This window comes from Ambystoma mexicanum, chromosome 6q (assembly GCF_040938575.1).
Source record: "Ambystoma mexicanum isolate Mex_15411 chromosome 6q, UKY_AmexF1_1, whole genome shotgun sequence".
NCBI classification, from domain to species: domain Eukaryota; kingdom Metazoa; phylum Chordata; class Amphibia; order Caudata; family Ambystomatidae; genus Ambystoma; species Ambystoma mexicanum.
Window position 1 is genome coordinate 939,355,014 of NC_090937.1, and position 576,716 is coordinate 939,931,729.

Consider the following 576,716-nt stretch of genomic DNA (forward strand, 5'->3'; position numbering starts at 1 on the left):
ATTTGTACATGAAAGTTTTGTATTCTTCTTAATTACTGTTGGGGTGTATGTCCCCACCCATGGGTCGAAGACACCCTTCACTTGGTTTTTCTCACAGTTCTCAAATCTCTCTTCACCCCACAGCCTTGGTTTACTCTCCTGCTAAGGTCTGTGAGTATCACTTGTATGTGTAAAGTTTGTATTACTCTTTGTCACTGTTTGGAGCGTGTTTCTCAAGCGTGGGTCCCAGACCCTCTTCACTTGGTTACTCTCCCAGGTCTTGTGGTCTTACGTTCTTCAAGCCACAGCCTTGGTGTACTACCCTACCAAGGTCTGCGAGTATCCTCTGTATATGCAAAGTTTGTATTCTCCTTTATTACTGGTCGGGCAATGCCTTCTTGCCATGGGTCCCAGACCCCCTTCACTAAGTCACTCTGCCTCGTTGAGTATTCCTTCCGTTCATCATTTTGGGACTCCAATACTCTCTGGGTATCCCCAACCCTGGGACCAGCCACCCTTGTACCTGTAGGGCCTTGGCCATCACCTTCCGGTTGTTCGTTGGTCTTCTAGGTGCTTCAGTGGCTTCTCTGGCTCACTGAGACCTTCGCTGGTCTTCCGCGTGTCTCCTCTGCAGTTCGGCAGTGGTTTTCTTCCACTCAAGCAGCCTCGGTCACAGGCAGGTAAGTTTCTTCTTCTCCAGTCTGCCTTCTGTGTCGGCCTTCCATGAGAGCGTCTCTCCCTCAGACACCGCCTGCCTCTCTGCCTTGCTCTCCTGTGCATACCTGGCCACTCTCTTGGCTCCTCCCGAGCCGACTATGAAGACGCCATACTTCTGTTCCCTTGCTCCGTTTGAATGACCGCTGACCAATAGGATCACTCGAAAGGCTAGAGCGCATGCATTCGTTCTTGTCCGTGCTCTTCATTACTCGTGGCCACTCCTTGTCCCAGTTGTTTTTGCCTGAGACATACTGCAGAAACGCATGGGGGCGTTGGGTAGTATGGAATTAGAGGGATTTTGAGGGAAGGTGTGAGGGTCAAAGGGATAGTCACTACTCTGTGGGGTCCTTCCTCCCTATGAGATCCTTCTGTTTAGCACCACCCCCAAGGGATTATCAGGTAGAGGGCTACTCTACCTGGCCTCATGGAAAGGGGCTCCCTCATCTAAAGCAGTGACGATACCTCAGGATTCATCACAGTACATAAATATGTTAAATAACAATTTTCTGTAAAATGTACATGTACGATGTCTGTTCTTTGCGTCAACTTGAACATCAATGCAGCACATTGTTAATCATCAAGCATACAGCACAAATGCCAACATCAGTCTCATACATATTATGTAAAAGGCCCTTACGTTATTTGCTGATTTTCCATTGTGTATATATTTGTAAAGTTGAGGCACTGTCTCGATTGACGGCTCTTATTAGTAGAAACTTAACTTTCTTATGTTAGGTTTCATTATAGTGAATCTTAACAATTATTTGTGGTTATTCAACACATGTCTTTCTAATTGTTAGTACGAGCGATTCAAGAACAAATAAGAGAGACCTTGAACCTCGTTACAAGTGTGGCGGTCCGGAAACAAAAGTTCTGGTAAACTCACCGACACCCTTATTTCCGGACCGGCACACTGCGAGTCTGCCTTTCGGGGATGCTGTGCCCGACAGGTCTGACCCTGCTGGGTGCAGCAGCCCCCGGCAGGCAGAGTTGCCATGGAAGCACCGGTGGCGTCACCAATGGTGCCGGTGCTTCTGAGTCCCCAATCCCTTTCCTCGCTGCTGGCATTTGTAATGTCCCGGTGGCACCAGGAAGTCAGGCACCGGATTTGGTGTTACAGGGTTGGTGGCAAACCGGCGGGTTACCGCCAACCTCGTAATGAGGCCCTTTGTATTGTGTGTTCACATTGCCAAAGGAATGTTTTCTTTTCGGGAACAAATGCCACAAAAATGAACAATATTATCTTCTACTTTTAATCGCAAGCTGTGCACTGAAAATAAGGAAACATTTTAATACTTGCAAAGAAGAAAATATTTACTTTGTTCTTTACTCTAAACATACCCATGCTCAATGTAACCTTTTTTAATAATGTTAATGTCCAAGTATACATATGGAATATTGTCAGCAATTTTGTTTCAATGCAAATACATAAATTATCTTCTAAATCAAATTCAGGTTGGTGCAATTTTTAATGACCAACTTATTTCAAACCAATTCTAAAATTGTCCTACAGGAAGAATGGCAATTACATGCATGGTTTCTTGTGAAAGTCAGCCAGAGCTGACCACAACCAAGTGTCCATGGTATGTGATTTATACTGTGTTCTGCTTCCATTCTAATGGTCTCAAGGTGTCCTGTCACACCCCGCTTTGGGCTACTGCAGCAGCTGGAGCAGTGCGGGACATGGACACCAGACATAGCTGTGTGCTCGGGGCCACTACCAGGCATGTGCACTTTGTGTGTTTATGTAGGGGCCGCGCAGGCACCTACTGCAATTTGCCTTTCTGCCTGCCAACTGTGGCATGAGTTTTTCATCTGGGCATGTGTGATGAGGTTTGTTAAAGCTGCCCAGAAGGGAGGCATCCTGCAGCAGTGGGGAAGGGGTGCAGATCGGTCTGCCCTTATGGTATCGGCCGGGCTAGGTGGGGAATCGTACCATGCTTGCTTTTAAGGCGCAAGCATGGTGTGCGTTGTTGCTTGCCTGCAGTGCTGTTAGTGGATGCCAGTGCAGCACTTTCTTGCAGTGTCCTGATGTCTTCTCTTTTGGACATCCTCTCCGGGACAGCCATGTGTTGTTGCTCGGCCTGGCTGCGTGTACAACGGTGGACTTGAGCAGGACACAGACAGTGTGTGGCCATATGCTCGTGCTCTGCTCCCCATGTGCACAATGTTCAGCACAGCAGGAGCACGAATCGTGTCGCACTTTGGAACGACGACAGCACTGCATACACATTAAAGGGCAGATGCAGTTCATGAGTTTACAGCTCCAAGTCCCACAATTTTGTATTATTTTACAAGGTGCACTAGGTGTCTATGAAGAATATTTTTGTGGCATATGCCACCAATCTTGATGCTGTGGATACTACCCTGTTAGTAACGGTCTGCAATATATCACCAACACCTATATCTAGTTGGCATATGTGTTCATGTGTTTCTGGACTTGCATCCTCCATTACTTTTTGGGATGTACACCACTTACTGTGAATCTATCGATCATATAATGGCCTTACTGTCTCAAGAGTCAATACAACAAGGTGCCAGCCTTTCTTCAATGTAAAGTCAAGCACCTCATGACAATGAAACCTAACTGTATTGTGCTTGTACACAACTAACTGCTACGCTTTTCAATAAACAGAATTCAATTACACACCATGAAAACATGCATTAACACCATGAACCCAATAGAACCTAGACACACTTCTGAAATTCTGTCGATCAGTTAAATCATTTCACCCGTGTGACTATTCCAACTCCTGCAAAATTACTCAATGCACCTGATAAGTATGTGTTGCTGTTAGCTGCCTAGCCAGTCCTGAGTAAATGCGCCCAAGCTCATTTTTATAAATCCTCTCACATGACTGAGTATGGTCCTCAAAAGGCTGTTCAAGTACAAAGCGCTTCTTGGACACACCACTGGGGTTTTAGATCATGCTATACATTCCATATGGTCGAAAAACACAATACTACATACAGACAGAGAAAGTGACCGACATATACATAGTGGTTGTCATATACTTGTTTTGATTGGAGAATGCTCTATCGAGCTACAGACCTGGACAAAAATGTGGGTAGATCACCAGACAAATGTTTACAGATATAGACGGATGCAAAGAGAGTGATGGCTACATAAATATGCAGACGGTGACATACACTTTGAGATCAACGTATACAGACAAATCAATAAGAGGCATATATAAAGAAGCATATATGGAGAAGAATACATGTACATGGCTAGAGATCAATCAATGTATATATACATTAGTATATGTACAAAAACAAAGAAAAATATTTGCGTGGATCAAAGTATATAGACAGATAGGGATGAATAAGTACATTTATATACATAAAAAGAAAAATTCCGTAGAGATATGGATGGACAATGATAAAATGCATAATGTGAATGTATGTATATATATATATATATATATAGAGAGAGAGAGAGAGAGCATTTTACATAGACAACTAAGTATAAATGATTAATCGCTGCCCATCCTTCAGATAGCCATATTAGAATATTTAGAGGAAAAAGATATAAATGTGAAGCGAGACAGTATACACAGAGAAACAAAAACATAGATTAATATAAATGTGAGTATGGCCTTTGGTACAAATGTACTTTGGTAGACTGATAAGAAATCTGATTATGTGTATGATGCAAAGACACAGATGGATGTAGGTACATATATGGATTCATATACTTCTGTAAACATCAATAGAGATGTACATAGATTATACTGATGTAGCACAATGTAACAGTTCATATAGAGACATGCAAAGATGTACAAGGACAGACATGGAGCGAAGGCTGTAGCGTGATATACAGATGCATGGATATTGATGGAGAAAAAGAGGTGGGTGAATATATAGAGACGGACACATATGGATTGAGAACACCAAATTTAAAAAGGAAGATGTTTTTTTTTTGCCATAGACAAATTGAGCATATATTGGTCAGTCAGTCTGTACAGATTTAATGCCTCTATGTCTTTGCAATGCGACAGAGAAGTAATGGTCTTCAAATTTTACGATTAAATGCATCTTTGTTGCATGATAAAATCATCCATACACTATCCCTAACGTGACGTGTAGTGTACCCAAAATCCCTCACGTGTACAGGTCCCTCAGATTGTTTTTTTTTCCGCCCAACTAGTTGGTCGCCTTATGCAGAGCTCGCAAGAGTTGATATTTCAAAATAGTTATTTAGTTGTTCAACGACCGATGGTCGTATAGTCTTTGACTATTTCCCTTCGACTGCTTCGTGGACCCCAACGCCGAAGACATCCACTGCTGTTCGGCGACTGGTGCATCAATCGGTATCTGTTGACCGCATGGCCTTGGCCCACCAGCCAGGCCCTTATAGTGGGGAGTGTGGGGCCCTGGGTTGATTCTTTCTGCAAATGCATTTCCTTTTCCCCTCTCTTACCCGGCTGCCTTTCACCTCTGCTATGGAGAGGACTCCATTTAAATGTTGTCCGTCGTGCCACGGAAAATACCCTTGGAAAGACACCCATTGCAAATGCAATCGGTGCTTACCTCGTGACCACGACATGCATTCCTGTAAGTCTTGCAAACTCTTTCGTCCCAAGACGTTAAAAGATAGGTGGACAAAGCGGTGGGCGGCCTATGCAATGCAGGCCTGAAAGTTGTTCCCCCGTTGGCACTGTCCATGGCTCCAACCTGGAGGCCATAGACCTTTTGGCGGGGTTCCCAGATGCCCAATAGACAGGCCACCGGTTCTGTTATGGGGAGTTCACACCTTAGCGACAGGGGCATACACGCACCACCCAAGGAAAAGCACACAACCCACGGCCTCCTCGACGGACATGTCGAAGAAGCGCCAACAGCCCCGCCGAAGACTTTAGTGGTGCCTGCTGAAACTCACTGACTGGCGTCCTACCCTCAGCCGTCTTCTCAGCATACAACTGGGCATCCCTCTCATAAGGGCGTTCCCATAAAAAAAAGCACACTGTTACTGGTACGTCGTCCAAGGATGCACTCACACCTAAAGCTTCGGCATAGTCGACAACTGTGACGATGCCTTCAGGTGCGTCAAAACACAGTATCCAGCTGCCGAAAAAAATACGCAGAGAGTATTGCGGCTATTATTTCAGCGGCAGAACAGCCCAGAAGTACCCCGTCTCATGGAGAGGAGTGCTCTGAAGGTCCCCAGCCCCTCTCTAGGGCTTTATAAGGAGCATCTCCCCCTTCTGAGCAGCCGTTCCCTCTTCCAGACTCCTCTGCTTCATCCCTATGGACCAGACAGAATTATATGGATAAGATGTCCCAATTCATAGACTTCTCAGAGAAATACATTACCCCAAGAGACCAAGGGAGAATGAAGACTCCTGTCCCATTCCACCAAAGCTGCAGAAGCTTCCTAGTCAATCACAAACCTGTCAGGAGAGGTTTTTGAGTATTCAGAACCAGAGGAAACATATGAGGACAATTCCTTTGGTCAGGACACAACTGGCCAGTGCCCTGACTGGGAACAAGATCAGCCAGCAGATCAAGTACCTTGGCTCTCACCCACTCATACGCAAACATTATTTGTCTGGACTCGCCTTCTTGCCCTCAACAGAGGCAGTCATCGCCAATAGATGACCATATGGTTTTTAATGCCATTCTAAAGAGAGCTGCAGATCACTTTCAAATTGCTACGCAGGAGACTGTCCAGGACTCTGACTTCATTGAGGACATTCTCAAAGAAAAGCCTCCCAGTACTCAGGCTATTCCTCTGTTCAACTCCATAAAGAAATGCCTTGCTTCTTACCTCACAACGGCTGTCAACCCTCTGGTTGAGCAACTGTTTCCCCTCCTCTCCATCTGACCCTCTGTACATTCGAGGTCATGCCACACCGGACTCTGGTTGTTACAACCACCAGAAACATGGCAGGGGTGCCACTGTATGGCAGAGGCTCCCTGGGATAAGAACTGCAAAAAACCCTATGCCCTTGGCAAACGTATTACCACATCTGACGCCTACTCAACCAGGATTGCAAATAATACAACCCTTCTCAATAGTTACAGTGACATGCAATGGGGCCTGCTCCAAGAAAGCCTTCAAGAGGTGCCTGAACCCACGTGATCATGCATGCTGGAGGTCGTCTCTGAGGGTAGACAGATGACCCATCATTTTCTCAAGAGCACCCTAGACAGTGCTGAAACTGCAGGATGCACTCTGGCACAAGGAACTCTCCTCAAGAGACACACCTGGCTAATAAAATCAGGTTTCAAGCCAGAGACTCGGGCCTCCCTGATAAATAAGCCCGTAGAAGAGTCAAACTTGTTTGGTAAGGCTGTAGATGATGCCTTGGAAATGGCTAAAAAAGAACATGAGAGGCTGAAATCGCTCAATCAGATTACAGCCAAGCCTTTCCAACAGCGGTGAGGTTCAAACTCTCGTTCCTTTCAAGGTCAGTCCTCCCTTCTCCCCATGAGCAATATGGCACTGGAGGTACCCCATGGTCCTCCCGACAAGGTTCAGCTGGCAACAGCCAATATCAGCAAAGAGGACAGCGCAGAGACAAGGGTAGAGGCAGAAACTCCACCCCAAGATGCTCCACGTCCTGTGCATCAAAATGACTTGCCAGTCCGGGTCCCCTATCATGCCTTCCCAGTCGGGGGCATCTGACATTATTCATTAATTCATGCATGCGAGAGGATCACATCAGACCAGTGGGTGCTCGGGACCGTCACCCACGGTTATTGTATTGAGTTCCACCGCCCACAACGATAGCATCCACCCAAGAGCAGATGCCTATATCCTAGACCCCTCATCGGCACACCCGCTCCCTCTTTCCCTGTCGCTCTCTGGGCCCTCTTCCTGCTCCCACCTGCAAGGCAAAAAACCTCGGGGTCATCTTCGACTCCACACTATCCTTCTCTCCTCACATCTCAGACGTCTCTAAGAAGTCACACTACCAGCTGCACCTCCTCAGAGGTATTCTTCCTTTCCTCACCTTCCCCCAGAAGATCACTGTCTCCAGAGCTCTGGTCCTCTCTAGGCTTGACTATTGTAACAGCCTCTTTCTAAATCTGCCTGCTTCTACTCTCCGCCCTTTGCAACTCATCCGAAACAGGACTGTGAGACTTGTCCTTGGCCTCAAGCCCAGGGATCGTATCTCTCCAGGACTGAAATCTCTGCACTGGCTCCCAGTGGCTGCGAGGATTAAATTCAAAACCATCTGCATCGTTCACAAGGCCTTCTGGGGCCTCAATACCTTCAACTCTCTCTTCCTAAATATCTTCCTTCTCGAGCTCTTTCGCTCATCCGCCTCCAACTCCCTCAGGGTCAGTTGCTTCACCAAGCAACGAGTTGGTGATAGATCTCTTTCTTCGGCTGGTGCCTCCCTCTGGAACAGCCTCCCTCAAACTTGAGGACAACCATCTCCGGTTCCGGAAGCACCTCAAAACCTTTCTTTGCTTCTGCTTTTTCTCCTCCTCTCCTCTGCTGACCTCCTGCCTGCTAACCTGAACTGCACTCGCTACTTGGACACCCTCTGATCTCGGGCCCAGGTCCTTCTCCCGCCAGCGCCACACACCTGCACTGCCCACTTGGCAACCCCCGCACTTGGGGACTGTTTCTGTATCCCTACAGTCCCCCTACCAGCCCTTGACAAGTGACCTCTGCACTTACCCATGCACTTGCCACTTGTGGCCATTTAATTACTTATTGTTATCATCTTTCCCATGTACAGCACTGTCCCTGACCTCTTCCCACGCACTTGCGCGATCTGAATGACACCTGGCCTAGTAGGATCATTGTCCGTCCTCCCTTTGTTCCCCTGCCTCATCACGCCTCGAAACACTTGTGTATAGGCGCGTTATAAATGACATATCATATCACCAGCACACCTGCAAATCCTGCTGGAAGAGGTGCAGATCCTCCAGGAAAAGGGCACCATAGAAGTTGTCCCCATTCCCCAGGTAAACAAGGATTCAGTGTACTTCTTTGTACCCAAAAAGGATCTCACTATGCGCCCTGTGTTAGACTTGCGCCCAGCGAACAAATATGTCAAAATGCCAAAAGTTCAGAATGACAACATTGCAGGAAGTAATCCCACTGCTGGTGCAGGGGGATTACATGGCATCATTGGATATGAAAGATGCATTCTTTCATAGTAGTTCAATGTTGCCAGTGCACAGAAAGTACCTAAGGTTCATGATAGAGGACACGCACTATCAGTTCAAGGTTCTTCCCTTCAGCATTGCCTCAGCTCCACGGGTGTTCACAAAGGTACTGACGGTAGTAGCTGCTCACCTGCGCAGGCAGTCCATCCCAGTCTACCCTTACCTCGATGACCGGCTAATAATAGGGGATTCTTATGGAACATGCCTAACAAATACCCAAAAGACAGTAGATCTCCTCTTCGGTCTAGGGTTCCCGATCAACGAGAAAAAGTCCAGCCTAGACCCCAGCCAAGTCAAACAGTTTCTGGGGTCCTCTAATTCGGACCAAAGATGGCCTTGTCTTTCCCTCCGATAAGAGGGTTCAAAACCTGCTGTTCAGATCCCTCACTATGTAGCCATTCACGAGGTGACCATACGCAAAGCCATGCGAATGTTAGGGATGATGGCCTCATGCATCTACCTAGTTCGACACGCTCGCCTGCGCCCCATGCAATAGTGGCTTTTGACCCAATGGTGTCAGGCCAGCGGACAATGGGACGATCTAGTGGTTGTCTCTGCAGCCCTCGTTCAGTCTCTGCAGTGTTGGTAAAGGGAAAACCTTCTGCAGGGGAAATCCTTTACCACCCCCACAGTAGAAACCACTCCTACCACAGACAAATCTGTGACGGGGTGGGAGGCCCACCTCTTTCATCAGCGGTAGCACGCAAACCACATAAACCTGTTGGAACTGCTAGCAGTGTTCAAGACCCTGAAGGCATTCCAAACGTACTTTCATGGGAAGACAGTCCTAGCTCTCATGGACAGTACTATGGCCATGTATTACCTAAACAAACAAGAGGGCACTCACTCTCCAGGGCTATACAAGCTGTCACATAACATGGAAATGGGCTCTCAAACACAAGATGTTCCTCCTGTCACAACATGTTCCAGGGGAACTCCATCTTCTGGCGGACGTACTCAGTAGGGACTTCCCACTACCTGTAGAGTATGAGTGGCAATTACACGAAGACATTATTCTCAACGTCTTCGCAAACTGGGGCTTCCCAGAGATCGACTTGTTCGCAACTCTGGAGAACGCACAATGCCCAGATTATGCCTTCAGAACCGCTCCAAAGGGAATGGTCTCTGGGTAACGTGATCAGGGAAATTTGTCTATGCTTTTTCCCCCGATTCACCTGCTCAACAGGGTAGTGCACAAACACAAGATGCACCAGGAACCAGTCAGGATGATTCTGGTGGGCCCACCAACCTTGTTTCTCCAATCTCATGGCAATGTCAATCTCCCCTCCCAGGAAGCTGCCATGCCCTTACAACATGCTGTCGCAAGACAAGGGTGAAACATTACATGCATGCCCGCAAATTCTCAATTTAACAGCCTGGCTCCTGAGGTTACAGAGTTTGGGCATGTCTAACTCCCTCAAAGATGTATGGACATACTTAGGGAAGCACGAAAACCTAACACCAGACATTGCTACTCCAGCAAATGGAAGCGCTATGTCAGTTGGTGTAATGGCAAAGACATCAATCCTATTGAATGCACACCAACACATATTGTTCTGTACCTTACTCGCCTGCTAGATTCAGGCCTGGTTTTGAATTCCCTGAAAGTCCACTTAGCTGCACTTTCAGCATACACCAGGTCACAGAAAAAGGTTTGTGGTGGAAAATTCCAGCAATTAAAGCGTTTATGGAAGGGGTAAAAAGACTTAATCCTCCTATTTCCAACCAAGCTCCCGGGTGGGACCTGAACCGTTGTGCTTACCAGACAAATGGGGCCTCCCTTTGGACCAATGCACAAGGCTAGCCTTAAAGCGCTCAGCCTTCTTGGTGGTGATCACATCAATAAGGAGAGTTAGAGAACTGCAAGCCCTTTCAGTTTAAGAACCATTTGTCACGATTCACAAGGATATGGTGGTCCTGCGCACTCGCACACAATCTGCGCCTACATTTAATTTAAAGTTCCATGTAAACACTACCCACCTTTTTCCAGAATCCCCACTAACATGGCAGAAAGAAGCCTCCACACACTTGATGTGAGGAGAGCTGTGAACCATTATCTGGAAAAGACAAGACCACTAAGAAAGACAAACCAGTTTTTTGTTTCAATGCCAGTCGAGAAGGGGACCCTGTCTCTAAATCAGCTATTTCAAAGTAGATTGTAAACTTCATCACACTATGCTACACTCTTGCCAAGAGAGATCTGCCCTTCACGCCTAGAGCACACTCTACACGGGGCACAGAGGCTACCACAGGATTCATTGCAAATGTTCCTCTTGAGTCCATTTGTAAGGCAGCAACCTGGAGTTCTGTTCACACCTTTACACAACACTACTGCCTAGATACACACTCTAGGTCTGATTCTCAGGTGGGACAAGTGGTGCTAAGGCATCTCTTTGCTACTGTTCCTTCTCACATCCCACCACCATCTCTGGGTACTGCTTGCTAGTCTATGCACAGCATGTGATTCTAAGCAGATACACAAGCATCAGAAGACATGCATTACTCACCATAATAGCATTTCTGATGATTGTATCTGCTTGGATTCACATGCGCCCACCCTTCCTCCCCTCATGGAGTAAAAGGAACATAGACATCTTACACCTTCTCTCTTCTGTACTTGCTCACGCTGACTATAAGGCTCCCTCATGGCAGAAAAAACACAATCGGAGGGACCTCGACGCGTGAGGGATTTTGGGTACATTACATGTCACGTTAGGGATAGTGTTACAGTCCCGCCCATGTCAATGCCCCCTTTCGATCATCGAAATAAAAAATGCAATACTCCTCGATTAGCACTAGATGTCAGACTATATGCACAGCATGTGAATATAAGCAGATACAATCATCAGAAATGCTATCGCTGTGAGTAATGCATCTCATATTGAATTTTAATAATCAAAAAACATGTCCATGCTTTTTCAAAAAAGGCACTCACTTAAAATAATCACATTCTCATTTATTGTTATAACATCAATCAATGATATTGAGGCAGAAAAATGAAAAAACAGTCATGTAAAACACATTTATTAATACATATCGACTAAGATTGCATCACACAAAGTAATCAAATCAAAAGAAATTCTGAAACATTTACATTTCTCATATTTTACGAAATAATTGTGTGATCAATACAGTTTGCAAACATTATAGGAATGATTGAAACTTTCTTTGGATACAATTGTAGAAACCACAACACATCATTTGAATCTTGAAGTCAATCGTTCAACAAGGTCAGATTTTGGAGGACAAACCACATTATCAATGTTCTGTGGCATAGACTGGACCCTGGAAACATCTGGTGCCAATGTATGCATTTGCATGGCTAGCACAGTCAATGTCAGTTCTTTAACACAGTCAAATGCCATCTGCTGTAATATTGGCTTTGCCACCCATTGTTTGTTTCTTTTTGTAAACGCCATGGTGTAACGAAGCATCCTGAAAGTGCCTGCTGTTTTTAGCTTGTTCCCTACCACTGTTCTCATTGTGTGCAAGAACAAACCAGTCTTGCTCTGGCCTCTATACCATCTATGCTGAAATGCAAACTTTTAGGCCTGCACATATTATGGAACACTTCCCAATCTTAAGTGTGGCAAAATTCTGTGAGGTCCTTCACATCTCTGTTAAACATGTTGTTGCATACAATCTTCTTGAGTGCTGTGTGAGGAGGGGGGCTTGGCACCAACCCCTTTCTCTTATGCTCTTTACTCAAACGTCCCATGTACGCATTTGCGAAAAGGCTAGTTTTCTTCCCAAGAGTGCATGTTTGAGCAATGGTGCAACATTGAACGCACTTTCAAGAAGACTATCTACAGATCCCTCACAAGTTTTGAGCTTCACCAAAGTTGGTTGCTGATAGACTGGGACCATTTCAAAACTTCTTCTGTACCCTTTTTAACCAGCAACAGGTATTTTCCTTTTTACTGAGTTTGCAACGTGCCATACATCAAATAGAGGCTTTGTGTCGGAACTGCTTTTGCAAGACCTTTGCTATTCCAATGTGCCCGTCAGTGTCTATCAGCTCTATTTGCATTGCACCTTGATTGCAGAAGTTCAATGGATTTAATGAAACTATATTTCACCATGGGAACAGAAGATGTACATTCAGACACATGCATGATGACAGAACTCAATATCTTTTGGGTTTCTATGTCCTGCAAGTGATAAGTGCAGTATTTTGCAGAAAAACCAGGGATGTCACACTGTCCATCACCAGCAAGCCTTAGCCTTTTGCCTGTTACAGCATTTGTCCGTGGATGTCTTTTCAAGATTTCAGGCCTAACTAATAGCAGGGAACAAGAAATGACATTACTCTGGTATTTGTAGTATTGTTTCTTTTTAGCAATTAACTCAAGTCTTGCAAACTTACAGAAACTTGAAATCTTACTGAACGTTGATCCACTGAACATCAAAGCATATGTCATGACGCATAACACAGCATAGGCACATACTGTGGGCAAGGTCTGGACCTTAAGGGTTGCTGACTGGCGTAGGTTGCAATCTGCAATATTGGCAGCAGCCACCGCCAAGATGGCCCCCAAATCTGGATGCTGTGCAGAACCAAAGATGGCCCCTGGCAAACCAAGTCATAAGCATCCATGGTGATCTAGTGGTGCTGGGTGCAGCAAAACGCTTGCCTTCTCTGAATCTGTGTGCTACTGTTCCAGCAATCCACATGCTACTGTTCCAGCACTGCAATTCCCCTAGTTACCTGATTTGTACCCGGAGTCCTCCGACCCGTAGGAAACTTACTGTGACTGCAGCAGGAGTCTCTGAAGGGCTTAGTTTCACCTCCGGATCATTGCAGTGGTCCGTGGCTCCAGATCCGCACCTAGGGGTAGCTTTTCCAATGCAGCAGCAACCTGGGGGCACCATGCTGCTTACACCCTGGAAGGGAGAAATAAGATACGTTGATAACGCTTGGCTAAGGAGCGTGTTGTACATAAGGCATTACAAACACAAGTCATTCAAAAGGACACTTCAAGAGACACGTTTAGCAACATGCCTTGCACAGCAATAATATAGACTTATCAAAGTAGGCAAGGACATTACTAAGTGCAGAAGAGCACTAAACAACGTACGCTGACGCCATCTGGGAAGAGCATTGCTGTGCACAAAAAAAAGGACACTTACTCACCGGCATTGTGTGCCTTAGCTGGACTGGGCCACTTCTCTTAGTGAAGCAACTGGAGAAAGATGCCAGTTTGATGCCCAGAACACTGCCTTAAATATACAGCTAAGCAGGATTCATTGTACATCCAGCCAGCATACCCCAGGGAAGGGTTGGGGTGGTGGGAGGAAAGCAGGAGATACAGTGACTTACCCTTATGATTTACCCATAGGTCATCCTGTGAGTCCAGTATATCAAATCTACCACCTTGAGGACCACCAAATCACTCCCAACCACACTGAACGCTGGACCATTAGCCTGTCAGCGGACCAATGGGAAGGGAGTGGTTTGGGTTAAGCAGCACACCACCAAGGATCACATTCTCTGGCGATCTGGACCAGGCACTCCTGCATGGCACCAGAGGTAACCGTTACAGAACACTAAGCCCACGTGCAACGCCCTGCCCAAGTGTCATGGTGTCAGAAGTCGATCAGTTAGCAGCATTACTAGGCGAGCAACGGGCGAAGGTACACGCCACCTGCTCAGAAACTAACGCCATGAGGAAGGAGTTAGTAGCAAACCGAGAGAGAACCGAAGAATTATCGAAATGCCTGACTAGAACCCAATCAGGTCAGGTTCCCTTACCAGGTCCGCCCGATGGCGCTGAAGCAGCACCACCACCCCAGATACAAGTAACCACCCCTGTCACTGTTCCCTTAGCCTCTACAGAACGGTTCCTGGGGGACCCACAAAAATATGCTGTCTTTATGAACCAGTGCCGGCTTCACTATCTTTGTGTGTCGACCAGAGGCATTCCCTACTGACCAAACCAAGGTTGCATTTGTTCTTTCATACCTAGGGGGACCTGCTGCCAGTTGGTTAACTGGGATCACCCCATTTTGCTTAACTTTGCAGGTTTCCAACAGGAGCTAGATAAGCTGTTTGTCCAAAGCGCCAAGCATTAGATGGGGAGTTACTTGCCCTCTGACAGGGATCCCAAGACCTATTAGTATACATCACCACTTTCAATCGCCTGGTAGCTGAAACCAATTGGCCTGAGGAAAATAGAACCACTCTATTTTACCAGGGTCTCCATAGCGAATTGAAGCATGTCCTGGCACAGGTAGTGAACACACCCGAGCGCTGTGCAGAGTACATAGATTTAGTGGTGCAGCTTGATCGCCGGCTACAGGAGGAATGGTCTGACCGTTCTCGTATAGAGGGACGTCCCTTGTATGTTCATCCTCTGGAGGTGTCACCCCGGACCACAGAGAGTCTGCCGAAGCCTATGCAATTGGGCAGTTAAGAGGACTTTTAACCAAAGAGGCGAGAGTGACGCAAATGTCAACAGCTCTGTTTGTACTGTGGCAAGGCAGGACATTTTCTAAAGGATCGCCCAAGTAAAACACCCCGGACACCGCTGGGGGCTCTTGATTTAGGCACAATAGAACCAAGGGAGTGATTGTAAAACTCTACGGCTCGACAAGAGCAGAGATCGGCTTGTCGGGAAAGAAGAAAACACTAACAGTCTTGCATCTTACAACGTCAGTAATTCTACTTTGCTCCTAACAGCCTCAAAGGATGCATGCCTTAGAAGGATATATTGACTGTGGAGCAGTAGGGAACTACATGGACATTACTGTGGCCCTGCGGATAGGTGTTCCCATTCGGAAGAGGGCGAAGATTGACAACTTAGTTTCCGTAGACGAAACACAACTCTCCTCCGGGCCTGTGAACCAGTGTACCAGGAAGGTTGTACTGTTATACCATGACGGCCACAGGGAACATTTCGTTTTTGACCTAATAAATGCACCCCAGTTCCAGCTCATATTGGGCATGCCCTGGTTGGAGTGTCATAACCCGGTCATAGACTGGTGGACCACAGGTTGACTTTTCCCGCTGAATGTGTACAGACTTGCTACTCGTCCACACCCATCAACACTTGGGTACTAACAACCACAACACAAAACAAGAATCACAAGATGATGATTGGTATCATGGGACAATTGCCTCTGGAATATGAGGCCTAACAAGACGTTTTTCAGAAAGAGCAATCCAACACCCTGCTGCCCCACAGACCCTATGACTGCCAAATCGACGCAGTTCTAGGAGCCCCACCCCCATGCAGGCGTATATATGCGCTTACGGAAAAGGAGAACGAACACTTGAGCATGTACTTAGATTCGTATCTGGCCAATGGGTTTATTCGACCATCTAAGTAACCCGCTTCCTCAGCGGTCTTCTTCATCCCTAAGAAGGAGGGGGACCTTAGAACTTGTATAGATTATAGAGGACTCAACAAAATCACCATCAAGAACTGTTATCCTCTACCGCTAATTCCGGTGCTACAGGACCAAGTGAAGGGAGCTAAATTCTATATGAAGCTAGACCTCCGGAGAGCATCCCATCTGGTTCGCGTGAAGGCTGGAGATTTGTGGAAGACGGCCTTCTGCACAAAGTTTGGGCTGTTCGAATACACTGTCATGCCCTTCAGGCTGGGCAGTGCACCAGCAGCATTTCAATTCTTTATGAAAGATGTCTTAAGGGAATTACTGGATGTTGTGCTATGGTGTACATAGACGACATTCTGATTTACTCCTCGACACTGGAAGAACACATACACCATGTGTAAGCAGGCCTGGAAAAGTTATGCCAACACCTTCTGTATGCAAAGCTTGAGAAATGCGCCTTCCATGTGACCAAGGTAGAGTTCTTAAGATTTTTCCTAACTCCACAAAGGATCCAGATGGACAACTGCAAGGTGGAAGCAATACTCCAGTGGCCCTTACCTACCTCGGTCAAAGCAGTCCAAAGCTTCCTAGGGTTCGCCAATTTTTACAGGCGATTCATTGCAGACTTTTCGGACATAGTTCATACTATCACTGCATTACTTTGGAAAAACAGGACATTCATTTGGACCACCGAAGCAGAACAGGCCTTCGTGCAACTGAAACATCAGTTTACCACTGCTCCAATACTCGAGGATCCGGATCCTGAACTCCCGTATTTGGTCGAGACCGTTGCAACTAATGTTGCTATGCGGGCGTTCCTGTCTCAGCGAGATCCAGAATCCCACCAGTTACATCCAGTAGCATTCTGGTCCAAGAAAGTCAATGCAACTTAATTAAACTATGCTGTGACTGATAAAAAGTTGCTCACCATCAAGGCTGCCTTCAAGGAATGGTGACATCACCTCCTCTGGGCACGTCACACAGTTACGGTGCTGACCGATCACTGCAACTTACAATTCTTATGGACAGCTAAGGTGCAATCTCCTTGCCATCTACGATGGGCACAGTTTTTCACTGAGTACAATTTCATGGTAACCTATCGTCCAGGTGTTCGGAATGGAAAAACGGATGCACTTTCGAATAGGCTAGAATACCGAAGGGGAAGATGTATATGCAAGACCTGCGCCCGTTCCAATAATACCAGAAGAAAGGTTCTTGGGAGCCATTAGAGTCAAGTCACCCTCTTTGGCTGTATTACAGGACGAAGTCAGAAGGACCATGAAACCAGACCAAGTGCAAATATATGCTTCCCAGGGAACTTCACGAACGGAAGAAAACAGTCTCCCATATTACCAACCAAGTCCCACAATGCATAACCAAGTCCTCCAGACCTACCATGACATTCTCACAGCGGGCCATCCAGATTTTGCAAAGACCATGGTAAGAATCCGGCAGATTTGTTGGTGGCCTACGTGGCGGAAAGATGTTATCCAATACATAAAAACCTGTGATATCTGTGCCAGGAACAAGACACCTAGGAACAAGCTGCAAGGGCTACTTCATCCATTGTCCATTCCACCAGCCCTGAGGCATACAATCTCATTGGATTTCATTACTGCAATGGTTACAATACAATACTGGTTGTCGTTGGTATACAGTCTTTTCATCTACAGTTGTTTCATCAAGGTTTCATCAAGGTGATGTTCATGGAAAAATGTTCATTGAAAGATTTTTTTTTCCCCGAAAATAGATGTATGGATATTTGGGTGGGGACAAGGGTTCAATATTGAAAACGGGTTTGGGGGGAAACCCCCCAATAAAAAATAAACACTACACAAGTTAGAGGGAGCTGTCCATTGCTGAAATCGATCCCATACAGTTAGAATGTATTTCCGCACTGGACAGCTCCCTCTGACTTGTGTAGTATTAGCGAGTAAATTCAGGTCTGGGGACTTTTATTGTATTGGGGGATTCTGGGGGGACCCTCCCCAATAAAAAAATAAAATCAAAGTCAAGTGGACTCGCTGGCACTACACAAGTTAGAGGGAGCTGTTGAGTGCTGGATTAGATTGTTATTTTTTGCAATCGACTTCAGTCCTGGACAGTAACGTTATAACGTTATGCATGTTTCAGCGTTTTTCCATTCAATAAATGAGAAGTGTTTATATACCGAAACTCTATTCGATTAAAGGGTTTCGATGTTTTCCACTTTATGTATGTAAAGTCATTGAAACATCTTTCACTAAAAAAGATTTTATCTAACATCCCCTCAATATATATTTTTCAATGCGAAAAGACATGTAACCGTTGTCGTTGACCTTTTATCTAAAATGGCATATTTCATCGCCTTAAAAGGATTACCAAGCACAGGAATCTTGGCATAGAAATGTTTAACGAGTGTTGTCAAGCTACATGGTTTTCCATCAATAGTTATATCCGATCGGCGAAGTCAGTTTATTTCCAAGTTGTGGAAGAGCTGCTGTGCTAAAGCCCAGATTGAGGTTCGATTGTCTACCAGCCACCACCCACAGACTGACGGGCAGACTGAAAGAACAAATCAAACCCTTGAACAATATCTACTATGCATGCTTACTCAAGTAGACTCAAGTTGGGTAGAACTCCTGTGGGCAGCAGAATATGCTTATAATAACACAATCCATAGCTCTACGGGGTTTTCACCTTTTTTCTTCCTACATGGGAGGGATCCACGCACCACAGCCCTTGACCCACCGCTGCCATTAGAAATGCCCGCTATCAGCACCTTGCATACAAGCATTAAAGAAACTCTAAAAAAAAAGGCCACCCAGACCCTCCGTGAATCAAAAGCAGCTCACAAGTGCTTTGCAGATAAGAAAAGAACTAAGGAGCCCAGGTACCAAGTAAGGGATAAAGTATGGCTTGCCACCAAACATATACAACTGAAAGGGCCCAGGAAGTTTCACCAAGGTATATCGACCCATACCCCATAAAGTCCATCATTAACCCTGTGGCAGTAAAACTGGAATTTCCTTTTACACTTCGCATACATCCAGTCTTTCACGTAGCACTGTTGAAACCCATGCACCTGAGTACTCCGAATTCCCTCAAGCAGCCCCCTCCAGTAGAAACTCAGGGAGAAGAGGCTGAACACGAGATTAAAGACATTCTAGATTCCAAAATAGTGAGACGAAAGCCCTACTATCTGGTTGACTGGAAGGGATACAGCGTGTTAGATCACACTTGGGAACTAGCAGAAAACATACATGCCTCACATCACACCTGTTAGCATGTTACCACCGCATTCACCCGGGGCGACCAGGGCCGGGTATATCTCTCCTTGGGAGGAGTGAGGAGGGGGGTTGGAGGGGAGCGCTGTCATGACCCATAACACAGTACAAGCACGTACTCAGGCACATACTGTGGGCAAGGTCTGGACCTTAAGGGTTGCTGGCTGGCGTAGGTTGCAATCTGCAATATTGGCAGCAGCCACCGCCAAGATGGCCCCCAAATTAGGATGCTGTGCAGAACACCAGATGGCCCCTGCCAAACCAAGTTATAAGCATCTATGGTGGTCTAGTGATGCTGGGTGCAGCCCAGGGCTATTTAAACCCTGCCCTGGGCCAGACCCAGGGCATAGAGTTTTCTCCGGCTGAAAAGCAAGCAGGGCAACGCTTGCCTGAATCCATGTGCTACTGTTCCAGCAATCCATGTGCTACTGTTCCATCATTGCAGTTCCCCTGCTTACCTGATTTGTATCCAGAGTCCTCCGACGCATAGGAAACTTACCGCAACTGCAGCAGGAGTCTCTGAAGGGCTTTGTTTCACCTCCGGATAATCGGAGCAGACCGCGGCTCCTGGGGAAGGACAGACAACACAAGTAAGCAATTAGCAGTGTTATGGTTTTTCAATGCAGCAGCAACTTGGGGACACTGTGCTGCTTACACCCTGGAAGGGAGAAATAAGGTACGTTAATAACACTTGGCTAAGGAGGGTCTTGTACATAAGGCATTACAAACACAAGTTATTCAAAAGGACACTTCAAGAGACACGTTTAGCACTGCGCCTTGCACAGCAATAATACAGGCTTATTAAAGCAGGCGGAGACATTACTAAGTGCAGAAGAGCACTAAACAACATGCGCTGACGCCATCTTGGAAGAGCATCGCTGTGCTCAAAGAAAGGACACTTACTCACTGGCATTGTGCGCCACAGCTGCACTGGGCCACTTCTCTTAGTGAAGCAACTGGAGAAAGATGCCAGTTTGATGTCCAGAACGCTACCTCAAATATACAGGTGAGCAGCATTCATTGTACAGCCAGCCTGCCAGCCAGCCAGCATACCCCAGGGAAGGGTTGGGGTGGAGGAAGGAAAGCAAAAGGCACAGTGACTTACTCTTCTTATGATTTACCCATAGGTCATCCCATGGGTCCAGTACACCAAATCTACCACCTTGAGGACCACCAAATCACTCCCAACCACACTGAAAGCTGGGCAATTAGCCTGTCAGCGGACCAGTGGGAAGGGAGTGGTTTGGGTTAAGCAGCACATCACTAAGGATCACATTTTCTGGTGATCTGGACCAGGCACTCCTGCAGGGCATCAGAGGTAAGCGTTACAGCAGAAGAACAAAGTACATTTTCAGCAGGTACTTTTCTAAGGATAGGTTGAGCTGGCCATGAAACTGTTATATTGGTGGACACAGTTGCCCTTGATCTTCAGGTTGGTGCCTTTGGCTACATGAGTAAACTTCACCAATGCCTCCTTACAAATGTTCTTACGTAGTTTATGATCTGATATAATCCTTTGCATAATCTGTAGCAGGCAGCAGTCAAATACAAGGTATTTTCGTTCCCTTAATAGCCAATCGTCCTTCAGTACAGTTGTTTGTGATTCTAACATAGTTGTTGACCAATTTCCAAAGATGCTTCAATGATTTCGATCAGTGATATTTCTGGATTTTCAGAATGTATTGGGTGGAAAAGGGAACATTGTCTTTCTTTGATCGAAATTGTTTAGAGGGTGTGAATTGTGGGAGCGATTCTGTGGTCTGCAAATAATAAAACATCTTTGGTGTTGTCTGTCATTTCTGACGTTGTGTGCTGTAAGTGGTGTGGTCCGAGTCTTTCTGCTCTTCTTCTTCCTAGGCCTCTAATTGATTTTTTAAAAAGCATCATTTATTGCACACTTACTGAACATATGAATTTCAAAGTCAAAATCTAATATTAATAAACCAATTTCTAAACAACCCCATTAAAATAAAAACAAAAAAGCCTGGATGGTATTTACCCTTGTTTTCATAGTGTGCTTTCATACTGTCAATCTTGATTTGCTGACTTCATCACCCAACTGAAAAAGAGCATTTGGAAATGTTGAAGCGAAGCATTTTACTCATCCATTTCAAGAAACATGTACAATTACAAATGGAACACAATTTCCGTATGACAAACCCTTCTCACATAATCACAATTACATGAAAAGAAAAATAGATACATGATCTTTTTCACTATCGTCTGTATACCAGTGGTCCATGTGCCTCTTCCATCTCGACCATTTCAGTATTACACTCCTTGTAACAATGTAATGTTGAATTCCCTGAACACAAAGATTACATCTTCAGAATTTAGTTGAAATGATTGTCGACTTTCCAACATAAGTTATCCATACAACACAGAGACAGTAAATCACTTGAAGACTTTTTTTTGTAAACATTTTCAATCTATTTATTTTTTAAGAAGAGAAAGTTGAACACTGTAAGTAGATCTAACGTTTTAAAAATAAAATATTTGAAATTGCACCTGTTGAACTTCAAAGATGCCACAGGGAATGTGTGAGAGTGAGCACGCACTGTCATTCTGCAAAACAGTGAATACATTCTTTCCACCAAAACTATGCTGTATTATAATGTTGTTTTTCATCTATTGAGCTTTAGGTAGGCAGCAAGAGTATATCAACACATACATAGATCATTCTGAGAATGAAAGATTCCATGTAATTCTTCTACAATCAAAGTTTTTGGGATGAATTACTGTCATTGTTGCATGTGGGCAGGTGAATGATGCAACATGATTGTTGATGGAATGCTTTCTGAATTAATATTAATTGTCAATAAATTATCATAGTTATTACTTTTGAACAACATATTATTAATCAACAACCATTAATATTCAATAATGTATCAGGTCTCATACCTCATCCAGAATAGTCGTCGAAGTTGAATCTTGTTCCTTTTTTCAATGACTATATTCATAAGTGTTAATAGAAAAAATACATTCATAATAAAAATTTGACAATTTCATACACTGTAAATAAATTTACATGCATGTCAGTTGGGCTCCCCGTTTGGATATTTGAGGTGTCTGTCTTTTCCTCCTTGGTAAGTAACAGTCTAGACTTCATCAGTGTACGTAATGACAGACTTGGTAATCGCCACATTTACCAAAACCAATTTTCAGATCACGCTATTTAAAGTTTCTAGAAAGGCTTACATTGCACTGAACTATTTGTGTATCCCTAAAGTAGGGACTTAGTCAAGAAGAAACTGTAAAATTTAAAAACTGCTCAACATTGTGTCTCGATCGAAAATTGGGCAATAAAATATCAATACCAATATTACACAAAAACGCCAAACCTTTCATCCTGTTACCTTTTGACACAGTATTTCAATAAATGGTGTGATCATTTTGATGAAATATATATACACACACATATTGTGTACATATAAAGATGCATACATCTTTCAACTACTCACCTGACTCAATATATGCTGGAATACAGTTATAACTGCATTGGGAAGTAATTTGCAACAGAGTTGGGGGTGATGCTTTGTAGTGTACTTTGATGGTTTGTACACATATTCCAGGAAGTGCATGCTGCATATGCAGAATCTATTGCCCATCACATCCTCCAAGACATCCTCGCCTCTGATGTTAATCTTGGATATTGGAAATACACAGTTTAATAATCATGTTCTTATCAACAGCATATCCTTTGCGAAAATATGCATAACTGTACATGGAGTTTTGACATGGATGATATTGGGACACACCAAAACAATACATGAAGGAATTGTTTGATTGTCCAGAAGATCTAGAAACAATAATAAATACAGATTGCAATTAATAAGGTATCACAGTGAGTAATTCAAACATCATATAGAAAGACATTTATTTTAGAGATTGAAAAATGCCCTTCAACCTGGTCTAACCATCCAGGTGATCAAATTAGTCCAACATCATTGGTCTATCACAAGAAGAAACTGATTACTGGTTGATTGATCATCATTTGAGCCACCTAAAGAAAACATGGATTACAAAACATTACATTTCCAAACAATACACTGTCATGTGATGTGGTAATTCAAGAGAAGGTTTGGTAATGGTAAGTCATTTAGATAAATGAAAATCAAAATAGGATGTACATTGAGTAAAAAGCACTAGAAAAGTGCTTACCTGAAAAAACAATGACAATCGAAAAAACAACAGTTCACTTACCTGTAGTTGGAAAAATAGTTGAGCCGATTCAGCAAACATGGTAAGAAGTGGCACAATGACAATATATGTTGTAGATTGCAGAGACGCTTAGAAAAGTGGGTGTGTATGCAAATTTGTGACATCTGCGTTCCGCTCCACCCAGCCGCCTTGCAAGCGCACAGTCACAGGTGCGAAATGCCATTGATATCTGGGGGGATGGATGTGGATGATGAGAGCGCAATAGGCCCGGAACCTAGTCAAAGGACATAGAAATATGTTGATTGCAGGGATGGGTTCTTCAAAGAGGAATCTGGAGACACTGTGGGCCTCATCACGACCTCGGCGGTAACCCTTAAATCCGGCGGAAGCGCTATTACCGCCAGATTTAAGGGTCCGCCGAATCAGGGCCTCGCCGGATTTCAACCCAGCTCTGAGCTGGTGTGAAATACGCTGAGAATTTGCGCTCATACCGCCGGCGGGAAATCCGCCGGCGGTATGAGCGTGAAATTTCCCCATTGAGCCCAATGGGGAATGGGGCATTCCCGAATGGGCTCAATGGGGAATGAGGACTTCCAAGTCCGCCCAACTCGTGATCCCGTGCTATTAGCGCCGGGGGCTATGGCAGTCGCGCTAATAGCCCCCGCGCTAATACCGCCGGCGTTACCGCCGAGGTCATGATGAGGCCCTGTGTCTGGGGTGGTCATGTGGCCAATGGTCCCCATGCGAAAGACCCCTTGAAGGGTACGTTGCATTTGGCACCTTGTTCGTTCCCATCCACCCAGCCCCCTTGGAAGCTCATGGTCACAGGTGTGAACTGCCATTGATACTGGAGAGGGGGTTGATGTGGGTCAGGTGAGCGCAATATGCCCAGAACCTAGGCAAAGGACATAGATTTGCTGGTTGCAGGGACAGGGTATACAAAGGGGAATCTGGAGACACTGTGTCTGGGGTGGCCAATGGTCCCCATGCAAAAGAACCATTTTTGCAGTGTACGTGTTATTCGGCACCTTGTGCGTTCATATCCACACACCCCCCTTGTGAGTGCATGGGGTCAGGTTACAACTGCTTTTGGTAAGGGAGGTGTGATGAATAAGGAAGAAACTAGTGCAATATGCCAGGAACCTTGTTAAAGGACACTGAGATATGTTCACTGCAGGGACGTGGACTTGTAAGGTGGGTATGTACAGCGTAGGTCCTAGGTGGACAATTGTCGATAGATGTTAGTACTGTGAGAAACCTGAGGGCATTCCCCATGGATCCTCTGCGTAGGTGGCCAGGGAAAGGACCCTGGGGGTAGACAAGCGAGGGAGGATCACCTGGGTGGATGGTCCTTGGGTACTGGGAGTGGGGTGCCCATGGGTGAGACATGGTATTCCCCTTTCCTTACTGACAACCACCATAACTCTTCTCAAACCTTTACAGGCCATTGTAAGCCAGTTCTCCTCACATATAACATTTGACAGTACTGAGACAAAGAAGATGCAACTAAGGGATGAAGCTTAACCCTTTACACTACGTTGGCACTGGGATGAAGAAGATGCCTGTAAGGAACTGTGAGGATCAGGCATGTCCTTGTAATTATGGTCGGGCAGAACTTATCAGAGTTCCACACCTACAGCCTTTCAAGAGCCTGCAGGTGTATAAAGGGAGACTAACCCAGCCGGGGGAGGGGTGACTGGTGAAGCAACTGGTGGAGCAGCAGGAGACCTGTGAGATAAGGCAGCAGTGGGAGTTCAGGAGAAGGGACCAGGACAACGGCATACGATCCAGAGGACTATGGGACACGATGTAGGTGGGCATCGTATTCCCCACAAGCTTTGGAGCCTCTGAACAGTAATGTCTGCAGCAGGAGCTGCTAAGGAGCCTAGAATGCAAAGGATGTTGTCTGCGTCCGTAATCCAGCAGCATAAGTGCCGGTGTAAAGCAGGGAGCTACGGTGGCTGATTCTGACCTAAGGAGGTGAAAGGAAGTCACGGGAGCCACCGGGTGAAAGCCGAGAAGGCAGGCGAGGGTTGAAGAGGCCTGTCAGCACTGGGGAGCTTTGAAAGGACCACAAGTGAGTGACTGCAAATGACTACCCAACTAAATGAAAAGTTAACATTTAAAAAACAAATGCATAGTCAACACTGAACTGAATAGCACACTTTACATTAAGATAAAACCAGTGAACATTGAAGATGGAAATAAAGCTATTTAACATTAAAGCGAAAAGGCATACATTGAATACTGAACTTAAACCACCTACAAGAGCGTTGACCTATGAGTTAAAAGTGGACTTTACATAACAGAGTGAAGGCTAAAACAAGACAAACAATGAACTTTACAGAGTGAATGCAGTGTTGCAAGGTCACAAGTTGGAAAGGGGTGTGTAAGACATGGTGGCAGAGCCAAGAGGCAACCAAGAAGCCTTCAGAGGAGCACAGGAATACCCCTAGCCACACACCTAATAAAAGTGAACCAATGAGAGTGATTTGGTGCTCAGGAACTAGCACCAAGTAACCTGTAGTTGTATGCCGAGGAGCCCAGGGTTTCTAGTTGCATGACGTGTGATGGGTGGACCATGTGGTCTGACAACAGCACCTAAACCAGAGAACCCAGGATGGTGAAAGCTAAGAACACCGTGATACAAGTCCACCAAAATCACTGTAAAGGAGCTGGCAAGGCTAGCCACGAAAGGGTCAAGTTTACATGGTGGTTTTTGTTAACGACTTTTGAAGAGACTAAGGCAAGTGTCCTCAAAGAGATTCAAAGTCTTGGGGAAGGTAACCCTGAGACCTATAGAACTACACCTGTTGTCTTGGGACCGGAGTCTCAAGACCTGTTTGTTTTGCATTGTGATACTTGAAACTTGAGGAAGGGAACCCCAAGGATTGGTGCTAAACTACATCACTTTGAACTGGAGAAAGATGAACTTTTAACCTTTTTTATGGAACTTTTTTATGCTTGGGCAAGGGGATCTGAACGGAAGCTGTGAGCTGAAAGCAGCTAAGAACTTTGAATTAAACACTATTTCTTTTGACTTTGACACATTGGTTCATTATAGTTGTGCTGGCAAGAATAGGTTTTGGATACAGACAGACTTTTAAGTTGAACTGTTTGACTCAGACTTTCCTCAGTTTCTTTTCTGGTAAGGAAATCCCTCCTTAGTGTAGGGCAAGTTAGGCCTTCAACCATCCTGACATTTAAGTTAATAAATATTCTTTTGTTTGAACTTGAAGTCTGTTGTCTGTGTCGTACTTCATGATGCCTTCACAGTGCATGTTGAGTAGTACATTCACTTAGACTGTGTTGAGACTGCTGGCCCAAAAAACTAAAGAAATAAAAGGCATTGAATACTTGAGTGCCTTCTGTAGGGATAAATGTTTGGTTATGATATCATATGATAGGTTATTTATAATGCCCTTAATACCCAGAGGTTTCTAAGCGTGGACCTGGGGATCGAACCTGTGTTGCTCCGTGTCGTCTTGCTTCCAAGGCGAGCACGTTGCCCCTCAGCTATCCTCCCGAGACTAAAGAGTATGATATACACTGAATGATATTTCTAAGTTGTTCATGGTAGTAACAGTACCTTTTCATGATCTTCATAGTATTGCATAGATGTTTTAAATATTATATGCTTGGAGGTGTTGGTGACTTAAAATTTAGTTTTAATCACTTGTCACATTACCTCATTGATTTTATTTAGTATGTCAGTGAAAGTGTCACGGTTGTTAATTTTTATTGAAAGAGTAGTTTATTCAGAAATAGAATGTAATGTAATATAGAGTACATGAAGCAAAAAAGAAACAGGTCGCAAATGATAAGATTTTGATTCGCAATTGTCCTTTAAATGCATGCACTTTTTTTATTTTCACTGCATCTTGTATGTTGATGGTGACAGTTTCAGATTAGAAAGAACAAAATGAAAATTTAAATGAAACACATACTCAATTGAAATAGTTTAAAAAATACAATGTAAAATGATTATATACATATATATTTTATTAAAACATTTCTTTTTTAAAAAGCCACTTTTGTAAGCTAAGGTTGATGGCATATACAAACTACAAATGATACTGCTGCAGTTGAGGTACTGATTGTAAACATCCCTTGTATTGTCTCGAGTCACTGGGGGATTTTTTGCGAATGGCTCAAACCACACAGGCAGGTATTACTCGTCAACCACAGAATCCCAATCTTTCATGCATCCACCATGTAAATGTTGTTCTAGGTCACAAGTCTGTACCCTCTGTGCAAGCGAGAAATAGTTTAATTGAATGAATCCAATAATAGCATTTATCTCGTTTGGACTGTCTTCTAAAATAGATGGCATTGCTATGCTTAAAAAAAGTACCTTTTTCGAACAAAGTACTGACAGCACTATTGTTTTCAAATAGGGATGACATAGAAATGTGAAAGCCCTTTCGAGTAATACAAGTTTGGAACATAGGGAAATAACTTTAAAGTAAAAGACATTGGATTGTTAGGTCGGTACATTACATATAATGTAGAATACTTTGGCTTGAGATGAAAACTAGACTTTTTTTTAAAATATAAGAATGTTAGCATTCTAGGTTGTCAGAACTGCAATGCATAAACAGGAAACATACTCATCACTTGGATTACGAGGGCAAACTGTTGCTCTAAGTTCATGCGTCGGGACCTTCATTATGCGCAACACAGATCTTGTAAGGCAGACTGCCCCAAAGTCATGCAGCTGGATACCGGATAGTGGTGGTGTGTCTTCTTCGGCTATGTAGGTCAAGCAGCCAGAGCTTTCTCTGCAACAGCAGTTCTCCGCCATAGTTGGCATCACCTCACATCGATGGCAGTTACACCATGTGGAAACGTCTTTCATGCGACTAGGATCAGGATCCGGTGATTGATCGTCAGGACTTTCATCAGTTTCCCCACTTTTCAGCTTCTTTCTCTCTCAACCATTTCTTCTTCAGTATTGTTGCCATAATTCATGAGTATTAAAGAAGTATAAAATCAACAGTGAGAAGTTGAGAAGTTGTTGTTTGGATAAAGTAACAAAATTAGGTTTTACTTTAAAATGCAATGTAAAAGAAAAATAAGAGAAGAAATAGACATGTTACAAAAACCCATAGCGCAAAGACTGGAGGAATAGGCCAAAATTTTGAAATTTCGCATTGACACATGTGAAAAGGAAATCATGTAAATATATAATTTAAATATGGTTTGTTAGACATTTGTAAAGTAGAGAATTCAATATATATACAAAGCGCTTACAGTGTCAAGTTGTTGGAGGCAGTGTAAGTACATATGTTCTTGGTAAATAGCTGAAAAGAGCATAAAGAACTTGTGGAGGCTTAAGCGTCTACTGATGTCAACTTGAGGTGGGGGGGGGTCATCTGATTTACTGCCGTGAGGGCACTTGAATTTAGGGCAATGTATCAACGGATAGGACTAGCACAAAATGGCAGTTTCTGACATGTGAGTTTCGCATGTGTAAATGTGAGGAAACCAAAGGTAAGATGCAATGGAAATTCTTTTTTGATCGATCAATGTATGCTCAAAATACATGCCCGATCAATTGGGCCAATACAATTCCTGAGAGAGTTTCCCCTTTAAGTATCACAGGACTAGAGGGACATAACATCATTGAGACACCAACAACTCCACACATGTACCATCCAACCAAGCATACATGCGTACCTGCATATGATTACAACACATGTCAACTAATACATCCCCCACACAGAGCATACATTCACCTAGAACCAAATACACCATGGACAGACTCCAACTCCTATGCAAACCCATCTCATCCGCATGAGAGTGTTACTGGAGTCAGATTGATCCCCTTTCTGCAAAACCATAAATTCATATGGTGTAGGCAAGCACAGAGAGACCAGCATTACACATGTGAAAATGCAAATGCCATGTATATGCCTGGTTTCCTCCACGCAGGCAACATCTCACAGTAATCCAGTGGCTCTGATGTTACACATGCTAAACAGCAGAGAAGAGCAAGGAAGCGGCACAGTGTGCTGCGAAGGCCCATTGCCAGCATCTCCAGATACCACACATATCACTGACAGTAGTTTATTCTAAGTTATTACTGAGACACTCACAGTAGGCTCTATTAGTAGCAGTATGTTAGGGAGAATTCTCTGTTTAGGCTGAATTTCCTAACCTAGTGAGTCCCCCAGCAGCTTTGCTGGATTTCTGGAGTTTGTTTTTTTCTCCTGCCAAGAGTGAGACTCTTTTTCTCCAACTCTTGGACATGATTTGTGGTGTTCCTTTGACTGTTAAAGTGTTTTATGGGCTATGGGGTCCTTTACTCCATAGGGTCTCATATGTTTTTACTATGTGTTTTACACAGCACCCTCCGTGCAGTGACACAGGGGTGTCATAGTGACACCCCACCATAGACTCCATACCCTGGGACTGACTACTGTCTCCCAGGGCATGTAAAGTCACCATTGGCTTTACTAGTCCCAAATTATTAACAGAAACCGGTACAAACCATCATATTGGGGACGTACTGGTCGGGGCAATTCGATTACCCCGGGGTCTGTTAGTCGAGGGGGCACGTCTCCGTCCCCCCTGATCGAGTTTTGGCTGGTGGCAGTGGATACTACTTTTTATATTCGACCGCGAATATATCCCTATGGGATTTTCCCATTGTTCGAGGCTACCAACTTTAATTATTTAATTCTCATAGCCTCGAACATACCGCCGGTTTATTTATTTAATATTAATTCGCCGGTTGGTATTTTTTGCCAGAACTCGATTCTAAAATGGCGTTTGTGTTCTCTTCTGTGACTCCAACCCAAGTCGAGCCCTTTGTTCCACTTTTTGGCAGGCTTCTCCACAGAAGCCTCCAAAAGTGGTGCCACTCTGTCTGGGTACCACAGGGGGTGTGGGAGGGGGTTTAGGCACCCTGGACTGAGTTACCCTGGTAACTCAAGTCGTACTCTTGTTTGATTGGCCCAAGTGGTGAGCCGGCCGGCTCACCACTTAGCATGTTTGATTGACAGCTAGGCTGAGTGAATGGGGGTGTGCTGCATAAAAGCAGGGCTTTTGGGACTGGAACTTCAGAAGTCGCCACAGGACCTGAGAATCCGACGAGGGAGAAGCTGAGCCGACCTGCTACGACGACACCACCGGTGGAGCCCTGCGGAACCGACTCACCACTTCCCAACGACAGAGAGGATCTCCCGGCTGGAGAGGCTTCTTCCCCTGACTGGTGGGCACAACCAGTTTACCTTCTTTTCCTCGCATCCCAGGATGTCTTGTGGTCGAATTGCCCGTGCCAAGCACCCCGGCAACCGGATAGCCACTTACAACTGGACCGCAAATAAAAGGACCGCTCCTTTGTGACCTGAGAACTCCGCGGCTGGTTTCTTCCCTGGCAGTGCAACGGACTCCTGTCTTCCTCCCCGATGAGAACCTCTCTTCCCCCGGACTAAGCACCGACTTGCATCCGCTGCCAGGAACAACTGCCCCCGCTGGAGTATTCTCACCACTTTAAGGTACCGTGTCCGCCAGGCCTCCCTTTCTAAAGATTGCTACAAGGTAATAATAATCCCTTAACCTTCTGGACTGGGCTGGCCGCCTTGACCATCTAACTGGTCCCTTTCTTTTGGTCCAACTCTTTCTGAACCTTTTCGAGACTTTTGTGCACTTCAACCATGTGACCTTGGACACATTTCGTTCTGATCCTCTTAGAGTGGATCCGGCCTTCTGAACTCTAACTTCACGGTTTTACTTTGCCTTCCTCTTTGGTTGTGTTCTTGTGAAAGTGTTGAGATCTGTTTCAAATTATACTCTGCTCTTCTCTCCCTTTTAAAACGAATTATTAGGGTGCCATCTGCGTTAAGCGCTCACCGCTGTCTGAAAATAAGTGGGGCTTTTAACGTAGACTTGTCTAAATATCCTTTTAAGGGAGTGTATATCTTTTAGTGACCGTGTTTTCAAACTGCTTAAATATTAGTGCCTGTGTGTTTTACTAGATGTGGTTTTAAATAAATAATTATATCTCTTTTACACCAAGCTCTGGTCAGTGTTTGCTTGTTCTACTGTGTTCTTTTGACCTATTGTGAATACTATGTATACTGCCTAACTCTTCTTGAGGGAGGTCTGACTGCTCAGCCACAGCTATCAAGTGAATCTGTGTGGTACAGACTGCTACCAAGTGGGTTTACTGCCAAACACCTGTAGTCTTAAATCTTTTGCAGTGGTCCCAGAGGGAACTGCACAGGTTTCTGCCTAACACTGGTGTACAGCGGTGGGATTTGTATTGAGTATACACTTTAGTGTGCTTTTTGAATACTTTAGGACAACTAACCACAAAGCTTAGCACTAAAAAAGCTGATTTTCTAACTATGTCTACTATGGAGAGTTATACCCTAGAATCATTGTCTGCCAAAACTGCTGATTGCTTAAAAGTATTGTGTAGACATAAGAATCTCTCTGAGAAGGGCAAGAAAATGGAACTTATAGAAAGAAAATGGAACTTATAGAAAGATTGTTAGAAAACCAAAGTCTGGGTGGTACAGAGGAATCTACCCCCCCAAACCCCCCCAGCAAATGTAGAAAACAGTGATGGTATTGATCTGGATCAAAGTCTTGATAATGAGTCAGAAGAGAAAAGTGAACCTAATGAAGTTAGCCACTCTGAGCCTCTGTCTGCCTTACCTACTGTACCTACTGGGCCTATACCAGGTCCTACATGTAACCCTGCTTATTTTGAACTTGAAAAAATGAAGCTTGAATTAGAGTACAAACGTTTTATTGCTCAATCTGAAAGAAACCAAGAGCTAGAGTTCAGAAGAATGAATGCCCAGGCTGAGCAGAGGCAAGCTGAGTTAAGACTCAGAGAAATAGAGCTTAATCATGAACTAGAAATGAAGAAGTTGTTTGTGGAAAATGCTTCTCTCTCCTCTGGTTCCTCTAGGAGTTCCAGTCCCAAAAGACCCCGGATGTCTAAGGAATTAATGGGTATGTATGAACCTAAGTTGGATGTGTTGGATTGGTTAAAAATGTTTGAGTATAATCATGGGCTCCAGGACATCACAGGGAATGAGTTACTTCCCTGGTTGTTCTCTAGGCTTCCCCCTGTTGCAACTGATGTGGTAATGGAGTTGGGGGAGGTGGATAAGAAGGATTATGAATGTGTGAAACTAGCTTTGATAGCTAGATTTGGGAAGACCCCTTCCCAGTACCTTAAGAGGTTTAGAACCCTCAAAAAGCATGATGGTACCCCTTGGGCTACCTGGGTGAGTGAAAGTTTGAAAAACTTAGAGGGATGGATTAAGGGTTACAGAGTTAACACTTATGAAGGGATGAAGAATCTTGTAATGTTGGAGTCAATTTATGATGCCTGCTCTCCTGAGCTCAGACAGCACTTGGCTGATTCAAAGGAATTGGATTCCAGGAAGTTAGCTAAGGCTGCTGACTTATGGGTTGCCAATAGGGCCACTCACAAGGATTCTGGGGCTACTCAGAAAAAGGATGAGGGAAAACAGCCAAAAAAGGACTCCAAAGAGAATTCTAATAATTCCAATTCCAAAGAGGGCCCCAAACAAAACCAAAAGGGCAAGCCACAAGGGAAACCAAACCAGGCTAGTGTACCTTCTGGTGCCAAACCAGAAGGAGGTCAGAACAAGCCACCATTCCAGAACGCATTTGGTAAATGCTTTGTTTGTGGCTCTACTGACCATGTGAAAGGAGATCCCAGATGTAAGGGTAAACCTTCAGGGGTCCAGCTTGTCTCCTTAGCCTTCGCTCCAGAGGAGGAAGTACAAATGGCAAGTGGAAACTTTCTATTACTGGCTGATGAACCCATTGGAGTCTCAGCCAGTGTTTCTTTAGTGTCTCTGGGTTTGTGGGAACAACAGAACTTAGATGTCTATAATTATATCCCAGATAATACTAAAGAGTATTATAAGGACAGTGTCCAGGTGAATGGTCAGGAGACTCCTGCCATTAGGGACACTGGGGCCAGCATAACTGTGGTGGACAAATCATTTTTTCAGGCTGAGGATGTTGCTAAGGCACCCAAACGCCTCACCGAGTTAGCTGGAGGGCCTGTGCAGATGCTTCCCCAATTACCAGTTCTCATCCAGTGTAATGACATGACTGTGAAAATACCTGTCAGCATACAAAGTGAGGTGCCAGGAAGGGTTCTGTTGGGTAATGACTTGAAAACTCTTGGAGTAGTGTCACATACCCCCAGACCTCCTAGTAAAAGGTTACAGGAGCTCACCAGACCTGCAAGGGAGAGAACCATGAGAGGTGCTCCCAAGGAGATGATGAAGAAAGAGATCACTCCTGCTCCACTGGAGATGTCAGCTGCTGTCTCTAAGAAACTAGAAGGAAAAGGGAAACCTAAAACTTCTAAAAAGAACCTCACAGCCAGCACTCCAGTGCAGCCACCAAGGACTTCCCCTAGGTTGTCCAAACTTACACCAGTAACTCCCCCTCCAGCTGAGGCTAAGAGGGAGGTACAACCCTGTGTGGTTGAACTAGACTCTGAAGAAGAGCTAGTGGAAGGCCAGGAACTCATTGGAGATCTGGATCCTGTTGACCATCCTGAGCTGCAGTCTTTACTGGCAGAAGGTGGACCCAACAGGGCAGACTTCAGTAAGGGACAGAGAGAATATCCAACTCTGGAAGGTCTTCGCCACCAGGCAGATGCTCAGGCTGAAGGGCAAGAGCCTGGGAAATATAGGTTACACTGGGAAGATGGCCTCTTCTACAGTGAACCAACCGAGTCTGCACCTGGGGACAACAAACGACTTGTAGTACCCCAAGAGAACAGACCACAGTTCTTGCAGTTAGCCCATGAGATTCCTTTGGCTGGTCACTTGAGTTTCAAGAAGACTAAGGAAAGGCTCTCTCTCTACTTTTATTGGCCAAAGATGGGGGCTGAAGTAGATAAGTACTGCAGGAGCTGCCACACCTGCCAGACTTCTGGTAAGCTTGGCTCCAAGGATGTGGCACCTTTAGTGCCTCTCCCTGTAGTGGGAGTCCCATTTGAGAGAGTAGGGATTGACATTGTTGGTCCCCTTGATCCTCCAACCTCCTCAGGCAACAGGTTTATACTTGTTGTAGTAGACCATGCTACTAGGTACCCTGAGGCAATTCCTATGAGGACTGTTACAGCTCCTGCTGTGGCTAAGGCCCTCCTTGGTATTTTTACCAGGGTTGGGTTTCCTAAGGAAGTAATCTCTGACAGGGGGTCGAATTTTATGTCCCACTACATGAAAGCCATGTGGAAAACCTGCGGAGTACTTACAAGTTCTCAACCGCATACCACCCTCAGACAAATGGGCTGGTTGAAAGATTCAACAGAACCATGAAGGGCATGATAGGTGCTTTAGAGGACCCCCTTAAAAGCAAGTGGGACCTTCTACTGCCATGCTTTCTCTTTGCTTATAGAGAAGTCCCTCAGGAGGGAGTAGGTTATTCTCCCTTTGAACTTCTTTATGGTCATCCGTTCAGAGGTCCATTGGCCCTGATCAAGGAGGGGTTGGAGAGTGCTCCTTCCCCCAAACCAGTCAGAGTGACTGACTATGTGATAGGTCTCCGAAGGAGAATGTCACAAATGATGGCAGAAGCAAGTGATAACTTGGAAGCTGGACAAGCATTGGTCAAGCACCGGCATGACCAAAAGGCTAACATGGTTGAGTTTACTCAGGACCAGATAGTTCTCGTTATGATTCCCACAAGGCAGAGGGCATTGCAAGACAAATGGATGGGACCCTTCAAGGTTGTGGGTAAGCTTGGAGAGGTCAACTATCTGGTGGACTTGGGCAATCCCAAGGAGGCTCCAACAGTCTTCCACACCAACAGACTAAAAGCGTATGTCTCCAGACCTGATGTAGGAGCTTTGCTTCTAGCATCATCAGAGGAAGAAGAAGAGAGTGAAGCTCTTCCTGATCTCCTCAGAGGCTTACCTTTAGACGAAAAGATTGAAGGAGTAGATCTCTATTCAAATCTGACACCTGAGCAACAGGAAGAGTGCAAATCTATGTTAAATCAGTTTGTCTCCCTGTTCTCACTTTCACCAGGCTTGACCCCTTGGGGACAGCATGTCATACTCACTGGTGACTATCTGCCAGTCAAAAGCAGAGGATATTGAATGTCAGAGAATGTAAGAACCCACATCAAAGGTGAGGTCAGTAAGATGCTTGATCTCGGGGTAATAGAGCCCTCTACTAGTCCATGGTCTAGCCCAGTTGTGTTAGTACCAAAGGCAGGATCTAAGGAACTTAGATTCTGTGTGGATTACAGAGCTCTTAATGCAGTCACTAAGACTGATGCCCACCCTTTGCCAAGGACAGATGAGTTGGTGGACAGACTTGGTGCAGCCAAGTTCCTCAGCACATTTGACTTGACGTCAGGCTATTGGCAAATAGCCCTGACAGACCATGCCAAGGAGAAAACTGCATTTTCTACCCCAGTTGGCTAATACCAGTTTAAGGTTATGCCTTTTGGATTGAAAAATGCACCTGCTACATTTCAAAGGATGGTAAACCAGGTTCTGAATGGGATGGAGGACTTCTGCATGGCATACTTGGATGACATAGCAGTGTTCAGCAATTCCTGGGAAGAACATGTGGACCACCTGAGATATGTTTTGGAGGCTCTTGGAAAGGCCAATCTGACCATAAAGGCAAGTAAATGCCAGATTGGACAGAGTAAAGTGGTCTACCTTGGACATGAGGTAGGAGGTGGAGAAATAAGGCCTTTGCCCAGTAAGATTGAAGCTGTGCAAAATTGGACAACACCTACTACTCAGACCCAGGTGAGAGCTTTCTTAGGCCTCACTGGGTATTACAGGAATTTCATTGAGAACTATGGGTCGATAGCTTCTCCACTGAATGTCATCTCCTCTCCTAAATTCCCTAAAAAGGTAAGGTGGAACGAGGAATGCAATCAGGCTTTTGAAACCCTGAAAAAGTCTCTTTGCCAAGCCCCAGTACTCAGAGCTCCTGACTACCACCAAACTTTCATTGTGCAAACAGATGCTTCAAATGTAGGAATAGGTGCAGTCCTCAGTCAACTGGATGGGAAAGGTAGTGAGCACCCCATTTGCTTCATCAGTAGAAAACTGAAGGATCCTGAAACAAGGTGGGCAACCATTGAACGAGAGTGTTTTGCTATTGTGTGGGCTCTGAAGAAGTTTAGGCCATACTTGTATGGTTCTACTTTTGTCATTCAGACTGACCACCAACCCTTGAGATGGTTAATGCAAATGAAAGGGGAAAACCCAAAACTATTGAGATGGCCAATCTGCCTGCAAGGGTTTGATTTCACCATTGAGCACAGGTCAGGGTGTCACCACATCAAATGCTGATGGTCTCTCTAGGATGTATGTCATCGACTAGAGGTATGAGATTCATCCAGGAGTGGATTAAATCCTCCTGTCCCTTAGTCTGGGGGGGCGAGTGTTAGGGAGAATTCTCTGTTTAGGCTGAATTTCCTAACCTAGTGAGTCCCCCAGCAGCTTTTCTGGATTTCTGGAGTTTGTTTTTTTCTCCTGCCAAGAGTGAGACTCTTTTTCTCCTACTCTTGGACATGATTTGTGGTGTTCCTTTGACTGTTAAAGTGTTTTATGGGCTATGGGGTCCTTTACTCCATAGGGTCTCATATGTTTTTACTATGTGTGTTACACAGCACCCTCCGTGCAGTGACACAGGGGTGTCATAGTGACACCCCACCATAGACTCCATACCCTGGGACTGACTACTGTCTCCCAGGGCATGTAAAGTCACCATTGGCTTTACTAGTCCCAAATTATTAACAGAAACCGGTACAAATCATCATATTGTTGACGTACTGGTCAGGGCAATTCGATTGCCCCGGGGTCTGTTAGTCGAGGGGGCACGTCTCCGTCCCCCCTGATCGAGTTTTGGCTGGTGGCAGTGGATACTACTTTTTATATTCGACCACGAATATATCCCTATGGGATTTTCCCATTGTTCGAGGCTACCAACTTTAATTATTTAATTCTCATAGCCTCGAACATACCGCCGGTTTATTTATTTAATATTAATGTGCCGGTTGGTATTTTTTGCCAGAACTCGATTTTAAAATGGCGTTTGTGTTCTCTTCTGTGACTCCAACCCAAGTTGAGCCCTTTGTTCCACTTTTTGGCAGGCTTCTCCACAGAAGCCTCCAAAAGTGGTGCCACTCTGTCTGGGTACCACAGGGGGTGTGGGAGGGGGTTTAGGCACCCTGGACTGAGTTACCCTGGTAACTCAAGTCGCACTCTTGTGTGATTGGCACAAGTGGTGAGCCGGCCGGCTCACCACTTAGCATGTTTGATTGACAGCTAGGCTGAGTGAATGGAGGTGTGCTGCATAAAAACAGGGCTTTTGGGACTGGAACTTCAGAAGTCGCCACAGGACCTCAGAATCTGACGAGGGAGAAGCTGAGCTGACCTGCTACGACACCACCGGTGGAGCCCTGCGGAACCGACTCACCACTTCCCGACGACAGAGAAGATCACCCGGCTGGAGAGGCTTCTTCCCCTGACTGGTGGGCACAACCAGTTTACCTTCTTTTCCTCGCATCCCAGGACGTCTTGTGGTCGAACTGCCTGTGCCAAGCACCCCGGCAACCGGATAGCCACTTACCACTGGACCACGAATAAAAGGACCGCTCCTTTTTGACCTGATAACTCCCAGGCTGGTTTCTTCCCTGGCAGTGCAACAGACTCCTGTCTTCCTCCCCGACGAGATCCTCTCTTCCCCCGGACGAAGCACTGACTTGCATCTGCTGCCAGGAACAACTGCCCCCGCTGGAGTATTCTCACCACTTTAAGGTACCGTGTCCGCCAGGCCTCCCTTTCTAAAGATTGCTACAAGGTAATAATAATCCCTTAACCTTCTGGACTGGGCTGGCCGCCTTGACCATCTAACTGGTCCCTTTCTTTTGGTCCAACTCTTTCTGAACCTTTGAGACTTTTGTGCACTTCAACCGTGTGACCTTGGACACATTTCGTTCTGATCCTCTTAGAGTGGATCCGGCCTTCTGAACTCTAACTTCACGGTTTTACTTTGCCTTCCTCTCTGGTTGTGTTCTTGTGAAAGTGTTGGGATCTGTTTCAAATTATACTCTGCTCTTCTCTCCCTTTTAAAACGAATTATTAGAGTGCCATCTGCGTTAAGCGCTCACCGCTGTCTGAAAATAAGTGGGGCTTTTACTGTAGACTTGTCGAAATATCCTTTTAAGGGAGTGTATATCTTTTAGTGACCGTGTTTTCAAACTGCTTAAATATTAGTGCCTATGTGTTTTACTAGATGTGGTTTTAAATAAATATTTATATCTCTTTTACACCAAGCTCTGGTCAGTGTTTGCTTGTTCTACTGTGTTCTTTTGACCTATTGTGAATACTCTGTATACTGCCTAACTCTTCTTGAGGGAGGTCTGACTGCTCAGCCAAAGCTACCAAGTGAATCTGTGTGGTACAGACAGCTACCAAGTGGGTTTACTGCCAAACACCTGTAGTCTTAAATCTTTTGCAGTGGTCTCAGAGGGAACTGCACAGGTTTCTGCCTAACACAGTAGTACCATAAAGGCAACCTCAACTGCCTGACACAGTTAATAGCACGCAGTGGTGCAAGCAGTGGTGTAGGATGAAGAGGTGGCACAAGAAGGCCTTGTGGGTCGGGAGCCTGTACAGGTGGGAGAGGATGAAGACCAACAGGGAGGAATGCAACACTTATGTTCTGTCCACGCTAACAATTGGGCCACCAACCCTCTGCAGACATCTACCCCTCAGCATACACCACTTCCACATGATGATGTCGAGATACAGCCTTGTTAGTTGTAGACCAGTGTGAGCTTATCCAAGAGGCTACAAAGCAGCCTAGTGCAGCCAAACAACAGCTACACATACAGGACAGCATCCAACAGCTCGAGCAGTACACTACACTGACTTCCAGGCATTCCAGAAGGAATCCCAAGACATACACACAGCAACTCTGATGACCCTTCATGAACAGTCTCAGGGGGACCACTTGCAGTCCAATAAAAGCAGGCAGAGGATGCAGTGAATCAATTCTGGATTTGTATAAACAAACCAAACCGAGGATTCACCTGTGCTGTTTCAGCTGTTGACATCTTTCAGCGTGGCATGTATAAGGACATGGTCTGCTGTATGGAAGCCACCAATAGGGTGTATGAGTGTCTGATATATATGCTTGACTGCCAGGACCAATCACTCCAACAAGCACTTTTGTAGCTGCAGCAAGCACAGGCATACTCCTCTCATGGATTCAGCATAACATGGCAGGAGACAGGCCCACCCCAGCTACATAGCCACTCCACTCCTACAGCATCACTGGAGAGTCTTGCAAGGGCCTGGAACCACCTGCAAGAAGAAGACGCAAGAAGTGAGGTCACCTAAGGATGCAGCATGGGGGTACTATGTTGTGCACACAGACCTTCTACTTACAAACATATGAGGCAATGTGTGTGCTACATAGCCCAAGAGCCACAGCTGAGCAACTATGAAGCCACCTCAGCATGCTGTATATGAGGCAGCATGTGTACTACCAATAGTCCCAGTTCAGGAACTATGATGTCACCCTACCATTCTGCATGTGAGGCAACGTGTATGCTTCCAAGACCAAGTGCCCCCAGTTACAAAACTATGAAGCCACTCCACTGGCATTGTCACAATGTTGGATGTGGACAGATTTCATGCAATTTAAGAGGTATGTAATCCTATTTTGGACTATTTTCCAGCAGCCTACTGAGGCCCACATTTGGCTACCAATGGGCACAATATGGGAACAATTGATGTCCCTTCCTAACTTCCAGCTACTGGACATGAATGTTGGGAAGGGACATCAATTGTTCTGCGAGTCACTGTATATGGTGATTGACTACTCATGAATTGTGAATGGGTGACTCTACTTGTGCGCCAAGCCCCTGTCCAGCGATATATGAATGAAAAGTAGTGTAGTATAGGGAAGTCCAGAGTGCTTCCTACATTCAGTGGCACTGTACACACCTAGAACTAATCATGGATCAGTGCCGGCCTCATGAATATGTTGTCATCTAAGTGTGTTGGAGATTCCACCTCTGCTGTATTATCTGCTTCAATCTCTGTTACGGTCTCCATTCATTGGCAATGGAACACCCCTATGCATGGCAATGATGTGTAGAATGCAGCACACCAGAATAATGCTGCACACTTTGTCTGGTGTATACATGAGTGTGCCTGCTTTACAGTTCAAGTAGCACCATTCGTTCTTCAGCCCTGCAAAGGAACTGTCTATCACTTTGCACGTCCCCATGTGTGCTTGGTTGTAGTGTTGGTCTGCTTCTGTTTGAGGACTGAGCAGAGGGGTCAGTAGCCATGGTCCGCATGAAAGGCAAAATCACCCAGGAGTATACAGGTACACATATCAACGGTCAGGGCAGACTAGTCACATGTTCTTTGACAATACACCAATGCCCTACTCTACGTGTTTGGCAACTGTTCAACCAACCATGTTCTCCTGTTGCTCATATTTCGCATCAATCATGGAACACTACTATTCTGAATTGCCATTGGTTCATATGTTGATCCATGGAACCTGGCACATATTTGTGTAAATACCATGTTTGCATCATACATAGCCTGCAAGTTAATGCATGTGAAATCTTTACGATTCCGATACACGCATTCACATGCCTTGGTGGATATGAAGGCAACATGTGTTCTATCAATTACACCTACAACATTGGGTTGGCCAGCTACACTGTAGAAATCCATCTTTATGGTGTTGAGGGCTGTGCCATCTGTTGGGAATGTGATTTGCTCCGCCCACACATAGATGATGGTATCCAGAACCTGCCTGAGAATGCTACTGAATTCTGGTGAGATGCAAGCAACACGTCCCTAAGAGGTCTGGAAAGATCTACTGGGACACAAATGCAAGACACTTGTCACTTTCAGAATTGGTGGACTGGCTGTTATAATGTTGATCTGCGATTCTATGTCTGCAGCTATAGCACCATTCAGGCCCATTGGTCAAGTCTGTAGTTAAATGATTATGATCATACCCAAGAGACCAATGTACTAAGGAGAAGCACTAGATATAGGAGTATATCTTCTTGAAATCAAAATTTTATTTATTATTGATATAGATCTTGTTTTTATCCCCTCTTTGTCTTCTTTCCTGGTTCCATGGTCTTACTCCAATTGCTGTAACAGTGGTGATGTATTGATGTTCGCAAAAAGTCCTGCAAAATTCTGGAACTTTGTTCTTTGAACAGATACGTTCTGCATTTCTGCTCTGGCGTCAACAGTCAATTGGAGAGCCCTGTCCATGGAGCTGCAGGTTGCTTTGAAGGCAACTTCAAAATGCACTTACAAATTGTACTGCTTACTTTACTACTCAGGGCAACATGATGCACTGCTCACCTGGCTTCGGCCAGGACCATTCAGGAACTGGGACTACTGGACTATTCCACGCAAGCAACCAGGTTACATGTGATTTTACCAAATTAAAAAATAACAAAAACCTTTTTAACTAAACATTTATTTGGGGGGGTCCCGAAACCCTGTTTCCCTTTGTTTATAATCCCACCCATTCCCACCTGTTATAACCCCTTACCCCACCCCGTATATATTTATACAAATTTTCTATTTTTAGAAATTCAGTATTTTGTTCCGTAAAAATGTTGCTAGTTATTTTTAATTTGGTAAAACCACTGCATACCAAGCAACCAGTGTGGTTTCCTGCTGCTGCTGCCACCAGGATGCCTTTGGTCTGCCACACCAGTGCAGTCAAGAAGCAGCAGTCTCTGCAGCAGACTTACTCATTTGCCATGACCAGCTACTCCAAGCAGCCCATCAAGGAAGTTCTACTGCAGGTCATGCCACTAGTTTCCTCCACCTGCACTAACTTGGCAGACAATTGCTTCAATGGAGTCAGAAGCACTGGAATGCTCCATTCCCCCAGTCTTGCCTTCAGGGTCCACGCCAGATCAAACAGGCTTCTGCCTCTGCAGATTCTAGATCAGAAGGGCTCTGCCCCGGTAGTGTTGAGCTTGAGGACCCTTGAGTACCATTCACTTGTAGTATCCTCCCATGGTTTCCTCCCATTCCAGATCTGGTGGTCCGGTCCCAGGACTAGGTGAACCCTTCCCAAGGTGACCACACATAGGAGTATTTATGATATGATATGGCATTTATAACGCACCTATACGCAAGTGTTTCAAGGCACGATGAAGCAAGGGAGGGTGAACAGATGGAAGACAGAGACAACGATCTTACTAGGCCAGGTGACATTGAGATTTCGCGCAAGTGCAGGGGAGGGGGGGAAAGGGGAGAAGTGCAAGGAGAAAGGGGAGAGGGCAGTGCAGTACATAAGATAACTGTAAAAATAAATAAAGATAAATAAATAAACACAAAGACAATAAATAAAAGTGCAGCCAGCTGGTGGCAAGTGCGGCCAGCTGGTGGCAAGTGCAAGGGTAAGGGAAGACATCAGGTGTCAAGTGCTGGTAGGGGGCTGTAGGGATACAGAAACAGTCCCAGAGTGCAAGGGTTGCCAGCGGGGCAGTGCAGGTGTGCAACTGGCGGGGAGGGGACCTGGGCCCGAGATCAGAGGGTAGCCATGTAAGCCAGAGCAGTTTCAGTTTCAACCAGGAAATCAGCAAGGGAGCAGAGGAGAGTAAGCAGAAGCAAAGAGGAAGGTCTTGAGGTGCTTCCGGAACCGGAGATGGTTCTCCTCAAGTTTCAGAGAGGCAGGGAGGTTGTTCCAGAGGTAGGCCCCAGCAGAAGAAAGAGATCTACCACCAACTCGTTGCTTGGAGAAGCGACGGACCCTGAGGGAGTTGGAGGTGAATGAGCGAAGAGCTTGAGAAGGAAGATATTTAGGAAGAGAGAGTTGAAGGTATTGAGGCCCCAAGTCCCAGAAGGCCTTATGGACAATGCAGAGGGTTTTGAACTTAATCCTCGCTGCCACAGGGAGCCAGTGCAGGGATTTCAGTCCTGGAGAGATATGATCCCTGGGCTTGAGGCCAGGGACAAGTCTTGCAGTCCTGTTTTGGATGAGTTGCAGAGGGCGGAGAGTAGAGGCAGGAAGATTTAGAAAGAGGCTGTTGCAGTAGTCTAGCCTATAGAGAACCAGAGCTCTGGAGACAGTGAGCTTCTGGAGGAAGGAGAGGAAAGGAAGAATACCTCTGAGGAGGTGCAGCTGGTAGTATGACTTCTTAGAAACATCAGAGATGTGAGGAGAGAAGGAGAGTGTGGAGTCGAAGATGACCCCAAGGTTTTTAACCTCACAGGTGGGAGCAAGATGAGGGCCAAGAGAGGCCGGCCAGAGAGTAACAGGAAAGGAGGGAGCAGGTGTGCCGATGAGGAGAATTCCGGTCTTACTGGCATTAAGGCAGAGATCATTGGCGGCATTACCTTCCTCAACACAGGCCTTCCAAGTTAGAATCAAAGGCACGTCCAAGAATCCTGTCACCTGTTCTAGGGCTTTGAGGCCTGATAGAACTGGAATTATCACAGACAATGCTAAGAGTTAGCAAAAGTTCCGTTTTGTGCTCCGTACTAACAAGATGTTAGAGAGTCAGGACAGACAGCTCTTCCCAGGAAAGGTGTGTCTTGTAGGCCCCCTTCACCACCCTCTTCAGGCCAGACCTTAACAGCGCCCCCTGGTAAACACAAGAAGCTCCTTGATAATCTTGGCAAGATGGTTGATTTGAATTCAATCTGGCATATGAGACCAGCTAATGTGGACACAGCGCTGCTGCAGCCAGATATTAAGGAGAGAGATTGCTGAATGGCAGAATGATCTACTATTGGACAAGCAGACTTCATCCAGGGCAGACATTATTGCTTCTATCCCAGGATATCATTTCCAATATATTGAAACAGCAGCTAGGTTTATCTTCCTGAGTGACATTATGTGGCATTCTCCCTGGCTCAGAGCTACCAAATCCCCCAGAATGAGTAGGAAAATACTCTGGATCTTCCATTTTATGGAGGTCTGGCGGGATGACTACTGCTTTGCAGGAGTACAGTGACTAGAAGTGAATGAAACTCCTATCCAGCCCCACACTACTACTAAACCATCAATGATGTCAATCATAAAGGTGAAATAGGCACAACATGAATGCTACTTCTCCGTTGCCTCTTTAAAGGAATGGTGCGGTCAGAAATATTATTGTCCCTATGGTTCGGCCATGTGTTTTTAACCATAAGTCGATTGATCGTACAAACATTTCCTATGCACCTTACCAGAGTTTTCGTCTCTTGAACACAAGCGAAATCAGGCAGCAGGGTGCGGCCATCTTGTGAAAATGTTATCACTTGCCGCATAGTCCTGGGTGACCTGCCTTTGCGGCACTAAATCATATCCCCCACCCCTGAGCCTGACATCACCAAATCATTGATATTCTCTGCCTCTCTCCGTGACATTACTGGGCAGCGTAGCCCAGTCGTCACCTACGCGACTTGACTCAGAACCTGGAAAACAACACACATCGTCTCACAGCACAGCGCGTCACAATTCAGAATATGAAACTGTACTTTAAAAGGAAACAGCAAGACTGTAAAATTGGTAAAGTACATTTATTTCACATTAAATGTTTCGAGAACATTTGGCGTCTGACACATTCAATCAAAATGGAACTTTTTTTCTTTGCTCTCGATCCGCAAATCCGCAAATGTTTATCGTGAGTCACGTGCTGTTCCTTTTTGGTACACAGGGTGTTCGTTTTGGGTAAATGAAGCACTTTGGTCGCACAGTGAATTGCAAGGCTGGTGCATCAACTTGGCACTAGACCACACTCACAATCGCTGGTACAGTGTAAGGGCATATTGGCCCTTGTGATTCGTCCCAAAAAATAATCAATTAAATCCAGTGATTGACATGTAGCTGCAGCTGGTGGTTGAAGAATCCATTTATTAGCGCAGAGGTGACACAATGTGAACCGAGAGAATACAATGTGGAATATCAAAGTACTCCGCTATTTGCTTCCGGGGATAGTGCAACGGAGTAATGCGTAAACTGAGGCAACAATTCTTGGTGCACACACAATGTAATGATTTATTAGCGTTGAACCAGGGGGAAACGAGTGGTGGTCTACATGCGTGTCGATGCTGGTCTGCCCATGTGCCCGGTAGAAAGACCAGCACACAAAGGTTGTACTAGCACTTCATTGCAATATGCCACACAGAACGAACAAGGTCAATGTAACCCAGCAATAACGGTCAGCTATTCGTATTTGGACTAGTTCTGGTATAAAATCATCTAAAGAGAAACTTACATTATATTCGGCATTTCCATTCTCTTGGCACAATGCAGACCGTAATGCAGACTCCGTTCGTGTGAACGATTTTTCCTAGTAGGTCCAGTTTCGGAATGGACAACCTTATCATATCTTACGTTATTAAACCCCTGCTTCAATTCAATCCCTTTTGGAATGGTCCCTGTCTCTCAAGGTCAAAAAACAAAAGAACCTTATACTCTGTGTGCGACGCGTGGGCCTCCCCAGCTCCCAAGCAAAAATTCAAAGCTTGTGACCTTCACTCACAATGAACATACATTCTTAGTTTGCAACATCCTGTGTCAACGCATCCATGAGAACTTGAATTTTGAAGCACAGGCCCTGGGGCCCTGGGGGCTGTCACTGCTCGCTGTTCGTGGCGCTGCTGAGGGGTAGGGGAAACTTGCCAATGACAGAATGTGCCATACTCCAAAATTATAGTCGATGAAACACAAAAACTGAGTCAAAGTGTGTCTAGTAATAGGCCCACCTCTGCTTATCTCACGGCCTCCTATCCCATGGCATGTTTTCACAGTCAGTACTCCTTGCGTGCCTCGTATCTTATGTAGCCTACGTCTCATCCCTTGTGTGACAAGCAAATATTCAGCTGTTTGGGGAACTATATGGCAAGGCAACTGCCAAAACCCAAAGATTCTTACACACTGTTATCCATCTGGCACTAACATGATAAATGAAGGTCCCACAGTAGCTCGACTAAACTGTGAAATGTGAAAGCAGTGTTACATTGTATGTCAATCGTAATAATTGTACTATTTTTTTTTTTAAAAGGACTAAGAGGATAGATTTCAAAAGAAAAATGGTATACTTTATTTGGACACTTTACAAAAACATTTTTGGCAAAAATAAAAACAGATGCTAATCATTTGTCCTGGGATTTGAACTGTTGAACGAGCCCTGCTTTGGGTGGACATGGCACCTTGGCAATGTTTTGTGACAATGTATGTGTGCTCTGAACATATTCGCATGCAATTCCATGAGTTTGCATCTCTACGACATTAATAATAAGATATTTCACAAAATCGAATTCCATTTCCTCATATACTGGTTTGACCACCCATTTTTTGCTTCTTTTCGTAAAGGCCATAGTGTAGCGAAGCATCCCTAAATTTCCTACAGTCCTAGATTGTTCACGGCCTACATTCTTGTTATGCGCTAATACCGCTATTAATGTCCTATATTTCATTCCTCTGATGCCAAAATGCAATCTCTTTGGCCTGTACTTTAGGCACATATTGTGGAACACCTCCAAATCTCCTGTGTGACAGAATTCTGTGAGTCCCTTCAGATCTCTTGATAGAGTTTTATCAAACACAATCTTCTCAAGGGCTTTGTGTGGAGGTGAAGATGGAATCAACCACTTCTTCTTCCGTGCCTGCTCAGGGGACAAAAGGCCATGTTCACATTGGTGGAAATGTTGGTTTTCTGTCCAGTAATGAACGTTGGAACAGTGGTGCATTAGTGACCACCATTTTTCCAGTAGAATTTCCAAAGACCCATCACATGTTTTGGAGCTCCACCAAAGATGGTTGCTGAAAGACTGGGACCACTGTGAAATACTTTCCAAACCTTTTTTTTCCCTGCAGCCGAGATTTTTTTATTGATTGATTTGGCTACATGCCATAGATCAAATTGATGTTTAATATTTGGAAAACGCTCTCTCATTGTCTTGGCTATTGAAACGTGTCTGTCTGTGGCTATGAGGTCAATTTGCATTCCCCTCGATTGTAGATATTCCAGTGATTTTATAAAACCAAGTTTCTCCATGGTCAGTGAGGATTTACATTCGGACACCTGCACGACCACCGAACTCACAATTGTCTTACTTTCCATGTCCTGAAAATGGTATGTGCAGTACTTAGCAGAAAATCTGGGGCTGTCACACTGTCCATCGACGGCTAGCCTGAACCGTTTGTTGGAGAATGTACTTTGAATAGACAATTGTTCAATGTTCCAAGCTTCACTAATGGCAGGGAATAGATAATCACATTGGTATTTGTAGTACTGCGTTTTAGAAATTAAATGGAGTCTGACAAACTGAAAGAAACTGGATAACTTCCTGAAACTAGAGCCACCGAAAAGTAAAGCTGCTGCACACAGTAGATTGCCAGCTGGCAGTTTCCCCAGCATCGGTTGAGCGGACCATGAAAATGTTTTATGTAACTTTTGACAGGTGGCATGTATTTTGAGGTTACTGCCTTGTGTTAGACGAGTCGCATTCACCAATGGCTTCCCACATACTTCCCCATTCACTGAATGCACACATTTCAACATCTTTATAATCTCCATCAAGCTGCTGTTGAATAATATGTATTTGGCCTCTTTTATTACACTGTCATCCTGCATCACTGACGTTTCGGACTGAACCGTTGTGGACATACCAGCCAAACTGAACATACTATAGTTGATATCTTTGTCTAGTTAGTCTGTCAATAGTGTTGATGCTTCAGTCTCTGTCATTTCAACATCTGTTACTTGACATGGATAGGAGAAAACATCAATGTCGACTGCTTTTTGGGGGGCATATTTTTTTGGCGGGTGTCGATTGTGTCAAGTGCTCTGCTAGTAATGTAAAACTATCTTCTATACATTCAGTTTCATCTTCATCTGGCGGAGCAGTCGCATTGTAGCAATGGTCCAAAAACACTTTGCTGGATTCGCCGGTCACATTAAATTCATTTTCTGGCCATTGGACAAAGTCATCTCGAGTCTGAACACGCCGCGCCTCAATTAATAGTTCCTCCATGGTGAAAACAGTTTGGCAAGCAGCATCTCTCATTTGTGTTGCTGTCTGTGTCTGCATAGTCTGTACTCCATCGGGCACTACAGGACAGATAGGAAAAGGGATGTTCAGTGTAAATCCACCATACAGTATCGTACAATTTACATTAAAAAAAAGCATATAATGAAGGCCTCAGCACAAAACAATTGCTAAAAATATAAACTGTTTATAACTAACCTTATTTTTCTTTCTTTTCTTTGAAACCTTGAAACCTTCTTTGCTGTAACATCACCATCATCAAGCTGGTGCACCGACTCGGATCTGCATGCCTCCCGTTCAATAGTTTAATATACAATTCTTGTATACATCCCTAGAAAAGAGTATCCATTTAAAATAAGTCATTTGCATTACACATAAAATTAGACCGACTTTCTTTCATTAGAGGGTACTGTCAGTAGCCATACCTCTGGCTCCTTATCAACTACAAAGTCTGGCTCCAGATCGACTATAAGGGATGATGTAATTGTAGAGGACGCTCCAGCAACTCCCTGAAACACAGTACTTGCATTAGTATGGAGTAAAATATTGGAAACTGAACACACACTTTGGGATGACGACAAAGGTACATATCAATAGCAAACCACAAATGAAACATTGTGTAAAACAATTACACGATATGTAAATATGATAAGATTATCTCGTTGGATGGAACTGTCAGTACCCATACATCTGGATCAACTACAAGGGATGTTGTAATTGTAGTGGACGCTTCAAGATCTCCCTGAAACACAGTACTTGCATTAGTATGGATTAAAATATTGGAAACTGAACACACACTTTGGAAAGATGACAAAGGTACATATAAATAGCAAACCATGAATTAAACATTGTGTAAACGAATGACACGATACGTAAATATGATCAGATTACCTCAGTCGATGTAACTGTCAGTACGCATACCTCTAGCTCTGGATCAACTACTAGGGATGATGCAATTGTGGTGGACGCTTCAGCATCTCCCTGAAACACAGTACTTGCATTAATAAGGATGAAAATATTGGAAATTGAACACACACTTTGGAAAGACGACAAAGGTACATATCAACAGCAAACCACGAATGAAACATTTCATAATAAAATGACACTATACATAAATATGATTACATTATGTCAAATTCCATTCATAAAACAAGTCTGGAACAGAATAGCTAAGTAAGATTACCTGATACGTGCTCAAAGTCGTTGATGACTCCAGGCAAGACATGGATGTTGAATCTTGTTGCTTCATATTCGGTGGATAGTCATGGAGTTGTAAAGGGAAAGTATTATTTGATTTAGAAATGCTATTATTAAAACATGGCATGTAAGGAAACTGAATACGAGAAAATGATGCTTATGTAAATGCATAATATAGCATAGTTATCTGTGCCCATAAATCAATTTTCAATGAGGGTTCTAAAAACAAGGACTGATGTTTAGCAAAATGGTCATTCTTTAAAAAGCTATACAATCATATAAATATCGAAAGTATTATAAGTGACATTTACACCTAAAATACCAATCAATCCATTTGGTTACCTGCACACAACCGCAAGGCCTAAAGCTAAATCCGGAAGCGTGACTCACCTGTGGCGGCATTTGAACGAATAAAGTCGGAATAGCATTTGGGAGCAATTTTCGAGTCGTTCTCAGTTGATTCTTCTTTGTGTACAAAGATGTGTCGTACATATTCGGGGTAAAGTGCAGGTGCAGATGCGGTATCGATCACCCTTCTTGTCCTCCAAGACTTTTTTGACTCTATTTTCAAGCTCTGCCCGTGGATATCCGCAATATCTGACCCATTCTCTTATTCGATCTACAGTTTAAGGGAATACATGCATTGTAGTGCCTTCAGATTTGTCATGGGTCTTCGAAGGGAAACCGAAAATCGAACATGCAGGCATTGTTGTAAATTCTGCAAAATAAAGGTCGCATTATTCGAAATTTATTTTGCATAAAAATGTGAGAATGAAGGAATTAGACCATACATTGTTCAATGCACTCTTTCTTTTGGGCACCACAGCAAAACCAGTGCAGCCTGGGCGGCTGTATTATATGATAACTTTCACAAACAATTCATTGATGTGACGAAAATCAGAACATGTTACTCATCCCTTGAATGTGCTATCGTGCATGAAAAGGAAACATGCTTATATTATAGACACGGTCTGCGAAGGATGCAATTAGATGCCAATTGACACTGATGAAAATTGATATATCGATAACATAACAAATGAAACTCAAGTCAATAGCAATGAGACCAATGAACATAGCACTACTGAGAATGTTACTTCAAAATAGATAGAAATTTACAAATGAAGGAGATATGATTAGGATACATGCCCTTACCTTGACCAACAAACAGTTAGATTCAGCAAGCAGAGTAGTTAGTGGCAGGAGAACAGGGAGATGTTCACAGGTAGCACACTGACGAGTTGACTCGAAGCGGTCACAGAAGTTCACAGATAGCACGATGATGAGCAGATTAGCATCGGTCACCGGGGTTCTCAGGTAGCACGTTCACGAGATGACTTGCAGTGTTCAAAGATGTTCTCATGATAAATATCAAGTGGTTTATAAAGAATTACAAAAAGGGGTGTGTTTGTGAATGAATGACGTATATATGTAGTGGTATTATGTGGATTGCAGGGGCGCGGCCTGCTTCAAGGGGAGCCTGCCAGGAGACACAGGGTCTGAGGAGGCCATGTGAACAATGACCCCTGCGCGAAAGATAGCTTTGAAGTGTTCATGGTCTTTGGCACCTTGGCCGTTCGTGCCTCTGACAAAACCCCTTTGCACCGCACATCCACTGGTGAGAACTGCCTTTGATAGTGGAGGGGGGATGGATGGGCCTGGGGCGTGCATACAAGGCACCGGAACACTGCTGAATGGAGACACACTTGATTCACTTAAAAACTGAAACAACCATTGATAAAAAATATGTTGTGTTTTATTTTGTTTCTTATTTTGATGGCACAAAACTACTACACATTATAAAGGTCTGGTTGCAGCACAGCGAGGGAAAATCCCCTGTACTGACCGCTGTCACTGGGGAAAGTTTCTCTAATGGCACCAACGACACAGGCGGGTATTACTCGTCGAACGCAGTGTCCAAGCCTCCCATGAAGCCACCATGTAAAAGAACAATAGGCCACCAGCCGGTACCCCCTGTGAAAGAGAAAGATACAAACTGTTTTTAAATTACCAAGATAGTTGTCAATGACAATTCTTGTATCCAATGGCATTTTTGCAAGAACAAATGCTAACTAGACACTACACAATATTGAACGACTTTTATATGACTATTACTAGAGAATTGCAAGACTAAATTGATATGACAATGATATATTGAAGTTACGAGAATATAGGAGACAACCATGAAATAGTAGTGGCCTAACTGACATCACAACCAGAGTATACTTACTCGTTACGTGGATTATGAGGGCGAGCACCATCAAAATTCTCAACACTGACCGTGTGAGTCAGGCTGCCCTGAAGTCTGGCAGCTCGGTAACGCATTGCGGCCGTGTCCTGCCTCCCGATATGTAGGACAAGCATCTAGAGCTTTCTCGGCAGCAGCAGTTCTTCTCCTCGGTTGGCATTAGCGCGCACCGATTGCAGGTACACCAGGTGGAAACACCGTCCATGCAACTAGGCCCAGGCTCTTCATCTGTTGAATCGTCCTGCCAACTGTCGTCCGAAGCCCCATTGTTTCCGCATCTTTCTCTTTCCAGTAAGTCTTCCTCGGAATACTCAGGCTCGTACTGGTAGGGCATTATTATTGCCATTGTGTGGTAAACAAATGGAAATAATTTATAGTGATGGTACTGGTATCTGTTCACAAGGGCTACAAGCAACGAAGGTAGCTGACCAGAGTACAGAAACGAGTCACAGAATACTCAAAGAAATACAGTGAGAGGAATGGAATAGAAAATCTGCTGTTGTGTGTTGTGAAACGGTCTGTTTATACTTATTGAGGAAAGAGCAGTCCTGCAATTTCCTTGGCGACACGTCATTAGCTGAAACGCAGAGAATGTTGACAAGAGACGTGCTTTGGCGTTGTGTAATGGGCGGTACGCGTCTAGTGTTGTAAGGCTCAGGGGCGGGGGATATGATTTAGTGCCGCAAAGGCAGGTCACCAAGGGCGATGCGGCAAGTGATAAGATTATCACAAAATGGCTGCGCCCTGCTGCCTGATTTCGCTTGTGTTCAAGAGACGAAAACTCTGGTAAGGTGCATAGGAAATGTTTGTACGATCAATCGACTTATGGTTAAAAACACATGGCCGAACCATAGGGACAATAATATTTCTGACTGCACCATTCCTTTGAGATCAAAAGGGCCAAGGGCTGACTATTGTCTTCAAGTGGATTTGTGAGCTGCATAGAAGTAAACAACAATAATACTGTGATGCCAAAATAAAACCATATCCAACCAAGGTTTTATTAAAAGAAAATACTAATAAAAGCAGTAATGACCCATCCCAGTAAGAGAAGACCCAGACATGCAAACTGTGCTAGTGCTATTTTGATAATACATTTTAAATCAGGATAAAATAATTTCAGTGACATTAAAGACAATGCTTTATACAATGCCTTGATATTACAATTGTCTAGCATCTTTCAAAACAACAAGTGAAGAAAGACTTACGCGAACGCGCACACAGACTTTATTATGTTATTGACAAACAACATGTCAGGAGGACTGAATATATTACATTTACAGAGACACAGGGCCTCATTATGAGATCAGCGGTAGCCGTGCCTGTAATAAATTTTTTTCTTCCGGCACCCACAAATGGACAATTACTGGGTCATTACGGCCCTGCCGGACCTGGTAATTGCCCATTTGCGGGTGCGGGTAAAAAGATGCTTGCATTGCCATTCGGCCCCATAGGGCTGAATGGGAATGGGGAGGTCGGATACACCGGCACCATTTATAACGGTGCCCGTGCATCCGACATGCTGTGCTCGCGGGTGCCTTTGTGCCCGCAAGGTCCGACCTGGCGGGCAGAAAGGCATGCGCGAGCACAACTCATAGTTTGCCAGTCCGGGAACTACGGTACCGGCATGCTTAGCGGTACCGTACTCCCCCGGACCAGCAAACTTATAATGAGGCCCACTGTTATAGCTATATTCTAAAGTGGGACATACTAATTTTAGTGAATTATAGATAAAACTCTAATAATTCAATTATAAAGTTTCTTTAAAACCAACAACACATGAAGAAAGACTAATGCAAACACGTTTATATACATTATCATGTTATTGACTAGTATGAATAAAGTTTACAGATGGCGACCGCGGGCTATTGAAACGATGAACGCTGATCCGAATGGCATAAAACACTGCGCGGAGGACAACCAATGACATAGGCAACTCATTGGTTCACAGGATACGTAATATCTAATCCCATCTCTAACATCGACAGACTTTGAACTAGCAATTAGTATTTGATTTTATTCTAACATGTCTAGATGCTGATAACTATCATATAAGATGTATAGCAGAGCTTGAGAACACTTAATAGTCATGCTAATGTTGAATGCACCCTTATAGCCTGTAAGGTGAGCACAATTTCATTATTTTTATACTCTAAATTCATCCAAGGAGAAATGGAGTTAATGCCAAGTTGGCCAATTATAGATGAATTTATTTACTATTTTCAGGCATTTGATATCTAACAGAGATACCCACAAGGGAGAGACCTAACGGTGAGTCTTCAATTAAAGGGACATATTATCACTAAAGATGCACCGAGATGCACGATGCATGGGGATACTTACCATTGGCCAATAACAACGGTATATTATACTGGTGCAATTGACACATTTAAATAGGCACGTGTGTGGGTTAGCAACTTTATTTCGTAAGATACTTTCATTAAGATACGAATGTTGTAGTGTCTAAGTATCCAATAAGGGCACTAACAGAGCTTTGGTCACTAATAGTTAACACATGATAGTTGAACATTGACACTAGCATATGTGTTTCTAAAATTGCAAATATTACATCATTTGTTTTTTTTTCTTTTTCTTTATATCCTTCGTTCTCTTCAACACCCTCAATGGTAATATTTTGAAAATTATCTCTACAATGTTATGAATTAATTGTGATATGGTCAATCATCCATTAATGATGTACAGAGGAGTTCATTTAATGCAATGCCTTGAAAACAACCAAAGTTCGAAACATCTGTCAAAGATCTACTCTAAAGAGGATAAAAGGAAGTTCTTGAGAAAGAGACGGAGGAGCCACACCAATAGCAAGACAATTAATTTTTTTGATTTTTTTTTGATGTTTTAGTCTGATGTCAAACTTTTCCATCATTGTGAGTCGAGTGTGAAATATTGTGAAGAGAAGAACAAAAAAAAAATCTGTTATCTATTGTCCTGGTTCAGGCCTTTCTTCCATTGAGTTCAAGGATGCTAGAGAGGAAGGGGGAAATTGTGTATATATATTTGTTGTTCTTTCCGCTGAGGATGGCCGCCCATCTTTCTGCTGTGTTCATTTGTTGTGATCCGAGATCAAAGTAGGAGCCAAATTGGTTGCGTTGGGATGCAAGAGACTGGCATTCCATCACCAGATGGAATATGGTTTCCGGCGTATTTTCAGCTTTGCAGAAGCGACAATAGTTTTGTGCTTTGGGGATCTGTCTTGGTTTAGCGAGATAAGAGTTTGTTGGTAGAATGTTCAGCCGAATTCTTAGAAACGTTGATCTGATGGTCTGGTCCGGGAATGTTAGCAAGTACGGCTGTGGTTCGTTTAATTTTCTGTTGTCTTTGCTACATTGGAGAGTCTGTTTGTAGATGTTTTTCAGTCGAATGGTTTTGATCCAGTCGTTCTGCAATAATTTGATTTTGGCGTGTTGAGGGCTCATAGTAAGGAGTTCTTCAGAAATTTCTTCCTGTTCCATTACTTTAGTGATAGATTTTTTCCATTTGTCCAACACCGTGTTGTTAAAGGCGTTTTGTTGGGTTTTCAGGATTTGAATCGCCGGAGTTTTGTCGTCTGATAGAAGTTTACGATAGATGTCTAGTCTTTTCCAGCATACTATAGATTTGATAGATTGTGTTGCTAGTTCGTATCTTATTCTCGGCATTGGATACGAGTGAGGGAGATGGAGAATCTTAGGCCAGAAGGTTTATTCGAGTTTCATCCAATTTACTTTTTCTGTATTCAACATTGCTTCCATTCCGTATGTTATTATCGGGATGTATTTTGATCTATAATAGGCAATGATCGGTTTGAATGAAAATTTTCCATATTTTCTGTGGAGTATGCATCCCTGACGTGCCAATGTTTGTGCCTTTTGTTCGACTTTGTCCAACCATTGTTCTTCAGTTATGGATTGGTTGATTAGAATGCTGAGGTATTTAAATGTTGTGACGTTTTCCAATCGAATTCCACTGATGTTAAATTGTGGTTGATGTATTGTTTTTCATTGTGGTTTTGTTAGAATCATAGTCTTTGTTTTTGAGATGTTTATTGTTAGCTCGTTATTGTTCATATAATTGCTCACTAATGTCAAGGCAACTTGCCATCCAGATGGAGTTTTGCTGAGCAAAATGATGTCATCCGCGTATGCCATTACAGGGACAGGTGTTGAATTTATTTTCGGCGGATTCATTTGGCTGCTGATCAGATATTGTTCAATGTCTGATGTGAATAGATTGTAGAGGGTCGCTGCTAGGGGGCATCCTTGCTTTAAGCCATTTGATGTGGTTATTGGTTTGGTGGTCAAACCTTGTTTAGTGAGTCTCACTTTTATTGAAGTATCTGAATAGAGTAAGATGATTGGTTCCAGGATGTCCGCGGGGCAGTTCCATGTTTATAATTTTGCCCATAGCTTTTGCTGTGATATAATATCGAAGGCCATTTTTAGATCAATGAATGCAGCATATATCGTGGTCTTGTTGTTGATGGCTTCATGTTTGATGAGATGAAGTAGCAGTAGGTTGATGTTAGTTCCATATTTAGGAGGAAAGCCTGTTTGTCGTATTGAGGTCCGGCCATTGCATGTTGCCCAAGAAGTTAGTTGCCTCAGAAGTATGGTTGCGAAAAGTTTTCCAAGTGGGTCCAACAGAGCAATTGGGCGGAAATTATGCGGTTGGTCGCGGGGTCCTTCTTTGTGAATGGGGACAATTGTTACCGTTCTCCAAGAGGTTGGAATTTGGTTAAGCCTGTTTATGATGTCTATTATCTGCACATGAAGTTTGCCCATGCCGGAGGTTCTTGTTTTAGTACGGCGTTTGAAAGTCCATCAGGGCCTGGTGCTCTCGATGTATTGAGGTTTTTGATCATACTTAGTAGGTCCTCGTAGGTGGCGCTTACCGTCCATTTTGCTTTGTTATTGGTTGGATATTTTTCAGGTTGGAAAGGTCGGTCCGCGTAGATGTTTAAAAAATGTGCAACGCAAGTTTCTTGCGGTACATTGGCTGTTAGCTTGTGCTGTTTTTGAGCATTGTCGTTCAGCAGGTTCCAAAGTTCTCTTGTGTTGTTCGATTGGTATGCCTTCATTATGGTTTATGCATCTGTTTGCAGCAAGATTTTTTGTTGCGACTTTTTCCAGTTGTTATATGCTTGTTTCAATTTCGAAATTTGCAAGATGCTTTCTGCTGTTTTTGTTTTCTTCAGCTGTCTTACCGATTTCGCCAGGGCCTTTTTCTTTTCCGCTATCTCCTGGTTGTATGTATGGAGATGAGTTTTTTGTGGTCGATTTTTGGATGTTTGTTGGAATGGAAGGAGAATCCACTCGTAAATCAATTTTTCAAGTTCTGTCTTATTTGAGGCGAGAAGTTTTGTCGGTAGAAGAGATACCGCTGCTTGTGGAATGCGGAGCCTTGAAGAAGTTCCATCAAGTTCGACTGGGCATAATTTCGGAGTTGAGTCTTGGTTAGTGGTGGGATTTGAGAACACTGTTAACTTGTTGTGGTCGCTGTTATCAGAGAGTATTGTTTGGGCTGACTTAACCGATTCATGCAGGGTTTGTGAAAGGAATATATGGTCGATAATTGCATATGAGGATCCTCTGGCCCATGTTGGCACATAGGAGGTGGAGTTGTTCCTTGCGTGGTTTAAGAGGATGAGGTCTCGGGTGAGTACTTTATTCATCCACCTTGATGCTTTTGGTGAAAGTTGGTCATAGTTTCGGGGAGTGCTGTTTTGTGTGATTAGATTAATGTTGAGATCCCTGCAGAGTATTATTTCTAGGTGGTGATGCATTCCGAGTAGTTTGTCAATTGTGATAAATACACCATCGATGAATGCCTCAGTTGTAATTGCTGCCGGTTCCAATATAGATTCAGTATAGCGATTTTTGGTTCACCAGTTTTTTCGGGTTGGTTGTTCTCCGTCGTCGTTATTATTGTTAATTTGATCCAGGGATTGATGTTTTCACTAGTCAATACTTTCCATTGAGGATTTATTTTGATTAAAGTAAGTAGGCCTGATGCTGGTCTTCTTTGTTTTTTGATTATGGCGGGATTGAGGAAGGTGAGGAATCCATCACACGCTGGCGTTTCGCTGATCCAAGTCTCTTGGAGACATATGATTTGATCATTTTCATGATCAGTGGAGGGCTGAGTGAACAAATGCATGTTTCCTCTAGTATTCCATGAACAGAGTGACCATATGATGTCTGGCTTCATTGGTTGTTATGATTGGGAGTAGACTGAGATTCTTGAGGATATGGTCTCTGTGAGTGAAGATTCTAGGTCATAAATTCTTTTGAATGGACGGTCACTTCTATTCCAATCTTCTCGTTGTCCGCCGTGAGTCCAAGGTGCGGCATTCCCTGGGCGATCATTGGTGTAGTTGCCCATCTGCTTTCTCAATTGGTCTTTTCTTATTGACGTAGATGCCCAACAGTTGAAACCAAGTTTGAGTAGTTGGGCGCGTTTTGATAAGATCAGTTCTTGGTCATTTGGGTCAGAGAGTTCAGCGACAATCTTATCTAGATGCTTGTCATCTTTGAAGGTTATTAAGTCCATTTTTTTGTTGTTATTTGTTGGAGTTGTGGAATGGCTCCAAAGAGGCGGAGAGTATTTGTTCTGTTGAGTATTAAGGGTTCAGATCTGTTAGTTTTATTTTCGATGTGAATTTCGTAAATTTGGTTTTGCTGGAGTGGATTGACAAATGAAGGAAAAGTACAATCAGTGTTGGTTTCTGAACGTGAGCTGAAGGAGTCATCTGATACTTGTTCATAGGATTCTGATAGTGATGAGGCAGAGGAACCAGGGTTAAGAGATATATCTGAGGTTTCTTGCAATGAGGCCTCTGAGATTTCTTCATAGATGTCTGATTGTTGTGGTTCGTGGTTGGTGGTGTATTCATCGATTATTATGAAACTTGAAGGGGTTGTGGGATGCCTAGGTGGCGGTGTGTCATCTGTTAGCTGGTCTCCGTGGGTTGAGAGGTTGAGGAGATCTTCATCTTGAGTGAAGTGTTCAGAGTGTGGGTTTGTTGATCCGCAGGTCTGCAAAGCCACAGTCTGTTGGTGTCGGTTTAAGATTTTGGTGTCCTTTTTGGAGGGACAAAGAGTCTTCTCTGTGGGTATTGAATGGCTTTGTTCCATCGTCTTATCTATTGTTAATGGATGTCTTTGATCTGTCATCTTTATTGTTCTGAGGAACGCTCTTGAGCCTGTTTGTATTTTTTCTGTTTAGCTTTGCCTGTACTGGGTTCATAGTATTACCTAGTTTGTCCTTCAAAAAGATCAAAGATCTTGTACTGCTCTGCGGTGTTCTTGGTTGGATGGTTGGTATCTTGGGTCTCTGGATGTGGTGTTATTGCAGGCTCAATTTTTCGTTGTGTGTGGCTTGCGTCAATGATTCGGAGTCCACCGTCTGGTTGTTGGAGCGTATCCTTAGGTTGAGGAGCTAGTGTCGGTTGTTCTCTCATTGTATCCGCTTTCTGTGTTGTTTGGTGTTGGGCTTTGAGTAGAGCTAGTACTTCAGTGTTAAGGTTGATTTTTTCTTGGCGATCGCTTCTTGCTATTTCTGAGAGGCGTTGTTGCCATTGGTTGGATTGCTCTGCTTCTGAATTCAAATGGGATTCGATTGTAGTTATGAAATTCTCTATGTAGATCTGTTTGGAGTGTATCAGTGCTAAGAGAGTTGCTTGGTCCTTGATATTGTCGTGCATGGCTTCGTGTAACTTCATGTAGGGGATCATGGATTGCGAGAGCACTGCAATAAGCATGTTTTGCAGATCGAGCATGATGGTCGGGATCCTGGGGTTGTTATGGTCCTCGTAATCAGGATTGTTAGATGTTGCGTTGGTAGATTTGAGTTCTGTTGGGCTCGGTTGGGCTGTTGGATGTTCGCTCTTGGTTATAGGATCTAGTGTGTAGTAGGATTCATCTGTATCATAGGTGAATTGAGTAGTAATGTTTTGATTTCTTGATAGATTTGATTCGGTTTCTCTTTTGATTGGTCTTTGTCCGAGTCCTTTTGTCAGACATGGGGTCGAGGTAAGCTGTGAGTGTTGGTTTCCAGTTATGTTGCCAAATATTTCTTTTCGTTTGTCGAGGCTTAGCATGATTGATTCAATTTCTGTGATGTCCATTGAGAGTCTTCTTGCCTTGGTTATGATTTGGTTATCAACATTTTCTGGAGCTTGAACAAGTTTGATTGCGTTGTGAGTGTGCAGCCACGCAAGCTTAGCTAGTCTTGCTTTTTCCTTCTTCGTTTGTTGAGTTACGCTGTTTAGTGGTTTTTGTAGAGTATTGATAGGTCGCGTTCATCTGAGGGAGGTTTGGTAACTTTACAAATGTTGGAATTTTTCATGATCGCACGTGGTTCTTCTTTGTTGGCAAGCTGAGTCTTGGGTGTATCGGTGGTATATTTGCTTGGTTGTTTCATGGTAGTAGCGTCCGATGTCTCATGTTTGTATGGTTCGAGAGATGGCGCAGGCAGTTCTTGATGTAATTCAGCCAGAGGCTTGTGGGGAAAGTTGATCGTTTTTTCTGTTGTCTCAGAAGCTGTCTTGCTGACATTTGTGTCTCGTTATGGAGATGTGAGTTGTTCTTGTAGGTTCATGTTACAATTTGGTTGTGTGATACCGTGAGCCGGGGTGTAGTCTGTCGTTAGATTTAAGTTTCCATCTTCTGCACTTTCGTTCATCTTTGGTTGGTGGAAAGTCGGTGGTGGTAGTTCTTGAGGGCCATCATGAGTTTGTGAGTGAGCTTCTATTGAATGAGCTTCGTTGAATGGTTGAATTGGGGGGTTTCCTAGTCGTGCAGATGCTAGATCAGGGTTTTTGTCAATGTCAGTGCTTTGAGTGATATGATGTTCAGTCGTGGCAGTGGTGCTGTGAATTTGTGCTTGTATATTAGTCTGATTCTGTAGAGCTGGCTGATGATTCAGTTGTCTATTTAGTTCCAAAGTTGAAAGATCAGTTTTTGTTTTAGGAAAATCGTCTGGGATGGGGGCATGCTCGGTGTCCAGATCCGGGTTCTGTTGCTGGTGTTTCGGGACAGGTTTTGTTATCTGAGCTCTGCAGAGTGATTGTTCCAAGGTTAGTTTGCGAAGAGTCTAGGGCAGACATAGCAGCTGTATTGAGTTTAGTTCTTAGTCTCGTTTTAGGCTGTACAGCAGATTGTTGTTTGGGTCCGGTTGCTGACATCTCTCCTTTATTTGATCTAGGTTCTGTTATTGTCCGTCGTGCAAGCCCTATCGGGATCCAAGGGACTTGCCCTTTCGGCCTCGCAGCAGATGTGATTGATGAGTAAGAGCTTCAAAGTTTGGTGTTGGAGCTGCAGGCTACAGGATCCAAGGGACCAGCCCTTTCGGTCTCCTGTAGAGTGGGCTTTTAGAGAAACTCTGTTGATCTCCTGTAAAGGACACTTGAAGTGCTCTGTTGAGATCCAAGGGACAAGCCCTTTCGGTCTCTCAGCAGATATAGTCAATGAGTGAGAGAGTTTTAGGTCTGGTTTTGAAGCTGCAGACTGTAGGATCCAAGGGACATGCCCTTTCGGTCTCCTGTAGGGTGGTCGTTGTAGAGGCTCTGTTGAGATGCGAGGGACAATCCCTTTCGGTCTCTCAGCAGATATGGTAGATGAGTGGGAAAAGTTTAAAGTCTGATGTTGGAGCTGCACACTACAGGATCTAAGGGACAGGCCCTTTCGGTCTCCTGTAGGGTGTACGTTGAGGAGGCTCTGTTGAGATCCAAGGGACAGTCCCTTTCGGTCTCTCAGCAGGTGTAGTCGTTGGATTTCAGTCACTTTGTGGGGTACTGGTTCCCAGGTGCGAGTGCTTCTAGATTCCTAAAAGTGTGTTGTCTTGGCTCTGTGTAGGTCTGGGTGTCAGACTGGCCGTGGTGACCCGAGTTCCTCTGCGGGACTGGGCCGGTTTAGACGCACGGTTGAATCTTCTTCTGAATGATTTGCGCTCTTGTTGAGACACTGCTGGGTTATTGCTTATAGACTCCGTCTAAGTTAGGTATGTTTAGTGGTTAAGCAGTATTCTGCAGGAGATGGAGTATCAACTAGGCTTGTTGCTGGTTTCCGGCAAAGTGCAGGCTTGGATGGAGATCTAGTTGGTTGATGGAATCGCTGGAGCCTCGTGATGCAGGCGAAAAAATCCAAAATTTTCAAATCAGGTAACCGGATATTTTCAGTGTGATCCTTGAGCAGGAGGGGGTAGAGGGGCACAGTCCGGGGATATGAGTGATATTTTCTAAGGCACTGGCTTGAATGCAGGTTCGAATGTTGCCCACAGGAACGTGGGTGAGGCAGTGTGGACAAGCAAATCGGACTCCTGAGGCAGGAAGACAGGTGCTCAGGGCACTAGCTCAATTGCAGATACAAGAGTTGGCCACGGAAGCAGGAGCCAGGTAGTGCATGCAAAGGAACCGGTCTCCTAAGGTCTCCTCCACGCGATCGTTTATCAGGGGTTCTAGGTAGAGGTCCTATCGCTGGTGTACCAGTGAACAGAGGGTGGTGGGCGGTGTTTCCCTGGTGCAGGGGGAGAGAGGTGTGCGAGTCTTGCTAAGATGCCAGTGAGAGAGAGGGAGGAGAGAGGGGGGGCAGAGTCCTCCTAGTGGGGATTCGGAAGGACGAGGAATGCTGGTCACTCTGTCTAATGGGTAGATAGGGCCGGCAGCGCAGGGGAGCCACAGACAGAGGAAGGAAAGGCGTCGGGATGTAGGGTTGTGTAGCTGCTGCCGCGGCGAGCAGAGAAGGGTGGGCGGAGCCCTCTCGGCACAGTTGCAGGGGAGCGCAGAGAACCCACCGGTCCACCCGACACGGAAGGAGGGGTGGCAGCGCAGGGAGGTGACCGTCGGGCGTAAGGGTGGGTGCCGGAGACCACCGACGGGGCCCCGCTAAGGGGTGCGGCGGGCAGCTGAAGAGGCTCGCCCCCGAGCATAGCACGATCCACACGCAGGAGAAGTTAGGGGACTGAGGGAGCTGCAGAAGTCCGCGGGAGGACACAGGTGAAAGGGAGGGTGTGTGTGCGTGGGAGGGGAAGGGAGGGCTGTTGGAGCAAGTCGGGGGGCGATGGAGGGGGTAAGGGGGGGAGGGGGGAGGAGGGGTAGCAATCACCGCGAGGGGAGGAATGTGGTTGTATATTGTGCAAGGCCAGCCAGGAGGAGTTTTCTTTCGTGAAGATCCTTTAGCAAGTTGTATGAGCGGAATGTAGCAGCGCCGCGGAGCCTGCAGAGCCTAAAGACCGAAAGACTCTGCAGCAGACTCTGCGGCCGCTCTGCGGCTTGCTGGGTATTTTGAGGCAGGCAGCAGGCAGCAAATAGAAGTAAAAAGAGGACAAGAGGGATTTTCAATTCCTCACAGAGTTCTGGAGCAAAACGCTGTAGAGTCTAGCACAACCACAGACCGAAAGACTCTGCAGCAGACTCTGCATCTCATTTTTGCCACTTTTAATCAATGTTCTCTACATGAATCCGACGACATGCAATATGAATTGGGTGACTCTTCATCAGCATCAATGATATGTTGATACACACAAAGGTATGGGTGCTTCGGAAAAACAGCTCAAGACAATGAATGGACATCAGAATGTTCTGACTAAATCGAGGTGGGACCAAATGCTTCAGAGAAGGTTTAGGAGGAGGGGGCAGGACGGAGCCTCCTTACCCTGATGTACCTTGGTCTATAGGTGAGCGACTAAGGTATTCTTAGCGAACATGATGGTTCCAGTAGCCCTGTGAAGCTAACCGGCAAGGAACCGAAACTATGGTTAAATAGTTAAGTCGGGATTGCTATTTATATTATGAAAATGTTGATGGATTTTCTACTGGGGGAGGGGTGTGGGTGGGCTATAGGAGAGGGATGGGCATGGCAACATTTTTGTATACAAGATATGTTGGGACAGTGGCCTAAAGGGGGGGATTTAGGAACAGAGGACATAACACATAATACAGGAGTGGACATGTTACACGAAGGCGCTGAGGGATAGTGGTACAAGTCAACGGAACTATTGTGATGATAGCAGGAAATGACGCTTCCTTGCAGGGAAAAAGGATAGCTACCCTAAACATGGAGGGTCACAATGTCCCAAAGAAGAGATCAATGCTAAGGAGAGAATTTAAGAGGAATGATGTACACATCTTCAGGAGACACACTTTACAAGTGGACAGGAAAGGGGTCCTAGGGGCACTACACTTGGGAAAATATTCTGGAGCTCAATTGCAGTGTGGCGAAAAGTGCACTTTCGTCACATATAAAAAACTGTCAGAATAGTGCCATATTTCCACCGGTCACATGACAGTACTTGAGAATCATGTAATGTACGTCAACGTAACTAATGACAGTCTGCCATTGGTGCTGCGACAATGCCGATGGAACAATGGCCGTCCGCCTTGGAAAGTCACTCCCCTGGGATACATGCATCCGCCAATAAGGAGCTGTGATTATATCACAAAATCGTTGTTAATGCTGCAAACGTACACCACAGCAGATGTTGCGGAAATGGCACAAAAGCAATGGAGCAAGGCCTGCCTATCCACCAGAGCAAGATGGCGATTGCAGGGGCACACCTATCTTTTGTGCCAATCCACCTGCAGACACAGAGACGATAGCAAGCAAGAGCGGGAAGCACATGAAAGAGAGGGTGCATCTGAAGACTGAGCAGAACCACAGCACAACATGTATGGTGAGTGCAGCAAGGGAAATGTATACATGTTGGGGACAAAGTGCTAGGAAGACATGCTGCATGTAACCTAGCAGGGCAGGGTGCAAACAACAGTGCACCCATCCATGTGCTGCACCAAAGACTACATGGCCAGCATTACATTCTACCCAGTGAACTGGCAGAAATGGGGAGTGCATGAAAAGTATGAAATGCCATAAATATGCACACTGGTAAATTGAAATTGTCATCCAACATTGTGTGCCCTACAGGGCACATCGCAGACGGCGCTGAAGACTATGCTTTCATCTTCCAAGGGCATGTCTGCAGGTGATGTCAGCAGAGCACACACTCCGCATATACAGATTCGAGCAAAAGACCATCATGAGCCTGACAGATAGTATAGCTGCTGACTTAGAGAGGCAGTTCAACATGGTCACATCCATTCCTCCAATTCTGAAGGTGATGAGTGTATTACATTTCTGTGCCAGTGGATCTATCCAGACCTTTTTGGGACGTGTAGCTGGCATCTCACAGCCAGCATTCAGTGGCATCCTCACCCAGGTGCTGGACACCATCGTCACACGCGTGGGGGAGCATATCAAATTCCATCAGATACCCCGACCATCAACACCATGAAGACTGAATTTTACAGTATGGATGACCTTCCCAACGCGGTAGGCGTAATTGATGGGAGACATGTTGGCCTCATACCCCCCAGGACACATGAAGAGCATGTATCAGAATAGAAATGTTTTCCTTGCATCAACGTCCAGGTTGTGTGTGATGCAAACATGATATTCACCTATATATATTCAAATTTCCCAGGATTCACACAAATGATGCCACAGCAATGCAGAACAGTAGTGTGCCACCAATGATGCGCAGCATGACCAACAGGAGGATATGGCCGACAGGTAACTGTTGAAACACAAGCAGGGCATAACTACTTTACTCTCAATGAGCAGATCACAAATCCAACATAACCATGCAAATGTGTCTCACAATAAACCCACAGGTGATGCTGTCTACCCATGCAGACCATAGCTACTGACACCTGTACACAATCCACAAACCGCAGCAGACCAACACTACAATCGAGAACACACAAGGATGCGCAATGCCATAGAATGTGCATTTGCAGTGCTGAAGAACCAATGGCTCTGCCTGCACAGTACTGGAGGCACACTCATGTATACCCCTGAAAAGGTGTGCAGCATCATCCTGGTGTGCTTCATCCTACACAACATTGCCTTGCACAGGGGTGTGCCATTGCCAGTGCAGACAGTGAGAATGAGCAGATGACAGTGAAGACCCAGGAGAAGAGGATTCAGCAACACACTTAAGAATACACAGCCATTTGACAGGCACTGATGCATGATTATTTGTAGTGTTGTGCATAGTGGCATAGAAAGCAGCACACACCTGGGAATTTTCCATCCCACAAATGACCACATTCTTCAATAACTGTATAGGGCAATATGGTATAGCACACATGCACCCAGCATTGAACTACAAGCAATCATGTGTACCACTCGACATTGTCATCCCATCCCAAAGCCCCCACCCAGTAGGTAGTGATGTTTGCAGGAAGGCATTTCATGTGCACATTGGTTGCCACATAAAAGAACAAGCTGAATTACAGTGGGCATGTGCACGAGATATCAGAACCTACCTCTTGTACTCCCATGTTCCTCTTCAGGAGTGTCATTTATGTACACCCCACATCCTGACCTTGTGAGAATCAGGTCCAACTGGGGCTATGGTCCAAAGCAGCAGACACGTTGTATCACGTGTCACATCCTGGCCTTGGGGAATCAGGCCCAACTAGGGCTATGGGTCAAAGCAGCAGACGAAAAAGTTACTTTCTTACCTGGTCACGTTCTTTCGATAGGATGTTCCGACGATGTATTCCATGGCCCTCATCACAACAACGGCGCTAAACCATGGGGCTATTAGCACCATGGTTGGTGCCGGTGTTGTCACGAGTCCGCCATGGTGAAATACCGCCCCATTCCAAGGTTGGCAGGGCAGTATTTCCCCATTTCCCCATGGCCCTTCCCCATTCCCATTTTTGCCCGATAGGGCTCAATGGGAATGGGGAAGGCGGCAATTACGGTACCGCAAATTGCGGTACCGTAATTGCCTGTGAGGTCCCTTTGCGGGTCCCTACTTTAATGGCTGGTCCAGACCAGCCGTTAAGGTCGGGTCCCGCAAACGGACCTCGTAGTAAGGCGCTAAGTGGGTAACGGCGCCGCAGCCTTTTACGGCGCCGTTAACCACTTAGCGCCAGGGTCGTAATGACCCCCAAATCTATGACAGTAATCACCATAGCTGAGCTGCTTCGGAAAATCTTTCGGCGTCTGCAACCTGTGTCGATGACGTCGATACGCCGTCCTCGAGGACCTCCTCCGACGGCCGACGTCACCAGATGTTATAAGTAGGACGCACGACGCCCGTAGCCTCAGTTGTAGTTTTTTCCTAGAACGTGTGGCACCAATCTTCTGTCAGTATGACCACAGAAAGTCTTGCGGAAATTTAAGCTGCAATCACATAAGAAATTCTGCAGCGGGGTAGGCAGGGAGGGAGCGATATGGAATACGTCGTCGGACCATCCCATCGAAAGAACGTTACCAGGTAAGAAAGTAACTTGTTCTTCGAGGGGATTGGGTCCTCCGACGTATTCCATATCTATGACAGACTCCCAAAGCAGTACCAACGTAAGGAGGTGGGAAAAGAATTTAGAATATACAAATTTAGAATGCCCAATCAAATTTGCAGAGTAAAGGACCGCCTTGCCAAAGGCCAGATCCTGCCCCCGGATAGAATAGTAGTGACGTACAAAAGTAGGGACCGAAACCCAGGTGGCTGCATCACAGATGTTATGAATAGGAACACCCCTCTGCAGGGCAGTAGAGGCAGCCATACCCCTGGTAGAATGGGCCCGTAAGCCTACCGGAGGGTCCTTACCCGCCAAGCAGTAACATTCGGAAATTGCAAAGATGATCCATCGAGACAAAGTCTGCTTAGTAACAGCTTGTCCCAAAAGCCTTCCAGCATAACCAATAAAGAGTTGATTGTCCACTCTGACCCGGGACATGCGTGAGAGCTTAAAGCTCTCCTAGGATCCATGCATGAGAGCTTAAAGCTCTCCTAGGATCCAGCCTATGGAGCCTCTCCTCTTCCTTACCAGGATGTGGAGGAGGATAAAATGCCGGAAGAATAACCTTCTGGCTTAAATGAAATTCCAACATCACCTTCGGAAGAAAGGAAGGACGAACTCTAAGGACAACCCTGTCCTTATGAAACACAGTGAAGGGTGGCTTAACTGAAAGTTCCTGTAACTCACTCACTCTGCGAGCGAAAGTGGCCGCAACTAAAAACACAGTTTTAAGAGCCAACAGTCTCAAAGGACAAGAAGGCTCAAAGGGAGCACCCATTAGAAACTTGAGAACAAGGTTCAGGTCTCAACCAGGCACCTGCAAAGGTGACGGAGGGAACATATTAGTGAGCCCTTTCAGAAACTGAGAAATTAAAGGGATTTTAAAATAAGAACACTACTCAGACCAGCGCTTCAATATAGACAGCGCCGCCAGGTAACCTTTAATGGTACCCATGAAAAAGGATCCACATACTGAACCCTGCACCAGTCGCAGAACTTTCTCCAACGGCAACGGTACAGGGACTTTGTTGCCGGCCATCTGGCCGAAAGCAACACCTCCATCACGTCTTCAGGGAAGTCCCAATACTTATACCTCAACCTTTCAGAAGCCAAGCGTGAAGGTTGAGGGATCTGACCTCTGGATGGAGAACCTGACCCCCGTCCCGTGAGAGCAGATCGTCTCGGCAGGGAAGACGACGTGGAGGGCAGATGGACAAGTCGAGAAGGTCCGGGTACCACGTCCTCCTGGCCCATGCCGTAGAAATGAGGATCATCCGGGAACCGAACCTCCCTAACCTCTGCAGCACTTGCGGGATGACGAAGACTGGAGGGAACGCGTACAGCAGCGGGAATGACCACTCTACCACAAACGCATCTCCTAAGGCTCTTGGAGGAAATTCCCACGAGCAGAACCTTTCGCACTTCCGGTTGACACTGAAGGCGAATAGATCCACTTGAGGGGTCCCCCAAAGGGTGAAGATCTCCAGGAGAATCTCCTGAGCCAGCTCCCACGCGTGAGAGATCGTGCTCTGCCTGCTCAGAGCGTCCGCCGTCTCGTTTTCGTCTCCGGCCAGATGAACTGCCGAGATCGAAAATTTCCTGCTGGATGGCCCAGAACCAGAGCTGCATCGCCTCCCTGCAAAGAGGAAGTGACCCTGCCCCCCCTTTTTGTTGAGGTAGTGCATGGCCACCGTGTTGTCCATCAGAATCAGGACATTCTTTCCTCGCACAGTCGGCAGAAAAGCATTCAGGGCAAGCCTGACGGCCCTCAGCTCCAACAGATTGATATGGAGTCTGGACTCCGACGGAGACCAATGACCGCTGACTGTCAACTCATTGGCATGCGCTCCCCATCCCGTGAGGAATGCGTCCGTCATGATCGTCACCTCCGGCCACGGTAGCCAAAATGGAGCCCCCCTCATCAGATTGCCTTCGTCGGCCCACCACAGAAGATCCTGGGCGATCGAGGGAGGCACCTGAAAGGGGTCCGACATCCTGCCGGAGGACTGAGACCACTGGAGCTTGAGAGCCCATTGCAGAGATCTCATCCGCAACCTGGCCTCTGGCACCAGAGGAATGCAGGATGCCATGAGGCCGAGCAACCTCAAGAACTCGAACGATGGGAGACTCTGGGCATGTTGAAACTTGTGCACCATCTGCTGAATATGGTGAGCCCTCACCTGGGGAGGAAAACACTGCCCCAAGGACGTGTCGAGCACTGCTCCGATGTACTGGAGCCGCTGAGTTGGCGTCAAGTGGGACTTCTTTAAGTTGATGGAGAAGCCCAGCTTGTGAAGGGAGTGGCAGATGACGGACAGATGATCCAGGACTTGCTCGGGAGAGCGAGCCCTGATCAATCAATCGTCCAGGTAGGGGTAGACATGAATCCCCCCTTTCCTGAGATACGCTGCCACCACCCCCATGAGCTTGGTGAAAACCCTCGGGCGGAGTTCAATCCGAATGGCAGGACCCGAAACTGAAAGTGCGAGTCACCAACCGCGAACCTCAGGTACTTCTTGTGCTTGGGATGGATCGGCACATGAAAATAAGCGTCCTTGAGGTCGAGAGACACCAACCAGGCCTGAAGTTTAAGGGCCTGGAGGACTTGAGAGAGAGTAACCATCTTGAACTTGTCCTTCCTGAGGAGCTTGTTCAAACCGCGCAAGTCCATGATGGGTCTCAATCCCCCGTCTTTCTTAGAATTAAAAAAATAAGAAGAATACCATCCCTTGTTCCTCTCCGCTACAGGCACCAGCTCTATGGCGCCCTTCTCCAGCAGGGATTGAATTTCCTGCGCAAGGAGCGGATTCGGACTCTTCAAAGAGAGATTCCCTGGTGGATTGTTATGAGGCCTCTGCCGGAAAGGAAGACAGTAGCCATGGGCTATGATCTCCAGAACCCACACATCTGAAGTAATGGCATGCCATTCGACAAGATGCTGCGCCAGCCTTCCCCCAACCGGCAAACCAGGGACATGGCCTCATGACTGAGCTGAAGCGGCTGCGGTGTTGCCTGAGGGCAAACAGGCAACAGCCCGAGCGGCCTTGGCACCTCGAGTACCTTGTTTTCTGGAATATGTTATGAACTGGCTCATGTGTATCCCAAATGCTTCCCTTAATTCCTGGAATGTCAGGAGTTGTTCTGATGAATAAAGATCTCCAATCGTCACTACACCCTTGTCCTCCCAGTATATTCTACTCTGTGCTAAATGTCCTCCATTGTCCCCGTATAAGGGTGCGAGAGGGATCTGGGGGGAGTAGGTGTGATGCTGGAAATGCATCGAAGGGACAGGGCCTCCGTATCCTTGTCCTTTACTGCCTTTTTATCGTGTGTTCTGTCATATTTTCAGCGCAGGAGTTCATGTGGGACTCCTGGCGGTGCAGCTCTCTCTCTTTTGGTTTGGTGAACAGACACGTGGGATACCCTTACGGCACCCGTGGGTGGGGGTACAACCCTGTGCCCCTAGTGTATGTTTTTGGGCACCTGTGGTGGCCCACAGAGCAGGGTATAGGCTGGTGGCAGCTCCATGCTGACTTTGACAGGTGCGCTGAGTATCCTCCATTTTGGGGATCCCCAGGCCCTGCCATTGGAATCAGTTGATTCCTGATGGAAAACAAGATGGCCCCTGTGGCCTCTTGCTTTCTATTACCTATTACCTTGTTTTCTCAAAGTCCTGGGAAGCCCTGACTCTGTCCCTTCCCCCTGACTGGCTGTTGGGTGGAAGTTCCATATATGGTCTTGTTGTGAATTCCAGTCCAGACTGACTGGAGCCTTCCCAGTGACTGTATGTTGTGGGTACGCCCTGTGGGTGGGACCTGGGTGAATGGAGTGTGTGACCAATATGCACTTCTTGTTGTGGCTGTCTGGTTTCTGGGATGAGAGACAAAGACTGAGACAGCCGTGCCCGAAACTGGCATGAATGCAGTGTGTAGTATTGAATGGCTGAGTACTTGTCCCAATCCACATTCCTTGTTGTGAGTGTCTGCGAGGGAGGAGGATGGCCTGAATGCACTGTGTGCCTGATTGGCTGGCTGACTGCATGAATGCCCTTCTGTAGGATTGGCTGCTGAGAGTGACCCAGCAGTGTGGATGAGAGACAAGATAGTATATCTGGGGACCTCTCACTACTGGAAGTTGTTCAGAAGCGTTCAGAAGCTGTGTCTTCACTTTAAGAGTAACTGGAACTGCTGATCCTCGACACCCAGCTGGAAGACGAAGACTTGCTGTTGCATTTGCTTCGACCTGATCTGAAAGCTGCCGAACTCGTCAAGGACTGATCCGAGAGTGGACCTGGTAAAGCGCCCTCTTCCCATGCTCCGAGGGACCATCGAGCACCGCTAACCTTCGCTGAAGCTCCCTGGAAGTCAGACCCTTGAAAGGCTGCCGACCCGAGACGGGACTGCTGAGGAGAACAAAGCAAAGCACTCGGACTTCGCCGCTGTCGAAGTCCATTGCCGTCGACCAGGGTTCGCAGGTTTGTGTAACAGCTGGAGGCCCGTCGAAGTTGTGTTGCCCAGCCGTGGGGACCACTTGACGCCGTGCCGCCGACGACCGGAGCCGCCCGCTCCGTTGCCTAAGAACATTTGAATCCAAGGACTCCCTTGTCGGCAACGTTGACCGCTTTGTCCCGCCGGAGAAAGTCGAGGACGACCAACGTGCCGAGGAGAATCCGCTGGTGGGTTTCCCACCACCTGAAGGCCACAAAGACTTCGACGACTCGACGCCCTTGTTGGGCCACAGTTCTTCTGAAACGCTTTGCGGTCCTGAACAATCCATCGCCGAGGTGCCCCGCACACCTCATCCTCGCAGGACGTCGCTGACGAGCACCGCCTCGATCGACATCGGGGTCTCGGCACCCTTGAACTTCTCATCACCACCGTCGATGACGAGTTCACCATCTTCGACGCCTCTCGACGATCCGTGGCTCCTGCTTTAAAGGGAGTCACTCAAGAAGAATCCTTCGACACGTCTTCGAAGAACGCTACTCCACCAGGTACATTGCAGGGGTAAAACCTTAATAGGAGGAAATAAGGCTGTTGAACAATATATGGAAAGGGCTTGTGCTATATATCTTTATTTGACAGGTTGCCCAGGTGGGGGGATCTCCACACAGACCTGTGCCTAGTGGTAGGGGCCAGAAACCTGCCTATTGTTTCAACCATCTTGCGTTCCTTCCTATCTCTATTGCTGGTTTCCTCGTTATTGATCTGTGTGACATTTTAACCATACAGTTGATGCACTTTAATGAGATTTGATAACATTGGTGGTACCACTTTAGAATTGTATATATTTATCATTGTTGATTTCCGAGTACAAAGTGCGTTACTGTGATCGTGTACATACCTTTGAATATTAATTATATAAAGACTGTGTTTTCAGTAATACAGTGTGTGGACATTCCTTTGTGGGGGTCCGGGGACTGCACTGTATTTAAGAACCAGCCTGCATCACCTCCTGAGAAGCTAGGCCTTGATTGCTCGTCCATTGCTACCGTAATAGAGAATCTTGGCTGGGGTCTTCTGTGCCTCTCCTCTACCATATAGAGAGCAGAAGTACAGACACCCCCCTCCAATCTTTACACTGGTGGCAGTGGTGGGATGCTTATGGTTTTAAGAATCAGTGTATAACCGTGCCACTTACAAAATATCTGCACTTTATTAAATTAAGGTTTGGTTGTGTACAAAATAACTGCATTACAAGCAATGGAGTCTATTGCAAATGGTAAATTTACTAGGATGAGCTTAGAGGCTCTCCAGAGTGCTTGTGAAGCCAGAGAGTTAGACTTTGTGGATAAGTCTGGGGCAGAGCTGATAGCTGCCCTGGTGGACTACCAGACCGATGGTGAAACTCTTGATGGGGGGGGGGGTGGATGCAACCAATGAGGACTCTGCCCCTGGGGGTTCTACTGAATCTGTTTCTGGGAATGCCACCATTCCTGCTGCCTCTGTTCCGAACCACAGCAATTCCTTGGAGCTTGAGTTATTAAGGATGAAATTGGCCTTTGAATATCGCAAGTTGGAATTAGATGCTGAGTTTAACAAGGAGGAGATGGCTCAACAAGTGGAGCTCAAGAATAGGGATCTTGAACTCAAAAATAAGGGCCTTGAACTCAAAAACCAGAACACTGAATGTCAGAGAATCCAGCTAGAGAAAGCTAGAGTGGAGACCTCAGCGAAACCCAGTGAGAGTTTCAGGTCCCCAGCAACTAAATGTATGAAAGATTTGGTTGGTGTGTTTGTGGAGGGTTCTGATATCCTCCAATGGATTGAAGCGTTTGAAATGGCTTGTGCAATTCATGATGTTGACAGAAGAGATTGGGCTAAGGGTTTGTTAAGCAGAGTGCCTCAGACTGGGTATGACTGTATTCTGAAGCTGAGTGTGGAAGAAAGGGGTCAGTATGAGTGTATGAAGTCTGCTTTAATTGCCAAGTTTGGCAAGACACCTACCCAATACCTTAAAAGGTTCAGGGAATTTAAGAAAAGAGAGAATGTGTCTTGTGTTGACTGGGTGAGTGCGGCGCACATGAACATGATGGGGTGGATTGATGGTTACAAGGTGAAAACTTTTGTTGAATTGTCCCACCTGTTGTTTTTTGAGCATTTTTCTGAAGCCTGTTCACCGGAGCTGTGTCAGTATGTTGCTGACCAGAACATTTTGGATCCCTTTAAGATGGCTAGGCTGGCTGAGAAGTGGGTCTCCCATTGGGTGTCCCGTAAGGACTCCAGTGGGAAGGACAAAGAAAAGGGGGCCTCTCAGAAAGCTGAGGAGTCCCAAAAGCAGTCACAGTCGGGTAAACCTAAACCCTCCTCTCCGAAGACCCAAAAATCTAGTGGGGATAAGTCATCTGTGGGTGGGAATAAGAGTAGTGGTCCACCTGCTGCAAAGCAGGCTCCCAGTGGTTCCAGTACCGTACCCCGAAATCCCGGCACTTGTTGGGATTGTGGGGCTCTGGATCACAAGAGGGGTGACTCCAAGTGTAAAGGTAAGGCACTTGGAGTACAGGCTGTCAGCCTGACCTACCCTTACCTCATGTCTGAGGTGGAGGCCACTGTCCTCCCCTCCTCTACAGGGATCACATTTGGTGCTCCTGTAGAGATTTCCTTAGTATCCCTTGGGGCCTGGGACCAGTACGCAGAAGTACTGGCGACTATCCCACAGAACACCCGTAGATTTTTGAGAAGTGTCCTCCTGAATGGCCAGCCTTCTACTGGTTTGAGAGACACTGGGGCGAGCATGACAGTGGTGGACAGGACCCTGCTCAAGCCAGAGGACTATGTAGGTGCTCCTCTGAGAACCACCAGGTTAGCTGGTGGGACTCCCAAATGATCGCCTGTAGCCCTAGTCACACTCGTAATTGGAGACAAGACAGCAAAGCTTCCTGTCCTGGTTCAGGACAATATCCCTGCTAACATTCTGTTGGGTAATGATCTAGTCGAGTTGGAATTGATCTCGGATGGTCTTCCCATGACTGCTGCTGCGGTCACTAGGTCACAGGTGACCCCGGATCTGGCTGTGAATCAGGTAACCGAGCCAAAGGTGCGGCCTAAGGCAAGACGAAGGAAGAACAAGAAGGCCACCTCTGTGGAGGGAGCTCCTTCTCTTCCTGCTGTTCCTACAGCAACCCATTGGGATCCATGCTCCGGACGGGCTGGGTCTAGTGGTAAACCCTGTCTCAACTCCTGTGGGAGAAGAGCCAGAAGACTCTCCTGTGGGAGAGGTTCTCAACCCGGAGGATCATCCCGATCTTCAATGCTTGTTAGCTGAAGGGAGACCCTCCCAGGCAGACTTCTGTAAAGGACAGAGAGAGTGCCACTCTCTCGAGGGTCTGAGGAAACAGGCCCTGTCCCAGGCACAAGGAGAAGTGCATAGGACATTCTGGATTTATTGGGAAGGTGAGATCCTTGTTAATGAGCCCACTAAGCCTGAACCGGGTGCCCTCAAGAGGTTGGTTGTACCCCAGGTTTACAGGCCCTTCCTACTGCAGTTGGTGCATGAGGTGCTCTTAGCTGGTCATCTTGGTACAAGGAAGACTAAGCAGAGGCTCTCTGCCCATTTCTACTGGCCTCGGATGGGAGTAGAAGTGGAGTGCCACTGCAGGACCTGCCCAACTTGTCAGTTGTCTGGCAAGACTGGAGGCAGTGTCATTGCCCCATTGCAGCCATTGCCAGTGGTTGGCACACCATTTGAGAGGGGGGGCATCGACATTGTCGGACCCCTGGACCCTCCCACTTCAGGTGGACATCGGTTCATCCTGGTTTTGGTAGATCATGCCACCAGGTACCCTGAGGCTATACCCCTTCGGACTGTAACGGCCAAGGTGGTTGCCCGGGCTCTCCTGGGCATTTTCACCCGTATTGGATTCCCCAAGGAGGTTGTCTCTGACAGAGGATCCAACTTCATGTCTAGTTACATGAAGACCATGTGGAAAGAGTGCGGAGTAACCTATAAGTTCTCCACCTCTTACCATCCCCAGACCAATGGTCTGGTTGAGAGATTTAATAAAACTCTCAAGGGCATGATAGGTGCTTTGGAAGAGCCCCTACGGAGGAAATGGGATCTGCGCCTGCCATGCCTGCTGTTTTCTTACAGAGAGGTACCTCAAGAGGGTGTTGTTTCAGCCCCTTTGAGTTACTCTTTGGACATCCCGTGAGGGGGCCCCTTGCCTTGATCAGAGAAGGTTTGGAAGCCACCCCTCCAGGTCCCACCAAGCAAGTGGGGGACTATGTGTTAGGCCTCAGACAGAGGATGGCACAGATGAATCTCAAGGCCAGCCAGGAATTGAACAAATACTGGCATGACCTTAAAGCGCGCAAGTGGATTGGACTCCGGGACAGGAGGTCCTCGTGATGGAGCCTACCAAGCCTCGGTCATTGGCAGATAAATGGACTGGACCCTTCAGGATAATCTCCAAGATGGGCGAGGTCAATTATCTGGTTGACATGGGAATCCCAGGGGTAGCCCCTCAGGTATTCCATGTTAATAGGCTCAAGTCTCATGTCTCTTGCTGGCTTCTGAGCAAGAAGAGGATAAGAGTGAGCCCCTTCCTGATTTGATATATAGCAACCCTCAGGATGGCTCAGTGGAGGGAGTGCATCTCTCTCCAGATTTGACAACAGAGCAGTAGAGGGCCTGCAGGACTTTGCTCCAGCAGTATGCCTCTCTGTTTTCGCTGACGCCAGGCCTTACACTGTGGTGTAAGCACGAGATTGACACTGGTGACAGCTTGCCTGTCAAGAGCAGGAGCTACCGTATGTCAGATACGGTTAAGAACCACATCCAGGCTGAGGTCGCCAAGATGTTGGATCTGGGTGTTATTGAACCCTCAACCAGTCCCTGGTCCAGTCCCGTGGTCCTTGTCCCCAAGGCAAGTTCCCAGGTAGGTACCAAGGATTGGAGGTTCTGTGTGGACTACCGAGGAGTCAATGCCGTCATCAAAACTGACGCGCACCCATTGCCCAGGGCTGATGAGCTCGTGGACACCATAGGTGCTGCCAAATTTGTGAGCACCTTTGACCTCACCTCAGGCTATTGGCAAATAGCTCTGACGGACCATGGCAAGGAAAAGACGGCGTTCTCAACACCAGAGGGACTCTACCAGTTTAGGGTCATGCCTTTTGGGTTGAAGAATGGCCCTGCCACCTTCCAGAGATTGGTCAATCATGCTCTCAGTGGGCTGGAAGCCTTTTGTGTGGCTTATTTAGACGACATTGCCGTCTACAGTTCCACTTGGGAAGAGCATTTGACACATCTGGGTAAGGTGTTGCAGGCCTTGAAAATGGCTAACCTCACTAACAAGGCCACCAAGTGCCAGATAGCTCAGGGGAAAGTCACATATCTTGGTCATGACGTAGGAGGGGGTCAAATCCAACCTCTCCCCAGTAAGGTACAGGATGTACAGGACTGGGAGACTCCCACTGCTCAAACCCAGGTGAGAGCCTTTTTGGGCCTCACTGGGTATTATCGCAATTTCATGGCGGACTATGGAACCATAGCTGCACCACTGACAGCTCTGACTTCCCCCAAACAACCTAGGAAGGTTAATTGGATGGAAGACTGTCAGAGGGCCTTTGATGGCTTGAAAGAAAGTCTGTGTAGGGCACCTGAGTTGTGTGCGCTTGACTACAGCCGACCCTTTATCGTCCAGACGGATGTCTGCGACACCGGAATTGGAGCCGTCTTGTCCCAGTTAGATGACAAAGGGAGGGAACATCCTATCATCTTCTTCAGTAGACTACTTAAGGGTAGAGAACTTAGGTGGGCTACTGTTGAGAAGGAGTGTTCAGTATAGTTTGGAGCCTTAGGCGTTTTAGGCCCTACCTTACGGGGTCTACCTTCAAGGTCCAAACAGATCATAAGCCCCTGAAGTGGCTTATGCAGATGAAGGGTGAAAATCTGAAACTGCTCAGGTGGTCCATTAGCCTGCAAGGGCTAGACTTCACCATAGAGCACAGACCAGGGAAGAGTCACGATAATGCAGATGGCCTTTCCAGAAGGTATGTTGACCGTCTGGATGAGGGTGTCTATCCCGTGGGAGATTAGGCACCCTCCACTTCAGTCTGGGGGGGGGCGACTGTGATGCTGGAAATGCATCGGAGGGACTGGGCCTCCGTATCCTTATCCTTTACTGCCTTTTTATCGTGTGTTCTGTCATATTTTCCGCGCAGGTGTTCATGTGGGACTCCTGGCGGTGCAGCTCTCTCGTTTGGTTTGGTGGACAGCCCCGTGGGATACCCTTACGGCACCCGTGGGTGGGGGTACAACCCTGTGCCCCTAGTGTATGTTTTTGGGCACCTGTGGGTGGCCCGCAGAGCAGGGTATAGGCTGGTGGCAGCTCCATGCTGACTTTGACAGGTGCGCTCAGTATCCTCCATTTTGGGGATCTCCAGGCCCTGCCATTGGAATCAGTTGATTCCTGATGGAAAACAAGATGGCCCCTGTGGCCTCTTGCTTTCTATTACCTATTATCTTGTTTTCCCAAAGTCCTGGGAAGCCCTGTCCCTTCCCCCTGACTGGCTGTTGGGTGGAAGTTCCATATATGGTGTTGTTGTGAAGTCCAGTCCAGACTGACTGGAGCCTTCCCAGTGACTATGTTGTGGGTACGCCCTGTGGGTGCGACCTGGGTGAATGGAGTGTGTGACCAATATGCACTTCTTGTTGTGGCTGTCTGGTTTCTGGGATGAGAGACAAAGACTGAGACAGCCCTGCCCGAAACTGGCCTGAATGCAGTGTGTAGTGTTGAATGGCTGAGTACTTGTCCCAATCCACATTCCTTGTTGTGAGTGTCTGAGAGGGAGGAGGATGGCCTGAATGCACTGTGTGCCTAATTGGCTGACTGACTGCATGAATGCCCTTCTGTATGATTGGCTGCTTAGAGTGACCCAACAGTGTAGATGAGAGACAAGATAGTATATCTGGGGACCTCTCACCACTGGAAGTTGTTCAGAAGCGTTCAGAAGCTTTGTCTTCACTTTAAGAGTAACTGGAACTGCTGATCCTCGACGCCCAGCTGGAAGACGAAGACTTGCTGTTGCATTTGCTTCGACCTGATCTGAAAGCTGCCGAACTCGTCAAGGACTGATCCGAGAGAGGACCTGGTAAGGTGCCCTCTTCCCGTGCTCCGATGGACCATCGAGCACCGCTAACCTTCGTCGAAGCTCCCTGGAAGTCAGACCCTCGAAAGGCTGCCGACCCGAGACGGGACCGCTGAGGAGAACGAAGCAAAGCACGCGGACTTTGCCGCTGTCGAAGTCCATTGCCGTCGACCAGGGTTTGCAGGTTTGTGTAACTGCTGGAGGCCCGTCGAAGTTGTGTTGCCCAGCCGTGGGGACCACTTGACGCCGTGCCGCCGAAGACCGGAGCTGCCTGCTCCTTTGCCTAAGAACATTTGAATCCAAGGACTCCCTTGTCCGCAACATCGACCGCTTTGTCCCGCCGGAGAAAGTCGAGGATGACCAACGCGCCGAGGAGAATCCACGGATGGGTTTCCCGCCACCTGAAGGCCACAAAGACTTTGACGACTCAACGCCCTTGTTGGGCCACAGTTCTTCAGAAACTCTTTGCGGTCCTGAACCATCCATCGCTGAGGTGACCCGCACACCTCATCCTCGCAGAACGTCGCTGACGAGCACCGCCTGGATCGACATCGGGGTCTCGGCACCCTTGAACTTCTCATCGCCGCCGTCGACGACAAGTTCACCATCTTCGATGTCTCTCGACGATCCGTGGCTCCTGCTTTAAAGGGAGTCACTCAAGAAGGATCCTGCGACGCGTCTTCGAAGAACGCTACTCCACCAGGTACATTGGGGGGGGTAAAACCTTAATAGGAGGAAATAAGGCTATTGAACAATATATGGACTGGGCTTGTGCTATATATCTTTATTTTACAGGTTGCCCAGGTGGGGGGATCTCCACACAGAACTGTGCCTAGTGGTAGGGGCCAGAAACCTGCCTATTGTTTCAACCATCTTGCGTTCCTTCCTATCTCTATTGCTGGTTTCCTCGTTATTGATCTGTGTGACATTTTAACCATACAGTTGATGCACTTTAATGAGATTTGATAACATTGGTGGTACCACTTTAGAATTGTATATATTTATCATTGTTGATTTCCGAGTACAAAGTGCGTTACTGTGATCGTGTACATACCTTTGAATATTAATTATATAAAGACTGTGTTTTCAGTAATACAGTGTGTGGACATTCCTTTGTGGGGGTCCGGGGACTGCACTGTACTTAAGAACCAGCCTGCATCACCTCCTGAGAAGCTAGGCCTTGATTGCTCGTCCATTGCTACCGTAATAGAGAATCTTGGCTGGGGTCTTCTGTGCCTCTCCTCTACCATATAGAGAGCAGAAGTACAGACACCCCCCTCCAGTCTTTAGAGTAGGGTTCTTTGAGGTTTAGTATTGCTTTGGTTCTGGTCCATATCTTTATGCCTAACTCTAAGAGGCCCGGAGGGTCCTCAACCCTCTCCCTACTGAGCCACAACACCTCTTTTAGAAAAAACGGGGCTATACCTTGGCTCATCAAGGTATGTTCTCCTGTTTCTGAGTCCGCAGGCCAACCTGCCACATGTTGAAGTTGTCCTGCCAAGAAGTAGAGATTGAACTGTCGGAGGCGCAACCCTCCATCTGCGTACTCCCTGTATAAGATGTTCAGAGCTATCCTTCTTCTGTCACATCACCATATGAAGCTTCCTATGATTGATGTTAGTTCCCTGAAGAAGGCCCTGGCTATGAGCTATGGAATATTTACAAAGTGACATAGTAGTCGTGGGAGGGCTACCATCTTTAAGAGTGCTATTTTGCCAATCACTGAGAGGGACAGTTTCCCCCAGAATTTGATAGGGGCTTCAAATTCAGATTTCACCTGCAATGTATTGTATCCATGTGTTTTTTTTTGTGTCATGGTATACATCAACCCCCAGATATCTGAAGGTATGGACCTTCCATTGTAGTCCCAGACAAGGGAGGTGTCCCTCATCTATCCCCACCCATCCCGCTATAGGGAATAGGAAGGATTTTGTCTTGCTAATCGAGATCCCTGACAGTGCTGCAAAATTCTCCAGCACCTCCAAATACAACTCCAGCTTATCCTCGGGGTGTTTTATATATGGCAACATGTTATCCGCATACAAGAATAGCACATGATGTACCCCATATACATAAAGTACTGTGTCATTTGAATGTTTTCCTCATAAATATTGCTAGGGGTTCTAGTGCCAGAATGTACAACAAGGGGGAATAAGGGGCAACCCTGCTTTGTGCCCCTGTGGATTGGGAACTGGTCCGATATGTGTCTACCAGTGTGTACACTCGCTGTCGGGATACAGTAAAGCATTTGGACCCACCTCATGAAATTGTCCCCCATGCCTAAGCCTCCCAGGGATGCAAACAGCCACTCCCCACCTGACGGAATCAAACGCCTTGATGGCAACTAGCGCCACCACTGCACAGCCCTCCGGCCTTTTCATTGTTCTGTCTATTACTACGTGTAACCTTCTCAGGTTTTCTGTTGTTGTTCTACCCAGGACATAGCCCGTTTGATTGGGTGTATAAGTGATGTAATCACCCTTTTTAATCTCTCGGCTAACACCGCTGTGAGGATTTTGGTGTCTTCATTCATTAATGATATCGGCCTATAGGATTCCCAAAATGTCCCTTCCTTGCCGGGCTTCAGAATCGGTAGTATGATGGATTCATCCATGCTGTTGGGTAGTTTCCCATTCCCATATGCCTCCTTGAGGGTCAGGAGTAATTCCGGGGCAACTACATCTGCAAAGTCCCTATAAAACTCTGCTGGGAGGCCATCTCCTCCTGGAGTCTTGCCTGTGGGGAGCATGGCTATCATAACCCTCAGCTCTTCCACTGTGAGTGGTGCATCCAGCATCTCCTTCTGCTCCGCATTGAGTGTGGGCAAGCTAATATCTTTCAGGGTCTCTGCTATTTCCCTCTCTTTGGTGACTCCTGAGTCCTCAATTTGGTAAAAGATCTGAAAGGTCTCAATAATTTCTTCTTGGGACCTCCAGCTTTGACCACATTCATCTGTTAGCTCGACAATCCCTTTGCGAGTTCCTGTGCTTCTAGTTAACCAGGCCAGTAGCCTACCTGACTTATCCCCCTGTCCGTGCAATTTTTCAGAGTATGATAAGATATGATAAAATATTTTTATTTTTATTTTTTTTTAAACTTTTATTTTTGGACGGCAGAGGTACACAAGGCACACACATAAGGCAACAAATACATAGCAGTTACATCATAGAGCAGCACACTAAAAAGGATACAGCAATCACAGCATTGGTAACTGAACGGTACCTGAAAAGGAGCAAAAAAAAGTAGGACCTCACGCATTGGGATCAGAGCCCGGCGGGGCAGGGGACAGACCAGATTCGGGAGTGCCCTCGCTTTGGATGCTAAGGTAAGCGTTGAATTCAGCCCAAATGTTCCTGGGGCGAGATTGGGCGGGGAGCATAGACAAGTATTCTTCCTCGCAATTTCGTGACCAGGTGAGTAAGCGCAACCATTTCTGAAAGACCGGGAGAGAGGGGCTTTTCCAGGTCTGGAGTATACACTTTTTGGCAATCATACAGCTTATATTTAGGAATTTAGCTAGGCGTCTGGTTTCATCGGTTTTCCAGACCCCAAACAGAACCGCCAGGGGGTCAGGATCAACCACAGTTTCAGTTATGTCAGAGAGTGTTTTCAAGATGCCATCCCAAAACCCAGATAGCTCCCTACAGGTCAAGAACATATGCAGGTGATCAGCTTCCTCAGCTCCACAGCGAGGACACAGGGCCGCCGCGGTGCGGGTGAATGTCGAGGTCCTGTGTGGAGTATAGTAGAGCCTATTGAGAAGTTTGTACTGCATGGCGCGGTGACGGAAATTGAGGGAGACTCTTTTTGTGTGTAGGCACATTGCGCCCCAGGTGCCATCAGATAACTCCAGGCCCAGTTAATTCACCCAATCGTCGCGCGCCCTAAGCACTGGGACTGTGATGGACTCCTGAAGGATCGCCGGGTTATCCGGGGGCTCATCAGGAAATGAGGGCCATGTAGTACGGAACGCAGCCCGTAATCTATAGTATTGGAGGGTCTCCAAGGCGGATCTGGTGTGCCCTTGTTTCCATGTTTGGGGGTCAATGAACCTACCTTCTGGGTAGAAATCGGACAGTGCTTGATAACCCAGGGTTCCCCAGTGTTGGGCTAAGGCATTATCATGTGTGGGTTCCAGGCCAGGAAGGCGCCACACCGGGAGCCATTTATAGTAAGGGGGGGATTCGGCCGTCGGATACAGCAAGCGTTTCCAGGCATGGATGGTCGCACCGACAGGGTCAATAGGAGAGTCAGGTGTATAATGACGATGTAGTATAAGGGACATCATGTTGGTGCCAGCGGCCGCAAGTCGCTCTAACTTGACATGCGGGCGCGTTGGGGAGCCCGGGTACCAGTGAGTGGCATGTTGAGCCTGGGCCGCAGTCCAGTAGAGTAGCAGTTCCAGAGCAGTGAGCCCCCCTTGTTTATAAGGGAGCGCCATGTCGGTCCACTTCTTACGCACTGCACCGGAGTGCCATAGGAACTGTGCACATAGTGTATGCAGTTTAGCGAAGTAACCCTTCCCAGTCCATACAGGAACGTTGCCGAAAGTGTAAAGAAGCTTGGGGAGCAGGATCATTTTAATGAGAGAGAGCCGACCAGCCATGGATAATGGGAGCGAGCGCCATCTTGACATCTTGGCCTCAACCGTTTGTGCCACGGCAGGGTAATTGTCGGCTAGCAAAGTGGATTTAGTTAAGGATATCTGCACACCCAGGTATCTGATACCGTTCGGAGACCAACGAAGGGGGTACTCAGTAGTGGGTTGTTGGGTAGATTTAGTGAGCGGGAAGATCTCTGACTTTGAATAATTGATCGTGAAGCCAGAGTAGGTGCCGATGCGGGTGATGTCCCTCAGTATGGGGTCAATGTGGGTCGTGGGTTCTCTAATGTATAATAGCACGTCATCCGCATATAAAGATATGATTTCGGGGTCATCCTTCAACCGTATTCCCTTGCGGGCATGGCGAGCACGGACATAATCCGCCATCGGCTCAATTGCCAGAGCAAAGAGGATCGGGGAGAAGGGGCAGCCCTGCCGGGTACCCCTGAAGAGTGTGAAAGGGTCAGAAGTCAATGAATTAGCCCTAACCCGCGCCACAGGGGAGGCGTAAAGTAGTTTAATGAACCCGATCATGTTTGGGCCAACGCCCATTGTCTCCAGCACCTGCCACATGTAGTCCCAAGAGACCATGTCAAAGGCCTTCTGAGCGTCCCAAGTGACCGCCACGGCCTGGGCGTCTGGATCTATACGGGACATAACATTGAACAATCTCCTTATATTATGGGAGGTGGACCTGCCGGGGACGAAGCCTGCTTGATCCTCATGGACCAGATATGGCATAATGGGGAGAAAGCGGTTCGCTATGATCTTAGCAATGATTTTCGTGTCGAGGTTCATGAGGGAAAGTGGCCTATAGGACCCACACTCGTCGTCCGGCTTGCCAGATTTGAGCAATACTGTGATGACAGCTTCACGCATGGACGGGGGGAGGATGGAGAAGCGGAGTGCTTCATCCCAGACCTCGAGTAATTTGGGAGCCAGTATGGCCACGTGCTCTTGATAAAACTCAGCCGTAAGGCCATTGGGCCCCGGCGCCTTGCCTTTGGGCAGGTTCGAGATGGCCGTCACTATCTCATCCAGTGTTACCGGGGAGTCCAGCTGGTCGCGGGCAGCAGGGGATATTTCAGTGGTAGGGATCTGAGCAAGCAACTCGCGCATGTGTCGTTCGGTGTGTTTGGCAGGTTGGGAGTAGAGGGACCTGTAGAACTCAGTAAATACCTCCAAGATCTGTTGGTCAGCCCGTTGTACGTCGCCAGATGCATCTTTGATGGAGGTGATCTGAGCTCGGCCAAATTCCCCTCTCACCACATTTGCCAGTGTCTTCCCCGGTCTGTCACCCTCGCCATATTTCCTGGCGGCCTGTGGGCGGCTGAAGTACTGGACTTCGTTGGTAGCGAGCGCATTATATGCCTGCAGTTCCTCGCTAATTTGGACAAGTATGGCGGGATCGGCGCCTGTGGAGCATTGCTGCTCCAACTGCTTCAATTTGGCTTCAGAGCGACTGAGGCCAGCTCGGATTGCTTTCAGTACCCCAGCCTCTCGTGAGATGGACATCCCCCTGATATATACCTTAAAGGCCTCCCATCTGACCGCAGCTGATGTGTCTTGAGGAGAATTGTGGTCAAAGAAGGATACAATGTCTGCAAGGATATCAGCCCTAAAAACAATATCCCTGAGGGCCTCAGATTTGAATCGCCAGGTGCTGAGTGTCGGGATGGGTATACCCAGCGTCACAGACAGTGTAATTGGAGCGTGGTCGGACAGTGTGCGAGGGAGGATCCAGGACCCCTCTAACCCGCCCATGGTTTCATTTGACACAAAGAACAGGTCTATTCGAGACGAGCTGTCGTGCACGGACGAGTAATAAGTGTACTCCCGGCACAGGGGGTGTAGTGTCCTCCAGACGTCGCAAACATTGAGCGTCTGCATATGGCCTCGTAGTCTGTGTGCGGCGCTGGTTAGGGCTCGAGAGGACGTGCCAGTCCTGTCCAGGACAGTGTCAAGAATGAGGTTCAGGTCCCCCCCATTTAATCTAGATTCCTACATATCCCAACAGTATAGCAATTACCGCATCGAAGAACTCAGGAGAGTCAACGTTAGGGCAGTACGTGTTAACAAGTAGGTATTCTTTATTCACCATCGTGCAGTAAAGTATAACATAACGACCCTCAGGACATATATAGCTTTTGTGCAGAATAAATTTAATCGATTTATGGATCATTGTGAGGACTCCCCTGGATTGGGAGGAGTAGAAAGTAAAGAATCTAGCGGGACCCCACGACGGGGCCATGGTGCCCGGAATGTGGGCATTGGAGTGTGTCTCCTGTAGGAGTAGTACCTTGCAGCCATGCCTATTAGCAAAGGCCATGATCTTACGGGCCTTAGTGTGATTGCTTAATCCGCGGATGTTCCAGGACATTATGACGGTAGACATATCAGAGGCAAATATCTAATCTCGGTATACTCGCATCAATGAACATCCCAGATCCAGAAGTAGTGCGCATTCCCGGGGTTAAAGTCGGGAGTGCGCTCATGTTTTGCCAATGTGCGCGCCGTGAGACCTTGCATGCCCTTTTTTTCAAACACCCCATTCCCACCCGCCACCCTCACCACTAACCCAAAATCAGCAGTGTGAACATCACCCACCCTCAACTGTACAGAGCTGGGCCGGCCCCAACGTGGCCCAGACTGTACAAAAGCCCAACAGGGGCTGACCCGCAACAAGGGCATATCCAAGAACAGTGCAATCGCAGTGGGGTGCGCCGTTGCCGTGCAGAAGCACGCTTGGAACCAGCTGGTTCCGTTACAAGACGAACATTGTTAGCAGTCATATCGTGAATACCCCAGTCCTACACAATGGGGCACAGGGAACAACACACGTACCACAAGGATCCAGCAACCCAAACCAAGCGAAACAGTGAGACCAAATATGTCCCCGTGTTCGTGACTAGGGGGCAAGGGGTTGCAGCCAGAACAAGGGAGCTCTACATGTCAGAGAACAACAAAAGTAAGTGTGGGAGAATAAACTGGACGGGATGACAGTTGCCCCACGGCGAGCGGTTGTACAGAGCGGAAATTAAACCTGCGTAAGAGAGCATTGTATCAAGGTGAGTGCAGAGGTGTGGTCGCCCATGGACGTGAACAAAGAGTGGTAGGACTCAATCTACATATAGGCATAGTATCAAGACAGCGCAGAGCAAGCATAGGATTCACTCATTATTCATAGAGTCATCAGCAGGAGGATGGAGAGGAACATGTGCTTCTATGAATTTAACCGCCTCAGATGGCACTGTGAAGAAGTATAGTTTGTTGTTGAACGTGAACTTCAAGCGTGCAGGCAAGAGTATGGCGTAGGGGATGTTCCTCTCCCTAAGAAGTTTCTTCACTCCAAGGAACTGGTGGCGTTCCTGCTGAACTCCGGTGGAAAAGTCGGGGAAAATCCTGATCACCTGCGAGTCCATTCGTAACTCACCCCTTTCCCGTGCGAGGCGGAGAATTTGGTCGCGATCTTTGAAGCTCAAAACCTTAGCAATGATGGGCCTCGGAAAGTCACCAGGTTTAGGCCGCGGTGACAGTGCCCTGTGGGCCCTCTCAATGGTGAAGAAGGGAGACATGTCTGGATTGCCCAATAGGTCCTTCAAGAGATCCTCGACCGCCAATTCCAGTCGACCCTTCAGCGCATTTTCAGGGACACCAACGATGCGTATGTTGTTTCTACGCGACCTAGATTCGAGGTCATCGCATTTGGCCTTGACCGCCTTCATATCTGAGACCAGAGTGGACACAGTGCCCTGGAGTGTAGATATATTATCTTCATTGGTTCCAATCCTGTTTTCAGCCTCCATGATTCGAACCCCCTGCTGATCCAGTTTGGCTCTGAGCGATGCTACATTGGCATTAATGTCATCGAGCTTTTCGTGGAAGGCTGCAAAGTTTCTAGCCATGGATTCCATTATCGCTGTGAGGTCAGTGGCAGGTGCCTCGGCGCAAGGCGGGTCGTCAGCTGGATCGCTTGATGTGTGGGCCGAGTCGGACCTCGGGGTAGCTTTAGCGAATTTGTCCATGGCCCCGGTTTTATTGGTATTCCTAGATCTGTTAGACATCGTAAATAATGTAGTGGGGGCACTGAGTGGCCAGAGTGGAGACCTGAGTAAGGGCGTTGAGACAGGAGGCCACACGGTGTGGAGGTGCAGGAGAGTCCCGCAGTCAAAGGTCGGTGGACCAGCCCGCCGATCCGAATCGCCCAGCCAAGTCCTGGCAGAGGCGGCAGGAACAACAGCGTCAGGGAAATATAGAGTAGCTGCAGGGATAGTGCGACCCCGCCGCCCTAGTGGGTGAGGACAGTATCCGGAACAGACCCCGAGTAAGCACCAAGGGAGAACGAACAGCAGGAGCGTGGGCACTAGTGCACAGGCGGATATTACATGGGGCAGTGGAGGCAATGAACAGTAAAGACGAAAAGCTGTGCCATAATAGTAGTGCTGAGCTGGCAGGTAGTGTAGTGACAGGGAGAGAGCGTCGCAGCAGGGCCCCCCCGCTCAACGCGGGCACACTGGAGATTGTGCAGGTGTGGGCCATGGCTCCATCAATCTAGGGTCCATTAAGCCTGGAGCAAGGTGGCAGCGGGGCAATCCGGGCCCGCCGGGGTGCGGAGCAGCAACAACGCCGCAGGGTATGGGCCCAAAGACCAGTCAATGCGGCACGGGAGCCAGCCGGGGCTGCACAGCGCGGGGGAGAGTCCCAGGCTGGGGATGGCCTACAGTGGTAGAGACGGGGTCAATGCAGCTCCGGCGCGCAGCAGCCCCAGCAGCTCCTCACCTGAGTCACAGCCCGCGAGGAGCCAGTCAGGAAATGGGCGCAGCTCCTCCGGAGAAGGCGCACCACCAGCCGCCGGCCGGCGTGGATGTGGAGCGGACCCGGGCTCCCCAGTTTCAGGCGCCGCCAGAGGCAGGTCCGGTCTCGGCAGCAGTGCGGGGGAACGAGCTGGAGCGGGAAAATGCAGGCCGCAGCCCAGGCCGCAGATGCCAGGCCAGCGGGAGTCCAGCCCACGGCGCCTCCAAGGCGGGTCCCAGGCCAACGGCCGCCGAGCGCGGCAGCCAAGCCAAGCGAAAGGCGTAGCTCCTCCAGGAGGGACGCACCGCCCGGGTGCCGAGCGGCGCGGGCGAGGGGCGGACCAGGGCCCCCCCGATATCGGGCTCTCCGGCCGGCAGGTCCGGTCACAACAGGGCCAGAGGACCCCGGCAGCAGCACGGAGGAACAGTCCAGGTCGGGCCGGTGCAGGGCGCGGGCCAAGTTGCGGATGCCGGGTCAGCGAAGGGTGCAGCCCAGCCCACGGCGCTCCCAGTGCGGATCACAGAGCACCCGCGATACGCGCCACAGTCAGGCAGCCCAGCGGAGGGATGCAGCAGGGGAGGCAGCAGTGGGGCGGCGCGAGCCGAGGAAGATGACACGTTGGGCCGCCGAGCGCCACGGCAGCCTCGAGGATCTTGCTCGCGGAGATCTCCGGATCCCGGGGTCCGATCCGAGCCAGGATCGCAGCGTCACGTAGCCCCAGTTATGGGGAGGACAGGGGGTCGACCAGATAGGGGCAGAGACACTTCAGACCGCAGATGTCCTCGGATGAAAAGCTGCTGTGCACGGAGCTAAACAGCTAGGCAGCCATCTTGACGGCTGCTCAACAGCGCCCCCATGATAAAATATTTTTAACGTGTTTAATACCCAGAGGTTTCTAAACATAGACCCGGGGATCGAGCCAGTGCTGCTCCATGTCATCTTGCTTCCAAGGTGAACACGTTGCCCCTGAGCTATCCTGAGACAGTACTCTGGGTAGCTATATTTCCCCAGCTTTTCCCTGTGCTCTAGATACTCTTGTCTCAGTTCGATAAGTCTCCATTCTGATTCCACTGTATTGGTCGTAGACCCCTCTATGCTCTTAATTTTAGCCTCAGTGTCAGCCAGTTGCCGTTCCAAGGCATTCTGGACCCCTCCTGTCTTAGCTATGGCTGCGTCCCTGATCACCACTTTGAAAGCGTCCCACAGGGTCTGCATATCTTGAACGCTATCCATATTGAGGCTGAAATACTCCTCTATCTGGTGGCCCAGTTCTCCCCAAAAGTGACCATCTCGTAGGGTTTCTGCTCTCAGTTTACACATGGGTATCGGGCGGGATGATTGCTGAGTATCCATTGCACTCCTAGGGGCGAGTGGTCTGAGAGGGTTCTCCCTTCATAGGAGGCACTAACAAAATGTCCCAGCTTATCTACCCCAGTGTTGAAATCAGGACCCGGACCAGGTGGTTAGTTGCTGAAATTGTGCTTTATTCTTGTAACTTAACCAAATGAAATTATAGTCAATTTTTAGTTGCCGAGAGTTACTTCACTTCTCTGGCCGCTTTCCAGGAATATAACCTTCCTTCCTAAGCCTCCTGGGTGTCCGGATAGGCCAACCAGTCGTTCCTTCGCTCTTCGCCCTCTCCGTATGACTAGAAAAGGAAACAACAACGCGTTGATCAGTTCCCAGTCTTTTATGTTTTGTGAGTGACTTGTTTCCCCTCCAATAGGAGCCTTCCCTGTCTATCTTGCTTTCTATTGTCTGATCTTGCCACATCCCGCCCCCTTTAAAGGCTGCCGTCTGGGTCCGTGTTTCCTGATTCTCCCGCCTGCCAGGGGAGTCCCATCCACCCTCCTGTCCGTGCCCCGAAGCCCCTCCCCTGTGGAAGACCTCGGCATCCCCCCTTCTCCCTCCACTGGGGAACACGCTCGCCCCCTCCTGCCGAGCAAACTGCACCTGCAGAGCAGCCCGCCTTGCCTAGCAAGCCGTCTCTCTCTTCTTGTTCGCTCCGGCGGTGAGAGGAACTCACCGGGGTGCGCGTGTCTCTGCTGCGTGGCTGGCCGCGGTTCCCGCGTTCTCACCGTCTCCAGCCCTGACCCTTGCCCACCACCCGCGACGGCGAACCAAGGTAAGGGCTGGCGGAATGAACGGGTAGCTTCCTCCTCACGGTCCCCTACCACGACACCAGGTTCTCCCAATTCCCCTCGCCTGACGGGACCCACCTCACACCCAGAGAGAATATAATCTATTCTTGTGTATTTGTTATGCACATTTGAATAAAATGAGAACTCTCTGTCCATGCACCCATCTCCAAACTTTGTGCAGTTCTAAGTCCTCCATCAGTGTTCTCAGGATTTTAGCCGGGGGGATGAGGATAACACCTTATTGCCTGACCTGTCTCACCGCGGGTCCAGTGTACAGTTGAAGCCTCCTCCCCAGATCCATGTCATGGCTCTAAAGGGAGCCAGTCTAGCATATAGGGGGCAAAAGAAGGTGGCTGTGCTGTGATTGGGTGCATAGGTATTGATCAGAAATACTTCCTTCTTGTCAAGGAACCCGTGCACCAGCACTAGTTTCCCTTCAGTATCTGTTTGGACTACTATCTGTTGGAAGGGCACCTTGGGTGCCACCCAAATAAGGACTCTGCTTGCATAATTAGAATATACCGATCCGAACCACTTCCCACCCCATTGTTTCAGTACCTGGGATTGTTTCGCTGATGTGAGGTGTGTCTCCTGTAGCAGGGATATCTGAATCCTCTTACGACGCAGGTATGTAATGACTTACACTCTCTATACATAGTTGTTTAGTCCCTGTACATTCCAGGAGGAGATCTTAAGTGTTTCTGCCATATGGTTTCTCCTCTCCCCTGCTGCTCTCCTAGTCACATTAAAGAGCTCCCAGGTTCCTTCCCATCGTGTTACCAACTCCTGGGTTTCTACCATGTTTCCCCCCATGTAATGGATGAGGCCGTTTTGTAACTTGACCAAACTTTCCCCATCATGAACTTTAACACACCGCCCACCGGGAAGTACCAATAAAGGCCCAGCCACCATTTCTTCCCGGTGCACCCGAGGGTTTGTTAACTGAGTACTGTACTCCAACCACTTCCTAGAAGTGGAGCAAAAAAGAAAGGACGTCCCGCACCCATTGAGGGAGAAAACGTAGGATGGAGGGGGAAGTTTACAGTCTCTATACCTCGCCCCAAAAAGGTCAAATCAGGGATTCTGTGGTTCAAGATAAGTTCTTGTAAACTGAGTTCCCAGGCTCCCCACCACTGTGTTCATATCTGGGTCATGCATTTTATGTCAGACGTCTACATAACTGTTTCCATAACCCTGGCGGCACCTCCGGTGTCCTCCTTTCTTTCCGGCATCTGCTCGATGCGATGTTCATCCATCCAGGCGTTTACTTCCTTTGGGGTCTCAAAGAAGAGGGGTTTTCATTTATAGATTATTTTTAGCTTTGCTGGGTACAGGAGCATGTATTTTATGCCCTGGAATCGAAGTCTCTCTTTTGTCGGGAAAAACTGGCCTCGTCTTCTCTGGACCTGAATGGTATAGTCCGGGTCGATCAGCAACAATGCTGATTCACGACAGATTTCTCCTCCTGACCTATAGTAGGCCAGGATCTGTTCCCTGTACCGGTAATTTAAAATGTTTGCAATGATGGGCCGAGGGGGTGCTCCTGAAGGAGGTTTTCTCATTAGTGCCCTGTGGGCTAGCTCCACTGTGAACCCTTGCGATACAGCCCCTGGTCCCATTTACTAGAGGAGCATATTTTCTATGTAAGTGATGGGATCTCTGCCCTCTGCCCCCTCAGGTAACCCCAGGATTCAGACGTTGCTTCTCCTCGCCCTTCCTTCGGCGTCTTCGGCTCTCTCCTGCAGCATCCAGACTTTTGCCTTCAAATCATAGATCATTTCTTGCAGTTCATTTGCAGAGACTGAGATGTCTTCCAGCTTATTTTCCGTCTCTCCCACTCTGCCCGCTAGATTGCACACATCCTGTTCCAAGAGGCTCACATCACTTTTCACCTCGTCTATGTGGGACTCCATGAACGCTCGTATGGGCGCTGTCGCCTCTAGGATTCTGTTGTCAGTGTTGTCCTGCTGGGGTTCTTCATCTTTTGCCTGCAATCATTCCTCCGAGGCCTTGGAGTCTGGTCTCTGGTCATTTTTCGTTGCATACGTGTCCATCGTGGATATGTTCGGTTGCACGGCCATCCTTTTCCTCCCTACTTCCGGCATTGGACTCACTTGGATATTATTGGTGCCTCTGCAGTCAATACATGTGGATATATTCCTATTCTTAGTTCCTGGGCAGTCTGACCACTTGTGCCTGGATTGTGTGTCTGTTCCTTCTCCCAGCTCTTCTGCCTGTCTGTGCAGTGCACACCTATTAATGATGCAGTGGTCAGTTCACTTCCTGAGTCTCTTCTTTGCAGGTAGTCCTTAGCCCACTGGAACACCCTCTATCAGTGGTGTGGGAGTGGAGCGGCTGTGTGTGCAAGGTGGGCTTGCTACCTGGGATGTCATGCTTGATACATGAGATTTGGACCACTGTGCCGGCTCCGCCTGTAAGAGGGTCTGTTGGATTGATTGGACCTGTCAAACACAGTTGGCAGATGTTCCTGCACACTGTTGGTGGCCTCTATACAGCGAACAATATACAGATGCATGCCACGCTGCAGGATAACAGCTCTCACTGCACGTTTGAATCCCCCATTTGATGCTGCTAGTCCAGCATTGCTTCGCTCCAGTCTCCTCCTTTTTGTGGACTGTACTTGCTCCACTCTTGTCTTTTCATGTAGGCCTGTGGTGGCCAATGTGTGCACGTCGAGGGATTCCTTAAGTGAGGACTGTGTCTCATTCTGGCATGCGAGGAGCTGGTTTTGCTGCTCCAGCTGTTGCAGGATCCTCTACCGGATGTGCAGCAGTTTTTCTGCTGCATCCGACTGCCAACTGGCCTCGTGGGACAAGTTACATTGGCCTGCAACCAACAGGACGGTCTGGACATGAATCTCCACATCGTCGTGTGTAGTGGGTGTATTCCATGGAGTAAACGTTTGAGGCGGAATGTTGGGCCAATCTGCATACTGGTCGAAGGAGTTTTCTTACATAACTCTATGCAGATCTACCCCCTCTCCCTCTTTCATGGGTGCCTGGGCCACAAGTTCAGCGGCGGCCCTCTTCCTTCTGCTCAACTGTTCCCACCTGTGACATGGGCAATGCAATATGGGTTGGGTCTGCTGAAGTTGGATGGGTGGTACCAGTATTGCTAGCACAATCTGCTGTGGCAACTGGATCTGCACTGCTGTCACTGGCAAGTGTGGCGTCGCCAGAGGTGCTGGCTATGTGCCTTGATGTTGCAGCATAGTGCTTCTTGCCACTAATTCTCTGCTGTTTGGCATACGCAGCTTCATGGCCATTGAACTGCTGTGATGTGTTGCCTGCATCATGCAAAGCATACATACAATCATCCGCTTGTGGTGAGGCAGTCTGTTTGTATCTCTGTGTGTGTTGCACTGTAGATGCAGGTCTGATGGGTATTGTAGGAAGGCGAGTGGTTGTGTAGTTGGCAGGGGGGGGGGAAATGTTGGTTGACATGTACATGTTGCTCCTGTATGATTGTTCATATATGTGTGTGTGAATGGTTTATTTTTGCATAGCTGGATGTGCTGGTCTCCACTCACCTGTATCATGTCTCTGATCTAGGACCGTAACACACTTAACTCAGTTGGAGCACCTTCTGCTCCCAGGCAATCCATGATATTACCTCAGGTCCCCTTTTAGGAAGGCATGGTATCAAAGTAAGACATACACACGTGATCACAGTTCAATGGTGTTTATTAAACTGTAAAAATGGGTGAGATAAATGCCTAATCTAAACCTAAATCTAAGATGGGAGCAAGCTGCGACCATCAAATAATAATAATACCGTCCAAGTGGAGTCTAATCATATAAAAAGGGCCTATAATAAAAAAACCTATTGCCAATCCTTACCACTATGCTAAAATGATAAGTCAGGAGGTTATGGCCGGGTCCTCCCTTCCCCACGTTTTTAGCATGGGACAAGGCGGGACTCTTGAGCACAGCACACTCCTAGGCTTCTCTGGCACAAGGTTACAGTTCCTTTTCTCAATATCAGGACCTTCTGTGTCCAAGTCTCTTTCATGCAAAGTCTCTTGCTTCAGAGGGCCTGATATGACATTAACAACAAAACCAAAGTTCCTTCTGCTAATGTTCTCGTCGGGTGATTACTCTTCACCCTTGGATCCCCCTCAGCCGGGCTCCGATCCTTCTCTCAACGTTAGCCTGCCTCAGTCGGACTCAGACCAACCACTCACTGTGGGCCTCCCTCAGTCAGGTTCATACTTGTCACAATGTTCACAGGCGTGAAATTGCTCACCCTTATTCTCTGACATCCCACAGTTGGGCTCACATTTACCTCTACAATGTGCCAAAGACTTTCAACTGTACAGGGGTTTGGCTTGACCCTCGTATGACCACTTTGATACCTTACGCCATCCTCCCATAAGGTCTCTTGGTACTTGTAGTTTCTACAACAGGCAAAGACGTTCGAATATGCACAGGATTTAACATAACCTGCTGCAGGACCACAGTTTGATTTCTCAGTTCAGACATTCTCTTTGTCCAGGAGCGAGGCACCAGACAGAGTCCTTTGAATGAACGCACACGTGGCGCCGGAGGGCTCCAACGCTGATACCAATTTGGCTTTCCAAAAGACCTTTGTACATTAGTCTGCTTTCTTCATACAATGTTGCTCTTCACAACCTTGAGCCCAACACATTCTATTATCAGCTCTTTCGGACTCACCGGCTGTGCCGAACTCTGTTGGCGTCTCCTGCCTCTGGAGTCAAGGACGGTACCACAATGGCAACTGCTTCTGCCCGCCCTGGCTAACAGTGCAGGAGGGTCCCATGTACCGCTGACATCCGTCGTCCATTCTCCAGCTGCAATTCCCGGTCTTACGTTTGCCTTCTCGGAGGCTCAGTGGGTCTGGTTTGAAAAGGGCAAGGGCAATTCCCTCCTCGTCATCCTTTCAGATCTTGCCTCCTTTCTCCTTCGTTTGAACTGCTGTCCTGGAATAGCTGCTTTATCATGCGTTTGGCCTTGCTCAGAGTGTGCTTTCATGCTCTGCCTTTTATCCCTATGGGGAAAGGGAAGGGAAGTCAGGTGTGTGTAATTATCGGCAATTGCCTGACTCTTCCTGACCCTTGTGTTGGGACATGTCAGGTATATGGCTAAGGGTAAGGAACAAAACATGTATGGCCTTTTTAGTAGGGAATTTTTTTGTACTATTTACCATTTGGTGATGTATTAGTCCACTCAGAGTTCATGTGGTTATGAGTTCATGTTTACAAGCACAAGAGCACTTTATTAGCACGTTATGGTCCCTGTACTGTAAATGTGGTTTTAAATTATTGTACTTATGTGTAATGTCTGATGTGTGTGTCTAAAAAATGTTATGTAGACTTGTAGGTCTGAATTTGTTATATTGAAAATAAAGCCTATTTTTTGAATATGTAGAAGTTGTTACATCATACTTAATAGTGGTTCCAGCTTCCAATTCAACCAGGATTGGAGGGTCCACCTACTCATCCCTGGCTCCAACTCTTTGGAACTCACTACCTCCTCACATTCGACACACCCAAGACTACATGGCCTTCCGTAAAGCTCTAAAACGTGGCTTTTTTCATAAACCATGACTAATGCCCGCCGAAACTCACCGCAATTATAGAATCATGAGTTCAATGAAAATAGGCTCTCCGACACATAATGCTGACCCTGAGAATAATGTCCCCCTGATCGTACAAATCATAACCTACTACGGTCCCACCTGTGAATTTACCTCAGAGTACCTCTACCACGAAACATGAGACTGATTGCAGCCAGTTCATCCTGATCCAGAAAGTAACAAGGACCATTGAGCGCCAAACAGTAAACCACCCACTCCTGACACTCACCTCTCCTACCACCATGCTCACGTTCCACTTTAGACCAACAAACAATAGAATGCAGCTATACCCCACGATCAATTTGGGTCTAGCTGCACACATACGAACAATTCTCCATGAACAAATCAACAACCTGCTAGATCGCATCTATACCCCACGAAGAAATCGGCTTAGCTGCATACATACATTTCCTACACAGACCTAATGCTGCCAGAATGCAGTCTCGGAGAACAACCACCTGACGGCACACATTCGACTGATCTCTCACTACCACCACGCCTAGTGTTAGGATGCTGCCATCATCATGCAAATCACACTGGTTGCAGACATATTGAGTGCACCCAAGCACTGTATTCGACCCTACTCTCTCGACTGACCTGGACTACAGTCCCCAAGGAAATTCAACCTACAAGTGCTTCGAGATTATACCAATGATATATAGGGCGCTATATAAATGCCAAATAACAATAACAATAAGCCTGAATTGTTATATGCACTGGCAGCTAAGGAGGATTTTATGTGTTTCCTTTCTGCAGGGCACCATATCAAAGCAGAAATGGCTTTGTTTCATTTTAATTAAGCTACCACCAGGCCGAGGGGAGGTACAGTTATATTGAAAACTGCTTGCTCGGATTTCCGATTTTATTTTATTGCAAAACAAATCAATCCAGAAATGAATGTTACATTACTTTGGCAGACTGTAATTCCACACTAACACTTCACCCTATAATACTGGAATAATAAGGTGAGATGTGTCAAGACACAGCTGTATGATATTAAAGGGGTCCCTCCGTTCCAAGGGATTTCAAAAGGAAACCAGCATGTGCCTATTTCCAGCTGTGCATACTTTTAATTACTGTGTGGCCTAATCAGTGGCTGGCATACCAATTACTGATACACAGCATAACGTGTAGATGTAGTGTCTTCTATACAGACATTGTTTGCGTTCATTTATGCACCCAATGACCATCAGACACATCTGAGGACAAACCCACCCACACTAGTTTTTAAAACACACAGCACTGTCTGAAAGTGAACAGTAAACAAATGGTTTCAACACCACACTGCGCATATACAGAGTACAATCTACAATTCCAAATTCTAATGCAGAAGTAGGCTGCTTTTGTATTAAAACTTGGAATACACAAATTGAGATTGTACTGAGGGAGCCAGGAGGCAATGTTAGGACAACTGGACATGCAGGGGCACGGGCCCGAGTTTAGTGGGTGGCCAGGTGACCAGTGCACGGAGCAATTAGGGACATCAACAGGGGAGGGGAAGAGATAAAGCGGAAGCAAAAAGGAAGTACTTGAGTTGCTTCTGAAACCAGAGGTGGTTCTGCTCAAGCTTGAGAGAGGCATGTAGGCTGTTCCAGAGGGAGGCCCCTGCCGAGGAAAGAGACCTGCCGCCATTGTCTGCTTGGAAAAGCGTCTGACCCTCAGAGAGTTGGAGGTGGATGAGCTGAGAGCTCGAGAAGGATGATGTTTAGGAAGAGAAAGTTGGAGGTAATACGGTCCCAGGCCCCAGAAAGCCTTGTGGACGATCGAAGGGTCTTGAACTTGATCCTTGCAGCCACAGGGAGCCAATGCAGAGATTTTAGAGCTGGAGAAATACGATCCCGGGGCTTGAGGCCAAGGACAAGTCTTGCAGTCCTGTTCTGGATAAGCTGTAAAGGTCAAAGAGTAGAGACAAGCAGATTTAGAAAGAGGCTGTTGCAATAGTCCAGCCTAGAGAGGACCAGGGCTCTGGAGACAGTGAGCTTCTGGGGGAAAGTGTGAAAAGGCAGAATAACTCTGAGGAGTTACAGCTGAAAGTGTGACCTCTTAGAGATGTCTGAGATGTGAGGAGAGAAGGAGAGGGTGGAGTCGAAGATGACACCAAGGTTCTTAGCCTCACAGAAAGGAGTAGGAAGAGGGCACATGGTGGGCAGCCGGAGGGAGATAGGAAAGGAGGGCATAGGTGTCCGAATGAGGAGGATCTCGGTCTTACTGGCATTAAGGCAGAGATCATTGGTGGCACACCATTTCTGAATTGCGGCCAGACAGTCTGGTATGAATGAAGAAGCAGAGGTGTGTCATCCACATAACACTGAAAGTTAGAGCACAATGTAGCGATGCAGTGGGCAAGAGGTGCCAGTTAGTGGTTGAAAAGCCAAGGAGAAAGGTTAGGCCTCTGGGGGAACACCACAAGTAGAGAGATAGAAACGAGGAATGACCCCAGTTGGACCTCGGAGGGTCGGTCAGTGTGAAAGGAGTTCAACAAGGCCAGGCCCTGACCAGTGATACCCAGGTTGTCACAGAGGCGATTGAGCAGGATGGCTTGGTTGGCTGTGTCAAAAGCAGAGGATAGATGGAGGAGCTCTGAAGCCAGACTGGTGGTCGTGGAGACAACCAACAGATTCAGTATACAGATTAAGCTGGGAGATGGCCAGCTTTTCCAGGAGTTTGCCCTGGAAAGGTGATCGGGCCATAGTCAGCCAGAGAGGAAGGATCGGCAAAGGGCTTCTTAAGAAGGGGGTCAGAAGGGAGTGCTTAAAACGGGGGGCAAAGGTTCCAGTGGCAAAGGAGTGATTGCAGAAATCGGCTAAGGTTGGAGCAAGGGTGTCGATGTGGTTCTGGATGAGCAGGGGAGAACCTGCTTTGACAATACTTTCATAGATCAGACTTGTGTAGAAATATCGTCATGGGTGAACAGGAGAAAGGAGGAGGAGAAACTTCAGAAGGCGGGCCAGGGATGGCAGAGGAGGTAGAGGAAGAGAGAGTGGACAGGATGTCCTGAGTTTTAGTGGTGAAATGAGAAGCCAGGGCTGTGCAGAGGTCCTGGGAGGGAACAGGAGAGGTAGAGACTGCAAAAGGATTGGCCAGATCTTTGCAGACCTACGCAAACCAAACCTACAAAGAAATAAATCTCCATGTCCTTTTTACAGGTCGTCCACTAAAACAAACAGGCATACCCACCTGTTGCTCAAGCATGCAAAAAATATGGTACTTTCCTAATTACCCACGGGTGCCTGGACTGGACAGGCAGGTTTTACTGGCATATGAGAGCATTTCAATGTCACAATGAATTATAAAAGTGAAGCATGCGGTGCAGATAAAATGCGCACTAGGCGTTTACAGTTTCAAGAGCCCAGTCTCGCCCACTACAGGGTACAGGCCCCCCCCCCGACCTCTCGGGGAGGCTGCAGACACCACCTAAGCCAGCAAAGGAAACCGTACGACTTTCGAGGAGCCCACAGCCCCCCGCAGCTCACATTTTCTACCAGAACACCTGCAGCCCCCAAACCAGATTTGAAAACAAGCCATTTCAAAACGCAGAACCATATCGGATGTTTTTGATCTTTTATTCATTTTAGTGTCATCCACATGAGTATTTTTTGCTGCACCAATATGGCACCAATTGGCCACCCCACACTTTTATACGCACACCAACTATGGAATTACTTTAGCAAGTACCTCCAAGATCCCACCTCTTCAGAAACAGGGGCAGATGTGCCAATATTTTATTCAGAAATCACAGATGGGGATTAACCAGAATGTAAGTCACAAAATATTAGAACCTATTAGAACTTGCGCTTTCCCAAGTCCTGCCTTCCTTTCCTGCGTAGGCTCTTGTGGTGGACCCCTATGCTCAGTAACCAGTCCCCGATCAAAGAGTGTAGGTGACGATTCGAGACTAGAGGATTCTGGGTACCCAGTGCCATCAGGGCATCTGGGTGCGGCTAGTGATTCTTATTACTGGCCTTGACTGCAGATTTGGTGATTTTGCCAGCGAGGCCGCCTTCTTGTCGACCGCCTTGATGGTCCCGACAGCTACTGTCTGACTCCAGTTGTGCAGAGTGAAGCGTCCGAGAGGATGGTAGATGGAGAAGCTCTCCACACACATGGGTTTGCCAGTAATCATCTCCACGATAGCGGCAAGGTTCTTGGGGTTCTCTTCCAGTTTCTTGCCGGATCGTCTGTCGATCTTTTCCTTCAGTTCTGCAAACTTGCAGGCAATGTGAGCGGTGTGACAGTCCAGCACTGGGACATACCCTTGGCTGATCTGGCCACGGTGGTTAAGGATAATGACCTGGGCTGTGAAGCTTCCGGACTCCATCGGTGGATCATTCTTGCTGTCACCAGCCACATTTCCTCTTTGGATATCCTTCAATCGACACATTCTTTACATTGAAGCCTTCACTGTCACCAGGGAGAGCCTCCACCAGAGCTTTGTGGTACATCTCAACAGACCTCACTTCCGTGGTAACGTTACTGCGGGCAAAGGTGACCACCATGCCAACCTTGATACCAGTTTCCACTCAGCCCATGGGCACTGTGCCAATATCTCCTGTCTTATAGACATCCTGTAGGGGCAGATGCCGAGATACTGTCAGTGGAACATGTGGGTGGGATGATGGAGTCCAGAGCTTCCAACAGGATCACTCCACTTGCATATCCCTCCTTCCAGCCCTTGAACCAGGTCATGTCGGTGCTGGGCTCCAGCATTTTGTCCCAGTGCCAGCAAAGTGTCGGGGTTATAGCCAATTTTATTGATGTAGGTGCTGACTTCCTTGGTGACATCCTTGTATGTCTTCTGGCTCTATGGGGGCTTGGTGGAGTCCATCTTCTTGATGCCAATGATCAGCTGTTTCACCCCCAGGGTGTAGGCCAGGAGGGCTTGCTCACAGGTCAGGTCATACTTGGATATGCCGTCTCATACTCTCCCACGCCACCAGCCATGATCAGCAGAGCACAGTCAGCCTGGGAGGTGCCAGTGATCATGTTCCTGATGAAATTCCTGTGCCCGGGGGCACCGATGATGGTGATGTAGTACTTGTGTGAGAAACCTGAAGGTGTCTCACTTATTAGTCCCCGGGATCTGTCATCCAGGTGGCCAGGACACGGCCATCACTATTGGATCCAGTTCCTTGGGGTGGACTAGTGAGGGAGGAACACTGGATGGGGGGGTGCTCAGGGAGGGGAAGTGGGACACTGACAGGTGAGACACTGTATCCCCTTTCTTATAACACCTTTTCCCCATCCAACCCTGTAGGATACCTACCCCCCCTTTTCCGAGACACACACTTTCACCCATCGCAAAAGACGATGGACAAACACCAAATCCATTTACCAGACATGTTCCAACGCCAAGGTCAGTCAAAGTCAGGCAATTAACCAGAACCACACACACCTGATGGCTCTTTCCCTTCCCCACAGGGATAAAAGGTGGAGCACTAGAGCACAATACGAGCAAGGCAGAACGCACAACGTAAGAGCTCACTCAGCACGGCAGTTCAAGAGGAGAAAGACGGCGCAAACCGAGAGGGTGACAAAGGGAGAAGCAACCTTGCCCTTTCCAAGCCAGACCCGTGAAACCTCTACAGAAGGAAACTTAAGAGCTTGAACAATAGCCAACGTGTATTAGTCAACAGTACATGAGGCCCTCCTCCGCTGATAACCAAACCGAGGGGAGACGCTTTCCATCATGATACTAGCCTTGACTCCAGAGAAAAGTAAAGGCAAGCGGTTCATCACAGCAGGTGAGTCGAGGGGAGAACCGATAAGAAACCAAACTGAGTTCGAACAAAAGTAGCAAAACGGCTAATTGAAGAAATCACAAAACTGTTATTTTGATTCGAGAGGGGAAAGCCAGCTACAGGGGAGTCAGGCACCATGCAGGTGCTTGCTTGAGAAACTCTGGGCGAATACCCTATGGTTGAAACTACCGTTACCAGAAGGACCTGGGAACGGAGCAAGAGACTTAGGTCGAAATGGTCAAACGGGGGTCTAGCAAAATCCTCCGTACAGTCAAAAGTCTTTGACCGGCAAGTGAAGGTGAAGCTAAGGGAAGTGAATCCCGCATTTTGTGAATTGTAGAAGTTGGCAAGAGTGATCGAGACGGAAGGATGCCGATGAACAGGGGGTAAAGTCTGAAGTCCCAGTATATAGTGTGTTGACAAGAGTGAACCCGGCAGAGGGAAGTCCACAGGGAACTTTTTAAAAAGACATTTGTGAAGCGCACAGATGAAATTGTGTCAAAAGCCGTAGTGAACCCGACAGAGGGGGGCTGACATTCGAGAGGGGTCTGGGCCCGGAAGAAGGGGACCAAAGGGTGAAGAGCCATCATTCTAAAGACAAGGAGAAGAACTTTTGTTTTGCTGTTTTGAATATATCAGGCACTAGGAAGCAAGAGATTGAAAACCGAAGGTCCCGATGTCGAAAATAACTTTCTGGGGATATGAGTCCAGAAGAGGGGGGATTCAGGGGTGAAATGGCATCACCCTACGTGCAAGTAGAAAGGAACTTTTGTTTATTATTTTTGGAACACATCAGATCCTCAGAGGCAAGAGACTTTTTGAAGAAAAGAGACTTAACCACCGAAGGCCCTGGTAATTGAAAGTGGAACTGTTAGCTCATGCTGGGAAAGCTCAAGCATGTGCTGTGCTCCGGAGTCCTACCTTGTCCCATGCTCAAAACGTGGGGAAGGGAGACCACGACTACTGCATCCTGACCTAATATTTGTGAACACTTCTTTCTTTCCTGTGAACCTTATCCCACACTCATTGTTTGTATTTAGCGTAAGGATTGGCAATAGGTTTTTCTTACTATAGGCCCCTTTTATTTGACAGGATACTACTAGGACTGCCTTATTATTATTATTTGATGGTCGTAGCTTGCTCCCATCTTAGATTTAGGCTTAGATTAGGCATTTTGCCAACCTGCATATACGGTTTAATAAACACTCCTGAACTGTGATCACTTGTGTCTATGTTTACTGTTGCCACCACAAGTTCCTTACACTTAGCAGTCTCGAATTTCCAGAGGGAGATGTCGATGGTGATACCACGTTCCCTTTCTGCCTTCAGTTTGCCCAACACCCAGGTGTATTTAAAGGATCCTTTGCCCATCTCGGCCGTCTCCTTCTCGATGGTTCGCTTATCAATGCTCCCACACTTGTAGATGAGTTGGTTGGTGGTGGTGGACTTGACGGAATCCACATGGCCAAAGACCACGATGTTGATGTGGATCTTCTCCTTTCCCATTGCGGCAGAGGTTGGTGCTGGTGTAGCCCATTTAGGGTTCTGTCTCTCTCAGGTCTCTGAGGCAGCAGGTAAGCTTTAAGTAAGTTCCTTTATTAAGCTTCATCGAGTTATATCAATTGATGATAGGAACAGGACAGGAGCTGGAGCAGAGCCCACTGACTCCCACCACCCAGGCTACATGGCTCCAACTGCCTGGGCTGGAACACACACTCATACATCAGCATTCCAGTCACTCATTGAACATTCTCTCCATGACATCATCCAGTCCATGCATGCAGAAAGGCACAATACAACACATCTCCCTTCCTTCAATACCAATGAAAGAACACAACCATACACCACTCACACTAACCTGGTACAATCAGCACACACACCCATAGGAAAGCACAATGCAACACACACCTCCCTTACAAAACAAATCAGCTCACCCCCGGTTGGCGCACACACACCAGCAGAAGGATCTCACACTTATAGCATAACAGACCAGGAGCAGACTTGAACTACATTCCTACATTCTAAACCAGCTGTATCATAGCAATCACCTTATACCTGGAGCTGCCACCAACGGATCTTAGACCTGCCATGTCTAAGCACTGACCTGCCCCTCCGTGGTCCTACGACCAACATTCTTACCTATCTGGAAAAACACATCACCTTTTATCCAGCACTGCCACAATGGATCTTAGAGCTGCCACGTCTAAGCACCAACACGCCCCTCCTTGGGCTGGCACGCAGGGCTTACTGCACAAAAGAAGTGTAATTAACCAACGACTGAAATCCATCTCAGGCTGGGATACATCACATTCAGAAACTAGAGAGGCAACCCTGACCAGGCACATACCTGATCTCACACCAGCAACCAATACCTTTCACTCGTACTTCATCCCACTAAACATTCATTACACACTCACATGACAGAAAGTGTGGCACTGTACTGCACAACATTGATTACCACCTTTGTGCTTCAAAAGAAGCAAAACACATCCAACTACTGATCCTAGTTTGTTGGCCACACATACTAGGAACCCTAAACAAAGCAAAGCATTACCCTCATAATCCAATTAGCGGAAACACTGTTGTTGCCACTACCAAGATCCAAGATGTTTTCTCAACAGCCACCAACATATTAGTTAAAACACACCATACAGAGCTGCTGAAAGAAGCAATGGTAAATAAAGAACATATGTACATAGACAGGTTGGACAGAGCTCAGACCAACAACCAGTGAGTCCATACAACACTCATCTTCAACTTTCAATGAGCCCCATCCACACCAGAACACCTCAAGATCACACAACTTCCTCCACAAGGCGTACATGTACACAGCAAGAACTCACATCACGATACAACGCACCTCCCTTCCTTCAATATTAATGAAAGGACTCACCATAACAGCACTCACACTAACTGGTACAATCAGAACACACACCCATAGGAAGGTACAATACAACACCATGGAAAAAGGCTGGTCATTCATATCTGTCCTCGCTTCTTCCGGTGTCAAGATAGACTCCATACACATGTGCATATCTTGCTGCCACTGTGGTCTCCAGAACCTCAGATTTCATGACATCGAATCTAGCTATTAAAAGCCATTTTAAAAGCTGATGGAGCTCTTCTTCCCCAGTCAGGCACCACCACCTGGGTTTGAGACCTAAATGTTAGATTGATGGCCCTATCTAACAAGCTCTTCGAGACAATAGTTTTGACTGGCATTAGATTGAACAAGTGGCCTTCTTGTGGCAGTTTCCTTGTCTAGGTGCATTAGTGAAATCCAGATGCTTTCATATCCTGAACCATGCACAGTCTTCCACAGGGACTAGTTAACTCTTAGGACTTATCCCTCCATTCTTTCAAAGGTGGTGCAATCTTTCCACATTAACCAAGAGGTTGGCCTCCTAATCATTTTACCAGCTAATGAATCAAAGAGAAGTGTCCAAACCATGGATGTTTGACAGGCTCGTCTTAGGTTTAACACTGACAATATCCCAGCCTTTACAAAAAACATCTTAACACAGGCATTAGGAAAAGGTTACTCATTGTAGTGACTACTGTACTAAAAACCTAGTGGCCCCTTTCTTCTTACATCTGTCCCATCCCATTACAAAGATGTTAATCCTGAAGCCCAACTGGTGAAGGGGGAAAAAAGAAACTGGCAATCATTGTCAGGCGCCGACGTGAGTATGTGGAGGAGCCCTCTCCCACACAACCACTGGACATGCAATTTGCTGTGCAAGAGACTGTTAGGGAGAATTCTCTGTTTAGGCTGAATTTCCTAACCTAGTGAGTCTCCCAGCAGCTTTGCTGGATTTTTGGGGTTTATTTTTTTCTCCTGCCAAGAGTGAGACTCTTTTACCCTCACTCTTGGGCATGATTTGAGTGTGTTTCTTTGAATCTAGATGTGTTTAATGGGCTATGGGGTCTTTTACTCCATAGGGCTTCATGTGTTTTTGTGATGTGCGTTACACAGCACCCTCAGTACAGGGGTGTCATAGTGACCCCCCAGTATAGACTCCATACCCTGGGACTGACTACTGTCTCCCAGGGCATGTAAAGTCACCATTGACTTTACTACTCTTAAATTCTGAACAGAACCAGTACAAACCATCATATTGTGGACGTACTGGCTGGGGCAATTCAATTGCCCCGGGGTCCGTTAGTCGAGGGGGCACATATCCGTCCCCCCTGATCGAGTTTTGGATGGTGGCAGTGGATACTACTTTTTGGCGGGCTTCTCCACAGAAGCCCTCCAAAGTGGTGCCACTCTGTCTGGGGTACTTAGGAGGGGTGGAGGGGAATTTAAGCACCCTGGACTGAGTTGCCTAGGCAACTCAAGTCGCACTCCGTCCTGATTGGCCCAAGTGGTGAGCCGGCCGGCTCACCACTTAGCATGTTTGAGTGACAGCTAGGCTGAGTGAATGGGGGTTTTCTGCATAAAAGCAGGGCTTTGGGGACTGTAACTTCAGAAGTCGCCACAGGACCTAAGAATCCGACGAGGGAGAAGCTAAGCCGACCTGCCACGACACCACCACCGGTGGAGCCCTGCTGGACCGTCTCACCACTTTTCCCAACGACAGAGATCAGATCTCCCGCCGGAGAGTCTTCTTCCTTTGACTGGTGGGGATAACCAGTTTCACCGGCTTTTCGCCTTCCCGACGTACCTCGTGGCCGCCTTGCCTGTGCCAAGCACCCCGGCAACCAGGATACCACGTTTTACCACGACCGCGAACAAAGGTACCACCTTTAACCGGAAAACTCTGCGGCTGGTTTCTTCCCTGGTAGTGCAACGACCTTCATCTTTCCTCCAAGTCGAGATCTTCTCTTCCCCTGGACGACGACGTGACTTGCACCCACTGCCAGGAACAACTGCCACCGCTGGAGGATCCTTCCCACTTAACGTACCGTGTCCCGCCAGGCTTCCCTTGCTACCGACTGTACGGGGTAGATTTAGCCCCCGGCTTTCGAACCTGGGTTAGCCTGGGACACCCTGGCTAAACTTTCCTAAAGCCTCTCTAAACTCTTTTTGAACCCTCTGCAAGACTTTCAAAGCCTAGTGTAACTGTGTGATCTTGGGCGTATTTGTGCTCTGCTCTCTCTAAGAGTGGGCCCAGCCTTTGGACTTCGCTCACCAGTGACTTTTGCTCTTCTGCCTTGTTAACAGTGTTCCTGAATCTTAGAGTGGTGTACCTTTCCATATTCTGTCTTTTTCCCTCCCTTTCTCACAAACTTATTGGAGTGCCATCTAGTTAAGCGCTCACCTCTGTATGAAAATAAGTGGTGTTTTACTGTGACTTATCTGATAAGGAAAAAGGGGTGTATATATTACAATAGTAACTGTGTTTAGAATATTTTACAATAAGAGTGCTGGAGTGTTTCAAACAGTGTGTTTTTAAATAAATAATTATATACTTTGATACCAAAGCTCTGGTCAGTGTTTGCTTGTATTATTGTGCCAGAGTGCCTATTGTGTATACTTTGCATACTGCCTAACTCTTCTTGAGAGAAGTCGGACTGCTCACCCACAGCTACCAGGTAAATCTGGGTGATACAGACTGCTACCAAGTGGGTTTACTGCCAACACCTGTAGTCTTAAATCTTTTGCAGTGTTCCCTAAGGGAACTGCACAGGTTTCTGCCTAACAGAGACTTCTGTTAAGGTTCTCCAGTAAAGGGGACCAAGGACAAGAAGTAAAGTAGTGACTTCATAGATAATGTTTCCATCTGTGGAACTGCTAAATCTGCTGGTGCGTTGGATATTGCAAATGTGCAGAAGGAATACAATCCACTGAATGGGCCTGATCCCCTGCATCTGGAGCCCCATTCGAAATAGTTGAAACAATTTTTTGTCCCAAAGGGAAGCAATCATCCTTGAGCAGTCCTTAACCAGCCTGATGTTTTTTGATGCTCCATCCATCTGCTTCCCAAAGTGATCTGAGCAGTCAAAGGGCATATTCAGTATCCGAGGCTGGAACGCCCGTCGAAATGTGTTGTTTTCATCCAGACTTTTCTGGCCATTTATATACTGACGGAAACCTGTATTCTTGACCTCCACTGCAATATCTATAGCATTGGTGAAAGCAGTCTATCCCTCCTGGATGAGGGCTTAACCTGCTTTTCGCCAGTCAAGAACTGAACCAGAGTATTACCTTTTTGTATCATATTCTGCAGTTGTACCTTGCTGCGATTGTAATAATATTAGAGGCTGTCGAACCCACCTGAGAGGTTTGTTTTCAAATTGCCTCCAACTGGCTTCTTTATCAGTCAGAGTTGCTTCATTTCCTCTCTGCTACTATTAGCACGGATTCAGTACAGAGATGGCCACACTAGCATAATCAAGCTCCATCCAGAGCTTTGTATGTCTTATTCTAATGAGCCTGGCATGGCAGTATTGACCCTCAGACCTTAAATATAGGGACCCCTTTCCCAAATCTCCTCCAACATGGGTATGTTGTGACAACCATACGTTGTCTGACTTCTGCTTTATAAAATGGATTTCTTCTATTTTTCGGTCACCTGCAACTCAGAGTGCTAACATCTTTCAAATCATCTGGTGGAATGACAGGAAATCAGCCAGGCATTAAGCCCTATCTGGAGGGTTTGGGAGAGAGGGTATTGTTGTTTACGAGGGACAGTCTCCCCATTCATCCTCTTCTACTGGCGGCAGTTACCCCTTCTTCTCATCTTAGGGTAGGGTAGAGACATGTGCAAAGAATCAATTACCACAGAGGCAATACCACGGCTCTCATGACTAGGAAGAATGGGTAGTCCATGGGGAAAACTTTGCAGAGATTGATTTCTCCTATCAGTATAGTGTGATGCAGATACATTCCTGGTCTCGGTGGATCCAAAGACTTTGGGATCATGTATGGCTTGTGCATCCATTGTGGTAAGCAGCATGACCTCTGACTCGGCTTGCGTTGCTCTTGAGTATTTATGAACCAAAATGCCCCATCCTCCATTTACACCAGGTCATGTGCTTTTGGTAGATCAATGTTCTGCTTTTCAGGAGTGCACTTTTGCCACATTTCTGGAACAACGAGACATAAGGACAGCATAAGTGTCTCATGCAACTGCTCTTCCTGTGTGACATTTTCCTCAGCGTCCGATGTCTCTACCTCTGGATACGTAGGATTGCCACCTTTCTGAACTCTTCCACAATGTTCGCATGGAACTCTGATCAATGAACTCTGTGACAACCTTACATGAAGCATCTGCAAAGTCCCTGTTGACAAGGCGGTCGACAGTGCGGTCGATGAGGTGATGACTGCAGAGAATAGCTGTGTTACCATCATACTTGTTGTGATCACCATTGATAATGTACTTTAAAGTACTTGGCAATCAACTTTGAGAGATCCCATTCCATCTGCAGCCGTTTTCATGGTGGCAGATTTGTGGACTGCATCTTGCTTGCATGTGGCTGAAAACTACAGTCATTAAAAAAGAGCTGGTGACTAGGTACACATCATAGGTACAGGCTTTGGGCATAGAATGTGACCAGGTCATGGATCGATGCGCAGATACTGCAGACGGTTACACCATTGAGGCTCCGGTTAACGAGGTGGATGGCGGTATGCATGGTGCTTGCCCCACTGTTGGTCTCTTTTGTTTAGACACCAATGATCGTTAGTGTTAAAGGGGGGTCACATCGTTAGTGAATATTTCTCCACAGATGGGCACCTTGAACCCTCTTTTCCCCTTTAGCCTTTTCTTCAGAGTGGGTCCTTTTCTTGAGCAGGGCAGACTTGAACCAGATATTCCCTTTTAGTATCATTCTGCGGATGCACCTGGCTGTGATTTCCATAGTAGTTGAGGTGGAGACCGTCAAACATCACTGAGGATTGGGTTCTTTGCAAATGGCCTCCATCAGACTTCCTTGTCAGTCAGGCAGTGTAGTCAGTGTTGCAGATTTTTCCTCATTGCAACTATCAGCAGGTATTCAGTACCAAGATTGCTGTGCAAGCATATTTGGACTGCATCTAGAGCTTTGTATTACTTATTTTAATGAGCCTTACATGGTAGCATTCACCCTGCAGCCCTAAATATAGCAGCCCAGTTCCCAGTCATCTTCCAACATGGGTATGTGGTGACCAAGGTGCCACATTCTCCTCTTACCCCGGTTCATGTGCTGTTGTCGAATCAATCGTCTGCTTTTCAGGGGTGCACTTTTGTCACATTTCTGGAACAACTAGGCATGAGTTTCTCAGCCAACTGCTCCTCCTATGTGACTTCTTCCGCAGGATCAGCTGTCACTACCTCTTGACTATTAGGATTATAACACTTCTGAATTACTCTTTGCAACCATGCAATCAGGCATCCATGAACTGTCTCTTTCCAGGTCTCCTTGGGTTGCAATGGTGGATTCATCCCCTCAAAAGGCTATGACTTTCACAGAGGAGGATATGCCTCAAATCTGTTAAGCATTTTCAGGGTTTAGCAGATGGTACCTCAATCTGGGGGTGCCCTCAGTACAGACAATAAATGCACAGTATTAAAGGGTCTAAGAAAAACCTTTATTCTGGGCTACATCTCACAATCTTATAGCAATGTAGGAGAGGGAATACAGTCAATGGTACCCTGTGATATATACTGTAAAAATAGAAAATGTAATATTGGCTTCCAAAATGTAGGAATACAAGATTTGGTCAACCCAGAAGGGGGGCTATGGATGGGAGAAGTAGAATCCTGTTTGTAGTGGTGGTTCACCCTATGAAAGAAGTGGATAATGTGTGCGGACAGGGGGTTTATTTCATATTTAGTAGGCAACAACATTACAACTCACTTTATGGATACAATTAGAGTAAAGCATAACCAGATATTATTGCAATCTATGTTTGGTCAATTATTTTGAAAATACTCCAGTCAACCGACTACAACCCGTCATCTTCATGCATGTTACAGAGATGTGCAAAGAACAAGTTACTTTCTTACCTGGTAACGTTCTTTCGATGGGATGGTCCGACGACGTATTCCATATCTATGACAGTAATCACCACAGCTGTGCTGCTTCGGAAACTTTTTCGGCGTCTGCGTCCTGCGTCGATGACGTCGATGCGCCGCCGTCGAGGACCTCCTCCGACGTCCGACGTCATCCGATGTGATAAGTAGGACGCACGACGCCAGTAGCCTCAGTTGTAGTTTTTTCCCCCCAGAACGTGTGACAATAGTCAACTGCCAGTCCGACACAAAGCCTTGCGGAACGTAAGCTGCAAACGCAACAGAAATTCTGCAGCGGGGAAGGCAGGGCGGGAGCGATATGGAATACGTCGTCGGACCATCCCATCGAAAGAACGTTACCAGGTAAGAAAGTAACTTGTTCTTCGAGGGGATTGGGTCCTCCGACGTATTCCATATCTATGACAGACTCCCAAAGCAGTACCAAATCAAGGAGGAGGGAAAGAATTTAGAAACAAAATTTAGAATAGCCAATCAAATAGCAGAGCAAAGGACCGCCTTGCCAAAGGCCAGATCCTGCCCTCTGATGGAATCGAGGGAATAATGCCGCACAAATGTATGCACTGAAGCCCAGGTGGCAGCATCACAGATGTTGCGAATAGGAACACCCCTCTGCAGGGCAGTAGATGCAGCCAAGCCCCTGGTAGAATGGGCCCGCAAGCCAGCCGGAGGGTCCTTGCCCGCCAAGCGGTAACACTCCGAGATGGCCAAAATAATCCAGCGGGACAAAGTCTGTTTCGTCACAGCTTGCCCCAAGCGCTTACCAGCGTAACCAATAAAGAGTTGATCGTCCACTCTGACCCGGGACATGCGAGAAACATAAAAGCTCAAAGCTCTCCTAGGATCAAGCCTATGGAGCCTCTCCTCTTCCTTACCAGGATGCGGAGGAGGATAGAATGCCGGAAGAACAATCTTCTGGGCCAAATGAAATTCCGTCACTACCTTCGGAAGAAAAGAAGGACGAACTCGAAGGACAACCCTGTCCTTGTGAAATACAGTGAAGGGTGGCTTAACAGAAAGTGCCTGTAACTCACTCACTCTGCGAGCGGAAGTAACCGCAACTAAAAACACAGTTTTCAAAGTCAACAGCCTCAAAGGACAAGAATGTAACGGCTCAAACGGAGCACCCATAAGAAACCTAAGAACAAGGTTCAAATCCCAACCGGGCACCAGGAAAGGCGACGGAGGGAACACATTAGTGAGCCCTTTCAGAAACTGTGAAATTAAAGGGATTTTAAAGTAAGAACATTCTTCAGATGAGCGCTTAAAGATGGACAGCGCCGCCAGGTAACCCTTAACGGTACCCACTTGCAAGCCCCTGTGGGCCAAAGAAAGCAAAAAGGACAGAACCATGGGGATGTCACATGCAAAAGGATCCACATTCTGAACTCTGCACCAGTCGCAGAACTTACGCCAACGGCAACGGTACAGAGACTTAGTTGCGGGCCTTCGGGCCGAAAGCAACACCTCCATCACGTCTTCAGGGAGGTCCCAATCCTTATACCTCAACCTTTCAGAAGCCAAGCGTGAAGGTTGAGGGATCCGACCTGTGGATGGAGAACCTGACCCCCCTCCCGTGAGAGCAGATCGTCTCGGTAGGGAAGACGACGTGGAGGGCAGATGGACAAGTCGAGAAGGTCCGGGTACCACGTCCTCCGAGCCCACGCCGGAGCAATGAGGATCATCCGGGAACCGAACTTCCGTAACCTCCGCAGCACTTGCGGGATGACGGGGACCGGAGGAAACGCGTACAGCAGCGGGAACGACCACTCCACCACGAACGCGTCTCCTAAGGCTCCTTTTGGAGGAAATTCCCGCGAGCAAAACCTTTCGCACTTCCGGTTGACACTGGAGGCAAAGAGATCCACTTGAGGGGTCCCCCAAAGGGCGAAGATCTCCAGGAGAATCTCCTGAGCCAACTCCCACTCGTGAGAGATCGTGCTCTGCCTGCTCAGAGCGTCCGCCGTCACGTTCTCGACTCCGGCCAGATGAACTGCCGAGATCGAAACTTCCTGCTGGATGGCCCAGAACTCGAGCTGCATCGCCTCCCTGCACAGAGGAAGTGACCCTGCCCCCCCCTTTTTGTTGAGGTAGTGCATGGCCACTGTGTTGTCCGTCAGGATCAGGACATTCTTCCCTCGCACAGTCGGCAGAAAAGCCCTCAGGGCTAGCCTGACGGCCCTCAGCTCCAACAGATTGATATGGAGTCTGGACTCCGACGGAGACCAACGACCGCTGACTGTCAGCCCGTTGGCATGAGCTCCCCATCCCGTGAGGGATGCATCCGACACGATCGTCACCTCCGGCCAGGGAAGCCAAAACGGAGCCCCCTTCATCAAGTTGCCTTCGACGGCCCACCACAGAAGGTCCCGGGCGACCGAGGGCGGCACCTGAATCGGGTCCGACATCCTGCCGGAGGACTGCGACCATTGCATCTTGAGTGCCCACTGCAAAGATCTCATTCGCAGGCGAGCCTCTGGCACCAGAAGAATGCAGGATGCCATGAGGCCGAGCAACCTCAAGAACTCGAACGCTGGGAGCGTCTGGGCATGCTGAAACTTGCGCACCATCTGCTGAATGTGAAGAGCCCTCACCTGGGGAGGAAAACACTGCCCCAGGGAAGTGTCGAGCACTGCTCCGATGTACTGGAGCCTCTGCGTTGGCGTCAAATGGGACTTCTTTAAATTGAGGGAGAAGCCCAGCCTGTGAAGGGAGTGGCAGGCGACGGACAGATGATCCAGGACCTGCTCGGGAGAGCTCCCCCTGATCAACCAATCGTCCAGGTAGGGGTAGACGTGAATCCCCCCTTGCCTGAGATGCGCTGCCACCACCACCATGAGCTTGGTGAAAACCCTCGGGGCGGAGGTCAAACCGAACGGCAGGACCCGAAACTGAAAGTGCGAGTCGCCAACCGCGAACCTCAGGTACTTCTTGTGCTTGGGATGGATCGGCACATGGAAGTAAGCATCCTTGAGGTCGAGGGACACCAACCAGTCCTGAAGCTGAAGGGCCTGGAGGACTTGAGAGAGAGTAACCATCTTGAACTTGTCCTTCCTGAGGAGTTTGTTCAAACCGCGCAAATCCATGATGGGTCTCAATCCCCCGTCTTTCTTGGAAATCAAAAAATAAGGGGAATACCATCCCTTGTTCCTCTCCGCTACAGGCACCAGTTCTATGGCGCCTTTCTCCAGCAGGGCTTGAATTTCCTGCGCAAGGAGCGGATCCGGACACTTCAAAGAGAGGTTCCCCGGTGGATTGTCGCGAGGCCTGTGCCGAAAGGGAAGACAGTAGCCGTGGGTTATGATCTCCAGAACCCACACATCCGAAGTAATGGCACCCCACTCTACAAGATGCTGCGCCAGCCTTCCCCCAACCGGCGAACCATGGGACAAGGCCTCATGACTGAGTAGGAGCGGCTGCGGCGTTACCTGAGGGCAAAGAGGCAACTGCCCGAGCGGCCTTGGCACCACGGGTACCCTGTCGTCCACCTCTGGTACCCCTGCGTTGGCCCCTTTGACTGCCAGCTCCTCTCGCTCTACCAAAGGACGAGTAATAGCGAAAGGAGCCACCCCTCCACTGCTGTCCCCTAGGACGAAAAGGCGGAGGTTGGCGAACTGCAGCGCCCAACGACTTCGCTGCAGCTTTTGAGGTCTGCAACCTCTCAAGGCTCTCGTCAGCCTTGCTGCCAAAAAGATGTTCACCATCAAAGGGCATGTTGAGGAGCCGGGACTGCACATCAGGAGCAAACCCCGACTTCCGCAACCACGCAAACCTGCGTATCACGGTGCTCGCCGCCATGGACCTACTGACGCATTCAGCTAAGTCCAAACCCGACTGAACGGACTCACACATGGCATCCTTACCATCCTGGACCAAAGCAAGGAAACCAACCCGTTCGTCCCCTTCGGGAATATGTTCAGCCGCTAACGCAACACAGTTCCACAGAGTGTGCGTGAAACGTGACAAGGCACAAATGGAGTTGGCCGCCTGAAGCGCCATACCACCAGAAGAAAACACCTTCTTCGCCCAGCCATCAAAACGTTTGTCGTCCCTATCAGGAGGGATGGTAGGGTACGACGCCTGCTTTGCCGGGGCCGTGGCCGCCTGCACCACCAAACTTTCCGGAGTGGGGTGCCTGGTCAAGTAGCAGGGGTCGCCACTGGCTGGACGGTATTTCCGCGACAAGGATCTGCCCACTGCCGGGAGACTCTCCGGAGCAGTCCAAGCCGCCGCCACCCTACGCTGTAAAGCCATATGGAATGGCAGAACCGGGTCAGAAGGGGGACCAACATCAAGGATGTCCGTCAGATCATCCTGCACAAACTCCCCTGGGGGAGCAGACCATCCCAGATACTCAGACACCCTAGCCATAAGGCGCCGGTATGAGGAATCGGCATGGGAGCCAGGCTCAGGCCGACCAAATTCCACCTCCGGAGAGGTGTCCAGACCACTAGCATCATGCAGCGACTGCCTCAAATCGTCAAATTGACCATGGCCCGAGACAATGTCATCCGGCACCTGATCAGGAACCAGGCCAACCGAATCCTCATCCGCCTCCGAAATATAATCCAAGTGGTGGAAAGGCACCTGAGAGTGCCTGCTCTTAACCAGAGCCTTCCTAGGGGGTACACCCGAGACACGGGGCACCTCCGACACGAAAGGCGTCGAGCGAATCGGCGCCGCCGTCGAGAAAACCGGCAACGGCGCCGAGAGGATCGGCGTCGACGTCGAGGAAATCGGCGTCGACGTCAGATGCAGCGCCTCCAATATCGGCGGCGTCGACACAGCCCTCGAAGCCGGAGCCCCGAGCGTGTCTCTCGACGACCTGAACGTCGACGGCTTCGACGACTTCCTCGGAGCCGGAGCTTCGAGAAAGCCCGTCGACGCCCTCGACGCCTCAGACGTCGATGTCTTCCTCGAAGACATCACAGGTGCACACGGTCTCGATCGCGTCGAGGACCGGGACCTGGAACGGGTACGGCGAGAACGAGCCTCCTTGTCCGAACGGGACCTCTCCCGTGACTCGTGCCGACCACTCTTGCGAGCGGCGTCTCTCGACCTCACACGGCCGACCCCACTCGGGGGCGCGGACGGTTGAGTACCCTGCGACTCAAGAATCGCCAACATTTTCTTCCCAAAGGAAGCCCATTCCTCCGGCGTCGCACGGCTGGTGGGATAACCGACGTGCCGGGCAGAGTCCTCGGAAGAGGACCTGGAAGGCGACCGGTGACGGCGCTTCCGAGAACGCCTCGAAGAGGCAGAGGAGTGGCGAGACCGACACCTAGAAGAAGACCGACGAGACCTCCGACGATGACGCGGAGAGTCACCCCTCGAATCATCCGTCGAAAGCCCCGCCGACTTCGACTTCCGGGGCTTGGACACCCGACCTACCGACAATTTCTTCTTACGTTCGCGTAAGGCCTTGGAAGTGAGCGACAGGCAGTCGACACAGTCATCCGTGTCGTGGGCCTCCCCGAGGCACCAGAGGCAGGCGTCGTGCGAGTCAGTCACCGACATCTTGGACCCACACACCCCGCACTTCTTGAAGCCCGGACGCGGGGTTGAAGACGAAGTGGAAGACATCGCTGCGAAGGAATATTCACAAACGAACAGGCTCGAAGAACCAGAAAGAACAGAACTCCAAAGAGTCGAGGCTAGAACCGAGAAACACGAAGCAACACGTTCGCGGAAAAAACGGAACTGAGGCTACTGGCGTCGTGTGTCCTACTTATCACATCGGATGACGTCGGACGTCGGAGGAGGTCCTCGACGGCGGCGCATCGACGTCATCGACGCAGGACGCAGGACGCAGACGCCGAAAAAGTTTCCGAAGCAGCACAGCTGTGGTGATTACTGTCATAGATATGGAATACGTCGGAGGACCCAATCCCCTCGAAGCACACGTTTTAAATAACTTCAACTTCATCAAGCAGTCTACAGTTCATTAAGTGCAAATAAAAAGTTACTCAGTGTAGTGACCAATGTACTGCTAGTCCATAGAGCCCTTTGCTCCATAGCATATTGGCACCAGGACTCGAGCCATTAGTTCTGCAGTATGCGTATGTGCCTGCCCCTTTTGTATTTAAAGGCAGGCACAGCTTTGCTCCTGGCCACTTCCATCTGAAGGCTCTACACAGAGCGCTACCATTTCTTCCATCACATCTTCATGCCTTGGTCGTCACCTCTCTTATTTTAAGTTGCATCGACTATTGTAATTCACTCTTCTTGGCTCAACCTGTCTATCTCATGCACCCGTTGAAGCTTCTCCAAAACTTAGCAGCACAGGTTGCTACTGGCACTCCTTATGATGTTCATATATTCCCAGTGCGCCACTGCCTTCATTGCCTTCCCATCGCGAAAAGGGTCGAATTTAAGTGCCTATGTATAGTGTATAGTTCATTCATAGTTTTTGGCCAGGGGCTGAGTTTCTGCAGGACAAGTTTGTGCCCTACGTCCCTGGGTGTTCTCTTCGCTTGTTTGATCTCTGTTGCTCGATGAGGTTAGGCTTTTTATGTTGTGGCAGCTAAACTGTGGAATGCCCTGCCACTTTCTCTGAGGGCTACAGAGAGCCACTAGGAGTTTAGGTGCTTATTGAAAACCTTGTTATTTTAGACGTCAGGGTGTCAGTCTCTTAGCGGGATCTGTTGTGTTTCTAGTGCCAAGATGTCTGTGCGCTCAACAAGTGCATTTAACATCGCACATGCAAAGCCACCACCCCCCCCTTTTTTTTTAATTTATTTATTTTTTTTATTTTTATTTTTTTACCACACAAGTGCTGACAGCACTTCTACCTAAATGCATGGGATCTAGAGAACGGGTCATATGGAGGAATGCAGACTCTGCCCTAGTTTTGGTCATATGGTACCCTTCTCTTATTCCTACATCCAGTCTCCTTTTCCCCATAGCGAATAGGTAATTGCACAGCATAATCCCTCAAACCCCCCTTATTCCCACCAATAAGAGGAGGAACATCAGATACTTTAGGTAAAAAAGATTCTTCCATATCACCCGTCTAAAAACTGCATCCACTTGGCAACTAGTGTCTATGCAGTAGCGATTGCAGAGGGCAGTAGAGATGGACCAGGTCGGCATGTTTCTGTTTTAGAGGCTCCAGCAGCACAACCACGCAAGACCGAGAGGGGATTTCCATTTCCATGTCTTGTAAAATTCCTGTATGGCTGAAACCGCCCATCTCATAACAGGGGCATGAAAATGGGAAACGAACCAGTGAAAGTCACAAAGAAGGCCTGTTGGCATCAGACTCGCCCCACGCTCCTACAATTCAGAAAATAACTCAAGACCCACCTCTTCAAGGAGTCTCTCCTGCTCAACACGTAGGTCATCACGTCGTCCCTCGTGCCACCTGACTCGCTAGACGCCGTCTGTAATAACGTGAGGAACACCGGTAAGTGGAAGTTATATATTTATTATTATTCAAACCCGAACACCGTAAACCACCATCTCCTCCCAGCTCCTTCCTTTCAAAACCAACCGCCACCCCGAGCGTGGAACTCATGAACATTCCACACTTTGGAACCTTTAACAAAGGCTCGCGGAAGCGCGAGCAACTACTACACATCTCCCCCTGTAAACCTCAACAAAATGAAGGTTCATTCAATATGAACATCAAATAAGGAAATTGGGAAATTAGGAAGAAACAAAGTAATATGCCGTAAAAGACATATATATATAATATTGCAAATTATCTACAGTCCAAGAATTAATCATCTGCAAATTCTAAAACAAAATCCTTGTACTTTGCTGGAATCTTCTTTATTCTGGTCGGGCGATTATTCACCTTGTTGGAGGCTTCCGCTACGGAAGAGTCCTCACATAGTCCCCTTCCGTGTGGAACCAAGACCGAATTATCTGACACAAGCACTGAAGACTCCTCTGCAACCCTTGTTTCCACCCCAGTCGGGCCAAGATCACATTTGTCAGAATCACACTCAGAAGATTCATCCGCCCCCTTTGCACAAGGTGCTCCATCTAATGGCGTAATGTCATCACTCCCCGAGACAGGCATCTCCATACTTCCACGCCCCACCAGAGTAGCCTGCCCAGGAACTGCCACAACCCTATCACTCTGTAGAGGAACCACACTCTCAGACGCACACTCGGGACCATTTCCAACTGTAGCACCACCTCCCTCACAACATTGGTCCTTATTATCCGCCCCTTTTCCTTTAACAAGGACCACCCTCCTCAAACTCCATCTGGTACCATCTTGCAGTTTAACATATCCATGACCTACTTTGGTTACAACACATGGCTTCATAAATTTAGACAAACCCTTGGCTACAAATCTTGGATTTTTCACTACCACTAGATCACCAACTTGCACACGCAGGGGTTTCCTTTTGGCAAGCTGAGATTCCCAAAAACGGGATTGTTTAATGCGCACCTTGTCAAGAACTTCCTGCATGTTGATGCAACTTTGCACACCACCCCCAAGAGCGGCTACCCGGAGTTTAGACCCTGGTTTCCTACCTCTCATTAACTCAAACGGAGACACACCAGTAAATGATGAAGGGGTAACCCTATAAGCCTTTAGGGCCTCAGTCACTACGCTGCACCACGGCAAACCATTTGCAAGGGCCAACTGAATAGCCCCTTTCACGAACCTGTTCATCCGCTCAACTAATCCATTGGCCTCTGGGTTGTACAAAGCCACCCTATGGTGACGAATTCCTAGTTTGGAGAAGAACTTTTGCATGGCTACTGACACAAATTGGGGACCATTATCGGTGACTACTCCAGCAGGAACCCCCTCCCTGTCAAACACCGCTGACAAAAAGTCAATCACCTTCTCAGTGGTGATCGAGGATAAGGCCGTGGCCTCCACCCACCTAGAGGTGTAGTCAACCAACACCACAAAATATCTGAAACCTCCACCCAAAGTGTCCAGGGGACCCATAATGTCTACGGCCACCTTTGACCACACATCTTGCGGCACTTCCACAGGCTGGACGGGTTGGGGCGATGTTGTCCTACTCTTATCACTGACTGAACAAGCCACACAATCTTTTACCACTTTCTCAACCTCCTCATCCATCTTGGCCCACCAATACCCCTCTCTAATACTTCCTTGTCATCATCAGACATTCTGGAACCACCTGACGCTCTCAAGTATACCTTGAAAGTGTCCACCCAAAGCTCCCATGCAATGGGGGGCTCCCCCGGATTGGGGAGGAAGGCTGGGGGAGGGCGAGCATTGCTATGCTGCATGGTCAATGGAACTGACATAGCCACCGACAGAGGTCAATGCAATGGAACAGGTGAAAATGTCTGCGCACTTCCTTGAATAATAATATGCTATCACGTGCACCTTGGCCTAACAGCAGACTAGCAATGAATTACTCCACACAAAACCCTTTACTGGCAGAGAATACGTGGAATGGGTTGCACAAATGGTTACCCAAACAGGCTCTATTCACTTCCCTCCTCTGTGAACAAACGTGGCCAACAGACGTGCAGTTCCTTTAACATCCGCACTGAAGGAGTTAACCCTCCTCTCCTTGCAGTTCATGTAGTGCAGACACACCCACCAACGAATAGGAAGCCTTCGGCTCTCTTCCTCATGTAGTGGGTGGAGCCGAACAACGTGACACCCGTGGTCTATAAGCGCGGCTTTCCCGGCTACGAAGAGCGCAGGGCTGTGCCCCCACCCAGGGTCCACCTCTCACCTGCAGGGCTCTTCAGTCCCCCCTTCTTTTTTTTTTTTTTTTTCTTTTCTGCTAGGCGGCAGCCGCACTCTCCCTCAAGCCGCGCTCGACCTCCTCCGGGAGCGCGGCTCTGCAGTATCCTCTGCGCTGCGTAGGAACAGCGGCCGCCCAGCAGCAGGCAAGGCTGCACTCCCCGCCGTGTGCCGCGCTCGACCTCCTCCGGGAGCGCGGCTCGGCAGGATCTTCTGCGCTGCGTAGGAACAACAGCCGCTCAGCCGCAGACACGGCTGCACTGCCCCGCCGTGTGCCGCGCTCGACCTCCTCCGGGAGCGCGGCTCGGCCGGTCACTGAAGCGAAGGTAACGCTGGCCCAGCTGACATCAATCACGCCGGGGCTGCGCTCGACCACGTCCGGGAGCGCAGCCCGTAAAACCAGCGGAGGCTCCGGATGATGATTACGGCATAGGCAAGGCGCGTGGGTCGGGTTTGAAGATCCTCGTCGGCAGTGTAATAACGTGAGGAACACCGGTAAGTGGAAGTTATATATTTATTATTATTCAAACCCGAACACCGTAAACCACCATCTCCTCCCAGCTCCTTCCTTTCAAAACCAACCGCCACCCCGAGCGTGGAACTCATGAACATTCCACACTTTGGAACCTTTAACAAAGGCTCGCGGAAGCGCGAGCAACTACTACACCGTCCACCTCTCCTCCCTGCCACCCGGTACAGCTGTACCCCTCCTCTGTCCCACTCCGTCTCCTCCCCTCCCGCTGTATATCTGATCTGTTACCACTGAAAAGTGCTCTGTAATGTTGTACACCTCTGTAAAGCGCTCCATTATGTATCGGTATTGGTGTACACCTCTGTAAAGCGCTCCATTATGTATCGGTATTGGTGTACACCTCTGTAAAGCGCTCCATTACGTGTGAGCCTAAAGATTCCTGAGCCCTCATAGAGTTCCCACTCATCGTTTCTCTCACATTGAGCCTGCTTAATTTGTCTGCCTTCGTGTTGAGTAGTCTGGGAGATGGACCTATCTGAGAAAGAGGTTATGCTTGATAGCCCATTCCCACGACTATATGAGGAGCATCCTGTCCTGAATCAGTCGGAGAAACAATTTGTGCTCATTGAGAATGGCCTTTAGTACCAGGAAGTTTATATGATACATGAGGTAATTTCCGGACCAGAAACAATGGGCCAGGTTTTCCTCTAGCGTGGATACCCATCCCTCCAAAAAGGAATCAGTAATAATCAAAGCTGTAAAGAGATGAGTCTTCAGGTGTGCCCGTACCAGTCAGTCCAGGTTTGTATCTCCTCCTCCCATAGGCGATCCTGCTTCAGGCTGGATGGATGGAATTGAGATGGTGTCGAACTCGCTCCCCATTTAATGAGACCAGCTGTAACTGATTCTGTCTCTTCTGGAGACTGCCGAAAAGCACCTAAGCAGGTCATTAAAAAAACAGCCATATCTGGTACCACAATGCCAAGGTGCTTGACCTGCCCACAAAGAGACTGATAGCTGCTCTCATGTTCAACACACTCCTGCATGGGAAAGTGAAGATTCTAGAAAGTCTACTTTGGGGAATACCCTCTGAACAACCAACTGTCCGAATAAGGGTAGAAGTGAGTTCAGAGCACCTGTAATAGCATTCAAGATTTAAAGTGGCACAGAGCCCAAGAGGTACATATTAACACAAGTAGATATGCGTTATTCAGATCCATTGAGCATAACCAATCGCCCACACAAAAAGATTCGGCAAGCTGGGCTGGTATTATGATCTTGAATTTTAGAGGGAAGAAAAGGTTGAAGAAGGCAATGCTACTTCACTGCCTGGTTCTTTTTAGGGAGTGAAACGATGCAGGAATAGAATCTAAGCCTCTTCTCTGGGGCCAGAACTAATCCACTGCTCTCCTTGGGCAGCTTTTCAAACCTCAAGAAATAGCGTTGGCCTCCTGCTTTTCAGAAGCGAAGGAGTTTTAGATGGAAGATGAACCTTCAAATCAGGGACAGTAAACATGGGTTGGAAAGGTGTTGACGCCAAGCTTCCATATGCAGAGCAAACCGGTCGCCAACAAGTGACTCGGGAACCCAACGCTGATCTCACTGTTTCTTTGCTCCAGCGGCATGGTGGAGGAGGCAAGTAGCCTGTTCTGTTTCTGACAATATGAGCGTGGAGATCTGTCAGGCAGCAGAGCTCTTCTCCCTTGACAACACCTGAACGCACCGAACGTAATTAACCAGAGTCCTACCTCCTCAGACCATGGGACAATCGCTTGCTAGACTGTTTTCGCAGAAAAAGCAATGATTTTGCAGTTTGATAACCATCAAGTACATAAAGGATTTGTTTCAGATCGTCAGCAGTGAACTTGGTGGAGAGCATCCATGCTGAACACTTCATGTCCCCTCCCCGCATCCCACCCTATACACTTTCCATGAGTGGCGCATCACTGTGATTAAGTAAAAAGTCGGTAGGCCATGTGCAACTTGCCTGGCTTCACCCAAGTACGACTTGAAGGAGGTTTGCCTGTTCAGAGGGAAATCAGGTTGAAAATTTAAAATCACACCACATACGGTTTTTCTAGTTATTAATACTTATCTGCTATAGCTTGACTAAGGTGCAGCACTGGTTCAGAAAAAAACGTAGGGCAATTGTTAGGCAAAATCCCATGCAGTGCCCTTAGGGACCCCTACACACAATTAAGACTAAAGGTGGCAATACAAGTTTTACCTTTGGTACAAGCCTGTACTACTATGCTAAAGTGGTAGCAGTAGCGGAGCAGCCACGCTTATCTCAAGAGTATATGAGCAGTAGCAAAGATTACACAAAGGGACCACAATTAATGTGACTCAAGCAAACACTGACTCAAGGTTTCAGGTAAAAAATATAAGTAAATTTATTTTTAAAGCATTTGTTATCAACACATAAAATATACTACAACTAACCAATTCACTTTGTACGGTATTAATCAAGGTAAGTACCCTGAGTTTGAATGGACCGGTGTTATGAAACAAGACACGTTACCGTGAATACGATTGCGATCACTTTTTGACAGTTCAGTCTACTAAATAAACATATATATCCGCGGCAAGGAATGCTACAGTGGTAAAAACACACTTAACACCTGAGATACCCAGAGAGAGTTGGGGCAAAAATCACAGGCAATATATTAGTGAGGCAGACAGAATCGAAGAGTCAAAGGGCCGGAGCCAAAGTCAAGTGACACCGGGTGCCTGTTGTCGAGGATCTCACAGTCGGACAGTTCACTATTCAACGTAGCCAAGAGTACTTTGATATTGTCAATGTTCGGAAGCAAAAGTTATAAGGAGGGAAAAGTAAGGACAAGCCTTAAAGAAGAGAAATAGGGATTCACCCAAATTCCTCAAGCAGGACACAGTACCTTTCTCAAAGAACGAAGCTGGTGCCACGGCAGTTGTTCCGGGTAGTTTCCTGCAGACCAACAATTCCTGGAGATTCGGCACAAAGAAGGACGATGAGTGTCCGCACCACACAGGGATGAGGCCGGCAGCAGCGACAATGAATAAAAGGTGCGCTCCTTAAAAACAGGAGAGGCTCTTCAGGTGGCTATCCGGACCACTACAGCAGTGTGCAGCGATTTCGACCACAAAGGGATTCCTCTGACTGAAGACGACGAGCTGGTTATCCCCACCAGGCTCAAGGGAAGAAGACTTCGGACTGGATTTTCTCTTAGTCATTGAAGGGTAGATAGCTCAGGACTGCAGCAGGGCTTCACCGATACGGGATAGTTGCAGCAGTCAACCTCTCCTCCGCTTCTCTTCAGTTCCTTGTAGTTCCAGTGGCTAGTGACTTCCAGCCCGAGATATCTGCCTTTTATGCGGAAATCCCCAATTCACACACCCTGGCTGTCAAACACAGAGCAGGGGGGGGGGTTGTCCAGCCCGGACAACCACCTCGGCCAATCATGAAAAAGTGCGACTTGTGTTTCCTAGGATACCCTGTGCAGGGGGTGACTACACCCCTCCCTCACATTCAGCCCACCTAGACACCCAGGTGCCTAGAGGAGGGCTTCTTGGCAGAAGCCTGCCAAAAGACAGTGAACAAAGGCAAACCTGGTTTGCCGTGCAAAGTAAAACACAAGAAGGAGTTTAACAAAAAGAAATGGTGAATAAACCGCACCAGAGCCAAAAGAAAAAGTATTTGGTCAAGAGGGTTTAAGTTTGAGGCTAATGCAATAGCCTACAATACTACCACGTTTATATACGATAACTGCGGTAGAAAAGTTTAGGGCAGATACCACTGCCACCAGCCAATTCTAAATGTTAACAGAGCGAAACAATGCTCTAGGAGGTACAGATAAAAAGGGCTAAGAGTTATCCCTTCCAGTACTCCATGCAAGATGAGGCATACTGGATCTGTGGTTAATTTGACTAATTAAAGTTATTGGCAACTTTACTCTTTTCTGGGGGACAGTAGTCATCCTCAGAAATGGAGTCGGCTGGAGGGGGGGGAGGAGGAGTCTGAACGACATCCCTGTGTCACTGCACTGAAGGTACTGAGTAACACACAAAAGAAGGGGGCCACTGAAGTGGTGTACTCCAGAGCCCACAAACCTAAAAACAGGTAAAAGACACATAGCAAAACATGGGTAAGAGTGGGGGAAAAGCTCACACTCTTACCAAGTGGAAAGAAATAACTCCAGAGATCCAGCAAAGCTGCTGAGGGACTCACTAGGTAAGGGAAATTAGCCATAGAAGGAGAATTCTCCCTAACAGCAATAAGATTGTAGGATCCTATCTTTTCGGCAGAGATGCTGAAAATGCCGATGAAGATTTAATTGCCGGCTTGCTGAATAGCGCTGCTTCCTCGGCCACTGAGAGGCACTGCAGATATTTAAATAGTGATTGTGCATCCAATGAGACCTGGCCGTACCGCACCTCCAACTTATTGGTGGGCTGGAATGAATGTGGCAGACACCATAAGGATAAATTTCCCTATAGCAAGTTTTTGAGATTAAGACGAATAATATCAGAAGAAACAACTCTTGAGACTGAATGTGACAAACCGGCATGGCTGAAAGTGACCACCAGGGTATCCAGTAATATTACCCCCACACAAATAGTCGCCTTACATATAGTGGCAGGGAAACGGCTGTGGCAACTATATGTATGGTGATCATTTGGGCCGTGGGGGAAAAACAAAACATTTTTAAAATAGGGGCTGCAGTGGTGTCCCCCATAGGGGCTGCAGTGGTGTCCCCCCGCAGGTTCAGTGATAATGTCGCCACAAACCTCAGCCTTTTTGCAGCAACCTTTTTGCCACACAGCCTTTTTGTGGGGACATTATTACATAGAACCGCCACCAGTGGAGGTATCCCTCAGAAGTAGTTGGAACTGCACAAAGAGCCCACCAACAAGAAATGTCGGGCCTCGCGACTCCAATGTTAAAAAATACTGACACACCGTTCCAATACTCCATGAAGTACACCAGCCAGACTCACCACATAACCAGGTTAACTAAGAAAAATTGGAGACTCATTCAACTCGATACCCAATTGAAGAAACACTTCCCTAGACCACCCATGATAAGAGGAAGAAACTTGCGCAATCATCTTGTTAAAGAGGAAAAACAGAATAAAAACAAGGACATCCTGTTCTCCATAAACACAAACATGGGACGTTCCTGTGCTTAGGTTACAACAACTACAACAATAGCATAAAAGGGACTTAGACACCCACGATCAGGGCCCAATATTAAACTTCGAGATTTCACCACCTGTGACACGAGCTGTGTCATCTATGGACTGAGCTGCCCGTGTGGAATCTTTTATGTTGGCCAGACCACCAGGCGTGCAAAAGAAAGATGGAATGAGCACAAAAGTAACATTCATACACACAATGCCAAATCACCAGTGGCTAGGCACGGTTTTATACTAGAGGTGGTACGTAGACCCCAAAGAGGTGGCGAGCTGAACAAAATAATTGACAGAGCGCAAACTAATATGGATAAACCCGACTCCTTGCAACCTACAGGGGTGAACAAAGAGTTCTACCTTGGAGCCTTCTTCTGAATTGGTTGCCAAACTTAACATTTGCTTACTGTTACATATGATCTCACTTGATACTGTTATGTATGTACTGCCGTGTTATAGAATTGTAATATATCTATCCGATGTCTGTACAATTGTTTCATAACATGCAAACCACAACTAGGGATGAAGACTTTGTAATATCAATACAAGCTATGGTTGGATGAAAGAATACAGCTCCAATGAAAATGTATCACAAGATATATATTACACAGTCACTATACAAAATTTGGTGCTAGATTGTAAATATGGCATTGTTGCTCTCATTCAACTGGATTGAGATAATGATTGATTTAACAATAACCAGCCTATCCTGAGCTATATTTATGGACTGTCAAATTTAGATCCTACAATATTCATCTAAGCCCACTATGCATAGGAGCAGATTGCTGTATATCTTAAAGAATACTACCTTAATATACTCATTCTATACCGACCCTCCACTTTAAACCACCTCCGCGTATTGGATAACTTCAGGCCCACCTGGGTCCCAACCACTATAGATGCACATTTTTGTAAAAAATGCTTATTGACCTAACGGCTATTCATGACATGTAGTAATATAACTTTCTATAAAGTTAGTTTCAATATATGTACTAGACATATACATATACGCAAAACGGTACACTAGACCATTACTGGAGCAGACTGTGCACCCGCTCGACTTTGTTTACATCTGATGCCATCATACAATTTAAATGGCGCCCATTTTTGTAATGCCGGCACCCACATTGCGAGATGCTGGCGGTCCTTCTCTCACTCCGACATCTATGTGAGCCTCTCTACCTTCCCATTATACAGATATATTAAGCTGACAATCTTGACCCCTGCTGACCAGAATACTACACTAGATACTGCCTGTGGCTCTTCACTCCTACATTAGGAGGTAAGGCCCAATGCTTTCTACTTTTTTGTATCATGGAGATTCATATAGTGAAATCTTTTGATGTAAGATAGATTTTTGCCCCCCACCCGTTGATTTTACCTTTTGATTTCTGTTTTATTCAGTGTGAATTATAGGCCTTGCATCCCCTATTAGTGGATGGTATACTTAGAAATCTGGTCTTTAAACTTAATATAATCCAGGTGAATGAGAAATCCTTACTATGGGAGAATGTTATTTTAACAAAAAAACGTTGGCAGGAGTAGAGACCCAAGCGCTTGTACCTAAATCAATTAAGTGGATGGCTGCAGGTGAGTGTAGAGCATGGGTACATTGCCAAGTACTCCACAATTATAGGAAACTAATACAATTACATTCACACTGCGCACAAATCAGTGAAGTCCATGCATTAGGTGCATATAATTTAATGAACTGGAGGTCAGCCTGACATGTGTTTCGAACCACTGCTCTTCTTCCGAGGCTTAAAGCATCACACATGAATCATTTGCCAAATACATAGATATGTTACATGAAATAAATGCACAAACCAAAAATGCAACCAAAGGGACGGTTATACACAAGCCCAATATATACCAAAAGCATTTGTCAATATCCCGGAAGGAAGGCTCATTGTCAGTGGAAGTGGTGGTATCTTGGAACCAATTTCTATCTACATCAATGAATGCTCATCACACTTAGTTGCTCAGACACCTACTTTTGTGAGAGACACTATGCATATCTTACAGATACTCGAGAACCTATCATTCTGTTACAATCTCCTACTGGTCATGCTTGATGTGAAGGCTTTATATACGTCTATCGATCATCACAAAGCAATCGAAAGTGTCAACTATGTATTCCATCAAGACTCTGCTTCTTTTTATGAACATATTGAAATGCTCAAGGATTTATTATTGTGTACGCTCAAAAACAATGTGTTCTTGTTTAATAATGTTTATTATAAACAGTTAACAGGGATAGCCATCGGAGCAAGCTTTGCGCCAGCCCTGGCAAACTTATTCATGCACCATTTCGAACAAGAACTTGCTTTCTCCAACTTGTATTTCCTACCATTTATTCATGTGTGGAAACTATTTATAGACAATGTTATTATGGTATGGTCTGGTACTGTGGAAGGTTTGCTCGATTTCGTTAAATTCTTAAATACCAATGATTGGGGAATCCAGTTTACACATACTTTCAGTGATACTTGCATTGACCTCCTAGATTTGACAATCTCAATGACAAAGGGGTTCGAGACCAAAACATTCCGCAAGAGCACATCAGTCAATGCATTTTTACATGCTGACAGTTGTCAAAAAAAGTCAGTGATCTCAAATATTCCAAAAGGAGAATTCATCAGGGCTATGAGGAATTGCTCCAACCCTGTTGATTTCAAACTGGAATGCCAACTGATTAAGAAGAGATTCTTAGCAAGAGGATACAAGAGAAGAATCGTTACTACAGCTGAGAAACAAGTATGCAACATGAAGAGAGTTGATTCCCCCCCCCCCAGTACGTGATAAGATTACTTAACCTAGCAAATTGAGACTTATCACTAGGTACAATGCTGACAGCCAAAAGATATATACGGTTGTCAAGAGAAACTGGCATCTGCTCCAGTTGGACAAAGATATCAGCAAGTGGTTAGACCCAAATCCAAGTTTCATATATAGTAAAGCAAGTACACTGAAGAATATACTATGCCCTTCATTTATGTATAACCCCCAGAGTACACAAACATAGCTCCATAGCTCCATATGGCACAGAATAATGGATTTTACAAATCTGGCAGTTGTTCAATGTGTATTTATGCTTTGGAAACCAGGACTGTGGACTTTGGAACATTGGGTACCTACCATGTTAATTCATTAATTTCAACTCTAAATTTGTCGTTAATTGCATCATTTGTCTGTGTGGTTTACACTATATTGGTAGTACCATTAGACCTCTTAAAATCATAATCAGAGAAAATGTGTTAATAATAGCTAATCAAGAGCAAGAGGCCAAATATCCATTAGCCATACATTGGCAAAATGTCCATCAAATAGATTAGGACATCAAATGTGTGGGAATGGCAAAGGTTTCACTACCACAGCGAGAGAGGGAAACCTCCTCCTGAAATTAAGACAGTTGGAAGCCAGGCTCATGACAATATAGGACAGCCTTCTCTGGACTTAACACAGATCATGAACTTTCGGTATTCCTATGAAGCCTCCTATTTCTTCTCCCCCTCTTATGAAATCCGTACAGTCTGGTGTTCCAGTAGTATTAGCTATCATTAATGATGGCTCAAAAAATCTTTCTAGCTCCATGATGGCACAGCTATATATGTATTAAAAAACAAATATGCAATAGATCCATGCAAGTTGTTTTGGACATTGTCAGCTAAATAACATATCTATTCATAATTGACTTACATGTGTGACTGAGCAGGCACCAATGATCTATGTACTCATGCCGTGGAAGACTGCTTCCTATACACTGGAATTAGCATACTTGTTAATTCCCACCACAGTATCTTAACTCATTATCTAATGTGTAGCACTTGGAATCCAATGTTAGTGTCTCTCATACTAAAATGTTTATGGTCATCATTGCACCGACAATGACCCCAATTGCTTTTCAATTTCAACTATGCGCAGATGATAGATGATGAATATAAGATTCTGGAAGCACAATGTTTAACACTTGATGCTGACGAAGTGTGGAACTCCGAAATGTGTAGAGCTCCAAACCTTACTTCTGATAATAGTTTGTTAGATTAAAATTATTTGGTATTTTTGACACTTTTGTCTCTTACAACTTGTTCTTAAAAAAGTATCTACATTACCATGTATGATTGACTGTTGATTCAGTACAGTGCAGGGGACACAAGGGTCCTCAAATATAGGACTCTTTCCTTATTGTATTAGTCTACCTTGTGCCAGGTTTGTTCCTCTCTGTCCTGCACCCAGAGTTGATGTAACACATATTAGCTCTCCTTTTACAAGAACTCTTCCACACATGTGTGCACTGATAGTCTATATTGCATTTTTATGAATGTGGCTTTTGCCACTTCTTAAAGGCTAGTGCCAACACATGCTTCTGTAGGGTGATGCTTTACCATCAAGCGGACTGTAATACTATACCTTCAACCAGACCACTACCTTCCAGTTGGGTCCCTGGGAGCGTAGATATTCCCAAAATGGTACCCATGCTGGGCATGCTGTGGTGGAATCAAGCATACTCTCCCTCCTCTCCCTCTTAGAGGCTGAACCAGCTCATCCTGAAAGGTCTCTGAGTAGGCTCAGGTGCTCCACAGACATTAACTGGGTGACGGGGTCCCACAGGGGAAACAAAAACAATGGTGGACTCACCAGAGTCAGCAAAGGAAGGGGCTGGAGTATGCTGCATAGGCTGGAGATATGTGTAGGTGGCATGACTTTGCATATGACAGACATCGAGGAGCCTTGCCATTTACTGTGACCCTTAAGCCCCATTAAGCTGACAAACATGTCCTCACAAGTTTGTCTAGTGCTCTGAGATTGAGATAAAGAGACCACTGTAGTGGGAGATGAATGGATGCCAGGGACCTAAATCAGGTGTCAAACAGTCACCCACCATGGGTCAAAGTAAGCCATACACCACATGATCTGGGAAGAGGACCACTCTACTCTACTAGAGCCATGTCTAGGCATAGTATGAGACAGCCAGACCAGGGTACTAGCTCTGTTGCAGGGTACTGTGTCCTGCCGTAATCTGAAAAGGAGAGGAGTCACAAGACAACGGGTCTGAATTGAAGGAGTTACTTTCTGTGACCGTGTGGAGTCTGCCCATCATTTTGTTTGTGCCATGTGGCACAGTTTGCAGTTTACAGGGAAAGTGTCAGGCGCAGAGCCGTTGCAAGTGTGGGAATGCTCCTGTCAGTAACCTTTGGGACCTCGAGGAGAGCCTCAGAAGGCTTTACGCCTTTGGGCCATGAAGCTGCAGTCCTCAAATTTATAGGCACCCACTTCAGGCCTAGATTTGGTAACAACATTTTAGCCCCTCACCACAGCCAGTAACAGCCTATAGGCCTCAGGGGAGTGACTCGTATGGTGGTTGCCTTCCCAGCAAAGGACTTGGCCTCCTGGGGTGCAAAGGGGTACTCACCTTGGCCATCTTGGTCTTTTCTCTGGTGCAGTCCTTCGGGTTATCTGGAAGGGAACTGGAGACAATTCCCCTCCAGCGCTGCAGTCAGTTGTTTAAATCCTTTTGATACAAGCGTGTCGCAGGCTGCACAAGCGTCCAACTGTAAATTGGCCACAAGGTGCTCCTGACAAAGAGCCTGCAGGTCCAGCACCAGGAAGAGGCTCTTGCAGGAGGCACACAGAACCTTGTGGACACCGATATGTGCCATGAGTCTGAAGGTACCAGAGAGAGAGAAGGACCCTTTCCGTCCACGCAGAAAGGGATTGACTGATGGACAGAGCAAAGCTCCATGGCCACAACCGCGTTTTCCTTTAAAAGTAAAGGTGAAGGCATTGTGATGCAAATGGCTCTGGTCACATCCCCAATGAGCAGATGCCTATACACTATGAAGGATAGGGGCTAGCATGTAGGGGGGGGGGGGCGGAGAATAAAATGAGACAGCTGGGAAACAAAACTTTAGAGCATGAAAAAATATAAATTTTTTATTTGCAGTTTGCTGAAAGTCGCACTACATGATTTGGTAATGCATCTAAAGTGGTGACAATGTGCTTATACAAATGAGCTTCATATGATTGAGAAAAAGCAGAAGATAAGATACAAAACAAGCCAGTGAGGAACGCATGATGAAATCTGTGATAAAACAGTTCTATAGAGAGAAGCAGAACCGTTTTATAATTAGCAACTAGTATGTCCATCTTAGCCCATCAGAAAGCTTAGAACACCAGCTACATCAGATATCCTACACTCTAAACGTTCAGACATCCACTTCCTTCCACACCTCCCTTTTGTGACCTGCTCCTCCAGTCTTTCTTTCAGGTAAAACTTGTGTTTCTCTCTCTGGCTTTCTTCCTCTGCATTATCCCTCCTTCTGGTCTTCATCTTCTCCGACCTCCCTTTCATTTTTCCATGGCAGCCATTCTTTTAACTTGAAAGGTCCGGTGGCTTTAGCCTTAAAACCCACTGCAGTGCTTTGTTTGAGCCTATTTGAGCATTACGGGCAACCAGCGTGCATGTTCATTTACAAAATAAAATGTTTTTATAAATAGCAAGTAGACCTTAAACCATCTGAGGAGTACACACTTTTAGTCATCAACCTATAGGCTTAGTGTGAGTCTTGAATATATAACAGTAACCCAATGAGAATAACATCCCTGAGCACAGTAGTAGAATAAATACTGTTTTCTCCATGTAGATCACTGGTCTTTTTGTCTTTGTTTGGCATGATCTTTCCAATAACAATCATACGTCCTGTGAGGCCCTACCATGGCATCTTTGTACTACAGGTGTATGGTATCTTTCAGAAATTCACTAAAATAGAAGCATTTTCACAAATGACATAGAACATTTGGAGTCCAGAAGGAAGTTCAATGCAGCCTATATAAAATACAGTGGTTTGCTACTACTGAAAAACAGTAACTGGGTGATGATTTTAATACACAGGACAGTGACACATTTCAGCAGGTAGACTAAAGAAGAAATAAGTAAATTGTGATTACAAGCAATAGGACAGAGAATACAAATCTAGGTTTGCAGATGTTCAAAAATACTTGATTTGGAGTTGGAAAGGGTCTGAAGAGAGGCTTTTATTAAAACGTTAACTGCAGTCCACCACTTTCTCTACTGCTTGATGTACTGAAGATGTGTAAACCATAAAATGAAATTGATTGAATCCTGGAGCTTTACTGCAGGCAGCGCCTAAAATAAAGAAACGATTTGGTCAACAAGTTGTCAGTGTAGATTGATGCTGCTTTTATGTTGAGGACTCAATCTTTAATAGCACCAAAGCAGCAAGACATTTCCTTTTACAATCTATTTACCCCAAAGTCGGGAATGCAGTACTTTTCTTTCAAGTGAAAACTGAAATGTGCCGTGATCCATTCAGCATTTACTTGTGTGTGTGAGGTGTGCACCTAAGACTTTTGAAGTACAACTTAAAAGTTTGCAAGATAAATTAGGGTAAGTATCTCCTGATGAGAAGCAATGAGATCACCTCAATCTAATCCAACACTGAAATGTGTGAAGTAAAAGAACAAAGCAGCAGCTTGTCTAATAAGCAGCACTGACCAGAAAAGTGTATTCTCTAAGGATCTAAGCTTCACTAATGAGACAGTTGGCATAATGTCAGTTTTCAGATCGTCATAAAGATACATGATTCAATGTATGGTTCCTATGTGGACTTAAAACAAGTTTGGACATTATGTCCTTTGAATGATAAGAACCAATCACATTACATTCTGTGCTACAATTATTTTATACCAGATTGCTACTTGCACACGATCCAATTTACACATTCCGCATAATAGGCGACATTAACAACCTCTGCACACAAAACCATTCACAGACTAGCTATGGCAAACCCATTCGTTTTAGCAGATGCACAGGCATTGATCAGGTACAGGCATCATATGATAAGGTACTCGCTCCATTTCCAGGATCTGATACGAAAAGCAATTTCAAATGATGTCTGCAGGTTTGGATAACCATGATGCGTCCAAAACAATAGAGATACCTTGAATAAGGACCCTTTCCTAAGGAAGGCCCCTGTCTTTGCTTGCCTCCTTCCATTCCCCCAATCCAAGAAGCAGCATCGTGGGAGAGATCCTTCATCTTAGATCTTCATCCTGTGCTGCAGGAGCAGTGCAGGCATCTCCGTCAATAATGTAAGCCCAGATGGGCTTTAACATGCAAGTTCTGGCAAAATTTTGAGCATCCAGCGCTCCACACATCCTATATTTTGCTGGCGATCTCGTGAATCCTACATGTTTCTGCAAAAGTCGTTAGCTATACGTTTTCAAGGTGTATAACCTTGCTGGGCCATTTGGGCCGTTTGATTTCAGCAACTCGAATCACCTCCAATATGGCTACCGCTTCTTTGTGTAGAGCAGTGTTCCCACAGCCATCACAGCTGCTTCATCGATTGGCCAGCCCACACCAAAAGAACCAATCCTGGGAGCGGCAGGCCGGCCCCCTCACAATGGACCTTTCCGAAGGTCCCCGTCTGTGCCTGCCCGGTTCTGGCGGGCTGGAAACGCTCCCCATCCCTCATCTTCTCCCCTGCAGCACCTCACGCTCCATCACCTCCCACCCCATGGAACAATCCCCCAGCATGCAGCTGGCTACTCCAAGAACATGCGTCTCTCCTGGAGCCTTGTCCTCCCATTGCAGAGCACCTGTGAGTTATGTTCTGACTACCTGATGTCTATTCACTAACTCAGCCATGTTGAATTGAGCTGTGCCAAAGCCAATTTTCTGCTATTTTGCCTATGCCTTCTATACCTCCTTTATTTTACTGCATTTGTGTGCTGTTTGAGAAGTTTCGAATCTAGGCGTGTTTAACAAATGCACAACCAATTTTGCACCCAAGTGTTTCTACTGCATCGTTTTGCTCTCCTTTTCGGCTACTAGGCCGCCTGGTGAGTTTGTGCTCATGCCATACAGTCTTTATCCTCCATCCTTATCTCTCCGGCATCCCTAAGGCACTCACTATCTTGCTTATTTATTCTAACTGCTTTACAATCACCTATCCTCCTCCTCACATGAAGTCTGGAAGGAAAACATTAGAAAAAAAAGGAGTTCCTGACCACCAACCCTGGTCTACCCATTGCAGACTCCTTAGTCAGCGCAATTTACAGACAGATTGTCACTGATATCCTCTTTTCTGTCCCCTCTCCAGATCTATGGACCCCTAATCTTACCATTTCTCCTTTCTTATCCTCACCCATTAATGGTGGCACTAAATGGGAAGTACTCTTGACAGGCTTCTAATCATCCAGGTGTATCATTAATGTTGATTGCAATGGCACCATCATGGCTCAGGGACCGCAAACCAACCTCCTCCTCTTCTTTGACTGGCACCTGCCATCCCTCATCAACTTCCTTCCTGCACCACCTCCTCTTTCCCTGTCCCTTTTCCCCCCTCCTCCAAATGGTGTACCACACCCCTGTACCCCTCCTCGGAAAACCTTCAAAGGCAGAGACCTGCTTCATCTGGTCACGGTTAATGCTCGCTTTGCTATCAAACACTCTGCTGACATCTGCCTCCTCCTTGAAGGCATAGACCTCTATATCTTCGCTCTTACTGAGACGTGGTTCGATGCCAACTCATAACGCCCTTCTCCCTGATGGCTACAAGATCATCTCTAAGCCCGCCCTAACCGTTCTGGTGGTGGGGATGCCCTGATCTTCCCCGAGTGGGTCCCTTCTTCCCTAGTACCCACCCAACCATACTCTTCCTCGCAGAGCCTGGTCTGCAAGCTGGTCATCTCTCCTACCTCCTCCCTGAGCATTGCCACTGGCCTATCACCCTGTTCCTCTCTGAATGGGCCGAGTTCTCCCTTCTCTCTCCTGACATCTTCCTCTAAACTCCTTCTAATGGGTGACTTAAACATCCGCCTTTACTTCTCAAGCACAGCGTCCACTCTCTTTCAAGACCTATGCACCTCGCTCTCCCTCTCCATGCTCCCCTCTGGTCCTACCCATTTGGCTGGACACACTCTTGATGCCTCTATCCACACATATCTGTCGCTCTCTACCCCCCCCTCGCCACCCCGCTCTCCTGGTCAGACCACTCCCTCCTCTCCTCCGACATGGGTTCTTTCAACCCTCTGACCACACCTCCCCCAGCTCTGCCAACCTCATTCACGGAAATTTGCCCAATGAAATAAGTGCCAGTTGCTGCCTTTGCATCCGCCTTCATCTCACCCCCTCCTACCACTGCAGACTCTACCTTTGATTCTACCCTCAGCAACCTCCATCTCGCCATCTTTAATACTCTCAACATTCTTGCCCCAGTCATGAGGATCCGCCTGAACCATGCCACGAAGTTTAACACTTGGTACGACTCCGATCTAGCAGCGCAAATGCAGAGCTGCAGAACGGAAGTGTCAGACCACAGGCTCATTCTCTGACAAATCGGCCTGTCACCTTCTCCAAAGGCAATATTGTCTCACCATTCATTGTAAGAAGAGGACCCACATCCTGGCCTTTGTCTCTGCAGCATCCAACAACCCGGCTGAACTCTTTAAAATCTGCAAGGAACTAGCCAATTCTTCTGCAGTCTCTACCTCGCCTCTTCCCTCTCAGGCCCTCTGCACTGCACTGGCCACCCACTTCACTGCAAAAACTCAGGATATCCTGAGCACTCTTTCTTCCTCCCCTTCCCACCCTTCTCCTTCCACCCCCCTGGCCTCCTAACCTCGCTCAGCCTTTCCCATCACATCAGACAAGGTCACTAGGGTTGTCCACTCTATGAAGGTCTCCGCCAAACAGGTCTCTCCCTGCTCTTCCAGAACTATTAAGGACAACATCGGCTTCCTTGCCCCTGCACTTGCTAAATCAGAAGGATGTACATTGCACAGTGCAGAATTGATTTACATATCTGCAGTGTTTTTTAAGAGGTAGCACTAGACCTGCACAAAATAGGGAGGGGCAGCTGTATACTCTAATCTCCATTTTCTTCAAGTAAAAAATATAATCTCCACTTTCTTCAAGTAAAAAATATGACAAGTTAGCAACGCAGTGCCAGTTTACACTATGCCGAAATGGAACAGGCGTTTCACGTTCCAATATGACACTTTTGCACAGTAAAGCCAGAAGCTATAATGCCCTTACCCAGGACATTAGTGACATATTCCATTATACCCAGTTTGCATAGCAGTTCCAGATTTCACCAAGAGACGTTAACACAGCAATGCAGGCTTCTTTATACTCAATAAGCACAGTAAGGTTGGACACTAATAGTCATGGTTAGCACATCAGTACGGTATTTTGCACTGTCCACTTGGCAAAGCCAGGAAAGATTATATGGGCAGATTTCATTATGCCCACTTACCACAGCAGGGCAACATGTTTATCCAGTGAGCACAGGTGTGTCAGTTTCAATATACCCAACAAACACAGAATTACTAAGTTTCTCAAAAGTGAATAGGGAACTGAAGAGTTGTAAAAGGAGAGTAATTCATAGAGAAGAAAGTGTACTGGTTTAAGCTGTGTGCGCACAACAAAGAGCATCAATGCTACAAATGTTGGGCCATATTGACAAACAGGAAATAATTCCCAAATGCAGATGGTTTGCAGGAGACTGCAATCAGAAATGTTTTTCCAAGTTTCATGTGATGACAACTGCTGTAGACAGGCAATCCTCCACCGTTCCTACACTCCATCTGCCTCACAAGACCATATCACTGACTCTCCACCCAATCAATTTTAAATTTCCACACTGTAAGAAAGCATCCTGCTGCACAAAAACATGGCATGAATATGACGGATGTACACGGAGAGCACCGATAGGTTGTGATAGGTTCACCCACAAGCTTATCAGCCATGGTCAAAGAGTGAGCATCTGTCTTGTGATAGTTTAAGCATATGTAGTGAAGACAGAGTCTCAATTACTTAGTTCCCTTTATAGGTAGCAGAACAACAGGACGGGACCAAGCACCACTAGTGGCTGAATCACATCGAAGATCCAATATCCTTGCCACTATAGCCTTGATGTGGTGTCTTAATCAGGCATACTCTAAGTTCTAGTTGTTACAGGCACACTATTATGCAGTGTTTAGGTCATGCTTGCACCTTAGGGAAAGACCTTAGGTCAGTGAAAACAGGGAGACAATGTTTCAACAAAGCTTTGCATCACTTCCGTTTATTAAATGTTTGCTGTGGTGACGAATATCCATTCACTGAACTATCTTTGTGCTTGCTCTGAATGAGGTCTAGGATGCATTTATGTTCTCTCCCTACTCCCGATATAAAGCCAAGGGAAAACTAGCCATCTCCACACATTTAGGTAAGGTTTGTGCCTATTGATGTGGAAAACAAAAGGAGCCTTCTTAGGGACACTGATAGAAATATAGTTCCCTTACCCTAGTGAGGAAACCACCATGCATGGACAATTGCAGCTCCCTTACAAAGGTTTGGTTGTGGTAGACTCCATCACCACAACTTCTTGTCCGAGTATAACCCAAGAAACCTTCTGATTATACCAGTTTTTGATTACAGTTTGCTCTAGCCAAAATCTTTGCCATCCTCTTCCGGTGTCCTCGGACAATCAAGGGGGTACTTAAAACCTCAATTGACGAAGGAAAAAACGGCCTCTTACAGGATGACTAAAGAGTATTTCAAAAGGACTGAAGCAAAGTCTAGCCTGAGGAACCTCTCTACAAGCAAATATGAGGTATGGTAGAATGAGGTCCCATGTTCTTTTTCCGAGGGGCTCTTCCAAACCATGTTGGATGCTTTTTTTAAGCCTTTCCACCAGACCATTGGTATGAGGTTGGAAGACAATCGATAACTTCTATGTAATACCACACTACTGCCACATCGATTTTACATAGTGAGACCTGAAATTGGTTCCCTTGTCGGACATCCTCCTTTGCAAAACCTAACCTGGTAAAAAATACCAAGGAGTTCCATAGATATTGCTTTGACACTGGTAGCCCTCATAATTATGGTGAACGGATAACTGGCTGTATGGTTTAGGTGACCTGAAGTGTAATGTGCTAAGGGTTGACTTAAAACCCACCTAAAAATTGAACTGAAAGAAGTTTAAAAAGGCAGCTGCTAAAATGGTTTGTGATTTTGGTATCCCCCTTGCTTAGAACATGTCTTCCACATTTACTCTATTTACTTTGTCAGACATTTACTTCATCATGGATTGACTTCATCTTATCTTTGCATCTTCACATTTTCAAGGTGGCAATGGATATTTTAAGGATAGTTGTAGGGTTGGGGTCCAGGTGGGGGCATGGTGAAGAATATGGGTTAGAAAAGAAGGTGGGTACAGGGTGTCTCCTCCTGTAATGACTAAGATACCGTTAGAAGAAGTGAGACATGAAGAGGTCAAAGTGACTGTATGGGTGAGTAAATGAAGAAGAGGTAAAACTATACATCAGATAATTTTACCAAAAACAGCAGTGGTTGTCTAGGAGTTCGTAACCTGTGCTATGTGATCAGTGGACATACTATCGGAACCCCCCATTGGGCATCGTGTTACTTAGAAAGTCTTCCTCCAGCTAGTACGGGAGCGCACGAAACCCCAGGCCAATTGCTACTCCAAATGTGCCCAAGCTTTGTCCCCCTACTGTATGGCCCATGATGCCTTAGACTATGAGGAGACGGAGTCTGTCCAATGTACTCAGAGTGGTGGGAGAGCAGGGGAGGATATTGATAGAGGTAGGACAGTAGTGGAGTAGATGTCGAAGAGGCGGCATAACTGGAGTATCATTCTCAAATATATTGCAAAACCTACTTGTAAGTAAGGCATTCAAATTATGTACGAAGCAGGGGTTTATAAGGACAACTGGGTGATTAGAGTTGTGAACGGCATACACACCTGGTATGCAAACTCTTACATATAGATTGGCAAAAGTCAGTTTGGAACAGGTGGTTCTATATAGACAGTAATATACTAAACTCATGCATTCACTGCAGGTACATAGATCATGACCACAATACCAAAACAAGGCCTCAAGTAGCTATGCATTCAATGCACACATATATACACCTTTCTAAAGAGACTAGAAAAAGCTCGTTTATTGACAATATAAATACATATACTAAGGTTTGATGTATGGTGAAATGCCCATCAAGTCAAATAAAAAGCCAGCATTTATCTTTCAGTAATTGAAAGGCCCAAAAGGTTATTTTTTATTTGCGCGACACATAGCCAGGAAATACCCAGTTTAATAAAATCCCTTTCTGTAATCTTATGGACCGATTAGGCTAAGCAGATGGAACATAGTACAAGAATCTCTATGTCGATGGATTAGGGTAGGGCAAGGACACGATTAATATAGGGAAATTCTTTATATCGAATAAGAAATTGCAGACACGACAATGGAATACCGTCAAGTGTCTGATTAGGTAATTATGTAAGGACATTTTTGATAAATAAAATAACCAATAAACAAGTTACTGCAACCAGGTCAGTGCCCGGTGAAGAAATGTAAGCCTCAGCAATTGGCACTGAAGATTACATTTAATGAGCACCAAAAACAGTATAAAAAGGGGGCATAAGATTAGTTGAGCGCAGTCTCAGAACAGCCCAAGACGGATGAGGTCCTCCTTCTGACCCTCCACAGGAGACAATACATGACAGCACATTTTTGGGCAGCACCACATGTTAAAGTATTCAAAATGTAGTGCAACTCCCTGCGATCAGACCAAGAAATTACAACACGCTAGGGAAAAAGGCTAGGTGCACCCTTTTTCGAGAAAGACGAGTGTGTTATTTTGTGTACAAAAGAAAAAGGTGACTAGGTATTACAAATCCAATGCCAAAGAGCTCTCTGATGACTTTCATACAGAATTCAGGTTTTAAACACACAAATCGTCACTCATGATGCACTTGATCTACAGTGTTAATCCCCCACCCTCATTGGCTATAGCCTATATACATGCTAACAATTACATATAGCCCATCCTCCGATTGGTTCCACTGTCTTCTCGCTACTCTTCACCATACACGAGTAATGTCCTTGTCCATCATGCAATGCTAAAAAGCAACTGACTAGCATTTAGCACGACCCTACCTTCAATCCTAACCACATGACATACACCTGGTTATCAACGTGAACTCAGTGGGCAACTTCGAGGTCAGCCTGGTCCTTGTGTAAAAAGCAGGCCTTTTCTCATCATAGACATGTTGGTGCCCCCAGCATGCCCTCATATAGCACAAAACCTCACTTTACTGCAAGGGGAGTAGCATATACTACAGTGTAAGGACCATTGTAACAAGGTTCACTCCACCTGCACATTATATTTTTAATATAAACCTTATCATTAGGGAACAGCTGAAACTGTGGTGAGCTCGCAGGTTCCGGTGCAGCGCTGTTGTCGACATCTTCTGGCAGTCTGGGAGTAATCTGTTGAGAAAGGCATTTAATACACTCTATTAACTGTGTTAAATACGAATGGAGTTCATCCCCCAGAATTGATGCAGCCTTGCGAGCATCTGAGTCACTCCGCACAGGAGTCAGTGGCGTGTGCATACGCCCCCCAGTCACAATCTCATGGGGGGAGCGGTGATGGTCCCTACAGGGCTGCGTCCTTAAAATGAAAAAAAGCCTAGGGGAGAAAATGCACCCAGTTCCTTTTCAGTGTTGCACATAATTTTGACAGTATTAAGCAGACCGTTCATCCTCTCCACAATCGTGTTGGCTTAAGGGTGATAAATGTAACATAGCTTGAGTTTTATTCATAAAAGTGCTGCAATTTCTTTAAACTCATTAAAGAAGTGGGTGCCATTGTCGCTCCTACAGGTATCGCAAACTCCCCATCGGGGAAACACTTCTCTCACCAATAACTTGGCAGCAGATTTGGCATCAGGATGTGGACACAGACCAGCCTCAATCCAACAGGAGCAAAGACAAGCAACCACTATCAAGTAACAGAAGAAATTACACCTCTCTCCCATGAGATCTATGTGCAAATCACGAAATGGGCCAATTGGGCATGGCAGAGTACCTCTTAATGTCTTCAAAGTTGGTCCTGTATTGTAGGTCTGGCACACTACACAGTTGGATGTGAACAGGAATAACAATTCCTGGATATTAGGCACATGCCAATCTTCCTGAATGTCTGCTGCAATATGTTGTTTAGATACATGGGCGGGGTAGTGGAGCTGGTCGAACGCCACAAAGCCAACGCTTGAGGCATCACAACCTTCCCAATACTCATCTGTCTCCAAAGTCAGTCGGGAACTGCACACACCCTCTTATGCCACACTAGTTTTTCACTTTGCAGGGCTAGGCCTTGTATCTCAAACATTTCTGTAACAGGGAGGGCTGTGTATGGAACCTGTAACTGTAACTGCATGTTCACAAACGCTGGATGTTCACTTATATCTGCTATTGGCAAATAAGCGGCATGTTTCGCTGCAGTATCTGCCGCTTTGTTCCCGAGGGAGACCGAAGTCTACGCCACTTGTGTGGGTGGCACACTTTACTATTACGGCAAGCATAGGTTGCACAAGCGCAGCAATCAGTTTTTCTCACAAAGCTGTATGCTGTCCAGGGAATCCATCTGCTCTGCAAAACCCTCTTCTCATCCATCTCAACAGCCCTGAATGAACAGTTGCAATGTACGCTGAGTCCAGATATATTGTTACTCACCACTCCTGTGCTGCCTCAAGCGCTTCAATGAGGGCAATTAGTCCTGCTTCTTGTGTTGAATAATGTCCTGGCAGCCTCCGCTGCAAGACAACCTCCTTCTCCATCAACCAAACGCACCACTGCCATCCCGGTATGTCTCTAACCTGCCTCCTGGTAAATAGTTGAAGATCTGTCAACAAAGTACGCTTCTCCCTCATCTAAAGCATAATAGAATATCATCCTATAGACTTTCATTTGTGACAGTCATGCATCTCGTCATCATCAGTAATAGGTTCAGTCAAAAAGGTAGCTGGGTTCACTGTCTTACAACAAACAATGTGACTAGACAGACTTGAGAGTATTACGTTGTATGGAGAAGCCCTTTGTGTAGTCAGGGTTGATTTGGACCGCTCTAGTATTGCAAAAACCACATGCTCCACATACAATGTTAGCGAACATACCATGACCACAGTCACAGACTTCTCAATAGCAAAGGCAGCAGCAAAAGCAGCAAACACTACTTTGCACGGAAACAGCCCGTGCATGACAGAATCTAACATGCCACTGTAATAGGCCAAAGGTTCATGCCCCCATTGTGCTGCATTGTGTCAGCACGGCAGTCATTTGGCCATCAGAATGTGAAAAGAGATAAAACTCTTGCGTATAATCGGGAGTAGCCAATATTGGGGTGGTAGAAATAACATGTAAGCTCCTGAAACTTAGTAACCATTTCATCTATCAATTGATAGTATTTTTTGTCCACTGAGCTTCTTAGAAGGCCTAGATCAATGGTTTATTGTAAGACGTGTAATCAAAAATCCATGCTCTACAAGAATTACATAACCTGGGAAATGTCTGCATATCCTTTATGGTCACTGGTTGGGATGTGGCACGTACTGCTGGTGCACATTCTGGAGTTACTCTTTTACCATTCACTGAAATCAACTTTCCTAATCCAACACCTCTTGTTGACAATATTGTAATTTTGTTCGATCCACCTTGTACCCTTTGTCAACTAAAAATTGTAACAAGGCCATAGAGTCCTCCCTGCATTGATGTTCCGTACTGGTAGAAACAAGTCATCTGCATATTGAATGATGGTACTAGGGTCAGCGATGTTACCCAGATCTTCATGTAGCACGCTATTAAAAATACTTGGGGATTCGCATTACCCTTGAGGAAGCCTAGTATGTTGAAATTGGCTCCCAGCAAACAAACACACAGATAACTTGAATCAGGATGCAAGGGTACTGAGAAAAAGCATTTTTCAGGTCCACTACAGTAAAGTGGGTGGCTTCAACTGGTATATTGCACAATGAAGTAGCAGGACTCGGAACCACTCGGAACTCTGCCTGTACAATGTCATTAAGAGGGCATAGATCTTGAATCGTCCAACTAGCAGCTTTCGATTTCTTCACCAGATAAATAGCTGTGTTACAGGGTGAGTTGATGCACTGGTGTAAAAGGGCCATAATAGTATCGCTAATGCCTTCCTCCGCTGCCTTCTTTTTCTCGTGGCAACACAAGCGTCGGGTTTCAGAGTAATGCGTATCGGAGTGACACTTTAAGAGTCCCACCTCGTGTGGATTACTCCTCCACAATTTGTAAGGAGCTAGAGCCAAATCTGCAGAGTTGGATGAAGGAGCAATCCCTACTAGCAACATGGGACAAACTACATGTCTGTACTGTATCACTATTTCACTGGGGACACATACTTCCAGTATTATTTCTCCCTCATTTTCATAGTTCTCACGTAACTCCTTGTCTGAGACATTTGCCATCGGTATTGTGGAATCAATGCACACAACCGTACACCATTCCCCCTTGTTGGAATCCACTGCTATCAAAAGGTTCAGTCTTTTGCACTAGAACTCCTTCAATATCCAGTTCAATAATGGTACCTGCAACTATCTCCTGAGGCTGAGCAGACCTGAACAGAAACTCAGAGGGTACTTGCCAGTACTTGTTTGCCACCTGTGGCACTGCACAGAGTAATATGGTAATACCATATAGAAACAAATCGACGGACACTGGTATTCCTCTTGCCACAGATTCAGCACCTAATGCATGCAAGGACAACATTACCCTCATGGCACTTATACCGGGCGTGGAACACACCACACCCCTTTCTGTAAACGAGATGGTCATGTTGAGCTTACTCAAAATATCACTTCTCAACAGATTGATTTCGGGTGCGGTAGAGTATAACAAGGGGGCTCACACCTCTCTGCCTCCTAAATTGATGGGTCATTTATTTGTAAAGGGAACTGATTCAACTGCCCCAGAGAAGCCCTGCATTTCCATAACCTCACCCAATAAAGGGAACCCTCCCTCACTGTAACGCTCACCTGATTCCCGTAGAGGCGCCGGTCTTGACTGGGCGTATACCGTATCTGCAAAGGTGATGTGTAACACACGGCTGGCTCTTTGGGCTGGACCTCTGTGCACTGTATGTCTGACTTGAAGGGTAAGATGTCTGCAGATAGAAAATATGGGATTAAGGGACTGGGTTATTGAATGTCTCTCTCTTCTTCCCTTTCTCTTCTCCTGTAGAACCCCAAAGGTTAACGCTCTCACCTTAGGTAAGTGAACGCCATGCTCTCCATCTGCCTCGGGGCAGGGTGCTGTAACCAGTTTCTTCACTGGATAAGGGGAGCAGGCCTCTTGACTTCAGAGGACTGCTGTCCGTCGTTTACTGCACGAACGGTAAGTTTCGAGTAATTCTAATGTCTTTAAAGTCTTTAGTAATGATGTTTCTTGTTTTGCAGGGTTCCGGCGATGGCGGATGACGGGCTGAAGTGAGTTGAAGATGGAGCCCGTGTGATGAATAGAAGCGCCTGGAAGCACGTAAGTAAGCGCTTGTTGCCTGCTTCACGATGCGCTCTAACTGTCTTTATTTTGCAGGTACAAGTTCGGAGCGGCTGCAGGGTGCCGGAATACCCACTGGGTTAGATGTGGAAAGGAGTAATGGCACGTGAGTATTAAAGTTCCCCAATGTCTTTAAACGCACCTTGTTTTGTCTTCAGATGCGGGATGCAGCGCCGAAGGCCTCCGGAGCGTGCGAAGAGTTGGTAAGCTTTTGTCTTTCAGATGCCGGAATGCAGTGTGAAGACCTCCGGAGCGCACGAAGAGTAGGTAAGCCTTTGTCTTTCAGATGCCGGAATGCAGCGCGAGGCGTTGGTGACAGCCGATGGACCAGGTAAGTGAAGAGCTGTCACTGAAGAACGTAATGCTAACCTGTTCTTTCTTGTCTTTATAGGGGTTGCTGAAGACTGGATTCAGGATGGTAAGCCTTTTTCCTTAGGCCCAGCATCAGATGCAGAAGACACGATGAGCGTTCTGCTGCAGAGGATGCAGAATAACACAAAGCAAGATTCATCCATCGGGTGTGGTTTAAATAACCTCCTGTAGTGCTTAGGTGTCTCCTTCCACAGCCACGCCTAGGTAAGAAAGAGTTCCTGCTTTCCAGAAGAGTTCCAGTGTTCTGAATCTAGGGAGTGGCTCCTGCCCCACCCAACAGGAAAAGTAGTTCCAAACAGAAGAGGATCAGAGGCTCAACTGGCAAGCAAGTAAGCAGCATGGTCTGCTGCAGGTAAGTCCACCCAAGCATTATGAGCCCGGCGCTTCCAGCGCTGGGACTGGGGATATTTATTTGCCTGGTGTCACTGGCGCCAGGACTGGGTCCAAAAGGTCCCAATTGGGACTGGTTGGCACTCGGAACCTGGGTTATGGATCTGCTTCCAAGGGAGTTGGGAAAACCCTGACCTTTTGGAAGCAGAGATCATGACACTCACCGATACAAGATTTAGTCGCACCAGTATCTACCATAAAAATTAATGGTTTGTTTGCTACCTCCACGCCTACCAAGGGTTCATCTTCTGGGTCGGTAGTGACCGATAGAACTGGACACGCCAAGGCTCTCTGTGGGCTATCCTAATCCAGGTATGTGTTCATCCCCGTAAAAACTATTGGATTCCCTCCGACCACAGTGGCTCCCAGATATTGGGTCACCATACCATTCAGAACAGTGTTATTGTTCAGGATATAGGGGCCCTGTTGCTGCCCCTGATGTAAGGTATATGATGGCACATTACTAGATCCCGGAGCGGGTAACTGGAAAAGTTGGTGGGGGAGCGTGTGGGGCCATAGGCATTGGCACACCATAAGGCGTTGTCGGGGGCATCTGTCCATATGACTGAGGGTAAGGAACTGGACCTCCCCGAAAATAAGAGTACATCTGTTGGGGATATGCATATGCCTGTCTGTTCCTGCATTTTGTAAAAAAAATGGCCCATGTGTCCACACGTCCAACACTGGCCTACTTCTCCTCCTCCTCCTCCTCCTCCTCCTCCTCCTCCTCATGGTTCTATTCCTCGAAAACACCCTGGTCCTCCCCGGGCTGGCAACAAATCCCCCCTTGTCCCCCTATTAAAATCCCCTGGAAAGTGTCACGACCCTCAGCCCTGATCCCCACTGGCAAGCCCATTGGCCAGGTGGAATCAGGGCTCGGATCACTAATAAGGCCTGGCATCCACTTCTCAGACCCTCTTGGGGCCAGTCCTGGCACCTTTGGCGCCAGGCTCATCAGTAAGGAAAGACATCTGCTTGAGGAACTACTTTATTTAGGCATTCAGCCAACATGGAGGCATCCACATAGCTTGATTCCTAGAACCAAGCTATGCGGTCTAGCGTTTTGGGTGTGGTGGCCTAGGGACTACTTTACCTGGACTACTTTACAGTGGCTATTTAAACCACACCCAAACAAGACAACACGCTTCACGTTACTTTGCTTCTAGCACCGTGACGCTCACCGTGTCCAGCTTTCTCACGAGCCTTGTGAATTCCGGACCTGCAGAAAAATCAAGAACATCGTTAGCAGCAGAATCTTACCTGCATTCATCATCCTTCACTGCTCGCAGCTCCTGGGCAGCTCTGTTGGTGGAGTTCACCACCTGGATCGAAGGACCTGAGAAAAGGAGAAAGACATCATTAAAGGAGGTAGTGGAGTAGAGGGCGCTAGAGAGCCATCCAAGATGGCTGCCTCCTAGAGAGCTCCGTGTGGCTCTCCATTAATCCTGCGACATCCTTCCCTCTGCGGTGTTCATTTCTCCCGCAAACACAGACTGGAGCCTTCAGGAGACACCGAACAACATTTTAAGCCCGATATTGTCTTTGGCGGGGAAGCGGCGGCCGAGTCCCGGCCAGGCAGCAGGCCTGCGGTTCGTGCCGGCAGTGAGCCTGGGACGGAGGAAGGAACGAGAAAGAGGCGCAAAGGCTCCCCTTCGAAGCTCGAGCGGCGGCGCTGATGTGTCACCCGACACCCAGAACCTACAGAGATCCGTGGAGTTGAAGAGCTGGGCCGCGTCAAGCAGCGGGTAGACGTGCGCGCCGGTGGCGCCAAGAGACACACAGTCTCCGTCCCTGCAACGGCCCAGCCGACGCCCAAGAAGCAGGACGACAAGCGGTGGTGCTCTCGCCGAGCACCCAGGTAGGAGCTCCCCCCAGCGTGCGCAAGCTACCTTCCCGATCCCCGTCAAATCCCTCGGTGAATGAAGGAGGCATAGCAGGGTACGCCTCGCCAGCAACCGTCTCCAACGCCCAACCGGCTGCGTCCCTCCAATACGAAGAGCGCGCTTGACCGGCTCCGAACAACCGGGGATATCTCCACCATCACCCGCGGCCACAGCGAAAGCCACAGCGAACAGCCCATTTGGCCAGGGCCAATACAATCAAATCCCAAGGCCGCCGATTTGCAGAGCCCAGTTCAGAGACCCTCTGCGCCCCATAGCATATAGCATAATTCGGCAAGCAGAGGAGACCCAGACTGACAAGATCACCATTAGGAGGTTGGCTACGATACAGGGCCTAACGTGCCACGACTCCTTACACTGCAGCTCGATAAACACTCGACGGCTCACGCCCAGAATATCGGCAGCCAGAGGAACACAGCGATCCCGTCTGAAAACCTCAAAAGTCGCCTCCCCCCACGAGAACAGCACTAACCAAAGTAACTCTGGTGGTCCCAACCCCCGAGCCAACCACAGACCCAAGGATCACTGCCGTAAAGAGAAAGGACGGCTTGTGCAGGCCCTACAGAATCAGGGGGGAAAAACCACCTCACAAGGAATTCACTCCAAACCACCCCCAAACAGCAGCCCAGCGCAGACCCGGCAGCTGCCCCAGCGCAACACCACAACGAAACCAATAGACGCCACTCAAATACCAGTGTTTGGCCCACAGTTACCAGTCGGCCCCATTGTTGAGTGCCCAGAAGCAGAAGAAAGTTTAATATGGGGAAATTAGACAAATCCCAAAAGAAACTGAACTTTGAGTCTGGCTCCACCAGCAAACCGCACTCCGAGGCGAGCGGAGTAGTGTCACCAACACCCACTACGTCCCCGCCAGAAGAACAACTACCATGTTTCGATATCAGAGAAATCCTGATGGACCTCAAAGCGGGAATCGGCGACTTGGGCAGTAAACTCGACAACCTATCATCGAAAGTAGACCTGCTCCAACATCGCCTCGACAAGCACGCCGACAGGCTAGACACGGTGGAGCAACGAGTATCCGACCTGGATGACGGCGCAACAGGCCTTGCCACACGAGTCACCGCCCTCGAGTCCCAGATGAAGTCTGTCAATGCCAAGAATGAAGACTTAGAAGGACGCTCACGAAGGAATAATATCAGAATCATCGGATTCAGAGAACAACAACTCCAAACGAAAATGGAGGACCATGTCGAACAGATTTGCATAGACCTTTTCGGGAAAGAGATCCTCTCCAAATTGTTCGTAGTCGAACGAGCCCACAGAATTCCGAGCGCCAAACCAATCCCAGGCGCAAGTCCACGGCCGATTATTGCAAAACTATTAAATTATAAAGATAGAGATGCGATACTCAAGGCTGCCAGAGAAAAAGGGAAAATTCAATATGACGGAGACCCAATTCAATTTTTCCCAGATTTCTCCCCTACCGTTCAAACACTGAGGCGCTCCTTCACGACAGTTAAGAGAAGGCTGCAAGACAATCAAATACAATACTCAATGCTCTTCCCAGCAAAGCTTCGCATTCAACATGATGGGAAAGCACTCTTCTTCCACACGCCTGAGGAAGCCAGCGACTACCTGGATCACGCCGGCTACAGATCCGCCGCTAATAACTCCAGACCGCAGCGTGAACACCAAAGACGCAGAGAACCGCCATAACGTTCAACCCAGACACCCAAGGAAACAGAATCCATATCCTAGGTAACAAGACATAAACCTAATACCGCAGAGACTAACTCCTAGTGTAAAGGAGAGCCACCCTTCCCTCTCGGGAGGCACAAGTGCCCCAAGCACAGCAACCTGTTCAGTTTAGTTATGAAAAGGGAACCTTGCGGGTCAGTTGGGGGTTACCCGCGTGTGGGAGGGAAGTCACAGTTACCACACCACCTCCAGTTGAGGTGTACATCCTCACCCCAGTTTAGCCGTAGGAAACGGCCAAGTTTTGCGCCACCAGTTCCACGCCATCCTCCGACCCTGAGCCCCCTCCGCTCACCACCACCTCTATCTCACCGTCCATCCATTGAACCTCCAAGCAGGACCAAAAGGAACAAAAAACGAATCAAAATGGTCCCCGATCAGTTCTATTCAAAATCATAACCTGGAATATAAGAGGAGGCAACATCCCATCCAAAACCAGAAAAATCCTCCAGTACCTTAGAAGACATGAAGTCGACGTTGCCATGCTTCAAGAAACTCACTTACTCCCGGAGAAGGATCACCAGTGGGCCAAGAGCTGGGGGTGCCATAGATATTTTTCATCGTACTCATCTTACTCCAGAGGAGTCGCGATCTTAATACACAAAAGGATCAGCTTTCGGCTTGTCCACACCACAAAAGACGCCGAAGGGAGAACTCTTCTGGTGAGTGGCATTATAGCAGGTCAGAGAATCACCTTTGTTAACTCCTACGCACCGAACATAGACGGCCCCGACAACTTCGGCTGGGTACTTTCCCGTCTACCATCTCATGAACCAGCGACTATAATCTGGGGCGGAGATATGAATACAGTGATGGATCCGGTGAGAGACAGATCTAGAACAACCCCGCAATCTCCATCCAAAGCCAGCCTCCAAATAAAAGAAATCTGCAAAGCATTCAATCTGAAAGACGCATGGAGAACGTCTAAAGGGGAGCTGCGCGAATATACTTTCCACTCTGCCGTACACAACTCGAGTTCCAGGATCGACTATCTGTTCATCTCTGTGAACGGCCCATGGACAGGCGACCCATGTGATATCCATCCAAGAACTCTCTCAGACCACTCCCCGGTGACTCTCGTACTAAACCCAGCATGCCCCAACCCCCCTCTACAGCGGTGGCGCTTCAAAACCGGCTCGATGCGAGACGAGGTGTTCGCTGCCGAACTAAGAGAAGAGATTGCGGTGTTCCTCGAAGTCAACACAGGTTCCGTAGCCTCACCCAGCACACTGTGGGAAACTCTAAAGTGTTTCGTCAGAGGGGTCTGCCACGCTAAAGAAAATGGCATATTGAAACTTATACGACGGGAGCTGACAATTTGTGAAGGGAAACTAAAACAACTCGAACTTCAGCGCGTGAGCGCAACCAACCCGAACATACCAGTCGCTCTGAGAGAAGAGCTACAAAAATTCAATAGCGCAGCAGATCGAGAAGTGAAATTTCTAAACCGCAACAGCCTAATCAGACAATACGGCGAGGGTCAAAGACCGGGCGCCCTCCTGGCAAATCTGGTCAAGGCACACAATAAACTAGCGCCAATTGAAAGGATTCAGACCAGGCAGGGACACTTCGTCCACACTGATGAAGACATAGCAGAGGAATTCAGGCTTTTCTATCAAGACCTATACAGCAACAGCCACAACAACGACCCACAAGTCTCGTTGGAATACCTCGAAGACGCAGAGTTATACTGGGTCGAGCACTCCCTGCGGGAACCACTGAACGACCTAATCACACAAGAGGAGATCACAGAAGCCATCAAATCCCTCCCTAGCTCAAAAGCTCCTGGCCCAGATGGCCTAACAGGAGAGTTTTACAAAGCCTTCGCCACCACCCTCGCCCCCCTCCTGGCGACAGTATATGCCGAAGCACTAGAAAAGGAGACTCTCCCCCATTCCTCCCGTGAGGCCAACGTCATCCTCCTGCATAAACCAGGCAAGCCACCAGAGGATTGTGCGTCGTACAGGCCCATCTCCCTCCTCAACCTCGACAACAAAATACTCGCAAAAGTGCTTGCCAACAGGCTACTACCATTGATGCCCACCCTCGTCCTAGCAGACCAGGCAGGCTTCATTCCTGGCCGCAACACGACCTTCGGCATCAGGAGGCTGTTCAGCGTCATTGAAGCACTAGATCCCTCAACTCAAGCAATAGCGGTCCTCCTCGACGCTGAAAAGGCATTCGACTCGGTGGAATGGCCATTTATGTTCGCTGTACTCACCAGAATGGGTCTGGGAGCCCGCTTTGTCAAACTAGTTTCGTTATTATACAACGAGCCACGCTCCAACATCATTATAGGCACGGCAAAATCGGCTCCAGTGATACTCCAGCGAGGCACCAGACAAGGCTGTCCACTTTCAGCATTGATCTTCGCCCTGGTGATGGAACCGCTGGCCTCCATCCTAAGAGAACATCGACAACAAAGAGGTCTTGTTATCGGACCACACAAGCTCATAATATCCCTCTACGCAGACGACGTGGTCCTATTCGTCCGCAATCCCGAAGAGAACCTGAACCCTGTCATGAGGGAAGTAATCAAATTTGGAACAGCCTCTGGCCTGAAAATCAATCAGTCAAAGTCCATCATCTTCCCGCTGACTCCAGCCACCAAACCCTTTGTAGATGACTTCCAATTCACTTGGAAAACGTCCAATGTCCGCTACCTGGGAATCCAAATGTCCTTGAACTATCACGAGGTGTTCCGAGACAATTACGAAGAGGTGACCAAGTCCCTCCAGGAAAAAGTGACAAGATGGAAGACCCTTCCACTAACGCTCTGGGGAAGGGTCTCCCTAGTTAAGATGGTGATCCTACCAAAATTACTCTACCTGTTTTCCAATATTCCAATATTCCTTCCTCAAACTTATCTGAAGAGACTGAAGAGCATGGTCCTTGAACTCCTATGGGCAAATAAACCGGCCAGAGTGGCATATGCAACGCTAACACTTCCGGTGACAAGTGGTGGCCTTGCCCTCCCGGACCTGGAAAAGTACTTCTGGGCAGCGCAAGCACAATTTCTCAGTCACTGGTACGCCTCCCACACAATCAGACCCCACGTTCAGGTGGAACGGGCGCTGGCAACACCGAATCTGTTAACCGCAGTAATCTTCAGTCAAATTCCCATTCCCAACTCCACCATGAACGTAATGCTCTCAACTTACAGAGTGTGGCTGCGACTGGCCCAAAGGCAAGGGGTAAAAACGAGATACTCCCCACTGTTACCAGTTAAATTCATTCCAGGAGTTCCACTCACATCTGAAAAAGTGTTTCATCAGTGGGCCGAAAAGTTGAAAATTGAGACTCTGGGGGATCTCTTCACAGAAGACGGCTTTATAACTCCGCAACAAGCTAAAGCGAAAGGAGGCACCACCGCACTCGATGTATTCCTCTACTTCAGGACCCGTTACACATTTCAAGCGATCCTACCAGATTTCCCAAGACAGCCACGGACCTGGCAATTACTTCACAACGCCATTCAAGCGCAGGGTGAAGGCAAGCTAGTGTCACGAATCTACAAAGCTATTACTACCGATACATCACCTAAACTCGGCCAAGCAAAGACCAGATGGGAAAGAGCCCTGCACAGTACAATATCAGCGGAAGACTGGACTTTCATCTTGAAGCAGACTCAAAAAATCGCCCTCAACACACGCTTTAAACTAATCCACTTCAACTTCCTACACCAGACCTACTATACACCTGCGAAAGCGAACAAACATCACCCTGAAACAGCTGCGAAATGTGAGAGATGTGGGGAACATTCGGCAGACTTCGTCCATTTGGCATGGGACTGCCCCGAAATAACACCATTCTGGAATCAAGTCTTGGAGACAACTGCAGCAATAGTGGGAGAGGCGATACAGCCGAGCCAGACTGCGGCATTGCTGGGTATGACGAGGCTGCTCGCTGCCCCGACAAGGAAACTGACAGGTCTTCTGTTGACACTGGCCCGAAGGAGAGTGGCCATGTCCTGGGGCCGAGGCCCCCCTCCATCGTTCAGCGCCTGGCGCAAAGATATCCTTTACTGCCAGGATGTGGAAACAGACTTTGTCAAGCTACTTCCCCTACATGCCCGACCTCCAGACATCTGGGGACCGTTGATAACATTCTTGCTAAGAGAATCGGAGGAGGTCTTTACCAGCCAACCAGTTGCCTCAGACACAAGAGAAGGGTCTCAGTGAAGGCACAGGACTAGCAGCACTATTTCCATGCTACATCGACCTGGAAACAAGATAGCACGAACAGTAGAATCATGGGCCGAGCGAGGGGGTGGGGAGGGGAGCGGTGGGAGGAGGACAGGTGTGTGGGACATGGCGCAGAGTTAAGTCCACCCTAATGTGGGTGTGTATTTGTTATTATGTCGTTACAGGACTACACAAAAACCAAAAATAAAGGTTTTAAAAAAAAAAGGAGGTAGTGGAGACATTAAAACCACAAAGCGCTTAAAGATTTACCTGGTTGGTTGCTTTTCGGCCGTCATAACTCCAGAACTCCATCTGCGCTGGGAACTCACTGCGACCTACGAAAAGAGAAAAGCACAGGTCAGTGAGGACAAGACATCGCTGCGCTACGCAAAGCGCCGCCTTACTGCATCATAGCGCTATAGCGCGCCATCATCTCCCGGTGAGAACCAGCATATCCAGTTCTCCAAGCGGACACTCCGCGCTCCTAGGGAGATTAAAAAAGACATTTAGAACAGAGAAAAAGCATGCAAGAATTACAACGCCATCAATAGCAATATGACCTACCTGAAAGACACTACAAGGGCAGCAGTGAGTGAAGTAACTGCGTAACCGCGCCCACAAAAGACAACGCGCCCTTGCCCAGAGAGCAGGACGGAGAGCCCACCGATTCCGACAACCAGGTGAGAAGAGAACCTGGAGGGGCTGGAAACCCAAGGGAGGTGGGGGAAAACTTACCTTGGTCGCCCAGTCCTAATATAGTCTTAATTTCCAGGCGGAATCCCATCGACACCAAGACCACACCAGGGAATCATTGGGAAGGGCACCAACGACCAACTGGCTGGGTGGCGTACCTGTGGATACCAGGTGAGCGTAACAGAAAGCTCTGTTGATACTGAGGTTGGTACCCACCTTTACAGCCTTGTTCTCCTCCCCACCCAGGTGCTGCATGCATGTCCGACTTGATCGCCCTGAAATCTGTCGACCCTTCCGTCTGCACTGCTGTCGCAGTGACCTCCAATGCAACTTTTGCTAACTTCTTTTGAACCAGTTTCGCTTCCTCTGCTTGTGCTTGCTGCGCCGTTTCCATTTCCTTTTCTTTCAACCGTTTAGAGTGGTGAATAATACTAGACTGAATTTGCGCCCAGTCTTTTGCCTCAAACCCCACTATTTTATCGAGTACCTTCTGCACCCCTTTCGGGAGACCTCAACTACAAAATAGAAAAATGGAACCGCTCGATCTCCTGAGTGCCCCTGTCTCCACCTGCCACATCTCTTGTATTTGTAATATATATTGGGCAGGATCCAAATCATCGTGCACCGTTTGTTGCATAATCGACTGAAGAGCGGGTGTGTCTGGGTACGCACGATGCAACGCTGCCCATACTTGGGGCCTAATGCCGTTAAAATGCGATCCGTCATGGCTATCATCAGCCACCTTCACACCCGGATACCCTGCCTGATCTCCCAGTATTGACACAAACAAACTTTTCAAATCCCCTACAGCCAAAGTAGCCCCAGCTGTGTGTTTTTCAAATGCATATATCCACTTCCCCACCCCAGCTGTGAGGGACAGGAGTGTCTATGAGATTATTTGTGTCTATGTGAGCCCAAGGGATATACTGTGTTCCCCCCAGGCCCTTGTGCAACAACGAGATCTGTGCTCCTACCGTCTTCCAAACTTTATTCCTTGGCACTACCACCCTCTTCTCTACTGCCATTCATCCAAACCTATTACATAACCTAGGCCCATACAAACCTTCCACTTGTGGGGATATTACAGGTGGCTGGTCTGCTCCTTCCAATTCATCTACCTTATCCCACTCCTCTTCTCCTTCATGTGTATGATCTTATTCCTCCCCGACTTGGCCGCTGTATAATCAACATCCCTCTCTTGCTTCCTATCCTCAGGTTCCTTTTCTATGTGCACATCTCTGAAAGCTGTGCTATCTATACGAAACAAAATGTCCCCCCGCCCTCCATTCATCCATCCACTATAGGTGTCCACTGTCCATCCTGTCGTTCTAATTTTAGCTGCGCCAGCTCCCCCTCCACCTTCCTTAACGCATCCACCAGCTCTATTTGTGGTTTTGCGTCATTTCCCTCCGGCCCTTTACCCCTCCCAGCTACTGATGCAGTGAGATTGGAAATATTCTGGTAGTGTGCCGACGTGGGTACCGTAGTGGACAATGGGGCATATGGGGGATTTGTGTATCCTGACTCAACACATGTGGGGTAGTATCCTAACGGAGGACACCTGCCCATCTCTAAAGGGGCCACAGGGGCGCTTGGGATGATAACCACAATAGTAATAGTACTGCACGGGGAGACCACTTCACATTCTGCCTTGGAAGAATCGGTGGAGTTATCATCCAAACCTTCCACCAATTCTGTTTTTTTGTTTTCTTCCCTTATATTTAGCTGTTAAAACATATACATGTGATTAAAAATCTATTGTTTGTGCCCTGGTCCAGCCACGGGTTAAACATCCCTCCCTTTGTTGCCACGCTACATTTCCTATGGTATTAAATAATCTTATCCTGATACAACGGGAGGGTCTTGCACATGTAACCCAACAGGGCTCTATGATAACTACCCTTCCCTGTCAATATTTTTTACAATGTTACCAATACCCTTATCACAGCCCAACAACCCGTATCCCTCCCCTGTACCCTCTTCTTATACCCGGTACCCTCAGCCGCCGCTGCCTCTGCCACCTCATCCTCCTCCTCCATCAGCTATTCAGTCACGGTGTGCTGCCAACAACCTCTGCCTCAACTCCAGTAAGACCGAGATCATTTGCATTGGGACCCGACTCCAGCTTTCACACTTTCACACTGGCTGGCCTGCCTTGGCCCTGCGCCCGCACCCACCTGCGAGGCAAGAAACCTTGGGGTCATTTTCTACTCCACTCTCTCCTTCTGCTCTCACATTTCAGACATCTCCAAAAAGTCTATCAGCTACACCTCCTCAGAGGTACTTACCTTTTCTCACTTTTCCCCAGCGGCTCACTGTCTCCAGAGCCCTGGTTTTCTCCAGGCTGGACTATTGCAACAGCCTCTTCTGCCCTGCGCCCTGCAACTTTTCCAGAACAGAACCGCAAGACTTATCCTTGGCCTCAAGACCAGGGACCGCATCTCTCAAGCGCTGAAATCCCTTCACTGGCTCCCTGTGGCTACAAGTATCAAGCTCAAGACCCTCTGCATTGTTCACAAGGCTTTCTGGGGCCTGGGACATACCTACCTGCAACACTGCCTACCTAAATACTGTGTCTCACAAGCCCCCCGCTCTTCTACCTCCAACCTTCTGCGAGTGAGCCGGGTCTCCAAGCAGAGATTTGGAGGGAGATCCTTATCCTCAGCAGGTGCCTCCTTCTGGAATAGCCTTCCTGCTGCTCTCCGTCTTGAGCCTGATCTTCTGAAGTTCCGAAAACTCCTCAAGACCTTCCTCTTCTCCTCTTCCTTCCCTCTAATCTAGTTCTCTGCTCTTCCCCTCCTATTCCTTACAGCTTGCTGACTGGCCACCTGGTGTACCTCAGAGTCTCACAGGTTCCTGGCACCTCCGCCAGTCCACTTGCACTTGCCTCAGGACCCTACTCCCCACCCACACTCACTGCACTTGAGAAATAACCCTAGAGAGTGGCTCCCTCTACACGTATCCCAGTCTACACCAATCAAGTGCACTTGGATCTCCCCCTCCCTGTGACCTCTGTGCACTTGCACAATCCATACGCACTGCTCCTGAAGTTCATCTGTATGTTCTCCCTTGTCTTCACCCCTTAATTGCACTGGTAAAACTGTAGAAAATCACCCAGACCTATGTGCTGTATCTCAAACTGTTAAATGTATTTTAAGCACTTACTCTGCCTGTGCAGACTTATCGATTCAGAATTTTAAGGGCTCTGAACGACTCCCCCCCCCCCTCCATGTTCCCACCCTCCTTGAGCACTTTGAAACACTGCCTGTGTATATGCACTTTATAAATCAACAATACCATACTCGCCCCTCTTTGCCCAGACACACACACACACAAACATGCTTATGTCTTACACCCTTCCTACGTCACAACTCAATCAATCCTACGTCAAATGTTATTAACCACATCACAAAAATCACCAACAATAAAAATCACAATAAATTCTACGTTTTCGTTCCAATACCCTCACTATATTGGGTGAGGAGATCCCAAGCCACTAAGGACCTCTACCACAACTACTTCTTCATTCTCACCCCCAACCCCCTATATACCGGAGAGAGATCCCAGACTCGCTAAATAAACGGAGCCTCTATCCATATCCTCTTTTCTCCCAATATACAGCGCTGTCTTCTCCCCTATTACCTAAGGAAAGTATCCCATTACTCCACAAACCAGAATATAAAAACTGATAAAAATATAAACAAAACCACGTGGTTCTCTACTTCATAAAACCAAACTCTCCTCGTCACACACACATACTCACTCTCCTTTACACCTCCCAACACTCATACATTCCCCGTCATACCCTACTTTATTTTCTCTGAAGGTGGGTGTACTTACATCTGCGTATTCACCCGAAGTCCTCCGTCAACAGCCTGTACAATCCAGGGACAGCCCCCTGCTCCAAAGAACAGAGGGATCCTAATAACACAGCTCCTGTAAACCTCTCAAAAAGTTGTGCACAAGGGGGTTTGGTCGCTGCATGTGGGCGTGGCCCCTCGGATGTGCTGCCAGGAATACTCCATCTTCGCGGGGGTCACTGGAATGACGTCAGGGTCATCCAACATGTAGGGCAACATCTGGCAATCAGACAAAGAAAATACAACCCACTAGGGAAAAAAGTTAGGTGCAGCCTTTTTCAAGTAAGACAAGTTTTATTTTGTATACAAAAGAAAAAGATGACCGGGTATTACATATCCACTACCAAACAGCTCTGTGGCGTCTTTTGTACAAAAACACCCAAATCGTCACTCATGACGCACTCGATATACATCGTTAATTCCCCACCCTCATTGGCTACTGCCTACATACATGCTAAAATGACATAGCCTATCCTCTGATAGGTTCCGCTGTCTTCTCGCTCCACTTCACCACACATGAGTAACATCCTTGTCCATCAGGGAATTGAACTGGGGTATCCGACCCAGCCCTTGAAGACGAGTTAGCAATACTTTGAGATGGATGGAGATGAACAAAATACTCAAACATCAATAATCAAACTGACTCAGGAAGTTGGCAAAATAATATCAATGATCTAAAACAGGGAGTTACAACGAACATCAACGCATTCGCTCGATCTTCACACTCAATGCAGGTCATGAAAAAACTTTTATAATGAAATCTCATCATCACTAACGTCAATCTACGTTGCAAACTACAAAGACCTACTTGGGAAGGTGATAGGCTTACAGGGAACATCTAGGTATACGGTCCATACTTGTTATGAAGGTGATTGGGTCTCTATCATCAGGTGGGGCAACTAAGCCCTTCGTTAGTGCAGGTCACTACGAACATCATCAAATACACAACGTCCTATTGGTTATACAAACTATAGGGCTCTCTATTACGTGGCCCTCTACAATTGGTTGGCACCCTTGTACTCCTCTGTAATATTCCACCTACGCAAGCAGCACGCAGGCTAATATTGAGGTGCTGGTGGGCTGGTCAAAACCATAGCTTCCCACCAATTAGCCCGCTTATCTATCATCACTCTTGCAGTCTGCCAGTCAATTAAGCTTTGAACTTAGCCTTTAGCATTTTCTCTGAGCTCGAGAATATGAGGGAGTATAGGCATACTCTGTGTTCTACATTTCGATACAGCTCGTCCCAGTGTCTATTTTCATCCAACCACATGACTGCAGACTATGTTTTGAGTCTTTCTGCATTAAAAATACTATTAAATGATGAACCTCTGACGTCTTCAATGTTCTCACTCTTCACCCAAGACAGGAGTTCTGTTCTTTCACACGTTCTGTAACCACTGCTTTGAGCATTCAGGCACAAGGTGGCCTTGACTTCTTGGTGTTGAGCCAGCCAAGCTCTTCCTTGGTTCACCGCCATGGTTAAGTTTTCCGATTTCTAACTGCGACACACTGAAAACCTTTCTTTTTACTCGATCTAGCTCTGCTAAAGTACGTAGTGGAATCCTCCATAGTTCGTAAGCTTCCTATGCATACAAGTTGGCGCATTCCCCGCAATCTATTCACTACACAGACAGCCTTTAAGAATACTTTGTCTGCTTGAGTTACTGCTTCTGTACAATTGTTAAACAACTTGATATCTTCTTCATTATTTCTGTTAGCATGAGCATCTTCATCTCAAGCCCGAAATGTTGCTCATCTTTGGCACCTCCTCAGAGTGCCTATAGAAAGTTTATGTTCTCTCGTCTCTGCATCTCTTCTGGGTGCATCAGCACTACTCTTTATGATGTTACCAATCTCAGTTTTCACGCTTCTTCCAGGATTGCATTCAAATGGGCACCATATTGTCGTGTATGCATGTTTGGCTTTCTCAATGGGAATCTTACTTCCAGGATTCTCTTCGGTATTGCTACTCTCACTGGCATTGCACGTGTCTCAAACTCTGGCTCCCAACATTTAGGCAACATGGGGGAGGAGCTTTGGGTGGGGGTTCTTGGCTCCACATCTACAGAATGCTAATTCGTTAACATCCATTAGCACCACCCTACCTTCGATCCTAATCACTTAACATATACCTGGTTATAAGCGTTAACTCGGAGGGCAACGTTCCGATGTCAGCCTGGTCCTTGTGAACAAAGCAGTCCTTTTCTCATCCCAGACATGTTGCTGCCCCCATCATGCCCCCCTCCCCCCGTATGGGCATAATTTCTAGCTCTTCTTGGCACAAACCATAGATCATTTGATTCTACGCTTTCCCCTTTATCGGTTACCCTCCCCAAAGGTGAACCTAGTGTCCCACTAATCAATACAGTTCATGATGAATTTAGAGCCCATTTCCCTGCACATCTGGTATTTTTATTGGACATTTGTATGGCACCTATAGTCCCCGCAGATCGATCTCTTTCTCTACCCCCCCCCTCTCCACCCTCCCCATTTTCCCTCCCCCCTTTCCCTTTCTTCCTCTCCCTTCCCCCCCTGCTCTCCCTCGCGGGGCGCACCCAGGGGATTGTTGCCATACACACACACACACCCCCCCCCCCCCCCCCCCCCCCCCACCCCAGGCGACATAAAGATTAGCTGGGACTTGATCCGACGCTGGGGAGACCCCTGCCATGGCAGAGGAGGAGACACCCCCCACCCCCAGAGAAACACGCGGAGGCAGCATAGTCGGCCCCACAAGGAGAGCAGCGGCGGGAGCCGGAAGACCCGTGTAAGCTAAACACAGGCAGAAGGGGCATGTGGAGCGCAGTATTCAGAAGCCCAGAAACAGGTGAGACCAACACGCAGGGTGGAAGAAGGGAGAAGAACAAGTTACTTTCTTACCTGGTAATGTTCTTTTGATGGGATGGTCCGACGACGTATTCCATATCTATGACAGGTAATGTCCACAGCTGTGCTGCTTCGGAAAATCTTTGGCGTCTGCGTCCTGCATCGATGACGGCGATGCGCCGTCCCCGAGGACCTCCTCCGACGGCCGACGTCACCCGATGTGATAAGTAGGACGCACGACGCCCATAGCCTCAGTTATAGTTTTTTCCCAGAACGTGTGCCACCAGTTTTCTGCCAGTCAGACACACAAGGCCTTGCAGAACGCAAGCTGCAATCGCAAAAGAAATTCTGCAGCGGGGAAGGCAGGGAGGGAGCGATATGGAATACGTCGTCGGACCATCCCATCGAAAGAACGTTACCAGGTAAGAAAGTAACTTGTTCTTCGAGGGGATTGGGTCCTCCGACGTATTCCATATCTATGACAGTCTCCCAAAGCAGTACCAAGCAAGGAGGTGGGAAAGAATTTAGAATACAAATTTAGCATGCCCAATCAAATTGCGGAATAGAGAACTGCCTTGCCAAAGGCCAGATCTTGCCCTCTGATGGAATCGAGGGAATAGTGACGTACAAAAGTATGTACGGAAGCCCAGGTGGCTGCATCACAGATGTGACGAATAGGAACTCCCCTCTGCAGGGCAGTAGACGCAGCCACTCCTCTGGTAGAATGGGCCCGCAAGCCAGCCGGAGGGTCCTTAACCGCCAAGCGGTAACACTCGAAGATAGCTAAAATAATCCAACGAGACAAAGTCTGTTTCGTCACAGCTTGTCCCAAACGCTTTCCAGCGTAACCAATGAAAAGTTGATCGTCCACTCTGACCCGGGACATGCGCGAGATATAAAAGCTCAACGCTCTCCTAGGATCAAGCCTATGGATCCTCTCCTCTTCCTTACCAGGATGTGGAGGAGGATAGAATGCCGGAAGAACAACCTTCTGGCTCAAATGAAATTCCGAAACCACCTTCGGAAGAAAAGAAGGAGGAACTCTAAGGACAACCCTGTCCTTGTGAAACACAGTGAAGGGTGGCTTAACTGAAAGTGCCTGTAACTCACTCACTCTGCGAGCGGAAGTAACCGCAACCAAAAACACCGTTTTCAGAATTAACAGCCTCAAAGGGCAAGAATGCAAAGGCTCAAACGGAGCACCCAATAAGAAACTTAAGAACAAGGTTCAAATCCCAACCTGGCACAAGAAAAGGTGACGGAGGGAACACATTAGTGAGCCCTTTCAAAAACTGCGAAATTAAAGGAATTTTAAAATAGGAACACTCTTCAGACGAGCGCTTAAATATGGACAGCGCCGCCAGGTAACCTTTAATGGTCCCCACTTGCAAGCCCCTGTGGGCCAAAGAAAGCAAAAAAGACAGAACCATGGGAATGTCACATTCAAAAGGATCCACATTCTTAACTCTGCACCAGTCGCAGAACTTTCTCCAACGGCAACGGTACAGAGACTTAGTTGCCGGCCGCCTGGCCGAGAGCAACACCTCCATCACGTCTTCAGGGAGGTCCCAATCCTTATACCTCGACCTTTCAGAAGCCAAGCGTGAAGATTGAGGGATCTGACCTCTGGATGGAGAACCTGACCCCCCTCTCCCGTGAGAGCAGATCGTCTCGGTAGGGAAGACGACGTGGAGGGCAGATGGACAAGTCTAGAAGGTCCGGGTACCATGTCCTCCGGGCCCACGCCGGAGCAATGAGGATCATCCGGGAACCGAACCTCCGTAACCTCTGCAGCACTTGCGGGATGACGGGGACTGGAGGAAACGCGTACAACAGTGGGAAGGACCACTCCACCACAAACGCGTCTCCCAAGGCTCCTTTTGGAGGAAATTCCCACGAGCAGAACCTTTCGCACTTCCGGTTGACACTGGAGGCGAAGAGATCCACTTGAGGGGTCCCCCAAAGGGCGAAGATCTCCAGGAGAATCTCCTGAGCCAGCTCCCACTCGTGAGAGATCGTGCTCTGCCTGCTGAGAGCGCCCGCCGTCTTGTTGTCGTCTCCGGCTAGATGAACCGCCGAGATCGAAACTTCCTGCTGGATGGCCCAGAACTCAAGCTGCATCGCCTCCCTGCACAGCGGAAGTGACCCTGCACCCCCAGCCCCCTTTTTGTTGAGGTAGTGCATGGCCACCGTATTGTCCGTTAGAATCAGGACACTCTTTCCGCGCACAGTCGGCAGAAAAGCCTTTAGGGCTAGCCTGACGGCCCTCAGCTCCAACAGATTGATATGGAGTCTGGACTCCGACGGAGACCAACGACCGCTGACTGTCAACTCGTTGGCATGAGCTCCCCATCCCGTGAGGGATGCGTCCGTCACGATCGTCACCTCCGGCCAGGGCAGCCAAAATGGGGCCCCCTTCATCAGATTGCCCTTGACGGCCCACCACAGAAGGTCCCGGGCTACCGAGGGCGGCACCTGAACAGGGTCCGACAGTCTGCCGGAGGACTGAGACCACTGGAGCTTTCACTGCAAAGATCTCATCCGCAGATGAGCCTCTGGCACCAGAAGAATGCAGAATGCCATGAGGCTGAGCAGTCTCAAGAATTCGGATGCTGGGAGATTCTGGGCAAGCTGAAACTTGCTGAGGAGGAAAACACTGCCCCAGGGACGTGTCGAGCACTGCTCCGATGTACTGGAGCGGCTGCGTTTGTTGTCAAATGGGACTTCTTTAAATTGAGGGAGAAGCCCAGCCTGTGAAGGGAGTGGCAGGTGATGGACAGATGATCCAGGACTTGCTCGGGAGAGCTCCCCCTGATCATCCAATCGTCCAGGTAGGGGTAGACGTGAATCCCCCCTTTCCTGAGATGCGCTGCCACCACCACCATGAGCTTGGTGAAAACCCTCAGGGCGGAGGTCAATCCGAATGGCAGGACCAGAAACTGAAAGTGCGAGTCGCCAACCGCGAACCTCGGGTACTTCTTGTGCTTGGGATGGATCGGCACATGGAAGTAAGCATCCTTGAGGTCGAGAGACACCAACCAGTCAAGAAGTTGAAGGGCCTGGAGGACTTGAGAAAGAGTCACCATCTTGAACTTGTCCTTCCTGAGGAGTTTGTTCAAACCGCGCAAGTCCATGATGGGTCTCAATTATTATTATTATTAATCCCCCGTCTTTCTTCGAAATCAAAAAATAAGGGGAATACCATCCCTTGTTCCTCTCTGCTACAGGCACCAGTTCTATGGCGCCTTTCTCCAGCAGGGCTTGAATTTCCTGCGCAAGGAGCGGATCCGGACACTTCAAAGAGAGGTTCCCTGGTGTATTGTCGTGAGGCCTCTGCCGAAAAGGAAGACAGTAGCCGTGGGTTATGATCTCCAGAACCCACAAATCCGAAGTAATGGCTTGCCACTCTACAAGATGCTGCGCCAGCCTTCCCCCAACCGGCGAAACATGGGACCTGGCCTCATGACTGAGTGGTAGCGGCTGCGGCGTTGCCTGAGGGCAAAGAGCCAACTGCCCAAGCGGCCTTGGCACCTCGAGTACCTTTGTTTCCACCTCTGGCACTCTTACGATGGCCTCTGACTGCTAGCTCCCCTCGCTTTACTGAAGGACGAGTAATAGCAAAAGGAACCACCTTCCATTGCTGTCCCCTAGGACGAAAAGGCGGAGGTTGGCGAACTGCAGCGTCCAACGACTTTGCTGCAGCTTTGGAGGTCTGCAACCTCTCAAGGCTCTCGTCAGCCTTGCTGCCAAAAAGGTGTTCACCGTCAAAAGGCATGTTGAGGAGCCGGGACTGCACATCAGGAGCGAACCCAGACTTCCACAACCACGCAAACCTGCACATTACGGTGCTCGCCGCCATGGACCGGCTGACACAATCCGCCAAGTCCAAACCCGACTGAATGGCCTCACACATAGCATCTTTGCCATCCTGAACCATAGCAAGGAAACCATCCCGTTCGTCCCCTTCGGGAATATGATCACCCGCTAATGCAACACAGTTCCACAGAGTGTGTGTTAAACGAGACAAGGCACATATGGAGTTGGCCACCTGAAGCGCCATACCCCCCGAAGAAAACACTTTCTTCGCCCAGCCGTCAAAACATTTTTCGTCCCTATCCGGAGGGATGGTAGGATACGACGCCTGCTTAGCCGGGGCCGTAGCCGCCTGCACCACCAAACTCCGGGGTCGGGTGCCTAGACAAGTAGCAGGGGTCACTACTGGCTGGACGGTATTTTCGCGACAAAGACTTGCCCACTGCCGGGAGACTCTCCGGAGCAGTCCAAGCCGCTGCCACCCTTCTCTGCAGAGCCATATGAAAAGGCAAAACCGGGTCAGTGGGTGGACTGAGATCAAGGATGTCCGTGAGATCATCCTGAACGAACTCCCCTGGGGGAGCTGACCAACCCAAGTACTCGGTAACCCGAGACATAAGGTGCTGATATGAAGAATCGGCATGAGAGCCAGGCTCCGGCCTACACAATTCCACCTCCGGAGAGGTGTCCAGTCCACTGGCATCATGCAGCGACTGCCGCAGGTCATCAAACTGGCTATGGCCCGAGATAAGGTCATCTGGAACCGGAACCGGAACCAGGCCGCCATCAGAGCCTTCATCACCCTCTGAAATGTACTCCAGGCGGGGAGAGGAAGACCTCTGTGGACCAACGCAGTGCCGGACCTTAGCCATAGCCTTTCTAGGGGCAAACCCCGTGCCACAAGGCCCCTCCGACACCCCCGCCTCGAAAGGCGTCGAGGGCGCCGAACGAGTCGGCGCCGGTGTCGACAGAAAAGGCATCCACGTCGAGCGAATCAGCATCGACGTCAGCTGCAGCGGCATCGACACAGTCCTCGAAGCCGGAGCTCCGAGCGTGTCTCTCGACCACCTAGGCGCCGACGGCGTTGACGACCCCCTCGGAGGCAGAGCCTCGAGAGAAATCGTCGACGACCTCGGCGCCACAGGCATCGACGTCTTCTTCGAAGACGGCACAGGATCACATGGTCTTGAGCGCGTCGAGGACCGGGACCTGGCACGGGCATGGCGAGAATGGCTACCCTTGTCCGAGCGGGACCTCTCCCGTGAGCCGTGCCGACCACTCGAGCCCGACGGCGTACGAGCGGTGTCTCTCGACTGGTCGCGACCGACCCAACTCGGAGGCGCGGACGGACCGGTGCCCTGCGATTCCAGAATCGCTAGCATCTGCTTCCCGAAGGAAGCCCATTCCTCCGGTGTCGCTTGCATGGAGGGATAAGCGACCCGCCGACGGGCGGAGTCCTCGGAAGAGGACGGGGAAGGCGACCTATGCCGGCGCTTCCTGGAATGCCTCGAAGAGGCGGAGGAGTGGCGAGACAGACTCCTGGAAGGAGACCCACCGGAGTTCCGACGACGATGCGGAGAGTCGCCCCTCGAGTCATCCGTCGAAAGCCCCGCAGACCTCAACTTCCGGGGCTTAGACACCCGGCCAACTGACAACTACTTGCGTTCCCGCAAGGCCTTTGCAGTGAGCGACTGGCAGTCAACACAGTCGTCCGTATCGTGGGCCTCCCCGAGGCACCAGAGACAGGCGTCGTGCGAGTCTGTGACCGACATCTTGGACCCACAGTCCCCGCAGTTCTTGAAGCCCGGACGCGGGGTTGAAGACGAGAAAGACATTGCCACGAACACGTCACAACAAACCGAACAGGTTCAACAAACCGAGAATAGAAAACAGCAAACTCAAACGAGTCGAGGCGTACCGAGATTCACGAAGAGAACACGTTGGCGGAAAAAACGGAACTGAGGCTATGGGCATCGTGCGTCCTACGGGTGACGTCGGTCGTCGGAGGAAGAGGTCCTCGGGGACGGCGCATCAACGTCATCGACGCAGGAGCCAAAGATTTTCCGAAGCAGCACAGCTGTGGACATTACCTGTCATAGATATGGAATACGTTGGAGGACCCAATCCCCTCGAAAAGGGCCGCTCACAAGATAACCACATGAGGAGGAGATGGAGCCAATAAAGGTGGACATGGAGCACAATAAGACTGGTCAAAGGAGAACCACAGTCAGCAAAGTGGGGCAGTGAGGGAGAGACGGGGTGCCAGATATATAAGTCTTCCGGCAAGGTGCTATAGAGCTCAAGCCAGTGTCGACGAAGGGGGAGAGCAGGCAAAACAAAAAGTGAGGAGCCGGAGCAACAAACACAGAACCACCCAGGAATACGAACGCGGTGGTGAGAATCTGGGACGACACAAGATAGCCAAGGGACACCGCACCACTGGGACTCCCCGAGGAATTGAGCCCACCAGGACAACAAGTAGCAAGGCAAGAACGATTGTCAGGCAGATTAAATAAACGACCAGTTGCACTTATGTCCAAGTCCAGGGGGAAGCAAGCGCAAGCGGGCCAACAGACACCCCAAGGGAAGCTTGATCAAAACCTGCCACAACTGTGGGGTGCGGGCCAAACTATACAGGGGAAAAAGAAAACCCAAGAGAACCACGCCGCCAATACGGACATGGAGAAACCACCCGCAGAGATGGTGACAAAAGAAGACATGAATGAATGAATGGTTCGGGGAACTGCAAGCACAGTTCATGACCACAGTGCAAACCCAATTTGAGACAATGAAAGGCGAAATTAAGGCGGCAATACAAGAACTAAGAACAGAAGTAACAAATATAGGCGAGAGAACAGACACTCTGGAGAGGGTAGTGCAAAATATGGAAGAAGTGCAACAGCACACAGAGACCCAGGAACACATAATACGCCTGACGCACAATCTTGAAGTACAAAGTGAAGACCTGGAAAACCGCTCAAGGAGGTCGAACATAAGGATTAAAAATATGGTGGAGTCGGTGGAAGAGAAAAACTTAAAAGAAGCAGTCCAGCAAGTCTTCAAAGACATCCTGGACGTAAAGGAAGACGAGGATGTACCAATAGACAGGATACACAGAGTGGGCCCAAGGAGAATGGGAGAACCGGGTGCAAGACCCGCGACGTCCTAGTGGCACTCGCATCATACCCCCAAAAAGAGCAGATACTGAGACGAGCGAGAACAATGGAGCACATCCGTATGAATGGTCAGGACATCCAGCTATACGAGGACCTAGCGCAATCAACACTACTGAAACGTAGAGACATGGGCCCGGTGGTGAAAGAGCTAGCAGTGAAACAAATTAGATACAAATGGACGCTCCTGTTTGGACTTCTGTTCACTTGGTAAGGGAAGCAATGCAGGATAACAACATGCAAATATTGGGCATACAGGAACAGGAGCAAGATCACCAAGACACAGATGGGGACAGAGCGACCCCGAGGATATCAGCATGGGGGTGGAAGATGAATGACAGAAGATTGAAGCGACCACAGACGAAGGAGGGGCCCAGCTGTGAACGGAAGATATCCAACAGAGGAGGAACCCAGCCCTGAGGAGATCCTCCATCCCGACCGATCACGAGCAAGAGAAGAGCGAGCTATTCACACAAACCAGGTGCCCTTCACCCAGGGCGCAAATTGGAACCCAGAAGGGTTTTAGGACACCCTACAAGTTATCCCTGAGGTGATAGAGGGCATGGCACAGAAGGCCGTACGCCTGAGCGATCATATGAACCAGAGCCCTCCTCAGGGCAGTTATGGGGGGGGGGGGGGGAAGAGGGTACGGGGGCCTCGCAAGTTGGGAGAGGCCAAGTTGGGAGGCAGGGAGGGAAACGGAAAGGACCACACACATCCATCGCTAAACAGAGGACTCCAATTAAGAATCCAACAACCCAAGGTGGGATGGGGCTGAGAATATTAACATACTATGTCAGGGGCCTGAATTCCCCAGTTAAAAGGAGGAAGATCGAACAATTCCTGCGGCAGGGAAAACACAAAGTTATAATGCTACAAGAAACCCATATAAAAGCACAGGATAGAGGCAAGATCAGACTGAAAGGGTATAATCAAATATTACAAGCCAATGCCCAAAAGAAGAGAGCGGGGGTGATGATCCCCATCAGGAATACAGTAAATGCACAGATATTACATACAGAAGCAGACAAACAGGGCAGATATCTCTTTGGGAATGCGAAAAAATAGAGGGCCACTCCCTTACGATAGCGGCACTATACGCCCCAAATACGGGACAGGAAGGGTTTCTTTTAGGATACACTAGATAAATTAGAGGAAGAAGAAGTGCAACAGCACGCAGAGACCCAGGAACACATAATACGCCTGACGCACAATCTTGAAGTACAAAGTGAAGGAACACATTGCATTGTGTGCATTGTCCACAAGGCCTTCTGGGGCCTGGGTCCTAAATACCTTCAACTCTCTCTTCCCAAATATCTTCCTTCCCGAGCCCTTCGCTCATCCGCCTCCAATTCCCTCAGGGTTAGCCGCTTCTCGAAGCAACGAGCTGGGGGTAGATCTCTCTCCGCGGCAGGGGCCTCCCTCTGGAACAGCCTTCCTGCCTCCCTGAAACTTGAGGAGAACCATCTCCGGTTCCGGAAGCACCTCGAAACCTTCCTCTTTGCTTCTGCTTTCTCTCTCCCTCTCCCCTGCTGAACAGCTAATTAATTCTTCACTGAAACTGCACTGATCCTGCAACTGGACCACTCTAAACGGCCTCGGTCCTGGGCCCAGCCACTCTCCACTTGCACTGATGCCCTGGAACCCCTTTGCACTGCGGGACTGCCTCTGTATCCCTACAGCCCCCCCCTTCCCCAGCACTTGCTCTGCACTTACCTCGCACTTGCCACCAGCTGGCCCTATTTATTTATTTATTACTTTACGCCACTTACCTTGTACTGCACTTACCCCCCACCCCTTCCCCTTGCACTTTTCCCCCTCCCCCACCCCTGCACTTGCGCGATCTGAATGACACCTGGCCTAGTAGGATCGTTGTCTGTCTCCCCTTGTCCCTCCCCTCCCTGCCTCGTCGCGCCTTGAAACACCTGTGTATAGGCGCGTTACAAATACCATATCATATCAGAGCACTTCGCAGTAGGGGAGATAGTATTGGGAGGGGACCTGAACATAGCCTGGGATCCTAACATAGATAGATCAGGCCCCCGGCAACTCGTCAGGGAACCCCATTCAAGAATCTTCGACAGAAAATGAATAACTTCGCGCTGGAGGAGGTCTGTAGGCTTTTGTATCCTACTCAAAATGGCTTCACATACTTCTCAAACGTCCACAACACCATGTCAAGGATAGATTACCTTTGGGTGTCAACGGGCCTTCTGGGAAGGATACAACAAGCGGAGACCGGCTCTATCACATTATCAGACCATGCCCCTCTGTGGGCAGATCTAGCACTAGCACAAAACCGCTCAGGGCTCAGGAAGTGGAGACTCCCAGAGGAAATAATTTGGGACCCAGTTCTAGGGAACACCCTCAAGGAACACATGTTAGAATACCTCACACATAATAACACCCCAGAAATATCCAAAGAAATCCAGTGGGAAACATTTAAGGCAGTAACGAGGGGTCATCTGATAGCCTTAAAGGCACAAAAAGGAAAAACAAAAAATTGTAAATGGGGAAAAGCTAGAATCAAACAAATGCAATCCAGGCAGAATTGGTCCAGAAACCAACGATCAAACTGCAGAGGGCCCTGAGACACGTCCAGGGGCAGTTGGAATCCCTCCGCAGCAAAAGGGCGGAGAGAGACCTATTATACATGAAACATTGGTACTACATAAAGGCAAACAAAGCAGACAAACTCCTAGCGAGACAACTTAGAGAGAAGAAGCAGAGCCAGACCGTAAAAGCACTAATAGATGAGAACGACGGAACATCCAGATGAGGTGCAACAGAGATCCTACCTGGAAGGGATCCCCCTCCCGAAAATTACAGAAGAGGAGAAGCAGCAATTAGATAAAGAAATCAGGGAGGAGGTGAATTTAGCAATTAGGGACCTCCCGAGGAATAAAGCCCCGGGACCGAAGGGCTATACAGCACAGTTCTATAGGAGGTATAAAGATATAATAGCCCCAATCCTAACAGATCTATTTAACTCATTCAAAGAGGAAATATTACCCAATCGATGAATGAGGCTAAAGTATTGGTCTTCCACAAACAAGGGAAAGATCCGCAACTCCCTAGTTCATACCGTCCGATAGCGTTAATTAACTTGGACGCAAAGTTATACACCAAGATTCTGGCAAAAAGATTGGCGCCACTTCTCCCGAAACTGATCCTCCAAGACCAGTCAGGATTTGTCCCGAATAGACAGACCCATGACAACGTCAGAAGTGTTTCACTTAGTGGAAAAAAATAGGAATAACACAAACCCCAGCCATAGCTCTGGCACTCAATGCGGAGAAGGCATTTGTTCGTGTCAAGTGGTCACTCTTCCTCATACTGAGACATATGGGTATGGGGGAATCCTTTATAAACATGATACAGGCAAATTATAACTCCCCAATAATACGAATAGCAGTGAATGGGGAACTATCCGAAAAAACACAGATTGGGAGGGGAACTAAACAGGGGTGCCCGCTATCCCCACTTCTTTACGTAATATTTTTGGAGCCCTTATTGTCACGGATAAGAAAATCTGACCATTAAAGGTATAGATATGGCGGGGCAATCTCATAAAATTGCCACGTATGCAGATGACATGCTTGTGATCCAGGGGACCCCGAGAAATCCCTCCCAAACCTCCTCCAGAAGATAGACATTTGGCACGTTGTCGGGCCTGAAAATAGGCAAAAAGTCCTGATACTGGCAGGAGATGACGCACATATCCAATCGGTAGCATCCACGCTACAGTTGAAAGTAGCGAAGGGAGGGGTTAAATACCTGGGGATTACGCTGACAGGAAGATTAGACACAGTATATGCCCAAAATGAGCCCGAACTCCAAATGGGACTTATTGAAATGGAACCCGTTATCAATGTCATGGTGGGGCAGAATTACAGCGGTCAAGATGACCATATTACCTAGACTCATGCATCTCTTTCAGGCTCTACCTATCAGAGTCCCTTCATCCTTCTTTAAATCCGTGACAAAAGCGATTTTAGCATACATATGGCAGAATAAGACCCCAAGAGTATCAAGAGCGGTTCTTACCGCACCGAGAAGAGAAGGGGACTGCGCCCTCCCACACTTCCAAAAATACTATGAAGCAACCCAACTATGGGAACTAAAGGAATGGATAACGGATAACTCACAAAAGATTTGGGCGGCACAGGACAGGGCAGTGGGGACAAACCCCACCAGGCACCTCCTTTGGCTAGGGAAACAATATAGGCACCCCAATGTCCAAATTAGCAAAATTATGAGAGCGACGCCAAGTGTCTGGCACAAGGCAACACAGAAGGGTTCATTAACTAAAGATCCAGCCCCATTCATGCCACTATTTAGAAACCAAGCATTTCCACCAGGATTAGAAAAAGGGGCATACCAGAGGTGGGAGGAGGCAGGATGCAAAATGGTTGGAGACATGTACCAGGCGCAACAGATAAAATCCTTTGAGGAATGCATACAGTTATTAAACCTAAATACGACTGACAAATACAGATATGATCAGCTCTATCACTGGTTGAATACCCCAGAATTAAGAGTGCAGCGACAAGGGAGCGGACACCATTCGAATCATACATTATGTCACACACAGGAGCAAAAGGTTTGTCTCATACACATACAAGTTCTTAAACACCTCCTCAGAGGAGGTAAAATGGCAATACATAAGATGGGAAACGACATTAAAAATCACACCAGCAGAAGAGCGATGGGACTACATATTGGGGGCGTTGCATAAATTCCCAAAAGCAATACAGACTAAAGAAATGAGGATGAAAGTACTTAAACAGTGGCATTATACGCCAGAAAGACAACACACGATGTTCCGTAACTCACCGAACCTATGCTGGAGAGAATGCGGAGGGGTGGCTAACTGGAGGCACATTTGGTGGGACTGCCCGGCTTTGCAACACTACTGGGCAGAAATAAAGACACATATGCAGTAATTGTTTCCAGACATGGGGTGCCTGGGAGAAGAAGTGTGGCTATGTGGATTATGGGACCCAAAAGGGAAAAATGTAAAAACGACACAAACGCAACTTCATGGGACTACTGATAGCAGCATGGCTGGAAATAGCCCAAAAATGAAAACAGAAACATCCACCCTTGGCAATAGACTGGACACGCAGAATCTGGTCACATCTAGCCATGGAGCGCATAACGTACATTATCTAGGGGGAAGCCCACAAATTCAGAGAAGACTGGGGCAGGATTTTGGAAACTCTACACGGGGACTACATGGAGCAATGGTGCCCACATAAAGTACAGATACTAGACTTGTTCAACTAAAGGCAGATTGAAATACAAATCGTAGCGGAATTTAAGGACCTTTCTGGGGGAGGGAGGGGAAAAAAGGGAGGGGGCCGAGGGGGTAGGAATGTTTAATGTTTGTAATATGTACAAAATCAATACAAATATATTAAAAAAAATAAAAAGAAACTTTCAAGGCAGAAAGCGCAAGGCCAAGAAACAAGGCTAAAGAATCCTGCATTGTGTGTCGAAGATACAGAGGGCCCTCCCGCGTAACTGACCAAGGCTGGGAAGAGCAGCAGCAACCTCTGTGGTATCGTCCTTGGCTCCAAGAACAAAAACGCAAAAGAGATCAACACAGCTGGAGAGTTTGGGAGGCCGATGCAAGACCGGTCTTTGTTGAAGTCAAGGTTGTAAGCAGCAACATTGTATAATGAGCGCTGGAACAGACATTGTTAAATGAGTGTGATGAATGACAGGAGAAGCTAAATTGCGGATGAATGTTTGAACCTGAAAAGGCAAGATACAATGCCGTTCACAGAGTGGGGAATTTGGGTGCACGAGAGGAGTCAGTTAGGTGAATTATAGCACTCCTTTCCATGCCTATACGATAAGCACTGCATGACAAACTAATATGCTTTGGTCCTTCTTCACAGGACCCTTGTGCGCTGCGCCCCATAGAAGTTCAGTCCAGCTGTTCACATAGCCGCACACCTTTAAGATGCATGCCATTTGTTTATACCTTGCCATAAACATACATCACCCTCAACCCCCAATCGCCACGACCCATAGAATACAGTGGAGTCCAACACAAAATACGGTCCAGCTGTTCACATAACTTGACTCTTTGGCAATTTGACACAGAACCCGTCTTCACGCCAATGTGATATGTGCTGCTCTTAGAGACCTAGTCATTCTCTACCTACCTTCCATCTGGCTATTAATCTACACATGCATTTTACCACTCCTTTCATTCTTTCAACACAGACTACAGTCTTCTGAAGGGCGTTCTCATCACTTGCTCCCTTATATTTATAAAAGAAATACAAGACCTAGAATTAACTACCTCGACGCTAGACCACTCAGCTACTAGCTCCCCTAACTACATGGATCACCAAGATTTTTTCATGCGAGTAATGCATGATCACCCATATTCAAACCACCAATCAGAAAATAACTAACTGGCTCTTTCTCTCTAATTTAGACAACATATTATAATGCATGTGACCCATACATGCCTCAGTACTCCTGAATTCTACAGGACCCCCTATGTAAGTATGCCAGGAGCCTTATATTACAGGCCAACCGCAGCTGCCCCTTTAAGCACAAATGTATGGTATAACCCAGAATGTCACTGCCAACAACCATTTATACCCATTTAGGCTTCACCAAGACAATGCCCCCTACTTTGCCCAGGGTACCCAACAGTATCTCACATAATCTATGTCGAACATCGCCAATCAGACAACCAACACAGGGTTTGATTCACCTGCCCCCACTGGAGGACAACCACCTTAACGTTAACTGCATTCACTCAATGCTACTGCATGCTTGCTTTAGCACACATTGGCTTATGCACCTGAAATTACTCAAGCTAACTTTTCCATTTTTCCATTCTCCTTTTCATCTTTTCTACCTGATGTACTTAATGTTACATTTTGTTTAGTCAGTATGTTTAGAATTCTTGTTAAACTACAGGAATAGACTAAAGTGTATGACTCTGAAATATTGCACAGTTATAATATTTGAATAACCTGCCTTGTCAAAGCACAGACGGGCGAAACTGTTGGCCACACAGTTGGCAATTACTTTTCTGTTTTATTGCAATGAACAGGAGTCAATAACATGTGAAAATGCATTTATTCAGGTTCGCCTTAAGCTCCTCCATTTTTGTTTCATACTTTTCATTCCATTTTGCAATCTCCTATTTAGAGCTGGAAGGAATATGTTCGCCACACAGAAATGTTGTTGCGAAGAATGATGAGCTCATTGTTTATACAGCCTTTGGTCTTGAACAGCCAGGCCCAAGCCCGATAAGATATACGGGTTGCCTTATCGTCTGCAGTTGTCAAATTGCGTGTGTCTCACAAATGCATGTACTAATAATTTATGACAGGAGATGCTCTTTTTGTACCAGGAAAGGGTTATCCTAAACTAAGACACACCAATGCAAAGTAACCCTTAGTCATGAAAAGATAGATAATGGCCGAAGGAATGTTTCCTTGCATGGGAACAGTTTATTGTCTTGTAAGGTCAGAAAGTTAGGATGTACAGGCATGAAATCACTGATGGATGTATGTTTTCACAGAAAACCCTATATGTATGAGGGGGCTGTAAACCATCAATGATGTGGCACTCGCAGCAGAACTCATGTAAACTGGGGTGTATAAAAGAAGTGACTTCCCTTCTGTGAATTGCTCACTTCTTCACAACTATTGTTGTGTTGAACCTGGGTCCGCTTCAAGTGAATAAACTCTGTTGTTTATATTTGCCTCCGTGTCTGAAGGTTTCATCTTATTTGCTGTTACCAGATTTTGGTTTTACAATCATGTTGAAATAGAATCTTGTATAAATCACCTACTAACAAACTCACAGGAAATGATAAATGTGGCTGTGTAAATCACATATAACAAGTTCAGTTTGTGCTATCTAATAAACTGAATATATGTATTTGTCCTCATATATATATATATATATATATATATATATATATCTATATATATATATCTATATATCTATATATCTATATATCTATATATCTATATCTATATATCTATATATCTATATATATATATATATATATATATATATATATCTTACTTGGAGAACTTGCATAGGGATGTACCTCTTTAAAACTCAAATTAACACATGGTTGAGTGTTACCCATCCCTGCAATCTGCAGCATCAAGAACTTCCACAATTAAAAAACAATAACAAATTCACTAACCTAAATAAGCACGGCTAAAAGGTCTGCCAGCCAACCCTCACCTTTTTTTTTTACAAACATGTTCATTAAGGTATAAGAATTAGTGACAAGGCGTGCACTTTGTTGCCAGTCAAGTTTTCCTGTATTAGCTTCTCCTGCAAACGCACGTTTTCATGACCCCATCAATCTTCAGGGAGGCTGCGTTTCTTTACTTTTTCAGGCGTGTCTTCATTTCCTTTTCAGGTGTAGCAGGTTAATTGACTATGGCATCTCTAAGGATTCTGGCACTTGTATTTTTTGCACTTAATTTTTCTTGCAGGTGGCTGGAAACAACTCCCCTTGATGGGTGGAGGTGGAAAGCCACTTATGTTACGCTCACCTGGTATCCACAGGGACGCCACCTAAGCGGGTTATTCGCTGGTATGCTTCTCAGTGGTGCCCAGGCGTGGTCTGCGGGGAAGTTTCTGCCTGAAAATACAGGAGGACTGTTCAAGACTGGCCGAACGGGGTAAGTATCCTCCCTCCACCCCCGTATGATTTCAGCCCCTCTGGGGCCCTCTCCTCAACTTGTGGTAAAGTTAGACGTGCTCTCCGTCCTGCCTTCTTTGCAGGGGTGCGTTGTCTTTCGTGGGCGTGTGCGGTCCAGTTACTTCACTGACACTGGCACGTTATCGTTCAGGTAGGTCTTATAGCTGTTCTTTAGTATTGTTGCTATCCTGCATGCCTTTCTTTGTTTAATAATCTTTTCTTCTCCCTTAGGTATGCGGAGCATCAGCCCGGCGAACTGGCTTGGTTGAGCCTCGCTGGTAAATGATGGCGCATTAAAAGCGCTATGATGCGGTAAGAAGCGCTATGCGTGGAGCTGCAATGTCTTGCCTTTGCTAACCTGTTTTTTCCTTTTTCCTCTTTCAGGTCGTTCAGTCCGGGAGGTGTGCAGATTCTAGGAAGCTGTTCTCAGGAACTGCGAGTAGCTAAAGATGAAGACTGCAGGTAAGATGCTGCTGCTAATGATGTTCCTTTTGTCTCCTTGCAGGTTCTGCTTCTCCGAGGTTCATGGGTATAGCTGGACACGGTGAGCGTCATGTTGCAAACTGCAAAGTAATGCGAAGCGTGTTGTCTTGCTCGGGTGCGGTTTAAATAGCCCCAACAAAACAGTCCAGGAAAAGTAGTCCCTAGGCTACCACACCCAAAACACTGGACCGTATAGCTTGGTTCCTAGGAACCAAGCTATGTGGGTGCCTCCATGTTGGCTGACAACACAATAAAGTAGTTCCCAAGCATATGTTTTTCATGGTGTATGAGCTGGCTCGGGGAGGGCTTTTGAAGAGAATGCCAGGCTATGGAGGCCCGAGTCCTGACTCCACCTGGCCAATGGGTTTGCCAGAGGGGGTTTTGGGCGAGGGTCGTGACAGTTTATGGCTCTACATTGTAAGGCATGATGGCCCTGGTGCTGCACCCTTTTAAGCCCGGGACTCCTGGAACAATGTTTAAGAATTAGTGACAAGGCGCACACTCGGTTGCCAGTCAAGTTTTCCTGCATTAGCTTCTCCTCCACAAAGTGCGAAAAATAACCTGCAACACCTGAAAAGGAAATGAAGACACGCCTGAAAAGGTAAAGAAATATAGCTTCCCTGAAGATTGATGGAGTCATGAAAACCTTTGTTTGGAGGAGACGTCAATGCAGGAAAACTTGACTGGCAACAGAGTGCACGCCTTGTCACTAATTCTTAACGAATGTTTCATTAAGGTAGTCTATGGTGACTGCCGCAGCTGCATTACAGGTATTGTCTCTAATTAGTCAGCAAGACTCTCCCCAGTTTAGGAACTTATTCGGCCTACAAAACACAGCTCTGATACTTAAATACTTAAAAGGCCTCCAAACAGTGCTGCTATTATAGAGGAACTGATCTTGCCTTATGTTCAAAGTATAAGAGAATTGGAGTTTGAACTTTGGAGAGAGGCATACTTTTAAATTACAAGAGAAGTCGCTCTGGGTGGGATCTGACAAGGGGGAGTGATCCGAGCGTGTGCGATAATAGCATTCAATTTGGAGATGGATGGAAACCAAGAATATGATCCTAGACGAAGATGTATTTTCAGGCACCGACAAATGAGTAATAGCGCTCCTCTAGGTGTAGAACCCTCCAGGTATCCACTTTTTCCAGGGATGAAAAGGGCGGATCAATTTTTCAGCAGAGTGACAACATTCTGTGAGCAAGTGAAGCGATTTAAGGACATGTCTACAATGGTATAAACGTCCCTTGCTCAGTTAATATATAAATTCCTTTGACTTTGGAGAGTTAAACACAAAAAGGTATTAGGTACATACAAGCATGTATCATGTCTAATACAATAACAAATCTTCTGTTATCTAGATATTGGGTGTCAGGGGGGAGGAATGCAAGAGTTTTGCATACTAAAACAGTAATCTCTCTAAAACAGGGAGAGTATGATGAATAAAAGGTCCACAGACTTTCCCAATTGTCTAATTCCCAGTGGCCAACAAATGTATTTCTTGCAGAAACGCAATCTGCACTCCCAGGCTGTCGAGAGAAATTATGATTTTCTCGGCCTTACTGCAATTATTAATTTCAAAGACCTTGCAGTGGACTATGACAGTGGAAACTAATAAAGCCTGCCATGCCCAGGTTTAGTGATCAACATAGCATAACATACACATCTTTCCTGTGTTATGCATTCATACAACATCCCAATGTGCACAAACTGAAAGGTTCTCAAGTTATGAATGGCAAAATCCCTCAACACAAGATCCCAAGCTCCACCATCGCTGCTCTAGCATATCTTGCAGTGTAGCACTCCCCCATAAGAGCAATCCATCCACAATTAACCAAACAACTATTAAAACAGGCCACCAACAGGGGTTGCAAGTAGTCACCAGTTCTGAATTGCATGGTCGATCCTGGTCAGCCAGCACAGTCGATCCTTGTCAGCCAGCACATCTTGAAGTAACCACAGTAGAATATAGACTGCTTGACAACATACATCAACTCCGCCCCTTGGGCAGCAACACCCCCTTCTTACGGGATATTTACCTAGAGACCAGCGCACCCGCGCGCGCACCCACAAGTACACAAAGTACTGTTTACTGTTCACGGCGCGGGACGCAGGGGTGTTGGCCTAAATGTCCGTCTTGGTCTATCAGGTATTAAAGAGCATATATTTAGTTCAACCCTTTTGTACCTAAAGAGAACCTTAGCCAAGAAATTGTTTGACTACCAATGTTAGAGGGGGTGCGTGTGAGTACAAGCTTCTGAATGGACAATAATGTGTAAAGGGAGATGTCGGGCTGTTTTGGTCACTGCATGTAGTCTTGTTCAGTGATCTTGAAAACATTGGTCGGTGTTTAAATTTGTTTCTCATCTTCACATGCTGTAACGAATTGCCATTATCTGTGCCTATAAATAGCTTTAACCTGGAGCGGCCATACTTTGTCCATTTCTTCTTCTTCTTCTTAATTATCAGATGCGTGGGCGGACCCACGCAGGCGCTTCCCCATCCTAAAGGATGATGTGCACCAGACCCACCAATCAGTACTTAGCTCCCATAAACTCACAACTGCTCCCACCGCCCAGTCTGCTTCACAAAATCCAACATCACACTGTTCCTTCTCCTGCCTCTCACCCCGTCACCTCCCAGCAAAGCCTTCCCACTCAGCTCAGCCACACCCAGCGCAGACAACCGAACCCTCATCAATTCTCTCTCCTCAACATGTCTCTCACACCCAAGCAGAAAATGTCACACAGTCTCAGGCACCCCACACAATCCCTCGACTCACGCTTCCCTACTCGAAACGTCATCCAGCCCCACAAGTCCTATCCTCAACCGATTCAGCATCACCTCCTCCCCGCTCCTCCATTCCAGGCTCCCCGCATCCACCTTATCCGATAATTTCCCATGAACACCGAACATCCACCTGCCCTTCACCCCACTCACCCACCTCTCCTGCCACTCTTCCATGACCCGTCTCGCCACCACAGCATTTACCTCATCCACACTCAGAGGCAGCCTCACATCAATCGCTTCCCTTCTCATACCCTCAACCGCCGCCCGATCCACCAACTCATTACCCAAAATGCCACTGTGACTGGGAACCCACGCCAACTCCAAATCCATTCCCCCACGCACACACCGATCAATCTTCCTCCTGATGTCCATAATCACATCCTTCCTATCAGCATCCCCTGCCACAAAAATAGAAGTACCTTCCTTACAGTATTGGATGGTGTGCCTGAAGGATATTTAGTGGAATGTGTCTGCTAATATTGTAGCACTCAACCTTACCTCTAAACACTTGGTACTTACATGTTTCCATCTGGGTATCAAGGACTGACCGTCTGTGCAGAGCGTGCGTTCATTGCTCCTGGCTGGGCAAGAACAGTTTTCTGACAGCTTTGCTGGAGCATGGTCGGCACGCTTCGCAACGGTAAGTCTATTCGACCTATTCAGGTGGTAAAAGAAAACATATTCTTTGGCTAAACCTGTCTTTGTGTTTAATATGGGTAACCTTCAGACTGGAGGCTATTCGCCTGAACCTTCACAGAAAGATGCATCAAACGGTGTCAATGAATTTAGTGATCAATTACCACCAGGGAAGTGTAAGACAACCAATACAGGTGTGGTTCTTACACCACAGGTGGAAGTGAATATAGGGGATAGAAGGAGAAACTCAGGCCCAACCTCGGTCCCATCCCTGAAGAGTATATTAAGTGTACAGGAAAATCTGGGTAGCTACTCTTTGGGATAAACAGAGGAGGGAGTCAAACTGAAAACAGGGTCTAACACCTCACTTTTGGCACCAGTAGTACTTGCAGAACTAGATGGAAGGGTCCGTTTGTCAACAGGGCCATCAACTCCTGCTATGCCTATAGCAGGGGGTTTTGATAACGTACACTTGCATGAAGCCACTGATGAAGCATCTCTTTTTTTCCCCCGCCTAACTCCACTTTTGGTTAGCAATTTTTCGGCACCAACTTTGGGGCAAAGGAAAAAGGGCCATCTAATAGGGATATAGAGGGGCTGGGTAGCCAGGCCGACAGCCCTTTAAAAGCCTCCAGCCCCACCTCCACCACTTCCCCTATACAATTTCAGACATTCGGCACAACTGATCCTCTCATTGGCCCGCTTTTTGAAGGCATTAATCCGGAGGACACAGCCTCAACATATGCCACATTCCCAGTGCCAACAGGGATCCTAAATCTCCTGGACAAGGGCCACGAGCGGACCCACATTGATATCCAGGAACTTAGATCCTTGATAATAGTTAATACAGAGAAAACCTGTAAATTGGAGGGTTATCTTCTGGCTATGGAGAGATGTGTTTTGATGGTGGGGCAAGGTAAAGCGCAAAGCCGAATGTAATACCATGATCAGAACTCGCAAACGGAATGTGAGATAGTGGCTTGTCCCAAATCCTATGCAGAGGTTCTTATAAAAGGGAACAATGACTCAAGTACTGCCCACCATACTGAGCAGTGTGGCAGAACTTAAATTACTGGTGTCTACAAATGGTACCCAGATCAAAAATCTGGAGGAGAACATCGGAGTAGTGCAATTAAACTTTACAAGATTAGAAGAAAAGCTGGTAATTGGCTACAGTTTCTCTGACGCCCCACATACAGCCACTAATACAGTTAGCCCCTCGGCACTCCTAAGGGCACTGGAGGAAGGAAGGGATGCTTACGGGGATGAAAGTGATCCAGGGCGGGGGACTCTTCCACAGAATGTGCAAATACCAGTAATCAACCCATCTCCCGCAGGGAGAATAAAATGAGGGCCAGGGCAATCAGGCGTAGAGCTGCCAGGGTGCATAGTTCTATTAAAAATCCCGACAAAAAAGCAAGAATTTACTTACCCTAAAAATTACCAACACCAATATAAAAGATATATGCGGTCTTTCCGTCGAAGGTGGCATTGATCAGTCACAACTGGACGAGGAAAGTAAAAAAGCCCTAGAACTGAAAGAACTGGGGACCCCTAAAAAAATTACTCGGCTTTAGTCAATGACCAGGGCCAGCGGCCATTGGAGCCCCCAGACCAGAAGAAGGGCAAATATGGGGAAGCCTCCGATACCCTGACGGAGGCTATGAACCATAAGGGACGCACTCAAACACTTAAACAAAAAAAGAAATGATTAAAAAAAATGTACCAATAAGAGAAGAGGGTCAAACGGGCAGAAAGCCCCCTCAGGGCCTCAAATATTGTAATGACGCTCAGTCCTTCTTAAAAAAACACCATAAACAAAATAAAAAACAAAACAAATATCGAGTACGAATGATAACACTGACAGTAAGCTTTTTTTTTTACACCTAAAGATAATCAGGGTAGTGGAGAGGAAAATACGGGTATATTACCCGCCACACACTCCATACTCCCTAAACAAGTGTTGAGAAATCTTATCCATGCACCGCAAGAGAAGGCCGAGGTTGCTGGGTTACCAATGGGAGGCAAATACCCCTTAAACGGTGGGTAGGCCATCACTGCAGGGGAACCCCACGCCAAAGTAGCTCCTATGAGAAGGAGCGGGGAGGGGGATCTGACAACGCCTTCGGCAGCCACTCTGGTCCCAAGTGAAGATATTAAAATCCTGGTAAAACAGGCTGTTGAGAATTTATTCGAAGATTCCAGCAGCCAGGGTGTTAGATTTCCGGTCTCTTATAATTGGACCGAAGCAAGGCACCCTCATATTGAGAAAAACGACAACACAGAAGGGCCTTCTAAGGCTACTCAAGTATTTGGGCCTCCGCAAGATGTTGTGATAGAAAAACATCAAATTGAGCCACCGACCATGACTGGGCTGGGTCATGAACAACATAACCCGATTAACAGATCCTATAATTTTACGAGGTAGGGGGGCACAAGCAAAGCACAGTCAGCTATGCTTAATTATGAAACACATCCTAATGAGGGACTTGCAGCATGGCTCAAGTTATCCTGCCTTGATCCCTCGAAATTTAAGCAAATCTATGTGTGAACAACAAGAAATGAGAAATTTTCCTGAAAGAAACAATGTCCACCCTACCAAACAATGTGAGAATCTGGCACGTGCTGTGCACTCGACAGAAGGGGATAATTGTAAATCCGACAGGGCCGACACAAAGGTTTTTGGCAACGACCCACAGAAAGAAGGGGAGAATTGTCAAGGTCCTGTATACCAAATAGGGGGAGAGAATCGCAGTTCCAATAGACCGATTAAACGAGCCTTAAACAACAAGATGCCCAGAGTGGACTGGAGAACACCCCATTCAACTGACTGCCCCAGCATTATGTTATACTTTATGCTTCCACACAGCGGTCCTGTGTCATTCAATCACCTTAGAGTTTTATCCCTCTTCAGTGAAATACCAAGACTCTCCATGATTTCATCGGGTGACAAACTGGTTGACTTCATCCATCCACTGAGGTTTGACTATGTAAGACTCGTATTCTACTCCGAGGCTATCATGGAACTAGTAGTTTCGGAAATTGATTCCCTCCACTGCTTCGGCTTTGATCTTTAATCATTTAATAATAAATTGATTAGCCGAGGGGTTGAGGTAGAGTGTAGCTGTTCGTCAGATGCTACCTCATATTTACACTCAAAGAAGACTGAGGGGGTAACTACACAAATTTCAACTTCTGAAACGGATTTAAAATGGCTGGCACAATCATTGAGTGAATCACTAGCCAAAATTCAAGCTCCAAATGTGAAACCATAGACTACCTCAACATATACAGTTGTATCTTGGAACTCCCATGGAAATAAAGCTCTTAGGTTGGCGTCTGATAGCATTAGTCATCTAATTGAAGCAAGCATTTTTTGTCTCCAAGAGACATGGGCAGTCTCTCCTCTTGTGTTGGACGGCTACTGTATGCATCAAGTGCTAGCAGTAAAAAAATCTAGAGGGAGACCCGCGGGAGGCATGCTTATTGCTATTAGAAATTCGTTGCCCTTCACGTGTCTTAAGCATTTTTCACCTCATAAGGGCTGCATTGCCATGCTGTTGCATTTCCCCCTCCCTGTTCCATTCAGGCAACTGCTGATAGTTAACGTTTATTGGAGTCTGGAGCTGAATATAAAGGAATTTATTGACCTGATCGATGGTATCATACAGGAATGCCAAATGTTGTGTAAAGTTTTGAATATCATGCTCCTGGGTGATTTTAATTCTGAAGCAGGTCTGTGCTCCAAGGGGGTACCAGGAGAGTTGATTCTTTGTCCCAAAAATGATGGCTCCTCTAGAAAACAAGTGCAGGGGTTACAGTGGAATCATTTTATGATGAGTTTGGGCTTAAGCTGTGTAAATGACTGCTTGTGTAAGGATGTTTCCTGCTACACCTGGACAAATGGATTTGAGTTCTCCACTATAGATTATATTTTTGTAAACATGCATCTATTTAACTGCATTTCCGATTTCACAATATTACCTTCTTGGGTTAGTGATCATAGTGTCCTTAAATTGACCTTTCAGGCGCAAACTGTGGCTGCTTCTAAGGATGTATATCCATTGACAATGGAGCCTAACATTGCTGGGAACAGAATCAACTGGCATTGTGAGAATATTGAGAAAGTAAATAAGGTCTTTTTCCAGGATTACGATAAATATGGTTGTGAAAAAACAAACAAAAAAAAAAAACAGCATGTACACCCACGGGGAATTCAACAACTATGTAAGGGATCAGGAGGCCCAAGAAACAGGGTCCTTCTCATACACACGTTTTTGATCCCACTATGGATCTACTCAAAAAAAGAGGAATCGTGAAATGATTCGTCATCTAGTAAAACTGCTGTATACTCCGAAACTAGAGGAAGTGATAAAAAAGGTAAAAAACAAATGGAAAACTAAAGCGCGAACACTAAAAGCAAAAATCTTTCAACAGGATGCAGAAAGAATATTGGAGGCATTATCCAAAACCAATGAGAAATTTTTGGGCCCTGGTTAATGGGAGAGGCGAAAGCCAAGCTAGAGAACATGGAATGTGCATTTTCTCGGTGGTTTGGGAAGGGCACATTGGCTCTTTATATTGTCCACCTACTACCAATTGGCCAGTGCCGGCATATCTCCTCGCATGTCAATGGAATTTCCCTTTTACACTGTTGGATATACAAAGACATATCCAAATGCTCGTCTTCGCGGGCACCAGGGCCAAACATGCTCGCCAACGTAGTGTTTAAGGGTAATCCGAATCTATGGGCTAAGATTCTGTTTCTTCTGTTTAAGGACATTGTTATATCTAGGGTATTTCCGACAAGCTGGCATTTGTTCTATATAAAAAGGGCGACAGGTCTATACCATCCAGTTATAGAGCCATCGCCCTTTTGGACGCATGGATGGATGGAGAGGCAGTATTATCTCCCCAGCAATTTGGCATTTGGAAAACAGTGGGCACGGATGCTGAGGGCCTTCTCTTGTCTATTATGCAGCAACAGAGCAGGTCAAGAGGCAGCCAACCAATATAATTGGCGTCAATCGATTTGAGTTCTGCTTTTGATTTAGTAAATAGAGACACATTGTGGAGCAAACTATATGCCCTAGACATGCCCGCACAGCTCTTATCTATCTATTATCTATTACCTCCACGCTGAAACTAAAATTAGGGTCTGACTTAATACGGAGGGAACCTTCTCGGAGGACATTTATACAAGTAACGGTCTTAGACAGGGATGCATATTTGCGCCAACTATTTTTAATTTGTATTTATCCGATGTTGGACCGGTTTTGGAAGATGCGTCCTTTGCTGCTCCTAAAGTGGAGGGTACTAAGTTTGTCTGGACCACATATGCCGATGTGCTACTCTTTGACCTGACTCCTATAGGTTTACAGCGTGTGCTGTCCTCTAAGAAATATACCGTTGTAAACTCATTAGCTATTAACCGTACTAAAACCATCATGCGACTAAGCTACAAGAAATGTGCAATTAGATTTGCTTGGTTTTTAGATCACGTCAAACTATCAATATGCCATGCCTTTCGCTACCTAGGTTACCCCATTTTTGAGTTTGTAACCAGGGCAAACATATGTACTTTTTTGGATAAGAAAATCACACCATTGATTTCCCAATTGCGTAAAATTGATAATAAATGTGGAACATTTTCAATGCTACCGTGTCTGGAAGTGTACCGTAACAAGACGATTGCCCAGTTTTGTTATGGGATGGAATTGGCTCCTACCTGGTTTAGAAGCAAATTTGCCAAATATGAGGCACGTATGTTGAGGTCTTTGGTCTGGTACCTTCCGAAGTGCATCCCACTTGCAGCAATATGCTATGAACCTGGGCCATTTTCATTATTAAGTATAATTGTGTGGCGTAGAGTATCGCTATACAGGAAATTGCTTGTGGGCAAGAATTCCACTTTGTATGGAATTATGGGACGGTCCCTGGCAGCGGGCGAGGACTCGTCCAAGGTATTACGGGAACTGGAAAGGGAGGCTCAGGAATCCCTTGCAGAAGTTGGGGTCTCCAAAGAATTACTTCTTAATTATCCTATGAAGGTTAAGAGGCTCCTGCAGCATGCCGATTGGAATTTGACGACCAGTGTAAAACACAGCAAAAAACTGTATGCACATTTGGCACACAATAACAAAAAAATGGGCACTACAGAACCTTATTTCATAAAATTCCCAAACAAAATGCTTAGACAGGAATTTATGAGATTTCGTTTTAATGTTCTGGCGACGGGTCAAATTGTGAGTATAAGGCAAGGTCTGCACGCTGCAACTGCGGAATGCAGATTCTGTAATTTAGATTCCAGGGATGTAACACTGGAGCACCTGCTGACGCAATGTGCGGGACTTAGACTAGCACGTATTGAATATTTTCTTAAATATGTGCCCAACCCAGAATGTTAATCTTGAAGCACTTTGGATGGATATGCTACATGGCTCCAGAGTCAAATTGCAACAGGCGGTGTTGCGCTTTCTAAAAACCAAATGTTAACTCTTAGGATGAGGGATGTTCACTAATTAGATCGCTATGGTAGAATCTGGTTTTAGGATTTAAGCCTTATTGAGAAATGTAACATGAAATACCATGGGAGAAGAAAAGTTATGTTTTATGCCTCAACTGTAAACTCTTGTTGAAGAACATCTAAAAGGATAAAGCTGTTAAGTCTTATTGAGATATGTAATGTGAAACATCATGGGCGAAGAAAAGTTATGTACTTGCTTTTTAATTGTAATTTTATGATGAAGAAAGTGTAAGGATATTATGCGTGTCTTTTCTAATTATGTTCAATGTGTATTAGATTTTATATAGTGAAATTTATATGTAATTTTACTTGAGACTTCTATTTTTGTAGAGGTTACTGTGTAGCCAAAACAAATAATATTACAAAAAAATAAGATGTATAGACTGCTTGGTTACAATCTGAATAATTAGAATACATCGCTCTAGAATAGTATCTGTGCTAATTAAATTTCTTGGTCAGGGGTATAAATTTCAACTTGCACGTTCCAACCGAGCCATTAAAGCCACTTGCCACTTAATTCTATGTATACACCCAGTACACCATTTCTCACTAGTCAAGAGTAAATTAACAATAGCCAATGGCTAGGGGAGAGTGCACATTTTGTACCTTGCTCCTGCTACAATGAAGCACAGGCCCTCCAATCCACATCCAAGCTGTTCCGTAGGCGTGAGTGGATCACAAGCTAGTACAAATTAGGTTCCTAGATTTAAGTCATTAGCTGTACTGAAAGTAAATTTATTCAATGGACCAAATCACTGGATGGGGGCTAAACGTAATGCCCCATCTAAGAGTGCCACAGCTATGATTGCCATGAATAGTATCACATGATCAAGCAGTGGCCCAAAAACCAGGCTGTAAAGCAAACCATACAAATGAATGAAGATGTATAGTAACACAGCATAACAATAGCTCCAGCATAGCAAAGTAGGTGGGTATTGTAAAGAAAGTCCCCACTGTCACTCAGCACGCTACCTGGAACTAGGAAGAAAGCATGAGGCAATGTGTAAAAAGGACACCTGTAGATACCAACTGAAAATAAGCCAAAAGCAGAGGAAAGTTTGTTTGAGGCTGGGAAAGGGGAGCCCCCTGGTAGTCTCGCAAGCAACACAGTGGCATCTTCAAAGATCAGAAAAAAGAGAATGGTGTCGTTATAATTTAAAGGAGTCTTGCTCAGGGGTCAAGTCCTAAAATTTAAAGTGGAGGGACTCGTCGCCAGAAATTAGCAGATCAAGGTGAACTATGCACATTTCATTAAATTGGCTTTGCATAACCACCCAAATTGCACAGGACGATTGGCATTTGCCTTTCATAAAATCAACACACACACAAAATCAAGAGAAGATATTTTCTTCTAATAATGTTTTTGAAAACGTTAAAAGGTGTGCATGTTTTAAACTCCAAGAACCAATAGAAATGATTTCCCTGTGTACACTCGACTTCAGCCCTGGTCTTGCTGGAAACAAAGCAAATTTGAGACTCTAGTCCTGCAATCTCAGCTTCACTTGGGCAAATTTGCAAAGCACACCCGTCACAAAGATGCAAAGTCAAGATAGATGGAAATCGGAGTCTCTGTCCTGAAGGTCCCTCAATACCCTGGGGCTCTACTCAAATTTAAGTCACAATCTTGATAGTTGAGCATTTACGTAATGATTGGGAGGCGGGTTGGCCTTGTTTCAGGGGGTGCCAATTAACTGTGATTTTGAACACATTCCTTCAGTAGGCTTCAATAAAAGTGTCCCTATTAGTGATGATGTTGATTCTCGTAGTCCTAAATTTCAAACGCTGGTCTGCGAGCAGGCTTCCAAACAATCATTCATCACTTTGTAACCCATTTTCTCCAGATAATTGTACACCGTACCCCACTAATGCTCCAGTACCCTTATTCTGTTGCTCCGTCAGTCCTGGCTTGGAGCCCTTCTAGTTTGAACTTAAGCAAAGCTCCCTTTCACCTGAGAGTAACTGCCATGTCAAGCACCAGAGGGGAGCCACTACATCACAGATGACGGAAACATGAAAGAGGTGCTTTAAGGCGCAGCTGTAACCATCACCTTAATGAACTCCACTCTGGTCTACTCATCTCCCTATGCCATAAATCAAAGGGCAGAGTATTGAAGAGGAGCAAAACAACTGTCACACGAAACTTGCTACACAGGACACTGTTCAGGGTATCCAAAGTGTGCTGGAGATATAATTCCATTTGGTGGCAAGGCTACCCAATCAACCACTAGACCATTGCAGAATATGCCACTGATTGGCAAGGAGACATCTCCCATTAAAGATCAGACTGCCGAGGATACAGGTAGACAACAGCTCTGGAGACCTCAGAGACTTCAATGGCTATCTTGGGGTCTGTAGATCCTGGGACACCTCCATAAAGGTTGCTGGCGATGGTTAGTTTTCAGATGACAGTTCATTTCTTCCCAATGTATCCCATGAAGGTGGTCAGGCTGCAGTCATTCAAGCAACAACAAACAGCCCCCTACAGCCCCCAGCCAAGGCCGAGGTTGTCTGGTGTGTTGCCTGCTTCCGGTTTGGGTTGTTCAAGGGTCATTACAGGCTTTGAAGTATCCAAAGCTCATCACAGGCTACATCCTGGCTTGTATTTGTAGCAAGTCCTATGGGTTCAGACTTTCTGCAAGCCCTCCTAGTTCTGCTTCTACTATTCAATGAGCCCCCCCTGGCTCGACGTTTCAATGTGTCCTCTGGTTTCAGAGTTTTAGTGAGTCCCCCTGGTTCCAACACACACAGAGTTACCAGACTTTGTCATGATTGCGCACAGAGGGGTGGGAGGGTGTGTGAATTTGTTTCCCACTCTTTTTCCAAATTGCCTGCATTTGGTTGCCATTTCCCAGGTGTAACCTGTCTCTGAATATCTGGCAAGATTGCGACTGCGTCTGCCGTTCAACCTGTGGACCACAATCAGACACATTTCCTCTCTGAAACAGTTTGTCTTATGGACACAATCCACATCTGTAGATCATGTTTGTGGAGTGTAATCTTCAATGTTTGAGACCATATTGCTACTCATTTTTTAGGAAATACAGGTTGCCTAAGTGACAAGGTTGGCGATGGGAGATGAGGCCTTGGTAAATACACAAAATAATGCCTCAGATGTCGGCATCATAAAGCAGGATCCTTCACACCCAGTTGCTAAATGCTAGCTTTGCCATGTTGCTGTGTGCAGAACTGGGAGTACCCTGAGCTCTGTGTGCAGGTCAGTTTCTAGGTATCCTGTGTCAAGACCAAAGAGGCATTCAACTGGAGCCTTTTATGCCTGTGGTGCAAAGATGCATTGGCCAGGAGCATTATGGACGATGGATGATGATTATAAAGGTGCAGCATTGGGTGCTTTGTTGTCCTTTAGGATGGCTATTCACTTGCTGTGTGCAAGTAACTTATTTGGTAAAAGTATAGTATTTTTGAGTGTAGAGGTTGAAAAGGTTAGCACAGTTGGGTTAATGGAGAGCTTGGTGGGCAACTTGGAGTAGCCATGGAAAGTTTGCATAGTGAAGGTGATGGGACAAGAGATGTGGTTCCCTTGAAGTGGTGAGGTGGCGGAAGAGCATTACTTTAAGAAATGATTCAAGGCTCAGGTGGTGGGTAGCTTGTCTTGTTCTCCAGGCTGGAGTGTAGGTTGGCATAAAATGCAAACGGTTTCCGGTTGCTGGAGGGCTTTTACTTGAGTAGGCATTGAAAAGACAAGTTTTAATTGTTTCCCCGACGCTAAGGTGGTCCTAAATTTTGCGGCTTTCCATTAAAAGTGTTAGAGTTTGTCCACAATGTTGAAGAAAGCCGATCGTCCATGCCTCCTCTGTGCAGCATGTGGACTCTAGAAGTATGTGGTCACTGGATCCTAGGTGTCCATGTTTGGTACTGGTGATCTTTGCTCAGAAGAATACTGTTCCATACCCTCAAAGAGCTCTGTTGGCAATTCAGAGTGCTTTGAATGTTTTTCTTTTAACTGTTAAGCAGTAATGAAGGGTTTCTGCAGGATATCAGTTTTGAGGAATGTGGTTGTTGGCGATAGTATACAGCTGTCAGTATTAGGTCAATGGCCAAATCAGAGCCAAGGGGAACTGCAGGACTAATCTTTTATCACTGCCTTCTCTCGCTACCCCTCGCACATCACTCCCCCATCCTCAGAAATGGCCGCTTCAGACAACTCCATTTTTATTTCCTCTCCATTATGGAGTAACACACAGATGAAGGCACGATGTAGGTTTCATCACATTTTATTCTTGGCTCTCTGAAGTAAATGTGTGGTTAGGAAAACCCCCAAGAGCAGCCCTTGTCACAGCTCCAACCACCTTTTCACTCTAGAACAAGCAGCCTTCTAGAAACTCGCTGTGTTGCACACCACTTGAGGTGCCAAAATGTAAGAATAGTCCAATAAAAAACATCTCCCCTTCAGAAATTGGTGTGCACACACACCAGACACTGCCCTGTATGCAATACCTCAAAGCCAGTCTGCCCTTGTTTCAGACTGTACCATCAACAGTGACCAGAGCTTTCTTGAACACTAGCACCACCCTCTGTGGGCTCCATAATCTGCATGTACGCTTAGGGATCATTTATTTATTTATTTATTGGATATTTGTAAGGCGCCTATATAAGAAATGGTGTTTCAATACACCACAAGACAGAAACGGACGGGGGGGAACAAGGAAGAAAGATACAATAACGGTCCTACTAGGTCTTTTGACATTCGGGTCATGCAAGTGCATAACAACAAGTGTGAGGGAGAGAGGGGTGGGGTTGAGTGCGCAAAAGCAAAGTGCTAAGGTGGGCAGGGAAAAGCATGGTAAAGAGGAGCCGGTGCAAGTGCTAGGTAAGGCAAGAGACAAGGAATACTGTGGCGTGGGTCCACATGCTAAGTGCGAAGAAGAGGGTGGATTGTGCAGGGGGTGGTGGGGGTGCAGCCCAGTAAAACGCATAAGGAACCAGGCAGCCAGTCACTGCGGCAGAGGAGTTAGCAGGGGAGGGGGAGATCCGGCTGAAGTCTGAGAGGAGCAAGGAGATCATTCCAGAGGGAGGCTCCTGCAGAGGAGAGAGATCTACCCCCCCCCCCCCACTCTCTGCTTAGAGAAGCATCTGATCTGCAGAGAATTGTAACTAGCAGAACAAAGGGCTCTAGCAGGAGATATTTAGGGGGAGAGAGATAGATGTAGCGGGTCCCCAGACAGCCTTGTTGATGCAGAGGGTCTTGAAATCGATCCTAGCAGCAACCGGTAGCCAGTGGAGAGACATCAGGGATGGAGAGATGTAGTCCCTGGGTTTGAGGCCAGGGATAAGTCTTGCAGTCCTGTTCTGGATTAGTTGAAGGGGGCAAAGGGAGGATAAAGGAAGAGACTGTTGCAGTAGTCAAGCCTAGAGAGAACTAGAGCTCTGGAGACATTGGAGTTTCTGGGGGAAGGTGAGGAAAGAGAGAATGCCTCTGAAGAGGTGCAGTTGATAGTGGGCCTTCTTGGCAAGGTCTGTGATGTGAGGAGAGGGAGGAATCAAAGATGACACCAATATTTTTAGCCTCACAAGATGGGGAGGGGACCCATAGAGGGCTGCCAGGAGAGGTGTGAGCTGGGGTCCCGATGAGAAGGATCTCAGTCTTACTGGCATTAAGGCAGAGGTCATTGGCAGCACACCATGACTGAAAAGCAGACAGAGTCAGGGTTGAGAGTGGAGAAAGATGAGTAAGTAGAGGGAAACTTGAAGGAGAGCTGTGTGTCGTCTGCATAACACTGGAAGTGAGGAGAGAAGGAGGAGATCAGGTGGGCCAAAGGGGCAAGGTAGATGTTGAAAAGCCAGGGCAAGTGCATACAGCCTAGAGGGACACTGCAAGAGGAGAGAGTTATAAGCGAGAGAAAAGGGACCCGTTGAACCTGGGAAGGATGTCAGAGAGGAAGGGGGGTCCACCAATCCAGTGCTAGTCCTCTGATGCCAAGGGTGTCACAGAGCCGATTTGTAAGGGTGGCATGATTGACTGTGTCAAAGGCAGAGGAAAGATCCAGAAGGATAAGAACGGAAGGAGAGTTGGAATCGAGATTTGAGAGCAGGTCTTCACAGGTGTTCAGCAGAGCAGTTTACATGCCTCTGGCAGCTCTGACGCCAGACTGGTGGTCGTGGAGACAACCACCAGATTCAGTGTGTTGGATCAGTTGGAAGATGGCCAGTTTCTCCAGGACTTTGCCCAGGAAGGGGGTGGCAGGAGGGTTCGACAGAAGGCTTTTTGACCATGCCTCCCTTCCTCATATGGACAAGCGCCCCCTTACAAAATTGCTCTATCTTGGCACTCTTGAGCAGATCATACCTCTCCATCACATCAGTTTTGTTTTGAACTATCCTTCTAAGATTCTACAAAGCGTGCTCCCCCAACCATGGGGGACACTGCTGTATGAGGTTTCCTACTTCGCTACACCTTGTATGGAAAATATCCCTTGGTGGCATGCAGTGCTAACCTGTATGCATATACTCTCTTCTCTACTTCCACCTCCCAACTATTGGCAGCTCGAGGGACATCCTGACAGCTTGCATAGATGAACAGTTAACCCATTCTACAACCCCATTCATTCCAGTATGGCATAATGTCCTATGATGCAGAAACCTCACACCTTGCAAAAAGGACTCCACAATCATCAAGGTTAACTGCCTAGCACCCCGCCCCGGTCCCCACAGGCAGAACGCCAAGAAATACTTATTGGAGAGCAACTCCTCCACCCAAATGTTTGACCACAATGGTACCTAACCGCATAACAGTTATGTTTACCGCATAGGTTGCTCAAAGAGAGTCTTTACTCAAGAACTCACACCCACAACAACATTAACATGTATAACACACACGGTAAGGAACGTTATTAATCAGCTAAATTCTTTCCTAGGCCACACATGGCCCAGTACCCAAACCAGCAACAACTAACGCATACTATATCCCTCTCTATTCTCCTCTTCATCCTTGGTGCCGCATACCAATTTGACATGGCCGTTTACATATTTTCAACATTGTAACTTAAAAACTCTCAAAGGTATATTACCTTACTCATAATGCATTGTTCAAATTCTTTTTCACTCACAACTATGACACTCATGTAATATGTTCATTCCTTTTGTCATGCGGTTTCTGTCACTATCACCACATCTCATCTGTGCACCAATATGTCAACACAATCAAATGCAACACTGAACACAGGACAATTCACCTTGGTTTTTCACTAGTTTAATGTTCACAGACCATTATGAATATATTATGTAAACTCGCCACAGCCTTGAAAAAGACCCATGTGAGGTAGAAACATGTGTCGGCTTTAAGTCTGTAATAAATCACTGTGATACCCTAGAAACAAGTGACAAGACTCCTCATTTATTGCTCGACAAGGCACAACCAATACTACCAGTATTCCAGCACCCAGGTGAACAGGCTTTTTACCATAAACCCACTCAGTACACAATGCACACACCCTCCGACATCATCATCATCATCATCTATCCCAGGCCACCAGTATTGCCTTCCAAGTCTCCCTATAGTCTTTGTCATTCTTAGCTGTCCCTTGTTTCCCACCTCAAGTCCTTTTGCAGACACAAACGGGGACACCACCTTTATACAAGTATCCATTGTACACACCCAATTCTTCCCAGACCTTGCAAGTCTTGCTCCAAAACGTCACTCACACAGGCTCCCTTTCAAGTCTGCATCTTCCTGAAAGCTCTCTCCATCTTCCTTACTGACAACCAAACACCTGAAAGACTTGGTCATACCCCACACTAAACCCCTCCTCTTGGCAGTCTGGGACAGGAAACCAACTGCTACATTCTCCTTCTAGTGTATATGCTCAATTGAAGTCATGTCACTGCAATGAGTCGACCCATTGCATTATTTTGCGTTTTATCCCTTCCAGGTCTATAGCCATGAATACCCCCACAGGGGCCTTGTGATCAGCATGCATTTGAAATGTTTGTCCCCAGATAAATGCATGGAACTTACTCACAGAACACATCACAAGCCTCCTTTTCAATAACGGAGTACCTTGTTTCGGCCTCTTCCAGGGTTCGAGTGGCAAACACCACTTTTCTATCCACACCATTCTGGTTCTGTAGAAGTACGGCCCCCAAACAAGATACACTAGCGTTGGCCATGACCCAGGTTTCCGCACTGCATGTCAAAATGGGAAAGTGTGGGAGCACTTGCTATTCCTCTCTTGACGTATTCAAACTTCTTTTTGCACTCATTCGACCAACTTAATTCTAGGCCCTTCTTATGCCAACATCTGTTCGCAAAGTGATTGACAACTTTACCATAGTACACCACCAATACCAGAAATTACATTACAACTTGTCCGTCCTTGTGACTGACGAAATTGAGACTAGTTCCTTTTTCGTCTCCATCCCGGCTGCACTCCACTTGAGAATCTAGAACCTAATACTACTAGGATGGGCATTAACAAATGTAAGACAAGTGTAATACAACACCATCCCACAATCTCTCTCTGTAGCTCCAAGTCGAAAGATTGTCCACACTTTGCACACTTAGAAAACACACAGACAGGAAGACGGATAACTGGAGAATCCCCTCATTTGCCTAACTGCAAGAGATTCAAGGAGGCATTAATCGATGGTTTTGAGAAAGAACCCCCCCCTTCATGAGAAAATACAGATCCTGATGTTTCCTTCATAGTAATCAAGTGGTCAGGTAGAAATCAGCGTTGTGTATGCCTGGCAAAGGTGGTGTGACAAGCTCCTAGGTCTTTGTCAGGGACAGAACTGTGTTTCAGGCATCTGGGTTTGGGTCCTAAATCCCTGGTCAAATCCCTGGTCATTTGTTCTAGAAATAAGCTCTAGTGATTACAACAGGAAGCAAGTGCAAGGTCCAAGACACCACATTCTTTAGATAATAAGCCTTGTGAGAGTGGATGGCCAAAAAGACGGGAGAGAATTTGCAGGAAAAATAAAAACAAACATTTAATGTATTATTCTACATATACAAATAACCCCACTTTGTAGTAAAAACAAATCTATCAAAAACATAAAAACTGCAGAATGTGCTTCAGTTTGCCGGTCTTGATTAAAGTACCTTGTATGGCAAAAACTGACTTTATATAGATATAGGATACCGTTTTTAGTATTTTGCATGAGAAGGAATCGACTTTTGGGCCAATCCCCTACATCAGGCTGGAGGATCAATACATTTCTTCAACATTTCAAAAGTAGTTCTAACATACTTATTTACATTGGAAAATTAAAAAGTGGAAAGACAATCTCACTGTGAAAAGACTGTTCCCCAATATAATATCCAACGTTCATTTTGAAAGCTGTTCCATGTTATACAGTAGTCTTGCCCATGTCTTTTGTGAAGAGGGGAGTGCTAAGAGTCCATTGCCAATCATGGAACAACACAAATGTTTCTAATGTGAATTTAAAGAAAGAACTGTTGCCGATACAAAATCACATTTGTGAGGGTTCATGAGCATTTTTTGATCCAAGAGTCGAGAGCTATGTCAATTAAAATCATGGTCAAATAGTTGCAGAAACCTGTTGGACATCTGTCCCCATCCCCCAGTCTCTAATCACCAGTTTCTCCAAGTAGGTCTTGCAGCTAAACCTCAGTCCACTTATATTTGTCTTCAAGACACTGTTTAATTGTGGAGTGCATCCCAATGTCTTGTGCAGTGTTGCTCAGTTCCACCGATGACTTTCATAACTGCACCCAAACGTCTGTACTGAAATAATTTGTTTCACCTTTGCATGTTTTGTTTGCAACGGTGCCTCAAGTCTGGTAAAGAATATAGCTCTCTTAATTTTGTTGTCCTATTTGCACGTGCATGACAAAGTCATAACCCTCAGTTCATGTGACCCCCAACGTCACTAAGCATCTTGTGAGAGGTCAGAACCGAGAGACGGATACAAAGTTGTATGTTCTCAAACTTAGATATTTTATTAAAATAAAAGGGTTTGGAAAAACAAGTAAACTATCTTTGTGTCCAAAACCTATCTGACCCTCACACTAAAAATGAACAAAGTATGCAAGGTAAATGCCCGTTTTAAACTTCGAAAAAGAAGTGCAAAAACAAAGAATATAAATTCAACAGAACAATACTTGTATACAGGGGACAGTTCTCTTCCACTGAATTGTTTCAGGTATGAAATGTTCAGTACAAACAATAGTTCCTTAGGAGTGGTAGAAATGTCCATTTCATATAACACCTCCTTAAGATGAAAAAAGGCAGATCTAGGATGCCATGAGGCCCAGAAAATACAGAAAGGCTGAGGCTTGTTGGAAGTAGGTTAGCCTCTGCAGGATGCTCGACTCCCTGAAGTTCAGGGAGATGCCTAAACTGTGGACGAACGGACAGGTGCAGTGCCTGTAGTCCGATGTCTGGTCTGGGTGTGAGCCAGTTGTCCAAGTGGGGAAAATGTGAATCTCTCCTCCCCAAACCCCCAAGACATGCAGCCACCACAGCTAACAGCTTGTAACGCCATTGGGACAGAGGAAAGCTGAAGGCCAGGGCCCTGAACTGGTAATGGGTGCCCGAACCCCAAACCTCAGGTACTTCAGTGCTAATGGATCAGCACATGGAAGTTGGCGTCCTGAAAGTACTGTGACTCCAGCTAATCCTGCAGTTCCAGAGCCTGTAACAAAGGGGCCATCCTGACATTTGTCATTGGGCAGGTAAAAATTTGGTACCAAAGTATGGAGGGAGAACCAGCTTTTCCCTCCCTCTGTGACAGTTCTATGGAATCCTTTGCAAGGAGTTTTCTAATCTCCTCCATCAGGTGGGAGTCCAGACGAGAGGATAGTGGGTTGTGCACTGGATGGAGAGAAGGTAGTAGCCCTTCCAGATAATCTGTACGGCCCTAGTATTGGAGGTGTTGTACTTATACTCCTTGATGTACAGGTACAACCTTCCTCCCACTAGAGAGGAGTGGGCAAATACCAACTCAGACAGGTTGCAAGGGGACAGTGGCCAACTCTTTAAGCAGCCCCGCATCTACCCTGAAGGAGCAAACACTGCTGTTCCTGTTTGTGGAGCAAGGGGTGCGGGCACATGAACTCTGCCATGGTGGCCAAAGGAGAGAAAGCTCCTATGGGGATGATCCTTAGGAGTCCCGTTTGAAGATTTGGCTGAGGACTTGAGAGGTGTTAAACTAATCAGCATAGCACCCAAAAGAGTGGTCACCATTGAATGGCAGGTGATATGCTCGTTCCAGTTGCTTTTTGGCAAGGTCCTCATCCACATCAGGAGTCGAAATAAGTTCTCTCAGGCAACCATCACAGGGGATGCAACTGCTGGATTAAAAGGCAAAAGATTCATGTTTGTGGGAACTTGGTAGAGAATTTCAGTGAGGTGAAAATAGCGCACACTCTTCGATGGTGCCACAAATTCTGGGATTTTAAGGACTTTGGTAATAGTTTTTTTGGGAGAGATGCATGAGGCTTGCCAAAACTGAATTGGAGAGACATGTCCAGACCACTAGCATCCTGAAGATCATACACTTAAGTAGTAAGGGCTTCTGCCTGCATAGAAAATTCCTGGGGAAAGTCTTTAAAACTCTCTAAATTCCAAGGACACCACACTATAAAGGACATGATCACTCTAGTCATCCAAGATCTCTCCCATTTTGGAAAAGTATTAGGCTTGAGAAACGAGAAAAGTTGCTCCCACTGGATGGAGCCGGATTTGTGGAAGCGGACTCTGGAATGCATGCGCCAGAAGGCATAGCCACAGGGTGGTGGAGGGGAGCACTCTTCATAACAGAAGCCAGAACCAAGCCAGTAGGCCTGCAGTTGCAATCCAATGAGATAACTTTGCAAACTTGTCTAAGCGCAGCGTGCCCTAGCACTGCTGCAGGGATCAAAGACATGGCATCCGGACCTTGGATAAGATATCATTCATATGCTGCCTGAATTCATCATCATAATCCATGTTCATTTCAGAACAAATATTTCCATAAAATACACAGCATAAAACACAGCAGCGTTAAAACATTACAGCAACATTTAAAATGCATGCTGCACCATTGCAGCTATTCCTAACATAATATATGTCAAAAAGACCCAAGCTACACACTTTGAATTAACCGTAAGCAGGTATCAGGGGCAGGAGGACACTGGTTAAAATACATCAGTCTTAAAATCACTAAAATTATTCTTCTAATATGCAAATATGCAGGGCAAACTAGTACAAGTGCAGCAAGTCTTCCTTTGGTTGGTTGGATAATGGGCTGCTAGTGTTATCTGGCCGGTCATTCCATTTTGCAGCAATGGCTTTCAATGGCAAGCTATTAAAGCGTGCCCTCATAATTAGCCAACTATCAAAATTTGTATTGCTCCATGTTAGATAGACTTGCAAAATGTCTGGATTAGAGATGACAGCAGGTCTACGATTTGAATTGATTAAAGACTCTCTGGACTCACGTGCGTCCTTACGTTGAGAAATTAAAAGTGATTTATATTGCTGCTGCAATTGTTTAGCCATTATAGAAGCTGAAGACAAAAATGCTTGTGCCTTCATTTTCATTAGGCTATTTTTTATATGTTGAAGCCATGTGATTCTGAGGGCCTGACTCTTTCAGCAGTTCTCCAATATTATTTTGTGCGAGTATTGCCCTATGGTTAGCCCAAATCCATAGCCAGTGCATGACTGGTTCTAATTGCAGTTGGGCTTCTAAATGGCGCTAACCTAGCTCTGCGTATGTCACATAATTAGACGCCGATCTCGGGAGGCTCACAAAGCTTCTTAAAGACATTGTTCTCCATGATTTGTAGCTTGGTAGCATTACCAAAACCCCATAACGAAGCACCATATTTGACTGCTGCTTTTGCTTGTGTACAATACACCTTAAGTATCAAATCTAGGGGCTGACATTTACACATAGCCATAAAACGATACACTCACCCTCCAACTGTTTTATTCTTCGTATCCGTTTCGTGATCGGACTATCCCCCGTCCGTTCTGGAGAAAAACAATACCCCAAGTAATCAAATTCCCCAGACCTCGGGATGATATTCCCCTTGCTTATCATCTTGGGCATTTTCATTATTTTCTTGCCCCTACAACAAGCCTACACAGCAGCAGATTTCTGTTTATTAAAATTCAAATCCAAACTATTCATAAAGCACGCAAAGTGCATACATTTTTGCAAGGCCCGAGTGTGCGTGCAACAAGTACCACGTCATATGCATGGGGTAAGGCCATTGACCCAAGCCTAAGGAAACCTGCATCCAATTTCACCAGTGCACTGTATAAACCAATTATATACAGTGAAAATAGTAATGGAGCTAACACACATCCCTCATGAACTCCAGAAGAGATGGGGAACCGCCTGAATTCCTCCCCCACTGCTCCTCTGGTATCTAAGTGATGGTGACTCCTCATGTAACTTTGCTATTCCTGGAGCAGAAGGGACCCCACCTCTTTTTGGAGCAGGAGGAGGAAGAGGAGAAAGGGCACCGCTTTGAATTTTGACTGGACGACACAAACCTTCTTTGGGGCTTTTTTCTTTCTGGTACCCATCCTGAGAGCAATGGTCTCCCATTGACTCTCAGTGAACCTGGTCCTCTTAGAGGAAGCTTCCAGAGCTGAATAATTGGAAGGGGTGCTTTTCTCACCCTTATGATGAAGTGTAACATTTTGCGGCACACACCCCGTGGGCTTTGGAGTTCATGAATTGGCATGATTCCCAGTCATTCCTAAAGGGTTCCTCCCCAAAGCAAAGTCCAACCATATGGGGGGAGGGGCGGCTCAATTAGACATCTCCTGTGCACAATTCCTGCAGGGCTTGAAGCCCATCTTCGGAGGATATGGCAGAACTCAATATACAATTCAAAATGTATGCTGCTCATGAATGGCACCAGCAGAGTGCACAGATGAGATACATTACTCAACGTAATCCTATTTCTGATGCTTGTATCTGCTTAGATCACATGCTGTGCATAGACCGACATCTAGTGGAAGCTGCGGAGTATTACAGTTTGTTTTTCGAAACTCGAAAATGGGCGTCGACCTAGGCCGTGCCAGTAATACTATCCCTAGTGTGACGTCCACTGTACCCATGATCCCTCACGCGTTTAGGACCCTCAGATTGTATTTTTTCTGACATGAGGTAGCATGAGGAGTAGCGCGAGTGCAGAGTATCCAAGCAGATAGATAGCTAAGACTACAAGCATCCATTCGCCTTCTCTCAGAGGGGAGGAAGGGCAGGCACATGTGAATCTAAGCAGATACAAGCATCAGAAATACGATTACGGTGAGTAATGTATCTCTTCTGAGGCTTGTGGAATCTGCTTAGATCACATGCTGTGCATAGACTAAGAGCAGTGTTAAAAGAAGGAGCTGGGATGTGAGAAGGGTCATGAGCTAACAGATGCCTTAGAACCGCTTGTCCCACTTGAGTATCGGTCTTGGAATGAGTGTCAATGCAGTAGTGCTGAGTAAAAGTGTGAATAGAGCTCCATGTAGCTGCTTTGCAAATGGTGTCAAGGGGTACATTTGCAATGAAAGCCAGAGGGGCCCCAGTACCTCTTGTAGAGTGGGCCCTTGGCGTAAAAGGCAGTGGCCCTCATTACGACCCTGGCGGAGAGGGTTTTACGCCGGAGTAGTGCATGGCGTACCTTTCCGCCTGACTACGAGTTCCCATAGCACCATGGTGATTTTTACGCCTGCTTTTTGCAGGCGGTAAAATCCATGGCGCTAAGGGACCTTGTTGTTAATTACGCCACCGTAATTTACGGTGGCGTAATTAACACCTTCCGCACTCCCATTATACCCTATGGGGCAAGAATGGGAATGGGGAAGGGTAAAATGGGGATTGGGGACTTACCGCCCCGCCAAGGTCGGCATGGGGCGGTAAGTCCGCCAACCACCTTGGCGGAGTTGGCAGCTTAGCGCCATGGACCATGGTGCAAATTGCACCATGGTTCTCCGCCAGGGTCGTAATGAGGCCCAGTGTCTTTTCTGAAAGGGAGTAACACAGCTGGATACATCTGACTATCCATTTTGAGATGGCACCTTTAGAGACGCGATCTCCCTCTCTGCCTGTAGCTACGGAGACGAACAGTTGGTCTGTCTTTCTTAGCGGTCTGGTCTTGTCTACGTAGTAGAGGACCGCTCTTTGCACATCTAATGTGTGTAGTTTCACCTCAGCAGAGCTTTTGGGTTCTTGGAAGGCCGGTAGCTCAATGGACTGGTTAACATGGAATTTTGAAATTAACTTAGGTGAGAACCTAGGGTGAGTTCGTAGAACCAGTTTATCCTTATGAACAGTAAAGAAAGGATCCTGCACTGACGTAATGGCTACTAAGAAGGCAGTTTTATAAGTCAGGTGTTTGAGACTAGCTTTATGCATGGGTTCGAAGGGGGGCCCCATGAGTTTAGCAAGCACCACATAAAGGTCCCACCCTGGTGGTGGGTTAGAAATTGGAGGGTGGAGTCTCTTCACCCCTTCCATAAAGGCTTTGACAACTGCCACCTTCCACCATGAAACCTTGTTATGGGAGGTGGTGTAGACTGACAGCGCTGCCAGGTGTACTTTGAGTGAATTGCATCCAGTAAGTGGAGCATATAGGTGACAATATGGGAAGGAGTGCAATCAACTGGGTTGATTTGTTTATTCTGGCACCAGATGACAAATCTTTTCCACTTATCAGTGTCTTGTATTCGGTTTCCTTGATTCTTTTAGGATTTCCATGCATCTCAGTGGTAGATTGAGATAGACAAACTATGACTTCAGGAGCCATGCTGCCAAGTTCATCGAGTTGGGATGAGGATGAACTGTTTGTCCTCCGTGCTGGGAGAGTAGGTTGTGCCAGCACGGGAGCTTGATGGGTTTGCACACCGCCAGCCTGCGCAGGTGTGGGAACCACGGTTGTCTCGCCCACATGGGAGCAACTAGGATGAGCGACATCGATTCCCTGTGCATCTTGTTGACCACCATCCTCATGAGAGGGGTTGATGGAAAAGCGTAGGCAAACATCCCTGACCAGTTCATCCATAGGACGTTCCCCTTGGAGCCTGGCCGGGGGCACCTGGATGCGAATCCTGGGCATTGTCTGTTTTCGATTGTGGCGAATAGGTCTATAGTGGGGAAAACCCACTGTGAGAAGAGGTCTCCTACGACTTCTTCGTGTAGACACCATTCGTGTTCTTCTGGGAGGGGATCTCAGCTCAAAGCGTCTGCTAGTGAATTGAGATCCCCTGGAACATGTTGAGATGACAGGTAAATGTTCCGCCCGAGTGCCCATGTCCAAATTTTCTGGGCAAGCCTGGACAGATTTGGCGAACAAGTGCCCCCCTGTTTTATGTAAAACATTGCTGTCGTGCTGTCTGTTAAGATCTGCACCGACAGGTTCAATAGGTGGGGGTCGAACGCTCATAGCGCTCCAAAGACTGCCAGAAGCTCTAGCAGGTTGATGTGATTCTTGGCCACTGTGTGAGACCAGAGACCCTGAGCTGTGTGGTGAAGGAGGTGTGCTCCCCACCCCGACAGGGACGCGTCTGTAGTGACTACAGCCTGTATCTCTGGATCGTAAAAGGGTTTCCCTTTTGACAGGTTCTCTCTTGTCCACCAGCGAAGACTCTGTACTAGTGTTGGCGAAACGACCACTAGATCGTCCCACTGACCACTGTTTCGCCAACCATTCCTGCATGGGTCGCATGCGCAGGCGTGCGTGGGGAACCAGGTAAATACATGACGCCATCATGCCTAGCAAACATCGCTTTGCGAACCCTTATCTGGTGACCGGACTGATATTGAGGAATTTGCAGTAATAGATTCCGAATTCTTTCCTCTGATGGAAAGGCCAACCCCTCTTGAGTGTTTAGGACAGCTCTTAGGAACTGTTTGTAGGTGCTTGGCACCAGGCTTGATTTTGTCTCGTTGATTGAGAAGCCCAATTCGAAGAGGAGGTCGATCATTCTTTGGATGTTGGATCTGCAAATTACTGGGGTCTCACCCGTGATGAGCCAGTCGTCCAGTTAAGGGTACACTGGGATTGCCTCCCTGCGTAGGTGCGCCGCCAGTACCTTGGTGAATACCCTTGGAGCCGAGGCTATACTGAAGGGCAGCACCTTGAACTGGTAGTGCTGACTGTCCACTTTGAAGTGCATGAATCTTCTGTGCGCTGGGAACATGGAAATATGAAAATAGGCATCTTTCATGTCCAATCTCCAATCTGCCATCTCCTATTTTTAGAAGGGAGATTACCTCTTGGAGTGTAGTTATGCAAAATTTTTGAGGCTTGACATACTTGTTTGCAGGGCATAAGTCTAATACTGGGCGCATTGTCAGATCTTTTTTTGGCACAAGGAAGTAAGTTGAATAAATACCCTTGTTCACCTGATTGCCTGGGACGAGTTCTATCGGGTCCTTTGCAAGAAGATTGACTATTTCCTCGAGGAGGATCTTTTGGTGGTACAAGGAGTGTATTTTCTGTCTTGGAGGGTGGTTGCGGGGGCGTTCCAACAGTTTGATGCAGTATCCCGCGGACACTGTGGACAGCGCCCATCTGTCCGAGGTGATCCCTTCCCATGCGTGGGTGAAGGTGGAAATGCGCCCCCCAACTGGGGATGCATGGGAAAGGACCCTGAGCGGAGCGTAACTGTTTGTTGGGAGGCGTACCGCCTCTATGGGGGCTGCCTCTCCCTCTACCACGGCCCCTCTTGTTACCTCTGGCGTAACTCTGGGTAGTCTTTCGGTTGCCTCCCCACGATGTACCTTGCCCTTGTGAGTAATTAGAGCCTCTCTGGGAATTGTGGCCGCGTGAGCGACGAAAATTATTATTCCCTCTTTGGTTCGTGGGTTTATTAGTTAATTGTCCAAGGGACCTTAGGGTATCATTATCTTCTTTGGCTGTTTTGAGTGCCTCTTCTATTGCTTTCCCAAACAAGACATTTGGTTCCACCGGCATGTCGATAAGAGTGGCCTGGGTCTCGGGTTTGAACCCTGACTGTCTCAGCCAAGCGTGTCTCTTGATGATCGTGCTCTCTGCGATGAGCCGGCCTGCATGGTCTGCTGTGTCAAAAGTCGTCTTGAGATTGCACCCGGACACCGATCTACCCTCAGACGCAATCTGGGGCAACTGGCCCTTTAGCGGTTCTGGTGCGGAGGCAATGACAGCAGCTACTTTCTCCCATTGGTGACAATTATAACTTTCCAGCAGAGTGGTGGTATTAGCAATTCTTGCCTGGTAAGCAGAAGTGGAGGCCACTTTCCTTCCTAGCCCATATATCCTTTTGCTCTCCTTGTCTGGGGGAGCTTCGGATGATGCTAGAGGTGTCCCCGCCCTTTTCCTGGTGGTAGTAACTACCAATGAGTTGGGCTTAAGCTGACCCCTTCTATTCTGGGGTTGACTGCCCGGGTGAGATTAGGGGTGAGGAGGGAGGGGTCAATTCTGCGTTGAATGGACTTCAGAATTGGTATGGCTTGGGCAATGGACTTTTTATCCCCCACGATTTCCTCTGCAAAGTCCCTGTCCTCTTGAGCCCCTTGAGTGTCTATCTGAAAGTGCTCTGCAGTTCTACCTAAGACCTCATTTAGTACTGGCTGATTATCCACAGGTGAATCGTTGACTGGTGGATGTTTGGGAATGGGCGAGTCGAGATTATAGGCCTCTGCCTCGTCTTCCTCCTCCTCATCCTGGTCCTCGCTGTCTCCGTAATAATCGACTCCTGCCTGGTCGTCCAGTATTTGCATGTCTGGATCTTCAGCATACTGATAAGATAAAGTAGTGAGTGGGTCTAAAATCAGGCCCTGGGCTGGAGACTCATTACGGGGTTTTTTACTAGGAGGCAGAGGGTCTTTGGAGCCGGAAGGAGTAGAGATGGCGGGGGTATTCTGATAACTGTGGAAATAATCAGGGTTTTTTCTCGTAAAAGTTAGCCATGAAAGGCATTCTCATCACTCTGTCGATGTCTTCAGAGCTCCATTCCTTGGAACTGGGAATGAACACCTCTTGCTGAGGTTCCTCTTCTATTCCCATATCCTGTGGAGTGGGAGGGACAACTTTAGGCCTAGTGACTGGGTCAGGGGTCTTTGACTTTTCAGAAGACTTATGTTTACTCTTCTGAACTACTTGTTCAGGTACTTTTCTCCGTTTCTCCCCTTTTCCCTGTGTAGAAGCAGGTTTCCCTGACTCCTTGTGTTTTTCTGATTCTTTCGACGTCAGGCGCAGAGAATCGGAGGTGGGTAGACTAGACTCTGTAGTTTTAGAGTGGCTGCGTCGAGACTCGGAGGCAGACTTGGAAACGACTGCTGGCGCCGACTTTAAACGTGCTGCTTTGGGGTAGAGGTCGGATTAGTCTTCTGACGACCATACCTCTGACTTTTGGAAGCAAGGCACCCTTAGCAATCGTAGACTGTTGCTGTGTGTCATGAGGCGATCTCGACCTGTAACGCCCAGAGGACACCGATTCTGCGGACCGCTTTCTTTGTGCCTTTTTCTTCCGATCACTCGCCACGTGTGTCTAGTCTTGGGTGGGGTTTGTGTGCTTAGGTGCAGTTGTGTGGGTAGCGCTTGTGTCGCCGGGTGTGGTCCCCATAACTGCCCCGCCGGACAATCCTCTGAGGTCGGGGACTAGCGCTTGGGCGTCTACCGACGCCCCTGTGCCCTCGCCGTCCGATACGGCAGCGTTGCTGCCATCACTGAAGAAACCCACCGCCTCCATGGCCTAGAGCTGCATGGCGTAATGGGCCCAACGTTTAGTTGAGCGGTCCTTTAGTGTTTTAGCTTTAAAGAGCTTACAGGCTCTGCAATTTGCTTCGGGGTGGCAGACAGAGGTTACAGGTGTTATGCTCATCTACCTAAGGGAACTTACGGTTGCACTTGGGGCAGAATTTAAATGGAGTACTCTCCATATGTTACTATAGGGCAGCGGGCGAGTGTATGTAGGAAAATAAATGAGTATGTCCACCCCCCACTCTCCCTACTTGCAGGGCCGAGGCCCAAAGTCCGTCGTGCAGTCTCGACGGCTGTTCGTTCTTCCGTACCGGCGTCAATCTTTGGAGTCTCGACGTGGGATAAGAGGAACGGGAATTTTTTGGTAAATATTTAACAAATGGCTACAAGCCAGGGCACTCCACAACTATGCTTCTGACAAGTATGGTGGAAAAAAACAATCTGTGGGTCCTACACGCATGAGGGATCATGGGTACAGTGGACGTCACACTAGGGATAGTATTACTGGCACACCCTAGGTCGACGCCCATTTTCGGGTTTCGAAAAACAAACTGTAATACTCCGCAGCTTCCACTAGATGTCGGTCTATGCACAGCATGTGATCTAAGCAGATTCCACAAGCTTCAGAAATAATGATATGATATGATAGGTTATTTATAATGTGCTTAATACTGAGAGGTTTCTAAGCGCAGACCTAGGGATCGAACCTGTGTTGCTCCAAGTCATCTTGCTTCCAAGGCGAGCACGTTGCCCCTGAGCTATCTGCCCCGAGACAAAGTTCACATTCAGCACAGAGCAGAGTCGACTGGTGACTGCAAAAGTTTTAGAAGAAAGTGTATGCTGGAAAAGATATACTGGAAAAGATACTTAGGATGAGGAATCTGTGGGAGGAAGGTATCCATTAGTAAGTATAGAGTTTGCAGTACATTCTGCATGCAAATAGGCCCTGTTATGCACATGTAAACCTACCATAGCTTCCAGTTGCATTAGCACAGATAACCGCCCCAAAAAATCCTGGAACATGCTGATGGATTCTGGCAATAACTTTCTGGCAAGAAGCAGTTGGATCTGTTCCTGATCTCATATATTCCACTGCTTGGTAGCTAATAAAAAAAAAAAGAATGCACATTATTTTACTCCGCTGTTGTGTTGGTTGAACCTAGCTACAATGCAAACCTAGTAACAATAGGGGAGTGATTTGGAAAAAATAATATCAACTTAATATCAATACCATCTACAGAAGGTAGATCTTTCACTGTTGATAAATAATGTTCACAACCTAAATCGTGCTAGACAATCAACACGGACAGTGTGGTCAATAGAGGAACAGTGCTGAACTGGTATTGGAATTTTAAAACTAGGACCCAATAATGTAAGCAGATGTTTATTAATGGCAGAGATAATCAGTTTATCTAAAGCAGCCCGTCTAAACTCTTTGTTTGAATGTTTGGAAAATAAAAATCTTCAGTTTCCTAAATAAAGCAAGATGCCCAGATCACCTTTTGAAGTTGATTTTAATTAGAAATCTAGAGTCACTGGGAGATGGGTCAGAGGATTAAGGTAAAGCTGCTTTTGCCTTAAAAGTAACACATTTACCAATGTACGTGTGCGATTCCTGTGGGAGTCCACTATGAAACAAAATGTATTCCAGATGCATAGTTCAAGAAACGGCAAATATATTTAACCAGGTAACAACTGTTCTGGGCCACTGAACATGCCACCCCAAAAAGGAATCACACAATCTAAACATTATTACTTATAATCAACAATTACAAACAATTTAGATGAAAAGCATACATTCCCATATCCACATCGTTAAAGGGAACAGAGTTTAGGGGTGAAAGCATGCGAGGGGCATGTAGGATTGTTGTGTTTAACAACTTAGAAGGTATTCAAATCAAGGAGGCAGTATTTGCCTTTCAATAACCACCATTTATTTTCCAACCGTTTTATCGTGTGTGAGAGACCAGAGGGTATCCTCACTTTTACTCCCCCTGGATCCTCTTCTCTAGTGGCCAAGGAAAGGCCATCGCTTTTGAATCCGGACCCTGGGGGTGGAGAAGCGAGGGCGGTTTACCTTGGTGTAGGCTCCTTGGGGTTTGCGGGTGGGGTACCCATAGGTGAGACATGGTATCCCCCTTTTCCTATTGAAAACCAACCTGACCTTCCCCCGGCCTTTATAGGCTACTGTAAAACATCTCCCTTCATTTCCCCACATTTTACCTATGACAAAACTGCGACGAGCAAGAGGAGACTAGGAGTAGTGAACACCAGTAACTTCTTTCACCACTCTAGTACTGGGATGAGGAAGATGCCTGCAGAGTACTGTGAAGGTCAGGCATGTCCCTCTAACTACAGTCAGGAAAGTCCGATTGAGAGCTCACACCTGCAACCTGTCAAGTGGTTGCAGATGTATAAGAGAGGTAAAGAGCAAAAAAGGAACGAACAATAGGGGGGCCTGTGTATGAGAGACCAGAAGGGGACCCTGCTTGTGAAGAGGCAGTCGTGGTGGGTCCTGAGAGGAAGCCAGGACACCGGCAGATGACCCAAAGGACCTGTGGAGTTGGGCCGCTTGATTCCCACAGGTGTGGGAGCCTCTGCGGTCGGATGAGAGCAGCTGCGGCTGTGGACGAAGGAGAAAGAAGAAAGGACGCCATTCACGGAAGGGAATTGCAGCTGGCAGCAAGTACAGAAAAACACCCAAACTGCGAGCGGGGCTCGCAGTGACCGGCAAGCCAACCAACGAAGCAGAAGTGGAGCAACGTAGCAAAGGAACGTAGAAAACTGGTGAGTGCAGGGGAATGTCACTCCAAGCCAGGGCGCTTCGAGGGGCTACGTATAAGTAAAGAAGTCCTGTATTAACCAAAAAGAATGCTGAATGAAATGACATGTACAGATTGAAATAAACCCGAAGCCATGGGCTGAAAAAGAATTAAATGGCAAAATCAAATCATGCATATTGAATACCGAACTGAATTAGAACATTGTAGGTAAAGCTACAAGCTGATGAAAGTTAAAAGTGAAAGAGCCCTTTTGAAAGCAACAGATGAAATAAGAGCACGTGTGAAAGAGCATGACAGAAAGGTGGGGAATAAATAAGACCACCACAAAGTAAACTTTATGAATGAACACAGTGCGGCAAGGCCAAAGACTGGCATAGGTTATGCAACACATTGTGGCAAAGCCAAGATGTTAACCAGGAGAAGCCAGGAGAGTGTGAAACTGCACATAAAGCCAAGAGGCCGAGAAGGAGAAGCTAAGTGAACGCAAATCTGCACACAGGGGCAAATACAGAAGAACCTGTGTGGGCTGAAGAGCGTAGGGCTCCTTGATGCACAACCTGTGGGTGGGCCATGTGGTCCGACAATTGCGCCTAGACCAAGGAGCATTCAATTGTGAAAGTCAAAGACATTCTGAAACAAGCCAAGAAGGAGCACTTTAAGTGAACTGTTAATGCAATCCAGAAGGAGTGTCAAGTTGACCTGGAGTTGTGCGTAACATTGAAAGATTGAAACCATGTATACGTTGGAGTCTTGGGGAAGGGAACCCTGAGGATTGATGAATTGCAATGCTGTCTTGAGGACAGAGTCCTCAAGACCCTTTTGTGTGGAACTAGGATGCCTTGACCTTGGAGAAGGGAAACCCCAAGGACCTCTGGAACTGTTTGAACTTGGGAAAGGTAATGGAGACTTGTGAAGAACTTTCTTGAACTTGGGGAAGGGGGAAGATGAAAAGGAAGCTAAGAGCTGGAAGAAGCTCTGAACTTTGTTATGATGACCATTTCTTTTATTGTTCACATCCTTACAAACGGTTTAGCTTTAGTTGTGACGGCAAGGATAGTTTTTCGACACAGAGAGACTTAAGTTGAACTTTCTCACTCAGACTTTCCTTAGTTTCATTCAAGTAGGGAAATCCCACCTTAGCATATGGCAAGTTAGGCCTTCAGCCATTCTGACATTTGATTTAGTGAATCATTTTATTTTGAACTTTGAATTTGTTGTCTGTGTATTGCTTCATGATGCCTTCACACATGTTAACGCTCTTTGTCGAAATATATAATGTGTTGTAAAAGTTAAGAAATTCATGTCTGTATTCCAGCAGAGAAATGAAAACCATGTTCTTGCCAAACGATTACACTTCAGGACCTCCTCACAGGGTAATGGTAATAAATCTACCACTGGTCACAGACTACTATTAAAGAATGCTTATAACCTCAACACAATGTAAATTAACCTTAAGAACAAGAAGCACATTGCATTCTGCATTTTTTGGTGTTCTTGAAAAGAATGTATCATCCCGTTATAAGACATCATGAAAACCAACCAAGGACACGTTTTCAAGATATTAAATATATGGTATATATTCTGTCCAAAAGTGTTTTTTTTTTTTAAACATAACAGAGAAGGTGCTGCCACCCCTCTCAGAAAACACTTGCATATCCTCCATTGTCCACTGCAGAAATGAAAAGCATACAGTTATTTTGTTCGATGCAAGTGATTCCAGCAGTAATTCTGTGCAAGCATGAAAAAGACAAGTACTCAAAATGCTATTTGGAGGTGTGTTCACAGCAGAATAAGGATGGTTAGGGTGAAAGAGGACTAGTTTAGTTGGGCACTTTGGGCAGCGAGAGGGGGTGGAAAGCCTGTTACAAGTGACTGTTTATCTTACCGTGGTAATTGTGGAGGAAAACGGAAGATGATGGGAGATGGTCAGGGTGGATTTAAAAAGTGGGGCTATCGTAGGGGCACATACACAGGAGGAAAGCACATGCAGAGTGGCAGAGGAGTCAGAAGACTTTAATTTTTGAGTGATCGTGCCTTATCGCGGTAATCAGAAAACATTGCTTATCCATGGGAATGATTCTTGCAGTAGTATAGGGCAGTGCCACAGTGATCATGGTAATATATCAGAGGAAAAATCTCACGGGAATTAAGGAAGTGGGGGTGGGAGCCCAATTCTTGCAATGTGGACAGATGCCAAAACTGAATTCCATTGCTTGTAGGAACTGGTTATTTACTAGTGAGGGGGGGATTTGGACCACGGCAAACGGCAATGACCAGCCAGACTAGTTATGTAATAGGAAGGGGAATAAGGGCCATGGGCGCAGAGTCAGTTAAACAGCTCCAGAAAGCCTCATCAGCACATACATGCATACATACATGTGATCACAGCAAGGAGCAACAACGAGATACACAATTACATATCCAGGGTGACATCTACAGGGTGCTGGGTGACGCAGAGTTAAGATTAAGATTGTCAGCACTTTACACATGCAGAATTACACATGCAGAATTTCAAGTTCTTTTTGCGATAAATAAGTCCATCTTAACGCAGTCTTAAGTAACGTTTCTTTACTGAAATATATATCTATTCCACAAACATTCAGGAATCTACAAATGACAGAAATATTCCTTCTTATGGCTAACTAACTTAGATAAAGTGCTAGAAACTGTTAATATGTATTTTGGAAACTCTGGTGCATATCACCCTTCAGAGATGCCAAGGGTTGAATGAGCATAGAGAATGACTTTCTGTTACGGATGCAAGGTCATTACTGAGGCTCCAAGGTTCAATCTGCATGGACACAGACATGTAGTAGGTAACTGTGAAGAGGCCCAATATTGGAAATGCAGGGAGATGTAAATCCCATTTGAGTGTCTATTCGCCGTTTGTCAGTTAGAGGTCAAGTATTCTCTTAGCTTTACCCCGCAGATGCTTAACTAGAGATCTATTAAATCAATTCTAGACACATCATTTATGCTGCAGAAAGGCCACATATACACTAAGCGGGAAACCTGCATGCCCTCACCTACAATATCAAACTCTCCCTTAAGATTCAGAATAGCAATATAAAATGTGTTCCCTTGAAGGAGTGGCAATAGAATTATAATGAACTACAATTTATATGTAGAGTAACAATATTTCTTTACATTTCTTCTTTTTTTAAATGCGGTTTATTGGCATTTCAACAAATGGGACACACTCCCCTATCCTGTAAAAGTATATTTTGCATGAATACCATCCGATAGTAAACATTGGCCTAAGCACATTCGAATCGCACTGTAAATCGCATTTGAATGAACCTGAAATAGGCTGACAATGCTGCCATTTTAAGTTAGCCGCCATTTTGATTAACTCCTGCTTTCTGTCCCATGTTAGAATTTGTTTTCGGCTCCTGGAGAGCAAAATGAACTTTGTACTTTGTCAACGTAGATGAACATGCTGAAGCTAAGGTGGATTGTTTGTCCTGCACCAAGGAAACCTTGGAGTTAAACAAGAGCCGTGCTAATCAGTAATTTAGATGCCATCTGTACCAACAGTGTCTTCCCCGTTCAAATAGCGAAAGAGAATGATGAATAGCTGAACATGTGCTTTTGCAGAAATCTTTGTTTTTGCTCCTTGAAACTAAGCTGACTTTAAACTTAAGAACAAATGGTAGACAAATAAGTAAATGAAATAAGGACTGTTACCTTTGTGTGCAATGTTTGAAAAACATATGAAGTGTTTAACAGAAAACAACCAGCTATTCAAGAATGTTTTAACATGTATTAGTTATGTGGAAAGGCTATGTACCCTAGGTTGAAGTGTTACACAAAGAGGGGCTGGATGATTGCGAGAAAAATGTATAAATACTCAACGTTTTTGAAATGTTCAGCACCCTCTCATCTCACAGTGTCTGCTTGCACACATTGCGGGGTGTTGAAAGTCAGACAGCTGTTCTGCTAAAATAAAGTGTACTTGTACCTTAGTACTCGTGACTGGAGTATTTCTATTATTTCAGATGGCTCCCAAATAGGGAACCTCAGGATTGATGTCACATCGCTAGACGAAGACGAGGCTGCCGGACTGGGATCGGAGAGTGACGGGGACCCCTGCAAAGTGAGACGCGATTCCTCTGCAGTACTGCATGCCCAATCCCTGGACGGTGATCAGCGTTTAGTAGGACATCACGACGAGGGTCCCCGTATCGAGCCCAGTTTTGTGAAAACACCAGCCACGACGATTTGTAATCCGATCAGACCCCATTTGAAACCAGGCGAGTCATGCCACATTTCTTAAAAGTCCTGATACTGGTTGCAGTTTTGTTTTTGAAAATACAAACAACGCCAGGTAGAGACAGTGATTTGATATGCCTGGGAAATTGTCATCCTGTTTCAGGGTATTATTCTGCAGAGAGAGACGACCTTTGAAACAAGGCCAACCGGCGCATGTATTGTAAGTATGGCATAGGAACTATACTATTTAATGAAATTTGGCATAGACAGACCAGGCATGTTCCCGAACTTTAGTGGCCAGTCTATGGTAGTTTTGACATTGCCCGTCTAGATTATTTAGAATCTGTATTGAGGAAAAAGGCTAGGCCTGCAGCATTTGATGCAGTTAGAGATTGGAGGAAGGAAGCTATGCAGCAACTCAGAAGTAGAGAAAAGCATGCACGTTGACACATGACGAATGTTGAGAAAGCATTATTGCATGATCAGCAGGTACAGTCAGAATCCATTAGAAGTATGCATAGGGCTTTTCAACTAGATGTGCAAAAGATATATCCTCTCAGGATTTTCATACATCAGATGAGTTACTTAATACATTATTGAATGAACATAGAACTGTTTCAACTGCACGACCTCCTTATGTGCCTCCTCCTGTTGTTCCTCCTCTTCCCATTGTTCCTCTTCCTCCCGTTGTTGTTCCTCCTCCTGCACCTCCACCCTTGCCGACAGTTGCTGTCCATATAGCTCTGTCTGCACCGCCAGCAGTATTGCCTCCGCTATCTTTTGACTCTTTGCCAGGTGGTTCTGCTCCTCCTGTAGTGGTTGAAGGGGCGGGAGCTAATCCAAGAAGAGTGACTCCTGGCACAGTATCTAAAGGCAGAAAGAGCATTGTATACGTGGGCTAAAAAGTACATAGAAGAGGGTGATGAATCACCTGTTGTAGTTGCTATTTCTGACCAAGGGGGTATTCCTGAACAGAATATCTTGATAGAACGGATGGGAATGTATTTAGTTGATATATGGAGTGATTTAACTAACATGAATGTACAACATGGGTTGAGGGATTTGAATGTCCTTGCCCACTCAAAGGATACTGTGGAGAAAGTATATGAGCATGTAGAGAAGGTAATGGAGTTTAAAAGGGAGCTAGATCGATTACAGGAAGATGAAATGGATGGTAAAGTACGGCAAGCTTCATATGTGCAGAATCGATTTCTTCCTCCACTGAAACCAATGAGTGAAGAAACGCGCATTTGCACAAGAGATGGATTTCGGATGTTTCAATGTCTCCCATTGAAGTGCATGACACGTTTAGTCAGTATGCTCTGGCAATGCAAAGGAAAGTGTTACAGGTGATGGCAGAGTATCTACAAGATGAATTTATGAAGAGAAAGGAATGTTGTCCTGCAGATTTGATGTTTATTTATAAAAGAACATTTTCTCCCGATACTGCTTTGACTACTTTGTCACTTGATATAGCCTTGTTGCTTAATAGACATTCAGATTTGCCTACTTTACAATTGCCGATGAGGGAGGTTCCTCCGACATTTGTTCCAAAACCCAGATAGACAATTATACTCAAGGTTTCTTAGTAAAATACTTCTTAATTTCTTACACAATCCGTTATAAAACATTCACTAAAAGGAGGCAACCAATATCACACAAAAATATACTAGAGTACTTCACACTATCAGGTTCTGAGGCGTTTAAACTACTTTGAAGGAGGAGCAAAATGGCATTTAGAGCATTCGAAGTAGGAGCAAAAAGGCATAAGATAGTAAAACGAATATTACAGTTACTCTAAAACAGTGCAAATAGTTTGAGTTCACCAGAGGAGTTAGTTCAATGCAATAGGTAGGCCAAAGTCAATGGACTAGAGTCTTGTATAGGTAAAAACGATTCTGATAGTTTAAACAGAAAAGTCTTTGCCATGGTTCTCAGAAGTAGTTCATAGAAGAAAGGTTCATATGTCGGGTCACAAGCTGACTAGGTCTGCAAGTTGCCAAAGTTTCACGCACTTCGCAGTGAGAGGTACGTTCTCTCGGTCGGGTTTTCACAATACCTTATTTTGAAGAAAAAGATGCAGCTGAAGACTTCTGTTCCTGCAGATCTCGCTGTTCCTGAGCCTCAGTCGTGGGGGCAATAAGGACGTCGGGGGACTCCTGCACTGCACGCGGTAGCAGTCTTCAAGCACATAAACTTGTGTCCTTCTCCCTGGTTATTCGGTTTCCTGCAGCACTCTAAGGAAAACACAACCACCTCCGAGATTGGTGTCCAGGTGGCTTACCAGTTGATTGGTCCCAACAACTCAAAGAAGAAGTCGTCCTTGAAGGGCTTCTCTGTCAAGATGAATTTGGCAATTCGGACCTGCAGCAGGGCTTCACCGGGCAAACCAACGGTCCAGGAGTTGCAGCAGCCGTGCTCTTCCAGCTCGTCTTTGGTTCTTTCGTTCCAGTGGTCGACTGCCTTCCAAGCCAAGAGACTCGCCTTTTAAACAGTTTTCTTGCCGGACAGTCATCCAGCCAATCACGCCAGAGTGCATTTGGGTCTCCTAGGAGAGTTTCGGGCACCTCCCTCACTTCCTGCCCACCCTAGACACTTCAGCGCCAAAGGCGTAGGAGCAAAGGGACCAATCCTGGTTTGGCACGCAGAGACAAACTCCAGAAGGACTTATCCAAAAAGAAACGGCAAACTAAAGACCGGGACCTGTTTAAACAAAGGGGGCTCAGACGCTATCCTTAAAAACATGGCTCCTGTGATTTTTTGCTACCGGTGTTCGGGGCCGGGAAAAATCATGGTAGTTCATTGTAAAACCACTGCCACCAGCTATTTCAATAGGAGACTGCTACATGAGTTTCTAGACACAGGAGGTACTAGGGAACACCTCCAGCACTCTATAGGAAGATAGTGTGTGCTGGGTCTAGGAATTTAAAAACACTAGTAAAGTCAATTTAACTTTACTTTCTCAGTAGTTTATCCCAGAGAAGGTATTTAAACCTTGGGATAGCCTGAAAGGCTTCCCTGTGTCACTGCACTGAGGGTGCTGTGTGACACATATGACAAGATGATACCTATGGAGTCGTCTAAAACCCCATAATCAAAGAACACAAGAGTAAAACACACATCAAAATAAATGAGAGAGTGGGAAACAAGGGTCACACTCTCTCCAGGTAAAAAAATCAAGTCCTCAAACTCCAGTAGCTGGGATTCTCTAAGGGGAAGGGAATTAGCACATTTATGAGAATTCTCCCTAACAATGCTGCAGCAGGAACACCTGCCACTACTATTGAAGCACATTATGTCTCACAGTTTGTCCATGTTCCATTTTCTAGACAGGAAGTGAATACCATTAGGCAATCAATTCCAGATATTAGGAAGAATCCAACAGGATTTAATAAAGAAATTGAATCCATTTGCATTTGTCAGTTTTCACACTGGGTGATATAGATTTGTTGTTTGTCGTGATCCTTCCTGCTCATTTGTGGAAGCAGATTAGATGTGTAGAATGATCAGGCAGGGATGGGTGATACATGGGATGCCTTAGTACGAGTAGGTGGGGAAAGGAATACCGGTGAGAAACTGCCACAAGTGCTACTGATGTTGCCAGATAGAATAGTGACTAAATAGAAAACTCTGGTTCCAGAAAAAATAATCATATGGGATAAGCTTACGGCTTGCATGCAATTGAAGTCAGAGGGTGCAACTGAGTATTTTAACAGATTTGAGCAAGTATTTTTGGATTTTAGAGGTCAAGACTTAAGTACAGAGCCAGGAAAGAGACTGTTCGTTGATAAGTTTGTGCGTGGATTATTGCCTGAAATCCAATCAGAGATCAGGACTTCTGAGAGTGCATGGCAAGCGAAATCACAATCTGAAGGGTTACACATGGCTCAGTACTATGAAAAAAGGGTTAATAAGGAGAAGGTGGAAAAGAAGAAGGGAGACCTGAAAACTAGAGCGTTATTGCAGCAAATAGCTAGAGGAGTCAGAGGTGGGAATACACAGTTCAAAGGTCCATTTACACCACAGGGTGGCGCACAACTGGGTCCTGTACATATGAACCAGTGTGCATATTGTAGACAGGAGGGTCATTGGCGAGCACAATGTCCGATCCTTCAGCAGAGATCAAACAGCACATATGGTGCCATGGGTAGACGATCCAGAGGCCGTCCTGGGATAGGGGGTCCCGGTAGAAGTCAGTCTGCACAGAATCAACAGACACCATCACAAGATAATCAGCAAAAGAGTGTTAGTAGTGGGAATATTTTTGATAATCCTTCGAATGTCTATTTTTCTGAGGATTTTGGATCTGACGATATACTGTTCTGTTAGGACAGCCCGAAGCAGGGTCTGGAACCGGTGCCTATTCCCGTCGATTAGAAAGGGCCCTACGTTGAAATGAAGGTGGGGAATAAAGAGCATCTCTTTTTGATAGATACAGGGGCACAGAAGTGTTCTAGTGATCATGCACGAGTTCCAGATATTCCACTGTCAGGGCAGAACAACATTTCTGTAGGGTTCCCTGGTACGCCAGTGGTAAGTCCGGTCTCTCTTCCGGTACCAATTTCACTGGGACCATTCACTGATTCTTGTCCATTTCTATTGACGACAAATTGTGGCAAAAATTTGTTGGGATTGAATTTATTAAAAGGAATTGAATGTTGCTATTTACTGTTCTCCAGATGGTGTACTTAACAATTTTGCCCCAACAAACTTCCGTTCCACAATTTTTGTCTATGTCTTTACCAATTGAATTGAATAAGGTTTCGACATGTTTATGGGCAGTTAGAATGACGTTGGAATTTTACAAATTGAACCCGTTAAAATTGTCTTGAAACCCGGAGTTAAATTGCTGCGTATTCAGCAGTATAAGATTTTGGTTGAAGGTGAACAGGCTTTGAAGAGTATGATTTCTGATTTCATACACCGAGGTGTAAATTGCAGGTAGTGTGTGTGTAATAGCCCGATTTTACCAGTTTACAAAAAAAGGGGATAGTGGGATTCCTTTTTGTTTCATTATTGATTTGCGCGCAATTAATAAGGTGTTGCTCCAGTTTCCGATTGTTATGTTATGTTATTTTGCATTTATATAGCGCCTTATAAACCATTGGTATGGTCTAAAGGTGCTGGTAGGTTGAACGCCCTTGGGAACCGAAGTTCGGGTCAGTAGAGGGATTAGAGGGAGTTCAAAGGTGCGTGTGCGCACCGGGTATGTGTGCAGCTGGTGCGGAATTCATGTGGTAGCTGCTTCTTAGCGATAGGTAGGTTGAGAGATCAGGAGTATGTGTTCGCTCTGGCCGGAATTATCCAGACTGAGTGTGGCAGCGTTAGGCCTGAGGAGAAAGCCTGGCTGGGGGTGTGAGACCAGCAATGTTTACTTAGAGTGATGGGGAGTGAGCGGCAGATGTTGATATGAGAACAGTTATACCGAATGGTGTCATAGTATCTCTGTGTTCTAGTTGAGTGGTGGTGTAAGGAGAGAGTAAGCGTGGGGTGTGATATGAAGTATGTTCTTTCAAAGGTTCCATGCACTCCAAGGCATACTATGTACGTCATGCAATTCTGAGCGGTCAGGTCCATTCTATGCATTTTTGGTCATTTCAGGCGTTCAAGATTGCACTACACACTCACGCGCTCTGGTTCAGTCTATGCTTCATTCTCTAGTGTGCTCCACGTGTGTTCTCCAGTATTCCATATGCATGCACTCTGATCTACACACTCATCCGGTCAACATACTCATCCGCTTTATGCACTATTCTTCCGCTCTACGTACTCATCCGTGCGTCATACTCATCTGCTCTACATACCCATTCGCTCCATACACTTGTTCGTTCCATGTGTTCATCTGCTCCACACACTCATCTGCTCCGTTTTCATCCGCTCCACACACACCCGTCCGCTCCACACACACCCGTCCAGTCTACCCACTCATGCGGTCCATAACACTCAATCGGTCCACCCTGACAATACTACTTGTCTGCTCTACGTATCTATCCGTTCCACACTCATCAGTTCTATGTATTTATCCGCTCCATACATTCATCTATTCCACATACACATCCGCGCCAGACACTCGTCCGATTCACATACTCATCCGCACCACTCACTCGTCTGCTTCACACACTCATTCGCTCCGAACCACGCATTCGTCTGCTCTACGTACCCACCCGCTCCTCCACACGCAGCCGCTCTCCACACTCAACCGCTCTCCACACTCATCGGCCCTCCACACTCATCCGCTAACTGCATTCATCCTCGACACTCGTCCACACTCATTCGCTCTCCACACTCATCCATTCTCCCTCTCCACACTCATCCTCCTTCCATATTCATCCGCTCATCCGTGCCTGATGTTACCACAATTCTGACTATGATTCCAGCCACGGCTACATATTTTTGTGTTGTGGATTTGAAAAACGCTTTCAGTATCCCTGTGCATGTTGATAGCAGATATGTGTTCGCGTTCATCCTAGGGGGATGCTCTTTCATATTCAATCGTGTACCACAAGGGTACACTGAGAGTCCAAGTATCTATAGTAGAGCATTGAAAGAACAGCTTGATACGCTCGAGTTACCTTCCACTTGCACGTTGTTGCAATATGTTGATGACCTACTTCTAGCTGCTGATTCTGAAGTTTCTTGCAAAGAAGGAACTGCGTTGCTGCTTATTCAATTAGCAGAGCATGGGCATAAGGCTTTGTTGAAGTTTCAGTATTGTCGACAGGAGGTCGCCCATTTGGGCCATCTCCTGTCGAAGGAGGGAAGAAGACTGACACCTGAACGGATACAATGCATCTCTGATAGGTCTGTTCTAAATACACAGAAAGAGGTCAGAGCTTTAATAGGCATGGCCTCATATTGTAGACTGTGGATCCCAAATTTTTCTTTGTTGATAAAACCTATGTTGGCGCTGACAAAGAAGGACATTTCTTTGCCTTTACCGTGGAACATGGATTGCCAGAACGCTTTTGATCTGCTTAAGCCTGTGCCGTGTTCAGCACCAGTTTTGGGCACACCAAACTATGAAAAAGGCTTTGTTTTGTATGTGAATGAACGTGATGGATGTGCTTTGGCTGTTTTGACACAGGAACATGGGGGCAAGAATAGGCTGTGCAGCAATTTTTCCTCCACATTAGACCCTGTTGCATGTGTTTTGCCAAGATGTTAGAGCTGTAGCTGCTGCATCCGTAAAAGTGAGGTTATGGTTTTAGGTCATTCTTTAACCGTGATGGTACCTCACGCCGTAGACGTTCTATTAAACAGAACGCAGACACAACACCTCCGATCAGCCCGATTAACAAGATACGAGCTGATTCTATTTGCACCGCATTTCCAAATTAAGAGATGTTGTTCATTGAATCTGGCTGAATTATTGCCTTCTCCACAAGAGAAGGATTGCAGTGACAAAATTACACCCTTAAAGAATTCGCAAGGGGAGCTAGTCTGTGATGGCTCCTGTTTTAAACTTCTGGGTGGTACATCCACCGCTGCTTATGCAATCACCACTGTTGGAGACTAAACGAATCCCCCATAATTCTGCACAGGCCGTAGAGATTATTGCGCTAACCAGAGCTTGTGAAATTTCTGAAGGGCTTAGTGTAAATATATACAGATGGTACGCATTTGGGGTGGTTCATAATTTTGGTCGACTATGGGCTGAGAGAGGATTCTTGACCTCACATGGAACAAAAGTTCAACACAGCACTCCGATTGTCCGGTTGCCTTCAGTGCTTGCGCTTCCTACGAAACTAGCAATAATGAAGTGTGTCGCATACCAGAAAGTGACGGACAATGTAGGAAAAGGGAACGCTTTTGCTGACGGAATAGCCAAACAGACTGCTATTGATTTGCACTCAAAGATGTACGTGCTCAATCCAACACGATGGGTTACTGTACTTGTATGATGGACGAAGGGATTAGCTGTATAAAAGAAATTCAGGCTGAAGCTACCCCAGAAGAAATTAAACCATGGGCTGAGGGTCCAGCGGGTCTAGATGAGGGTTGTTGAGTGGATAATGAAAAGCAAAGATGGATGCTACCCAATGCCTATGTCACTGCTATGGTCACCATGGCCCAACACACATGTGCCAAAACGATTTGCCAACAGTTAGAACCTGTCTAGTATAACACTAATATCCAGAAAACTGCTGAACGTTTGGTCCAGAGTTGCATGATATGCTTGCAACATAACATTGGGAAGGGAACACCAACACCGAAGGGCAGTTTTGGTCCCCCTCCATGCCTTTTGAGGTGATCCATTTTGACTTTAATGAGATGGAACGTTGCCAAAACTATAAATATGTCCTAGTTGTGAGCTGTGCCTTTAGCAAATGGATTGAGGCTTTCCCACTGAAAGATGCCACAGCAATGTCAACGGCAAAGACCATGCTTAAGGAATATTTTCTTAGGTTTGGCTTGCCGAGAGTAATTTGGTCCGATAATGGTCCACAGTTTATCGCTGCTGTCATCCTGCAAGTATGTGCGGGATTACAGATTGATAAACTGATCCACTCGGCCAGACATGCTCAGAGTGCTGGCCTTGTGGAACACCATAACGGAATTCTAAAGAACAAAATTGCCAAAGTGTATGTGCACAGCAATCTGAAATGGCCTGACGCTTTGCCAATAGCCTTACTATCAATGCGGACGACCATACAATCAAAGACAGGGCTCTCCCCCTAAGAGATTGTCATGGGGAGACCAGCCAATGTATGGAATGCACCGAGGCCTAAGCAGTTGAAATAAATGGAGTGCCAGCTTTTGATCGACTATTGTGATCAATTTACTCAAAACTTGTGTTTGATTCACCAGCAGCCCTCCCTGTAAAATACGAGGGTCAAGGTCATCGACTCCGACCTGGTCAGTGGATCCTGGTGAAGGATTTCGAGAGGGGCACCTGCCTTGCACCTCGTTGGAAAGGACCACATCAGATCCTTTTGGCTATGCAAACCGCAGTATGAGTGACCGGAAAGAAACACTGGATCCACGCGACACATGTGAAGAGGATTACTTTTCCTCTAGCTTATGACAATGGGGAGGAGAAGGGAACTGATGATCCCGACGCTCACACCGAGCCTGCTTTTATCGACACTGAAGGTGTCACGAAAGTCCTTCCTGAGCCCGTGGGGCCTGGGGAGATGGCTGCTTCTTCATTTTCATCTTCACCGTCATCGATCTCGTTTCTGCTTCTTCATCTTCTTCAGGAAACGACAACGCTTTGTTCACCGATCATTCAGTACCTGGAATTGTAAGGTACAATCTGTGATCACGGAACAGGATTTAGAGTCTGCTGACATTACATTAAAGTAATAGAATAGGAGAGTACAACTAGGATTCTGTGCCCACAAGAAACCACTGTTGAGCCAGTCCCTCGTCATTCCACTGCTGCATACAATAAGAGGCAGGGACCAGCAAAGTTAACTTCAATCAAGAAAGGCCATGTGGTCAAGTGCCACCCACGGATGAACTAAAAGAGCCTAACAGTGAGGCTTCTTAACGGACACTGAGAAACTATGCCTATTTTAGGGGCCACTCGTACTACAAAGGATCTTGATCATTTTACAGATAATGAGTCTGCCCATCGAGGGTCATGGTCCCTGAGGACCAAATGGATACTGATCACAATAACAGCTTGTAATATAATTGCATTGACATTCGGGTTTTGGTATCTGGAAAGTGTACATACGCTTGATGTTTTATTGCCAACTGCAAGTGTCTCCACTGGGTCTCCACCATACGTTCATTCCCACAAGCTTCATCCTCGAGACCTCCATAGAGGGCGTTATCATAACACCCTCTTGATGATCATGAACGCAACCCATGCCATTCTGAATAAGACCAATTGTTGGATATGTTCACATCTGCCACAACATTGGGGAAAGGGATTGGGCTGGTATATACATCCTCTCCCTCTAACTACTGCTTGTTATGCTTCACTTAGGGCATTATTCTTCGGCCGATGGAATGATAGTGTCACTGGGAATTTTGATGGGACTAATCTCACTGAGTTTGAAACACAAGTTTTAGCACCTTTAGGATGTTCTCTGTTTGCGAATAGGAGCAAGCTAAATGTTGCTTCTATTAGGCCTTCTGATAGACTTTCCAATCAATGACTACCTTTAAAATGGCTCCCATAGGCAATAGGGATGCCATGCCACCTTCCTATACTGTTAATCATTGTCCAAACTCTGTTCCATTCTGCATACGAAGAGAGGGTTCCCAACCAATGGGTAAATTTCAAGGATGTACAAACGTTGCTGTGCTAACTAGTGAAGATAGACCTCTATATGTAGGAGATCCCGCTTACTTTGTTTGCGGTAATGAGGCATATCCTTGGTTGCCAAGAGATTGGGAGGGTACCTGTTATTTAGGTATACTATTACCAGGCGTATATGTTGCCACCATTGCTGAAGTTTCTAGAACTTGTCCCAGGCGGGATGAGGATGGTGCCACTTCCTCACAGATTCTGGGTGACGTTGCTAAATCCTTTGTGCCATTTTGGGGACAGATAATAAACTCCCAAGATATTAGAAAATTGGCGAGGGTTTTTATAGAAAACCATCAATGAAACCACTGACATCCTATACAACATGACACTAGAGCAAAAGGCTATTAGATTAGTGGCTCTTCAAAATAGGATGATGCTAGACATCATTCTAGCTTAGTGTGGTGGGGTGTGCAAAATGGTGGCATCTGCGTGTTGTGTTTTTGTACCCGATTCCTCCCCCACCATATTTAAGGCAATTAAGAAATTGCAATTAAGAAATTGCACACCTTAAGTACTGAAGTACACGTTCCAGAGAGAAACTGGGATATTGGCACATGGTTCTGGGACTTGTTACGATCTTGGGGCTGGAAAATATTTGCAGTTCTAATGGTGATCCTTGGCATTGTACTGTTTCGCTGCTGCTGCATACAGATTGCTGCTGATTAATGCTCTTGGCTGAGGCCCAAAGGAGGGTTCGCAAAAGTATATTTTGCATGAATAGCGTCTGATAGTAAACAGTGGCCTAAGCACATTTGCATCGCACTGTAAATCACATTTGAATGAATCTGAAATAGGCTGACTACGCCGCCATTTTAAGTTATCCACCATTTTGATTAACTCCTGCTTTCTGTCCCATGTTAGAATTTGTGTTTTCGGCTCCAGCAGAGCAAAATTAACTTTGTACTGTGTCAACGTAGATAAACACGTTGAAGCTGCTAAGGTGGATTGTTTGTCCTGCACTAAGGAAACCTTGGGAGTTAAACAAGAGCCATGCTAATCAGTAATTTAGATGTCATCTGTACCAACAGTGTCTTCCCCATTCAAATAGTGAAAGAGAATGATGAATAGCTGAACATGTGCTTTTGAAGAAATCTTTGTTTTCGCTCCTTGAAACTAAGCTGACTTTAAACTTAAGAACAAATGGTAGACAGATATAGGTAAATGAAATAAGGACTGTTAACTTTGTGTCCAATGTTTGAAAAACATATGAAGTGTTTAACAGAAAACAACCAGCTATTCAAGAATGTTTTAACATGTACTAGTTATGTGGAAAGGCTATGTACCCTAGGTTAATGTGTTACACAAAGAGAGGCTGGACGATGTGTCCGGGATTGTGAGAAAAATGTATGAATACTCACGTTTTTGAAATGTCCGGCACTCTCTCATCTCACGGTGTCTGCTTGCACACATTGCAGGATGTTGAGAGCCAGACAGCTGTTTTGCTAAAATTAAGTGTACTTGTACCTTAGTACTCGTGACTGGTGTATTTCTATTATGTAGTATTAAGCCTCGATATTTTAATCTTTCAATCCCACCTTCCAACGTTACCGCCCTCCCTCCATCCTCGAGAACCAATGTAATCATGTGGACATCTTAGTGGCTCCTCCCCTGACCAGCGACTACTTCAAACCAGACCAAACACCTGTAGTCTCTGTGATAACAAGTTTGCCTGAAAGTCATTCAAGAGGAACAGCAAGACCAAGTCCCAATCTGCCTTCAATGTGTGCTGGTCTCCCTGAATCGAATAAGTCACCCATTCTAAAGACACAAAGTTCAAAAGCTTGGCAATCCATTCATGCTCTGTAGGGGCATCACTGCATTTCCAGTTGTGTGCCACCAAGAGCAGGGCTGCAATGCTAAGGATCCCTTCTGTTGTGCTTTCGAAGGGAGGATCTCTAAGACACCCCCCCCCTCCCAACCCCAGCATGGCCTCCTCAAAATTCCTATGCATCTGGGGCCCAAAGATTTCCCTCATAGTCATGTTAACTTTTTCCCAGAAGGGCTGTATACCCGCGCATCGCCACCAAATGTGCTCCCAGGATCCAACCTTGCCACACCCCCAGCAACATGCATTGGATATTGCCGGAAAACACCCATGTAATTTTTCTGGGTTAAGATGCCACTGCACCATGGCTTTGAGCCACATTCCTGGATCTGAATTGCCTGTGTAAGTTTGGGTATACTCTGCCATAGCTGCGTCTATTGCTCCCTCTCTATTGGATGATCCAAGGCAGCCTCCCACCGTATCATGTATGACCATTCCGGCTGTATCGGATAGTCTGAAAATATTTTATAGAGTGCTGCAATCATATGGCTGGCCCTGGATTTAGTTGTCAAATATTTTCGAAAAGGAGTGTGCTCCCTAGTTGCAGCCTTCTGTTTATTGGGTCCATTAAACAATGTCGCAGCTGCAAGTACCGAAATCTCTACCCCGGCTCCCAACTCAAATTGATGCTTACATTGTATAAATGTTCTAATGTCCTGGCCCTCCACGATGTTTTCCGCACCCCATCGCCTCCCATATTGCGAAGGCCTCTTACTCCCCTTTGGGTTTAAACTCGGGATTTTTAAATAGCGGTTTCAATAATGATATAATTATAATAATAATGGTGAGGGGGGGTCGTCAAACCCACTTGGTGCACCAGGGAGTCTCATACATCACCAACAGGGCTGTGATCCTACTGCGGTACATATTCCTTGGTCTGTCCTTCCAGGGACACCATAGGACCGCCTCCAAAGGCTTACCCACTACAGCTCTACCCATTCTCCACCATATCTTAATCTGGTATCCCATGGACCATTCACAGACCACTTGCACTTGGGGCTCTAGATAGTACAGTTGGAAATTAGGTAGGCCCTGTGTTCGGGCATCATTAACATGTTCAAAGCTACCCTCTGATTTTTCCTATTCCAAATGAACAACCCCATCAATGTACGCAATACCTTAAAAAATGTCTGCAGGTCCGATACTGGAAGGGCTTGGAAGCAATACAATAACTTATGAAGCATCACCATTTTGAGGACATTGATCGTCCCCAGCCACGATATGGACAAGGGCCCCCACTTTGCCAGCAGTTGCCTGAACTTCTCCAGTAGAGAAGACTAATTGGCGTGATAAAGGGAGTCAAGGGATTTGGTGATGTGTACCCCAAGATATCAGATACTCTGATCCGCCTTCTTGTAAGGGTGTGGCTCTCGTGCCCCCCGGGTCTGATGGCCCTTCAAGGACAGATCTCCCTGAGCTCCTTCAAAATCGCGGAAAGCGTTAAATCCAGGTCTGTATCAGAAGCATATCATTTGCGAAGGCCATCACTTTGTGCTCTTTGCCTTCGAATGGAACTCCTCCGATGTCCTGCGACGATCCTGGGCATGCTAGCAGCGGCTCCAAATTAATCTCATGTAAGAGCAGGGATAACCGGCACCCTTGTTTAGTGCAGCTTTATCCCTGGAGATAGATGGCCACTGCTGGGCAACCGCAGGGTGGGTGCTGATAAATTGGCCCGGACCATCCTTAAGAATTTTGACTCAAAACCCATAGCCTCCATTGTGCGGAATAAAAAGGACCACTTTTCGGCATCCAAGTCAAGAACCATCGCAGGAGTTTTGGTTTTGTTGACTTTCTCTACTAGGTGAGCAACCCGTCGCGTATTATGGAATGTCTGCCAGTGCCTTATAAAATGCTGACTGATCCAGGTTAATCAATTTGGGCAGTATCTTTTCCAGTCTAGTTGCCAATATTTTAGTATATAATTTTGCATCTATATTAAGAAGAGCAATGGGACAGTATGACCTTATTGGGTTTATGGAGCTGCACCACTCATAGTCAGGGTAATGCGCCCAAAGTTCCCAAAAGGAGTTAAATAGAGACAACAGCCCCAGGATCAATGCTTCCTTGAATGTCTTATTAAAAAATCGTGGGGAAACCGTGCAGCCCTGGGGCCTTATTAACTGCTACGGATACGATTGCTGCTCTTGCTTCTTCAAGTGATATATGCTCCCCAACTCCTCCCTTTCCCCTGGTGTAATCTTCTGTAGGGAACATTGTGACGGATACAACGCTTGATTTTCAACCGCAGAGTCCGACGAGTATAAGGCAGAGTAGAATTCCACGAAGGCCTTTAAAATGTCACTCGAGGCAGAACTCTTCCACCCGCTACCCTCATTTTCATTTTAAGGATCGTCCTGACACCTCTTTCTTCCTCACCTGCCGCGCTACTAGGCCTCAATATAAAACCATTGCCATAAATATAGCAGTGATTCTTCTGCCCGCCTAGTTTGGCGCACCTCCAATTGGCCCTTAATCTGTCGGTATTCCGTTCCGAGTGCGGTTCCAGTATCAGTTTCCATTTTGCCCATTATGCTCTTGAGTTGGGATTCTAACTCAGTTTGAAGCTGGTTTAATTGTTTGTCTCTCCGTACTGTACTGTAGCAATTAACTCACCCACTCATTGTCACTTTAAACGAGTCTCAAACCATGTGTTCCTATGATTCCAGTGTCATATTTATTTATTTGAAATAATTCCCCAATTTTGCCACGTAATTCCTCACAAATCACCCAATCCTTAAGTAGATGGTCGGGAAATATCCACTTCCATAGCCCCAACCCAGACCTCTCCTGGAGTATGGTAAGTGTAATGGGTACATGGTCCGCGATATGGTTATTGCCCCAAAGTCCATCGCCTTCACTTGCCCCGGTAAAATACTTGAAAGCCAGGTATAATCGATCCTTGAGAAGGACCTATGGACATTGGAGTAGAATGTGCATCCCTTTGCCCCTTCTCCCCTGTGTCTCCTTCCAACTGGCTACTACAGCCAGCTGTGCCATGCCCTCCCTCAGTTTCGCTGATGGGACACCATGAATGGAATAGATTTTCGCGCTCCAGTCCATGCGCTGGTCCCATGCCAAATTAAAATCCCCCGCCAAAATAAAATTTCCTAATGCAAACCTTCCAATTCTAGCCAACAATGAGCACACAAAACGATCCTTCCCTGTATTAGACACAGAAATCAACGCCACAGGATATAACCCCCCACCCCTCCCATCGGATGTTTGTAAATATGTACTTGCCGTCGTCTCCCTAGGTAGCAATGATGTACAGGCCTGACAGTTCCCAGATAGCTATAATAGACCCATCCGTCTTTCCCTGGGCTTTGGGCTGTCATATGTGTGGGAATCTAATTATCCCCAACTTATATTCATCCCATTTTTTGGATAGGCTTCTCCTGTAGTGCCACAATCTCCAGTCTTTCCCTCCCCAAGAACTGATCCAATTTCTTTTCGATTAACTGGGGAGTTTAGCTCCTGAACATTGAGTGTAAGTAGTCTGAACATATTCCTATTGCCCATGCCCTTCCTGGTTTGAATCCTCCCCATGAGCCAATTGTCCACTTTACCCCTCAATCATCCCCCAAGTCCCCTTCCATCCCACCATCCCTTCTCCCTTCCCCAACCACCTCTGGTCAGACTCAACCATCCTACCGATCTCCCGAGCAACAGGCCATGGGGATGGAGCCTCGGTAATAACCCAGAGGTAAACTGTGCAGATCCTCTAAGACCCATGTGAACGATTCCAAGGGTGAAATCACCACCTCCCTCCCGGCGCCTCCCCTATTTTCCTCCCAAACTTGGGCAGGTGCCCACACACACTACTTCCACCCCTCCTCATAACACTGGTCACTGGGGACCCCAATCGAGGTTCACAGGCATCCCCTCTGGGACGCTACCACTTTCAGCCAGTCTCTCAGGTCCACTAGGGGCCGTCTTTTGGCCCTTTTCCCCCAGACCGTTGTACATTCCCATAATTTCCTCTTGACGGGTTGCCTCGCTGCTCTTCGCTCCTGCTGCGAGGCTCTCTCTTCCTCCATTTTTAAGATCTTTAATCCTTCCTCACATGTGGTGACACAATGTTGTCTCCATTCCGAGGAAAAGAACAGACCAAAAGGAAAGGTCAATATGCATTTCACCTGCGCATGTGCCAAGGCCCTGGTCACAAGCCCCATCATTCTTCTTTTCGCCAATGTGGACTGTGCCAAGTGCTGGTATAGCTGGATCTCTGACCCATTGATCTTTATGGGGCCTGCCCTCCTGGCAGCTGCTGGTATCCACTCCTTCTGGCCTTCCTGCTGCAGTGCCACCACCACATCCCTTGGTCCAGCTCCCGGTTTCCCCCACTCTTGGGATCCACAAGGTGGATCTGGTCTAGATGCATCTCTGGTCAATTCTCCAATTCCAGAAGGTTCGCAAAGACCTGTGCCTTTTCTCGTGGGTCCTTATCGGCCACTCCCTCCGACAGTCCTTTTATTCTTATATTAGATCTTCTCGAGTGGTTCTCCAAATCTTCGCTCTGAATCTCTAGATTCTTCATGACCCTGGCTAGCTTTTCCAATAAGACACCAATTTTCTGAGTATCCTCGGCTATTTCCCTTCCTCCAAATTTGCGATATCACTTTTCACCGCCTGCAGCAACTGGGACAGTTCCAATCGTATGCTGGACTGTGATTGAAGAGTCTACGTAATCTTTACACTAAAAACTCTTGGAAGCACTGTTGGTAGACCTCCTTGATGGCAGCTTGCTCCGCCGCCCGGGACCTCACCTCCCCTCCCCTCGGTGACCCCTGTCTGGTAGCTGCACTCGCCACCCCTTATTACTGCAAACGTTTCTGCAGATTTCCCTCAATTCTTTTTTGCAAGCTTAGGGGTGGGTTGCATGACCGTTTTCTTGTTTCTCGACATCAGGAATTGCCTTGGCACTGGGACCCCTTTCACCTCCTCCTTCCAGATACTTTGTCAGGCAAATGCGGTCCTCTCCTTCACTTCTAGGGGTCCCCCTATCAAGGGGTGGGCCCCCTTTCCAGTGCCTGTGGATTTCCCCCACTGTGCCTTCTCAGTACTGCTTGCCCCCAGGTGCAAGCCTCTGCCGGGTGAGAGCTCCTTCCGCTACTGTGGGTCCCCGCCTAGTAGTCTCTGCCATTCATGAGCCTCAGCGATCTCTCTGCAAGCTCTCCCTCTACCCTCTAAGGATCCATGCAGGTCCCCGACTCACTAGTCCTCCTGTAGCCCCCAGTTGTGCTCGAGTGTCTCCCCCACTGTCTCCCCAGTCCGGTTTGTCCCCAGGCACTGGCCCCTGTGGGTTGAAAGCTCCTTCTGCAACTGTGTCCCTGTCTGATGGCCTCCGCTGTCTTAGGACCCCAGCGGCCCAGTTGCAGGCTCTCCTACCCTCTAAGGGCCAATGCGGGTCCCTGGTTTACCAGATCTCCTGTAGTCCCCAGCTGTGCTGCATTCACAACAGGTGGCGTTTGTGCCCACCTGCAGATCCACGCCGTGAGCCAGAACTCCTGGGACCCCTCAGAGTTGTATGGCCCAATACACTGAGGTGTGAGAAACATGAAGGTGTCTCACCCGCTGGTCCCCGGGGATCTGTCATCCAGGTGGCCTGGACACAGCCATCGCTTTTGGATCCAGTTCCTGGGAGTGGACCAGTGGGGAAGGATCACCTGGATGATGGGGGCCCTCGGGGAGTGGAAGTGGGACACCGGAGGTTGAGACGCGGTATCCCCTTCCCCAATAACACCTATTCCCCAACCTATCAAGTAGGATACCTAGGAATTCAACCCCCCCACCACGTTTCTGAGATAAACTCTTTCTCACAGACAGTTCACCATGAGCGACAACGGACCAACACCAGAGCTGTATACCTGACTTGTCCCAACACCATGGAAAGGCAAGATCAGGCAATTACGGATTATTACACACACCTGACTTCCATCACAATTCCCCACACAAATAAAAGGCGGACCACGAAAGCACACTGAGTGAGGCAAACCACATAAGGAAAGAGCAGTTCCAAGATGGCAGTTTAATACAAGGGGAAGGACGGCGAGACCAGAGAGTCGCAAAGAAAGAAGTACCCGTGACCTCTAAAGAGCGTTACATTCGTGAGCCTTGGAAAGTAAGCAACCGAAGACCAGGAATTAAGGCTGATCAAACCAGCACAGTGTGGCGGAGATACCCGGGGCTCTCCCACGTTGATAACTAAGGCAGGGAGGGGCGATTGCCGCTGTGGCATTGTCCCTGGCTCCTACAACAAAGCAGCATCAGAAAAGAAAACACAGCCGGTGAGTTAGAGAGACCGATACCAAACCAGCTTGTGTTTTAAACCAAGGTTGCAAAGAGCGAGGCAGATATGAGTGAAAACCAAAAAGGAGTAATTGAACACTATTATTGAACTTTGGAGACCAGGAAAAAAATACCATACACAGACTGGTCCAGTGCCACGTGGGTGCTCATCTGAAAGTCTGTTAGGTATCCAACTGATGAGGAGTCTGAGAAAAGGAATACTGAGATTTAAGTGGTCATGCAACGGGTCAAGTTAAACCCTGTACACATTCAAAAGTCTTCGATAGTTTAAAGTACATACCAATTCATCCGAGACTAGCTGAGGGAGACTAATCGAGTGAAAGAAAGGGATCTGGGCCCGACTCAGGGGGATCCAGGGTGAACACCCACATTGAATACTGAAAAAGGAAAGGAACATTTAATTGTTATTTTTTTGTGTACTAGACCTTCGGAGTCAAGAGACTTGCAAGAAGTAAAGAGACTTGAACACAGAAGGTCTTCAACTGTAAAAAACGGAACTGTATCCTGGTGCAGCATAAAACAGAGCGTGCGCTTTCTTAGAGTGTACCGCCTTGTCCTGTGCTGAAAACAGGGGCAACTGAGGCCAATGGTCCGAACATCCCGACTTTTTTGTCAACACTCCTGAACATCACCCCACATTATTTGTAAATTAGTAGTAAGGATTAGCAATTTTGTTTTTTAGTATAGGCCCTTTTTTGTTGCAAGTCTCCACTAGGACTTCATTATTATCATTTGATGGTTGTAGCTAGCTCCCATTTGTAGATTTAGGTTTAGATAGAGGTTTATCTCGTCCTTGTACTGTGGTCACTTGTGTCTGTCTTACTGTTGATACCATGCCTTCCTTACAGAGGTCCCAAACCATATGTATCAATTGGCGGGGGGGGGGGGGGAACCAGCCCGCTCCTGCTACTCTGTTACTCCTTTACAATGTAATGGTGCTTCTTACAGCCCGCTTCCCCGCTGTGCGACCACAGTGGGTCTGGGCTTCGTCTTGCCCTACTGTCTCCATTGCGTGCACCGCTTTCCACTGCTCCGCTCCTTCACATCGCCACCGGCCTCTCCGAGTCTCCACTTGGACGCCGCCCACATACCGCTACAGGAGCAGCTTCTCGCTGTCCCCGAGCCTATACCCGGGTGAATGCCCCTTGCAGCAGCTCCTCCGCAGCCCACAGCGCCCTCAGGGTCTCTGTTTGGTGGCGCAATTCAGCGCTCAGAGTGCCTCTTTCCCTTGCCGCATTACCAGCCCCTGCCAACCGCTTACATCGAGTGCCGCTACAAGATCCATGCAGCAGCCCACTCCAAATCCCCCCTTGGGGATAGCTTAATTGTAGTTTCTTTGGTTTATTTTGTGGGCAGGAAAGTGAGCACACACCAGTTACAGTGCTCTCAACCCCAGCAGCCTTCTTGGAATCTTTGTTCCATAATTTGAGACATTATACAAACAGAAAATTGTGTGTGGATCGGACCTTGCCAACATGTAGTGCTAGAAAAATTCTTTCATATGAAATAATTGAAGCGGTCTGTGTGAGACTGAGGCATTTAACAAAACATATAGTGATAACCCTGGAATATGGTCAGTTGATCAATAAAGTATATCAAAGAATCATGAATACCGTGACACGGCACAATATTTCTCCAATCAGTTAAATGCACACAGAAAAAAATCAAACTAAAGTTAGAACCTCTTCCTCACAAAGCACTTAATGATCCAACAAGGACCCAGTTTAAAGAGTACAACCGATTTAACTGTATTTTTGGTATCCAAAAAATAAGGGTCAAATCAGAGTAGGAGCAAAGCTGTTATGCAAAGATTGTATGCACTACAACAACTTGGACTACAGGTAATAGGAAACCTAACCTTTGGTATAAGCTTGTACTACATAGTTTTGGTAGCGTGTTGAGCAGCCAGGCTTATCTCAAGAGGGGTCAATGTGAGCTGCAGGGGAGTTACACAGAGATTCACAGTGACAAGTATTCAAATAAACACTTACACACAAGGTTTCTTGAACAAACAATTACTAATTTATCAGTCAGTTAGAATAAGCCTTCATCAAGGGAGCAATATAAAAAGCAACACACAAATATACTTCAATACTATACACTCTTAGTTTCTAAATCAGTAAAGACACTTTTGGGATGGTCCACTGACACAACCTACACCCTCAGGTGACTTCAATAGCTAGGGTGCTGGGGCCATTAATATCTTACCGTTTGCATTTAGAATACTGTTAGGAGTTGGTAAAAGGAAAAAAAGGTTGTTAGAACAAACAAGAGACCACAAATATTCTTAAGCAGGCAAATACTTTTGGATCCCCTAAGCAGAGTCATTCAGTGTAACAGGCTAAGCCAAAGTCAATGGGCAAAAGTCTTATATAGGATGAAGCTCCTCTGGTAGTTAAGGAGAAAGGTCTTTACACAATGTTTTAGAAGCCTTTGAAGAAAAGAAGAATCAAATGCAGGGCCACAAGCGGATTAGACTTGTGAGTAGTAGACGGGCAAGCAACTCTACAATGAGAGGTAAGTTCTCTCAGAGTTTACAGTACCTTTGTATTGAAGAAAAAGTGCAGCAGATGACCTCTGTTCCTGAGCAGCTCTGCAGATGTCACTTTTCCTGTGCCTCAGTCATGGGGACAAGAGGGAGGACTTCTGGGGACACCTGCAATGTAGCAGTCACCGCTCGCAACCAGCAATCTTTCAAACAAGTTGCACTTTGGTGTTTCAGCTCCTCTGGTCTACCGCAAATAGCAACACTGCGGTTTCTGGCTGTCGAGATGGACTTTCCTTGCTTCTGGGGTCCCGCACTCTGTTGAGGGGCTCAGGCTCGGTCAGTCCTGCTTCCTGGGAGTCCGGAGGATCTTCCTGGAGATCTTCGCCAACTTAAAAGCAAACCACACAATCTGGTGTTCCTCTCCCTGGCATTTCGGTTTCCAGCAGCAACTCTATGGAAATGCAACCAGCTCTGAGAGAATGTCCAGGTGGCTTACTTTGGAGTGGATTGGTCCTACCAACTCAAGGGGAGAAGTCATCCTTGCAGGGGCTTCTCTGTCGATACAAATTTGCAGTTTCAGCACAGCAGCAGGGCTTCATCGGGCAAACCAACGGTCCAGGAGTTGCAGCAGGCGTCCTCTTCAAGTTCAGTTCCTTCGTCCAGTGGTCGACTCTGCCTTCCATGCCAAAAGCCTCGCCTTTTATTCAGTTCTCTCCCATTCATTCCAGCCTAGCTGTCAGTCACCCAGCAGGGTGGCTGTCCTTGTTGGACAGTCATCCAGCCAATCACTACAGAGTGCATTTGGGTCTCCTAGGAGACTAAGCACAGGGAGTTTCGGGCACCTCCCTCACTTCCTGCCCACCCCAGGCACCCTGGAGCCAGAAGCGGGCTTCACTCGTGAATCCCGCCAAAGGCAAAGCTAACAATGGAACCAAATATGGCATGCAGAGTAAATCTCAAGAAGGACCTTTCCACAAAGAAATGGCAAAAAAAGAAGACTGGGCCATATTGACAAAAATGGCACCCTTGGGTGCTTTACTGCAGCTGCAAACGCAGCCCACGGTAAATGCACACCACGGTAGTTAAAACAAAAACACTGCCACCAGCCATTCAGTGAGGAAAGGGTAACATAAAATGGTTACATGAGAAGCTAGACAAAGGGGAAACTAGGTAACCCCTCCAGTACCCTATTGCAAGATTGTGTGTGCTGGGTCTAGAAAGTTACTGTCGAAGGTGCTAAGTAAAAGATGATGCCTATGGAGTTTGTCAGACTCCACAACCAAAAGAAACACAAAGCTCAGAAATCACATTAAAATACATGAGAGAGTGGGAAAAAGGGTCTCACTATCTCCAGGTAAACAGGTAAAAAAAAATCAAGTCCTCAAAATCCAGCAAAGTCGCTAGGGGTCTCTAAGGTGGAGGGAATTAGCACATTTCTGGGAATTCTCCCCAACAAAAGCCTATTAAATATATTTCCATTAATGCACTGCTTTCTTACTTTCCGATTGTGATCATAAAGTCACAATGATGCCCTCTGGCTCTATTAAAGCATGTTTTCTTCCCTTTAGATAGATCAGAAAGTGTGTAATCCAAACACTAAGCACAGGAGAAACTCACATTCTCTTGTCCTTTTTTCTTTTCAGGCGTTTAGCTATGTGGCCGATTAGGAAGCTTGGAGTGGAGTCTCCAACCACATAGTTGAGGGGCATCTGTTACAATAACCTAGTCCATGGGGCTTTGAATGGTTGCCGACTGGGGATGCATTGATAATCAAGTATCCCTCGAGTATCAAGAGTGCAATGGACAGTGTTCAATCATCCCCAGATGTCATTAATGCAGGAGTCCCACGCATTTCACCATCCCTCTCCAATATCTACATAAAGCCACTGCTTGACCTACTGGACCATCCGAGTGTCCGATAAACCAACTATGCTGATGACACCCCAGTGGTATTCAAACTTGTAGGCAACTGCGATAAGGATTCCGACACTCTCAATAGTGTCTATGCCGCAATACAAACATGGATGATATCCAATTCTTTAGCTATGAATGAGACCAAGACAGAGCTTCTCATTGTGGCCAGAGACGTAAGATACTCTATACATCTTATAAGAGTTTCAATATTGCAAATGTGCCTCAATTCATTTACTTGCCATTTTGTCCTCTTCGTCCGTTCAATAGAGCGGTAGCCTGTTCGTAAAATGGCTGCCCATCCACGGCTAATCTAGCGTCACGTTGCTAGGCAACGCTACCTGAATGTAGCTCTACAAACCTCTGCCGGCGAGGCAGAAGCCTGCCCACCACAGCGAAGGCCTGTTAAGCCAAGGCCCTGTTTTCTGCGCCTGTTGGCGCACTGATGCGTGGTGCCGCCTACCCCCTCGGCCCACGACTTGCCAAGGTAGGCCACCCACGTAAACATACTGCCTCGCTCACCGAGTTAGAGTCCGTAATACGACTCTACTGTTAAAACTGTGCCAGCTCTCTTCTACTGACATACGGCAACCTACACAGTGCTAATGACTCACCGGAAGAAGTTCCAGGTAAGTATTCTTCCACGGTCTCCACCCAAGTAAAATAGTTCCTTTGATAAAATAGTCCCTCCTAATCCTCATTTGGCTTGAGGCTTCATGCAGCATGGTCTGCGTCAGGTAAGTGCACCAAACACCCTCTTTTATGAGCCTGGCGCCTATGATGCCAGGACTGATGTCCAACATGAGCCTGGCACCAAAGGCGCCAGGACAAAGTCCAAAGAGCCCCTATTAGGGGCCGCTGGGCTTTTACCCGAGGGCATGATGCCTGCTCCCGGGGGTGCTGGGCCTGTCCTGGTGCTCCGGGGGTAGGCATCATGACAGCACTCACCGTTCCCCCCCCCCCCCCAAGGTCGTTCCCTCTGGAGGTTTCGGTTTGTTTGGGAAATCCCGATGGAACTTTACCAGCCGAGGTGCATGTACGTGGTTGCTGGGTTCCCAAGACCTTTCCTGAGGCCCGTACCCTTTCCAATCAATTAGATAGAAAAGTTTTGATTTTAAAATTTTAGAATCCAAAATGTTCTTCACCTCGAATTCAGGCTCCCCATCTATCTGAATTGGTTCTGGTGGCTTTATTAATCTGGTTCCTGGTTGCACTCGTTTCAAAAGTGACACATGAAAAACGTGATGAATCCGTATTTTAGCTGGCAGATCGAGCTTGACTGCCACTGGATTAATGATAGCTTTGATCGAATAAGGGCCCAAATACCTTGGATTAAAAGTTCGAGGTCCCTTGAGCAATAAATGTTTGGTAGCCAACCATACTTGGTCTCCTATTTGGTATGAAGGCGCCTCCTTCCGATGCAGATCTGCATTTTTCTTGTATTTTTCTTTCGCTTGTTGCAAATGGGCAGTTGCATTCTTGAATGCTTGAGTTATAGTGGAATGCAAACGGTCTACTGCGGGCATTTCAAGGCTCAGAGGAGAGTCCAGGTCTGAAGTACGAGGCTGATGTCCATATAGGGTGTAAAAGGGGCTTTGTCCAGTTCCAGAGTACACTGAGTTATTGTATGCATATTCGGCCACCCATAACAAATCCTTCCAATTACCCTCCGATTGGTGCAACATACACCGTAGGTATTGTTCAAGGGTCTGGTTCGTTCTCTCCGTCTGACCATCGGTCTGTGGGTGATGGCTGGTTGAGAGTCTTACGTCGATTTGTGCCAGTTGACAACACCTTTTCCAAAAATGTGAAATAAACTGGCTTCCCCGGTCGGAGACTAATATGGACGGGAATCCATGCAAGCGGATGATATTTTCGAGGAATTCATTAGCAAGGACAGAAGCTGAAGGAATAAAATAGATCCACCACAACCAGAATAGTATTGTATCCATTACAAGGGGGCAGGTCTGTGATAAAATCTAGTGACAAGGTGTGCCAAGGCGCTGGTGGAATGTCTAAAGGCTGAAGAAGACCGGCGGGTTTTGTCTTTTGGCCTTTGTTTTGGGCGCAAACTCCACAGGACATCATGAAAGATTTAATATCCTTTCGCCAGGAAGGCCACCAGAATCGTCGTTTATTTTTTTCCTCAGTTTTGGCAATGCCAGGATGTCCTTCCATCAGGGTATCATGATGACGGGAAATAACCAGTTCTTGTAATTCCTTTTCTGGCAGAAATAAGCGTCCTTGGAAGTAAGGTAGGCCATCGTTGACCGAAAAGTAAGACCCCCCTTTGGATCCAATCCTGCAAGGCGGTAGAGTGCAGGAGTTGTTTTACTCGTGCTTGAATGTCTTCAAAGGTTTGTAAGGAGGTTAATCCCAAAATTCTTTGTTCGGGAATGATCGGCACAGGTTCTGAATTAGTGTCTATTTCTCCCATTGCTATTCTAGATAGGGCGTCTGCTTTGCCATTCTTACAGCCGGGATGGTAAGTGATTACGAAATCAAACTCAGCAAAGAACAAAGCCCATCGGAGCTGACGTGATGATTGAGCCTTGGCAGTCTTTAAATATTGTAAATTTCGGTGATCAGTGATCACGGTGATGGTGTGCCTGGCGCCAAGAAGATAATGCCGCCAAGCCTTAAAGGCGGACTTAATGGCTAATAATTCCTTATCGGTAATTCCATAATTTACCTCAGGCGGTGAGAACTTTCTGGACCAAAATGCTACAGGATGCAGTTGGTTGGTTTCAGGGTCTCTCTGAGACAGGACAGCTCCCATGGCTAAACTGGACGCGTCAGTTTCGACTATGTATGGGAGATCGGGACGCGGGTGCTTCAAAATAGGTGCAGACATGAATTTAGCTTTCAATTCCTGAAAGGCCTGTTCGGCTTACTTGGTCCATTCGAAACATTTATTTTTCCGCAAAAGTGCAGTGATGGGTTGTACTACACGTGAAAATTCCGGAATAAATCTGCGATAAAAATTGGCAAAACCAAGCATGCTTTGGACCCCTTTTACCGAGCTAGGAGATAGCCATTTGAGAATGGCCTCCACTTTCCGTGAGTCTATTCGGACCCCATTAGGTGTCAGGATGAATCCAAGAAACTCCACCTCGGTGGTATGGAAAACACACTTTTCCAGCTTAGCAGTTTGTGCTGGCGCAATTTCTCAAGGACGGCCCGGACATGCTTTCTGTGATCAGATTCCGAAGAGGAGTACACAAGAATGTCATCGATATATACAACACAAACATCAATAAGTTCCCGAAGGACATCGTTCATGAAGAATTGGAAGGCAGCAGGTGCGTTGCACAACCCAAAAGGCATCACCTGGTATTCGAATAAACCATATTTTGTACGGAAGGCCATTTTCCATTCGTCGCCTTCTTTTACTCGCACCAGATGATAAGCCCCCCGGAGATCTAACTTGGTGTATACGCAAGCGTCCTTCACCTGGTCAAGGAGTTCAGGGATCAAAGGCAGAGGGTAATGGTTTTTAACCGTTATCTGGTTCAATGCGCGGTAGTCGATACAAGTTCTAAGGTCGCCTTCTTTTTTGGGCACGAAGAACAAAGCCGAGGATGCCGGGGACTTTGACGGGCGAATGAAACCATTGGCTAGGTATTGATCTAAATATTGTCTCAAATGCCGGTTCTCAGGTTCAGTAAGGGCATAGATCCTGCTACCAGGGGGTTGTGCACCGGGCACCAGATCGATTTGGCAATCGTATGATCCCCTCTGCACTACGGGACCGTGTCTGTATCCCTACAGCCCCCCCCCCTTCCCCAGCACTTGTTCTGCACTTACCTTGCACTTGCCACTAGCTGGCCCTTTTTTATTTATTACTTTACGCCACTTACCTTTACTGCACTTCCCCCCCCTCCCCTTCCCCTTGCACTTTTTCCCCCCTCCCGCACCCCTGCACTTGCTCGATCTGAATGACACCTGGCCTAGTAGGATCGTTTGTTTTGTCTCCCCTTGTTCCTCCCCTCGCTGCCTCGTCGCGCCTTGAAACACCTGTGTATAGGCGCGTTACAAATACCATATCATATCATATCTGTGGGGGGGTAACGTGTTGGCCTGTTCCTTTTGGAAGACGTCCTGAAAGTCTTGGTATTCCGGAGGTAGTTGCATGGACACAGAGGTTACAGATGCTAGACTAATCTTCAGATTTTCTGGGTAGCAGGTTTGTCCACAATCCGGGAAGGTTATTCTCTTTGCTCGCCAATCAATTTGAGGATTATGTGTCTCTAACCAAGGAATTCCAAGAATAACCTGAAACTGTGGGGCCTTGATTACGTCAAACACAACTGCCTCCCGATGGCCGTCCGGACCAATAAGAGTCACCTCAGTAGTGGAATGTGTTACCGGTCCTGAGGCAATTTCAGTTCCATCGACTGTGGTGATGACATCTTTGCTGGTTTTTGGACGCAGAGGGAGGTTGATCCTAGAGACAAATTCACGATCCAGAGTTTCCTATAGCCCCACTATCGATGTATGCCTTTATTGCATGCAACCGCTTAGGCTGTTCCGGATCTACGAGAACCATTGGCACAATGAAATGCAAGGTCTGAGAGTTCGTTTTCAAGCTCGGCAAGCGGACCCCTACGCTTGTCGGGCGGAGTCGTTTCCCGAAACAGTCTTCATGGTTTTTATCAGCGGCTCCTACCACCTTCTTGGGCGGTTTTGCCGGGCAATCTCGTAGAAAGTGTCCAGAGTTCCCACAATAAAGACATAATTTTAACTGCCGCCTCCTTTCACGTTCCATTTGGGTTAAAGGTCCTCTAACCCCTCCAATTTGCATAGGCTCGGAGACATCAGCACCCTTGGGAGTGACGTGGGTCTTGACCAACACCCGGGTTTCAAACTTGGACCGATCCGCTTTTCGGTTTTGGAGCCTGTGATCCAATTGGACCACTAAGTCTATATATTCTGTGCATTCTTGGGGCGGATTTACAACTTGGGCCAAGACATCTTTAAGTTCTCCGCTTAGACCCCGATAGAATAATGTGATTCTTTTATCCTCTGGCCACCCAGTTTCCACGATTAGTCTGTTAAAGGTTGCTATGTAGGAGAGGAGGTCTTGGTTGCCCTGTCGCAGGGATAGAAGTTCATCATCCAGAGCTTGTCCCTGAGAATGTTGAGCAAATAATCTCTCCATGCTTGCTTGAAATCCTTGGAAATCCCGGAGGATTGGGTCATCTTGAGTAACCAGTGGTACTGACCAATCGGCAGCACAGCCGCTAAGGTATGACAACACAAAAGCTACCTTGGTCTGGTCATTAGGGAAGGCACGAGGTCTGCATAGGAAGTGCAAACGACATTGATTCATGAATACGGCGAACCGTTTGGGGTCCCCAGCAAAGCGTTCAGGTGGGGCCAGCGGCATATTTCCAGGTAGATTGATTTGCACAGGGTTACTTGAAGCCACAGGAACAGAATTCCCCCCGGAACCAGGTAGAGGGGTTTGCCCAGCTTGACCTTGCAATACCTGCCTAGCCAGGTCATCAGTTAATTCCTTAGATAGGATTAGTTCCCTCCTGAGGGCATTAGTCTCTTGACGAGCGGCATGTAATTCGGCCCGTAATTCCCCCAGTAATTGGGCCAACATATCAGTCTCAGAAGTTTCCATAGCGCCTGGGTGGGAATTTGTAGGAAGGCTTTGCGTTCTGTAACGCTCACCTGGCTCCCACGGAGGCGCTGACCTGGTTTGGATTGCTGTGACCTCTTCAAGCGTGATGCGCAGGATTCGAAACACCGACTGAACTGGACCCCCAAATCTGGCTTGTCTGGCCCATAGAAAACTCTTTCTGTAGGTGGAGAAAGGGGATTAACTGACTGCAGAGTATTGTGATTGCTTTCCACCTCCCCTTTGCTCTTCTCTGACCACCTCCGAAATCCCCAATCAAGGCTCACCTTAATGTTTGAATGGATGAGCTCTCCATCCTGCTTCTGGTGCAGGGGCACGTATTTGACAAGTTACTTCACTGGTTTCGGAAGGCGAAATGCCGTAAGTATGCAGTTTAAAAAGTTCCAGAGTAGAGTCTTCTCTTTGTTTGCTTTTCTTAACCTGCGATCTGTCAGGTGAGTTTGTGATAAAATGATCCCTTTAAATGTCTTTGAATCCCTCTAGTAATGTCTTTCTTTTTTCCCCTTAGGGGCGGGTGTGCGGTACCAGGCCAAGAAGTGGCGCCGACCCAAAATGAGAAGTAGTTCTGTCAAATATGGCCAGGTAAGTCTTGTGACGGAAAATCAGGCTTTCCTCATTTGTTCCTCCTGCTCACCTTTTGTCTGTTCTTCTCCCCTGCAGGTGCAAAGATGTGGCGGAATGCCCAGAAGGTCGCAGTGGATAGTGAAGAGCCCACAAGGCAGGTGAGTGATGCGCGGCGCTGCAACAAGTAGCGCGATGCTTTTAAAGAATGTCTATCTTCAGGATCGCTGGCGTGATGGTTCCGGACACAGGTAGGAAGTTAGATTAAGTTCTTGGTTTTCACCTTTTCTCTTCCCTTCCTTCCTTTCAGGTATCCCAAGATCGAGGCGGGCGTGGCTGGAGGCAAGATGCAGGAGCAGGCACGGTGAGCGTTCAGCTGCTAGATGCAGAGCAACGCGAAGCACGTGTGGCAGTCCGGGCGTGGTTTAAATAGCCTTGGAAGAAGTTCCAGGTAAGTATTCTTCCACGGTCCCCACCCAAGTAAAATAGTTCCTTTGATAAAATAGTCCCTCCTAAGCCTCATTTGGCTTGAGGCTTCATGCAGCATGGTCTGCGTCAGGTAAGTGCACCAAATACCCTCTTTTATGAGCCTGGCGCCTATGGCGCCAGGACTGATCAACATGAGCCTGGCGCCAAATGCGCCAGGACAAAGTCCAAAGAGCCCCTATTAGGGGCCGCTGGGCTTTTACCAGAGGGCATGATGCCTGCTCCCGGGGGTGCTGGGCCTGTCCTGGTGCTCCGGGGGTAGGCATCATGACAGTTGGAATCTAAAATAACCTTACTGCTGTCTGTATAATCAGTGATTTGACGGTTTACAGGATTCTGTAGTCCACAGCTTTTGGGAATGTTGCAAGACATGACTTCAGACAGGGACTGGGGAATCTTCTGCTGTGATCGAAGTGATGATGGTCCTGATATTTCAATTGGGCTTCGGGCATGACTCCTTCTCCTGATATGCCACCATAACTGTACTATGCAAAGTTCCATCATACCGAGTATTCTCGAGGAAGCCAATGTTGTCAGCAGCACAACAAATCTGCCTCTGACCATCACTGAGGGAATTCAGATCCTCCACACTCATCCACAGGTTTTATTATCTCTGTGGCTAACTGTGTCTCAAACGGAAGGACTCTGGCGTAATCTATAGAAGCTCCTATGCTATGCAGAAATTAAATGGTGAATTTGCTGCTGGTAACTGTGTGCATCGTGAGCCCAATTGCCACTTGCAAAGGCATTTCGCAGGTTTGTTATGTGCATGCGTGGGAAGCTTGTCATGGTGATAGCATTTTCTATGCAAATATCTGACAATTTATGAGCCCTGTTCATTACAGTTGTATCGTGCTTTTCTGAATTACTTTTCATATCCAGCTGCTGTTACTTTCAGTGAGACTTGTGGTTAATTTCCCCTTTTGGGATTACTAAAAATAATACTGAATAACTCATTTGTTTTCAGCTGTCCTAAACCATTGCTAGCTGCAATTTTCCTGCAAAGCTTTTCAATTTCCCATATTGTTATGTTGCCTTTAAGGAGAAAATCACGGATTGAAGATACAAATTCAAAATTGTTTAGCTTCATAAAACCGTGAATTTGACTGCATCTTTCTGCTAAGTGTAGACTTGCTTTGCGAGACATTCACTACATGTGTGCTCCAACATAGCTTGTGATATGCAATTTTCCTTGCGCAAGGGTCTCCAAGATCTGTAAAATCGCTAGGACAAATCTTTATTTCATTAGACAGTTCTACAGCGCTCTTCAAACGGATGACTGTTGAATCAGTTGCTATCGAATAGAATGGATTTCTTCTTTGTCCTTCATTACAGAAGAAGCATTTATTTCTGTTGTACATAGGTATTTTTGATCTTGTAGTGTAGCTCCGTTCAAATTGTACTTCTTCATGGCTGTAGATAGACGGTTAAGGCTCACACTACTGCTCTCCATACAATCTTTTGCTTCGATCCATGTTTGCCTTAGGAGTACATTGCTTGTAGCATTCTGAATGCCATGATGCTTTTTCATTTCTTCAGGTGTAAAGTTGCCTAATCGTATGTTCAAGTATTTGTTATTGTTACACTCGGCTCTCTTCTTAACACCTTATGTGCCACCGACGAGCCGGCTCGTTGGTTTTGGCACTCTGTTTTGCTCGATCCCTGCAGGGCAGGGATTGCACAAAACTGTAATCCAACCCCCGGGCTATGTGAGGGGGAGGTCCCCCCTCACTGCCAGGGGTCTGGATTACCTTCAGTTTCATGTCGGCGTGCATAAAGCATGTCGGCGTGAAACTGAAGGTAAATTCATTGCAGCAGCCATTTTCGGCTGCTGCGGTGAAGAGAAGGTAAGACCCCTTCTTGCTCCGCGTTGATCTCCGGCTGTATTTCAAGCCGGAGATCGAGGCGGGTATCGTTGGAAAGGGGAGATACTCCCCTTTACAACGATACCCATTGTGTGGCATTGCTGCCCGTGGATCGGGCGCAGGGCGCGCGATCCGCGGGCAGCAATGTACCGGATCAATACAGATCTGTTTGTGACGCAGGGGGAGGGGGGCTGCTTACTAGGCAAGCGGCCCCCTTCCCCCGTGGCCCCAAAGCATGAGGCCACAGAGCCAGAGACCCCTGGGGGCAGATCACTGGCCCCAGGGGTAAGAAAAGAGAAAAACGTAAAAACAAAAATCGAGGGGAGAGGGGAGGTGGGTAGGGGTTTGGGGCCCACTAGACCACCAGGGATATGGCAAAAAGTGGTGTCCTTGGAAAGGGGAGGTTCTCCCCTTTCCAAGGACACCACATATATGAGGCATTGCTGGTAACGGATCGGCGCAGAGCGCTCGATCCGTGACCAGCAACCCACTAGACCACCATGGATCCGTTTGTGAGTTGGGAGAGGAAGGGGGCTGCTTCAAGTAAGCAGCCCTCTCCCCCCTCCCGGCCCCCAAAGCGTGGGGGCACATGCATGTGAACCCTGGGGCAGATGGCTGACCATCTGTCCCCAAGGAATGTAAAAAAAAAAAATGAGATGGGAAAAGGGGGTAGGGGTGGGGGGGCCACTAGCCACCATGGATGTTTTACTGAATGAAAGGGGGGTGCCCCCCCAACCGAAGTAGAAAGGGGGGCACCCCTTGTAACCCTCCCTGGGGGCAGATATCTGCTCCTAGGAAGGGGCATCTGACCCCTGGGAGGGATGCATGAGGTGGGGCCTCCCCTATCTGACGCCAGGGAGGGATGCATGAGGTGGGGCCCTCCATTTGGGGTGCGTGGGGAGATGGCCACCCCCTGTTAGTGGAACATTCCCTGCCAATTTAGGGTGCCCCTCAGCCCCCCCCCTAAAAAGCAGCCTACGATTTTGTATTATTTTTTTGTTTACCCAACTTCGCTTGGCGCAGATGGCCACATTAGTGTGCCAATCTGCCCCCAGGGTGCCCAAACCCTACTGCCCCATCTATTGGGGGTCCAGAGCCTCCTAGGAAGGGCTGCATGATGTGCCCCCCCCCTCCGTTCGGTGTGGGTGAGGAGAGGGCCACCACAAATGGATGGATGAGTCGCAGTGGGTGCCTCCAGCAACGGCTTAGCCTGTTGTGCCCCCTTTCACTGGAATATCAGTGTGCACAGTAAATACAGATGTGTTTCAGCCTATTGACTTTTTCAACCTTTTTGTTGATGATGGGTTAATTGCAGATATGGTTCAGCAAACGAATTTGTACGCTGCACAGTTCTGGAGGTCCAGGGGTCCCACTCTGAAACCCCATTCCAGAGCACAAGCATGGGTTCCAACAACCGATCTTGAGATGAGACAACTTTGGGGTCTCATTCTGAACATGGGAATATCGCCAAAGCCATCTGTCTCAATGTACTGGTCTACTGTAGCGGTTCATGTAACCCTGTTTTTGCCAGCTACAATGAGTAGTAATCGCTTTCAAGCACTGTTACTTATGTTGCATTTCAATGACAACTCAGCAGCATTACCCAGAACGGACTCAAACTTTGATCGGCTGTTCAAACTTCAGCCATTTCTGAAGCACTTGACTCAGCGATTTGCAGAGGTGTATGTTCCTAGCCAGAACATATCCATTGATGAGTCATTGATGTTGTACAAAGGCCGGCTAGTGTTCAAGCAATTCATTCCTAGCAAGATAGCACGATATGGGATCAAGATTTACATGTTGTGTGAAAGTACCACTGGGTAAGTCTGCAACATGAGAGTCTACACTGGGAAAGACTCTAACCTAAACCATCAGGGCTGCCCAGCCCATTTAGCGACAACTGGGAAGATTGTTTGGGATCTTCTCACACCATGGCTCCACAAGGGTCACCATTTGTATGTGGACAATTTCGACACAGGAATTCCACTGTTCAGGGAATTGTTCAATGTGGACACACTGGCATGTGGTACAATGCGCTGTAACCGCAAAGGCTTCCCCAGAAAACTTGTGTGCAAGAAGTTGGCCAATGGAGAATGTATGGCATTGCGGCGGGATGAACTGTTGCAGTAAAATTCTGCCACAAAAGGGATGTGTACATGCTGAGTACTATTCATGATGAAAGTACTTCAGCAGTCACTGAGCGCGGGCACACTCAGCAAGTGTGGAAGCCCAACTGCATTCTGGACTACAACAAGTACATGGGTGGAGTAAATAAAGCCGACCAAGTGCTTGAGTCATACAAGGCTGAAAAGTTGGCCACACGCATTATGCATATAGCAGCGTACAATGCTTATTTGGTGTACCGTGCAGCTACTTCACAAAACAAACTGTCCTTATTGAACTTTGAAACAAATTGTTCAATCGCTGACTATGGTCCATGCAGAAATTCCCTCCGTTCCAGAGGTAGAAGATGTGGCCAGATTGCAAGATCAACACTTTGCTGATTTTGTTTCTGCCACAGCAATGAAGACACACCCTTACAGAAGATGTAAGGCGTGTAGTAAACAAGGAGTGAGGAAGGATACTCAGGTGTACTGTCCCCAATGCCCTTCCAATCCAGGCCTCTGCCTACAGCCTTGTTTCCTTTTGTATCATACAAAGGAAAAGTATTAGGAGATGGACTAATTTCCGGAAATGGCCATCATCCCTTGAAAGGAACCATTGGACTCTGATTTCGTGCACCTCTTACAAAGGAATGGCACTCCTGCTCCCTGCACTGGAGGTGTACCATCAATGAAAATGCAACAGCATTTCACCTCACGTCACTTCATTTAGCATGCCTTCATGAGCATTGCTAGTGCTGCTCCCTCCACTGGAGGGGTGCGTTGGTGAAGATGGGAACACCATTCCAGTTCCCTCCACTCAAGGGGTGTATTTTAGAAATAGTACACGCCACTTTGGCTCCCTCCCTTGAGGTCGAAGTTTCATGAAAGTGGTACTTGGACACCTACATGGTGGCGGTGTCTTGCGTACCTCGTACCACCCTGCCCTCTTTATTGTTTTACTGTAACTTGTGGTATGTGTGGTGTAGCTGAAATGTCTTCTGTAGGAATTACTTGGATAAGATTGATGTGTGAGTGAGGTATAGCAACATAGAACATGCAGATGTCATTTCTGTGAATGCACTTTCCCAGCACTGCAGAAATGAGTAGCATGTTATAGGGTGTTAGCTTAGTGTGGGTAAGGTTGCACATATTAGTGCTGTAAAAATCTTGCTATGGACATACTTGAAGTTGGTGTGAGAGACAGCGCCTGTAGGCCAGGTAGCCAAGGGAGCCAATGTGCACTTGCTATCAGTGTGCAGATACGATTGTTGGCACATGCCATTTGAATGCAGACAGTTGATGTGCAATTGCTGGAAAATGATGTGAAAGATGTTGCCTGGAGACAGGGTTGCATTGTGAGCACACTGACACATGGGGCAAGTGTGCAGATACGCTTGCTCTGGAGCAAGTGATTTGGTAGAGGTGTGACTGCTGACATGTATGCCCACTGACTGCAGACACAAAAGGTGTATGAATGGCCAGTGATATGGTGGGTGCCTTGCCGTGGCATCACTACTCACAAGGACATTCCTCCTTGTGCTAAGCATGGAAGCTCGTCTGTGTGCCAAATCCCACCTTGCTTGTCCGACTGCATTGTGACGTTAATGTATGAGAAGTGTGAGCAAAGGTGCATGTGAAGGGGCTTACTGACAGCACTTTCCTATGTACTGGGAGCACTAAAGACCACTTGCTGTGCAAATGATGTACCCATTCTCACTCAGGTACGGCACCCACGCATACTAGGTCTGCCTTTCATTGGGACACCTGTGGGAACGCGGGACGGTAGGCCATGTGGTGCTGGCGACGTGTTTCAGTGGGTGACCAAAGGGAAATGTCTGACAATTGTGTTTTTTTGGCCACATTTCGGACTTTGCCGGGGATTGTGGGTAATAAATTCTGGCCCGATTGGCACAAGTCATACCTCTGTGGATTCCCACGGGTGTCTTCTTTTTGGAAATGCATGGGGGTCCCTGTTTTTCTTGGTGGCTGCAACACCCCAGGCCTAAATCTGTAGGTTGGCTCCCCAAACCCTTTAGGGGGATAGCAGTGGTTTAGCGTTATTCCTTCGCGCCCAGGTAGGTGCACCCACACATGTGAGGTACCGTTTTCATCCGGACACCTGTGGGAACGCGGGACGGTAGGCCATGTGTTGTTGGGGACGTGTTTTGATGGGTGAGCCAAGAAAAATGTGCGGAAAATGCGTTTTTTACCCCACATTTCAGACTTTGCGGGGGTGTCTGGGTACTAAATTCTGGGGCGATTTGCCCAAATCGTACCTCTGCAGATTCCCACGGGTGTCCTCTTTTCAGAAATGCATGGGGTTCCCCGTTTTCCTTGGTGGCTTGGACACCCGAGGCCCATATCTGTATGGTGTGCCGGTCGGCAGAGAGTCTGAAATTCCGGTCTGAAAACAGACTTGGGGTTACTGGTGTTTTAGGCTTTCCCCTTGGCGCCCAGGTAGGTGCACCCACACATGTGAGGTACCGTTTTCATCGGGACACCTGTGGGAACGCAGAACGGTAGGCCATGTGTTGTGTTTGTGTGGTTTTCATGACGTTTTGACCCATTTGCTGGTGCCCTTTGTCACACAACCCTTTCATTTCCCAAATGTGACCTACATTTAGTCACTGCTTTAGGCACCATACACTTTTGTAACCTGCACAAGACACCTACCCTTGAAAAAGTCTGCCTGTGCTCTTTCAAAACATGTATGCTTGCTGTTCCTCACCACATTGGTTTTCCCGATTTACACATGCTAAGTGCGTCTGTTCAGGCCGTGAGCGTAAAACTCCTGTGTACCATGGCTCAGTGTTTGGTTTGTGGTATTGCTTGTTTTGTAAAACACTACAAAAAATGTGTGCTCTCCTAACTGCAAGAGTCAGGGGAATGTAGCGGAGCATTGCTTTTCTCAAAATTCATAGAAGCCATTGCCGTACCAAGCAAACCATGTCCAACACATACCCTTTTTTTCCGGTCATTTTCCCGCTTTTCCCCCAATCTATGGCAGTTTCCCCTACCTAGTTGTTGCCCGACCTACGCAAATCACCCCTTCCTAAACTTGGAATTTTGTCTACTTTTTAGAAATATATGCCCTTCTGTCCTCCAAATCGGCTTTCCTACCCTTTTCTTCCATTCCGTCCATGCATGTCCAATTGGCAAAAATGGCCAAAATCGCCTACCTCTCACAAAACGTTTGATATCCAAATCAAAGGAAATTGGGGAACTCAGCACAGCAAACCATTTGTTCCTAGCTCTTACAAGGAAAAAGCCACAGGCTTCTCTGTACATCATTTTATTGGAATTTTTTGAAAAAAAACCAAATGTTTGCCCTTTTTGCTTATTTTCTCACTCCCCTACAGCAACCTAGGATTCCTGGGTGGCGTTACAACCGCCTACTTGTGGGAAAAAAAAGGAGCCAAATTTGGCCGAGATATCTCATGTAACAAAAAAGTTACAAGCCATTGCATGATCACATACCGAAATCACCAAAAAAGGCCCTGGCACTTGGGAGAAATACCCATGTAACTTAGAGGGTTAATAGACTAAAACCTTTTCATAACATTTTGGGCTAACCAAGGGAGATTTCTTTTTTTGTTGACATAAGATACGCTAGGATTTTTTTTAATCATGAAAAATGAACTGTGTACAGAAACAAGGAGATATCAAATTATTTTAAGGGCCTTCCACATTCCGTTTTTATGGTGAAGAAAAAAGGTCATTAGAAAATATTTAGGATCACTTTGAAAGGAGTTAAGATCAAATTCCGATTCATAAATTGTAGCGGCAGCCATCTTGGACTAATGATGTCACACAGGCCCTCTGCCACAAATTCATACAAAACACCTGGTACAAGATTATATGCTTCATTGCAATGCACCCCCCGTATTCATAACTTCCCTTCATTCGAGATGCCACAGAATTCCATATGCGCCTCAACTATCCCACAAAGGATGCATTTGTGATTTGTGCACACTGGGCAAGGACACCTAGACAAACTGAGTAACAGGAAGCCTCAAGTGAGGCTGGCTTTTTTTCTCTCTGCACACGCTCCGATAGCATTGGATCCCTTACTATAGGACTCATTTGAGTGCTAGGTGACCTTCGCCCTCAGAGGCTGTTAAGATGAATTTCTGAACTCTGACTTTGAGGGGCAGGAGGTCAGAAGGCCAGCCTAGTTTCTTGGAACAGGCCTCTGGACAAGCCAGACCAATCAGGACAGCTATGGGGGCGTGGCCAACGGGCTAAGCATGGAGACGTGATCTCTCGGAGCTCCTGGGCCGCCAGCAGTATCCTGATAAAATCCTGCAAAAACGATGAGTACGAATATAAAACGACACCTGCCGCAAGCGCGAATCTCCTGCAACAGATCGCTGAAGTAAGGTGGTGTATCGGCAACCAGAACCGGAGAATTCTAGCGAAGAAAATTCTATGGCTGGCATCGTATCGAACCTAAGATGGCCGCCGCGCACCGAGAAGGAGGGGAAAGAGCCGCGCAGACGAGCAGCTGCTGAAGCGGGAGGTGAAGAAGTGAACCCAAGCAATTCGGAAATCAGCAAATACAGAAACACACCGACCCCTTCGCGGCACTGCAGCATCGCTGAGACAGCCAGCGGGAGCCAAAATGAGGACCTTCCCCCACACCCAGACACCCCCCCCCCGAGAAGGACGGAGCAAGGCAAGGGAGAGGCGTCGGTGCTCCGACGTGGGACGGACAAAACGGGGGTGAAGGCAGACACGTACAAGCCGGCTATCACGCCGTACTCCGCACCCGAGAATCAAACAAAATCGAGGTGACTTCAAGTGGGAGGTGTTGCCCCCGGAGTCGAGCCGTGCTACGGACTCCCGCACCCTGATCCAGGCAAGGCATAATCAATCGCAGGCGCTCCGTACAACATTGAGCGCCCGCTGACTGACAACAAACTTCTGTAACCGAGAAACACCTGACGCTGCAACAATGTACCGATAAGGAGAAGAAGAGGGGTTGGGGGGGGGAACGAGCACCGCACAAGGAGTCAGGCGGATTAAACGGCGTGAGGGGAAGGAAGAATCCCCCCTCCCACCCTGTCTGTACCAAGGACTAGGCTGACATAACCCATGGGCTAACATACCAGGCAGAGGGCTGCCACAGTGAAAGGAGAGGACAAGGGAGATACCACGAGCAGACAGATAGTAGCCACCAGGCAACATCCACAAACGCTCCAGGAAAGCAGGAGCATGGGACTAGATGAGCTAATAAACCCAGGCTGTGGCACGAAGAGTGCAAAGCGGGTCAAACAGGCCCGAAACTGCAAGGCCAGAAACAGGAAGAGGCACAGGGGCAGGAAAAGAAAGAGCTTACCTCCAACCCTAATAATGGAGGGAAACTAATCCCAAATAGCACCCACCACCAGAGAAAGGACTGAAGCAATCCCCATAAGCAACCCACTGCAACAAATCGGTCCACAAGGGGACGGGAAGATTGGACACAGCAGTCCTGTTACCAATCCTACAGACAGGGCCACTCAAGCTGCGCGCGCCATGCCAAACAAGATTATTCAAGTACAACAGAACCCCAAATAGACGTGAAAGCAACGGCACCAACAAACAACACAGTTGGGAAACCACGAACACGAACACAGGGTGAACCACACTTGCGCTCCGAACCCTGACAATAAACCCTGTACTTTAGAGCAGCAACGGGCCAACACACAATTGTTGTAATGGGCAGAGATAGGGCTAAGAAAGCAGCCAATCAAAGCACAATGGAGCAGTATACTACCTCCACCCCGGCTCCGACAGCGGAACCAAACGGGCCTGATGACACTCAAAACCCTGACGAGAATATATCCCCAAGAGACGTGATGAACGCCATCTCCAACTCGCAAGCCTCAATGGAAGTCAAAATGGATGGCATCAGCGCAGAGGTCTCCTTGCTGCGCCATGATCTCCAGAAGCTCTCATCCCGCACCGGAGAAGCTGAGACACGGATATCTGTTGCGGAAGACGCTGAGGGGCATGAACCAACAAATGAACAGAGTACTGGCACGCATCAAAGTGCTGGAGGATAGGGTGGAAGAGGGAGAAGGCAGGTCAAGAAGAAACATTGGCCTGCCAGAAAAGGGCGAGGGGGCAAGCATGGAGCTTTTCCTGGAGCAGTGGCTTGCAGACTTATTTGCTCCCAAAACCTCATCAAAGTTTTTCTCAATAGAAAGAGCGCATCGGATCCCAACTGACAGACCACCTCCCGGAGGACAACCGCGGACAGTGATAGCTAAGATCCTCAATTACAGGGATCGAGACGCGGTGCTACATATGGCCAGGACAAAAGGAGCGATAACATATAATGGCTCCAAGATAGGCTTCTTTCCAGAATTCACCAGAGAAGTGCAGAAGACGAGACAATCCTTCGATCCTCTCAAGAGGCGCCTCCAAGCATTGAACGTGAAATACGGTCTACTCTTCCCGGCACAACTAAAAATATTTCATAATGGCAAGACGATACACTTCACGGACCCTAAAGAAGCATGGGCCTGGGCAGAGCGTAACCTGGAAGGAGACTGGGGCCTGTGGAAACGACCAGAACCCGAAGAAATAGACAACAACCCAATCAACCACCGGAAGAGCCACCATGACGAGAAATGGAGGCAATCCCACAGAGGGGGGACGAATAAACACAAGAAATGGACAAAGAAAGGTACAAAGATCCACTGTGCAGTATCAGATGAAAGCCGCCTGAGAAGCACACCAGACGGCGGAAAACGCATCTCATAAGGAAGCTGGCGGCCCACGACCCGCCACAATACAAACCCCCCACAGCACCAAGTGCACACTGCGGTATACCTAACACCAAAGTGACAAGAAGCATGCATCATTAGTTAGTTTAGTTAAACTTTTTTGTTCAATGGGCGACAGATGCTTCAGTTGGGGTTGGCGTATAGGGAGGGGGAGTTGGGAGTTGAACAAGTTATCAGTTGGCACTCGAAACAACACGGCTCAACGATCACAGAGAACATAATTAGACAACAAGGCATCTCAAATATAACTCGCAAAAATGGTCTCCTATGGAAGCAAGGGCTACCCGCACAAAGAACTGCACCAAAAGAGCAATGAATTCAATAGGGACCAACACTAAGAAACTTACCTTCATGACATGGAATGTGAACGGGCTAGGAAACAGCATCAAGAGATGGCTAGTTATACAGTATATAAATAGGCATAATCCAGACATAGTGCTACTCACCGAAATGCACTTGGCAGGCACAGTGTGCCAATTCTTCAAGAGAACCAAGTATCGGACGGCAATCCATGCAGGTTTCTCCATGGGCTCGAGAGGGGTACTAATACTGACAAACAAAAGAACCCCAATTGATATAACTAATGTAAACCAAGACCCTGGAGGCAGATATGCTTTCATACAAGGCACACTGTGGAACCAATCCATTGCCATAATGGCGGTCTATTCTCCCCCAGCACTCACGACAGCCTTAATAGAAGATATTACACCGATCATAGTTAATAATGCAGCAGAAATCCTGGTAATAGGTGGAGACTTCAACGAGTTAATGAACGTCAGAGAGGATCGCACACATAAGGGGAAGAAGCCCAATAATACCAACTAAGCTTGCAACCTTCACAACAGCACTGGGCCTGAAGGATGCTTGGAGAGACCTCAACCCAGCAAAGAGACGATACCCATTCCACTCAGGCGCACATGCGTCACTGTCAAGACTAGACTACTTCTTTCTCCCTGGCGAAAATATACACAAGGTAATGGATGCAACTCTGCACCCCTGTGGGATATCAGACCACTCCCCACTGACGACGATGCTTGAGACAGAAAGACCCCAAACCCCACCGAACTGGCGGCTGAACGCAGACTACCTAGGATTTCCAGAACTGACAGAGAAGATCCGAGAAGCATCTGCAGCATACTTCGAATTAAATCAGGACTCAATTAGTGATGTAGGGATAGTATGGGACGCATATAAGGCACCCTTGCGAGGCGAAGTGCTGAGCTGGACGGCTGCACACAAAAGGGCATGCAGGCAAGAAGTCGAAGATGCAGAAGCAGAGGTGAAACACGCAGAGGCGAAATACACAAACACTGGAGCAGCGGAGGGCAACATATCCCTACTAGTGGCACAAAAGAAATTGCACAACGTTGCACTGACCTGTGCAGGCGCACAGTACCATGAGAGCCAAGCTATATGAGACAGGAGAGAAGGCTGGCAAGATGTTAGCATGGCTGGAGAGGAGAGATGAGGGTCACCGCCAAGTGCGCCACATTGCTATCACAAACACAGAATGGACAACAACTGACCCAGGCATTGCGGAAGCCTTCGCAACATTTTATGAGGCGCCGCATGCTCCTCTGATGTCCCCGACAGATCCGAGCATACTGGACACACTGAACATCCCTGCACTGACTGCTGCACAGAGTATAAGCCTGGAAGCAGAAATAACAGAGGAAGAACCGACAGCAGCCATCTCCCAGCTCCAAAATGGGAAAACCCCGGGACCCAATGGCTTTCCGGTGGAAACATGGAAGAAAATTGGTACCGGAGAAATAGCGCCCCACATGTTAAAAATGTTCCTACATTCAAAAGAGAAAGGAATTCTCCCTCCAGACTTGAAAGGCCAATATAGTAGTGATACACAAGGAAGGCAAACCGCCAGATGCATGCAGCTCCTACAGGCCGATCTCACTCAAACACAGAAGCCAAGATATTAGCGAAAATACTACCCAACAGACTACAACCAGTAATAAGCTCTCTTGTCCACCCAGACCAATGTCGCTTTTTGCCACAGAGATCCACGCGAATGAACATTCACACCGCCATTGAAAGGTCACCATCCCTACAAGATTCACTAGCTCTCCTCGCTATCGATTTTGAGAAGGCCTTCGACTCGATACACTGGGAGGGACTATGGCACATAATGGGTAAAATGGGATTTGGCGACCATTTCACAAGCTGGATCAGACTCCTATATAATGGCCCGACAGCTGAGATCAGTGTGAATGGTTGGACCTCACGCAGCATTAAATTGGGTAAAGGAACCAGACAGGGTTGCCCCCTCTCAGCGATGCTATTCGCACTAGCAATTGAACCACTGGCGATAATGCTGAGAGAGTCACGGTCCTGGAGGGGGTTTCACTGGGTGCAGGACTGGGAGGATCGAGTGTCCCTGTATGCTGACGATCTATTGATCTATTTAAGTGATCCAGCAGTCTCATGTCCCATAGTCACAAATATATTAAACAGCTACGGAGCATTTAGCGGGCTAAGAGTGAATTACAATAAATCCTTGCTATTTCCGATCAAGAACCCTGATGCAATAGCTATAGACGATTGCCCATATAAAATTGAAAAAGAACAATTCCGATACCTCGGGATACAGATCACGACAGATCTCACACAATACGCAACCAAAAACCTGTATCCGATTAGAGATAGATCTGTGAATGACGTGAAGCACTGGATGACCCTTCCACTCACTCTATTGGGAAGAGCTGCCCTGTTTAAAATGCTGGCCCTGCCCCCGGTTTCTATACATCCTGCAGAACGCACCATTATATATACCAAAAATGGAATTCCGCAAAATAGGAGACACTCAGGAAACTGTTGTGGGGAGAAGGACACCCTCGAATCGCACTAAAAACCCTGCAACGCTCCGTATGGGAGGGTGGTATCAGGCTTCCCCATTTACAAACCTAATACTTGGCATCCCAGATGTCAGTGGTAAATGACACCCTACATAATGACCCAGCACTGCCACACATCAGAGCAGACAGCCAGAGGGAACAGGGGATAACTCCACTAGAGAGACTCTACTAAAGGAAAACACGACCAGCCCCGAGCACAACAAGCGGCCAAAGAACACAGATCTGGATAGATGCACACAGACACTTGGGATGGGAAGGGAAGGTCACACTCAAACAACCTCTGTGGCGCAACAGGCACCTACCAGAACTTAAACTCCCCAAATGGGCAACCTGGGAAGCAGCCGGGATAGGAAAACTAGAAGACATAATACAGCAGGGGGAAATAATAACATTCCAAGAACTGTGCGATAAATACAACCTACCAGCCACAGAACATTTTCACTATAGACAGATGAGACACGCACTCCTCACAAGTGAGATAGAATTCCATAGCATGCCAGAGTGCACTCCGATTGAGAGGAACATAGTCATGGAGCGAATTGACAAAAAAATCATCTCTACAATGTATAATGCGATTACCTCATTCGCCCACAACAGAACTCACAGATCTTAAAGAGAAATGGGAAAAAGATGTGGGACCAATACAACCAGAGGACTGGACCACTGCACTCATGTTCCCCAGAGAAGCAGCAATCTCGGCCAGAAACAGACTGGTCCAACTAAAGATCCTACACAGGGTATATTACCCAGGGGAGGCCCTACACCTGTGGGGGAGAGCGACAGATCCCAACTGTCTACGATGCCACCGAATGAGAGGAACATTATTCCATATGCTATGGGAATGCCCACAAATCCAACACTTTTGGCAGAAATGCTGTGATAGGCTCTCAACAGTAATTGGACGAGTGATTCCAATGGACCCTAAACTCCTAATATTAGGGATAGACGCAGACAGAGATATCCCGATTTGAGAAGTTCATGCTTGCAACAGCCACAGGGCTTGCCAAAAGGAATCTGGCCCAGATATGGGGCTCCGACTTGACCCAACAATACGAGAGATGGGTAACAGATGTTGACATGTGTGTCCCAATGGAGACAAGAGTGTACACCACCAGGGGATGCCCAGGGAAAGCGAGTAAGATATGGCAAAGATGGGAAGACAACTGAAGACGACGAGGAAAGAGTGGGACGCCTGATCAACTGCTGTAATCGTAATGAACCAGGCAACTAATAGGAACCCATAGACTTAATATGCCAAACATGTTATTTTATATGTGAGAGCCAATAATAGAAAACGTGTGAATATCTGTGTGATTGACCGTGTCAACTAAGTTTTAGTTGTTTATGTCTTGTTTGTATTTTTAAAAATAATAAAATGTGTTATTAGAAAAATCAGACAGGTGTTATATCAAAAATATAGACACATTTATTACAAGGCCTTTGTAACATAGACCATAGCAAAAGAATCACAATAACACTAAGTAAACCAACACAACACTATCAAAACAATGTATATTCAAGACCATTTTGGTCTTAAGGGGTTAAATGCACGAAATATGTCGACAACCTAGATGGGAAGGAAACGGGCAGTGCAGATAGTCTTTAAGCCCCTTCGACATCGGCAACACACCTAACTAAGAGGCATTCCAAGCCCTAAGAAGAGAGGAGCCTTGTGCTCATTAGTACATGCAATACAAGCGCATGCGGTTGTTCCAATGGGCGAAAATAGGGTCTCTTTAGGGGTCTCTCGCAGCTCGGGAAGGTGGATGAGGCGATGAAGAACAAGTTCCCACTATTCAGGGAGGGCCTCCACTTGAAGGCGGAGGCAGTTCCAGAGAGCAGGATGTAGTGGCTAGTTCGCACTAGCTGTGAAAAGGAGAGGGACCCCCCCCCAGGGGCCACTCATGCGTAAAAGGGGCCCTTGGTGCCAGGGGCCACCGGTTAGTGTTGGAAGTACTCACCGGTCCCAGGCGCACTCAGACCCAAACTTCACCCGTTCAGTCCACTCGGGTTGCAGGCTTGAACACAATAAAAAGGACGTCTCTGCGGCTTTCAGTACCTGAGATACAGCGATAATTCCCAAACGGGACAGTGGCGATTTCTCCGCTCCGGGTGGATGAATCGCCCAGTTTCACAGCAGCCGGCTTCACGGGCAAGAGGGTCACAAATGCGGTGTATTTGCAAAAGACGTTGCCGCGGCAGGGCAATACGGTAACCGTGTTTACTCCGGTCCTGGCGACTTGTCTCACTTCAGACCTGTGAATGCCAAGTGTACGAAATTCGGTGTGAGGGTTTCGGGGACACAGAGCTAGCAGTATGACATGCATTAGTTACCGTAATAGCATTTCTGATGATTGTATCTGCTTAGATTCACATGCTGTGCATATGTCTGACATCCAGTGGTAACCGCGGAGTATTGCATTTGGTCTTTCGGGGACAGAAAGGGGACATCAACATAGGCGTGTCTGTAACACTATCCCTATCGTGACGTGTAGTGTACCCAAAATCCCTCACACGCTGAGGTCCCTCCGATTGTATTTTTTCTGCCATGAGGGATCCCAAGGCTATAGCGAGTACATGAAGAAGAGAGAAGTAGTAAGACGTCTATGTTCCTTCCACCCGAGCGGGGATGCAGGGCGGGCACATGTGAATCTAAGCAGATACAATCATCAAAAATGCTATTACGGCAAGTAATGCATGTCTTCTGATGCTTGTTAATCTGCTTGGAATCCCATGCTGTGCATAGACTAGCGAGCAGTACCCGGAGTTGGAGGTGGATTGTGAGAAGGAACAGTAGAGAAAAGATGTCTTAACACTGCTTGTCCCACCTGAGAATCAGACCTAGAATGAGTGTCTAGGAAATAGTCGTTTGTAAAGGTGTGTACAGAACTCCAGGTTGCGCTTTGCAAAAGGATTCAAGAGGAACATTTGCAAAGAATGCTATGGAAGCCCCAGTGCCTCGAGTAGAGTGTGCTCTGGGCTTGAAGGGCAGTTCTCTCTTTGCAAGAGTGTAACATAGTGTGACGCATTTGACAATCCATCTTGAGATAGCTGATTTAGAGACAGGATCCCCTTCTCTACCAGCTGCCACTGAAACGAAAAATTGGTTCGTTTTCCTCAGTGGTTTAGTTCTTTCCAGATAGAACATGACTGCCCTGCGCACATCCAATGTGTGTAGGCTTTTTTCAGCCATGCTAGTGGGATTCTGGAAAAAGGTAGGTAGTTCAATCGATTGGTTCACATGGTTCGAGATGAATTTGGGCGCAAATCTGGGGTGCATGCACAGAACTACCTTATCCCTGAGGACTGTAACAAAGGGGTCTAGAACAGAAAGTGTCTGTAGTTTGCTAACCCTTCTGATAGAAGTGATAGCCACTAGGAAGGCCGTTTTATAAGTCAGGTCCTTTAGACTTGCTTTATGCATAGGCTCAAAGGGCGCTCCCATGAGCCTGGTCAAAACCACATTTAGGTCCCACCCAGGAGCTGGGTGAGAAATGGGAGGATAAATCCTCTTAACCCCTTCCATAAAGGCCTTAATCACCGGTATCTTCCACCACAACATCTTTTGTTGTGATGTGGTGTAGGCTGACAGTGCAGCCAGATGAACCTTTAGGGAACTGAAGACCAACCCAGTGTCCAACAGATGGGTTAGGTATAGCACAATGTGTGTGGGTGAGCAATCGATGGGATTGACACCCTTGGAATTACACCAGATGACAAAACGTTTCCATTTGCTGGCATAGCAATAACATGTGTTAGGTTTCCTAGCTTCCCTGAGCATGTCCATGCACCTTTAAGGGAGCTGTATGTGTCCAAACTATGACCTTAGGAGCCAAGCTGCTAAATTCAGAGTTTGTGGGCATGGGTGGTGTCTCCTCCCCTGTCCTGAGACATGTTGTACGGGCAGGGTAGTTTCACTGGTGGGGAGAGACATTTCCATCAGATGAGCGAACCAGGGTTGGCGGGCCCACATGGGGGCCACTAGTATCATGGTAACTGCTTCCTGGTGCATCTTGTGCACTATCTTGTTGAAAAGGTGAGTCGGGGGAGGGAGGGGGAAGCGTAGACAAATTTCGCTGACCATGTTATCCAGAGACCGTTCCCCTTGGTGCAGTTCTGCGGGTACCTGGAGGCGTAATCTGGGCATTGTGTGTTTTCCAGAGTTGCAAACAGGTCGATCTCTGGGAAGCCCCAGTCTGCGAAGACGTTGGAAACAATGTCTTCGTGCAGAAGCCATTCGTATTCTTCGAGCGGAGGAAAATCTCTGCTGAGCAGGTCTGCTAGAAGATTGAGTTCCCCTGGAACATGTTGGGACAACAGAAACATCTTGTGTCTGAGAGCCCATATCCAAATGTTTTGGGATAGCTTGGATAGCCCTGGAGAGTGAGTGTCCCCCTGTTTGTTCAGGTAATACATTGCCGTAGTGCTGTCCGTTAGAATCAGCACTGTCTTCCCTTGCAGTTGCATCTGAAAGGCCTTCAATGCTTTGAACACTGCTAATAGCTCCAGTAAATTTATATGGTTGGACGCTACTTGAGGGGACCACACTCCATGTGCTGTCTGCTGAAACAGGTGAGCCCCTTTACCCCATGAGGGATGCGTCTGTCGTGAGAGTGGCTTCCACTGCAGGGGTGGTGAAGGTCTTCCCCTTCAAGAGGTTTTCTCTTGACCACCACTGCAGAGATAGAACGAGGGCTGGCGAGACAACTACCAGATCTTACCATTGTCCGCTGGCCTGACACCACTGGCGGTTGAGCCACTCTTGCATGGGACGCATGCGCAGCTAAGCGTGGGGAACCAAGTATATGCACGACGCCATCATTCCTAGCAAACGCATGGATTTGTGTACCGTCATTTCCCGACTGGCTACATATTGAGGGATCTGGAAAAGCATGTTCTGAACCCTCTCGGAGGGGAAGACGAGGCCGTCTTCCGTCCGAATTACAGCTCCCAGAAATAGTTTTTTTTGACTCGGGACTAGACTGGATTTCTTCTCGTTGATCGAGAAACCCAGACTGAAGAGAAGATCTACTGGTTTATGGGTGTTAGAAAAACATTTGTTTTACGAATCACCTGTGATAAGCCAGTCGTTGTGGTAAGGGTAAACTGGGAGGGATAGTCTGCGCAGGTGTGCTGCAGCCACCGCCAGGACCTTGGTATACACCCTTGGCGCCGAAGCAATGCCGAAAGGGAGTACCTTGAATTGGTAATGCCTGTCCTCTATCATGAACCTTAGATATTTCCTGTGCGCTGCCAATATTGAAATATGAAAGTATGCAACTTTCATGTCCAATGTTGCCATGTAGTCCCCTTGTTTCAACAGTGGGATTTCCTCCTGTAGTGTTACCATGCAAAACTTTTGAGGTTTTATGAACTTGTTCGCTGGGAGCAGGTCTAGAACAGGGCGCATGGTGAGGTCCAAATACCCTTGTTTACCTTTAGAATAGGGACGGCTTCTATGGCGTCCTTTCCCAGCAACGATTCCAATTCTCGATTCAGGATTTCCAGATGGTCCGGTGAAAGGCGCCGTGAGCATGGTGGTCTGAATTGTGGAGGTCAGGCGAATTCCATGCAGTACCCGTGGGCGACCGTCTTTATAACCCACTGGTCTGAAGTTATCCCCTCCCATGCCACGAGGAAAGATGTTATTGGCCCCCCCCCCGACCGGGGAAACATGGGAGGGGACCTGGATCCGATGGTCATTTCTGACCTGAGGCTGCGGCTCCTCTTGGACTGGGGCCTCTACCTCTGCCTTTGCTGCGTCGCTGCCCTCTTGAAGGGTAGTATGCAGGACATCCTGAAGTTTGTCCTGTATTGAAACTCCCTGTGCCATAGTTACTTTGATTTGCACGGGACTGCCCTCGAAAGGACCGCCGGGAGTTATTCCCTCTCTTGGAGGGGGGGGGGGGGGGAAGGTCTTTGTGTGATCTGTTGCAGAGACTTAAGAGTCTCATGCTCTTTTTTCGCTGTTTCCAATGCCTCATCAACCGCTTTCCCAAAGAGGTTACTTTCTTCAATAGGCTTTTTGAGGAGGGAGGCCTCAGTTTCGGGTTTAAACCCCGAGGTACGCAGCCAAGCGTGTCTTGAGTAGGGTCCCTTGGGCCAGAGACCTGCCTGCTGTCTCAGCCGTGTCCAGAGTGTTCTTTATAACATTCAGGTTCACCTGCCTTCCCTTGGCTACAATAGAGAGAAAAGTTTGGACGGGTCGGAAGGAGACGGCCGAAACAATTTTTCCACTCTTGGGTTCACTGCCTGGGTTTGAGCTGGTGATACCAAGGAGGGAGCCAACTTTCTCTTGATGGAGGGGAATAGCTTGGCTAGATGGAGGCTTCTCCTTAAGAATATCCTCTACAAAGTCCTGTTCAGGCACAGCCTCTTGAGTAGAGATCTGAAAATATTCAGCTGCTTTTTTCAATATAGAGTTGAAGGCCATTTGGTCATCTACAGGCGAGGCCTGACGAGCCGGAGTAGACGGAGGGGAATCCAAACACAATACATCTTGATGGGGGAAGTGTCCATGGGTCCATTCCCTCGTGCTGAGTTTTTTCCCAATTGTATGTGGCATCCGTCTGTTCCTCCTCATTATTTTATAGAAAGGAAGTTTCTTCCTCTTCATTGTAAATGTCCCTATAGTTGTCCATGTGGACAAGGTCTTCCTGCTGGACAGGGACAGAAGGCTGATCTTCCTGATAATGAGTAGGTTGAAGGTGAGGCTCTCCACAAGACTTTTTTGGGGGAGGATGGTTAAAAAAACTGATAATTCCCTCCAGACGGTTCATACACCCCTCAAATTTCTCCCTTGTCCATTTGGAGGACCCAGAAGGACCTACGGGTGGAAAAACGTCGACTTACGTTTTCCTACGGCGCCGAAAAGTGTCTCTTAGAGAGTTGGAAAGAGGCTCCTGACTGTCCTCCGAAGTATTGTGAGAATCGGGGCCCCATGGCGTGTCAAAGGATTTGTCCGCGGCTTGCCCCATGATTTTCGGTGGAACCGGGATTAAGTCCCACCGCCGCAGTAATTCTCTCGATGCTGTCCTTGATCACCGCTGAATCGGCGTGAGATAAAGGTTCCGATGGTCTATAGGTAGGTGTATTGCCTTCCACGGTGACAGGGGGCCTAGCGGTCGGTTTTTCGGCCTAGTCGTTATTTCTGGGCCTACCGAGGCCTTCGGGACCATCGTAGCATTGGATTTCCGCACTTCCATGTGTGAAGCTTTTGGATTAGTGCCCTCACTTGTTTTAGATTGCCCAGTCGCAAGACGCTGCTGCGGATGCGGGGAAGGCTTTGGATCTGCCTGATCTGAGGAAAGCGCCGAAATTTTCAACGCCCCTGCTGGTGCTTTTGCCTTTTTCAACGATGATGTCAAAATAGGCGCAGGGGTTGTGTGCTTAGGGAGATGCATTTGTACGCCCCTGTCGCTGGGTGTTGTCCCTGAAGCGTGACCAGAGTCAGGCCTTAAGGGGTTGGGGACGGGCGTGGCAGACCTAGAAGTGTCCGCTTCAAGGTCTATTACATACACAACAGATGTTTGGTCATCTGAAGTGCCCCAGTCACTCTCAGCGTGTGTGGCGGTGGGGGAAATGGGTTCCACCCGCGACATACCGTACACGGCCCACCGCTTTACAAAGAGCTCCTTAAGGGTCTTAGGCCAAAGGAGTTTGCAGGCCACACACTGCTTTTTGTCGTGATCTAAGGGGAGACAGGCGTTACACGTCCTGTGTTCGTCCTTCCAAGGATATCTGACCCTACACTTACGGCAGAACCTAAAAAGGAGTCCTTTCCATAGAAAAAAGGGGAAGGTGACTAGACCAAAAGGGGTAGAGAGAGGGAAAGAGGAAAGACATACTGAAAATATGGCCACCCTGACCCCACTCACCCTACTGTAAAGGTCGGCCAGAAGGCCCGACCAAGTGGAAAGTCCGGCCGCCGGATTTTAGGCGCCGAAATCCACTGCCGTAGACGAATCCCCCGCAGTCTTCGTGAAAGATGTTCTTGTGACCGAAGTGACTTAACGGGGAATAACCGACAAGTCGGTATAAGATAAACGTCGTCTCTTATGCAAGAGCTCTGCTATAGGGCGACCAGTTATCTGAGTGGAAAAAAACAATCTGAGGGACCTCGGCACGTGAGGGATTTTGGGTACACTACACGTCACGATAGGGATAGTGTTACAGACACGCCTATGCCAACGCCCCCTTTCGGTCCCCGAAAGACAAGATGCAATACTCTGCGGTTACCACTGGATGTCGGACTATATGCACAACATGTGATTCTAAGCAGATTAACAAGAATCAGAAACCAAGTTTTGAGGTGACAGAGCAAAGCAACTGGGTAAGCTGTCAGCCCACTGGTTGGCCCAGGGACACTTCTGAGAAAGCTTACTTGCAGGGTTTGATGAAGGTGCCGAGAATAGTTGGTCCCCCTATTCCAATGGGTCGAAGCTTCTTCGCAGACCTTCTAGGACGGCCAGATGCAGAGGGGTCCCACAGGACGACACTGGGCTCAGGGTGCCAAACTTTCCAGCGGGTCACCAGCGGTTCCTCGACTCGGCTTCGTAGTTGCAGAATACATGGATCCTATCCTTTGTTTGGCGAGAACTCAGGAGATTGACATGGTATGGGTGTTTTTGGCCTCCTCTTATCCAAAGTTCCCTTCGCGCCTAAACGAAGAGGACCCAATGGGAGATCTGCTCACAAACACTCACTCCATATGTGGACCAATCACGGACCACGGTGGTCCCAGTCATTCAGGGCACTCCAGACTATCTGGCACTCAGGATGTGTATTGCACTCAGAGGTTCCAGCTAACATCCTGGAGGCACACACACACAAGGCATGCAGAAGCCCACGAAAGCATTGGGTTTCATGGGAAAAGTGCATGACCAAATAAGGACTTACCCGGGTCTACTCGACCTGGGGAAGATGAAGGGGCAAGATGGCCAAAGGACAGGACAAAAACCCTTGTGGCATGGCCATTTTGGAGCCAGGCCCCCTATTTGTGGCAAATGCAGTTAACATGGCAGGAAAGGGTTAAACATAATGCGAAAAGATAGCTGCCACCAGTCCTGTCCATGACACATCTGCACAGTTCATAAAAAGTCCAGAGAGAGTAACTAGGGCCTTTGGAAAATGACTATTGACCCAAGTGTGCTGTATGCTAAGATACATTGCACATTTGTTACATGTTGCACAAAAGTTGCAACACAGGAAAATGACTAAGGGAAACAAAGTCTCCCAGTACTGTTTTAAGGGCATGTCAGTTTCCCCATAAAAAGTGAGGAAAGCCCAGAGGAGTGCAGCTGAAGGCTGTGCTTCTCTGGCAAAGTCAGTCAATGGTGTCTGAACAGCAGCAAAAAGTTTGGGGGTGTACACAGAGGGAAAATTACATACAATTATGAAATCTATCCTAACAGAGGCCTTCGGCTGAAGACCACTATCATGGGCAGAGATCATGTACTCCACAATAGTCTCCTCTGGTGCTTCATTAGTTAAGACTTCATCACTAAAAGAAAAAAATAATCCTAAACAAAACTTCGGATATACCAAGATTACAGAATTTGTCAAACACATTTTTTATATAAATCACTTCAGCAAACCTGGGCAAAAACCGCATCATGATATCACCATCTCCAGTGGCTGCTGCAGCTCCAACTGTGCTATCTGCATAGGCACCAGCTCCGGCAATCGGAGAGTCACCTACACGACTGAAAAAATAAAAACATTTGTAAGGCAGGCTCTTCAAATAGATGGCAGTGTTAGATTAGTTGCACCACGGTTCTCAGAATTAAATATACTTTCATTAGCTATTACTTTGATCTCTGGATGGGGCATATTGTTACTGGTAAATAAGGATTAAGAAACTGAGGTACTGGCTGCTGCATTTTGTATGGCTTGCGGGGGCGGGGGTGCAAGGATGTTGTGGAGAGTCCAGTGAGGCAAATATTTCCATAGTCCAGCTTAGAGAGAACCAGTGCTTGGACTGCAGTGTAAAAGGATATGTCCGATTTTGCATAGGAGGTGTAGTTGTAGATTGGATGCTGTAGTGACATTGGCTATGTGGTGTGTGAAAGAAAGGTGGTGGGGTCAATGGTGAAGCCAAGGGATTGAACAGGTGTGGTAAGAGACGTGTGGGTTGTCAATGGCGAGTTCTTGGATCCAAGTGGTGCGGTCAGGTGTGTGCTTTGGGGGGAAGATGAGGGGGTATTCTGTTTTGGAAGGGTCGAGTTTGAGGAAGTGGGTGGCCATTCAGTTTGTGATGGTGGAGAGATACGTTTTGAGGGTGCCGAGTTGTGAAAGGGACACAATTTTGAATTATATTTGTAGGTCATCTGCGTATTGGTGGAAATGTATATTGTGCTTGCTAAGGGTCTGTCCAAGGGATTCAACATACAGGTTGAACAGGAATGGGGTTAGGGAGGAGCCTTGCGGGACTCCATATGTGACAGAGGTAGGTTCTAACCGATAAGGGGGCATGGAGACAAAGTGTGTCCTATCAGTGAGAAAGGAGGTGAACGAGTTAAGTACGGTGCCAGAGAGATTCATCCTGTTAGCTAAGATGTATAGTAGAATGATGTGGTTGATGGTGTTGAAGGCTGCAGAGAGGTCGGGGAGTATGAGTAGTGATGTGTGTCTGTGATGCTGTGGAGGTCATCAAGGATGTGGAGAGTAATGGTCTCAGTACTGCGTCCAGGTTGAAAGCCAGATGGGAAGGGTTGAGTATGTTTGCGGTGATGTGTTGTTGCAGTTGGGTAGTTACAGAGCATTCCATGATTGATGAGTTATGGTAGTATAGTAATGGGGCAGTAGTTTTCAGGGAGCGTAGGGTCGAGAGACGGATTTATGAGGAGTGGCGAGATTTGTCCCATTTTGAGTCTAGTGGGGATAGCACCATGTGAGAGACAGGAGTTGATGTTGAGCCAGTGGGGAGCTAGGGTGGTGATGCAATTGGATGCAGCTTGAGATGGGCATGGATCATCCAGGAAGCGTGCAGGTTTTATTTTGGCAGGGAGGGTGATGCGGGTGTCGTGGCGATGGGGTGGAAGGTGTCTCATGTTTTGGAATGCTTGGGAGTAGGGGTGAGAGGGGAGGGCTGTCGCGATGTGTATTTTGGAGTTAAATTAGTTCATGAGGGAGTTGCATACTGCAGTGGATGGGGTGTGGATGCTGGTTTAGAGAGGGACTAGACAATGTTGAATAGTATCTGGGTACGATTGGTGACGGATTGGGGTCCTTGGATGTAATGAGTGGCTTTGGCATTGCGTACGGCTGTTTTATATCTGTTTTGACAGTGTCTGAGGTATTCACGATCATTGGATGCAGTGACTGCCCAACTAAATAGTCAAGAGTAAAGTGAATGCCATTAAGCAGGAATTTGTGTACATAATGGCAAGTAGCCCAACACACACCTCTCCATCAAACACACCAGAGTGCCTGATGCCCATGCAAATGGCAGTGGTTTGAAGTAAAAATTCCATTGTCAAAGTTTCAAGCCCCTTAATATTTTATGATGGCGTCATTTCTACTTGAGATTTTCCCCAGTAAGGTAGAGACAACTTTGTTAAGCCCTAATTCATTGATGATAGGGCAAAAATATGGATGCGTTTACTGTGCATCCATCGTTTTTGCGGGGCACACAGTTGTGTGACCACACCCATGGTTTGTTACAACTGGCATTTTATGGCTTTTTAATTCATTTCACCTGAAATGTGTGCTGGAAAATGCACAATTTTGACCATTTTTTAAAAACCTTTTCTCAGGAGAGACATCCCCCGAGAACCCTCCTGAGAAATGTGAATCTGTCTCACTTTGCTTGCATTAACTGTTTAAGTCACCAGTGTGTGTTAGGCTGTTGTTCATACATCCAATGAGAGGCACTTTTGAATGCAAACTACCCTCTGAGTTTGTCATCACTGTTGTGTACCATGTTTTACTGCAGCAAGTTCAGCAGAAACACACATTAATTGCTTAGCTTAAAAGATCCCATGAAGAAGTCTAAACTGCAAAGGAAACATTTACTGACAAATTATTTTGTAAAACCATTTTTATATAACTATTAACAGTCAAAATAACTGAGGTAATGCAAACTCTGTACTAATTGGTTCCCGGTCATGTCCAGCAACAGAGCATTTCTTGAAAAGCACGGGAAAACTGCTGTGTGCAGAAGTGGATCTGCTGTTAGACAAGAATTGATGTAGTATCCCTGTGGGAGTCTACACAACCCTTGTCCTCTTGGTATTAGGTAAACCACCTTTTGGTATAGGCCTGTACTACACAAGTTGTTGGTGTGACTGAACAGCCAGGCTCATCTCAAGAGAGGACAATGGCCCTCATTACGACCCTGGCGGAATCCGAAAAACGATGGCGGAAATGTAATACCGCCATCGAATACCGCCCGTTGCGATCATGACCCGTCACCGTAAAGTACGATGCCATTAGCGACACCGTAGTGAACGCCAACGCTAACTGCACCAAGTACGCACACGCGCGCCTTGCAAAACCGCAATATCCGCCATGGCGCAACGGTACGCGAATGCTGACCCCAGCGGACATTCACTTAACGCCATCAAGCATGGCGGAAAGTACCATTCCGCCATGGCGAGAACTACGGCATCGCGAACCAACCGTAAATGGCCCTACTGAGTGCCTGTACTCCACTCCCTGGCCACATTGCACAACTCCTCGTAGGCGCAATGTAGTCACACCATGCAACCAGTGAAATGCACAAGTCACCCATGCATGCCAACGAACAAATGCATGCAGGGGCCCCAAGTGCCCTGTGAGTGGCCATCCACATTTGGCAAGACACCATTGCCGTACTGATGCAGCACAGGCATCTGAAGGTGCAAGTACACCAAAATGAACTGAAAATCCCATGAGACAAAACAACAACAGTCCCCCATCGGTTGCCACCAGTGTAAATCAACATTCAAAGCAGTAACCTGAGGGAGACTGCACCAGCCCTGTACACTTGCCAGTAGTCAAACCAACCATCAGCATAAGCACGTACCACACAACTGTACCCAGAAGCCGGAACCCAATGCAGATCACCTCACAATACATCGCGCCACAAATCGGAATATGCCACATTACTAGCAAAGAATAACGCTACACGGTTAATATCTGAATATAAATTTAATGCACATCAAAATCACCAAGCCCATACAGCCATTTGAACATAAACTCCCAAATGATCATCATTACTGTGGGCTGCATCCGCAATAAATGACCAGCTTCCCCTTGTGTGACGCCCTGTACCTTCATGGTACACAGGGGCTACATCAACGTCCAAAAAGGCAACATGGAAGCGCCTAGGACCGCAGGGCCGTCCCATGAAGTAGGCACTAGTCCAGCTGGAAGGTAGGGATGCTGCTCCTAGCCACTAGTACTGCGTAAGGGCATGTGGCCCATTGGCGATCGTCCCATAAGATCGTAATGGTGCTCCACTGATTAACTCGAAGCTGCAGGTGTCGACTGTAGAAGCCATCTGCAGGAGTGGCGTACAGATGGCAGCGGCAGAAGGGGAGGAGATACCTGTCACCCAAATGAAAAAAATAATAGTCCGAACTTCATATGTATTACTCACTTCATTCAACACACCAAACCTACAACCATATGCATGCTAGCCCACTCATAAGGATCAATTGCACCCAAAAATCACTTGCGAATCATAACGACATAAATCGAGGTGAATACACTATTACAAACGAGTGTCTGTGTGCATGCGCCTGTCAGAACAGGATCCATCAGATGGGATTATCAACGTGCATTGACACAAGTGATTGAAGGCGCGTCGAGACAGGGAGGGTTCAACAAGGGCAGACAGACGATGGTCCCACTATGGCAGCCTTGCATCACATAGCGCAGGGGAAGGGGATAGATTCCAAATAGCCATGTACATGGCAGACTCCCAATTAAATCATCTGTCCATGCATCCATTCATCATTCCCTCATCCCGGTATGAAAACGCCTGAATATTTACTCACATAACATTCGAAATTTCCATTGAGTCTGTGCGTAATGCAGTCTTCAAAATCCACTGTGCTCCTGCCCGGATTCCTTGTGTAGTGAAGTTACATGTATTTGGGAACGTCCTGCCTTATCGTCCACTATGCTATAGCGCATCCCATCCAAATCATATCAATCATTGCATTCCCGTCATGAGCCCTGTCCCAAGGACATTCAACAATAGAACGTTATATTTCCAGTCAGACCTGTGGGCGTCTCCACGCCGCTAGTTGAACACCGAAAGCGCTGTCCTTCGAATTCCTAATTTGCAACATCACGTCGAAAAGGCATCTGTGAACGCTTGTATTCACAAATACATCTATGTAGTGCGGCTGTGTGTGAAAATGGTAACTGGCCTCAATCACTAATGGGACTCCCCGCCCGTCGGTGAACGTCGGTACAGTGCTGCATGAGGGTCCACCGTTGATCGAGCACTACATTCCACTGACCCTTCACAAGTCTGCTCGCGAATGCAAATATAGTATGTGCAACAATGGGACCATAGCAGAATTAACATATAAACCAATATTTCACTGCCATCGGGATTAAGAACATGAATGTAAATGCAAGATGCCATGCGTCGAATTGCAGCGTCGTGTGCGGGACGTGCTCGCACGAAAGGCATTGCAGCTGACACAGGTGGAATGAATCACCACATGTGAAGGCCATACAGCCTGAAAACACATAAATTGCACACCCAACCCCCTCCCCCCAACCACACCCACTCCAGAATGCTACCGGCAGGACTAGCGATGTTGGGCCTGGGGGACCTGATTGCACTGCAAGTACTCCAACTTCAAGAAGAAGACGAACGCCAACTACTACAACAACCGGCCGCACAGAGGAGACGCAGGAGGAGGAGGAGGAGGGCAAGGCATGGCCAGCAAGCCCCACCAGCACAGCCACTACCACCACGCAGGCAGCCCGCAATCCCACGCCTCCGAGCTAATCCGTTCAACCTCACAGCTGAGCAGATCCACACCCTCTACCGTTTGGACCGGGATACCATAACCGCCATTGTCGACATGACACACGCTGACCTTGTCAGCATGATAGATAGCCCAACCGCCATCCCACCCCTACTGAAGGTGGTGTCTGTACTCCACTTCCTGGCCACAGGCACCTACCAGCACACAGTCGGACAGTTGCATGGCATTTCACAGCCACTATTCTCACGGACACTATTCCAAGTGCTTGATGCCCTCCTGAAGCACTCAGACGACTAGATCACTTTACCACGCTCGGAGCAGGAGATTACAAACACAAAAGTGGATTCCATGCACTTGGCGGCATACCGGGTTGCATTGGTGCCATCGACTGCACCCATGTGGAATTGGTTGTCCCACATGCCATGGAGGCCCAGTACCGCAACCGGAAACAATATCATTCTATCAATGTACAAATGGTGTGTGACTCCAACAGGATCTTTACACATTGTTGTGCCCGATTTCCAGGATCAACCCATGATTCTATGGTCTTGCGGAACTCTACAATACCACGCTACATGGAGCGACACGCAGGGCACCGATCCTGGCTACTCGGTGAGTCTCATTTAATGCATGAGTATGTGGGGTAGGTGATGCGTGAATGACCTGGCAGGAAGGGGGGGGATGCGTACGTAGCAATGACATTCCACAAACATCCTTTGTTGTCCACATACAGGTGATGCCGGGTATCCACTGAAGAGATGGCTCCTTACACCAATCCGGAACCCACAGGACCAGCATGAGGAGGACTACAACCATGCCCACTCACGTACCCGTGTGGTCATAGAACAGGCATTCGGCCTACTGAAGGCTCGTTTCCGCTGCCTCAGCAGGTCTGGCGGGGCACTCCTGTACCGCCATTTGAAGGTTGCAAAGATGGTCATGGCATGTGTCATGCTACACAACATGTGCGTACGTAGGAATGTGGCCATGCCCCCCGATGCAGAACTGCAAGCACCTGAAGATGGTCATGATGAGGGTGGGGATGTGGCAGCACCTCAAGGGGTCCGCGAGGCACAGGAGGCCCGTGAATTACGTCAGAATATCATAGATGCATGCTTCTAGCACTCACGCCTGGTGGCTGTTACATGGACACGGGACTTGTGGCACTGTGTGTGTCTGGAACATGCACAATGTGGACTGTACGCCAAGATAGGCCTCGTACACAAAGATCAATGTCCACACATCTCATTGGATGAATATGAAGAATTGTATTGCAGATGTGAATTGACATTACACACCCAATCGACCCGCCACCCAATGAAGCACAACACACCCCCTCCACCCTCCTACCTCCCCCCCGAACACCAGTGTCCAAAGTCGCTCATTGTCAGTGGGCAGACGCTATTGCAAGCCCCCTCTCCGGGTATCAGGGGCACCCCTGCCTGTGGAGCGCCTGTTCCTCCCAGATCTACGTTGGGGGCTGCCCTGGACGGAACTTGCAACGGATGATGTCTCTGCCTGCTCACGTCCATGCATGTCCCTAAGGGTTTGTGAGAGCTCAGTGAGCACACGGCGCACAGCGGCAAATTCACCACATACGTCTTTGGACGTCGCATGCAGTTCCCCCCTCAGGCTCTCGGTGCTTCTCTCCATTTGTCCCCTCAGGCTCTCGGTACTTCTCTCCATTTGTCCCCTCAGGCTCTCGGTACTTCGCTCCATTTCTGCCCTAAGTGTCTCAGTAGATGTTTCAATGGCTGCCTTAGAACCCCCACATTCAGCAGCATGCTCCTTGAGGAGCGTGGCCAGTTGCTGCTGTTGCACAATCATCTGCTCGAGGGACTGTTGCCTCTGCTGGGCCATGCCCATTTGCGGTGGTGTCACAGAGGGGCTGGACGCCTCATGTTGCCTTGCCACAGGCCTTGTGGGGGTTTGCCAGTCGTCGTCTTGTGGGTGCCTCTGCGTGGTTTCCTCATGGTGTACGGGATGATACAAACAGGGGGATTGAGACAGGTCATGGATGGGTCCTACTTCGCCAGCACCGTTTTCTGTGTCGGAGCATGCTGGCATGAATGCAGTGTCACCTAGGGTGCTGCTGCCACCAGAAGCAGTGCCTTCTGTGGCATCCATTGGGGGGACCTGTGGTGCTGCTGTTGTGGACATGCTGGCTGCTGGGGTGCCTGTTGGAGTCCCCTCCAGTGTGCTGCCACTCGATTTGTGCTGCTGCCGTGTCTTGATCCGTGCAGCTGAGGTGGAGGGTCTTTGGCCGTTGGTCTTGGCCCTCTTTGCAGGTGTGCTGGTAGGGGTGTCCTGAAGCTCGTCGTTTGAATCGGACCCTGTGGTGGAGTAAAGGAGGGCGAGCGTTATTAATGGGTCTGTGGTAATTGTAATGGCAATGTATCACATGCATTGGGGTGGTACCTGGGGGTGATTTGGGTCAGGGCCTTGGAGGTGGTCTCATTTTTGTGTGGATTGGGGATGCAGTTATTTTGCAGTCTGCAGTTAGGGTGTGCATGCTGCACATGTAGTGTGTTTTTGGGATTTTTAATTATTTATGTATTTAATCTGACTTTTAAAGGGCGCTGTCATGGCAATGTATGTGGTCGTTCTCCTGGACATGTGTTTCTATTGCACTATGGGGACACATGGTACTTCACATGGTTGGTAATTGTGGATTTAGCATAGTTTTATTTGGCCCACCTACCTGATTCTTCGGATGTCTGCACTCCTTTCTCCATCCCTCCGACTCCCTCTATGCTCTCCATTCCAATGGTGGAGGCACAGATTTCTTCCCAGGGGGTCAACTTGATGGGTGATTCCGATCCTCCCCCGGTAGCTGTGGCAATGTTCCGGTTGGCAGAGAGTATGCTCCGGACGCGTATCCGTAGGTCGTCCCATCTCTTTCTGCATTGCTGTGGGTTGCGGTCCCCACCGCACTTACCCACTGTGCCACCAGGGCCCATATGGCCTTCTTGTTCGCAAGTGCCGTCCTCGTCATTTGCGTCGAGAAGACGACGGCAGCATTCTCCTGGAGGGTCTCTGTGAGCACGGTGAGTTCCTCATGGGAGAAGTGGACCTGCCGCTTGCGATCGCACGCTTTTTTAGCAACTTTTCCCATATTTATTTTTTTGAATGGGGTGGCTAACGGGTTGGGATGTGTCTCAGGGTCGGTTTTTCAATGGTTGTGTTGGGATTCGGATTTTATGGGTGTACGGCGTGCTGTTTCCCGTTCCGGCCCCATGTTTTTACTTCCGTTTCCGTATATTTACGGTGACCGTAGTTTGCGCTGACCGGTCATTACGGTGACCGCTGAGATGGGTGGCGGAATTGCACCTAGGGCGGCGTACGACGGCGGTAAGGGGCGTTTTGGGGTCATTTCCGCCGTCGCGGACTTTGCACTTCCGCCATGGCGTAATGCTCGTGCCCGATGGGTCGGAATCAGCCGCACTTTGCTCCATCGTGCAGTGGCGGAAACGCTGTTTGCCTTATGGCGGTCATGTCAGTTACTTTCCGCCAGGGTCGTAATGAGGGCCAATGTAAGCTGTAGAGCTGTAGCAATGAAATCCACAAATACCAAGTCACACCTACATTCAAGGTTTTTGTTATAAATAATGTATTTAATAATAGTTTTTGGATTCCTAGATGGCGGCCGTGAGGGGAAGACGTGTGCGAGCAGACCTCTGTCTCCCCTCCCGCGCCGGGCTAAGAAAGAGAGATAATGAAGCGGATGCACAGCCCTGAAACAACATAACCAAGCAGGTGAGAGGGGCAGATGAGCACGGAGACCGCCTCAGCGAAGGGTCTGTGAAAAACCTGTGATGCCTCGCAGAGACGAACCACCACGGGCAGCGAGGGTGACGGCCCACTGCTGCGGACCAAGACAGACGGGTCCATCCACCAGATCCCAGGACTCAAACTGGGCTGGGCCCAGACCAATAAACCGAGCAGATTCAGACAACGCAGACCCACCCAAATATGAACCACCCCCACATCAATGGCTGCCCTACCAGCTGAACAAACGGACCACACACACGCCGACAGCAAGCCAATTCAAGAGTGGGCCCGTAGAGCTCTCCCAGAAGCTTGCAAACACAGAAGATCGGCACACATGTCAAAACATGGGGGAAACAACCACAAGCTGCATCGCAGACCACACAAACAAGACAGGAACCAAGCCTAGCACAACTCTGGGGAACAGACCCCACAACACAGACAAAGGCGAGAATGCAAGGCGTGCAACCCACTAGGATGGGCCCGGACATGCCCACGCAGAGATGGCCACAAAAGACGACATGAAGGCATGATTCGGGGAATTCCAGGCACAATTTATGGCCTCGATGAACACCCAATTCGACTAAATGAAAAGTGAAATAAAAAACAGCGGTGCAGGAGCTAAAAGTAGAAGTGGCGAATCTGGGGGAAAGAACGGATACCCTGGAGAAAATAGTGCAAAACATTGAGGAAGAAACAGAAAGACCAAGACCCAGGAACACCTGGTCCGCCTGACTCAACCACGAGCTTCAATGTGAGGACTTAGAAAAACGTTCCCGGAGGTTGAATATCAGGATAAACAATATGGTGGAATCCGTAGAAGACAAGGACCTGAAAGACACAGTACAACAAGTCTTCAATGACATCCTGGTGATGGAAGAAGATACGAAGTCCCAATAGACCGAATACATAGGGTAGGACCCCGGAGGACAGGCGAACCAGGTTCCCGACCCCAAGATGTTCTGGTGGCCCTCACGTCTTACACACAAATGGAGCAGATACTACGAAAAGCAAGGACAATGGACCATATCATAATGAATGGAGTGAACATACAACTCTACCAAGACCTGGTAGAACGGCGAGAAATGGGCCCAGTCACGAGAGAATTGGCGGCCAAACACATCAGATACAGGTGGACCTTTCCTTTCGGCCTGCTTTTTTCATGGGAAGGGAAACAGCAAAGAATAACATCCTGTGAGGAGGGCATGCATCTGATGGATATACAGGCACCAGACAGAGACCCCCAGGGAAGCCGTGGGGAGGGGCCCTCCTCATGAAGGACACCATGGAAAAGGAAGACGATCAACAGGCGGTCCAGGCGCCCAAGTAAAAAGAAATAGACCGCACCGGACCCATGACAATCCCACACAATGGTCCGGATCTCACCAATAGCCAGCTCCCACAACCCCGAACAACACAGTCTACCACAGGCGCTGGAATCCACAATCAGGTGACGGGAGGGGGAGAGGGATCCATCCCGGGCGCTGCGATTGGAATCAGAGTGGGGTTTATAATCCCCCACAAAGTTATCCCTGAGTATATAGAGGGCATGGTGGGAAGGGCTCTACGCCTGAGCGGTCAAAGGTCCCAAGGCCCTCCTCAGGGTAGTTATGGGGGGGAAGGAGGGGAAGTTACGCAAGTTGGGGGTTGCGTAGCTCGGGAAGAGGGGTGGGGAGTGTTGGGGCAGGGGAAGGGAAATTGGAAGGCATCAGATGTCTGCAATAAGGAACCGTACGGGGTTGGGGCGCAAGGAGGGGGTATCCGGAAGGAAACGCATCCAGCGTACAAGCGTCCAACGGCAGCCAACAGTGAACACCTACACCATGAAAGAATGGGGCTAAACATTCTAACCTACAATGTCCGAGGAATTAACTCACCGGTAAAAAGGAAAAAGGTGGAGCATTTTCTACAAAAAGGGAAATATGACATAATGCTCCAGGAAACCCACATAAAAAGACAAGACAGCGGGAGGCTCTGACTGAATGGGTACAATCAAATCTACCAGGCCAACGAGCAGGAGAAAAGTGTGGGCATCCTGATCCCATTCCACAAATCCTTACACCCGCTAATTCACGACATCCAAGCAGACAAACAGGGGGGATTCCTATTCCTAAAAACACATTGATGGTGCCCCCTGACACTAGCAACTATCTAGGCCCCGAATACGGGCCAGGACAGCTTTATCAGAGACAGGATAAATTAGAAACATTTGCCATGGCGGAGGTGGTGCGGGGGGGACCTCAACATCGCTTGAGACCCTAAATTCATCAAAGGCCCCAAGACTAAAAATGGGGAATCTAGCATTGGAAGATGTATGGAGAGGGGACCAGGGACAGACCCAGGGGTTTACGCACTTCTTGCACGTCCACAACTCTAAATCCAGAATTGACTACCTCTGGGTCTCCATGGGTCTTCTTGGGAAGATCAAACATGCAGAGATAGGAGTAACATCTCTCTCCGATCACGCCCCACTCTGGGCAGACCTCCGCCTGTCCTGCCGACAGACGGGTTTATGGAGATGGAAAATCCCAGCGAGAATAATGCAGGACCCTGTCACGGGCAGCACAATCAGAGAACACATAATAGAATATATTGCTAGTAACAACTCCCCAGAGACCTCAAGGGCAACCTTATGGGAGGCCTTCAAAGCAGTGACCAGAGGGCATTTCATCGCACTCAAAGCACAAAAATGCAAACAGAATCGCCAGTGGGAAGCAGAGCTGGGAGGCAAACTAGAAGCTATACAAGCAGAGATGGCTCAAAATGATAATGATGTTTTATTTATATAGCGCCTTAATCCAAAATCAGTCATCTAAGTTAAAGAGAGCCTTAAGGCATATTCAGGGGCAGCTGGAGACCATCCGCACCAAACGAGCGGAAAGAAGCCCATTACACTTGAAACACTGGTATTACATAAAAGCAAACAAAGCGGACAGACTGTTGGCAGGCAGTTAAAAGGGAAGCAACAGAAACAGTCAGTCAAAGCACTGAAGGATGAGCAAGGGCAAATGGACTCAGACGACGGAAATTGGGAACATCTTTAAAGATTTCTACCAAGCTTATACACCTCAAGCCGTCCCAATGAGGGGGGAACAGGACACATATCTGGACGGGATCTCCCTCCCAAAGATCACAAACGAAGAGAAACAACAGCTAAACAGCCCAATCAAAGAAGGAGGTCATCAGGGCAATCCGGGATCTCCCCAACACCACCACCCCGGGCCCGGACGGCTATACTGCACAGTGTTATAAGCTATATAAAGATAATCTAGCCCCCATCCTTACAGAACTCTTCAATACTTACCATTACACAGTCCATGAATGAGGCTAGAATAGTGGTATTCCATTAACAAGGGAAAGACCCGCCACTCCCCAGCTCATACCGCCCGATTGCGCTAATAAATTTTGATGCAAAACTGACCGACTCTCGAAGGTGCTCGTTAGGCAGAATCACATGCAGTACCCTTGGGGAACACTACATGCAATTAAGACTACAAGTGTCAGTACAATTTCACCTTTGGTAGAAGCCTGTACTACACAGTAATGTGGTAGCAGTGGCTGAGCAGCCAGACTTAAGTGAGCAGTAGAACAAGTTACACAAAGGACCAGCAAATACAGTGATTCAAACAAATACTTACTCAAGGTTTCGTGGTAAAAGAGTATACATTTATTTACAGTCAGTTTGAAAACATTACACTAGCAAGAGCAGCTCAGAATCCTGTACTAGTATACTACAAATACACAACCAATAAGTTACTGAACAAGTTCAGCTCCCCTGAAGTGGGAGCAAAATGGCACTTCAGTTACTTTAAAAAGGGGTAAAAAGACAAGGTTATAAGAATAAACAGCACAAATACTTTCACAGGCAGGGCAAAGGGTTTCAGGTAACTACAACCAGCAATTCAGTTCATAGGCCTGGGCCAAAGTCAATGGTTTAGAGTCTCTGTATACGATAGCACAGTTCTGGATGTAAACGGTTAAGTCTTTGCCACGGATCTTAGAAGAATTTGGTCAGACGATAGGTTAGATGTTGGTTTAGGGAAGGACAAGCCTTCGAAGTCTGAAAGTTTCACAAACTTTCACTGTGGCCGAAAAGATTTCCAGACCGCGTTTGCACAGTACCTTTGTATTGATGAAGAGCTGTAGCTGAGGCAGTTGTTCCTGGCAGATCTCGCTGTTCCTGAGCTTCAGTCGTGGGGACAAGGAGGACGTCGGGAGGTTCCGCACTGCCCAGGGAAGAGGCCACAAGCTTGGCAAAACGTCGGTTTAAGGTGCGAGTGCCTTAAAGTCCACAAACCGGTTTCCTTCCCACTGGCAATCCGGTTTTCAAGAGTAATCTGAAGAAAATTTGGCCAGGATGGGGATGGTGTCCAGGTGGCTTGCAAGTTGGTTGTTCCCACCAAACTCAAAGGGAAGAAGTTAACCTTGAAGGACTTCTCTGTCGATGGAGTGTCAGGCAATTCGGACCTGCAGCAGGGCTTCACCGGTCGTCCAGGAGTTGCAGCAGTCTTCTTCCTTCAGCTCGTCTTCGGTTCTTTCGTTCCATTGGTCGACTCTGCTTACCAAGTCCCATAGACCTACTTTTAAACAATTTTCCCCAGTTCATTCCAGCCTGGCTGTCACTCACACAGCAGGGTGGCTGTCCTTGCCTGACAGCCAGCCGGCCAATCACGCCAGAGTGCATTCAGGTCTCCTAGGAGACTAAGCACAGGGAGATTCAGGCACCTCCCTCACATCCTGTCCACCCCAGACACTCAGGCGCCAGAGGAGGGCTTCAGCACTGAAGCCCGCCAAAGGCCAACGAACAAAGGGACCAAACCTGGTTTGGCACGCAGAGTTAAACACATGAAGGACCTTCCAAAAACAAATGGCGAAAAAAGTTGACCGGAGTCTGTTTTTACAGATAGGTCTTGGGTGCCATATTGGAAAACATGGCTGACCCGATTTTTAGCGGTCAGGAAAAATCATGGTGGTTTGATCTAAACCACTGCCACCAGCCATTTCAAGTAGGAAAGGGTAACATTTGACTGTTACATGAGTTGTTTTGACTCAGGGGATGCTAGGCAACCCCTCCAGCACTCTATAGGAAGATAGTGTGTGCTGGGTCTGTACATTTAAAGAGACTAGTAAAGCCAATTTACCTTTACATGCTCTGGGAGACAGTAGTCAGTCCCAGAGAAGGTATTTAAACCTTGGGAAGACTGAAAGACATCCCTGTGCTACTGCACTGAAGGTGCTTTGTGACACACAAAAAGATGATGCCCATGGAGTTGGTTTTAAAACTCCCTAACCAAAGAACACAAAAGTAACACACATCAAAATACACGGAAGAGTGGGAAAGAAGGCTCACACTCGTCCCAAGTAGAAAAGTCAAATCCTAGAAATCCAGTAAAGTTGCTGGGGGTCTCAAACGGTAAGGGAAATTAGCACATTAGCTCAGAGGGAGCTACAAACCAAAAAGAAATGGCTATAATATGCCTCCAAGAGACCTGGATATCGACAGAAGTTGTCTGCGATGGGTTTTCTACGTATTTGAACCGGGCAATCGCCATACAACAAGGCAGACCATCATCCGGTATGATAATCTTGACTAAGATAGACCCAATTTGTCAATTGTTAAAAAGAAAAACATCCACCCGTGGGCGCAATACATTGCAATCTGTATTTTGACCCCGTCATCCAAACCAGAGCAAGCTCCAAACAGAACACATTTAACAATCTTCAACATATACTGGAACGCAATAGCAATGACTGATAATAAGTTCATAGACTCCATCTACAACGAGTTCGAAAAAATAGCAAACTCTTTCGCGAAAACTGAGTTTGTAGTCGCCGGTGATTTAAACATCCACCTTTACAACTCTGAAAGAATCCGTCTAGATATCCAGAAAACATCCCCAAGAGCAAGAAAATGGACCAAAGAGATCGAGATCCGAAAACTAATACTAACAGAACAACCGCTAAACATACAAGGTCAAATGCCGCCAACATGGGCCAGCAAAAAATTGAAATCGATCATGGACTATATTTACATCTCTGAAGGAAGAACCACTTCATTGCCACAGAAAACACTGCACAATCTAATAGCGACCATTGCCAAATATCAATAACATGGAAGGCAGAACAAATCGAGAATTTCTCCCTCAACCTCCCAGATCTAGAAATAAACAACGGTCTAACGAAATTATGATTAAAACAGCACCACACGACCGAAATAGTATCTAAATTTGAAAGATCATTGATGCCTGACCATGAAAAACAACTACGAATGGGTACTCGGAGATTACCAGACCCTCCAAAACACCAACTCTATTGTTAAACATAAACACGCATTCAATACGGACATCAAAGAAAGAAAAAAATGCTTAAAAAAAATACGCCAACTGAAAAAACTAAACACAACAGTAGCAAATATCACCATTAAAAAAGAAAAACAGAATTACTCTAACTTCATCAAATCAACCAAGGGATTACTGCTACAAGCGAACGCTGAAGCTATTCTAGCGGCATTCAAAGGGAAAAATACGAGGCAATTATGGTCCCTCCTAAACGGAAACGACAGAACAACAAATATGATCCAAGAAGTCGATGCGGAAGCATGGACTACACTTTTCAACACTTTATATAACATCAGTACATCTGTACAGACCACCCATCAAGAACCCATCTGCCCTCCGTGGAATCTGAAATGGGAAACCAAGGACATCATTCAAGCTATCAGAACTCTAAATCCATCAAGAGCACCAGGCCCAGACGGACTGTCAAACGCAATCCTGAAGGATGCACCAGAAAACTGGGCTAGCCTCCTTTCCCATCCCATCTGCTCCTCATCATAGAAAAAAACAAAAAAAATCCCAAGTAGCTGGACAGTAGCCATCTTGATCCCAATCTTCAAAACTGGCGACAGAAAGAACCCAAAATTGGAACCAACGTCAACTTGATAATACTGAGCCTTCTTAAATACGAAGCTGCACTAAGAAATAAACAGGTACATGCAGTTTTTATCGTCCTAAAAATGGCATTCGACTCAGTAAATAGAATAAAACTATGGACTAAATTAACAACATGGGGCTGTCCACCAGCAATTCTTCATCCGATCAAGCAGCTATACACTAACACTTCAGTCCGAGTCAGGCTAACAAAACATGGTAAAGTTACACAACCGATCAATACTTTCAACGGTCTTAAGCAAGGATGTCCCTTAGCTGCCTGCCTCTATAATTTATACACGTATGACTTTGTCAACTCAAAGATCCACTTGCAAATCCACCGAAACTTAATAATGAATCAGTTCCATCATGAATATACACTGATGACATCACAGTCATGGATAAAACACAATCAGGTCTACAAAAAACTCTGGACAAAGCAGTAACTTACAAGAAAGCTAATGAACTTCAGATCAACATAAACAAAACCAAAGTAATGAACCTAATCACTCAAAGAACAAAGAACCGAAAAAAGCCAAAGTTCTACTTCGAAGGCAAAGAAATTGAAACAACAAATGTCATCAAATATCTGGGGGTAATGATAAATGCATCATACATGGAACAACAGTGGAAAATGCACATTGAAGACAAAGCTAGGTCCCTAGCCAGATTGGGTCGGTTCTATCACTGCAAATTCGGGACATACTCCTTCAAATCACTTTCTATAAACAAAAAGTTGTTCCCATATTGACTTACGCTGACGAAACCCTAGCAAACAACCAAGGACTGAAATGGCACCTCTATGAAGCAATATTCTGGAGAAAAACACTGGCATTACCGAAAAGTTTCCCCATGACAAGGATACGATTTGAACTGGCGTTGCAATCATTACAGTCCATAATACTATGGAAAAAGATGGATCTTTACAGGAAAATAATAAGTCATGAAAAGATTCCAGCGATAGAAATATTGAAAAGCAAAAACAACGCACTGAACGCAACGGTTCAAAAATGGACCAATAACATCAAGTCTAAAATGGACGCCAAAGGCATTACCGAAGAAACGCTAATAAACAGGCCACAACATTCAAACTAACGCTAGAGAGGAATGATTGGATAAAAACCCTCGAAGACCAAACCAACTATAAACGCCACCAAGTATGCGAAACAGACATAAGAGCCCTACATGAACTTCCCCCATACCTGATCTGCTTTCCAGATCGACAGACCAGAGATCTCTTTTTAAGGTTCCGATTGAACATCCTACCAACTCAAGACTGAGTATCACTCAACAGACAGAAATTAAATCCGCAGATTGTCGTTTCTGCCAGAATGAGGGAACCAAATAGACATTGTTCCATATCATTATGATTTGCCCAGGACTACAAGAAAAAAGAAATCTATTCAAAGAATTCTTCAGAATATCAAAAAAACAGATGACCACAAAAGAACGCTGGAACCAACTACTAACAGGCAATGACAAACATCTAATTCTAACGGCCATCAAATTTTGGATAGAAATCGAAAAGAATTCTAAAAACTAAAAAAAGGACATCAACCCATGGCAACTTCCTGAACGATTCTTCAAAAGACCAATATAATGAAAAGTTTGATTTACCAAACATACCATTAAAAAAAAAAATAATAAAAAAAAAATTTGCACATTGTTGAGAATTCTCCCTAAGTGTTCCCGAAACTGATTCACCAGGACCAATCGGGCTTTGTCCCCAACAGACAGACCCACGATAATATTAGGCAAATAACCCATAACTTGATTGAAAAAGTAGGAATTACACACACACCAGCAGTATTATTGGTGTTCGAAACGGAAAAAGCATTCGACCGCATGGAGTGGTCACGGTTATTCCGTATCTTGGGAATGGGGGAGGACTACATAAATAGGATAGGTGCAAACTATAGCACACCCAGCGCAAGGATTGCAGTAAACCGCGAGCCATCAGAAAAGGTCAGGATAGAGAGGGGGACAATTCCTAGAGGCGCTATTCCTAGAACCCCTCCTGGTGCGAGTAAGGGACAAACCAGATATAAAAAGCATAGACATGGGGGGCGGGCATACCACATAAAACCAGCATATGAGGATGATATGTTGGTTGCCCTGGGAGACCCCGGCAGAGTCACTGCTGATCCTCCTTCAGGGGATAGAGACCTATAGAACTATCTTGGGGCTGAAAATAAACAGACAGAAGTCAGAAATACTTATACTGGCGGGAAATAGAGAGGCTATCCAAAGACAGGCAATGGCTCTCCAACTGAGGGTGGCAGCAAATGGGGTCAAGTACTTGGGAGTCAATCTGACCAGTCGTATAGATACACTATAAGAAGAGAATTATCCCCAACAACTAGAGAAAAATCAAGAGGGACATAGAGAAGAGCACCCCCCCACCGCCATCAACATCGTGGTGGGGCCGGACCACTGCAATATAAATGACAATACTGCCCAGAATCATGTACTTATTCCAGGCGCTGCCGATTAGAGTCCCGGCCGCCTACTTCAAAAAACGAACCCAAACAATGACATATCTGGCGAAGAAAATACCCCCAAGGTGTCCAGCGCAGTCCTTCCAACTCAGAATGAACAGAGGTTGCGCCCTCCCCCACTTCCGCAAATATTACGAGGCAGCTCAACTTTGGGTCTTCAAAGAGTGGATCCCGGACTCCTCCCAGAACTGGATAGCCCAAGACCAGACTCTGCCATCTGCTCTGGATAAAAAAAAAAGCACATAGGCACCCGAATGTATAAATAAGTGAGGTAATGAAAGCAAAGTTAGCAATATGGGACAGTGCCATCCAAAAAGAGACACTGACAATAGACCCCGCTCCCTTTATGCCAATGTTTAAGAACCCAGAGTTCCAACCGGGTATGGAGAAAGGCGCATATCGAAAGTGGGAGGAGGCGGGCTGCACAAAGATAGGCGACATGTACCAGACCCAGGAGATTAGAACCTTCGAAGACTGCACCGCACAATTCGGCCTCACCAACGACTACAGATACAAGTACGAGCAACTGCACCTTTGGCTCAATCCCCAAACTGACGCGGGTCGTACAGACACGGGAGATGTGGACGAAGATCCTTCTGCAATGGCATTACACCCCCAGAAAGACTACACACAATGCATAAAACCACCCCAAATGCTGGAGAGAGTGCAGTGCTGTAGGGAACTGGAGATATATCTGGTGTGATTGCCTGGCACTCCAGCAATTCTGGACAGATGTAAATACTCAAATGAAGTCAATGTTTACCGGAGTAGGGGACCTAGGAGACTAGGTGTGGCTGTGTGGCCTCTGGAACCCCAGAGACAAAACCCAGACAAAGACACAGAAACAGAACTTCATGGGCCTGCTAATAGCGGCATGGCTGGCCATTGCCCAAAAGTGGAAACAGAGAACCCCACCAACATTGATTGAATGGCTGCAAAGGATATGGTCACATATAGCGATGGAACGCATCACATACAATATTCAAGGAGATCGCCAGAAATTTAGAACGGATTGGGGGTCAGCCCTGGACTATCTACGGGGCAACTACATGGAACAATGGGACCCACATAAAATCAGGTTATTGGACATGTTCACATAGAAGGCAACCAGACTCGGACACATGGTCTGCCACACACAAAGAGAGACCTTCCGCAGGGTGGGATGGTGGTGGGAGGGAGGAAGGAAGGACTGTCCTGGACATGTTTGGTCCGAATGTTATTGTTAAGAAATGCAATAAAAACACATTTAAAAAAATAAATAAAAATAAATAAAACACAATCGTTTTTAACCCCTTAAGTGCCACCGACGAGCCGGCTCGTCGGTTTAGGCACTCTGTTTTGCTCGATCCCTGCGTTGCAGGGATCGAGCAAAACTGTAATCCAACCCCCGGGCTATGTGAGGGGGAGGTCCCCCCTCACTGCCAGGGGGCTGGATTACCTTCAGTTTCACGTCGGCTTGCGTAACGCACGTCGGCGTGAAACTGAAAGTAAATCCACCGCAGCAGCCATTTTCGGCTGCTGTGGTGGATAAAGAAGGTGAGTGCCCTTCTTTGTCAGCCTCGATCTCCGGCTGTATTTCAAGCCGGAGATCGAGGCAGGTATCGTTGGAAAGGGGAGATTCTCCCCTTTCCAACGATACCAATTGTGTGGCATTGCTGCCCGCGGATCGGGAGCAGGGCGCCTCGATCCACGGGCAGCAACGTCACGGATCAAATGAAGATCCGTTTGTGACGCGGGGGGAGGGGGGGCTGCTTACTCGGTAAGCGGTCCCCCTCCCCCTGTGGCCCCAAGGCATGGGGCCACAGCGCCAGAGACCCCTGGGGGCAGATAATCACTGCCCCAGGGGTGAAAATAAAAATAAATAAAAGCAAAAAAAAAAATAGAGGGGAGGTGGGAGGGGGTTTGGGGCCCTGGGGCCCACTGGACCACCAGGGATTGATCACAAAGTGGTGTCCCTGGAAAGGGGACTTTCTCCCCTTTCCAAGGACACCACATATGAGGCATTGCTGGTTACGGATCGGGCGCAGGGCGCGTGATCCTAGGAAGGGGCATCTGACCCCAGGGAGGGATCCAAGAGGTGGGGCCCCCCCTATCTGCCGCCAGGAAGGGGGGGGAGACCCCAGGGAGGGTTGCATGAGGTGGGGCCCTCCATTTGGGGTGGGGGGGCTAAGGGCCACCCTCCGTTGCAGTACATCATTCGCTGCCAATTTAGGGTGCCCCTCAGCCCCCCCTAAAAAACAGCCTATGAATTTGTATTTTTTTTTTGTTTACCCAACTTCGCTTGGTGCAGATGGCCACATTAGTGTGGCAATCTGCCCCCAGGGTGCCCAAACCCTACTGCCCCATCTATTGGGGGTCCTGCCCCACCTTTTGGGGTGGCCCTCTCCCCCCTCACACCAAATGGAGGGGGGTGTACCTCACGCAGCCGTTAGGAGGCGGCCCAGGGAGGCCTGCATGAGGTGTGTCCCCCAGCCATTGGGGGTGGGGGGGCACCCCAAAAGGTGGGGCAGGACCCCCAATAGATGGGGCAGTAGGGTTTGGGCACCCTGGGGGCAGATAGCCACACTAATGTGCCCATCTGCACCAAGCGAAGTTGGGTAAACAAAATAAAATATACAAAATCACAGGCTGCTTTTTAGGGGGGGCTGAGGGCCACCCTAAATTGGCAGCGAATGATGTACCGCAACGGGGGGTGGCCCTCAACCCCCCCCACCCCAAATGGAGGGCCCCACCTCATGCAACCCTCCCTGGGGGCAGATATCTGCTCCTAGGAAGGGGCATCCGACCCCAGGGAGGGATGCATGAGGTGGGCCCCCCCCTATCTGCCCCCAGGGTGGGTTGCATGAGGTGGGGCCCTCCATTTGGGGTGGGGGGGGGTTGAGGGCCACCCCCCGTTGCGGTACATCATTCGCTGCCAATTTAGGGTGGCCCTCAGCCCCCCCCTAAAAAGAAGCCTATGAATTTGTATTTTGTTTTTTGTTTACCCTACTTTGCTTGGTGCAGATGGCCACATTAGTGTGGCAATCTGCCCCCAGGGTGCCCAAACCCTACTGCCCCATCTATTGGGGGTCCTGCCCCACCTTTTGTGGTGGCCCTCTTCCCCCCCACCCCAAATGGAGGAGGGATGTACCTCACGCAGCTGTTTGTAGGAGGCCCGGGGAGGCCTGCATGAGGTGCCCCCGCCAGCCATTTGGGGTGAGGGGGGAGAGGGCCCCCAAAAATGGTGGGACAGGCCCCCCCAGTGGGTGGGGCAGTAAGGTTTGGGCACCCCAGCGCCAGATTGGCACAGCAATGTGACCCTCTGCACCAAGGGGAGTTGGGTTACCAAAGGAAAAAAATGAAAATGGTGGAACGCTTTTTAGGGGGGGGGGGACAGTGGGGCACCCCAAAGGGTCAGGGAATTTTCTAATGGGATGGGGCGTTGACCCCCCCCCCCACCCGCAATGGAGTGGGTGCCAAGTCATGCAGCCCTCCCTGGGACCAGATATCTGCTCCTAGGAACGGACGCCTGAGCCCAGGGAGGAGTGCAGGACAGCCCCCCTCCTTATCTGCCCATGGGGAGGGCTACATTTTGCTGGTGTGACCGTAGGTAACACATGTTCTTTGTTTTGTTTACAGCTTTTTCTACCCAAGCAGCTGCAACGTATGTGAATACTGTTTTTTATTATTCTATGGTTAGGGCCCACTGTCAGTGGGGTGGGTGAGACTGGGGCTGGATTGTTGGTGGTGTGGGTGGGAATGGCCCGTCTGGGCAGATCACCTCCAACTGTCCTGGAGTTGCGGCTGGCCTGCATTACAGCTTTTCCCTTCGGGGAGGTATTGGCACACTGCCGAGACTCCTTGGTGGGGAGAAGCTGTAACGCAGGGCAGCCAGGGCTCCAGCAAAGTCGGCGGTAATATCCCTGGCCTTGGGCACCCTTCTCCCATGTGGGTCTTTGCTGGTGGTTCTGGGTATTACATTCTGGGCCGATTTGCGTAAGTCAGACCTCTGTGGATTCCCACGGGTGTCCTCTTTTGGGAAATGCATGGGGTTCCCCATTTCCCTTGCTGGCTTCGACACCCTAGGCCCAAATCTGTAGGTTGCCCACTTGAATAAAATGGGCAGTGGCGAATGGCTTGGGGTTCCCAGTGGGTTACCCTTTTCCTTTTGCGCCCCCGGTAGGTGCACCCACACATGTGAGGTACCATTTTCATCAGGACACGTGTGGGGACGCGGGAAGGTAGGCCACGTGTTGTTGGCGGTGTGTTTCGGTGGGTGGCCAGAGCGAAATGTCTGAGAATTGTCTTCATTTCCGGACAATTTCAGAGACATTTCCCTGTGGACACTCACCGAAACACGTCGCCAACAGCAGAGGTCATACCTTCTCGTGTTCCCACAGGTGTCCCGACGAAAAAGGTACCTCGCATGTGTGGGTGCACCTACCTGGCTGGCAAGGGGCAAGCCGAAAATGTAAGCAACTCCCAGCCTGTTTGCAGAGGGGAATCTCAGCCATTCTGCCGACCGCCACAACGTACAGATATGGGCCTCGGGTGTTCAAGCCACCGAGGAAAACAGGGAACCCCATGCATTTCCGAAAAGAGGACACCCGTGGGAATCAACAGAGGTATGATTTGTGCAAATCGCCCCAGATTTTATTACCCAGACAGCCCCGCAAAGTCCGAAATGTGGGGAAAAAAACGCATTTTCCGCACATTTAGCTCGGCGCACCCATCGAAACACGCCCCCAACAACACATGGCCTACAGTCCAGCGTTCCCACAGGTGTCCCGATGAAAACGGTACCTCACATGCGTGGGTGCACCTACCTGGCTGGCAAGGGGCAAGCCGAAAACGCAAGCAACCCCCAGTCTGTTTGCAGAGGGGAATCTCAGCCATTCTGCCGACCGGCACAACATACAGATATGGGCCTCGGGTGTCCAAGCCACCAAGGAAAACAGGGAGCCCCATGCATTTCCGAAAAAGAGGACACCCGTGGGAATCCGCAGAGGTATGATTTGCGCACATCGCCCCAGAATTTATTACCCAGACACCCCCGCAAAGTCCGGGGCACATTTCAGACTTTGCAGGGGTGTCTGGGTAATAAATTCTGGGAAATGCATGGGGTTCCCTGTTTTCTTCGGTGGCTTGGACACCCGAGGCCCATATCTGTACGTTGTGCCGGTCGGCAGAATGGCCGAGATTCCCCTCTGCAAACAGACTGGGGGTTGCTTGCCCCTTGCCAGCCAGGTAGGTGCACCCACACATGTGAGGTACCGTTTTCATCGGGACACCTGTGGGAACGCGGGACGGTAGGCCATGTGTTGTGTTTGTGTGGTTTTCATAACGTTTTGACCCGTTTGCTGGTGCCCTTTGTCTCACAACCCTTTCTTTTCCCAAATGTGACCTACATTTAGTCGCTGCTTTAGCCACACTTTTGTAACCTGCACAAGTCACCTACCCTTGAAAAGGTCTGCCTGTGCTCTTTCAGAAAATGTACGGCTGCCGTTCCTCACCACATTGGTTTTCCCAATTTACACATGCTAAGTGCGTCTGGTCAGGCCGTGAGCATAAAGCTCCTGTGTACCATGGCTCAGTGTTTGGCTTGTGGTATTGCTTGTTTTGTAAAAACACTACAAAAATGGTATGCTCTCCTAACTGCAAGAGTCGGGGGAATGTAGAGGAGCATTGCTTTTCTCAAAATTCATAGAAGCCATTGCCGTACCAAGCCAACCATGTCCAACACACCTTTTTTTCAGTCATTTTCCCGCTTTTCCCCCATTCGATGGCAGTTTCCCCTACCTAGTTGTTGCCTGACCTATGCAAATCACCCCTTCCTAAACTTGGAATTTTGTCTACGTTTCAGAAATATATGCCTTTCTGTCCTCCAATTTGGCTTTCCTGCCCTTTTCTTCCATTCCGTCCATGCATGTCCAATTGGCAAAAATGGACAAAATCGCCTACCTCTCACAAAACGGTTGATAACCACATCAAAATAATTTTTTTCCATTTCCACTCAACCTGTTCCTGAAAGCCAACACATTGGGGAACTCAGCACAGCAAACGATTTGTTCCTAGCTCTTACAAGGAAAAAACCACAGGCTTCTTTGTACATCATTTTATTGGCATTTTTTGAAAAAACCCAAAATGTTCACACTTTTTCCTTATTTTCTCTCACCCCCCTACAGCAACCTGGGATTCCTGGGTGGCGTTACGACCGCCTACATGTGGGAAAAAAAGGAGCCAAATTTGGCTGAGATATCTCATGTAACAAAAAAGTTACAAGCCATTGAATGGCCACATACCAAAATCACCAAAAAAGGCCCTGGCACTGGGGAGAAATACCCATGGCACTTAAAGGGTTAAATAAGCATTCTTTAAAAAGGGCAATATATGCAGTAATCAAATACACTTTAAAATAAGTTTCCATAATCAACACAAAGCTAGAAGATACTCTTTATAGATGCTTCTTACACACTTCCTACACCCTGAGGTGACTTCACTAGGACAGTAATGGCATTTATATATCACTAGTGCACTTTGTAGATTATGAGGTTTGTAGAAAGGAAAGGTTAAAGGAAGGAAACAGGTTAAACAGGTTCTCAGAGCATGTGAGCACTTACACCTTCCAATTAAGTCTAGACAAAAACCTTTCCCAGCAATAATAGCTAAAAACCAAGTTATCACCTATGAGGGACAGTAAGTATCAAAGTCAAAAGGGACTAGAAATGTCTGCAGGGAGCCAGGGCAGCCAAAGTCAATTGGAGCACATGGAGCTGAGGCACTTCTTAGATAGCAAAGTCTTGCACAAAGTTAGACAGTTTGTTGAAGTAAAATCACTGTACCTGGGCCGCAGTCGTGCGGACATGAGGGCGGGGGGGAGGGACGTCCGGAGGACTCCTGCACAGCAAATCGGAGGTCGGCGGCAGCTACCGGCTCTTTTCGGATCAGCAGCACTTTGTGGTTTCAGCGCTAGGTAAATAGCACAAACGTGGATTTTGGATACCGGTTGGGCTTCCTTCATTCCTCGAGTCCTGCCCTCTGGTGAGGGGACTCAAGCTCTGGTCGTCCTGCTTCTGGAGGGTCCTGGGGAGACTCCTGGAGCTTCTGGCCGGATCACAGACTTTGCACTTGACTACAGTTTTCTCGAGCCCTGGCACTCGGTTCCTGCAGCAGCAAAGAAGTACAGCCAGTCGGGGGAAGATGGTGCAGTGGAGTTTGTCTTGGGGTTAGTTGGTTCCACGAACCAAAATGAAGAAGTCGTCCCTCCGGAGCTTCTCTTGTCGATTAGAAAAAGGAGTTTCAGAACAGCAGCAGGGCTTCACCGGGCAGTTCAATGGTCCGGTAGGATGCAGCAAGCTTTGTTCATGGTTTCTTCAACGGGTTGTTTTTCCCTGTGGTCGACTCAGTCTTCAGTCCCCAAACCCTCGACCTTTAAGCAGGTTTCCCCCATTCATGCACAGCCTAGCTGTCACTCAAACAGCAGGGTGGCTGTCCTGAAAGGCCAGCCAGCCAGCCAATCAGGACTAGGTGCATTCAGGCATTCCTAAAGACAAAGGACAGGGGGGTTTTGGGAACCTCCCTCACTTCCTGCCCTTCCAGACACACTAGAGCCAGAGGCGGGTTTCAGTACTGAAGGCTGTCGAAGGCAAAACAAACAAAGGGCTCAAACCTGCCTTGGCGCGCAGAGTAAAACCCAAGAAAGACCTCACAAACAGAAAATGCCAAGACCGGGGCCATTTTGACGAAATGGTCACCCATGGCTGCTATACTGTAGCTGAGGATTCAGCCTGCGGTAGAAAAGCACAATTGTAGGAACATTAAACCATTGTTACCAGCCATTTAAAGTAATGAGGTTAACATAACAAATGTTACATGAGTAGGTAGGATAAGGGGCTACCAAGTAACCCTCCAGCACTCCACATCCGATGGTGTGTGCTGGTCCTACAAAAAGAAAAGGTAAGTAAAGGCTATTTCACATTACTATTCTTGGTAACAGCAGTTCACACAAGAAAAAGGTATTTAAACCTTCTGTGACACTGCACTGAAGGTGCTGTGTGTCACCATACAAAAAGTAGATGCCTATGGAGTTTGTCAGACTCCAAAAACAAAGGAAACAATCCAAATCAGGGCAAAACACATGAGAGAGTGAGAACAAAAAGAGCTAGGGGTCTCTAAGGTTGAAGGGAATTCACAAATCACTGACAATTATCTGCCCATTCACAGACCCTTCTGTATGCATGTATTTGCACTAAGGGACCTCTGGAAAAAGTAACTCTAGCGAAGAAAACAAATCCAAAAATTGAGCATACACCAAGCAAGAAGTAACGCAAATGTATTGGACCCACACAGCTGTGAAGCACAGTTCATACAGCCCTGTGGAACTGAATTGAATGAAATGAGCCATCATCGACAGCCACTGCGGATGAACATTTTATACATAATTTGCAAATTACCATACAACATTTTAGTTAAATTTGTAAGGCAGGTCACAAGAGCGGATTGGTGGGACTACGTCAGTCCCCTATATCCAAATATATGTTGAGTGATCCCAACTGGGTAATACATCTTTTGGACAAAATTACATTAACACCCCTCGTGACATCACAACGCTTCCCACACCGCCCCTCAATTGCGTGATTGTGCCGATCAGTCAAAAACACTTGTATGCCATTGGTTGGCAATGTCCAACATACAAAATAGCTTGAGGTGGCAAGGGGCGAGACATTCACACCAAGTCTGAACAATGGTGTGCTCCGCGGACATCAACGAGGACACTGTACAATGTTGCACCCTAGGAACACCGAAAACTCTGCCTGCTGATTGGCTCCCTATCCCCTGCCCCATAACCCCTATCCGCACCCCAGTTTCCTTATCACACCTTACTGCCAAGTGTAGTCTGAAACAATTATACCACACCGTGGCTTGGAGTTTAATTAACTGCATTTATTTTCAATTTCTCTGCCAATTCTCCTCGTGCACCTAGGTGTCTAGGTCATTGTACGCAAAAGTATCTCTTAAGAGTGACTTTGCTGTGGCTTCGTTCTCCTGGGAAACTTCAGCCGTGCAACATTTCAGCACACTGAATCTGAGGAATGCTCACACAACCTACTGCTCATCATATAGGGATTGCAGCTTCCATTCTAATGAGCTTCCATTCTAATGAGCGGTCTGCGAGAAATGCTTTCTTAACGTGGGCCTAAAAACAAAATAGATTCCCTACTGTTCATGTATTGCTTAAAAGCCTTCCTACGACATTTTACACCCCCACTCAGTGCCCATTCTATACATCGACCCCATAATGTTCCCACCCTTCATTATGCTCCACCATGGGACTTCTCGTACTGCTTCTGCGTTACCTTATGCAAGCAGCACCACATTCAATGACATCACCTCCCTGATGTCACCCACGCCATTGTTGACATCACCACGTTACTTGCACAATTAGAACGTGTACCCCCCAAGGCAGCTTTGAATCTGGACCTTTATGACATTCACCAGTCTCGTCTCTAGGAGTGAACGCAACCTTGTTGTAGGGCTTAGATTGACCTAAAACTGATATCAATTAAAAAGCTGACAATGGCTATTGCGAGGGTGGAGGATTTTTTTCCCTCTGGTCTATGCGATTCTCCGTCATACCTTTTTTGGTCATTTAGATTTCACTATCTTGGATGGCCTGGGGAACTATTTGCGTCCCTGGTGCATAACAAGATGCCATCATTGGCCAGTTTGTGACATTTAGGACTCATTTTTTGTTCTGACGTTACTATTAAGTGGAAGTCTTTCAAACAGATCACCAATGCATTTTGTAGAGGAACATAAGAGGACTAAATCCATTTTCTCTAAACCACAGATCCCACTAGATTAATCTAAAAGGTTCCACGTCTTAACTTGATGCTTTTAAATTGTTGTGAATTTGCAACATTGTATTCCTCTTCTAAAGCAGGAGCAAGTCTCCCCCACCCCCCCATGCACCCCCTCTTTCTATACCCCTTCTCCCCATAGTTTTTTTTTTTTTTACATCAGTTGTGCTTCTCCACAGAAAAAGCAATAAAATGTGCCAGTAATTTTTTTTTCAAAAGTTGCAGGAACCTTCCAATAACCCCCTCCTCGCCAACTTCTTTTTACAACTTTTCCTACGTCTCATATCCCTCCGGGGATCGTCTTTTGGTCCCTCATTTTATGGCTTGAAAGCAACAACAAATAAAAGTCTCCTTCACAGCACAATTCCGCTATTTTAGCAGAGGGACCCCACCACCCTTTGGGTAAGAAGACTAAAGCCCTGAAGCATTGATGGCACTGGAGACAAAACTGATGCGACAACACAAAGGAGTCTTCCTCACAGTCATATGAAGGCATGCAGTCTCGATGCGGCACAGTGGGTAATTCCCACACCATGTTCATGGGCTGCAGTCTCAAAAATATGGCCGCCTTCGCCAATGCAATGGATCTAAACAATCTAGTCCCTTTTTCACCATTCTTAGTGGCGTCAGTACTGGACCACGCGATTCTACGCACCAATGCACTTCTCTGATGCACTTGAAAGAGGGTGTGCGGGGTCTTGTTATGCCTCTGCTGGCCCACTCCACACCAAGCCTTTTCAAGTAAATTACCTAGGTTTGCAAGCGCCCCGTAGTTTACAAAGGGAAAGCACCTCCCACCAACCATTTGATGGGTTTGGTGTAGAAGAACTACTTTGTTGCAGAATTCCCCCAGTGTTCCGACCATCCATGACATGTTCAAGCCAATCCCTATGATACTGACCGTTAATTACCATTTCATGCCAATCGGTCTTTTCCTTGTAAAAGGAGCCGTCCCAAGCCTGGACATCCCCTTTTCGGCAAATCCTTTTGTGTCCGTTGCACAGCTGCAAGTGACTGTGATTGCTCAGCCACACAGTGTCCCATTGGAGGCACGACTGCATGATACTGAGTCGTGCCACTCAATGAAGTTTGCTCAAGTACGCCACTTAAAAGCATAACTACTTTCATTATTGCAAGTTTTCTAGAGTGATGTGTACAGGCACGTTTATAAATGACTTAACATAAGTGTTTCTAGGCGCAACAAGACAAGAGAGGGAAGACAGAGGGAGGACAAGACAGAACGATCTTACTAGGCATTGTGTCATTCAGATGGTGCAAGTGCGAGAATGAGAAGTGCAAGGGGGAGGGGAGGGGAAGACAGGGCATCAATGCTCTGAGTAAGTGCAGCCAGGGCAGCGCAGCTCTGGGTAGTGTAAGGAGAACAAGGGACTGTAGGGTTACAGTTACAGCCCCTAAGAGCATGGTAGGCCCAGAGGCAGTGCAAGGGTGACTGATCAAGAAAGAGCCTGGTACCCAGTGAGACTGAGGATAGCCACGCAACCAGTCGGTACAGCAGACAGGTAGGTCAGAAGGGGAGGGAGAGAGAGAACGAAGAGGAACGTTTTTAGCTGCTTCTGGAACTTCAAGTGGTCCGGCTGAAGTTTGAGAGGGGCAGGGAGGCGATTCTTGATGCAGGCACCTGCAGAGGAGAGTGATCTACACCCCACTCTCTGCATGGAGAAGCATCTACCCCTTAGAGAGTTGGAGGTAGCTGAGCGAAGGGCTTGAGAAGGAAGGTATTTTGGAAGAGAGCATTGGATGTAGTGCAGGCCCCAGCCCCAGAAAGCCTTGTGGACAATGCAAAGGGTCTTGATTTTCGCAGCCACCGGGAGCCAATGGAAAGATTTCAGGGCTGCAGAGATACAGCCCCTGGGCTTGAGGCCAAGGATACGTCTTGCAGTGCTGTTCTGGATTAGTTGCTGAGGGCGGAGAGTAGAGGAAGGCAGATTGAGCAAAAGGCTGTTGCAGTAGTCCAGCCTAGAGAGAACCAGGACTCTGGAGATAGTGAGCTACTGAGGGAAAATGAGAAAGGGAAGAGTTCCTTTGAGGAGGTGCAGCTGGTAGTGGGACTTCTTGGCGACGTCCGAGATGTGAGGAGACAAACAGTGGAGACGAAGAGGACACCAAGGTTTTTTGCCTCGCAGGAAGGAGAAGGAAGAGGGATCAAGGGGGGATGCCAGAGTGAGGGAGGGAAAGCAGGGGTCCCAATGAGAAGTATCTCCGAATTACTGGCATTAAGGCAGAGATTGTTGGAGGCGCACCTGAAAGAACGTAAACTGAAATAAAAAGGAAATTCTGCTGCAAGGTAGGACGGGAGGCGCGATGAGGAATACGTGGGAGGATCATCCAATCGAAGGAACATTACCACGGGTAAGTAACTTGTTCTTCGAATGGGTTGGGTCCTCCCACTTATTCCTCATCTTAAGATAAACTCCCAAAGCAGTGTTTGCATTTTTGGTGGAGGGAGTCAGAATTTAGGAGTTCCTCATTGGCTTGTGTGTACCGAATTTTAATACCGCCCTTTGAAATCCACCTTCCCGGCCTGAGGTAGACTCCAGACTTTAATGGTTTGTGAAAGTGTTGGCGGAGGACCATGTGGCCACCGCACTAACAGCTTGAATTGGGACTCCCTTCCGTAAGGCAGAAGAAGTAGCCATGCCCCTGGTTGAATGAGATCCGAGACCCTCAGGAGGATCTTTTCCAGAAAATCTGTAGCATTCAGAAAATTCCTAAAATGATCCACCTAGATAAGGTTTGTTTTGTGACCGCCATACCAAACTTGTGGCCTGTGTAACAAACAAAAAGTTGATCATCCGGTCTTAACTTAGACATCCTGGATTTGTAGAAGCTAAGTACACGCCTTGGGGCAAGCCGGTGTAATCTTTCCTCTTCCTTTCCAGGATGGTGGAGGATAGAAAGATTATACTGTAATATTTAGAGTTGAATTAAACACAATTTATGGTAAAAATGTAGGTTTAACCTTAAGTAAAAGAAAATCGTTTAAGGAGGCTTGCAAGACAAGGCTTGAATTTCACTTACCCTACGGGCTGATGTAAAAGCAACCAAAAGAATGGTTTTGAGTGTTAGCAACCTTAAATGACAGGAATTGAAAGCCTCCAAAAGGAGCACATTAGAAATTTCAAAACTAAATTGAGATCCCAAACCGGGACTTGAAAGGAATCGAGGGAACATTTGTCAATCCCTTCATAAAATGCATCACTAATGGTATTTTAAAGATAGATAACTCTTCAGAGGAGCGCTTAAAAATAGATAGCGCTGCCAGATACCCTTTAATTGTGCCAACCTGGAGCCCCAGATTAGCCAGGTGTAACAGGAACGATAACACCATAGGTGTCTTACATGTAAAAGAGTCCACACACCAGCTTTAGAACTTTCTTCAACGGCAGCGGCATAAGAATTTTGTTGCTGGCCTTCTGGCCGAAAGCAAAATCTCCATAATGTCGTCCGGGAAGTACCAATCCTTATATCTCAACCTCTCAGAAACCATGCATGAAGGCTGAGTTTCTTGACCTCTGGATGGAGAACCTGACCCTCCTCTTGCGAGAGAAGGTCCTCTCTTTGTGTCCGACATTTTGGAAGGCAGATAGACATGTCCAGAAGGACTGGGTAACATGTCCTCCTGGCCAAATCCAGAGCAAATAGGATCACGGATTTCCCAACCTTCTGAGCACTTGAGGAATGACGGGGACTGGAAGAAACGCGCATAGGAGTGGAAATTCCCAGTTCACCACAAACGCCTGTCCTGAGCTCCACTTGGGGGAAATTCCCTGAAGCTGTACAGTTTGTAATTCCGATTGACACCGGGCATGAACAGATTCACTTGATGGGTTCCCCAAAGGATGAAGACCTCTTGAAGTACTTCCTGAGCTAGTTCCCACTCGCGAGAGACTGTGCTCTGCCTGCTCAGAGCATCCACCACAGTGTTGTCCTCTCCGGCTAGGTGAACTGCTAATAGGGAGACTCTTTCTTGAATAGCCCAGAACCAGAGCTTCATTGCTTCTCTGCACAGTGTTAGTGACCCTACACCAGCTCTCTGGTTGAGGTAGTACATGGCCACTGTGTTGCCCTTCATTATCAGGCCATTCTTTCCTCATACAGAGGGCAGAAAGGCCTTCAGCGCTATTCGGATAGACCACAGATTCAAAAGATTGTTGTGTAGCTTGGACTCCAATGGAGATCAACAACTGTTGATTGTCATATCGTTTGTGTGGGCTGCCCACCTTGTGATTGAGGCGTCCATTACTATGGTTATGTCCGACCATGGTTGCCAAAAGGATTCTCCCTTTAGAATGTTGTCCTTGTAAACCCACCACAGAAGATCATGTGCTACTCTGCTTGGAACCTGAAGAAGGTCTAACATCCTGCCTGAGAATTGTGACTACTGTGTCCCTACAGCCCATTGAAGGGATCTTATTCTCAGGCGAGCCTCTGGCACCAGAAAAATGCAAGATGCCATGAGGGCGAGCAACATAAAAAAAAAAAAAAAAAAAAAAGAGATCAAGAAAATCGAAGGCCGGAAGACACTGGCAACTCTGAAATTTGGTGACCATCTGCAGAATGTGTTCAGCCCTCACCTCAGGTGGCACGGCTCATCCCCTCCCCCTGCCCCTCCCCCCAGGGCCGCATCCACAACTCCTGCAATGAATTGGAGCCTTTCAGAAGGTATCATGTGGGACTTCTTGAAATTGAGGGGACAAGCACAGTCCCCCTCTCCCCCCCCCCATAAACTTGGTGAAAACCCTTGGGGACGATGTCAGCCCAAAAGGCAGAACTCAAAACTGATAATGAGAACTGCCAACGGCACATCTCAGGTACATTCTGTGCTTGTGATGGATTAACACATGAAAGTAAGCATCCTGAAGGTCCAAATATATCATCCAATCCTGAAGTTGGAGGGCCTGAAGGATTCTTGAGGAACTTTTAAGTCCGATTGGTCTCAATCCTCCATCCTTCTTGGGGATTAAGTAGTAAGGGGAGTATCAACCCTTGTTCCTCTCCGCTACAGGTTCTATAGCACCTTTCTCTAGCAGGGTCAAGATTTCCTGCACAAGAAGCGGATCTGGAGTCCTGAAAGAGTTGTGGCCCGGTGGATGATCCCAGGGCCTTTTCAGAATTTCAGAAAAGTGAGCAGTAACCCTGGGCTTCTGTTTCCAATGCCCATGCATCTGAAGTAATACCCAGCCATTCTTGCAGATGCTGTGAGAGCCTGCCTCCCACCAGGGTTTTGTGGACTAAGGTCTCAGAGGTTTTGAGGTGGCTGATATAGCTGCTGGGGGTAAAGCAACCGGTGCTTGGCCGGTCTTAGCACCTCTTCCCCATGCACCACGGGGGAATCTTCTCTGACCTCTTCAATTCGGCAGTCCTCTCCCTCTTCCAACTGCGGAATAATAGCAAAAGTACCTGCCCCTCCAAGCTGTTCCACTGGGGCAAGTTTGCGGTTGTTGGATTGCAGCACCAAGGGATTTGGCTGCCACTTTGGAGGTCTGCAGCTTCTCCAGGCTCTCGTCAGCCTTGCTTCCAAATAAATGTATGCCGGTAAAGGGCATGTTAAGAAGTCTCGATTGCATCCAGAGCAAAACCAGACTTTAACCAGGCAAATCTGCGTATTACAGTGCTAGTCGCCAAAGTTCTGCTGAAACCGTCAGCAGAGTCGAGACCAGTTTGAAGGGATTTGCACATGGCGTCCTTCCCATCCTTAATATTTAAGTAACTGTCTTTCTTACCAATCGGGGATATTTAATCATAATATACAAACAGCTGCATGGCTCTGTATATACAACATAAAAACATATGTTTCATAAACATAAAATCCCAAACTACAATAGATTTAAAAAGGTAATAAATCAAAAATCTCAGTAAATTTCCTATGAAATTTCAACATAAAATGTAAGTCATTTCCCTCCATAAATGTTTGCCAAAGCATCGAAATATCAGTACAGTCTAATCGATTATCGTAACATTTCATACGTTTGGCTCTAACACTATTTAGACTCGCACATTTGGTCAGAATGTGTGCGAGAGATTCGATTTCAGTTTAACCGTATAGTCTACAGGAGCCTATCGTGCAAGGAATACCTCTTAGCGCCTTCAATTTCGAGCACCGCGCTGTGATTAAATTTAAGTAGCAAATACTGTCTAGCAGTCCCACTCTCAGGAAAGGCATCAATACATTTTGGGTTACTGCTGCAGAGGGTTCTGTAATGAATAAATGGGCCACTATCAGATTTTGTAGATCGTTGAATGGTAGGATTGCCATAATTGTAACTAATTAACTTCTGCTTAAGCCAGCATTTAATCTTCAAAACATTACTTGGGACAGCAGGGAAATCACAACCAGTATTCCACTAATTAAAAAATAGTTCATATTTTACTGAATGTTCCAGCCCGATAACAATTCTCCAAGCACAAAAAAGCGTGCACATAGTCGACCTTAACAGTGCCATTGCTCAGAGCTAACACATTTACAGAACACATGAATGTTCTAGATATTAAGATATATGAAATCCCAATCAGAGTGCGGCATGCAAAACAGTTTACGTAGCATTTTTGCTTCAAATTTAATAAGATCTATTGAAAACGCATGGCCCCAAAACTCAATGCCTTAGGTCAGCACAGGTACAATTTTAGAAGAATATAGGAGCACAATAGTTTTGATTGAGACACCACCATTCCTCCCAATAAAAAGGTACTGATGGTGCCTATCATTTTCAGACATTTACATTTTGTTTCTTCCCAGTGAACTTAATATTTATAAGATTTGACACACGCAAATTTAGTTCCATCAATGATCCAGCCAACTTTCTTCATTTGTTTCATTTTGCCAGCAAACACCATTACCTTTCTTTTTGCCATATTCACCTTTAGGACATTTTCTTTCGCAAATACTCCTAGCCCATTGGGGATATGTTCAGCCGTCATTGATGAACATTACCATAGGGTAAATGTGAAGTTAGCCAGTGCACACGTGGCCTTTGCAGATTTAAGGGCCATACTTCCAACAGAGAAGACTTTTTTTTGCCATTGTCTGTTTTGATGTGGATGTAGCAGACTGTACCACCAGACCTTCTGGAGTAGGATGTTTGCTTAGGTAAAAGGGGTCACTGCTTGAAGCTCTGTAGTTGCTGGTCAATTTCTTCATTTACTGCTGGAATTCCGGCGTCTCCCAGTCCCTTATCTAAAATATCTATAAGATCATTCTGCTCAAAATATGGTGCAGGTCTACTCCATCCCAGATATTCATTAACTCTAGACAGTTGTCTGTACGACCCATCAGCATGGTCTGAGGGATATGGTCTTCCAAATTCAATTCCGGTAGAGTATTTATCCCACTTGCAGTTTGTAGAGTCTCAAATAGATCTTTTATCTTTAGACTCCTCCGATATCAGAACCTCTGGAACACCTTGTGTTCCATATTGCAACCCAAAGGGCTGTGAATCATCAAATGAGGGTTCATGTTCCTCATAAATTGAATAAAGTGATTTAAAGTTTTTTTCAACCTCCTTTGCAGGATTTTGACTCCTGCGTCGAAGACGGCTTCGAGGTCTTACATGCCATCGACGTCAATGGAATCAACAACTGTGGTGTCGAAGATTTATTTCGACAGGGATGTCCATCAGCGTCAATGATTTTGCCTTCAAAAGAGTTTCTTCTCGACAGAAGCTCCCAAGGTTCGAGGAGTTTTTCGCCTAGACACCCGGGCCTGAGGGCGCACAGGTTTTGTCCTTTGCCGTGTTTCTGGACATGGGCATGACTTACTCTTCTTCGAGGGGGTGGGGCCGCATTCATTTTCAGCCTGAATCTCTCCCTTTCAGCCGGTGAAGAGGATTTCATCGGGCAAGCAACCTGCCGGGAACTCGATGACGAAGACATGTGACACCAGTGTTGTGAAGATGACGAGTAGCAAGACACACTCCTAGATCAAGATCATCTTTTAGCTTTCTTTCGACGAGGAGAGTCGCCACTTGACTTGTTGGAAGATCGCTTTTCAAACAGTCTTTGTTGAAAAGGGATTTATGTGACCTACCTGCAGCTTACTTCCCTCTACATTCTTTCAGGGCTTTCAATGTCATTGAAAGGCAGTATTCACACTCCAATGTCTTGTGATCGGATCTGAGGCACCATAGACGCACCCGATGGGGGTCCGTAAGGGACATTCTCGCCCAGCAGTCGCAATATTCCTTAAACCACGATTTGGGCGTCGATGATGCTGATGAAGATGCCATATTTTCTCAAATTAACCATAGATTCACAAAGGAACCGAAGCACATCTATCTTCCAAAGCAAATGCTCTCGCAGAAAAATGGAACTGAAGCCAACGGTTGCTGCACGCGCTATATACCAGTGAAAACAGACATCGAGTCGGAGGCCCTCGAGGGACATCAAGTCGACAGGCATCTTCGTGCCCCCTCCTGCTGAAAAAATGTTCCGAACCAGCAAAAGCTGGATATGGATATATCTTAAGATGAGGAATCTGTGAGAGGACACAATCCATTTGACATCGAGTTTAGTGGTAAGGTAACCAGCAGACTCAAAACGTAGCTGTGACATTGTTATTCGAAGAAGGAACCTAGGGTATGGGGTATGGGGTATGAAAGATTATGACAATGGCCATGGTGGGTGGGTGATTGGGGGGAGAATGTTTTCGAAAGTTTGGAAAGGCAATGCCCCCCCCAAGCATAGTGTCAAACTGGAAATCATATCGTGCCTTCTATTGCTATGAATATATGTATATTGGCCTACGCAAAGCTGCTAAAAAGCTACTTGTGAAGAAATGTGTGTTGCAAGGTCCTGACCCTAGAATCAATGTAAACCGCCATTTTAGGTTCTCTCTCCCTGTAAAGTCACCCTATGAGTTAAAATGGTGGACGATGTCATTCAGAATAGAACACGGCCATCATGACCCCTGTGTACAGCTAATATGTAACTTGCCTGAAGGCCACTTGTTAGGGTCATGAACTGAGACCTTGTCCTTTGCTGACCTGTGTGTAATGGATTACCTGTGTCAATGAAACTGATCTATGAACATATATTAACTGCAATGTTTGAATAACTGAATGGGAACACCTCTATGACCTAAGGCTTAATGTTAAACCTAGAGAATACACTGTTGCCATTTTGACTTGTTGATGTGTAAACCAAAGATGAACTAGATACATATAGACGAACAAATTAGAAGCGAACCTGGCACGAACCCTAGATCAGTAATGTATTTATGGAATAGTTAACCCGCAGTAGGGCTGGACAGCAGGCTGAAAATTGTATAAAAGCCTGACTGTTTCAATGAATATTCCCACTCACTGAGCACACCGAACCACGCTGGAGTTCGCTGTGTTGTACTGAGGGCCGATAGCTATCTGATTTGTCTTTTTGTAACTGTTTAGCATAAAATAAAGACCCATGTATGTTCCTTTGTAACCTGTGTTTGGTGTATTTCCTTTTTGGGCTACCTAGCCTCATATTTCTTTGTTTTAACAGTTGGTGCCCTGAATAGGGACCATCAAGATTGATGCCGGATTGTTGAAGGTTGAGGCACGCTATCTGACCGGAATCGGACAGTGTGACATAAGGGGCCCCACTGAATGAGACGCAACACCTCAGCAGCGTTGCACAACCCGATCCTTGGACGATAAGCGTGTGTTCCGAGACAGCATCTTGACGAGGGTCCATTTCTTGAGGCGGGCAGATTTGCCGAAATCACCAAACAGAAGGTAAAATTTGTTAGATAAGTTCTTTGAAATCCGATCGGACCTCCTTAGGTTTGGTCAGTTGAGTCGTGACCCGATTCTTAATTTAATCCTGACAATTTGAATTTGGCGCATTGTATCTGCAGACGCAATTATTGACCAGGTAACACCAAGAATTTGAGATATGCCTGGGAAATTGTCTACCTGCTTTAGGGCATTATTCCGCAGCGATAGACAATCTTTGGAATTTAGCCATCCGGCACCACAGGAGGGGTCACCGGCATGTACTATGTACTGTAAGCATGGCATTGGAAGTATAGTATTTAATGATATTTGGCACAGACAAACCAGACGTGCCTCCGAACTTCAGTGGCCAATCAATGGTAGTTTTGAGATCCCTCGTATTGAATATTTGGAGTCAGTCTTGTTAAAGAAGAAGGCTAGACCTGCAGCATTTGATGTTTTGCAGAATTGGAAAAGAGAAGCGTTGCAACAGCTTAAGAGTAGAGAAAAACATGCACGCTGTCATAAAACGAACGCTGAAAAAACGTTGTTGTATGATCAGGACAAAAGGTCTGAGGCGACTAAAAATATGGATCGGGCTTTCTCACTCGGTATTCAGAAAATCTATCCTAAAGATCTTCATGTTTCTGATTAGTTTATTGACAAATTGCTAAATGAACGAAGGCCTGGAGAAAGTAAATGAGCATGTTGAGAGGATATTTGAGTATAGAAAGGAGTTGGAAAGGTTACAGAATGAGGATGACGAAGGGGAAAGTATGTATGTACAGAAACAGTTTCTTCCGTGTCGTAAATCGATATCTGAGGAAACGCGAATTTATAAGAAAGACGCGATTAGATGGATTTCAGACATATCGATAACTCCAGTTGAGGTATATAACACAGACAGTCAATATACGCTAGAAATGCAGAGGAAAGTGATACAGGTAATGGTAGAGTACTTGCAGGATGAGTGTGTAAAAAGGAAGATCAGTTGTCCCACAGAGTTATTGAGCATTTATAAGAGCTTTTTCACTTGACACTTCTTCGACTGCTTTAGCGCTCGACTTATCTCTGTTGCTTAGTAAGCGTTCGGAGTTGCCTATATCTCAGTTGCCTATGAGAGAGGTACCTCCGACATTTGTCCCAAAGGTTGAGATTCCTGCTAATGTTGCAGCAGGTACACCTGCTGTGGACATTCCCGCACATTATGTATCGCAGTTTGTTCACGTTCCGTTTAAACGGCAGGAAGTGAACACTATTAGACAATCCGTTCCCGACATTAGGAAAAATCCGACAGTCCTCAGTGTTCATCCTAGGCAACATTGATTTGTTGTTTCCTGTACACCTGCCCGTAGATTTGTGGAAACGGGTTAGAACTATAGACGACGTACCTGGGTTGGGAGATACATGGGTTAACATAACTAGGCTTGACAGAGAAAGGCCAGCTGGAGAGAGACCGCCTCAGGTGATACTAACTTTGCCTGACAGAATCGTTGCTAAATTAAAAAAACCATAATTCCCGAAAAGAGAATTATTTGGGACAAGTTTACGGTCTGTGTCCAAGGAAAGTCTGAGGGTGTTACCGAGTTCTTTAATCGGTTCGAACAAGCATTCTCGGATTTCAGTGGACAAGAAAGGCACAGAGTCTGGGAAAAGATTATTTGTGGACAAATTTGTACGTAGATTGCTGCCTGACATCCAATCACAAATTATGTCTTCCGAGAGCGCTTGGCAGGCGAAGTCTCAATCAGAAGTACTGCACATGGCTGAACCGCGTCAACAATGAAAAAGATAGAGTCGAGAAGAGAAAAGGTGATTTAAAGACTAAGGAACAAGTTACTTACCTGTAACTGTTGTTCTCCAGCATGGGTCTGGCATGGACTCACATGCTCATGAATATTCCCCGTCGTCAGGCTGGGAATCCTCGGTAAAGAAAAAACCAGTATCAGCTTCGTTTCTGATCTGTCTTTCGTAGTAGTAACCAATCACTGGTCTCTGCGTCATACGGACCACAGCCAATGACTGCCCTCTACCTAAGCCCCGCCTCTGGCAGCCATCTTCAGATTTGGAAGCACGTGAAGTGGCAGTATGACCAAGTGAAGAGCCGCAGAGGGGTAGGCGGGAGGGTTCGCATGTGAATCCATGCCAGACCCATGCTGGAGAACAACAGTTACAGGTAAGTAACTTGTTCCTTCTCCAGCATGGGGTCTGGCATGGATTCACATGCTCATGAATAAAGAATACATAGCAGTACACACATGCACAACCACGGGAGGTGGCAAAGGCTCAACATTAAGCATTACATCAAACTCAACATTAAGCAATCTTACCTCCTCACCAGGCTCACCTCAGGCGAACAGGTTGCGCAGCACTGCTTGGCCGACCCTGGACTCCTCCCTGGAATCCCGATCGACGCAGTAGAATTTTGTGAAGGTGTGCGTCGACCTCCACGTAGCAGCCCTGCATATGTCCAGCAGGGGCACACCAGATAGGAACGCCGTGGTAGCTGCGATCGCTCTGGTGGAATGGGCTCTCGGACGGCCAGGCAGCGGTCGGTTTGCCAACCGATGACAGTACATGATACAGCCGGAGAGCCATCTGGAAATGGAAGCCTTCGAGAGAGCCTTCCCCTGATTGACAGGTCCAAAGTTCACAAAGAGTTGTGACGTCTTCCGAAAACACTTCTTGCGGTCCACGTAGAATTTCAGCGCTCTAGCCACATCAAGCGAGTGCAAAGTCCTCTCAGCCGGCGACAAAGGCGACGGGAAAAACACAGGCAACACCAAGGGTTCGTTGAGGTGGAAGTCCGACGGCACCTTGGGCATGAAGGAGGGGTGCGTCCTGAGCACCACCCTCGTGTCGTGAAAAGTCAAGTATGGTGGCTTGCAAGATAGGGCCTGGATCTCTCCCACTCGTCGTGCGGAGGTGATGGCCACAAGAAACGCTGTTTTCCACGACAGGAACTTCGACGGGGCCGAGTGCAGAGGCTCGAACGGAGGTCCCATGAGCTTGGTCAGCACCACGTTGAGCTCCCACGCCGGGGCCGGAGCCTTCACCGGCGGGAACGATCTGAACAGTCCCTTCATGAACTCTTTCACCAGACGATGAGACCACAAGGACGTCCGCCCCGTGGTTCTGGTGTATCGGGAGATCGCAGCAAGATGAATCTTGATGGACGCGTGTGCCAGTCCAGCCTTGGCCAGCGTCAACAGGTACGGCAGTACTTGGGGAGCCGTAATCCGTAGAGGGTTAATCTTCTGTGCGTGGCACCAGACAGAGAACCTCTTCCATTTGTGTCCGTAGCATTTAAGAGTCGAGGATGCCCTGGCCTTTGCAAGAACCTCTCTGCAGTCGGCCGGTATGTCGTATCCTCCAAACTCTAGCGCTGCAGGAGCCAGGCCTGCAAGTTCAGCGACTTCGGGTCGTGGTGGAGGATGGCGCCTCCTTCCCTGGAGAGCAGATCCGCGTCCACTGGCAGCTTGATTGACGGGGACGCTGACAAGTCCAGAAGGTCCGGGAACCATATCTGCCTCGGCCACGCAAGTGCGACGAGGATCATCCTGCACCGTGACCTCTTGAGCTGGTTGATGAGCCGGATCAGCAGTGGCAGTGGAGGGAACGCGTATAGGAACAGGCCTTCCCAGGGGAACGAGAAAGCATCGCCCATGCTCCTCGGCTGGGGAAACCTGCTGGCGAACCTCCGGCACTTGGAGTTCGTCGCCTTCGCGAACAGGTCGATCTGGGGTGTCCCCCACCGTCGGAAGAGGCGATCCACTAGATCCTGCCGTAGTTCCCACTCGTGGCACGAGCGCAGCTCCCTGCTGAGTGAGTCGGCGATGGTGTTTTTTATCCCTGCCAGATGAAACGGCACCAGAAACATCCTTTGGGCGACGGCCCAATGCCACAGGTCCTGCGCCTCCTTGGACAGTGCTGGGGACCTGGTTCCGCCCTGTTTCCTGATGTAAAACATGGTGGTGGTGTTGTCGGTGAAGATCCTCACCACCTTGCCCTTGAGGGACGGAAGGAAGGACCTGAGGGCCCAAAACACTGCACGGAGCTCCAGGACGTTGATATGGAGGGACTTCTCCGTCGGGAGCCAAAGGCCTCTCGCGTGCAGATTTTCGGTGTGCGCTCCCCACCCTTCCAGGGAGGCATCCGTGGTCACTGTCTCCTGGTGGCCAGGGGTCTGGAAGTCCATGCCTGCCGTCAGATGCGCGCGGGTGCCCCACCACCGGATCGCTCGTCGGAAACTCTCGTCGAGTGTGATCCTCTCCTCGAAGTCGCCCGTCGTTTGGATCCAGCGCGCGTCCAGGAACTCCGGCAACGGGCGCATCCGGAGCCTGCACATGGGAATGAGGTAGATGCAAGAAGACATCATTCCGAGGAGGGACTTGATGGACCTCACCTTGGCCGCGTCGGCAACCAACATCCGCTGTACCTTGCCCAGGATGGCCCTGGTCCTTTCCTCCGACGGGGAGGCCAGAAGGGACACTGTGTCGAGCTTCGCTCCCAGAAACAGTGCGTCTTGCGCGGGTACCAGGTGGGACTTGGCGTAGTTCACGGAGAATCCCAGGTCCGTGAGAAGTTGGACGGTCCTTGCCGTGTGCTCCACGGCAAGCTCCCTCGTCTTGGCTCGGATGAGCCAGTCGTCCAGGTAGGGGTAGACGTGGAACCCCTCTAGGCGCAGCTGCGCCGCCACTGGTGCAAGGCACTTGGTGAATACCCTGGGTGCCGACCGTAGACCGAAGGGAAGGGCTCTGAACTGATAGTGACGCCCTTGGACCACGAACCTGAGAAATTTTCGGTGCCCCTTTAGGATGGGAATATGGAAGTAGGCATCCTCCAAATCCAACGACGACAGGAAGTCGCCCTCCTCCAGCTGACCCAGGACGTGCTGGAGGGTGACCATCCGGAACTTCTGTGCCTTGATGAACTTGTTCAGCCGTCGTAGGTCTAGGATGGGGCGCCATCCTCCCGTCTTCTTCTTCACGAGGAAGTATCTTGAGTAAACTCCGGAGCCCCGAAGCCTCTTTGGGACGAGTTCGATGGTGCCCTTCCTGAGCATCGCCTTTACCTCCCGGAGAAGCTGAGGGACGTGAAGCTCTTTCCTGGCCACAGGGGGGACGCGCGGGCACCTTCTTTGAAACTCGAGCGCGTGGCCGGGGCTAGGGCGTCCAGCACCCAACGGTCGGTGGAGATGGACTCCCACACGCTGACGAAGCTCGCCAGCCGGCCTCCCACCGGTGTGCTTCGGTGGGGGCCCGACCCCACGGCCGGTTCAATCCTGCTTAGATGAGGCTTTGCCGCCTTGACCTCCTTGGCGACGACGGCGGGGTCCGCCTGACTTGCCTCGTCCCCTGTAAGCTTCCTGAGACGACGAACGGGCCGCTTGACGGTAGGTGGAAAATCCGCCGCCGGAACCTTTGGAGGCGCCCTTGCCTCCGCCGCTCCGAAAGGGCGGCCGCCGTTGCTGGAGAACCCCGAGCGCCCGGGCCGTCTCCGTGTCCGCTTTAATGGCTTGAAGGGAATCGTCCACTGTTTTCCCAAACAGGTTGTTCCCATCGAACGGCATGTCCAGGACTCTGGTCTGTACGTCTTGACGAAAGTCAGTAGCTGTCATGATCTCTGCTTCCAAAAGGTCAGGGTTTTCCCAACTCCCTTGGAAGCAGATCCATAACCCAGGTTCCGAGTGCCAACCAGTCCCAATTGGGACCTTTTGGACCCAGTCCTGGCGCCAGTGGCACCAGGCTCATAAATATGCCCAGTCCCAGCGCTGGAAGCGCCGGGCTCATAATGCTTGGGTGGACTTACCTGCAGCAGACCATGCTGCTTACTTGCCTGCCAGTTGAGCCTCTGATCCTCTTCTGTTTGGAACTACTTTTCCTGTTGGGTGGGGCTGGAGCCACTCCCTAGATTTAGAACACTGGAACTCTTCTGGAAGGCAGGAACTCTTTTCTTACCAGGAACTCTTTTCTTACTTAGGCGTGGCTGTGGAAGGAGACACCTAAGCACTACAGGAGGCTATTTAAACCACACCCGGTGGATGAATCTTGCTTTGCGTTATTCTGCACCCTCTGCAGCAGGACGCTCATCGTGTCTTCTGCATCCAGTCCTGGGCCTAAGGAAAAAGGCTTACCATCCTGAATCCAGTCTTCAGCAACACCTATAAAGACAAGAAAGAACAGGTTAGCATTCCGGCATCGGAAAGGCAAAGGCTTACCTACTCTTCGTGCGCTCCGGAGGTCTTCATACTGCATTCCGGCATCTGAAAGGCAAAAGCTTACCAACTCTTCGCACGCTCCGGAGGCCTTTGGCGCTGCATCCGCATCTGAAAGACAAAACAAGGTGCGTTTAAAGACATTGGGGAACTTTAATACTCACGTGCCATTACTCCTTTCCACATCTAATCCAGTGGGTTTTCCCGCACCCTGCAGCCGCTCCGAACTCGTACCTGCAAAATAAAAAGACAGTTAGAGCGCATAGTGAAGCAGGCAACAAGCGCTTACTCACGTGCTTCCAGGCGCTTCTATTCATCACACGGGCTCCATCTTCAACTCACTTCAGCCCGTCATCCGCCATCGCCGGAACCCTGCAAAACAAGAGACATCATTACTAAAGACTTTAAAAAGACATTTGAATGACTCGAAACTTACCGTTCGTGCAGTAAACGACGGACAGCAGTCCTCTGAAGTCAAGAGGCCTGCGCTACCTATCCAGTGAAGAAACTGGCTACAGCACCCTGCCCCGAGGCAGATGGAGAGCTCGGCATTCACTTACCTAAGGTGAGAGCGTTAACCTTTGGGGTCTACAGGAGAGGAGAAGAGGAAAGAGATAGGGACACCCCAATAACCCCAGTTCATTAACCCCATATTTTCTATCTGCAGACATCTTACTCTACACGTCAGGCATACAGTGCACAGAGGTCCAGCCCAAAGAGCCAACCGGGTGCTACACATCACCTTTCAAGATACGGTAGTCGCCCAGTCAAGACCGGCGCCTCTGCGAGAATCAGGTGAGCGTTACAGTAGCCTTGAGCCATCCACGCCGCCTAAGGCACACGCCGTTGCCCAACTGGCGAAATCCAGTGTCAGCGATGTCCGTCGCAATCGTGATGGCGTGGTCCGACGCCACCTCACCTTCCTGCAAGATCTCCAGGGCATCCGCCCTTTTGTCGTCCGGTAGGAAGTCCAGCAGGGGAGCCAGTTTGTACTACAGATCCCTGTCATTGCGGGCTACGATAGCCAAGGCGTTAGCCGGCTTAATCGTCGTCGCTGCAGACGAGATGACCCTGTGCCCCATCGTGTCTAATTTCTTTCCCTCGCCGTCCGGCGGGGAAGTCAACGTGGAGGCCGCACCCCCCCTCCCCCCCGCTTTCTTCCTGGCCGCCGCGGAGACGACGGAGTCCGGGGTAGGCTGTGCCCGGAGGCACAAGGGGGGGATGGGTTCATGATCTCATCCCAAATATCGTCCAGTAGAGGTACCGCGAGGACCGTCTTCCTCTTGGCCTCGCGCCGCTGATAAAGGAAACCTTCCTTCTTCTTCTCCTCCGGGCAGAGCTGGAAGAGCTTGGATGCCCTGGCGATCATGGAGTGAAAAGATCCAATCTCGTCGGGCGGGGAAGCCCGGGTGGGAGGAGACGACGGCAGATCCTCGTCGTACACCTCGTCGTCCGTACCCGTGTCGGCCGTGTCAGTCCCCGTATCCTCCCCTCGAGACTTGGACGGGGAGGAGGGCTGAACGGGGCGCGACGGCTGAAAAGGAGGTGGAGGGTGAATCCTTCTTTTCTTAGGAACGGGGCTGCCCGAAGGGCCTGGTTCCGGGTCCCCCGACGGGAGTGGTTCCTCCACTGGTAACGGCAGTCTCGTCCTTATCTCTGAGCATAAGGACTGTATAGCAAACAAAATGGCCGCCGAGTTGTCTTGCAGCACTGGCAGAGGGGAATCCGACGGGCGGTCAGGGGCCCCGTCGGTACCCTCGACGATGTTGTCGTGTCCTGCGTCGGGATCCCTCCCGACGGGCTGGTCTTCTTCCACGCCAACGCCGTGGCTTAAGACCTCGATCAGTTCTTCCTCAGAGGTTGAGGCCGAATCCACGACGACCTCCTGCCCCCCCTTTTTCTTCTCCGTCGGAGGTTTCACGGGGGTCCTGTCGATGGGCATAAAAGAGGACTCCCTCCGCGGTGGCAGGGAGACTCTGAGCCCCGAGGTCGCCACCACTGGTGTAGCCTCCACAGGCTGAGCCAGGGCCGCCGCGACTGTCTCGATAGAGGCCTTGGCCGGATGGATTAAGGCTTTCACCACCTTAGGTGCGCTCACCGCCTTCTCCTTGAGGGGGGGGGGGGAACACTGCCTCGCTCCCCCTCCGCCTTCGAGCTCGACCGGGGCCTCTCCAGGAGCTTCGCCGGGTGCTCGGCCTTCCTCTTACCCGACCCAGAGCATTGGCTCGTGGTTGATGGTGCCGGGGAGGGTTCGCCCTGCCTGGCGCCCGTAGAGCCCGACAGTTCGGCGCTCCCGGTGCCAGCGGACTCACGGTGCTTGGCCTTATGTTGGACCCCCGTCGTCAGGACGTCCTCAAAGGTCTTAGAAGACCGCTCGGATTTCTTCCTCTTCTTCTCGCCGGACGGGCTCTTCCCTTCCAGCCAGTTGGCGAGACGTTGATGGCGGTCCTTCATGGACCGCTCCGACATGTTGCCGCAAAACGCACATTCCTTCTCCATGTGCGTCTTGTCCTCATGTAGGCAGTAAAGACAAAAGGAGTGTTCGTCTTCCTTACAGACATTCTGCAGCTGGCATCCAGGGCAGACCCTGAACAGCTTTCCGGGCGTCGAGCTTCCCTTCTCCTGGGCCATGACCGAGATGGGCCTGAGAAACATCTTGAGTCCTCCAAAAGCGTAGCTCGACGAATCTTCACCCTTGAGGGGCGTGGACGAATCCGACACGGGTCCCCGTTGATCGGATGGAGAGTCGGTGGAGCTTGAGGCTCTTTTGACCGAAAAAACCGAAGTTTTTGAACGTGCAGTAAAAATCTGAAGATGGCTGCCAGAGGCGGGGCTTAGGTAGAGGGCAGTCATTGGCTGTGGTCAGTATGACGCAGAGACCAGTGATTGGTTACTACTAAGAAAGACAGATCAGAAACGAAACTGATACTGGTTTTTTCTTTACCGAGGATTCCCAGCCTGACGACGGGGAATATTCATGAGCATGTGAATCCATGCCAGACCCCATGCTGGAGAAAGTATTGTTGCAACAAATTGCAACAAATTGTTAGAGGCCCCAGAGGGGGTAGTTCGCAGATTAGAGGTCAGTATGTTCCACAAGGGAATGTGCCCTTGTGTCCTGTGAACATTAACCAGTGTGCCTATTGTCGCCAGGAGGGTCATTGGCGTGCACAATGCCCCGTCCTTCGACAGAGGTCGAATAACACATTTGGAAATATGGGTAGACGATCCAGAGGTCGCCCGGGTGTAGGTGGCCCTGTTAGAGGTCAGTTTTCACAGGATCCCCAGCAACCTTTTTCCCAGGACAATCAGACTTCGAGTGTGGATACTAGAAACATATTTGATCACCCTTCTGCTGCATATCTATCTGAGGAGCTTCCTTTCAATAATATTTTGTTTCGCTAGGATTGCCCGAAGCAGGGTTTGGAACGTACACCTGTTCCCGTTAATCAGGAAGGTCCCTATGTTGAAATGGTAGTGGGAAATAGGAAACATCAGTTTTTGCTGGACACTGGAGCACAGAAGTGTTCCATTGATCATTCCCGGGTTCCAAACATTCCACTGTCGGGGCAAACCAACGTTTCTGTAGGGTTTTCGGGCACACCAGTTGTCTGTCCAGTTTCTTCGCTGGTACCTATCACTTTGGGTGCCTTTACGGACCACTGTCCATTTCTTTTGACTTCGAATTGTGGAGAGAATTTGTTGGGGTTAAATCTGTTGAAGGAATTAAATGCGGTTATTCATTGATCTTCTGATGGAGTGCATTTGACGATTTCACCACAGCAACTTTGTCTCTCAATTCTTGACTAGACCTTTGCCGCCTGAATTCAGTAATGTACCAGAGTGTTTGTGGGCAGTTGACGACAATGATGTCAGTGTTTTGCAGATTGAGCCTGTTAAAATAGTTTTGAAACATGGAATTAAGCTGCTGCGCATTCCACAGTATAAGATTTAAGTTGAGAGTGAGCAAGCCTTGAAATGCATGGTTTCTGATTTTGTGCATTGTGGGGTGATTGAGGAGATTGCAGGTAGAATGTGCAATAGTCCGATTTTACCCGTGTACAAGAAAGGCGATAATGCAATTCCATTCCGTTTCATAATTGATTTGCATGCCATTAATAAAGTTGTCGCTCCACAATTTCCAATTGTGCCTGATGTGACGACAATATTAACTATAATTCTAGCTACAGCTACTTACTTTAGTGTTGTGGAAATGAAGAATGCTTTCTTCAGTATTCCTATACACCAGGACAGTAGATACTTGTTTGCGTTCACCTTAGGGGGACGCTCGTTCACATTTACTCGTGCACCTCAAGGTTACACTGAGAGTCCTAGTATTTATATTGGGGCTTTGAAAGAACAGCTTGATACTCTTGAATTGCCCTCTACTTGTACGCTACTTCAGTATGTTGATTAATTGCTTTTAGCTGCAGACTCTGAGAGCGCTTGTAAGGAGGACACTGTGTTGTTGCTTATTCATCTAGGCTTAAAAAGTTTCAATATTGTTGCCAGGAGGTCGCCTATTTAGGCTATCTCCTGTCAAAGGAGGGAAGAAGATTGACACCTGAAAGGATAAAGTTAATTTCTGGCATGTCTGTCCCAAATACACAGAAGGATGTTAGAGCCTCGATAGGTATGGCTTCTTACTGTAGGTTGTGGATCCCAAACTTCTCACTAGGGATAAAACCGATGTTGGCCTTGACAAAGAAGGGCAATTCTTCGCCATTGCCATGGAACACGGAACACCAGAAATCATTTGAGTTGCTCAAGACTGCATTATGCTCGGCACTAGTTTTGGGCACACCAAATTATGACAAGGCCTTTGTGTTGTTTGTGCATGAATGTGATGGATGTGCTTTGGCTGTATTAACGCAGGAACATGGAGAGAAGAATAGGCCATGCGGTTACTTTCCTTCCGCCCTAGATCCTGTAGCATGTGCTTTGCCAAGATGTTTGCGAGCTGTCTCTGCTGCTGCTGCGTCTGTAAAGCAGAGTGAGGGAATGGTCCCAGGCCATGATCGAAACCCTGATGGTGCCTCACTCTGTAGATGTTCTACTGAGCAAAACCCAAACGCAACACCTCACTTCCGCACGGTTGATGAGATATGAATTGATCTTGTTTGCTCCTTACATTCAAATTAAGAGGTTTTGTGTTCTTAATCTGGATGAACTCCTACCTTTCGCGCAAGGTACTGCTTGCAGTGACGAAGAGTCACACAATTGTTTCTTGTTCGGTAGCATACAGACAAAGGGTAGAATTGATCTAAAGGACACTCCATTGGATAATGCACAAGGGGAGCTGTTTTGTGATGGCTCCCGCTTCAAACTTCCGGATGGTACATCCACAGCTGCTTATGCAATTACCACATTGATCACGGTTGTGGAGACCAAGAGAATCACTTATAACTCTGCGCAGGCCGCAGAGATTATAGCATTGACCCGAGCTTGTGAACTTTCCAAAGGGCTCACAGTAAATGACAATGCATTACTTACCGTAAAAGCATTTCTGATGGTTGTATCTGCTTAGATTCACATGGTGTGCATAGGTCCGACATCCAGTGGTCACTGCGTAGTATTTCATTTTGTTTTTCGTAGTCGAAAAGGGGACGTCGACAAGGCGTGTCTGTAACACTATCCCTATAGTGACGTGCGTTGTACCCATAATCCCTCACGCGTCGAGGTCCCTCTGTTTGTATTTTTCTGCCCTGAGGGAGCCTTCTAGACGTGAGTGACTACAGAAAAGAGAGATATAGAAAAGGATGTCTATGTTCCTTCCATCCGAACGGGGAGGAAGGGTGGGCGCATGTGAATCTAAGCAGATACAACCATCAGAAATGCTTTTACGGTAAGTAATGCATTGTCTTCTGATGTTCGTTAATCTGCTTAGAATTACATGCTGTGCATAGACTAGCGAGCAGTACCCGGAGTTGGAGGTGGGTTGTGAGAAGGAACAGTAGAGAAAAGATGTCTTAATACTGCTTGTCCCACCTGGGAATCAGATCTAGAGTGGGCATCTAGACAGTAGTGTTTTGTAAAGGTGTGTACAGAACTCCAGGTTGCCGCTTTGCAGATGGACTCAAGGGGAACATTTGCAATGAATGCTATGGATGCCCCAGTGCCTCGAGTAGAGTGTGCTCTTGGCTTGAAGGGTAGTTCTCTCTTAGCAAGAGTGTAACAAAGAGTGATGCATTGTACAATCCATCTAGATATAGTGGATTTTGAAACTGCATCTCCTTCTCTTCCTGCTGCCACCGAGACAAAGAACTGATTAGTCTTTCTCAGTGGACTAGTTCTTTCCATGTAAAACATGACAGCTCTGCGCACATCAAGTGTATGCAGGCTTTTTTCTCCTAGATTTGAAGGATTTTGAAAGAACGTTGGTAGTTCTATAGACTGGTTGACATGGAATTTGGAGATGAATTTCGGTGCAAACCTTGGGTGTGTGCGTAGAACCACTTTATCCTTGTGAACTGTTACAAAGGGGTCTAAAACCGAAAGGGCCTGTAGTTCACTTACTCTCCTAATGGAGGTAATAGCTATTAGGAAAGCAGTCTTAAGAGTGAGATCTTTAAGAGTTGCCTTGTGCATGGGTTCAAAGGGTGACCCATGAGCCTGGTGAGTACCACATTTAGATCCCAGCCGGGAGCTGGGTTTGCTATTGGAGGGTGTATTCTCTTTACCCCTTCCATGAAGGCTTTGATTACTGGGATCTTCCACCACGATACTTTGAGTTGTGAAGTGGTGTAAGCAGAAAGCGCTGCCAGGTGTACTTTAATAGAATTGAATACTAGACCCGAGTCCAGTAAATGGGTCAGGTACAGAATAATTTGTGTGGGAGAGCAGTTAACAGGGTTGATACTCTTCCCTCTACACCAGATGACAAATCTTTTCCATTTGCTAGAATAGCAGTGACGAGTGTTAGGCTTTCTGGCCTCTCTGAGGATGTCCATGCACCTCTGTGGAAGTTGTAAATGTCCAAATTCAATGACCTCAGGAGCCAGGCTGCTAAGTTCATGGTCTGAGGGCATGGGTGCAGTGTCCTGCCCCTGTCTTGTGACAGCATGTTGTACGGGCAGGGCAGTTTCACTGGAGGAGATAGAGACATCTCCAACAAGTGAGCGAACCATGGCTGTCGGGCCCACATAGGGGCCACCAGTATCATGGTAACTTGTTCCTGGTGCATCTTGTGCACTATCTTGTTGAGAAGGGGAGTCGGGGGGGGGAAAGCGTAAACAAATTTCCCTGACCATGGAATCGATAGACCGTTCCCCTTGGACTGGTTCTGGGGGTACCTGGAGGCGTAATCTTGGCATTGAGAGTTTTCCAGAGTTGCGAACAGGTCTATTTCTGGGAAAACCCACTGTGTGAAGACGTCAAAGACGATGTCTTCTTGTAACCGCCATTCGTACTCTACGGGCAGGGGGAAGTCTCTGCTGAGTTTGTCTGCTAGCAGATTGAGTTCCCCTGGTACATGTTGTGATAGTAGGAACATGTTGTGTTTGAGAGCCCACTTCCAGATGTTCTGGGACAGCTTGGACAGTCCTGGAGAGTGAGTGCCCCCTTGCTTGTTGAGGTAGTACATGACTGTGGTGCTGTCTGTGAGGACCATCACTGTCTTTCCTTGTAGGTGTTCCTGAAAGGTTTTCAGTGCTTTGAACACTGCTAGTAGTTCCAGCAGGTTTATATGCTTGGATGCTAAGCTCGGAGTCCACGCTCCGTGAGCAGTGTGATGGGATAGGTGAGCCCCCCATCCTGTAAGGGATGCGTCTGTGGTTAGAGTGGCTTCCAATGCGGGTGTGGCAAAAGTTTTCCCTAATAACAGGTTTTCTTTTGTCCACCACCGTAGCGAGAGAACCAAGGCCTGCAAGACCACCACTAGATCGTCCCATTGTCCGCTGGCCTGACACCACTGGCTGTTGAGCCACTCTTGCATTGGGCGCATGCGCCGGCGCGCGTGAGGTAGCAAATAAATACATGCCATCATTCCTAGCAAGCGCATTGCTTTGCGTACCGTCACCTCTCGACCTGCCACATAATGGGGGATCTGAAACAGCATGTTTTGGACCCTCTCGTTGGAGGGGAAGACAAGGCCGTCCTTTGTTTGAATTAGAGCCCCTAGGAATTGTTTGATTTGGCTGGGGTCTAAGCTGGACTTCTTTTCGTTGATGGAGAAGCCCAGTTGGAACAAAAGGTCTACAGTCTTTTGGGTATTGGAGAAGCATGTTTCGTAAGAATCCCCTGTTATGAGCCAGTCGTCGAGGTAAGGGTATACCGGGATGGATAACCTGTGCAGGTGGGCCGCTGCCACTGCCAGTACTTTCGTGAATACCCTTGGTGCAGATGCTATCCCGAAGGGTAGTACTCTGAACTGGTAGTGTTTGTTCTCTATCTTGAACCTGAGGTATTTTCTGTGCGCTGGCAACATTAAAATATGAAAGTATGCATCTTTCATGTCCAGTGTTGTCATGTAATCCCCCTGTGATAACAGTGGGATTACTTCCTGCAAGGTCACCATACGAAACTTTTGGGGTTTGACAAACTTGTTCGCTGAGCGCAGATCTAATAAAGGGCGCATGGTTAAGTCCTTTTTGGGTACAAGGAAGTACACTGAATACATACCTTCTGTTACCTGAGATAGGGGGACAGCCTCTATAGCTTCTTTTTCCAGTAGCTCTTCTACTTCTTGTAGAAGAATGGTGAGGTGTTCCGGTGTCATGCGTCGGTTCCGTGGGGGTCTGTACTTCGGGGAACCGTTGAATTCGATGCAGTATCCGTGGGCTATGGTGGATAATACCCAGAGGTCTGACGATATTCCCTCCCATGATGAAAGGAACGATGTTAGCCGGCCCCCGACCGGTGATGCATGGGAGGGGACGCGAATCTTCGGGTCATTTGTTGGTATTGGGCGTGGAACCTTTGGGGCTGGAGCTGCGACCTCTTCCCCCTGCCACGGCGTTGGCCTCTTTGACTGAACTGGGTGTTGTTACCCTGGTTAGAGGGCCAGTTGGTAGCAGAGTAAAATTGCTGTTGGTTTTGCTGCTGGCGTTGGCCACGAAAGGAGCGTCTATTGCCATAGCCGCGTCTGTTAGGGGGCCTAGAAATTTGGTCAAGAGTTTTGATGGTATCAAACTCTTTCTTCGCATGCTCTAGGGCCTCATCAACTGCTTTCCCAAACAGATGTGTTTCTTCTATGGGCTTATTTATCAGGGAAGCCTGGGTTTCCGGCTTAAATCCCGAATTGCGCAGCCAGACATGGCGTTTGAGAAGTGTTCCCTGAACCAGGGAGCGGCCAGCCGTCTCTGCGGCATCTAAGGAGTTCTTTACAATGCCCTGGTTTACAAGAGTTCCCTCTGAGATTGTAGCTAACAGGCGTGAACGCAGGGGTTCTGTGCGTCCTCTGCTTCGCTGCGCAGCTTGCTCCACTGTGCATCTGCGTAGCTAGCTAGTAGGGAATTGTTATTTGCAATCCTATTTGAAAAGGCGGCGGACGTCGTGATTCTCTTCCCAAGTGCGTAGAGTTTTTTGCCCTCTTTGTCAGGTGGTGCCTCACTAGTGGATAGTGGTACCCCTGCTCTTTTCCTTGTATTAGTAACTACGAGGGAGTCCGGAATACAATGGCCTCTGATGTACAACGGGTCAGAGGGCGAAGGGCTGAAGAGCTTTTCTATCCGAGGGTTGACCCCTCTGACTAAGGCAGGATTGGAAAGGGAAGGAGTTATTCTTCTCTTTACAGAAGCCAGGAGCGGAATAGACTGACTAACAGGGGCTTTTTCTTTAATAACTTTCTCTACAAAGTCTTTGTCAGGAAGAGTCTCCCCTGTGTCTATTTCAAAATGCGCTGCTGCCTTGCGCAATAGTGCATTAAGTGAAGGTTGGTCATCTATGGGAGAGGTGTTTCCAATAGGTGAATCCTTGGGAGGAGAAGGGTGAAAGACATCAGGGTCTGAGTGCACTGATGGGGATTGCCAAGGCTGCGAGGTAGCTGTATCTTCTTCGAAAGCTCCTGCACTAGTGTAAGGATCTTCTTCAAACCCCTCTTCCTCATGTTCTTCCTCTCCACCCAACCCCTCCTCATCTTCTTGGAGGTATTGCTCCTCTTCAGTGAGGTTATATACGTCTGTAGAAAGGGGAAACAGTCTAGGGATCTTGACCCTAGGGTCATCCTGGGGCCATTCTCCTGGTCTTGTGTGTGGGTGGGTGGGTTTTGGCTTCCCAAAAACCTTTCCATTTTTTCCATACAAGAATGGAGTCTTTCAAGGGTCTCATGGGGGACCCCTGAATAGTCTAGAGGGGGGAAATCAGTGTTTTCGCCTTCCAAACGCTTAGAACGCTCCCACAACGTCGACGAAAGGTTTCCCTCGCCCTCAGAAAAGCCCTCCGGTAGTTCAGAAGTGCCCTTAGATGAAGGGGGCAGTTCTTGGCTACTCTTGTGCTTTTTCGGCGTTTCTATAGCTTTTGGTGCGGTATTCAACGTCTGTTTCGTCGTCCGCTTACGTTTGTCTTCGGAAACAATTCTCGCCAGGCTCTGGACAACGAGTTTGTCAGTAGAGGACTCTGGTATCGACGTTGCTTGCGTTACGCGTTGTTCCTCGACGGCCGCTCTATGGAGCGTTACGTCGGATGATTTTGGGGTAGCGCCTGTGTTTGATGAAAGCCCAATCGCTGGTCGCGGCTGCGTTTGCGGGTGGGGCTTGAGACCCTTACGGTCTGAGGTAGATGCCGGAGTGGCCTGCGTCCCCTTCGGCGCTGATGGATCCTTCGTCTTCGACGAAGAAGAGCCGTGGGTTGTGTGCTTAGGCCTATGGGGTCTGTGTGCGTCCCTGTCGCCGGGGTGTTCATCCCCATGAGCAGGGCGTGAGCCGAGCCCGTCGGGGCCGGGGACGGACATCGAGGAGCGCGAGCACTCCTTCTGGGGGTTAATGACTTCCGTAACGGACGTCGAGTTATCACCCTCCTCGTCACTTTCTGTAACAGCGGCGGCAGGTGAGGAAACTGACTTCGACATAGCGTAGTCCGCCCACCTCTTAACTTTCCGTTCTTTAAGAGTTCTTGGTTTCAAGAGCTTACAGGCCGCACAGCTGTCCTCCTTATGATCGAGGGGCAAGCAACGATTACAGAGCTTGTGTTTATCCTTCCAAGTGTATTTGCCCCTACAGCGTGGGCAAAACTTAAAAGGTGTCCTCTCCATAGCTGAGGCAATAATAACTGGTGATAACAACCCCAAGGGAAAGATAGGGGAGAAAGAAAGACATTCTCAAAGAGAAGATAAAAGTTCGAACCCCCACTCTCCCTACTGTATGTTGGCCGTTGAGGCCAGGCCACGTGTTCGGCTGCGCCGAAGGATCCCCTCCGTCTCTTCCCCTCCGTCGAAAACCTGTTCGGTGGAGAAACAGCTTCACAGCTAACGTCGAGTGGAGGGATCTTTAAGAATATAATAAGTATAATTAAGGACCGAGGTCCGTAGTAAGTATTTTGCAATGTCTCTCTAGGAGCTCCGCGTAAGGCGACCAGAAGCTGGGCGGAAAAAAACAATCTGAGGGACCTCGACGCGTGAGGGATTGTGGGTACGACGCACGTCACTATAGGGATAGTGTTACAGACACGCCTTGTCGACGTCCCCTTTTCGACTACGAAAAACAAAATGCAATACTCTGCAGTGACCACTGGATGTCGGACCTATGCACAGCATGTGATTCTAAGCAGATTAACAAACATCAGAAATCATAATACTATTTTGCTACTTATCATGAACGCTACACATGCCATCGTTAATAGGTCGAACTGCTGGGTCTGCTCACATTTACCGCAACATGGGGATAAGGGGGTAGGTTGGTATATTCACCCTTTACCTTTCACAACTGCTTGTTATGCTTCTCTCAGAGCACTGTTCTTTGGCCGTTGAAATGATAGCATCTCGGGGAACTTTGATGGCACTAATTTGAATAGTTTTGAGAAACGTGTTTTGACTCCCCTGGGATGCTCGCTTTTCGCAAATAGGAGTAAGCTCAACATTGCTTCTATTAGGACTTCTGATAGATTGTCTTGTCCTTTCCAGTGTTTGATTTCCTTTAAAATGGCTCTGATAGGCAATAAGGACGCCATGCCTCCTTCCTACACTGTTAACCATAGCCCCAATTCAGTTTCTTTCTGCATACAGAGGAATGGCACTCGGTCAACGGGGGTTTTTAAAGGTTGTGCCAACGTTGCAAATTTGACTGGGGAAGACGGACCTTTGTATGTAGGCGAACCTGTCTATTTCGTTTGCGCTAATGTAGCATTTCCATGGTTAGCCAGGGATTGGCAGGGAACTTGTTATCTAGGAATCCTATTACCTGGGGTGTTCATAGCAAGTACTGTAGAAGTTTCAATGGCTCGTCCACGGCAGGACGAGAATGGTGACACTCCGGCACAGGTTTTGGGAGATGTAGCAAAATCATTCCTTCCATTCTTTGGGCAGATAGCGAATTCCGAAGACATCAGGAGACTAGCGAGAGTACTGGAGAGAACCATCAACCGGACCACAGATATACTCTATAACATGATATTAGAGCAGAAAGCGATCAGATTAGTAGCACTTCAGAACCGAATGGCATTAGATGTCGTTCTGGCTGAACGTGGTGGAGTATGTAAATTAGTGGGGTCCGCTTGCTGTGTTTTCGTACCAGATTCCTCCCCAACTAAGGCAATATAGAATCTGCACGTCCTTAGTTCAGAAGTGCATGTTCCCGAGGGAAACTGGGATCTTAGCGCTTGGTTCTGGGACTTCTTGCGATCTTGGGGTTGGAAGGCGTTTTCAGTATTGCTGATCATTTTGGGAGTTCTGTTGTTCCTTTGTTGTTGTATCCAATGTCTACCTAGTATATGTTCGATGCTAGGGGGGATGTTGCGCTCAGGCGATAGGTGCGATAGGACATAAAGTGTATGCCCCGGATAAAACCTCCAAAGAATATGTACTGAAAGAGATTTTAATAAACGATCTGATGGCAATAGATATTTCCGACAGCGATTCAGGGTGTATGGACGATGATGCATGGAGTTATCTGCAAGGAGATCAGAAGTAGTTTAGCACTTGGCATAGGCCAAAAGGAGGGTTTGTCAAACTGGAAATTATATTGTGCCTTCTATTGCTATGAATATATGTATATTGGCCTACGCCAATCTGCTAACAAGCTACTTGTGAAGAAATTTGTGTTGCAAGGTCCTGACCCTAGAATCAATGTAAACCGCCATTTTAGGTTCTCTCTCCCTGTAAAGTCACCCTGCGAGTTAAAATGGTGGACGATCCATTCAGAATAGAACACGGCCGTCATGACCCCTGTGTACAGCTAATATGTAACTTTCCTGCAGGCCACTTGTTAGGGTCATTAACTGCGACCTTGTCCTTTGCTGACCTGTGTGTAATGGATTACCTGTGTCAACGAAACTGATCTATGAACATATATTAACTGCAATGTCGTTTGAATAACTGAATGGGAACACCTGTTTAACTACATTGTATAAACTATCTCCTAAGGCTTAATGTTAAACCTAGAGAATACACTGTTGCCATTTTGACTTGTTGATGTGTAAACCAAAAATGAACTAGATACATATAGACGAACAAATTAGAAGCGACCCTGGCACGAACCCTAGATCAGTAATGTATTTATGGAATAGTTAACCCGCAGTAGGGCTGGACAGCAGGCTGAAAATTGTATAAAAGCCTGACTGTTTCAATGAATATTCCCACTCACTGAGCACACCTAACCACTCTGGAGTTTGCTGTGTTGTACTGAGGGCCTATAGCGATCTGATTTGTCTTTGACTTTTTGTAACTGTTTAGCATAAATAAATACCTTTGTATGTTCCTTTGTAACCTGTGTTTGGTGTATTTCCTTTTTGGGCTAACCAGCCTCATATTATTTCTTTGTTTTAACAATAGAAGACTGGACAACAGAAACGTCATCACTGTGCTTATATGAGAAAGTAATGTTCAGAATGAGGAAAACATTGTGAAAGATTGTCAATATCTAAAAGATATTCCTAGATCAACAATGACCAGGATCCAGAGTGACCTTAAATAGAATACATTAGGTTGTGACTTTAGGGTAGAAGATAATATAGGGTCCTTCTGCAGGCTTACACCACTCTCCTGCATATACTCCTTGTCCCCCTACCCCCTGTACAGCTCGCATCCTATTTTTACCGAGAGCCACAACAGGCATGCGGCCAAGGCACTATGTCGATTTTATTGGATTTACTCAGTCATGAATTTACATATGTATAATAGTTGGTTTGCAAACGCCGTTCTGAACTTCTAACAAAACCTGACAAAAAAAGTAGCTTACCAGCAACTTTAAATGTAAAGAGTCATTATAAAACTTCTCAAACAGCTTTGCCAACAAATATACTTTGCTGTATAAACTGTCTAGACACCAAAAGACAAAAAACCCGGCATTTCACACCAATTGTAGCATTGTGGCCCAAAGTAGAAACTGTGGTCATCAAAAGGAAGGAATGAGAGTGTGTTTGGAATGGAAAATAAATAAATAAATAAATAAAAATAAAAAAATAAGGTGTTAAAAACGTATATCATATTTACCCATTTGTTTAAGGGACATATAGGGATATCTGGGTCAGGTAAGAGGAGATAAGAACCACTACTTACCCTGGAATTTTGTGCGTTTCCCCATTGGTAGAGGTCCCAGCAGCAATATTTCCTCGCTTATCAATTGCAATCATACCTGGCAAAGTCAAAGAAAATAAAAGTGACTATAATGTAAGAGCTCAAAAAAGTAAACTAACGTTTTATCCTCAAAATGAATCGAGAGTAAATGAAAACAGATGTGAATTCCCTCATCGAAACACTTGCATACAAATCTTTTGAAAGAGGTGATGAGCACATTTCATATTATGACCATTAGCCAACTATCACAATGTTTTGGTGGATATCTGTATTGCTGAACCAGTCTTACAAGTAAATAAGAGAATTCAGGCTCATATGACCAATGGTGTAGTGGACACCCTCTAAAAAAAGGCCCCTTTGCTTATGTTCTCCTAGTTTGCTAAATGTTTGTAAGCGCTTGGATATGCCAAAGAACAATACAGGTACGGAAGATCAATGAATCACCTGATCTAGGACTTAACAATTACAAATTCAGTCAAATGATCGCAAAACAGCTACGTTGAATGACTGTTTGGTTGCTATCAGTTTCATTCAAGCCATTCAAAAAGTTTAAATGAATCTGTCATTTCATGAAATAAACACAGAAATAAAAGAAAATTAAAGCTACACAGCGCAAGGTAGAACAAAAAGAATAGATGCCCTTAAACAGAAAAGTAGTAACGGTTTACATGTCTTAACTACAGTGCTTCAGAGGAGTTACTTTTCATAGATCACAGCTTGAAATTTCAATACTAGCCGTTCCCGGCGTAACATACGCTATTCTTAGCATATCTTAAAGCTCAATATTGGTTGGTAACATATAGGGTCTCATCTGTCCCCCTTCTTAAATACCACTGATCGCTTCGAGGAAGGGGGCGTTGGTCGAAGTGACTTATTAATGGTCATTGAAAAGGCTAAACGTATAGGTAACTGTCTTTTGAATTTGAAAGGGATTTTTGCATCAGATGGAATGAGAGGTATGCGCGGTATAAGAACAGTATCTAAGTAACATCGATTACACGGGCCTCTATGAGGCATCTTTGTAGACGCGCAATTGTCAACCTTGTTCCGAGTCCTTGTGATGGCATAAGATTGCATAGTAGCATAATCACTGCACTGCACCCAATTTCAGTTTCAGTTTGTGAGGAGGCATTCGTCCTATAGCGTTTTGCTCTTTAGAGACTGAAAAGTTGAGCCATTAATTAACTGTTCATTGAAACTAGAACCGCCGTGCCCTGTGTGACGAGAAGCGGGGGGCCGGTGGAGTGAAGAAGTAACTTGAAATTATTCCGAATGTTTGCAATAGTGGAAGGTTAAGGTGAATGCACAGAAACGTGCTAATTCTGTTTATTAAACTGATAGCAGTTGTTGAATTGGAAGGACACACAGAGGTGCACTTTGCCATTTAGACAGCAGATGGCAACCCAACACTGATTAATTGCATCAGCTGATCACAGAAACCTACCTACCCAAGTGTGTATATATATATATATATATATATACACACACACACACACCATCTTCGGATACTTATAATACACCAAGTGCCTCACATACCTAAAGCTTCAGGGAGGAAGGCAGTTGAGGTAAATGGGCTACATCCATGCAAATGAAGGTTGCAAGGTTACCTACAACTAAAGTCTAGAAAACAAAATACCAAAATTGGAGATTATAAACCAGATTTGTAAAAGTAGGCAGAGAGTGATCATTTCAGGTAGAAGCGGCTGGGTGCCAAGGGCCCTGATTTAAAAAAAATAAAAAGCAAAAAAAAAAAAAGCATTAAAGTCTTAAAAAGGACTTTCTCCAGATGGTCTCGGCCCATCAAAATGGAATTCAGGGGCTTGTCAAGTTCAACCAGGGACTGAGTTTACGTATGGTTTGTTGATATCAGAGAACCTAACCAGGGTGAAGTTCGAGGGAACAATAATTTGAACAGTAAAACAATTGAAAAATCTTCCAAATCGAATGAAAAATAAAAAAATAGGTACTAACAAACCAAGGAAGAAAAAAGCAGCGATAAGCCTAGCACCCATAGGATTTGGTTCATGCTGCTTTCAGTATGTATTATTCCAGTTGCCCCCAGAAGAAGGTTTGTAATTGAGTGTGGACGGTTCTCCCATTTGGAAAAGCTTTTTTGGTGCCATTTTCCCCATTGGCAAGAGGGGTGGCTATTGGAACTATGCAAACATTGAACAACGCCACAACGCCAGCATGCGATTCCTCAGGTCACACGGTTATTGCCAAAGCTAATCTGAATGTGATTATACAGACTAATCCGAATTGGGGGGGGGCGAGGGGGTAGTGTGCGACTGCCACCAACATTTTATGCTGAATCAACTTTTAAGTTAGTTATACTGCACGTGCATTTGTAAGTAATCATGACCAAGGTCCCATTGAAAGTGATCAGTTGAGTACAGCAGAACCCTCAATGACAAATTCAGTGCACAAGGGTGCAACCAGCTCAGTTCCTGTCAGGGCCCCATCTGGGAAAGTTAGATGAGCCATAATTTTAACCAAAACTTTTAGTCGAGTGTGAACGGTGTAATACCTAAGGGAGGAAATAAAACATGGGAATGGCTGGGACACTGGAAACTATGGAAATCGCCGAGCCGAGGCATTTATTAACTGGGATTTGGATAACAGGGCTCCTGTATCCTGAAATAATGTATGTTTGACCAAGTTATCCCAGCAGTGAGTAGAGTGTGCCCTGCAGTGAGTGAGCAGAGAGTGTGTCCCTTTGAGCTCCCACCCATTATATAAAAGCGGGTGACATGTCCAGGTTTATTGTTGGGCAGAACTAAGCTAGACCTACCCCCAAGAACCGGATAGGTCAGCCCATGGTGGTTGCCTCCTCCAGGAGGGGACTCAGTTTAGGGGGTTGTGTTTTATGAGGTTCAAAGCCATCCCACAGTCCCTTTTGTCAAAAATCCATCTTAACATAAAATCACACATTTATACAGTTGCTGCATTTTTGCAAATTACATAAGCAGATTACTTATTTCACACAGAGCATGGCAGTCCAACTCTCCAGTTTGTAGGACTTTGTTTCCTCTGTCTAATAGTTTTCCGTTGTTTTCAATTAAATTTTACCTAAATTCTATAACTTTATACATGTGTATAGATTATCATAAGGCATGTGAATACTAAATTTCAAAGTTGAATCATGTACATTTTCCTTAGAATATCCAATTGACTGCCATTTCTGTCCCCAATATGCCAGTGAAGGCTACCGCGTCTTAAATTAAAGCCACCAAAATTGCATCTAGATTGTGAAACTTTCACCTTACAGCGTTGTCCAATTTCGGAGATAAAAAGTCTTGAAATGCATTAATAAAATAGCCTTTTTAGGCAAATGGTCAGCATGGTTTACCAAATAAGGGCATAGCTCACAAGGCTGCTCTGGAGTTGGCTTTGAAGCTCCCCAGTAGAAGTTGAGGGTAGGTGATTTTCAAAAGGTTGCACGTATGTGTTCCAGAATCTATTGTCTCAACCTCGAGCACCGACAAAAGTCTAATGAGCATGCAATATGCTGCATCCTGGTCCATTCAAAGTTTCAAAGTGCATAATTAACACGTAGGCATCCCAGAAATCGCTTGTGGCTTCTCCTGGGGGTAGGGCATTCCTGTTGTCAGCCCCCACATGTCCCTTTAGCCATAGTAGAAACCCTGTTTAGGCTGATTTCCCAGTACAACCAAAAACATTTATTTTATTATGAATCAGAAGCAAGCCTGTTGAAATAAAAAATCCCATATATGTTTCCCAGCAAACCCCCCTTTACATTGCTAGGCCAAGACAGGGCCTTATTCAACATGACACTTTTAAAACAGGTATTTTTCCTTATTTGCAAAAAGCACATTTTAACACGTGGTGAAGTCTGCTGGCGTGTCCCTTTCAAAAGGTTTTCTCTTCCATCTGACTTCATAACATTATTTTGCAGCCCTAGTCTGTTTCTCTGATACATCAATCTGTTCAGGACGCAGGTCCACTGAAATGGACATGAGTCCTTAGAGCTAGAGTTTCTTTTGAAGCATTGATTTTTGACATTTTGTAACCCAAAAGTCGAGCGTTTTTCCGTGCGGCTGAAAGTAAAGCTTCTGTGGATTTCCCAGATCTGTTCTGACACAGCCTGTTATTCAGGGATAATGCTCTCTTCTGCTGGAGCACAATCTGAATATGGATGGGCATGGCAGGGCCTCACTGATAAAAGCAGTGTGATGTTGAACAGAGGAAAATAGCGTCAGGGTAGCATCCTTTTCAATGTAAAATATTCCCTTTTCAATGGGAACTTTTTCACAAGCAAACAGCAGAGCAGCACTGTTTTTCACTGCGCTTCTTTAGTACACACAAGAACACACCCTGGCAGCCTTTCTCGGTGTGCTCCCTGTTCCAACTTGCCCAATGGTGCTTGGCAAAACAGTGCAGCCATCATTTTGAAGCTGCAAAACACAGTTTTGATACAATGTTGCTCCAAGGAGCCAGCGTAGCCATTTTGTTGTTAACTGCTGAAGTGCAGCTTGGTTAGGGATGGGCATTCTGCTGAGTGGGTCAATCTATCCCACAAATCCATCACTGAAAAAAACTGAGATTGCCCTACAAAGGCTATGTATGAAGTTCCAGATGAGGACAACTGCCCCATTAAATCGTTGACACTATATCTACAAACACTCCCCCAGAATGCACCATGTTTATTTGCACTGGCCAAGAAAATGACAATTGCTGATCCCAAACTGAACACCATTTGGTAAACCTGTAGACCACTTTGCATCATTCAGCACAGTGTATTTTTGCCAACAAACCACAAGAAAGCAAAATAAAGTAGTATCTACACAAACCACTCCTTGCATGTAACAACTGTACAGACTTTAGCCAATACAGGTTTGGAAACAGGTCAAATAATGTCTGTAAATGGCCACAAAAATGAATCCTCAATCAAAAGCTACTGGACACCGCAGTACTCTGAGAAAATGGAATGGTGTGGACTTCTACACAATGTAGGAAAACCAAACAACAAATCTTCAACTTCCCCCTCTACCACAAAACCAGACACAGATACATCTATAAGCAGCAAACTGCTTATAACTTAACTGCTTCTGTTACTGCAATACCCTGCAGTAACAGAAAACAATGGAAAAACAACTGCAACAACTTTATCAGATGAATGTCCAAGCACATCATCAAACCCCAATACTGTAAGTACTATCATATGCACTCCTACAGCCAACAAAAATAATAAATATCCTAATCTGGCCCAGAAAACAAACCAAGCAACAGAGGAAACTTTTCCAGATGTACTACCAAGCACATCATCTGTCCATAATTCTCTGTCCTCAACCCCAAATATAAGCAAACCTGGAGTCCCCAGTCTTGTTCTACATGGGCAATTTATCAATTGCACCCTTCATTTCTATGGCACCACACACTTAAACCTCAAATAGACATTTTCTTTTGGAAACTACCCTTTACAACCTCTAACCCTTTTCCAAATAAATACTTAATGTCTGCAACATGTATGTATCATTCCTCAATTGTTTCTACTTTAATTAAATATTTCTCATTTATTGTACTTTAATTAAACACTGAGGGTGTTCCAATAGCTTTATAGATTTGCACCTAGGGCCATACCGGGCGTTATGTTCCCTCATACCTCATTAACTCTGTCTTCAGGGCCCATAACGCCCGGTACGGCCCTCACTGCAGGTCTATAAAGCTTATAGTATACACCGAATATGGATGGAAGGATGGAGTGGTGGGGAGAAAGGCACTCACCCTAGCACAATCACCAGTGAATATGGTACAGGAAGAAAATGACAAGTGCCTGAAGGCGTGGCATAAGAGTGCAAAGTTACTGACATGGGAGGAGAATGAAGCTGGACCGTTGCCCATAATACCCCTGAAGACACCAGCATTGTTTTATCAGAATAATGGAGAAGCATGAAGCAAAGCAGGCACAGCAGTACTGATGGACCATTACTAGGCGTGAAAATGAAAGGCATAGGAGAAGCTGGTGAGGAGTATGCTCATTGGTACACAAACATGCCATCCCTGGTCGTGCCACAAAAAGATGTGAAACTTGATTAGTTTTTCGAAGTAGGACACCAACAAAAGGAAGAAGTCGTCTTTGAATGAAGAGCAAATAAGCAAGAGCAAGAAGCCAGCTGAACTGAGCAGAGTAAAGAGGAGGTAATTATTCTCAGAAGCATCAGAGACAGGCCCAGATGAGGTGCCAGCAGAACACAGATTGTTCAGCAGGACGCAAATGTTCTTTGCATCCATAATACCATCCATGCAGACATATACAAAGGCGAAGTGGCTGCAAATCACCCGTTGGGAGCTCATGGTGACGATCAACTCCACAGTGAATGGATTGAATGCAATAAAGGAAGAGCCCCAATCAGTGAGGTAGTTGGCACTCCAGAACAGATACATTCTGGATCTGCTCACAGCCATGGAAGGAGGAATTTGCATTAAAAAAAAAGAAAAAAAGAATCTGGAGTTCCTGTTGTACGTTCATGCCTGCCAACGAGGAAGACAACAGTACCCTGTCAGAACCAGTATTGCAGCTATCTCAAATGCATGCCAAAATGGAAGAAGAAGCAAAGGGGTCAGGGAAGGACCAAAGCTGGATAGCATACATATGGTCATGGATGCCGTCATGGCTGTCAGATGGACTAAAGATGATGATGATGGGTGCATTGATACTGGCAGGAGTATCTAAAAGTGGAGTGAAGATTTGAATAGCAAGGTGCAAAAAGACAGAGAAAACTATCGGAATGCAGGTCCTGAAAGATGTGAACATAGGAGCAGCAAGGGGCAAGATAGTGGCAGAAAGAGACACGCTCAGAGAGAATAGCAACATGTGAATTGTTTCCACTTGGAACAATGAGATTAGACAACCCATTTGATGCAAAGTACTATGAAGGAAAGTGGGTGTGGTGCAACCCCGAAGGGGTGTGTAGCTACATGAACTGGACATTTGAGGATCATGTGAATTACTATGGACACCTCTGAGGAATAACGAAGATATGGCAGCCACGAGCTAAAGGGCTGACATACCGTGAGGTGGTCGACTGGTTGACCAGAAGGGGGACTTAAGAGGGAATAGGGATCCTCGGAACACCCCCACCCCCCAACAACTTCGTGATGAAACAGAAGGCCAGAAACGCAAAACTGCAAGGCACAAGAGATCCTGAGCAAGGTTGCAGATGCTTGATGCAAATAACTCTATTGAACTGCAGGAGCACGTATAGACCCCGATAGAGCCATGTGTGACTAACCTATGGAGAATGCATTATAACACGGACAATGGAGAAACCGCACTATAAGGTTTAGGAAAATGACAGCAGGCCTCAGATCACTAAGCAAGGGACAAGCTGAGCCGATTCAGGCTGAACAAGGAGCAAGATGCGTGAGACAGGGCCCAAAGCCAATATGGAGTGACATTCCAATCCCCAGACGACAAAGGGACCAGCTGAAGAAAAGGGAATAAATCCTCATAATTGAGCTGCAAAGCTCAATTTTGTGGTCTCTAAAGACGTGATACAGCCAAGGAGGACAATGGACATTCTCCCGTGGTGGCACATTCTCATGAGCAGAATGGTGGTGTACACAAGTTACAAAACAGACACATAGTTATTCCCATTACATTGAAGAGGTGCACAGAGGGCCGAGAACTCGAGTCCCAGGCCTGGGGGAAGCAGCCCTGCCCAATCACAGTTTAATATCCAGGGATGGATGGTAGAAGGGCAAGGGCCAATGGTAAGCCCACTACTCTGCAACAATGTAGTCGACATATGTCATGGGGACTGGACAGGCCAGCCACCTGACATGTGAGGGCCAGTAGAATTACCCCTATAGGGTCCTGTATAGGTTATAGAATACTCAATACCCAATCACCCTGTCCGATAGGTTTTTTGAGAAGGGCCCAGGTTATGACGAAGTGATAATGCCACTTGAGGGTAAAACCGGCCTGCGAGCCAAGGAAGTGCATGATGTGCATGAATAATTCTGTGTTCCTGCAGTTTGAACTTGCCTTTTTGATCGAGTAAATGAAGGACACATCTTTTCCGATCGTGATGACTTATATGCAAGGAACATGAACTGTGAACGCAGAGACTGGGGATGCCGTGCACGTAGGAGAATCCACAGTAACAGAGGTGAGCCCCTGGAAACACGTCCAGAGGGGCGGAGCTACGCACAGCCACAGAGCCAGCGATGGAATAGCGGGAGCGATCACACTAGCTGGAGGCTACAAAGCAGGCACGTTGACCGAACAAGAGGCTCCGCACAGGAAAGGAGCTTAGAAGGGAAGCAAACTGCCTTTTCTGGTGGCACGAGCACTAAAGCTCAGTGGTGGGCTGGGCACCCAGCAATAGACGCTGAAACCAGAAACAAGCATGGAGCTGGAGACTCTAAGCTACACAATGAGGATTACGGTTCAAGCAGGACGAGCACGAACAGGGGGTTGAACGCTCCTGCCAGAGGACGCCAGCAAAGGCAAAAAGCTGTGGGGTCAGAGACTGCTGAAACCATTCACGGTATGAAACACTGGGAAACCAAAACAAGCACAGAACCCAGGTAATCTGGAATGAGAGTATTGCGAATATCGCATATAAAGGCTGGAGAAGTCACTCAGTGTGAAAGCCTGAAAGCATGGAACATGCATGCAGCCCCATGTAAATAAGAGTCAAAGAAGCACGATCACCATCTATGAAGGCTGGGGAAGTCGTGTTCAGCATCAGACAGTGAAAGATTTATACGGACACACGTCTGGTGGACCAGGAAGTCAAAGGCTTAAGCTTGATTTGTATCCAGGTTGGGGAATACAACAAATGTTTCAAAGTACTTGAATTGAGCGTTAACAAAACTAACAGAGCCACAAAAGGTGGGAGAAGAACAAGTTACTTTCTTACCTGGTAACGTTCTTTCGATGGGATGGTCCGACGACGTATTCCATATCTATGACAGGTAATCACCACAGCTGTGCTGCTTCGGAAACTTTTTTCGGCGTCTGCGTACTGCATCGATGACGTCGATGCGCCGGCGTCGAGGACCTCCTCCGACGTCCGACGTCATCCGATGTGATAAGTAGGACGCACGACGTCCGTAGCCTCAGTTGTAGTTTTTTCCCCCAGAACGTGTGACATTAGTCAACTGCCAGTCAGACACAAAGCCTTTGCAGAACGTAAGCTGCAATCGCAAAAGAAATTCTGCAGCGGGGAAGGCAGGGAGGGAGCGATATGGAATATGTCGTCGGTCCATTGTTAAAAAGTAGATACGGGCAATATAGTAGTTAAAGACTTTTTTATTTAAGTCTACTTCAAGCGACAGCAGGCACCACCTGGAGAGGCAGTACCCAACTGAAGATTTCAGAACTCCATAGAGAACTCCACAACTAATAACACTCTAAGAATACACATGCCTTAAATGGAACACTGAATATAATACATTAACAGAATATTGTGATTGGTCTGGATCTACACTCAGAACTATATTTCACTGTTAATCATTGTTCAATACAAGCCTACCTAAATAACACATAGATAAGTAGACTCAACACACCTTCCCCCTTTCAATAACACCGAGTTACCCTAGCACATAATCTCGCAACCAAAGAGGTTTACCTCTCCCTCTTTCTGTACTGGTACTAACATCTGTGTCTTGTTGAACACTCTTACTAATTCCTCCAGCTTCATACACTAACTCATTGTCATTGCCATTGTCATTTCCATCACTATTTTCTCCATCCTCTACTGCTGGACCATTGTTATTACATTTCACCAATTTTGACATGGACCAGCATTACCCACCTTCCATTATGACCACATTCCCTCTTACTACCGCTATTTTCTTAGGCCCAATAAATTTGCTCTCGATGCATTTAGGGGACAACCTGGGGTTTTTTACATACACAAGTTCACCTTCTCTCCATACCAAACTCTTGGATTTCTTTTCGGTGTCAAACCTTTCTTTGTATACATTTTGGGCCTCTTTAATAAGTGTCACCATTTTATTCCTATCAACATTCACACGCTTGGCCAAATCCAGCCACCCTGGACAGAGTTTAGTACCTGGCTGCCTGCCCTTGAGAGACATAAAAGGTGAGACTTTAGTAACAGTGTGGGGCGTCGTGCAGTAGTTCCAAACCATTTCCCTCAACACTTTCTGCCACTCCAACCCTGCCGCCATAGCCAACTGCAAGCCTCCCTTTACAAATCTGTTTGCCCTCTCCACCAGCCCATTAGCCCTGTTCTGTAGTGCCTTATACCAAACTTTTTGAAAAACTCCACCATCTTGTCAGAACAAAATTGGACACCATTATCTGAAATCAATTCCATGGGAAAGCCTTCCCTGAAAAATGTTTCTTCAAAAAATGATATCATTTGGGCCGTGGTCGCTTCACCAATTGCCTTCCACTCTATCCACTTTGAGTGGTAATCTACTAACACTATTAAGTATTTGAGATTCTCCCCCAAATTCTGTAGTGGGCCCATCAGATCCACAGCCACCTTTTTCCAGGGTTCACCCGGAACACTAACAGGTCTAATGGGTGCTTCCCTAACCACCTTACTTTTATCACTCCTCTCGCACTCTCTGCAGTTCTTTACACACCTCTCTACTTCACTGTCAACTGCCGGCCACCAATAGAATTCCCTGATCTATCTTTTGGTTCCTCCCATCCCTAAATGGCCTTAGTGAGCTATACTCACTAGCTTGGATCTGACATTGCTGGGTGGAATCACTTTGGTACCCTTCCTGAGTTTTAGACCGTCTTCTGATAAATTCAGCTCATCCTTTATGCAGTAAAAGCAGTCAAATTGTTTTTCTACAATGTTTTTGTGAGGCCACCCTGTCCTGGTCCACGCCTTGACTTGATTCAATATAAGATCCTCACTATCAGCAATCTCCCATTCATCTCTACTTATGGCATTGTATTCAACCTCAGAAATACTCACGCCCTGCTCTAAGGATGCTTCTTCTGAATCCTTGCCCTCTACCGGTAACCTAGACAAACAGTCTGCTACTACATTGTCTCTACCTGCTATGTACACTATTTTGAAGTCATAGGCTAGGAGTTCAATCATCCATCTAGAAATTCTGGGTGATCCTTTGGCCCACTCTACACTGCCTAGTAGTTGGACTAAAGGTTTGTGGTCAGTTTTTACCGTAAAAGTTTGACCCCATAGATAGAATTTGAAATGTGCTACAGCCCACGAGACCGCCAATGCCTCCCTCTCAATCACCGAATAGTTTTCTTCTGCTCCCTTCAATGGCCTTGAGGCAAACGCAATTATATGTTCAGTCTTACCAGAGTCCACCTGAGACAAAGCTGCACCTAGACCCATATTGCTTGCATCAACCGATAAAACAGTTTTTCTTCCCGACACAAACCCTCCCAAGGAGGGTGCTTGCACTATGCACTCTTATTTTCCTAAAAGCTTCATGGCATTCACCCGACCACACAAACTTCACATTCTTTTTCAACAACTCTCTTAACGGAGTGGAGATGGTGGCAAAACCATTTACAAATTTGTGGTAGTACTCCGCCAGCCCCATGAAAGAACGCAACTGATCTTTGTCTCGTGGCTGGGGAGCACTGCTGATACTATCAATAAGAGACTTTTTCGGAGCAATACCATCGCCAGAAATTCTATGACCTAAATAGTCTACTTCTCTAACAGCAATCTTGCATTTTTTTCTTTGCACAGTCAAACCAGATTCTTTGAGTCTGACAAGAACTGCCCTCAAAATCTCATTATGTTCTTCTTCATTCTCGGCAAACACTAGTATGTCATCCTGAAACACTGTTACTTTCCTTAGCCCTCTAAGCACTTCCTCCATCACGCTTTGAAAAACAGAAGCAGCGGAAGCTAACCCAAAAGGCATGCGATTGTATTTGAACACTCCCTCGGGAGTGATGAATGCTGTGAGATGCTGGCAACTTTTGGACAACGGAACCGGATGATATGCTGCTGACAAGTCAATGATGGAAAATACCTTCAGTTCCCCCAGGGTGGAAAGAGTCTCCGATATGTTAGGGAGAGGATGTCTCTCTACAACAATGTTCCGATTGAGACTGCGTAAGTCTACACATAGTCTCAGATTTCCATTTGCCTTGGCTACTAGTACAACCGGCGATAACCATTCTGTTGCTGTCATTGGCTCAATTACTCCTTTGTCCACCAAGTCATTTAATTCTACACAAAGCTTACTTCTCATCTTCAATGGCACTTGTCTGACTTTGTGTATCACCGGTTGTGCATTATTTTTTAGTTTGATATGGTGTTCAAAATTTCTAAGTTTCCCTAATTTCTCGGAAAACACTTCAGGGAACTCTTTGGTCCAGAGGTCATCATCTACTTCAGCAATAGATATTGGCTGGGGGGCATTTGCCTGTATTCTTACACCCAAGTTCTTTTGTTCTTCCCATCCTAATAAAGAAGCTCCCTTGTTTGCTACCAAAATGTTGGCCTGGCATTCTTTTCCTTTGTAACTGACGGATGCAGAAAATTCCCCCAAGATTTCTATCGTAGATTCTCCATATCCACATGCTCTAACATTAGTGGGTTTAATTGCCCCTTCACCCTTCTTCAATATGTTAACAAAGGTATCCCTTGATATTATGGTCCAAGGAGAACAAGTGTCTACTTTCATGACTAAACCGCGCCCATCAATCAGAAAGGTGTCTGCCGGACCTTTAGCCTCTCCTGAGATAGCTGAAATTTCAAAAACAAACTTGGCACTTGGTTCCTGGGTGGCTGATACTTCTTGAATGTTGTAATTTCTCCTGACAGATTCTTCAATGCTGGCCCTGTTCTCTACTCTGGGTTCGAGGAAATTTATGGAGGTAGCTTTACATACATTTGCAAAGTGTCCTCTATTCTTGCACTTAAAGCATTCAGCAAATTTGGCAGGGCACGACGGAAAGTTTGCACCATGTCTGGGGTTACCACATCTGGTACATGCATTTCTCGCAGTCCAATTCCCTTTCTTTCCGCTGGAAATGTTTGATCTTTTCTTCTGGTCTATTGCACAGACGGACATGGTGGTCGGATTTTGTTTGTCACCCTTTAGCTCCTTAACATATAATGATGTCTGTTCGATGCTCCTGGCTAATTCGAGCGCCTCATCCAGTTTCATGTCCTTGGCCAGTAGCTTCTCTTGGATCCTTGCGTTATTGGTGCACCTGAGCAACTGATCCCTGATTAGAGAATCAGTCGGGTGCTCAAATTCACATGAGTAACTTAATGACCTTAAACAGGCTACATATGATTCAACCGACTGACTGTTCTTGTACTCGCTGGAAGAATTTATGTCTTTCAAAGCTGACATTTTTCCTGGGCTCAAAATGGTCCTGTAGTTTTTTGAGAGCCAATGCATATTCATCAGCATCACCCGCCTCCAACATATGGTCTCCAGTCAGCCCATCGAAGATCCTGCGTCCTTCTGTGCCCAAATTGTGAACCAACAGTGCCTTTTTGCGAGCTGAAGAAAATCTGTCACCGCCCATTGCCACCAAGTAATTCTCAAATGTGTCCTTCCACTTGTCCCACCTGAGAAGGGGGCGGCCGGGTTCATTGAGGAACGAAGTAGGTGGAGGAATTGATGCTGCCATGGTGAAGAAAAATTTACAGCTATGTGTGTGTAGGAAGTGGCAGAGGTGGCTGTGAGGCGGTAGGTCTTCAGCTAATTGATGCAAAGAACCCAATAGTCAAATTTGTTCACTAAATGAACACTTTCCTTTGATGTACAGGCTCCTTTGTTCACTGTATGAACACTTTCCTTTTCATCTCAATATACGTTCTGGAACAATTGCAATTGCAGTGTTCTTTTTTTTTTTTTCGTGAGAGTTTTGCTGGCGGTCAGTTGACGTCACAATGGAGACCGGGGCTCTTGAAGATAGATCCGAGTCGTTGCTGGGCAACTGGTGTCACAATGGAGACCTGGGGCTCGAGTTGACACTCCCCCCACAGCGTGTGCTGCAGCGCGTGTCTGCGCGCGCCAGGACCAGCTGAGAGCCGCGTGCGCTGGCACGCAGGCGGCGAGGGGCGGAGCTAGCGCACTAACAGCTGTGAGCGGCTCGTTCGCAGCTCGCGAGCCTGCTCTGCTGCCTGTCCTCGCGCAGCTCCTTCGCGGCTCCCCCGCTGCTCTCCCCCCGATATTGCCAACTTGCCTGATCGGGTTTCCTCCTTCAAAATGTTCCTTCCGCGTCTCTTAGCAAATGCAGGCGGTGAAGGGGGTCTGCGCTCTGGCAGCTGTGCGCGGCTCCCTCGCGGCTCTCTTTTGCAAAATAAGAGCTGACTTCCTTGAATGGTCTGTCTCCTCCTTCCTTTCTTCTCCGCCCTCGATCTGCCTCGCCTGCTGTCGCTGGTACGGCGGAGAGGTACGGCGGAGAAGACACGGTGTCAGCAGCCCGGCAGAACACAGGGATAGAGCAGCTGGGGCCGGCGTCAGGGTCTGTGAGACAAATCCTCGTCGCCAATGTTAAAAAGTAGATACGGGCAATATAGTAGTTAAAGACTTGTTTATTTAAGCCTACTTCAAGCGACAGCAGGCACCACCTGGAGAGGCAGTACCCAACTGAAGATTTCAGAACTCCATAGAGAACTCCACAAATAAAAACACTCTAAGAATACACATGCCTTAAATGGAACACAGAATATAATACATGAACAGAATTTTGTGATTGGTCTGGATCCACACTCAGAACTATATTTCACTGTTAATCATTGTTCAATACAAGCCTACCTAAATAACACATAGATAAGTAGACTCAACATCCATCCCATCGAAAGAACGTTACCAGGTAAGAAAGTAATTGTTCTTCGAGGGGATTGGGTCCACCAACGTATTCCACATCTATAACAGACTCCCAAAGCAGTACCAGAGCAAGGAGGAGGGAAAGAATTTAGAATCAAAATTTAGAATTGCCAATCAAATAGCAGAGCAAAGGACCGCCTTGCCAAAGGCCAGATCCTGTCCTCGGATGGAATCGAGGGAATAGTGACGTACAAATGTATGTACAGAAGCCCAGGTGGCTGCATCACAGACGTTGCGAATAGGAACACCCCTCTGCAGGGCAGTAGATGCAGCCATACCCCTGGTAGAATGGGCCCGCAAGCCAGCCGGCAGGTCCTTACCCGCCAAGTGGTAACACCCCGAGATGGCCAAAGTCTGTTTCGTCACAGCCTGTCCCAAACGCTTTCCAGCGTAACCAATAAAGAGTTGATCGTCCACTCTGACCCGGGACATGCGTGAAACATAAAAGCTTAAAGCTCTCCTAGGATCAAGCCTATGGAGCCTGTCCTCTTCCTTACCAGGATGCGGAGGAGGATAGAATGCCGGAAGAACAACCTTCTGGGCCAAATGAAATTCCGAAACCACCTTCGGAAGAAAAGAAGGACGAACTCTAAGGACAACCCTGTCCTTATGAAATACAGTGAAGGGTGGCTTAACTGAAAGTGCCTGTAACTCACTCACTCTGCGAGCGGAAGTAACCGCAACCAAAAACACAGTTTTCAGAGTTAACAGCCTCAAAGGGCAAGAATGCAAAGGCTCAAACGGAGCACCCATAAGAAACTTAAGAACAAGGTTTAAATCCCAACCGGGCACCAGGAAAGGTAACAGAGGGAACACATTAGTGAGCCCTTTCAGAAACTGTGAAATTAAAGGGATTTTAAAGTAGGAACACTTCAGATGAGCGCTTAAAGATGGACAGCGCTGCCAGGTAACCTTTAATGGTACCCACTTGCAAGCCCCTGTGGGCCAAAGAAAGTAAAAAGGACAGAACCATGGGGATGTCACATGCAAAAGGATCCACATTCTGAACTCTGCACTAGTCGCAGAACTTACGCCAACGGCAACGGTACAGAGACTTTGTTGCTGGCCGTCGGGCCGAGAGCAACACCTCCATCACGTCTTCAGGGAGGTCCCAATCCTTATACCTCAACCTTTCAGAAGCCAAGCGTGAAGGTTGAGTGATCTGACCTCTGGATGGAGAACCTGACCACCCCCTCCCGTGAGAGCAGATCGTCTTGGTAGGGAAGACGACGTGGAGGGCAGATGGACAAGTCGAGAAGGTCCGGGTACCACGTCCTCCGAGCACATGCCGGAGCAATGAGGATCATCCGGGAACCGAACTTCCGTAACCTCCGCAGCACTTGCAGGATGACGGGGACTGGAGGAAACGCGTACAGCAGCGGGAATGACCACTCCACCACAAACGCGTCTCCTAAGGCTCCTTTTGGAGGAAATTCCCGCGAGCAGAACCTCTCGCACTTCCGGTTGACACTGGAGGCGAAGAGATCCACTTGAGGGGTCCCCCAAAGGGCGAAGATCTCCAGGAGAATATCCTGAGCCAACTCCCACTCGTGAGAGATCGTGCTCTGCCTGCTCAGAGCGTCCGCCGTCACGTTTTCGTCTCCGGCCAGATGAACTGCCGAGATCGAAACTTCCTGCTGGATGGCCCAGAACTCGAGCTGCATCGCCTCCCTGCACAGAGGAAGTGACCCTGCCCCCCCCCCCTTTTTGTTGAGGTAGTGCATGGCCACTGTGTTGTCCGTCAGGATCAGGACATTCTTTCCTCGCACAGTCGGCAGAAAAGCCTTCAGAGCTAGCCTGACGGCCCTCAGCTCCAACAGATTGATATGGAGTCTAGACTCCGACGGAGACTAACGACCACTGACTGTCAGCTCATTGGCATGAGCTCCCCATCCCATGAGGGATGCATCCGTCACGATCGTCACCTCCGGCCAGGGAAGCCAAAATGGAGCCCCCTTCATCAAGTTGCCTTCGACGGCCCACCACAGAAGGTCCCGGGTGACCGAGGGCGGCACCTGAACCGGGTCCAACATCCTGCCAGAGGACTGCGACCATTGCATCTTGAGTGCCCACTGTAAAGATCTCATCCGCAGGCGAGCCTCTGGCACCAGAAGAATGCAGGATGCCATGAGGCCGAGCAACCTCAAGAACTCGAACACTGGGAGCGTCTGGGCATGCTGAAACTTGTGCACCATCTGCTGAATGTGAAGAGCCCTCACCTGGGGAGGAAAACACTGCCCCAGGGAAGTGTCGAGCACTGCTCCGATGTAATGGAGCCGCTGTGTTGGCGTCAAATGGGACTTCTTTAAATTGAGGGAGAAGCCCAGCCTGTGAAGGGAGTGGCAGGTGACGGACAGATGATCCAGGACTTGCTCGGGAGAGCTCCCTCTGATCAACCAATCGTCCAGGTAGGGGTAGACGTGAATCCCCCTTTGCCCGAGATGCGCTGCCACCACCACCATGAGCTTGGTGAAAACCCTCGGGGCGGAGGTCAATCCGAACGGCAGGACCCGAAACTGAAAGTGCGAGTCGCCAACTGCGAACCTCAGGTACTTCTTGTGCTTGGGATGGATCGGCACATGGAAGTAAGCATCCTTGAGGTCGAGAGACACGAACCAGTCCTGAAGCTGGAGGTCTTGAGAGAGAGTAACCATCTTGAACTTCCTGAGGAGTTTGTTCAAACCGCGCAAGTCCATGATGGGTCTCAATCCCCCGTCTTTCTTCGAAATCAAAAAATAAGGGGAATACCATCCCTTGTTCCTCTCCGCTACAGGCACCAGTTCTATGGCGCCTTTCTCCAGCAGGGCTTGAATTTCCTGCGCAAGGAGCGGATCCGGACTCTGCAAAGAGAGGTTCCCCGGTGGATTGTCGCGAGGCCTGTGCCGAAAAGGAAGACAGAAGCCGTGGGTTATGATCTCCAGAACCCACACATCTGAAGCAATGGCACGCCACTCTACAACATGCTGCGCCAGCCTTCCCCCAACCGGCGAACCATGGGACATGGCCTCATGACTGAGTGGTAGCGGCTGCGGCGTTACCTGAGGGCAAAGAGGCAACTGCCCGAGCGGCCTTGGCACCATGGGTACCCTGTCGTCCACCTCTGGTACCCCTGCGTTGGCCTCTTTGACTGCCAGCTCCTCTCGCTTTACTGAAGGACGAGTAATAGCGAAAGGAACCACCCCTCCATTGCTGTCCCCTAGGACGAAAAGGCGGAGGTTGGCGAACTGCAGCGCCCAACGACTTTGCTGCAGCTTTTGAGGTCTGCAACCTCTCAAGGCTCTCGTCAGCCTTGCTGCCAAAAAGGTGTTCACCGTCAAAGGGCATGTTGAGGAGCCGGGACTGCACATCAGGCGCAAACCCCGTGACTTCCGCAACCACGCAAACCTGCGTATCACGGTGCTCGCCGCCATGGACCTGCTGACGCATTCAGCCATGTCCAAACCCGACTGAACGGACTCACACATGGCATCCTTACCATCCATAGCAAGGAAACCATCCCGTTCGTCCCCTTCGGGAATATGTTCAGCCGCTAACGCAACACAGTTCCAAAGAGTGTGTGTGAAACGAGACAAGGCACAAATGGAGTTGGCCGCCTGAAGCGCCATACCACCAGAAGAAAACACTTTCTTCGCCCAGCCATCAAAACGTTTGTCGTCCCTATCAGGAGGGATGGTAGGGTACAACGCCTGCTTTGCCGGGGCCGCCTGCACCACCAAACTCTCCGGAGTGGGGTGCCTGGTCAAGTAGCAGTGGTTGCTACTGGCTGGATGGTATTTTCGCGACAAGGACCTGCCCACCGCCGGGAGACTCTCCGGAGCAGTCCAAGCCGCCGCCACCCTTCTCTGTAGAGCCATATGAAACGGCAGTACCGGGTCAGTTGGGGGACCAACATCAAGGATGTCCGTGAGATCATCCTGCACAAACTCCCCTGGGGGAGCAGACCATCCCAAGTACTCGGAAACCCTAGCCATAAAGCGCCGGTACGAGGAATCGGCATGAGAGCCAGGCTCAGGCCTACAAAACTCCACCTCCGGAGAGGTGTCCAGTCCACTGGCATCATGCAGTGACTGCCTCAAATCATCAAACTGACTATGGCCCGAGACAATTTCATCTGGAACCTGACTAGGAACCAGGCCATCAGAATCCTCATCCACCTCTGAAATATATTCCAGGTGGCGAAAAGAAGGCACCCGAGAGTGCTTGCTCTTAACCAGAGCCTTCCTAGGGGGTTCCCCCGTGCCACGGGGTACCTCCGACACCCCGGCCTCGGAAGGCGTCGAGTGAATCAGCGCCGGCGCCGAGAGAACAGGCATCAGCATCGAGTAAATCGGCGTCGACGTCAGATGCAGCGCCGCCAGCATCGACGGCGTCGACACAGTCCTCGAAGCCGGAGCTCTGAGCGTGTCCTTCGACGACCTGAGCGTCGACGGCTTCGACGACTTCCTCGAGCCGGAGCCTCGAGAAAGCCTGTCGATGCCCTCGACGCCTCTTGTCCGAACGGGACCTCTCCCGTGACTCGTGCCGACCACTCTTGTGAGCGGTGTCTCTCGTCCTCTCACGACCGACCCCACTCAGGGGCGCAGACGGCTTAGTACCCTGTGACTCGAGAATCGCCAGCATTTTCTTCCCGAAGGAAGCCCATTCTTCCGGCATCGCACGGCTGGTGGGGTAAGCGACGTACCGGGCAGAGTCCTCAGAAGAGGACCTGGAAGACTACCGCTGTCGGCGCTTCCGAGAATGCCTCGAAGAGGCCGAGGAGTGGCGAGACCGACTCCTAGAAGGAGACCCACGAGACTTCCGACGATGACGCGGAGAGTCTCCTCTCGAATCATCCGTCGAAAGCCCTGCAGACTTCGACTTCCGGGGCTTTGACACCCGACCTACCGACAACTTCTTCTTACGTTCACGTAAGGCTTTGGACGTGAGCGACTGGCAGTCGATACAGCCATCCGTGTCGTGGGCCTCCCCGAGGCACCAGAGGCAGGCGTCGTGCGAGTCCGTCACCGACATCTTGGACCCACACTCCCCGCACTTCTTGAAGCCCGGACGCAGGGTCGAAGACGAAGTAGAAGACATCTTCACACAAAGGAGATTCACACAAAAACGAAGAGGTTCGAAGAACCGAGAAGAACAGAACTCCAAAGAGTCGAGGCGTTAACCGAGATTCACGAAGCAACACGTTCGCGGAAAAAACGGAACTGAGGCTACGGGCATCGTGCGTCCTACTTATCACATCGGATGATGTCGGACGTCGGAGGAGGTCCTCGACGGCGGCGCAACGACGTCATCGACGCAGTAAAAAAGTTTCCGAAGCAGCACAGCTGTGGTGATTACCTGTCATAGATATGGAATACGTCGGAGGACCCAATCCCCTTGAAACGAGAATACATGCAAAAGTAATCCTGGAGGGATTTTTACTACTGGTAAAAGCCAAATTAACGCTGGAGGAATTCAGCCAGTGGTAAACAAAGAATGAGAAAGCAAGAGGAACTGTCTTTTGTTCCACAAAGAGGGAACAAGGGCTGGATATAGTGTAGGAATATCCCAACAGAACTTAAGACTGAGATAACTCCTCCAAGTGCCAGGCCAGGCAGAAGCCCATGCCAAGGCTGGTGTGCAAGCCTCCTTTTCTTTTTAGATGAGCTTTTCTAAATTGGTAGGGCCAGTTAGGAACATAGCAATTTGGACTCAGGATTTTATATTTTGGAAGACAAGCACCCTTAGTTTTTTGTTTTAAAAGGCAGGGAATTTCCCTCACAGAGATAGGCATTCCTTTTATTTTGAAGCCTTCGAGCCCCCCTTTGCCCCGCCCCCCAGTACTCAGATTGTATTGTACTTTGAATTATGTTTTAACCTCAGACCCTTGAGCTAAATCAGCCTCTGATGCACACAGGGTTAGCTCTCAGTTAATCACTACTCTCAGATGCAGACCATCAGAGGAGTATAAATGCAGCCAGCCCCAACTGCTGAGTGTGGGTCATTAAAGCAGGTTATCTGACAGTTGGAGGAGTTTGGAATGCAATACAAGGACTGTGGAGGAAAGAAGGGGGGTGGGGAGAAAGTGTTGAGGGGGTAACAGGCAGAGGCCATGAAGGTGTTTACAGTAGGCATAGATGGTAACAACAAGAGTTGGAGGAGGTGGTAACATTTGGAGAGGGTGGTGACAAGTGCAGAAAGAGCAGAAGGAACAAGGAGGCAGGGTTGGTCCAAGTTTAGAAGCTACGAGACGCAGCAGTGAAAGCAGAGCAGGAGTGGAAAGAACGCTAGAAGAAAGTAGGTCCAGTGGTGTGACCCTGAAGGTGGAGAGGAGGCCTTGGGACTAGAGAACAGTAGTTGTGACCCCCCCCCCCTTCTCCCCAAACTCCAACACCTTAGATAAACTCATTGTCTCTACAGCAATTAGAGGTGAGACAGCCAGAAATCAATGGGGGACTTCAAGAAGAGGAATTGGTGCTGAACTTGTGGAAGAGACTTGGTGCTATACAGCAATGGGTAGCTCTAGCTTGTGAACTAGGGGAGGCAACTACCCTGGGATGAGGACGACATCTCAAGATTGGTCAGTAAGGGGTGTTAATGCAGAATTCCTATTTTGGAGGATGCTACAGCCTCAACATTTTTCTTCATTTCCCTTTAATGTTTAGATCACCTGTTTTAGACTTCTCCTGCCATAATGAGCCTTTTTAGCTTAAGGTATGGTGCGTTATATTGTGTTGCCCCTAAGGCGCTTAGTACCAGGGGTGCTTCTCAGGGTTGCCATTTAAGCCATTTTTCAGTTTAGGGCAACCATGAAGTGGGTTTAAAATGGCTGGTCCAACCACACAGGCTCTTTGTGAGCCCACACATGCACCCTCTATATTGGTCCTAACTTGTTTAGGCAACTATAGGTCACTGGGACCTACTGCTCACCTTCTGTGTGGTGGCTAGCATTAAGTGGCAGTCCTAATAACCAACAACAATGGTTGGTCATCTCACACTTTGCCCAGGCCCCTTTAGTGTTTACTGGGCGGCAGTAGGCTCTGCCCACCGCTGCTGCTCACTTGCTGCTTTGTTTCTGGAACTTGGACGTGGCAGGTCTGCTAACCTGCTGAAGGCGCTTACCTGCACGTCAGGTAGTTTATGGTGATTTCAAAGCACTTACTTGGACAAAACCTGCTGAGTGCCGTGGCTTGGGTATATCCCGGTATGGAATTTCCACCCCTGGCGGTCCAGTCCGGGCTTCCTGAAGCCTTCTGCTGTCCGAGTCATTTACCACTGCATGCCAGTCCCCTGCCGTGATCTTCTGTTTGGCTTGAGTCACTGCTGTTGTCTAGTAGGGTTATGAGACTACACCAACATGCAAAGTCCTCTACTGAGGAAGTCAGAGGGCACCTCAACAAATGTCACCATCCTGGGATTGTTTGCTGATGAGCTGCCTTATTTTCTGTCCACCGAGCCACAGAGAGCAGTCTTCCTAAAGTTCCTCACTGTGTTTTCCAATTAAGGCTCTAAAGTCCACATTGTAGGAAGACCCTTTGTTCCTCTCCTCGATCATCTGGATTGTCACTGGCTTAGGAATTCAAGACCCGGGGTACAGAATACTAGAAAACATACCCAAGGAAGGAACACCTGTACCTACCAGGGAGTTTCGTGCTGCTGGAGCCATTTTCACCTAAACCACTGATGTGAGTACTTGTTCAGCCCCAAGGGTCCCTTGTTAAACTCACCTGGTATCCACAGGGACGCCACCCAGCCAAGTTACTCGCTGGTATGCTTCACATCAGGGCAAAGCTGAGGTCTGCGGGGAAGGTTCTGCCTGAAAATACAGGAGGACTGTGTTCAAGACTGACCGACTCGGGTAAGTATCCTCCCTCCACCCCCGTATGATTTCAGTCACTCTGGCGCCCTCTCCTCACCTTGTGGTAGAATTATGCGTGCTCTCCGTCCTGCCTTCTTTGCAGGGCGCGTCGTCTTTCATGGGTGAGTGCGGTCCAGTTACTTTACTGACGCCGGCCCGTTTGATTTTGTTCAGGTAGGTCTTTTTGCTGTTCTTTAGTTTTGTTGCTATCCTGCATGCTGTTCTTTGTTTAAAATGTCTTTTTTCTCCCTTTGGTATGCAGAGCTTTAGCGCGGCGAACTGGCTTGGTTGAGCCCCGCTGGTAAATGATGGCACATTAAGAGCGCTATGATGCTGTAAGTAAGCGCTATGCACTGCGAAGTCTTGCCTTTGATAACCTGCGTTTTCCTTCCTTGTACATCGCGGTGTTCTTCAGCGCGAGTGGAATGCCCGGAGTGGTGCCAGCCGAGAGGCGACCAGCCAGGTAAGCCTTTTGAGCAGTTCGTAATTTGAAATGTCTCTACTGCTTTCTTTGATGTTGCCTCTATCTTCCTCAGGATCTTTCAGGTCATTCTGTCGGGGAGGCGTGCAGATTCGAGGAAGCTGTTCTCAGTAGCTGCAAGTGTTTAAAGATGAAGACTGCAGGTAAGATGCTGCTGCTAATGATGTTCCTTTAGTCTCCTTGCAGGTTCTGCTTCTCCAAGGTTCGAGGGAATAGCTGGACACGGTGAGCGTCACGTTGCAAGCTGCAAGGTAACGCGAAGCGTGTTGTCTTGCTCGGGTGTGGTTTAAATAGCCCCAACAAAATAGTCCATGTAAAGTAGTCCCTAGGCAACCACACCCAAAACACTAAACCGCATAGCTTGGTTCTAGCTATGTGGATGCCTCCATGTTGGCTGACAATACAATAAAGTAGTTCCCAAGCACATTGTTTTTCATGGTGTATGAGCCTGGAGCCACAGGCGCCAGGACTGGCCCCATGAGGGCTTTTGAAGAGGATGCCAGTCTCTAGAGGCCCGAGTCCTGACTCCACCTTGCCAATGGGTTTGCCAGAGGGGGTTTTGGGCGAGGGTCGTGACATCCCTCTGGTCTGGGGTCGAGATTACTGAAACACATTAGAGACCAGTTTTCAAACAACGTTTGTTTTCCTTGCCACATCCTGCTTTGCAAGAGAACCCTGTGTGCCATCTGTGGGTAAAGCATACCAAAAAAAGAGCTTCTTGGGCCTGCAACACATAGGCCTTCAAGCATGAAAGCCATTTGGAAAACTGTGCCTGGCTTTGCCTCCCTTATCCAGTCTCACCTGGCCATCCAGCCTAGGTGAATGAAACCAAGGGGCAACACCAGCAAAGGGCAGCTACCCGTTTGAGCCTTCTGGGCCCAAAAAGGGCCTTGGGTCAAAGCCCCTTGTAGGGTGTCCTGACCCACGTTTAAGCTACCCTGCTACAACATTTGGTGCTGTGGGCTTAGGAAATTCAAGATGGCGGAAAACCCACATGTGCGCCGAAATCCAGGAAAGCTGCGCAGTTTGTGCGCCCACCAAAATGGTTGCCTCACTTGCCACCCACCAGTGCGAGAATGAAAGGCCGGGTTGCCATGAGGGAAATGGGTTGCCAAAGGAAAAACAGTAGCGCCGGTTAGCTTCAAAGCGCTTTAAAACCACCATTGGACTACCCGCACAGTAGTCTGAAACCATTGGGAATGGCAATGCTGATTGCCAAATGCAACCTAGAAGTGTGGGGAATTCATTTCTTAAATCCCAAAAATGAGTGCAGTACCAGTACTCACCACTATCCAAAAGCCGGCGTTTTAAAACCACTCTGTGTGTTTCTGAAGGCAAGTCAAAATGCCTATTTCTAACAGTGCAACATGTGCAAAATATTTACTGAACACCAGCAGACATTGGCAGAATGGAGTTTTGTGTGCCTACAGAATCTGGGAAATGAAGATCATAAGACAAGGTTTATAACAAGACTGGCTGAGCTGTGGATTGCAGCAGTTTAAGTTGCACTGGATTTAAAGACACTAAAATCGAAAATGTTTAGATTAAATGAGTGACCTATGTTTGGTGTCACATGCCTTTGTAACTGTTGAAATGTCATAGTTTTGCACTTAGAATCAGCATTCTAGCTGCATGTGTAAAATTGCAAGTTAAGTTAAAAAGCAACAAAAAAACCTGCCAGTTAGCTGAAGGTCTGGCTTAAGGAACTTGATTTTGCCTAGCAACTACCCATCAGGAGTGAAACTTGAGTCACCACTGTGTTCCCAGGCCAACCTTCCTTTTGCTGCCCAAGCTAAGGATATGCCATCTATCTGATAATTGAATTATCTGTGCTCTGCAAGAGAGTGAACAAAGCCCTCTTCACTCAGGCAAAGGTTTTTATTACCGCAGTCGTAAATTGTAGCTTCCTCTTGGCAGGAGCTGGGAGGAGCACTGCCTGTGAGAGCAAGCTGGCTTGGCAGAACTGGAAAGAACCAGAAATTCAACCTTGTGCTGAGGGTAAACCACACCCCTTTGGAGCCAGAACATAACTTTAAAAAGATGAATAACTCATAGAGCGGACATGTGAAAATTTTATAAATGATACCATAATTCTTGTGATTTTTCTGCCCACAGTTTAAGACGTGGTAGGAACCGGTGGTATGTTCAGGGGGGTTTTAGCGGAAAAGTGGATATTACTCTAAATGTGTGCATGTTAAAAATCTGAAACTTCATCAGTTAATGTCCCTACCCCCTGCACACATGTATGTAAAGTTGGGTCCATGTCGGAAATTGAAAAAGCAGTTAAAAAGTCAATTATGTACACTCTTTGAATGCAAGCTCCGAGAATGAGCAGATTTGGACATAGACATGGCTAAATTCAGCCACACCATGTATATGTAATTTCAAACAACTGTGTAACTCTGAAGTATGGATTTTGATCATATATATATTTGGGTGCACAGATGACAAGGGAGGTTGTTTCAAGAGATCATAAAATGACATCAATCTGACTCACAGTTCAGTTTGCCAATCAAGCGGAGGAATGGAAGCCTGACCAATGACGAATGAGAGGGGCAAGTCTAGTGATGCAACACACACACCCATTCTCAAGAAACAGATAAAAGCAGAGAGTCAGGACACATAGAGACAGTCAATTTCATCTGCCGCTGGAAGCCCTGCCGGAAAAATCCATACTTACCTCCATCAAACTCCAGAAAGCCAAACTAGAGACTTCAATCTATCCAGAGCAGAGACCAGACCAGAGAGAAAGCAGTGCTGTGCCTAGCAGAGACCAGACCAGAGAGAAAGCAGTGCTGTGCCTAGCAGAGACCAGACCAGAGAGAAAGCAGTGCTGTGCCTAGCCGAGACCAGACCAGGCGCTGTGAGCAGAATCCGGAAAGACCTGACCAGACTGAAGATCGTGACCAAGTCGCTTTCCTGTTCAAAATCTCTTGTGAGTACTTAGCAAAACTCAGAACACATCTCTTAGTTTAAATTCATCTAATTCAATCTATTTAACCTAAGTAGAACTGCCTCCTATCTGTCACCTGTCATTTCTAGTAAAATTTGTCATTTTGAAAAAGTGTGCGTTTAAAATTTACAAAACCAAAAACGACCTTTACTAAATTACTCATATCTCCGCAACCGTTTGGGCTAGAGACTTGCAATAACTTTCATTTGGAAGCTGAGATCCCAGGCTTTCCTAGGACCCCAAAACGGTAGAGATAGTCCTTGCGGTTCCTTTGTAATAGCGCTCGGCGCATCCGCGAATTTTGCCGCGATTTGCAATTTCTTCACATGTAAAAAAAACTGCTGCTGCCTGATTTCATTTGCCAGAAATTCGTTTAACCTGCTAACTATCCCTGCATCATTGCTAGTGTGAGCCTGGAATAATATTAACTAGATACCACTCATCCTGAACCTCTAAAAGGGAATTAAGAGCGTTTCCAGCATATTTCTCATTCATTGCTAGCACCTATCAAAGCATTTGCCTGTGTTTTCAAACTTCTGTTTAAGCTTGCTGGATTGAACTGAATTACAGTTGATTGCATTTCTGAGAACTGTGTGTTTTCCTTCCATTTCCTTGCCTTGCATCAAGGGGGGGAGGGGAGTAGCCAGAGAAAAGTGATTACATTGTTTGGTTGAAATCATATCGCGTATTTTCAGTACTGCATTCATTGAATATTGCATCCACCTGAGCCTACATAAAGCATCCTCTACCACATTATACTTTTGTTCCTATTTACCAGTGTGCTACCTTATCCATTTCATGTCAACTCATTAGTGATTAAAGAAGTGTGCTAGTGCCAGATTCTCCGTTGTTAATATTTACCATATCAGATTAAGTGTGATATTCAATTATTAATTTATTAAAAAGTGTGATATATATTTTAATTTATCAAATAAACCTTTTAAACTTGCAAAACAGAATTACTTCTTGGCTCAGTGGGGTCAGGGGGATTCCAAGAGAGGGGTGTTATACAAGGGTAGTCATCCAGAACGCATGAACTGGACCTAAAGATATATCAATAAGGGTTTTCATTCAGTATTCTAGACTAGGCGTTAACTTGGCTGTAGTGCTGAATTGAATCCTCTTACACCCTGAAGCCAGGGCTTCACAGTGCTCACAGGACCAAGGAACACTGCCGTTTTGGCACTGTCCACATTCTAGCCCTACTCAGAAAACCTGCTTCTTCTCAGCCAGCCATTCTCCCCTTCCTTTTCCGCTAACCTAGCTAACCTTCCTCTCCCTTGGACTGCACACTTTCCTCGTATTCTTTACTTGCCCATTTATTGTGCCCTTCATCATGCATCTTGATTTCACTCCATTCATCATCCTACTCATTTTTCTACTTCCTTTTCCCATAGCCTTCAGCCTCAACTTGGTGTAACTTCTGCATCACACTCTGGCCTCCCCATCTGCCCCTCCCCCGTTCCCCCTTCCCTCCGGCCCCAACCCCTGCACCATTCAAATAAGACGCTCCCATGATCTCCAACATCATCGATCACCTATCCCCCTCGCCTACAACACCTCCTCGCCCCCTACCTCTCATCCCTCGTTCACTTGTCCTCTGGAATGCACAACCCCTCTGCAACACGTCATCTTACATCACTCACCACAGAGTGTTATCCGCCTCAACTTTCACTTCTTGCTATCACACTCTCCCAGACCTGTAGGGAATGTCGGTGGTGTGGGGTTCTAATCCGTAAGGCCCTCAGCACTACCCATCTACCCCCCCTAACAACAACTCTTCTTCTTTTGAATATGCCACTATTCAACTCCTCCCTCCTACTTCTCTCACTGTTCTGTAACTATTTACCCCCTGGTCCTCTTATCTCCTTCCCTGATCTGGCCTTTCTCATTGAGTCACTTCCGACCGACATCCCCATTGTCATGCTGGGGGACTTTAACCTTCCCCAGCCCCCTGCAGCCATTTGCCTTGAATTTAATCCATCCTAGTTGACCACTCCCTCTACACACTCCACGACCAGCCTACCTACTCTGGTGGGAACTACTTGACCTTGTCTTTCTCTCCAATTCACTCTCCTTCTCTGAGCTCTCCATAGACCCCCCTCCCTCTTCACACCTCTTTCACTTTAACATCTACCTTCTACTACTAATCTCCTGTATTCAATGACTAAGATGAAATTCAGGCATACTCTTGCCCTGTACCTCTATGATGTAAGGACCAAGGACCTCCCGCCTGTCTCTTGCTCATATTCATGCCTCTTCCATTGACCACACCGTCTGACTTTCACTAAGCATTTCTGACTCAATTTGACCACCACAATCCTGCTTGCATAGTCACACTTGCCCGTTCCAATTCTTAGCTATGCATCACATCTGATATTCTGACCCACAAAACAAACATGCGCCATGACGTAGGATGCTGGCGCAAATTAAGGACACTGTCCCTACTTCTACCCTACAAAAAAAATCCCTTTCTGCACCAACCTCTGCATTGGATTCAGCCAAATCCTCCGACTTCACAAACCTACAATCCTCCGTTCGCAATTACCCACGTAAACTTCATCCAACCTCCAATCTTTGCTCACAACTCGCAAGCCAATATCTATAGTTTCCTCCCTTCCCATCCTTCACAGTGCCAACCCATCTTGCCTCCTATCCACCCTTTTGAGACCTTTATATATTCATATCTTCTCTCCCTCCCCCTCCCACCCTCCCTTGCCCTCCACTGCCCACTCCTACCCTGCCTCCCTTCCCTGCCTACCTGAAGAAACCCTCTGCTGACCTAAACATCACAGCAAACTATTGCCCAGTTTCGCTCCTTTCCCATTATGCAAAAATCCATGAGCAGTTTTTCAAACGGATCACCAAGTACTTTCAGGATAAAGGCCTTGGAGATACAGTTCAATCTGGCTTCTATTGTAAACACTCCACCGATACTGCACTCATGTAGGTCTCCAACATCCCCTCTAATGCTCATAACTACAAACTCTTCTATACTCATCCCTTCAGACCCTTCTGCAGCTTTGACAGTCCACCACTTCTCTCCTCCTCAATATCCAGGATCTTGGGTTTTGCAAATCTGCTCTTGCCTGAATCGCCTCCTACCTGCAAAGATGGTCCTTTAACATCTCATGGAACTCACAAAGCTCTGACCCCCATCTCTCTCCCCGTCGGCGTCTCCCAAGGATCAATCATTGGACCTTTGCTCTTCTCTCTATACCTATGCCCTAGGAAGATTTCACATCCTTTAGCTTTCACCATTACCTTTTTGTTGATGACAAAACAGGTTCCTCTTTTCTCTCCTTCACCCTGGCCACCTTGGAACAGATTACACATTGACTCACTGCAATTCATCACTGGATGCTCCTCTGCTGCCCCATGATAAACTAAAACAGAGGTCATCTTTCTCCCAGCTTACAATGCCATACCTACCCTCCTCAACACTCCTTCACGCCTGACCTTCTTGTCCCCTCAACCTCGCAATCTTGGGGTACTCTTTAATAGATATGATTGTCTTTTTATATAGCGCCTATACACAATGCATTTCAAAGCACTTAAAGGCAAGGGAGGGAACAACAGAAAATACAATTACATTTTTACAGGCCATGAACGGTAAGGATGTGAAATTAACTATCGTAGTCAGCCTCACAACATTTAAGATTGTGCAAGAGCTAAGACCTAGATAAGGAAGGGAGGGGGAGAGTGGGAAGGAAATGGAAACAGAGGCAGCTACCGAACTAGGCCTGATGACATTTCTGGTACAGCCGCAGAAAAACAAAAGGTGAGGGAGAGAGGTGCAGAAAGGGAGGGGAGGAACAAAACAAGCAACTATCATACTAGGCCTGATGACATTTCAGATTGTGCGGGAGGGAGGCGGGGGGAGCGGGGACGAGACAGAAGAGGTTGCTATCATACTAGGGACAATTCTGATAGAGTAAGTTCATAGAAGAAAGCAAGGGGAAGAGATAGGAAAAGGGAGAGCGGGGAGGAGGAGGAGAGAACAGAGAGTAAGCAGGCAAAAGAGCGAGAAGCAAGAGGGGAGAGCGAATACAATTGCAGAAGTCAGTAGTAACATAATGTTGCAAGCCAGGATACAAGATGAAGATGGGAACATCATGATTCAGGGCCACCATGAGTATAAGATGCAAAGTAAGTCCAGCATGAGAGTTGAGAAAGGGTGATGCATCGTGAATCAATGAAGTCCATAAAAGTCAAATCCAGCATTGGCCACAAGATGGTGATGGTGAAACCAGAATGTATCAGGACAGACTCCTGCAGAAGTAGGCTGGAGTGGGGTGGGGAGGGGGCAAGCAGGGTAGAAGAATCAAGCAAAACAGGCTACACCTGTGTGCGAGAAGGGGGGGGGCACAAGGGAAAAGCACAGGGGGATCAGAGAGGGATCGGGATTGCCTGTGGGGAAAGAGGGAGTAAACATGTTCAGAGGCCTACAAATGCAACACATCACTACCACTGCCTCTGCTGTGCTTATTAAATCACCCAAACATTTAGAAAAAACAAACTTTTTTTTATTAATCACTCTACAAAAACCCTAGTGCTGAGCAAACTGGACTACCACTCAAGTCTACTCCTTGTCCATTCTCTCTACTTCCTCCTCTAGACAAAGTCCTCAACTTTGCTGCCCACACACTCTACAATTTAGCCAGATCCTCCCAGACTTCTACCAACTACATGCCGGTTGGCTCTCTTTTCAAGTTCCTTTTCCTAATCTACAAAACCATCAATGATCTTGCTTCTCAATTCCTCTATGACTATCGTAGTTTAAACATCTTGTTCCCTCCAATCCTCCTTTGCACTCAACCTCACCGTTCCATACCATCCCTGTGCCTACTCTCACTTCCGTTCTTCCTGCCTACTCACTCCGCTCAAACCTACTGCCCACAACAATCAAAGCCAGCCCAACTGTATATCTCTTCAAAAATTTGCTAGAGAAGGTGCTCACTTTGCCTTCTCACCCATCCTCCCTACCTGACCACACTACTCTCTTCAGGGACACTTCATGTACTTTTTAGTTAGTACTTGTCTTTAGTTGAAAGCATTTACCCCCTGTATGGTAATGTTACCTTTGTAAGTCACCCGTTTTCTTATATACATTTTGTTTCAGTTTGTTTTGTCCCTGGAGTACGTCCCATTTTTAATTTTTTTTTTTTTAAACCTTCATTAACTGGCTCACTACTTGTTCTCATTTTTATACTGCTTTACAGGGATCCTTCATAGGAATGCTTCGTCCACCTGTAAACAGTGCTCCAGATAAGATTTTGAAGTGAGAGTATGAAGTCCCTTCCGGTACAGGAGTAAAAGTAGGTTTGAACTGTAAAATGAACATGTTTTGTAATAAAGATTTCTTCTTACCAAGTTATTCATGCACATTAAAAAAGATACCTATGTACCCCTTCAGATCAGGTAGCAAGACTGCATTCCTGTGGCACTGGTCCAAACATATCCATGGGGCTGTGTGGATGGATACAGGGGACAGCCTCCTGTGCGTCAGCTTCCGATTTCTGTTGGGAGTATTTCTACTCCCTATTTCTATTTTTTGGGAGTATTTGCCTATTTTTAAAACTGCCCGATACACCGCATATCTGTAGAGCTGCCTGTAAATGTGTTATTATAAGTCATTTCTGGTTGAAATTAACATCCCTCTCCTTCAAATAAACAAATAAAAAACAATAATTGTAATTTCCCGTAGTCTTCTATTCGAGATCCTCACGCTCTGCTGCATCTTCCTCTGGGGCTCCTGGTTCATCCAGTCACCTCTTGAATGCATCTTTGGAGGTCTCTTATACCCTTCCTTGGGGTCGTTTGATGCAGAATCCACACCTGTGAGGGTAGAACCGACTACTCTCTTCTATTAAAGCAGATGGCTCAATGACGTTCCTCTATTTGTTTCCTAGGTAAGTCTCCTAAATGGACTATGGATACTTACCTGCCCCTGCACATTTTACCTCAACGAGTTCAGTGAGTTCTTGAGCAAGAATTATAGTTGTAGTTCTGACCTGTGTTTTTCATTTCTCCATTGGGGAATGTGTTAACACTGTAGCTAATTTTAGTGACACTAAATATTTTAGGTAATGTATGCAATTATTCTTGGAAGCCCATTGCTATGGTTTAAAAAACGGTTCCCACCCTCTATGGGCATGAAGGAGTATGTGTGCATTTGCGATATGTTTAATATTATGCCCTTGTATCCAAATTAATGTGGAGTGTTGGTGTAGGCTTTTGTGATTTTTTTAAAATATTTTTGCTGATTAAAAATGTCTACATCACTTTTTCTCCCATCCCCTGCCAATAGGTGTTCGGTGCTGACCCCCACATCTGGGGCCTTACGCACACACCCAGGGTGGATTGCGTCCTTGGGGCATCGTACTGAATTCTGCAGGCCGATAGGGGACTTTACCTGCTTATTGGGTTGTGTGATTTCTTTGTTCTCCCCACCCTTGTTAATTTATGCTGGGTACCTTTCTATTGTAGTGGACCCACATCTAGACAATGGGGCAAGGCATGGTAGGTATAATGCACAGTATTAAAAATATACCCAAGTACTTATTTGACTTGAGAGATTTCTATGTGTAACTTGATAGCGCATATACTTTTTCAGTAGGTCCGTGTACTGTATTCTCTAGAAACGTGTGTAGACTAATTGTACTTGTGTGTCAACCTGCTACCCCAACCTGAGAGCTAAGCATTGTCCCTCTGTCCACATTATTTACCTTAATAGATGTTTGACTTCTCTTTCTTGCCCGTTGAATTACCCCTCACTCCCTCATTACGGTCAGGGTTTATAGTGCCAACAGAGGGTGGTACATAAACTGCCTTAACAAGGAGACTTTTCAGTTTCCTGTTTTGTTGTTTGTGTAAATTCTATTGTAGTGAAAAATAATGATGATAAATTCTGATTGTATAAGTCCAGTTTATGTGCATCCCACCCAGCCTCTCGGGTAGTACTAAGAAAACAAGTATTGCGCAGATTTTGAAATTTAATGTCCTCTCCCCATATTGCAAACTTCTTTTATTTCCAGGACTGTAAAGTTTACATCTGCACTCGTACAAGTTAGTGAACTGAAATTGTGTAATGATGTATACCATTCAAAAAGAATGGCCAAATGAGACAGAAAAGGATGATAAGGATTAACAATGCGATAAAGGGTAAATCTGCAGCAGTAAATCTGACATTTTTCAAAGTAACAAAAGTGTATTTACCAATTGTATCATGATTATGAATATTTATGTTTCCTTGTGGCAAGTTCCTTTCTCTTTCCAGGAACACTTTAGTTGGTTTGTAAGGTCCACATGATTTTGACGCATCAGGTATTACATTCTGCAATCAATGTATACACATAGTTTAATAGAAATGTCAAAGCGTAACCATTCTTACAGGAAACAAGAACTCATCTCGAATCTGTGCTCTACAGTCAGCTTCTAGTTAGACCTAAAACCCTGACATTTATCTTGTGTCAACTGGTCAGAAGGTACATTTGCAATCAGTGCAATCTATTTCTTGTCCTAGTCAATAAAAAGAAAGTAAACAAACTGGCAAATCTACTGTATTTGATACTGGGGCAGGGACTGGATTAATCTCAGATAGCAGCAGGCGAATATTGAGGGAATAACTGATGCAGACTTGGTAACTTAACTGTGCAGTTAGAAAGGTTTGACTGTTGGAAATTCACAGAAAGCACAACAACAGAATCTCTACTTCCCACACTAGCGCTCTTTCCCACCCCCATCATATGACCTTACTATAATCTTTGTCTCCACTCTCTCCGTTGCTGTATCATTGTTGTAAAGTGCTCTGTTGATTCCCAGCTAGGTTGACGCTCTAAAACAGCATTTGCAAAAGTGTGAGGTCCCCCACAAAGAACAAGAGGCCCAATAAATCCATACCCACATGCATACAAACAGACCTTGACCTGACACACCAAGGTAATAGCCATCTGTCTCAAACACTAGGCTTTTTTCCTATCAAAAATTGATTTAACAATGAGAATCGAGAAAAGAACTGAATGGATCGGCAATCAAACTAAAATATGTTGTGCGGGTAATTTTTTTTTATTGCCACTATGAATTGTAGGTTTTTTCTCCAGAACGTCCCAATACAATCAGAAATGGAGTGGCGAGTGTGAGTGTGTGTTCCTGCAGTTTAACCTTACACTGGATCTTCGGCTGATTTGTCAACCGATTATTTTCAAATTGATCAGCTGCATCAGTCTACCTTAGGAAGGAATCCTGCAGCCACCAGGACTTGTGCCACATACTCCCAGCCTTCCTGGACCTACCTGTCAAGAATTCAGCACACCCAAGAACCCTAATGTCACCGGAACAGTTATGCTGAACTGCCTGTCAATCCCAAACCCTGCCATGGTCGGACAGCAACAAACCAAAAAAAAAAAAAAAAAAAAAACAAGAAAAAAAACACAATAGAGCTAAAGAGCTAAAGAAAGGTGTTCATTTGAGGGCCCCTCTATGCAACTCGATTTATGTAGACTTAAATTTGAATTAAAAGTTTACTATGTGACAAATCGAATGGGGGTATTGTATAAATTAACTGGTGTGCATTCCCACCAACGCACTCCCCACTGTAAAAACTCCAGACATTTACAACCTTCTCAGTGAGAACAATATGCAGGATTACCCAGCCATTTTACACAAGGCCATCCTTAGTATTATGAGATTAAACTCACCAACTGAAATACCAAGGAGGAGCAAGGAACTTGCACTAGTGCACAGACAACCAACATGTAAAACCACAACTCCAGAAAATATTCTACACCTTGAACCTCTTACTTTGCTCCACCTCCAGAAAATTAGGTCAAAAGGTTTTACATTAGGCCATCACCAGGTATTTCAATATTGAACATGGCAACAGACCCACCAAGAGAGGAGGAGGAATTGTACTTTTACACAGACACTATCAATGTTAAATACAAATATAGCTTTTCAGACTGAAAATGTCTCCCCCTGCTCTGTTCCACCGCAACCACTTGTAAACCGCTTCCTCCTGATCTACAGACCACTAGCACACTACAACCTTTTCAGAGGTTATAGACCCAGCATGCCACATAATGCAACTTCGCGGCTAGATAATAATGCTCTAAATCTGTAGTTCTGCCTTTTCATAAGGTCTGCACAACATCACTACCACCACTTTCCTTCTAGTAGCCATCCAGATAAATTCTCAGTTTGATGATGGTGGTCATTTATTCTAAAAATGATCAAACTTGCCACCCTTTCTAATGCTAGGAGTGTGTTCTAATAAGTATTCCGACTTGTATGATTTATCTCTACACTTAAATATTTAAAGGATTCTGTAGACCATCTAAACAGCACTGTAGGTAATATTTAGCTCTCCCTTTCTATTAATGCATCTAAAAGCAACAGCTAGGATGTGTGCCAGTTAATGTTAACATCACCAACCTGCCAAAGTTTTCAAAAACCTCTATAAAGGAAAATTCATGCTAGGGTCATCGAGGTACAGAAGTAGATCATCCACATCAATACCACATTTCGTACACACCTCCAACAGACATTGCTGCAGCTTTAGATTCCTTCTGTAAAAGGACGGCAAACGGCTCTACGGAAATTGCAAATATTATTGTCAAGAACGGACAGCCCCGTCAGGTGCCCGATCTAATCGCCCATGCTCTTAACATACTGGACCCTGTTTTCAGCCTAGCCATTGGTTTCGTGTACCGGAGTCGTATCCATTTCAGATATCCCTCTCCAATTCCAAATCCGGGCAACATTGCAAATAACCACCCCAAGCTAAGTGAGCCAAACGCCTTTATAGTATCTAAAGGAGAAACTGCACTGCCAGGGTCATCTGTTGTGTGGGCTATTGCATGCTGCAGTTGTGCTAAATCATGCCCGCCACGGACAAAGCTTGTTTGATTCTGATGCGTCAGAGTAAGGATTATTTTTTTGAATCCCTTTGCCAGAATTGTACTAAGAATTTTTACACCTTGATTAAGCATATACAGGGGGGCCCTATACCAATCAGAGGCAAATGGGTTTTTGTCAGACTTGAATATAGGGACAATAATATCTACTCTCATGGGCCTCGGGAGCAGCCCTTCCTCGTAATCAAGGCTCTAGGGCTGGTCCATAAGTTTTATAATATTCTGCTGGCAGTCCATCACTACTTGGAGTCTTCTGTGTAGAAAACAGACACTAAGCAATATTTCCTGCTCTATAATTGGAGACTCAAGTTCCTGTATCTGCTCATCAGACTAGGTAGATCTATATTTAGGAGCATATATTGAATATTTCCAGCATTGACATCCATTTTCACTATATAAAATCCCATATTAATGATCAAATAATTATTTCTGTTCATGCTTTCCAAGTTTCTCTGCACATCAGTTATAGATGTGATAGTTGATCTTGGAAGTCCTGCAAGTAGGGAGGGCGCTGTTGTGCGCCAAACAAGATGGACGCCTAAGCTGTGAGCTCTGTGGCGACAACATCCTATACTGCGAAATCCTGCGTTGAGTCGCTACTGTCGAGTGCCCAATAATTACGTTTTTCCTGCTGAAGACTCCGTGACCACTCGGTCTAAATCAGGGGCGAAATCGGAGCCTGGAACCCAGAGAACGAAAGCCTACACTGACGCAATCCTTCTCCAACGGCTGGGACGCTGCGCACCAAATTCAATCCTACACTGGCACCATCGTGCTGGGCGGAGGAGGGAGTACGCCAGACCAGACCACGATCGGAGGACCAGCCTGAAAACACCCCGGAAGATCCAACGGCGGGCAGATACCCACACCAGAACATCCTGGGGGCCGGACCCTGGTGGCGAGCACACGAGCGCCGGGACCCGTACTGTAGGTGGACAGCAGTGCGGCCCGTGGGGACGCAGAGACCACCGCGAGTTCCCCCTCGCGGCCCGGGCCAGCAACCACGCAGGAGGGCAGGCCGCCCCCCCCATAAGCATCCACAGAGAGACACTACCTGCACGAGAGGGCTGGAGCGTGGTGCGCCCCCTTAACCCCCCCACCAGCGAGACTGCAACGCCTGGGGTAGAGACGCGGCGCAGTAAAGAGATCTCGGTGCCGCGCTCCCCCGACAGCGAAGGGCACAGCACCAGACCCAGCATCAACAAGGCACGTGCAGGGGAGGTAGGTCCCCCCCCCCATAAATCCACGTACAACCATACAATCAACAGGGCGACCTGCAAAAGCAAACAGTGACCCACCCCCCTGAAAAAGACTGAGGGACAGAGGGACAGTGCCAGACAACACCAATCTTGGGGGGGGGGGGGGGCACTCGCCGTGCTGCCGGGAGGGGTGGTCCACTAAGCGGGAATCCGGGCGCTCCATATACCACCAAGTACGCCTCTGAGCACCAGACCCCCAGAACCCCACTAAGAGGGCCTGGGGAAAACACCCTAACCTACCGAGCGGGACAGCCCGCAAAAGACTTCCAAAACACATAAGCAAGCCATTTTCAAATATCCCCTACACTGTGCTCCATATCATCCCCCATCACAGTGGTACAGGAAACAACCAGAGCTTGAACATACAGGATTGAGGTGAGGAGCAAAGAACAAAAAGCGAGGCCCCATGGACGCATTTGTGAATACCACCACGCCATTCACGGAACCTGACCAGACACCCATCCAAAGAGGCTCCACATCGGACCCCTCAGATCAAAACATGACCCCCTATATGGCAGCAATGGAGAAAGGTTTCTTGGCGATCAACTCCAAACTTGATGATATATGAGAACATCACGTCCATTCGAGCAGATATTAGGAAAGTCAACTCCAGAGTCACAGAAGCCGAAGAAAGTGTCAACCCTCGAAGACACATCCGCCATACAAAACAAAACCATACAACAGATTCAAAAGGACATCAAAACTGTCCAAAACAAATGTGAAGACTTAAAATCCGGCTCACGCCGAAATAACATAAGGGTGGTTGGGGCGGCACAGCGCAAACTCAACACTCCCATGAAGCACTCTCGAGGACATGCTTCACTCTCTGTGCCCAGAGGCACACTTCTCGAAACAATTCCTAGTCGAAAGGGCACACCGAGCCCTCGCCGCTCCTCCTAAACCAGGCACACCACCTCGAACAATTATAGCAAGAATACTTATCTACCGGGACCGAGATCTCATCCTCAGAATGGCACGTGAACAAGCACCCCTGTCCTACGACTCCAACCACATACACATTTACCCAGACTTCTCATCAGGGGTCCAGACGTCGAGGCGTTCCTTTGACTCAGTAAAAAAGGCACTCAAAGAAAGGAAAATAATATATGCAATGCTATTCCCGGCCAAGCTACGCATACAACACAATGGCAAGACAATTCTTTGAGACACCTCAGGCCAGGACATACATGGAACACATCCCGGCAGTACAGAATGGAACCTGAGGTCACAAACTCGTACGGCCATATGCAGAAACAAATATAGAACGATAACGCACCAACACAAAAGCTAAATCCAGCCATGACTCCAGAGAAGAAAGCGGGTCATACAGCCCCCTGAACTTGGCAATGTTGCATAAGGTTTATAGGGATACACCGCCCAATTGGGGGGGATGGTGAGGGAGGGGGGGGGGGGGGTGGTTCGGTACTACAGGCCTGTTGCCTAGTTGAGACTGGTTTTATGTTACTACACATACTCGCACGAAGGACTGCAAATAAAAGTTCCAGTCCAGGAGTTGTGTTTGCAGTTAAAAATGTTTGTTACAGAGCAGAAAAAAACAAGTTTATTTCACGTAAATTATAAAAACCTGGCAAGGCAAAACCTAAAAGACTTATACTCAAACAACGCAGACGATGAACACATCTCAAAGAGCAGAATCAATGGCAATTCAAGATAAGATGAAGAGCACTAGGCTTATGTCCTGGAACATAAGAGGCCTGTCCAACCCAATTAAAACTAGGAAAATTATGGCTTACGCCACTAGACACCATATTGACATCCTCTTTCTGCAAGAAACTCACGCAACAGAAAAGGTAGTAACATCCCTCAGCCGCGGCTGGGGTCAGCAGGTGACTACTACTGACTATTCTTCACAATCCAGAGGAGCAGCGATAATTATTCACCCAAGGATAGGCTTCGTGATAACCAGAACCAAATGTGATCCCGAAGGCAGATATGCGATTATATGGGGAACACTTCACGGACAGGATATGATACTCCTCAACACCTATGGCCCCAAACGTGGACAACCCGGAATTCTACCACCAGATAATAATAATTTGGCATTTATATAGCGCTCAGGTATCCGAGTGCTGCGTATTATTACCCACGGTGTGTGGGGCTCATTTATCGACCTCGGAAGGATGAAAGGCTGAGTTTGGCCCCGCCGGGATTCGACCCTGCGTTAGCAGACACTGCACCAATGTCAAAGCGAGCACTCTACTCGCTATGCCACTTGACCAGCTACTGGCATCGATATTGCCTATAGGAGAGGAGAAAGTGATCTGGGGTGGGGACTTCAACACCATCCTGGACCCCGAGATGGACAGAACAACCACTAGTAATATGAAAGAGACGAAGGCAGCGGCAACCATCAAGCACGCCATGCACCTACTGCCACTATCTGATACTTGGAGGGAACTCCACCCACATAAACAGGAGTTTACATTCCACTCCTACGTGCATGGGTCGAGCTCCCGCATAGACTGGAGGCTCTGCTCCACGGACTGTATCCAAGAGACTAAGGAATGCACTATACTGCCCGCACCCTCTCTGACCATTCCCCGGTCATCCTAGATATTTCACTTGGCTCCGCACCACGAACCCCTCGAATGTGGAGGATGCCGCCACAAATCCTACGAGACGAAGAGCTGGTGGAAACACTCTGCATAGAAATAACAGTTTTTTTTTGCGCAATGAGGGTTCATATGGGAAACATTCAAGGCATGGCTGAGCAGGCTACTGATCGCCACAGTGCATGGTAAACTGCAAGAGATCCGCTCAAACGTGACTCAAACCGAAATCTGCATAATGCAGGCAGAAGAAGCATACACCAGCTCTGGGGCAAAACATGCTGGCCCCCCTACACGAAGCCACCAAAACATTCAATACACTAGCAGACCAAGAGGTACATTCCATGATACGCACAGTTAGAACCAAGAGATATGGAGAGGGAAACAAATCAGGAAAACTCCTGGCCAACCTCGTCAGGTTAGAAATAGGCCAAGGGCAAATAACCAGCATTACAGACGAGCAGGAAATAACACTCACACATCAGAAAAAGATGAATGAAGTATTTCTCCGGTACTATTCTGAACTATACCGAAACAGGGACCAGAAAACACCAGAGGAACTGCAGCAACACCTCGACTCTTACTCACTCCCACGACTTACGGAAGAAGACAAGATAATCCTAGACACACCACTCACCGAAGAGGGCATAACACAAGCTATTAAAGACCTAAAAATGGGCAAAGCACCAGGAGCAAACGGCATCCCGACAGACCTATACAAAGCATTCGTCACTGAACAAGCACAACGACTCCTGAAAGTATGGGAAGAGTCGCTGGAGAAGGGAACACTGCCACCAATGCTACGTGAGGCCATAATCTGTTCTGTTGAAGCCACACAAGCCACCTCACGACGCCTCCTCCTACAGGCCCCCATCTCTCATCAATGTGGATGTGAAGATCATAGCCAAAGCCATTGCCAACAAACTAAACCTGTATATGAACAAACTGATTCACCCGGACCAGTCCGGCTTCATTCCATCCCACTCCACAGCCCTAAACCACCGCAGATTCTTTGCAATTTCATCACATATGGATCCGAAATAGAACACTATTGCAGTAACATTAGATGCCGAAAAGGCGTTCGATTCCATCTCCTGGAGATTCATGTATGCCATCCTCCAAAAAAATGGGAGTCGGCCCGGGATTCATCAGGTGCATACAGACACTATATTTTAACCCCACAGCCAGAGTCAGAACCAACGCGACCATCTCCGACAGCTTCAGCCTGCAAAGAGGAACAAGGCAGGGATGCCCCCTGTCCCAGTTAATATTTGCACTCACAATAGAGGGAATGGCAGCATTCTTACGGACCAAGCACGCCTGGAGAGGAATATATGCATCATGGGGAGACCTCAATTCATCTCACTATACGCAGATGACACCATGCTATACATCAGAGACCCAGAAACACACCTTCCCCCGATCATGCAAGACATTGCGGAATTTACGAAGTACTCCGAATATAAGATTAACCAACTCAAACCCGAAATAATACCTTTAACCAAAGCCGCCTCACAATCAGAATCAACTGCCCAGTTCCACTGGTCACCTACCACAGCCAGATATCTGGTAATTATTATGGCAACGGATTAAAAAAATATATATATTCCAATAACTATGGTCCGCTATTGACACAAATCGAAACCAAGCTCAACCTTTGGGCGAAACTTCCGATATCCATGTAAGGCCGGATATCACTACTAAAGATGGTGATCATCCCCAAATTGTTATATCTCTTCAGTGGAATACCCATATGGCCAGGCCTTAAATTCTTCGAGAACTTACAGAGGAGCAGCACACACTTTGTATGGGGAGGAAACACACCCAGGGCCAGTTGGACCAAGATGTGCAAACATTACGATACAGGGGGCCAGGCAGCACCGGACTACCTGCTTTACTATTATGCGGCACAAGCCCAGTTTGCCAGATACTGGTTCCAAGACACTGAACAATATGCTCATATACATGCTGAAGAGTTTGCAGCGGGCCAAATGACCTACGAGGTATGCTATTCACCAGAGTCAAGGAAGAGATGGCAGGGGCGGACCCAGTGTCGACCACAGTGCGCGCATGGATGCAGATCCTAAAAAGAGTCCAATGCGACACACCCTACTGGCCGCACACCCCGTTATGGGCATACCCAGACCTCGAACCGACCCTAGACTGCACCTTGCAGAACCGCTAGGATCCAGAACGTGGAGCCAGACTGGGGGACCTTTTCCCCGAAGGACACTTCATCACTCTGGTCAAACTACAGGAGAGAACAGGCAAAGGTCTGATTCCAACATTACAGTATCATCGTCTAAAGGCATCATGCAAAGCAATCTGGCCGTCATCCCTACACAACCCCCGGTACACAGGTTCCTCGCATATATTCTTACACTGGAAGGGTGCAAAAGCGGCATATCTGAAATATACAGTAAAGTACAAACGCACACCCCCTCAGCCAACACAATGCGAACCAAGTGGGAAGAAGACCTTAACATTCAAATCAGCGAACACAATGGACACATTACTGCAAATCTACTAAAACCATCCCTATCAACACCAATTTCCACCTAATTCAATACAAAATCCTAAACCAACTGCACATCACCCCAAAAAAAAAAAGTTGCCAAATTCGACCCCACCAAACAACCAGGGTGCCCTAAATGCGGGGCAATTGAAGCGGACGCGATACACATGTATTGGAACTGCCCACCGATTCACCAGTTCTGGAAAGATGTAGCAGAAAAGATAAGTGACATACTGAATTATTCATATACCGGCAGCCCCGCAGAAATACCTATTTGGAGACATTGGAAAGGCTTCAACTAAGACCTGCAGGCTGTTTGCGGTGGCGGGAGCGGTAGCCAAGAGGCAAATACTCCTGAAATGGAAGTCTAGCCCCCCCCCCACGGTCCAAACATGGCGTACCCATCTGGCTCTCACGCAGGAAAGCGGGGAGATGTATGTGCAAGGAATACAACCCCACTTCAGACCCAAAGACATTTGGGCCCCATTGAGAACATACCTACAAGCCCAGGCATCAAGCTCAGACGAAGAAGACAACTAGAAAGACTTAATTAGTGATAAACTGTAATTTCCAATTCACAAAGCCGCTCAAGTTAGCATTATTCACCCAAATGTTTGCCTACATTATGTCTGTTTATTGCGAAAACGCCACGTCAGAATTAGATAAAGGTTTTAAAAAAGAAGTCATGCAAGCAGTCTACCAGGCTTGACCCCCGGTTCATTCATTCTCTAGGGAAACACAGCATAGCTATTTCTACCTAATTTATCCCAAGTTTCAGCACATTTCAGTCTTAAATTTTCTAGCATGGTTTCATTTCTCAACTGCCGGGGGGTTTACAACCTTTTGCAGCTCTGCTTCCACTGCCAGCAGTGTTCTCCCTAAAGAAGTTCTAACTCCTCCTTCATTTAGAATATATTGCCTGCTCATCACTACTTTGCATGTTTCCTAGATTACCTTATAGCCAGTGCCACTCAGTTCATTCATGGCCTAGTATTTAGTGCTCTCCCATGTTGTACCTACATATGCTAAATCCATCAACGCTTCTGCTCCGAGTTGCCATGTCGGTATAAATGGACTCCCTTTATGTCATAATATCATCACCATCAGTGGCACATGGTCTGAAAGGGTCCCACCCATGTGGCATAAAAAAAAAAAGAAAAAAAAAAATCAGTGAAGTTGTGTATATGTTCCATCCCAGTAAATAATCTATGCGCGTGTATTTTATCATGCAGTGACAAAACGAGAATGCCTGGACATCTGGGTTTCAAGATCACTTAAAATTCAGCACCTACAGATTGCAGCAGCGCTAAATTGGCTAAAAATGTCGATTTCAAACGTTACATACCTTTCTGGCATTTGGCTGACAGTTTTCATTAAGCCACTTCGAGAATATTGAAAGTGAATGATTGGTGGTTAAATCTTCGCTTGGAAATCCCATGCTCTGTGCAAATATGGATGCTAAGGGAAAAAACAAAATATTAGTAACACACATTCGGTGAATATATAAAACTTGACATTTACATGCTTTAGCTATTTTTGTTAACAAATCCACCTGATAAATTTATGGATGGATAATGATAATTTGAATTCATAATTTCAACAGCAATGAGGCAAATTCTTTTGATGCAATGCTGAAAGGATGTATGGCAACATTTTTGTCTGGTCTCGGAAATACATTCTTAACATGTGGACAAAAGGAGGTCTTGGATAAGGCCACAGATGACGATGTGGCTCAGACTCTGGAAGAGATTATAAACGTCATAACGTAAAGAACACACCTCACCTCAAGCAGATCCCAGCTATTTTTGAAAGGGTCATATTTTGGGGGATGGTGAGAGAGGTCAGGGGGGGACTGGAGACCAGTGGAAGAACCTGCAAGGTGACGAGACCCCTGAAGGTTGCATACATTGGGTTCTTTTTATCACGTATCATGCCGGAGTCAGGCCTCTAGTGTTTCCAACCCATGCTTCTCAGATTGGTCTTCATCCTGGCCCCGCTACATTGCGAACTAGCCCATTTCCTTGATGGCCCATTTTATTTTTACTTTGCACATTTTGCTGCAAATATAGATGGAGGTTAGGTGGGGGATGTCAAGGGGCCGCCCCGTACATTTATTTAGCAGTGAAATGTGTAAAAACAAAAGAAATTATAAGTTTTTTAAAAAAAAAACACTTTCTTGATGAACAACATAGATCCCTATATAGGGTCGGAGGTGATCACGCGGAAACTATCCAGCATACTGTGAGGAGTCAGCAATGAGATTTGGACACAAGGTTGTCATGTTTTGGCCAAAGACTTTTATTAAATGAAAATGGGATGGTAAAAGGCCTCTCTGACCCTATTTGAAGGAGGAGTTTCCCTACCTAAAAACTAAAAATAAGGATCCGTCTGTCAGGATGTCAATAACTGAAAATCCTCCTTGTTTCCACAACGTCCTATCCTGACCCTCACACTACAAACAAAACAATAAAAGTGTGCAAGGACAGGTCTTCAACCTGATGTTTTGTGTGCACCCTGAGGCCTGCGGGCATGTGGCACGCTGTATAAGAAATCAAATAAATTCATAAATAAAAAAGTGTTCACAACTGAAAATAAGACTAGCTCCCACAAAAATATTCTCCAATGTGAAAAGACCTTATATCTAGAGAGTACTCCCCTTCCCCTGGATTCTTAAGTAGGATGGCCATTGTATATTTTACTAACAGTTTCTTTGTGTCTCTGCATGATTCACAATATTCCTGACCTAAACGCTAAGTGTCTGATTAAGAACAGCTCCACAAAACAGCATCCACAAAAAGTCAGTTAGAGAAAAGAGGCGCGGCTTGGACGTCTTGGATTGCATCTAGGGATATGCATATGCTGAATGGACAAATCGCAGAAGATATTCCTCTGCACAAAACCTGATCGAGAAACGGCCAAACAGCACTTACAGATTATATATTTGTCTCTCGGACCTTCTTACCATTCAGAATTATTCCAACAGCCCACAGTGATCATGACTTATTGTCGATGAATTGGAGCTCCAACATTAATATCAACAGGGAGGTAATGTGCGCTTGGCTACAGAATGTAATGGTGGGACTAGATTAAGGATGACAAATAACTCGATTGATCTTGACTGCCCGATTTCTGTATGCTGTAAGTCAGGACTGCAAGGGAGATGGGGGAGGGGCATGATAGAACGCCCCCCTGCTCCAATGCATTAAAACAAAGTCCCGGGCTAAAGTGCAGGGTGGAAAAACACCCTACACGCATACGACAAAGATCTGGTCAACAAGAGGAGAGATATGAGGAGGATACTGAGAATAGCTAAAAACTCAAATCAACCTTTCTTTCTTGATCAGTCGCCCTTGCACTGCTTTCGGGCCTCCCACGTACTTAGGGGCCGTAACTGTAACCCTACAGTCCCTTGTTCTCTTTGCACTACCCAGAGCTGCGCTGCCCCGGCTGCACTTACTCAGAGCATTGAGGCCCAGTTTTCACCACCCTTTTCCCTTGCACTTCTCGTTCTCGCATGATCTAAATGATACAAGGCCTAGTAAGATCATTTTTCTTGTCCTCCCTCTGTCTTCCCTCCCTTGTCTTGTCGCGCCTAGAAACACTTTGTGTACAGGCGCATTATAAATTACTTGTATCATATCATAACCAGTTGCCCTCTTAGCGAAAAAGCCAGTCCAGCATTACAAGAATTGGTTGAGAGCACATAAGGAAAGAAATGTATCAGCACATGACGCAGAATCCATGCTGAAAGTAATCTGTATTTACTTTCTTACCCGGCAACGTTCTTTCGACGGGATGTTCCTCCGACGTATTCCACATCTATGGCAGGTAATCACCACAGCTGTGCTGCTTCGCCCTTGAGTCCTATGTCGATGACGTTGATACGCTGTCCCTCGAGGGCCTCCATCGAGAGCCGACGTCACCGGATGTTATAAGTAGGACGCCCGTAGCCTCAGTTGTAGTTTTTTCCCACAACGTGTGGCACCAACCTTCTGCCAGTATGACTACAGAAAGCCTTGCGTAAACGTAAGCTGCAATCGCATAAGAAATTCTGTAGAGGGGCAGGCTGGGAGGGTGCAATGTGGAATACGTCGGAGGAACAACCCATCGAAAGAACGTTACCAGGTAAGAAAGTAACTTGTTCTTCCAAGGGATTGTGTCCTCCGACGTATTCCGCATTTATGACAGACTCCCAAAGCAGTACCAACGTATGGAGGTGGGAAAAGAATTTAGAATTTTAGAATGCCCAATCAGTTTGCAGAATAGAGGACCACCTTGCCAAAGGCCAATCAGGGAGTAGTGCTTTACAAAAGTATTGACAGAAGCCCATGTGGCTGCTTCACAAATATTACGAATAGGAACATCCCTCTGCAGAGGAGTAGAGGCAGCCACACCCCTAGTACAATGGGCCGGCAAGCCTACCGGAGGGTCCTTACCCGCCAAACGGTAACATTCAGAGATTGCCAAGATAATCCATCTGGACAAGGTCTGCTTAGTAACAGCTTGACCCAAACGTCTTCCAGCGTATCCTACAAAGAGCTGATCGTCCACTCTGACCCGAGACATGCGTGAGATGTAGAAACTTAAAGCTCTCGTAGGATCCAACCTATGCAGCCTGTCCTTTTCGTTACCAGGATGCGGAGGAGGATAGAACGCCGGAAGAATGACCTTCTGGCTCAAATGAAATTCCGACACAACCTTCGGAAGAAAAGGACGAACCCTAAGGACAACCCTGTCCTTATGGAACACCGTGAAGGGTGGCTTGGCGGATAGTGCCTGCAACTCACTCACTCTGCGAGCGGAAGTAACCGCAACTAAAAATACAGTTTTCAAAGGTCAACAGTCTCAAAGGACAAGAATGTAAGGGCTTAAACGGAGCTCCCATCAGGAACTTTAAAACTAAGTTCATATCCCAACCAAGCACCTGGAAAGGTGATGGTGGAAACACATTAGTGAGCCCTTTAAGAAACTGAGAAAGCAAAGGAATCTTAAAATAAGAACTCTCCTCAGACGAGCGCTTACATATGGACAGCGCTGCCAGGTAACCTTTAATGGTACCCCACTTACAGGCCCTTGTGGGCTAACAAAAGCAAAAAAGACAGAACCACAGGAATGGCATATGAAAAAGGATCCACATTCTTTACCCTGCACCAGTCGCAGAACTTTCTCCAACGGCAACGGTACAGGGACTTTGTTGCGGGCCTTCTGGCCGAAAGCAACACCTCCATCACGTCTTCAGGGAGGTCCCAATCCTTATACCTCACTCTTTCCGATACCAAGCATGAAGGCTGAGAGACTTGACCTCTGGATGGAGAACCCGACCCCCCTCCCGTGAGAGCAGATCGTCTCGGTAGGGAAGACGGCGTGGAGGGCAGATGGACATGTCGAGAAGGTCTGGGTACCAAGCTCTCCTGGCCCATGCCGGAGCAATGAGGATCATTCGGGAACTGGAGGAAACGCGTACAGCAGTGGGAAGGACCACTCCACTATGAACGCGTGCCCTAAGGCTCCTCTTGGAGGAAAATTCCCACAAGCAGAATCTTCCGGTTGACACTGGTGGCGTTGAGATCCACTTGTGGGGTCCCCCAAAGGCGAAGATCTCCAAGAGAACTTCTTGAGCCAGCTCCCACTTGTGAGAGACCGTGCTCTGCCTGCTCAGAGCGTCCGCCGCCTCGTTTTCATCTCCCGCCAGATGAACTGCCAAGATCGGAATTTCCCTGCTCCCCTTCCCCCCTTTTTGTTGAGGTAGTGCATGGCCACTGTATTGTCTGTCAGAATCAGGACATTCTTCCCCCGCACAGTTGGCAGAAAAGCCTTCAGGGCTAGCCTGACGGCCCTCAGCTCCAAGAGATTGATATGAAGTCTGGATTCCGACAGAGACCAACAACTGCTGACTGTCAACTCGTTGGCATGAGCGCCCCATCCCGTGAGGGATGCGTCCGTCACGATTGTCACCTCCGGCCAGGGTAGCCAAAATGGTGTACCCCGCATCAGATTGCCTTCGACGGCCACCACAGAAGATCCTGGGCGACCGAGGTCGCCACCTGAACGGGATCCGACATCCTGCCGGAGGACTGCGACCACTGCATCTTGAGAGCCCACTGCAGAGATCTCATCCGCAGTACGGCCTCTGGCACCAGAAGAATGCAGGATGCCATGAGGCCGAGCAACCTCAAGAACTCGAACGCCGGGAGACTCTGGGCGTGTTGAAACTTGTTCACCATCTGCAGAATGTGATGAGCCCTCACCTGGGGAGGCGAACACTGCCCCAAGGATGGGTCAACCACCACTCCAATGTACTGGAGCCGCTGGGTCAGTGTCAAGTGGGACTTCATTAAGTTGAGGGAGAAGCCCAGCCTGTGAAGGGAGTGGCAGGTGACCGACAGATGATCCAGGACTTGCTCGGGAGAGCGCCCCCTGATCAACCAATCGTCCAGGTAGGGGTAGACGTGAATCCCCCCCCCTTTCCTGAGATACGCTGCCACCACCACCATTAGCTTGGTGAAGACCCTCGGGGAGGAGGTCAATCCGAACGGCAGGACCCGAAACTGAAAATGCGAGTCACCAACCGGGAACCTCAGGTATTTCCTGTGCTTGGGATGAACTCGGCACATGAAAGTAAGCATCCTTGAGGTCTAGAGACACCAACCAGTCCTGAAGTTGAAGGGTCTGGAGGACTTGAGAGTGTCATGATGCCTACCCCCGGAGCACCAGGCCAGGCCCAGCACCCCCGGGAGCAGGCATCATGCCCCTGGGTAAAAGCCCAGCAGCCCCTTATAGGGGCTCTTTGGACTCTGTCCTGGCGCCTTTGGCGCCAGGCTCATGTTGGACATCAGTCCTGGCGCCAGGCTCATAAAGGAAGGTGTTTTGTGCACTTACCTGATGCAGACCATGCTGCAAGATTCAGGCCTCCCTGAGACCTGAAAGGGACTATTTTTTCATTGGGACTATTTTGCCACTCGGGCGTGGCCAGGGAAGGATACTTACCTGGAACTACTTTGGGGGCTATTTAAGCCACGCCCAGACAGTAGCTCACGCTTCGCGTTGTTCTGCATCCAAGCAGCTGAACGCTCACCGTGTCTGCTCCTGCATTTGGCCTCCAGCCACGCCCGCCTCGATCCTGGAAAACCTGTAAGGAAAGAAGAGAAGAGAAGAGAAAGGTGAAAACAAAGAATTTTATCAAACTTCTTAACTGCATCCGGAACCTTCACGCCAGCGTTCCTGAGAAAAGACTTTCATTTAAAAGCACCGCGTTGCTCGCTGTGTGGAAACAGAGAAATTGATATGAGGCCGGGAAGCCCAAAAGGAAACACACCAACACAGGTTACAAAGGACACATAAAGCGCTTTATTTCAAAGTTACAAAGTTACCAAAGTCAATTGACATGCGAATAGCTATTTGGCCCTCTGATTTACACACGAACCTTCAACGTTAGGTTCGCACTGAAAGTGGGAGAGACCGATCATCGGGATACTCAGGCTTTTATACATTTTGTGCTGCATTGGCCAGCCCTCTTGCAAGTTAACCATTCTTGGAACAACGGCTAGGGTTCGTAGCCAGGTCGAACACGCAATTTCCATGTATTAGATCAGTTCCGCTGATACAGTTACATATTTACACCTAGGTTAAACAGAGGACAGGGTCTTAGTTCATGACCCTAACAGGTAGCCTGCGGACATCTTATTCATTCACGTGTGCGGAGGTCACCATAGCCGAAGTCTTACTCGAAATGTCATTCGGCCTCCATTTTGTGATTCGAGGTGACTTCCACACTGCAAGAGTACCTAAAATGGCGGCTAAATCCAAGATGGCGGCTTTCATGATACATTAAGGTCAAGACCTTGCCGCGGAACCTATGTACATAGTATTCTTTTTGGCGGCTTGGCGTAGGCCAACATATATTCAAACAATGCGATTGGGGTCACAATACTATATCGATTTCCACAGACCCTCCTTTTGGCCTATGCCAAGTGCTAAAACATAATTTCCTAATACTTTTGAAAATACTTGAAGGCATTATCATCCATAGGTTCCGCATCATTGTCTGAAATGTCAATAGCCATAAAGTTATTCATAAGAACTTCTTGCAACATGAACTCTTTAGATGCTGTCTTCGGGGTGTATATTTTACGCCCTATTGCGCTCATTACCTGGGCACAACATCCCCCCATCATTCCGCATATACTCGGGAGGCATTGAAAACAACAGCAAAGAAATAACAGAGTCCCTAAAATACCTAAAATAACAGAAAGCACCTTCCACCCCCAAGATCGTAGAGAATCCCAAAAACCAAGTACTAAGGCTCCAGTCTCCTACAGGGATATGGACTTCAGAACTAAGAGTGTGTAATTTCTGAATTGCTTTAAATATGGTTGGTGAAGAATCTGGTACGAAAACACAGCAAGCGGACCCCACTAATTTACATACTCCACCTCGTTCAGCTAAAATGACATCTAATGCCATTCGATTTTGAAGTGCTACCAATCTTATCGCCTTTTGCTCTAAGGTCATATTGTAAAGTATGTCCGTGGTCCGGTTGATCGTTTTCTCCAATACCCTCGCTAATCCCCTAATGTTTTCTGAATTTGCTATTTGTCCCCAGAAGGGGACTACTGATTTGGCTATATCCCCGAATACTTGTCCAGGGGTATCTCCATCATTATCTCGTCGCGGGCGAGCCTTAGATACCTCTAAGGTACTGGCTATAAACACACCTGGTAACAATATCCCTAAATAACAAGTCCCCTGCCAATCCTTGGGCAACCAGGGAAAGGCTAAACCACCACAAAAAAAATAAACGGGTCCCCCTACATACAAAGGCCTATTTTCCCCAGTCAAATTTACAATATTTACACAAGGCTCGAAATCTCCCATTGGCCTAGTGCCATTTCTTTGTACACAGAAAGGGACAGAATCAGGACTGTGATTTACAGAATAAGAAGGAGGCATGGCATCCTTATTGCCTATCGGAGCCATCTTAAAAGAAACTAGATTTTGAAAAGGAAAAGAAAGTTTATCAGACGGCCTAATAGAAGCGATATTAGGTCTACTCCTATTTGCGAAAAGCGAGCATCCCAGGGGAGTCAATTCACGTTTTTCAAATTCATTCAAATTAGTGCCATCGAAGTTCCCTGAGATGCTATCATTCCATCGGCCAAAGAAGAGTGCTCTGAGAGAGGCATAGCAGGAAGTCGTTAGAGGTAGGGGATGTATATACCATCCCAGTCCCTTGTTCCCATGTTGTGGTAAGTGAGTGCAAATCCAACAATTACTCCTATTAAAAATAGCATGCGTAGCATTCATCACTATCATCAAAGTGTTATTATGATATTTCTGTCTATGCCAAGAGTCCCTAGGGGACAGAGTGTGAAGGTGTACAGAGGGAGTCAAAACAGTTGGTACAATTTTGGTCGGTAACAGAGGCTTCAAAGGATAGATTTCTTCAAAGTACCAAAGTCCCACGGCAGCAGTTGCAAAACTAACAATAATCAAAACAAGAACACAACAGTACGTTTTCAGGGCCCAGGCACATTGTCCATTGTTCGATTTGGTCACCTCCTTATCTAATAGTTCAATACGAGGAGCAGCGGTGAAGGCGGCAGGCATCATGGTTATCCCGATCGTCGGCCCGAATGTTCGTTGCTGGCGGCACTTCGGCCGCGCGACTTCTTAGTCCTTCCCAACCCTAGCCAACAGAACCCTCCTTTTTCTTTCAGATGCACGATACTCGTGCGGCGATTCTATTTTCGTGGTCGAAGGTTGTACCTGATGGTACCCAAGTTTGCTGAATCCAAAAGCAAAGTATCGTCGCTCCCTGAGGGGAGCGTCGCGTCGGTGGCGACGGAAGTAGCAGAACTTGAAACAAGAGTTTCCGGAAGTGATCGATCAAGAGAGTACGGAGACAAGATGGACGGCTCCCCGAGCTCCTCGGGCTCAGAGAACTTCTCCGACGCACTCACAGCGCTGCCTGCTACTCCGAGATCAGAGATCGTAGCATCAGCAAGGGGTTCTGTTTCTTCTGTAACGTGTGGCGTCGGGTGAGGGATCTTCTTCACATGCGTTGCATGTACCCAGTTCTTCTTTCCTGCCACCCGCACTGCCGTCCTGGTGACCAATAAAACCTGGTAGGGTCCCCGCCAGCGAGGCGCGAGACAGGAAGACCTTTCGTAGGCCTTTACCAGGATCCAGCTGCCGGGCAATATATCGTGTCCTGGGCCCGTAAACCGTACAGGTAAGGCGGCATTCACCTGGTGGTAAATGAAATACAGGTTTTTAGTCAATTGATTACAATAGTCTATGAGCAATACATTCTCCACATCCCTCAGGGCTTTAGGTTTAGGGAGACCCCAAATATTAGCAGGCCTTCCCATTACTACCTCGAATGGAGAAAGCCCAGTTCTAGTCTGGGGTGTGGTGCGCATAGCTAACAACACAATAGGTAAAGCATCTGGCCATTTTAATTTAGTGTCGGCACATGTTTTTGCAAGTTTGTTTTTCAAAATACCGTTGCGTCTTTCTACCAACCCCGCACTTTGAGGGTGCCTAGCTGAATGAAAACGTTTCTCAATCCCCAAGGCAACACATATTTGCAACATTACAGCCGCGATGAAGTGTGGGCCATTGTCCGACCAGATTATCCTCGGGAGCCCAAATCGAGGAAAATATTCTTTCACCAAGATCTTTGCGGTAGTCATGGCGGTAGCATCTTTGACAGGGAAAGCCTCGACCCATTTGCTAAAAGCACAAATGATAAGAACATATTTCAAGTTATTACATCGTTCCATTTCAATGAAATCAAGGTGAATGGTTTCAAAGGGGACAGAGGGGGGCCCGAAACTTCCCCTTGGAGTCACTGTCCCTTTACCCACATTGTGTTGCAGGCAAATCATACAATTCTGAACATATCTTTTTGCAGTTTCCAAAATTTTGTCATTCACCCAAACCTGCTGTAATATCTTCGCAATTTGCTGGGCACACACATGTGTTGGACCGTGTGCCATTGTGACCATTGCTAATACATAAGAATCAGGAAGCAACCATTTCCCGTCAGATGTGTCCACCCAACACCCTTCGTCATCCAATTTCCCCATGCCTTCAGCCCATTTCCTAGATTCTTCAACAGAGGCATCAGTCTGAATATCTCGCACAGACCCAATGCCTTCATCTATTATACAACCATCTCTCACTTCCCTCGAGGTATACATGTCTGTGCTAAGGTCTGTGGCTGTTTGTCTAGCTATCGAATCTGCAAAAGCATTTCCTTTGCCCACATCGTCTATGACCTTCCGATGTGCTGCACATTTCATGATCGCTAGTTGTTCAGGGAGTGAGAGTGCTGAGAGTAGTTGTACTATTAAGGGGCCATGCTGAATCTTGGTCCCGTGTGAGGTCAGAAACCCTCTTTCCGACCACAGTTTTCCGAAGTTGTGAGCCACCCCAAAGGCGTACTGACTATCCGTATAAATGTTAACTCTATGCCCTTGGGAGAGCTCACAAGCACGGGTCAACGCTATAATCTCTGCGGCCTGCGCGGAGTTATGCGGAATCCTTTTAGTTTCTACAATCTTGTTCAAAGTAGTAACTGCATAAGCAGCTGTAGATGTGCCATTCGGAAGTTTAAAACAGGAGCCATCACAAAACAGCTCCCCTTCCGCATTCTCCAAAGGAGTATCTGAGAGGTCTATTCTGCCCTTTGTTTCTTGTTCGGTGGCATACAGGCAGTCATGTGATCCATCATCGCCGCAAGCAGTAGTTTGCGGGAGAGGCAAAAGTTCAGCCGGATTGAGAACACAACACCTTTTAATTTGGATATGAGGAGCAAATAGAACTAATTCATACCTGGTCAACCGGGCAGAAGTAAGGTGTTGTGTTTGAGTTTTATTCAATAGAATATCAACAGAGTGAGGTACCATCAGAATCAAATCGTGGCCTAGGACCATCCCCTCACTCTGTTTTACAGACGCAGCGGCAGCAGCAACAGCGCGCAGACACCGCGGCAAAGCGCATGCAACAGGATCGAGGGCGGAGGAATAATAGCCGCACGGCCTATTCTTCCCTCCATGTTCCTGCGTTAACACAGACAAAGCACATCCATTACATTCATGCACAAACAACACAAAGGCCTTATCGTAATTTGGTGTACCCAGAACCGGTGCTGAACACAGCGCGGCTTTGAGAAGCTCAAATGATCGTTGATGTTCCGATTCCCATGGCAGTGGCAGAGAAATGCCCTTCTTCGTCAAAGCCAACATCGGTTTTACCACTAGGGCAAAGTTCGGGATCCACAGTCTACAGTAGGACGCCATCCCTATCAGGGCTCTGACTTCCTTCTGTGTTTTTGGGACAGACATGCCAGAAATGTGTTTTATTCGTTCAGGTGTCAATCTTCTCCCCTCCTTTGACAGGAGGTAGCCTAAATAGGCAACCTCCTGGCAACAATATTGAAATTTCTTAAGTGAAGCTTTGTGACCATGTTCGGCTAAATGAACAAGCAACAATATAGTGCCTTCTTTACAAGTTTTCTCAGAGTCTGCAGCTAGGAGCAAATCGTCTACATATTGAAGCAGCGTGCAAGTAGGTGGCAATTCAAGGGTGTCGAGCTGCTCTTTTAAGGCTCTACTATAGATACTAGGACTTTCAGTATACCCTTGAGGTGCCCTTGTGAATGTAAATGAGCGTCCCCCCAAGGTGAACGCGAACAAATACCTGCTCTCCTCATGTATCGGAATACTAAAGAAGGCGTTTTTTAAATCTACGACACTAAAGTGTGTAGCCGTAGCAGGGATCATTGTTAAGATTGTTATTACATCAGGCACGATTGGAAATTGTGGGGCCACTACCCGGTTAATAGCACGAAGATCTATTATAAACCGGTACGGAATTGCATTGTCGCCTTTCTTATATACCGGCAAGATCGGACTATTACATAAGCTACCTGTAATCTCTTCGATCACTCCACGATGTACAAAATCGGAGACAATGCATTTCAGAGCGCGCTCACCTTCAACTGAAATTTTATATTGCGGAATGCTCGGTAGCTTAACCCCATGTTTCAATACTATCTTAACAGGGTCGATGTGCAATATCCCGACATCATTGTCGTCTATTGCCCACAAACATTCTGGGACAATGTCAAATTCGGGAGGTAGAGGTCGGGTCAAGTATTGGGAGTTAAAGGGTTGCTGTGGTGAAACTGTTAATCTTATTCCGTCAGGGGAACAATGAATCACTGCGTTCAATTTCTTCAACAAATTCAACCCCAGCAAATTTTCTCCACAGTTTGAAGTAAGAAGAAAAGGGCACTGGTCTGTAAAAGGGCCCAAAGAAACGGATAGCGGCGCAGAAACCGGACAAACAGTTGGTATACCAGAGAACCCTATAGAAACATTTGTTTGCCCTGACAGGGGGATGTTTGGAACCCGAGAATGGTCGATGGAGCACTTCTGTGCTCCAGTGTCGATCAAGAACTGATGTTTCCTATTCCCCACCAATAATTCAACGTAGGGGCCCTTCTGAATAACGGGAATAGGTAAAGGTTCCAAACGCTGCTTCGGGCAATCCTAATAAGGCAGAACTTCATCAAAGGGAAGTTCCTCAGAAAGATAGGCGGCGGAAGGATGATCAAATATATTTCTCGAGTCCATACTCGGAGTCTGATTTTCCCGTGAAAAAGATTGCTGTGGATCTTGTAGAAGCTGACCCCTATCAGGGCCCCCTGCTCCAGGGCGGCCCCGTGCTCGCCTACCCATACCTCCGAATGTGCCTCCTGACCTCTGACGGAGGGCAGGGCACTGTGCTCGCCAGTGACCTTCCTGGCGGCAATAAGCACACTGATTAATATTTATAGAATTTGGAGGAGTATTTCCTCTTGGAATGTACTGACCTCTAGTTTGTGTCGTACCTCCTCTGGGGTTTCTGACAATTTGCTGCAACAATACCTTAGTCTTTAGGTCACCCCTTCTTTTTTCGATTTTCTCTTTTTCATTATTAACCCGATTCTCATAATACTGAGCCATATGCAAAACCTCTGACTGAGATTTTGCCTGCCAAGCGCTCTCTGAGGACATAATTTGTGACTGGATGTCGGGCAACAATCCACGCACAAATTTGTCCACAAACAACCTCTTCCCCGACTCTGTACCTAAATCCTGTCCACTGAAGTCGGAGAACACCTGTTCGAATCTATTAAAGAATTCGGTAGTACCTTCAGTTTTCCCTTGGACGCAGGCCGTAAGCTTGTCCCAAATAATCCTTTTTTCTGGGATTATAGTTTTTAATTTGGCAACTATTCTATCGGGTAAAGTGAGTATTACCTGGGGTGGTTTCTCACCAGCTGGTCGTTCCCCATCTATTCTAGTCAAATTTACCCATGTATCCCCTAACCCCGGCACATCATCTATTGTTCGTACCTGTTTCCATACATCAACAGGTAAAAGCACTGGAAACAATAAATCCATGTCACTTAAGGTGAACACAGAAGACTGCAAAACGGATTCTATTTCTTTGTAAAACCCTGTCGGGTTCTTCCTGATATCAGGGACTGATTGTCTAATCGTGTTCACTTCCTGTCGAGAGAACGGGACGTGAACAAACTGTGATACGTAATGTGCAGGGATATCCACCGCGGCAGTACCAGCCGCCGCGTTGGCGGGGATTTCTACTTTTGGGACAAGGGTCGGAGGGACCTCTCTCATAGGCAACTGAGATATAGGGACCTCCGACCGCTTACTAAGTAATAAGGCCAAATCGAGCGCTAAAGCAGCTGTAGAAGTGTCGGGCGAAAAAGCTCTTTTACAAATACCTAATAACTCTGTGGGGCAACCAACCTTCTTCCTTATACATTCCTCCTGTAAATGCTGTACCATCACTTGGATTACCTTCCTTTGCATCTCTACCGTGTATTGACTATATGTGTCATATACCTCATCTGGCGGTATCGATGAATCCGAGATCCACCGAATCGCATCTCTGGTACAAATCCGTACTTCCTCAGGTGCCGATCTTCGGCACGAAAGGAACCGTTTCTGCACATATATCCTATCGTCCTCATCATCCTCGTTTTGTAACCTTTCAAAATCCCTTCTAAACTCAAACAACCTACCGACATGCCCATATACTTTCTGCTCTGTATCCCTTGAGAGTGCCAAGGCATTCAGATCTCTCACCCCTTGTGGGAGATCCGAAGTCTGCAATCTACCCCACATTACACATAAGTGAATCCCCAGTCCTTCAATAAAAACGTTTTTCTCGGGAAAATCGTGCAAATTAGATAATGTTGAAAATACATCAGTTTGATCACCTTTTTCCATGCAATGTTTAGCCCAAGCAAATAGTTCCCGTTTCCTGCCTGCAGGAACAGTACTACGAGTCACTATTCTTGACCCTGCACCGGGATCTGATTTAGTGAACACAGGACTTCCCGGAATCGAAAGTGTAGGTGAACCTAACATGGGTGCAGGGGAAAGAGGTAATGTAACAGACGAAATAGACGGAGGAGCGACAACTAAAGAACTAGGGGCAGTAGGCTGCGCAGGAGGAGTAGGAATAGCGATAGGAGCAATAGCAGGAATGGGCAAAGCGCCCACAACGGGAGCATACGGAGGTGGCGCTGAAGAATCAGGCCTCCGTTCGTTTAATATTTTCTCGATAAACTCCTCGGAAACATGGAAATCTTTAGAGGGGTAAATTTTCTGGACTCCGAGCGAGAAAGCTCTGTCCATTTTCTGGGTTTCATCTAATCGTTTTTCCTTGTCATATAACAATGCCTTTTCGGCATTCGTTTTATGACGTCGTGCATGTTTATCCCTACTTTTAAGCTGCTGTAATGCTTCCTTTTTCCAATTTTGTAACACATCAAAGGCTGCTGGCCTAGCCTTTTTCTTAAGCAAGATCGACTCTAAGTATTCGATACGGGGGATCTCAAAACTACCATTGATTGGCCACTGAAATTCGGAGGCATTTCTGGTCTGTCTGTGCCAAATGTCATTAAATACAATACTACCAATGCCATACTTACAGTACATAGTACACGCCGGCGACCCCTCCTGTGGTGCCGGACGGCTAAATTCCAAAGATTGTCGATCGCTGCGGAACAGAGCCCTAAAACAGCTAGACAATTTCCCAGGCATTTCTCAAAGAATTGGTGTTACCTGGTCCAATAATTGTGTCTGCAGATACAATACGCCAAATTCAAATTGTCAGGGTTAAATTAAGAGCCGGGTCACGACTGCACCTGACCAAACCTAAGGAGGACCGTACGGTTTACAAAGGACTTCAACTAACGAATTTTACCTGCGTTCGGTGGTTTCGGCAAATCTGCCCGCCTCGGAATTGGACCCTCGTCAAGATGCCGTGTCAGACCGCACGACTATCGCCCAAGGATCGGATCGTGCAGCGCTGCCGAGGTATCGCGTCTCGATCGGTCGGGCCCGCAGAATCACACCGTCCGATCCCAATTCGATAGTCTGCGTCAACCTTCAATGATCCGGCATCAATCTTGAGGGTCCCTATTCGGGCGCCAACTGTGGAAACAGAGAAATTGATATGAGGCCGGGAAGCCCAAAAGGAAACACACCAACACAGGTTACAAAGGACACATAAAGCGCTTTATTTCAAAGTTACAAAGTTACCAAAGTCAATTGACATGCAAATAGCTATTCGGCCCTCTGACTTCCACACGAACCTTCAACGTTCGGTTCGCACTGAAAGTGGGAGAGACCGATCATCGGGATACTCGGGCTTTTATACATTTTGTGCTGCATTGGCCAGCCCTCTTGCAAGTTAACCATTCTTGGAACAACGGCTAGGGTTCGTAGCCAGGTCGAACACGCAATTTCCATGTATTAGATCAGTTCCGCTGATACAGTTACATATTTACACCTAGGTTAAACAGAGGACAGGGTCTTAGTTCATGACCCTAACAGGTAGCCTGCGGACATATTATTCATTCACGTGTGCGGAGGTCACCATAGCCGAAGTTTTACTCGAAATGTCATTCGGCCTCCATTTTGTGATTCGAGGTGACTTCCACACTGCAAGAGTACCTAAAATGGCGGCTAAATCCAAGATGGCGGCTTTCATGATACATTAAGGTCAAGACCTTGCCGCGGAACCTATGTACATAGTATTCTTTTTGGCGGCTTGGCGTAGGCCAACATATATTCAAACAATGCGATTGGGGTCACAATACTATATCGATTTCCACAGCTGCAGCGCCGCGCTTCACTCACCTGTCCTCGGGAGTTCTTCTGGCTCCACCGCGACTGTCTGCACCGGTCGCCACATCTCTGCGCCTAGGGGAGAGAAGAAGAGACAAAAGGTGAGCAGAAGGAACATATGAGGACAGCCTAATTTTCCGCCATAACACTTACCGGTTTTCTGTTGGTGGATCATTCCTCATTTCGGGTCGGTGCCGCTACGTTGGCAGGTACCGCACCCCGGCCCCTATGGGTAAAGGACAAAAGTCATTACTGGAGGAATATAAAGACATTAAGAGGGATCGCCCTCATCGCTAACTCACCTGAGTTTACCATCGGCAAGTCAATCCCTCAATGCATCGCCTTCATTCTGCACCTGAAGTAAAGGACTGATCACAGGTTAGGAAGGCAACAGAAAAGGAGGCTCAACACTTGAACTTTTGTAATCTTCATACTTACGGCATTCCGCTCGGAAAAGTCAAGTGGATTTTGCCAGCGCCATTTTGAAAACCAGTGAAGTAACTGGACAAACACGCGCCCCTGCACCAGAAGCAGGATGGAGAGTTCATCCTTTCAAACCATAAGGTGAGCTTCAACCGGGGATTTCGGATGAAGTTAGAGAAGAACGAAGGGGGGAAGGGGGGAGTAAGCACACTATTCTGCAGACTGTTAATCCCCTTTCTCATCCATCTGCAGAAGGATATTCCTACGGGCCAGACAAGCAATTTAAGGGTCCTGTTCAGTCGGTGTTCCGAGTTCTGCGCATCACGCTCGAAGAGGCCACAGCAACCCAGACTAGACCAGCGCCTCCGTGGGAGTCAGGTGAGCGTTACAGAGAGAGAGAGAGCAACCATCTTGAACTTGTCCTTCCTGGGGAGCTTGTTCAAACCACACAAGTCCATGATGGGTTTCAATCCCCCGTCTTTCTTCAGGATAAAAAAAATATGGTTAATACCATCCCTTGTCCCTCTCCGCTACAGGCACCAGTTCTATGGCGCCTTTCTCCAGCAGGGATTTGATTTCCTGCGCAAGGAGCGGATCCGGACTCTTCAAAGAGCTTCACCGGTGGATTGTCGTGCTGCCTCTGCTAGAAAGGAAGACAGTAGCTGTGGGCTATGATCTCCAGAACCCACACATCTGAAGTAATGGCACGCCATTCTACAAGATGCTGCGCCAGCCTTCCCCCAACCGGCGAACCATGGGACATGGCCTCATGACTGAGTTGAAGCGGCTGCATAGTACTCCTATGTTGGCCCCTTTGACTGGCAGCTCCCCTCGATCTACCAAAGGTAGAGTAGTATCGAAAGGAACCTCCCCTCCATTGCTGTCCCCTAGGACGAAAAGGCAGAGGTTGACGTACTGCAGCGCTCAACGACTTCGCTTCAGCTATGGAGGTCTGCAACCCCTCAAGGCTCTCGTCAGCCTTGCTACCAAAAAGATGGTCACATCAAAGGGCATGATGAGAAGCCGGGTGTCGCGACCCTCAGCCCTGACCCCCACTGGCAAGCTCATTGGCCAGGTGAAATCAGGACTCGGATCTCAAATAAATCCTGGCATCCACGCTGCAGGCCCTCTTGGGGCCAGTCCTGGCGCCTTTGGCGCCAGGCTCATACACAGTGAAAGACATCTGCTCAGGGAACTACTTTATTAGGCTTTTATACAACATGGAGGCATCCACATAGCTCGATTCCTGAGAACCAAGCTATGCGGTATAGTGTTTTGGGTGTGGTGGCCTAGGGACTACTTTATCTGGACTACTTTGCAGAGGCTATTTAAACCACACCCGAACAAGACAACACGCTTCGCGTTACTTTGCAGCTAGCAACGTGATGCTCACCGTCGCCAGCTTAATCACAAGCCCTGGAAATCCAAACCTGCAGAAAGACAAAAGAACATTGTTAGCAGCAGCATCTTACCTGCGATCTCCATCCTTCACTGCTCGCAGCTCCTGGGTAGCTCTGTTGGATCTGCGCTTCGCCCAGACCAAAAAACCTGAAAAAGGAAGAAAAGACATCATCAGAGGAGGTATCAGAGACATTACAACCACAAATTGCTTAAAAGACTTATCTGGCTGATCGCCTTTCGGCCGGCATCGCTCCGGAAACCCTCATGCGCTGGGAGTGCACCGCGACCTACGAAAAAAGGAGAAACACAGGTCAGGAGAGAAAAGACATTGCAGCGCTGCGCAAAGCGCTTAGTTACCGCATCATACCGCTTTTGTGCGCCATCGTTGGCCGGCGAGCCCCAGCTAGCCAGTTCGCCATGCGGACGCTCCGCACACCTAAAGGAGATAATGTCTCTTTTATCAAACAGAGAAAGGCATGCAAGAATAACAACTCAAACAGCAATAAGACCTACCTGAAAGACATTACTTGTGCCGCTGTCAGTGAAGTAACTGGACCGCACGCGGCCATGAAAGCCAACGCGCCCCTGCCCAGAAAGCAGGACGGAGAGCACGCCAACTTCCACAACAAGGTGAGAAGAGGGCCCAGAGGGGGCTGAAGTCACACGGGATGTGGGGGGAAAACTTACCTTGGTCGGCCAGGCCTAAACACAGTCCTTCTGTATTTCCAGGCAGAACTTCCACGAGAATCATCCCAGGGAATCATTGAGAGGATACCAGCGACCAACTGGCTGGGTGGCGTCTCCGTGGATTCTAGATGAACGTAACACCGGCACTGTACGTCAGGAGCAAACCCCGACTTTCGCAACCACGCAAACCTGCGCATCACGGTGCTCACCGCCATGGAGCGGCTGACACAGTCTGCCACATCCAGACCCGACTGAACGGATTCACACATGGCATCCTTTCCATCCCGAACGAGGGCAAGAAAACTATCCTGTTCCTCCCCTTCGGGAATACGTTCAGCCGCCAAAGAAACACAATTCCACAAAGTGTGAGTGAATCCTGCCAAGGCACAAATGGAGTTGGCTGCCTTTAAAGCCATACCCCCAGATGAAAATACTTTCTTCGCCCAACAGTCAAAGCGCTTGTCGTCCCTATCCAGAGGGATGGTAGGGTAAGCCACCTGCTTCGCTGGGGCCGTAGCTGCCTGCACCACCAAACTCTGCTGAGTGGAGTGCGCAGACAAGTAGCCGGGGGTCGCCACTGGCTGGACGGTATTTTTTCGGCAACAACTTATTCACTGCCGGGAGACTCTCCGGAGCAGTCCAGGCCGCCGCCACCCTGCTCTGTAAGGCCATGTGAAATGGCAGCACCGGGTCAGTGGGTGGACCTTGGTCCAATATATCTGTCAGGTCATCCTGCAGAAAATCCACGGGTGGGGCAGACCACCCCAAGTACTCTGTCACCCTTGACATGAGACGCCTGTACGACGACTCTGCGCGTGTACCAGGCTCAGGCCTGCCAAATTCAACCTCCGGGGAGGGGTCCAGACCACTGGCGTCACCCAAGGATTGACGCAGGTCTTCCATCCGACTATAATCAGATAACAGCTCATCAGGAACCTCATGAGGTACCAAGCCTTCCACATCGGACCCTTCATCCACCTCAGAGATGTAATCCAGAGGCTGGAATAAATCCCTGGATGAGGGCACAGAAAAAGGCAAAAACACATTTTTCGATTTGGCCAGGGCCTTCCACTGGTCTCCGGGGCACATAAAATAAAGCCTCCTCAAAAGACGTTGAGTGTGTCGACGGAATCTGCGTCGACGTCAAGCGACAACGGCTTCGAGGCCGGAGTCGCGAGCGTGTCCTTCGACGGCCTCAATGACTTTGTCAGAGGCGGAGCCTCGAGAGAGCCCCTCGACGGACATGGCGCTGATGGCGTCGACATCTTCTTAGAAGACTTCACAGGCTCCAACGGTCTCGAGGGCGTCGAGGACCGGGACCTGGAGCGGGCATGGCTAGAGCGATCTACCTTGTCCGATCGGGACCTCGAAGGTTCCCGATGATCGTGCCGTCCGCCCGAGCCTGAAGGCCTGCGAGCAGTGGCCCTAGCGCGTTCCTTGCCAGTTTCTCACGAAGGCGTGGACGGACGGAGCCCTGCGAATCAGAAATCACCATCATCTCCTTGCGAAATGCGCCCCATTCCGCCGGAGAAGAATGCTTGTTGGGACAAGCTACCCGCCGTCTGGCGGAATCCTCGGACGGGGAAGGCAACCGATGACAGCGCTTCCGAGAGTGCCTAGAAGAGGCAGAGGAATTGCGGGAACCACTCTGGGACCGAGACCCCCCCTAGACTTACGCCGACACGGAGAGTTGCTCTCGAATAGTCGGTCGAAAGCCCAGCGGATTTCAACTTTCGGGGTTTGGAAACCCTACCTACAGATAGCTTCTTCTTCCGCTCCAGCAAGGCCTTCGATGTCAAAGACTGGCATTCATCACAGTCATCAGTGGCGTGGTCCTCGCTGAGGCACCACAGGCAGATGTTGTGCAGGTCCGTAAGGGACATCTTGGCACCGCATTCGCAGCACTTCATGAAGCCCGACTTCGGGGTAGAAGAAGACGAAGACATGATTTTCACAAAAACCAAGAACGAATTCACAGTAGAACAACCATGGCACGGCGAGATTCCGAAGTGAACACGTTTGCAGAAAAAAACGGAACTGAGGCTACGGGCGTCGTGCGTCCTACTTCTAATATCCGGTGATGTCGGCTCTCGACGGAGGCCCTTGAGGGACAGGGTATCAACGTCATCGACGTAGTACTCCGACACTGAACATTTTTTCAGAAGCAGCACAGCTGTAGTGATTACCTGTCATAGATGTGGAATACGTCGGAGGACACAATCCCTTCAAAAGTGACTTTTGGATTTTGTTAAAAAGTCTTCTTGGGAACACAACTTTAAAAACAGATTAACAGCATATCAAAAGAAGCTAGGTGGGGGTTTTGACCAGAAAAATATCTATATATAAAAAGCATAGGTACATTTCTGTACTCAGCTGTTATGTTTTATTAAGTGAACTCATTTAGCGCACGGTCACCCAAAGGGATCATGGCACTGGAGAAGAGGAGAAGCAGTATCCATAAGAAGGAATAGTTAACCAAACAGATTTGTTTTCAACGATTTTCTAAAAACCCAATGATTTGAAACAGTTTTCATGGCCAGAGGGAGACTGTTCCACAATTGCACTGAGACAACTGAAAAGGCCCGACCTCCGATACGAGCGCGACAGAATATAGGGAATACAAGGAGACCGGCAGCCGCCGATCTTAGAGGCCGCGTGGGGCAATAACGTGTGATCTTGACATGAAGATACTCTGCCCCTTGATCATGCAAGGCACGATGCACCAAGCAGAGGGCCTTAAAACCAATGCGCTGTTTCACAGGCAGCCAGTGAAGCGAATGCAGAACCGGGGAGATGTGACCTCCATAAGGGGAGCCACTGGTCACCCGGGCAGCCATATTCTTAAAATGCTGAAGCCACTGGACTAAACCCTTAGGTTGGGCCAGGTAGAATGAATTACAATAGTCCAGAAGACGATTTAGCGCTAGGGCTGCAACTACTGGGGGTTGGGGGGTGAAGATGAGAAGGAATAAACGGCAGAACCTTCTTTAAGATTTTAAGGTGAAAATGGCTCGACTGAAAGACTGCCGCCACCTGTGCATCCATCGAGAGTGACGCGGACACCACAACACCTTGTTCTTTACCTTATCAGTAGGGAGAGGAAGGCCAGAAAGAGGACACCCAGAGTGAGAGATTGGGGGGGGGGGGGGGGCGAACCCACCACCAGCAACTCGGTCTTGTGTCCATTCAGCTTCAGACAATTGTGGTTCATCCATGCCCCCACAGCAGTCAGGCACTGAGACGAGCACGACAACGCCTCAGCCTGATCCCGATCTAAACGGATCAGGATCTGTGTGTCGTTGGCATATGAATAGCACCTGATGCCGAAGGAGCGGATGAGGCACACAAGAGGCCAGATGTACATTTTGAAGAGAATGGGAGACAAGGCTGATCCCTGCTGATGCAATTTATCAGTGATTGGTTGTCCTCTGCTGTCCACATGGCAAAGTGCACCCACCTCAACAAAAGTTACCATTTCAACAAACAGGATGAGCATGGTTCTACGTGGTCATCTTCACCTTCCACTATTGCAAACATTGGGTTACTTGTTTCCACAACCACTTCTCTTCAAACAGGGCTTTGTCGTTCCAGCCTTAATGAATAGTTAATTACTGGTTAAACATTTCAGTCTTTAAAGAGCGAAACGCTAGGATGAATTCCTCCTCACGAGCTAAAACTGAAAGTAGGTGCTGTAATTATGCTACTACGCAATCTTATGCCATTACAGGGACTCTGTAGACGTGTAATTGTCAACCTTGTTCCATTGAAAAGATACATCATAGAGGCCCATGTGATCGATTAAAATTAGATAATGTTCTTATACCGCGCCTACTTAGCATTCCATCTGATACATTTAGCCTTTTCAATGACCATTAATGTCACATGGACCTACGCCCCCTACCTGGAAGCGATCAGTGGTAATTATGATATTTAAGAAGGGGGGCAAAAGTTACCCAATCAATTACCGATTGATATCTAGATGGCATATGTTACGCCGGGAACAGCTAGTATGAAGATGCTTCTTTACTTCCTCTACAAGTGGGAACACGCACCTGACAATATCCCATTAGGTTTTGGGCAGAAAAAGGTCTTCCTCAAGGGAAAAGGTGAATACTGCATCTCATCCAATGAAGTCATTACGTCCCCCCGGTAGTTTTCTCCGCCCATGTGATCCTTGCTCACATAGCTGCCTTCAGAGACAGGATCAGGAAGCGGCTGCCGTCCCCCTGGTCACATGGGAGGAGGTCAAAGCTGGGGAATCCGTGATGACTCCATTGGATTCATCACAATACCTTAAGTCCTACATTATGAGGCTACCAACAATGGAAGCATTTTCCTTTTTACAACCAAAAGAGGGATAGATCTGTGATTTTATAGGGGTTTCTAGTGCCAGAGGTCAGAAGAACTCAGAATAACAGTTGAGGGTGATTGCATAACAGACAAAGATAGGGAATATATCAGTATTGGCAAATATAGAATGCTCATGATGCAAAAGGATGCTCGCCCAGTGTTGTACAGGCTGGGGAATCCGTTGCAAGCGTGACAGAGAGGAGCAGTTAGTGAGCTACACATGCAACTAAAGAAGGAATTCAGCATAAGTAAACAGGCCTGCAGAGCTATCTGGCCACTGTGTTGATTATGCTCGATTTGAAAATGTCAGATGGCCATCTTTCGCGCTCACACACAATTGGTCAATTACTGAGCACGGGTGACCAGTAGATGCTAAATACATGGGGACGATAGGTAGTGGTGAGCAAACACATGCGAAAGGGGGTGAGGGAACACCACAAAAATGCACATCCAATTAGAAAAAAAAAGATAGGGTGGGGGGGGGGTGAGGTTGGCGGTGGATTGAGAAGCCTAGCCAATGGAAGTAGTATACAAAGATTAGTGTGTTTGCGAAGGTGGTTGAGGGAGAGCGGGGGTGAGGGGAGAGAACATAGCTCTATCTCGATCTCTATTTTAGCGGAAGGAGGTGGTTACTCTCAGTTTGTGAACTTTCAATGGAAAACCCTTGAGCAGAGCCTGCTTGGGGCCATTGTCAAAAATGTGATGGGATCCACAGACCACCTAAGCAGGGGGGTGGGGGAGCTCACTCAGCCTGCTGGTGGCCATACACCAAGACCTTGAGAACCCAGACCGACAACACAGAGCCCGTTGTGGGCCGACATCTGCAAAGGAGAAACCTCAGCTTGTATCAGGCTCTAGCATATGAATACGACCCCAAGCTGGTGTGCGAGAATAATTTTAGTCTGAAAAGCATGCAAGTGGGAAGGGCGAAGGTGTCAAAGTTTCTGATGGTAAGCAACACTACAACTTCAAGGCCCAGGAGGACAAGACAAGACAAAAAACCCAGAGACTACGTGACTGGAACAGGCCACGTGGTAAAGCAAGAGTGTGCTCTGGTGATCGAAATAGGCAACTGAAATTGGACTGGGGTACCGGGTACCCTCTAGTGTAGGACCTTGCACTTGTTTTGTTCATCCTTTGTCCCCGACACCGGCTGCCGCAGCCACTTCTCGCTTGTTTTTAAGATATCTACTCAATAGACCATGCACAACTTCCTCCCACCTATATCATGGAACATCAACCCATTCAGAAGGTTAACTCAGAAACACATTAAGAACTTTGCCAAGGAAGATCTTGGCAGGTCTAGAAAACTAGAAGGCAACTCGCACTAGTGTTGCCTTTATTCCCCACCTGTAAACATTTATTATAAAAACAGCCACACTCACTACAAAGCATAAAATAAGCAGTGTTGCATAGCAATTTGCCATGCAATTCTGTAGATTTTCTAATCAAATGAACACTTGTTTAGCAAAGTTAACTATTTAAGTTGCTCTCTTCAATGAAAGCACAGCTTGCTCTGCAGTCCTCTCTTGCCCTCGGTGCTCTCTTGACCCTCTTTACTTCAAGTGCTAACGGAGGGAAAGTGTAGCAGTAATCATCTCCTCCACAAGTACCAAATGCATGTGTAGGAGTGCTAGGCAAGAATTTCTGTTTCAAATAATTGCAAAACAGAAGTAATTGGGATGATACTTTTATTACACTTTCTATATCCTGTCTGGCAAAGACCAGTATGTGTCAATTTTATATCTTTTAAAAAGACAGTCATGAATTCCATTCCTAAAATGTAAGTTGTTACATATTGCATAATTAGAGTATTGATATTGTAAAACACGGCATCATATCCATGCTTTAGAGTCAAATTTAGGTTAGTGTATCTGAATTTTATAGTGTCAACAATATTTCATTTTGTTGGGGAAGATGCATCATGTTGACTAGTGAAACTTTCAAAATGTACATGATCACATGATGAATTGCTTTTGATGGCAAACCTAGTTATGTAACAGTTATGTAACCTGCAGGTTGCACACATCTTGCAACTGGTACTCAACCCATGACTGAACCCATACTCCTTGAGATTCTATATCATCACCCTGTTGCTTTATACCAGGTACCCTTAAAGGGAGATTACCACAAACTACAATATTCCACCTAGTTTGGCCAGTGCTCTGCCTGCTATGAAATCTACTCTGCTTAGTCTTTCTTTCCTCTTACATAATGAATACACAAAGCAAACTAAGTGCTTATGCAAAGTAGTGATCAATAGTTTCATCCAGTCTGTACATTCACAGATCTACTGCAATGACAAACACTGTAGTTGGCCTCTAGAGCTCACTTTGCTTTATAATTGTATTATAGCCCACTGCTTAGCTTCGCAGACCTACAAGATTGCCTAATGCTAATGTTAGCTACTGCGAGCATGCATATCTGCAATAACCAACTACTAGACTTGTGCACCCACTGAAAACAGCCTACTGCCAGTCGCTGAGCTGCTCTCATAACTTAGTAAACCTTGGTACCAGCCTATGCCCCTGGCCTACCCTGAGATAAATTACTCGGCTCTCCACTACTACGACTGTTACTACTATAATGCTAGAAACCATGAGCTCCATAACCTATTAGTGATTACCTAGACATTACTGTGGCCCCCCCACCAGACATAGATAATCACCCTTAGGATAGAATGATCTCCACCCTCATCTATCTGACCACTCTCTGGTCCACAATGATAACAGTAAACCACCCAACGCAATTTATGCCCACTGTAACATCGAATTCTGATGAGCGCCGACCGACCATCACCCCAGACACTGACCCTCAGTCTATTAAGTTACCTATCCCCTACCACTCTCTAACAAACATCCCGCGTGACACTTTAAGCATTAATGCCTAAAATCTATGAACCCCCAGCCAGACTAGTCACCAAATCTAGTAATAGAAGAGACTTCCAACTCAATGCCACCAAACTAAACACCTCCCCCACCAAAAGCGATTCCCACTTTAACAGTCCCATTAATAATCACTGCAAATCAAGCAATAGGCCAACCAAAAAGAAATGGCGTGTCACCCCTGGGACACCTAAACCAAACACCCCTCTGAAGGGTGCCCTTATTAATGCTAGGTCATTAATAGCACATGCCACCGAATTTGCCGACCGCATCCAATTATGTGATTATGACCTCCTAGCCATAACGGAAACTTGGCTTCACCAAGTAGCAGGACCAGCTCTGATGCTTGCCTTGCCCCCTAATTACAACATTCTCAGAGAAGATAGAACCAATTCTCGAGGAGGCGACTTAGCCATCATCGCTAAAAATAATCTCACCAAAAAAAAAAAAGAAAAGCCTTCAAACTTCAAACACCAAATCCTGCGAATCCTTAACCACTAAACTCTTAATATCATCCTCTCAATCAATATACACCTCATCTATAGGCCACAAGGTCCCATTGGAACTTTTGAGGAGGACATCTCTATGATCCTCTCAAATAACCTAAAAAACTCATCGCAAACCATCCTTTTGGGAGACCTGAATTTAGGTTTCAACGACCATAAAGATTTGCAAGCAACCAATATCGCTAATGTCATCACAGAAATAGGATTTACCCAAAGAATCTCACAACCTACCCACGAAAAAGCCCTAACACTCGATTGGGTAGCGAACCACAACTGTAATGTAACTATTACTGATGTCAGCCCACAAATCTGGACAGATCATGCGCTAATAATAATAAATGAAAACACTACCCAACCTAAGGAAAATATATTAGCTCCCCCCTTACCAACCAGAAATAAAATAAAACATAACCACGGACAAACTGCTACCACTTGTCTTCCCGACTCTAAACTCACTACCTGAATCACTAAACCCCTCAGCCCTAGTGAATTAACTCAACCATGGCCATAGCCTTGGACACCATCGCCCCTTTGAAAATGAGAAAAGTAAGCCAAGAGCACACTTAAACACCTGGTTCACCCCTCACCTCAAATCCCTAAGGATTGAAAAACGCAAATGTGAATCCGCCTGGCGACTAACTCCATCTGAGACTAATAAAGCCGCTCTCATCAACGCCTCTAAGATTTACAAAAATGAAATAAGGAGAGCTAAAAAAAGAGAACTTTAACAACAGAATTCTGCAGGCTAAATCTGGAACCAAAGAGCTATTCATTATTCTAAAGGAACTGGAAAACCCCATCCCTGCTACAGACAACTGCGACAAAAATAAAAACGTGGTGCTCCAACATCCAAAAAGCACTAAACAAAATAGCTACACTCCAAACTAAACTTGAGAAAAAGAAACAAAATATCCCTCCTTCAACCAATCAAAGATTTAAACCACCTACTTCTACCAAACCAGAATAAAAATTCAACTTCACCTAAGTAACTATTTTAGAGATTGAAAAGATAATGCTCCCTCTCAAACCTACCAACTGTCGAGGCGACATATGCCCAGCCCAACTGATAAAAGATGCAGACAGAGACCTATCCCCATTTATTTCTAAACTCATTAATGCTTCCTTTGCATCAGGCACGATACCAGACAACCTCAAACAATCATGGGTCCTCCCCCTCCTTAAAAAAGCAAACTTTGGACCCGTCCATCCCGACTAACTACAGGCCAATTACAATGGTACCATTTCTGTTAAAAATACTAGACAGAGTGGCTTACTTAAAGATCCAAAAATATTGGAGCTGCCTCAACTATTAGGTACCAGACAATCAGGCTTCAGGCCTCAGCACAATACCATAACCGTGCTGATCAATCTCAAAACCCAGGTCGATGAGCTGAGAGACCTTGGAAAAACAGCCTTACTCCTCCTACTGGATCTCTCAGCGGCATTTGACTTGGTAGTTCATGATGTGCTCTGTACCCACCTGGAATCTGCGTCCCACTTCTACACACATGCCATTGCGTGGATCAAGTTGGTTCTTAACTGGCAGAACTATGAAGGTTTTCTCTGCCCCTGCAGCGGCTGACCCAGTACCTATCACATGTGGCGTTCCCCAGGGCTCCTGCTTCTCTCCTACCATGTATAACATTTTCACAAAGCCCCTGTTTGATGATCTGGACCTTCTGTGTGTCACCTACGCTAACTATGCAGATGACACTCAGATTCTCATCCCACTTTTGGGGGATTATGAACAGGATTTGGCCTTGGTGAATAAGATATACCTCATCAGCCAGGCATGGATGGCACGTCATGGTCTATGCCTGAATGATGACAAAACGGAAATCATACTGGGGAATACACAAAACATCAAAAGACTGAACGATGACTATTCATCATTTGTTATAGATGGCAACACCATTAAAGTAGCAAAAGAGGTAAACACATTAGGTTTTTACCTCGACTCTTGCCTCTCCCTAACAAAGCAGGTGAGTGCAATGGCCTCTAGTACCGCAAAACCATACCTGTCCACTACCAGCTGCCTCACCCTATCAAGAGAACTGGTATTATCCAAATTGGACTATTGTAACACATTATACATAGGGTCTAATAAACACACACTGCAAAAAATCCAAACCTTGCAGAACAATGCCCTCAGAGCCGCCTTAGGAATCCCAAGAAGAGAGCATATCTCAGATGTCAGAAGCCAATTTCATTGGCTCTCTACAGCGGACAAAATTAAACTTAAAACAGTATCACTAACATTCAAAAGTATTAATGATTTAGCCCCAAATATCTAACAGAAAGGTTCAAAAGACGAACCTCCAAAAGACCCACCAGAGAAGCATATACCAACCAGCTAGTTGTGCCCCCATTTAAACTGAGCACTGCCGGAGGCAACAGCATCCCTGTCAAAGCAGCCCAGTTGTGGAACTCCCTCCTATCCTCTTTAAGGTCTGACCAATCCTATCCACACTTCAGACTTAATTGTATTAAATGGCTCAAAGAAAATGACCTATAACTGACCGACAACAGGACTACTTACGTCTTACCCATCTGTTAATCTGTAGCTGAGCACATACTCACATGCTCATACCCCCCCACTTACCCCACCTTGCTTTTTGACTTTCAATGTATACTGTGTATACACCTCTGTGTACAAATACTTGTGTATACAACTCTGCATATAACGCCGTGTACAAACTTGTAGGGTAATCATTATCCTGTTGTCAATGAATCCTGTATCTACTTGGAATGTGTAACTGTAACTTGTAAACTTAAAGTATTCTTGCACACGCGCCCGGATACCTTCTGGTCTGGCGTGCGCTATAAATAAACAAACATTACTACCTGCAGGAGACAGCTGGCCAAACTATTTTCAGAGCCTTTTAATCATATCTATTTGTGTCCATTCATGCAGCCAACCTTTCACGTTTTACAGACACTCACCTTTGGCTCGCAAAGTCTTTTCGCACAGTCGAGTAGATTTTATGAACGGTGAGTAACATTTACAAGAGATGTTTGAAACTTTATTTAACATTCACTTTGTTTGCAATACATGTCAAATAAAAGTTTCACTGTGCATGGCTGGCCTCTGCGTGGCAGCAGTGTGGCAAACATTATGTGGGTTTGTAGTGACATGCACTATTTTACAGACATCACATTTTAAATGTGTTGTCCTCCATTGCTATGGGACAAGTGCATTTCTCTATGGTTGAATAGGTAAACTAAGTTACCCGACCTGCAAGCCTAGCTGAAGTGTAAAGAATTTGCAAGGCCTGACTCCTCTCACTAATGTCTTATTTCAGCGGTACGCAAAACTGCTGTATTGTTGCTCATTTCATGTCTTGGGTACAAATAACTTCTGGTGGCATTAATACTATTAGTACAAAATTGCTAATCAAACGGGTCCGTTTGGTAATCAAAAACATTTTAACTAGCAAACTCATTTTTGAAAACTAATTTATGCCTTGCACTATAGATTTCGGTTGTATAGCCCTTTTCCACGCCTAGGAATTTATCCAAACCATGTTGGAAGATAATGCTGTTGAGCCCAACTTCATAAGTATGTGTAATATGCGGTTCCACTCCCACTGCGACATACCCAAGCACTCCCCGAGAGAAGGCAACTGGAAGCTCAACAAAAAAAACAACAGTCACAATTATATTGGACCTCAGAGGGCAAAGAATTGCCTTCTAAAAAAGTTAGACTGCTGAAGGGTTTTGAGCTAGGCAATGTAATGAATGTAGTTGTGACGTTCAAGGTTTATCTGCAGTTTTCTAAATATCCCCTGAGGAAACAAACATAGGTATATGCACAGGGGTAAGTGCTTAGGGAAAAACCTCTGTGGAGAACCAATTGTAGATAGGTGAAATCATTTGAAGGCAAGCTTCATTGCTGGCACAACACACCACCCAAATAACAGTCCAGATTTATAAAGAACTACTGTTTAGCTAGAATCTGATAGAGTCGCGTAGGCTACAGCAAGGCGTATAAAGAAACTGTCAAAAACATTCTCCCAACAGACCAACTATCCCACGAAGAGGTTTTGTAGAGGCATCTTCTGCAAAGAAGCCCTTCCATGCCACTGTCGTGTTTGTCATTGTACAAGTCCGTATTCCAGGGTATAACAATTTTGCCTTTGGAAGATTATAAAAACTGACTGTGCAAATGAATCTAGAAAACAGTACATGATGAGCAGCCTCAGAACATGTACCCTGCGGAGCTCTCCAGAAGGGTAATTCAATTGCAATCAACTGTTGAAATTGGATCTACACCAAAGGTTGTCCGGGACAACATTTTAGTTTCAAGTAGCAGTTCCTCAAAACACACTGTTGTTAACAATGTTCTCTCTCGCATGGGTCTGTGTTCGATCCCACAGTTTAATCTGGGGGGGGGGGGGAAATCACCCGCGTGGAGACCACATTCTTAGTAACATTGGAATACAGGAAACTCACTGCCGCAGGCCAGGATTGGCCATCATCCCATCCAATAAATGGAGGGCATACTAACGGCAGGCGAAGCTGGCGTTGAGCGAAGGCCGTGTACAAAGGCCGGATCTACTTTCAGCCGCTCTCCGCTGCTCGCCGATGCCGGCCATCATTGCCGGCCCACCCCACTTGCGCCTGGAACAGTCTATGACACCAAAATACCCTCAGATCCACAAGCACCCTCCAAGAGGCATATTATTGAGCTGTCTAATCGCCACAAGCCAACAATTAACAATATCACAAAGGCCCCCACCAATGTCTCCGCCTCCACTAGGCCCACACCCCCACCTCACCAAACCAGGCAAAGCGTAAAATCCACCACTTAGCTGCGCCCTCATCAATGGCCGGTCACTCCCAGCCCACATCCTGGACATACATGATTAATAATCAGCCTCAATCTCAACCTCCTTATAATTAGTGAAACCTGGCTCCATGAAGCATCAGGCCCAGCATAAGCCCTAGCAATCCCTCCTGGCTACACCATACTCGGGCAGGATCGCCTCCACCTGAAAGGTGATGGGGCCGAACTCACAGCAAGAGAAACCCTCCCGATCAGAAAGATGGAAAGTGAAATAGGAAACAGTGATTACCTACTCCTCAAACTGAACTCCTCAGCGAACTGTACCATCACCCTTCATATCGTTTACAGCCCCCCGCCCCCAACCTCTTAGACCCGTTGCAGACTTCCAGGCATCCTCGACGCACCTCTCTGACAATTTAAAAAAAAATCCACTAAGGCCATCCTCCTTGGAGACCTTAACCTTGGCCTAAATGATCCCAAAGACTCCTTAGCATACTCACTTGATAAGGCATTAGCAACCCTAGGATTCAAACAAGCCATCACGAACACCACCTACATCAAGGGCCACTCCCTTGACTGGATTGCACACCACAACTTCCCTCCTACAATCAAATCCAACCCACCCCTCCCATCGACTGGCCACCACATCATCCTATCCGATCTCAACACTGCGAAGACAACGCCCCAGCAAGAGACTCCCCTTCCTCCAGCCATCACCAGGAGCTCCGGCCAGCTCACCAAAGAGAGGCTCCTACCCTACCTCTCAGTGCGTGCCCGCAGGCCTCCATTCGCTAAAGACCCAGAAACACAAGCACTAACATTCAACACCATAATTACCCAAGCAGTAAACACCATTGCCCCACTCACTGCAAGGAAAGCCAAATGCACCAAGCACACCAACGCTTGGTTCATCCCCAAACTTCTTGGCTACGCACCAGAAAAAGGGAAGTACTCTCCACGTGGAGATCATAGAAACCAGGGAGACAGTACTGTTTGATTTCATTCACCGGCAAAACACAATGGTTTCAATTCGAACTTCTAAGTTTGCGCGAACCACACAATTGCTTGCGGCCCCGCTTGCAGTGATTTACAAAGCAATATCAAAAGTGTTGCTCTTCTGGTTTGATAATTCAAGAAACACATTGCAAGGTTAGATTGACCAAATATTGTAAAACGTGTACCTGATTCACCCACTAAAAAAGTGTGCTTCGTGTAATCCATCACAGCTCGAGCCACACCAATTGCATTTTTTATCCGCCTCAGGTTTGCTACAGCTCCAACTTCCATGGTATTACTGAAATCAAGCAGAAGCATAATCATTTGCAACACCAAAATGATAAAACAGCCAACAATCCTGAACATTTTAAGAGCTACTTTCCCTGCTAACTCCGACCAGGCTAGCAAGGTCTCTTGCCTCACGAGCATAGAAGATGTAATTTCATGTGAATTGGGAAACCAGAACTCCAACAAACAATCTCTGAAGTCTATCTTGTGAAAACTATCCAGGGTAGTCTAAATTTGTAGTACATCAGAGTGCTGAAAACAAAGGAACGCCAATACTACACGGGGACATTAAACAGTAATAAAGGACAGAAGAATGATGAAGCACCAAAACAAGGACTATGCCGAATGTTCCACCAACTAAATGTATACTGGGTGCGAGGCAGGCTCCACCAAAATATTTCTGCAAGGCATTTTTATAATCATTAAAGGTGGTCCTATGAAGTATCTTGGTGTGGCTAGGACACAAGCAGGAACCACACCAGAGCCAGGATTATCAAAAGGTAAAGTCTTCATTGTTTCAGTTACAGTGGGAAAGTAAGACAGGAGATAAGGTGATGTGCTTCTGCTTTCCTTGGCTCTCTCCCTGCCAGTCCCCCAACCGTCCTTTCCTGGAACCCTTACACTCACCCCATTCCAGGCCTCGCACCAACACTCCAAGCTCCACTGCCCACTCACAGACACACATAGCAGATGTTAAGCTAGGATACTACAACTTCCCTCTCTTTTGATGAAAAGGAAAGGTACAACCATCCATGTGTAAAAGGAATCTACCCTCGAGGAACATTTTTGCCTTTTGTCCTGGTCTGCCCCCCAGGACCTCAGGGCTGCCACCCCCAAGCACAACGTGCTCTCTCTGAGCAAAACAACATCTAACTCACCTAACCAAACTGTACAAAACCTCTTTTCCTTCTGTAAGGGCCTGCCACACCCAAACTCTGGACCTGCCACGTCCTGGCAGAACCTCACCCTAATACAGGACACTCCAGTCGCTGTAAATAGAGCAGACTCACTACATTCAACATCCTAAAACAAACCACATGAAGAATAACTAAGGTCTGGATGACACTAACCTAGCTTGCAACCATCCTAGCCACTAACAATATCACCGCCCCTCTCCTCACATAACAGAAAGGAAAATTTTAGAATAGCCACTCACAAAGATCACACAAAAATACGACAACCACAAAAGACGTGGAGTGCTAAAAGGTAATGTGCACAGACACAACCGTGCAACCAGGAACTTCATACACAAATGATGAAAAGATGAAAATAAAACACTTGCAGAATATTCCTGAAAACTCCACATATACACCAAAGATGAAAATGGTGGTGCCCTGCAAAACATCAATTTGCAAAAGAAATTAGTTTAGATGCACATCAGAGATGAAAAGTAAAATGTGCAAATCCAAACTCTCCCAAAAACTTCTAGAATAATTATTAAAAATGGGCGTCAGTGTGGTTCAAGTTTAAGACAGCAAACTCCCAAAAACACCACACTAACAAAAACTCCAAAACTGTGTGCCACTCCAAAACAAAATGATAGAAAAATCAACTGGCGAGCCACTACTCTTGAGGCATCACCTGGCATCACAGAAAAGCCTCCCAGGAACGTGAACTTCACTCCCAAACCTCCAACCCCAGCTCTGAGGAACACTGTGCGGTCACCTACAACGCACAAAAATCTACAAATTGGGCCCAGTGCCCTAAAACTCTATCGTACAACTTACGTAAGGACCTCTAACTACTTCATGGGCCCCTTGCCCTGGCAACTACGCCACTACCCAAAACCAAAAGGTTAAACTCCCTGGAGCACTCCAGTAGTGTCCAACCCCTGAAGGTTTTTCAAACAGCAACCACACCTGGCCACAGTGCGGAAGCCAAAACCCCTACATATGCATGCAACTCCAGTACAGACGCGTCACATAAAACACGTACACTACAACTACAAATGTGTCACACTACTCACGTGTACACACCACAACATCCACTTCTCACTACATTGCAATACAATTGCAGAACCCGCTGCTTACTGTGCGCACTTTTGGGTCACACCCAAAACTCCAATTGCACACACAACAGCACACTTCAACAAATAACCCATACTGCAATTCCATACTTCCACACATGCACTCCAAACTCACTCCATTCCACAAAACATACATATTACTACAAATGCGCATACAAATCACTACATCTCCTAAAACAGGAATGAGTTGCACCACCAGCCATGGTGGTGATCAGTCACCATGCTGGGGGCGCAATTCACAATTTGTATTGTGAATCCCCAATAAACTGTAAAACCAATATTGTGGACATTTAAAATCTTAAACTCCTTCCCGTTGAATGAGAAAATAGTTTCAGGTGATATGTAGGTAGCACCTTTGCATGCATGTGCAGTGTTCACTTTCAAATGTAAAACTCCTCACTGGTCGTTAAATAAATTTGTATTTTTGTCTCGTGTGGCTTAGGTCTAAACAAAGCTATTAATTACAGCCTACAAACTGAAACACAGACAAACTATAAAAAAAGAAATACACAGGCTATGCCATACATAATACATACATGGAAATGCAATGCCTCCTCTACTTAGCAAAATAAAACAGCAGATACTTCCACCTGGCAGCATTTAAAAGATGCACAAATAAAAAATAACTCCTGCCTTGACTGCCACAGGTCCCCAATGGCACGCCCCGCCGGTATGGTCATCCTCCCACGCACAAGGACACTTACAAGCTCCACAGATACCACTAAGGAAGGCCTTGTCTTGCCACGTCCCCTTCCATTCATTGCTCAATTCCAAAAGCTTTCCTCACTCAGGCATCCCTTGATAAGGGCAGACTTAGACAAGGGTTACACCTTCTTAGCCCAGTTCATGCACGTTGAGGTAGTGCCACACCTTTTGCTCCATAGTTCAGATATACCATCCTTTATGTGTTGCACTTCCAAAGCTCTTTTTGCCATCCCAGTGTTTGCCTGAAACCGTAGATGACCCAATTGCCATCAGGCTCTCCAGGCCCACCACACTCAACCTCAAACATAACCTGCTGACCACAATCAACTTGCCACTCCCTGCCCATGCATGCAATAGGATGTTTCTAAACTCTGCAGTGCTACATGCTGCAGTCAACTTCGACCTCATCACCACCCTTGAATTTGCTGCCATTTTCATTACAGAGTCCTAGTTCAACCACACAACCCTTCCACGTATATGACATTTTTGTCCTGCCAGTTTACAGCCTGCAGCATACTGATGGAGTGGGTAGATACAAGACAACAAGGCCCACACTTTGCACAATAGACACCAGTGGTATCCTTCTGAATCACCAGAGCAGGGTTGGCGTGGCGCATGGTGGGGCAAAGCACAAGTTAAGGCAATGTTACCATACCGATTAGATAATGTTAAAGGATATTTGAACCGCGCCCTATCACCACCGGAGTGGTCCCCTGGCGCTCTGGCGGCTCTGAAAGAGGGAGAGGGAGAGTGGGGGTGAGTTAGTGGGAATGAGCTGGAAAAGTGCAAGATAGCAGTGATGTGCTGTTGGCAGCCTCAGCCCGGTGGGTTCGTTGGCTGGGCTTGGGGTGTTTTACGGTCGGTAGTCGTCATGTGCTGTTGTGCAAGTTATGTGTGGTTTGTTTTGTTGTTGCCGTATAGTGAAGTTTGTGCGGTTTGCTGCGTTTTAAGCTTGTGGTTGTGTTTGGTTAGAGTTTGAGAGGTGTATGCAGAAGGATGAAATTGTTAGTGGATTGGTTAGGTGGCATTGCTGTCCTTGCAATTATGTCTAGGTGTGAGGCCTGCTATCATTCATTATTCCATCGGAGTGTGGCGCTTGCTAATTTTCAATATTCTGTCTAGATGCGAGGCAGGCTAGTGAACACGATTCCATTCAAGTGTTGCACTTGTCATTCACAGTTTCATTTAAGTGTTCTAACATTCACATTTCTATCTAAATGCGACGCAAGTTAAGGTTAAGAATTCCATCTAGGTGTGGCACATGCTAACATTCACATTTCTAACTAGATGCGACGCAGGCTAAGGTGAAGAATGCCATCCAAGTGTGGCACATGCCAACATTTGGAACCCTGTCTAGATGTGACGCAGGCGAAGGTTAAGAATTCCATCCAAGTGTGGCACATGCCAACATTCACAATTTGTGTCCTCATTAATCATCACACTGGCGATGAGGGACCATCGAAAAGGGGGTTTGAACATTATGTACATGCAGTACAAAGTACTAACGACGCAATGGAAAGATTACCTCTGCATAGAATGGCATAACCTAGGTTGTGTCTAGCATGCAACACTTTATATGGTACAAAAGCTGTAGCTATGCAAATAGTTGCTCTTTTTGGAATATGAAGCTGGACCAGAGGATATGAAACTGACCTTGTGCATAAACTTTGAACAAGTTAGGAAATACATTCCCAAGAACAACAGGAGGGATATACGTCCTGATGAAAACCCGACAATAATTGTCAAGGGTTGAAACGTGCATGTAGGCTTTTGATGTAGTAGGATGTTGACCAATCAGTATAAATAGCATCAATATACGTTTTAACAGTTTTGAGTTTTTAGAGTTTGGTGATTTCTCTGGGCACTTAGGAGTTTTTACGTTTAGGCCCGGCACTCACTCTTTTCTTTACAAATCTAATCTATCCCCCTGGTGTTGTAAAATAATTCTATGCATAAAATGTGTGTATTGCGCTGAACTTGATTAGATGGATTAAGATGAATTGTATTAAAATAATATATTATCTATATGAATTCACTATATTTTTGGTTTATGTAGCACGAGCTGGAAAGGTGTATTCCTGATTCCAGCTCCCCCCTTTTTTTTTTTTACGTATGCCGTCAGCTGGCACATAGTGCTGGGGCATCTGGGGTTATCACATAGAATAAAAGAACCTAAGCAATAAACGTTTTTCCCTTCCAATATGGTTTCCTTGCCTGGGCACACAAGGTTGTACTTGGATTAAATAAAGTTACTTATATATTTGTTTTGTCAACTTGGTTGTAATTTTGATTCTCAAATCTAGTATGCCTGAAGAAAAGCACCTTTTCCAGATGTCTAAAAATGACTAATTCGACCTAAAAATTCAATTTCCAAAACAGGTTGTGAAAATATATCTAAAAGGAATGGCTGTTTACAATGCCTTAGCTGCACAGACCTAGAGAAATGATAATGGTTTTATCTGGAGACATGGCCGGAAAAGGGCGAAATTGCGCACACTGTGTCCTACATTTGTGGAAGAAGGGGGATGGAGTACAGAATATGCAATATCATTACGCCTCATAAAAAAGAACACAAGGACTATCACAAGGGGATAAAGTAGAGCAGTTATTTCGAAATTGTGGCAGCATTTATTAGTGGGAAACACTAAGTGAATGGCTAAAAATAATTACCAAAAGTAGGAAGGATAGTCTGGACAGCAGCATTTTGAGGGAATATCGGTCAGGTTGCCAAAACTAGGTACTGTCCAATCTGTGATTTAACACAATTTGCTAGAGCAATGGAAGATGTAGACTTCAGGTCGAGGAAGAACTGAGGATGTCTGTCTGTGCGGATCTGTATGGATAAGGGAAAGTGTACTCTATTAATGAAATTAGGGGACTTCATAATGCAAAACGCTGGGAGGGCAAAGCAGAGAACCTGATCTGAGGTAGCCTGCAAAAGGTAGGTCCCATTGTCCAAGCCCCAGTAGCAGAACCTGAATCACTTGCCAATTGTCATGATCTGGTCTCTGCAGCAGTGCACCAATTCATTCCTTAACCACAGATGGTTGCATTAGCTACTTGCTTCTCGCAACTGGTTCTTGAACTGCATCTCCCAGAAGTCATGCACAGGTTTGCATATGCACAAAATGAACCGCAATCTGCATCCCACAAACCATGGGGTGATGCATCGCACAAATGGCAGTGTAGGCAAACTAAGCCAGCAAAATCAAGCAAACATTGCTCCTTCATGAATCTTCTCCCAAAGCATCAATTTCCATTTTTAAAGGACAGCTTCTTCATTCTGGACCTTGGCTGTTTTTTTTTTTATTTTATTTGCTTTCGCCCCCCAATTTGACTTCAGCCTGCTGGCTCTGGTTAAAACTGTCACGACCTTTGCCAATTTGCCTAGACCCGATACCAAAACATCCCCGTTGTAACGCTGCCACCAATGTTGTGCAGATTTCTGGTATGGCTCTTAGCTACATTGTTTGGACCCGTTTCACGGACTATTCTTCGTCTGTGATGAACTGAGAATCATGAAGAGTGTTGATTTGATACTACTCCTTATCGTGCGAGCATGTCTCCTCACTCCTTTGGGGGTGGTTGAGGGAGGGTCTGGTAAGTCCTCCAAATTCCGGTTTACTTGCGACATATCAGATTTTCTCCTAGACTCCTGGTCTCTCTTCCCATCGGTTGTCTTCATTTCTATGAATTACCAAATTTGATCGTTTATATTTGACCTAATTATAGGTGTACGGTTTCACCTTTTTCTCTTTTGAGCTACTTACATAAACATGAGGAGCGGGGGACAACGCTGCACCTCATGTTCAGGTAAGTAGGTCAAGAGGGGGATGCGGGGTGTCCCCCGCATCCTTAACAATGGAGGCGGGGGACATACATTACTCAGGCCCCCGTTTTCAATGAACTATCAAAACGGGGCCAGAACAGTTTTAATGCAGACAGGCTGCCAGCAAACAAAATGTTTGTAGGCAGAGTGTATACATCCCATTTCTATGCAGTGTGGATGGGGTCCTTTCTCTTTAGTTTGTCCCTCTCTCTGGTCATGGGACAAGCCGTTTTCACACTTGTGCTAGTGAGTAGGTCCCAGAGTTCTTTAGTTCATGGACAGCAGGGCTAGCAACGTTTGACCTATGGAATCAAGCATTATTGCAGGGCAGAACATCACATAAGTTTAAGGGCCTTCAACCTATATAGGGCCTTCAACTATAAAGTAAGTTGGATTATTTGGAGAGTGGGAGAATACATTACGCATTCAGGGTTCAAAATTGAACTGAGGTAAGAGCTATTTAGCTTGTTTGTAGCTTAGAAGAGCCTGGTTAGCTTGATACCAACAGCTACCCTTATCTACATTTGGCTCTCCAGGCCAACCAATGTTGAACAAACATCTACTGACCCTTGGGGTGGAGATGCAAGGGAGAATCACCTGGGTGGAGCAACAGTGGGGATTGGGGAGGAGAAGCACAGGCAAGACATGGTATCCCCCCCCCCCCTTTTCTGATGAGAACCAACCTCACCCTTCCTTTATAGGCTATTGTAAACCATTGTTTCTCATTTCCCCTCATTTAGACAACAATAGTACTGGGACGAGGAAGAGGCGCAGAGTAGTGGACACTATTCACTCATTTCACCACTCTGGTACTGGGACAAGGACGTGGCCTGAGGAGTGCTGTGAGGGTCAGGCAAGTCACAATTATGGTCAGGCAAACGAGACTGAGTATTCACACCGGCAACCTGTTATGTGGTTGCAGGTGTATACAAATAGTTATAGTTAGAAGCAGCAGTGCAGGGATGCAGCTGGGCTAGAGAGCACGCCCATCCAAGGTGGGGCAGGCAACATATGGGCCGGTGAAAAGGACGCTGAGAGAAGGAAAGCCGGGAAGATACCGGGGTCGTTGCGGGCCACGAGATGGTCTGGGCGCAGCCTGTTGCTGTGTTTTCCCCGTTGGGAGTGGGGGAACAACTAGGAGCCACCAACCGATGAATGAAAGATCGGAGAGAGCGAGCGCTGATCACTGGAGATCCTCAGGTGTGCAAGAGGAGCGAACGAGAACCTGTGAAGGTGACCAGTGCACCCAGAGAAGCGACCGCACACTGGTGAGTGTCAGAGAAGGTTCACTCAGGCCAGAGCGCTCCAGAGGCATGGTGTGGGAAACGGCTAAAGCTGAACAAGAGTGAATACCAGGAAAAGGGGTCTGGAGACCGAATACTGAACAATCTGACGAACATGAAATAAGTTTTGAAGAATAATGAATGGGTCGGAAGACCAAAGATGAACTATTGACTACCGAACAAGCTAACAAGAATATAATAAGTTTGAATGCTGAACTGAGAAAAGATGAGAATCTTGCATGAATGAAATAGAACGTGATGTGCATTTTCGAATGAGTTTAAGTTAAAGTGATCAGCACTGGCAAAAAAAGTGAAAGTTGCGAAAAGCAAGACACTAGTGGACAGTGTGAAAGCAAGGTGCTAACCAGAAGAAATACCACAAAGGAAAGTGTGTGAGAGTCACACGTTGATAAAAGCAAGAGGCCATTTGGACTTATAACAGATGCAGAAAGGAAATCTGTGTTGCCAAGGAAGTCCTATGAGAAAGTATGAACTGTTGTAAAGAACCAAGGGTTATCATGGATGGACCGTGTGATCCGACAAACGCGACTACACTGAGGAACCCTTCCTTGGAGTAAACCAAGATAAGTCAAGAGGCTGAGGCTGGTCGGCCTAAAGTTGTTCAAGTGATCGAAAGAAAAGAAACTGCATAAATTGAATTGACTGGGAAATTGAAGCCTGAAGTGAACTTGGGGAAGGGAACCACGAGACCCTTTTGTTTGAACTGTCTTGAACTAGGGGAATTGAGCCAAGAGCAGACCTGGAGCTGGAAGCTGCTCAGTAGTTTGAACACTGTTTCTTTGGTTGCTGACATTCCTACACATTGTTTAGCTTTAGTTCTGAGGGCAAGTATAGGATTTGGACACAGACAGACTTAAGTTGAACTTACTGACTCGGACTTTGCTTAGTTTATTTAGGTAGGGAAATCCCAGCTTAGAATAGGGCACGTTGGGCCTTATATCATCCTGACATTTGAGTTAATAAAGTCCTTTTTGTTTGAACTTTGAATCTGTTGTCTGTGTCTTGCTTCATGATGCCTTCACAATACACAGGAGCTGCTTTTAGCTCCCGTTTATCCAATCCCAATTTCGAACCCTGCACATTGTTATTTTAACTGTGGCTTTGTTCTCACCTACCCTTTGAGTCGATCCACTAGTCTAGAGAGTGCTAGTACGTGTGACCATTGGTAAATCTGATGCAACTTATATCATGAGAGAACAGCAAAAGAAGGATCTTTGGAAGCATGAGGGAGTGGGGGGAGGATGAGGGGGGAGTAGAAGAGAGGAATAATTCTGTGTACTGCCTGTTCCCCACCTGCCGTTATCTCCCCCAAGGGAAGTAGGAATGCATCCTCTAAGGAGATGCAAAGAATGGGCATTTCCTATTTGGATGTGTTGTGAAGCCCCACCAAAATTACATTTTGTGTGAACTGCAGTTACAACTTGTGTAGTGCATAGGCGAGCCTGCTTAAGGAGTCAGCTCTCGTGTTGAGCTAGCCTGCCAACCAGATCACACTCAGACCTTATTCTGAATGGCCCAGACCAATACGACCCCCACCGGTTTGTTGAGGTAAGGCATAGCAGTCCAGTTGTACATATGAAAGTATGTGCGGTTTTCTTTTTAATATAGCACACATCTGGTTCTGAAGCAATGGAGGTCTGTATAACACGATTCAGTGATCGAGACAAATACAAATAAGACTATTAAGGTTACACTTTGAGGGACACAGAGGGGATACAGCAAAGGACGACCCAACTAAAATTATTTGAGTTTCACATGGTCTGTAAATAGTGTATGGCACCTACAATTGATAGAAGAAAAGCTTAACTACATGAAAATAGCCCTTGTTAAAAGGACATTGGTAGACAGCCCTGATCCTGAAGTATCTATAAGTTATGGATCAGGATATTCCCTGCATCCCTCCCCAGCCAGTGAGGGAACAAACCATCACCAGGGAGACAGTGGCATCAGGCTCATTAGAGGGCATTCCGAGCCGACATTCATAACAACCGCTCTACCACTGGATACCTGTGACCGGAATCTGAGAGGACTGTGGCGGTCTATCATAATCTCTGTCCTCTAACACAAGAAGGGGAATTCTCCTCAAATAAAGCCTGGCGTACCCAACCACCAGGCCACGAGAGGACATAAGACTGGTAGCATTCTCTGGTAGACTAAATCTGTCAAAAGTAAAGGCTTGCAGCATCTGAGCACCTGTAGAGTGCAGGGCTAGAATTCTGAAAGCTGGAGAATGCATCTCCTCTGAAAAATGTCCAAGATGAGAATGGTGTCAGGATCAAAGTCAACTAAGTTCAGTGACAGGCCCAAAGAAAACACCAGGATCAGAGAAATATGTGGGGGGGACAGGGGGGGGGGAATTGGCAATAAAAAAAAGGGAGGTATACATTCCTGCCCATCTCAGCATCCTGCCTGAGCCGAAATGACCTTTGCAAAGACCTGGAGGCCAAACTAAGGCCAAACGAGCACACTTCTGGGTTGGAAGTGTTGGGAAATGGTGGAAAGGCGTAGATATTTGAGGTGTGGGGTACACATGGATACGCATGCATGAGTTTTATAAAAGGAAAACCTAGGTGAAATAAAACAGAGCGCTTAGCATCAGGGATGCTATTAAGTGGTTAGTACTAGGGTTCAGGGCTAGCAGAGGAACTGGGATGGGTAGCGCTCCGGATGGGGAGAAGGATTTAGAGGAGAGATCATACATTGACAAGATTGTCTTTTGAGTGCCGACTCCATCATGTCCATCGCAACCTGCTTTGCATCTGAAATGTCTGCCAAAAAAGGTATCCCCAATAAAGAAGTGAGACTTTGTGACAAAACCACTATGTCCTGCCAGTGTGTGGGGTTTTACTACTCAAATAAATGTTCTTGCAGATGGGATCAAATGGTTTTTGCTCCTTGCTAGATGTAGAGACCTTCACAATAACACTATTAAGTAACTGTTTACCAATTACATACTATTTGTTGGTTTGCTTTAGGGAATATCCCTTGCCTACACAGCAATGAAGTTTCACCTTTAGGTTATGTTACCTAGATATTTGGAAAGTGATAAACAGCCAAAGGTGTGGCCACACATTCCTTTGGTGCGCTGTCTTGAACTGAATTGCAGAACACAACTGGAATTCTGGAAGACATTACCATTAGATTACAACATTAAATAAGAGAAAGAGGCACACAAACACGTGACTTGCCACCACTACTGAGTGGGGTTAGGGTACAGTGTGTTAGAACCAACATTGCGTTAGGTGTGTGGAGATGGTCTGTAATGAGTGTGACTAAATCAGTAGCTGGTGAAGGGTGTGTACACACACACACGACAAATGCAGTGTAAAAACGTCAGTTGCTTTACTACTTGACAAAAAGGGAGGGAGAGGCGGCTATATTTTCTCAACATTGTATAACAGTCAATACAAACATTGAACACAAAAACATATATCTGGCATGCTGAGGTCAAAGTGGGAACGGGATGTAGATCGTAACTTTGCTAACCCCCAAAAGACCCAGGAGTCGTAGTGAAAATGGATAAAGCAAGATATCATTTATTGCTGGTTTGCAAACCATATAAACTAATGGTGCCCCATCAGCCCCACCTCTCAAACTAACCAAAACCGCCTCCAAGTCGCCTTCCCCTTATATTCTCTTGTGCTCTGGCCCATCAAAATACCCATCATATCCATTTGTCCTCCTCCACCCTGTGAGGGGTCAGAAATGTGAGGGGGACAACTTTGTGAAGGTTTTTCAAAAGATGCCATTTTATTTCAATCACAAGAGTTTGGTAAATGTCTCACTATCCTCACCCTAAGGAGGATTTCCCTGCCTATCAAACAAAACTAAAGGAAACACCCTAACAAAGTAATCTGTCACTCCCACTTATACATACAACCAACATAAGGAGTGAGGTCAAGTTTTTTGGGCAAGAGCCAGCAACTACTTTCCTGCTTTACCCTGTGAAAACAGACTGGAGTCCGTTTATCTCTGCTCCAGGACATTTGGAGGAGGAGTATAAAACCACGGCGCTCGGCGGAGTGAGGTCGAGTGTTTGGGTGGAGTGGTGGCGAAGCCGCTCGGTCTGCGGCAAGGAGTCCTTGAATCTGCTCACCAGCTGAACCAGAATCGTACGGGGCAGTGGTGTGGCTTTCTCCAGCCAGAGAGTAAAATTGGATCTCGCAATCAAATTGCCAATTTGGGCGGCCCACCTTAACATGGAGTGCTGACTTGGACTTCTCAAATCCAGCGGGTCCACGCACCAGACAACAGGTCAGAAGAAATGCCTTACCATCCGCATCTATTAACAAAATAGATGCGTGTACTAACTTTACGAAAGCAGCCTTGAAACTGCTACAGCCGGCAATGACTCTGCCTGTGCCCCCCCCCCTCCTCCTCCCATCCCCTTGAACTCTCCGGTTGCCAGGCAGACCTCGACCCTGCATTTTTCAAAGAAAGCATTCTAAAGAAGGCTCGGAGGGAATCTGGGCGGAAGGGCTGTGAGTTGTGGGGAGGAGCAGACGCCGGGCGATCTGCGCAACAAGTGCAACCCGACCGAACCCTGTACTCTATATGATAGGTTATTTATAACGCGCTTAATACCCAGAGGTTTCTAAGCACGGACCCGGGGATCGAACCCATGTTGCTCCATGTCGTCTTGCTTCCTAGGTGAGCACGCTGCCACTGAGCTATCCTCCCGAGACTCCTGCTGAGCATTTATCCTGCACTATTGGGCACAAGGAGGGATTTGACATGCCGGATGGCCCCCTAAAACTCCCTTTGCAGGAAATTATGCATATCCAGAGGGAGGAGGTAGTTAGCGAATACAAGAACAGTGATCGCACACCTCTTTCACATTTGCCCCTAACCCAAAGTATAACTGGAAGCAGGGGGAGCCGCTGCTACCTGGCCAAAGAAGGAGGCTAGGGCTTTGAATACCCTAGGCCATGAGAAACCCCGGTATACCTGGAGTGAATCCAGTATCTGTAGACCTGGATCAAATAACCAAAATCAATTAAACCAACAAAATCCCCCCCCTAAGGAGCCAGACAAACATTTGCAACTCTGCTTTGGCTGTGCAGCTGTCTAAAGAACTTACAGCCCTCACTTAAAAAATTAATTCATAAAGAAAAAGCCTTTCCACAATTCAGCAATGCTTGGAGGAGTGGAATGATGACCAGCTCCATCTGGAAAAGAGTTCATCTTTGTTCAACCAATGTTCAAGCCCAAAAGGAGGGCATATTTCTACGGCAGGGGGGGGGGGGGGCTTAAGACCCAACGGAAGATCTACAAAGAGGCGTCAACGATCTCCCCGTTCAATAATTAAATTGAGGGGCAGCACCCAAATGCAGAGTCTCTCATAGGACTAGATCATGGGTTGAGGAGTCGATATATGACACTTCGGAAGCCAATCAAAGCTCATTGTCATCTGGGGGTAGCTCCCAAAATAGATTCAGCCAAGCGGATGGAGGCCGGACACGTGGAGGGCTCTAGCTTAGAGATTACGTAGGCAATATTCAAAACACAATGATGGCCACCCTTGCTGTATGAATGGCTCAATTTTGTAAACTATATGAGACCCTAAACAAGTCACTACAAGACCAGGCCACCTTGACCACCATGGTACATACAAAAATGATCAGCCTGGAAACCTTTGTGAATAAGGTCGAATTCAGGTTCAATGGCGAAGCTGAATCCTCGGCCCAATGGCAGGCCAGGATATGTGAGCTGGCGAGGTGGGAGACCCTGGATAAAACAGCTTTCATGGAAGCGACAACGGAAGAAAGTAAATGGAAGCGTTGGCATGAAACAGCACAACAGAGTCCAAATACTGGCAGCGTTATTCCTACTCATTTAAGTATCTCCATACCAACAAGGGTGTCCCAGAGTGTAGAGAGGGACTTGGAAAAAAGAGTCCCTACGGATGAGTTGTCCACTGCCCAATCTTCTACTTTGCCAATACTCAACCCAGCAAAATTCCAGGACTTGGAGATTGGAACTCGAAAAAGGAAAAATGGCATTCAGCCCCAGAGAAAAAAATCTCAAAATATAACCCAAGTCAGAAAGAGGAACTGAAATGGCTAGAGGCCTTTCTGCGAAACATAAAACTCCTGTGAGAGAGGAGTTCTCGCAAGCATCCAAAAAACCTTGAAGAAAACTTGTGATCCGAACCATAGCGGCCTCTCCGGTCCTTAGTCACATAACGATCTTAGTATCCTGGATTCCTCCGCTGGGACGTGTTTGAGAGACCTAATCGATATCATTGACAAAGATGAGGATGATGGATGGAACAACTTAAGTAAAACAGACTGGCTAGAAATTGAGAGACATGAAAACCAACTGAGCCAAGGGCAGTCGGGAAGGAAAGAAAGCACCGGAATGCAGTTGGATCCAAACCACTGTGCAAAGACGCGGCTTTCACCCTTTCAAAGCCTGGCCAAGTCACTTCCAGTAAACAGCTGATCGATCCTAAACTCAAGCAGATAGGGGAAATCGCTCAAAGTAAGACAAATGTCAGAAAAAGCGTGGAAAACCACCGGAAAAGTGCAAATTTTAGAGCTGCAGTAAGTGCCACTGATCTGAAACTTTGCCTAGAAAGAATATTGCAGACCAAAGAAGCCCCAATATTGAACAGGTGCAAAGTTATGAAGTTACTACACATTATCCCTGCCCTAAGACATATAAGGATTGAAGACATTAGGGTGGTGGAATGTGCGAGTGAAAACCGTAATGATTGGGTCTTCTTACACTTGGAATAACCAGTAATCAAAGATGCTTTGCTCGAGCACTAAACTGCTATCTATGGGGTATGATCTTCGGGAGTCCCATAAGATCTCAACTTTAAACTCTATTAATCACGAAGACCTAAAACTGAGCCTCAGAAATCCACAAAGTGCAAAGCCTGAAGGGAGAACGTTTTGGCTGTCTAAACTCGCCCTAGACAGCCACAGATCAAACCTTTCTGCTATTAATTTACGGTGGAAAATCGTGCTCAAACGCAGGGTATGAATTTAATATCAGCAGGTCACCATAAAGGCGACTGGGAAACAATGAAATGGAGTTGGCTTGCTGGTGCCTTGGCAAAGTCGCTCAATAAGTAGTCTGCTCATCCCCGGATTAAGTCGAGAATTCTGTTGGGATCATGGAATTCGAGGGTTTAAATCCCTGTTTTCAGAGGATCTGAAGGCACTGGGCCGTGACGACATACTTTGTTTCTCGGAGACATTGATAGGGTTAGGAGGCCCTCCTAAATCAGTCTTGCAAGGGTTTATTGGGCAGGCCCGTCTCAGGCCTGCTCACTTTGATTAACGTGGACAATGGTTTCAAAATATGTAACTACATGAAACCAAATCCATATGTCCAAATAGCGAAGCTGCGAAGGAAAGCCTTGAAGTACCATTCCATGATAAACTGCTACAGAATTGTCAACAAATTAGATGCCGAAACTTGAATCGATGACGAGTAGTGTGGATGAGGCCTTAATGCATTTGGCCGACCCTCAGATCCTGATACGTGGGGACCTTAATCTGCAGCTGCTACCTAGGGATGGTGTGCTACTTCGGCCCTCACAAACAGCAGCAAAGGCACTAAAATGGTTGCGGGAAACAAGGTTGTGTGAATTTGATGTTGAACGGGCAAATTGACGGTGACAGACCAGGGCCTGTACCTGGAGAAATGGAGCCCAAAAAGCCTGCCTGGACTACCGTTTTGTTTCCAAATGCGTTTGGGTCAATGTAGAGAGGTTTGAGGTACAAACATTACCCCAGAGTGATCATGACATGCTAGTTATTACCCTTGTTTTGCCCCCCGCTGCCTCCACTGTGCAGGCACTAAGAAAATGCTATGGTTGATTTAGCATGGGGTAAGAACTGATTAAAAATCAACGTTAGAGAATTGGTCAAAATACTGAAACTCTTTGTAGAAGCTATCGGGGGCGATCCTAATATGGTGGAATACTCGTGGATCTTGAAGGATTTTAGCCAAGTCCATGAAAGGGGAAGAAAACCCCATATAACTCCTAGACATGCATACGACCATGAGGTAGTAAGGGCCAGAAGAGCCCTGTGAATAGACATCAAAAGCTGCAGAGGGAGAAAGACTCTGGCATAAATGAGAAAGTAAGGCTACGCAGACAAAAATAGAAAAACTGGGTTAAGGCTAATAAAGCGAGAACCCTGCAGAATGACACAATGTTAAGAGCTATTTGGGACCTAATTGACAATGGTGGGACATTGAGAGATCCACATGATGGGCCAAGTCACAGAAGATAAATGGGTGGAGCATTACTCCACCCTCTTTTCTAAAAGGAACAAATGCCCAGTGGCAGCGAGGTGTCTAGAGGGAAGGAGCTGGTCCTTTGACTTAGACATCGCTGAGGCCAGATGGATGCTGTCAAAGCTTAGTTCATGTAAGGCTGCTCACCCAGATGGCCTTTCAAAATGTGTTCTGAAGTCAAACATCGACACCTGGGAAAAACTGGCGGTGGCTCTGTTAAAACAAGTGATGGCCACCAGACAGGTGCCTCTATCCTGGCGAGAGGCTATTGTGGTCCCGATATTCAGACAGGGTGATAGAGGCGATCTGAAGAACCATCACCCTATCGCTCTTCTTGACTCCTTGGGCAAACTGTTTGCCTACATCGTTCTGTGGGATCTGAACGCACGGGCGATAAAGAGCATCCGACTTGACCCCGGAAGTCTGGCTTTGTAAAGGGGGTGGGAACGTCTTTGAATTTGTTTATCCTCACCCTGTTGAAGCAGGATGCCATAGATACTAAAACCTTTATCTATATGGCCTTCATCGACCTTAGACAGGCATTTGATGGGGGACGACAGGCAACGCCTCTGGGCCAAATTAAAGAGCTGGAATTGTCCAGCTAGGGTACTCAAGGCAATAGAAAGTCTCTTTTCAGACACATCAAATCGAATAAGGATTACTGCAGAAGGGTCCCTAAAATACTCCCTTTTTGTGGGCTAAAGCAGGGGTGCACTTTGGCTCCTCTGTTATTTAGTCTCTACCTCCCTCTCAGATTCGGGAATTTAGCAAGGGGCAATTTGAGCTTTTCCACGACGGTTAAATCGTTTTCTTGGACCAAACGTCTATTGGCCTTAAGCGACAATTGAAGCATTTAAACACTACTTGGTGGAGAATGGTATGACAATAAATGTCAACAAATCAAAAAGATCCTTGTGATGTCATTGGCGGGTAGGAAACAGAGGGAGACTTTCCGGTGGAGGGTGTAAGATCAACTGCTGGAGGTGGTTGAATTTATTGTCTACTTAGGAATTGTGATTAACAAAAATGTGAATGATAAAGGCCATTACACATTCCTGAAGGACAAATTAAAAAAACCTAACTACCAAGGGGCCGCCATTTAGAAGCTCTACTGCCGCTTCTCGCCGATACCGGTGATCACCTTCTACAAATAGAAGGTGGTGCAAGCTCTCGCATATGGCGCTAAAGCTATGCTAAACCTCAAGTTTGGGCGTTATTGGAGGGTTACTTTTGGCGCAAAGTATTGAGGCTACCAAGATAGATAGCTGCCGGTCGCAGTGATACGTCACGAACTACGCTTACAGTCCATGTCCTCGGTGGTGCTATGGAAATCCATATGGTTTATCGTAAATGTACATTAGAAGAAGGGCGCTCCCCTTCGCAATTTTGAGGCCCCAGAAGTCAGAGGGTGAGGTTAGGGCTATTAAAGAATGGAGAACAAAAATAGAGGCGATGTTGCTATTCAATGACATCGATCCAGTGGTCCTGGCGGCCAATCCAACCAAAGTCCAAGACCTCCTGAGAAAGTCTGACTGGGTATAGGTTATTGAAGCCAAGGGGAGAGATACTCAGAGAGGGAGTATGAAAAGAGAAAAATGGGCTGCATGACCTACCAAGGTACCGCCAGAAATGTCCATCAGCCCATTGCAGAGATCTCTTGTTCAGATATCCGTTAAACATCATGCCCACAAAGGAGGTTCAATTAAGACGACACCAAATACAGGATAAAAATGACCTCTCTCTATACTGTAAAGAAAATGGCCAGGTAGAATTCCCCAACACACTTAATAATGAGGTGTCCGGCTCTATTCGATTTAAGGTCACTCTATTTAGGAGAGCTATTGGGGAAAAACGGCCTCATTGACAATGGAGGATAGATTGGAACTGGTGCTAGTGGGTGAAAGAGTTGGCATGGTTCTGGCAGCAATGAAATGTGTGGGGAGAATCTGTAGAGGAGAAAAATGTAAGTATACGTAAAGAATGTAACGAAAGGATGTAAACTGTTTCCATTTAGCTTTCTATGCTTTTTTTTTTTTTAAAAGGTGCATTGGGTTCAAACAAACAAAATATATATATATATATATATATATATATATATATATATATAGCAATTCAATTCAATAGAACAAAAATCACTGTTTCTCCTTGTAACCAGAGTAATGTTCCCTTCCCAGGTTTAAAGCAGGAATTTCAACAGTTCAAAAACAAGAAAGGTCAATTTTATAACACATTTCTGGTGTCAAGATTATTCTTACCCCAAAAAGTCTTTCACTTGGACTTTCCAAGTTTAAAAATAAATGTAACTCATTGTCTTTCCACTGGCAGCAAAAAATTAATCATAATTCTTCTTAGGAAACTAACACTTTGCAGTTCCTTTAGAACAGTAATATATTGTCAGAATGATTCTACAAGATAATATACTGGATGTGCCACTCTTCCCCTTCACAGCCTTTAACTACAACAGAGTACTTTAACTTTTACCTGTGTGGGATGTTCTGACCCACTAGTATATGCCCTACAACATCACTGTGTGCTGCTTTCATCAAAAACAGTATGGCCGCCAAAAAGCCTTATGTGCGCTAATAATCTGTGAGAAGTGCGCAGGGAAACCTGAAAAATAGGCTGCCAATCCATTTTGCCTATGTCAGTGGTAAAACAGGAGACCACACTACCAAAACCTGGCATTGGGCTGCCCACAGAGTAAAATAAAACTGCTTGAAAAGGCAGTGCTGCATTGCCAGGAAAATCCAGCAGTGTTTAAAATCCGTTTTTCCTTGGCTGATTGAAAAGGCTAAATCATGGTTCCCAAACAGCAGAGAAGATCCAACATCCTTGTGGGGTGTTCGCCATCATCTTATTTAAGGAATCCTCATAAGCACAATGTCAGGAGAAACACCTCTCTTCATAAAAAAATCCACATTCAAAAGGTGCTTGCATGGGAAAAATGTCAGAAATGGGTGCAGTACCGCCGCTCGCCTGCGTCAGAAGCTCTCATTACTTATACTGTCAGTTTAAAACTTGTGTCTTAAAATCAAATTGTGGAAAAGAAGAGACTTGCCATCAAAAGCAAAATGGTTTGCTGCAATTCTATTTCTAGGTTTTAAAAAGACTGGGATAAAGAGATGTGTATATTTGCAGAAATGTAAATTGTATTTTAGAAAAGCCCATTTTAAACAGTGTTTTAAAGTGGACTAATGTCAGCCACACTGGACTTCAAAGGCATTCCACAGCTTCTACCCAAACAAAGGAATCTTCCTCCTGCTCTCTGCTCAGGAACTGGTATTGATTTGTTAAGGGAGTGGGAGGAGATTTTGGCCTGTTGAGTGGAGATAAAAGGCTCCCTTGACTGAAAGGAAATGCAAATTCGGGCGTCAACAGAAACCCACTGCTAAGGAAGAGAGGCTCAGGTTGCTCTGGCCCAGCCAAACCTTGGAGGCGGAGCTAGACTGATGTGTATCTGAAACTTTAAGGAAATATCTTTTTGTAAAAAGACTCATAGAAAACTGAACAATTTGGAAAAATAAGTGTTTTATTGATTGTTAATATAAAAATGCTGCTCACAATTTGAAACTACTGTGAACCCTGTGCGATATTCGGAGACTGGACCATCAAAATATTGATATTGTAGCAATTGTGATCATGCTAGGAATATGAAAATTGGCAGGAGTATGCCCAGAGGTCATGTGCATGTATGTAGAAAAATGGGTACAGATCTGACACTGGGTAACCAACCAAAAGCGTGAAAAACTGTCTGTTTTGAACCGAAACTCTGAAGAAGATGGTACTCGGACGGATACGTGCTATATTATATATGTGATGTGAATATGAATTATTAGCAAATTGGTGATGTTTTAAACATGCTTTATATGAAAAATAGGTTTTCTGCGTAGAAACAAAGGGGAGGTTTTTCCCCTTGATTGTAAATTGCAGCATCACTATGACACTTGATTCCCTCTCAAATCAGGAGAGAGGAAATATTCTGACCAATCAGATCCCTGGAGGGTGGGCGTAGTATAATCAGCCCCCCACCCCTTTAGGAAATAGATAAATAGGGACGGTTTAGGACACAGAGAGAAACATTCACCCATCAACTGATTTACTGGCGAAACGCTCTGCAGGAGAACCCAGAACCAAGATTCCAGAACTCTGAAAGCAGAAGGCTAATTCCAAAGCAGAACCCTTCTCAGCTTGGCCTTTAAAATCTTGCAACCTGATTTTAACCCCAGACTTCCAAGGGGCCCATCAAGAATTGAACAGCCTGGCTGTGCTGTTTTCTGCTTCTTGCCAAGAACTCTTGCCAGAACCCAAAGATCCAAACCAGTAGAGCAGAGCTGAAACCAGATAGCTGTAAACTCCAGAACCAACCCATCAGATCCAGTCCAGAGTGCCGTGCAGAGACCAGAGTGCCTTGCTGAGTGCAGAACCAGGCGCCTGAAACCTGTCCGGTGGGCTAGCAGATTCCAGTCCACAACGTTTGACCAGATCCTGACGGGCCTATTCCAAAACCATAGTTGTGAGTATTTAGCATAGAATTGTCCATAGCCAATCTCTTATCCTTAAGTAATCCAATCCAGCCCATTCCAACACATCCAGACTGCATTGTAGAATCTCTTTTGCCTTTTCTGAAACTTTCCCTTACCCATATAGTACTTTGATAATTGTAGTGATAATATCTTTGCGCTAATATTTTGCTGAAGAAGGACAAGTGTCTTGCCGCGCAAAAGTCAGAGTGGAGGCGCCCTGTTCTGGTGGCTGTACCATTGGGTATCTTGCATCTTCATAGCCTCCTTAGTGCCAAGAAAATTAATATTCAAAAGCACATCTTTCATTTGAAAACCTTGGCTCTTTTTGAGAAAAATCGACCTCTACTAAAACCTCTAACTTTTGAACCGTACAGGCGAGAAACGAAATTTAAGTGTCAGATTGAAGCTAACATCCTCAGCTTTCAAATATATATACACACACACACACACACACACACACACACGCACGCTGAAAAGTTTGCCGCAAATCTGCATTTGGCTCCATTTCAACACATGCTAGTGTGTACCTGAAGCTATCCAAAGCGGCTCCCACTACTTTTGACTCCAATTTAGAGAATTAAATCAATTTTCAGTGTTTTTCCCATTCATTCAAATCACATTCAAAAGCAATTGACCTGTTTTGAAATCATTCCTTTTTCTCTAAGTTTGCTCAGGGAATTGGAAACTGAATTTGCCGAGTGTTTATTCCCGGAAACCCGTTTCTCTCCTTCCATTTCTATATTGCATATTAGGGGGGATTGAGTAGTATCAGGGGGAAAGAGTGATTACATTGCATTTGATTGAACACACAAAAATATTTCTTCTGTGCTGCATTAATTTCCTATCATTGTATTTGACTGAACCCACACAAAGTTTTATTCTATGCTACATTATTCTTCTCATCCATACTCCTACTGACTAAAGAGATTGTTGATTATAACATCAAGCAACGCTGATCATTAATAATAGTGTGATATCTAGAGATTGTTCAAATTCATAAAAGTGTGATATATATAGTTCAAGTCCATATAATAAATATTTTAGCTTTGCAAAACAACCTTCTTCTTGGTTCAGAGAGGCCGGGGAGATTCAAAGAGAGACGCGTGATACAAGGGTACATCATTCAGAAATAAAATAACTTTTAGACATAAAAATATATAATTAAGGGTTCCAGCTGGGCATCACACGCTAGGCATTGACTTGGGTGGAGTGCTGGGTTGAAATCACTTACAGATTGGGTGCTCGTCCAGGATTTCTGAATTAGATATACCACTTGTGACAGCTTAATACAGTGTGCTAACTGACAGGGTACATAAATCCTGTTGGGCTACCACGCTGTGTTACACTGTGAAAAGCACCCCTCAATAGGAACGCTCTAAGGAAACTGTCTGTTTCGCAAAAATAAAACAAAACTTCTGTAAGTCAGTAAGGAAATCAATATTTCCAGAATGGCGACATTGGTAGAGATCAATATGGCTAGAGACCACCTATTGCATAAGTTATTTGTGAGAGGTGAATGGACAGAGCAGGATCAGAATGTATGGTTGCAGGCAATCACAGAACAGATCACTGCAACAGGATAAGATATATGGCAAGATCAGGGTCCCTTACATATGGCCCCGAGTGAACTATATATAGCCCCCTAGGCAAAAGAAGAACAAAACAAGACTGCCCAAATAGCGGCTTATCTATACCTGTATATTGGAGCCATACAGGATAAATATGCTGAGGGCCAAGACCTGGCAAACGGGCAACTGCAGGCATTGGAAAGGGCCCAAACTGATCTGGACTCTGAGCAGAGGCTACAGAGGAGTCAGGAGTCAGAAAACGAAAATAGGCAGTACATAATCAAAATAAAAGAGGACATGGGTATCCTGCAGCAGGAAAAGGCAGACCAGATACCAGAATACTGGCCTTGCAAAAGAAGTACCAAGAAAGTTTGTACTCTCTACTGCAGAGCCAGAAAAAGCTGGAGCAACAAATACATTTCAACAGGGCATGCACAGAGCAGGTAGCCACCCTGCAAAGCCAACTAGACAGAAGGAGGGGAGTAGTAAATTAATTCTGAAAGACCTGGACACACAGGCAGAATTTGATGAAGAGCGCCAGAAAGCTGGTGCGCTCCAAAGACAGAGGGATGACCTGGCGACACAGAGGCAGGCTCTTGCTCAGGAAAGAGACACCTTATCCCAGGAAGTCTGCTATCTAAAAGAGAAACTGGAAGAAAAATCACCTGGCCCTCCAGGGACTGGGTGACCTCCAAAAAGACCATCAAAAATTGTGTAACGCTCACCTGATTCCCACAGAGGCGCTGATCCCGGCTGGGCTGCTATCGTTTCTTTAATTGAGAAGCGTAGAGCTCGGACGACTCTCAGGACTGGGCTTCCTCTTATCGAATGTCTGACTTGCAGGGTAAGTTTTCTGCAGGTGGAAGAAAAAGGGTTAATCACCGTTTGATGGGATTCCTTCTCCCACCAATCGCCAGTTTCTCCCACAGCCTAGCTTTCTACTTGTCTCTGCGAGCTCTCACCTTAGGCGTATAAATGCTGAGCTCTCCATCCTGCGTCTGGTGCAGGGGTGCGTGGATTCCAGTTACGTCACTGGATGAGTCCAGTGTTGAGGCTCAAGTCTTTTGCGGCCTTAGTTGTGGCACTGGTGCTGGGATGCCGAAGAGAGATGCCGCCGTTCCTGCACGAGCGGATGCCTGTAAGTATACTGTAGTCTTTAGGCTTAAAAGATGGGCACCTCAATAATGTCCCTTTTCCTTTGTTTCAGGCCTCGGGATGCTGTGGGCGTAGTTTTCCGTTGCCGCTGCACGTGCCGATGCACGCAAGTATAATGTTCGTTGGCCGCTTTTAATGGCACCTCTAATGTCCTTTTTCTAGTTTTCAGGTGCTGGGATGCTGCAGGCTTTATATCCGTTGCCACTGCACGTGCCGATGCACGTAAGTATAATGATCATTGGCCGCTTTTAATGGCACCTCTAATAATGTCCTTTTTCTAGTTTTCAGGTGCCGGGATGCTGCGGTTGATGCGGCCGCTTCTGCGCGTGCAAAAACTGGTAAATTAAGATGAATGCGACTGCCTTCACCCGAACCCCTCTTTAATTATGTCCTTTGCCTTTCAGGTGCAGAGAAGCTGCCGAAGAGAAGGCCGCGGTTAGCTCCGTTGCAATCACGGATGGATCAGGTAAGCGGGCGCGGCTGCGAGCGAGTTGCACTTTTCTAACCTTATGTTTATTCTTTGCAGGTTTTGCCGGTGACTGGATTCCGGGATCTGGTAAGTATTGTTCTGTGTCTTTCTTCATCCACAGGTTGCTACGCGGAAGCTGAAGATGACTCTGGACCTGGAATGCAGGAGCCGACTCGGTGAGCGTCCTGCTGCTGCTGCAGAATAACGCGAAGCACGTGTTTTCCATCGGGCGTGGTTTAAATAGCAGAGAAGTGCTTCCAGTGTGTGTTCTTCCACCGGTTCCACCCAGGTAAGAAAAGAGTTCCTGAATGGAGGGAATAGTTCCTCCCAGCCCTGATGGCTGGGGACTTCAACCAGACTGGATTGTTCTGGGTAAATATGCAGCATGGTCTGCCCCAGGTAAGTCCACCCAAGCATTATTACACTGTTTATCAATATGAGCCTGGCGCCTATGGCGCCGGGACTGAAACCCTTCATGAGCCTGGCTGCAAAGGCGCCAGGACACGGTCCAAAGGGCCCCTGTAGGGGTCTGCTGGGTCCGGAGTAGTGGAAGACGGGTCTGCTTCCGAGGGCGCTGGGCCAGTCCTGGCCCCTCGGGAGTAGCGCCCATGACAAATTGTTAGAGCACACCAGGAGGGTGGAAGAGGCTCTAGCAAGGAAGCACCAGGCCAGTATGGACAGGACTCGGGAGGCAACCCTCCTGCAGCAAAGACTGGCCCAGTACTCAAAAACAACCCAGGAAGCACAGAGAGAAAGTGAGGCTCTCTGTGAGAACAATGACAGGCTACATAGGCAGGTAGCTATGCAAGAGCGATTGATAGAAGCCAGCAAGGCCTTGATAGAGGAACAGAAAGCTCAGGTTCTTGCATGGAAACAGGGAGTAGGGGCTGATAGAGATGAGGTTTGCTGGGAAAGGGAAACATCTGAGCATAACCTCAGGAACTCTAGTACCAGAGGCCTTCACCTTTTCAAAACCCTGGACTCTGCCACCCCCATGAGCCAAGGGCCACAGGGATGGCAGATTTCAATCCGAATAAGAAATATGGGGCTCATAGACCAGCACCTCCCAGGAATGGATGGGCGGGCACCTGGGTATGGGTACCCAAGTACTGTGAAATTTAGTGGAGAGTAGGCCCATCCTGAAAACCTCTGCTCAGCTAGGACAGCTAGGACAGTGGGAGGGGGGGTACCCATCAAATCCTGGGAGCAAGAAGGAATCAGAAGACTCCTCGGAGCGCCCCAGGACACAGGAGACTAGGTCCCCACATTCTGCTAGCCATTCCCAGGCTCGCAGAATCCGGGAAAACCTAGAAGACCAGACGGGCACCTCTGGGAGCAGTGCCTCTGAGTCAGAGGAGGAATGGACCAGGGTTATCCGAACCAAGAAGGCCAATAAGTCAAAAATGGCCTTGCTTAAGGACCCCTTAAAACAAATCAAGGCGATAAGGAGCGTCATCACACCCTATCATAAGAACGCCAAGTATTCTGTTTGGGAGCACTTAGAGCTCTTTGAGCAGATGGAAACTTTCCAGTTGAAGGACAGCCAAAGTTGTATTCAGTATGTGAAATGGACCTTCTCACCAGAATACTCCAGGTTCTTTGCGGGGCTGGAGGATCAAAATCATTCTAGATGGTCCACCTATAGGGTGGCCATCTTGAAGCATTTTTCTGTGCATAGAAATCCTCAGGAGGCTCGCAAGGCACCCTACAAATTGCAATGTGGGGAGGATCAGGCCCCACAAGAATTTGTGCAGGAATTAAAGTGTGCCTTTGTGCAGACCACCAGAAGGGTGCGCACTGACAGCAAAGAATTTGTGAATACTTTTTTCCACGCTCTCCCCAAGTACATCACGACCCAGCTAGTGAGAGATTTTCATGAGAAAAGATCACTAGACTGGGTCATTCAACAGGCCACTCGAATCTATGAGGTGCAAAAGCCCATAGAAAACAAGAATAATGCAAAAAGCCCCAAACCAACCAACACCCCTGCTGTTGCTATGGTGGCAGAGGTGAAGGTTGCCCCCATTTTAGATTTGGAGATGGGGGGCCCAAAAACCTGCCTGCACAGCAGAATAATCCCAAGCCCAGAAGGCCCTTGGGCCAGTCACAGACAGGGAGCCAAGGAGGTAGTCCCACAAATGGGATCCCTCACTCCCCTGACTACATAAATCCCCGCTACAAGGGGAACAGACCCATCCTGGGTTATGTGTGGACTCCTCCAGTCCAAAGAGGGGTGGGGAAATCCAACCAGGCACCAGCTAACCCAGGAAACTTCCATCCTCACTTCCCCCAGGAGGGTAGAAATTCCCCAAATCCAGGACAGAACTTCTTCCCCAGGTACACGCCAAACTTTCAACCCCAGAACAATGCATCCTTCTTTCCCCACTTTCCTGAGCCCAGACAACCCAATCTGGGAGAGGGGAGGCCAAGGGTGGAGGGGTACCCACATTTTCCAAACCCGGGGTATTTTCAGATTAGGGATAGCTACCCTTCCCGGGATCAGCCCAGGGGAGTAATGAGAACCCTGTATCAGCCTGAGCGGGTGTCACAGCTAGAGCACCAGGTCCAAAACATGGCACAGGATCTGGGTCGCATGCTGAGGGCTCAACAGAACCCTCAGGTAAGCATGCCGGTGCAGAATGCCTCAAACTCCGGACCCGGTGCTCCAGATCAATGACGGCGGCAGAACCCTGACAACCCACCAGTTCCCAGGGAGGAGACACAAGGGGAAGGGGGGTGTAAAGCCTTGGAGGGCGCCTCCTTCCCCACTTATAAAAAGCCCTTGGAAACCCAGGAACCAGAACCAAAATCTCCTGCCCCTGAAAGTTTGCCACCCAAGGAGCAGAGGGGTGGGGGTAGGAGAAACAAAAAACCCAAACAGAACCATTTTGAGGAGGAAGTACAAATCTTCCAATGTGAATGAGAGGGATCCTCAGAGGATCCTGGGAAAAGGAACTTCTCCTTCAGAGATGGGGGAACTCCTCCCAAAGAAAAATTGGTCCCAAAGGGAGGGGGCAGCCCAGAACCGGAACCAGGGGAACCCAAAACTTCTCCCATATCTAGTTGCCACCTTTTCTTTTCAGAATCCCAAGACTCCCCACAGAATTCTGGCCAAATCTCTTCTCTATCAGTGTCCAAAACTAGAAAACTAACCCACCAGTTGTCCAAAAATGTACATTATCTATGCCCCCTTGCGGAGAAAGAGGGAAGATTCTATGCCCCGGTTCAAATACAGGGACAGGGTACACATTGGTCACTGGTGGACACTGGATCCCAAGCTACCCTTATGTCCAAAAAGGCCTTTGATGAACTGAATTCAGGAAGGGGGAAGAATTACCAAATTCCTCTCACCCCTTTTCCTGGACAACTTCAGAACTTTGACGGGAAGGAAATTCCCGTCGAGGGGACTGTGGATTTGCATATTAAAATTGGGCGACACAAGGTGAAGCACCCAGTTATAGTTGTAACACCAGAGGGCACCTCTTGTTTACTAGGGAATGACCTCCTGCAAAGGTTGTCACCCCTAATAGATTGTGTAAACAAGGTCCACTGGACCCAGACTAGCCGACCGATAAAATTGAAACAGAGTGTCAACCATGTTGGTTTAAACAGCACATGCCACATGGTTGAACAAAAATCTGACCAGGTACAATTTCACTTCAAGAACAACCAAATACCAGACGTGACAGTAATAGCAGTAGGACAACAAACTGGTGATGGGGGGGTCCTCTCCATTTCTGAAAGTCAACCTTCCCTCCAGTTTAATGTGGAATTCCACACTGGAAGGAAATACTCTGAAATTCTTTACCAATCCACAATCAGAACTTCCCACTCCTATAGTCCAGAGTCAGCAAATTGGAGAGCAGTTGTTCATCCCTATTCAGTTAAATGATGGGAAGGACTGTTCTCGCCCGAGTGTGTGTGAAAAACGGTAAGAGCTTCATCAGCGAAGCCATGTTCCGCCAACTCCCAAAAGATTCAGCCATTCCCACATTTGAACTGATAAACAAATGGAAAATGGATCTGGAAACACCCAATTCCAAACATCTCGTGCCAAGCAGGTGTATGCTCAAAATCTCCATAGGAAACCATAGTCCATAATTGTTGGGTCGTGCGAGACGTCACTGCCGCCTTTTACTTAGGCAGTGACATTCTCAATCGCTTTGCCATTAGTTTGGACCTAATAAACTTCAAAGCTTGGTCCCGATTAGCGGATAATCCCATGGGCTTTGATGACCCAGAGAAAGCATTTAGGTCAGCTCAATTGCTGCCTTATGCAGTTGAAATTCAGATTGGAGAGGAAGTCACCGTCCCAGAAAGGACCCGACAATTCTCCCTGGAAGTGAAAGTGAAAAGGAGGACAGAAACTGAAAAACCCTGACACCTATATTCATCTAAATACTTCTATCCAAAAGCAAGGGTTGGGGGTAACCCCCACACCACTAGTCAATATAGAACATGACACCATTCCAACAGAGGTGGATAACAGCGACTTAAAGAGTATCACTCTAGCCGCAGGCACCATTATTGGAATGGCGGTTGATGACCGACATTTTTCCATAGATTTAGGCAATGAACTTTTAGTACCAATCCCCAAGGACTGTTTTGACAGTGATAGTGATGACAACACAACACCAGACAAAATATTTACCCGGCATGTGGGGGGGGGGGGGGGGTGGGGACTTCCTGGTGTACACTTCCTGCCCTTATGGTAAGGAAGATGTGACTTGTGACTTCAGGAGGGATGAGGTGATTTTCCAGGTCCATGAGGGCTTCCTTCCCCACCTGAAGCCACCAGTCCAAATCAGCACTCTGACCAGGGACTTCTCCACCCAGCTGGAGGAGGCCGCTCAGATAGCGAAACCGGAAGTCTTTCCAGGCTTCATGCAGATGGTTGACGAGTCAACCTAGCTGATTCCTGTGAGACTCTGGAGCAAGGGAAACAATTGAAACTAAGTTTCAAAACAACAATTCCCACGGACCCTGGCATGACTCCAGTGTTTGAAGAAATATCACTTGCCTCTCGCATCAATGGAGTCCCTTACTGAAATAATTAAGAACCTCGAGTCCCGTGGGATAATCGGTCCAGTCCACAGCACCTTCAATAATCTGGTGCTGGGGATATTGAAGCCAAACGGCCAGTGGAGACTCTGCGCCGACCTTAGGGAGCTCAACAAACGGGTCCATACTTCCCGATGGCCCCTTCCCTACATTGACCAAGGGCTGGCCCAGATCCTGGGGTCACAGGTATTCACTGCAATAGATCTGACCACTGGGTACTGGACTGCACCCGTCAGTAGGGAGGAACAATACAAGCTGGCCTTCACCTTTGGGGGGGGCAGCAGTACACCCTTCGGATACATCAACTCCGACAATGAATTCAACATTTTTCTACATAAAACCATGCCCAACCTGGGTGAGAGGGGTAACCTGGCCTATGTAGATGAGGTTCTCATCAAATGCTCAACTGTGGAGGAACACATAGCGGAGATCCGTTATGTTCTGACACAGTTGAGGGCCGCCGGAGCAAAACATTCCTTTCAAAAGGCACAGCGGTGTGGAACCCGTGTCAAATTCTTGGGGCATGAGATTACTCCTCAGGGTCTCCGTCCCCAGGAAAAGAAAGTGGAAGCACTCCAGAAATTGGAAGACCCCACAACTCTGGGGGAACTAAGGAGCCTCCTGGGACTGACTAATTACAGTAGAAAGTTCATTGAGGACTACGCAGAGATCACAAGACCCCTGATTCATCTTTTGAAGGGGGGGGGGGTGTCAAGTGGGAGTGGGGGTCCAGAACAAGCCGAGGCAGTAAGAGAACTCAAAAGAAGCCTCTCACAAGCGCCTTGCCTAGCTTACCCTGTCAAAAACAAGGAGTTCTTCTTGGAGACAGGGTTCTCTAATACATACTTGACTGAAGTATTATATCAAAAGCATGACAAGGTCAATAAATAAAGTAATCTCCTATGCAAGTAAAAGTTTATCCTCTGTGGAGGAAAAATTCTACGATTGCGAGAAGGCACTCCTGGCAACGGTGTGGGCATTGAAGAGTTACTGCCCGTTTATCCAGGGGGAACACATCATAGTGGAGACTCCACACCAGCCTCAGCAATATCTCCAAAGTGACAGAATCTGGGCCGGAAATGTGAGTAATTCCCGAATTACTTCCTGGATTCTGTCAATGCAAGGCTTTCCTTTGGAGGTCAGATATGGCCAAAACAAGAAGAGTCCCCTCGCGCAGGGTCTGGCTGACTTGCATGATTGTGCCAGAGAAAACTGTCTCGAGGATGAAAGTCTAAAAATCAAGGACAACATGGAGACATACCTCAATTCCCCACACAACGTCTTTGAAGAAGACAAGTGTGAGGGAATGCCCACTGTCTATGTGGATGGATGCTCTTACCATGTTGACAACAACGGGGAAAAAGAACTTGTGGCTGGCGTAGGGAATGCATGGGTGGATGAGACCCCAGAACCCTCCGCTGGGTACAAGATTGGTCCCCAAAGTAGTCAAGTGGCAGAGTTGATGGCTGTGCATCAAGCCATCCTCACTGCTGTCCAACATCAACTCCATGAACAGGCCATAATCACGGATTCGGAGTATGTATGCAACAGGATCATGGAGCACCTGGTTAACTGGAAAACCAGAGGCATGCTATGTGCTAATAATAAACCATTGAAACATGGGAAATTAATTCAAAACATTGATGATCTGGTCACCTCGAATGGGATGACCATCTACTGGAAAAAGATCAAGGGTCATTCCAAAGTAGAGGGCCCAGACAAAACTGGAAATGACCTAGCTGATCAGCTGGCCAAAACCGGAGCCATCCAAGGGGATCTACTATAGAGTCCCTGTTGGGGGAAATCCACATCACTGCTATCACTAGGTCCCAGACAAATGCTCACAATTAACTCAACTGCACAATGGAGTAAGGAGACCCCAGATGCTGATTTGATTACGGCTCAAAAAGGGGATCCAATAATTGGTAAGTTTTATCAACACATTGAGGACCCCGAGAACTTTCCCCTGACGGATACCGATTACATAGGGAAAGAGGACCTCAGAGTGTTGATGTAATGTCCAAAAATGTTCCGAAGCCAAGATGGTTTGTTGGTAAGGAAATCCCTAGCTGGCCATGATCAGTGGGTGGTCCCTACCTCATTCCGAATCCTGATGTTAAGTCACGCCCATGATGCGGCCACAGCCGGTCATAGGGGTTTTCATACAACACTTGAAATCTTAAGAGAGGTTGCATACTGGCAACACATGGGGCAGGACCTCGACCAATACTTGAAGGGGTGTCTTGTGTGTGCACAATTTCAGCCAACATCCCTCACACACCGTGCGCCTCTCCAAAAGAAGGGGATGACACTGCCTTGGTCAGATTTACAAGTCAACTATATCGGGACCGTAATTCGCTCCTCTAGGAGGAACCAGTACATTTTGACTGTGACATGCTTGTTTACTAAATGGGTGGAATGTCTCCCGAGCCCCAAACTGCAAGGCAGAGACAGCAGCTGCCCTGATGATCAACCACATCTTTTCGTGTTTTGGATTACCCCAAAGGATAGAGTCAGACCGAGGTAGCCACTTCACTAGCGAAGTAATGACAAAGATGTGGGAGATACTTGGGGTCAAAAGGAAGCTACACATTGCTTACCGGCCAGCCTCTAGTGGTGCAGTAGAGAGATACAACAAAACAATTGTGAGCATATTAAAAAAGTTTGTGGCAGATTCTGGGCCAAGTTGGGATATTTGATTATCTCTTGTCCTAATGGCCATCAGATCTACCCTTTCATCGGCAACCAAAATATCACCGTTTGAGCTGATGACTGGACGCAGGATGGTGCTTCCCCAGCATCTGCTCTACAGAACCCAAGAGCAGACATTGATCAATGCCTCCACAACTCACTAGTATGTTGAAAATCTAAGAAAACACCTCAACATGCTTTTGCCTATGCTCAGCGAAATCTAGAAAGATCTGCCAACAACATGAAGACCCACTATGACTTAAAGACTACCAGAAAAGAATAAAATGTAGGATAACAGGTCTATTTATACAATTTCCAAAGGAACCAGGCCAAACAGCACAAATGTTGGCCTAGCTGGAGGGGACCTTTTGAAATTGTAGACAAAAACTCACCAGTCGCCTACAAAATCCGCATCCGGAAGATAAGTGGGTCCATATTAACCAACTAAAGTGTTGCCATCCTAGGCACACTCTGCAGCAACTGGAGGAGTCTTCATGAACCCCAGAGGGGATCACGCCATCTCCCTAGAATTCCAACTACAAAATATTCCATATATAATCGATAACTTACAAATATAAAAACGTGTCCCGATTTGTCAAAATGCATGTGTCCGCCCCACTACATTAATAGTGGTGGGGAAATGTCTACAAATAGGTTTTGCTTTGTCATTATAGTTTTCATTGGAAACCATGGAGACTAAGACCAAGGAGGACCATCCAGGGACCGGGAGGAAAGATCCAAGGGGCCCAGAGTATCGCTCCATACTCACATCAGGACTGGGCGAGGAGAACTGGTCGATCCACCCCGGATGGAGGAAAGGATGATGAACATTGCCATTTTTGGAACCAAAAGAAGAGGGACTGATCATCCCAGTCTTGCGACTTCCCATTGATGGACGTTCAACACCAAATCGCAAGGGGGGGGGGCTTGTGGGATGTTCTGATCCACTAGTGAATGCCCTACAACATCACTGTGTGCTGCTTTCATCGAAAACAGTATGGTCACCAAAAAGCCATGTGTGCTAAAAATCTGTGAGAAGTGCGCAGGGAAACATGAAAAATAGGCTGCCAATCCATTTTGCCTATGTCAGTGGTAAAACAGGAGATCACACTGCCAAAACCTGGCATTGGGCTGCCCACAGAGTAAAATAAAACTGCTTGAAAAGGCAGTGCTGCATTGCCAGGAAAATCCAGAAGTGTTTAAAATCCGTTTTTCCTTGGCTGATTGAAAGTGCAAAATCATGGTTTCCAAACAGCAGAGAAGATCCAACATCCTTGTGGGGTGTTCACCATCACCTTATTTAAGGAATCCCCATAAGCACAATGACAGGAGAAACACCTTTCATCATAAAAAATCCACATTAAAAGGTGCTTGCATGGGAAAAATATGTCAGAAATGGGCGCAGTACCGCCGCTCGCCTGCGTCAGAAGCTCTCATTTCTTATACTGTCAATTTAAAACTTGTGTCTTAAAATAAAATTGTGGAAAAGAATAGACTTGCCATCAAAAGCAATATGGTTTGCTACAATTCTATTTCTATGTTTTAAAAAGACTGGAATGAAGAGATGTGTGTGTATATTTGTAGAAATGAAATTTTGTATTTTAGAAAAGCCCATTTTTAAGCAGTGTTTTAAAGTGGACTAATGTCAGTCACACTGGACTTCAAAGACATTCCACAGCTTCTCCCCAAACAAAGGAATCATCCGCCTGCTCTCTGCTCAGGAACTGGCATTGAGTTGTTAAGGGAAGAGGGTGGAGATTTTGGCCTGTTGCTCTGAGTGGAGACAAAAGGCTCCCTTGACTGAAAGGAAATGCAAATTCGGGCGTCAACAGAAACCCACTGCTAAGGAAGAGAGGCTCAGGTTGCTCTGGCCCAGCCAAACCTTGGAGGTTCAAGGAAATATCTTTTTGGAAAAAGACTCATAGAAAACTGAACAATTTGGAAAAATCTGTGTTTTATTGGTTGTTAATATAAAAATGTTACACACTAATTTGAGACTACTCTGAACCCTGTGCGATATTCGGAGACCGGACTATCAAAATATTGATATTGTAGTAATTGTGATCATGCTAGGAATATGAAAATGTACAGGATTATGCCCAGAAGTCATGTGCATGTATGTGGAAAAACGGGTACAGATCGGACATGGGGTAACCAACCAAAAGCTTGAAAAACTGTCAGTTTTGAACAGAAACTCTGAAGAAGATGCGACTCGGACAGATACGTGCTATATTATATATGTGATGTGAATATGTATTATTAGCAAATTGGTGATGTTTTAAATATGCTTTATATGAAAACTAGGTTTTTCTGTGTAGAAACAAAGGGGAGGGTTTTCCCTGAATTGTAAATTGCAGCATCACTATGACACTTGATTCCCTCTCAAATCAGGAGAGAGGAAATACTCTGACCAATCGGATCCCTAGGGGGTGGGCTTCGTATAATCAGCCTCCCACCCCTTGGGGAAATAGATAAATAGGGACAGTTTAGGACAGAGAGAGACACATTCACCCATCAACTGATTTACTGGCGAAGCGCTCTGCAGGAGAACCCAGATCCAAGACTCCAGACTGAAAGCAGAAGGCTAATTCCAAAGCTGAACCCTTCTCAGATGGGCCTTTAAAATCGTGCAACCTGATTTTAACCACTTCCCAAGGGGCACGTCAAGAATTGAATAGCCTGGCTGTGCTGTTTTGTGCTTCTTGCCAAGAACTCTTGCCAGAACCCAGAGATCCAAACCAGTAGAGCAGAGCTGAAACCAGATGGCTGTAAACTCCAGAACCAACCTGTCAGATCCAGTCCAGAGTGCCATGCAGAGACCAGAGTGCCTTGCTGAGCGCAGAACCAAGCGCCTGAATCCTGTCCGGTGGGCTAGCAGATTCCAGTCCAAAACCTTTGAACAGATCCTGACGGGCCTATTCCAAAACCATAGTTGTGAGTATTTAGCATAGAATTGTCCATAGCCAATCTCTTATCCTTAAGTAATCCAATCCAACCCACTCCAACACATCCAGACTGCATAGTAGAATCTCTTTTGCCTTTTCTGAATCTTTCCCTTACCCATATAGTACTTTGATAATTGTAGTGATAATATCATCTTTGCGCTAATATTTTGCTGAAGAAGGACAAGTGTCTTGGTGTGCAAAAGTCAGAGTGGAGGCGCCCTGTTCTGGTGGCTGTACCGTTGGGTATCTTGCATCTTCATAGCCTCCTTAGTGCCAAGAAAATTATTGTTTGTAATATTCAAAAGCGCATCTTTCATTTGAAAACCTTGACTCTTTTTGAGAAAAAAAATCAACCTCTACTAAAACCTCTAACTTTTGAACCGTACATGCTAGAAACGAAATATAAGTGTCAGATTGAAGCTAACATCCTCAGCTTTCAAACGGATATATGGTTTTTCTGTAATCACATTTCTCGCGCGCTGAAAAGTTTGCCACGAATCTGCATTTGGCTCCATTTCAACAAATGTAAAATCGCTTTTTCTTGCATTCAACCTCTGAAATCAGTTTCCTATCTGCTAGTCATCCAACCCTCATTGTTAGTGTGTACCTGAAGCTATCCAAAGCGGCTCCCACTAGTTTTGACTGCAATTTAGAGAATTAAATCCATTTTCAGTGTTTTCCCCATTCATTCAAATCGCATTCAAAAGCAATTGACCCGTTTTGAAATTATTCCCGTTTCTCTAAGCTTGCTCGGGGAATTGGGGTTGAAACTGCATTTGTAGAGTTTTTTTCCTGAAACCTGTTTCTCTCCTACCATTTCTATATTGCATATTAGAGGGGATTGAGTAGTATCAGAGGGAAAGAGTGATTACATTGCATTTGATTGAACACACAAAAGTATTATTTCTGTGCTGCATTCATTTCCTATCATTTGACTGAAACCACACAAAGTTTTATTCTATGCTACATTATTCTTCTCATACATGCTCCTACTGACTAAAGAGATTGTTGATTGTAATATCACCCAAAGCTGATCATTGTATAAATATTAATAGTGTGATATCTAGAGATTGTTCAAATTCATAAAAGTGTGATATATGTATTGTTGAAGTCCATATAACAAATCTTTTAACTTTGCAAAACAACCTTCTTGGTTCAGCGAGACTGGGGGGATTCAAAGAGAGGGGTGTGATATAAGGGTACATCATTCAGAAATAAAATAACTTTTAGACATAAAAATATATAATTAAGGGTTCCAGCTGGGCATCACACGCTAGGCATTGACTTATGCGGAGTGCTGGGTTGAAATCACTTACACCTGGTCCCTTGCCCCGGTATACTTGCCTGCCAGGACAAAAACACTTCTAATACTACTACAAGTACTTCAGTGGTAAAGTTCACTTCAACTGTAAAGACATGAAATACTAGGATTCCATTTATACCACAGGTAATGCAGCTTATGCTCCTCTCCACCTGAATCTCTCCTATCCGGTGGCCAGTTCTTCTGTCACAACAGTATCTCTTGATTTGAGCAGTTAACAATATCAACAACTTCAGGATGGGCCACTACTTCTGTGAAAACCTGGAACATATTTATTACCGTTTGTCCCGTTCTTGCCACCTGTAATGAAGATTATGCTCCTCTCCTCCTGAATATCTCCCATCAGGAGGGCAGCTCTTTTGGCAACGTTGTTTTCCCCAGTCTTGCCTCAACCAAACTCTGATAATGGCCTTTTACCACACTCATTCTGCTTCGGCTTAGACAATGCTGGTTTGGTTCTTTATTAGCAATTGCCTTCTCTCTAGCAATGGGGTTTACAATTAGGTTGTTTCTCAATTGCCCTCAACTGGCCTTGGCAATATCGTCTCTCATTATTTGCTTTCACATTTGCTCTCTCTTGGCAATATTGCTTGTTAATCTTCCTGAATATTCTTCTCTCTTGGCTTTGGAAATGGCTTTGATTCTTTTATATCTGTAACCTTCTTGGTTGTACCCATGGATCTTACTTTGCCGTTTTCATTTTTAATTGTTTTGTATCAGTTTGGTACGCAAATGTATTCTTACTCTGCCCCTCTTGCTTCTTTACAACAGTTTGGTATTCAATATTTGTAAGAGTGGCCAGTGGGCGATTACAGAGCGTTCTGGAGGACACGTAAAATTAGTGAACTCATTGGGTGCTGCATACGCATCTGTTCCCTCCGCTGCCACTCTGCCTTCTGCTTCCTCTGCCTCTTGCTTTATGGTAAGCTTCTTCCCACAGTACTCCCCAGTTGGCAAAGGAGCGTTACTATCTCCACAGGTGTGGGTCATTAACTTTATTAGGCAGCACCTTGCAGTTCAATGCCTCTGCATCACTCTTCCTCGTCCCAGTACTTTAGGCATTGTGGGATTTGAAGTCCCCAATGTTCAAATTGATTTTCTGTTCTAAAACTTCAATTTTACAATAAGCCATTAAGGCTGTAGCTTCTCGGGGAACGTTATTAAATGGGGGTTCCCATTCCTCCTATCCAGATCCCCTTCCACCCCCCTTGTGATCCTCCCGTAGAACACCAGCCCAGGATCAGGAAGCGTCTTCCTTTCCCTGGCCACATTGGAAGGGTCCCCGGCAAGGTTTTCTGGGGGAAATCAGCTCAGATTTATCACAGCCTCGAGGACATAATGTTTATTGTGTGTATCCGCAGTCAGTCTTCTGCTTCCATCTCATCTCCCGATATCACGTGATCCTCCGCTTACGGGTTGGTCACACTAGTCGGACGATATCCGGCGTAGTCCTCCTTAGCTGAGGTGGTGTGGGACCAACGTCCCCTGCTTCACTTCCGGATGAGCATAAAGGTCACATTGTTCTAGCCGTTTAGGCCAGCACAATCAAAGATGAAGGCCCAGGTGGCCTTCGCCCAGTGCACCCGACAGCCTTTGAAAGTACTACCTCAGCAGTCATGCAGCAGATGTAGGTTGCAAGGAGCCTTCGGGGCAAGCATTGCCAAGTGGTGATTTTCCTATCCATTGTCTGCTATGATAGAAGGAAAAAAACTATTACATTTGTGCCCGAGAGTTTATAACACTTTTATTTCGGTTTTCACCATTAATAGATACAAAATGCAAGCTACTGCACAACATAATTGAATATAAAAACAAGTTAAAATGTCCTCGCCAAACATTTAAAAGCTTCAACACTATAATTACATGAATCATTAATAAAATGCACATCTACACAGAATAATAATAAATAACACAACAGGTATCGAACGCTACTCCCAGGCTCCTCCCATATTGTGGTTTATTACCCTTTATTGTCACCATCGACTTATTGCCTTTATGGGGTCATTACAACATGAATCTTATTCCCCCTCTACCCCAGGGGTCATCAGTGTTCACCGGTGCAAGCAATTTCGAACAATGAGCATTGTCTCAGTTGTGGCTCATTTTTAGGATACTAGTGTGAAAACGTATTAGTCGGCAAGTCAATCAGTAATGAGTTGTTTCGAGTGAAAGTCCACAAAAACCCCACAATGAAATGAAAACAATTTTACGAAATGCATCACAAAAATAGAATACAATAAAAACTGCCAATTAAAAAAAAAATTCAAACATAATAACAGCCCCAATTGAAATTCAGTGCCATGTGCAACATAATGCTGGCGTACAAAATCCTTCATAGAGAAGGAATTGAAGTGCCTTGTTTTTTACATCTCTATGCAAAACCTATACATTTAGAGATGCTATGGCGGCATATTTGAGTGATGTGAATGCATGCAAACGTAAAGGGGACAAGAGTAAAAGAAAAATGCATGATGTCTTTCCCGTTAGAGAAAGATTTACAATGTAAAGAAATGTCCCTTTATATTGCGGATTAAAAACAGCCACTGGTACTCAGTTTAAAATGCACATAACGCGTCCAAACATAAACTGGTTCTATTGCATTCAAATATTCTGCTGGGCCGGATAGTCATTTGTTCTCCACAAGCCAAAGAAACTCCGAACCCCTGTTCGCTATATCAGATAAAAGCGAATCCACAAGAGCTTCTAAATTATACCTCAACGCTGTGCGTGTCCCGTTGTAGAAAGGATTAATTAATAAATAAATTTAGTAGCCCGGTTTAGCGCTTTGGTAACCCTGGTACTAATGGCCTTCATCCCCCGTTCCAGCACCTGGAACAGGGGATAACGGCCCAGAGCCCTCGTTATCCACACTCGCTTTGCTCGGCTGATAACTTGGGCTGCCACATTCATCATCCCTGGAAGCTTTGTGTGAAAAAGAGACTGATGCAGAGTCGTGGATGAGAATTAGAAGTTCATTTGAAGAGCACTTTTTCTAACGGATCACTAGGGAATCATATTTCGAACAGTATTTTTCTCCCCAATTGCGAGGAGTGCTGGTGGGCTCAGTGATTTGCATGAAGTGCAAAACAGAATGGGTAAATATATTTGAAATAATAAAAAAAGTTCGATATTAAAGTTAAAGTGGGCCTTCAGAAATGCTTTAAAACGTGGCTCTTTGTTTAACATCTGAACAGTGTCGCTAACTCTGTCTGAATTGTCTTTGATCCTTCCCTTAAACTCATGTAACATGTTAACAGCGCCTTGATGCCCTGGGGTTTAGTGCGTTTATAAATGTGAAAAATAAGTAAATAAATAAATGAGGGCTGTTTATACATATATGAAACTGGCTGAACTGTTAGTTTTGGCGGTGAAGATGTATAGCCCAAGCATGGTGGAAGGGTCCAGCCCCAAAGTAAAAATATGGCTACAAGACATTGCTAGTGGACAGGAACAATGCAAAAAAAGTCTACTGAATTGACCCTCCGATTATCAATCATGTTTGTTGGAACGATTTAACGTTGGTTCACCTCTCAGAGTGATGAATGTATCTATGGAAATATATTGCTGAACAACTAAAATACTACAAATCGATCTAAATTGCTTGATTTTGATGAACTGTGTAGGACAAGCTGTCCCTGTGAAATAGAGCATAATAACATGCACTTTCTTAGTATTATTGCTATAAAATGTTAATACACAATTAAAAAATAACGCACATATGAAATAGATTGCACCCACGATTGCCGACATATTCTAAAGAGGAAAAACAAGGTTTTCACCAACAAAGATCATAACAATTGGACACTAACCAGCTCATAAATTCTAAAAGTTCTTAGATTACCTTCTCCAACCATTGTATTTGGTTATTTATATAGCGCTCTTTCCCCATGTGTATGGCCTCAATGCACTTTGTGGTTGGAACGCCCTCAGTGACCAAAGTCAATGTGGTGGTGAAGATGTGGAGCAAAATTGAAATTGGTGTCTGAAGGGGTCGAGGGGGGCGCAGGAGATAAATAAAAGTGCATGACAAAAAACAATAACAGACGTTTGGAGGGACAAAGAGGTGAATTGATTCCATCTCTACATAGTAAAGCTGCGCTGAAATACACAAGATAAATTGGACAAGAAAATTGTCCTCATATGTGATTACCCATTCATAATCATGGCATCTAAAGTTGTCTCTCCATGTTCATCAGGGCTGCCGCCAAATCCAACAGAGCCATCACACTGGTTGATCTCACACTGGCCACAGCCCATCTCCACCGCATCCAGAGAAGACCCTCCAGACTGTAAAACACTCCATGCTGCATCCAATAATAAAAATAAAAAGCGCAGGACCATGTCCGTGTTAGCAAGTTATTTTATAAAAGTACTTAAATGAATGTTTCTAACTTGCATAACTATACTCTCTTATTAGGCATTATGTTACGGTGCTTTGCTATGACAGCTAGTCACTGGTCTCGTCAACGAGTACATTCAAACTGTTCTTTCATGAGTAGTTTTTGTACTTTTTTGACAGCAGCAGATGCAAAAGAACATTAACAAAGCAAATCGTTTTGGCTTTTGAATAAAGCCGAGGCTCTCTGCGCCGAGGTGGTGAGGAAAGAACATTAACAAAGCAAATCGTTTTGGCTTTTGAATAAAGCCGAGGCTCTCTCTGCCGAGGTGGTGAGGGTAGGGGAGATACAGAATGGGGCAGAGAGGGAAGCTGCAAGGTACGCTTTTCCACTTACATAGAACAATTACAGCATGTGCAGTAGCAGAAGAAATATGTACTATATAGTGCAGGAATGAGGGAATGCTGGCCGGTCACTTTCTTACAAACAGTGGATTTGAGGTGGGAAGGAGAGTGCACCTGGTCCTTCGGACTGAGACACAGACAAGGACTCGAACCCAGCTTTATGGACAGGACAGCCAATGTTACCTTGTCTCCAGTAAGGGACAACAGGCATCCCAGTCCACTTAATTTGCTATGGTGCTGGCTACCTACAGCAGGAGAGACAGATATGAAGCAAAATATAATTTCAGAGAAGGGGCCTCTCTAGACTGCATGCGACCTACGCTCCCCCACAGCTAATAAATCAGGCTTTAATGTCACGCAGTCTCGAGTAAGCCTTTAAATACCTTTTAGGGTTACCTGGAGGAGGTCGGGAGGGATACAGGGCTTACCAATGGTCACATGGGAATTGTGGTTTGCTAAATGCATCGGGGCAACGCACAACTTAATGAATGTTGGTCTCAAAAATAGTGGCGGTACAACAGCTACCAGTGCCCCAATGCGCCTTACCCACTCAAGGTAAACTAATTCACCGCCAGGGCCCAGTGCCAGTCAGTTCAAGCATGCCAATCACCTTCATCCACAATACGCCAAGCACATGCTTTCATATTCATGTGCAGGCTCAGTCGTCTTTAATGTGGGCTGTGAGGGATCAAGAGTAAGACTTGGACACTGGCATTTTCGGTGTTTACCAAAGATTTATCAAAAAGAAAAAAAGGGTTGGGGAAATCCTACCTATCCCTAACTCGAATTGGGGATTCCCTGGCTCAGAAAAATGAAGGAGTGTCTGTGTCAAGATTTCTAAAGCAAAGTTCTCCGTCTAAAATCCAAAACTGACCCTCAAACACTAAACCCAATCTAACGTGGTATGGGGAAATGTCATTTGGCTGAACACATGCAGCTTCCTTCCAAGGCTCCAAATATGAATTCTCTAAGGTACAGAAAAGAAAAAATGAATAAGGTTCCACTAGCCAAGGCCATTCCCTTCCGCTAGAGTCTCAGGTAATTCAAAGTGTCACTTCCCATATATTCCACAATCCCAAGGGGGTGGGGGGCATAGGGGGGGTAGCTCTTCCCTCGAGTTGTCTCTGTTTCACAACACTTTACAGTTCTTTCTCTTGACCCCTGATGCTTTTTTATTCCAGAAAGCAGTATGGTTCTTCCCTTTTGGTCCACAATTCAAAAAAGAGGGGGGGGGGGGGTTTCCCCCCGTTTTCTCAGCACTTCCTGGGGGATCTCTGCCCAGTTTCTCCAATCCCTGTTTACTCTCTGCCAGGGTTTTATTTCGCTACTTGGGTCAGGGTCCCAGACCTGCGGATTGCCTGGCTTACTCCGAGTTCTCCCACTATTTGAGTGCAAATCCCAGGTTCACACTCTTCATTAGCATTCACTCGCTGCAGTATCCAGGTAATTATATCTGTCATATGTCGGGCCACCAACCTTTCTCCAATTGTGTTAAATGTACCAGTTACCTTGTGTGGGATTTTGCTCCTTCCTAACGGCACACAGCATCTGCCATGAAGTGCCCCAGTGTCCCAATCTCCTCCTTTGGGATTATAGGTACTCTCTGGCAGCTTCAGCATCTCACTGTTTCCGCCGCTGTCCCGTCTGCTGCCTGGGAGCGCATCTCGTCAGCTTCTCAGTTCCCATCGCCCCTTCTCCATCGCTCGGCAGCTATTGCAGCACATCAAACACTCTTCCGCCTGACTTCCTTGGACACTGCTTGTTTTCCTCCCATGTCCCAACCCGTGTTGGGAGGGCCAATTCTTTCAGGTGTTCCATATTTGAATTTCCCGCCCTCTTTTAACATCTTCCAATGACTAGAAGGCAGCGTTGGCTTGTTATTTCTAGTGATCTTCACACTCCATCCCTCTACCTCGTCTCAGTGTTATAAAAAAGGAGGGGTGTACATCAGACCCAGACTTACTGCATAAGTGTTATTAAAGGGTGGTGGGAATGTATGCAAATCCCAGCACTTGTTAACATCCTCCAACAACTAGGCTTGCAGCTTCTAGTGATCTTAATTCCTCCATCTCTCTTTCTTGTCTCAGCATTAAAGGGGGAGGTATGCATATAAGGTTGGTGACCAGTAAACAGAGAATCGTTATCCACCCTACAATATGCCATACAAACATGGCGAGGTGAAGGAGTGTTGTTAGGTCCTAATGAAACAGGGGGAATACCATGTTTGACCTAGCAAGTCTATCCCACTCCCATAAGGGCTGTCTGCCCTCATGTAGTCCTTACTCCGATATCTTCTCCCAGGGTCATGATCAGGTGACTTCTGCCTTTCCCTGGCCACACGAGGAGAGACTTTCCATGGGAAAGGAGCAACGACAATCGCTAGATTTGGCACAGTGCCCTGTTGCAAGAAGAGAAGTGTTAAGCAAAGAGGCACAGAGGAACAGCCCTGGTTGGAGTGTATTTGAGCACAACCCAAGTAGCTGCCTATGAAAAGCTTCATCTATACATTATAAGGAGGGGTTTGCCCCCCCCCCTCCTTCTACTGCCGTTACCGCCTTCGAATCGTATCCAAATTGGGCAATAGATATTTCTCCCAGGAGCACTGTACCAGTATTTATATTTTAGACGGGATGCACAGGGCTCGAATTAAAAGGCAGGAGGAAGACCACCTGGCTCTCTCCCAGGCTGAAAACAAGAAATAAGTAGAACTATTACTACAAGAGCAAGTCACAGAAGGAATTTAATTCTTAAATTGAATAATACACCTACCTCTGAGGTCTTCTTTTAATACGGTTAACCTATTGATATTAATTCCAGTAAAGAAGGGACAACAACAGTCTATATGCCAGAGGTGCCGGCCCAACAAGAGGTCATGCAAGTGTGCATTCAGTAGGACGCAACAGAGAGAGGTGGAGGCTACTTGTTTATATGCAGTATGACCTTGACAGGGAGTGATTAAAAACACAAGGAGAGTAAAGGGTCCAAAAAGTCTCTCAGGAGGCTGTCTGATCCTCAGTACACAGCTGAAAGACTTCTGAAGATGGAGGAGTCCAGAGAAGATAAGAGAAAATTAGCAATACTCACCAGATGTAACAGGCTGTTAGGGAGCAGGCAAATGAGTAAACAGCCAGCAAGCAGGGTGCAAGCACCAAATTAATACCCTAGAAGCACTAAGTATACAAGCCAGCGTCGAATAACCAGTACTATTCAATCGCAAGCACAAGTCCTGTTGAGAAGCGCCGTCTTCTTCCTGGAGCAGTATAAATGGAGTGAGCAGACAGACCTCCGGTGCGGAGGTCATCCCCGGGCATGAGACATCTTTGTGCGCAACGCGACAACTAGCTAGTGTTGGAAGCTTAGTGCCATAGCACTGGCTGCTCCCGCTGTCCCAGGGCTGCTGCTGTGGCAAGCGCTAATCTCTGTAGGAATGGGCTTGGTTATGTACATGTTGAGCCGGGCACAGAGCCCAATACCAAAATCTGTGATCCAGATATATAATTCTGATGGGAGTTGTAGTCTGAAGAGGACTAGATTAAATCCCTGCTACTCTTATTTGTGAGAGTACTAAGACGGATCTAGCAATTGACTGTACACACTGGAAAATATTTCAGACGTGTATGTGCTTCTGAAACTTTGGATTTGATTAAACAGACTCACATGGTGTGTATATTGTGAGTTCCCAAACTCCCTTTCTGTGCAATGGCCAAGTACAGCCTGGGAGCCAAATAATAACTCACGTTGATTATGGCTAGGAAAATAATGTAATAGAAGTCATCCACTGGTTATATCGATGAGGAAGTCATCCACTGGTTATATCGATAAGCAGATTCCTTTAGCTATGAATCACTCAAGGAAGAAGGGAAATTATTTTTAACTGCCACCTGTTTTTCCCCCCCATTTTAAATTGCTCAATGAAAAATGACAAATATGCAATTCCTACATGTTCATGCAAAAGAAACACCATTGAAGGGAATCAATACTGCTTGACTGGTGTGTCCCAGGTCCATCAAAATAACTTTGTTAAATAGATTAGAACTAAATGTCTCATCATTCTAGGATTTCTTTAATACAACTTTAAACAGTGAGGTTTATCTCCATTTTAATGGGTCAGTTCATGCGATTGGACATTGCTCAAAATGTGACATCACAGTAAACCACTCATTGGGCAAACTAATGACGAGGGACATCCAATGGAAAACATTCCAACCTTTTGATGTGAGGTCATCTTGGATACTTTACATTAAACAATTATGATTTTCTAAAACATTGTGTTTCACACATACGATTGAGTTATTAATTAGTTTGCCAGATCACTCTCACTCAGGTGAATCAAATGTTGCTAATATCATCTCGACATGACATATAATGTGCATGTGACAGATTTGTGTTATTTTTCTTCTTGGCAGCCCTTGCCGATTTACTGACCTCTTCCCATATACTCAGTGAGCCTCGTGATTGGATTAATCATGGTCACAAAACATTTAAAGTTTCCTTGGCTATTTTTGATTCTTTGGATTAATCATGGTCACAAAACATTTAAAGTTTCCTTGGCTATTTTTGATTCTTAGGACAGGCCCTATTTGTTCTGGCCCCAAATAATGTACCGGGACTCATTGGGCATACTGACACAGGTATTCGGGGGGTGGGTGGTGGGGGTTAAGAGCAAATTCAGTTTTCCTTCAAAGAGGCTTCACAGTGAAGAGAAACTAGCTATTTTGGGCGTTTTATGCCCAATTGCTATCCCTGCTAGAGCCACTTGGATGTCCTGCAGGTGGGAGAATGTGTAGTGGCTGCGGGCTGCTCATCCTGCAGGCTTCCTGTGTGACAAATCCCAGTGGGGCTCCAAATGTGATCCCTCAACTGGGCTTAAAGATGCAGGACCTCTTTTTCTAGCATATGTCTCAGTGATCCCAATGGAAAAGTCAGAATAAAAGCATATTTAAAACAAAGTGTTCATAAGAGAAAGAGAGAAAAGTAGGAGCAGTTTGTAGAAAAGACATAGGGCAAAACTGGGGGCAGCAGTGACATATTGTCGAGACAAACCACATAATTTGCCATGTGCACTAGCAGCATTAAGGGCGGGCAGTACAAGGATATTTTGATGAGAGACTACACGATTTCATTTTGGTACAGCAGCATGAAGAGGGGGCAGGGGGTTGGGGGGGGAATGGGAGCAGACATATTATTGACCCAAAATGCATGATTTGTTATGGGCACCAAGCAGGGCTGGTAAAGTTTACCAGCACACTTGCATAGACGAGGAGATTTTGATGGGCGAGTAGTTTGCGCGATATTTGACCTTGCTGGCTCTTATGGAGATGTTTCAAACTTATTTCGCATTTACTGCAAACCAACTTTGTTTACAATAAATTGCAAATAAATATTTCACTGTGCATGGCTGATCTTTAGGTGGCAGCATTGCACCAAATATTAAATGTGCTCATGAAGCCATGCACCATTTTACCGAAAACACCTGTAAATGTTTTGTCACCCATCACTATGAGGCAAGTTCAGTTTTCTTAGGTCGAGTAAGTAAACTAAGGAACTCACGCTGCAGGTACAGTCAAATTTTTAAGAATTTGTGAGGTGTCACTAGCAGCATTAAAGTAGGGGAGCAGTCCTGGGCATATATTGAGACAGACTACATGACTTTCTGCACCACTGGCTAAAAATGGGGCCATCGAAGGCATATAATCGTGAAAGAGCCCTAATTTTCTTTGGATACTAGCAGCATAAAAATGTGTTTTACGGTGGCAATGAAAGCATGTATTTCTGGGTCACCAGTCATGAACATTTGATTTACAGGGTCTATGCTGTCACATACTGTTGAGAAAATCTGACGGTGCAGCTGACCTCCCTGCCCCCCCAGTGATTAAGAACACTGACACCTGGCAATTCCAAGGTTGGTGGTTGAAAAGCGATCTGGTGTAAAAATAGCTGTTCTTGGTGTTGTCATCAGAAGAACAACAAAACCTTACCTGAAGTCATCAATTGTGTATGTCTTTGCAGCTATACTGGCAACGAGCTGTGCAGTGGCCCCACCACCACCCACTGCAGCTAACCTGAGAGGCAAAGGTCTAGATAGGACATAGGCACAAAAGAGAAAGTTGTACTTGACCAGACAGAGATGAGCAGTGCTTTCAGTCAATTGGTGGTGTGCATGGGATCTCCAAAGAGAGCGAAATGTACCCCACAGTACATTTTGTGAGCACACCAGCAACCGAGCACTGCAGCAAAAGCCGGAACAATTCTACAGCTTGAGCCCCGCCCTGCACTCAGCGTGCTGAAACCTTGAAAGTCAAAGCTTACCTACCTTACTATCTCCTAGAAACAACTGCAAAAATGCTGCAAAGGTGTTCCATCGCACATGCATGCTCCTGCTACGCACAAACTTTAACTACATTTGACCCCTATCATAATCAAACAGAGGTCTATGTGTTGTACATTGTGCTTATGAGCCATGCCTTGCAGTTCATGTAACCCAGTAAAGGGCAAAGGTGGAACTGTGGCATGCGCCCATGTTCAATCACAAAGAAAAAAAAAATCATAAAAAAACAAGTTCTCTGCTATCCTTTAGCAATCTGGAACAGTGGAGACAGCGGGTCACAGTACAGCCACTGCCATAAACAGGAAAAGCGAAGGAACTGCCAACAGTATGCAAAACGTTCCCCAACCAAATGTGTCTAGCACAACCTGGCAAACCAACTGTTCCAACAGTAAGTGCAGGCAGCAAGTGGGGGGAAAACTACAGGGCTGAGAGAAAAAATGTGCTTCTCTTACATTATGTGGGACAGTCAGAGGTATTTCTGTACTTACCTGTATTAGCAGCATTCTAAAAAGACAGTCTAAATTATGAACGGTGCGCAAGAATGCTTGACAAACACCAAAGCTAAAGAAAGCACCTTAGAAAAGTACCATTTCGGAAAGGGGACACAAGAAGGGGCAACTATGGAAGAGTAATTAACTGCCTTGAGGGGTTTCCACATGCAACTTTAGAGCATAGATGCATGAGAGGGCCTGTGACCAGTTCAAGTTAGAGTGCCTTGAAAGCAAAGTACAAGAAATATTTTGGTTCAAAAGCAGTCCTGCTTTGGAAGAAGTACTCCAAGTGCCCAAAGAAGTGGAGCACATCAACTAGTTTATGAACATCCTCTATAGGAAAGCACAGGAGACAAAGCATCAGGAACAAATGCCAACGAATAACAGCAATTCGGAGATACTGCAAGCACACATGCCAAGCAATGGGGAAAAAAAAAAACAAATCCTTAAATGGTTTCGCTGAAAAGGGGGTAAACCGTATAGGACAGGCAGGTCAAACCACACAAATAGAAGGGAATGCTTCAGGTGTGGTAGCCCATACCACTTCGCTAGCAGCGAGGAATGCCCAACTCAACATATGATCTGCTCGAAATGTAGAGGACTTGGAGGAAGCGTGTTCGCCATAGAGGACAAGGATGAAGTTATGGACGATAGCCTGGCAGTGGTTCAAATGAACAGAAAAGTCAGTTTACATGTTGACCGATGAAGCCCAGGAAGTTTAAAAGTATTCTGTCACAAAATAAGACTGAGACCAGTGTCCATGCCTGAGGCACACAAAGGGCCTCATCACAACTTGGGCGGTAATGCCGGCGCTATTAGCTATTAGCGCCGGCGCTATCTGCCCTACTGTCGAACTCCCCAGCGCCAATAGCGCCGGATCACGAGTTTGGCAGTAATGTTAATCCCCATTGCTCAATGGGGAAATTTCGCGCTAATACCGCCGGCGGATTTCCCGCCTGCGGTATGAGTGCGAATTTTCAGCGGATTTCCCCCCAGCTCAGAGCTTTGGCGAAATCCGCCAAAGTCCTGATTTGGCGAACCCTTAAATCCGGCGGTAATAGCGCTACCGCCGGATTTAAGGGTTACTGCCAAAGTCGTGATGAGGCCCAAAGTATGGAGTGTCCCCATTACTATGCAGGAACAAGTCAAGAACATGAAACTAAATGCAGTATTGAGAGATTCAAAACCATCGAATGGGTTTCACTGCTGGTCTTCATACATAAATCTACAGAGAAGTTGAGACCGCTCTACGTATGCGCTGTACCAGACAGACATCCCTGACACAAGCTAGAATTAAGGATGTTGCTCTTTTCTCAATGCTGGATCTCATATAAATGTATATTCAGATAAAACTACACAACTCACAGTATTTACAATGCTGAAGGTCAATTTTAATGTGTACATATGCAGTTTGGTTTTGTCGTCTGCCGTCTATGCACTTCAGAGGATAACATGTAAGCTATTCCATGCAGTTAAAGGGGGCTATATTTAAGATATACCGGTTTATGGAAAAGAACAGAGGGAACATGACACAAGACTAACAAGAGCTTTGAGCAGCTTACAAGAATCATGTCTGACCCAGAAAGTATAAATGCAGGGACAACAGAAAGAGAATTGAATAGTCAGGTCAAGTGATCTCAAGTAAGAGCGTAGAATCCAAGAGAACGGTTTGGCACAATTGAGACCAGGCCCTCCACTACTGATAAAGACCAGATTAGCCTCAGTCTTGGGGACAGCCGAATACTGTTCAACATTTGTGGTCAATTTCACCACAGCATCAACAGATTCACAAACAAGTGGCAGATATTTGAACCGGATGGTGCCTTTTCGTATCTTTAACAGGCATAGAATATATTATATCCTGAACTAGGTTGAGATACTACATCAGAGTGCAAGCGCAGACTGACACTTTGTTAGGTAATGTACAAAGTAGAGGCTCACAGAGACCGAGGAGACACTTCTGAATTTTCCAGCTCCTGGGTATCCAGATATTCCATATTCATCCTGCAAGATTCCAGAATCCACTGCCAGGCCACAGCATAGCTGACCCTATCCAGGCAGGACCAGTGATCCAGAAAAACCCCAGTAAAAATCCCAATAACTCATGGAGAAAGAGGAAAGGTGGCAGAACCCTCATTGGGATTATCCAGTGCTGCCCGCCTGCCCTGCTACCCGACCCATCCAGCTGAGGTGCCGTTGTGCCGTGACCAGACCTTTGCCCAACTGTTCCCTTATAGGAGAGCATGCCGCTGTGGCCTGTGACCAGATATTGCCTCGCTGTCCAGAAACTCGGTCCGCTGTCCAAAATACCCCATTCAAGTGCTTGTTGTGTGTATTTCCCTTCCCAAACAACCACAAACTGCCTCATTTGCTCTGTTACCTTGTATGAGGTCCAACTGCCTTAGCAGAAATCAAAACTGTCAAAATCCTCTGTGCACCCTGCTCTTGATCTCCAAGTGTTAGCGCCATGCTGCCACTAATTTATATCCTTGTGTAAGTACTTAGTACTCTTTTGATTAAATTCATTCTCCCTAAAAAGAGGCACACTGCGTGAAGGGTTACAACTGCAGCGTAACCTTTCTATTCACGGGTGGCGTTTCTCTTTTCTAGCCACTAAATCTAGTTTAAGTGAAACTTACCCTTTCCTTTCCAAACGATTTTCTCTGTCAACTGCTTTTATTTTTAAAACCGAATGTCCTTTCCCATTGAGAATCTCATCCTGTCATTAATTTAGAGTCACTCTTTCACTTGCATATTACCCTCACCATCCAGCATAAAAACCGCATTCCGATTCGGTCTATTGCACCCGTTTTTCAAACCGTTTTGAGATTTAAACCTGTGTAAATTAGAAAATGCAATTTCTATGCGTGTGATTTGGCTGCACTGTGTTTGTCACTTGAAAGTTGATTTTGAACTGTATGCCCGTTGTTGGTACCTTGCCTTGGAGTTGCTAGTGTTCTTACATCCCTGATACCGCTATAACTCATATTTACCTCATTCATTCAACCGCACATTTAAATTAAATATTTAGTAATTCCGAGTGCTATTTTATGCAATCGCAAAGGTTTTTAAATTTTGCCTCCCATTTCGTGGGCGGATTTTAAATCTGTTTGCTGCCTAGTATACACAACTCCTTGCTGCTCCTTTCCATCCACTCAAAATTCAATTAATAGGGGTTGAGGGAGCATTGCAGGGGGTAATCTTAATTCAGGTGCCATCTACCCGAACAGTAAAATTGCTCCCATTCATTTGTGCTTTAGGTTATAGTAGAAGGTCAAATTAAGTGCATTTTATCAATTTACCTTGTAATTATCACCCCATTGGCGATTGCTGCCCAATATTAAATGTGTGATTTCTTTGAATTTAAAATAAATAATATTGTATTACCACCCACCGGCCTGGTTCATGGTCCATTGTGACCCGGGGTATTTGTAAAAGGGGTGTGAGACGGGTTGGGTGGCAGCTAAATCCGAATTCTAGGTAATTAAGTAAAAGTGTTTTAATTGTGCTTTGCATCCTAGGCTACTGGCAAGAGTCCTGGTCTGGTGTGTGACGGCCAATTAGAATCCTTAACAATCCTGTGTATTGCCTGCTGGAAGAAATAAACTGCTGGCTTTGCAAATCCTGCCTCAGCCTGTTGATGTGCTCCAGAGTCTCTTCTTGACCAAAGAAATGCCAAGGCCCAGAGAGTGGGGATGGTTGGACCCTCCTGAACATTTGGCGAGCCAAAGCCAGGTGTCCTGAGCGGATGTCTCCAGGACTGGAAGATAAGGTAAGCTGTGCTATGAGGCCTGGAAGAATGGGGGAGAGAGAGAGAGAGAGAGAGAGAGAAAATAAGGCAGGATGACAGATAGGAAGGCATACTGCAGTGCCAGTCCACCGGTAGAAGACAAGGGGCTTACAGGCCTGATAGCATAGCAGAGGGTCTTGGCACTAGGCCAGTGAAGGGGACTTTTATTTTTGGCAATTTTCCAAGAAAAATTATTTCAAAGTCCCTTTTTGGAAATCTTCCCCAAAAATGTTTACATTAAAAAATTATTCGGGGGTCTTCAAAAAATAAAAATAAATTATTTAAAAATTCATTTTCGGGAGATGCACTTTAGTCAAAATATTTTGACATTTTTTAGGAAAAATCTAAAGTCACTTAGAAACATCTTTCTTCTAAGAGTGGTCTCTCCGAGTTAATGTTTGCACAGCTTTCAGAAACAAGGTCATGAATTATGGGGGACGTCTCAAAGGATCTTTTTGGGGGGGGGGAATTCAATGATTTTTTAGGGTGTAATGGGAAGATGGGGTAAACGTAGCTTTAGAATATGAGTAGTCTATATATTGAGCAATTGACTTGAGAGGGGCCAAGCAATTGAATTAGTGAAATATTGACTCAAGTGTGGGTGGGCAATAAGTGTCGTGAGAGAGGCCACGACAATAGAATTTGCCCTAGCCTGCATTTTAAAGAATGCACCAGAAGAAATTTGAACCTAGAGTCCCATAGCGGAACACGTAGACGACTGATCCGATTAATAGCGTGTGTTTATTTTTAGCGGGCAAGACGAGCCTTGGAGAGAAGATCGTAGAAGATGCATGTGACGGGTCAAGTCTTTGTTTGTTGTTGTCTGTTTTGTTTTAAGCATTGTGTTTTAGGTCATATGTGTGCACTGTACATTTTGTTTATGATTTAAGAGTAAGAAAATGTAAAATGTATTTTTTAGTTGATTTAAAAAAATTGGCATCAAGCCAGGAATTAAAAAAGTGATCAATTATGAAAAGAAAAGGAGATAAATATATGCTATAGCTCAAAGTAAACAGGTTCGAATTGTTTTTATGTTGATCAAAAACAATACGTAGTGAAATAAATGAAGAAGCAGTTGAGAAAGTGCTTCACTTCAAACTCTCATAGAAACCAAAACCCAGTAACTACGGAGTTAATTCTTGTATTTGCTAATTTAGATCAGCTGAGCTGTCCAAATAACTTTACATAATAATAATAATTTAGCATTTATATAGCGCTACGAACCCTCAGGTATCGGAGCGCTGCTTATTATTACCCACGGTGCGTGGTGCTCATTGATCGACCTCGGAAGGATGAAATGCTGAGTTTGGCTCTGCCGGGATTCGAACCGGAGTCAGCAAGCACTGCACAGATGTGAAGAAGTCAAGATAAGGTTTCATATGTGGCTTATCAGAAACAAAGGGCAGAGGTAACATGCCTCGTTTTCCCCATGACAACATTTTATCTTGTTTTACAGCTAAGATCAACAGCATTGCAATAATTGCGCCAATACAGCAATGCAGTTCAAGCCAGAGGATAGGGGATGCAATAGTTAGTGTCCTGTCCGTAATTGACCCTGGCCATGCTATACCCGCGGAGTCTGGGTAGGCCCCTGTGATCTGGGTCAATCCTGCCTAAGTCTTTAGCTTAATAAAGCGGACTCGGACTGCCTTGGAGCCAATTGGTTAGTGGAGGCCTTCTGGTGAGCGTTAGAAACTTAGCTACGTAGTCCATAAAGGGGTCCCAAATGTTTAGGGCTCTGTTCAGAAAGCCTGCTGGAATTGCCGTGACTTTTTCAGCGAGGGCTATGTCGCAACACTTGGACCACCATAACACTACTGACGGTCGATCTTCATTTTTCCACAACCGGGCCATTGCAATTTTTGCTGCCAGGAGTAGGTGCATGCATAAGCGAGGGATGTGGCCCGGAACTGGGAACACCCCGCCTCCTGTTTCACCCAGAAGGATTATCCCGGGGTCCCAGGGAATGGAAAGACCAGTGATTTCCTTGATGTGGCTAGTTACCTCTCTCCAGTATGCCTCCGCTTTAGGGCAGGACCAGACCATGTGGAATAGTGAGCTAGGGGCGGGACATCCACGCCAACAGGTTGCGGGGATGTCCGGGTTAGCCTTGTTTCGCTGAGCTGGGGTAACATAATACCTATAACAGAGTTTGTAGCCCCCTTCCCTGCGTGATGCACTGTGAGCTCTTATGCAGTCTAGTCCAGATTTTCTCCCATTCCTCAACCTCTATTTCCCATCCCAAGTCCTTCTCCCATTCCAGCATGTACCTTTCGTTTTTTGGAGGGATCTGACCTATCTAGGAGTCGATAAAGAGCCGAGGTTCTCCCTCTTTTGGTTGGTGTAGTTAGAGAGAGTTCCAGTGCTGTTAGTTCTCTAGAGCATTTCCCCCCCGCCTACCCTGTAGGACAGCCAATGTCGAATTTGAGCATAATGAAATCTTTCCTGCTCACTCACCCCAAATTTTGTCTTGCATCTCTCGAACGGTATGGGTACTCCCTCTTCTAGGAGGTCACTTGTTTTTAGCAGTCCTCCCTCCTTCCAGGACTGGAAGCCAATCCCTGGGGGGGGGGGGGGGGGGGGGGGGGGGGGGTTGGGGTGTCAGGGGTGGTGGGGGTAGTTGCCTGGTGAGAAATCGGGGGTTGTTCCAAATTGGGGTCAGAGGACCCAAAGGACCTCGGACTCCCGATTTACAGGCTGCGGCCTACCAGCTGCGAGCGATTGTGGTTGTCGCAGAGAGGGGCCCACTCTTTGCTTGTGGTTTTATATTTGGCAGGTGTGAGAGATCTGATGGGGTGACCGGGCACCAGGCCTCCTCCAATTGAATCCACCTCGAGATCTGACTCTTGGACCCAGGAGTATGCATGTGACAACTGCGCCGCAAGGGCATATCTGGCAACATCGCGTACCCCCAGGCTCCCTTGCGCTTTCCCCCGCATCATAATTATTCTTCCAATTCGGGAACCCCCTCAAATCCCCCCCCCCATCCCCACCCCTCCCTCCAGCACCTCCCCCCCACCCACTCCCCGCTTGTGGGCACTTTCAATGATATTTATCGTTCGCCGTATATTGTCGTGGGTCCTACTCCCTGGAATGAGACCTGTTTGATTGCGGTCTATCAGGTTCTGGAGGATCGCCCCCAGTCTGCTCTGCTGGCTACGACCTTAGCAAAAATGTTCACGTCATTGTTCAGTAGTGTAATCGGGCGGAAGAGGTAGCCAGTTCGGAGTCTTTCCCAGCTTTGTGCAACAGAATTGTGAGCGATCCCGCCATTGACCCGGTGACCGAGTTCGAGGACATGAAGTAGTTTAATAGGCTGACATCTGCGGTGCAAGTATGCTTGCATATTTTTTTTAGAAGTTTGCGGATAGGCCATCTGGGCCCGGTGCAGTGGATTTGAGAGATTTAATGGTGTCAGATTTCTTCGGTGGTGATAGGGGATTCTAGGGAATCTAGTTGGGCCTTGTTTTGAGGGTGGATAGTACGCAGATACTCTGGCAGGCTGTCTAACACAGTAGGTTTCCCTGACATTACAGATTTGTGATGCATCACTAGTTCGCCAATTTTATCCGCTTCAAGAGTAGCATACTTTACAGACCGCTCCCACTAGTTTGAGGATATTGTTTCTACTGCAGATCTTTTTTCAGTTTTTGTGCTAGCACCTTGTTTGCCTTATTCCAGAGATTTGGCAGTTTGATCGGCACAGTGCATTTCTAGTGCAATTTTGGCTTTCCTCAGGGCTGTTTTCCTGGAGCTGCGAGATTTCAACTCTGCTTCTAAATATTTTACCTTCTCCTCCAGCTTAGCTGCAGCGATATTCGAGATCCGTTTCTGTTCCGCCCCTGCACTGATTAGGGATCCTCTGACCACTACTTTCATAGCATCCCAGATCATGTTGATGGGGGAGTCATCAGTTGAGTTCTTCTTTAAAATAGTTGGTTATTGTTTCGCCGACTTCCGTTCTGATGCACTAGTCTAGCAGTAGGGAATCGTTCAATTTCCAATGTCTCTGAATAGGGTGCGTTTGGCCCGAAATGACGAGGTTTTGCGGACACTGGGGCATGATCAGATATCATGCATGTGTGAACATCTGCTTTACTTACACATGGGAACAGCACCCCGGTGATTAGTATGAGATCGATTCTTGAGAAACCTTTATGGACGCAAGAGTAGTGGGTATAGTCCCTTGATGTTCCGTTGAATAGCCTCCAGGCATCGACAGATTCTGTTTCCATGAGCAGCTTAGCCAGGGATAGTGCTTGCACGAAGTCTGCATTTGTGGGTGGCAGAGTTTTATCTATTTGGGGATTTGGCATAGTGTTGAAATCCCCGCCTATGATAAAGTTAGCTTGGGACGTGTTGGGGCCATATATTGTGACAATAGTGATGGGAGTTCCTCGAATAGGCCCTTGAGTAGGAGGAAACAACCTCCCGGATCTCTTCTCACTGTGATTTTTGATAGTGGGACCCTGTCACTCAGCAGTATTGCCACCACTCTTTTCTTCACACCAGATGTGGCGAAGTAAGCTTTTTTATATCGGCTGAATCTAACCCGATGTTCATCTTCCTGCAGCAAATGAGTTTCTTGAAGGAGAACGATGTCCCCAGCTAGTTGCCCCAGCCTATGTTCAATTGATCTGCGCTTCCTTGGCGAGTTCAGGCCTTGGACATTCCATGAGAGGATTACTACTTCGCTTGTGTCAGCCATCTCCTCTTTTTTCTGCGTTGGCCATAGTTCGATCTTTGTCCCCCGCTGATTCCGGCTTATTTAAATGCAGAGCGAGGTCGTTGCATTGGCTTAACTCAGGCAATGGTGTCGATGCAGCATGTTGTGATGTTGGCCGAGAGGACGGACATTGAGCGTCCCAACTCTCAGTGCTTTGAACTTGTCCCTTTGTGTCCCTCCCCCACCGCCTCCCCCTTCTTGAACTAGTAGGAAAAACCTCATCCTACTGCCACTGGGAAAACTGGTGGCACTAGTGCACTAGAAGGTGGCCAACTGGGCCGCCGAAACAAAATATGGTGGAGCTCGAACTTTGCTCCCGCGCTGCAACTTCAAGAGAAGGCTCCTCTTGCTGCGGATCCAACTTGACGTGAGGATGTTAACACTGAGGGCTGTTGGTCCCTTCCCCTTTGACTCCCCAAGTCTGGAAAATAGTGTCCTGGAGCCCAAGTAGCCTGGGTTCTCCCTCGATGTTGATCATCCCAGATAGGAATCTTTCCTGGGGGGACCTCAGAGTTTGCTGCCGTCTGCCAGCTTTCGACCAGGATCCTTCCGATTGCTTTCTGGGCACTACTCGACCTGGTCCCTTGGATTCTGATTCCCCCTCTCCCCTTCTGACGCCCATAATATGTCCGCCTCTTTTGGCGATTGGATTTGTTTCTGGGCCCCTTCCTATGTGAATCTGACAGAGTTCAAGAAACCCCAGTGGTATGGGATGTTCTTTTTGCGCAGCCATTCCGTGAAGATGCGCATAGCTTTTCGTTTTTGAAGAGTGGAGTTCTCTAGATCTTGATAGAGCGAGATTATGGACCCTTGGAAGGTGATTTGGTCCATTTGCCTCACCTCCCGCATGATTTCCTCCTTAACTCAGAAAAAGTGTATTCTCACCAGGACATCCAGGGTAAGAGCAGATGTCTGTCTAGGCAACGTTCTGTGGACCCTGTCCAGTTCCAACAGCGGCTCGTCCGGGAGGGTGATTATGAACCTGAGTAATTCTTTAAATCTGCATCTGGGATTGAAGATGGGATTCCTCGCAGGCGGATATTATTCCATCGAGACCGATTCTCTGCATCCTCCTGCTTTGCTTCTAGGGGTTTGCACCTCGCTTCCAGGGCTGCAATCCTGTCCCGGTCTTGTTCGCCCTCAAATCATTGGTTGCAGATCTCGGATTCGAGTTCAGCAGTTCGGCTTTCCACCTCCACCACTCTCTTATCAAGGGAGTTGATCTTTCTCGTAACCTCCTCTGTGCTTTTCTGAATTTCTTTAGTTAGAGCTGATAGCAAATCTTGAAGGTTGGCTTTCGTGACCATTTGTGTGGACCGTGGGCTGCTATATTGTGAGTGGTACTGGCGGCTGTGTCTTCCGATGTGCCCCCCCCCCTTTTGGACCTCTCAGTGGATGTGCTGTTCATTAGGGCGGCAACGTCCGTTTGTTTGGACGCCTTCCCGCTTTTCGCCATTTTGCTTCTGTTTGGATATTTCAGCAGCAGCCGGTCCAGTAAACACCTGCCGCTGTTCCTCCAGTGGGAACTGCAGGGGCAGGCACCGATCCTCCGCCTCCCACGCTCCAGCCCCCCGGCGGGTTTTCAATGGACTTCGTGAGGTAGTCGGGGCCGGAGGTGGAGACCCCAGTATTATCAGGCCTCGGACTGGGCGTGATCTTGCCGCACCACTGATGACAGGGAAGGTTCAAGAGCTGGGTAGAGCGCAAGGGCGACCAGAGGAGGCCGAAGAGAGCCTCAAGGAGCCGAGGGGGACGAGGTTGTGGCTACTCCGTCTGTCCACTGGTCCCCCTGCTGGATTGAGGCAGGGAGGAAATAGGCAATCACCCTGATGGTAATGGTCGGCGATGGATAGGCCACTTGTCAGGAGCGGAGATCCGGGTTCCCCTCTGAGGGCGACCAGGTAGGTGACCCTGTTGATGTCCAGAGAGGAGGGGATTGGGGGCTGGAATCCACGGGAGGCCTGTGCTTCTTATGTGTCTTAATTGGGTCCCCCAAACCCCCCCCCCCCCCCGATTCCTCACCTTGTGTGATTCGGGGATTCAATACGTGAAATGCTGCTCCTCTGGGTGGCCGCAGGGGTAAATGCCAGCGCGGGACGGGAAAACCAGGGCAGTGGATGGCAGAGCCGGGTTGGTCAGGTGGAGGCTGGGGCGTTTACTGGCTGCTCCATGCTGGATGCTGCTGGAGGTGGTCCGGGCCTCCAGAGTGCTGGGCTTGAGCAGCGCGCAGCCGCCGAGGGTGTAGTCTGCTGGCTCCCCCAGTGGCTCTGATTGGCCCAGCGGGAAGTCCGAGTTGCGCCGATGCCGCACCGTGCCTCCGGGGGGACGCGCCCGCAGATGTTGAGGTGCGGGGCTGCCCTGGAATGATGCGGGCCGATTGCAATCCCGCTCCAAGAGTCTCTCGGGTCCCTGGGGAAGGCCCCCCACTAGCGGAGCCGCAGGGTGGAACAGGCGGCTGTGTTGGATCATCTGCCGGCTGAGGGACTATGCAGCCTGGAGGTGAGAGGAGGCAGAGGGAAGCCCCGGCCAGCCGACCGCTGTCCCTCGAGAGGATGCTATGCTCCGGGGTGCTGCTGAGCTTTACCGCTGGGCCCTCCCCAGCCCCCGAGGCGCATCGGATGATTCGCTACGATGTGGGCCGAGGGTGGTGCTGTGTGCTGGGTCTGCGGGGCAAGCTGGACTATGACGCTGGGGCCTCCATTCAAATCAAATTGTCCATATGTCCCTTGCGGGAGTGGGAGCCGAGGTGTTGAGTTGCATCCGGTAGTGCGGGCAAACAAGCTAGTATCGTTTGGCGGCCTGGGCTGCTTCAGCTCGCCTGCACCTCCCCCTCATGGGGGGCCTGCATTATCTGTGATGGCGGCTGCCATTTTTTGCCGCGTGGGCTCTGCCTGGGCTTTCGGGCCACATCGTGATGGTTCGGCCACAGAGATGGGTCCATCTTAAGCGACGGCTGCGGTAGACATTCCCCAAGGATATATTTCATTTGCAGCAATAAACGGGGGTTAGATCCGGCGATATTGGCTGCGAAGCACTGCGCCACACAGGAGCTCCTAGGAAGCCATGCCGATCGCAGCAGCTCCGAGCCACGCCCCCGAAAATATGCCTTTTTAAGAATGATTTGTGTTTTCCAAAAAAGTGCGTTAGCTCCTAAAAAGCGCTGCGGTAGCGGAATGCAAGCTGACAGAAGGTTAAAACCTTTATATTAGTGAAGTTAACATCTTCAAGGGCTTCAAAAATGTACGGTATGAAACCGCATTCAGTTCCTTGTAGAATTGAGCCCCCAGATAAGACGGACATGGAAAAAGAAAAAAATGGATGGGATTTTTCTCTTCTGAACTATTCGCTACAGAGCAAAGAGCTGTAATTGTGCCAAGACGCTTCTGTGTGGAGCAAAGGTAGGAACTGCGTAGCTTGACAATTTGCTAAGATAAGCCCGCACTAAAGTGACCTACGCAGTTAGATGTGATTTTATGTTCGCAGTGTATGGTCCTTGGAATGGAATATGGTTTATAACTGTGCGCGGCAGTGATGCAGAAACAGATGTCAGGAAGGTTTTTGCTTAAAGACGGAGCAAGTTAATTTTTTTAAGGGACTGAGATGTTGAAAAGACTGATGTTTTAAAATTAAGGAACTGAAGAGTTTGGTTTGCTTCATATTGTTGCAACAACTATTTTAGAAAGTATGTGGGCTGTGTCCCAAACATGAGAAGAGTGTTTTGATATGCTAAAAACGAGCTGATAATGGATGCTTTTTGATAAATGCATTATGAGCAATAATTTATAGGCTATTTGGTGTTATGTATCGCATGTGATTAGAGAAGGAGGCATGTTAGCTTTTAAATGAAATTAGTTTATGTGCGTCATAACTAGGGTTAAGAATAGAGATGGCAACATGCATGAAAATACAGTTGAAAAGAAGCATGAAAGCAGCTAGCAAGTTGTATCGACATATGCAGGCAACCATGAAGATGCACTGGCATGGGAAAGGACACACATGCAGTTAAATTGGTAGCTTACATAAGACAATAGTTGGTTCCTTTTTGAAAACTTAGGAAGGGCAGAGATTTGTGTATTTATATTTCAAAATATTGAGATTCTTGCAGTATGCACGCAAGAATAAAAGAACAGTAATTGCATTTTACAGCAAATATAACCAGAAAAGGCTGTTTTGAAATAGATAAGACAGCAGGTTGGGAAAAGTGGGAGTAAGCGGTGAACTGGCAAGAAGGGAATGTAGCACTGATCGGCCTTGCAGAAAAAGTTTGACAAAGTAATTAAGCAGGCTTTTGTACATAACAGCTTGCGAAGGCCACAGCTGATTAAAACAGAAAATATTTAGGAGAAATGGGAAAAGTTACAAATCGCAAACAAGGGAGTGCATCGCTGACAGGCTTTTTGAGTCAATAGCTTGCAACAATGCAGATTGAAAATGCAAAAGGCTTGTTCTGCCTCAGGCACGAGTGCATTGCCTATAGACAAGGTGTTTTAAAATAAAGATTAGAATAATAAAAGAGTGCAGGATATATGTCAGGCCAGGAGAGAGCAACCTTTCGTGGAGAAAAGGAAAAAAATATGACAATGTGGCCTTGAAGGGTGTTTTTCATTGAATAAAGAAGGCGAAGGTCAGATTTAGATGCATTTGTATCCCGGGCGTCAGAATCACTGGTGCAGTTAGAGCAACTTAAAACACAACCCTCGTGGTGAGTGCAGGGAATTATCACCTTATGTGAGCAAAATTGAGGTCATTGCCAGGTAGGCAATGGTGGTGCAGAACCATTGCCCTCGCTATGGACAGACAGACAATGAGAACAAGTTTGGGGCTTCACAGTTTCCCTTGCTAGAGAAAGGGCGAGCCAGATCACAGTATGTACCTTGACCCCAGATGGGCAAGGGTAATTTAATGTACAAACTTCTGAGTTTTGACTTCTAGCGCAGAGAAGTGGATACATGCACTAGAAAAGTGACAAAAAGAGGCACATTAGCTACAGAAGACAGTAAAGGTCTTCTAGCCGTTATTCTTGGGGGGACAAAAGCTGATGACATTTCGTCAAAGGTAAGATATTTGAGTATTACCGCTCATGATGGAGCTCTGTTTAAACTTGTATGGTGGCAGGCCGAAAAGCACCTAGAGTGCTGTATCCAGACATACCAGATCGGAGAGCTATCAAAATGCCAAAGGCTGTCAGAGCTTGTGTAGAAACAGCCTAAGGAATTAGTGGGCTTGGAAGCAAGGCCATGGTCAGAGATGCAGCCGGCCATCGCGCATTACTGCAGACTACTGCAAGAAAAGAATGTACAGAAAAATAATGCTAGGGAAATTAAAAAGTGAAATTAGTGATACCCCATTGAAAGGGCAATGTGAATAGTGGAGGTGAATCAAATTCACAGTAAGCAACAAGCATGCTGCTGGTGATGAACCAAAAGCTGCGTGATCAAGGCAATGATGGATCAGTACCTTAAGGAAGGGGAGGCTTCTAGGATAGAGGCGTCCAAAATAATTAGGGAAATTCTCAGTATCCCGGGTAGGTTTCAAAATATGCAGAACGACAATCAAAATATGCAGGATGGACAGGTTAGAAGACCTCCTCCTGTGTATTGCACATGAGATATATCAGAGCACTTTGCACGCATGTGTAGAAGCCAAGGATTTGTGCAAAATGGAGAAGTCACGAGAGGGGGGACAGCACGCCCCTCTAGTGTATGGCTCACAAATCAAGAAAGGGGTTTGGCCCAGGATCAGACGTCTTATTAGAGATGAGCGCTGGGAATGCAGCAGGTACAGCAGCTTAGGAAAGGTGCAAAACGGATTTACTGCAGAGGGCAAGTAAGTGAGCCCACATGCAGGCTCAGCAATGTGTAAACACAGAATACATAGAGACACACAGGAATAAAAGGTGTTAGTCTAAAAAGAAGGAATGCATGCATCCGCAATAGGAGAGCCTCATAGGGTGACCTGATGCGTTCAAAATTGTTAGTGGCACTAAGGTGCCAAGAATTAATATGATAAGGGGAGAACAATTTTTGGTCTAGTGGTAGACATTGGGACTGTATGTTCATGGAGCAAAGACAGAAAGGTAGTGAATGAATATTAGAAGATTTAAGGTGTTTTTGAAGACTATAAATGTACTTTTTGTTTAGTGAGAAATTAGCAGCCTCTAGAGGGTAGTGTGTTATGACAAATTTTTGTATATGCGTAACAGGCATTTGCTAATATTTTGAGGAAAGACGTGGACAATGAAAGCCTAAAGCATGGTGATGTTGTTTAGGTAATCAAAGAAAAGCGTGTTTTGTTCTGAGAAATGCACCATTTGAATATGGGTATATCCATAGGGGCATATACAAGGCAGAAGGCCGATGAGATTGTTCTGGTAGAGATTAGAGGGTTTTTATTGTTGTAGTAAAAGCGCAGTATTATAGATAATTGTGTGACCTAGAGGAAAAGTGGTGAGTGTATTTGGTGAATTTAGTCTCAGACCACATATATTTATGAACAAAGCAGAGGGACAGATGACCTCCATGAAATTAGAGACAGCCATAAAGTAAGGAAACATGGCAAATGATTAAGGAGTGAATAATAAAAATGGATCATGAAGAACAGTAATGGTTCTCATAAAAAGGTTTAGGTTAACATCACAGATGACGATATACCTAGATAGGGCTTAATGGAGTATGAAGTGGTGCTTTCTGTAGGAACATTACACATTAAAAGGAAAGGACAATTTTTTTAGTATAGATGACAATAATGCAGCAGCACCCAGTGTAAATAAAAAAAGATTTGAAAAAGTGTCAAGAACGTTAGGTGGACTTTGGGCTTTTTTTGGCATTGGTCCAGAAAAAAAGATCTAGGAGAAGATGAAAATAATTGATTTACCTTAAACTGTATAGGAGCAAAAAAGCCCAGTTTAAAAAATGTCACGTCATTTGGATGAAAAAATAAAAATATGTAAATAAAAAATTAATGAAAGGGAAAAATGAATGAAGAAATGATTGAATGAATGAATGGATATGGAATTAAATAGGGAGCATAAAGTAAGCGAAAATCTAAAGTTTTACAAAAAAAAAAAAAATATATCATACCATCAATGAGGGCTACAGGCCAACATTGAAAATATTGCACAGAGCAATTTAAAAGCATCAGGAAGTAATGGAGAATAACCAGGAAAGGGGTATGATTGACCAAAATTGGGTTAACTAGCCAAGGACAATTTTGAATAAAGCCATTTCAAGAAGAAGATACAAGGGTAACTAAAATGACCATTTTTTGAGTGCTTGTAACAATGTTGGTTTATGTTACAGATGAAAATCGTGGACTTTGCATGAACATGGGAGGAATGTCTGCATGGCCTTCAATAGGGAGAAAGGAAAAAAAAGGCAAGTACTGGTTCACACTACAAGGGTGTGGACACACTATAGAGTAAGAGGATCCAGGTGAGTAACAGAAAAGAGGTAGATAGAGGCACAGTGTCTTCAATTAAGTAGCCATTTTCCCCCAAGATAAGTGCAAGCAGGTGTGAAGAGAGTAGCAAATAGATGAAAGCATGGCCACTTCAGACAAATGCAGAAAACGGAAGTCAAAATTGAAGGTGGGTAACCATTTTTGTATTTATGGGATGCCAAAGGGGGTCGACTTGGCGAGGGTATAAAAAAATAGTTAGAATTAGCAAACAATGTAGTTTATGATATATGTAGGCACGTAGTAAAAATTGGTGCCATATTAAGTACAGTGGGATAAGGAGGAGATATTGTACAGCAAAACGCTTCCGTTTGTCTTAGGATAAAAGCAAAGGACAGAAGAAAAGACCATGGTCCAACGCAAAAGGGAAAAAGATGGCAAAGAAGGACAGAATGAAGAATTTGCAGCTAAGCAGCAAGCATTTACAGCAGAGCAGACGAATATGGTTCAGACAAACAAAAGAAAAGGACTGAGTATAAGTCCTAACATTATACAGGGTTCATAAGAAGTAATACTTTTGTGCACCCACGAGTTAGGGAAGGCCTGTGAGTAAAATGGGCTGAAAAAAGATAGAAGTGAATCTAGAAAGTATTTTTGTTAGCAGCAAGGAAACATAATTTAGGTTAGGAAGTAACTTGACCTCCTTGCCAGTACCCAAATGACTTTTTTCTCTATTCCAATTTCTAACATTGAACAGGGATCCCTGCAAATGACGTCCTCGTCTGCTATGGATGCGCCTAGAAGACGACGAGATGGGGGTGTTTTGTAATATTTTTTGTTGATCATTTCAAGTGTCTCTATATGAAGGGACAGATATAATGTGTATAAAGAGAAAGGCCAGATGACATAAGGGCAGAGAAAAATGAGGAGATAGGCAGGCAAATGTATTTAATGCCTAAAGATATATGTTTATTGTAAACAAATCAGGTTCCAGCAGGCTGACCATATGCAGTAAAATAAATGACAAAATGTAGAAATATTTGAGAAAACTAATAGCTTTGATACACAAAGAATAAATGATCTGATTGACAAAGGAGGCAGGGATGTTAAGAAAATAAATATAGTTTGTTCAGAAGGCAGGTGAATTGTGATAGGATACACAAAAAATGTTTGAAGGGGTTGGATTGAAAAATAAATAGAGACATTTATCTATCAAAGGAAACATTCCGTTTTATATTACAGGTGGACAACGAGGAACCTATGTGGCTCAGAGAATTGGCAGAATATCCACGTGAGGAGTGAGAAGTCACAGAGGAACCCAACTAAAAGCCCTGTTAGAGTAACCAATTTTCCGAATGTTTCTGCAAAAGACGCCCCCATCCTTGTGTCACCTTGCTAAAATGCCCCCTCTTTTGGACTTATATGAACAATGAATATGAGCGCTCTATGGAAAAAGATACTCAAATGCGAAAGGACTGGCCCTTTCAAAATAAAGGGGCCAAGGACTTTCTGCAAGCAAGTTCCCCAAAATAGAAAAAGAGGACAAAACATTGACAGGACACAGACGTTCCACGGATGCCAAACCGAGATGAGTCAGGTGGAAAATAGAACAGTGAAAAGAAAAAATAAAAAAAAGAAAAAACAGAATAAGAATTGAAAGTTATTTAACGGCATGGGGCAGAGAATGGGAGCAAGGAAAGAAATTGTCGTGGGGTGGGAGTTGCGGGAAGGAAAATATGATCCACGATGTGGACAAAAATGTATGATAATGGGCTGATGGGTTACCTCGAAGCTTGACTAAAACTCTTGTTTCTCACAGTTGCTGTAAAATTATCTGAGGCATATAGTTAGTTTAAAGTAAATTGGGGAATAGAGGTGGGGCTCAGGTTAAAGTGATTTTAGGGACACATACATGTTTAGACTAGGAGAGTATAATGTGTTAGTACTGACGTTGTAGAAATGTGTTAGGATACCTCTTAGATTGAAGTAAATTGTTTATAGAAAAAGGTGATTAGGTCAGAGATGTGTAGGTACATTGAAAATTGAGGAGGGTGGACATGGGTGTAGTTGTAAGTATGGAGTAGATGACTAAATACTATACAGAGGGGGTGGGGGGGAGTGTAAAGGAATGAGTATCCACTTCCCCCTCAATCTGAATGTAGTGGAGATAGACCCGCCCCCCTCAAGCCGAACGTAGATAATTTGGTGGGGTGATCAATAACTCTAAATGTTGTAGAAATTAGAATTATAGTGCTTAGCAGGAAAGCGCTTTAAAAGATGATCCATGATTATGAGGTCAGAACGTCTTGAATGATAGAAGGCTTGTTAAGTAGTACATGCCAAGTATATTTTATCAAAAAACAGGATTCAAATCGGAGCAGGTGCCAAGTTATGGGTAAAATTGGGTTGGTCAGGCAGTTCATAAGTGATCCGCCGTTTTGGGTTTTGTGATGAGGTCAGGCACTTCAAAATGGATAACTGTTTAAGCAGACAAAATGGATGCTTTGTGCTAATTCACTATGACCTCAGTGGACAGTTTTTTTATAAAGAGTTCATGCAGGGGACAATGGAGGGGGAAGAAATGAGAGAAGTAGAACCGGTCTAGGCTAGGTCTTAGAGGCATATAGGCCAGCGAATTGATCATGCCATATAAAACAACGAATCACAGATAAGAAATGTGTTGTTCCTTTTATCAGGCCATTATCTCCCCTCCCTCGAGTGTATACAAGAAGGGAAATTCTGTAACTTTGAGCAGAGCCCCAGAGATGTTTCTGATGATGTATCCTGCGTATTGCCTGCTGGAAGAAATAAACTGCTGACTTTGCAAATCCTTCCTCAGCCTGTTGATGTGCTCCAGAGTCTCTTCTTGACCCAAGAAATGCGAAGGCCCAGAGAGTGGGGTGGTTGGACCCTCCTGAACAGCTGTATACAAGCTTCAGCTGTAGTTGGCGGTTTTGTCGGCTCTCATCATCCAGTTCTTTTCAACTGTGCAGTTTGATTTGTGCTTGCCCAGCTGTAATAAACAGTGTTACTTCTTGCCCGGTGTATGCTCCTTAACTACATTTGGTCAATTATTGCCTGCAGGCTCACAGAGGACCCTGAATACAATGGTAAGGCTTGAGAAAGCTAGCTCAAAGAGATCCCAGGTGGATGTGCTTCGGGTGGGGAGGAGCAGAAAGTGGGTGGGAATGGCCATAAGGATTAGCATGGCCATGGGCAGTCAATGGGCGTGTATATAACCAAACACTTACAAGCTTTGTGTCCCTCCTCATAAGCCATTACTTCTTAGCTGTACTCTAATGCAATCGTTCGGCTTATAGGCATCGACAAAACTAAAAATTTGAAATTAAATTAAATTTAGTGCAGTACAGGGAGCATGAGTGCATGGGCAGTAGAAGTGAAAGCTTCTCTCATACAGAATAAGTACAGAAATGGCAAGCTATACTGCATGGGCAGTAGAAGTGAAAGTTTCTCTCATACAGAATAAGTACAGAAATGGCAAGCTATACTTGAGCCCGCACCTGTCCGTTCTCGTCCCCTCTCTCCTCAGTGACCTTTGTCACCTCAATTGTAATTTCAACATTTGTCAAAGTTTTTCTTCCATGCAGCTAACCCACATGCACTCAAGACCTCCTATACCTTTATGATTTGATGATGCCTTCCCAGGTGCACCTGAGATTCTGGGGCAGTTTGTATATTCCATCAGTATTTAGGGCCCTGAGCCCAGTATTTCCTGCGAGTTTATCAAGCCCAAAGTTTGAAAGATGATCTTTCACTTGGGAGCCAGTATAGGGATTGCAGTGCAGGGGGGGTGGGTGGAGTGTGGGCAGATTTGTTTTAAACCACAGCTGTCTGGCTGAATGATTTCAGACCAATTAAGCTTTCCTCTGACATCTGTGTGCAACCTCAAATCAGGAACACATTGGAGATCATACCTCAATCAGGTTAGTCTCCCCTCATCACACATAAGACACTGACACCTCCCAACAATCATAAAATGGAACCCAGAACAGCAACACCAGCTCATCATGATGGATACCAACTCAACCTGAATTCCAACTATTCAGTAAAACCCGAAAATTATAATAGGACACCTCAGGAGCCCCAAAGCACCACCCTCTTCACCAACCTTTCATCTTATTAGCACCTTTAAATTACACACATGGACTATACCTCACCTGGCAGACATATGCCTGCTTGCACCGTCTCAACCAAAGGAACCATAGGGAGCAGCTGAGAGCTCACTGCAAGCCTGCTACATCTTTCGCTCTACCACATACTGTGCTCTGCCTTGGGCTCTCCCAGGGTCCTAGTGCTGTTCTTTCTGGATATAACACATACCCAAGTGTCAATTGCACAAGTCACATAGAACCATAACAGCACTTAGAACTCTTGATAATTCCAGCCCGCGCAAAATGTTTGCTACCTGCCTCTCTTATAAAATGTCCCTTTTTAGTTTTGGCAAAACCGCACGACCATCACTCACAAATTTCAGAGATGTGCATACAAGACCACTTTCCATTAACATTAAAATTGAGTAATAGCTAATATTACAGCTCTTAGATGAGTAAGGTATCTGTCATGAAGCCCTAGATAAAAACATGATATTATTACTGTTAATCTTGCAATAACGGACAAGAGCTAGATCGAACATTGTTACGGGGAGACTTCAAATGTCATGTTGGAGTTTCAATAATAAAAGGCTGGGGTTCCATTCAGGGTGCTTTAGAAGTGCTAAGAAGCTGCATTTATAAAGAGTGCTCTGAGCAGTCGTTCTAAATCTGTTATGTCCAGTACAAATACGGGTGAGTTCAGCGGCTGACAGGCCAGAAGAGGGAAGAAGCGGAGGGGGGTGTGGTGAGGTGAGGGGTGTGTGCGTGTGCCATGTGGAGGGAGGTGACAGGGGAATAAACTTGGGACGGGGGTGAAACTCCCCAATTTCTAAGCAAAAACCATCAGCATGGGAGATGATGGGGGTGGGGGGTGAATCCCTCTTTCCCCAGAAATGTGATATTTCTGCTTTAGAACACTGCACAAAAATCGGTTAAACTAAAATCTATCCTTTTGGTGTGAGGCCATCAAAAAGGAGAAAAATAACACAACCGCTTTAGGCTGAATCTTGAAGCTAGCTGATCAAAGGGGAAGAGCTGGGGACGATTGCAGGCTGTTAACTTCTGTTGTGTAATTTTTAATTTATTTTTTTAAAGCTAGAGCAACAAATGATGATGAATTGCATTCCATGGAAATAAACGCATAAAAACACTTGCAAGACTAAATCCCTTTCAAGATTTTCTAGAGGGGATTTTTCCAATTGTTGAACATGAATTAACGTTTTAGATTGAGCTTGATGGAAAACGTTATCATCTTAAACTAAATCTTAACTTGCATACACTCACCTTTTTAATTTTGCTATTATAGCACTGGAAATAAGGCACAACTACTGAATTACAATACAGCTAGGAAGAAATGGCATTTGAGTAGGGACACACAGTTTGTAGGTGGTGTTGTGCTATTTACCCAACAAATGTCTCCCTAAGGCCATTCCCGACGACGTCTGGCTCCTTCCTGACCAAAACAACAACTTCTGAAAATTCTTTGAGCTTGCTTTTTCAAGCCTTACCAACACACTTTGTGCTGGAAGTGCCTGCCAGGGTTTTTTCAAAGCAGTCTTCCGAGAGTTCATTACTTAATCGGAGCTGTGAAAGTGTTACTAAAGTAATAACATTTCTTAACTAGGTTTGTCTTCAGCCACTCAATTTAATTTATAAGCAAGTGCGTGTCCTTCACTGAAGTCTTGTTAAAAATGACCATTGGCAAAGCAGTCACTGCTATTATATGCTCAGGTACTTGCACTATGTTCCATCTGCTACCATTGATAGCCAGTTAATACCATTACAGCAGTGTCTGGCAAATCCATGCCTACACAAAAGCCAACATGGCATTGGCGATGCTTGTTTAACCAGCATGGTAAAATATGTGTTTAATTAACGCAGCTTGGCTTGTTGGCTCTTATTTACCACCATGGCCTCGTTGTTTTATGTTTGGCCCCTGTTGCATTTCACCATGCTTTACGCCTGCCACTACAGCCCGGGCCATCACACAACAGGTTGCCTGTGCGATTTGAACTATTATAAGTACGTCAGAGCCAGAGATATAATCAGCCGGATGCAATTGTGAAGTAGCACGGAGTTAGATCGTTGCTAATATAATGATTATAGGAAAATGCAGCTGCAGTCACCTTTCTCCGTGGCTTCGCCGAAGGCACCGGCCGCCCACGTATTGATCACCAGCGGCAAGGCAGAGACTGTGCCACAGATTGCCGTGAACAAACATAGGAAGCTCCAAGTGCACTCCATCCCCGTGAATTCTCTTAGTTCCGCTCACAGTCACCACTTCAACGCTGAGCACACTCGCACGTGACCCAGCTCCGCCGGGATAGTTACATACAACGGCCGCTGTCTTCCTCACTGAGGTCTAATGAAAACTAGACGGCTAATGCTCATTCGTAGAATGTGCAACGCTTGGTGCGCCATGTTTGTGGGCGAAACAACCCTTGCAGCCTGACTACAAGCTGTAGATGACGGAAGAAGGGGGAAGGTGTAAGTAGAAACGCATGTTATGTTTCGTTTCCTTGGTTGTGCACAGCACATGTGAAGTGATTTCCAGAAAGTTATTGTGTCCAAGGGACACTTTCTGTTTGTTGATGGGCGGGCATTTTAAGTGGCAGAGGTGCAGTCTGATGACTGACGTATTCAGTGAAGTTTAGCAATCAATCTTTTTTTGTAAGGGACAGGCTCTGATTGTTTGACTCAGGTTCACAAATAGGAGTAGGTGGGCTGGATGGGGTCACAACAAGTATTGGCAAAGCCAATAGTTCGGAGTATTTTTGTTGTTGAATTGTACAAATGATTGTTTAGCTTGTTTTGTAAACATTATTTTTTTAAATATGACAATTTGCTTTATTTTTTACATTTTGCATACATATGAATGTTATAGTATTTCTCCATGTTTTTCCCCAATATTTCCAGTTTTACATAGCATAAGAGAGCTCATACTAAGGAATTGTAGCTTTACCATACATGCCAATGTTAAGTTGCTTGCCCCGCGGCCTGGAGCGCACGCGGGCAAGCGTAACATAAGCAGGCCGCACGGCCGGTGTCGTAGCTCCATCCGGAGCTCGAATAAAACGCTGCAGGTGTGTGGAAGGTATGCCCCGGAACTGCCTCCCTGTTCACGGGGGCGGGCTTTTATTAAGACACCCTGCGTCATCGCGTAGCGGGACGCAGGGCGGATGCAACATTCCTCCTTTATTTTAACAAAACAACAATAACACTAAACGATGGCATAAAATTACAACAACCTAACCAATGTTTGGGAGATCACCCAGTATCTATCATCTATGCACTATCGGCCACATTGCCACACATAGTCATTTAGTCTGGCGGGCGGTTTTGTAGCAGTTCTCAGACCATACCGCCCCACTTGGGGGCTACCCCCACTGTCCCACTGGGTTGCTCACCTTCGCTGTCCGGGTCCCCTGGATTCAGCTCGCTCTCTGGTTCCCAGGATCGATCCTCCACCCCTGCCTCATCTTGGATGGACCTGGGTTCTTCTTCGCTGGGCTGACCTCCTTCGTCTTCCTCGTGGCACTCGCCATCTGTCCACAGATTCCGTGGCACCTCCTTAAACCATGACGCATTTCTCGTCACCTGGGGGCATCCTCTTGTCACCGTCACCATAGTGCCTTGCCGGCTACTCACGGTCCATGGGATTTCTTCATATCTGGTGTCCAGTTTAGACTTCGTTGGATTTCGCAGCATGATCACTTGGTCACCCACTTGGTGATTGGACGGCCTCAACCTCCTCTTGGTACTCATGTGGGCGTTGGCGCTCCTTCTCCTTCTTTCGGTGTGCTCTTCGTTGACCTCATCCGGGGTCCTGCTAGGATGATGCGGAATGGAGGACTTGATGATTGTTCCAAACATGAGGTCCGCCGGCGGTATGCCTGTCGTGCTGTGAGGGGTTACACGGTAGTTCCTTAAGAAACGATAAAGGTCAATCTTCCACGGGCTGGCATTCGCCTTGGCCACTCTTAACACTTTGTTAATGATCCTCATGAAACGTTCAACATCCCCGTTTGCCTGGGGACACCTCGGCATAATGTGATGGTATTTTATATTGAGTTCTTGCAGGTACTGTTTAAATTCCTCTCCTGTAAAAGGGGGTCCATTGTCGCTTTTAATGGAGGTTGGCAAACCATGGGTTGCAAACATTTTCTCTATGGCAGGGATTACGACCTCCGCTGCTGTGGATTCAACTATTTCGACCTCTGGGTAGCGGGAGTGATCATCAATAGCCACCAAGAGGTATAGGCCTTCCCGTAGCTTACAGAAGTCAATGCTGATGGCCTCCCATTGGGCGCGGCCACGCTCTGCCGACAGGATTGGTTCGGGTTCCGGTGGGGACCCAGTTATCTGGCAGGGCAGGCACGTGCTTACGAGTGTCTCGACCCGGTCATCGATTTGTGGGAACCATACTCTGTGCCTGATCCGGGCTTTTGTCCGTGCCATCCCTTGGTGTCCCTCGTGGGCCAATGCCACTATCCTGTCTTGTGTGCCCAGAGGAATGACGATGCGATTTGCCCTTAGTAGCAGTCCACTTTCAGTGATCGATAGATCCTGTCAAACGGCGAACATGCCAGACAGAAACGCCTTTGCCTCCGTCGTTCTGTTGTGCGTGTGCTTCATGAACGTCTTCCAATCACCTGAAATGATAGCGTCCTTCACCAGGTCACAACAAGGATCCCGGTGTGTCTCCGACTCAATGTCCTCAATGCTGACAGCTTTTGGCCTCATGGCGCGTACCACCTGGCATATATGCTCCTCGGTCTCTTCGGCCACTTGGACTTCTTGTGGAGTCGCTGCTCTAGGATGCCTTGATAGGAAGTCTGCCGGGTTGCCACTGCCCGGCTGATAGACCAGTTCGAAATTGTACTGATGTAGGTGGAGCAGCCATTTGGTGATCCTTGCTGGCGGATGTGACGACGTACCCATGAAGATGGGTAGTAAGGGTTTATGATCAGTGATCGCCGTAAATCGGCGTCCATACAAGTATAGATGAAAATGCCGACACCTCCAGAGCACGGCGATGGCCTCTTTTTCAATATGAGAGTATCTCTGCTCTGTCGCTGTGAGCGCTCTTGAGGCATATGCGATGGGTCTTTTCTCCCCTTCTTTAGTTACTTGCATTAAGATGGCTCCGAGCCCTACTGGGCTCGCATCAACAAACAGTTCTGTGGGGCGTTCGGTGTTGTAGTACGCCATCATTGTGTCGACTGACTGGGACTCCTTGATGTTCTGGAAGGCCTCCTGGCACTCCTGTCCCCACTCCCATTTTGTGTTAGCTTTGGTCAGGTCACGTAGGGGCTCCGAAAGAGTAGCCAAGTTTCGGATGAACCTGCCGCAGTAGGTGGCCATGCCAAGAAAACTGCGTACCTCAGTGGGAGTCGTTGGCGGGCTCGCGGCTTGTATGTCCGCAACCTTCTGGGGATCGGGGGAGATGCCAGTACCACCGAACTTGTAGCCAAAAAATGTAATTTCAGGTCTGAGAAATTTGCACTTTTCCCTGTGTATGGTTAAACCAGCATCTTCTAGCCTGCCCAGTAATGCCTGGAGTCTTTTGAGGTGTTCTTCCTTGTCAGGTGCGTGAATTAGAATGTCATTGCTCACATTCAGGACGCCAGGTATGCCTCTGATGACCTCTTGAATGGTTTGTTGAAAGACTTCGGCCGCTGATGATATCCCGAAGCTCAGGCGCTTGTACCTTCGCAGGCCTTAAGGCGTTGAAAATGTCGTGATGTATCGAGAGTCCCTATGAAGTTTGAGCTGATGGTACCCCGCCTACAGATCGACTTTGGAGAACACACACGACCCCGTGAGGTCGGCCACAATTTCATCGATCGTCGGTGTGATGTGACGTTCCCTTTTAATAGCCATGTTCGGAAGGCGCATGTCGATGCAAATCCGTATTTTTCCAGGCTGTTTTGGCTTTCTTGTTACCACCATTGGAGAGACCCATGGTGTGGGCCCTGTGACCTCCTCTATGATGCCGGTGTCTTCTAGAGCTTTAAGTTCATTCTCCACCAGTTCCCGCATGTGGAAAGGTGTTCTCCTATGCCTTACCGCTCTGGGTTGTACCGACTCATCGATATGCAGTTTGATGGTTTTGCTTTTCAAACAGCCTATTCCGTCTTGCAGCTTGGGGTACTGGCTCAGAATGTTTTCCACCTCGGTGGCCTCATACACATGGCAGATGAATTTGACTACACCCAAATCTTCCGCAGCGTCGCCACTCAGGAGACTTTAAATTCCTGCTTTAACAACATAGACCTTCGACCATAGCGTGTTTTCACCATGGCCCAGAGTGGTGCGGAACCTGCCAACGACTGGTAGAGGCTTTCGGCTGCCGTATGCAAACAACAGCGTGTCTGTGCTTTTCAGATCTGGTTGTGGGTTTAGAGTCTGAAATACACTTGTGTGCATAACGTTCACTGAGGCACCTGTGTCAATGGTCATGATGACTTTCTGGTTCTGGATGGTGACCACACACTTCCGCCTTCGGACAGACTTTTTCTGTGGTGCTTGACCCTGGTTCAGCACAGACACCAGGTAGACCTTCCTTCCTTTTCTGTCGTTTTCCGTGCCGGGGTCATGTTGTATGCCTGAGACATCATCACCCTCTTCTTCCGTTGAGGAGTTGGCAGCTGCGACCCTCCTTGCGCTGGCCTGCTTTTTCTTCTTGGTTGCATTCTTTTCCTGAAAATTCTGTGAGGGCTGTGTCGTCGGGCCTGCTGACCTGCATACCTTCGCATAATGGTCCTTCCTGCCACATGCTCCGCAAGTGGTACCTTGCGCGGGGCAGTTTCGTCGGCCATGCCGCGGTCCACCACACCAACTGCATTCCGTGGGCCCCGGACCGCGTGGTTGCCACCTGTTGTGAGCATAGCCCCCACTGACCTTGTCTCTTGTAACTTGTCGGTTGGTGATCTGGGACACCATGGCTGTGGTGAGAGCGGGTTGCAATTTATGTAGCGTGGCCTCCATGTTGGCAGCCCTGGTGTCTGCCAGTTCCCTTTGTCGTCCCAATTCAAGGATCCGTTGCAAAGGGATGCCTTTCTCACTAAGTACCAGCTGCCGCAGTTTTTCTGAGTGGAGGCCATTAATGATTTGCCTCCAGATCTCTTTCTCCACATTTGTAAATTCACAGGACATGGCTAACTTTCTTAATCGTGTGTGGTAGGCATCGAGAGTTTCATCCACTGCCTGAACAGTGGTGCAAAAAATAAACGTCTCATAGCCCGGGTTTAGTTGTGGGAGGAAATGTGCTGTTAAAGCCTCTTTTGCACTCACATATGCATCTTGTCCATCGTCAACATTTAGGGAATTAAAGATGCGTAGTACCTCATCGCCCACACTGAGCAGCTGGTGTGCCTACATCTTTCTGGCCGTCATAATTGCCATCTGGGCCCACTCGATGATGGATCTGCGAAGGGGTGAAAAGGTTGGACCAGCGTCGATGAACCGCCTTGTGGGCGAGGTTTTGGTGACGCCATTGGCAAATTCTTGACGGCGTGCTGGGCCCAGGAGTGGATGTTCCGGCCGCCATGTTAACACGTGCACGTACCGACTAAGTGTGAGTCCTTCAGCGTTATGCCACGGCACTGTGGTAATCACAGGTCCAACGCACCTCAGGAGTACCCCTCAGATGATGCAGGTGCAATCTGTACTGAGCCCTACTAGGGGTTTGCTGCAGCTTCTATACTCTGGGGAGGTGTAGATTGGCCAGGTTGCTCCACGTCGTGGCTGTGGCGATCCTGAACCTTGCAATCTATTTTTGGTGGATGGATGGCACCACCGGAGAATAATGGTAGAGAAAAAAAAATCTTTTTTTTGGGCGGGCGGGTCCCGTGTGCTGTTTCCCCCCCACCGGGTGTCCAACAATTTGTGCGTGCGATGGTTGTAGGCCATCTGCGTGCTGTGGTACGCCCAGCGCGTGTTGTTGTCAGCTCCACCTCGTCGCCATTGTTAAGTTGCTAGCCCCGCGGCCTGGAGCACACGCGGGCAAGCGTAACATCAGTAGGCTGCACGGCCGGTGTCATTGCTCCATCCGGAGCTCGAATAAAACGCTGCAGGCGTGTGGAAGGTATGTCCAGGAACTGCCTCCCTGTTCATGGGGCGGGGCTTTTATTAAGACGCCCGGCGTCACCGCGTAGCGGGACGCAGGGCGGATGCAACAGCCAACATTTCAACCCACCTGTGCGGGACATTACGTCCGAAAAATCGGGAAACAAAGATTTTCCCATAGGAATGTATTGGGCAAAGATTTATTTTAGGCGGGAGAACGTGAAAAATAGCAATATTTTCCACAAAAAATTCGGGAGTCTCCCGCCTAAATCGGGAGGGTTGGCATGTATGCTTTACTATCAAAAGAGTGACTAGTGTACATATTTAGAACACAGTGTTGTGGCCTCCCAATGACCACGTAGACGCTTTATGGTGTGACACTGCCTTTATTTCCAATAACGTAACACAACTTGGGCACAGTTGGTTCACTGTGGTAATTGTAGTCCATGACTTATTGAGTACATGTCTAAGAGCGATTGTAATAGGGGTGGTAAGCTGGCAGGAGTTGGGGCCTGACTTGTGAGTCAGAGCGCTGGGGCTGCGGTGCTCGCCCTCGCTGGGCCGTGCCTCGAATACCTTACGCGCGCCCGCACATTCCTTTTCCGTCCCGTCACATCACGAGAGGTCGGGTCGGCTCTCGCGAGACTGCACTCTACACACAGAACCATGCAGGCGACATCCGCTTTAATTTTAAATTATGGTTGCAAAATAGAATTGAATTCTAATCATTACTTGCACCACAAAGTAAACGGCGGAGGAAAAGAAAGTAAACTTCACTTTGCAGGCTGATATTAATTCCACACAGCATGTCTGCAGGTTACTAGTTGTCAGTACTAATGGCGATGCAGGCCCTATAAAGTCAGCTAGGGCACAAAGCCACTCAGGCGACATCCGCGCTGGCAAATGAAAACATAATTATAATCATTAATGTTGTGGGCCACGGGTGATCACCGGGCCTCTCTATGAAGACAGGATACTTCCGTGTGTTAAACGGGAAATCACATCGTGCCTCCTTTCCTGTACATATTGGCCTAAGCCCAGTCGCTCTGCGAAGAAAACCGCGTTGCAAAGTTCTGATTTAGATCGACTTCGCTGCCATTTTAGGTCTATCCGCCATTTTGATTTCTGTTCAAATGTAACTCTGTGTTCTAAAATGGTGGGCAGTGTTTCCCGCTTGTAACTGAGCCGTCCTGAACCTTGTATTCTAGTGAATGTTTAGGCTGTCCGTTGGCCAAATGTTTGGGTTGAGTAAAGAGACCTTGTCCCATGCCTGACTTGTAGTCTGAGGATTGTCTACGGCAATAAGTCTGATTCACGGACATACATCGAACACAATTTTAAGCAAATATCGAACGTGGACACTGGCTGAACTGCATTGTGAGGGACATGTGGTAAGGCTTATTGTTAAATCCAAGATTACACTTTTGCCATTGTAACCTGTTAGTATGTAAACCAAGGATGATCCATGTGTATATTGTCGCACAAGCCATAATTGAACTCAGCACAAACTCTAGACCATGGATTAGTAACTTGCAGAGGGGCTGGACATTATTATTACCGAAAATGTATAAAATGCACAACTGTCTAGATGTCCAGTACCTCTCACCTCTCACACCTAAAGGGCTGGTATTCACTGTGATCTACTGAGGGCCAGATAAGTATCTGTACCAGATCTGTTTTGTTTCTTTGTAACTGCGCAGTATTAGAATAAAGATCTGTGATCTGTGAATCTTTATAAGCCAGTGTTTGGTGTATTTACTTTGGTACTCAGCCTCGATATTTCCTTGCTTTTACACATGGTGGTTAGTGGGGAGTGACTGCCCGCGGGCGGGAATACCTCCCCTTTTATTGACAGTGGTGCGCTGGGTCACCTGACATGGGGCCGCACGCACCGTAACATCCCCTTCCAACTTTCCCCCAAAACATTTAACAGTAACCAACATTGCAGAACATAGTCCTTCATTATACTTGCTTTTTGTCACTGCCTACTCCATCAAGTAGTCTCTCAGCCTTTTGGGAGGCCAGCGGCCTACCCGATGGGGATACCTCAGTGAGCTGGATCGGGTGTATAGCGGTTCCACTCCTCTCCGTCGCCTGGTGGCTCTGGCCTGGAGTTGTCCCTCCAAACACTTGGGGTGCCTCTCGTCGGCGTGCCCTTGATGCACCAAAACCAGCTGAGTTGCGGGTGAGGGATAAACCCTTGTGGTTCGGTGTGATCATAGTTCCTTGGCGAGCAGCCACTGTACAGGGAACGGGATCATGCGGAAGTCAGAGCTTGTGTGTGGGGTTCCTGTCCTGGGCTAGCACCTTGTCACCGACATTCAGTGGCTGTTCCCCAAGGCCACGGCGCACTGACTCTCTGGCATTCGACTGCTCCTGTTGCACCCTCACCATGGTGGGCTCGACTATGCCCGGCGACCGAGCCTCGTGCTCCGGGCTTCTGGATCTGACTTTTCGTCGGAACAGTGCTTCGGCTGTGGACACGGCTGTGGTTGAGTGCATCGTTGTGCGGTAGACCAAGAGTAACCTGTGAGGGCGGGCTTCACTGCTTGGCCCCTCTCCAGGGCAATGCAGAAAGCTTTGTTAAGTGTCCTCATAAACCTCTCGACGTCGCCATTGGCCCGGGGCAAGTAGAGCGTAATTTGGTGGTGTTCCATGCCATAGGCCATCAGGAATGTGGCCAGCTCTTTGCTTTGAAATGGGAACCTGTTGTCCGACCGGGCTGACTCCGGGAATTTGAATGTGGCGAATGTCTCCTTGAGTATCGGTATGACAACTCTGGCGGCTGTGGAGTCCACAAACTGCACTACCGGATATCTCGAAAATTCATCCAGAAACACTAGGAAGTGCTGCGACTGCAGCACAATCTAAAAATCCATGCTTAGGGCTTTCCACAGGGCATCAGCCCGTGCCAGTGATGCAATGGTTGGCCCTCTGGCAGGAGGCCTCGCTGCCTGGCACCAGATACACACTGTGACCAACTCCTCCACTTTCCTCTCCATCTCCGAGAACCACACCTTCTCGTGGAGGCTTGCCACTGTCTTGGTGACCCCTTGGTGGCCTACGTGGGCGAGTTTGATCACTGATTTCTGAAGGGATGTGGGGATGACCAGTTGCGTCCCCCTGATTAGCACCCTTTCTGACCCACCATGAGCACAATTCTCACATTCCATAGTCCCAGAAGAAATGCTTGCACCTCGGGTGTTCGGATTTGAGTGATGCTTAGGAAGTTTTTCCACTTTCCAGACTGTAGCTGCTCAACCTGCTCCTGCAGGCCCGCTTCTTGTGTCGCATCGGCAACTTCTGACATGGACATCGACCTGTGGACAGCTGCTTGCATGACCAACACCCCCCTGGCTTCTGTGTCATCCACGGGGTCGCCACTGGCCAGCCTCTTCGGGTGTGTCGAGACACATAGTCTGCAGAGTTGTCCGCTCCTGCCCTGTAGCTTAGCATCACTTTATATTCCTGTAGCTGGAGGAGCCAGCGTTCGAGCCTGATCGGGGGCCTGGGTGCCGTCCCTCCTAGGAACAGGAGCTTGTGATCCATGACAACGGTAACTGGAAGCCCCTAGATGTATAGATGGAGGTTTCTGCACCCCCAGAGGATGGCCAGTGCCTCCTGCTCGATTTGGAAGTATCTGCACTGCATGTCAGTGAGTGCCTTGCTCGCAAAGGCAATGGTTTGCCGTATGCCAGAGTCTGACACCTGTAGGAGCACTGCCCCTACCCCCACTGGCCTTCCTTTCCTTTGTGGGATCAAAGTATGTCATTGTGGTATCCGCGATGAGCGTCTCTTTTGTGGTGTCGAATGCCTCTTGTTCCACCTTGTCCCAGCTCCAGTCCTTGTCCTTCTTCGTCAAGATGCAGAGTGGTTCAGAGAGGGTGGAGAGGATCGGGATGAATCCCCTGCAAAGGTTGATCATGCCCAGAAAGCTGCAGACGTCCTAGGGTGGCAGGTGCCATTTTGATGTCCTCCACCTTCTTGGGGTCAGGTAACAGCCCCCCATCAGGAAAAACGAAGCCAAAGAACACCACCCGGGGCTCCATGAACTTGCATTTCCTTCGGTTCAGGGTGAGTCTGAGCTGGGATAATCTCTCCAGCACTGCCGTGAGCCTAGCCATGTGTTGCTTTGAGGATGTCGAGTACACCAGCATGTCATCATTCACGTTAAATAAATCTTTCATACTCCCTGTTGAGTACTCCTGCAGGGCTTATTTCACCGTGATGTATGAGGTGTCTTGGGGTCTCAGGGTTTTGAAGATTTGATGCAGTTCACTGCCCGCATAGAATAGGAGCATCACCCTCTGGGCCGCTGTGTCGTCTTCCTTGGTCGTGGTGACGTACATTTCTAGCCTTTCGACCCACATGTCCCACCTGTAGCCCAAGGGTTGTGGGGGCTCCCGTAACATCGAATTTGGGCACTGGGCACCCTGTGAAGCCACGCAAGACATTGGGTGCCATGCCGGAGTTTGTGCGCCCATCACCTTGGGACGCGGATAGTTATAGCCTGCCCATGGATAAGGTGCTTGCCCCACTGTCGTGATCCTCCTCCTTCATCGTGATTTGGCCTCTCCTCTGCCTGGGCAGCTGCCACTCCCTTGTGGAATTCGCCTCAGCGGCTTAAGCACCCCTGTGGACGCCTAGGGGCTGCTAGCCGGGCCGTGAGGCACCGGGTGGCATCTGATGGGCTTGGGTCTCAGGCCTCACTCTCCCTTCTCGCAGCACGAACACCCGGGCAGGACCGCTTGCGGTGACGCTGATGTAGCATTGCTGGGGGGGCCCCCTCTTTACTTGATATATAATCACCACATGTGCAGGGTGGTGGTATGTGGTGGAGACTTGCTGTGTCCTTTTCTGGGCCTCCTCGTGGTCTGGATGGTGGGTCACGTTTTCTCTCCCCCCTTTGTGTATTTTTTTTTTTTGTTGAGTCTAGCTTGGGCTCTGCTTTGGGTGTCTCACAGCCTCCCAGCAGGGGCTGCTGCGCTCCAGGGTGTGGACTTGCCTAGCGACAGGCACCCAAGGAGAAGTAGGCCTTGCTGCCTGATGCTCCTCCCAGTGCCAGCCCCACACTGTTCCTTCCTGTGCAGCCAGGTGTGGGGACTGAGGCGTGCCGCAGCTCCCGCTCTGAACGGCACGCTGGACTCCCCGTCCTCATCACCAGTTGTTGTAGGCCGCGGGCAGTTGCCGTTACGCACAATGACAGGATACCTCTGTGGTGGTTAGAGGGGAGTGACAGCCCCGCGGGTGGGAAGACCTCCCCCTTTTATTGACAACGGTGCGCAGGGTCACCTGACATGGTGCCCGCACGCACCGTAACAATTACTTGCACCACAGAGTAAGCGACATAGGAAAAGAAAGTAACCTTAACTTTGCACGCTCATATTATTTCCACACTTTCCGTTGGCATGGATGCAACATTTTTGTAGGGCAAGGGCACTAATGAAAGTGTGCAAAGGGAGCGTTAGAGAGCAAAAGTGCTTAATTAAAAAAAATTAAGTGCCAGGGCTCAACATTTTGATGATGACATTTCCCCCATTACTACCGTGGATGCTACCCAGTGTCACCTCTGGTGCTGCCTACTTCCACTGTGATGAGGCACATTATCCATGATATGGCCATGTGTTAGGCAGAGTTTGTATGCAGTACCCTTTGGGACCACTACACACAACTTTGACTACAGGTGTAAGCAAACCAACCTTTGGTATAAGTCTGTACCAAACAGTTTTTCGTAGCGGAGCTGAGCATCCAGGCTTATCTCAAGAGGGGAATGTGAGCTGTAATGATGTTACACAGAGGTCTACAATCACAAGTATTCAAATATTCTCTTATATTCAAGGTTTCTTGGTTAAACACTTACTAATTTATTTAATAGTCAGTTATAAAACATTCACTAGAAGGGGGTAATATATATCACACAAAAATATACTTCAGTACTGTACACTTTAAGTTCTGAGTCATTTAGACTACTTCGAAGAAGGAGCAAAATGGCATTTAGAATACTTTGAAGTAGGAGCAAAAAGGCATAAGATAATAAATCATGAAAAGGCTACAAATATTCTTTAGACAGTGCAAATGTTTTGCCTTCACCAGAAGAGTCAATTCAATTCAATAGGACTAGGCCAAAGTCAATGGGCTAGAGTCTTGGATAGGATAAAGCGGTTCTGGTAAGTAAACGGAAAAGTCTTTGCCAAAGTTCTCATAAGTAGTTTGTCAAAGAAAGAATCATATGTTGGGTCACAAGCTGATTGGGCCTGCAAGTTGGGAAAGTTTCAAGCACTTTCACCACAAGCGGGTAAGTACTCTCAGTCTGATTTCACAGTACCTTAGAATGAAGAAAAAGCAGCAGCTGAAGACCTCTGTTCCTGGCAGTTCCTGCAGGTCTCGCTGTTCCTGAGCCTCAGTCATGGGGACAAGAGGGAGGGTGTCGGGGGACTCCTGCACTGCACTTGAACTGTCAAAAAGCTTGGCAAAACTTTGGTTTCGGTGGCTGTAAAACAAGCACACAAGCTGGTGTCTCGCTCCCTGGTTATTCGGTTTCCTGCAGCACGCTGAGGAAAAATGCAACCAGCTCCGAGATGAGTTTCCAGGTGGTTTAGTGTCGAGTTGATTGGCCCCACCAACTCAAAGGGAGAAGTTGTCCTGGCAGGGGCTACTCTGTCAAGGTGAACTTGGCGATTCGGACCTGCAGCAGGGCTCCACTGGGCAAACCAACGGTCCAGGAGTTGCAACAGCCGTCCTCTTCAAGCTCGTCTTCGGTTCTTTCGTTCCAGTGGTCGACTCTGTCTTCCAAGCCAAGAGACTCGGCTTTTATTCAGTTCTCTCCCATTCATTCTAGCTGTCACTCACCCAGCAGGGTGGCTGTCCTTGCCGGACAGTCAGCGAGACAATCACGCCAGAGTGCAGTTGGGTCTCCTAGGAGACTAAGCACAGGGAGTTTCGGGCACCTCCCTCACTTCCTGCCCACCCCAGACACTCATTACTGAAGCCCGCCAAAGGCATAGGAACAAAGGGACCAACCCTAGTTTGGCGAGCAGAGACAAACTCTAGAAGGACCTTTCCAAAAAGAAACTGCAAAAAAAAGAAGACCGGGACCTGTTTAAACAAAGGGGGCTCAGATGCCATCTTGAAAAACATGGCTCCCGCGATTTAACGCTACCCGTATTCGCGGTCAGGAAAAATCATGGTAATTCGTTGCAAAACCACTGCCACCAGTCATTTCGAGAGGAAAGGGTAGCATTTGACTGCTACATGAGTATTTAGACACAGGGGATACTAGGTAACCCCTCCAGCACTCTATTGTAAGGTGTGCTGGGTCTAGGAATTTAAAAGACTAAGTGAAGTCAATTTCACTCCACTGCTCTGGGAAAAAGTAGTTGATCCCAGAGAAGGTATCTAAACCGTGGGAAGCCTGAAAGGTTTCCCTGTGTCACTGCACTGAAGGTCTTGTGTACACCTTCTAAACAATATGATGCCAAGGGAGTTGGTTAGACTCCATATCCAACGAAACACAAGGGTAAAAGGCAAATCAAACAATGAGGAATAGAGGTGCACAGATCAGCTTGGTAGCTCCTAATAGGTTTATTGTTTTTCTAGCTGTTTATCCTTTGCATATTCAACATATTAATGAAGCTATTTCAGGTGCAGATGGGCTGTAATCACAAGGCCACTTGGGTCAAGAAAACAACGCAAAACCAGAACCATGTATTGCTACATAGTGGGCCCAGATGCACTCTTAGGGAAACAATAGTCTCAATGGTTGTTAACTGATTCCAATTCTTAAACCTCACCGAAGCGAGGGGCAGATAGAGGTAATTCTTTCATTCAGTTTACCTATCAATAACTAGGATAGTACACATAAAACATATAGAGAAACCATATATCTTCACTAGAGTTCTATTACTGTTCAAAATAAAATGTACACACACTGGTGTTTATTCATAATCAAATAAGATTCACAATAATATTTTTCAACATAAGATTCACATGTATTTGTTGCACATGTATACCATAAGACCACAACTGACTTGGGTATAAAGTACATAAGAATTCACAAATAACAAGAAGTACAGTAACGGACTTGGGTGTTTACAAATGTTCACACAATCAGTCTGTAATCTTAGCTCATATATCCAAATCACTCTTTCTAGATGTTATTATAACCAACGCGTTTTGGATCTACCATCCATCTTCAGGGTTAGAGCTTCAATGTTCCTATTTCAACAGGTTCCCTTGAGGTGGCCCGACAGGGTAATGATAGTGAATATTAGTGTCGAGGCTAACTCTCAGTGTGTCTATAAAAATTAGTCATCAAAAAGTACTAACCTCAGTGTTGCTGTAATGGGGACCAGAGGTGGACCTAATATAAATAAATAATGAAAGTGTTGAGGTACATCGTACTAATGTCCGAATAAAAGTACATCAGTGTCCCTACAGTGATGGCAAGTTAAATGGAGACTCACCCAGTCCTCCAGGTGGAGTCCTTAGCAACTGGGCACCAGCAGATTGCGGTCACGGAGTGATCTGTGGATGGCAAGTTCATGTATGTGACAAAAGCTAGCATAGAAAATCCTGGCTATAGACAGGGGACCCCCACTCCCCTCTATCAAGATAATGGAATTGAGATATATGTGTGACCCAAACTTCCTACTCCAAATGTTAACGACAGTAAGCGCTTGTCACGACCCTCGCCCAAAACCCCCTTTGGTCAGGCAGAGTCAGGACTCGGGCCTCTAGAGCCTGGCATCCTCTTCCAAACCCTCTTGGGACCACTCCTGGCACCTATGGCGCCAGGCTCATACACAATGAAAAAACATGTGCTTGGGAACTACTTAATGTATTGTCAGCCAACATGGAGGCATCCACATAGCTTGGTTCCAAGGAACCAAGCTATGTGGTCTAATGTTTTGGGTGTGGTAGCCTAGGGACTACTTTACCTGGACTATTTTGTTTGGGCTATTTAAACCACACCCGAGCAAGACAACACACTTGGCGTTACTTTGCAGCTTGCAACGTGACACTCACCGTGTCCAGCCACGGTCTAAGACGGACCCTGGGACCGTGTATGTTCGACCAAGGGAAAACACACCCCGTGTACCTGAAAATGTTATGAAACCCATGCAGATTGGAGGGATACGGCCTCCATTAACAAAACAAGAGCGGGACAAAAGAAGACAACAACAACTTTTTTTGTATTGTGGGAAACCAGGACATTTCCTGAAGGACTGTCCAGTAAAACCCCCAAGAAGAACAGTCGGGCCACAGAGAAGGATGAAGCTAAGGAATCGGAAAACTACCAAACTCGACAAACGTAGAGGTCAGTTTGTCGAGTGAGAAGAAAGAGTTGCTGACCTCACACTTTGCAATACCAGTGATTTTAATTAACCACCAACAGTCGTCAAGAATGCATGCCGTTGAAGCATACATCGATAGCGGAGCAGTTGGAAATTATATTGATCAAGAACTGTCAGCAGAGATGGGGCTTCCTTTGTGTTCTAAGCCAACTATGGACAAGGTAACCACTGTGGATGGGACAGAAATCGCTTCCGGAACAGTAACCCAGTGCACAGCCAGGGTAACCTTGCTGTGCCAGTATGGACATTGGGAGTCTATTTCATTTGATCTCATCCGGACACCTCAGTTCAGGCTAATACTAGGGATGCCATGGTTGGTTGCTCACAACCCTTTGATAGACTGGCCGGCACGAAAATTAACCTTCCCCGGTGACTGCTCCCCTGCCTGCTATTACCAAGAGGAAAAACCTGATGTCTGTATCCCCATGACTCCCGGAGCGACAGTATCAACCCTGGGAGTAACTAATACCTTGCCAAGTGAATACCGTGATTTCCAGGATGTTTTCCGAAATGACCAGGCCAATACATTGCCGCCGCACAGACCCTATGACTGTCAGATCGACCTTGTTCCTGGTGCACAAATCTCTTAAGGCAGGATCTACGCTCTCACAGAACCGGAAAACCTTCATTTGAAATCCTATTTAGACCAGTACCTTGCAAACGGGTTTATCCGTCCTTCAAAGTCCCCCGCAGCCAGTCCTTTGTTCTTCGTACCGAAAAAGGAAGGAGACTTGAGAACCTGTATTGACTACCGTGCATTGAATCACATCACCGTGAAGAACCGCTACCCCTTGCCACTTATCCCTGAGATGCTAGACCAAGTTAAAGATGCCCAGATTTATACCAAATTGGTGCTTTGAGGAGCGTACCACCAGGTCCGAGTCAGAATAGGAGATGAATGGAAAACCTCCTTCCGTACTAAGTACGGCTTGTTTGAATATCAAGTCATACCCTTTGGGTTATGCAACGCTCCGGCGGCATTCCAATATTTCATGAATGACGTCTTAAGGCAGTTAATTGATGTGTGCGCCTTAGTGTACATAGACGACATTTTAGTATACTCAGCCTCGAAACAAGATCATGTCAAGCTCTGTCAACATCGCTTGTTTGCAAAGCTTGAAAAATGCTTTTTTCACGTCACCGAAGTAGAGTTTCTTGGTTTTATCCTTACTCCAGGAGGCATCAGAATGGACGTGCACAAGGTAAATGCCATTCTGAAATGGCCTTCACCGACGTCTCTGAAAGGGGTACAAAGCATGCTGGGCTTTGCAAACTTCTAATGCCGGTTCATCCCAGACTTCTCTGAGGTTGTGCACCCAATCACAGTACTATTACGAAAAAACAATAAAAAGTTTTCCTGGACCGAAGAAGCAGAAGAAGCCTTTCAGGAACATAAACGAAGATTTACCTCTGCTCCAATCCTGCGAGATCCTCGTCCAGACCTCCCTTATGTCGTTAAAACTGATGCATCTAGTCCCGCAATGGGGGCTGTCCTTTCACAGAGAGACCCGGAAACCGGCCAGCTATATCCTGTGGCCTTCTGGTCGAAACAGTTCTCACCTCCAGAGATTAATTATGCCATCACGGACAAGGAACTCCTGGCTATCAAATCCGCCTTTAAAGCCTGGAGGCCCTACCTTCTGGGGGCCAGACACACCATTACAATCATCACAGACCACCAAAACCTGCAATATCTCAAAACAGCTAAGGCCCTGTCCTCACGCCAATTACGGTGGGCCCTTTTCTTCGCCGAATATGATTATGTAATCACATTTCAACCAGGAGTCAGACACGGAAAGGCGGATGCCTTATCTCGCATGGGCATAGATAAAAAGGTATATACAACTCCAGACCCAGTACCTGTTATACCTGAAGACAAACTCTTGGGTATCACGACAGCCTTAACACAAGCAGAACTACGAAAAGAAATCCAACGGACAATGAATCCTGATGCCTTCCTCGCATGGTAAACTCAAGGAGAACAATATACCATCAAGGACCATCTACCCTTTTTTAGGGATCGCCTATATGTACCCAAGAAGGAATTACAACAGCATATTATTTCAAACTATCACGATTCACTGATCGAAGGGCATCCTGGGATCACCAAAACCCTAGCTAAGGTGAGAGAGAACTTTGGTGGCCTACCTGGCGTAAGGACATCATTCAGTATATTCAGTCCTACGGTGTCTGTGCACAAAATAAATCACAGAAACAAAAACATCTGGTCTCCTACAACCATTGGACATTCCTACAGTTCCATGGCACACTCTTTCCCTTGGCTTCATCACTGATCTACCTCCAAGCCAAGGGTTTAACACCATCCTTGTAGTTAGTTGTGGACTTATTCTCGAAGATGCCCCATGTTATTCCTCTCAAAGGCCTCCCAGACGCAGCCACTTTAGCAAAAGTGTTCCTGGAGGGCGTGGTTAAGCTATATGGGTTCCCTTCGGTTCTGGTCTCTGATCGAGGCAGCCAGTTTGTTTCAAACTTCTGGAAAAAATGTTGTGCAATGGCGCAGATCGATGTTCGGCTATCTACCAGTCACCATCCCCAAACGGACGGCCAAACCGAGAGAACCAATCAGACACTCGAGCAATATTTAAGGTGCATGCTGCACCACTAACAAAGGAATTGGAAAGACCTACTATGGATAGCCGAATATGCATATAACAATTCTTTGCATTCAAGCACGGGACAAACGCCCTTCTATACCCTTTATGGCAGACATCCATGTACATCTGAACTAGACCTTCCAGCCAGCTTGGAAATGCAAGCGGTAAAGACTCTACACACAACCATTACTCAGACATTCAAAAGGGCAAAGGAACACCTTATTCATGCCAAAGAAAAACAAAAGAGGTTTGCCGACCAACACTGGAAAAAGGCCCCTGATTATCAAGTAGGAGACCAAGTTTGGTTAGCCGCTAAATTTGTTCCCATCAAGGGAACCCGGACCTTTCATCCCAGATTCTTAGGACCCTATAACATTGAGGCAATTATCAACTAGTAGCCGTGAAACTGGATTCACCACCTAATCTACAAATCCACCCGGTATTTCATGTGTCCCTCCTGAAACCAATGCAACCCGGCACACGGATTGGGACACCACCTAAGCCCATACTTGTTGACGGTGAACCAGAATTCGAAGTCAAAGATATCTTGGACTCTAAATACTCTAGGACCAAGCTATATTATCTCGTCGATTGGAAAGGATTTGGACCACAAGATAGATCCTGGGAGTCCAGTGAGAATATCCACACACCACGTCTAATCAGGAAATAACATCAGAACTTCCCAACCAAACCTGGGCCAGACAGAAGAAACACCATGGGAGGGGCGTTAGGGGGAGTGCTGTCACGACCCTCGCCCAAAACCCCCTCTGGCAAACCCATTGGCCAGGCGAAGTGAGGACTCGGGCCTCTAGAGCCTGGTATCCTCTTCCAAAACCCTCTTGCGGCCACTCCTGGCGCCTACGGCGCCAGGCTCATACACCATGAAAAAAGATGTGCTTGGGAACTACTTAATGTATTGTCAGCCAACATGGAGGCATCCACATAGCTTGGTTTCATTGAACCAAGCTATGCGGTCTAGTGTTTTGGGTGTGGCAGCCTAGGGATTACTTTATCTGGACTATTTTGTTGGGGCTATTTAAACCACACCTGAGCAAGACAACACGCTTCGCGTTACTTTGCAGCTTGCAACGTGACGCTCACCGTGTCCAGCTATTCCCTCGAACCTCGGAGAAGCAGAACCTGCAAGGAGACAAAAGGAACATCATTAGAAGCAGCATCTTACCTGCTGTCTTCATCTTTAGCCACTCGCAGCTACTGAGAACAGCTTCCTAGAATCTGCACGCCGCCCGGACAGAGCGACCTGAAAGAGGAAGATAGAGGCAACATTAAAGTAAGCAGTAGAGACATTTGAAAATTACGAACTGTTCAAAAGGCTTACCTGGCTGGTCGCCTCTCGGCTGGCACCACTCTGGACATTCCACTCGCTCTGAAGCACACCGCGACCTACAAGGAAGGAAAACACAGGTTAGCAAAGACAAGACTTTGCAGCGCTGCGCATATCGCTTACTTACCGCATCATAGCGCTCTTAATGCGCCATCATTTACCAGCGGGGCTCAACCAAGCCAGTTCGTCGCGCTGAAGCTCTGCAGGAAAAAGAGACATTTTAAACAAAGAAAGGCAGTAGCCGCAATTATCAGGAGTCCAGGTGGATTAGTTAACCGCTTGTGTATCTTTGGTAATATGTATATCACCAGTGTAATGGGATGCTTGTGCTCTAGGGAAAGTCAAGTTTTATCTGAAATGACCTCTTTCTCTTCGGCCTCATCAAGTACTTCTTTGATTAGGGCTCATACTTTTTCCGTCGGATTAAAGGATACTTCTCTGTAGGTTTCATCATCGTTTGGCTGACGTTTGATTTCCTCTAGGTAATCCTGCTTGTTCATGAGGACAAGAGCCCCACCCTTGTCTGCCGGTCTGAATATAACATCCGTATTGTCAAGGAGGTTCCTTAGTGTCTGCAGTTCTCTGATGGTAAAATTTCCTTGTGTGTTGGTCTTGAATTGTATTTTCTTAAAGTCGTGCAGCACTGTTTTCTCAAAGGTGGATAAGATATGGTTTTGCACTGGTGGATTGAATGTACTCTTGGGGCTGAGTTCAAGGAATCTGTGAGGTTATTTGTGTATAGTATCCTCATCTAGAGAGTCAAAGAAGACCTTTAACTTAAGCTTTCTCATAAGTCTGCTCTGCAGGTCAATTAGAAGCGAACAACGCACACTGTATTTACTAGCCTGGTGACTCTTCAGTTGTTGGGGCTTTACCCTATTGTCCCACTATGAGCCCAGAGCTTTGGCATTGATACCTAGGACATGCCACAAAGGTGTGTCATATCTTTGTAGAAACTTTAAGATAGGAGCAGCGTAACTTGGGTGCACACCACGGATTCTTTGAACCATGGTTGTGCCCCCAGACATGCTCTCCTACTTCTAGCCATATATCAGGTTTAATTTGATGATCTTATCCTGTGAGCGTTAAGATAACACTAACAGGAGCGCTGTGTGTGTCAATCAGACACTCCTCATATCGCTTTAGCATTAGATTTAGGCTCCTATGGTCGTGAATTGTAGATCAACCACTCTTTACATTTCTTCCAGCACGTAACTGGACATTTTACAGCCCACCCGTAAATCGCTCTGCCCTTTACTATCCCCTAGTGAATACTTGGACTCCAGACAGTAGTTGCCTTGGTTACGACGCTACGGTCATGCCCATACCAAGATGTATGCCGTCTTAGCTCCCGGTGCGCGGGGTAGCCATGACGACATCTTGTACATTACACAATCGAGCCACGTGCCTTGCAGCGGTCGGTTCGTGATTGTGCTTCCAGCAATTAGGTAAGTGAGACACGCTGCACATCAAATTGTCTTGGCATTTTGTTACCCGTACCCTTCACATTACTTATTAAGGGATCCTCTCTAGCTCGGTCAATGTCAGGTTTTGCATTGTCCGATCGTACGATTATATGCATAATATGATTAGAGGATTGCTCTTGAAGATCCTCCTTTGTGAGATATAAACATTTATGCTATTTTAATCACTGGACAGGGCTTACTGTCGTTAACATTTGGAGTAGGAAGTTTGGGTCACACATATATCTCCATTCCATTATCTTGTTAGAGGGGAGGGGGGTCCACTGGCTATAGACAGGATTTTCTATGCTAGCGTTTGTCACATACGTGAACTTGCCATCCACAGATCACTCTGTGACCGCAATCTGCTGGTGCCCAGGCGCAAAGGACTCCACTTGGAGGACAGGGTGAGTCTCCTTTTATCTTGCCATCACTGTAGGGACCCGGATGTAATTTTATTCGGACATTAGTACGATGTACCTCAACACTTTCATTATTTATTTATAATAGGTCAACCTCTGATCCCCATTACAGCAACACTAAGGTTAGTACTTTTTGATGACTAATTTTTATAGACACACTGAGAATTAGCCTCAACACTAATATTCACTCTCATTACCCTGTAGGGCCACCTCAAGGGAACCTGTTGAAATAGGAACATTGAAGCTCTAACCCTGAAGATGGATCATAGATCCAAAACACATTGGTTATAATAACATCTAGAAAGAGTAATTTGGGTATATGAGCTAAGATTACAGACTGATTTTGTGAATATTTGTAAACACCCAAGTCTGTAACTGTACTTCTTGTTATTTGTGAATTTGTATGTACTTTATACCCAACTAAGTCAGTTGTGGTCTTATGGTATACATGTGCAACAAATACATGTGAATCTTATGTTGAAAAATATGATTGTGAATCTTATTTGATTATGAATAAACAACAGTGTGTGTACATTTTACTTTGAACAGTAATATAACTCTAGTGAAGATACATGGTTTCTCTATATGTTTTATGTGTACTATCCTAGTTATTGATAGGTAAATTGTATGAAATAATTAACTCTATGTGCCCCCCAGCTTCGGTGAGGTTTAAGAACTGGAATCAGTTAACAACCATTGGGACTATTGTTTCCCTAAGAGTGCATCTGGGCCCACTATGTAGCAATACATGGTTCTGGTTTTAAAATGCAAATCAAAACACATGAGAGAGTGGGGAAAAAAGGGTCACACTCTCGCCAGGTAAAAAATCAAGTCCTCAAAATCCAGCAAAGTTGCTGGGGGTCTCTAAGGTGAAGGGAATTAGCACATTTTTGAGAATTCTCCCTAACGCTCGTGCCCCCCCCCAGACTAAGGGAAAGGAGGATTTAATCTCCACCCCTGGATGAATCTCCTTACTCCAGTCAGTTATACATTCTGTAGAGACCATCAGCCCTTTGGTAATAACACCCTGACCTGTGTTTAATGGTAAAAATAAAACCCTATAGGGTGATAAACAATCTTAACAATTTAGGATTTTCCCCCTTCATCTGCATTAACCATCTCAAGGGTAGGTGGTCTGTCTGAATCACAAAAGTAGATCCATACAAGTATGGTCTAAACTTTTTCAGAGACCACACAATGGCAAAACACTCACGTTCTATGGTTGCCCGCCATGTCTCAGGTACCTTCAGCTTTCTGCTGATGAAGCAGATGGGGTTTCCCAACCTTTCTCATCCAGCTGACTCAGAACTGCACCTATACCTGTATTGGAAGCATCTGTCTGCACAATGAAGACTGGAGCTTGACAAAGGGCTTTCTTAAGTCCTTCAAATGCCTTAGAACACTCCTCATTCCACCTGACTTTCTTGGGGATTTTGGGTGAGGAGACCACATTTAAGGGAGAAGCTATGGACCAAAAGTTTTCTATGAAGTTCCTATAATAACCAGTGAGACCTAAAAAGGCTCTCACTTGGGTTTTAGTAGTGGGGTGGCCCATTCTTGTACAGCTAGTACTTTGCTATGCAATGGCCTTATTTCACCTCCTCCTACCTCATGTCCAAGGTATACCACTTTGCGCTGACCAATTTGACATTTACTTGCCTTTATGGTCAGATGGGCCTGCTCAAGAGCCTGCAATACATATCCTAAGTGGTCAATATGTTCTTTTGAAGTAGGGCTGAAAACTGCAATGTCATCCAAGTATGCCAGGCAGAAGTCCTCCATCCCATTCAGAACTTGATTAACCATCCTTTGGAATGTAGCAGGTGCATTCTTTCATCCAAAAGGCATTACCTTATACTGGTAGAGGCCTGCTGGGGTCGAAAATGCAGTTTTCTCCTTGGCATGGTCTGTCAGGGCTATTTGCCAATAGCCTGAGGTTAGGTCAAATGTACTGAGGTACTTGGCTGAACCAAGTTTGTCCATCAGTTCATCTGTCCTAGGTAAAAGATGGGCATGCGTCTTTGTGACTGCATTTAGAGTCTATAGTCCACACAGAATCTCAACTCCTTGGATCCTGCCTTTGGCACTAGTACAACTGGACTAGACCATGGACTTGTGATCAAGCATCTTATTGGCCTCTTCCTTTATGTGGGTTCTTACATGGTCTGACATCCTGTAACCTCTGCCTTTAGCAGGTAAACAGTCACCAGTGAGAATATCATGCTGGCCCCAAGGGGTCAAGACTGGGGATAGTGAAAACAGAGGGGCAAAATGATTTAACAGAGATGTGCACTCCTCCTGTTGTTCCATTGTCAGATTAGAGGAGAGGTTAACTCCTTCTATCTTCCCATCTAAAGGTTGTCCCCTGAAGAGGTCAGTTAGGGGTTCACTCCCCTCCTCCTCTTGAGCAGAGGCTAGAATCAAAGCTCCCACTTCTGGTCTAGAGACATATGCTTTTAGACGGTTGGTTTGAAAGACCCTGGCGGCCTCCTTAGGATTGCCTAAGTCCACCTAATAATTGACCTCTCCAAGTTTTCCTACAACCTTGAAGGGTCCAATCCATTTGTCCTATAAGGCCCTCTGCCTCGTAAGTACCATAACTAGAACTCCTGGTCTTGAGTAAACTCAACCATGTTGGCCTTCTGGTCATGCCAATGCTTTCCCAGAGCCTGACCTGCTCTCAAGTTATCATATGCGTCTGTCATCATGTGTGTCATTCTCCTCCAGAGACCTAGCACATAGTCAATGACTCTCACTGGCTTGGGGGAAGGAGCACTCTCCAACCCTTCCTTAATTAGGGCCAAGGGGCCTCTAACTGGATGACATAGAGGAGCTCTAAGGGACTAAATCCAACTCCCTCCCGAGGGACTTCTTTATAAGCAAAGAGAAGGCATGGCAGTAGAATGTCCCACTTTCTTCTAAGGGTTTCCTCTAAAGCTGTCATGATCTCTGCTTCCAAAAGATCAGGACTTGCCCGACTCCCTTGGAAGCAGACCCATAACCCCGGTTCCGAGTGCCAGCCAGTCCCAATTGGGACCTTTTGGACCCTGTCCTGGCGCCAGTGGCACCAGGCTCATAAAGATGCCCAGTCCCAGCGCTGGAAGCGCCGGGCTCATAATGCTTGGGTGGACTTACCTGCAGCAGACCATGCTGCTTACTTACCTGCCAGTTGAACCCCTGATCCTCTTCTGTTTGGGACTACTTTTCCTGTTGGGTGGGGCAGGAGCCACTCCCTAGGTTCAGAACACTGGAACTCTTCTGGAAATCAGAAACTCTTTTCTTACCTAGGCGTGGCTGTGGAAGGAGACACCTAAGCACTACAGGAGGCTATTTAAACCACACCCGATGGATGAATCTTGCTTTGCGTTATTCTGCATTCTCTGCAGCAGAACGCTCATTGTGTCTTCTGCTTCTGATCCTGAGCCTAAGGGAACAAAGGCTTACCATCCTGGAATCCAGTCTTCAGCAGCACCTGTAAAGACAAAGAAAGAACAGGTTAGCACTACGGTCTTCAGTGGCAGCGCATCTATTACCTGGTCCATCGGCTGTCACCAACGCCTCGCGCTGCATTCCGGCATCTGAAAGACAAAGGCTTACCTACTCTTCGCATGCTCCGGAGGTCTTCGCACTGCATTCCGGCATCTGAAAGACAAAAGCTTACCAGCTCTTCGCACGCTCCGGAGGCCTTCGGCGCTGCATCCCGCATCTGAAAGACAAAAGAAGGTGCGTTTAAAGACATTGGGCAACTTTATTACTCACGTGCCATTACTCCTTCCCACGCCGAATCCAGTGGGTATTCCAGCACCCTTCAGCTTCTCTAAAGCTCCGAACTTGTACCTGCAAGATAAAAGGGACAGTTAGTGCGCATCGTGAAGCGTGCTTCCAGGCGCTTCTATTCCTCACGCGGGTTCGATCCTCAACTCTCATCAGCCCGCCATCCGCCATCGCCGGAACCCTACAAAACAAGAGATATCATTACAAAAGACTTTTAAGACATTTGAAGTGCCCAGAACTTACCGTTCGTGCAGTTAACGACGGACAGCAGTCCTCTGAGGTCAAGAGGCCTGCACCCTTATCCAGTGAAGAAACTGGTTACGGCACCCTGCCCCGAGGCAGATGGAGAGCTCGGCGTTCACTTACCTAAGGTGAGGGCGTTAACCTTTGGGGTTCTACAGGAGAAGAGAAAGGGAAGAGGAGAGAGGCACCCAATAACCCCAGTTCATTAATCCCATATTTTCTATCTGCAGACATCTTACTCTTCGAGTCAGACATACAGTGCACAGAGGTCCAGCCCAAAGAGCCAACCGTGTGTTACACATCACCTTTGAAGATACGGCATTCACCCAGTCAAGACCGGCGCCTCTGCGGGAATCAGGTGTGCGTTACAGAACGCAAAGCCTACCGCAAAACTCCCACCCAGGCGCTATGGAAACCTCAGATACCGACCAGCTAGCCCAGTTACTTGGGGAACTAAGAGCAGAAGTGCATGCAGCCCGTCAGGAAACGAATGCTCTAAGAAGGGAACTGATTATTTCCAAGGAGCGAACAGACGATCTCGCTAGACAATTGCTACAGTCACAAGCCGGACAAACTCCGTTACCCGCATCAGGGGCAAATCTTCCTTCAACATCCTCTACGAACCCAGTGCAGATCAACCTACCTGGGAATGTACCTCTGGCTCCGCCCGAACGATTTTCTGGTGACCCAAAGAGGTTTGCAGTATTTATTAATCAGTGCCGGTTGCACTTCTTATGCCGGCCAGCAGCCTTTCCAACTGATCAAGCTAAGGTAGCTTTTGTGCTTTCGTACCTTAGTGGCAATGCAGCAGACTGGTCGATCCCTCTAGTTAATCAAGATGATCCGGTTCTCCATGATTTTCAAGCTTTTCAGCTCAGTATGGAAAAACTGTTTGCAAGACATTCACAGGGGCAGGCCTTGGACAATGAGCTCCTTTCATTGCGACAGGGTAATCAAGACCTTTTGGCTTATATTGCGTCTTTCAACAGACTGATAGTGGAAACTCGATGGCCTGAGGACAAAAGGATTACGCTGTTTTATAGAGGTCTACGTGGAGAGCTCAAAGATGTGTTAGCCCAAGTAGTGAATCCCCCGCAAGACTGTTCGGACTATATTGACTTAGTCGTTCAAATTGACCACAGACTGCAGAACAGGAAGGCCGATCGTTCCAAGTTTGATGCTCGAGTATTTTCCAAACCACCAACTGCTACCAAAGGAGTAGACTCCGGGGAACCCATGCAAATAGGGGGCCTGAAAGGACCACTAACACAAAAGGAGCGGGAAAGGAGAAAACAGCTGCAATTATGCCTCTATTGCGGAAACTCGGGGCACTTTCTTCGAGACTGTCCGGTGAAACCAGCCAAGAAGGCAGTAGGAGCTGCAGTTACCAGGGTCACAAACTCTGAGCAGGGAAACGACCTCGCCCGACAAGAATAGAGGTCCTCTTGCCGAGCGTTAAAACCAGTTCCGTGACCTCGCATTTCGTGATACCTATGGTCCTCATTAGCCCTGAACATCCAGATCGATTACATGCGATTGAAGCTTACGTCGACAGCGGTGCCATCGGCAATTATGTGGATCATGAAATGGTTTTGAGGATGAATCTGACTCTTTGTCCAAAGGCTGTAAAGGACGCCATTACTACGGTGGATGGTACGGAGATAGCCTCCGGACCAGTAACGCATACCACCCAAGAAGTGACGCTAGTAAGTCAAGATGGACACCATGAGAAGATCGTGTTCGATGTGATCAAGGCCCCCCAGTTCCAGATTATTCTAGGAATTCCTTGGTTAGAGAAGCACAATCCTCAGATCGATTGGCGAGCAAGAACGGTTCAGTTTCCAGAATGTGTCTCTACTTGTCACCCTCGACCTGGTGTTGCACTGGCAGCAATTTCCTCGGAGGCTCCTCGGTTACCTCCTGAATACCTAGAATTCCAAGATGTTTTCCGGAAGGATCAGGCTAACTCTCTACCTCCTCATAGGTCTTATGACTGCCAGATAGACCTGATACCTGGATCTACTCCTCCTTGTAGTAGAATTTATGCCCTCACCGAGCCTGAGAATCTTCACCTCCGACAATACCTGGATCAATACCTAGCGAATGGGTTTATTCGTCCTTCCAAGTCCCCTGCTTCCTCAGCTTTGTTCTTCGTTCCAAAAAAAGAAGGGGACCTTAGAACTTGTATAGATTATCGCGCCCTGAACCAGATCACCGTTAAGAATAGATATCCGTTACCTTTGATCCCTGAACTCCTGGACCAAGTCAGAAAAGCATGCATATATACAAAGCTGGATCTTAGAGGAGCCTACCACTTGGTACGAGTAAAAAAGGGCGATGAATGGAAGACGGCCTTCCGCACCAAGTATGGGCTATTTGAATATCAGGTCATGCCCTTCGGACTTTGCAATGCCCCGGCCGCCTTTCAATATTTTATGAACGATGTCCTCAGAGAGCTCATAGATGTGTGTGTTGTTGTTTACATTGACAACATCCTCGTTTATTCTTCATCGGAAACTGAACATCGGAAACACGTGAAAATGGTTCTCGAGAGATTGCGTCAACACAAACTTTTCGCTAAGTTGGAAAAATGTGTTTTCAACGTGACTGAAGTTGAATTCTTGGGATTCATATTATCACCTAGCGGAGTGCGTATGGATTCAAAGAAGGTTGATCCAATTCTCAAATGGCCATCGCCATCCTCCGTAAAAGGTGTTCAAAGCATATTAGGCTTCGCTAACTTTTACCGCAGGTTTATCCCCGAATTCTCTCGAATAGTCCAGCCCATCACCGCCTTGTTAAAGAAAAACAAGCGTTTTGAATGGTCTACCGAGGCGGAACAAGCTTTCCAGAATTTGAAGACTAGATTTATCTCTGCACCGATCTTAAAACATCCTCGGCCAGAACTCCCCTACATCGTTGAAACTGATGCTTCGAGCTTTGCCATGGGGGCAGTTCTATCACAAAAGGACCCAGTAACCAATCAGTTGCATCCCGTGGCATTTTGGTCCCGCGAATTCTCGCCTCCTGAAATCAATTACACTATTACTGATAAGGAACCTCTAGCTATCAAGTCCGCCTTTAAGGCTTGGCGGCATTATCTTCTGGGGGCCCGACACACCGTTACTGTGATTACAGATCACCGAAACCTGCAATATTTGAAAACCGCAAAAGCTCAATCCTCTAGGCAACTCCGTTGGGCACTATTCTTTGCCGAGTTTGACTTCATAATTACCTATCGACCTGGTACAAAAAACGGTAAAGCTGATGCCCTTTCTCGGATGGGAGTGGAAGAACATTTGATCAATCCTAAACCTGTACCTATCATTCCCGAACAAAGAATTCTAGGTGTAATCGCCACACAATCCATAGAGGAAGTTAAGGATAAAGCCAGGCTACTGGTAACTCCAGCAGACATACAGAATTGGCATCTGCAGGGAAAGGACTTTACGGTGAAGGACAACCTATTATATTTCCAAGAACGGTTATACCTGCCCAGCACAGATTTACAGAAAAAGGTAATCTCTTGTTATCACGATTCTTTAATGGAAGGACATCCCGGTATGACCAAGACCTCGGAAAAGATCAAGCGCTACTTCTGGTGGCCGTCTTGGAAAAAAGATATCAGAGACTTTATAATGTCCTGTGGAGTATGCGCCCAAAACAAGAGTCAAAAGGAAAAACCAGCCGGCCTCTTACGCCCTATTGACATCCCGCCTCGCCCTTGGCATACGCTTTCTATGGACTTCATCACCGATCTACCTCCATGCTCCGGATACAATACGATCCTAGTAATCGTGGACCTATTCTCCAAGATGGCGCATTTCATTCCACTCAAAGGCTTACCAACAGCAGCAACTCTGGCCCGAGAATTTCTCGAAAACATCGTCCGACTGCACGGTTTTCCTTCAGTTCTAATTTCGGATCGAGGTAGTCAATTTATTTCTCATTTTTGGCGAAGTTGCTGTCGGTCGGCTCAAATTGATGTGAGACTTTCGACCAGCCACCACCCTCAAACCGACGGACAAACCGAGAGGACCAATCAAACTCTGGAACAGTATTTGCGCTGCATGCTACAACAAACTGAAAAAACTTGGAAAGATATCCTTTGGATAGCCGAATATGCCTACAATAACTGTGTCCACTCGGGAACTGGGAAGACCCCGTTTTTTCTTTTATACGGTAGTCACCCTCGAACCTCGGAGTTGGAACACCAGCAGTAGACCATCTGCATTCTACAATCACCCAAGCCTTTAAGGAAGCCGTTTCTCACCTTCAAAGGGCTAAAGAACAATACAAGAAAGGAGCAGACCAACATCGGAAGGAAGCCCCCCAATATCAAGTAGGAGATCAAGTCTGGTTATCCACCAAATATCTATCTCTAAAAGGACCACGCACATTCAACCCAAGATACCTTGGTCCCTATTCTATCACTACCATAGTAAATCCAGTAGCGGTCAAGTTGGACTTGCCCCCTCACATGAAGATACATCCGGTCTTCCACGTCTCTCTATTAAAACCCGTGCAACCTCAAACCCGACTAACTACATCTCCAAAACCTATTCTAGTTGATGGAGAACTCGAGTTTGAAGTCAAAAGCATCCTGGATTCCAAGATCTCCAAATCTAAACTATTTTACCTGATTGACTGGAAAGGCTATGGTCCCCAAGAAAGATCCTGGGAACCTGCAGAATATGTCCACGCGCCTCGTCTAATCAAAAGATTTAATTGAACATTTCCTAACAAGCCCAAACCCCCGGAGAAGCCCGGTTTGGGAGGGGCCTTGAGGGGGGGTGCTGTCATGATCTCTGCTTCCAAAAGATCAGGACTTGCCCGACTCCCTTGGAAGCAGACCCATAACCCCGGTTCCGAGTGCCAGCCAGTCCCAATTGGGACCTTTTGGACCCTGTCCTGGCACCAGTGGCACCAGGCTCATAAAGATGCCCAGTCCCAGCGCTGGAAGCGCCGGGCTCATAATGCTTGGGTGGACTTACCTGCAGCAGACCATGCTGCTTACTTACCTGCCAGTTGAACCCCTGATCCTCTTCTGTTTGGGACTACTTTTCTTGTTGGGTGGGGCAGGAGCCACTCCCTAGGTTTAGAACACTGGAACTCTTCTGGAAAGCAGGAACTCTTTTCTTACCTAGGCGTGGCTGTGGAAGGAGATACCTAAGCACTACAGGAGGCTATTTAAACCACACCCGATGGATGAATCTTGCTTTGCGTTATTCTGCATTCTCTGCAGCAGAACGCTCATCGTGTCTTCTGCTTCTGATCCTGAGCCTAAGGGAACAAAGGCTTACCATCCTGGAATCCAGTCTTCAGCAGCACCTGTAAAGACAAAGAAAGAACAGGTTAGCACTACGGTCTTCAGTGGCAGCGCATCTCTTACCTGGTCCATCGGCTGTCACCAACGCCTCGCGCTGCATTCCGGCATCTGAAAGACAAAGGCTTACCTACTCTTCGCATGCTCCGGAGGTCTTCGCACTGCATTCCGGCATCTGAAAGACAAAAGCTTACCAGCTCTTCGCACGCTCCGGAGGCCTTCGGCGCTGCATCCCGCATCTGAAAGACAAAAGAAGGTGCGTTTAAAGACATTGGGCAACTTTATTACTCACATGCCATTACTCCTTCCCACGCCGAATCCAGTGGCTATTCCAGCACCCTTCAGCTTCTCTAAAGCTCCGAACTTGTACCTGCAAGATAAAAGGGACAGTTAGTGCGCATCGTGAAGCGTGCTTCCAGGCGCTTCTATTCCTCACGCGGGTTCGATCTTCAACTCTCATCAGCCCGCCATCCGCCATCGCCGGAACCCTGCAAAACAAGAGATATCATTACAAAAGACTTTTAAGACATTTGAAGTGCCCAGAACTTACCGTTCGTGCAGTTAACGACGGACAGCAGTCCTCTGAGGTCAAGAGGCCAGCACCCTTATCCAGTGAAGAAACTGGTTACGGCACCCTGCCCCGAGGCAGATGGAGAGCTCGGCGTTCACTTACCTAAGGTGAGGGCGTTAACCTTTGGGGTTCTACAGGAGAAGAGAAAGGGAAGAGGAGAGAGGCACCCAATAACCCCAGTTCATTAATCCCATATTTTCTATCTGCAGACATCTTACTCTTCGAGTCAGACATACAGTGCACAGAGGTCCAGCCCAAAGAGCCAACCGTGTGTTACACATCACCTTTGAAGATACGGTATTCACCCAATCAAGACCGGCGCCTCTGCGGGAATCAGGTGAGCGTTACACTTCTCCTCACCTCACCACCTCCTCCCTTTTTGGTGCTTTTAGGTGCTTTTTTTTTAGGTGCTTTTGTAACGCTCACCTGATTCCCGCAGAGGCGCCGGTCTTGACTGGGTGAATGCCGTATCTTCAAAGGTGATGTGTAACACACGGTTGGCTCTTTGGGCTGGACCTCTGTGCACTGTATGTCTGACTCGAAGAGTAAGATGTCTGCAGATAGAAAATATGGGATTAATGAACTGGGGTTATTGGGTGCCTCTCTCCTCTTCCCTTTCTCTTCTCCTGTAGAACCCCAAAGGTTAACGCCCTCACCTTAGGTAAGTGAACGCAGAGCTCTCCATCTGCCTCGGGGCAGGGTGCCGTAACCAGTTTCTTCACTGGATAAGGGTGCAGGCCTCTTGACCTCAGAGGACTGCTGTCCGTCGTTAACTGCACGAACGGTAAGTTCTGGGCACTTCAAATGTCTTAAAAGTCTTTTGTAATGATATCTCTTGTTTTGCAGGGTTCCGGCGATGGCGGATGGCGGGCTGATGAGAGTTGAAGATCGAACCCGCGTGAGGAATAGAAGCGCCTGGAAGCACGCTTCACGATGCGCACTAACTGTCCCTTTTATCTTGCAGGTACAAGTTCGGAGCTTTAGAGAAGCTGAAGGGTGCTGGAATAGCCACTGGATTCGGCGTGGGAAGGAGTAATGGCATGTGAGTAATAAAGTTGCCCAATGTCTTTAAACGCACCTTCTTTTGTCTTTCAGATGCAGGATGCAGCGCCGAAGGCCTCCGGAGCGTGCGAAGAGCTGGTAAGCTTTTTCCTTTCAGATGCCGGAATGCAGTGCGAAGACCTCCGGAGCATGCGAAGAGTAGGTAAGCCTTTGTCTTTCAGATGCCGGAATGCAGCGCGAGGCGTTGGTGACAGCCGATGGACCAGGTAAGAGATGCGCTGCCACTGAAGACCGTAGTGCTAACCTGTTCTTTCTTTGTCTTTACAGGTGCTGCTGAAGACTGGATTCCAGGATGGTAAGCCTTTGTTCCCTTAGGCTCAGGATCAGAAGCAGAAGACACGATGAGCGTTCTGCTGCAGAGAATGCAGAATAACGCAAAGCAAGATTCATCCATCGGGTGTGGTTTAAATAGCCTCCTGTAGTGCTTAGGTATCTCCTTCCACAGCCACGCCTAGGTAAGAAAAGAGTTCCTGCTTTCCAGAAGAGTTCCAGTGTTCTAAACCTAGGGAGTGGCTCCTGCCCCACCCAACAAGAAAAGTAGTCCCAAACAGAAGAGGATCAGGGGTTCAACTGGCAGGTAAGTAAGCAGCATGGTCTGCTGCAGGTAAGTCCACCCAAGCATTATGAGCCCGGCGCTTCCAGCGCTGGGACTGGGCATATTTATGAGCCTGGTGCCACTGGCGCCAGGACAGGGTCCAAAAGGTCCCAATTGGGACTGGCTGGCACTCGGAACCTGGGTTATGGGTCTGCTTCCAAGGGAGTTGGGTAAGTCCTGACCTTTTGGAAGCAGAGATCATGACAAGAAGAGAGTGCTGGCCCGGGCGAAGGATTATGCGGACAGGAGAGTTCCTCTCGGCGTGGGCAGCACAGTGGATTCCTGAACCCCTGATTAGCCGTGGGCCGATGCTCAGAGGGCCATTGTGTGGAGTTACTTTCAAGGTTTGTCATGTCTGGACATATGTTTAGCAGGGGTTGCGGCGACACAGCCTGTCTGCCCCAAAAATCGTTCTTTTGAATTGCGAATGTCACCAAAGATGAACCTTGATCAGCTGAGAAACTTAACATTTGCAGTGCTTTTTTTCCTTGTCTCGAGACAAAGAAGAACAGCGGGAGCTCAGTTACTTTTACCTCTAAGCACAGTGCGGATTGATGAAAATGTACATGCATTATACCAACTACATTGGACATTATAGATGTGGCCAGTGGGGTATCAAAGCATGGCGAATACCACATGTACAGCACAATATGTTACCCTAGTAGTGCCCCAATAACACACTGGAACCTGCAAATGGGCCTCAGTGGACCACATGCCAAGGTTTCTGGAAGTTGCTTATGATCTTGATCTGTGATCTATGATATGATCTGATATGATAGGTTATTTATAACGCGCTTAATACCCATGCAGCAGTGATCCCAATCATAAAAGTGAAACAGGCAAGCCCAACAGGTATAACTTATTTTCACTCTTTTGGTAGCGCAGTCTGAGGGCAGCCTATACCCCTCAGGAGAGGTGTGAGCTGATACAGTTGCAACACAAAAAACAATAGTACTGTGTTACCAAAATACCTTAGTTCTTGTCTTTCGGATCTCAGCAGAACCAGGCTTTTCAGCATCAGACCAGAAGCATGGGTGCCTTTGCGCTGGGCGGGGTCAAGTTGGAGAGCAGCAGCGATGGGCCCCAATGATGCACTTCTGTTTGGCAGTGGTGCTGATTTGCGGGTAGAAAACGCTGGGAACAGTAGGCCGTGCCAAGTGGATGGCACTGGAAGACTCAGTGACCTCTGGGCACGGACAAGGGAATACTTGCCTTTGGCGCTGTGCAGGCTCGGCTGACACAACACGGCATATGGTTACAGCAAAGATGTCAAAGCTTCAGCATTGTCATTGAGCAGAACTCTGAGATTCAGGGGTGGTGGAGCGTCGAGGTCCAGGATGATTATGATGGTGTCAATGGGGCCAGCGCTGAGCAGCTCTGCTCAGGAGGGCCATGGGCCCTTGTGGGGCCGACAGGCCAGTGGGCAGACTGCAACAGGCCTGCTCGAGCCATCCTGCTATTTAAACAAATCTCGGGCCGAGCAGGGCCTGATGGGAGAAAGGAACTGCGCTACATTCTGCTCTTCTGCTGGGCTCTGCCTGCTGGAGCTTCCCCCTACATGCGGGACAGGCAGCTCTGCAGATGCTCAGAGCTTCCGGGGGGTGTTGGGGGTTGGGGCTGGGTCAGGGCCTGCCTTCTCACCCTCACTTAGCGGGGCTTCCCAGAACTGACCCAACCCCTGCCCTCTTGCATGCAACTCATACTTAGCTGGCAGGGGAGAATCTGATCTCAAGGGCAGATCTCCCAGGGTGAGGCTTACTCATTGCACATCGGATTTGCTGACCCCTGCTATGTTCCCAAATGCAGGATACACAACTGCATTATTTCTGGTAGTGGGGGACTGCGTTTGCGCTCTCCCCCTGATTTATTGGTGAAAGAAAAGGTAAAGTGTGCACTAGGCTTGCTAGGTTGCATACTTTAAGATTGTGCTCACATTGCGTTTCATCAATTAGGTTCACCTTTGGGTGATTGCTTTTCCACATTTTATCTGTTGAATTGAATTATGCTTCTTTCATCACCATAACCACAGAAGTAATGTGTATTACAGAGATAAGCTGCCATATGTATTGGGCACACTGCACATGCAGCATCAATCATGCTTTGTACAGGACAATGCTGGCCTAAATTTGGGAACAGCCAGCATAGACATGTTGCTACAGGGGCATATTTTGGGTACAACCAGCATGACAATGTGTTACATCAGTGACAGTGCTGTCTTACACTGTGGACACATTGATCATTAAAATGTGTTGTGTTGTAAAATGTTCTTTTCTGCTGTTGGTGACATGGAATGTTCATGTTCCCCTTTAGAACTGATTGTAAACGTATGTCTTTTTGGTTACCTTTTCTGCTGTAAAATGCACCATTTCAACCCCATATTTGAAAATTTGAAAACCCTCCCTAGAACCTTGTAGCTCCCTCGCTACGCTCGGTCGCCCCCACTATTTCTGAAAAATATTAACACAGACACTGAAAGTACTCACAAGCAACTAACCTTTGATCACTGCCCATGACACCAAAAGCTATCTTTGGGACTGCATGGCTATCACTGCCTGTGATGCTATTGTGTCAAAGGTCACACAATATCACTTTTTAATATACTGCTTCGGATGAGGTTGTTGACTTTTGGCTCGCCGGCCCACTGGGTGACAAAAAGTTAATGCTTCGGCCCCACATTCAAAAAGGTTGGACAAGCCTGCTCTACACGTTCCAGAGCCCCGCAGCACAGAGCTGGGTAAATAAAGGCAGGCCCGCGAGTCGGCGGCTCGTACGGAAGGATTTTTCGACTCAGGAGACATGTGCTGTCGTGATGGGGCTAGTAACGCATTAAAAGTGCACTTTTTATCATAAATAAATAGCTAAAGTTTGCAAAAGTTTCACCACACTTTTAGCAAAGTAACAAAAAAAGTTAAAAAGACAAAGAAAACAGCCTTACCTCTGTCTCCGATGTCGAAAGAAAACGGCTACCTTGTGGAAACAAGTACAAACTCCAGCCCCAATCACATCATACTGACATCACTAACATACTGCCCAACCACTCAGGTACTGCTTAAATCACAAAATACTAACCAACACCCACAAGGAAGTACATGGACATTTTCAGAGACATTTTCGAAAAAAACCTAACAGTAAGCTGTTTATTTTTAATACAAAATAAATAGAAATATATTACATACCTTTAAAGCAATAGTATGCATATATTTTAAAGCAAAAACAAGTTAAATAACTTTGTATACACAATAACATATAGTGCCCGCTATTTTGTAAGTAGAAATGGCTGCATAATTCAGCACACAATACAAATGCAGGCAAAGAGTGCAAAATGGGTTGCAGGCAAAGAGTGCAAAACGGGTGTGGTTTTGGGTGGGTATGGGTGTGAATGGGTAGAAAATCCTCTAGTTTTGAATAAAAAAATGGTATGGTATGGTATGCTATTGTTTATTTATATAGCGCCTATACACAGGCAAATGTTTCAAAGCGTTCAAGGAGGGAGGGCACATGGGGAAAAAACAAACAGTCGCTCAGAGCCCTTGAAATTCTGAGATGATAATAATCTGCACAGGCAGAATAAGTGAGTAAAAAATACATTTAATAGTATGGGAGATAGCAAATAGGCCTGGCAGCGATACTGCAGTTTTAATATTGCAATTAAGGGGTGAAGACAAGGGAGAACCGACATACGATCTACAGGCGTGGTGCGTACGGATCGAGCAAGTGTACAGAGCGTCACAGGGGAGGAGGGAGGATCAAGTGCTCCCGGTCGGTTGAGACTGGGATAAGTGCAGAGAGAATCACTCTCTAGGGGCAATTTTACAAGTGCATTGAATGTGGGTGTTATGCTTCAGCTAAAACATGGCGCTGGTGCGCAGTGCATTCTGGGAGCGCTCAGAGCCATGATGGATATTTACTTCATGCCGCAGTGAAAAGCTGCATTCATTTTGCTGAGACCTAGATTCACGATGCTGAAGAAAACATGCTTTCCAAACCTGGTATGCAGTCAAGGACATTTCTGCTGGGAAAGCTAACTTTGTTATGTCTTGTTATGAGCTATGGAACCGTTTTCCTTGGTGCTTGTTTTTAGAGAAGGGAGGCACTTTGCTCCTTGAGGTTACTGTCGGTTGACCCGGCTGGCGACCAACGGCTGCTCATCAATGCGCAAGTGTGTTGCCAGAAGGTTCGAGAAATTGCCACCCCTTTTTGAAGTGTGCATATATGCGGAACCCCTGAGTGATCAGGTGAGACTTCAGCCGGAGGGGGGACTCTTCAGTCCGGCATACCTGTGGGCTGTTGTGCTCTCGGCCTGGCTGTTATCGGGGTCTTCCAGCCGCTTCTGGCGAGTTGAGGAATCCAGTTACGCTCACAGTGATGTATTTTCTTTTCAATTCTCTGTTTCTTCTGTGATTTATCTCTATGTTATCACTGGTTGCTTCTAAGCTTTGAATAAATAGCCGTATAAGTGCTCATTATTTTCTAGGAGTGTGTGGTTGCAAGTTATTGCATCTTCCTGCGTTCAAAGTATTGGCTCCGTAATTGCACTGGTGATTTATGACTGTCCGTGCACTCTGGGAGAGCAATACATTTTGGCATCATGAACAGGATATTTGTGATGAATTGTTCCAAATATTCAAGAATCTGTTTGAACGTAGATAGGCTTCGGTTGCCTTACAAGCGAAAGTAATTTGGCAGTGAGTGTTGAACTGTGTTAATGTGTTTTTTTTTCTCTCCTTTTGCCGGTGTGTGCGTGCTTGTGGGAGTGATTGCAGTGTGGAATAAATAAAAATATATATATAAAGAGGTTTTGTTTTGTTTGCAATAATGAGTAGTTTGTTCAGGAAAAAAAGCATTACCGCTGGCGGTGAATGTTCTGATGTTATCATTCCAGGCTGGACTAAGAGTCCATATGATAAATTGGCCCAGGCATGGGCATGCGGCGCAGGGCTAAGTTAAACATGGGATCAGGGATTGGGAGATGCTGATCCGTCTGATGTAATGGTGTGCTTGCAACAAGTTACAGTGGAACGTGGTATAGAATGCGCTGCATTAGGTAGGCGAGGTTGGGTTCTTTTGCATGCTTATAGGAAAATACATCAAAGGAATTTGGAAATGAAAAATGAGGTTTTGCGATTAGAAAGAGAGTTGCCTGCAGAAAGGCAGACTGCGTTAATGCAGCAGAATCAAACAAAAGATTTTAAAGATAAGGCTGACACATATCAGTCTGTGGCCGAGAGGGCAGCAGTCAGAGTAGCCCGGTATAAGTATAGGAAAGGACGGGGAGGGGTCAACAAAAGAAAGGTGGCAGCTGTAATCGCTACCGCCGGTGTGGACTGGGACCCGGATAAGTGGGATCGTGATATTTTTGACTCAACCAGTCCAGAGAGTAGTTCCGCAAATGAGTCCGACCCCAAAATGGAAATTAAGCAGAAAACAGTGGCGGCTAAGCCCGTTAGAAGACGGCGAGCCAGACCCCAACCGCAGAATCCTGCGGGCGGAGTGGTGGATTTAACCACGCTGGAGGATTACACCCAGCAGGAGGTTGGGGAAATCATTACCCGTTTGAGGCAAAAATCAGGGGAACCTTTATTGACATGGATGGTGAGGTTGCTAGATGGGGGCGCTGCAGGGTTGTTGGTAGATTCCACGGACTCACCGCGTTTTCTACCCTTGTCAACTGACACCAATGTACAGGAGGTCTTAAGGGCAGGGCCGCCCCCTGATGAGAATGGTCACGATTCACAGGTGTCTTTGTTGCCCAAGCATGTAACCGTAAATACCCCATTACCACAGATTGGCCTAGTGAGGAAACAAAGTGGTATACTTTGAAAGAGGCAATTCAAAAAGTCAGAGAGCATGCTATGAAAGAGGCAATTCACGTAGATGCTCCAGGACACATGGGGGCCGTGCCGCTCTCAGTTTCAACTCAAAACATGGTGATTAGAACTGCGCCACCCGCATACAAAAGTGTCATTATGACTTTGCTCGTAGGTATGACGGGCAAACCCACTGATGAGGTAGTGGATGCCATTCGGCAACTGGCAGATTTAGGGGAGTGGGACAAGAGTGATGACAAGCCACGGGAGAGAGAGGGGCGTAGTGAGAGAAGAACCGAAGGCAGGAGGCAAGATAGTAATGTATGAATTATACAAAAAAAGAGGACTTGCAGCCAAAGAGCGCTATAAACAGGTTAAGAAACAGGTAGTAACCAAGACACAGGGGGACACCTCACCTTCCGCTCCTCCTGAGGAAGAACAAGAAGAAGGGTATATGGGGACACCTTCCTCGTACCAGCCAACATATGCTGATTTGAGGAAGGGGGTGAGTGCAATGTTAGAGGCGGAGTCAAGTCACACTCATTCAAAATTTGACTAGGGCTACGGCCAAGCTCCGGCAGCGTCTGGTCGCATAAAAGTTGATAGGCGGCCCCATGTTGATGTTAAGATTTTTTGGGGGCCAGGAAATACGCAAGGGATGCGAGCATTGATAGACACCAGGGCGGAGGCCTCTCTGATTCATGGCAATCCAGCACGATTCAAAGGCAGACAATTTACTATTACAGGTCTCGGGGGGAAAGGAGACCCCCGCAGTACAAACGAAAGTGGAGATGAAAATAGGCAATTTGAATAGGCACAAATACCAAGTGTTGATTGTCCCGATACCTGAATATATAATTGGCTTTGACATTCTGGAAGGGTTGACTTTGGGACTTGGAGGTAAAACGTATCAGTTTGGGGTGAGTGCATTGACCTGTACACCCATTACCGTAGGCAAATTGCAGATGCCCCCAGTGCAAGTGCCTGTGGCAACCAAGCGGGTAGCAATGAAGCAATACCGCATTCCTGGGGGGCACAAGGACATTTCAGACACCATCAAAGAGTATGTGGAGGCGGGTGTGTTACGCCCCATCACCACCGCATGGAACAATCCTCTCTGGCCTATTAAAAAGGGGGATGGGTCGTGGAGGATGACGGTGGATTACCGTGAGTTGAATAAACACACTCCTCCCTTAGTGCCCGCGGTCCCAGATGCCATTACCTTGATTGAGAATGTCCAAAAGTTTGAGGGGACTTGGTATGCAGTGGTAGATTTAGCCAATGCATTTTTCTCTGTGCCAATTGCTGAAGAGTGTCAAGAGCAGTTTGCATTTTCTTGGAGCGGGCATCAGTACACCTTTACAAGGTTACCTATGGGGTACATACATAGCCTGACTATCTGTCACCGGCTGGTGGCAGAGCACTTAGACAAGATAGCGTGTAAACCTGACATACAAATCTCTCACTACATTGATGATATTTTGATTCAGGGCAAGGATGAGCACAGTGTGCAAAGCCAGTTAAATGTCATAATGGAAGGATTGAAGAAGGAAGGGTGGGAGATTAACCCAAATAAAATTCAAGGCCGACAGCCAACAGCTCGATTTAACCAAACAGCAAAATCACACGGTGTTTGAGCAACAATTATGTTCACTAGTGTCACGCACATGTACCAGCGTGAATAACACTATGTTTTGTAATCATACAGTGATAGCTGCCAGTCATTTGAATCATGTGAAACTTCCAACAGGATGGCTCTTTTCATGTGGCAACATCACATACACTTGTATTCCAGTTAACATTTCCGGAGGTCCATGTGCCTTAACTCGATTAGGACTAATGATGTTTCCTTTACACCCAGCGATAACTCGAGGCAAAAGGTCTACTTTTGAGTCTGTGGGTCTATCCCCCGATTGTGATTCACATGTGCATTTGCTATCAGAAGCTGAGGTTCTAGCATTAACCCTTTCATTAGTGGGAGTTTGGGATTTAACTCCTGGGGGTTACAAATCTTTGATCAAATTAGCATGTTTAGTAGTCAAAGGACTTAATCATACTTCTCAGGCATTAGAAGAGTTACTCCTTGATAGTAAAGTTATTAGAAAAGCAACTTTGCAAAACAGAGCTGCTGTTGATTATCTATTGCTAAAGCATAATTTAGGTTGTAACGCAGTTGAAGGTATGTGTTGTTTCAATGACTGATTTGCATATGGCTGGACCCCTTTTGCAATGGCGCAGACGGGCTAAAAAACGGTGGTGTGGAAGGTTGCCCAGAGCATTGCCAGTGGTACAGATTCGTTCAAAACCTTCCACCCATCACTTTTGTGGTCACAGTTTGTCTCACTATGTGAGAGAGGGTATGCCCAGACGTGGGTTCCTTGCTCACTGCGCCATAGGGAACCAAGCTGCACCTCACTGAGGAGGCCCAACAAGGCCGAAACATGTCTGCGGTTGCTTGTGTTTCCGTGCAGAGGGGACCTGGCCTAGCAGTACGGGCTGGGCTGCTACCATTGGTGGCAGTACCTGACTGATTTGCATATGGCTGGACCCCTTTTGCAATGGCGCAGACGGGCTAAAAAACGGTGGTGTGGAAGGTTGCCCAGAGCATTGCCAGTGGTACAGATTCGTTCAAAACCTTCCACCCATCACTTTTGTGGTCACAGTTTGTCTCACTATGTGAGAGAGGGTATGCCCAGACGTGGGTCCCTTGCTCACTGCGCCATAGGGAACCAAGCTGCACCTCACTGAGGAGGCCCAACAAGGCCGAAACATGTCTGCGGTTGCTTGTGTTTCCGTGCAGAGGGGACCTGGCCTAGCAGTACGGGCTGGGCTGCTACCATTGGTGGCAGTACCTGACTGATTTGCATATGGCTGGACCCCTTTTGCAATGGCGCAGACGGGCTAAAAAACGGTGGTGTGGAAGGTTGCCCAGAGCATTGCCAGTGGTACAGATTCGTTCAAAACCTTCCACCCATCACTTTTGTGGTCACAGTTTCAATCTAAGTGACCAATCACGATCCCTTGAAAGTCATATTCGAGGTTTGAGGGATCTCATTTCTCAAGTGTCCCAAGATCATACTGGGAACTGGTGGGATTGGTTATTTTCATGGATTCCTGATGTTGGGGGTACACTACGTCACGCTTTTGCTTGCATTTGCATTATATTAGCTATCATAATAGCTTGTTGTTGTATTCAATGCATTCCTAATTTAGTTTTAATATTTCGTCGGTTTCAGAGACCGGCTCCTCTGCCACTGGGCTATGGAAGATAAATATCCAAGGGTGGAATTGTTATGCTTGAGCTAAAACATGGCGCTGGTGCGCAGTGCATTCTGGGAGCGCTCAGAGCCATGATGGATATTTACTTCATGCCGCAGTGAAAAGCTGCATTCATTTTGCTGAGACCTAGATTCACGATGCTGAAGAAAACATGCTTTCCAAACCTGGTATGCAGTCAAGGACATTTCTGCTGGGAAAGCTAACTTTGTTATGTCTTGTTATGAGCTATGGAACCGTTTTCCTTGGTGCTTGTTTTTAGAGAAGGGAGGCACTTTGCTCCTTGAGGTTACTGTCGGTTGACCCGGCTGGTGACCAACGGCTGCTCATCAATGCGCAAGTGTGTTGCCAGAAGGTTCGAGAAATTGCCACCCCTTTTTGAAGTGTGCATATATGCGGAACCCCTGAGTGATCAGGTGAGACTTCAGCCGGAGGGGGGACGCTTCAGTCCGGCATACCTGTGGGCTGTTGTGCTCTCGGCCTGGCTGTTATCGGGGTCTTCCAGCCGCTTCTGGCGAGATGAGGAATCCAGTTACGCTCACAGTGATGTATTTTCTTTTGAATTCTCTGTTTCTTCTGTGATTTATTTCTATGTTATCACTGGTTGCTTCTAAGCTTTGAATAAATAGCCGTATAAGTGCTCATTATTTTCTAAGAGTGTGTGGTTGCAAGTTATTGCATCTTCCTGCGTTCAAAGTATTGGCTCCGTAATTGCACTGGTGATTTATGACTGTCCGTGCACTCCGGGAGAGCAATACAGTGGGTGGGGTGTTGGACCCAGAGGCAAGTGCGAAAGAGGACTGGCGGGGGTGCCAGGGACCAGTGAGACTGTCAGGTATACCCGATGGCCAGTCAGCAGGCTGTGAGGAAGAGGAGGGAGAGAGGAAAGACAGAACTGGGTTAGCAGGGTAGTAGGGTAGCCAATTGGTGTTAAATGGGTGTACACATAACCAAACAACACCAAAAGCCTATGTTTCCATCCTCATATGTCATCTCCACTGAAAAGCATTACAGACACTCATTCAAAGCTCCTATTTGAAACTCTTATTTTAAAACTCGTAATTTGATGACAATAGTTTTGGCTTAAAGGTATCGCTTTCAGCACCACCTAATAGCCAAAACTAAAAAATAAGAGGCAGCAGGCCAAACTGGTTTAAGAAAATATATAGATGTCCAAGCTGTCTGTATTTATTAAAAAGTGACATGATGCTAGTTGATAGTGGGTTTAGGACAATAAAATGTTTGCACCCATGAAGTATTAAAAAACCTCAACAGAGAAATAATATATATTAGGAATTAGAAGCAACATTCTTTTCAGAGTATTCTGGGAGCCCTGGAATACAGCGTTTCTTTCATTAAGGGTCAGTGAGCCACTCAACCCCAAACAACGTGACCGGTAATACATAAGTTAAGATACTCAAAAAGAAACATATTTCATCATAAGGACAATGGGCATCTATTCTTTACATTGATTTAAAACTAAAAGGAATCTACAGGTACATATATGCATCCTCATAAGAATCAAAACAAGTGTTAAATATTTTGAAAATGTTTTTGAGGACTTCCCAATTGAGGTTTTTGAATATTTCAAGGATTTACTATAGACGCCGTGGAGATGGAGTCTTGTGAGAAGGTGGGGCCAGTGAGGACATTGCAAGACTCCAAGTCAGGGCCGTCACGAGGGGGGTCCAGGGGGGGCAAACTGCCCCAGGCCTCATGCTCAGGGGGTGGCCTCGCAGCCACCTGGGGCTGGGTGAGATTTCCAGTGCGAGGTCAGATGCTATTTGAAAATTTGCTTCTGCAGCAGCAGCAGGAAAAATAGAAGTTTAAAGATATTTACATGCAAGTGCAACACACACAGCATGGGGTGGGAGCGGGGGGTCATGGCCCACAGGGATAGAGTGGGCACTGGGCAGGTGGCGCCGGCGTAACTGTACAATGTAACAGTCTCCCGGCACCCCGCCATGATTTCACGTGATGTTACCAACCAATGGCCCACGGCGCCATAAGAAGTTCCGAAAGGCGAAAGCCAACCAAACCAGTTACTTCTCGCTCACATTGGACCTTGCTGCTAGCAGCCCAGCAAACACACAGGTGGTGGAGACTGACGAAGTTAAGTGACTTCGGTGCAGTGAGGACCAGGACTCTGGAGCGGATACCCTCTGGAGTGGACTAGCGCCACGTTGTATTTGTGTGCCGGAGTTGTGGCCTGGTCCTCGTGGACGAGCACAGAAGCATCTACAAACAGTGCTGAGGACGTCAAGTGCATCAGCAGATAAGGTGCCCCTACCTATTCCTCTGAAAAGAACTCAGCTGCTTAGTACTTGGGCACACCACACATGTTTGCAATCTTGTAGCTTTAATTAACCCATTTGGAAGGTCGGCAGGGTCAGTCATTACAATAGCAATATTCTTGCCTTTGCAATTCCCCTCAATTAACATTGCAACCGGTCTTTATAGAAAATGCTAAATTAACATTATCCAGAGCTGCAGACGTGGCCGAAGGAAGACAATGCAAGGAGGAGGATATGGGATTGTGTTCAGGAGGAGCGTGGAATTGAGCCTGCAAGGCAAGCGGCTCTTTCAGTGCATGCAGCAGCCTCTTCTGTCTTCTAGAGTGAAACGGTGGGACCAAAGGTGGTGGTACAGTGCGTTTGGCGCCTGCTGCGCAGATATGCACGCAACTTCCAGGTAACTGGTTGGAATTTTGGTGGTGTTGGGGGAAGGACAGCTGGTGTGCGCGCTCTTTAACTAATTGAAGTCTACAATTAATGTAGTGTACTGACAAAGTTTTAACTTGTGGTTGAATGGGCTTTGTATAAGGGGAATATGTTATTTGGGCACAATATTTTTACTTTCGTGTTGGCATTTTCAGTTTTCGTAGATTTCACCTTTTATAGGTAGTAAACTTAATTCCCTGTTAAAAAAAGGGGTTGTTTTTGGTGTGCGTTTTGTATGACTGTTTGTGTCTCAGGATGTAAACGTGTTAGGGTGGTATATGTTTCCTGAATAGGATGTGAAAGCCAGGTCCGTTTCTAGATGCATGTTTCATTTTTGCATGTGTTTGGCTATTTCCAGCTATTTTGCACCTCTGCCCTAGGGGACACGAGACATGGCCAGTGGGTGTGAGGATTGGCCTGGCCGCCAAATAGAGGTTGGGGGAAAAATAAGTAGAAGTGTGGCGGTGGCAAGGGGAACATAGTTGCGTTTAGCCACTGTTTTGAACATGTCAGCCCTTTCAGTTAAAGAAAGACCACAGCCATGCCGACCTGACAACTGTGGCCCCAAACGGACAGGTTTTAGTCCCTGCTTGCTGGTGTAATTGAAACGCCATGCATATGCATATGTCTTGGATGTTGGCGACCTTTGTCTGCACAGTTTAGGCCATTCTGTGTTGGTATGTGTGACTGTTGGCAGGACGGTGCCGGCTGTTGTATGGCTTGCAGGGTCCTTAATGGCTTTTGCTGCGGCGATCTTCAAAGAGTATGGTGGTTGGCTCTCTCTGATGCGATTGGTGGGGGGCCAGGGTAGGGGGGTTGATCTGCATGAGAGATGTCCTGGTGCAGTGTGGTTCTGGCAAACGTGAGTCAAGCCGACTTGGGAACTAGATGACAAGTAAGTTTATCTGAAAAACAATAGCCCTTTGTCTCTGCTCTTGGCAAAATGTGGTTTTGGGAGCCTTTACAAAAAATACTTGGGGCTCTGCTCACTTGTACAATTGGCTCGCAAAGTTTGATTGTATTTTATTGCGACACATTTAAAAGAATATAGTGTCTGCTCTATAAAAATTGGTTGCTATATGTTGCGCCTCCTCCCATGCCCATCACCCAACGCCCCACCTTTTCTTTCAACTATTGTGTAAATGTTTGCATGGGAAAATCAGTACCACAAAGCACTAGTTTTGGTGAGCATTTTCAGCACTCTCCCTCTACATCCGGGCACGTATGTAATTGTGCTAATCTCAATGCATGACGTCAGAGGTCGTCAACAATCTACTGTGGCCTGTGGTGGGATTTTCAGTCACAACCCTCTATGACCTGTTGCTGAGGGGTGTGGAAAATTAACTCTCATCCGTTAATGTTGTATGACAGGATGCGCCTTCCAGTTTAGTTGTGATTTAACGTTGGCATGGCGTCATAAGGCTATGCGCTGTCATGTGGAAAAGGGGCTAGCCAAGGGACCAGGAGCTGGTACCACCTGCAGTTTAAATCTGGACCTAGGGTTGGCATGGGGAGTGTCCCTTTGTGACCCGCCTTCCCCTATGGGCAGGAGTATGGGGAATACAATGTGATTCCAAATCTCATAACAGTCGGTAGGTTCCAGCGCCTTGTGAAGATCTACCTCAGAACAACATACAGGAAGAACCGCTCTTCATTGTCAAGAACATGCAGGCACAAAGACCCCCAATGATTTCCCTTGCCGGAGAAGACTCGGCAAGACAGGAGAAAAGGATAACCAATTTAATGCAACAAAACCTATCAATTTTGAAGTGTTGAGAACCTTAACTCAAAGCCCCCCTTGATGTCATACATTATGTCAGCTATGATGTCATTACTGATGCTGTCTGTGATGCCATCTCTGTGCTCATGGGCTGATCAACCCCGACAGTCAAAGCCTTTAATTAGCAAGGAGAGCACAAAGCCTGATGGCCAGCATAGCACTTGCACACTTGGTTACGGTGCCACTGCCCAAGTACAAAAAATGAAGGGGCCTCATCTTATATTTTGCCCCGGGCCTCACCTCACCCTGTGACAGCCCTGCTCCAAGTAGCATGCGCTGGAGCGTGAACGCACCAAGGACACAGCGCGGAGAGTCTAGCACAGAGAGGCACTCCGACACTGCTCCTTCCTGAGAGGCATAACGTAGCCTGTCAGTTGTCAGAACAGAGCCCTTAATAGACATTAAGGACAGTGAAGCAACTGTGCCCTGCGTAAATAGTTATTTGCATGAGCAGATTAAACCAGTTCCAATATTCCCCCGTGTGAAGTCTAATGTGATTTTACAACAGCAACCTTTCGATTTCCATTTGCGGATACTTCATATAAAAATCTAAAAAGAATATACTAATTGATGAGTGAAGTTTTTCAGTTGAGGAGACCAAGGAGACTTCTACCTGAGGATAGACATTTGATAATAAGGATCATCTTTTAAGGAAATAAGGATTCATTGATTTCATAATCAACTTACAATTAAATGATATGGTGAGGACTACTTGTATTAATTGTAAAAATCGTTTTCTGTACCAATGCTTACTGAGGAATAAATGTAATAATGCAAAACATTTTTTTATTAATCTCTATACGTTTTAGTTTTGAGTAATGCGCATTCAGAATCCACACAAACAGTTGTTTATCTATATTTCTCACCCTGGGTAACGACCATTAGCCAATCAGGTGACTGGAATAGCGGGTGAGAATATATGTTCTTTGCCCACTGTTACAGCCACCAGAGGCCCTTTCCCATGCAGTGCCATTTATTTCTTTTTTATATGGGAAGGCAACAGGGAGCCTCTCCCTGTTGCCTCCCCACCTCTTCCCACCCCAAAAAACAAGAAAATCCGCTCCCCACCCGCTCTCCCTTTCCCAACTTACCTAGGGACCAGAGCTTTAAGCTCTGGTCCCTGCGCTCCTTCTAATCATGCCTGCAGCCATAGACTTGGAAAACGAACGTCCCTATGGCGGTGGCTATCTTTTTTTAATTTTTGTTTCCTGGGATATTGGCTGCGTAAGCAGCGCAAATCTCCCAAGCAGAAAAATAAAACATTCTCACCTCGGATCCACCTGGGTGTGCGAATGGCTTTCACCTCCTTGGCGAGTGGGCGGATATGGCCGGTAACGGCCGACAGCCCTCTACCTTGGATCGGCCTTGCAGGCGGTTACCCCATGTCTGCCCCACACCAAGGGGGTGAAAGCCATATTAGAGCAGAACATTTCTTGTGTTATCCATGTAGTGTAAAACTCAGACTTCCCTATCCTTTTGAAGATAGCGCACAGGAGATACTACATATTTGTTCATTTAGTTTCTAATAATAACAATATCATATTTTTCTCCAGAGCTTCATGGCAGATTCCTTCCTTGTCTAGGCGCTTTAATAAGTGTTATTACTACCCAAACTAATAGTAATGTTTTGTATTGGAAAGTGGTCTTGTATAGCACATCTCGGAATTTTGTGGTGTCCTTGTTATCTGTGGTTCTGCAAAAAAGAGGGGCCTTGTTGTAAGCCAGAAGTGAGGTGTGAAACATGTGGCATTGATAAGTGTGGGCCGGAAGTTACAGAGTACTGAGTGCCAGTTTGGTTCTATGTGGCATTTTGTATTGATACTTGATTGTGTGTTGCATCCAAAGGAAAAAGTGCAAAATATATTAGATGACACTGCTGGGACAATGGGAGAGACCCTGGTAGCAAACATTATGCGATAGAGCCTACGATGTAGTAGGTTGTGCGAAGAGCTCCGAGCCACTTGCAATGGCATTGGATACAGGAGGACGTGAGATCTATGAGGTGAGTGGGCCCCTTGCTGCCCTGACCCCCTTTGTCCGTCAGTTGGCCCGTTTCTAGTGGATTTTAGATTGTTAAGCGCTCTGCACTCTTTCTGGACCTCTTCCCCTTCCCCAACACCAGCTTCCTCCTTCCAGCTCTCCCGCCTGTCTCAATCCTTCTTGGTATTGACCTGCCCGTGTGAACAGCAGGAAAGGCCTAAGCCCACCATCCGTGGCTTGCACACCACTTTTGTCTTTAGCTCTATGAGGTGAGTATGTTCCCTTGCTGCCCTGACCTCCTTTGTCCAACAGCTGGCCCGTTTCTGGTGGATTTTAGATTGTTAAGCGCTCTATGCTCTTTCTGGACATCATCCCCTTCCCAGACACCAGTGTCCTCCTTCCAACTCTCCTGCCCGGCTCCAACCCCTCCTGTGATTGGCCAACCTGTGTCAACTGCAGGAAGGGCCTAAGCCAGCCATTCGTGGCCTGCACACCACTTTTGTCTTTAGCTCTATGAGGTGAGTGTGCCCTCTTGCTGCCCAACCCCCTTTGTCCATCAGTTGGCCCGTTTTTTAGTCGGTTTTAGTTTGTTAAGCACTCCGTGCACTTTCCCGACTTCTTCCCCTTAACCGACACCAGTGTCCTCCTTCCAACTCTCCCGCCCACCTCGAATCCCTCCCGTGATTGGCCAACTCGTGTGAACTGCAGGAAGGGCCTAAGCCTGCCGTTCGTGGCCTGCACACCACTTTTGTCTTTAGCTCCATAAGGTGAGTGTGCTCCCTTGCTGCCCAACCCCCTTTGTCTGTCATTTGGCCCGTTTTTGGTGGATTTTTGTTCCCTCCCGTGATTGGCCAAAGATCTCTATGTGGAACCTCCTCACAGGGCAGGCCCTGCCCGTACAGCCCCTCAGCAAAGGATTCAGAGGCAAAGGACAGCACCAGCAGATGCAACTCCAGTTGGTGACTGCCTGTGTCAGCCGGGGAAGCAGGCAACCGTCAACCAGCAGCGACAGACATAGTATGTGGGGTGTGGACAGGGGGGCACAGCAATCACTGCACCCCACTAAACTGACTCACCTCTCCTCTTTAATATCCTCCTCACTATTCCCCTCCTGCTCAGTATAGTAAGAGCAACCTTATTCAGCACCTCCTTTTTAGGCACTAGTAACTGAACTAACTGACCATTCAACTAACTCACCATTGAAAACCAACTCATCAGGTTCCTCTGTATCAAGTGGCACTTCTTAATTACCCAAATTAACAAAGGGGGGGGACCTGGGAGTCCCTCTGCCAGACATTAGTCCTGGTTACGAGATCCTTACCCAGATTCTTTAGCTCACTATCTTTTAGTTGAAATATCCAAAACATATCAGTCTTTGTCCTGCCCTGGGGCAGTCAGCACCAAAATGTTAGGCAATTCTCCTCTGAACAAGAGTACCAACAGCAACCCCAGACACATGTTTCGGTCTGGTTGGACCTCATCAGTAGGGTGAAGCTGTTCCTCTTTAAGAATACAAGTGGCAGTGGTGGTGTAAGCCCCCGGAGGTGGTAATTGTGCCGTAAATGGGCAGAAAGTCTGCAGATTTACCTCCAACTCATGGTAATGCAGTGGTAACGCTATTACCGCCACATTTTTACCGCACTGCCTAACTCGTGATGAGGCCCAATTGTGTAGTTCAAGGCACATGAAAAGACAATGGGACGGTATTACCAATGCTGGTATTACCGAATGGTAATACCAGTGATTTTTTAAGGTAAAGTGGAGGAGTTGCCTCCAGGTTCAAGTTGGAGATAACTCTTTCACTTTACCGCCAAAACTGTGGTGGTATTACCATCCTGTAATACCAGAGGCAGAAATACTGGCAACAATCCCCAATGGAGTCCTATGAGCTCTGTTAAATGGGGATTTACACCGGCAAACCACCACTTGTAATAAGGTTGCGGTATCAGTAATTCCGTTTGCTGGTGATTTACCGCCGGAATACCAGCAAACTCATAATGAGCCCCCATATACCTCATGTTGTAGGTCCATGTATATTGCCCACAGGCGACCTGTTACGTTTGCACTTATGTGCAACCAGGCCCCCCTTGGAAATATTCTGCAAAGTGGAAAAAGGAGAAGCAAAATGCTGGCAGACTCACCTTAATGTCTTCCTTTTAAACTTCCCAGTGCTGTGAGAACCCAGAAGGTGTCTCACCCTTTAGTCCCCGGGGATCTCTCATCCAGGTGGTCAGGACACAGCCATCGCTTTTGGATCCAGTTCCTCGAGGTGGACCAGTGCGGAAGGATCACCTGGATGAGGGGTCTTCGGGGAGTGTAAGTGGGACGATGGATGTTGAGACGCGTATCCCCTTCCCTGTAAGACCTTTTCCCCATCCTACCAGGTAGGATACCTAGGAACTCAACCCCTGCCCCCTTTTTCTAAAACAAACAGTTTCTTACGGACAACTCACCATGAGCGTCAGGCAATTACTGATCATTAAGCACACCTGACTTCCATCACACTTCCCCACACGGATAAAAGGCGGAGCACGAAAGCATACTCTGAGCAAAGCAAAGTACATGCGGAAACAGCAGCTTCAAAATGACAGTTTAATACGAGGAGAATTATGGCGAGACCAGAGAGGGTTGCAAGGTGGGAAGTGCCCTTGACCTTTCTTAGACCGTTACTTTCGTGAACCTTGGAAAGTAAGAAACCTAAGACCAGGGGCTAAAGCTGAACAAACCTGCATTGTTTGTCGAAGGTACCCGGGGCTGTCCCGCATCGATAACCAAGGTGGGGAGCAGTGGTTGCCGCTGTGGTACTGTCATTGACTCTTACATCAGAGCAGCGCCAGTAAAGACAGCACAGCCTGTGAGTCGGAGAGAATGAAACCAAACCAGCCTGTGTTAGAACCAAGATTGCAAGCGGCAACATTGCATGAAGAAATCTAAAGAGAACAGTGTGTGAAACGTGAGTGACTGAACTTTGGGAGGCCAAGCAAGATACCGTAAACAGAGTGGCACCACGTGGGTGCTCATTCGAAGGTCTCTGTTAGGTATCCAACTATGGAAAATGGAGTTTTGAGATTGAATTGGCCTTGCAACGGGTCCAGCTAAATCCTGTGCATATTCGAAAGTCTTTGATAGTTTAATACAAACTGAAATTATTCCGAGCCCTGCTGAGGGAGACTAATTATATAAGAGGAAGGATCTGAGCCCGGTTGAGGGGGATCTGGGGTGAACCATGAGTCACACGAGGAAGAACATTCACTGAACATTGTAAAAGGGGGATCTGAGCCCAAAAGAAGGGGGTCCACACTAACGACTGTGAAAAATAGGGAATCTGAGCCCGGCTGAGGGGGATGCAGGGTGAGTCACCTGTATTGAATACATATAAGAGGAAAGGAACTTTGTGTTTTGTTTTTGTACACAGGCACTCTGAATCAAGAGACTTTTGAGAGTAGAGAGACTTGCACCACAGAAGGCCCTGATGCTGGTAATGGAACTGTATCTTCGTGCTGAAGAAGCCAAAGTGTGTGCTTTGCTCGAGTGAACTGCCTTGACCCATGCTGAAAACGGGGGGACGGCAGACCAACGGCCTGCACATCCTGACATATCATTTTGTGAACACTTGTTTCGTTTTCATGAATACTACCCCACACTATGTATATTTAGCAGTAAGGATTGGCAATAGTTTTTTTTTAGTATAGGTCCTTTTATTTTGACGTGACTCCACTAGGAAGGCATTAATATTATTTGATGGTCGTAGCTTGCTCCCATATGTAGTTTTATGATTAGATAGGTGTTTATCACACCCTTGTTGAAGTTCAATAAACACCCTTGAACTGTGGTCACTTTTGTCTGTCTTACTCTTGATACCATGACTTCCTTGAGTAAATGTCAGGCTCGAAGACAGGTTCATGATGAACTGGAGAATCCTCAGGAGCCACAGAAGATAATACCCTCCTCCCCTCAATCTCGATCAGGTCTTAATAACACAATCGACTTGGCACTTTCCCAGACGACAGGAGTCCTACTTGGCCCACCCCTTCTCTGGAACCACCAGAGAGAGGCACGAGAGCTGCAGCGGAACGCAAGTATTAACATGGGATTACATCCAATACTAAGGAGGTTTAATACATAACCAGTGCACTGTGCAGAGGGTTACCTGTTGCTGTGTAGTGCCTTGCTGGTATCCTAGGTTTGTATGGTATCCTCATAAAAAAGAAGGACTTCACTTATAATGACAAATCAATGTAAAAATGAAAAACACAAGTCAAGAAAAGAAACCAAATTATCTATTAAACGCAATTAAACTCTGTTCTCAATCTGGAGTGAATTTCCTACTGTGGGCAGGGTTCCAGAATGTGAATACTGAAGTAGACCATTGAGAGAACAACAGCTTGCGTACATCTCATGTTTATGTGTTAGGGGGTGCGCGCAGGGACATGTCCACAAAGCCAACGGTAGAAAAGTGTACAAGAGAGTGTAAGGAGTCCTGCAGACAAGAAACGATAGGCAATAACTACAGACATACAACAAAAGCAGTGAACAGAAAGGGCCAGGGAGTACAAATATGGCAAACACATTAGTTTCCCACTTGGGGTGTACGCAGAATGGGTGAAGAGTTTCCTACAGGGTCTGGTGAAACGCTAGCCTTCTGAACTGGTTACTGTTACAGGGCCTCACTCTGAATGCCCATGGGAAGGAGCAGCAGGAATGGGTGTCTGGACCCTAAGACACAAACAAGGAAACAGTACTCACAATACTGAAGCCTGTTGGGGTCCAGCAGGAACTGAAAAATGACTTCCTCCTGAAGCAGGAACCAGCACACCTTTAACAATATGGCACAAGGTACAATACTGAAACACGACAAAGGAAAGGGGCAGAGATTGCCTGCTCGGAAACCCAGCAGCCAAACTCTGAACAATGGAATTTCACAAGCACAAGTGAGGAAAACAACAGTGACAGAAATATCCAGGGGAAGAATAGGAAGTCAAAGTAAGCAAGGTTCAGGACAAAGACCAGGAATGAAAGAGGAAAAGCAAGAAGAAAACATCTAAGTGCAATGGTACAAGGGACTGGAACTGCAGACTAGAAACTAAGGACCGCAGTCAAGGAACAGCGGACTGGACTATAGACCAGGTACAAGAAAACTCAGGACGGAAACTGTTGTATAGGAAACAAGGACTGAACTGCAGACTGGTAACAAGGAATTCAAGGAACTGTACATCTGGACTGGAATAACAAGGGCAGGACTGCAGACAGATAACAAGGAAACTCAGGACTGGAAACTTGGAAGCTAAAGCCACAAAACATGGACTATGGGCATAGAACAAGGAACTGCAGGCAAAGAACAAGATAATAGGTATTAGAGAACAAGGGGCTGCAGACAGAGAACAGAAGACTACAAGCAGGGGAGCAGGCCAGCAGGGCAAAAGGCAGGGGAGTGCAGGCATAGTAGCAGGGCTACAAGGCTGGGAGCAAAGGGCACTGGAACAGGAGTAGGCTCTGGAAGCAACAGGAAACAACAGAAATCCAAGCATAAATGCACCAAGGGCTGGGCGTTATGTTATGTTATTAACATTTGTAAAGCGCACGTTCGCCCAAAGGCATCATGGCGCTGGAAAGGAAGCTACCCAATCGAAGAAGACCAATGGAGTGGTCGGGCTTAGAACAGATTAGTTTTCAACGCTCTTCTGAATCCAAGATGGTTAACAGTGGCCCTAAGAGATACAGGGAGGCTGTTCCAAAGTTTGGCCGCGGTGACAGAAAAGGCTCTACCTCCGAGCCTTGCCCGGTTAAACCTAGGGACAGTAAGCAGGTTAGAAGTAGCAGAGCGGAGGTCCCTGTCCGGACGGTATCGGGTAAATTTAAGCTGGAAAGATTCGGCTCCCTGACCATGAATTGCCCGATGAACAATGCACAGAGATTTAAAATGAATTCGCTGGTTCACCGGGAGCCAATGCAGTTGGCGAAGCACTGGCGTGATGTGGGCACCATAAGGGGAGCCAGTGGCCAGCCTAGCAGCAAGGTTCTGCATACGCTGAAGGCGGTGTACAAGGCTGATAGGTTGAGACAGATAGAGCGAATTGCAATAGTCCAGTCGTGTGAGGACTAACGCGGCCACCACAGGGGGGCAGAGGGCTTCCAGGATCAAGGGCATGACCCTCTTGAGGATTCAAATCTGGTGGTGGGTGGACTGGCACACGGCCGTGACCTGGTTAGACATCGACAAAGAAGCGGAAAGGATAACTCCTAAGTTCTTTACTTTTCTAACTGGATTGGGTAACGGGCCCAAGTCAAAGGGCCAAAAAGCAGGGGTCCACAGGGAGGGGTTAGGGTGGCAGCCTACCAACAGTACCTCCGTTTTATCACCATTTAACTTTAGCCAATTCTGATCCATCCAAATCCCGACTGCCTTAAGGCAATCGTGGAGGCAATCAGAGGCCTCAGACTGACCCTGATCCAGATGGATCAGGATTTGAGTATCATCCGCATATGAGTAACAATTAAGCCCATAAGAGCGGATGAGACAGATCAGGGCCCAGATGTAAATGTTAAACAGAATTGGCGATGGTGTGAACTCCATCCAAGAGACCTGTGCTCCTGCAGGCAGAGGCTTAAATACTAGCCTATGCTGTGCTGAAGTAGGCTCATTAGCAGCATCTGGAGCATCACACCTGAAGGTAATCTGCCTCCTCCTGTCCTAGGAAAGTGAAAACAGCACAGATCTCTAAGGCTTCTGGGTATTGCAGTTTTAAGTCTGCTGCCTAGTAATAGCCGGGGAATAAGAACCGCCGCAAGGTGCATTATGGGATATGTACTTTGTGAAATTAAATCAGAAGTACAAAAGTCTTGTAAATGGAAAATAAAGACAAACCTATGAATAGTCATTGTCCGGGGAGGATAATGGTTATGAATGAGTCCCAAATATTCCACAATGAGTGCCAATTGGTGCTCCAGTGCCACAGTCGTGACAGTATGCCCCTCCCTAGGCGCCATGTAAATAGTCCAAAAAGAAGCCTGAGTCTGATTCTTGTCTCATTACAGAAGGGTCTAATACAGTAATAGTACCACATGAACATCCACAACCTTTTTAAGACTTCAAGGTGAGAGTCTTTAGAAGAGGAAACTTTGGCATATTTTAGAACCTGGGTGTTTGAATCTTGGATAGACACCGTTTCAGAGGTACAAAACACTGGCTTGTGCACATGGACTGAGGAACTGTGATGCTCTGCTGTATACTCCATGGTTTCTTCTTTTGTGAAGGCAGAGGTTTTTCTGAGAACTGGTAATGGTAGAGTACTGAACGGTGGAACCATGGCTTCGGCTGCATTGGTTGATTCACACAGGTCTTTCATATGTTCAAATGTATTGATAGGCAGTGCGATTTTTTTCATTTGAAGGCAAGACAGGAATTTCATTGCATAGTGTAAACAGGTGTGCATCCTTGCTCAAAAAGGATCTTCACTGGCAATCAGGTCCTTTGAAGTGTTCTTTAATGAAGCAGTATTCCACTCACGGCTCACTTGTCTCAGTGGATTCAATAGAAACCATCTCCACTATAGTGATTTGAGAGATGTAGATCAGTATTCCCTTGAAGAAATGTACAGTCTTTGTAATTAGGAGGAAAGGCTTCGAGCAGCATGACACCAATGACTGTGCTTAACAGTAGATGTTGGACAACTTTGTTCAAGTTCATGTCTTCCCTGTTAGTTAGGGGATTATCAGGCAAATGCAGGCTTTCGCTAGCTGGCATTCAGAGTTTTGTATTTACAGGTAGACTCTGGGATCTGGGGTATTGACCAATGTCAAAACTAGACTGCATACTGGTACTGCGTTCAGTTCATATGTGGCCTCCATTTCTGGCTCATGGCCTGGTAGCAGAGTGTCCACAGAAACAGAGTAGATATCAGGCCTGGTCACTTCAGTAAAGCATCATCCAAGGCAAGAACTGCACAATTTCCTGAATCACCAGCATCTTCACTCAGACGATCACACATGGTTTGTAACGAAATGGCAGGTTGAGCTGTTTTGTCAACAGGAGTGAATACTTCACTAGCTGTACAACATTCTTGGTTAATTTGGCTGGTAAGAGAAATTGAATTAGGAGAAGGATCTGTGTTAAACTTTAGCTGGTATGCATATGCCAAGTTCAGGTGTTACATTTGCTCGGTATAGGTCCGTATCTGTTTTTTGTTACCATTCCAGGCCTTATCGTGTTGATATTTAAAGACCTAATGTCAGGTGTTGGGGCATAGTGTCATATGGTCTGGTGAATTGTGGCCCTTTGCTAGATTCTTACAATGCAAGTAGACTAACAGAGGTCTTCATTGGCGCAGTCATGACATTATGGGCTTCTGACTACCTCTGAATACAGCACGACGCGCACCGAGCAATCAGAGGAAAGGACCCTGATACAAGGTGTATGTCACGCTGCACCCAGAAGCAGCCTTGAGTCAACTCCAGGGATGTGCATAGCGCAGGCGACAGCCATCTCCCTACCAAGCCCCCATTCTCCAGGGCAACCGGTAAGTTTGCAAAGCGAACGGAAACCCTGTTTGCCACATTCGCAGCTGTAAATTCCTAACATTGAGTGCTGCCTGCATTTACGCATTGCAGGCAGTGTTTCCAATGAATTCCTATGTTGTTTCCAATGAATCTTCCTGGTTGTTGCTGGTGTAAAATGCAGGTGGATTCCATATGAATCCAGAGCATTTATGCCAGCATGAAAGCATAACCTCCGGAGTGTTTTTGTATGGTCATGAAGATGGGGACGTGGAAATGGATATTCCATTTCGTGCCTCCTTTCCACCATAAAAATGAATGAAAATAAAGCTTGGAGGAAAAATCATGCATAAAATGTTTTTGCATGGATTTTACGCAGGAGTTTCACCATAATAAACATAAGCTCCACTTTAAGAAACAGCTGTTTAATTTGGGAAATAATTGTGCTTTCCAGCAGCAACATTTCCAGAAGATGTTTCAGGATGCCCTAACAGTCCCTAGGGTAACCAAAAACACCACGGCCAGTGTCAGCCCTTTCATCCTAATGAGATGTAAGAGGCCCTTTCCAAGATTCCCACCAAAATGTGTCACATCAAATAAGCAGTGTACCTTACCCCCCTTGGAGACCATTTGAGGCAGGTTACACAGCCGATGATGGCAAAAGGCCTCTAATTTTGATGGTGGTCATGTCATAAAAGCACCAGGCATTTCAGAGTGGGGACCAGGTTAAGATAAAATTTCACAAGAAAAATAACAGCAATACTTCCAAATACAGTGCACTAGCCAGTGTCCAAGAGACCATTACACATGCAGACATTGTGACAGATAAGAAAGAGTGGAATACCAGTCACACAGCAGCCATCTTCAAGGAAGGTAGCACAATGCAGAGTGATGCAGGTTTGATTACCATGCACCAGCCATCCCGCCAGGCACTGGACACTGCTCCAGCCCTACACAGAACCATTGGTCATCAAGTCATCCACCATTAAGAGGTTTTATTTTGATGAACTCTGGAGCAGAGAGTTGATAATGAAAAAGCATCAACAGCAAACGGGACCCTGGAAGCATCCCAGCCTGGAAACATTGTAAAGGGGATATGTCATCCCCTGCAAATGACAGAGAATAATTAAAGCATCCAAAAGATATGAGGCCATTGATCTGTATTAGTTCTTCATCTCTTTCACTGAGGGGAATGATTTAGTATCCTAGGCAGCCACATATGAAGTCTTTGTTCCTCCTTGGCCTCCATTCCCCATACCTGGCCAAAGCACCTGAGAGCCTATTACCAGTGCCATATGTGTATGGTCAAAGCGTGAGCAGTGGAGTGAGAAAAGAGAGTAAAGCAGAGTGGCAGCATGTGGTCCTATGCTCTTCCCACAATTGTACTGCTATTTGTAAACATTAGGATAAAGATTTTTGAAGTGTTCTTAAGTCTTCATACTTTCTCTCTTCCTGAAGGCGCCTACATCAATCATTCAGGTAATGATAGTGGGCTCAATCTTGCGTGTGATCTCCTGCCTCTCAACACTCTTAACGGGGACATGCATTTCATAGCATTGTACTTCCATTTGTGAGCATCGACCACTTCAGAAGCTGTACCTTTCATGTCTCTATGTGTGACAACTGCCAGGTGGAGACAGGCTATGATGAATCTGTTTGGCCTTTCCACCGTGTTGTTTTCTTTCAGGTGATATAAGGTTGTAATGCTGTGCTTTATATTAAAGTCTATAGATGTTTTTCGCTAACTTGTCGCTGTTTTCTGAAATTAGTTCTTGGGAAATTATCTGAGGAATATATCTTTAAACACTGCATTCATCGTCCTGTTGGATATATTAGGCAAAATGTCACTATTAATTTGGACAAGTAAGCCACCACCATATCCACATTGAGGTACTTTATTCTCCAAAAGATTAGCTACTCTTTATCCCAGACACTTTGTGGCTTTTCAACAATCAAACAAAGGGAAGTGTCTGGTGCTCAAGACGATGTTCCTACACTGGCAGTCACTACATTTATTCACCACTCTATCTACATAATTGTACCATCTGCGGCCAACGGTATTTTCTTTTCACTCTGTGTGTGGTTGGGCAGGTTCCTTCATAAATGCCCTTTATGTGGTTTGCAAATTATACTTGCCTTACTCCAATGGGATTATTGAACCAATCACCTCTGAATAACACTGAGTCCCAGATATCTCTGAGTCCACATGTTGAAGGGTTGCAATGCCACAGGAATGCAACTCTCCTTTTGCTTATCCTCTGAGCATTCTCACTGATCAATTTTATCGCAATGCTACTACACACTTTTCTGGTGGTCGGTGCAGTTTCCCCACACGGCATCCAGAAAAAACAGTCTCTTCTGTTTGTACAGCCTTGATCATGTCCAGTCGTGACAGTGTATAACTGGAGCGTTACTTTTTTTTTTATTCTTTTTTTATTGGTTTGTATAAACCTTTAAAAAGATAGAATAACATACAAAACAGCAAGGATGCTCCACTTTCTCGTCATCCAGAGCAGTGATTTTCATCATAGATGTTAAATATACTGACGAGAAAAACACTCGTGACTCAATACGTCATTTGTTGGGTCTCAATGAGAGGAGTCCAATTCAGTAAGACAAGACTTTAGGTCTTTCAAAAAGGATACTAACCCAAACACAAGTTTTCGATCTAACCCCTCGAACATAGATTTCCACCGGTCGTCCGCAGAGTAAGTTTGCAGTGCCCAAAAAATAGGGCCAAGTAGGCGAGTTCGTAGGGTTCTTAACTTAGGGCAAAAAAGAGTTTGGTGCTTAAGAGACTCTGAGGCCGATTCATGGAATAATTAGCACGGCGCAAGTGGGCAAAAACGTGCGATTCGCAGTGCAATTGCGAAAATCGCACGAAAAGCAGCGCACGTCGATTCATGGAAGGCCGTGCGCGAGAAAACCAGCGGATGTGCGATAAAAAAGTGCGCGGCGCACGTTGGCGCACAGGCCATCTAACAGCCTGCGCCAGGTCACAGCGAAAATCGCACAGGCCACAGCGAAATTCGCACATAGCGCGCCGCACGCAACAAAAGTAGGCGGAACACGGGCGTAACACTCGGAATGGGGAACAACTTGCCAAAACGTGGGCGTCACGGGGGAAGTACAGGGCACAAGTGCGCGGAACGCCCACACGCTCGCCTACAACACGTATTCATGGAATCGAATAGGGGAAAAAAGCGCACGCTCAAACCAGCGCACAGGCACAAACACGACCGCCACAAGAAAGCAGGCGGTAGCGTCTCTGCGGCTGTAAGAAATGTGCGCCAAAAGGTGCGCCAACAAATCGCACCTATATACTGCCATGATGAATGTCCCATACTGTGGCCCTCCAGGAAAAATGACGTGCAAAGGGGTACCCACAAACACGGACACCCGCTGACAAAAAATACGTGTGCGTGTATACCGGGGTGCGTGGGAAGTCTAACACGCGATTTCAGCAGGGTACGTGCATCACAGGGGTTCGCGTGAAGTTTCACACGCGATCGGGCCTGGGGGAGCGGGCTACGTGTATATCAGGGGTTCGCGTGAAGTTCCTCACGCGATCGGGCCTGGGGGAGCGGGCTACGTGTATTACAGGGGTTCGCGTGATGGGGGAGCGGGCTACGTGTATTACAGGGGTTCGCGTGAAGTTCCTCACGCGATCGGGCCTGGGGGAGCGGGCTACGTGTATTACAGGGGTTCGCGTGAAGTTCCTCACGCGAATAGCCTGTGCGCGTGTATTTCAGGGGTGCGCGGGAAGTTCCACACGCGAATAGCCTGGGCGCGTGTATTTCAGGGGTGCGCGGGAAGTTCCACACGCGAATAGCCTGGGCGCGTGTATTTCAGGGGTGCGCGGGAAGTTCCACACGCGAATAGCCTGGGCGCGTGTATTTCAGGGGTGCGCGGGAAGTTCCACACGCGAATAGCCTGGGCGCGTGTATTTCAGGGGTGCGCGGGAAGTTCCACACGCGAATAGCCTGGGCGCGTGTATTTCAGGGGTGCGCGGGAAGTTCCACACGCGAATAGCCTGGGCGCGTGTATTTCAGGGGTGCGCGGGAAGTTCCACACGCGAATAGCCTAGGCGCGTGTATTTCAGGGGTGCGGGGGAAGTTCCACACGCGAATAGGCTGGGGGCGCGTGTATTTCAGGGGTGCGCGGGAAGTTCCACACGCGAATAGCCTGGGCGCGTGTATTTCAGGGGTGCGCGGGAAGTTCCACACGCGAATAGCCTGGGCGCGTGTATTCCAGGGGTGCGCGGGAAGTTCCACACGCGAATAGGCTGGGCGCGTGTATTTCAGGGGTGCGGGGGAAGTTCCACACGCGAATAGGCTGGGGGCGCGTGTATTTCAGGGGTGCGCGGGAAGTTCCACACGCGAATAGCCTGGGCGCGTGTATTTCAGGGGTGCGCGGGAAGTTCCACACGCGAATAGCCTGGGCGCGTGTATATCAGGGGTGCGCGGGAAGTTCCACATGTGATTTGACAGTGTGGGTCCTCCCAGGTGTACCCTGTACACCCTCCACGGCCCCTGCAGGCAGCCCACACCACAGGGGACTACCCTGCATCCCTGGTCATGTCCCGCAGGCAGCCCACCCACCATGGGCATGCCCCCCAGCAAAGGCACATGTCTCCTTGAACTAATGAACACCAACTCATATCCCCTTGCACCCCCACCCCCCAGCACTGTGGGGCACCTGCCAGCAGGCCCCCACCCATGTCCAACTCAAGTCCCCCACCACCCCCACCCCCCAGCACTGTGGGGCACCTGCCAGCAGGCCCCCACCCATGTCCAACTCATGTCTCCCACCACCCCCACCCCCCAGCCACCAGGGTCAGCCTCCACCAGGCCCCCACTCATGTCTCCCACCACCCCCACCCCCCAGCCACCAGGGGCACCCTCCACCAGGCCCCCACTCATGTCTACCACCACCCCCAAACCCCAGCCACCAGGGGCACCCTCCACCAGGCCCCCACTCATGTCACCCACCACCCCCACACCCCAGCAGTGCAGGGTCACCCTCCACCAGGCCCCCACTCATGTCACCCACCACCCCCACACCCCAGCAGTGCAGGGTCACCCTCCACCAGGCCCCCACTCATGTCTACCACCACCCCCAAACCCCAGCCACCAGGGGCACCCTCCACCAGGCCCCCACTCATGTCACCCACCACCCCCACACCCCAGCAGTGCAGGGTCACCCTCCACCAGGCCCCCACTCATGTCACCCACCACCCCCACACCCCAGCAGTGCAGGGTCACCCTCCACCAGGCCCCCACTCATGTCTACCACCACCCCCCAGCCACCAGGGGCACCCTCCACCAGGCCCCCACTCATGTCACCCACCACCCCCACACCCCAGCAGTGCAGGGTCACCCTCCACCAGGCCCCCACTCATGTCTACCACCACCCCCAAACCCCAGCCACCAGGGGCACCCTCCACCAGGCCCCCACTCATGTCACCCACCACCCCCACACCCCAGCAGTGCAGGGTCACCCTCCACCAGGCCCCCACTCATGTCACCCACCACCCCCACACCCCAGCAGTGCAGGGTCACCCTCCACCAGGCCCCCACTCATGTCACCCACCACCCCCACACCCCAGCAGTGCAGGGTCACCCTCCACCAGGCCCCCACTCATGTCTACCACCACCCCCAAACCCCAGCCACCAGGGGCACCCTCCACCAGGCCCCCACTCATGTCACCCACCACCCCCACACCCCAGCAGTGCAGGGTCACCCTCCACCAGGCCCCCACTCATGTCTACCACCACCCCCACCCCCCAGCCACCAGGGTCAGCCTCCACCAGGCCCCCACTCATGTCTCCCACCACCCCCACCCCCCAGGGGCACCCTCCACCAGGCCCCCACTCATGTCTACCACCACCCCCACCCCCCAGCCACCAGGGTCAGCCTCCACCAGGCCCCCACTCATGTCTCCCACCACCCCCACACCCCAGCAGTGCAGGGTCACCCTCCACCAGGCCCCCACTCATGTCACCCACCACCCCCACACCCCAGCAGTGCAGGGTCACCCTCCACCAGGCCCCCACTCATGTCTACCACCACCCCCACCCCCCAGCCACCAGGGGCACCCTCCACCAGGCCCCCACTCATGTCACCCACCACCCCCACACCCCAGCAGTGCAGGGTCACCCTCCACAGGCCCCCACTCATGTCTACCACCACCCCCAAACCCCAGCCACCAGGGGCACCCTCCACCAGGCCCCCACTCATGTCACCCACCACCCCCACACCCCAGCAGTGCAGGGTCACCCTCCACCAGGCCCCCACTCATGTCACCCACCACCCCCACACCCCAGCAGTGCAGGGTCACCCTCCACCAGGCCCCTACTCATGTCACCCACCACCCCCACACCCCAGCAGTGCAGGGTCACCCTCCACCAGGCCCCCACTCATGTCTACCACCACCCCCAAACCCCAGCCACCAGGGGCACCCTCCACCAGGCCCCCACTCATGTCACCCACCACCCCCACACCCCAGCAGTGCAGGGTCACCCTCCACCAGGCCCCCACTCATGTCACCCACCACCCCCACACCCCAGCAGTGCAGGGTCACCCTCCACCAGGCCCCCACTCATGTCACCCACCACCCCCACACCCCAGCAGTGCAGGGTCACCCTCCACCAGGCCCCCACTCATGTCTACCACCACCCCCAAACCCCAGCCACCAGGGGCACCCTCCACCAGGCCCCCACTCATGTCACCCACCATCCCCACACCCCAGCAGTGCAGGGTCACCCTCCACCAGGCCCCCACTCATGTCTACCACCACCCCCACCCCCCAGCCACCAGGGTCAGCCTCCACCAGGCCCCCACTCATGTCTCCCACCACCCCCACCCCCCAGGGGCACCCTCCACCAGGCCCCCACTCATGTCTACCACCACCCCCACCCCCCAGCCACCAGGGTCAGCCTCCACCAGGCCCCCACTCATGTCTCCCACCACCCCCACACCCCAGCAGTGCAGGGTCACCCTCCACCAGGCCCCCACTCATGTCACCCACCACCCCCACACCCCAGCAGTGCAGGGTCACCCTCCACCAGGCCCCCACTCATGTCTACCACCACCCCCACCCCCCAGCCACCAGGGGCACCCTCCACCAGGCCCCCACTCATGTCACCCACCACCCCCACACCCCAGCAGTGCAGGGTCACCCTCCACCAGGCCCCCACTCATGTCTACCACCACCCCCAAACCCTAGCCACCAGGGGCACCCTCCACCAGGCCCCCACTCATGTCACCCACCACCCCCACACCCCAGCAGTGCAGGGTCACCCTCCACCAGGCCCCCACTCATGTCACCCACCACCCCCACACCCCAGCAGTGCAGGGTCACCCTCCACCTGGCCCCCACTCATGTCACCCACCACCCCCACACCCCAGCAGTGCAGGGTCACCCTCCACCAGGCCCCCACTCATGTCTACCACCACCCCCAAACCCCAGCCACCAGGGGCACCCTCCACCAGGCCCCCACTCATGTCACCCACCACCCCCACACCCCAGCAGTGCAGGATCACCCTCCACCAGGCCCCCACTCATGTCTACCACCACCCCGACCCCCCAGCCACCAGGGTCAGCCTCCACCAGGCCCCCACTCATGTCTCCCACCACCCCCACCCCCCAGGGGCACCCTCCACCAGGCCCCCACTCATGTCTACCACCACCCCCACCCCCCAGCCACCAGGGTCAGCCTCCACCAGGCCCCCACTCATGTCTCCCACCACCCCCACACCCCAGCAGTGCAGGGTCACCCTCCACCAGGCCCCCACTCATGTCACCCACCACCCCCACACCCCAGCAGTGCAGGGTCACCCTCCACCAGGCCCCCACTCATGTCTACCACCACCCCCACCCCCCAGCCACCAGGGGCACCCTCCACCAGGCCCCCACTCATGTCACCCACCACCCCCACACCCCCAGCACTGTGGGGCACCTGCCAGCAGGCCCCCACCCATGTCCAATCCATGCCCCCCTGCACCTGGGTCCCAACATTCCCCAATCATGTCCGTAATGCCCATCCTCCCCTGCCAAAAGGCCCAACCAACTATCACACCCACCCACATATCAAAGGCAATTACATGTTACACCCCCAATTTAAATAATGCAATTTTACACATGTCTGTCACACACAATGGCTGCAAGTGAATGACAAAACACCCAACATGACATGCCTGAAAGCAATGAGATGATACGACACATTGAAGATTAAAAAAATAATATGTATTTAACAGCAAGTAGAATGGAAATGAAATAATAAAAAACACAAAGCAAATCAAACAAAACAAGATGAATGTCCAAGAAAATAATCTGAAAAATTAAAATAAGCCAATGAAGAAGATCATCCTGGGTCCATGAGCCCTACCAAATTAAACCTAACAGACTACTAACTAAAAAGTGAACTATATACAAAAAAGTGGTGCATTGTCCAATCGCAACCAAAAAAAAATAAAAAAAACAAAGGAAACCTAACCCTAACTATACAACTATATACAAAGGCAGCGGGCTATTCGGACGGCTCACTGGTTGTTGTCATGGGCCAGGGCATCATCGAACTCCTGGTCAATGGCTTGGAGGCGGGCATGTTCCCTGGCCCCGAGGTCCCGCAGGGATAACGCAGTGTCAAGCTCAAACTCCCTGCGAAGACCCTCGAGGCACTCAGCCCGCCTCAGCGCCCTCCGCATGGAGTCCTCCGCCCTGACCATCGTGAGCCGTTCCTCCTCTGCCCGCTGCCGCTCCGCACCTATCCGCTGGCACAACCTCTCCCACACGGAAGCCACTCCCATTCCAGGGTTCTCCTGCCCTCCGGCCGATGCCTGCACCCCTGATGTTGATGGCCCCGAGCCATGATGCCTCCCACGTTGAGCCTGCTGCTGCCTCCGACGCAACTGCCTGTGCCAGCACGACGGCATCCAGGCTGATGGAAACCACCGACGCCGTCGTGCACGTGCCCTGCCCGATGATGCCGTCACATCCTCCATCTGCTGGGGTCCAGTTGCTCTGGTGTCCACCCCTGCTGGATCTCTGACTCCCGACTGTGGCAGGGATGGGATCCCCACCGAGCTGGCTGCATTGGTCGGGGCAGGTCCACAGGGGGCCCTGGTGGCATCTGGGCTGGAAGACGGCAAGGAGAACGACTGGTGGATAGCCTGCACAGAGGAGGAGAGGGCCGCCACATTGGCCAACACATGCAGGAAACCCCCGAACATGGCCGATCCCAATTGGGCCACGTCGGCACGGTGCACTTCGTGATGACGTGCGTGCTCCTCCCGGGAAGCACGCACGGCATCACGAATCACAGCCGTGCGCATCGCGACCCCAATCAGGACCTTCTCCGCACGGCCAGGGGTTCCCACGTCCGCAGGTGGAGGGGAGTCAGGTGACATGGACATCCCCTCTACCTGCGGACAGGCCTGGGACGGGGCATCCCTGCTGGTGCATGGTGGTGCACTCACAGGGTCAGGGACAGCGACATGCACAGGTCCCGCCACGGTGACCTGTGCTGCCTCCTGCCCCTGGCCCTGGACTGCACCACTTGCACCAGCAGGGATGCCCCCACCAGGCCCCATGTGTGCCCCAGTGGCGGCCTCCTCCTCCTCTGTGCAAACCACCAACCTGGATGGCTCCTCACCGTCTCCCACCATAGCAGGCCCCTGTGGGGGCTCACCCACCCCTTCCGCTGCAGCCGTGGGGGCATCCCCGCCGCCTTGCTCCACAGCGCCATCTCCGCCCTCTTCTTCACTAGCCGCTGCGTAGAGGGAGACAAAGAACACAAGCATCAGGGCACTGTACAATGGTCCCCTAGACAGGAAGCAATAGCAGATGAGCACCACTGTCAAAATACACTTCCATCATGTCCCTCCACAACACATGGGTCAGTCCAGGCAAAACACACACAGTAACAGGCATGGTGCATGCCATGGACATTTCCATGCATGTCCAATGGACTCTTGAAACATTCAATGATATGTAACTCACATGCATCATGGCTCATGCCCATCACATGCACACACTTCACCTCAGTCACATCCATCTGGCCCCAAACACACCAAACACAGCGGATACAAGGGTAATTTGGCTGCTTTACTGAATCTCTGCATTGTCACACACATGTGTCATGCATCCATGGCATGCACAAGTCACAGACACGCAGGTCAGGCACACAGACATGGCTACCATATATGTACCTGGCATCAGCACCCATCCCTCACCCCCACCCATGTCCAGGTACAGAGACTGGCATGCTCTCATGTTCAAAATCTGAATAGGGCTCCCCATGCGGCATTTCAACACATGCAACAACCATGTGCATCACACATCACTGGTCGCACATGCATTACCATGATGTCCCTGCACACATACATGCATACATGGCCTATGGCACACATACAGGCAAGTATCATAGAACCAGCACACCGCAACATGCCCTGTCTCACACAGTAATGCATGGACACTTACCGCTCAACTCCAGACGGGCCTCCCTCTCAAGGATCTGGGCGTGGAGCGCTGGGCGTACGCGTTCCAGGACCCTCATCTGGATGGAACTCATGTGGCCCCGGCCCCCCTCCACGAGGCGCCGGGCCTTCACAAGGGTCCTGGACCTCAAGTCCTCCCAGCGCTTCTTGATCTTCAGGACGTCGCGGGTTGCCACCCCCTCCGCGTTGATGGCAACCACACAGTCGGCCCAGATCCTCTGCCGTCCTTCCTTGCTGGCGCGGGACGATCCAAAGAGGGCATCATACTGCCCCAGGACATGCTCCACCAGGACACCAACTTCGGTGACAGTGAAGCTGGTGCCCCTCTGGCCTGGGGTTGCCACTGGTGCCAGATGTGGAAGTGCCCGACATGGCAACCCCAGAGGCAGGTGTGGGTGGGCAACTGGGTCCTGGGGCTGGGCTGTGGAGCGATGTAATCCCAGTCGGGAGTCTTCAGTTCCAGCAGGGGTGGACACAGCAACTGGACCCCTGCAGATGGCTGATGTGCAGGCACCAAATGGCAGGGCACGGTGGCAGCAGGCAGGCAGGCAGGCAGGCAGCAGCAGATGGCACGTGGGAGGCTGCTCGGGGCACTGGGGGGCAGTAACTCGGCCTTCTGGGCAGGAGCGTGGGCTTCCGTGTGTTTTCGCGTGGCCAGCTTGATACGGAGTGATTTGGCACGTGAAAATCCTGCACGTCAGCGTGAAATCCGAGGAAAGGCCCTTAGCGCGTAAGCGCGTCAGCACGCATACGCGATTCTATTGGACCAGAGTCCCTCAGCGCGTAAGCGCGTCTGTGACGTGACCCGCACGGGTGTTCCCCACTCAGCACGTGATGACAGGGCACACGTGGAGATACTGCACGTCAGAGTGTCATCGCGTGTAATTGGACAAAAGTGCGCGTACACGCGATTGGCCTATGTACGTGTATTTAATGGGTGCGCGGCCACTTACACACGCAAGTACGTCAGCGAACCTGTATCCCGTGGTGCGTGTGAATTTCCACACGCTATTGGACTGGGAACTGGATTCCAGGGGTGCGCGGGTCACACGCTGTATCCCGTGGTGCGTGTGAATTTCCACACGCTATTGGACTGGGAACTGGATTCCAGGGGTGCGCGGGTCACACGCTGTATCCCGTGGTGCGTGTGAATTTCCACACGCTATTGGACTGGGAACTGGATTCCAGGGGTGCGCGGGTCACGCTCGCCTAGAACACGCGCAAAGCATAAAATTGCGGACTTTAACAATAACAAGCTCAGACGCCAGGATGAACATACCGTTCCTAGCAGCAGTGGCAGTGGGCTACCAAAGGAGGAGGAGGAGGATAGTCAGGGCCAGAATATTCACACCCAGAACCAGCCTTTTCGGGATGCCTGATGACCAGGTGTATGGGAGGTACAGGTTTCCACCACACATCATACTGGACCTGGTGAGTGAGTGGGAGGATGACCTCACATCACCCACCCTGTGCTCCCAAGCACTCAGCCCCCTGGAGAAGGTCCTCAATGTACTGCACTTCTTAGCCACTGGATCATTTCAGCGGACAAGTGCCATAGTGGGTGGGGTGTCACAGGCCACCCAGTCACGCTGCCTACACCAGGTCTTGAACATCATGACTGCACGCCCATCAGTCCGCAGGCACATATACCTGCCCAGAACACCTGCAGAAAGGCATGCTGCCGCCCTGGATTTTTACGCAGTGGCACGATTCCCCAAAGTGCTAGGTGCCATCGACTGCACCCATGTGGCTCTACGTCCCCCCAGGGCATCTGAGCACATCTATAGGAACCGCAAGCACTGGCATTCCATCAACGTGCAGGTAGCATGTAATGCCAAGGGAATCATCACCTCAGTATATGCCAACTATCCCGGCTCCACCCACGACAGCTTCATTTACCGAATGTCCACCCTAAGCCGGGACCTAGAAGCTGGGCGGCATGGCGATACATGGCTGCTTGGTGAGTATGTATGCCACTGCACATGCATGCATGTTGGATACTGAGCAAGGTCACAACCTCACCAATGATACCAATCCCCACCTCCACAGGGGACAGTGCCTACCCTCTCAGCCCCCACATGATGACGCCAATTCGGAACCCCACCACGCCACCCCAGGTAAGATATAACACAGCCCACATTACAACCAGGGGCATAGTGGAGCGCACATTCGGAGTGCTAAAGTCACGCTTTCGCTCCCTTGACCGTTCTGGCGGGCAGCTGTTATACGCTCCCCCAGTAGTGTGCAGGATCATAGTGGCAGCATGTGTCCTGCACAACGTTGCAACACGCCGGGGCCTGGCCGTGGACATGGTGGTGGCCCCACATCCCCAACCACATGCACAGCCGCTGCGCATGGGAGGGGAAAGGGCACGGGGGGAGGCAGCCCGTACACAGCTAGTGGCTAATTACTTCACATAGAAATCACACCCCTGTGGAGTGCACACTGCCCTGGCACATTCCATCTGACAATCAATGATGACTCAACCTGACACTGATCCTGAATGTCTGGAGAATGAACCGGGAATACCATGTCAGCCTGAGATTGTTCACCTGGAAGTGTCACAATGTGTGCATCCCTACCCACACAGACACCACCAATGCAGTTTTGTGAAGTTACACATTGAAGCAGCTAAAATGAATACCCACTTGCAAAATGCAACAAGAGGACAGTGCCATGTCAGCCAACCCAACCCCAGCACTGCCACACGACACACCATGCCATGTCATGCTAATTGCAGGTAAACAAAGTAATCCCCACAACATGACATCACTCTCACTATGTACAGTGGCACTATTAGAAACCTGCAACACCTGAAATGCTCACAGCAATGCCGGACCAACAACATACTTGAGCACGTAGTACCATTAACATGACATCACAAATGTTACATATTAGTAGTCTCACCACCTGGAAATGCCTGCACTCCCACCACTACCAACTGTGCAGTGTTGGCGCCATGTAGAGTTGTAGGTGCACTGCTGCCAACATGGTCCCCATCTCCAGACTAGAGGTCCTTGTGTGGACTTGAGGAAGGGACCTGCAAATTGGGAGGTAGACACAGAAGAAGAGTCACACATCAATGCAACATGCAGTGTACAACACAACAGCAATATGCACTATGAATGTATACACAGTATTGACTACAGACTGGCCACACAGCTCATGGGAGTCCAACGTCACTGTGTAATTCACTGTCACTTGGGCACACCCTTTGCAAGCCCATGGAAACGGGAAGCAGGAGGGGTGTGTGTGACTCAAACCCAAGCATCTGAACCAAATACATTACAAGCCTGCATGTGCCCAGCCACAATGCAGCGTATGCCCACAGGAACCACGGAAGCCAACAGATCAAAGCCAACAGATCGAAGCCAACAGATCGTCCCAAAAAAATTGGGAATAAAAGAAATCAAAATAAAAATAAAAATAAGAAACAATCAAAAATGGCCATTGATGGGCCCGGGGGGGTTGGGGAGGCCACCCAGGAGGTCCGAGGACAGGATGCACACCAGAACCCACCTGCGTGGATCCTGGGAAGATAAAACACCTCCATGGGCTCATGGCCCACACGGCTACCCTATTGTGGGAGTATCACTGCTGTCGCTATTATCACCCTGTGCAGCTGCATCCAGAGGTGGTTGCACTATGGGAGGCAGCCCACGCAAGGCCCTAGTCTGCTCCTCCATGGCTGCAAGCATGCGGGTGTGGTAGGTCTGGTTCTGGAGGATGAGTGTGCGGAGGTCCCCATGCAACAACTCACGGGATGCCCGGACCTCCGCCCTCGTTGCCTGCATCTCAGCTGAGAGCGTACGGGTGAGACGCTCCAGCTGCTGTTCTGTCCTTTGGTGTGTTGAAGCCTCAAGCTCAACAAGAGTCGTCCTGAGGTGTAGGAGCTCCTGCCTCAGGGCTTCCCTGTGGCCCTGGGACTCAATGGAGATGGCCTCCTGCAGAGTCGCCAGTGCCGCCCGCCTGTCCCTGTTGGACCCCAACATGTCCTCCCTGTGTGACTGGCAGATGGAGTCGGTTGCCTGCTCTAGTCGCTCCATCAGCCTTTCTGGGGGGACAATGGAAGTGGCCACCCTATCCATGGCCTGAGCCATCATCTCGGATGATGCAGCCTGTTGGGTAGCCATACCGTAAATGGATTGCTCCCATGCGGTATTGCCGGGTGGCGTACGGCCACCACGTCGGCGGGCACCACACCTGTCTGGGGCAAGGCGAACTGCGCCTTGCTGTGCCGGCACTGCCTGAGGCTGCAGGACTGCATTCCCCCTCTGATCTGCTGGCCCAGGAACAGGATCAGATGTCGCGGAGTGTGACCCTGCATCCGTAACCACCGAAGGCGTAGCTGCCAACACTGACATCCCCATGGAGGGTACTGACCCTGGTGCAGGTGGGTGAGACAGAACAGAATCCCTCCCTGGAACACTCACCTGCGACGGCATGTAGGTCTCATCCGAATCAACACCTGAGTACAGCTTGGGGGAGGTGCAGCCAGAGACACCCCTTGAGAGCACGACCTGCAGCACTTGTGGGTTCTCCCCCACCACCAAACCACGTCCCTCACTGGTGGTTGGTCGGCCCTGGGACACCTCCTGGGTCTGCGCCATCTCCACAACCCCAGCAGTATCAGGTGCGTCTTCCCCTGCAAAGACATGTAAACAAAGAAATGGAAACAGGCATTAGCACCATGGCACACATTGAGGGCTGAGAAGCAAGAGAACCAGTACTTGATTGACACATGTCCCACATGACTAAAACCCTCCCATGCATGCACCCTCACTGCGTATGAAGTGCAGGCAAATGGCACACACTGATGACACCAAGATGGAAGATGAACACATTTTCTGCATGCTGCCTGGCAGTGGCATCACACATTGGCCTGTGATTGGCAGGTGAAACACACATGCCATCACACAGATGGCATGTACCATTGCTATTGAGTGAAGATGGAGAGGAGGGCAGCACCTATTCATTCAGTCCAGTTCCCGCATGTAATAGCTTTTCTAATTCTAACAGGTCAGATTTCTCACCTGGAGCTGCCAGTCTGAAATGGTCAAATTGCACAGGGACATGTGTGTACAAATGATATCCAGGTAACAAAGTCACTCCACTTTACCATACCCATGTCAGACATGTGACTAGTGGACAGCGACATGCCTAGTGAAAGTGGTGGAATGCAAACAAACTGACTGAATGAACAGTGAAAAAGAAGCAAATATGTTGTGTCAAGGTGACACTTCAAGGGCAACTGGCGTGCAGTTGTGCTAGATGTCTACTGTTGGCAGAAGGGATACTGCTATGGCCAAATGCAGCTGCGCAGGAAGGATTGCATGAAGCACATGGCTGACCCATACGACTCTGGCGCACACACTCTCACCTGGCACCCGAACAGAAGCCCTCACACACACACCATGCACATGGATGACACACACATGCATGTGCACTCACCGGACAATGCCTCGTAATCAGCCAGATCTCCCACGCCTTGGATCTGTTCCTCCGTGACGTAGGTCCCAGCGACTGACTCATGTGGAGTGAGTTCCATGTCTACTACTGGAGACCCACCTCCAGTCACTAGAGTTGCGGCATGACTTGAGGCCAGCTTACTCTTTGCCCTGCGCTTTAGGTCATTCCAGCGCTTATAGCAATCATTGGCTGTGCGCCTCACGATTCCAAGGGCACTTACGATGTCCGCAACGGTCTGCCAGTGTGCCTGGCGTTGTGCAGGTGTGGTCTTGGATCCTGCAACAATGACCATCTCGTTGTCATGTCCGGACACATACTCGACAAGTGCATTCAGTTCGTCATCCGTGAAGCTGGGCTTCCTGGACGGGCCAGACTGTGTCTGGGGCATCAGCCTGTGCCGGACGAGCACTCTTCCTCTTCCGCTTGGAAGGTGGTGGTGATCCTGAGTGTCCTGCGCCGCTCTGGACACTAGGGGCAGGAGCCCTGGTGGACTCTGTATCAGGAGTGTGGGATTGCACACTCAGCATGGGAGTTGGTGCAGGCATTGGCTCTAGTGTGATGGTGTCAGGGGGAATGTCAGCAGCATGGACTAGGACCGACACTGTCCTGGCTGGGTGTGTGAGGGCTGGGGTGGATGGAGCCACAGCTGCCCCTGCAGCCTCTCCGCCCTGCCTCCTTGGTGCAGCAGATGACCTTGCTGCCCCAGATCCACGTGGCATGATGGCATCAACGTGCACCAGCGCACGTGTCGTAGCCCTGCTGACCTGGAAGTCAGCCATGGAGTCAGCCAGGTCTGGTGCCACAATGGGCTGGTCCAATAAGGGCTGAGCATGGATGGTGTCAGCCACTTCAGCCTCAACGGGAGGGGGGGGGGGGGTGGGGGATGATGGGTGCCCTTGACTGGTCCTCCACACATGGGGGGACAGGCTCACCCTGCAAGTTACGACCACGTCCCCTACCGGATCCACCACGGCCACCACTTGTGGCTCTTCCACCTTTGCCACCCTTACGGAATCCTCACCTCCCAGCCATGGCACTGATATTAATGTGCGTATGGGAGTGGCTGTAGACAATTGTCCTGGGCAATTGGGGGTCAAAGGGGTTGGGTACCAGATGGTAATTGTACCCTAGTGCTCTAGCACGGCTGATTGTAACTCCTGGGGAAAGATGACGGGTCACGCAACGCACAGGAGGCCCAAAAAAGGGAGATGACGTGCACGCAACCCCTCCTAGACCACGTGTGCAGAAAGAAAAACCTGCACTACGCTGTGGCACCCAGTAACACAAGAATGAACGTATGCGTGTCACACGCAGCCTAGAATGACCTCTGAAGGGGTAGGCTACACACGGGGCAAGCACATAAGTTGGATACGTGCGTGACTCACCGTCTGCCAGGTAAAAGAGCGTGAAAAATGAGCGCGTTTGGCTGGCTAAACCCCCGCCTAAAGAAGATGTGTACGCTGTCTGAGAAGACAGGACAACAGTAGAAGGGGACACTGTTTGAGGGAACAGGCCCAGGTAAACCAGTAAAAGAGAAAAAAGAGAAAAAGCTGTCAGAGGTAACAGGGAATACGAACTGGAAACGCCGTGAAGTAAATCGCGTGTGAAACGACAAGAAGTACAGAATTCACCCACTCGCTCTCCACGAAAAGCACGTACAAGGAAATGGTGTTCTACATGTACCTTATATACTGGCCCACACGTACAGCGTCACTTACGCGGCGTGTACGTTCACCAATCACACGCTTTGACACTGGGACGTGTCACGCAACAATTTCCTGCACGTGCAGGTGACTATAGGCGCGCATATGCTGTTGACGGGTTTACGCGCTAAGGGCGTGTGGGATTTCACTCCCTATCAGGCTGTCCACGCGTTCACACACGAGAGACCACGCTCCTGGCCAGGAGGCCAAATTACTGCCCCCCAGAGCCCTGAGCACGCTCCCACCTGCTGCTGCCTGACTGCCTGCTGGCCACGTGCCCCACAGTGCTGGTGGGTGGGGGTGTTGGGAGACATGGGTGGGGGCCTGGTGGAGGCTGCCCCTGGTGGCGGGGGGGTGGGGGTGGTGGGAGACATGGGTGGGGGCCTGGTGGAGGCTGCCCCTGCACTGCTGGGGGTTGGGGGTGGTGGGAGGCATGGGTGGGGGCCTGGTGGAGGCTGCCCCTGGTGGCGGGGGGGTGGGGGTGGTGGGAGACATGGGTGGGGGCCTGGTGGAGGCTGCCCCGGGTGGCGGGAGGGTGGGGGTGGTGGGAGACATGGGTGGGGGCCTGGTGGAGGCTGCCCCTGCACTGCTGGGGGTTGGGGGTGGTGGGAGGCATGGGTGGGGGCCTGGTGGAGGCTGCCCCTGCACTGCTGGGGGGTGGGGGTGGTGGGAGGCATAGGTGGGGGCCTGGTGGAGGCTGCCCCTGCACTGCTGGGGGTTGGGGGTGGTGGGAGGCATGGGTGGGGGCCTGGTGGAGGCTGCCCCTGCACTGCTGGGGGTTGGGGGTGGTGGGAGGCATGGGTGGGGGCCTGGTGGAGGCTGCCCCTGGTGGCGGGGGGGGTGGGGGTGGTGGGAGGCATGGGTGGGGGCCTGGTGGAGGCTGCCCCTGCACTGCTGGGGGTTGGGGTTGGTGGGAGGCATGGGTGGGGGCCTGGTGGAGGCTGCCCCTGGTGGCGGGGGGGGTGGGGGTGGTGGGAGACATGGGTGGGGGCCTGGTGGAGGCTGCCCCTGGTGGCGGGAGGGTGGGGGTGGTGGGAGACATGGGTGGGGGCCTGGTGGAGGCTGCCCCTGCACTGCTGGGGGTTGGGGGTGGTGGGAGGCATGGGTGGGGGCCTGGTGGAGGCTGCCCCTGGTGGCGGGGGGGGTGGGGGTGGTGGGTGACATGGGTGGGGGCCTGGTGGAGGCTGCCCCTGGTGGCGGGAGGGTGGGGGTGGTGGGAGACATGGGTGGGGGCCTGGTGGAGGCTGTCCCTGCACTGCTGGGGGTTGGGGGTGGTGGGAGGCATGGGTGGGGGCCTGGTGGAGGCTGCCCCTGGTGGCGGGAGGGTGGGGGTGGTGGGAGACATGGGTGGGGGCCTTTTGGAGGCTGCCCCTGGTGGCGGGAGGGTGGAGGTGGTGGGAGACATGGGTGGGGGCCTGGTGGAGGCTGCCCCTGGTGGCGGGAGGGTGGGGGTGGTGGGAGACATGGGTGGGGGCCTGGTGGAGGCTGCCCCTGGTGGCGGGAGGGTGGAGGTGGTGGGAGACATGGGTGGGGGCCTGGTGGAGGCTGCCTCTGGTGGCGGGAGGGTGGAGGTGGTGGGAGACATGGGTGGGGGCCTGGTGGAGGCTGCCCCTGGTGGCGGGGGGGTGGGGGTGGTGGGAGACATGGGTGGGGGCCTGGTGGAGGCTGCCCCTGCACTGCTGGGGGTTGGGGGTGGTGGGAGGCATGGGTGGGGGCCTGGTGGAGGCTGCCCCTGCACTGCTGGGGGGTGGGGGTGGTGGGAGGCATGGGTGGGGGCCTGGTGGAAGCTGCCCCTGCACTGCTGGGGGTTGGGGGTGGTGGGAGGCATGGGTGGGGGCCTGGTGGAGGCTGCCCCTGGTAGCGGGGGGGTGGGGGTGGTGGGAGACATGGGTGGGGGCCTGGTGGAGGCTGCCCCTGGTGGCCGGAGGGTGGGGGTGGTGGGAGACATGAGTGGGGGCCTGGTGGAGGCTGCCCCTGGTGGCGGGGGGGTGGGGGTGGTGGGAGGCATGGGTGGGGGCCTGGTGGAGGGTGCCCCTGGTGGCGGGGGGGTGGGGGTGGTGGGAGACATGGGTGGGGGCCTGGTGGAGGCTGCCCCTGCACTGCTGGGGGTTGGGGGTGGTGGGAGGCATGGGTGGGGGCCTGGTGGAGGCTGCCCCTGCACTGCTGGGGGGTGGGGGTGCAGGGGGACATGAGCAGGTGTGCAGGGTAGTCCCCTGTTTTGTAGGCTGCCTGCAGGGGCCGTGGAGGGTGTACAGGGAACACCTGTGAGGACCCACCCAGCCTAATCGCGTGTGACTTCCCACGCACCCCTGTAATACACGTACCCAGCCAAATCGCGTGTGATGATTCCCATGCACCCCTGTAATACACGTACCCAGCCAAATCGCGTGTGATAATTCCTGCGCACCCCTGTAATACACGTACCTGGCCAAATCGCATCCCTGTAATACACGTACCCAGCCGAATCGCGTGTAAAACTTCCCGCCTACCCCTGTAATACACGTACCCTGGGCAATCTCGTGTTCAACTTCCCGCGTACCCCTGTAATACACGTACCCTGGCTAATTGCATGTAAAACTTCCCGCATACCCCTGTAATACACGTACCCTGGCCAATCGCGTGTTAAACTTCCCGCGTACCCCTGTAATACACGTACCCTGGCTAATCGCGTGTTAAACTTCCCGCGTACCCCTGTAATACACGTACCCTGGCTAATCGCATGTTAAACTTCCCGCATACCCCTGTAATACACGTACCCTGGCCAATCGCGTGTTAAACTTCCCGCGTACCCCTGTAATACATGTACCCTGGCTAATCGCGTGTTAAACTTCCCGCGTACCCCTGTAATACACGTACCCTGGCTAATCGCATGTTAAACTTCCCGCATACCCCTGTAATACACGTACCCTGGCTAATCGCATGTTAAACTTCCCGCATACCCCTGTAATACACGTACCCTGGCCAATCGCGTGTTAAACTTCCCGCGTACCCCTGTAATACACGTACCCTGGCTAATCGCGTGTTAAACTTCCCGCGTACCCCTGTAATACACGTACCCTGGCTAATCGCATGTTGAACTTCCCGCATACCCCTGTAATACACGTACCCTGGCCAATCGCGTGTTAAACTTCCCGCGTACCCCTGTAATACACGTACCCTGGCTAATCGCGTGTGTAACTTCACGCGTACCCCTGATATGCACGTTGCCCGCTTTGCGTTCCTTGTTTGGCAGCCCTGTAAACTGGTCCAGGGTTAGCGCAGCCCTTTGCGATGATTTAGCGATTTTGATGGCTTTTCCTTGCGCGAGGGCGTTCTTGGGGGCGTTACTGGCGCTGCTGCAGGGTCGCTGCGATACTCTGCGCCACGGCTGGTTTGGGAGCCTAAAATCCATGAATACGCTGTGCGCGGAAATCGGTTTTAGCGCACGTGCCTGGCGCAGTCAATCGCACGCGGACACTCTGCGCCAGCCGCTTGCGACACTTTTCTGCGAAATTCTATGAATTACCCTGTCTATCGATGAGTCACAAAAATGACAAATTACATTTTCGTTTCCCTTTATATTCTAGGTTTTAGTCCGATCTTTCGTGAAGAGGAGATTAAGAGGCTGATTCATGGAAAAACGTGCGCTGAAAAAAGTGGCGCAAGCTGGCGCAAGCAGGCGCTAGCGTGAAAAATGAAGCGCATGCGCATGTGTGCAATTCATGGAAGCTCCTGCGCATGTTTTTTCCCGAAATGTGCGCCAAACCCGTGCGTGGGGCACACATCATTGCAACATCCCGAACCCCATGCGCTACGCGCACAGGGAAAGCACACAACTTCCGTGCACACACCAAAAAGGGGGCGGGGCACGGGGCGTAACACGCGGAATGGGGAACAACGCGTGAAAAAGAAGGCGTAACTGGGGAAGTACTGCAAGGAACTACACGGAACGCCCACACGCACGTGAACAACCCGTATTCATGGATTTGAATACGGAAAACCCGCGCACGGCAAAAGACGCGCATAGGCGTCAATGCATCCGCCACACAAAGGCAGGCGGAAGCGTCCCCGCGCACAGTATAAAAGTGCGCGCAAACAACAAACAGGTATATACAGCTATGATGAATGCCCCATTTGTCGCAGCACTGATCGTGGAACACCGCAGGAGGAGGAGAATAGCCAGGGGCCACATTTGTTCACCCCAGACAAGCCTTTTTGGGATGCCTGATGACCAGGTCTACGGCAGGTATAGGTTTCCACCTCATATCATCCTAGACCTGGTCAGGGAGTGGGAAGATGACCTTACATCCCCCAACCTCTGCTCCCAAGCATTGAGCCCCTTGGAGAAGGTGCTCAATGTCCCGCATTTTTTGGCCACTGGGTCATTTCAGCGGACTACTGCCATAGTGGGGGGGTCTCACAGGCCACGCAGTCACGCTGCCTACACCAGGTCTTGGCAATCATGACAGCGCGCCCCTCAGTCCGTAGGCACATTTAAATGCCCAGAACACCCGCAGAAGGGCAGGCCGTTGTCCAGGACTTTTACAGGGTGGCACATTTCCCAAAGTGCTCGGTGCCATAGATTGCACCCATGTGGCCCTACGTCCACCTAAGGCCACTGAGCACATCTACCGAAACTGCAAGCACTGGCATTCCATCAATGTGCAGGTGGTATGCGATGCAAAGGGAATCATCATCTCTGTCTATGCAAACTACCCTAGCTCCACCCATGACAGTTTCATATACAGAATGTCCGCCCTGAGCCGGGCCCTTGAAGCTGGGCAGCATGGTGACACATGGCTCCTATGTGAGTACAAATGCCCGTGCACATGCATGCATGTCACACACACACAAATACACAAACCCCAATAATCACAACCATCATCACCTCTCCAGGGCACAGTGCCTACCCTCTGAGCAACCACATGATGACGCCAATCCGGAACCCCACCACACCTCCCCAGGTAAGATACAATGCGGCCCATATTGCAACCAGGGCCATAGTGCAGCGCACATTCGGAGTGCTCAAGTCACGCTTCCGCTCCCTTGACTGCTCTGGCGGGCAGCTACTCTATGCACCCCCAGTAGTGTGCAGGATAATTGTGGCAGCATGTGTCCTGCACAATGTTGCAACACGGCAGGGCGTACCGGTGGACATGGTGGCCCCACATCCCCAACCACAGGCACAGGCGCTGCCCATGGGAGGGGATAGGGCATGTGGCGAGGAAGCCCAGACCCAGCTTATGGCCACATTTTCCACCTAAACTCCCACCCCTGCGAAGTGCACACAGGCCTGCCACATAACAGGTGACAATCGATGATGACAAAGAGACAGACAACTGTCACAACCATACCACTCTCAGAATGTTGCCATGGAAGTGCCACATTGTGTGCATCCCTAGCTACTTAAACATAAGCAATCCTGTGTGACCTAAAGGCACACATGCAAGGTGTGAATCACACAGACCTGCAAAACAGGCCTTGACTATCACTGGTATGTCACCCAAACCCTCCCAAACCACAACATGACATGGCAAGCAATAGCTATACACCAACACAGTACCAATAAGGTACACATTGACATTTGAAAAATGTAAAGTGGCATCAGACAATGATGCCTGACATGGAATCAGATGAAATGACTGACTAACAACCTCCCACCCAAAAGAAGTCATACCCAAATGCATTCCAACAGTTGTAGTTGTAACATAACAATGAATGCCTGTCTACATGCACATTGTGCACTGCAAAATCAACACTGCAGCTTCTGTGTGCCGTGTCCACCTCCTGCAACACACTGCTCAGCGCACAGCATAGTGAACAGCCATTGTGTGTGACGCACACCCTGAGCATCAAATCTAAACAACAAACTACATCAAAAAGCAAATTACGCACGTGCAGGATACACAATTGGTCATAGATCATGTGCTGCAGGGACACAGTGGGCACCAGAAGGCAAACAGTGTGTACATGGGGACATGGAAGGGTGGTTGTACATTTAGTGGATCATAGTGCGAGTGTGTGGGTCAGTAGGGACATGCACTCAATATATGCATGTGCAATCAAGTGACCATCAGTGTCCTCTACACATCACATGCGAACATTGACCATGTGTACACCCCGCATGTCAAGCCACAACTATTCCCTCACACCTGAAAGGTAAACACAACACATGAACAGGCATTGATCAGCAGAATACATCATGTACATACGATACCACAATTACAATGTCAGGGTGCGCATCACACTGTAGGGCAAGGCAACTGTCAACAACAAAACACCCACCCTCCCTCACAAATCACCATGACCCACTGAACAACTGCACCTGGGTTATGTAGCCTTCATCCTTGAAGTTCACCTGGCCACAGGATCACCCTTCCCCTTTCTCACCATCTTCCACCTTGTGTGTAAAAAGTGTCCAGCACCCTCAGAGGCCACCTTGACTACCAAAAACACCAAATCAAAGAGAACTCAAAGCAGGCCAACACAGAAGCCAAGCAAAAAGCCTGCAGGCAGCAAAACAAACCAGAAGAGCCTCCAGTAGATGACTTGAAGTAGCAGTATGTCACAAAGCCCAAGTACTACCACAATGACGTAACAACCAAGGTAGCACAGTAAAACAATGTCACAACAGGATGTGTACCATGTGTGGTACATAACACAGAATGATGCACCACGAACTGGTGTGTACTGTCACAGCTCCCATGTACAGGCGCAGGAGTGGCACGAACCAACCACCCCCACCGTGGTCTGGGTGCCTGCAAGGTCAAACTTACACAGGCCTCTGAGACCCTGGTAGGGAAGGAGGGTCAGGGATATGCAGTCGGGACAGGCATTGCTATACTGGATAACCGGAATGAGGGGCAGGAGAGGGGAGTAGGATTGACACGGGAAAGTAGGAAATGCACAAAACTGTACTACTCACATTAACACATACACATTTACACCAAACTTGATCATCATGCACATAGTAACAAATTACTCTAATGGAAGACAAAGAGAAACTTATCTCTGGGGTGAGTGCTGGCCTCCTGCTAGCGCACTCTCAGGTCTGGTAACAGGAGCAGTTCAATGCTGCAAAGAGAGCCACAGTTACTAATCTGTGCGTGCCCATAACACACAAACACACCACCATATATGCCCCAAAGTAACAAACTACTCCACAAACAATCTGGTGTGGATGCTTCGTACCCATACGTAACATTACCCCTGTGATGGTTCATACACAGTCAATGCAGTAAGTCAGGCGCCGGTGGGAGAAACCCCCCATCTAGCGAAAGAAGAACAGTGGTCAATAACACCCTTATCATCCCCACTAGGGGTGTTAACACAAGTTGGACAGCAGCAGACATGCCACAGATATGACAGTCCAAAGCCCTTGTGTAATAGGCTGTTACACCAAACCATCCTTGCAAGCCCATGGATAAGGGAAGCAGGATTGGCATATGTGAGTCAGGACCCCAAGCTGCAAACACATACACAAGACAAGCTTGAAGGACCCTGCTGGAACAGACAGTGGATGCTTTCAAAAGCCACAAAGCACCACACCGTCACATGAAAGCACAATAGACAAGCAATTTTAAACTATATTAACTAATTACACTGACTATGAAAAACCTACATTACCTAATTAAACTAACTATCAAATTGAAACTAAACTAAAATAAAAGAAAAATCAAAAATGGCCAAATACGACCCAGGGGAGGGGGAGCACCTGCACATCCCGACCTATGTGGGAGATACATTGTCGTCCGAGTCTGGCTCTTCCTGGAAAGGAGGACGTGACACAGGAGCCTGACCACGCCTAGCCGCAGCTTGCCCCTCGGCGGCAGCAAGTCTGCCGGACGGGTGAGCCTGGTTCTGTGTGGCGATGACACGTAGGTCTGCATGCAGAACCTCCCGTGATGCACATGCTTCCTCTTGCAAGGTAGCATGTGTAACACAGAGTTCCTCCTGCAAGGCCTGGCTGGACAACTGCTGCACCTCCCGGCAAGCATGTAGCTCAGCCGAGATGTTACGCACAAGCTGCGCAAACCTCTCCTCTACCCGCTCCCTCTGGGACATCATAAGGACACCCAGAGTGGATCTGAGGGAAGCATACTCCTGCCTCAGGGCCTCCATGTGTGCCTCTGCGTGAGCAGCAATTGCTTTACGCAGAGACAACATTTCAGCCTGGCGTGCCCTGTCTGAGGCCGCCATGCCCAGCCTAAGTGAGCGGGCCGTGGACTGTGCCGCCTGCTGCTGGAGAAGCACCTGTCTAGCAGGGGGGAGCACGGATTGGGCCGCACGCTCCATGCTCTCAGCGATGTTCTCTATTGCTGCCCTCTGCCGTTCATAATTGGCAGTCATGTCTTGCTCCCACTCAGTATAATGCGGTTGCGCGCGGCGACCGCGTTTGCTGGACTTGACCCCTGCGGGACCCAAGGATCGGGTGTCCTCGTTGTGTTGGCACCGCCTGCGGCTGCACAACTACATGCCCCCGTCGACGTGTTGTCCCAGGCACATCAGTGACTGGTGTGGAGGGTGACCCTGTGTCCCGATCCACCACAGGCGGAGGTTCCAACAATGTCTGACCCCTCAGTGCAGGTGTCGCGGACAGAGGAGTGCCCACATCAGAATCACTCACCCCTGACATATGGACCTTATGCACATCCAACTCAACATGGACGTCAGAGTGTTCATCAGGGCTGGACTCATTGCCAGCCAGAGACAAGACGGACTTTAGCACATGTGGGTTTTCGTGGCCTACCACCCCACTACCCCCACTTGTGCCGGGTTGCTGTAGTGATAACAACCCTGTGCCTGGCATGACAACACCATCCTCTGGCTCCATTGCGTCATCATCTGAAAAGTAGAGAGAAAAAAGGTCACTACACATGTTAGAAGCACACAACACACACACACACACACACACACAGACATCACATAGACACCAAACACATCAAGCAGACATGTCACACACAAAATAGAACCTGCCATGCATGCTGGGTCAACTTGACATTGCTTTTGTGATTAGGCATGTAGAATGGTGTCAGTTTGCACAGAAGTGGGTCGATACAGTGCAGCAAATTTGTACGTTACTCACTATCTACATGTATAAGTACTTCATGATGTGTGTCAGAAAATGTGAAGGCAGTGCAAGGTCAACTTCAGGCATCACGTGCAATGTGAATTCAATGGGTAGCATGGCTACAAGCAAACCACCCCTCCCCCCCAAGTGCAAATGCAGGGATGCCTAGCATGGTATCAAAAGGCTGACCGTAGACCTGTGTATTGACAGACAGTGTTGACTAGCATCAACTGCATCATGTGAGTCAAGTGACAACACAGCAAATTATGATGGGACAGTAAGCAGGACACATGATGAAACCTCTGGAGTACACCCACGTGTGAAGAAGACACTACACCAGTTGGACAGAGTCATTGGCCATTAAACAGGCTGAGGCCTGTGACCCACACAGACTGTCACACCCTAAACATGTGTGCGACGCAGGACTGAGCCACAGTGGACATGGGAAGGCTGATGAAATACCATGCAATGTAGGTCACCCTGGAATACACATGGAGCATGAATGGGCACTCATGTCCCTGCGGGATCTGACCTCTGCACAGTCCAAGTGAGACACCCTGCATCAAGTACAAAGGATGTACCACACAGCATAGGTCTGGCAGATTGGCCGCTGGAAGTTAGCATGTACACAGGACGCATGAACAGGGAAGTACTCAATGGCAAAATTGAAGCAGACCAGTGCAAAGGTGGAATTGGGATGCAGAGCGGGGGGCAGGGGTAAGGGAGCATGCCTACATGGAGTACCCGCATGCAGGCAGAGGACACATGCACGTCTGTCATGCTATGACATCCCTGGGCTGAGTGAAGGTCACCCCACGCTACATGCAGAAGGGCCAGTGAGCTGGAACATGGACTGGAGGGGCATCCTGGTGACCAGCATGTGAGTAGGATGCAATAGTGGTGATGCAGACAGTCCCCGTCCGCTCCACATGTCCACCATCCAGCAGAGCAGCCATGCATCAGGGAAGCATTGCATTACTTGCACATCAGAACCATGTACACGTGACATGTAGTGGCAGTCATGCACAACACATCACACAAGTAAAACACACATGTCCTCAACAAAGATGCAGCAACACTCACTGGACTGGGCATCAAAGTCCGGCATCTCTCCCACTCCTTCGACTGATTCAGATGGTATGAACTCCGCAATGAGTGACTCATGCGGAGTGAGGTCTTCCTCCTCATGTGCAGGCCCACTGCCAATCACCAGAGTCAAGTTGTAATTTGAGGCACGCTTAGCCTTAGTGCTGCGTTTGAGGTCATTCCAATGCTTTTTGCACTCTTGTGCCATGCGCACCTCATGGCTGAATGCATTCACATGTTCCGCAACTTACTTCCAGTGGGTATCACGGTGGGCAGCTGTAGTCTGACAATTAGGACCCACTAGAATGTCACGGCTGTGGTCCCGCACGTAGTCCACGAGGAAGTCCAGTTCCTGGTTGCAGAAAGGCTTCTTCCTCGACATGCAGGAGGTCGTGGCTGTGTGTGGGGTCCCAGCCTGTGCTGCAGGTGCAACCTTCCTCCTCTTGGATCAGTGGCAGCTGGGTGCCCTCTAATGGACCCTGCGCAGCAACATCCGCTGTGGCAGGGTCATTGACCGCGACTGTCCTGGTTGGCAGACTCACAACCGGGGTGTTGTTGGCTGCATCTGCCCCTGCACTTGCCAACACCTGGCTGTTCGGGGCAGCAGATGACATTACTGCCCCAGGAACACGTGTCTTGGTCAGGGCAGCCCTGCGTGCACCTACGGTTTCCCTCCTGGCCTGTTGCAAATCTTCCAAGGACTCTTCAAGTGCCAACGCAGCCTGTGCTGACAGACCCTGAGCCTGGGTGGTGGTGTCCACAGCTGCACCTGCAGCTACCACTACCATTGGGCCCGTGGCAGTCGATGTAACAGACTGCCGGGTCACACGGGCGCCAGTGCCAGATGCAGAAGCTGCATCTCCCGGAACCACAGGGGGTGGTGGCATGACTGCACTGACACATGGCACAATATCATGCTCAAGTGGCGCACCCCTGCCTCTTCCCCCTCTGCGGCCACCCTGGACACCCTGGAGTCCCCCTACTCCCTGGTCACCGCGGCCACTTCCCTGACCATGCCCGCCACGAGGAGGACGCCTAGCTGAGGCACCCTTCACCTTTGGTGGCCTCCCTGCCATGGCACAGATGGAGTAGTGCCGGCACAGATGGAGGAGTGCCAATGGGAGGTGTACACCACAATTGTCCTGGGCAATTGGGGTGAAGGGGGTGGGATGCAAGATGTTAACAGCCCCCCTGCACCTGCAAGGCTGTATGTGACCCCGGTGATGTAGTGACGGGTCACGCAACACTCAGACACCCCAAAACTGCAGTAAAACCGTGCACGCAACCCTGCAACCTACGTGCGTGGAATTAACCTCCCGCAGGACACGGTGGCACCCAGTAACACAAAAAACACGTACGCGTGGGACACGCAGGCTACTATGACCTCGAAAACGGGTGCGATACACAGGGGCACCCACAGTGGGAAAAATAGCGTGCGCGACTCAACACAAAGTAGCAACAGACGTCGGTCTCCACGAAAGGCACGTACAGCGAACTGCTGGCCCTGCTCACCTTTAACCCGTGCTGAGGGAAACACCTGCATGCGTCGCATCACTTACGTGTGTAGCGCCTTTCCTCGGATTACACGCATTCACACGTGGACGTGCAGTTTTTTCACACGTGTGCTGAACCACTATGCCCACATCACGAGGGAAACACCCGTGTGCGCTACGTCACAGACTCGCTTACGTGCTAAGGGTCTTTCCTCGAATTACACGCTGTCGTGCAATTTTGTCACGTGCCAAATCACTCCGTATCAAGCTGGCTACGCAACAACACATGGCAGACCACGCTCCTGCCCAGAAGGCCGAATTACTGCCCCCCAGAGCCTCGAGCACCCTCCCACCTGCCATCTGCTGCTGCCTGCCTGCCTGCTGCCCACGTACTGTGCTATTTGGTGCCTGCACGTCAGCCAGGGGTGCAGTTGCCTGTGACCAACCCTGCTGCAACTGAAGACTCCCGACTGGGATACCATCGCTCCACAGCCCAGCCCCCCCACACCCCCAGGACCCAGTTGCCCACCCACACCTGCCTCTGGGGTTGCCAATTCGGGCACAACACCATCTGGCACTACTGGCAACCCCCAGCCAGAGAGGCAGAGGGCCACCAGCTTCAGTGCCAGGGAAGTTGGTGTCCTGGTGGAGCAAGTCCTGGGGCAGTATGAGGCCCTCATTGGAAGTTTGTGCGCCGACAATGAAGGACGGACCAGGATCTGGATGGACATCATGACTGCCATCAATGAGGAGGGGGTGGCAGTCCGCGACATCAAACATGTCGGAAGCGCTGGGAGGACTTCAGGTCCAGGACCCTCGACAAGGCCGGGCGCCTCTTGAAGGCAGCGGATGCGGAGGGGCGCCGGGGCCACCTCTCCGACCACCAAATGAGGGTCCTAGAACACATACGCCCAGCGCTCCACGTCCAGGTCCTTGAGAGGCAGACCCGTCTGGAGTCGAGCGGTAAGTGTACATGCATACTGATTGGACGCTGTGCGTGTTGTGGTGTGCCAGTAGTGTGCAGGTTGCACATGTGTTTTTGTAGGGCCATGTATGGATGTGTATGAACAGGGGCATGTATGAGACACATCAATGGTGTATGTGTTGCTAAGCATACTGGCCAATGCCGGTGTGGGAGCACACATGTTTCAATTTCTGTGTATGTACGTTGGCATGGTTGTGGTGTCACACATGGATGGTGGTTCCTGCTGCATGTATATGCACTGTGTACATGTGCATGTGTGTGTATTTGACAAGTGTGCAACTGTGATGCAACATGGATGCATGTGACACTGACATGTAGGAGGCTGATTGCCAGATATGACATGGATGGTGACATTATCACTGCAGTGGTGGAGATGTACAGATGCATTTCAGCCTGGTGGCATGTGTGCATGTGTTGTGCACTCCCTGTGTTTCATGTGACGTCAGGCTCACCTTCGGCTGCTTGTGTTGTTGTTTGTGTGGACGGTTCTGCCTGGTGCAATATTCCTGTGGATTTGCTCATGTGTGTGAGTTGAAATGACATGTGTGTTGGGGAGTGTGATGCCATGCCTGTAGATTTACACTGCCACTCTTGTGCAACTGTCATGTGTGTATTAGTCCATTGTACAGTGCCCTGATGCCTGTGTTCTATCTCTCCCTGTTTGCAGCGTCAACTGATGAAGAGGGCGGAGAGGGTGCTGTGGAGCAAAGCGGCAGGGATCGCACCACCAGCCGGAGATGCAAGGCCCGGCTCCCCTACCAGGTTGTCATCTCGTCGGGGAGTGAGGAGTCTGGTGCCACGTCCCAGGCCACAGCTGCCAAGGGTATGTCCAAGAGGCAGAGGTCTGAGGTGGACTCCTCGGCAGCAGAAGGGGCACCTGAGACCCCACAGGGTCCGATGGAGGAAAATGGCATGGAGTCATCCAGATTAGTGGGGGGTTTGGTGGAGGAGGAGGCCGTGGAAGGGACACACACAGGGTCTGGAGGTGGGGATTCCACTGGTGCTAGTGGTGCAGTGCAGGGGCAGGGACATGAGGCAGCACAAGCCGCCACGGAGGTGAAGGGGATGAGCGCACAACAACTGGCCCTCCTCTCCCTACGGACGTGGCAATCCGGGACCGGGTTGAGCCTGTCCTGTCTGTGAAGACACTACACGTCATCTCAGATGCCTCGTTGACCGCGTTGACCTACTGGACGGGTCACCAGGGCTGGATTTCTCTGTATGCTGGACCTTGTTCCGACCCCCACCTCACCTGAACCCCCTATGCGCCAGTCGTCCTCCATGCCATCTTCCCACCCATGTATCACCTGGGTACCCTGTGGAGCTGCCTCTGACCCTGCGGCCAGGCTGGTGGAGGACACATCCCTGCCACAGTCGGGAGTCGGATGTCCAGCAGGGGTGGCCACCACAACCACTGCACCCCAGCCAGAGGAGGACATGCAGGCAGCAAGAGCCAGGGCACAGGCACAGCAGCAGCAGCAACAAGGTGGGAGCCATGATGGCTCGGGGCCTTCAACATCCGAGGGGCAGGCATCGGCCAGAGGGCAGGAGGACCCAGGATTACAAGTGTCTTCCGTGTGGCAGCGGTTGGGCCAGGCCATAGATGCGGAGGGCGGCGGGTGGAAGAGGCACGGTTCACAATGGTCAGGGCGAAGAACTCCATGCGGAGGGCCCTGAGGCGGGCCGAGTGCCTCGAGGCAATTCGCAGGGAGTTGGAGGTCAACATGTCATCATCCCTGCGAACCCTTGGGGCCATGGAAGAGGACCGCCTCCAGGACATCGAGCAGGAGTTTGATGATGCCCTGGCCCGGGAAATCAGGAAGTGAGCCGTCGGACTAGCCCGCCGCCAATGTATATAGTTTGTAGTTTTAGGTTTCCTTTATCTTTTTCATTCATTTGGGGCGCTTGGACTATGCCCTGCCTTTTTGTATATAGTTCTTTATTAGGTAGTTTTTTTGCTAGGTTTCATTTCATTCGTTGGGCTCATGTACCCTGGTTTACTTCTTTGTACATAGTTGAACAGTGGATTTATCTATTATTATTTTTATCACCATGGAGCAATGGATTTTACTGTTTCTGTTTCCTTTGGATTTGATTTGGTGGCCGGAGACTTTGGACACATTTTAATATCGATTTATTTGGATTCAGGCTTCATGTTTTTCTTTTTGTGTTTTAGACATTTTTTTTCATGTTTTCATTTGATTACATTCTTTTTGTTTTCAATACATTTTGGTTTATTACTTTGATGTGTGGTATTCTCTCATTGGTTTCATGCATGTCACGGTGTAGGTTTTCACAATCACCAGCACCCATTGTGTGTGTGTGACAGACATGTGTTGATGTACATTCTTGCCATTTGGGTTGTATCATGTAATGGGCATTTCAATGTGGGGTGGATGGGATACCTGGTTGGGTCTTTGCACCGGGGTGGCGTGTGGTGGGATTTCAGAGGCCATGAGGCCCATGATTGTGGATCATGTTGACGTGTTGGGGGGACATGAGTCGGGGCCTGAGCCTCACTGCTGGGGGGTGGGGGTGCTGGGGACATGAGTCAGGGCCTGAGCCTCACTGCTGGGAGGTGGGGGTGCTGGGGGACATGAGTCGGGGCCTGCTGGCAGGTGCCCGTCAATGCTGGGTGGGTGGGGGTGCTGGGGGACATGAGTTGGGGGCTGATGGCAGGTGCCCCTCACTGCTGGGTGGGTGGGGGTGCTGGGGGACATGAGTCGGGGCCTGCTGGCAGGTGCCCCTCACTGCTGGGTGGGTGGGGGTGCTGGGGGACATGGGTCAGGGCCTTCTGGCAGGTGCCCGTCAATGCTGGGTGGGTAGGGGTGCTGGGGGACATGAGTCAGGGCCTGAGCCTCACTACAGTGGGGTGGGGGTGCTGGGGGACATGAGTCGGGGCCTGCTGGCAGGTGCCCCTCACTGCTGGGTGGGTGGGGGTGCTGGGGGACATGAGTCGGGACCTGCTGGCAGGTGCCCGTCAATGCTGGGTGGGTGGGGGTGCTGGGGGACATGAGTCGGGGCCTGAGCCTCACTGCTGGGGGGGTGGGGGTGCTGGGGGACATGAGTCAGGGCCTGAGCCTCACTGCTGGGGGGGTGGGGGTGCTGGGAGACATGAGTCGGGGCCTGCTGGCAGGTACCTGTCAATGCTGGGTGGGTGGGGGTGCTGGGGGACACGAGTCAGGGCCTGAGCCTCACTGCTGGGGGGTGGGGTGCTGGAGGACATGAGTCGGGGCCTGCTGGCAGGTGCCCTTCAATGCTGGGTGGGTGGGGGTGCTGGGGGACATGAGTGGGGGCCTGCTGGCAGGTGCCCGTCAATGCTGGGTGGGTGGGGAAGCTGGGGGACATGAGTCAGGGCCTGAGCCTCACTGCTGGGGGGTGGGGTGCTGGAGGACATGAGTCGGGGCCTGCTGGCAGGTGCCCCTCACTGCTGGGTGGGTGGGGGCACAGGGGGACATGAGTCAGGGCCTGAGCCTCACTGCTGGGTGGGTGGGGGTGCTGGGGGACATGAGTTGGTGATCACTAATGCAAGGTGACATGTGGGCTGGCTGGGGGGCATGCCCATGTTGGATGGGCTTCGTGCGGGACATGACCAGGGGTGCAGGGTAGTCCCCTGTGGTGTGGGCTGCCTGCAGGGGCTGTGGAGGGGGTAGAGGGCACACCTGGGAGGACCCACACTGCCAATTCACTTGTGGGACTCCCCGCACACCCCACTGGATACACGTACCCCGCTCTGACAGCGAAATTGCCTGTGAAATTCCCCCGAACCGCAGTAATACACGTACCCCGCTCGCACAGGGCCAATCGCGTGTGAAACTCCCCGCGAACCCCAGTAATGCACATACCCCGCTCGCACAGGGCCAATCGCGTGTGAAACTCCCCGCGAACCCCAGTAATACACGTACCCCGCTCGCACAGGGCCAATCGCGTGTGAAACTCCCCGTGGACCCCAGTAATATACGTACCCCGCTCGCACAGGGCCAATCGCATGTGAAACTCCCCGCAAACCCCAGTAATACACGTTACCCGCTCGCACAGGGCCAATCGCGTGTGAAACTCCCCGCGAACCCCAGTGATAAATGTACCCCGCTCGCACAGGGCCATTCGCGTGTGAAACTCCCCGCGAACCCCAGTGATACACGTAACCCGCTCACACAGGGCCAATCGCGTGTGAAACTCCCCGCGAATCCCAGTGATACACGTACCCCGCTCGCACAGGGCCAATCGCGTGTGAAACTCCCTGCGAACCCCAGTGATACACGTACCCCGCTCGCACAGGCCCAATCGCGTGTGAAACTCCCAGCGAACCCCAGTAATACACGTAACCCGCTCACACAGGCCCAATCACGTGTGATTCTCCCAGCGTAGGGGTGTACATGTATTCAGAGGGGTGCGCGGGGAGTTTTACAGGCGTTTTCATTGTTGGGGGGCTGTATGCTGGTCCACTGGCCTGTGCGCCATGTACGGGATTTGTGCGCTGTGCATGGCACACAGGGAGGGGTTGAGGGCGTAACTGGTGCTGCTGCAGGGTCGTTGCGCCACTATGCGCCACGACTGGTAATGGATGTTGAAATCCATGAATACGCTGTGCGTGGAAATGGATTTTGGCGCACGCGGCTGGCGCAGACTGTGACACGCGCACACTCTGCACCAGCCGCGTGCGCCACTAGTGCGCTGGATTCTATTAATTACCCCTAAGTCGAAATTGCATAAAGAGCAGTCTCGAGTTTTGGTCAGGTGATAGTAGTAAATAAGGCTGCAGTTCATCATAGGCTCTTGCTACAAAAGCCACATTTTTCATTAGGTGGGAGCTTTACTGCCAGCATTGGTAGTGTCAGGCCTTTGTCCACCTAGACTGAGTGTATGCACTACTGTAGGGGCTTTTTATCTGTTATCAAGGAAAACCTCCTAGCCTCTGTTTTCCTGTGGCCCAGGCATGGAACAATATTTGTCTTTCAATCACACAATATATCTGCTCAGACTGGGATAATGCCTTTTAAGAAAATGCCATGAATTTTCCATTACTTGTCTGTGTCAGAGTGGTGCCAATCTCATACACATTGGCCTTTACTGAAATGCAAGTATCAGGAAACAGATGAAGAAAATGAGAAAAAACTTCTGCTTTTCAGCAGCAACTTTTGGCAGAACGCGTTTCAGGATGTCCTAGCAGCCCAACAGGTAACCAAATACACCACAGCCAATGTCAGCCCGTTCCTCATATTGAGACATAAGGTTTAACGCACTATGCATTTGTATATAATGCCTGTTGTGCCTGACATTAATTTGTTGCACTTTTCTTTTCATAATCGGATACCAGTGTAGGTTAGTCTGCTCAGCTCTGCTTGAAGTGCCACATTGTGATTAACTTCATCTTCTCCATATATCAGAATATAATCTTGAAACTCCATTCCTTACATCATGAGACCTCTCTCTTTGAAATACTGAAGAGAGTGAGGAAAAGGCAAACTTCACTGTTTTATATCTGTATGCTAAGGTTGGACAAAGGTGCACACCTTTAGTTTATAGAAAGTTGTTGAAAAGTTCAAAAGTTAATTTTAATGATTTTAGGTGCGGGGGAGGAACTGGGGTCATGGCACAGAACCCCTACACTGACCAATGAAAACGAAGAGGATTCAGCCTGGGAATCCTCCCGTCCCCTGCACACTTTCAAATGTTTGGACAAGTCCAATACTGTTATTTAATCAAAAAGTAAGGAGATTACATAGATTATACTTGTAGCAAATATAAGCAAACACTATTCTGTAAGATCAAAGGTATTTATGTCGGAACAACGTGGTTCAAATTTTGAAAAATTATTTACAAAAGAAGAAACAATGCAGTATCAATAGGCGACACCAAGTTTAAAGAGGTAATAGAGTCCGATTCAGTTGGCGATGCGTTTCTAGTATGTTTTCCTCTTCTTCATATGGCCAGAGTTTGAATCTTAATACAAAGAAAAAGCATTGGTTCAAAAAGTGTGTTGATACAAGCATTGATCTTTACAAAACATATTTTACATATTCAACCTTAGTATCTGATGTACATACTATACATAAAGAGATTCTCTTCACCTATGCTACAGGTAACATAGGCTCGACACGTTTTCATGTATATGATCATCGAATTAGGTAAAATACCCTTTAATTAGTCGCAACATCTCTGTTAAAAGATATAAGGAGTCACTAAGTAGTCCCCACCCAACGGGCTTGACCAGGATTCATCTAGAGTGTTACCGTTTTATCACAGACGTTCTATTTTATAAGTGAAAAGTGAGAGACAATATTGGTATAGATAATCACCCTTGAAGACACGTGATCCCAGTCACGTAGTGCAGGGAAGATAAAGGGATGAGTAGCAAACGAGCTGCTGAACATCTGGAATTCGATTCCTCACTACTGGGAACATTCATTCATAGTTTCTACAAAATCAAAGAAGACGTGCCCTCAGAGAGAGGAAGACACTCAGCTAAATCGGCATAGATGATTAAAAATAGTGGAATGCATTAACTGAATCCAGGTGACATACCTCGCGTACGTGCATATGGTTGTCGAAAAGTAAAGTGGCTGAATCCAAATAATGGACAGAGATCTACAGTTTCAATCTTGTGCCTGCAGCTGGCTGCGACACTCACTCACCCAGTCTGTGGGTTTAAGCTAATAGAAAAACAAAAGCAAAGTAGGAGCGAACTGTAAGTAATGGACCAATTCCGGTCTGAGTCTGTAAAATAACTAAATGTGCAATAGCCAAGAAATTATCTTTGTGAATACATACACTCGACGAGATGGCGGAAGCCAGTTTATATCAATGGATGTATTACAGACATGATCTGACACGAGGACGCAAGAATGCGGATCTGCGAGTCATTTCAACTGAAAGGCGAAAGGAGAGAAAGAGAACGGCTTAGAGTCTGATATTTTGTACGGAGTCCCTACCAAACGGGTAGAATAAACAAGCACGCGTGTACCTGAAGCACAGGGGGACAGTTGTTCAAAGGGTCTGCTACGGGGCTCCCCGTCTTTCACTGTAACCATGGAAATGACACGCAACATTTTAAAATGAAGTTAAATAGTGCACGAAGTACAAGATAGAAAAGAGACTCTGCAATAAGGAACAGAAAGTCAGCCATATTAGAGTGGTTCACTTGAACGTTAAACGGGTACATACCCAAATCCAAAATAAGTGGTGTTGAAAATGAAATATTTAAAAAAAACGAAAAAAAATGGTTGAGATGGATCTTGTATAAAATATAAGGCTAATGTCAATTGATCCGAGGGGAGCAAAGACGTAATAGTGCCTGAAATTAAAAAGTGGAGCCGATGTATAAATCCACTTATATATTTCCGCTTATGTTTGGAGCTAGGGCAGAGAGAAAAAAATAGCTGTGAAGCATAATTTTAACTGACAACCAAAAAGATAAAACTTGTTAAGTCAAGGTATAGAAAAGACAATAAACATGTTGATAATGCCAAGCCGTCTGGTTGGAGAGTACTGAGGCTGCCAGTCACCAGTGGTTGTAGCGGTTCCATGTAATAATGTCGCCACAAAAATCTCGGCATGCAAAAATATCGCCGAAAAATTGACGTTTTTTGTGGCAACATTATTGCATAGAACATGCGGGGGACACCCCCGCAACCCCCAAACTTTTTTTTGTTGCCCCCGTTCCCATATATTTGGTCACCCATATAATATCGCCACAACCTTTTCCCGGCGATATTATTTATGGCGACCATATATATGGGGATAATATTACCTGATACCGTTGTAGCAGCGTGAGACCTTGGTGTGCCTGTTTTATTAAGCAAAGTAATTCTTGATGTAACATATGTAGTAAGGGTGACCCTAAACCTTATATATCTTTTGTAACACTTAATGCAGAGATTCTTTTCAACTATATACAAATGAGTAAACATATAGTGAATAAACATCAGAAGGAGTCATATTATTTCTTCCAATCATCAAGGCAACATTTGAATGTACAGACTTTGAAGTGGGCATATTCATAAAAGGAGACACTTGACTCTCCTTAACATTACAAATATAACACAAGCATTGTGGGAACAACCAACAGTTTCACATTATACTCTTTCAGCATCAAATATTCCCTTTTAAGTAGTTGGAAATCACAAAAAGCAATTTAAGGTAAAATCCTCATTGAGGCCCCATGGATGTAGGGAACCCATTTTGTCAATCCAGAATGCCTCTCTTTGTAATAGGAGGGATTGGTAGTCACCCCCTCTTGTGGGACGCTTAACAACTTCAAGTACCTGAAATTTCAATTGTGCAATCAAATGTTTTTGGGAGTTAAAGTGGCGAGCCGCTGGTGAGTGTTGGTTATTGCATCTTATAGTTGACTTTTGCTCTGTCAATCTCAATTTTATAGGTCTTTTCGTCTGACCTATATATACTTTCCTACAGGGGCACTTCAACAGATAGAATACTCCCGATGACAAACAAGTGGAGTAATCTCTAAGTTAAATCTTTTGACTGTTTCTAGGGTGAGTCACCACATTGCCTTTGATCACATTGTTACAATGTGTGCACCCCAAACAAGGAAAGGTACCCAACTTTTTGGTGGTGAGAAATAGTTGTTTATGTTCAGGTACTCTTTCAGCCTTCACCAGCTTGTCTCTGATATTTTTACCCCTTTTAAAACACATCATCGGTGGGGTAGGAAACAGTTTTAGAAGACTATGGTCATTGTGAAGAATGTTCCAATGTTTCTTTATACTTTTCGAGATCTGAAAACTCTGTCTTGAGAATTCTGATATGAATAAAAGTGGAGTATCTTTCACATTTGATTTAGTCCTTAATAAATCAGTGCGTGTGTTCTCAGAGGCTCTGTTTTTTGCTACTTCTAGAACTTCTGGAGGATAGCCTCTATTCTGAAATTTATCGTCAAGGTGTGTGCATTCCTTATCGAAATCTTCTGGGTCAGAAATTATTCTTTTAAGTGCCAAAACTTGACTGTAAGGTAAACTCTGAAGCATTGCCCTCGGGTGGAAACTTGAATAATGTAACAGATTGTTAGCATCAGTTGGTTTGTGATAGACAGACGTGGCGATTTTATTGTTAACAATACTTAGGTTGACATCCAGAAAATGTAGGTAAGAGTTACCAATCCTAATGGTAAATTTGATTCTTGGATGTACAAAATTAAGGTATTCAAAAAACAGATTAAGATCTTCTTGTGTGCCACACCAGATGCAAAAAATATCATCAATGAACCTCTTCCATGTGAGGATGTACGATGACCAAATGGGGTGCCCCAGTACATGTTGACTTTCGAATTGGAACATAAAGGTGTTGGCGTAACCAGGTACCATCGATGACCCCATTGAAGTACCAGAAGTTTGTAGGAAATATTTACCCTGATACCTGAAGTAGCTGTTATAGAGGATGAAATGAAGTAATTCCAAAATGAATTGTTGGTTACCTTTCAACCCTGAGCTGTTGAGGAGTAGCCATTCAACAGAGTCTATACCCTCGCTATGAGGGATTGAGGTTTATAGGCTGCAGACATCAAGACTGAATAGTATGCAGTCTGCACTAATGGCTGAGAAATCTTTCAAGCCATTCAGGAAGTCTGTTGTATCCTTCAAATAGGTAGATGGTGCCTGTATGAGTGGTTGTAGTAGCCTGTCAATGTAAACTGCCAGGGGATCAAAGATACTCTCTGTTCCAGCAACAATAGGTCTGAGAGGAGGATTGTGTTTGTCCTTATGAATCTTAGGGAGCCCATAAAAAACCGTTGTGATCGGATGGGAGCTGATTTGGAACTGATATGTTTTATCATTAATCCATTAGTTCTCCTTAGCTTTAGGTAATGTTTTATTGAACAATTCTTTAATCTCTGGTAGTGGGTCCCTGTATAGTATTGCATAGGTATCAGTGTCGCTAAGAAGTTCAGTACATCTCTTCATATAGAAGGACGTATCCATGACTACTATTGCACCACACTTGTCTGCTGGTTTGATGGTAATGTCTTCTCTTTTCGCTAGATTGTCTATTAGATCTAGTTGACAGTTCTTGATGTTGATAGGTGTTTTCCTCTTGTAATCAATTCTACTTAAATCGCCACGTCTGTCTATCACAAACCAAATTTTGTGACTTAAAATAATAATTTCTGACCCAGAAGATTTCGATATGGAATGCACAAACCTTGCCGATAGATTTCAGAATAGAGGCTATCCTCCAGAAGTTCTAGAAGTAGCAAAAAACAGAGCCTCTGAGATCACACACACTGATTTTTCTTTTTTTTTTTTATAACACATTTTATTAGAGTTATAACATACAACCACTGGGCCTTCTGGGGCCAACATTTAAACAACAACATTAATGATAATAATAGAAATAAAAATAACGTTGGATGGGACACTCATATGGAACACATACTATATGCTATTATGTAGCATTCAGTACATAGTGTAATATTGTTTGGTACGAAAGTAAATTTTCCGCAACATTGTCCACAACCTTAGTCTATTATGTTATGATATTAGAAGTTCAGTAGTTCATATCGTGTCTTCCCAGCGTTGCCACACTCTATCTGCTTTTTCAGGGCAACCTCTGGCTCTGTACACCTTCCTTTCTATTGCGATGCGGATTTCTACATCTGTAATCCACTGATTCACCTGCGGCGGTTCCGCTGCCCCCCATAAGCGTGCTAGGTCTCTTTTGATGATCGCTGTTGTGGTCATGAGGCAGAGCTTTTCGTATTTTGAGAGATCTATCTCACTGTCCACTCCCAGTAGCAACAGTTTGGGATCTCTGAGGATCGTCTGGTTCAGGACTCTTGATAACATGTCGCAGCATTGCTGCCAGTAATGACTGATTACCGGGCATTCCCACAGTATATGAACGAAGGTTCCTTCCTCTTCCCGCCAGCGCAGGCAGTTGGGTTCAGCTATTTTGCCCCATTGGTACAGGGCTACCCTCGGGTAATAGATCCTGTGCAGTATCTTCAGTTGTACTAGGCGTAGTCTGGCCGATATGGTAACTTCACGGGGGTACATCAGGATTTGGACCCAGTCGTCCGACATAATTTCTCCCACTTCAGCCTCCCATTTCGACTTCAATCGTTCCAGTTCTGGTGTGGCAAAGGAGGTGATAACACTGTACATCACAGTGGTGACCTTGGCTGGAATATGGTCCACCACTATGTTCCGTTCCAGTGGAGTAGAGTCTGCCATGTCGGAGAGAGCAGGGAGGTGCTGTTGCAGGGCTCGTCGGAGCTGTGTGTAGTGATATCTCTCTGTTTCCAGGAGGTCAAAGGTCGAAATCAGTTCATCAAAAGGTCTAATAGATCCTTCTGTTATAATGTCTTTCACTTTTTCTATGCCGTGTCTCATCCACACTGGCCATTTCGGCAGTTTGATTACCTCTGGGAGGTTCCTGTTGTTCCACAGCGGTTGTAATGGAGTGATTTTGTCTCCCCAGCCTATAAAGGTGTGTGACTCTGCCCAGATACGTGGCGTGTGCGCGGTGATATCACGTGGAGATGCCCTAGTTGTCGCAGCATATAATTCCATGGGGAGTGACGCTCTCACATATGGTAGTGTGGGATCGCCGTGTAGAGTGTCGTTTATCACCGCCATCTGACTGGCCCAGTAGTATGTCTGTAGCCTCGGTAGACCGATACCTCCTTCCCATATTGACCTTTGTAGAGTTTGAAGTGCTATCCTCAAGTGTCCGCCACCCCACAGGAGTTGCCTAAGTACACGCTCTATCTCTTCGAACGTCTTGGTTGGTATGTGCAGCGGGGTATTCTGTAGCACGTACAGGTAGCGGGGAAGTGCTAACATTTTGAACAATGCAGCTCGTCCTAAGAGGGTCAGGGGTAGAGACTTCCAATGTTGCACATCTCTTGTAAATCTTTCCGTAATGGGTTGCAGGTTGTCGGGTATATAGTCGTTGAGATTTCTTGTGATCTGGACGCCCAGGTATCGAAATTGTTCATGCGCGACTTTATACAGGCAGCGTTCAGGGGGCTCGTTTCCCAGTTGGTTCAGTGCAAATAGTGTGGTTTTGGATCGGTTCACTTTCAAACCACTAAAGGTGCCGTATTCTCGCAATAGCTGTGTTACCACTGGGCAAGTTGTTTTAGGTTCTTGAAGGTATATCATTAGGTCATCCGCGTATAGTGAGACTTTGTCTTCCCACTCTGGTCCTCCGGGGATGCCTTTCCATGTGTGCGTATCTCTTAGCCATTGGGCCAGTGGTTCCATGGCCAGCGCAAAGAGAAGGGCTGATATTGGATAGCCTTGTCATGTCCCCTTCCCCAGGGCGAAGGATTGTGATGTCCAGCCGTTTACCCTCACTTCGGCCGCTGGCGCCTCGTATAGCAGTTGGATCCAGGTTAGGAATCGCTCGCCGATCCCCATTTTAAGCATAATCGCCCAGAGTGCTTCCCAGTGGACCAAGTCGAAAGCCTTCTCAAAGTCCACCGTGAGTACTGCCATGGGGGTGTCCAGGGTCTGGGCGCGCTCAATGGCCAGTGTAGTCTACGTATGTTAATTCTCGTAGATATACCAGGCATAAAACCACATTAATCTGGGTGTATTAGGGATGTTATGACCTGTTGTAGGCGCACCGGCAACAGTTTTGCCAGTATCTTCGTCTCGCTGTTAATTAGAGATATTGGTCGATAAGAGCCACATTCGTCTGGGGGTCTGTCTGCTTTGGGTATCACAACTATTGTCGCCTTCCTTAAATCCGCTGGTAGGCTGCAATTGTCTCGGGCCTGCTGATACAGTTTGAGTAGGTGTGGGGCCAGTTCAGTTCCGCCTATCTTCTTCCAGGTTTCAATGGGGAAACCGTTTGGGCCAGGTGTCTTTCCAGACTGGAGTTGCATCATAGCTGCCACTATCTAGTCTTCTGTCATTTCCATTTCTAGGCCAGCCACTTTTTCAGCAGTAAGAGAGAGAAGGGCAATCTTTTCTAACACGGAGGTTTCAGGGGGAGTTTCAGGTGCTCTGTATAGTTTTTCATAGTATTTTGCAAATTCCTCTGCAATATCTGCGTCTGTTGATCTCGTTTCAGCATTTTGTGTTGTTATCGCTCTTACTTAGTTGTGTCCCTCATCCCTCCGCTCCAGCCATGCTAGCATCTTCCCTGCTTCGTTGCCTGTCTCATAGATTCTGGCTCTCATCGCCCCGTGTGCCTGTTTAGCATTGTCCAATGCAATATTTGGTGACTTTTTTTGAGCTAGGATCAGAGCTCTGTTTGTGTCAGGAGTATCGTGGATTAGGTGTGCTTCCTCCGCTAGTTTGACATTTGCTTCTGCTTCTCTTATTGATTCCAGGTGTGCTTTTCTTTGTGCCGCGGTCCAGGAGATGATCTCTCCACGAATCACAGGTTTGTAGGCTTCCCACAGAGTAATGGGGGAGTTCACCGTTCCTTCATTTAACTCGAAGTATGTTGTGCTAGCATTTTCTAGACGTTCTAACAGTTCTGGGGACCCTAGATGGTAATTATTCAGCCTCCATACCGGCGGCGCTATTGGTTTACACGTCGTAATTGACATTAGTAGGGGGAAGTGAGCTGAGATGCCTCTTGGGAGGTACTCTGCCTGTGTCGCCGTGTGTATTATTGATGCTGGTATAAAGAAATAGTCTAGGCGCGACAGTGATGCATGTACCCCAGAGTGATAGGAGTATTCTTTGCTTTCTGGGTGAAGGTCCCGCCACACATCCCTAATTCCAAATGCTTTGACAAAGGTGGCCAGATTAGTTTGGCGATTGGGGTCTCTACTGCGGAGGTGTGTGCGGTCTCGGGTATTGTCCATTACATTTTTGAAGTCTCCCCCCAAGATTAGGATGTCTGAGGTGTTCATAGTGATCAGTGAGGTGATGTCTTCTATTAGCGTGGCTTGCAGTGTGGGTGGGGCATAGATCGCTAGTAGGGAGATTGTTTTGTTCCAGAGCGTGCCTGTGACATGCGTGTATCTGCCTCCAGTGTCCTGTGTTGTATCCGTAAGGGTAAAAGGAAGTCTTTTATGTATCAGTATTATTACTCCTCTGGCTCCCATCGTGAATCCTGCTTGTATTGCTGTGCAGTAGTTGGACCGCTTAAACAGTGCATTGGTTGTTCCTGCCAGGTGAGTTTCAGTTAGGTAGGCAATATCTGGGCTGTGTCTTTTCAGAAATTGCTGCACCAATCGTCTCTTCAGACTGCTTCCTAGACCATTCATGTTCCAGGTGAGGAGATTTAAGGTTCGGATATTAGTATCTTGCAGAGTCATTTAGGCGTATGTGGGTGTAAATGACAGTAACGTTCTTTGGGGTCTGGCCATTGCGTTCATTTGTACCATGGCAGGGAACAACGATCTAGGTCGCACCAAAACCTATGTCTCGAGAACTTCAATGTTCCATTGAGTTTGTCCATCCTTTAAACATAAAAGCACATATCCAACTCCCCCCCACCCAATACTTCACCCCCAACTGAGGCATCTGTCGCCCCATTACAACTCAAATACAAGTTAAACAAATTAAACAAATTAAACAAGAGCTGTAGACTCGCAGCCCATTGCTTGTAAGTTCCCACCATGCTCCAACGCAGGGAGGCGGGGGAACTTTCCAGGGTAAGGGGGGGGCGTCCACCTGTTCTGGCCGCTTTTCTATGAATCTCTTCATGGCTGTTATAATCATGTAAGCAGAGTGTCAACAATGCACAGTACCTTACACCTTGCTTATCGGGGCCTTCAGAGTTCCTGATTGTTCATGTCTCGGGTATCAGTCTTATCTTTCTTGTGGTTGCGGAACGTTGCCTGGCGGTTGTCGGTCCGGCGGTTCATGTCTTGGCCGGGCTCAGGGGGCTCTGTTTCCGTTGCACCTTCAATGTGTTTCTCTGCCCATTTCCACGCATCTTTGGGGTCAGTGAAGTGGACCGTCGTGCCACTATAGTATATTTTAAATTGGGCGGGAAATAGGAGGCCGTATTTCACATTCAAGGTTTGCAACTGTCTCTTGAGTTGGTCAAACGATTATCGGGCTTTTTGCAGGTCTCTGGTGTAATCTGGAAAAAACAATATCTTCGATCCATTGTATGTGAGGGTGCCTTTTGCCCGTGCCATTTGGAGCAATGCATCACGGTCTCGATAGTTCAATAGCTTTGCTATCACTGTGCGTGGGGGGGCACCTGGTACCGGGCGACCTGTCGGCACGCTGTGCGCCCGTTCAATTGAAAAGAAGTTGGAAAATGTATCTGATTCGAACATGTCTGTGAGTAGCTGCTCCAGAAATAATTCTGTGTGTGGGCCTTCAACTTTCTCCGGCAATCCGAGGATTTTAACATTATTACGCCTGGATCTTCCCTCGCTTTCATCGACCCTGTCCTCCATGGTTTTTAGGCGGGTCATAACTCTAGCTAGTTGTTGTTCTACTTGCCGTAGGCCGTCTTCCGTCCCAGATATGCGTTGCTCTGCTTCTCCGGTATGGGACATCAGCTTCTGGAGGTCATGCCGGAGGAGGAAGACGTCCATGCTGATGCCATCTATTTTTTGCTCCATCGAGGCCTGTGAGTCTGCGATGGCAGCCATAATGTCTTTTAACGATATTGTGCCTTCTGCTTGTGGTATAGTGTCTGGTAGGTCTTGTTCCAACAGGGTGGTCGCTGTCAGCATCGTGTATTTTTCTATCCTGCTCTGGGAGATTAGTTTCCTGGGTTTATCCTTGCCCATGTCGTATGGCGATGGTGAGGTGTCTCCGAGTGGACAGGTGCACAGTTTTGGGGTTTCAGGACGGCTTGCGTAATGTTCCTTCTGTGCCCTCTTGGGTCGGGGGCGATTGCTAGTTCGTGGAGGTGCAGGCGCCTGTTGGTTAGGCCTGTGGACAGTCGGTTCCAGGCATAGGTCGCTGGTCGCAGGTCTATCACAGTGTGGTGTTCCTTCACCCTGCTATGAACTGACGGGTGCAACCATTTTGTCCGTGTTTTCCGGCTGTCCCGTAAATTCACTGATCGCACTGATCGCACTACAGGCCTACGTAGGCAGGGGTCTTCGCCACGCGTACCCACAGGTCGGAGTCTCTGGCGGGTCTGTGGCGGGTCTGTGGCGTCTCCCGAAACGGGTTATGAGGCCAGCAGATCACTTGCCGTGGACCTACCGGGCCGCCTGGTTCTGTACGCTGTCTGGGCTTCTTCTCTTGCAGGCTCGGTATGAGCACGAGGGCCAGGGTAGGGCAAACGTATGGCTGTCACCCTAGGTTGCCGTCTCTTTTTCGGGTCACCCTGGCGGCCCGACGGTGCACTGGGGCCCACCACACCACTCACACGGGCACAGTGAAGATCTGCCGCCCTGGGGAGATGGTGGGCTGGCCAGGAGTGTTCCACGGGTGAAGTGCGTGATGCTGTTCTGGTGGGATTTCCACCTCCTCATGCGCGGATGTTATTGCGGCGTGCCTCCTTTCCCAGCCACAGGTCACTGATTGCAGATCCGCGTCGGAGTGCAGATCCTTCATGCGGCTACGAACCAACGGGCGCGGCCCTTTTGTCTGCGTTTTCCCGCTGCCACACGGCTTGTTTTCTTCGGCTCCGAACTCACACAGGAATGTGCGATTTTGGCTGGGATTTTACCTGGTTGTGCCCGATGTGTTTGTCTTCCAGAAAATGTATAATTTCTACAGGAAAGCCATTCGTAGCAGACTGTTTCTACAGGATATCTGCCGCGGCCGCAGGAGCAACAGGGGCTCACGTTCTCATAGCTCTGGTGCTGGACACGCCCCCCCACAACGCACTGATTTATTAAGGAATAAATCAAATGTGAAAGATACTCCACTTTTATTCATATCAAAATTCTCAAGACAGAGTTTTCAGATCTCGAAAAGTATAAAGAAACATTGGAACATTCTTCACAATTACCAAACTCTTCTAAAACTGTTTCCTACCCCACCGATGATGTGTTTTAAAAGGGGTAAAAACATCAGAGACAAGCTGGTGAAGGCTGAAAGATTACCTTAAGATAAACAACTATTTCTAACCACCGAAAAGTTGGGTCCTTTCCTTGTTTGGGGTGCACACACTGTAACAATGTGATCAAAGGCAATGTGGTGACTCACCCTAGAAACGGTCAAAAGATTAAACTTAGAGATTACTCCACTTGTTTGTCATCGGGAGTAATCTATCTGTTGAAGTGCCCCTGTGGGAAAGTATATATAGGTCAGACGAAAAGACCTATAAAATTGAGATTGACTGAGCACAAGTCAAACATAAGATGCAATAACCAACACTCACCAGTGGCTCGCCACTTTAACTCCAAAAAACATTTCATTGCACAATTGAAATTTCAGGTACTTGAATTTGTTAAGCGTCCCACAAGAGGAGGTGACTACCAATCTCTCCTATTACAAAGAGAGGCACACTGGATTGACAAAATGGGTTCCCTACATCCATGGGTGCTCAATGAGGATTTTACCTTAAATTGCTTTTTGTGATTTCCAACTACTTAATCGGGAATATTTGATGCTGAAAGAGTATAATGTGAAACTGTTGGTTGTTCCCACAATGCTGGTGTTATATTTGTAATGTTAAGGAGAGTCAAGTGTCTTCTTTTATGAATATGCCCACTTCAAAGTCTGTACATTCAAATGTTGCCTTGATGATTGGAAGAAATAATATAACTCCTTCTGATGTTTATTCACTATATGTTTACTGATTTTTATATATTTGAAAAGACTCTCTGCATTACGTTTTACAAAAGATATATAAGGTTTAGGGTCACCCTTACTACATGTGTTACATCGAGAATTACTTTGCTTAATAAAACAGGCACACTGAGGCCTCACGCTGCTACAACCGCTGGTGACTGGCAACCTCAGTACTCTCCACCCAGACGGCTTGGCATTATCAACATGTTTATTGTCTTTTCCATACCTCGACTTAACAAGTTTTATCTTTTTGGTTGTCAGTTAAAATTATGCTTTGCAGCTATTTTTTTCTCTCTGCCCTAGCTCCAAACATAAGCGGGAATATATAAGTAGATTTATACATCGGCTCCACTTTTTAATTTCAGGCACTATTACGTCTTTGCTCCCCTCGGATCAATTGACATTGCCCTTATATTTTATACAAGATCCATCTGAACCATTTTTTTTCTTTTTTTAAATATTTCATTTTCAACACCACTTCTTTTGGATTTGGGTATGTACCCCTTTAACGTTCAAGTGAACCACTCTAATATGGCTGACTTTCTGTTCCTTATTCCAGAGTGCCCTTTCTATCTCGTACTTCGTGCACTATTTAACTTCATTTTAACATGGCGCGTGTCGTTTCCATGGTTACAGTGGAAGATGCAGAG

At 47.3% G+C, this 576,716-nt stretch overlaps 1 protein-coding gene, 1 non-coding gene and 1 pseudogene across 3 annotated transcripts; 1 reads left to right on the forward strand and 2 right to left on the reverse strand.

The window, feature by feature from the left end:
- Positions 1 to 100,062: 100,062 nt before the first annotated feature.
- LOC138515298 (elongation factor 1-alpha, oocyte form-like) lies at positions 100,063 to 103,365 on the reverse strand (annotated as a pseudogene).
- A 28,695-nt stretch (positions 103,366 to 132,060) lies between these two features.
- AGA (aspartylglucosaminidase) lies at positions 132,061 to 471,697 on the reverse strand. Of its 2 annotated transcripts, XM_069631451.1 has the most exons (9): positions 471,374 to 471,575; positions 441,815 to 441,968; positions 401,709 to 401,821; positions 369,619 to 369,731; positions 359,234 to 359,351; positions 325,934 to 326,009; positions 266,992 to 267,099; positions 208,260 to 208,393; positions 132,061 to 133,300 (listed from the first exon to the last, which is right to left on the reverse strand). In XM_069631451.1, exons 1-9 carry the CDS (start codon positions 471,489 to 471,491, stop codon positions 133,200 to 133,202), a joined length of 1,035 nt encoding a protein of 344 aa, XP_069487552.1. In that variant the 5' UTR covers positions 471,492 to 471,575; the 3' UTR covers positions 132,061 to 133,199. The 2 variants fall into 2 exon arrangements, with proteins under 2 accessions (XP_069487552.1, XP_069487553.1); XM_069631452.1 differs by lacking the exon at positions 441,815 to 441,968 and having other exon boundaries at positions 471,374 to 471,697.
- A 34,088-nt stretch (positions 471,698 to 505,785) lies between these two features.
- Positions 505,786 to 505,947, forward strand: LOC138517249 (U1 spliceosomal RNA). The gene has a single exon (XR_011282459.1). It is a non-coding gene; the product is annotated as a U1 spliceosomal RNA (small nuclear RNA).
- The last annotated feature ends 70,769 nt before the right edge of the window (positions 505,948 to 576,716 follow it).

Coding starts and splice junctions, on each gene's coding strand:
- AGA (XM_069631451.1), bottom strand. CDS start 471,491: ATGGAGTGCACTTGGAGCTTCCTATGTTTGTTCACGGCAATCTGTGGC. Junction 369,732..401,708: donor TTTTTTAGTGGGTGAATCAG/GTACACGTTTTA, acceptor TTTTTCCCTTAG/CATCCATATTTGCACAGAGC. Junction 267,100..325,933: donor GAAACGCACAAAATTCCAGG/GTAAGTAGTGGT, acceptor TTATTTTTTCAG/TCGTGTAGGTGACTCTCCGA.